The following is a 576,716-nucleotide window of genomic DNA, read 5'->3' as shown; positions in this document are numbered from 1 at the left end:
CGTGATCGGCTGTCTTGGGGACACCCAAAGAGAATTTCTCCTCGTGGATTTCGAGGACGAGGAGATCACTGCTGCAATTATGCAGCTGCAGTCTCGCAGAGCACCTGGCCCTGACGGCCTCACAGCAGAATTCTACAAACCCTTCCGTACTATACTGATCCCCATTCTGAGGCAAGTTTACGAAGAAGCTCGAGAGACAGGCATCCTCCCCAAAACACTACGTGAGGCACTCCTAATATCTATACTGAAGCCAGGGAAGCCGGCCGCACAATGCGACTCATATAGACCCCTCTCCCTCATAAACGCCGACGCTAAAATCTTAGCAAAACTGATCGCATGACTGCCCTTGTCCTCTCCGACCAATCAGGGTTTGTGCCTAGCAGAGGCACCTCTCACAATCTCCGCACTCTATTTGTCGTTCTATAAGATATCGACCCAACACGAATGCGGTGGCGGTCTTTCTTGACACCACAAAGGTATTTGATTCCCTGGAATGGGACTATTTAGCATTTGTACTTCACCGAATGGGCTTTCCCGCCCGTTCTTTTCCTGGGTCCATCTGCTATACACAGGCCTACAGGTTAGCACGTTAGTTAATGGCACCAGATCCTCCCCCTTTACAATAGCTAGGGGGACCAGGCAAGGGTTCGCCCTATCCCCCCTCCTTTTCGCCCTGGCAATCGAGCCCTTGGCTGCTAAGGTCCGTCAGCCCTACCGCAAGCATGACCTCATATACCCCAAAAGACAAATATTAATCTCCCTATATGCTGATGACCTCCATCTCTACCTTCGCAACCCAGGAGACAGTCTCAACCACATTTTAAGACTACTCATCATCTTTGGACACCTCTCTGGAGTCAACATAAACTGGGGGAAATGCTAGATTTTTCCTCTCATAGACTCCACTGTGCAGTTCACGCCAGACTGCGCCCTCACGTGGTGCAATGACACAATTACTTATCTAGGGATAGCAGTCACTTGTAATCGTCCTGACTTTATGGCAGCCAAATACGGGCGCACACTAAGCCTCCTTACTGATAAAATCACCAGATGGATCGTCATGCCAATCTCGATAGCTGTGAGGGCCTCACTAATAAAGATGGTGATCCTGCCCAAATTGCTCTACCTCAATATTTTTTTATTTTTTTTTCAAATTCTTTTTATTGTTGCATCAGGCGAATCATACGTGCTAGAAACAAGACATTGCGGGGGAGCATCAACATTCCGCTCCACCCGCCAGTACGCAACTTTTGAAATAGTCAGTTACATTGCATTCATCCTGACGAGCTTATTTTTCATTTTCACCCCGAACTCCCCCCCCCTCCCCCCCCATCAACTATAGATAAAGGCATTAACTGGGAGACCTCTCCTCGAAGTCCCCTTACCCGTCCTCCCCCCCCCCCCCCAAGCAGCGTGTCACCCTTCTCAACCACTCCCCCTCCCCGACCCTCGTGGCTCCCTCGGCCCTCCAAGCTGTGTGACATTGAGTATAGGCAAATCCCATGGCCCGAAACCTACAAGGGTACAACTGCTGAAATCAGCGACCTACGCACCATCTCTGTGATCCACCCTACCACCCGCCCCCTTCCCCCACCGGTCCCACCCTCCTACTCCAATCCATGGTAGTGCCTCCACTTAGCCCAAATTTTTCGAAATTTTCGCGGGCACCCTCTAGCTTTATATGTAACACGTTCAGCTGCCATATACATATCTAGTCCTCTTCTCCATTCCTCGAGATCGGGTTTCCCAGGTGCCCCCCATAGCCTTGCAATGTCTCTTTTCGCGACTACCAGGGCCAGCAGCAGAAAAATGAGTAAGTATCGCGTAATATCCACCTCCGTGGACATTCCCAAGAGCGCCAGTTTGGGGTCCTTAGGTAACTCTACCTCCAGTATCGCACTCAGTTCATTGAAAACCTCGTCCCAATATTCCTGTATCACTGTGCATCCCCAAATGATGTGGAAGAAATCGCCTGTCTGGTGCTGGCATCGTAGACAAGCGGTGTCGACAACCCTCCCCATCCGGAAAAGCCTCACTCTGTCAAAGTAGGCCCGATGAAGGACCTTAAACTGAATGAGGCGAAGCCTCGATTTTATGGCCACTTCTCGAGGGTGCATGAGTATGAGTTCCCAATCCAGGTCCTCCAGCGTGCCCACATCTGCCTCCCACCTCTCCCTGAGAGCCTGGAGATCACCCAACATGTTATTTGTCAGTGTTTTGTAGGTCATGGACACCGCCCCCCTCTGTATTTGTTCCTGCAGTAGGCGGCCCTCGAGTGGTGCAAACTGGGGTATGTCCGTGAGAGATATGTTTTGTGCTCCCCATGCATGTCACAGCTGTATGTATTTGTAGTATTGGGTTCCCTGGAGTCCAAAGTCCTGCTGCAGTGCCTGAAAGGTTTTAAGTTCCCCCCCTGCTATGACATCTCCAACCGTGGAGATGCCAATGTCGTCCCATCTTTGAAACCCACGCAGCTTGTGCAGCTCAGTCAGCCACCTACACGACCATAAGGGTGTTTGGCGGGTGAGCCTTTCATGCCAGCCCATTCTAACCGTCGCTCTGCGCCACGCCAACAGTGTAATCTTAGTCGCAGGGAGGAGCTGGCAGCCCCCTCTCCCCCCATATAAGAAGTGGAGCACCGTCCTATTGCCCCATTTAGATCTCTCTAGTGCATAGGTGGGGTGATCAGCCGGGGCGTGTATCCAATCGTTGATCGGAGTAAGGTGTTCCGCCCAGTAATAGGCCTCCAGATTAGGCAAGGAGAGCCCCCCACTATATTGGTTGCGCTGCATAGTCGTGAGTGCCACCCGGGACTGCTTCCCCAGCCACAAGAAAGAGCGGAGATCGGTATGGATTTTCCGCAATGTCAGAGCCGGTAGGGGGTAATACTCGTTTTGTAGGGCGTATAAAAACTTCGGTAGTAGGATCATTTTATACAGAGCGGCCCTGCCCAAAATGGTGAGCGGGAGCGGCCTCCACCTATCCATCTCCGCCTTTGCTGCCACCAAAACTCTGTCGACATTGTCTGTGTAGGAGCGCCGCTTATCTCGGGTGATAAAGACCCCCAAGTACCGGAAGCCTACCGTGGTGTGGATGAGGAGCTCAGGGAGTTCCTCCCCTCGCGGGGCACCTTGTGGGTCGTAGAGGACCGACTTATGCCAGTTTATAGTATGGCCGGCCACCGCCCCAAAGTCTCCTAATTCCGTGAATAAGGCCGGTATCGTCTTAGCCGGGTCGGTCACGTACAACAGCACATCATCGGCGTATAGGGAGATCTTCTCCTGTTCAGTGGCCGATTCCCCCCAGTGGAAGCCAGTCACATCTCGGTTAAGCCGGATACGGATCGCAAGGATCTCAATCGTGAGGGTAAAAAGGAGTGGGGATAGCGGACACCCCTGTCGCGTCCCCCGCTCTATCGCGAACTCCCTCGACAGTCGCCCATTTATTCGGACTCTAGCCCTAGGTTTCGAGTATAGAAGTCTCACCCAGTGCCGGAACTTGGGCCCAAACCCAAACCGTTCAAGGGTCCCCATTAGGAAAGGCCAGTGGACCGCATCGAACGCTTTCTCCGCGTCCAAGGAGAGGAACCAATGTGGCTCACTCCTGTCACAGACTTCTTGAAGCCAGTTGTGGGTGCGCCGCAGGTTGAGTTTAGTGGCCCTGTCCGGTAGGAACCCGGACTGGTCTGGGTGGACCAGGTCCGTTATTACCTGTCGTAGGTGCCGTGCCAGAATAGTGGCCAGGATTTTAGTCTCAATATTCAGCAGGGAGATTGGGCGATAGGAGGAACAGTCTCCACGGGGCTTGCCTTCCTTGTGGATCGGGATTATGGTAGCTAGGGCCAGGTCCGGCGGGAGGCTCCCGGAGGCGAACGCACCCGCATAGAGCGATTTCAAGTGACGTGAAAGGAGGTCCCCCGTTCGTTTGAAGAACTCCGCCGGGAAACCATTTGGTCCCGGGGCCTTCCCCGGTTTCAGGGCAGCCATCGCCTCTGCAATTTCATCTAGGGACAGGTCGGCTTCCAAAGCCTCACTATCTTCGGGGGTCAACTGTGGAACTTCCATGCAATCCAGATACGACTGCGCTACCTCGCTGTCCCCCAGGTCCCTCGCCCTGTAAAAGTCTTCGAAATAGGTCGCAAAGGCCTCTGCTATAGTGTCGTCCGTGGACGCCCGCGCCTTACCAGGGAGCTCAACCCAATGCACCCACCTGGCAGCTCGCTCCCGCCTGCTCAGCCATGCCATGAGTTTTCCAGACTTGTCGCCGACATCGTACAGGCGATGTAGGGTGGCCAGCGCCTGTGTACGCGCCTCGTCCGTGCTTAGCTCTCTATACAGCCTTTGAGTGTCTAGCAGTATTCTGAGATCTACCTCCTCCTTCGTTCTGTGATATGCGGCCTCTTGGGTCAAGATGTTTGCCTCCTCCTTCGCTATGGCTTCAGTGCGTTCCCTTCTGGCCTCCCCTACCCTGGATTGGAAGCGGTCCCTCAACACCGTTTTCATGGCTTCCCACAGTGTTACCCCGGACTGTACTGATCCCTCGTTTTCCGCCATAAAGACTCTGATATCCGCCCTTATGCCCCTTAGAATTACAGGAGTCTGTAGATCCCAAGGCGACATATGCCACTGTGCCTGACCGCTCCCCCTTCCCCGACCTATGTGTACGAACAGCGGGGAATGGTCCGAGATACCCCTCGCCCTGTAGTCTGCCGCGTCCCCCGCCGAAAATTCCTGTCTCGAAGCGAATATGTAATCTAGCCTAGAGAAGACCTTGTGGGCCCCAGAGTAGAATGAGTAAGCTTCTTGGGTAGGATGAAGCCACCGCCAAACGTCGATGAGACCAATCGTGCCCATTCTACGCGCCAAAGCAGTCTCTGCAGCCCCTGTGTGTGGGTTCCCAGATCGATCGCACGTCGTGCACATCACGTCATTGAAATCCCCCCCCACAATCTGTACCGTGTCAGCCGTGTCTAGCAGAATGGTCGTGATCTCCTGCATTGTTCGTGTTTGTAGTTTGGGTGGAGCATAGACCGACAGCAGAGTGTACCTGCGCCTCCTCCATGTCCCCTGCACCCCGGCAAACGAGCCCTGTGGGTCCAACCATGTACGTGTTACTGTGAAAGGTGCTGTTTTCCTAACGAGTATTGCCGTGCCCCGTGAGTCCATAGTGTATCCCGCGTGTGCCAGGACCATGTAGTGCCCGCGCGCTAGAAAAGCACAGCGGTTCCCCCTCAAATGTGTTTCCTGAAGGAAGATGATGTCAGGTGCTACTCGCTTAATATATGCAGTAACCAGGCTCCTCTTAATTTTGGAACCCAGTCCGTTCACGTTCCAGGTTAGCGCCTTAACCCCGGCGCCTTCACCGTTTGGTGCAGCTAATGTACTCGCCATTGTATCACCTGAGGACTATCGAGTACCGGGCCCCGGGGCCGGGATGGTAGCAAGGGTAAACTTTCCCGAACTCGCCGCTTCATGCACATCTGTCCCCCTCCCTTCCCAACGTCCCAACACCCCAACATGAGGTAAACTGTAACCAAACCCCATCCCGCACCCCCCTCCCCACCTCCCTCCCCTTCCAGTTGCATCCCAATCCGGGTCTCAACTATCCGTGGGAGAGGGCCTGTCGCCCTCCCATACATCCCACCCTCAATCAACAGCAACCAGTGTTAAGAACACAGAGAACAGTAGTGGGGGTGTGCCAACTTGCTTGCTCCGCATCGCCGAGCCGCCATCTCTTTCCGCTCCCAGTACACCACATTTCACGAATGTTCTCCGCATCGCCGAGTCGCCATCTTTTCCCGATCTCATTACACCATTGTTCACGAGTGAGAGTCTTGAGTGTCCAGAAGCCCCCCACGACCTGTAGAGTCTTGTTCCAATTGTCGGATTTCTTCGGCCAGAGGGTGCAACGAATCACTCCTAGCATCATCCTCCTCACCGCCGGATGCGCGGCCCTCCGATTCCTCCATATCTTCTTCTTCAGAACGGATTCCGTTTCTCAGGCTACCAAATCTCGAGCCCGCCACGGAGTCGGTACCTGGCGACGCAGACCTGCCTCGTCTATTGTCCTGCAAGTTACTCGTCCTGAATGGGGTCCGCGGCGCCTTGTTCTGTGTCCTCCTCAGTCTTCGTCTCTGCGGCTTCGGCCTCTCCCATTCCGGTCGTTCTCGCAGTGACCTGTCAAGCGCTGCCCGGCCCGCCGCCTCCCTACTGTTCAGGATAGGGCGCTCCTCAAGCCATTGCCATGCGTCGTCCGGGTGCGCAAAGAAGATGGATTTGCCCTGATAGATGACCTTGAGCTTGGCCTGGAAGAGGAGCATATATTGAATGTTGAGGGACCTCAGCTTTGCTTTTACGGTGTCAAAGGAGCGGCGCTGTTTTGAGACTTCCTGACTGTAGTCCGGGAAGATCATTATGGTGGCATTTTCAAAGCGGATCTCACCCATGTTCCTGGCTTCCCGCAGTATCAGATCTCGATCGGCAAAGTTCAGGAAGCGCGCTATGACCGGTCATGGTCTCGCACCCTCCGGCGGTTTGGCCAGGAGTGCCCTGTGCGCCCTCTCTATGATAAAGCACTGGGAGAACCGCGCTGTAGGGAAGGTCTTTTTGAGCCAATCGAGGAGGAAGGCAGTCATACTCCTTTCTTCAATCCCCTCTCTAAAGCCCACGAAACGTAGGTTGTTCCGCCTTGACCTGTTTTCGGCATCGTCCACCTTCCACTGAAGTTGACGGTGGGAGGCCTGGAGCTCCGCCATGTCCTTCTTTAGCTCGGAGACCGACTTTTCATTGTCCGTCAACCTCGACTCGGCCTCCGTGACCCTGTCGGTCAAGTTTCGGAAGTCCTGGCGTAAGAGCGTCACTTCGGACCCTACCTCCCCAATTTTGGTTTCCAAGGCCGCTCGTGAGGCTTGGATGTCCGTTCTAGACGCCTGTATGGCCTCCAGTAGCATGTCCGTGTCGTTGCGTGGGCCAGATTGCACGGGCTGTTGTTCCACCATGGGTCGCGGAGCAGCGAAACTGTCCATTGGGCCCTGCCTCGTGGACTTGGGTATCGTGTCTTTCTTGCCCATAGCTGCGGTGTCTAGAGGTGAGGGGCCTCTGGGCTGAACCTGTCTCCCACTGCGGAATCGCTGGGCTCGGCCGTGCGCCGGGGACAGCGCCTCTTGGGTGGCCTCTATTCGTGACCCTCAGAGACTCTGGGTCAGGGCCCGTGTACACTCCCCGTCCTGGATGTGGGGAGCCGGGGGGGTAGTCCTCCGCTCGTGGCTCGTGGGAGTGTGTCCCCCGGTGATCTTACCGCCCGGGATCTCAGGGCGTAAGCACAGGCGGTGCAGCGCTGTGGGTGGAGGTCTTGAGGTGCCGCCTAGCCGCTTCCTTTCCCTCGTGAGCTGCCGGGTTCTGGGGCAGCAGGGCCTGGTCCACTCACTCCCGGTAGGCCTCAGTGGTCTTCTGCGGCTCGACCGCCGCCTCCCCGGTGTCCTCAACTGTGTCGCCGCCGCGTTGGTGGAGGCGTGCGGCGCCTCCGGATCTGAACCCCACTCCCGGCGCCCTGTAGACCGGACCTCGCCCTCTCGGTGCAGGCCTTACCGTCTCCCCGTCTCCGTGGCTGGGTGCTGGGCACAGACCTCCCCGGCCGTGGCCACCGCGGGGGCCCCGCTGCCGCCGATCTCCGTTTGGGGGGATCCAGGGGGCACTGCTCCACCCGCGGCTCGTGTGGGTCCTCCCCGAGACCCTCACCGCCTCAGGTCCGAATCGCCAGGTGTATGAATCAGCTGTGTGGCGCTGTCGGCGGAGGGCTCGTGACGTCGTCCGCCGCTCCCGTTTCGGAGCGGGCCGCAGGGTGTCCAGGGCAGCAGGGGCAGGCCCACTCTCCCCCGGCAGTTCTCCGTGGTTATCCGCGGTTCGAGCGCCGTCCCGCCGAGCTCCTTTACCGAGCAGCCGCCATATTGGTAAAGGCGGGCGCCGCTTCAGTGGCTGACTCCTGTGTTCCGTGCCGGGCAGGTGATGAACTCCTCACCTCGGGCGCCGGCCCCAGCGTCGCTTCGGCCCTGAACCCGTGGCCGGTCACAGACTCTCCTCGGCGGCGGTAGCCGTGGGGGATCACGCCGTTACACTTCCTCAGCCTCCGCGCCGGCCGCCATCTTGGATAAGGCGGTCGGGGATCGCTGCTTTCCCGCTCCTACTGTCCGGCGGAGACGGTATGTAGCCGTTCCCCGTCTGCCAAGCACCTGGCGGAGTCTCTGTGGGCCTGCGGCAGCGATGTGTGGGACCACCGGCTCCCAATGCGCGCCTTTCTCCCCTGGTGCCTAGGCCGCCATCACGATCTCCGAGATGCAGCGGAGCCCCCGCTATACACGGTGGCCAGGCAGGATCGGCTCCGGTCCAGCTGTGCAACAGCCCGGAACAGGCACCCGGGTCGCAGCTCCCTGCTTCTGTGGCGTTCCTGGGTCTTGGGGGATAGTTAAAGCCGGATAATTAGCGGGCTCGGCCGGAGCTCTGTGCAGGCACGTCTAGTCGGCCATGCTGTTGGCCACGCCCCGCTCTACCTCAATATTAACATCCCCTATGCCCCCAGCAGACATTTTTTTAAAGCCCTAAAAACTCAACTTCTCTGTCTCACTTGGGGAGGGAAGCAGCCGAGACTGAGCTGGGACACTCACTCGACCCATTAGCGCTGGAGGGTTTGAAAGTCCGGACCCAGAACTCTACTTCAGTTGCGCACAGGCCCTTTATGCAGCATATTGGATGGACCCCCCTCCCTATATGCCTCACCTAGCAGTGGAAGATGGGTATATGACCCCCAACACCATGCTCGGCTTATTTAAGCGCACCTGTCACTTTGCGACACCTTGCTTCTACCACAGTCGACACCACTACTAGCGCGTGGCGTGACCTGGCTCGCCGCCTCCACATCTCCACACTCTAGTCCCCCCTGCTGCCCCTTCAGGGCAGGCTTGACCTCCCCGTCTCGCAAGGAGGGTGTCATCAACTTCTCCGGAAACTCTCCATCCAAACCAGGGGTGGGCTCTATGTCAATGGCACATTTTGCACCAGTGAAGAGTTCTTTGGGGACACCCCACCCACCCATCTAGAAGGATTTCTTTACATCAGACTGCGACAAGACATCAGGGCGCTCACCCCCTGCTTCCCACAAGAGCCTCCTATCATGACTCCACTGTACACTCTCCTGCAAAAGACCACCCCACATGTCGTGTCACTACTATACCGCACCACCCAAAAAGACTGCATAAACGACCCCCCCTCCGCTAGGGTACGATGGGATGAAGAGCTCCACTCCCCCCTCACGGATGACCAGTGGTCCTTTAGCTGCCAACAGACTGGGAAAATATCTGCCAGCAACATGCGCATCATTCACTACAAATACATACATCATCTCTACTACACACCCACGCGACTGAAGCGCCTTCGCCTAAGAGACACTGACCGCTGTGACTGATGTGGGTGTGAAGGGGCGGATTTCAGACACTTAGCCTGGGATTTCCCTTCTATCCGCAATACTGGTCAGAAATATTGACTGCACCTGACCGAATGACTGGACTACAGGTCCCACACGATCCCCTTGTTATGCTCCTTAGATACACCGGGGCGCTGGGCGCTCCAATGAGGAGATGCATCTCCTTAGCTTAGCACTACTGCTGGCCAAGAGACGAGTGGCCTGCAGATGGGGCTGAGGGAGAGCGCCCTAATTCAAAGAGTGGTTGCAGGACCTTAAATATTGCCGAGACCAATTGCACACTTATGCTGAACTGCTGCGGCCTTCCTCTTGCCCACGGGACATATGGTCCCCTCTCCAGACGAATCTTCTGGAATGCGCTGTAAGGACACAGACGAAGCACCTCGACCAGACGGCTAATGGAGCTTGCACTTGGAGTGGGGTCCACCCCATTGGGCATCTAACTATATCAAAGACACAGAGGTCATGTTGGTCACAAGGATGGGGACATAACGAGGTCATGCACAGAGCTACTGTTAATCCATCTTCAAATGTGCGGATACACTGTAAAGTCGGAATTGATGAGTGGTAATGTTTGTTAAGTCTGGTTTTGCACTTTGTGCTCCAAAATCAATAAAGACATAAAAATTCAAAAAAATTGTAACTGCTTCTATCCAAGAGAGTACCATAACAAAGATAGATGAAATCAAAACTAGATGTGATTTCCAATTATTATCATGGATAGTGCACTTTAAAGTTTCCGTAGAAAAGCTGTCCCTTTTTGGTTGCTTGTATTGTGTGGTGAGATTTATGCTTTAGTAAATAATCCAAGGCATGATCTACACAGCAAAGGTTTTTTGATTCTGAAAGTAATTTACTATGTAGATTCCTCCTCTTGCATGCTACATTCCACATTTTCTATAGCACAGCTGTACCAAGCAGTGTATGCATGCTTTACAATACTACAGTCTGACAGCCACATATTCAACAGTAAGTGGGGACATTAGAGAACCATGTGAAGTGTTAATGGGGAAGGTAACTAGAAGTACAAAGACAAGCAGGAATTACAGTGACATAGGGAGAAGTAGAGAACATTATTGTGAAGTAATTAAGTCATTGGTCATTTAAGGCACAAAGATATAGGAGAAGGTATATTTGCAACTTTAAAAAATGTTGGGCTGTGGATGGCAATATACAAGACAGACAGATTAATGTCTTGAAGACACAGAAGAGATATAAAGGAACATTGATTGACATAGATCATATGTTGTGAGAGCATTGCCGTAACATATTTAGCTCAGATAAAGCTTGACTAGCAGGTGCTTTAGTCTGTATCTGATAGATGGACTCTCAGGTGATTTGTTTTAACTGAATTGGCAAAGAATTCCAGGTGGCAGTGGCAGGCCCTGTGAAGGATGGTTTCAATGCGTGGGCATTTCTAACACTGGTCTTTCCAATTGTAAATATTATTTTACTTCTTTCGTTTCTGGAGCCACTGGTATGGTCAGTAGATTGGCTAAATAGCTTTGTCTTCTCAGGTGGATGGCTTTAGAAATTAAGCTGACCACATTTAATGAGTGGAGCTCCTGCAGGATAGGTGAGATATGATATAGTCAAATGTATTTCTTGTCAGAAATTACGTTGGGCAGAGTACAACATAGACACAAAAAAGGCAGAAACCAATGGGCAACGTGTGAAAGAGAGGAACAAAAGTGCAAATAAGAGGAACAAAAAAGTATGAAACACAGGCACAAAAAGTAAGAAAAAGAAGAACACAAAGTACTAAAAAAGGTGGAAAAAGTGAACAACAATGCCCAAGGTCAGGAGGAGAGAGTGATTGTGTGAGAAATCGAGCAAGAGAGATTGCTTGCTAGAGAGAGAGCAGACTGAAGTGGAGCAAGGCAGGAGCCAGGTCCCAAAGGGATTTGACTGGTCGGAGGACCATTCGCAGTTAAGTCCCAGAGGGGATATAGGGCTAGTCAATGACAATCAATATGCAAGGTCTACTGCCTTTATTGTAACGTTTTATAACACACAGGCCTACAGCCTTTGTTATTGGAATCTCACTATACCAAACTCAAGCCTACTGTGCTGAGCATAAGCTTTCTGTAAGGCAACCATCCAGCATACAGTCATAAAAGTACAAATGTATACAGAATTAAAAACTGGCAAAGCAAAACACTATCTCTCTTAATAGAGAGTAACAAGGGTTATTGAAGTCCATATCATCCACTCCCACAGTTGTTTGAATGGTTCACTAACACCAAACCACTTGCCTACTGCAATAATCTGTGAAATTCCATGTAACAAAATACCTGCTTACAGGCTTTAGAACAGTTTGCTAACAATCCATCCTTAAAAGCCTTTCAGCATTTAACACGTTTTCCTCAAGACGTAAGCCAAGTCTTCCGGCTTTGTCATAACATTTGAATCAATCTCGGGATAGTAAAGGGTGGCTACTCACCCGTGAGGGTCTCAGGTACTGGGTGGGGGGGGGGGGCTGCTGATCCGTCTGGGCAAGGGGGTTCAGTCAACAAGCCAGGTCTTGAGATCCTTCCTGAATTGGGTCAGTGACGGGGATTGCCTGATTTGGAGGGGCAGGGTGTTCCAAGTCTTGGTGGCGAGCTAGGGGAAGGATCTTCCTCCGGTTCTGGTCTTGTGGATCCGTGGGATGGTGGCGAGGGCTAGTTGGATGGAGCAAGGTTGTCTGGCGGGAACGTGGAATGCTAGGCGGTGGTTCAGATATGCTGGTCCTATGTCGTAGTGAGCTTACCTGAGGAGCTTGAAGGTGATTCTCTTGTTGATTGGGAGCCAGAGGAGTTGTCGAATGTGTTCAGTGATGTGGCTGTGGCGGGGGATGTTGAGGACAAGTCTGGATGTGGCGTTTTGAACGTTCTATAGTTTTCTACGTTGTTTCTGGTTGGCCCCGGTGTAGAGGGCATTGCCGTAGTCAAGTCTGCTGGTGATCAGTATGTGGGTGACCATCTTTCTGAATTCTGTGGGGATCCATCTAAATGTCTTGCAAAGTAGGTGGTGTGTGTGTGGAAGCAGGTTGAGGGTTCAGCGTTGATCTGGCGGTTCATTGTGAAAGAGGTGTCCAGTATGATGCCGAGGTTTCGTGCATAATCCGTGGGTGTGGGAGGGGTTTCCAGTGCGGCGGCCACCAGGAATCATTACAGGCTGATGGGGAAGGTCCCAGGATGAGTACTTTGATCTTGTCAGAGTTGAGCTTGAGGCAGCTATCTTTCGTCCAGGTGGCAACGGTCTTCATCCTGAGTGAAACTTAATTCTGGCGGCTGTGGGTTTGTTGGTGAGGGAAAGGATTAGCTGAGTGTCGTCGGTGTAGGAAATGATGTTGAGTCTGTGGTTTCTGAGGAGGGCTGCGAGGGGGACATGTAGATGTTGAAGATGGTGGGGCTCAGTTAGGAACCCTGGGGCACTCTGCAGCTGATCTCTGTAGGCTCTGAGAGGAATGGAGGTAGCCTGACTCGCTGTGTTTGGCCAGTAAAGAAGGAGTGGTTTCAGTCCAGGGCCTTGTCATGGATGCTAGCGTAATGGAGTCTCGTGATTAGGGTGCAGTGGGAGATGGTGTTGAAGGTGGCCGAGAGGTCCAGTAGGATGAGGGCTGTGGTTTCGCCTTGGTCGAGGAGGGAGCAAATGTCGTAGGTGGTAGTGATGAGTATTGTGTTATGTTATGTTAAAAGGGTTTTGTAAAGCGCAGCTGTCACTCCGAGGAGCATCATGGTGCTGAGCAGATTGCTTGGCAGACGGTGTGGCTGAGGTTGAAAGAGAAGAAATGGTTTAGATGAGTGCTCTACATCGTGCATCAGGGTCCGTAAAAATCCAGGTTTTCCTTAAAAAATGGCTCTTGTTTCTTGATTTACAGGCAGGGCCAAAGTTTTAAGTTTCATTCGAGGTGGATTGCAGGTTCTATCAAGGTACCGGAGCTGGCAAGATACAGGCACAACAGATGCTTGTAAATTTTATATCCTGTTAGTACACGCCCCTAAACAACACAACGCTCAAACAGGGGGCTGCTAATTACCTGGATAACACAATGCCGCTAGGGCTTTTTTCCCCATCCCACTCTTGTTTCCGTCTTTTAGAGGGGCACTTCCGCATGGATATAGGAAACTGCTACATCTAAAACCAAGGAATGGATGAAAACAAGTTAAGGCGGACATTGTCCGACTTGGAACAGGGGGTTATCTTTTTCATAGAGAACACTATGCCAATCTATCCCCCTGAAAGACACCCCGGGGAGGCTGGCAAGTAAAAGCAGTTACATATTCTACCTCCTGACGGGCCATTATCCGTGAATAATTACGGGATGCGACGAGAGGAAAGGAGGCAGGGCTCTCTTCTTGTTTCAGGAACGATGCATCTGGCAAAAGAGGAGAGTACATATAAAAGAAGGATGGCAAGGGGTGTTAAGACTCAAAAGGTAAGGGCGGCGCATTACAGGTTAGGGGGTTCTTTCGCTAGCAAGTACGTTAGACAGTCTAATTCTACTTACTTGAGAGACAAGAAAAACGGCCGTCACGAGGGATTCTGTCACGGGTTCAGGGCGTTTGGAACCACCGCATTCCGGTAAGAGCACCATGTTCGTGCACGGTTTATAAAGGTCACAGGGGGGCTCGGGACGGCCTCCACCCGGTCTCCCAATTTCCGGATAGAAACTAAGGGCGGACTAACTCCCAAGTTCTAATGCGGCGGCCATCTTAAGATGTTGACTACGCTACTTTAGCGGTCAATCACGCAAATAGAAAGATCAAAGTCGTAGGGGGATCCTGGTTCTAGATTCAAAAAAATCCAGGTTCCTAAGTGGAATCAGACTCAGAGCGGTGTCAAGGTCCCAACTTAACACAATACTATCTGGTCCCGCATGGTCGCGTGCTGCTGAGGACGCGATCCAAAAGGGGATAAGTCCTCGCACAGTCGCAAATGGCACTCGATCCGAGCTCTACAAACGGACCACAAGGCCGGGGTTGGTGTAGGGATGGAACTGGGATCTCAAAGAGATGCACAAATGAAAAGATATTTGTAGGGTCCCAAGCACGGGTCTCATATCTAAAGATTGATATAAGACTATCATGAACAAGGGAGTTTACATGATGGCATTCTGCCAGGGGCATTCCTCATTAAGGCCTGATTTAACGGAATTCAAGAAGAAGATCCAAAAAACCTCTCTCTTTTTTCGGAGAGTTGGAGGGTCTACTCCTGGTTTGGCCTGGATTTTTCAAGAATAAACCAGCTCAGCTCTTTCTCTGTGTGTTCTTTCTCCATCCGGTGAGATACTATGGGGGTATTGATTTTCTTATTCCTTATGTTGGATCGGTGTTCACCGATTCTAAACCGGCATTTGCGTCCTGTTTCCCCTACATAGGGTAAATTGCACGGGCATAGTATTACATAAATAACATTGCCCGTGCAACAGTTTGTCAGTCTTTTGTTGCGAGCTACTGAGATGGTACGGTATGTAGTAGTGATGGTGTCGCCCACAATAGCATGAGGACATGCTTGGCACGTGCCGCATCGGTGGTTCCCATAGATGGGGTTGGAGTTGGTGATAGCCATTTGTAGGGTATTGCCAGATTCTGACATTTTGCCTCTCGCAAGGTGATTTTTCAAGTTCCTATTCCTCTTGAAGGCAAAGATGGGTCTGGGTAGGGGGATCTTTTCTTTCTCCAGATTGAGGAGATGCCAGCTGGAATTGATAATCTGGCGTACTTTATGATCAAGATTAGAGTGTTGGGTAATGCATACCAATTGTTCTTGTGTTTCTTTCTCTTTAGGTAAGAACATGCATTCCCGGTTAGAATATCTTGCTCGTTTGAACGAGTCTTTGACTAGTTTAGAGGGGTATCCTCTGTGTAATAGGTTTTCTTTAAGGATATCTGATTGGGTTAGAAAATCTCCAACATCAGTGCAGTTTCTTCTAATTCGGAGAAACTGACTGTAGGGTATACTGTCCCTTTGGCATCGTGGGTGGAAACTGTTGTATTGCAACAGCGTATTTCTCGCTGTGGGTTTAGTGTATAATGAAACCTTTAGTTTTTGGGCCTGATGTTCCACCCAGATGTCTAGGAACTCGATCCTGTCATTGCTAGAATGCATGGTAAATTGGAGATTGGGGCCTTCCTTCCCTGGTCGAGGGCAGCTTTATGGGATTCAGCCATGTACAGAAGGGCCTATTCAGCAGAGTGCTGAGGCCTGAAACCTGATTGATTTGGGTGTAGGATGTTTGCTCTTTCCAGGTAGGTCATAAGTTGAGAATTAAATAATGTTTCAATAAGACATGGGAGTAGGGAGATGGGTCGAAAATCGGTAAGGGTGGTGGGGTCGGCAAGTTGTTTCTTTTGGAGCGGTTTGACTGCCACAAGTTTCCATTCATTGGGAACTTCCGCTCGTGACAGGGAAGCACTTATTATATTGTTGGTAACAGTATCTAATATAGCATGTAAAATTAAAGGGGGACAGGGGTCAAAGGGAGAACCTGATTTAACAGCAAGAGTAGCCTGATAAGTTTGGTCTAGGCTGACGGTTTGAAAGGTTCAATAGGAAAGTCCATTTGTTCCTAAATCAACATTAGTGTTAGCGGAAGGGATGGGGGTGCTGAGAAATCTTGTTGTAGTGACTAGACCTATGCGTTCAGAAAGAGACTGTAATGGGGAAATCTCTTGCTTAAGGGATATGTGATTGGTAAAGGAGTTGACTATCTAGACAATAGTTGGTTTGAGTTAGCCAGTTTAAGCATTTAGATAAAGTAGGATTATTTGGCAGCTTTGATTTGTTTATGGTATTTGTTGAGAGCTGTCATCTACGTTCCAGGTTCCTGCAGCGTCTATGCATTTCTTTCAGGTTTTGGGTGTACCATGGAGCATAGGGTTTCTTAAACGGTCGGTTGTTTTGTGGGCCAGGGGATGCAAAATGATCCCTCAAGGGGGACATCCACTGCGTGAAACATTGGTTGTCTACCACTGGGTCTCCCGACAGCCTAGGCCTTCATACTGAGGCTTCTACATTGAGATCTTATAGGGCTGCCATGTCGTTCCATCTGGGCTTGATGTTTTGAGTGGTGGGTATATGGCCCTTGAAGTTTTTCGTGCGCTGGTAACCAATTTCTAGAGGTATAAGCGTGTGATTGGACCAGGTTAGGCTAACTGGGGCCATAACTGTAAGGGCTGTGAGGTTAGAGCAGATAACATCCAGTGTGTGGCCTGCTTTATGGGTGGGGGTAAGTATGCGCTGTTTCAGGCCGAGTGTGTCCATGGTTTCCTGGAAATGCATTTCACCCTGGTCATTTTTAACATCTAAGTGAATGTTGAAATCGCCTAATAGGGTGAAATTGGATAATCTGCGGGTAAGTGACCTCACGATATCTCCTATGCTCTCCAAGACGGGCTTATAGGGGCCTGTGGGGGTAGAAACGAGCTCCTTAGAAAGTGAACGAGTCCTCAAATTGGAGGAACAATCCGATGCATTCTGCACCTTTGAGTTCTGATTCTTTGAAAACAGAACATTTCAGTATGCTTCGGTAGATAATGCCTGACCACCTCCTCGTTGCTCTGGTCCATCCTGTCTGTGAATAAGATAGTCAGGGGGGTGGCACAGACGACATCTGGGTTACAGCAGGCTTTGAGACAGTTTTCTGTTATGAAGAGGCAGTCTAAATTATCGCTTAGGATTATGCCATGGATGGGATGTTTTGAGCGTGTTTACATAACAATCAGGCATTAATGAGACCTCCTCATTGGTAGGTTGGGTTAGGGCGGTTGCCAATTGGTTTGTCTTGTGTGGGCTTAAACACTGTTTTGCAGTTTCATACAGCAGATTGAGCCTTTCCACTTAGCAACATCGAAAGGGTTTTTGCAATTGTGAGGGCTATTATTAAGGGCCAAAAGGGAGCCTCTAGTAAAACATATATCTTGTTGAAATTGGGCATCGTTTATGGTGCTGGATATGTTCTGGACGTGGACTGGCACAGACGGGCCTGCCTTTGGTGGTCTCGGTGCTGTGGTTGCTTCGGAAGTTTGATTGGGAGATTTCCTGGATGTGGTTCTCTTCGACAAACTCGAAGAGTTGGGCTTTGATGGCCTTCTCAATGAACCTGATGGGAAAGGGAGAAGGGTGATGGGTCTGAAGTTCTTGAAGTCTGTCTGCTGGGCGAATGACTTCTTCAGTGGGCTGTTGATCTTGGCATATTTCCAGTCATTGTGGAAGGTGGCGGTTTTGATGGAGCAATTGATGATGCGGTGAAGCTCGGGGCGATGGAGGTAGCTGCTCTATGGAAGACGTGGTACGGGCAAGGGTCCAATGGAGCTCCGGAGTGGATGCTCTTCATGGTCTTGAGTGTGTAATTTCACAAAAAAAGAGAATAAACCTACGGAATCTGGCATTACTGTTCCCACTTAATGGAACACCACTCTATTTAAGTGAACATAAACTAGCAACTATCATGCATGCAGTTATAATATTACAAATATGTGGAAAAAATACAGCTTGCAAAACAATATACAATTCCTCTCAACAGGGCCTAAGAAGATCCATCACAGTGGAAACCCCCAGGTTTTGTCAGTGGGTGGCCAGTACCAAACCATTGTCTGCCCTGGTAATTAATGAGATTACATGTAACAAAATACCTGTCTTTAACCTGTATTACAAAGCGATAACAGCAAACTGTTAAATGCTTACTGACTTTAACAATTGCATTTCATAATTATGGAGATGATTAGACATTCACAGTCATGAAATTAGAAAGGTTTACAAATTTACAGTTGGCTAACCAAGATACTGACTCTAATAAAAGGGGGTAACCAACACCAAAATCATTGCTTAATTCGGTAATCTGTGGTATTCCATGTAACAAAATACCTATCTGTAGGCTTTAATATAGTGTAATGACAGTCCACACCTAAAAGCCTACTGACTTTAACATATTATTTTCACAAAAAATATGTTAGGCCTATTGTGTTTAACATAACATTTCATAATAAACAGATCAGGTCTATAGCCATGCACATTGGCTTGCTATCCTAACCAAATAAGTCCTGCTGTATTGAGTCTATGATTTACCACTAGATAAAGCGTGCAGTACAAGTAGTCTTTTTAGTGGAAGCACACAAATTTAGCCCAATCAAATCTTATACTCAGGTGAACCAACATGTGAATGGAGCCAAAGCCCGTCACTTAATAGTACTCTGGAAGCTGGCTCTTTAACTGTTGAACACATAAGATCAGGTGACAGTTGCACTGTAATATCAGACCTAAACATCCATGTGGATTAATGTAGCCCTAGGCATCCGGTACTGCTCTAAAACAAAAAACTTCACTCTGAAGTCTAAACTTAATAATGGAAGGGGAGGGTCCTGGGGCTGGACTGCATTCCTTGTGGCTGCCCTCCTAACATCTACGCTGCTGCCAGAGAAATACAAACAATGCAAATTATCTAGTTATCTAAGACACTTAAACCATAATAAGGAGCTCAAGAGGGAAAATAACAATCAGGTCGCCCTCCACTCACAAGTGACAATAAACAAAAAGACCTGAATAAAGGGGGCAAAATCCAATTTCCTTTGTAAAACTGGTGGCGGGGGGCTAGAACCTCAACCCACTTGCTGGTTACAACCAAATACCAGTCTTATCCAGTCCCCAAATGCCCAAATAAAAATTTATAAGCACATGTTTATCAGTCCACTCTCTACAAACATACCCCCTACTGAAAAGGTGTATCTAGATCACCCAAAAAAAATGTGTGTGAGAGAGTCCCTCACGTGTGCTACACCAGAGGGGCTGCTGGTAGGTTCTCACCAGTTTGCCTACGTTTGTCATCATTGGTAACTCTCTCACCAGTGAGAAAAGAAAAAGGAAACAGGTGTCCAGTCAAAGAAAAAGAGGTGTAGACAGTAAAATGTATATGTCTAAAAAAGACCCAGTAATGTGCATAAGAGTAAAGAATTTGTCCAGATAAAATTGAGTTAGGACTCACATGTAGAAGGTTTAAATTTTATTTGAGATTGTGAGCCTACTCAAAGTTTAAAAACAGATTGATTGGCCCATCTTTAAGTGGTCTACAATGTGTAATCTGTTTTTTAACTTTGAGTAGGCTCACAATCTCAAATAGAATTGGAACCTGAAACATGTAAGTCCTACATATTACTGTCTACACCTCTTTTTCTTTGACTTTGATTTAGGGCTGATTGAGGCATGGAAAGCCAAGTAAACGAGCAAGCACATGAGCTCAGGATGAAGTGAGGGACAATTTTGTGAACAGAACTAATCAGTAGGGGAAAAAGATACCATATTTATATACAGCTTAGTAGAGGCAGGTCCTGATAGAACAGGAATATGACTTTCAATTTGAAATGTATGCACAATTTGCCATGTGCACAGCAGGAGAGGAAACTGCTTGTAAACCCAGAAGATATTGCCTTTATAATGTGAGTGTCAAACTGTTGGGTTTGCCAATGTTTGTCTGTGAAGTACAAAAAAAAATAGTGGAGGAAAAGCAAATACATATCTTATGGCATCTCAAAACTGTACATTAACTTCAGTGTTTATAATAAATTGCATGGTGACAGCAAAGAACGCAACCACCAAATGCGTTGCTTTGGTGGACCACATCGATGCCAGTACCAGCAGAAGCAAAGAAATTGTCACCATTGTGACAGATTTCACCTCACCAACGGTTGACTGTAACTTGATCACTCCCTCCTAGGACTTCGGCATTAATCGCTCTCAATTCTTACAGCAACAAAATCACCGTAATTTACAGCAACTTCTTCCCGCAACTGGACCTGACAGACTTTGCCAATTGACCCTCTATCTTTTCCAAAGAACTTATACTAACCACATGGCCTGCCAATAGCCCAAAAGAAACCTCCACCACTGTGCAGTCCATCCACTCAGGGGCTCATTGGATCCCTGCCCCCACCATGCCTACTTCAAAGGACTGCAACCCATCAGCGCCATGCTCATACCCATTCTGAATGCCTCCACGTAACAGTCCTCCCATTGCTGAAGAAACCCTCTGTGGACCCTTCAATGTTTGCCAACTGCAGACTGATCTCCCTGCTACCATTCCTGGCCAAAATCTTAAAGAAAATCATTAACAGAATACCTCATTGAATACTTCAATGATCCCCAACTCCTCAGCACCACGCCACAGCACAAAAACTGTCCTCATCGTTGCAAGGGATAACATCCACATGACTCTGGACAAAGGAGACACAATGACCATCATCCTCCTGGACCTCTTTGCAGCATTTGACATAGTCACCCACCCCATTCTCATCCAATGCCTACACAATATCGGAATCCAAGTGCAAGCACTCTGATACATCTGTTCCTTCCTGACTGGAAGGGCCCAGTCAGTCAGCTTGGCACTGTACAACGTGGACACCCATGACCACATCTGCAGGGTTCCGCATGGATCCTCCCTGAGCCCGTTCTTCTTCAAAGCATACATGATCCCTCTAGCCAACAGCATCCACTCTCACAATATTAACATCCTCTACTATGCCAATTACATGCAACTCATTCTCTCCCTCACAGACCAGATGCCCAGCATCTTTATCAAGGTCAATGCCTGCATCACTGAAATCGCCCACAGGGTGAAGACCACGGGCCAGATTTAGCAAACTTTAATGCAGTGCAATGCATCGAAACAACTAGCTGCGCTGCATCATATAGAGAGAGCAGGAATATAACATATTTATTATGATCTGGCGCATTCCTACACTCTCCTTGCGCTGGCTGCCCGGTAGCTGCATAGAGCCAACATACCATATTGCAAGGGCGTCTGAGTTACCTGCAGGATTGTTTATTTGCAGGATGGGACACATTCCTGCACAAAAACAATCCTTCAAGGCTATTCCTCTTTCTAAGTGTGCTGCAGAATGTACCACACTTAGCAAGAGGAATCAACAAGGAGAAATAAAGATATTACTGCCTGTCGCGACTCTATTGGGAAGACATACAATTTTGACGCATGTTTGCCAGTCTTGGTAAATCTGGGAATGCGCCAAAATACATGGGTGGATGCGTGGTAACACCTAAGCTCCAGAGAACTAGAAGATGCAGACAAGTCTGCAAGTAATGCGCACTGTTCCCTTGGAAAGAAAATTATTTCCACAAGTTTATACAATCTTTCAACTTTTTAACACATCATAAATATTTATTCCAAATTAACGCAAATCATGTGTATGTTGCTTAGTTCCACATTGCTATTTCATCGTACATCAACATACATTTGAACATTTTCTATGTTCATGAATATGTTCCATTTAATGTTATTGCATATCATAACATATCACAATGCTTTCACAGTGAACCTATTTGCAAAAGGATGATTCCTGAAAACACTTTATCTTCATGAGGGATCCTATTTTGAGGTCGGTGCCCAATGCATTTGGGGAACTAATCCCTTCGTCAGGGGCGGTATCCTATAAAAATGAATGAATGTAAATCTTATCAGATATATCGCTTCTAATACAGATTAGAGACACGGTTGGGGGTGACAGTGGTTAATAGGAAGGACTGAACCTTATCTGCCCAATAGTGTAAACAAATGAAGAACTTCACCATTTGTCATACTATATTCACGTGAGGAACACTTCACGGTGCTAACTGTGCACACATGCTTCATGTGAGAGATAGTGCTCAATAGTGTGTTAGAAGAGTGTCCTAACTTGTCTTCAAGTATATTCCCATTCGCTCGTATATAGCCAGAGAAACTTAGAATGTGAAGGTATCTAAGTTACTTCAAGTGACTGCGTAACCATGCATTAATGTGCGGGTCAAAAATATACCTTGAGAAAACAGAGATGGTTTTCTGATCCTTCAACGTATACATGTACTCCAAACGCAAGTATATCGCACGTGATATCCCTGAAGGAGAGGGATAACATATAAACTCAATGCTACTAGCAGCGAATACTAGAATTAACTAACAGTTAAGACTATGGGGATTGTCTGGTGATCAAGTAATAAAAGTCACAAATAGCAATGTTGATCAATGAATATCCAAGTGTTAAACTATTAAATGGTCTTCAACTCTTACTGACCATACTTGTTGTACTGAGTTGCATTGTTGTATTGCGGGAACCGCACTATTGATAGCTCTAAAGCTAGGTCTAATTTGATAAACCATCGTGAGATAGAATAAACATAGTCCCTTACCTGGATGAATGATAACCGATTGTGGTGTTATTAAACCAAAGCCAAATGGTGTCGAAGCTGCAGGGCTTCGTGCTGTAAATAAAGTTAAAAACGAAATTGAGGAAATTCTCGCGGTGCGGTCCGTATGGGTATGCGTGCGGAACTCAATAAATGGACAAATCACTCTCCTTACCAAAAATTCAGTGATCGTGTATGGGGAAATTACTTAACGTTGACCGTTTCTAGTCTGGAACTCATGCGACGATCAAACGCGCAAGGATACCATACAGCGTTAAATGAGTGCCGTTGTCGGCCGTCAGCAAACCTCGTGCGAGGAAGCTGGAACTTGTAGTTTTTTGCACATGATAATTGCCATCCTGAGAATATCACCCAAGTATATGGATATGCAGACTCAAAAATCATGGAACTCTCGTATTCTCCTGAAAATGCGGGTGGCTTATAAAACATAAAGAATATATATCTACTCTTGCTCTAACATTCTCTATTTTTTTCCCTTACAAGTGACCCCTATCCATACAATATAACTCAGGGTGAAAACATCATAGATCTGCATATAAAACACGAAGAATGTATACATGCATACACATAGAATTATGTACATAATTATCGTATTGTATCCAGACCTTCTCTTCATGAATGAAAGTAACCCTTATCTGTACAATCTAGTGACAAATACAACTATGAAAAGTATATAAATATATGAATACACATAGGTTTATAATCACGATTATCCTGCTGTGACTTCTATGTACATTAACATGCCAGATAATTTCAAATGTTGTAGCATGGTACGACACTTATAACCATATGCATCCTAGTATACATGCTTAGCAGTTCTTGTTTATGCACAATCTATGTAACAAGCTAATTTAAAGGGCAAAATCCATATACATGCATAACCTATTATCTTCATGACCATCTATATGTGTTTTATGTGTATATGCTGATGTACCCATCTCATAGTTTAAACACATAAAACCCTGTTGGGCATGACTTATGTCTGACTGTTAATTGTGTGTGTTATTCTCACCAGGATTAGATTGAATGTAATGTTATGTTACTATTATAGTAATGGAATGAGAAATCTAATATGTTACTTGTTATCATGATAGTAGATATACTGGTATTCTGACCACCATATTCTCTAGTATATTGTGTTATGACATCTACCTTACAAGCATGAAAAATGTCCCTAGTCGTATGGAATAAGAGTGTTCCTCATAGAAAGCAACTCGATCTAACCTATCATTCAAACCAACCGGTGTTAGTGTTTGCAAACAATGTATCCAAAATATTTCCCTTTGCAGTAATCTCTTTGTGTTATCTTATCCCTCCAATTTGGGAACCATCTCCACCACTTGTACCCTTAATTGAGCAATGTTGTGTTGTGCTTCCAACCAGTGGAAAGCAACTGGTGCTGACCTGTTCTGTGTCCTGATTGCACTTTTGCGTTCTGTTAATCTTATCTACAATTTACTTTCAGTTTTACCAACATATGCTCTCCCACAGGGGCATTTAAGACAATATACAAGGTGCATAGAATCACAGTTCGCAGAATGTTTGAGAGGAATTGTCTTACCCGATACGGGATGAGTCAATGTATTACCTAGTGTAATGTTGTGGCAATGAGTACAGTTGTAAAATCTAGTTGTTCCTTTGTGAATTTCTTTCTGAGATTGTTAGGTCGGAGTCCTAATAATGTCCATTAAGTTTGTTCCCCGTGTGTGTGCAAAAATGGGTTCCATTGAACTCCTTGTCATTCCTCAACAGGTCCCACCTTTTGTTTATAATGTTTTTGATTTGGTTACAGGATGTAGAAAATCTAGAAACAAAGGTAAGAGCCGAAGTTGATTTTTTTGTGGATAGAATTAAAAGTGTACTGCGCTCTTTAGATGCCAATCTGTCCAGACTTTGTCGAAAAATATCGGTGGGATAACCTCTTGCCTCAAATTTGCTGATATGTCTTTTCAGTTGTCTTTCCAACGTGTCATTTTCCAAACAGATTCTTTTTATTCTTAAAAAATGCGAATATGGAAGATTCGTAAGCAGACTCCTAGGATGAAAACTTGAGTATATCAATGTGCTGTTTCTATCTGTCGGTTCGGTATATATGTCTGTGGTCAATTTCTGTAGAAGTTCATTCTTTGAAATTAACACGTCTAGAAAATTAACTTCTGTTGTGCTAACCGTGCTGGTAAACTGTATTCTGGGGTTTCGAGTGTTAAGTTCTTCTATCAAGTTTTTCAGAATGTTTTCCTCTTTGGACCAAATTACAAAAATATCATCTATATACCGACAATATTGTATTATGCCATCTGTCCAATCCTTGTTAGATAGTATATGCTCTTGCTCAAATTTTGCCATGAACATAGCGTACGTGGGCGCTCCAGAAAAGCCCATGCTGGTCCCAGCTATTTGTGCATAGAATGTGTCATGCCATTTGAAGTAACTATTTCCCAAACAAAATTGCAATAGTTTCATTAAAAAAATGCACAAGTCTTGCGGCAAATCCATTTGGAGTAGTGCCCATTCTGTAGCTTCCATGCCTTCTATATGGGAAATTGATGTGTACAGTGCCTTAACATCGATTGTACATAGTATCCAATTCTGCTGATAGAACTCTTGCATCATCTCTAACTTTTTGAGAAAATCTGATGTATCCTGAATGTATGTGCACCAATACTGTACAAATCGTTGGAAATGGTGATCCAGATATACTCCTAGAGGTTCAAAAATAGATTCACAACCTGAGACTATGGGGCGGAATGGGGGATCTGTGGGATGTTTGTGAATTTTAGGAGTCATATATAGTTTAGGTCTTCTAGGATTTTGTGTTTTGAGAAATGATTTAATTTGAGATGTGATGATTCCGGATTCCATTGCTTCCAATAAGAGATCTTCTAGCATGTTCAACAAGGTAATGGTGGGATCTGTATCCAAAATCATGTATGTATTGATGTCTTGCACATGGTCTTCTACTTTCTGGTTATAGTAAGCAGTGTCCATTAGGACTAGTGCTCCCCCTTTGTCCGCTGGCTTCAGTGTCACTCTGTCATTCTGAACAATGGATTGAAGAATAGGGCGATCATGCATGGTGAAGTTCCCATGTTGTTTTTTGTCATATTTAATTTTTGCAAGATCTCTTTTAATGGTGTCTTCAAAAAAATCTAAAATCTTGTGTGAAGTAGGTGATTGAAATTTACTTTTTAATTTGAATTTGCTGGTATGTTGCTAAGCTCCACCCATGTAACGCCTTCCATGGCTTGCGCTGCTCCAGATTTACCAAGCATTTAATCAAATAAGTGCCTCTCAGACCATACATTCTCTGATTCTTAGGCCAGGATTCTTTCGTCTCTCCCAGGCTGTTCAATTAATGAACATAAAGTACTTCATATTATTTTCCATTAATCTATTGTTTTCCATCTCGCAATTCATAAACTTTAGAGAATTGGATTAGTATTAAAGTATCTTTATATTTCATGTATATTCACTAAATCTCATATGCATATGCTGTGTCAATCCATTAGATGTGTAAAACAGACATTAATAAAAGCACAACAATTAATTTACAAAGGTGGCAAAGCAACTGATCTGGCCCACATAAAAAAAACAATTGAGACATACTAAACATAACACTTTGTGAACAATACAAACAACATTCTAATGAAACAAACACAGTGTGCATAAATTCAATAGACAAGTGAAAAGTTTTTTTGTCTGTCCTACTCTACTGAAAAATATCGGGATCTATCTCTTTTTTTCTCGCTATTCACTAATTTGATGGTTTAAATGAGGTCAGAGTATTGATCAGTGAATCCCAGTTTATTTATGGTATGCTGACGCGTTTCGACCTTCTTGAAGGGACTGTAAAGATTTTCTCAGAAGGTCTTCCTCAGGGCTAGGGAGCTGTTATGTAGGACACGCATTTAAGGCATCTTGATGTTTATGCCCTGTATTTAGAAAACTAGGAATTGCAGTCCATCACTTTTGCATGTTCTTTACCAATCCAGTGGTGTATTTTCAGGTTTGGTTCTCTCCAGTGAAGTCTTTTTGTTTTCCCTCGCTGGAAGTTATCTCTTCCTCCGTTTTTGGACTTGTCCCGGGGTTTCCTTTCAGTCCAATAGGGCGTTCGGGCAGCTCACACTTCCGCGTTGTTTGTTGTTTTGAAATCGGATGTGCGCCGTGACGTGGTGACTCATCTCAGCGCATTGCCTGGCTTCCGTCTGTCTTCCTGTTCTGGACCTTCTCTCTTGCCGATCAGCAGCAGTTTTCCCGCTCATCATGCAGGGCTGCCATCTTTACCAGATTTACCAAGCAACACACAGCCATGCAAGGCAGCCTTGAGTGGTTTGGTAAATCCGACTTTTAAAGATTGTGTTGCCCTTGTGACTTCCTTCGTGACGTAAGGGCAAAACACCAATTTGATAAATCTGGCTCCAACGGTCTAAAACTCAACACAGACTAGAACGGAATTGCAATTTTCGGGAAGAGCACATCACCGTGGGTCTCCACCTGGTGGTTAACAGAGCTAGGACCAACACCCACCACCCACTCCAAAAACCTCAGGGTCATCATCGACAGCCAACTCGACATGCCTACCCAAGTCAAGTATAGAGTTAAATTGCACAGGGATCGGAATTACGAATTGTGTGATAATTATCACACCCTCGTAGTTTACCCCTGGTGAATTTCGACAGGTCAAACCTGTCGAAACTTATCGTGGATGGAAAGCCCAATATTGCCCAGTATATGCAGAGTTTGGTGCAGTAAGCACCAAAATCCGGTTATTTCCCAAAAATTTGTAATTAGGCAATTTTTATCGCACACGATAAATTCCAAATCTGAGGAGTCTGATTTTGTAAGGTGCTTTATATATTACACAGCTTGCAGGCTGCTCCTGATGAGGGCCTAAGCTTTAATTTTTCCCATGAAAAACTTTTTTTTTTTTTACAAGAGCATTTGTAGCAGTGGTATCTTGCTAAATAAGTATGTGGGGTGCGTGAATAGAAGTAGCAGTGCTAGGGGAGGTTGCCTCTTGTGGCAAAGAGTCTAGCTCTGATGGTGGTCGCCCAGCCAATTAGGGGGTGATTGGTCAGTGCAAGTATGGTGTTTCTAGCCTGTCTAAAGCTACCACCCTAAAAAAAGTGGGATCTCAAATGAAAAGGGGTAAAAACTAATGATAATGATTGGACAAGTGTTCATCACTCTGTGGGGCTGCACTTGATGGATAGAGATCATTAAATAAACAGCATATCTCAGCAATCATGAACCAAGGTGCGTAATACTTAAAATTCTCTTAAAAGTCAAGTCTCATATTGAAACTAGTGTCTGAAGAAAGTGAATTCAGCCTTCAACTAATATATGTGATGTATGCAGCCGGGAATAGATCCCATCCTATCGCTACTGGACATTTAATGAAAAAAATGACATAAAAATTGCAACAATCTAATAAAGGCTATTGTAGATATGAATTGTTATAAAGATTTAAGAGAAAACAGCACCAAGAAGCACAAAACGGCAATGGTAGTTGAAGGTTGTAGTAGACCGGGGCATAGAGCGCTCTGAGACCTTCGGGTGATTTATGCGCCATACAAATGAAATAAAATGGAAATGGAAATGAGGCGGACTGTGATTAAGCACAGGTTGAATACATCCAGTAGATTGACCCCGCTGGAAGTGTGGATGTTAAAAAATAAAGCTTTTAAGTACTAATCTGCAAAGGGTTTCAGATTTGTCATTTTTGAAGGAAAATCTCTTCTCCATGCGGAACAAACCTGGAATTCAACTTGCAAGGTGGAACAGCTGGTTGGATACTTTTTATGGTCAATCCACCTGAATCTCTGGAGCAAAAGTTTTTTAATAGTTTTCAATTTTTTTGTGGTGCACAGGAGTACTTTTCCAAGGTCCCCAGGACCTCAGATGGAACACATAGAGACTTTTATGGTGTCAGGCAGAGGGCAACAACGAAGTCCAGTACTGGTCCAATTGCCACTGGTCTATTGGGATTCTTCACAGGAATGGTCTCTTTGCCGTTTTTATGTTCCTAGAGGCACCCAGGGGATCTGCCTTTCATCCGTGGAAAGGTTTCTGTCCTTGGAACTCAAGTGAAGGGGGTCCAACCTCCCCAGGTCCTTCTGTCAAGTCACAGATGCTAAGTGTAGGAGGCTTGGTCCTCCAAATATCCTTTTGGATGTTCAGCAGTTTTCTGACGAAGGCATGGTGAGGGTCCACCTTTGTAGAGTTCACCAACCTGTGGGTTGGCGACACACTAAAACGCTGTTACTTTCTTTCAGACCAATGGAGTGCAATTTCCCAGGCCCTGACCTACCTATGTTCGTAGTAGTTCCTGTTTGTTTTACTACAAACAAGTGAAAAATGCCATGTTAGTCTTTGGCCACACTAAACATGAGTCTGAAAGCCAGGGGTGTTGGGGTGTACTTTGGTAACTCTCCCACATCTAACACTAAAATATAGTTTAAAACAGGTGTGCCCACAACAGACCTAGAGGCAGAAGTCTAGAAGAAAATAAGGGTTCTTCACTAACCACACAGCTGGTAAAAACTGTATTATCATCTTGTTTCCTGCCTTTGTAGCAGGATCGTAACAAACGCCCCCGCAGCCCCCGCAGCCCCCGCAGTGCGGGGTGGCCCCACTCTCTTCAGTAAATGAAGGGTGCCCCGGGCCCCCTCAGCTCTTCAGTGAAAGCTGTGAGAGAGGCTTGCGCCAAAACAAGCCTCTCTCCCTCTAAAGCAGGTGCAGGCTGCTCTGTCTGCAGCCTGCTCTGAGCCCCTCCGGCTGACTGAAGAGAAACAATGTAACAAGTTAACATTGTTTCTCTTCAGTCAGAGCACGCAAGACCCGGAAAAAGGATGGGTTGGGGCCCCAGAAAGCAGGAGGCAACACATACCACTGCTCAGGAGGACCCTGACAAGGGTGGGAGTTGGGGCCCCCAGAGAGCATTCTCCAGGGCAAAGCTCATATATGAGAAAGGATGAGGCAGCAAAATGGTGTCCTCAGGTACGCACTCTTGTTCGCACCATGGGCGTCCGCAGGGGGTGGCAAGGGGGGCCGAGAAGGGTGCAAGGCAGAGGGGAGAAGGGTGCAAGGTAGAGAGGAGAAGGGTGCATGGTAGAGAGGAGAAGGATGCAAGGCAGAGGGGAGTAGGATGCAAGGCGGAGGGGAAAGGGTGCAAGGTAGAGAGGAAAAGGGTGCAAGGCGGAGGGGAGAAGGGTGCAAGGCGAAGGGGAGAATGGTGCAAGGGGGAGGGGAGAAGGGTGCAAGGTAGAGAGGAGAGGGGTGCAAGGCGGAGGGGAGAAGGGTGCAAGGCAGAGAGTAGAAGGGTGCAAGGTAGAGAAGGGTGCAAGGCAGAGGGGAGAAGGGTGCAAGGCGGAGGGGAGAAGGGTGCAAGGCGGAGGGGAGAAGGGTGCAAGGCAGAGAGGAGAATGGTGCAAGGCGGAGGGGAGAAGGGTGCAAGATAGAAAGGAGAAGGGTGCAGGGCGGAGGGGGAAGGGTACAAGGTAGAGAGGAGATGGGTGCAAGGCGGAGGGGAGAAGGGTGCAAGGCGAAGGGGAGAATGGTGCAAGGGGGAGGGGAGAAGGGTGCAAGGTATAGAGGAGAGGGGTGCAAGGCGGAGGGGAGAAGGGTGCAAGGCAGAGAGTAGAAGGGTGCAAGGTAGAGAAGGGTGCAAGGCAGAAGGGAGAAGGGTGCAAGGCGGAGGGGAGAAGGGTGCAAGGCGGAGTGGAGAAGGGTGCAAGGCGGAGTGGAGAAGGGTGCAAGGCAGAGAGGAGAATGGTGCAAGGCGGAGGGGAGAAGGGTGCAACGCGGAGGGCAGAAAGGTGCAAGGCGGAGGGGAGAAGGGTGCAAGGGGGAGGGAGATGGGTGCAAGGGGGAGGGCAAAAGGGTGCAAGGAGGAGGGGAGAAGGGTGCAAGGCGGAGGGGAAAGGGTGCAAGGCGGAGGGGAGAAGGGTACAAGGCCGAGGGGAGAATGGTACAAGGGGGAGGGGAGAAGGGTGCAAGGTAGAGAGGAGAAGGGTGCAAGGTGGAGGGGGAAAGGGTGCAAGGTGGAGGGGAGAAGGGTGCAAGGCGGAGGGGAGAAGGGTGCAAGGTGGAGAGGAGAAGGGTGCAAGGCAGAGAGGAGATGGGTGCAAGGCGGAGGGGAGAAGGGTGCAAGGCAGAAGGGAGAAGGGTGCAAGGTGGAGGGGAGGAGGGTGCAAGGGGAGGGGAGAAGGGTGCAAGGCGGTGGGGAGAAGGGTGCAAGGTGGTGGGGAGAAGGGTGCAAGGCAGAGGGGAGAAGGGTGCAAGGGAGAAGGGAGAAGGGTGCAAGGCAGAGAGGAGAAGGGTGCAAGGTGGAGGGGAGAAGGGTGCAAGGCAGAGGGGAGAAGGGTGCAAGGAAGAGAGGAGAAGGGTGCAAGGCAGAGAGGAGAAGGGTGCAAGGCAGAGGGGAGAAGGGTACAAGGCAGAGGGGAGAAGGGTGCAAGGTAGAGAGGAGAAGGGTGGAGGGGAGAAGGGTGCAAGACAGAGGGGAGAAGGGTGCAAGGCAGAGGGGAGAAGGGTGAAAGGCGGAGGGGAGAAGGGTGCAAGGCGAAGGGGAGAATGGTGCAAGGGGGAGGGGGAGGGGAGAAGGGTGCAAGGTAGAGAGGAGAGGGATGCAAGGGGGAGGGGAGAAGTGTGCAAGGCAGAGAGTAGAAGGGTGCAAGGTAGAGAAGGGTGCAAGGTAGAGAAGGGTGCAAGGCAGAGGGGAGAAGGGTGCAAGGCGCAGGGGAGAAAGGTGCAAGGCGGAGGGGAGAAGGGTGCAAGGCAGAGAGGAGAATGGTGCAAGGCAGAGGGGAGAAGGGTGCAAGGCAGAGGGGAGAAGGGTGCAAGGCGGAGGGGAGAAGGGTGCAAGGCGGAGGGGAGAATGGTGCAAGGCGGAGGGGAGAAGGGTGCAAGGCGGAGGGGAGAAGGGTGCAAGGGGGAGGGGAGATGGGTGCTAGGGGGAGGGGAGAAGGGTGCAAGGAGGAGGGGAAAGGGTGCAAGGTGGAGGGGAGAAGGGTGCAAGGCGGAGGGGAGAAGGGTGGAAGGCGGAGGGGAAAAGGGTGCAAGGCGGAGGGGAAAACGGTGCAAGACAGAGGGGAGAAGAGTGCAAGACAGAGGGGAGAAGGGTGCAAGGCAGAGGGGAGAAGGGTGCAAGGCAGAGGGGAGAAGGGTGCAAGGCAGAGAGGGTGCAAGGCAGAGGGGAGAATGGTGCAAGGCAGAGAGGAGAAAGGTGCAAGGCAGAGGGGAGAAGAGTGCAAGGCAGAGGGGAGAAGGGTGCAAGGCAGAGGGGAGAAGGGTGCAAGGCAGAGGGGAGAAGGGTGCAAGGTAGAGGGGAGAAGGGTGCAAGGCAGAGGGGAGAAGGGTGCAAGGGGGAGGGGAGAAGGGTGCAAGGCGGAGAGGAGAAGGGTGCAAGGCAGAGGGGAGAAGGGTGCAAGGCAGAGGGGAGGAGGGTGCAAGGTAGAGAAGGGTGCAAGGCGGAGGGGGAGAAGGGTGCAAGGCAGAGGAGAGAAGGGTGCAAGGCAGAGGGGAGAAGGGTGCAAGGCAGAGAGGAGAAGGGTGCAAGGCAGAGGGGAGAAGGGTGCAAGGCAGAGGGGAGAAGGGTGCAAGGGGGAGGGGAGATGGGTGCAAGGCAGAGGGGGAAGGGTGCAAGGCAGAGGGGGGAAGGGTGCAAGGCAGAAAGGAGAAGGGTGCAAGGCAGAGGGGAGAAGGGTACAAGGCAGAGGGGAGAATTGTGCAAGGCAGAGGGGAGAATGGTGCAAGGTAGAAAAGGGTGCAAGGCGGAGGGGGAGAAAGGTGCAAGGGGAGGAGGAGAAGGGTGCAAGGGGGAGGGTGAGAAGGGTGCAAGGCAGAGGCGAGAAGGATGCAAGGGGGATGGTGATGAAGTTAGCGAGAGAGGGAGTGGAGAGAGAGAGTGGAGAGAGAGTGGAGAGAGGGAGAGTGGAGAGAGAGAGAGTGGAGAGAGAGTGGAGGGAGACAGTGGAGAGAGAGTGGAGAGAGAGAGAGAGAGGAGAGTAGAGAGAGAGTGGAGGGAGAGAGAGTAGAGAGAGTGGAGAGAGAGTGGAGGGAGAGTGGAGGGAGAGAGTGGAGGGAGAGAGTGGAGAGAGAGAGTGGAGAGAGAGAGTGGAGGGAGACAGTGGAGAGAGAGTGGAGAGAGAGAGAGAGGAGAGTAGAGAGAGAGTGGAGAGAGAGAGAGTAGAGAGAGTGGAAAGAGAGTGGAGGGAGAGTGGAGGGAGAGAGTGGAGGGAGAGATTGGAGGGAAAGAATGGAGAGATAGTAGAGAGAGAGTATAGAGAGAAAGTGGAGAGAGCGTGGAGAGCGAGTGGAGAGAGAGTGGAGAGAGGCCGTGGAGAGAGACCGTGGAGAGAGACCGTGGAGAGAGTGAGCGTGGAGAGAGGGAGAGTGGAGAGAGAGAGAGAGTGGAGAGAGAGAGTGGAGAGAGAGTGGAGAGAGAGAGTGGAGAGAGAGAGTGGAGAGAGAGAGTGGAGAGAGAGAGTGGAGAGATTGGAGAGAGAGAGAGTGGAGACAGAGAGAAGAAAGTAGAGAGTAGAGAGAGAAGAGAGAGAGAGTGGAGAGAGAGAGAGTGGGGAGAGAGTGTTGAGAGAGAGTGGATAGAGAGTGTTGAGAGAGAGTGGAGAGAGAGTGGAGAGAGAGTGGAGAGAGTGGAGAGAGAGTGGAGAGAGAGTAGAGAGAGAGTGAAGAGAGAGTAGAGAGAGTGGAGAGAGAGTGGAGAGAGAGTGGAGAGAGAGTGGAGAGAGCGTGGAGAGAGAGCGGAGAGAGAGTGGAGAGAGAGAGACTTGAGAGAGTGGAGAGAGAGTGGAGAGAGAGTGGAGAGAGAGTGGAGAGAGAGTGGAGAGAGAGTGGAGAGAGCGTGGAGAGAGCGAGGAGAGAGAGCGGAGAGAGAGTGGAGAGAGAGACTTGAGAGAGAGAGAGTGGAGAGAGAGTGGAGAGAGAGAGAGAGAGTGGAGGGAGAGAGAGAGAGAGAGAGTGTGGAGAGAGAGTAGAGACAGAGAAGTGAGAGAGAGAGTGGAGACAGAGTGGAGGGAGACAGTGGAGAGAGAGTGGAGAGAGAGGAGAGAGAGAGAGAAAGAGAAAGTGGAGAGAGTTACAGTGGAGAGAGAGACAGTGGAGAGAGAGTGGAGAGAGGGTGGAGAGAGAGAGAGACAGTGGAGAGAGAGAGACAGTGGAGATAGAGTGGACAGAGTTGGGAGAGAGAATGGAGAGATAGAGTGGAGAGAGAGTAGAGACTGACTGACTCAGAGACTGAATACTGACTGACCGAGAGACTGACTGGCTGAGAAACTGACAGAGAGAGAGAGAGAGAGAGAGAGAGAGAGACTGACTGACTGACTGAGAGAGAGAGACTGACAGAAAGAGAGAGATGGAGAGACTAACTGTGGTAAATAAATAAATAATACCCTATTTTTGAATGTATAAATGAATAACAGATAGCTCAATAAATAAGAGTCAAAATTCGAGGTAGTAGGAGTTTTTTGCAGGTTTAATACAGCAAATACAGGAATAGGATGGCAAGGCCCAGCAGCGCTGCCGGGGTCAGGATCGGGACAAGGGAACAACCCTTTAATAACAGTGCATGAGCATATATACATAACGCAAACACATAGCATTACATTGCAATAGGCGTAGCAGTGGGTGGAGCAATAGGCGTGACACGTAGCAGTCGCGAAAGATAAGGGTGAAAAGAGGTGTAGCAGGGCGTATACATAGACATGTGATGCAAACGTAACAGAATATGTCATGAATGGGGCGGAAACCATGGAGGGGGCTACCTGAGGAGCCGGGACCTCTAACCTGATGGTGCGCGCAAACTGGCAATGACGTATCACTAGGAGAAGCTGGGGGCTTCGAACTCTGTGCTAGGAGCAGAGACTGAAGTCTGGAGAGTCAGGGCGACATGTACCTAAGCAGTATCTAGTATCTGATGTTTAGAGAACATGTTGATATAAACTAGAAGTCAGGAGGGGAAAGGCTAACTTGATTCTAAGACTGGAGCATGCATTATTCTACATGTAGTGCGTGATGAAGAATATTAAATGACCATTAATACAGTATTTCTCTAACGTGGAGACGTGAAGGCTAGACAATGACGGAAACTATCGATGCGATTCAGTAGCTTTAGGAATGCAGAGAAGGAGGACTGAACTGATAACTGGAATCATAACATACTTTTGGCAGACTCAGAGGCAGAGCCAGGCTGAACCGGGCACTGCAAGGCAGGAAGTAAGTGAAGGGTCGAGGATACAGGTGGGGGCTGTATCGCTCCTCAGCGAGGTTTCAGGAGACAGGAGCTGAATCTGGTGTCCAGGCCCTTTTGAGGCCTAGGAACGGGGACTTTATAATGGAATAACGTGCACACTGAGAAACGTGGCAACGTAGCTTTACATAGACCTGATATTCGTAGTATTCACGAGAACTGGAAACTGGCATACTAGAGGTGGACACAACTATAATTGCGTCTTGAATCGAACATAGGGAATACATATGCATATTTAATCATGCACACATAACATATGATGGATGACACGTAGGGACACAGAACATGGCAGAATTTACTTTTCCACATTCCCTCCTTGTCACTACGTTTCCATCAGGAAACATCAATATTCATGATACCATCTATCATTTCATACAGTATCATTTGCTCGTCTCGAATTTTCTTGGAACGGGATTTAGAACGGGGCTTGGGACTAGGAATACAAGAGGTAGCACAAATGCCGCAAATCGCAGGGCCACATTGTATACAGAGACAGCAGCTGAATATGATCGCTACTGCAATACCTAGAAAGGACAAGACTTTCCATCCCCAGGCGGAAATTATATTCCAGAACCAACCGGACCATGTCCAGGTGCTTGGATCTTGGTGTAACAGATGGGCAATTTTATGGAGTCTGGTTATAGCTGAATAAACAGACGGCGCGTTATTTGGAATAAAAATGCAGCAACTAGATCCGATGACTCTACAGGCCCCGCCCCTATCGGCCAGTATGACGTCAAGGACGAGACGATTCTGTAAAACGACAAATCTCATAGCAGATTGCTCTTCGGTTAAGTTACCTAGAGCAGAGGCAGTCTCATTTACTACAGCTTCGAGGGTTCTGGTTAACCTACGGATTAGCTTACTATTCTGGATAGGTCCTATAAAGAAAAAGAAACCTCTGTTGAAATCTGTATACTGTTCTAGGGTAGTTTCAGTATAATCGACAATTGGGGACTCCCTTCTATGTCTAATGTGTACTAGATGTGTGTTTCTATGATAATCAGGTGGGGCTAGGAAAACTGGTGGCAGTAGGAAGGCAATGTAACAGGTTCCCTCCCAATCGAGGGGCAGACGAACATATGCAGTTTGACCACAAATAAAATAAGAATGACGTGAAGCTTTGAAGATAGATTTCCCACTGTCACTATACTTGACAATAGTAGTACAATCACTATGTCCTACATGTACGGAACCATAATTTCGGACACATAATTCGCCTTTGACTGGTAATACTGAAATAGCAGGTAAGTCTGGAGTAGTATCAGACTGAACATTCAAGACCATGAAATTCGAAGAATAATTACCTAAATTATACACTTCATTTTCTAGATCTAACCCGGTTCTGTGGGGAAGACCTTGCTTGTCTGGAAAACATGTACTGTTAAGAAAAGACATATCTGTTGAGGATGACGTTAACGTGGACCATGCTCCACACGAACCATTATGTGAAAAAGGATAAGGAAAAAGTGGCAGAACTCCCTTCGGTGTCTGGAAAGGGGGGAGTCGACCACACACCCAACAATTAGTGGCATTGCTGGTCTGATGTGAGTAATGTAGCATGCGGATAAAAGAATTATTTCGCATAGCGAGGCGGTAAGAGAGTTCATGAGGAGGCAGATCACTAAACATATGCTCTACTGTAGCATTAGAAGACATATTTACATGAGGAACTGGAAGATACAGGTAAAATGCATAACTGGTGCAGGAAATCATAATGCTGAGAAATAATATGAAACATAGAAAAATGATACATCGGATTGAGTTTTGACTAACTCTCTCACTATGGGGGTCTATTTTATACATGTCAGAAACAGTCTAACCGTTTCACCTAGGGGAGGACTTAGACAATCAAACTGGCTGACTTATTTTACTAGACCTTAACTTGAGTTTATACTCCTGTTGCGGAGTTTTCTCTAACAGGGGAGGGTTTGTAGCAATGTCTTTTGCGGGACAGTCCTCGAGAACAATATTTTGGCAATCCTTCAAATCCTGGGAAATGTTCTTTAAGACGGGTTTCAGTCCATAAAACTTTTTTATATGAGAAAGGTGCACCCAGCCTTTGCGACCTTCCAACTTCACGGCTGTACGGGTGGTGAGGAGGACCTGTCGGGGCTCCTTCCAGCGAGGCTCCAGCGGACTTGATCTGTCAAAATTCCTCACCAACACCATGGATCCTGGAACGATTTCATGCGGTGCCACCTCGGTATTGTCTGGAAATGCGGCGGCAACCTGTGAACGACATGAGTTGAGGGCAGACATCAAGGAAGCTAGGTAATCTGTCAGCATATTACTTGAAACATCGGTAATACTTCGGGGTCTAGGAGTACCCCACATGTTAGGGGGGCGGCCGAATACGACCTCATACGGGGACAGACCTGATCTGGAATGTGCGACCATGCGCATATAAAATAAAGCAACTGGTAGAGCTACCAGCCAGTCCACACCTTTCTCTTTACACACTTTTGCAATTCGGATTTTCAGAGTCTGGTTATGTCTCTCTACGAGACCGGCTGCTTCAGGATGGCGTACACAATGAAACTTCCACTGGTACCCCAACAAAAGGGAAACATGCTTCATCAACTCAGATGAGAATGGCTGGCCGTTGTCAGAATATACGACTCTAGGGAGTCCATAACGGGGGAAGAACTCACGAACCAACTGCTTGGCAGTGGTCGCGGCTGTGTAATCTGGGACTGGATATGCTTCTGTCCACCTGGATAAAGCGCATACAACTACAAGGACATACTTGAAACCTCGACATCGCTCCATCTGAATATAATCCATTTGGAGGACTTCAAAAGGGTGGTCAGGGGGCTGGAATCCACCTTGTTCCACCGGGACACTTTTACCTGGATTAAACTGACAACATATCATACAGGTACGGACTTTCTGCTTGGCTGCAGCTCGTAAATGCTTGTTGAACCAAATGTTCTGGATACTGTCTAACATAGCTTTTTCTCCTAAATGTGCTGGACTATGTGCGGTATTAATAATGACTTGAACCATAGAGTCGGGGAGAAACCATGTGGCTCTACCCTTCGTTAACCATCCTTGATCTGTCTGGACCCCTCCTTGTTCGGACCATTTCTTGATTTCTTCGGGAGTAGCATGTAACTGGATATCTATGACATCTTGTGTAGGGTCCTTAACTGTCATACATGTAGTCGGATCTGGAGTATGTGTCTGATTAACTGGAATGTCTGGAGTCTGTGCTGTAAGCTTGGCTGTGCGATCTGCTAGATCGTTACCTTGGGAAATAATGTCAGTAACTTTCGTATGTGCTTTGCATTTCATGATAGCGATAGATGTCGGTAAGTGTATAGCATCTAACAGAGCTTGAATAAGGAGACCATGCTGAATCTTGGTTCCATGAGAAGTCATGAAACCTCTCTCCTGCCAGAGCACTCCGAAGTCGTGTACAACTCCAAATGCGTAGCGTGAATCTGTGTAAACATTAACTTTCAAGTTCTTGGCGTGTATGCAGGCTTGTGTCAGAGCAACTAGCTCTGCTGCTTGAGCGGACAGGGTGTCAATACGGTGTGTTTCAATAACTTCGGTGTCAGTAGTCACTGCATACGCGGCGACTAGTTCTCCTGTACTTGTTCTCATACATGAACCATCCACATAAAGTGTCAGGTCGGGGTCTGGTAACGGAGTATCTGTCAGATCTTGTCTTGGCTTTGTCGTAATGTTAACTACTTCCACACAGTCATGTGTGGCAGAATTCGAAGTAACTGATGGTAACAGTGTAGCAGGGTTCAGGATGTTGCAGCGTCTGATTTCTATGTGTGGCTGGAACAGTGTCAATTCATAACCTGTTAAACGTGCAATTGTCAAGTGCTGAGTTTGTGTTCGGTTTAAAAGAACTTCCACGGAATGTGGAACTTGTACTGTCAAGGTATGTCCTAAGACTATGGAATCACTTTGTCTGATAGCTAGGGCTGCGGCTGCAACTGACTTGAGGCACGCAGGCAGAGCCTGGGCTACAGGATCTAATGTGCTCGAAAAATAAGCACAGGGCTTGTATTGTCCTGCTTGATCTTGTGTGAGAACAGATAATGCTGTACCTTCGCGTTCAGTGACGAAAAGTGTAAAAGGCTTACTGTAGTTCGGTGTCGCTAGAACTGGAGCTTGGCATAGGGCTTTCTTTAACTCATTGAAACTAAGTGTATGTTCAGATGTCCAAGGGAGGACAGTCGATACGGCTGCCTCCTGTGTCGTTAACTGTATCAGTGGCTTGGCTAGAAATGCATACTGAGGAATCCATTGTCTGCAGTAAGAAGTGAGGCCGATAAAAGCACGTACCTCCTTCTGGGTCTTGGGCTGAGGAAGACTCGCTATTAACTGGATACGGTCTGGTGTCAACTGCCTACCCCTCTTGGACAGTAAGTGTCCTAAGTAGACCACTTGCTGGACACAGAATTGAAGCTTAGAAGGGGACACCTTGTGCCCCATCTCGGCTAGGAAATACAAGACTGTAAGGGATGCTTGCTCGCAAGCACATTCAGAACGGGCTGTGATCAGTAGATCATCGACATACTGGAGCAGGGCAGTGTCAGTTGGCATGTGAATGTTGTCTAGTTGTCTCTTGAGTGCTTGACTGTAAATACTAGGACTTTCTGTGAAACCTTGAGGAGCGCGTGTGAACATATAGCTCCTTCCATTTAAACAAAATCCGAAAAGGAACTGGCTGTCTGGATGAATGGGGACACTGAAAAATGCGTTCTTGAGGTCTATGACCGTGAAGAACGTGGCTTCGGAATCAATGGCTGTCAATAGGGAAGAGATATCTGGAACAACTGGGTACTGCGGAATAATACATTTATTAAGTTCTCGTAGGTCAATCACTAATCGATATACTGGGGGTGCATTTGGATCAGTACGTTTCATGACTGGAATGATCGGAGAATTGCATACGTTGGAGTCAGTTTCTACAACCACTCCTTGAGCCATGAGCTCGTCAATAATTTTGGATAAGGCTGCTACAGCCTCAGGTGGCAATCTGTACTGTCTGATTCGTGGTAACACTACACCTGGCTTGAGAGTCACACGATAGGGTGTGATTTGCATGTAACCTACATCAGTTGGACCTTGCGCCCATAAGTGCTGTGGAACATTTGACAGTCTTGAATCAAAATCTCGTAATACATAGTGACCCTTAAAGTCACGTAGGAACAATCGTATTCCCTCTGGGGAACAGCATATAACTGCACCTAACTCTTTCAGTGTTTTAATGCCTAATAGGTTTTCTGGACATGACTTAGTAAGTAACAGATCAGTAGTGCGGGACAATGGACCTACTTCTAGAGTAACTGGCTTTGAGATCTCATTTACGATAGGCTTTCCTGAAAATCCAAGGGAAACATTTCTTGAGCCTGAGAGCGGAGCCCCTGGAACTTCGGCGTGACTAATTGTGGTCCTACTTGCCCCTGTATCGATCAAAAACTTTCTGTCTTTCCCTAATACTTGACTGTGAACATAGGGACCTTCTTGATCTACAGGTATCTCGATGAGAGGCAAGCCTACCTCCCTCTCTAGGCTGTTTCATGAATACTGTTGGTACTCTGGATACTCAGACTGTGCATACTGGTACATCTGCTGTGTGACGTGCTGTGTTGCAGCGATAGGCTGCGGAGCTGTAACTGTCTGTGGTGTATTCTGTGGCTGAGGAATCTGTGAAACTTGTTCTTGTCTAGGCGGACGTGGTCTTTCTTTAGTTTTACCAGTAGCTATGTTGTGTTTCAGAACTGCACACTCATTTATAAAATGACCTGGCTGTTTACAATAATTGCAGTTCCCTTTAACGGGAGCTGCAGGATGACTGGCTTGATTTGGACCCCTCTTCTGACTGTCTTGAGGAACAGATTGTGCAACTAGTACTTTCATTTTCGTGTCTTTCATACGTTTTCTCTCGTGTTCTTGTTCTTCCCTGATTCTATTCTGGTGGTATTGGAGCATCTGCAACATCTGGGACGGGGTATTAGCTTGCCAGGTACTTTCGACTTTCAGAACTCGATTTTTAATTGGTGAACTTGAATTCTCGACTAATTTAGTAACAAAAAGGTGAGGGTATGACTCACTACTTGTCTTGAGGCCACTGTTGATGCTAAAACATTTCTCGAATCTAGAATAAAAATCACTAATATCTTCGTCTTGTTTCTGTTTACAGGCTGAGATTGCATCCCAGTCTTCTTTTCTAGTTGTCAATAATCTAGGTAAAACTTGTATTAATAATTCTGGTAATTCTTTACATTTCGCTCCAAGACCGGTACCTGGTACTCGTGCCTTATCTTCAGCTTCTAGGACTGCCCAATCGATCTTTTTCTCTCCCACCTCCCATTCCTTTTCCTTGAGCTTTTCATACACCCCTGCGGGCAGCAGAACCTTTAACATTTTAATTATATCTGGATACGTGTATTCTCCCATACGGAGCATGTCTGTTAATTCTCTATGGAACCCTGCTGGATCTTTGTCATGACAGGGAATTAATTTCTTCATCTCGAGGAGTTCCATCTTTGTAATCGGAGTGTAAACAAACACTCGTTCTAGTTCGCCACCCGTTCCTCTAACTGGGTGGACTTCTCGTAACGGATTCTGTCTCTCCATGTAAAATGGTTTACTTTCTGGGGGTGAGACTTGAACAAAATGCGGGTTCAGAAACGTTCTATATTTGTGACGCTGTTCTAGAATGACACTAATTAAGTCGGTACCTAAACCTTTCCATCTATACTGGAGTAACTCGTTCAGGATATCATGTAACGGACCTGGATCAGAATGTTGACCCTCATACAGAGTAATGAGGTGCTGAATCATATACATACCCACCAGTCGCTGCTCGGCTGGGGGCATTTTTAGAAACATTTGTGCCACTATTTCGTCTGGAAAAGTGGTAGAATCAGTAATCCATCGGACTGCTGATCGGGCTAGTTCTTGTTCATGCATGGTACTTAACTCACTGTAACCGATTCGTGATTTCAGAATATGATCGGTAGCTTGAAACACTTGTTCTAGAGAACCTTGTTCTGGTGCTGGATGATGAAAAATAGACTTGTGTTCTAGGCGTAAATGGCGATCTGGAAATCTAGAGTTTCCTACATACGCTATTCTGTCAGGATTCTCGTCGTCTAACTCTTCAGGATCAGAGTTACTTTCTTTCTCGCTTACTTGTGCTGCTTTACGCTGTTCGTGTAATTTTATTATTTCTTTACGGATTTTCTTGTACATACTCTCCATAGCACCGACGGTCTTGTGCTTACCCTCGGCTATATTATCACTCCACCTTGTCAGGGTTTTCATTTCAGCCGGATCTTTAGACGGGTAATCTTGTTCTCTTATTAGACAATTGATCAGAAACTTTAATATCATGAGCTGGGTCTCAGCTTTCCTTTGAGACATGGCCTCGCTAATACTTTCTGGATCATCCCCTGTACGGATGAAACGATATATTCTGTCTAGATCTTCTTTCATATTCGGTAAGGTGACTAGATACTCGGCCACCTTTCTTACGCGGAATGAATATAAAACCATATTATCCTCGCCTGGGACTGGATCATAGCCGCATTCGGCAAGGGATTTTCTTATTTCTGCTACAGTCTGATGTCTGGGCGTACGCTGTGATGCTTGTATATGTAATTCGGCTGTCGTTAAACGCTTGTGTGGCGGCGGGGTTTGAGGAGTACCTCCCCCTGCGGCCCCTAAACTAGAGTCGTCTACTGAGGCTCTTCGTCCTGGCAGAGTGGGAAATGGAAATGTAGGCTGGACTTGTATGGCGGGCTGGACCGGGGGTACCGTAACAGGTACTCCGGTGTCTGGAGGAGCGGGAAGTGCCTGATTTACAGGGACTGGCGGAGCGCGAACAGGATTTGCATATTCTGGGACTGTGTCGTCCAAATAGGACGAAATAAAAATATCAGCTGCGGTCTGTTTGTGACGTAGCTTGGTCGGGACTAATGGTGGCGGGAAATTACTGGATGCCTCTGGGGTCGCTTTTGGCAAGCCCTCGGCAAGGAGAGGATACATACCCCTAATAAGGGCATGCCTCTGTCTGTCTGACTGTTCGGCTTTGACTTGTTCACCTATCTCGATTAGTTCTTTTTCTTGTGCTCGTTCTAAGGATTCTCTACTTAATTCTGACTTTCTGATTTCCTTTTCAGTTCTTTTATGAGCTTCTTTGCGCCATAACTCGATGGCATCTTTCTGTGACTGTCTGGCTTTCTTTTTCCATAATGCCTCTTCTACTCGCATGATGCACTCGGCATCCCATGTGCCCGATACGGGCCATCTATACTTTTCTTCTAACTGTTTGGTATACTCTACCCATAAATCTAGATACAATATGGCGCTTATGCCATGCTTCTGATACATAAAATGACCTGGACTGTCCCTAGGCGGAACTGGAACTGCTGCTTCCAGCAGACCCTTTCTAGTTTTTAACTGACGTAACTTGGAAAACAAGGGCATGACTGGACTGTAATCTAGACACAATACAATACACAATGAACACGATACTTATTCCCCATTCATACCACGACATTAAAATACATGAAGAACATTTAAAATAACAGTTCGAACAGAATACTACCTGGAATACGGAACACAGAATACATGAATTTTCTCGAGAATAGAACTGACTAGAACAGGAACTAGATGCACTGCTGAAACAGTACGAAACTTACCGGTCTCATAAAGAGACACGTCAGGACCCGCATCCACCGAAGTGGACACTTCGTTTGTGGGTCTGTGTACCACCAACCCACGGACCAGAGTCAATTAAATTGACCCTGTCTAGATACTACCCCAGTAACGGTACTCACCGGGCAGCAAGAACGGAAAGCCTCAGACTGGAATGGACTGCCTCGACGTCGGACGGACGAACTTCGGACTTCTGTTACGGGTGGGCCTCCGGATACCTCGGACCTTGGACTCTCGGCTTGGGCTCTGGTCGGGACTCGCCGCGTTCCTCCACCGTCTCGTTTGGATGCTGGACCGCCTCCTCCGTCTCCTCCGTGGGCCTGAGGGATACTTGAAGCAGAAATATCTGCCGGTGCGCAGAAGAGTTCCGTCACGACTGCAGAGGGTCAGGGGGTCGGCGTGGCTTCACCGACGCGTGGGGAAAGGGCAAGTCCCTGTTCGGGCGCCATTATGTGGTAAATAAATAAATAATACCCTATTTTTGAATGTATAAATGAATAACAGATAGCTCAATAAATAAGAGTCAAAATTCGAGGTAGTAGGAGTTTTTTGCAGGTTTAATACAGCAAATACAGGAATAGGATGGCAAGGCCCAGCAGCGCTGCCGGGGTCAGGATCGGGACAAGGGAACAACCCTTTAATAACAGTGCATGAGCATATATACATAACGCAAACACATAGCATTACATTGCAATAGGCGTAGCAGTGGGTGGAGCAATAGGCGTGACACGTAGCAGTCGCGAAAGATAAGGGTGAAAAGAGGTGTAACAGGGCGTATACATAGACATGTGATGCAAACGTAACAGAATATGTCATGAATGGGGCGGAAACCATGGAGGGGGCTACCTGAGGAGCCGGGACCTCTAACCTGATGGTGCGCGCAAACTGGCAATGACGTATCACTAGGAGAAGCTGGGGGCTTCGAACTCTGTGCTAGGAGCAGAGACTGAAGTCTGGAGAGTCAGGGCGACATGTACCTAAGCAGTATCTAGTATCTGATGTTTAGAGAACATGTTGATATAAACTAGAAGTCAGGAGGGGAAAGGCTAACTTGATTCTAAGACTGGAGCATGCATTATTCTACATGTAGTGCGTGATGAAGAATATTAAATGACCATTAATACAGTATTTCTCTAACGTGGAGACGTGAAGGCTAGACAATGACGGAAACTATCGATGCGATTCAGTAGCTTTAGGAATGCAGAGAAGGAGGACTGAACTGATAACTGGAATCATAACATACTTTTGGCAGACTCAGAGGCAGAGCCAGGCTGAACCGGGCACTGCAAGGCAGGAAGTAAGTGAAGGGTCGAGGATACAGGTGGGGGCTGTATCGCTCCTCAGCGAGGTTTCAGGAGACAGGAGCTGAATCTGGTGTCCAGGCCCTTTTGAGGCCTAGGAACGGGGACTTTATAATGGAATAACGTGCACACTGAGAAACGTGGCAACGTAGCTTTACATAGACCTGATATTCGTAGTATTCACGAGAACTGGAAACTGGCATACTAGAGGTGGACACAACTATAATTGCGTCTTGAATCGAACATAGGGAATACATATGCATATTTAATCATGCACACATAACATATGATGGATGACACGTAGGGACACAGAACATGGCAGAATTTACTTTTCCACATAACAGAGAGAGAGAGAGAGAGAGACCGACTGACTGACAGAGAGAGAGAGAAAGAGAGACTGACAGACTGACTGACTGACAGACTGACTGAGAGAGACTGACTGACAGAGAGACTGAATGACAGAGAGAGAGAGACTGCCTGACTGAGAGATAGAGACTGACTCACTGAGAGAGAGAGAGAGAGAGCAGAGCGAGAGAATGTGAATTGGGGTCACAGTGTGTATGAAGCTATGCAATGCCTCTTAAGATTGCTATTGTCGATTAATAAAAATGTATTATCAAAATGTGCTCTTTGTAGCTACATCTGCTTTTGAAATACAGCATTGTCTAATGTTTTAAAACGGAAACGAGAAGGAGCAGTGGATGCACTTTTGTCAAAACTGAACGACGAGTGGGCCCGATGATGTATATCATGACAGGAGTCTGCATCAGGAAACCCACCTAAACGTGGGCAAATTTCCCGGGCCTACTGATGGCAGGGACCCTGTAATGAATGGACCACCACCTTTGATAGCTTCTAAAAGTTACTTGTTCTTAATATTTATTAAAAATCACACTTCAACATGGAATTACATTTTAATAACTATTATTAATAGTTTTAAAATTATTTTTCTAACTTGTCCCATTTCCTCAGACATAATATTAGTATTTTAATCTGTACCCTGGTTTTCTACAAAGAACAGCTAAGCCTGCCACAGTAAAAATTGCTTTTTAGGGCTATGTCAATCTAGAGACATGGAAACATTTATTTTCTACACGTTACACTTTTAAATATTAAATACTATGCACCCTACCTCGTGACAGCAGTGCCACAGAGTGCAGACTCTAAAAACCAGGAGTAAAATTCAGCAAAAAATGAGAATGACCATGCAAAAAGGAGCGTTTTCTCACACAGGAAAAAAAAGATGAGATTATGGCAAAGCAATACATAAAACAGAATCAGTTTACTAAAGGCCTTCAGGAGCATTGCTAAATGGTGCTTCATTGAGCTTAAATAGTTACAACCAGGGCCGGCTTTAGAGCAGTTTGGCCACTGCGGCCACACTGGGCGCTGACCTCGGGGGGGGAGTGGGGGGATGCTCGGTGTTCAGCAATCCTTCAATCCATCTCTAGGGAGCTCACCAAGGGAGTGCCACAAGGCTCATGTCTAAGACCTACACTACTTAATGTGTATGTGGCCCCCTTGGCTGGCATTGTGAGAGAATATGGGTTCACTCCGGTGTCCTATGCTGACGGCACCCAGCTTCTGTTCCCTTTCCAGTCCCTCACCCCAGCAATAAGAAAATCTTTTGCGGATGGTATGAGGGCGGTTTCAAACTGGATGGCTACAAACTGCCTTCAGTGCAATGTAGGCAAAACAGAGGTGATGTTATTCGGAGAGGCCCCGCTTCTATGGTCCCCAGAATGGTGGCCTTTAGATCTTGGGCCAGTGCCGATTCCAAAACAAACTGTTAAAAATCTCGGTGTGCGTCTGGATCAGGCACTGGTGCTTAAAGAACATGCTAATCAAGTCGCAGGTCTGTGCTTCCATACCATCGGACTCCTGCAACGCGTTTTCCCTTCCCTGACTGATTATCATCGTAAGACTCTGGTCCAGACCTTGGTGGTCAGCAGATTGGACTACTGCAATGGCCTGCTCATCTCGGCCAATGAGGAACAACTAAATCGCTAGCAAGTGGTCCAGAACACCGCGGCAAGACTGGTGCTCAATGTTTTGCCCAGGACTCCCTCCCGCCCGCTTCTGGACAGCCTTCATCGGCTGCCTGTTCGGCAGCGGGTTAAATACAAAATCTGCTGTACCATACACAAATGCCTTTTTGGGGCATGCCCCAAGTACTTAATGGATAAGTTAATCCATTATAGTCCTGGACGTTCCTTGCGTTCAAGTAACCAGCAACTGCTTCAGGTCCCTAGGATTAAGAGGGTAAGACAGGGAGGGCGCGCCCTCTCCTATAAAGGTCCTATTCTCTGGAATTCACTTCCATTTGCCTTAAAGACTAACCCAAATTTCCAATCCTTCAGGAAGCTCCTTAAAACCCATCTTTACTCGACCTCATAATCTGCTGGTAGTTTAATTATTCAGTTATCAGTCTAACACCTGTACCAATGCGCAAGCGCGGAGATACCCCTTCGGGGGTCGAATCCTGCGCTATATAAGAAAATAAATAAATAAATAAATAAATCATGAATGATTGGAGAAATGAGGGGCACTTTTGCCTGGTGGTCGTGAGAGAATCCGAGAGGGTGGTCATGGGGGTTAGGGGGCACCATAAATGATTGTCGCACCACGCGCCACCAGCGCTAAAGCCAGCCCTGGTTACAACCTGGTTACAATAGTAAATAAGCGCCTATCTACATGTACCGCTGTATGCCTAATACTTTGCTAGGCTTGACAAAATACGCCTCTGGATATTAGGAGGGTGAATCTCCTGTGAAAAGATGGTACCAATTTAATAAACCCACTGTTGCTTTCAACAATGTAGACCAGAGTCGGATTCCATAACAGTGTTTATGCACAACTGATCTCCAATAAATATATGAGTAACAGTAGGCTCTCTCCATTTCCTAGCCAGAAAAAAGGATGTTAGCTACGGCCGTTTTAACCCAGCTGCTGTGCCCATAATTTTCTCGCCATTTCCAGCCGCTTTCGGCATCTTAGAAACAGTGCGCTTGCATGTAACAATAAAATAATGACTACTTTGCGAATTAGATCTGCAACGTCTACTGACAAACACTTTCATTCAAAGGATTATTATAAATTGTTAGTCAATTAGTGTGAATATTACAAACCAAGAAAGGGTTTCAACAGTGCTTTAAATGGGCCGGTACTCACCGGTACTGAGTACCGGCACTTCTTATTTTTATCCCTTCAAGTACCGGCACTTCTCCCCCGCCAAGGAGTGTACTGGGACTCATGTCCAATACATTGTTTATTGCTAATTCTGCGGAGGCAGGGTGGAGGCTGCCTCTAAAATACTCTGACAATGCCCAGGGCCGGGCCGGACTGGGAACCACAACCGGCCCTGGCAAAGTGCTCGGCAGGCCGGCCCCCTCCCCACTGGGGGGGTTGGAGGTGCCGCCGAGCTCTTTGCCGGGGCCGGTTTTCGGCCGATTTTGGTACAGGGCCGATTTTGCAGCTATGCTGCAAAACCGGCCCTATAACAAAACCGGCCCCCACCTATGCGGCGCACCGGGGAATTGCCCGGTGCCCGTTATGGCCAGTACGGCCCTGACAGTGCTCCTGTATCCCTGTGCTGAGCCCCTGCGGAACCGTACCGTTCAACAGAAGTTCAGTTGCATTATGTCTTGGACGTGTGGGTGTTGAGAATTTCACCTTCTCACTGAGCTTGACAGAGCAGTGTCCATATCATTCAGTCACTGCTCTGTCAATCTCATTTAAACTATGGTGTGCATTTGTTCACACCCTGGAATCCAGGAAACCCACTGAGCAGCAATTAAGGAAGCCACGGGAGGTAAGGAGTTAAACATGTCCTTTATCCTGTGTGAGTCATTTGTGAGTGTTTTTGACTGCTTGTGAGTGTTTAACGGCTTGTGTGTGCGTTTACGTGTAAGTGAAAGAGGAAGCTATAGAATCTGGATAGTCTATGGAGGTGTTTTAAAGAAAGTGTGCTGACTGCTTTGTATGTGCATGTATGCTCGGGCCTGTGTGAGTGTGTACGCACACGAGAATATAAGTATTGAGCCCAATGCGAATAAATAATAATAATAATCCGAGCCACTGTAATTATTCGGCAGGGTTGATTAAATTATGCAGCAAGAAAAGGCAATTTATGCGGCGTAATGGAGAATATTTCCTGATTGTATTACTTCATTATTTTGTCATTTGTATACTTGTTAACTCTGTCTGGGCATAAATTGCACTTCAGTTTAACACCCAAACAGAGCAATAAGCAACAGAAAGGTGAGAAGTCAACCTTTGGACAGGACCTGCCACAGCGCAGCAGCACGTGTTGGTACGATTTTACTAACTTTTTAACAGTTTGAGGACGAAACAAATGTCTTTGTTAAAATCTGCCGATTATGCAGCAGATGATGTGGCAAATGCGGCAGATCCATCATTTATGTGAAATGGAATCACATAATTCCACTTTCCTGACAATAACAGTGTGGCATCAAGAAGCTGCAATAGATAAACAAGTATTGGCAAAGCCATTAGGTGTGTCCTCGGTAACGCTGGTGCAATCGTTAATTCAAAAAGATTATTGCACTAATATGCCACAAAAAAGAAAACACGCCTCATATATGTGGTGATCCTAAGCATCCCAAAATTAATTTAAATAAAAAAAGATTTACCATTGCATATAATTTAACAGTATTGGGGCACCCTATCAGGCAGGTAACTTAGAATTGGTTTTTTTGGGGGGCGCGGGGGGAGGGGGGGGGGTTATACAGTGCAAACTAGACCCAAAGGTATCAGAGCACTTTACATGAGCACCAGTTTCGTTACAGATGAAAACATTTTTTGTTTTTGTGAGGCTAGGAGATTAAGTGATTTGTCCAAGAATCACAGGATGTTGAGCGTTCCTGCCGAGACTTGAACCCGGTTCCCCAGCTTCAAGGTTTGGCCACATCCTCTGCTCAACTGGTTAAGAACCCCTTTTTAGTTTTAATACACATCACATGTAAGTATGATTCTTATTGATGTAAGGAAAAGCTACTATTGGCCCTTAGTTACTGTAACCGGGAGACATATTTTAAACAAACACAATGACTAAAAAATTGATTACTTTGGCAATTCTTTTTTTCTTTCCAATTGTTAAGTACCGGCCCACCAGCCTGGCAGTGAAGTGCACTTTTTAAGGCAAATTTTCCCATGTGATTAGGAAAAATGTCGTCACTTGCAGTGCAAGATGGTAAGTTGCCTTCATGGGCTGACGCTTTACCCCATGCTATTTCTTGTGGTGAGTTGAAACAGAATGTGAATGATAGCTGAACAGACCCATGTATGAAGAGGGGGGGAGTAAAATCCCCTCAACATATGTATTTTTTAATTATGGATGTATTTTTATTTCATAAGGCTGATGAGATAGCTGACCAAACCGTAAAATGAAAAGGGGGTTAGCTGAGCTTCATTTTCCGGCAGAAGCTGAAGAACAGCAGATTTGTGATTTTTTTTGCTGCATTTGTTTTCAATTGTTTTGAGTTAAGACGAGAGAGGACTAGGGGCGTGTGTTTGCGTGTGCGGGATGGTGGGGAGGGGACAGAGATTAATAGAACCTGGCAAAGCTGCATAAAATGTGTTAAAAGGGTTCAGTTGGTTGCTAGATAAGGACCCTTTGCTCTATATTATCATTTTACAAATCTTTAAGATGAGGACTGGATGAACTGGGTATAATTCCAAGACATGTCCAGCAAGCAGAGAGACTCGCAGAATCTGTCCGTTGTACTTGGTGAGTTATTTTCTTAGGCTGTCCATTCACTTTGGGCAACACACCCCTGTTCAATCACCAACCTGAAAAAAATGTGGATTGTGAACTGAGATTCCTTCTGTGCCAGAAGACACCACAAATCAGTCAGTCTTGATTATTTGTGGCTTCAAACATATTTCCATGGTTTACATGGGATAGCTAGAACCAGGATCTAGAAGTTCCTAGTAGGTCGGTGGCTTCAAGCAGAGGGTGGCAGATGGTAAGTCTTTCATAGTGTGGTGGCAGTAATGCATGAATATTAATACTGTTCAAAGAATGTCATCTTTAGGGATAACTGAGCTAAGATGTGCATAGTGTTACAAAGAATCTACCTTAGAATATTTATCTACTCACCTTCTGATACCAACTAACGACAATTTAAGTAGACCAGATGGGAGGGAGACACAATTACACATCTGTCTTTATGCTTGGCTGTGCCACGTGTGGGCTGGTGGATTCATGGCTCGTAAAAAGGGATTGTTGAGATTTTTGACACCCCCCTTCCAGATGCTAAAAATGTTTGTCATTGGTTTCCATAGTGCTTAAAAACCATGAACTAACACAGGCCCCACCCATCACTGCCTCTCCTCTGCTCCGCATACCCGCTGCAGACCCAGTATGACACAGTGCTTGTGCGGTGTAAAGCAATGACCCAAGTTAACATACTAAACTACCAACACTCAATACACCACAGTGCTGAGATCAGATCTCATAATGCTGGCCTACAACACCATGCAGGCCTACCATAACCCACAGCGATGACCAATGTGCAAGTTTTTAATTTGTCAAACTCGTTCTGAGGATTCGTTAGCATTGTCTGAATTGGCCAGTACATATAAATAGAACAGGATGCATGAATATGTCCATTGTATGTCAAAGGAAATGAGTCCTTTGAATGAGGAGCTCTTGAAATCTATGGTACTCAAGGAGGGACTGTGCCCAGGAGTGTACAAATAATGTTTGGTGTTATCTGGTTCAAGATTAAATAATGTTAAAGCAGTAGTCTATGAGTGTTCATGTTGACGCTGCTGCGCCAGAGTTTTTCCATGCAATTTCATTTCATGTAGTAAAGATAGATTGAAGGACCACTACATTACAGACCCACAATGTATATATGTCAACATATTGGGAATACCTAAGAGTTAATAATTGAGAGATACATTTCAATTTTAGTTTCTGTTAGCTTTTTTGAGAATGAAGGAAAAAGGATGAGAAAGTTAAAATATAATTTGAAGCTAAAAGTCTCCCCTCTGTTTCACAAGTTTTCACATGCATGCCAATATGAACCAAGTGATATTCTTTGTGAGCGCATCCTGGTCTTTTGTGGTCTGTGTTCTCTGTGGGGAACAAGGCACCAAGCAAAGATCTGAAATTCCAGAGGCAAGGTCTGACAGGGCTGAACAAGGACGCCACATCACTGGCCCGCGACAGTACAATTAGTAGCCCAGCATCACTCAGGGCTGGCATAAATCACAGCAATGGCTCAAGATCAGACAAGGAGGTTTAAAAATCAGTGTTGAGCGGTGTGAAAACATTTTTGGCCAAAGACCACACAGAATATGTCACGATCACTTTAAGTGAAATGGGCTGCATACATATTTTAGTGGGTCATAACAGCAACATGGCTATTAATTACTAAGGGTGTGTTATATCACATGTGCAGAGGGAATCTGCACATATGGGAAATTTGAGATTACTAACAAGGACAATGCAAGTACAAAATGAATACACATCAGATGGAAGAAGTGCCATTGTATCATGTCCCACCCCTAACCCCGCCCGTAGCCCTGCACACTAGCTACACCTCTAACCCAATTTGATGAGTAGCTGCACTTATTTTTTCCATTTAAAGCACTGGGTTTCAAACATAAGGACTGAGCATCTTTGAAGACTCGCCATCGTGCAATTTCTTTTTAAATCGCACTTTATATGGAATCTGACACCCATTGCATGCAAAATAACTAATGACCACCAGAGGGCACCAGAGTAAAGGTACATTGAGTTAAGGCGACCAATACATCACAGAAAGATTATGGCTACAAAGAATAGTTAATACAATAATTTATTAAATGTTATAATGATATGTAAAGACAACAAATGATTGAAAAGGGTTAAAAGATTAAGACCAGGCTAAGCATGATTGCTGTGCAGCTTTGGTAATAGCAGATTCTGCTACGGTCAGGAATGTTATAATCTTGATAATTGAGTGGTTCTTAACCTGGGGTCCGCGAAACCTACTCAGGAGTTTTTTGACTACTTAGAGAGTAATAATATTAACAGATTATAAAAGAGTATATAAATAAGGAAACAAAATGTAAAATTGGCCGCTAAAAATTAAGTTAGTATCCTCAGGTTGATTGAGGGAGCAGTGCAAGTGCCGCAAACAAGAAGTGTGGCCTCATAAGGGTTGTCACATAATAGATGAGGATAGCAGCGTGCTGGGCGTGAGAGGAGGGGAAGCTCTGCAAGACTTCTGGCTGTGACCAGGGCTAGGGGCCCCACCTGCTAGTTTCTCTACCGGGTGAGTGAACCTCACCCAGGGAAGCCAATATCACCTGCCCTGGAACCTGTGATGAAGCAAAGCTTCGCATATTTTGCGGCTTGCCGAAGTCAAGAACCTCGTTTATGTGTAATAAGGTAACAAAACGTATGTTTTACTAACATTTATTTTGTTTAGGCAAAGTTCCCGAAGCTTGCCTATGTGTATTTCTAATGAATTTAATCCGTGTCCTCTAATATGGCCGCCGCTTGTATTTTAGTTACTGCGCATGCGTCAGCCACACTCACGTGTCCTGACGCGTCTGCAGAAGTGGAGGGAAAGTTATGCGCATGCGTAATTCATAGCTGTGCTTATCATGTGGTACTGCTCGTGCCACTGCTCTTGTGCCCGTATCAATGTAGCTAACATTTAGATGCAATAAGTTTATTTCTTGATGATGAGTTAAAAGTACAAACCGTGTGGTGTGTTTTCATAATGACATTATTATGTATTAATTTGTTTTCGCTTACTTTTCATGTACCGCGGGAAATGGGGGTCTGAGTGAGAGGAGAGCCATATTGGAGGTCCCTTCTGCGCCTGTGCGACATTCGGCAGCACGAGGGACCTTGACAGATGGAACACCGCCAGTTGGCAGTGATGGGCAAGATGCTCCTGAGAAAGTCACCTCTGCCCTGCGAGAACAGCGAATGTGGCTTATTATATGATACAATGTAAATGTATTGCTGCTTGTCGTGTAGTCTCTCATGGGAACCCCTAGCTCAATAGGCGGTACCAGAAAATGTTAATGTGGCATACAAATAGACTGTTTTGATTGGTGTGTTACCCAAATCCTACCTTAGGACCAATCCAAATTGAGGGATTTTGACACTTTGCAACATTGGGGGGTGGTACACTGTCCCAAACTGTATATCTACCTTGGGTTCACCTAGTGAACCGTCCGACTTGTCTGGTTTAGCTGACCTGTCACTGACCCAACGCACTCAATAGGTGACTGAAGATACAGAGCGCTGCGAAGCACTCTGTCCGAATTTGACCATAGACTGAGGTTCTACTGAACCTTAAAGTGCTGGCGAAGCACTTTGCTGGGAGTTCGCTGACCCAATCGGGGTCTTGATCGATAGCTGCAGAGCGGGTGGAGCGCAGGCGTTGCTTCCGAACTGTGGGTTCCGGTCCTGTCCTGAAGAGGGTCCTGTCCTGAGGGTTTGCTGTCCTGTCCTGAGGGTCCTGTCCTGATTCCTATTCCGAGGGTATCCTGTCCTGTCCTGGGTGTCCATTCTGCACCTGCTGTCCTTTGAGGGTTATCCTTCCTTGAGGGTTTCCTGTCCTTAACTGACCCGTGGCCAGGGTTTGGTTTCCACACCTTTCTAGGTAAATATTGCTCTGAACCTCTTGAAATTCTTGCACCTTCTGAATTTCTAAACTTTTGCTTTAATAAAGTTCAACATTGCATATGTGATATTTTCCATGCCTTTCTGCAACTATTGAAAGTCATTTATATTTTCCATAAGTTTATTCCTATGTCTTCTCATTTGTTAGAAATTATATTTTGCATAGCAGTGTGTCATTTCCTGATATGGTCTAGAACTTCGTTGCCTAGATTGTTCAAAGGCCCCTTCACCTTAAGTGAAGCGTGTTATTCATTATAAGCTCTCCTATAGTCACCCACACTTAGGGTATCCCTGTTTAGATAATACTGACTTGCATAGTGTCTTTTCTCGTTACATTTTATTAGTACCTTGATGATTACTCTGTCATTATTTCTTTATGCCTATGTGATTTACGTTATCTTGGTTATTGACTGCCTTATTTTACTGTACCTCATGCAAGAAAATATTGAATTTAGATAAACATTTTAAAACTTCCAGTTGTCCGTGGTCATTTAAACAGTATTTGAATGTTATTGGTTGGGTTTGTATTTTGCTGCCTTTCCTTTACAGCTAGCTCCCTGATTCATTGTGGTCATTAGGCACCCGCATCGGTGGATGGTAAGTCGGGTGCACCGAAAATTGGTAGCAGGGAACACACACACATCAACTTGGTAGAGCTCGTGAAGTCACCCGATCGATGTATATGGTGATTTGAAAAGTATATGGGCCCTGAAGCCGGAAACGGCGAAAACTATTGGTCGGGTGGCCTCGCGCGCTCTATCACCTGGAGCACCAGCGCCTGCCTACTCACTAGGACCTATGTGCCCGTGAGGAAGAGGAGAACGCTGGAGGGAGCGAGGTCCAAAGGAGAGCCCTAGTGTGAGGACTCTCTGTGCGATGTGTGAGGAATCTAGCCCTGCACTGATCAGGCCATACACCATGTGTTGGACTTAATGGCGACCCCGTATGCCTGGAGGTGCTGCAGTGAACTTAGTTAGAGGAGCGCGGTGAGAGAAACCTGCTCCCCATACTGATCATGCAGTTGCCCACGTGCTGAACTAACTGGGCAACCCCATATGCCAGCAAGGGCCGCCGCTAATTGCTTACGGCTTGCAGTAGGAGAAACCCGTCTCTGCACTGGTCGGGCTATTGCCAGTGTGCTGAATTAGCTGGGCGACCCTGTATGCCAGGAGGGACCACGGTTGCATGGATTAAAGCCTGTAGCAGGAGGAACCCACCCCCACACTGATCAGGCCGTTGCCTATGTGCTGAAGGGACTTGGTGACCCCGCATGCCAGGAGGGGCTTCCGGAGACGCTGAAACCGAGAGGTCCGGGTCATCACCTGGGACCAGGAAACTGTTGTTACCAAGGTGGGACTCATTTCGTGGACAGCCCCCATGGAGCCCCATTGGAGCAAGGAGACTACCTCCACCCTTCATCAAGGGGACAAAAGACTTATCGTATGACCACTGAAGCAGGAGTACCTCACCCATCTGACCTCTGAAGGTAGCTTGGCTCGGGGAAGAGCCCACGCCTGCCAGGTGCTGCGATGTGTGACCTCAGGCGACCCACCTCAGACAATCCAGAACAGGACCGTGCTGCACTGCCACAGGGTACTTTGCCACCAGAGCGGATAAGCCTAGAACTGGGCCTTTGGGCCCTGGGGGACATACCACAATTGATGCTGCTAAACCCTAGGTTTTAAAAACTGAACTTACTTGCAGAGTCCGAGGGAAGAACTTTTGAGTATGGCCTACTAGTTTACATTGCAGGATACAGGCATAAGTGAATGTGGAATAATACCGAACTTGTTACACTAGATAAAGGTGGGAGGACAGGGAATGGCCTGACTACTAGAGCCCGAACATCAAGGGATTGTTTTATCCGTTTTTTAATGTTGTTTACCTTTGCATGTGTAGAGCTAGAATAAATATACTTCTTTTTATACAAAAACAAGTATTTGACTGGACATTGGTTTACTGCCGCCATGCCCGCATGTTGAGTTATGATTTGTGTTCTGAGCTTCCCCTGACGGATCTGTTACTGCTGGAGCTACGCTACCCATTTGAGAGTCAGGTGCAGAAGGGGGCACTTGACCTAGTTGAGCAGGATCCAGAATAGGGTGGGCCCTGGGACATCAGGGGTAACAGACCTCAACCCCTTCGGTTGGGCCCAGTGACTCCTGAACGCCATGTGACCCTTAGAACAGGGTTCTGACAGTGACCCATGAATTTGGCAGGACAACATTTTTTGTTAAGCAGATGCTCCGCATCTACCAAACTGAAAATGACCCCCTAAGACTTTGATAGTTGATCTTTGTTAACAAGGGGAGAGAGGGGCATCTGGGTCTTCTTGATGGCTACGGAGAAGGCATTCTTCAAACTATTCACACAACTACTTTACTCCGAAAACTTGGTTAAACATGGAGCAAGCACAGTCACCATGGAAACCATATATTTTATCATGTACACTTCTATTGGCTGCTGCGGCTGTCTATCATTTCCGGACTATGGTGTAGCTCACTCCTGAAGTTCCTGAATCATGCACCTTTAACGTCCATAGGGGCACCATGGGGGCTCTCGAAGCTCCTCTGGTGCTCTGAGCACAATAAGTAGTGAGGGGATAGAGGGAACATGTGAGCTGGAGAGAGAACCTAACTCATTGACCTGACCACCAGCTGCTCCAGTGTACCTAGAGTCTCCAGCCAGAGTATAAGGACTGTTGCTTTGCCAATGGTGAATTCTGTGGCTGGGACCACTTCCTAGACAATAGCGCAGGATCCTTCCTGTGCCCTATGTCCTCTGCCAGGATAGGTAGCCCTACCATAAATTGTCAATCCTTAATTTTAGTTTGTTGTGCCAATGTATGTATTCTTTCTGACCCGTTCTTGGTCCTTGGCCATTCTCACGAAGACAGATCCTCCTCCAGATCTTGCTCCACCTTGTGTGCCTGACCAACTAATGGCTCATGAGCGCACGTGCACACCAAAGCCAACATTGCCTGGGCATGTCTGGAACTGAATGAGTCCCATGCCATGGGACGCTGCTCCCTGTAGCATCGCCACAAAAGCTAGAACCATCAATGAATGTGAGTGGTTGATGGGGGAGAAGTTGGTCCCAGCATTAATGTCATGATTTGTTAGTACTGCACACAAGATATTGCTGTGCCGTTATTCTGTATACTGTTTGAAAAACTAAAGGAGTTGGGCCCATGTGGACAAGTGGTAAGGCTGGACCTTATTTAGATAAGAGAAACACGAAAGTGATGATCATCATGATGCGACCGGTACCGTCTCATACTGGGTTAACAGGGGCCGTCATGAGTCTATGCTCTTCTCATGAGGCTTTATGAACTTAGGTAACCAGCTCAAGCCTTCTTTGGACAAAATGGCTCTTCTCTAATTGATTAACTGGGAGTAGACTCTGCTTCTTCTCTCACCATTAATAGGAACGAGGTGAAGGCTACAGAAGAGTGATTGCACTGCAAAAGTGATCTTTAGAGAATGGTTTAATGGGAAACATCCATTACAACCCAGTCATTACAACGACCTACCTTTACAATGCAACTGTTATAACACAACTGCCTTTACATCGCACGCCATTACAACGCATGTCACTACAACGCATGCCATTAAAACGCATGCCATTACAATGCATTATAAGGTAAGTAATGGAGATATTTTTAGTATTAGGGTGGGTATGGATTTTGGGGTATATGAGAAAAGTAATTTTTACCCCTACACTATGCAACACTTTCCCTACTGTAGCACTCACTGAAGTGGGAATAGTAATTTTTACCCTTACACTATCCAACACTTACCCTACTGTTGCACTCACCGGTGTGAGAATAGTAATTTTTACCCCTACACTATCCAACACTTACCCTACTGTTGCCCTAAAAGTATTATGCCTTGTAATGGTATGCGTTGTAATGGAATACGTTGTAATGTTAGTTTTAAAAATTCGTTGTAATTGCATGTGTTGTAAAATCATGCAATGTAATGGTAGTTGTGATGTAAAGACTGTGTTATAAAAGCATGCGTTGTAATTCCATGCGTTGTAACGTCATATATTCGGTTTAATACATTATAAAGGAGTTTGTACAGCAGCTCAGAAAACAAATTCCCCTCCTTGTATTCTTTCTGTCAAGAAGAAAACCAAAGAAATCTGTAAAATTGTTAAACAAATGCGGTCTCACATGGCACAAAGCACTGCAGTACCCCTTACATAGAGATTATAAAGACCAGCTCTTCGGTTGTTTTCAATCAAAAATAAAAGGTACCAGATTTATAGTCAAGATTATCACACTTATTTCTTTAGCTCAGCCTTCCAGTTCCTGCATTCTCAAAGTTAGAATTGCCAGAGTGCCAGTAAGTAGATGTATCAAAGGCAAATCTAAAATTTGGATCATCACTTGAACCATGGCCAGCCCATGGCCTGATCCACATTGAGCCAGTTTTTGTATCTACTGTATACAAAAGATTCCCTGGCAACTATGCAAAGAATGAAAATTCACAATACACAGATAAGAGCTACGCAAACATGAAAATGAAAAAACATACTTTATTGTTATACCAGCAATTGCCGGTTTTTGTATCTCACTCTTCAGTATTTTTAAAAATTTCAGGCTAATTTTATTAAATTTCCATAGATGATAAAAACAAACATCTTGTACGGTGCAAAGGGATTAGAGGTGTGAACGAAGAAGTACATTTGTGCCGAATGATATCTTTGCAGGCATGATTAATAGCTGGTAAAGGTAATATATACATTTTGGGGAACCTCAAGTTGGTCGTTGAGTATTTTTTATTACTTTTTATCCTTGGGTGCGGTCCTGACGAGTCTTAACGTTACAGTTTGCAGCTTCTGGTGGCAAAAAAATAATGCTTCGACCACTAATGCATTGGCCTTGCAGACCTGTGTGGAAACTTCACCCTGAGTCCTACTTAGAAACTAAAGGTTGGCAGGACGGCCTCCGGGCGTTATTCTGTATTGCCCTCTCAGCAGGAATCGTCTGCGGTATGCACTAATCTGTGGATTTCAGCAGTATCAACGCCATGTTTCTTTAATGTTGTCATGTGTATACCTCATTTCTGATCACCTGAGGACTATAACAAATATGACCTTTCATCTGTAACCTATAAATAACCTCTTGCATAAGGCCCTTTAAGGTTCTACACTATGTCTAGGTTTTATTATTTTAGAAAGCAGTGCTTATCTTCTATGTATATGGGGTATGTATATATATATATATATATATATATATATATATATATATATATATATATATATATAAATAATTGTATGTACTTTACAAGCACTTTCAAAATGGCTGATAAAATGTGCCATTGTTAGAATATACGGACTAGCAGTTTAGTGATATATTGCAATAGAAAGCGATGAGGGATTAATGCACTTGAGCACTTTAAAGATGCTCTAGACGAAGGGACCCTATGGTCCAGTAGAAAGCTGGGAGCTGAAACGCATAAACCGTCCATATTTATGTTTGCACTATGGTGTTTTAAATAATCAAAAGAATACCTTCTCTGCATGGTGCCGTGAATGCTTTCGCCGTGTGGAGGAGCAAGGATTGTGGCACATATATATATATATATATATACATATATATATATATATATATATATATATATATATATATATATATATATATATATATATATATATATATATATATTACCTACTGGCGGTCGCCAGTAGGTATATATAGTTAGGATTTTTTCTCTATGGGATTTTTGAAAATTCTATGTCTAATAACTTTGGCGTTTGTGGACGGAATTGGCTGAAATTTTCAGGAAAATGGCACATTTTGTTTCTGAGCAGCCCTTGAAAATTTGGGGGGGGTTCGTCAAGGGGGGGCCGAGAAAAAAGGGGGGTCCCAAAACGTGTTTTTAACATTGAGTTTTCCATAGGGCGGTTGGCCTCACTTTTAGCCCGAACGGCTGAATGGATTTGCACGAAACTTGGCAAAATTGTAGGGACTGGTAGCCCGATGTGCCTTTTGTAGGTCTCAATATATGTGCTCCAGTGGATTTTGAGAAATTAACGTTTAAAAAAAGATATATATCTGTAACAGCGGACCGGGCAGCGTCCCAGGACGCGTACTTTGCGCGCAACGGAGCTTTGTGAAGCGAAGCTGATTGGTTCTCCGGCGTCTGTCAACATTCCAAACAGTCCGTAGCGGCCGCCATCTTGTCTCTCGGTAGGATCGAGAGACAAGAGGAGGCCAAAGCGAAGGGGCAAATGACCATAAGGGGGAATAGTAGATCCTCGCTGACCCCCTAGGTTTGATGTGGAGGTTTTAAAAGGGCCCCGCGGGGCAAAAAAAAAAAATAATAATAATAATCGAACGGCTGAATGGATTTGCACGAAACTTGGCAAAATTGTAGGGACTGGTAGCCCGATGTGCCTTTGCTAGGTCTCAATATATGTGCTTCAGTGGATTTTGAGAAATTAACGTTCAAAAAAAGATATATATCTGTAACAGCGCACCGCTTCGCGTACTTTTCGCGTTACGGAGCTTTGCGAAGCGAAGCTGATTGGCTCTCCGGTGTCTGTAAACATTCCAAACAGTACGTAGCGGCCGCCATCTTGTCTCTCGGTAGGATCGAGAGACAAGAGGAGGCCAAAGCGAAGGGGCAAATGACCATAAGGGGGCATAGTAGATCCTCGCTGACCCCCTAGGTTTGATGTGGAGGTTTAAAAAGGGCCCCGCGGGGCAAAAAAAAAAAATAATAATAATAATCGAACGGCTGAATGGATTTGCACGAAACTTGGTAAAATATTAGGGACTGGTAGCCCGATGTGCCTTTGCTAGGTCTCAATATATGTGCTTCAGTGCATTTTGAGAAATTAACGTTCAAAAACAAGATATATATCTGTAACAGCGCTCCGCTTCGCGGAGATAAAATTATATCTGTATTACCTAGCTGTTGCTAACACCAGTTAGCGACGGCTAGTAGGAGATAGCGACCATCTTGGGCCCCACTTTGCATGTGAGTGATATTTATCACTAATGACATGCAAAGTGGGCATGCCAAGATGTTAGCGACTGGAAACAGTCGCTAACATCGCTATCTCCTATTATCAACTTTTGGAAATATTCGAGATAAGCGCGAATATCTCCAAAAAGTAACAGCTGCCCTGAGCAGTTCTTAGCCATGTTATGCAATGGGAGGTGGATAACATGGCTAAGAGCATTAGCTCGGTAATGCATGAATATCGCTGAGTTTTCAGCGATATTAATGCATTGCGGTAGTTTTTTATCGTATTCGCGATAAACCTTGATAATAGCAAGGTTTATCTGCGATAATTTCTGACGGTAAAAAAATCTTTGCAATGCATCGTTAGGGATAAATATCGCTTAACTTTGGTAATATGCCCCAACGTCTGTTAACGTTCGATTCGAAGGAAATCAGGAAGTGTTGAAAAACATTGTCTGCGCCATCTTGTCTTTTTTCAAATGCCACACTTTTGTCGTGCACGGCAGCCATTTTAGATGCCTTGACCAGACCCACTCTGTGCACGCTGTCGATCCTTAGCATGGCTCCCCACCCTCGCAAGCATCTCACCCAGGCAGTGGTCACCCCCGCTCTCTGTCTTATGCATGGGTAATAAACCTCCCCCCATCTGCGCTGCTCTTCCCTGAGAATCACACCCTGTGCCCGCCCGACACCTCCCTTTCGCCCTATTCACTACCGCACCCTCTGACACTCCTTTTCCTCTGTGTCCGATTGTCCAGGCCGGTCCTAGGCTATCAGCTAGCCCTGCAGATGTAGTTTATGGCCACAGCTGTAAAGAATCACCCCTCTTCAAAGGAGTTATAGTAGATCAAGGCCCACACTCGATGAGATCCGTCACAGCAGAAGCGTTGCTATTATCTGAAAACCATCCTGTATTGTGATTGGGGAGGGGACCGAGCGTGAAGCGGAAGATTCCAGGGATGACTCTTTGTACATCAAAGTTTTTACAATTATGTGTCACATTAAAAATATATAGCACTCCGACAAAGTAGTAAGATTATAAAACTTTAATAATTTATAAATATATACAAGAAAACAAAAATAGTAATAACATATAAACATTTTTAGGGAAAAACAACGAAGTAGCGGTCGGCTGTGCGAATAGTCCCAATGCAGCACAACGTCCAGATTTCCGGCGTGGGGCGTCGCGGGGGGTGGGTCATCAGTAGCAAACTGTTGTGCGAATAGTTCCAAGGCAGCAGAACGCGCCGAAATCTAGATGACACGAAAGTGATGTCTAGTAAGTTGCCACCCAGCAAATAACGGCGTGGGGCGTCGCGGGGGGTGGGTCATCAGTAGCAAACTGTTGTGCGAATAGTTCCAAGGCAGCAGAACGATGGCACCAAGGTGATGTCCAGTAAGTTGCCGCACTGGTTTTGGTATCCTACAATGCTGCTCCGAATAACGGCGTGGGGCGCCCCGGGGGAGGCGGCGTGAACGGGCCTCTCCAGGTGGAGTGTCATCTGTTGTAGTGGGGCGCCCCTTTACCGTTTCAGTTGCCATTCCGTCCGTTTTTGGTCCACTATGTCAAAAGCCGCAATTCAGCTGAGTTGCGCCCACTCTTGCGGTGCAGCGATAGGCGGCTGTCACAGGACTCTCAAAATGGCGGCAGGCTCTTTCCTTTTTGGGCCTGGTCCACTGAAATGGCCCTGGGACACCTTGGAAATCGGACGCTTGTCTGCTAGGTCTTGGACCCCATTCTCGAAAGCGTCCCCTCCGCCTTGAGAATTCATCAAAAGTTTTGGGGGCCCCGACTCCTGCAGGCTTCTGGTGGGGAGCGGCTGCCATGATTGCTCGCGGAATGACCACGACGGAGCTACGAGATGGTGGTGCTCTCATGCTGACGCCAGTTTAGTCTGAAACATCCAGAAACAAGGTGGGGCTTTCATCGTTTGGGAAAAAAAAAAGTTTTCATCCAATGAAAAGTGTTGTTTTTAGGTCATATGATCAAGCCTTCCATCATTAGGAAACCAAAAGTAAAATGAACCAATGAAAAGTTTTATAAACAAGTCACATGACCTGTTATGCGGCATAGGGTATAAAATGCGGAGAAAATACGTTGGCACGTGAGGCGGCGTCAGTAGCGGACCGATGTGCGAATAGGCCGAAGGCAATACAACGCGCCAAGATCCGGATGGCACCGAGGTGGTGTCCAGCAAGTTGCAGCACTGGTGTGGCCATCCTACAATGCTGAAAGTCGGCGTGGGGCGCCCCGTTGGCCTGTGAGTTTGCGTCAGTAGCGGACCGATGTGCGAATAGGCCGAAGGCAGCACAACGCGCCAAGATCCGGATGGCACCGAGGTGGTGTCTAGTAAGTTGCCGCACTGGTGTGGCCATCCAACAATGCTGAAAGTCGGCGTGGGGCGCCCCGTTGGCCTGTGAGATGGCGTCAGTAGCGGACCGATGTGCGAATAGGCCGAAGGCAGCACAACGCGCCAAGATCCGGATGGCACCGAGGTGGTGTCTAGTAAGTTGTCGCACTTCTGTGGCCATCCTACAATGTTGAAAGTCGGCGTGGGGCGCCCCGTTGGCCTGTGAGATGGCGTCAGTAGCAGACCGATGTGCGAATGGGGCCAAAGGCAGCGCAACAATATTTTCTGACTGACACCACAAGGCGCTGAGATGCCAAGATCCGGATGGCACCGAGGTGATGTCTAAGTTGCGGACTGATGTGCGAATGGGGCCAAAGGCAGCGTAACAATATTTTTTGTATGGAAGATACCACTAGGCGTTGAGATGCCAAGATTCGGATGGCACCGAGGTGATGTCTAGCAAGTTGCTGTACTGGTGTGGTCATCCTACAATGCTGAAACTCGGCGTGGGTCGCCCCATTAGCCTGTGAGATGGCGTCAGTAGCGGACCGATGTGCGAATAGGCCGAAGGCAGCACAACGCGCCAAGATCCGGATGTCACCGTGGTGGTTTCATAGTTGAGAGGCACTTCATCTGCAGTGGGGCGCCGAGATCCGGATGGCACCGAGGTGATGTCTAGCAAGTTGCTGTACTGGTGTGGTCATTCTACAATGCTGAAAGTCGGCGTGGGGCGCCCCATTAGCCTGTGAGATGGCGTCAGTAGCGGACTGATGTGCGAATGGGGCCAAAGGCAGCGCAACAATATTTTCTGAAGAGAAGACACCAAAAGGTGCTGAGATTCCAAGATCCGGATGGCACCGAGGTGGTGTCTAATGTGCGAATAGGCCGAAGGCAGCACAACGCGCCAAGATCCGGATGGCACCGAGGTGGTGTCTAGTAAGTTGTCGCACTTCTGTGGCCATCCTACAATGTTGAAAGTCGGCGTGGGGCGCCCCGTTGGCCTGTGAGATGGCGTCAGTAGCGGACCGATGTGCGAATGGGGCCAAAGGCAGCGCAACAATATTTTCTGACTGACACCACAAGGCGCTGAGATGCCAAGATCCGGATGGCACCGAGGTGATGTCTAAGTTGCGGACTGATGTGCGAATGGGGCCAAAGGCAGCGTAACAATATTTTTTGTATGGAAGATACCACTAGGCGTTGAGATGCCAAGATTCGGATGGCACCGAGGTGATGTCTAGCAAGTTGCTGTACTGGTGTGGTCATCCTACAATGCTGAAACTCGGCGTGGGTCGCCCCATTAGCCTGTGAGATGGCGTCAGTAGCGGACCGATGTGCGAATAGGCCGAAGGCAGCACAACGCGCCAAGATCCGGATGTCACCGTGGTGGTTTCATAGTTGAGAGGCACTTCATCTGCAGTGGGGCGCCGAGATCCGGATGGCACCGAGGTGATGTCTAGCAAGTTGCTGTACTGGTGTGGTCATTCTACAATGCTGAAAGTCGGCGTGGGGCGCCCCATTAGCCTGTGAGATGGCGTCAGTAGCGGACTGATGTGCGAATGGGGCCAAAGGCAGCGCAACAATATTTTCTGAAGAGAAGACACCAAAAGGTGCTGAGATTCCAAGATCCGGATGGCACCGAGGTGGTGTCTAGCAAGCTATGCAGTTGAGTTGTGTGCGCACTTGCGGCGAATAGGTCGAAGGCAGCATAACAATGTTTTTTGAATAGAAGACACCACAAGGCGTTGAGATTCGGTTACCACCGAGGTGATGTCTAGCAAGTTGCCGCACTGGTGTGGCCATCCTACAATACTGCTCCGAATAACGGCGTGGGGTGCCCGAAGGGGGGGGGAGCCGGCGTGAATGGGCCTTCCTAGGTGGAGGCTCGTCTGCTGTAGTAGGGGGCCCCTTTACCGTTTCAGTTGCCATTCAGCTGAGTTTCGGCTGCTCTTGATGCTACAGCGACAGGCGGCTGCAAGAGGACTCTCAAAATGGCGGCCTGTTCTTTGGATTTGGGCCTGGTCCACTAAAATGGCCCTGGGACACCTTAGAACTCGGACGCTCGATTTTTTTTTCCTTTCCTGTACATGCAAAAAAAGGTAAATGCCCGGTACGTTACACGCTTCATCTGCCACGATGAACTCTCCAGAGGAACCGAAAAAAAATATAGTTGTGGTAACTATACCATGCATCGTCATATGGAGAGGTGGCACCAATTAATTATAGTGCTGCATAAAAGAGAGATTTGGAGGAGAACCCCTGACCTGCTAGTACATTCATCAAAGAAGTGGCACTGAGAGCTTCAGAGGCAAGGGAAACGGTCCCAAATATTTAGAAGAACTTTGGAAAGATTAAAATGACATGTTTAGATTGTGGAAAATTAATTTCATGTGGACAGATGAGTGTTACTCTAATAAATACAGCATATAAACATCATCATAGTCGATGGTTGGTAGAGACATTTTGACTATATCCTGGACCTGCCCGTCCTCGCCCAAAATGGCGCCGGAATAAATGGGACTCGTAACTCCTTGTTGTGTACTGGTTGCAGAACCTTGAAATCACGAGATACGTATGCAGTTTTGAAGCACATGGCGGGCGGGGACGAGAATTGATTGACTATTTCGACATCCCTATTGATATTAAGTTCTGATGTGTTATTGATTACTGTACTGTTGAAAGTTCGAATTAACGTCACCCATGGTACTTGCCCGCAAATGTATATCTAGATAATTTTATTGTAACTGGCCCTGTCGTATTTTAATTATAAAATGTACGTCCACCGATTCCGTAACTGTTAGACACCTTAGTTCTTGCAACCTAATGGCCCGCCCGTTACGTTCCTCTACAGTGTAAATGTCTATTCATCATATATGATTACAGTTTGCTCTGTGGCAGGCCCACGTGGTTATAGGCTCGTATTTGTATAATGAAATTTTCACAATAAAGGTTTTTAAAAGAAAACATGGTAGTAGTATATACATTGGTAAAGTTTTTAATAATAGTGACTGTTTTAGAATCATTAAAAGGCAAGTGAAATAAAGCAGACCAATTACATGAAGGGTAAAAGGTATAATACGAAGGAACGAAGTAAAGATAAATGGTCAAGGGCTGTTGTGTTTTCTATTCCTGCAACATAAAGTGATCGATAAGAATCTCATATTCAGGCGTATCGGCGACTAAGACAGCAGGTCGACCCTCTTTTGCTCAACGGCTCCGTCATGGGACGAAGAAACGCTCTTTTTCTCGAAAAAAGAATATATTTTACTTGCAGGACAGTTGTAAAATTTCCGGGAAAGTACATTAGCCTGGAACATTATAACATATATTTAAGAAAAAATAATGTTCGGAAGTAATGAAAAGCGTAATTTTTAGGTCATATGACCAAGCCTTTCATCATTACAATAAGAAAAGTAAAATGAACCAATGAAAAGTTTTATTAACAAGTCACATGACTTGTTATGCTTACGTTACGCGCTGCGCTCCCCGGATGACTTCCGGATGCGCTAACGCGGCGCGTCATATGACGCATTACGCGACAACGCAGGTCCAGAATATAGTCAAAATGTCTCCACCAACCAGCGGTCGGAACACAACCCCTTTCAGCAGGCTAAATAGTTCTGTTAAATGACAACAGAAGGGACAGGCAACAAGAACCATCAGTCAAAGAGGGGAGGGCTAGTTCTTCTCTACCGGGTTGCATTGGGGCGCTACCGGAACTGATCGAATTGGTAGTCTACAGTGTTTCTGGATGTTTCAGACTGAAGCTGGGGTTAGCATGAGAGCAGCACCATTTCGTAGCTCCGTCGTGGTCATTCCGCAACCAATCATGGCAGCCGTTCTTTATCGTTATTTTGGGCGGGGTGGGTGGCGGAGCCGAGCTGTTTTGCAGCCATCATTGTGTGGAGTTCAGTTCATCTCACTAGTTTTGTATTTGTCATGAGGGGTTGTTCCTAATGTTTCTATTTTAGCGAGGTCAAAAAGAGATCCCATTAGTGGCCTACTGATTTTGCTCGATTCCTTTTCTTTACACGATTTTTCGTTATCTGCAAAGACTAAACAGAGTATTGCGACTCTGTGTTTGTTTGTAAATAGAGAATGAACCAAAGAGAACTAATTCTAAAACAGTAAATACTTGGATAACAATCAATCAAATGGAGAGAGAAGCAGGCACGACGGATTACAACGGGGGCAAAGGCCTGCGTTAACTACCTTTCACTATCTGCAAAGAGAGAGTACTCCTAATAGAAATGAGGGGGGGGGGGGGCACCATTCAAAGCAGATCAGTGTGCATAAACACGAAAATGTTTTCACTTACCACGTACTTGACATTCGACAGCTTATGATATTTGCTATTAAAAAACCATTGAAATTCACTGAAAAAACCATAGGTTATAGACCATATATAGTTAGGAATTAGCATTTACAAAACCTTGAAAATTCACTGAAAAAACCATAGGTTATAGACCATATATAGTTAGGAATTAGCATTTAAAAAACCTTATTTTACTCACACAAAACCATTGAAATTCCATATATAGTTAGTTGCACTAACTATATATTGCGCACCCGCAATCCACTGCTGATCATGTCACATATTACATCATTCATGACATGGTCAGTGACATCACTGATGACATCACTGATGACATCTCAAATGACATCACTGATGACATCACTGATGACATCTCATTTGACATCATTCTTGTGCTAATACGATAAACCTCTTCAGACTCTAATATAACCTTAGATACACTCAGTGTATACAGACACTCACACACTGCCACTCATCCATGGAGTTACTCACACACCCAGTCAGTCATGCAAAGAAACAATCTCACCTCCATTTCTTCAACTATACAGTTAAACACACCTTACTTATTGAAACATATACTAACACATATTTACTCTCTTATACAATCCCTGATACAAGTTCACAATGATCGATACAACCACTCACTCATTCAGTGGCTCTCATGCACAGTTATTTATATATGCCAACTCTCACATGTACTGTGTTTTACATATGTACTTACTATGACATGTAGCATTGAGATATCCATTCACTCATCAATACACTCATGCACACAGTCAACTGCCCATGTAGCTGTTTCCACATGCACTCTTGAACTCATACACCTAGTGAATAAACTGCTCACACATCTATGCATAGAGTCACACACCTTCCAGCCACCCCCACACAAACTCAATCTCCCATAGAAATACTTGGGCAACCAATTAATAACACATATAGCCTCTCGTATAGCTAATGATCAACACATGCAGCAGTCTACAGAACAACAGACATAATGATGCACAAATTAAGACAGTTTAGTTACTAACCCATGCATTCAGTGAGACACATTTAATCACTCACTCATACAGTCAGTCACGCACCTACTAAATCCTTCATCCAGACACTTATACATCCACTCATTCTTCAATATGTAAGACATATTTTAACTTTACAGAAACATACAGTCACTGGATGTTGTCATCAGTGATGTCATCAGTGATGTCATTTGAGATGTCATCAGTGATGTCATCAGTGATGTCACTGACCATGTCATGAATGATGTAATATGTGACATCATCAGCAGTGGATTGCGGGTGCGCGATATATAGTTAGTACAACTAACTATATATGGAATTTCAATGGTTTTGTGTGAGTAAAATAAGGTTTTTTAAATGCTAATTCCTAACTATATATGGTCTATAACCTATGGTTTTTTCAGTGAATTTTCAAGGTTTTGTAAATGCTAATTCCTAACTATATATGGTCTATAACCTATGGTTTTTTCAGTGAATATATATATATATATTCCAAGGCAATCTTTCTTCAATAAGACAGATTAGAGGCAGCCCGTCGCGGCTTTCTTACAACACCATTTATTAAGAATTCGGGCAGACGCGTTTCGGAGTGATCCTTTTTCAATGCCCATATAGTATTCATTTGTGCCTCTGTTGTTCTCAGTCCCACAGTAGTCCTTTTATGCTTTCACTAAGGTAGTGTTGGTGTCCGGCAAAACGTTGAACGGAGTCACACGCCTCCTTACGGGGACTGAATCTCCCAGCATGCCATGCACTCGTCATGCTGGTCGGTGACTCTGTTTCTCTGCAATGTTCATTTTCTATTCATGAATCCGATCTGTAACGCTTGCCAGGAGGGGGCTGTAACACTCGTTCTGGGCTTTGGTGTTGATATCCCACAGTCCCTGCCCCGCAGTTCCATCGGCAGTGGGAGTGGAGATGCTGGTAAAGTAACGACATCCCTTCATTACAGTATGAACCGCCATTGGCAGCAGCTCAACACTGTCTCCGTTGTGCGAAGGCGGTCGGGAAGTCTCCGTACAAACCAACGACTTCCCTAACACTTAAGGGAGTGCTTTCCTCGCGTGCCGGCGGGCGCACGCTATTTATTCCAAGGCAATCTTTCTTCAATAAGACAGATTAGAGGCAGCACGTCGGGGCTTTCTTACAACACCATTTATTAAGAATTCGGGCAGACGCGTTTCGGAGTGATCCTTTTTCAATGCCCATATAGTATTCATTTGTGCCTCTGTTGTTCTCAGTCCCACAGTAGTCCTTTTATGCTTTATATATATATACATACAAATAAAGCTTACCTGGTGTACCGTCGAGCATGTGTCAGCCCGTTTTCAACAGAAGCGGGATTGGTGGAGTATGTAGTCAGGCGGTTGGTGCTTGACGACTGGCACGCTTCTCGTTCTGGTGCTCTGCGCAAAACCAACAAACCTGTGGTGAGAGCGTACCGAATACGCAGCGCAGCGCCCCCCCCAGCAGGGGCTTCCACGAGACCCTGCAAGGGAGAGAGCGGCGGATCGTCCGCCATAAGACGAGTCTCCAGGTGAGCGGGATCACTTTCAAATTGCAGCGACAGGAAGAACACGACCAGTTTGCTGACAACGTCAGGGCACTACGAGTTTCCTTGTTACATGGACACTGAACTATGTTCACAACCTGGACAAGTGCTCTTCCTTTGTTGTGCTGCATGTGAAATAACGCATCCTACTGACTGAGTGGGGGCTTGGAAGTGTGTGAGCTGAAACGGACTCAAATTACCAGCATGCAGTGAGAGGCACGGACCGGATCCTGCAGTCCGCTTTCTGTGGCCGCACAATACCATCCAATAGGAGTAATACACTGGATTTTCAAAAGACTCTCACCAGTGCACCCTGTCACACTTAACTGGCACTGAAGAGGCAATCCAAGCCGAAACGCGTCTGTCAGAGGGAAAGCGATGGCGACTGGCCATTTTCAGTAAAATGCTCTGAAGGTGAAAATAAAGCTTACCTGGTGTACCGTCGAGCATGTGTCAGCCCGTTTTGAACGGAAGCGGGATTTTTGGAGTATGTAGTCAGGCGGTTGGTGCTTTATGACTGGCACGCCTCTCGTTCTGGTGCTCTGCGCAAAACCAACAAACCTGTGGTGAGAGCGTACCGAATACGCAGCGCCACCCCAGCAGGGGCTTCCACGAGACCCTGCAGTGGAGAGAGCGGCGGATCGTCCGCCGTAAGACGAGTCTCCAGGTGAGCGGAATCACCTTCAAATTGCAGCGACAGGAAGAACACGACCAGTTTGCTGACGTCAGGGCACTACGAGTTTGCTTGTTACATGGACACTGAACTATGTTCACAACCTGGACAAGTGCTCTTCCTTTGTTGTGCTGCATGTGAAATAACGCATCCTACTGACTGAGTGGGGGCTTGGAAGTGTGTGAGCTGAAACGGACTCAAATTACCAGCATGCAGTGAGAGGCACGGACCGGATCCTGCAGTCCGCTTTCTGTGGCCACACAATACCATCCAATAGGAGTAATACACTGGACTTTCAAAAGACCCTCACCAGTGCACCCTGTCACACTTAACTAGCACTGAAGAGGCAATCCAAGCCGAAACGCGTCTGCCAGAGGGACAGCGATGGCGACTGGCCATTTTCAGTAAAATGCTCTGAAGGTGAAAATAAAGCTTACCTGGTGTACCGTCGAGCATGTGTCAGCCCGTTTTGAACGGAAGCGGGATTGGTGGAATATATATATATATATATTCACTGAAAAAACCATAGGTTTGACACCAGTTATAGTTAGCTGGAAATTTTACTGATATAAAACCAATGAAATTCCACGTTATAGTTATTTGGACTCACTATAACTTGCGCGTGTAATGCACTGCTGATGACGTCACATATTACATCACTCATGACATCACTGATGACACCATCCAGTGAATGTGTGTCTTTCTGAAAAATAAACATGTGTTATATATGTATATATTATTGAATATCTTAGTGAATACATATATTAGTGAGTAATGCTTAAATATTTAAATATATGTATTAGTGTTTTACTTTGTGTATAAGTGGCTGCATGGGTTGATGAGTAGGTACATGTGTATGTATATAGGTTATTAGATGTTTTTCTTAGTATCAGTATGAGTGGTTGCATGGTTTGGTGGGGGTATTACTTAGTACATAGATGCAAGAATGACTGAGTCTCTGTTTGTATGTGTTTTGAAGACAGCATATGTGCAGGACTGTATGTGTGGATGAGTGTGTATATGTCTGTGTTAGTGAGTGAATGACTCTCTTATTAGTGTCTTTATCAGTAACTACATATGTTTTAATGTAGTATATGTGAATATTGATGTATATAAGTGAGTATATGTGAGAGTGAGGTATTGTAAGAGTTCCTGTTTAAATTAGTATGTGTTTCTATAAGTGATTTTTTAAGAGAGTAAGTATGTGTAAGTTTCCTTAGAAGTAAAGTGGTAGTGTGTGTATAGCTGTTTATGCAAATAAATGGATGTTCAATAGTTTATTTGCATGTGTGAGTATGTGTGTGAATAACTTTTGGATGACTGTCAGTGTGTAACAGGATGTGTAGGTGTATCACTACATATGATTAGTGAATATATGTATGAGTAACTATATAGAACTGTTGGTGAATTAGTGCATGTGTATATAGATGGTGGAATTATTGAATTGGTTGTTGTAACTGGTATGGGTATCTCCATTTTTTTGAAAATTTTAGTTTCTATTTTTGAATATGTGTTTCAAGGGTTAGATTACAGTGAAAGGAGGTCTGTCACTGTGTCACAAGGATGGTGTCATCAGTGATGTCATGAGTGATGTAATATGTGACGTCATCAGCAGTGCATTACACGCGCAAGTTATAGTGAGTCCAAATAACTATAACGTGGAATTTCATTGGTTTTATATCAGTAAAATTTCCAGCTAACTATAACTGGTGTCAAACCTATGGTTTTTTCAGTGAATTTCATAGGTTTTGTAAATGCTACTTCCTAACTATAACGTGTGTAAAACCTATGGTTTTTTCAGTGAATTTCATTGGTTTTTAAAATGCTAATTCAGAAATATCTCGTGTATACAACCTATACTTTTGTCAATAAAGTTCTGGCAATATTTTTTTCGGAAACAAGCCGTTTTCTTCACTGTTCAAGTTGCATAGAGACTCCTTGTAAAGCGATACAGAATTAGAAAGTCTGTACCTTGCCTTTTTTTCAACGCATTAAAATTTGTCTGTAAATAAAAATAGCCTTTCTAAACTTTCGTGCACGACCCGGTGTGCGCACTCTCGGCAACAGTTCTCAATAAAATGGATAGCGCATTTCCAGGCTTTCGTGCGTGACCGACTGCGCGCACCCGCCTATATATTTCGTGAAAACTTTGCAATCTGAACTTATTGAATTTCTTCATAGACCCATCAAAGAACTTATAATACGTCAAAGAGACTAAACCTAGGATTCTTTTTTAATATTATGAAAATTTTCATTAAATGGAGCCGAATGTCTTTTTAAACTTTCGTGTGTGACCGAATGTACACACCTTGGTATTTTAAAAAAAATATATAAAAGGTTTTATACTTTAACAATTGTATGCTTGAATCGAGCTCAGAAGATATATTAAATCCGGATATGTTTGGATTTACTCCTTTTCACGTTTTGAAACTTCGCTGAATTAGACCGCTACTTCCAAATGGCGTACGTGACCAGAAACTATCACCGCGTACACGTCCTGAGACGCGCATGTGAAGTCATGTGACTTGAAAACAACACTTCCAATTGGTTCTTAGTAGTTTCTATTCTGCAATTTACACGGAGCACTCCACCCACTTCTCTCACTATCTTTTCTACTCTCAAAAGAGAACAACGTTCAACACCCTTCAGAAGACTTTGCTGAAATGGCTGCCGCCCCGCATGCATCTTCCGAATCTGAAGGAAATGAGCGACTACCTTTAAAAAGAAAAAAGGAATCTTTTATTTGGCAATTTTTCACTTATCCTGAAGAACAAAAGAAAGTAAATGAGCCAAAAGTTACCTGCACGATATGCAATTCGGTTCTCTCAAGAGGAAATCCAAGAAAAAAATATTCCTTTTCCATACATACCATGGTGCGGCATGTCAAACAAGTGCACCCTGTGGAATTTGCACAGGCATCGACAAGAGCCCTGGCCACGCTATTACCATCAGAGGTGGCCAGCACATCTTCTGGTGGACGACCTGTATCTCCATCGAGTGCTGTGATGGACTTGAGACCATATCTTGCAAAGGTGCACATGAAATGCAACGAGTGTGGAGAAATTCTTCTGTACGGAGAGCAGAGCCTCATTCTTACTAAACTAAAAATTGAGAGTCATAAATGCCCCGAGAAAAGATACATTTCTTCATTTCATTTTGATCCTGTGTCACACATGAAAATGTTGTTGCAAGTTAAAAAAATCAAAAACAACATAACACTTGTTTTAAAAAAAAAAAAAAAAAAGTTCTTTTCAGAACTAACTCATTCTGCCAAAAAGAGCTCCAGGAGCATATTATAAAGGGGGTTTATCTCCGCTTTTTTGGCTTTCGTTTGTGCGCGACCGTGTGCGCGCACCCGCCTATATATTTCATGAAAACTTTGCAATTGCAACTTATTAAATTTCTTCATAGACCCATCAAAGAACGTATACTACGTCAAAGAAACTAAACCTAGGCTTCTTTTTTATTATTATGAAAATTTTCATTAAATGGAGCCGAATGTCTTTTTAAACTTTCGTGCGTGACCGAATGTACACACCTTGGTATTTAAAAAAAAAATATATAAAAGGTTTTATACTTTAACAATTGTATGCTTGAATCGAGCTCAGAAGATATATTAAATCCGGATGTGTTTCGATTTACTCCTTTTCACGTTTTGAAACTTCGCTGAATTAGACCGCTACTTCCAAATGGCGTACGTGACCAGATACTATCACCGCGTACACGTCCTGAGACGCGCATGTGAAGTCATGTGACTTGAAAACAACACTTCCAATTGGTTCTTAGTAGTTTCTATTCTGCAATTTACACAGAGCACTCCACCCACTTCTCTCACTATCTTTTCTACTCTCAAAAGAGAACAACGTTCAACATCTTTCGAAAGACTTTCTTTTCACGCGATAATGTGAAATACTGAGAAAGGACACGGAGGCTAATATTATGCAAATCTCCTTTATTACCACAGCTCAGTAGCAACAATAGAATGTAGAACATCAATGAACATTCTGAGTAGGAATAAAGTCCCATAGAAACCATCTCCCATCCTTCTTTGTTGCTGCTGCTCAGAAAGATAAGTAACTCTTCTATACTCTCAGACTTAGTGATATCTATTTATTGATATACTTACCTTATATGGGAAATTACTAATGTGGGAACACCTCCCTAGATAATACCAGTAGTTTATATATAGTTTATATATAATTTCACTGTATTTCGTTATTCTACTGGATGTATAGTTTCTCTGTATTTCGTTATTCTACCTGTGCCCGGTATCACTGCACTTTATAGCGCTTTTCCCTTCCCTGCCAATCGGCTGTTACGCCCCTCGCAAATGCCCCCTCCGGTTCTATTTCGAACCGGCCTGCCCTCCTTGTTTACTTCTGAACACTCGCACGCACAACGCGGTTGAACCCCTCTGCTCTACCCGACCACACGCGCCCACCGCGCACCAGCCTCCAGACTGCGCTCACCTTCGCGCTCACCGTCCGACTCTCTCCCCTCTCGGAGACACTTCCCCGCTTAGGCAGCAAGCTACGGCAACGACATTGCCGTCCGCCCGACATTTTGTGAAGTCTTCGGCCCCCTCGCCAACGTCACTCGAGAGGGGCCGGATTAAAGAAATAGACCCTAGCAACGGCCGACGCGAACGCAACGCGTGCGTGTCGGCCATCTTAGGGAATTGGGCAATACCTATGCCTCTTCATTACCCACCCATTTTAAATGGTTAGTTTAACCGTCTACATCGACCAGATGACAGTTCCCCCCACAGATAACGTTTTTCTTCATGAATCAACAGCGTTTTTTCGACCTCAGGGCCCACTGACCTAAAACTATAATATTTACTCCTCTTCTCAGATTCTGACTCCGGTAAGACTTTAAAATGTCGGAACCCATTCCCAACATCGAGGGTCACCTAGAGAAATTGGTTAATAAGGCCTTTGAGAAGGTCCTTAATTCAATTGATGACAATATCAATAAAAGGCTTGAGGCCTTACATTCCCCCCTCCCCTCTACGAGTGGTACCCAAACAGGAGCAGTTAAGGCTCCCAAAAAAAGGGCAATAGGAGGTAAGGATCGCAAGGATTCAAAGAAAGCTAAGGCCACCTCCGCCCCTTCACACCCTCGGGGTGGTGACAAGAACGGTGCCTCGGGCACCCCATGTGGGCAAAATGAAGGCCCAGAGCCCCCTATTAATATGGACACCGAGGATAGCTCGGACCCAGAAATAGACCTATCCTACTCATCGGAATTCAACACCGATGAAGACGAATATCAAAAAAGAATAACGGGGAGCTCAGAAGGGACACCTAAGGTCCCAGAGAAAAATACAACCCTACTAGACCCCTTTGGTGACCCTATGTTCGACCCACTCCTGATAAAACACCCTCTATCCCCCGAGTGGGCTCCCTCCCAACATGTTGCTGACTACCTGTCTTTTTGGCTACGGAGGGAAATCCCACAAGAAATCAGGGCAAGACTCCGATCGGAGTGCCCAAGACCCTCTTTACCTAATAAAATAACAACAACCCCCGAACTTGACCCCAAAGTGGTGGCCTTTATCACTAAATCTTCCCGAGACCCTAGAAAGGGGTTAGACAAAGGCCTTAGGTCATGCCAAGACCGCCTACTAGACTCAATTGGCCCTATAACCAAAATTTTCGAAATGGCCGAAACAGCTTATCTGGAGGACCGTCAGGTCGACCCTAAGGAACTAAGGGAGTGGGTCCAAAGGGCTATATGCCTAATTGGAAATGCCAATACCGCCCTATCTATAGAGAGAAGGAAAGGAGTCCTATTCAAAATCGATCCTAAACTAATAGAGCTAGCAAAAAATGATGGAGGTCAAACTACCCAAGGCTTCCTCTTTGGTGAAGATTTCATTAAAGACATGGCTAGGTACGTAGGAGCATTTAGCTCCATCCAAAAGTCACAAAAAGATATAAAGCGAGTATTCCAAGATCGTGTTTTCACTCGGGCCGGGAGAATGCGGGGTCGTTTTCCCGGCCGAGGAAACTCGAACTCAAGACCCTTCATGTCTCGTGGCGGTGGCAGATTTAACTCCAACAACTCCAACAACTTTGGACAATTTTATCCCCAGCGACAAAGGTCCCGTGGAAGAAACTTCAGAGGCGAGAGGAGACAACGTTCCTTTTCCGCAGGTAAGAACCTTACCAGACCATTTACATACCCCTCCAAAGGTGGGAGGGAGGTTACTCCAATTTGCTAGAAACTGGCATTTGGTGACAAAAGACCCATGGGTACTCAATACAGTAAAGGGCTACAAGATAGACTTTATAGACACTCCCTTTCAGACAAGAGCACCAAGAGAAATAACATTCTCGGACAAGGACAAAACTCTAGTCTCTCAAGAAGTTCAAGAACTCTTTGGGCTTCCTCAGCAACATATTCCTGGTAGAAAAGAAAAACAAAGAACAGAGACCAGTAATAAATTTGAAAGAACTAAACCAATGGGTGGTTTACCAACACTTCAAAATGGAGGGAATTCACCTCCTGAGGGACGTGTTAAGAAAAGGAGACTGGCTGACGAGACTCGACCTAAAGGATGCATACCTAACGATACCCATTTGGGAACCCCACCAAAGGTTCCTTCAATTTACATGGGAAGGCCGTCTATACCAATTTTGCAGCCTTCCTTTCGGCCTTTCGTCCTCCCCCTGGTGTTTCACCAAGGTACTACGACCCGTCGCATCTTGGTTGAGACAGAGGGGAGTGAGGATGATTATTTACCTCAACGATATCCTTATTATGGCACAGTCAAGAAAGACTGCCTCATCTCACACAGACCTCGCAATACGTCTTTTACAACACCTGGGTTTTGTCATAAACCTAAAGAAATCTTGCATAATCCCCTCTCAACAAACCCAGTTCTTAGGTTTCATGGTGGATACTGTCATGACAGAGCTCCGTCTCCCCAGCGAGAAAGTGAGGAAAGTCAGAAAGGAAGTGAGGAAAACACTTCTTCTAAGAGTTTTCCCCCTGAGATATTTGGCCAAGATCCTGGGCCTTCTTTCCTCCACAATCCAAGCCATATTCCCAGGTCCCCTTCATTATCGGGCTCTACAGAGACTGAAGTCGAGACACTTGAGATCCAACGGATCGTACTCCCAATTGATCACCCTAAACCAAGAATCAAAAACCGAACTACTCTGGTGGCTCAAGAATTTAGAAGCATGGAATGGCAAAGCCATTTTCGGAGATCTACCAGACCTGATAATAGAATCCGATGCGAGTTTAGAAGGCTGGGGTGCAACATGCGGGAACTTATCAACAGGGGGTCGCTGGACCCAACAAGAAAAAGACTTGCATATCAATTGCTTAGAATTACTAGCAGGTTCATTTGCGATTCGCTGTTTTACTCGAGATTCAATGAAATGCTCTGTAACCCTACGGATGGACAATGTGTCCGCAGTTCGATATGTCAGCAAACTGGGCGGCCCTCACTCCAAAGACTTGACAGACTTGGCGAAGGGCCTATGGAGCTATTGTTTGAACAAAGGTATTTCAGTTGTGGCGGAACATATTCCCGGACTGAAAAACGAAGTTGCAGATTGGTACTCCAGGAATTTCAAGGACTCCAGCAACTGGAGACTGAACAGGGATGTGTTCCTATCCATCCAGTCAAGATGGGGCCCATTCAAAACGGATCTATTTGCAGACCGTATAAACACCCACCTGAAACAATTCTTCAGTTGGAGGCCGGACCCTCAAGCCACGAAAGTAGATGCCTTTCTATAAGACTGGACGAACCTAGCTCCTTATGCTTTTCCCCCCTTTTCAATGCTCCCTCGACTTCTTCTTCACGCTCGACGTTACAATCAGAGCATGGTCGTGATTGCCCCTCTCTGGAGATCCCAAGCGTGGTTTCCTATCATCCTAGAGATGAGTATAGACTTTCCAATTCTAATTCCTTCCTTCAAGGAAATCCTTCTAGACCCAGAAGGTCATACATACCCCCTTGTGGAACAAGACCTTCTAATTCTGACGGCATGGAAGATTTCAGGAGACAGTGGAATGTCCCTGGACTTTCGCCAAATGCTTTCAGACTCATTTCAGAGTCATGGGCATCTGGCACAAGGAAGGCTTATAGACTGGCATGGAACAAATGGGTTCGCTGGTGCCTTCAACGAAGTTACGATCCCATTTCAACTGATCTAGTCAATATTATCAACTATCTTTCGGATCTCTTTACCTCAGGTCTTTCCTATAGAACTGTTAACGTTTATAGGTCCGCTATTTCTGCCGGTCATTCCTTAATCAACGGAATTTCTATTGGACAGAATCTTCTTACTAAAAAAGTAATGAGAAGCATGAGAGTTATAAAACCCCCTGGTCCTAAATACACTACTTTGTGGGACGTCACTCTCGTTCTTAGGACTCTATCGTCTTGGGGAGATAATTCCTCTCTGTCCCTTAGACGGATCTCTTTTAAGATTACTGTCTTATTATGTCTCGTGTCTTTTCGTAGGACCTCTGATGTTAAAGCTTTAGACATTTCTAGTAGGGCCTTCCAACCCGAAGGAGTTTGTTTCTTCCTTAAGAAGAGGACCAAAACCATGTCCTCTACAATTTTCTATCCCTTCTTCTCTGCTAATGATAGACTCTGTGTTGTTAAATGTTTAAAGGAATATGAAAAAAGAACTAAACATCTTAGAATGAATGAATCACAACTACCGATTTCTTATAGATCTCCTCATAAAGGAGTCTCTTCTCCAACTTTAGCCAGGTGGGTTAAAAATGTCATGCATGAAAGTGGTGTTGATATTTCTGTTTTTGGTGCTCATTCCTTAAGAGGTGCCTCAGCCTCAAAAGCTTTCTGCTTAGGAGGAGGATTACAAGATATCCTTAGAGCTGCAGATTGGTCAAATGACAGTGTGTTTAGAGCATGTTATTTCAAACCAATTCCTAATGTGATGGACAATGTTCTTAATGCACTTTAAACTTGCATAATATGGCCTCCGTGTCGTGCCATAAAATTTAGATTTTTCACAGCCTGCTGGGCAGAACATCTGGATTTTATTAAGGACACGGAGGCTAATATTATCCCACCTCTTTATTATACCCTCCCATTTAGAATAATTTTACGATGTTTACTTTTTTCTTTCAGAATAACCTGATTCTGGATTTTATCTGTGGATTTTGGATCTTCAAGTTTTTGGATCCTCAAGTTTATCTCACGTTGATCTTTCTTCGCAGTTTCTGAACAAAGAAGGATGGGAGATGGTTTCTATGGGACTTTATTCCTACTCAGAATGTTCATTGATGTTCTACATTCTATTGTTGCTACTGAGCTGTGGTAATAAAGGAGATTTGCATAATATTAGCCTCCGTGTCCTTAATAAAATCCAGATTTTCTGCCCAGCAGGCTGTGAAAAATCTAAATTTTCTATCAGATATGTGTTCCCATTTCTGTTGAAGCACTAACACCGTGGAAAATTCCACCGATAGCAGTGATATTTTTAACGCCGAGCACCGGCGATTTTTATCACTTAGAAGCCTTCCTATTATGAAGGTTTATCTCCTAAGTCTCTGATTCTCAAACTGTGCAACGCGGCTCCCCTGTGTGCCGTAATAAGGTGCTAGGGGCGCCGCGCACACTCTAGTGTGACTAACCATCCATAAATTCCACGGACATCTCTACCCTGTTATCTGCAATTGTGAACATCAAAAGGAGCTGCGCTACGCCCCTGTAAGAGGCCTCACTCCCACTGCTGCAACGGCTTGGCAGTCCTCCAGATGCACAGGAACAGCCCCTCCGATCCATTGAAGTTCTGTGTCGGTCTCAATACCACTTACGAAATGAAAATAAGCACTGAATAATATTTATGCTGTAGCAGGAGGAGTACTACATGCTTGCAGAATGCATTCTATTACCTATAAAAAAGTGAAACACCCACGCTACAATCATATAGAATACTTCCTCTAAAGAAGCCTGTGAATAACTTTAAAACATCAGGTTAACCTTTTTTTACTCTCTCATCATTGTTAAAGATAAGTATTTACAATACTATATTAAACAATGCCATGGTTGTTGCTTTTTAATTTTAAAAATCTTGCAATCTTTCACAAACCCAATACTCATGGCTTCTTTTTCGTGACAAAAATATTGCAATATTACATACCTACATAGAATAACAGAAAAAACATAAAACTACAAAGGCCAAACAGTCTACTAAACGCGGATTTGTAACCTATGGGGCAGATTTATGTTAACTACTTCATACCCAGATATGCACCAGTTAATGTGCACCACAGTATGCTAATGCTCCGTTACCCATGGTGTGCCACATTTGAAATGTGGCGCACCATGGTACAAAAACACCATACATGCGTAACACATCTGTGCTGAAAAAGTAATACATTGCTAGAGTTGCATCGCAACTGTGATGCAGCTCCAGCAAGGCTCACCAATGCTCTATATTCACAATGCTGCGTCAATACCTACGCCTGCTTCAAGCACATGCACAGTTTTGAAACAGCATGGGCCTGAAAGTCACTGAGTGAAATATCATACATTACAGTCAGCCACTTTCAAGACGCATTCCTTCAGAGGAACACTTACCGTTTATTAGAGGTAGATCGTCCGACTCCACCGGAGGACACCCCTAATAAAAAAGACATATATATAAAATGCGGACTAGCCGCTGTATCGTGCTAGCAAACTTTAACTTAAAAATCGTTAGAAAAAACAAAAGGAATCAAGCAAAATCAGTAGGCCACTGATAGGATCTCTTTTTGACCTCGCTAAAATAGAAACATTAGGAACAACCCCTGATGAGAAATATGAAACTAGTGAGAGAAACCGAGCTCGACGCCATGATGGCTGCAAGATAGCTCGGCTCCGCCGCCCACCCCGCCCAAAATAACGACAAACCCTATGCAAATATTATAAATAAATACAACACACCAGCAAAGTAACAGGGTAAAACGTTTTATTAAATAACTATTTACATGGCAGCCTGCTGCAACATGAAAACAACACTTCCAATTGGTTCTTACTAGTTTCTATTCTGGAATTTACACGCAGCACTCCACCCACTTCCCTCACTATCTTTTGTACTCTCAAGAGAGAACAACGTCCTACAATTTTCGGAAGACTTTGGTGAAATGGCTACCGTATCTCATTCATCTTCCGAATCTGAACAAAATGATCGACTACCTTTAAGAAGAAAAAAAGAATCTTTCATCTGGCAATTTTTCACTTATCCTGAAGATCAAAAGAAAGTAAATGCACCAAAAGTAACCTGCACGATATGTGACTCGTTTCTCTCAAGAGGAAATCCAACAAAAAAATATTCCTTTTCCATACATACCATGGTGCGGCATGTCAAACAAGTGCACCCTGTGCAATTTGCAGAGGCATCGACAAAAGCCCTGGCCACGCTATTACCATTAGAGGTGGCCAGCACATTTTCTGATCGACGACCTGTATCTCCATCGAGTGCAGAGATGGACTTGAGATATTTAACTATATATGGTCTATAACCTATGTTTTTTTCAGTGAATTTTCAAGGTTTTGTAAATGCTAATTCCTAACTATATATGGTCTATAACCTATGGTTTTTTCAGTGAATTTGCTCCGCCGCCCACCCCGCCCAAAATAACGACAAACCCTATGCAAATATTATAAATATATACAACACACCAACAAAGTAACAGGGTAAAACGTTTCATTAAATAACTATTTACATGGCAGCCTGCTGCAACATCGATCCAAATGCATGACACTGTTCCTGTCAAGGTAGCATAGCTGGCGGCCTAGGGGTGGAGGACCGTTGTGCAAATACCCCGGGGAGGACTCTGGATATGCTTGGTCCCTGAGATTCTTCGATGTCACTGCCTTCCACAAATGGCATAAGTACTGGATGTTCGGTGCCATACTTGAGGGTTTGACCTAAAGACACGTCCTGCGGTGCCCTGGTCCAACCATCACATATACCTCCACCAGGAGACGGCGTGGGGTGCACTGGAAGGGAGAGGCGGCGCGAACGAGCCTCCCCCACCTCCCCAGGTGGAGGTTTCTCAGCTACACCCCTAAAGACACGTCCTGCGGTGCCCTGGTCCAACCATCACATATACCTGCGCCAGGAGACGGCGTGGGGTGCATTGGAAGGGAGAGGCGGCGCGAACGAGCCTCCCCCACCTCCCCAGGTGGAGGTTTCTCAGCTACACCCCAGCGCTTCACTGATCTCCTTGTCCTCAGTCAAGCATCAATAGTAAGATTTTCATAGGTGAGTGTAGGTTCATAGTTTGCCATCCACAGACTAAAAGCCTGGAGTGGGAGTGAAAAAACCATAACTAGGTAAGAAGGAACGCAGAGGCTGTAGGAAGGACTCTGGATATGCTTGGTCCCTGAGATGCTTCGATGTCACTGCCTTCCACAAATGGCATAAGTCCTGGATGTTGGGTGCCATAGTTGAGGGTTTGACCTAAAGACACGTCCTGCGGTGCCCTGGTCCAACCATCACATATACCTGTGCTAGGAGACGGGGTGGGGTGCACTGGAAGGGAGAGGCGGCGCGAACGAGCCTCCCCCACCTCCCCAGGTGGAGGTTTCTCAGCTGCACCCCAGCGCTTCACTCGACAAGATGAGTTGCGCCCGCTCCTGCGGCACATTGCCTCGCTCGGCCAGCTGAATTACGCCTGCTCTTGGTATTACGGCGTCTCACCCGCCATCCGGCTGAATTGCACCCACTCTTGCGGTACAGCGACAGGCGGCTGCCACGGAGCTCAGGAAATGGCGGTCGGCTCCACAGACTTGGGCCTGGCCTGCAAGGATGGCTCTGGACAACCCTGGAACTCGGACGCTTGACTGCTACGGCATGGGCCCCATTCCCAAAAGCGTCCCATCAGCCTTGAAGATTCTACAAGAGTCACCGGGGCCCCCGACTCCCGCAGAGTTCTGGTGGGGAGCTTCTGCCATGATTGCTCGCAGAATGGCCACGACGTAGCCACGGGGTGCTCTCATGCTGATGCCAGCTTCAGTCTGAAACTTCCAGAAACACTGTAGACTACCAATTCAATCAGTTCCGGTGGAGCCCCAACGACGTATCGCGTTGTTGCATAATGCGTCATATGACACGCCGCGTTAGCGCACTCGGAAGTGCTCCGGTGCGCGAGGCGCGAAGCGCAGCTTCCCGGAAGCAATCCGGGGCGCGGCGCGGAGCGCGTAACGTAAGCATAACAGGTCATGTGACTTGTTAATAAAACTTTTCATTGGTTTAGAAATATTTTTTGTCCCAAATGATGAAAACCCCTCCTTGTTTCCTCTTGGCTCCTGCCCCCTCCCCAAGTCTTGCTCGGCCAGCTGAGTTTCGCCCACTCTTGCGGCCTACGACATGGATACGCCGGGGCGTTATGGATCAGTATGAGCATATATACACTTGGGGATTCACAAGCAACAAAAAGCCTTTGTATTTGGGGCTCTAAATCAACAACAGTGACAGAGACAGAACCGAACTAAGCACTCAGGGGCTACGTTTAAACGTAACATCATCTCCCCAGAGGTACATCACCTTACACACACATGCACTCTGATCTCCTTGGCCTCAGTCAAGCATCAATAGTATGATTTTCATAGGTGAGTCTAGGTTCATGGATTTCCATCCACAGACTAAAAGCCTGGAGTGGGAGTGAAAAAACCATAACTAAGTAAGAAGGAAGGCAGAAACAGAATCTTCCTCTGCAACATCCGGCTCTGCATCGCTACTTACTTATAAATGCAGAAAAAACTCAATTAACACAAGGGCTCTTTTCAGAGCCACCTTATATCAAAGCACTAAAACTTCTGATTTATCTCCATTTTCACACTCTTGTAAATAGGTGTGCGCGCCCGAGTGCGCGCACCCCGCAACTTTAAAAAAAAAAATAATATATATTTTCGCCTTTAAGGACCTTACTGCACACCCTGAGAAAACCTACGCAGCAAAACAATCTCTACCTTCTCCCCTTTCCATGTTCCAACGCTTTGAAATGAACAATATATTTACTCGCAGTGACAAAATGGCGGTCAACACTTCCTGATTTCCTTCGAATCGAACGTTAACAGACGTCACGCAGCAAAAAAAAATCCGCTCGCGCGCAGCCGCTTGAGTGCGCGCACCCGTCCGCGCTTATAGATATATAATTGACTTTAACTTTAATTTTCTCAGCAACTACTGAACGGATTTACACCATTCCAAAAAAATGCGTAATCTGCGAGCCGGACTCTACAGTTTTGCCAAATTTCTTATAAATCCATTCAGCCGTTCGACCTGTAGCCGTGTCTAAACGTCCTATGGAAAATAACATGGAGAAAACACGTTTTGGGACCCCCCTTTTATCTCAGCCCCCACTTCACCAATCCCCTCCAAACTTTCAGGGAAGGAGCGCAGCGGACCGAGCCATCTTCTTTGAGAAATTCGCAAAGATTCATCCACCAGGGCCAAAGTTAATCCAAATAGAATGTTGAGGATTTCCTATGGAAACTAGGTCCTAACTATAACTACCTACTGGCGACCGCCAGTAGGTAATATATATATATATATATATTACCTACTGGCGGTCGCCAGTAGGTAATATATATATATATATATATATTACCTACTGGCGGTCGCCAGTAGGTAGTTATAGTTAGGACCTAGTTTCCATAGGAAATCCTCAACATTCTATTTGGATTAACTTTGGCCCTGGTGGATGAATCTTTGCGAATTTCTCAAAGAAGATGGCTCGGTCCGCTGCGCTCCTTCCCTGAAAGTTTGGAGGGGATTGGTGAAGTGGGGGCTGAGATAAAAGGGGGGTCCCAAAACGTGTTTTCTCCATATATATATATATATATATATATGCAAAAAAGATAATATATATATCTCTGCTCCTTACTCTTCTCTAATTCACAACAAACGCGTTTTGGGTTACCTTCATCAGTAACACTGACGAAGGTAACCTGAAAAGCGTTTGTTGTGAATAAACAACTTTGAAAATTCTCCCTGTGGGTGCTTAACTCTTTTTATGCAAAGAGAAGAGTAAGGAGCGGAGATGTTACGTGGCGCACCACCACGAAGAGCACCCGTCCACGAGTGACCCGCTGGCTGCAACACGAAGCGAGGATATATGTAAATATATATATATATATATATATATATATATATATATATATATATATATATATATATATATATATATATATATATATATTACCTACTGGCGATAGCCAGTAGGTATATATAGTTAGGATTGTTTTCCATAGGGAAATCGCAACATTCTATTGGGAATAACTTTGGCGCCGGTTGAGGAATCTTCCTGAAATTTTCCTTAACTTTGCCTCGCGGCGCTCCGGTCCTTCCCTGAAAGTTTGGGGGGGATTCGTCAAGCGGGGGGCGAGATAAAAGAGGGGTCCCAAAACGTGTTTTCCCCATGTTAATTTCCATAGGGCGGTTGGACTCACTTTTAGCCCGAACGGCTGAATTGTTTTCCACCAAACTTGGCAAAATTGTAGGGACTGGTAGCCCGATGTGCCTTTGCTATGTCTCAAGATATGTGCTCCAGTGGTTTTTACGAAAATTAACTTTGAAAAAATATATATTGGGCTACATTGGTCTATATATATGTTAGAGCCCAAATGTAGCCCAATGTAGTCCAAAGATGGCCACCAGAGACAAAAAAAAACCAAATGTAGCCCAAATATCAGCCAGATGTAGCCCAACTATAGCCCAATGACAGAATGTCCCAGAGTGTTCTAAAGAACAACTAGAGCGCTAACAGTCTTACTTATGACAAAAGTATGGCACACCTGAAGTCATCTTGATTGGAATAAAGTGTTAACACTTAAAACATTTAATTTGCAAAGGAACAAAATGAGGGGGTTCATTTTGCCATAGAAATTATGATTAGTGCCGAAGAAAGAAAAATTAGGGCACATTTTGAGTGACTTCTCAAATCCTCTTCTATTTCATTAAAGAAATTCTGACATGCAGACTGAAACATGCACTTTGAATACCAGCAGCAGACTTCCCTGGTGAGCAGTAGCTTTACTACAGTGATCTAATGAGCAACTAGAGTGCTAACATTCAGAATTTATGGCAAATGTGTGACACATCTGAATGCCTTCTTGATGGAACCAAACAAGCATTGAAAATGCAATAGATCTCGCCCTCGTTTAAGTTAAAGCCATTCTGTTTGTAATGAGGTGGCTTTTTAGCTTTGCTTTTTTTAGTGTTTTTAAAACTTTCATGTAAATAACATGCATATGTATGCATATATGTATATGTATGCATGCATTTATATTTGTATTTATATGGATATGCAGATTATATATGTTTATATATGTCAAAACATCGCCTCCAAGAAAGCAATCAGAGGCCAGAGGGGTTTTCACAGCACGGAGACACGTTTATTTTTGGTCCAAAACAGTAGCGGCGAATGCATTTCGGCATCTTGCCTTCCTCAGCGCCCTGTACTGTGTGGAGTCCTGCATCCTATTAGCCCAATACTGTTGCTGTAAGCAAGCGTGCCTTAAATGCCCCTCCCCAAATGTTTTAGCACACCTGTTGCTCGTTGCATAAATGTCCCAACTGCAACTCCCAGAATACATCATGGCTATGTCTCCAGGTCGGCGGCATGGGAAGCAAGGAAAACACATCGTTGTAGGCTCGCTGTTATTCCGCAGGTAGGTGATGCAAATGTCTCCAGGATAGGATCCAAACGTCCACGATCACCACACCATGTCCCCTCGTACTGCTGCAACCGACTACGAAGTAGGGCCAAAGTGGCATGGGGGCCGTCATTACAACAATATAACCCCCTACCGAAGGTAAAGTACCTATTAATCTCCAGTCCTTGTTTTTCGTAGTCGGTGGTCTCCGGACTTCTCGGTACCCCGAGTAACAAACGCCGACAAGCAACGTGGTGCCAGATTAGTCCGGGTCACTTCGTGCAGCAGGGCCATCCGTTTCCGCGTCACTGGCTGGCGCGGGAAAATATGTTTATATATGTATATGTATGTATATATATACACTGAAAAAACAATAGGTTTCAGGTCTTATATAGTTAGGAATTAGCATTAAAAAAACCTTTGAAATTCACTGAAAAAACCATAGGTTTCAGGAGTTATATAGTTAGGAATTAGCTTTTAAAAAACCTTTGAAATTCACTCAAAAAACTATAAGTTTTAGTCGTGTTATAGTTAGCTGGACATTTTACTCATACAAAACCATTGAAATTGCTCCTATATAGTTAGTTGTACTAACTATATTTCGCGCACCCGCAATCCACTGCTGATGATGTCACATATTAGATCATTCATGACATGGTCAGTGACATCACTGATAACACTTTATTCCAATCAAGATGACTTCAGGTGTGCCATACTTTTGTCATAAGTAAGACTGTTAGCGCTCTAGTTGTTCTTTAGAACACTCTGGGACATTCTGTCATTGGGCTTTAGTTGGGCTACATCTGGCTGATATTTGGGCTACATTTGGTTTTTTTTTGTCTCTGGTGGCCATCTTTGGGCTACATTGGGCTACATTTGGGCTCTAACATATATATAGCCCAATGTAGCCCAATATATATTTTTTCAAAGTTAATTTTCGTGAAAACCACTGGAGCACATATATTGAGACATAGCAAAGGCACATCGGGCTACCAGTCCCTACAATTTTGCCAAGTTTGGTGGAAAACCATTCAGCCGTTCGGGCTAAAAGTGAGTCCAACCGCCCTATGGAAATTAACATGGGGAAAACACGTTTTGGGACCCCCCTTTTATCTCGGCCCCCGCTTGACGAATCCCCCCCAAACTTTCAGGGAAGGACCGGAGCCCCGCGAGGCAATGTTAAGGAAAATTTCAGGAAGATTCCTCAACCGGCGCCAAAGTTATTCCCAATAGAATGTTGCGATTTCCCTATGGGTAGGTAATATATATATATATACACATACATATATATAAATGCATATGCATATATATGCATATATATATGTGTATATGTGTGCATGTAGAGAGAGGTAGAGAGGTAGAGGTGTAGAGGTAGAGAGGTAGATGGCCACCAGAGACAAAAGAGCCTGTGCTTAAAAACTCTGTTAGCAAAGCAGGCATTTGAGATTTAAAAAAACGTTTTAATATATAAAAACGTTATCCGCTAATAGAATTAGCATTTAAAAAACATTTGAAATTCACTGAAAAAACGATAGGTTTCAGGCCTTATATAGTTAGGAATTAGCATTTAAAAAAACCTTGCAAATTCACTGAAAAAACCATAGGTTTCAGGCCTTATATAGTTAGGAATTAGCATTTAAAAAACCTTTGAAATTCACTGAAAAAAACATAGGTTTCAGGCCTTATATAGTTAGGAATTAGCGTTTAAAAAACCTTTGAAATTCACTGAAAAAACCATAGGTTTCAGGAGTTATATAGTTAGGAATTAGCTTTTAAAAAACCTTTGAAATTCACTAAAAAAACTATAAGTTTTAGTGGTGTTATAGTTAGCTGGACATTTTACTCATACAAAACCATTGAAATTGCTCCTATATAGTTAGTTGTACTAACTATATTTCGCGCACCCGCAATCTACTGCTGATGATGTCACATATTAGATCATTCATGACATGGTCAGTGACATCACTGATGACATCTCAAATGACATCACTGATGACATCATCCACGTGACAATCACATACACCTTTTCATATACTATTACAATTTTTCATCACTCTTTGTAAAATACAGAGTATCATATTTAAATCCATTGTCACAGCAATACAAGTATCTAAAAATCCACTCAGTGATTCATAGATGTATACACACATCTAATCACTTACCTATGGATTCACTCATACATGCTGTCAATGAACAATAGAACACTATCAAAAATACTTATACATCTATATCGACATTAAACAACAGCACGCATCCTATTCACATATGAAGTCATCCTACTCACTTATGCAAACAATGGATCATACTTACATATTTACTTAGCAAAACACTTATACAAACACCACTTCTTCTATTCATTTAGATAGTAAGTCATACTTAGTGAATTATAAAATCATTATTACAAGTATACAGTTATCCATACAGTCACTCACACAATCATTGTGTCTTATGTATACTTATTTATATACAACAACTGACACATACACTGCCTTTTATTTTTCTAATTTGTTGGACCTGTACCATTGAGAAATATATTTGCTCATCACCACACCCATAAAGATATTCACTCACCCAAACAACTGTTAGAACATGTAGTTTTAACTTCATATATCTACTGAATCAACTATTGACACATCTTTGGACAGTCACACCCCCCCCACCGAACCACACACACTTTCACACTCCCATACAAATACTCAGTTAACTAATCAATAACTAATATAGACTTTCACATAGCTAGTAACCAACTGTAGAATCAGTTTACACAACAACTGACAAAGTGATACAGATATTCACACAGTTTAGTCACTATCCACTATATTTAGTGAGACATTATAAATTGGTCAAGTAAACGGTCAATTATACTGCTACTAAATCCTCCATCCAAATATTTATTTATATATATCCACTTATTCTTCAATGCAAATTGCTATATATATAATGCATATTTAAATAACGAAGCAAACCACATTCACTGGATGATGTCATCAGTGATGTCATCAGTGATGTCATTTGAGATGTCATCAGTGATGTCACTGACCATGTCATGAATGATCTAATATGTGACATCATCAGCAGTGGATTGCGGGTGCGCGAAATATAGTTAGTACAACTAACTATATAGGAGCAATTTCAATGGTTTTGTATGAGTAAAATGTCCAGCTAACTATAACACCACTAAAACTTATAGTTTTTTGAGTGAATATATATATATATATATACACACACACACACACACACACACACACTTAATAGGAATACAAATATTTGCCCTTCTTATCATATGATGTAAGAGGCAAATACAGTAAGTAAGTTAAGATCACCATATATGCTAGGTGCAGGTCTCCCTTTACGTCAGCAATCTTGGGTAATGCCCATGGTGTAGTTTAACGTGGACCCCCCCCCCAGCTCCCACCTCTGTAACAAGTTTGATAAATTGCTGAAAAATGTTTTGGATGCCATCACAACAGCTATGCAAAATGAAGCTACAGATTGTCTCGTGAAAATCAGGCATTTAACCCCTTTGCTGCTGCTGTCGGCCGTTGGACGTCGCGCGAGCTACCTCCCTGGTGCTCCCCGTTTTTTCGAACGTTCCACACTGGCGCTGAACGTTCGAAGCAGCAAACGGGTTAAACACAAACTATCAAACCAAACAATCAATGGGGCCTGTTCACAAGCTGCATTATATAGTGCTACAATAAGACTAAAAACGTGCTACAAAAATGCACAAACCTATGTCTGGAGGTCTCCACCTCTACTAATTTATATGTGCGGAGATCTTCATCCCGACCACAGGAATCTCTGCACACATACACCTACATTTTAGTAGTAAATATGGGAGAGACATGGTGAAGTGGCTGGAAAATGGTGAATACCTAGTACTACATAGCAGAGGTTCAGGAAGAAGTAAAGATAGATTGATGGGAGGGATTTAGGGAGAGACATGTACCCACCCACAAAAGAGTAAACCCATCGCTATTCCTAAACTGCACGTCTATCTGAGGTTTATTGCCGCATTACATGACATGATATGTGAAAAATCAAGAGTGACTATAAAATCTTCCACTCTGGCTTGTTCAAATAAGATGACTGAAGAGTATATAATAGCAATATAAAAGCTACTTGTGCTCAATGAAAGTCATCCTGAGCTACTAATATTGAGTGTTGTAATAGTGATCATATCAGACAATATTACATTAGTGACCAGACATGTAAGATCACCAGCAGTAATCACCTTAGTCGCAGTGTTTCCCAAACTGTGACACATTCCCAGGGGGTCCGTAGACAACAGTTTTAAAAGCACAAAAACATTTCTTGTATAATTAGCAGCTTTCCATCAACAACAAAAGTGTCAAGAGAATGCCAGTGATTAATATACCTACTGGAGAGCGAGGAGAGTTGTGTTCAGTGGCAGCTTTGATTTAACTAATATAGCACAGAGGGTTAATGTGTCTACTGCAAAGAACGTGTACCATGCATCTTAAAAAACAGCATTTTATGTGCCTAGGTTCGTGGTTACTGCTTTTGTCACAGAAATTCCTTTATCACTGTGCACTTCATAAGTGACAATCGTAACCAAACTGCCATCAAAGAGCTGCTTGCAAACTGCATGGTACCAGTTAGTAACTTATATTTTGTCCCAGTTATTCATTATCCTGATGCTGCTAAAAAGATATATGTGGGTGGAAATATATATTTAATGTTAAAGTCACTGCTAGCCACTGTGTTATGCTCTGAATCCTGAGTTTGTGCTTTTCCAGACCAAGCACTCTTTAAACATTTTATATACACACTGATTTACATGTATGATTCAATGTCTCTATATGTGTGTGATGTAAAGTGCTCTGACATACTACAATGGTATGAGACATGCTACAAAACAAAGGAAATACATGTGACAGAGGGGCTATGACTTCAATATAAAATACTAAGGGCCAGATGTACGATCTGTTTTTATATGCGCGAACGGGTTAGCAAACCCGTTTGCGCATGCAAAAACCTATTGGGCCATGTACATAGCTTATTTCGCGAGTCGCAATTTGTTTGCGACTCTCTAAATAGGTTTTGCAACTTGCTATTTGGAAGGGGCATTCCCTTCCAAATAGCAAGTCTCAAAACCATGTACAAATGTTTTGCGGTCGCAAAACAGTCACAATTACCACCTACTTCAAGTAGATGGTAATGCATTCGCAAACGGGAAGGGGTCCCCAGGGGACCCCTTCCCCTTTGCAAATGCATGCAAAATTATTTTGTAAGGTCAGGCAGTGGTCCCAGGGACCTCTGCCTGCCCTTAGAAAATGAAACGAAAACGTTTCATTTTCTTTCTTTTTTTTTAAATGCATGGTAAACAGGCTGCATTTTTTTTAAAAAACTGCTTTATTTAAAAGCAGTCCGAGACATGGTGGCCTGCAGAGCCCAGCAGGCCACCATCGCTGGGAGGGCTGGCATTCCCAATGGGCGCGCAAATTGCAAGAGGCTCATTAATATTAATGAACCTCGCAATTTGCAACACTATTGGGAATCCCAAACAGTGTTAAACACACTGTTGTACATTTCATTTAGCGACTCGCAATGTCGCCAATTGCGAGGCGCTAAATGAAATGGTAGTACATCTGGCCCCAAAATCCTTAGTACTTTGAGTATTTGTTTTGTGGCACACGTGTGTATTTTTTTCGAATTACTGTTTTAATGTTTGAAATTTAACTCATACAAATTGCTTGGGGGTCCCCGGCTTCCAGTGGTGACTCAATGGGGGTCCTCAGGAGTCAAAAGTTTGGGAACCACTGCTAGTGCATTCGGCACTGTTGCCAGCAGTAAAGTAAAATAAGGTAATAACATTAGAGACAATTCCACACAATGCTGCACGATGTATCATTCAGATGTAAATACATTTTGGGAATGTAGCCATTTTTCTCCAAACATCAGTTTCTTATTTCTGAAAATTAGCACATTTTTAATCTTGGATACAAACTTTTCAATGTTTGTAGACATATTAATTCAGCGAATCAAAAGCTTCTAATTTAGTCAGCTGGGCTTCACAAAGGAGAGCTACTTACAGGTTGCTGGAAAGCTACTGGTAGCTCACGATCTACTCGTTGGAGAAGCCTGGTATATAATCAGATTATCAAAGTTTGTCACAATATTTCACATGAATTACAGTACACTACACCACAAAAGCGAACAGCAAATGTCTTCGGAAATAAATAACTTGATACATAGGCAATCTAAAAACGATCTGCTGGCTAGGGTGAAATTCATACAGACATGAGGACGAGTGGGGGAAGGGAGGGATTCCGCAGATATTGGAGCTACCGTAAGAAGCGAGTATAGGACCAGGCAAGGTATGACCTACAGAAAGCAGGCAAGATAAAAACCACCAGAAGTTTTGGCACTTAGAATAACCTCACAGGTATGTGCAAAGCAAATGCCGAGTCTTTGTCTATCCTAGAGAGAGTATGGATGAGGTATGTTGCTGACCTTTTGGCAAGTAACAACAGTGATTGGAACATTGTGGGTGTGCCTTATGTGTGCAATATTCCCCAATGCTAAGGGCCCTGATCAAATTCTAGAAGAGGTTATGAGAAGAGAACTCTATTTCAAGGGGGTAATTTAACTGTAGCAGCCACCTCTTTGCACACTGTTACACCCAAGGATCCCTCACCAGCAGCTGAGGGGCAGTATTATTATGTCAGTTTATAAAAAAGGTCTTTGCAATTTTCTGTAAAGTTGTAAACAATTAGCCTTTCATGATGCAGCAGGCAAATTGTTTGCTAGGAACCTAATGGACCAGCTGTGAGCATGGACCTTAGAAAAGGGAATTATTCCACTGGAGCAGGTATCAGGGCAAATCCATCTGCCCTGGATAATACATCTGTAGTAATAGCTATCCTTAACAACTATGTCAGAACCAACTGTCAGCCTGCTAATGCAGTTTTAGGTCGAGCCTGGGCAGCACTGCCCTGCCATGCATGCTGTACTCAGGTAGAGACATGAAGCTCCGACCACTCTCAGCCCATATTTTTCATTGGCTTGTGTCATTGTCCACTGTAAACTGTGGCTGTTCATTGGTCAATAGGCTTAGTACTCCTCCTTAGTACCGCCTTGTCTCATTTTGTAACCTACCATGCCGACATCCTCTGTTACTGGTGTTGTTACTTGGTAGGATTTAATTACGACCTCCGAGCACTATTTTCTCAAATAGCTTTTTCCTGCCTGCTTTTTAAAACATTTTATAGCATAAACGCATTTGCAATGCAATATGTCTTGCATTTGCGAGAATTTAAGCTATTGGCATTTTATTTATCTGTTTTAAAAACAACACATAAATAACAGGTATTGTCATTTACAATGCCAATAGCTCAAACTCTTGTAAATTGCGAGACCTATTACATTTGCATTGCAAATGCTTGTTTATTGATGTTACTGCATCTTAAGACCCCGTGCACAACCCACATTCACAATAGTCTGTTGATGTGAGTAATTGTTCTCTATACATTAATTTGGTGCAAGGTCCGTATATTGCTGCCATTAGGGGTTTAGTGTCTCATGTCTGTTGACATGCTATTTGTTTGTATTTATTTATTTGACAGATTTATAGTGTGTGCAGCTACCCGATGGGTTTCCTGGTGAAGGATAGAGGCAGATAGCGGTGACCAATGTTCCCTCTAATTTTTTATCTCTGTGTGTGGCAGTGTAAGGTCTCCGTGCGCTTCAGCCAAGATTATGTGCACCAGGAACCAGACCGCGCATGTGGGTGCAGCGTCTAAAGAAAGGGCTGTAGCCAATATTAAAGTGAAAGTACCTATGGAGCGCTTTTTCACAAAGTGTAATAAAAGAAACGAAGAAAGCTTTTGTAGCACAGCCACTAAAGTGAAAATGGTCGTGCTGGGAAATAAAAAAATATATAAGCGCAGCTGTACAAGTGAAAGCTAACTGCACAGTAAATTAAATAAATAAGCGCGGCTGCTGTAATTAAAGCGGACTGCACTGGAAATGAAAATATACATGAGTAAATGACATGATATAAAAGTTGGCTGCTGCGACGTCGTGGGTGGAATAGAAAAGATCATTAAAGAAAACAGTGCTCACCCACTAGATAAAGCAGACCATGTAACAACACAAGTAACAAGCATTTACAATGCAATGGTCTCGTCTTTGTTAAAGTTAGAGCTATTGGCATTGCTCATGACATTATTTTTGTTTTTAAAACATATAAATAAATGGCATTGTCATTTACAATGCCAATGGCTTAATCTCTCGCAAATGCGAGACCTATTGCTTTTGCACCCACACACACATACAGAGCCACACGCACCGAGCCACACGCACCCACACACACACACACACAGACCCACACACAGAGCCACACTCACAGAGCCACACACACAGAGCCACACACACAGAGCCACACACACAGAGCCACACACACAGAGCCACACACACAGAGCCACACACACAGAGCCACACACAGAGCGAGCAACACTCACACACACACAGAGCAAGCAACACACACACAGAGCGAGCAACACACACACAGAGCGAGCAACACACACACAGAGCGAGCAACACACACACAGAGCGCACACACATCGGGGGCAGCTACTGCCTTGGACTTTGCCTCAGTTTTAACAGGGACAGCTAAGAAGAAGACAGTCTCAGTTAAGCAAACAAAAATGAAATTACAAACAGAACAGATGAAACAAGTTGAACAGACTAAGCAGCCAAGTTCACAAAACCCGCTTGAGATAATTAGTTTAACGTTACTTCGACAGTATTCCCTTTACCAACTGTCGTTTTGGAAGTGCAAGCAAGGCTCTATGTACCTTTTTACAGGTCATCTGCTGAGCTACTAAACCAGGCTAAATATACAAATTTTAGTCCTAGGGTAGTTCACCTAAACGCGTGTTAGCAGTAGTTTGGTGATCATGTATGATACTGCAAAGATGTTCACACCTGTTACTGCACGAGACCCTCTGAGGAGGAGCCCATTGGTTTCTCTAGGTCCAGGACTGGCTGCCTTGGTATCGAACTGAGCCCAAGCAGGGGTCAGCCACACAAGAGCCATCCTCCTTGACCATGTGCTCCATCACCAGAGCGAAATGAAATATCCACACACACATGCAAGAACAGGCAGTAAAGCAGTTTACAGTTAAGCAGTAAAGCAGTTTACAGTTAAGCACCTCAGGAATGTAGCAGCTGCTTTTAAGGCAATAACTAGGCCACTACATTTCAGAAAAGGGATTATTTCCGATTCTCGAATGAACATAAATCATAACAGCTTTATTCTACTCGCTATAAAGGGTCACTCAAAGTGTCACACATTAGGCATTGAAATGTCACATATAAGTAAGTTCCCTGAAAGCACTAAAAGTCATACTAAGTAAATTTAGCTGACTCGCCGTGAGGTCAAACGAGAACTGAGTCGCTATGTAGGGATTTCGAGTACAGACCGGTTTTTATCATAAATGGTCGAGAGCAGAAATTCCGAACTTAGTTTTTGGGGAAACTTTCTCTTCCGAATGATTCCTATGTGGAGGATACACATATTTAGGCGCTAGCTGTTTGGAGGGGCTTTGGGTCCTGGTGACTCAGGTTCTTTTCAGTCGCTTTGTTTCCAGATGGCCGGGTCATTGTTTCCACTGGATGCCCTCTCTCTCTTTCGAGGAACATTTGTGTGCAGGATAAATGCTTTTTATCTCTTTTACGCAGGGGTGCAATATTGGGGGCATCGTTATTCATGGGAACACACTTCACCCCAGAGGAGGTTGGTCTCGCAACAAAAACAGCAGTTTACTAAGGTTTAGCTTTTAAAGAGGGACGAGCTAATATTTATTACGCATGCGCGCGTCACCACCTCTTTTCTTCATACGGGTTTCTTGCCCCACACTCCAGCTTCTTTACTGCGCTCCGCTTACAATTAGGAATTTACGAACAGAAGATCTAACCTGGACCACACCGGAAACGCAATGCTACACAACCCGACCTTTTCCGGTGTTCCAGCTACTGTGCAGTTCACTGAACTCGTTTCACGTCGTCCCTTGTATTCGGGAAGCTTGTTACATTGCGCCTTCGCAGTTACAATAAAAAATTCTGCGTTTGTATGAAGCGGAGAGCCATAGTGCACACCTGGAAAAAGGATTAATGCTCCTGTGCGTTACTCACTGTAACAGGTAAAATAAGACGTCAGCTTGTAACCGGTGTGAAATCCTGCTGAGTCACTGCCGCTGGGGTCATTAGAGCTGCGCCGGCATCCACAGTGTGACCGCACTGCTGTCACCGAGGCGTGCCGACTCTTCTGGTTTTTGGATATGCTCCAGGTTGGACAGCAGTGGCTGAGAGCCGGGCGGGAAACCAAGCAGCACCACCATGTTTCTCCGAGGTCATGCAGAAATGCCTCGGAGAAACGCCCCGTCATTTTCGGACTGGGGGACGTGTTTTTCTTTCTCTCCTCTTCCCATTGGCTGGAATGTAAAATTCCAGCCAATGAGAAGAGGAGAGAAAGAAACGAAAACACACTCCCCTCAATCCCAAAAAGAGGGGGCTTAAATGGACAGATGCCCCTCTTCTCCAATGGCTGGCCTCGGTTTAGCAAGCCAGCCAATGGAGAAGAGGGGCGGGTTCAAGCCCCACACTAAGAAACATAAAATCTCGCCGGCGAGACTGCGCAAGTGCAGCCTACGCAGGCTGAGACCTAAAAAGTCCAGTCGTTATGAGAGGACACAAATGCAGACAAGGCGGTACCAAGGAGGGACTACTAAGCCTATTCACAAATTAAAAGCAACGATTTCGAAAGGATTGAAGCCACTTAAAAAGATGGGTAGGAAATGGCCGTAACTTCTATGTCATAACACAGTAAAGCATGCTTCGCAGAACAGCACTACGCTGTCCAGGCTCGATCTAAAATTTGTAGCAAGGATGGAATGGACCCTGGTGTCAACAAGGAAATGGCACCTTTAACTGCTGTTGGGGTAGTAAAACACAACCATTATCAGGGTTCAATGGAACCCTCAGTGTTCTGGGCCCAGTGCCACTACAGCTGCTGCATCAATGGTAGCTATGCTTCTGCTTGGCATATCAGTTTACTGTGCCGTAACTCTAGTGCACTTATAGGGAAGGAAGCTGCAAAACTAAAGGTTAGGAACTGTTAAACAAGACCACCCCTTTCTATACAGGGAACAGCAGGTGTGCCAAGGACAGCATGGGAGTGCACACAGGATTGCACTGACCATGAAAGTCAGAGAAAGTCAGGCATGGGTTAAGTGGGCTCTGGCCAAGGTCGCAGTCATTCGGGTAAGCCCCCTGATAGAGACAGCTCTGTTCTGTAGAGAGTCTTGCCCTGATGACCTTGAACAGATCTTAAACAAATTGTTGTAAATACAGTTTTAATTTAAAGGCATGTTTTAGATTAAAACAGGACCTCACATATAAGAAATAGGAGGAGATCACAAATATTATTTACAATAATATTAGCAAGCTGCTGCTGCCTCATAATATTGAAATAAACACGTCACTATCCCTGAATTAGATGCAAACAGATTTCGAATTTGGACCAGGCGCAAGAAACAAGGGAAGGCATAGAATGCAAATGGGCCTAAGTGTTTGGAGTTGAAGGTTCCACTTATGGTCTTCTAGGCTAGTCAGAGCTACGGAGGTGAGAAACTTCAATATGAGTCAGGAAGCAGCTGCCAAGAGTGAACATGTCTGAGGAATGAAGTCTGTGGTTTCTTTAATGGCAAACTACAGTATCTCCTGATGAGAACACTAAAAATACTTACCCAATGATGACACTAATACCCTGACTGGGATAATGACATCTTGAAAACCAGCATACAGTTTATCCCTCGTGCCCCATGGACCTCTTGTGGGAGACTACCAGCCCCTAAGCATATAATGCCCACATACCATACACATGCAGGCAGTTCGACTGTTATTCACTGTAACCTAAATTTAGAACCACACAGCCCCACCACTGGAACACTGGTGCAAACAACCTCCAGAGAAATAAGATAGGTATATAATACAACTAATTGACAGTCCTACAGCACCACAGCAGAAGCACCTTCACAACAAGCAATGTAGATCATGGCAGGTATCTGGAGACGCAGAGAGTAGGAGCAGATTGAAGGTAAGTGGGATAGTTAGTAGGAAGGAGAGATATGTGATGACAATGTTATTTGCGATCAGATAGAAGGGGCCCTGCAGTTGCAGTGATCAAGGGCCTGTTTCTAGGCAAAGGAATGAAAGAAAATACAAAATATATAAACAATCAGATTAGGAGGGTGTACCCAAGTGGATAAAAAAAAAGAAGAAAAATCAGGAAAAAAGAAGGGGGAGTGTCCCCTTGACATTAAACAAAACAAATGGAAATTGTGAATGTCAAAAATTAGAAAAGAACCAGGCTCAACATTAAGGACAGGACCAGGCTCCCCATCCGATACAAAGTTGAATCTGCTAAGTCAAAACACAGTGGCCAAACCCATTTAGGTAAATCCATATGGACGTGCTAAAACCTCAAACCAGGCAAGCAAATTCTACTCCAAACACAATACAAATAACACAATGGGTCCCTAGACCCCGTGTTCTATCAGCATACATGCTTGTGAACTTCAGTGGCTAACTCTATGTGAATAAGAAAAGCTTGTAGTAGTTGACCTATTTTTGCTTTTGGCTGAGATATTGACTTTTACCCCTGCCTCGTTTGGCTAGAAGAGGAGTTTATAGAAGCATTGTTGGGAACGCAATTTGGTCTTAGAGGATCCTGCTTAACAACTTAAACCTGCATCAAGTCCAAAAAAGCGACGTGTAAAGCACACATCGTGCTTTTGAACTTGCTGCATTTCTTATAGGAGCAGGGCTGGGGGCTGATTGTGGGCCGTTGTGAAAATATTTGTTAATTGCAGCACATTACGGTGCTGCGATTAACAAATATTTTCACCAAGGACCACCAACAGCCCCCAGCTGCGCTTCATTAAGAAGGAAATGCAGCAAGTGCAGGATTCAAAGCAACCAGAAAATGATCATTTTTCGCGCCCCTCGCGTTATAAAAGCGGTGGCGCGAATGATCTCCCGGGATGTACTGAGGGGGCGCGCTCCACAAGCAGACTTCGCGCACGTTGCTGGGAACACTGGAGGTGACCCCAACAGACAGCTACAAGAGCCAAGTCTTCAGATTTTTACGAAAAGCAAGTAAGGAGTTGCAGTTCCTAAGAGTGGCTGAGAGAGAATTGAAGGTAAGGATTAATAATTAATAATTAATATATATATATATATATATATATATATATATATATATATATATATATATATATATATATATATATATATATATATATATATATATATAAAATATAATATATATATAATATATACTATATTAATAATTAAAAATAAAATAATAATTAATAATAGCTTAGGACCTAGGTAGTAGGCAAAGGAGCATCCTTTCATGTGTGTTAGTCGAAACTTGGGCGTAGCAAACAGCGAGAGGCTCGATGATCTTAGCAGAAGAGTAGGCACATATGGAGTCACCAGTCCTTGACTATATAATGGCGCTAGACCATGTTTGGCATTAAAAATATAGCACAATACCTTAATTTCTATGCGTTTCGAGATCTGAAGGTAGTGCAGTTCCTGAAGCAGAGGAGAGACCGAGGCATGCCTCTGTAGCCGAAAAAGTAACTGGGCAGCCGTATTCTGAATAGTCTGTAGGTGTTAAATCAAGTTCTAATCGGCGCCCAGGTACTGCACATTGACATAATCCAGTCTAGATATGACCAGAGCCTGAATGACAGTTCTCTGACCTGCTCAGTGGATTAACCAAAGGCTCTTTTTCAGGCACTTGAGGACTGTAAAACAGGCAGCCGTGACCTCAGACACCTGTGGCTTCAAGGAACGTTTATGTTCAAAAATAAAACCAAGATTCTTAACCTTAGCAGACATGGTGGGTAAAGGCCCAAGGGAGTTCGGTCAGTGTCTAGATCCCCAGAGATCAAGGTTGTTACCCAAGACCAAGACCTCGGTTTTATCGTTGTTAAGCTTCAGCGCATTTTTATTCATCGATATGGAGATATTCCTCAGGCCCAAGTGAAGCAACGAGGGGTCATGATGTTGGGCGGCTGATAACGAAAAGATGATCTGAGTGTCATCTGCGTATGAATAGAGGGTAAGCCCACACTTCCCAATTACATCTGCTAAAAGACGAACATAGATGCTAAAGAGCAAGGGGGTCAAGTCAAGCAGAATGAAAGCGGACGTGCTTCCAGAGTCAAGATGTTGTCTAAGACATTCAATAACCCCAAGAAGAGCTGACTCTGTGCTGTGCCCACTCTGAAACCGGACTGGAAAGGATGGAGAAGCCTATGGGTCTCAATGAATGTGGAAAATTGCGGGTTAATATACTTTTCCAAACTTTTGGAAAAGGAAAGAGGAAAATAGGACGGAAACCAACAGGTCCAAATCAGCTTTTTTAGGAGGGGGAGCACAAGAGCATGCTTCTGATTATGTGGTACTTTGCCTTCCCTCAGGGAGGTGTTAAGAAGCTTTTGAATGACAGTTAAAATGGTGTCATCTAAACGTCTGAGTTTAGCGGGGAGGGGGTCCAGCGGAGAGCCAATTTTAATGGATTGCAGCATATGCTTTAATGATCAAGATCCAAAAAGGACCATGGCCTAATTTTAGCGGTCTCCTCCAACTTAATTGACCGGAAGAGTGACTTCCTCATGCATTCCTGTAGGGGCAACCAAACGCATGTAGCTCTATGTCTTTGCAGCGTCTGCTGCTAATTGGCAATGAATCCTATCAACGTTTTCTGGAAAAAAACTTGCTAACTCATCGCACTGGTTTTGTGAAACAGAAGGCGCAGGCAGGATGTTACTAGCCGAATGTTCCTTCACCAATTTAAAGAGAGTCTTCTGACAGTGTTGAGAGCTGGCAATCTTTTCAGTAAATCACTTGGTACGCGCCGAGTTACAAAGAGCATGATATCTTTTCAGTGCCACCATATACTCAGACTTGGCCTTCTCAGCATAAACGTTTCCTCAAATGCCTTCCTAAAATTTTACATTGTTTTTTTTTTTTAATCTAAGGGAATCAGTAAACCAGGGAGCGGGAGGGCGAGTTCTACTAGTCAGTTTTGAAGTAGGTGGCAAGATGGTGTCAACTGCCTCAGTAAGCCATTGATGAATACAAATTTGGTCCGATTCAGATTGAGAGGAAAGGGTTGGCTTCCTATTTAGAAGCAGCTCATTTAACCCTGAAATGTTATCCCTCACCTTTCTGACTGGTGGCCCCATCACTGTGACATTTTACTGTCTTGCCCTGCTGCCTAGGTTGGGGTCATCAGTAGCTCAACGCGTGCAATCCTGCCTGCACCTCGGACTCCCAGGACTGGATTGATAAATATAAGACCACGGACAGTTTAACCCCTTGTGTGCTAGTGACGAGCTCAGCTCGTCATGAGGGACGGTTGAGCTGCCCTCATGACGAGCTGAGCTCGTCACAGCCGTTGGAACGTTCGCATGCGGGGATAATTTCCCCGCTGTGCTGAACGTTCCAAAACGGGTGTGGTCGTGACGAGCTCAGCTCATCATGAGGGCAGCTCCGCTGTGCCTCATGACGAGCCTAGCTTGTCACCAGCACAGTGGCGCCGCGCGCGGCCCCCTCCCCCCGCACAGCGGGGGGGAAACACTCAGCAGCTAAGGGGTTAAGGAGAGGTTCAGTTAGCTATGAAACGCATGTCCATAGGGGTAGAGGGCAAAGGAAAAGACTATGCTAAACTGTGGGCGCCCTTTTTGAAGCGATTGACGGGAGATATGAGGGAAGTCACTTGTCCTAAGTATCTGCAGATTCTTAATTTACCACCATTGGAACTGTCGTCCGCTGCCCAGTCATCAGCAACATAACATTTCAAGCATTCCCAACAATTCCTACTGAAGTTTGTATTTTCATAATGAGGCAATAGCTGGTGCGGAGAGGGTGGGGGGTGGTACAGGTGGGTTAGGGTGGGATTTTTTTTTATCATCTGCTCTGTTTTCAGGTGATGTTTTCTTCCTACCGTTTACAAATGTGGATGATTCCATTTGTCTAAGTAACAGCCCTGCTCATTACGCAGCTGCCTCCGGGTTGTTGGCTTATAACGCTGTGTAATTTACTTTATGATCACTCTGCCGGCGTAAGGATGTAGGCAGGAAGCTGTGTCCAATATTTCTGTCTTCCGATAATAAAAATGATTAAATCTTAACGAGAGGTTCTGCCATCCCAGGGTCAACATTTCTGGTAGACTTGTGTGCTCCATTTGTAGAGCGCTTCTTGTCACCAGTGAGGGTATCCAGGCGCTGGATTAAAGAGAATCGATGGCCATAGCTGAGTCCAATGAAAGGACTGCCATTGGTTCAGGGAATCGGAATATTCCATGCAGCCGAAGAGTTAACTGGTCACCCTTCAGTTGCAAATTCCTGTATTCAGGTGTTTCTCTGGTACTAATGAGATGCAGATTTGCCCAGAGAGATTACATCTTTCTTAAAATACAAGAATAATGATACAATGCTGCCCACAGGCTGTGCCGCATAACTTGCCAATCTTAGCTGCACTATTCGGTCAACCATACCACATACTGTGGTCCTCGATTGAGGCATTATTCCAGTAACCCGGAGTATTAGTCGGTATGCGCTGCCTCATTTGCCCTCACACTCTCCGCAACACAACAGGTTTAAGCGGTGTACCAGGTTTGAAGCAGGTCTTTGATCCGCACATACGCCAATCAAAACCTGCCACGCAGGTCATTCAACTTCTACTCATCTACCACAACAAGTACCCCTCGAGCTTCTACACGAACTATAAAAGCTCAATGACATGGGAAAATGAAAGAGACCTTTCAACTATTCCCTGCGGCTCCAATAATAAAGGGATACCAGGATCAGCAGGAGGATTTTTAATCTTTATACCCCCGGGCCATTTCTTCCTAAGTGCTCCCTGAAATATGGTTGAGCCCACCCTGACCTTTAGGGCATTAGTTAAAAACAGCTCATAGAAATGTCTAAATGGCTGCATGGAAAATACTTGTCGTCATTTAATTGCATTTCATTATACATGAGTAGCAAAAGTGATAACATAAAGATCCATTGCACTTACATGTGCACGATAGTTGAACAGGTGAATGTTAAAATGCTTAATAGAAGTTAAAAAAAAAGTACAAAGGCAGAGATGAAAGTCCTTTTTTGCATGTCTTCCCAAAGCCACATTAGGGCACACTCAAAGATTCTGTTGGAATAAAAATCAAAACGATGGTTATCACACAGACAATTGTGCAGGAATGTTTTCGAAACTGAAATAAGATCTAGCATTTATGATTTTAGCAAGATGCGAACGATTTCTAATGCGCTGGTAAAAGTTGTGGCCCTGTCGGGTTTTAACCACCCCGTAAACATAGCTGTTTGAGGTAGAAGAGACTAAGGGCATTAATGATGAATGACTTGAGGTCAGGGGTAAGGATCTCAGTGTGAATACTGATGGATTATAAGGGGCATACGTCCAGGGTTAATAAGGATGGTCTGGGGAGAAGGTGGATCTTCTTTGGGCTGGAGTTGCTGATGGACTGAAAAACCCATAAGGTCCCTCGGGGAAGTAAGTAGACCCTCAGGTAAGTGACTCTAGGTGCTTTATGGAATTTAAGGTTTTCTCAGACGTTTGCAGCAAAGAAACTGTATCAAGTCACGCAGTTGTTGGAGAGCGCGCGACGCGGTGATCCAAAATGGCCGCACCCTAAGGAGCTCCGTAATGACGAGCAGCGCTCGTTTCTGAAGGGTTCGTTTCGCGGGAGCGTTTCGACTCCTAAACGGCCGTTTTTTATGTCGGAAGCACCCCCCACCACATAGGTATGTTTTCTGGGGCTACAGAGATGCTTTTTGGCTAATTTTGGACCGTTTACTCTCTCACTAGGTCACGGCCGCCATTTTGTTTTACCTCACTCTCTATGGCGTTTTTTCTTCTCTTTGTCTGCAAACACCACTTTTGCCTGCACTAATGGGTGTCATTTTTTTGGACTGGCTGCCCTAGCTTACAGATTATGTTTTCCTACCTGAGGAACCCCCAGCAACCTTCTTTTTCTCTACTATTTTCATGTATTTAAAGCTTCAACTTATGTCATGGCTGTTTAACCCTGCTGACATGTTTTTCAGATGTCGCTGCACTGCTTTCAGTTCTACAACAGGGGTTACCTCCAATTTTTTTTTCTTCACTATTCCCTGATGGGCTTGCTTTTTGTTTTTATTTTGATATTTGAGATTCTTCAACTTAACGGCTGTTACCTCAGTGACTTGTTGTTTTGTGCCTGCCTGTTGGTGGTCACTCTGCGTTCCTTTGCTGTAGTTACCCTTCGATCTGGCTGGTTTTTTGCGCCTTTGCAACACAATGGAGTCTCTACATACTTCCAAGGTCCAGGGCAATGCCTCTGCTTCACGCAAGGATGCTGCAGCTAATGCTAAACGCCTCAAAAAGGACCCCCCCCATCTCCTACTAAGTCTCCACTTCCTGTTACTTTGGAGGACATTATGGAGGAACTGCATCTCATACGCCCTTTTATGTCTGATACCGCTACAACACTCCAGAGACTTGACGATAAATGGTTCAGTCTAGATTTGAGACTAACTGATGTTGAGCAAAAGGTTAGTGATGCTCAGGACGTTTTATCCAGGGTTGATGGTCTCACTAAGGAAGTTGATTTGCTCAAAAAGACCTCCGAGGATTTGGAAAATCGCAATCGACGTAATAATTTGCGCATTTATAGTATTCCGGAAGGTTCAGAAGGGTCAGACATTATCCAGTTCTTGAAAACTCAGGTTCTCCCCATCACGGGTCTCCCTAAGCACCTTGATGTCAACATACAAAGAGCGCATCGCCTTGGACCGAAGAATTCGTCCTCTACTGCAAAGCCCAGGGGCATCATTGCCTATTTTCTTCTCTACTCCAACCTTATGGCTATCCTTCACTCTGCTAAACAGCATAAGCAGCTGTTTTGGTCTGGACGTAAAGTTTTTTTCACACAGGACGTCTCTAAACCAACTGCGGCTCGACGAAAGGAATTTTTGGACTTGCGACCTGCACTTCGTTCGATGAATGCTCGATATGGCCTCATCCATCCCTGTTTTTTCAAAGTGACTTATAAGGAACGAACTTTCAGCTTCGAAGATCCGGCTGACCTCCGTAAATTCATCCACACTCACAAAGAGGAATCCATGCAATTCAGCAAACCCTAACTTTGTCTTTTTCTTGTTTGTTCGTTACTGTTGTTTAACATTTTATTTCTTGCTGTACTGCTGCCCTTAACCCTTTCTTTTTCTTCCTTGTTTTACAGGTTCTTCCTCTGTATTCCTTGTTGATGAACTCATTTTTGTGCTGCCCCGACTTTTGTACTGTACCTTTCGTTTCGCTGACCTTCCTTCCCCACCTGTTTGGTAAGTTCCCTTCTTTTATCTATATGGTTACTTCTGGTTTCTATGACCTCTTTGTCTTTCCTCTTTTAGTATTGTTCTTTATGTAACTACATATTTCTATTTCTCTACGGCTCATGCGGTTATTTTGTTTTCGCTGCTCCCCTCTCACTTTATTGTCTTTCATTTAATTGTTTTCTATGGCTAAAGTCCTTTGGCTTTTTGTCATCTTCTCTCTCCTACTAGATATCTTGGGAGTTATTTTCTCCCATTCCCCTCCCTCCTCCCCTCTCCCCTGTCCTCTCCTCCTCTTTTTCTCCCCCTTTCTCTTTTCAACGGACTCTCTCATCCTCTTTCCTCCTTTTCCTACTTCCCTTCGTTACTCTCTTCCTGGCAATACCTCTTTCATTTATCCTTTTTCCCTTTCTGCTTTTTTCTCGATCTCCTATACTGTGGCAACGCATTGTCTATCTGCTTCTTTTCTGTTCTCATATCTCTGGTGGCTCTTCTATTTTTTCCCTCACCTCATCAAGCTACAATGTGCTTCTTACTTCTTTTTTATTTATTTCAATTTTCTTTATATCACCTCCCTCTTCCTTAACTTGTATACACTATCTCTCTTCTCTTCTCTTTCTTTCCTACTATGAAAGGTTTACAAATTATTTCTTGGCACGTTAAGGGTCTCCGCAACACTATTAAAAAACAACGTATTTTGTCCCATCTTGCTCGTCTGAAATGTCAAATTGCTCTACTGCAGGACACGCACCTTTCTTCACAGGATTTATCATTGCTGTGTAAACAATGGGTTGGAGAAGCCTATTGTTCTACGGCTGTTAATAATAAAAATTGTGTTATCTTATTTCATAAATCTTTGTCTGTTCAAATACGTACTGAAATTTCTGATTCCAATGGTAGATGGTTGTTTTTAGATAGTATTGTTAATAATGTTCATCTTTCCTTTTGCAATGTATATGGCCCTACTGGCGTTGACCTATCCTTTTGGAATGAATTTTCTTCTCTTCTTTTCTCTAATGTTCATGATGACTTGATTGTTGAGGGTGATTGTAACCAATTAATGGATCCTTTTTTAGATCGCAAATCTCAAGTACGATATGTCCCAAATAAACTGCAGAAGTCCTTTCACAAGTCAATTTCCTCTAGAGGCCTAATTGATTCATGGAGAATATCCCACCCCGACTCTTTAGAATTTTCTTTTTTTCCCCCAGTACATACTTCACTTTCCCGAATTGACTACATCTTCCTTTCGCACCACGCTTTTCAATTCATGACCAACTATGAAATAGGCTCTATCCTCATTTCAGACCATGCACCTGTCATTTTAGATATGGATTACCACTCCCCTATCCCTGCATCTCGCCGATGGCGTTTCAACAATTCACTATTGCTTGACCCCAATTTCACTGCTTGTTTCACACAATTCATGGACGAATTTTTCCATAACAATTTAGAAACATCTCCTAACTTTTATTTTGTTTGGGATGCATTCAAAGCTGCTGCCCGTGATTGTGTTATGAACTTTGTTTCCCAAAAAAAGAATAAGGCTCTTGCCCAAACATCCCATTTTCTCAAACAAATTAAAGACCTTGAACATCTCTATTTCACTACCAATTCTCCTGATTCCCTTTCCTCCCTTATCAAGGCTAAGAAGCAATTTAATAGGCATTCTTGGGATTCTGCTTCTAATCAGCTTCTCAAGTTTAATGCAAAAATGTATGGAGGACGTAATAAAGCTGGTAAATCATTGGCGAATTACCTTAAGATCAAGAAACAGAGATCCAAGATCGTTGTTATTAAAGACTCTCAGGGTTCTCCCCAATCCTCAGATGCCAAGACTCTTGATTGCTTTGTCAAATATTATTCCTCCCTATGTACACCAGAATCCAATCCTTCTTCTGAACAAATAGATTCCTTCTTTCGTTCTATCCCTAAATCCCCCGATACCTTGGTTGATCTTTCCTCCCTTGATGCCCCTATTTCGGAAAAAGATATTCTCGCCGCGCTTTCTCTTCTTCCTAAGGATAAAACTCCCGGTCCGGATCATTTCACAGTGCGATTTTTCCTTCATTTTAAGACAGTTTTAGTTCCATATTTACTTCAGTTAATCACTCACTTTCTCGCTACAGGCGAATCCAGAGGTTCCTTTACACAGGCAATGCTCTGTCTTCTTCCCAAAAAGATCAGGATCCCTCTCTGTGTAAAAATTATAGACCTATTTCCCTTATAAATATTGATTGTAAGATTTATGCAAAAATTCTGGCTATTCGTCTAAACTTAGTCGTTCCTGTTTTGGTTAATATCTATCGATCCAGATTTGTTAAAGGTAGGTCTATAACGGATAACTCTCGAACCCTCCTAAATATTCTTCATCTAGCTGCCAAAACGGATTCCCCCATTGCCGCGATTACTTTGGTTGCTGAAAAAGCTTTTGATCGCGTTAATTGGGATTTCATGTTTGGGGCGCTTCGTTGGCACGGTTTCAGCCCCACCACTCTCCGATACATTCAATTACTTTATTCTGATCCCAACACCTCTATTTGGGTTAATGGCACTCAATCAGATTACTTCTCTGTTCATCGTGGAACCAGAAAGGGTTGCCCTCTCTCCCCACTTCTTTTCATTTTGGCCTTAGAACCCTTCTTCGAAAACATCAGACGGTCCCCCTCTTATTCCGGTTTTATTTACAAAGATGTTGAAATTAAATTCACTGCCTATGCCGATGACATTTTACTTTATATTTCGAATCCAACTGTTGCCCTCCCCACATTCTTTTCCTTACTTAATGATTATTCTTTGGTTTCCGGCTATAAATTAAATATTGACAAATCAGAGGTCCTCCCCCTTAATAAGTTATGCCTCCCTCATATGTTTGAGGGCTCAGGATTTGAATGGAATCCTAGATTCGTTAAGTGTTTGGGTATTTTGTATGCTAAAACTATTAGAGAAACTATTAAAATTAACCTTTCTGATATTCTTAAAAAACTCTCTTCTCTCATAGAACGCTGGACTCCCCTCTTTCTTTCATGGTGGGGGTCGCTTATCAACCATTAAAATGATGTTACTTCCTATTGTTAATTTTTATCTTCCCATGCTCCCGGTCTCTCTTCCCCACTACTTTTTCAAACCCATTAATCGTCTTCTTGTGAAATTCTTATGGAATAATCGCAAAGCCAGGGTCTCTCTTTTCCGTCTTCAACAACCTAAGAACCTGGGTGGCATCAATTTTCCCAATATTTCACGTTTCCACTCCGCCTTTACCCTTAAACAGATCTGGCCCTTTCTTACAGATTCGTCCTCCTCTCCTTCAACGGCCTGGAGCTCTTTAGAGTTAAGTCATCTTGACCCTTCTCTTTTCTTACAGCAACCCGTTTCTCTCAGCCTCCTACAAGATTTATAGCCCCCATTTTCAAGCATTCCAAAGCCCTAACACTTTTACTTTTTCGTTCTTTTTCCTCTCCTTCTGGCATCCACTTAGGTACTCCTATTTGGTATAACAAATTTCTTAAAATCAACAACAGAGCGCTTTTTTGGAAGGAATGGATTGATAAAGGTATTATTACTTATGACCATTTTCTTACCAATCACTCCCTACGAACCTTCCAGGATTTACATGACTCCTTTCACATTACTAGTAAACACTCCTCTCACTTTACATTACTTACTCCCACCCTGTCTTCCATTATTTTACAAGATACTCCCTCTTCCTCTAATACCTCTCCCCTTATTCCCCCCGCCAGATTTTACTTGTTCCTATAGGGCTTCTGCTATTTATAAACTTCTATAACCTCTCCCTATTGATAGGCCCAAGTCCAAAATAGAACTTGTGTGGGAATTGGATCTAGGCCAAACATTTTCTCCTCTAATCTGGGACTCCATTTGGTCTAAAATACACACTGTCTCTCGCTCAGCCAGCACCACACAGACCTCCTTTTTCTTTTATAATAGGCTTTATTATACCCCTTCTGACCTGTGCAAATTTAAACTATTAGATTCTAAAAGGTGTTGGTCTTGTTCAGGCGATATTAGTGATTTGCTACACATGTTTTTCTATTGTCCTAAGGTTAAATTACTTTGGTCCCGTATTTAGTCTACACTTAACAATATTTTATCTACAGATGTTCCATTTGAAATTGTTCATGTTTTTCTGGGTGGGTTGGCTCCCATATGGAATGTTCAAGGTTATGTTCGTAAATTTATTGATCTGTTTATTGCAAACTCGTTTCAAATTATTACTACAAACTGGAAGGATACCACAAACATTGCTTATAATGCTTGGTGGAATTTATTATGTCACCACCACAGACTTGATCGTGCTTATGCCACAACTGTACCATTATTAATTAAAAGCGATTTAATATGGTCTCCCTTAACGGATTTTCTATGCAGACATGTTCCCTGATTATTTAGTTGTTTATACCCTTTCTTTAGTGATTATTTGCTAAGTCTTGATATTGTGAATTTGTGTATTTTATTGCCCTCTTCTTCCCCTCTTTCCTTTCTTTTCCCCCCTTTTTTCTCTCTTCTTTCCACTTATGGTTTAATTCATAAAAGCATTATTTATAGGTATAAGGTTTTCCCCTTCATGCGGGTATGTTTTCAATATGAATTCCTGTTATTCGATGTATTTTACTTCTTTGCTTTATATGCAGTTGTACTGATTTTTACGTTGTTTATCTTCACTTAATAAAGCTTTTTAAACTTAAAAAAAGTCACGCAATTGTTGAGAGTGGTAGGGTTGTGGTACCGAAATATGGTTGGAGCAAATGGAACAGTAGGTTTTGAAGAGTTTGGTACAACAGTTGTTGACTTGTGTGATTCCAATGGTCTAGAATAGCGTGTCGTTAGAATTACAAGGAGTACAACCAACAAATAATCTGGTAAGATCTGCCACGCACCAGCCCTAAAATTAGCCCAGCACTACATGGCTATATTCAATCCATTGCTTCGTTGTGGCCTTCATACTTCCAGCTCTGCATAAACTCCCCACAATATGAAGTAGGGCTAACAAGAAATTAATCATTGAGTAAATTGACTTATTCTTTCTGAATCAGAGGGAGTCTGTACATAATACTCTAACAAGTGAAAAGCCCCTGGATCAATCCCTGCTCAATACATTTTCCACTGAATTTGAAGACTGGTGGGGAGCAAGATTGCAGATCCGGTCAGGGCATGACTGAGAACACAAATCAACCCTGGTAATTTTATTGGACCGGCCCTCCAGGTAGGGTAGCGGGGGCAAGGGGTGGACGAGGTAGTCAGTGTGATGCACTGCTGTTCAACTATACCGGCCCCCTGCTTTTGTTACTGGTGGCCAATATTGCAGCACTACTGCAAAACTGGCCCCCAGTAACAAAAACTGCCCCGATCACTCCAAAACCTCCCCCCACCCTTCCTGCCTCCCAGAGAAATGCCCGATGCCCGATGCCCGATGCCCGCTACAGCCAGTACCGGCCTGGAGCCGGAGGGAGATGGCAGTCGCAGTTTAGCGGTGCGTTTAGCCTCCTTCGACGTCAGTCAAAATCCTCAGCCTCTGATAATATCTGGGGGTCCCCACCCTGACTGGGAAGGTTGCCTGTGTTTGTGGCCAGGGCTCGGTAACCCGAAGACTAATCTCCCAGAGGGCTTCATGAGCACCGTGGAACATGGTGAGGAGGTCGAAGACCTTCAAAAGTGGTGGCCTAATCGCAGGACAGCTGGTCGACGCCACTGCGGGAGTCGGAAGGACGCCACTCTGACTGCTGTGTTCCTCTTCCTGGGATCCCCGTAGCTCAGTGGCAGCCTGGGGGTCCGAGCACCCTCCAGGGCACCGGCGGGACAGATCTAGTGGCCCCAGTTTTCTACAGAGCCTGACTTTGATGGACTTGGCTGCGGCGGGGCCTGCTATGACCGGGTGAGACTTGTCTGGCTTCACCCCTTTTTTCCTACATTCTGGGGGGCCAGTGGCACCTTGGTCTCAGGGACAGGTGATTAGAGTGGGGGAGGGGATTCCCTTGGTGGAGATGGGAGGGCCTGAGGAGGGAATGTTATGTTATGTTAGTCGAGCTTATATAGTGCATGGCTGCCCCAGCAACGGGGCGTCCCAGCGCTCGCAGACAGAACCAGGCGGGAAAGACACAGCAGAAAGGACAGACATGTACAGTCGCTTTCAAGGGCAGGCAAGCACAACTACCTCGCTAGATGGAGGAAAACAGCAAGGTTTTAATCAGTTTTCGAAAGGTCCAGTGATCTTGTGTGCTGCGTGCCTCAAATGGAATAGAATTCCATAGGGCAGGGGCCAGAGACCTAAAGGAGCGGCCTCCCGCTCTGCTACTGCGCACCCTGGGGGTGCAGGCCAAATGCAGGTCTGCGGAGCGCAATGCTCGTGTGGGAACATAGAAAGTACAAAGTCCCTGAAGTATCTGGGGGCCCTGGCCATGTAATGTCTTATGGGCCAAACAGAGTCTTAAACTGAATTCTCTGTTCCATGGGCAGCCAGTGCAGAAGATGGGAGGTGTGACAGAATTTAGGTAGGGCAAAAAGGGTGCGGGCAGCCGCATCCTGTGCCCTTTGAAGTCTCTTCGTGACCGTTTTATTGACGCCCAGTAACAACCCGTTACAATAGTCAAGATGTGACAGAACCACTGATTGAATGATTACGTGATGGGTGGTGGCCTCCCGGGAATGGAACCCCCTCCCAACAAACACTTTATGGGCGAGCAGATCTAGGACTGAGTAATTTTCCGCTGGTGGAACAGCTGATCCTGGGCCCTGGCTGCCCATGCTGCTCGTGAGGGTAACCTGTGAAGAGGACTGGTGCTGAAGGTGGTGGTGAACTATCCGCCCCCTTCTTATTTCCCTATACGCGGACGATACCATTTTATATGTCAGATCCCCGGAGACGAATCTGGCGCCCCTGCTTCTGGAGATCACCCGCTTTGGGGAATACTCCGGCCTTCGTATTAACTGGCACAAATCCGACATCTTTCCACTCACCCCCTCCACTGAATGCTGGGACTGCCCGTTCCCGCTTGAATGGAATGCTGATTCGGTGAAATATCTGGGTATCCACATTCATTTAGACACAGTATCTATGATTCGTCTGAACTATGGCCGGGCGTTGGACTTCCTGGAAGATAATCTGGCACGTTGGCTTCGCCTTCCTCTATCGATGGCTGGCCGTATTGCCATAATTAAAATGATCGTGCTCCCCCGTTTTTTAATATCTCTTTAACAACATTCCGATCCCACTCACTAAAATCTTCTTCACCCAACTACGCTCGTTGTTGCTGCGGTTGGTGTGGGGAGACAAGAACCCGCGAGTTTCCTGGCGAATCCTGACACTGCCTTATGAAAGAGGTGGCTTTGGAGTGCCCGATTTTTATCTTTACTACCTGGTCGCGCAATGCGCTTATGCACATCCCTGGTTCCACCCGGACGCTCGGATTCCATATCTGCGGCCGGAGGCGGACTTGGTATTACCGCTTGCCCTCAACACGGTACTACCAAAAGGCTTACCCCGAGACCCGCAAGACATACAGACTGTTTCCACTACATCATGGGCTTGGATGCAATTGCGTAGACTACTCCAGTTAGACGTGTTGTATTCTCCGGCTCTTCCACTACCGAACCCACACTGGTTCCCTATCACCGCTGAAAAAGTGGTTTGCAACACACTGTCCAAATATCAGCTCACCACAATAGGGGACCTGTTCCCAGACGGACATGTCTTTTCAGTGTCAGAGGATCAGCGATTCACTGACCGGACGTTTATGGATTCGTTTGTATTGACCAGAGTGCGATCCATGCTACGAGCGCAGTTCACCTCTTTCCCACTACCCCCAGATGACATGGCTGCCCTAACTTTCTTACTCCAGTCCCATACAGGCGCACATATGGTTTCTAAGCTGTACGGACTCTGTGTGGCGCCCCTTCCTGCTTCGGACGCGAGGTTCCGTGCGGCATGGGAAACCGATTTAGATAGAACTATCTCAGATGACCAATGGGCCTCTTGTTGCCGAGCTACTAAAGACGTCTCCATTAATAGTAGGCATAAATTGATACATTTTAAGTTTTTGAGGCGGTTGTACTTCACACCGGACCTGGCCCACAAAATTGACCCAACCAGGCCTCATTGCTGCCCCAAATGCAAGGCCCCGCATGCCGATTTTGCACACCTTACATGGACTTGTCCTAAACTGCATGACTACTGGCTGCAAGTACACCACATCTTGGGCGACATTCTGGAATGCGAGCTGCAGCCCATACCAGAGATTGCACTGCTTGGTTTTGTGGTTGAGTTCCCCCGTGCCACGCGGAAGCTGGCTGCCATAGGCTTCTTGCTAGCAAAAAGGGAAATTGCTTTATTATGGGGGTCCAGAAGAATCCCCAACTCCAAGACTTGGTTACGCAGTCTTGCCCAATGTAACATCAACAGTGTGGAGTATTCCACGCAGGTCCCAACAGCTTCACGCCCAGTTGATATCTGGGGCCCATACAGACAGTACGTTAGCAAATTTACACAGGCTACACAATCCCAAGCTGCCAGTTCTATTGTCCCAGAAGGGGTGGGATAGGTATCGCTAGCATGACAGTTGAGCTTTGCCTGTTGCGTTCTGAAGGTCTTGTCATTAAAACACTACTGGGACGGGGTGGGCGGGACCTGCCGATTCCATGGTTAGTGATGTTTGAGACAGGGGGTTTTTCTTCTCTGTGTCTTTGCCTACTTGGCCCCTATTTGATGATGTTGCACAACTGACATCTCCTCATATGTCATTTTCTCGATCCTCGTCTGCCTATACTAATGCTGTTACCGCCTTAATAATGATTGTTGTGTCGCTGGTCGCTCTCTCTCTCACGATGGCATATTCATTGTTGTTATGTTTGAAAGCATGTATATCTCTTTACGTTATCCTTCCACATGTGCGATTCCACTGTAGAACTAGAAAAAGGAAAATAAGACTTCTAGAATGTGTTGCACCGCTTATAATACTATTGGTCACGTCCTCCAGTTGCTTATTTTGTATGATGACTGCTACAGTTTTCACTGTACTTGGTTTACTGTGTGCTTGTATGCTTGTACGGACCAATCTGATGCGAATAAAGAGATTTTTTTAAAAACTATCCGCCCCCTGATTGTATGCTCTTCCCCTGGTGGATGAACTTGAGACTTCTGCGTGTTGTGTACCAAGTAAACACTACCCATGATCAAAAGTGCTGTGGACTGTGTTCTCTTTGTGCCTCATGATTCCCAAGCTGGGTTGGGGCTGGCTCCTATTGAACATGGGACAAGCAAACCACCGCCACCTGCACAGCCAGAGACTAAGATGGACAAAATCACTTCCTCTGCTCCAGGGACTGCGAACTACTCCCCGATTCCCCCTATATGACAGGAGGAGCAGGACCCTTCTGACCTAATGACCATCCGTAGGGCAATTTAGGACTCCAGAGAGGAGGTGGAGGCTAAGTTGGAGGAGGTCCGGATTGATGGGTCTCACCTGCACCAGGACGTTCAGAACCTGGCTCATTGTGTTACATAGGCAGAGACCCATGTCTCGTCAGTGGAAGACGAACTGGCGACGCTCAAGAAGCAGGTATCTAAATCTCTGTCCTCTACAGCAGTTCTAGAGCCCCGGGTGGAAGACACAGAAAACAGATCGCGCAGACAAAATCTCTACTTTGTGGGGTTTGTGGAGGGGTTGGAGGCATCCAATTTGGAATAATTTCTGGAGAAGTGGTTGATATCTCGGATTCCTGACACAGAGAGGGCCCACCGCTCCCTGGCCTAAATACCCCCTTCGGTGGCCCCTGCACATTCGTTGATTGTGCGCCTGTTTAACTACTGCGATTGGGATGCCATACTCCATGCAGCCTAAAAACTGCCAGACCTCTGTTTTGAGAATGTTCGCATTATGATCTTCTTGGACTATATGAGAATGGTGCAGCAGAGATTGCAGTCCTTCAATAAGTTCAAGCAGAAGCTCCGGGCCCTCAATCTGCCCTACATATTGTTGTTTCCAGCCAGACTAAAGGCATTTTCAACTTGATGACTCACTTCTTTGACACGCCTGAACAGGCATGGAAGTGGGACACAGAGCGAGTAGATTTAACCCTGCGAGGATGGATTGGACCTTCTGACTCTGCGGCATTTGAGAGTTCCCCCAGAAGGCCCCGCAGTCACAACAGAACATATTGACAAGATTGGGTGGGACTCAAACCTTGGTCCATGGGCAAGGGCCCCCTCGGAGGTGGAGCAGGGAGCTTTTGGTGAAGAATGAGTGATGGGTGGGTCCTGGGACTTGGAGGAGGCTGTGGACCCCAATGAAGACCCACTGTTAGTCTCGCCATCATGCCTTTTTTATTTGGTGTTGGGGCTGGAGGCATCTGGGGGGACCCTGAGCGATTTATTGTCAGTGTTTATTGTGATGATCAGAGGCTGACTAAGGTTGCTGGGCTTAAGGGGGCCCCTTGGCATTGACTGACTGTCGTTTTCCTCCACTGTACTGCTTACCCAGTTCAGTTTGTTGGGTTGAAGCTGGGGTATGTGTAGTGTGTATGAGGGTGTGGTGAGGTGAGTTTGGGAGGGGGGAAGTTCAGAACCCAGGCAAGAGAAATATGATGTGGGGGGGAGGAGAAGGGTGTTCTTCTCTGTTTGAAATGCTAGTGTTTGGTTTGTTGAGTCACACATCCTCCTGAAGCTGCCCCGGCAGGTGCTGGGAGGGACGCCCTGGGAGGGACGCCCTGGTGGAACGCTGATTGCCCATTGTCAGTGAGATTGCAGCTAGTTTGATAGATGACCCAACTGATATTGATGCAATTGTATTCCTCTGGTGGAACGTTAATGGGTTAGGGTGCGAGGTCAAACGGGATGTGGTTATGCAATGTGTTTATAGACACTCTCATGACTTTGTGCTCCTCCAGGAGACTCCCTAACTTGGTAACATGTGCATCTGCCTCCAGAGGGGTATATACACAGTGTTAGTGCATGACGGGCTCCCGTAGAGTGGTGATCCTGGCAAAGAAGTGCCCTGCCCTTTGAGATAGAGCACTAGTGGGTGGACCCGGAAGGCCGTTATGTGGCAGTGCAAGGGGTCTGAAATCACTCCTTATTGTCAATGTTTATGCCCCACTGCGGCTCCAAAAGCAGGTGATGGAGGCTCTGGGCCTCATCCTGTTAGACGCAGCCTGTGATTTGTGATAGTGCGGGGAGATTTTAACACTGTTATGGACTGGGATCTGGATAGGCATTCTTGCAGTCTGTCGCGACTTGGGACTTTGTCTGTATTGGTGCACTTTGCCAGTGCCCTGGGGCTGGGTGATGTGTGGTGCTACCTACACCAGGGTGAGAGACAATATTCCTTCCTGTCTGGGGTTCACAGGACACTGATGCGCCCAGATTATGTATTCCTCCCCCTCTCAGAGTGGGTATGGGTAAGAGAGACGTAGTATTTTGCCTGTGGTATATTGGACCACTCAACCCTATTGGTTCAACTCGGAGTTCAGCTGAGTAGCAGGCCGTGGAGCAGGCAGCTTGATGCATGGGCCCTGTGGAACACGGAGATTGCCACGGCCCTGAGGGTGGATACTCGTATATATTTCAAGAAGAATGAGGGATTCGTGGCCGTTCTGTCTACTCTGTGAGATGCTTACAAGACGGTGCTTAGGGACATGGCACAGAACGCAATAGCCCAAAGGAAGAAGAAACAGGAGGAGCCGACATTCCACTTGGAGCAACCTGGGTGGATGGGGGCAGGCAGGAAACTTACTTAGAGCTGGAGGCCACGAGGCGGGATTATCACAGCTTGGTGACTCCAGCAGCGTGCCAACTTTATCTGGGGGTTCTGCCTAAATGTTAAGATACAGGAGACAAGGCGGACGCCTCTTAGTCTGTTTCCGCAGAAGAGAGGAGGTGCTACGTTGGATGGCCGCAGTGCGGACAATGGAGGAAGACCTGATGTAGAGGGATTCTGAGATAGTTCAGGTGTTCAAGTGCTACTATCAGGCATTGTATGTTCCCATCTGGATCGCTTGGAGAAAGATATTGAGGCCTTCGTGGGGGAAGTCCTGGTGTTAAATGACATAAGAATCTGGAGTAGGACTTAATGGTGGAAGAAGTGTGGGAAGCGGTGCAGGCGTTTTCACCGGGCAAGACTCCTGGGGTGAATGGTATCCCGGTTGAGCTTTATAAATGCTTCAGCTCGCTGCTTAATCACACCTCCTCAATTTGTTTGATGTGGCGTGCGAAGAGGGGGACTGCCACCAGATCTTAATCATGTAATAATTGCGGTGATCCCTAATGAGGGGAGACCGGCAGATTTCTGTTCACCGTATCGGTCCTTATCCTTGCTGAAAAGAGAGAGTAAGATTCTGGCCAAAATTCTCGCCACCCATCTCCTGGGACTGATTACAGGTCTGGTCCACCTGGATCAGATGGGATTTATTCCAGGCTGGGCAACACTGGTAAATTGGAGGTGTTTCCAGTTGTGGTTCGATAGGGTTAAGACTGACCGTGAGCCCTGGGCAATACGGTCTTTAGAGGCAGAGAAAGCCTTTGAACACCATTGATTGGCGATATCTGCTGAGAACATTGACGTGGTTTGGTTTTTGGCCTTGGTTCTGTTGCTGGGTGGCCCTCCTATTTAGGGCATCCACTGCAACAGTTTGGGTAAATGGAGTCACATCGGGCCCTTCCCCTTTGGGTGCGGCACAAAACAGGGGGTGCCTGCTGTCGCCATTGTTGTTCGCACTTTGGAGCCATTGGTGTGCTGAGTGGGATGCCGGGCTGACATTGGGGGGGGGGGGGGGGGGATTCCCCAAGGAGATGAATGCCCTGGAGAAGGTGTCTCCTTATGCTGATGATGCGTTGTTTATGTGTCTGATCCTGATTGTTCGCTCTTTACAGTATTGTCGGTGTTCTGGGTCTTTGAATCCTATTCTGGGTATCGCATGAACTGGGACAAGTTGCGTCTTATCAACTGGGTGACTGGGGTTTGGACGGGGGTGTCAGTGGGCCCCTCCGGCAGACTAGAATGGGTTTCCAGTACTTGGGTATAGACGTCACAATGGAGAGAAAGCATATCCTGGACCTCAACCTGGGACGGGTGCTACAAGGCTTCTGGGCAATGTGGACCTTTGGCTGGTGCTCCCTTTAAATCTCATGAGTCGAGCAGCATTGTATAAGATTATCACCCCGCACAAGCTCCTGTACGTGCTACAGAATACCCTCTCTCCAGTACGGATGTGTTATTTCCTCTGCCTCGACCAAACACTTAGGTCTAGGGTGGGGGCACCCCCAGAGTCATGCTACAGGCACTGTATCCCTCGATCTATACTGAGGGATTGGCGCTTCCTGATATGAGAACATTTCACAGGGCTACGCAGCTACAGGTTATCATTGCATGGGAGCACAGTCCATATGACGAACCAGCATACAGCACAGAGGGCGGAGGGCGGACATGTAAGTGAAGACCTACTTCCATTATGTGTATGGGAAAGTGGCCCGCTGGGCTCTACCTGAAACACACGGGTGAAGCTGGGGCGTGGGATGAGGCAGTGCAAGGTCTGGGGTGTCAGGGGAGGCGCACGCTGGTTACTCCCTCCTTGTGGAAGGGAACAATTTTACCTGAGGTGGGTGGGCTCACAGGCTTCCATTGGTGGGAGAGGATTTGAGTAAGGATAGTGGGTGACTTGGTGTCTTCATGGGGGTGAGCTTCAAATGTTTGAGCTGCTGCAAAAGAAATGTGCTCTGGCCCCCACTAGGCTGTACCTATATTTACATCTCTCCCATGCTTTGAGAGCAGAAGGTATCCTAGGGTAGGATCTGCCAGAGGACAGCCCCCTGGAGTCTTGGGCCTAGATGTAAGTAAATGTGAATTACCGATTCATAAATACCGAATTTTACCGATTCGGTATTCATGAATCGGTAATTCAAATGTAGGTAGAAAATCAGTAACAAATACCGAATCGGTATGATTCGGTATTTACCGATTGTGTAATTACAGAATCGGTATTTGCCATTGATTACTATGGGCCTTGAAGCCCATAGGATTTAATGGCAGTTACCGATTCGGTAATTACCGAATCGGTAAAAATACCGAATTTACAAGGGGGACAGGGTGTCACTTTGACACCCTGTTGCACCCCTGTAACTGGCTTGTGCGCCATGTGGCACACATACATGCCCTTAGGGCATGTATGTGTGTCACATGGCACAGGTGTACATGCACAGATGTGCATGTACACAAGAATTCGTTATTTACCATGCAATTGTATTACATGGTAAATAACGAATTCTAAAGGCCCTGTAGCACTGTTAGAAGTGCTACCTACATAGGAAAATACAGATTCGGTAATTTTACCGATCGGTAATTTTACCGATTTGGTAAAATTACTGATTCGGTAAAATTACCGAATCTGCATGTTTACAGTGCCCCTACCTACCAATGTCAAAATACTGGTCAGAAACGGCCGAAAATCGGTATTTTCGGCCGATTCCGACCGGTATTTTGACACCTACGCCCTTGGTCTTTGGGTGGGGAAATTACAGATAAGGTGGTCTCTCAGCTATATTGAGTTATTCTGAATAACACGATGGAAGGCAGATGTTGGACCTCTAGAAGACAGACAGACAGGCAGGCAGCGTAGATGCACCCTAGAGAGATTGCCATCCCCGCTAGACTGAGGCTAATCCAATTCAATATCCTCTATAGACCCTACTATAACCGTTCCAGTCTCCATAAAATGGGAGGGTGGAAAACCCGATGTGCCAGCAGTGCGCCTTTGCAGTGGGTACCTTTATGCATACAGTCTGGGACTACCTTGGGGTGAGCTCTTATTGAAATGAGGTCATTAGGGAGTTGGAATTGGTGCTGTCAGTTATGCTCCCAAAGACGCCCCAGTTTGTGCCTCTGGGTATGCCAAATGACGTAGATCTTCCCCGGAAGCAGTTGCTGTTTTGTGTGTTGGGGTTAGTGGTGGCAAAACGAGATGTGGCCAGGATATGGGGGGTCAGGACCGTGTCCTGGCCTACAAGGGAGGGGGGATGACTAGATGTACGGAGAGAGAACGGGTGGTGTATGAAAGCAGAGGCAGTCCTAAGAAATTATGACAAGGTGTGAGGGTAGTGGAGGTCCTACCAGGATGACATGGTGGAAATGGATGGGGAACCCACGCCGTGAGACAATGAGGAGGAAGCGGCTGGACAGGCAGTGGTGTGAGGAGGGCTTCGGGGTCTGGCCGCATGCAAGTTTAATGTTATTGTATTTTTTTGTTGACAGGAAACGAATAAATATATTTTACAAAAAAAAAGATTGCAGATCCATCAGCATACATAGTTGAAGATGTTTTTAAAGTAAAATTATCACATTGCTTCAGGATTTGCTTGGAGAAAAACATGTAACACATGTTTCAAGGTGAATTTGTAACTCTGCTCAACCAAGGCAAAAACTTCTATCTTGCTCTACTGGGTCAAAAACTATGAGTTCTAGCTTTCCTAAACTGCAGTCCTTGTTTAAATGTGATTGACAGACAGATGGTCTAGATTAGAACAATGCGAACTTGTACTCGCAGTTCAGTATGCAAGTGAGATTTTGTTTCCAAGGACTTTGTGCACTTTTCCTTTTTTTTTAAAATGTGTTTTCTAGAACCTATGCAGATCACTCCCTACAAGGATGAGAAATGTTCACGTTTCATGATACACAGAGAGAGTAGGTCATTCGATCGGGCACATCAGCTGCAGTCCAACAACCTGTAAACAAAGTTACACACCAAGAAACATTGGAAATCTGAGGTTGTGCAGAAAAGCAAACGTGATTCGAAGTCCCAAAGTGTCTGTTTCAGTGTCCATAGTATTGAAATACCCAAACCATGAACTGAGACGCATGTAATTCCAGTGTTGCTGGAATCATTTTCAGAGTGAGATTGCTGCCATCAATGTTATATCACTGAAGTTAGGGATTATGAAAAATCCATGCATCACACAGGGAACTATAGTAAATGAGTCACACCCATTAACGGGTAACTGTAAGGGTGCAGTAAGTAGCAGGTTGTGCATTTGGAGAACACTTGCAAATCTATTATTAAAAAGTATGGTGTGGTTGCCAGACACCCTTTACAGACCGAACATTTTCCATTGAAATTGCCACATCACATTTGCATGATGTGAAGTTTTACTGACAAAACTACATATCTCACACACGAGTTGAAATCGGGTTTCTGCAAATATTTACCAAATGCACATCAATAAGTAAAGTGTCTTCATTTGTTTTGATCATTTTAAAATCTTTGTTGAAATCACACTTTAGAATTGTAAAGAAATGTGCTTACATTGTGCTTTCCTAATTGCTGATATATATTGAAATATTTCTACATGTATTTAAAAGGTTATTCTGCGTTAGAAAAACCGACATATTTCAGCCTTTCCCTTCACACTCCCTGTACCCCAGCTAGTTTGTTAGATAGTCGACTTATCAAACTTTACAGTCCGAGAAAGAAAAATAAACACCTATCTCCGTTTTAAACGAATAAACGGCAATGTGTCAGAAGACACAGCCTATTAGGTGTCTGTCTTTGAATGCACAGCAAATGTTACAAGATTAAAAGAAAGTTTAAAGGCATCTTTATCGCTCATTCGCTTTCTGAACTCGGCATGGTTATTTTAGGGGTGATTCAGCACACCCCGCACCTGTGTGTGACTAGCAGGCTTGGAGATCAGAAACACAGTATTACAAAGAAAACTCCATCTTTTCTTGAGATGGACTGAAAAATGAAATGTATGACAATCCTTGGAACTGAAAAGATGGTGTTTGTGAGGTTCCTGGAGCTGATAGTGGCTTTATGTGGGCTTGATGAAGGCTGTGACCCCCTAGACCACTACTGTCCCTGAATAATGAAATGTCATGACAAACTAGTTAGCTGGCTAGATTGCTCAGTGTATTGAACAAAAAGAAGACAATGATAACTGAGGTGGGGTTTCCTACAAATCAGAGTCCGCTTTCCATCCTTCCAAGGTCAGTAAATAGAGTACCATAAAATGGTATTTACTTCACCTAGAACCTTTATCAAGTGCCATCCACCACGCGTTATTATAAATATTTAGTCTAACATTCTGTTCTCACAATATGATCACTACATATTTGATTGCAACTATCAGACTTACATCACATCCCTTAGTAGTAGACAGAAGCTTAGTTAAGCAGGAACCTGTCTTTTTTCACACACACAGTAAAACTAGTTAAACTGAGGGTTTCTCACAAATCTATGTATGCCATTAACTCAATTAAAGTTAAATTACTGTTTTAGACCCCTACTCGTTCATGTAGGTTGAGACGAACTCCCTGTAGTTGAACACATTCATCATTAGTATGTTCTATAGCTATTTAATCAGTTTTAGCATGTAAACAAACGCTGTCCGCTCAGACACATCTGTGCTTTTTTCACATTGGGAGGTACATTCTTGCTGGGCACCCCAACCTGCAGTTGAATGTCAGTGGCCCTGTGTTAGAAATTGGGTTTCTGGTTGGCAGAATTATACACCGTGTCCATCCAGGATCCACAATCCTAGTCAGGGTAAGTCAGACACACACCTTGAATTAGCCTGTGCTCACCCTCTGGTAGCTTGGCACAGCTTAACGTGAGAGGCAATGTGTAAAGTATTTGTACAACATCTCAAACAGTAAAGCAGTGATAACACCACACAAAAAAGATACATCACCTGTTTAGAAACATAGACATCGAGCTTAATTTAATGAACAAAACAAGACCAAAACAGCAAAAATCTTATAAGAACCAGAGTTATGAATTTTTAAAGAAAATTGTGCTTAAAAGCATAAAGCCAACTACAGCTATGAGGTCACACTAGACTAGGTGAAATCCAAAAGTTCAGGCCTACTGCGATGGAGTGTGGGTCAGATACAGGGACCAGCCATGGTCCGCTGAAACAGTACCTTTGTTCCCCTATGCGTCGAAGACGAGATGCGAGGAGCAAAAGGAGGCAATACATCAGTGTCGCTTGTTGCGATATAGGAGATTCATCTGCTCTGAGGTGCGCAATGTCGGAGATGCATCGGGAATGGAGGCACCGAGATGTCTTTGAGCCTTATGTCAGCGGAGACGCGCCGGTTCAGAGTGGGGCAGTGGTGTTGATGCGTTTTTTTCTGCTGGAGCAGCACTTCCCACCCACTTCCAAAGGCCCATAACTGGATTGGCACCACTTAGCAGGGCACAACTCACAGATAGCAGAGTCCAGATGCTGTAACAGGGTGGTTGCAGGTCTTTGATGTTGCTGAGACTTCAGAACAGGAGGCAAGCAGTCAAACCCTTTGAGTCACATAGGGTTCTGAGTTCACGCGGTGTGAGTCCACACCTTCTCACCCAGGCAAGTGGGCAGCAGACAGGTCAGCACATCAGAAAAGCAGTTCTTCCAGAGCAGCAGTCCAGCAGAGTGGTTATGAAAAACAATTGGTCCTTCAAACAATTATAAGTCAAGGAACAATGAATATAGAGCAGAATCAGTACTATATTGAGTTAAGATGTCCAGCCGGACATTTAGATTTAATAGTTTCAAAAGCGATTGTTCGAGATAAGTCAGAACATAATTGAGTGGGACACAGTCCTGCATCTTTCAAGAACAAAACAGAAAGACATTCACAAATAAAAACACATTTTCAGGCAAAAGAAAAAGAGCTTTTCACCAATGTAAAATAGTGGGGCAAGCTTTTTAGAAGTAAACCGTGATGCACTTGCTTTAACAAATGAGTTTAATGTGCATGCGGCGAGGAGGGCGGTCTCAGTGCTGTGGAATCCGGACTGGCAGGAGTCGAGGATGGCGTTCTCTTCGATGAAGGTGGTCATCTGGGCGTTGACGAATTTCTCTGTGACTTTGGCTGCGAAGGGAAGGAGAGAGATGGGCCAGTAGTTTTTTCAGGTCCGTCGGGTCAGCTGTGGGTTTCTTGAGGAGAGGCTTGACCTCTGCCCTCTTCCAGTCATCAGGGAAGATGCCAGATTCGAAGGTGGCGTTGATGGTGCAGCGTAGTGTGAGTGCAATGGCAGCAGAAGCTCGGTGGAAGATGTGAGGTGGGCAGGGTTCCATGGGGGCTCCTGAGTGGGTGCTCATCATGGTTGTGGTGGTGTCTTCAGTGGTGACCGGTGTCCAGGTGGTGATGGTGGGATGGCTGTCATTGCTGGAGGGGAGGGTGGTTTCTGGAGCCTGTCCGATGAAGTTGTCATAGAGGGCCTTGATTTTCAGGTGGTAGTAGGAGCCAAGCTTGTTGGAGGTCCCGGGACAGTATGATGTCCGTGGGCTCCCTGGGGAGATTGGTGAACTGCTGGATGATGTTGAAGAGTTCCTTTGAGTTGCCGGCTTTGGTGAGGATTCTGTTCCGGATGAAGGTCCTCTTGGTGGCTTTTATAAGTTGGTATTCTGTCAGGGCATGCTTGTAGGCGGTCTGGTCCACGGTTGCTTTGCTGTTTCTCGAGACGTCTGCAGGAGCATCTGGCTTCTTGGAGATCAGTGGTGAACCAGGCGGCCTTCAGAGGGCTTTGTCTGTCGGGGTGGCAGAGGGTTGCGAGTTTGTCTGCGGAGCTGGTGATCCTGCGGTGTAGTTACGTGGCTGCAGTTGGCGAAGGTCGTGCGGAGGGAGGGGGTGGAGTTGAGGTGCTCCTCTGTGACCTTGCTCCAGTTCCTTCGTGGTGGGCATGGGCTTGTGTGCGGTGGTGGTGCTGAAAGAAGTGTACGCAGTGGTGATCTGTCCAGAGGGGCTGCGAGGAGTGGCTGAAGTGGATGTTGGTCCCTCCTGCGAAGATGGGATCGAGGATGTGTCCGGCCTTGTGGGTGGGGGTGGTGATGAGCTGATACAGTCAGAGGTTGTCGAGATTGTCCAGGAGGGCGGTGTAGTCGGGGTTGCTGCGGTTGTCGAGGTGGAAGTGCAGGTCTCTGATGAGTGTGTAGTCCATGGAGGCGATGGTGTGGGGTGCAATGGCAGTGGTGAAAGGAGCGCGAAACACAGGGGGTCTGTAAGCAAGGGTGCCGCGAAGCGTAGTTCTGGGGCTGATCGGAATCTGGAAGTGGAGGTGTTCGGTGTTGGAGAGGGAGTCGCTTGTGCTGGAGGTGGAGAGTCGGAGGGAGCTCTTGTGTGCGATGGAGAGTCCTCCTCCTGGGCGGTGGGGGCGGACCTTCCTCTGGGTCTTGTAGCCGTCGGGACTGGCGGTGGCAATGTCAGGGCGGAGGCGGAGTTTGTTCAGGTTTCCGTGAAGAAGGCGAAGTTTGGCGACAGGGTGTCGAGGAGGTCCCAGAGCTCTATGACGTTGAGGAGGATGCACTTCAGGGCTTTGGTGGTGTGGGCATCCGGCGTGGGTGCGGAGGTCATGGGGGTGCTGTGGATGGTGAAGGAATGTTGGCAGGGTAGGTAGGAGAACTGTCCGTGGGTTGTGTTCGGCGTTGACAGCTGGCAGTTGTTCCTTCAGGGGTTGAGTGCGAGGAGGGCAGGTGGGTCGTAGCGGTGGAAGGTTAGAGTTCCAGGGTACCTGGCGCTGGTCGCAGTTGGGTTGGCCTTTGGTGCGCAGCGGCCGCCATTAAATACAGGAAGTAGGAGGGAAGTTCCGATGTGAGGCGGGAGTGGGAAAACTGGCAGGGGGGCAGGGCCATGCAGGCAGCAGCGGTGAAGAATGGGTGGGAAACAGGAACGGAGGCGGAGAAGATCTGGAGGCCAAAAGCGTAAAGTTAACAGAAATAGGCTATAAGAAAAGAAATGAAGCAAATATAAGAAAGAAGGTACAGAAATATAAATAAGGCAAAGAAAAAGAAAAAAAATATGGCGAAGAGCTACAAGTCATAGTGACACAATACAGCAGATTCGAACCTCTGCCAGGTGCAGAGGTGGAAGGGGCAGCAGTGGGGAGGCTCATTCAGTGGAGCGTCATGGGCGGAGACCTGGGTCTTTTACCAGGAGGTCAGAGGTCCTGCTCTACACAATGAAAACGCTGCAACACATCACCTCATACCTTGGATACCAACAAAAACCACAATCTATACTCACATTTGTAATCTTCAAATTCAACTATGCCAACATCCTATACCTCAGCATCCTCAATTTCATCATATGTAATTTGATCATACCCAAACACAACCAATCTAAAACACGGTCTCAAGATTACTACTTCACCTCTACCCCAGTGCACACTACAGCAGTCCTGTAACACTTCATTGTGACCTGTAGCTAGGCAAGCAATGTTCAAGCACTCTGCATCATCCACGAAGGTGCCCAAGGAAAGGACCACCGTAGGTACAATTTAAAATCTAACAATATTCAAAGAAATAAAGTACTGTGCTCCAGACGTACACCATGCCTCCTTTAGTATTGAGCATCCACTGGAGGCACAACCTTATCAGTAGAAGCTGCCAAGCTCTAGAACTCCCTACTAGCCGAGATTTAACCTGCAGTTCAGAAGAGAGGTGTGAACGTGATCGTTTCTGGGACAACTACCACATCCCATAACCCTGTGCTAGAGCTCAGAAGAATAAGTGCTCCTTCAAGCAGAATATACAGTCCACAGATACACAATAAACCACTCGGCACACTCTCCTGTTTGCAAACACTTAAACAACTTTCTATGTCCAGGTAAGTTCCAAAAGGGCTGTTTATGTCTAGTCTGGATGGTAAATAGTAAGGAAAAATACATACATAGCCCCCTGGTCCTCACTAACACTAGAACACTCCACCGTTGTGCAGCTGATTGTAGTTGATGCCGGCTGCATAATAATTCCTTCATACAGCTTGGCCCTCTTACACTCACATAAGACAGAACCACTATAGGTCATGTCTGTCATCCAGTAACAGATCAGTCCACAGCAACAGACTACTTATCATCATTTGACTAGATATGGAATAACTGAGCTATGCCACATACAACTGGCCATCGGATGACTAAACTCACCACCGCAGGTCTCAAACTACACACCATGCCCCTTCTTGACTTCATACAATGACATTCATATAGGGGATGAGTGTAACATAGTTCATTCCAGCAGATCTCCTGGCCATCTCTCCCTCCAGCTCACGCCTGTTCAGGACCATAAACATAAACATACGTTTGACGATGCAACATTGTGGTAACCACTTTCGTGGACTGTGGCCAGTGACTAAACCTGACCCAGCCCTACCATTCCTTTAGGGCCAGTGTGCCTTGGTGGGTTGGAAAGTGTGTCCCGTATGGATGTTGCAGAGTGCGCATAGGCTGGGAGGAGATATACTTTATATACATGATGACCTAAGAATGCATCACTCTTGTAGCAGGGGAAAGAGGACGGGGGGGGGTGTGGGGGGTGGCCGGGGGGTGTTCAAATAGCATAGTTTAGTCGCTTTTATTTTGTTTTTACCTCCACATGAAGGAATATTGTGATTTCTTTTGAAGGTCTGTTTATATCTAATGTTTTGCGGGTTTATTTCGAAAAGTTAACTTACTGGTTATTTACGGAGTTTGATGAATGGTGTTTTAAAGAGGCCAAAAATTAAATGCTTACTCGTGTGCCTGCTAATTTTATCACCACTTGGGTCAAGTAAAGAGGTTCAACCAAGTCCACCTTCTATAAGCCTTCTCAAAACTGCAAATAAGGGAAAGACAATTTCCAAATCCTGAAAAGAAATATGGAAAGAACACAGAAAACACAGCTATTTGGTAATCTACATACTTTAGCACAAAGGTTTTTCCACCTTCTTTATACACAATCTCTACTTTCGATCACACCTTACCCATTTCACATGTCCTCTCCCTTCCCAACACAGCAACCAGAACTGGCCATCATTTGCTGATATGTCTGTGAATCACTTCCCAACTAATTGATAAACCAAAACTCCACGTGCTATATGTCAAATAGATTTAAAAAAAAAAAAAGAGAACTCTTGGCCAGGCCAAACGTTTTCCAATGAATCACTGTTTTGTTTGGAGTTACTCACCTGTACCGCTCATACCTTTTTACTTCCCTGCCTCACAACCCTTATGTTGCCACACACCTGTTGATGCAGCTCCTCTTATCTATAGTCTACGTAGATGCGTTATCCTTTTGCAAAGGGAAATGTGGCCGAGTGCTAAATAATGAAAAACTATTAGCAACTGGATTCTGTATCCAGAATTGCAAGAGCCAGGCTCCAGGTTTTGACGGTCACAGGTGGCCCCTAAGCACAGACCAGGTAAGTGCGTGGCGGTACAACGATCAGAAATCTCAATGTGGTGGCTTCTGTTAGCAGTCATGTGGCTTCCTTAATAGATTTTTTTCCCATGTATGTTTGTGACTTATAAAGGGTGAACCCAGCTACAAACCTATAGAGAGCTCGGTAAATAAGAAGGGATAACCAAAAAATACAGCAACTTGAGAGGAAGTTAAGACGGGATACAAGGTCTGGTTGGTTACACAGAGGTGGGCAAGAAAAGGGTGACATTTGGGTGGCGACAACCACATACCCGCAGGGGCGGTAGGTGTTGCAACAAGGGGAAATTAGAAACAGGCAGGAGGATGGGATGCCGTGCTAGGATGGTGGGAAGGCATCGTATGGTCTAGAGTGGTCTTAGGTGGGGAAGTCAATAAGGCAGTCACACTGCAAAGATATGTTGTTTGAAGAGAAGCATTTTTATTTCTGCCCAGTGGTGGAGGTGGGAAGGTGCTTGAAGGAACTAGAATGGGATAGCGTTCCAGATCCATGAGGCATGGAGAAGGCTTGACAATGTATTTTCTCTTTCTTGCACCGCTTGAACTCCAGTTGAATCACGCTGCCGCTTCACGGTATATGTGATCCATGAGAGTGAGTTAACTTGATTGTCAAGTAGTGAGTATCGCAAGACCCAATTGCGGAAGTCAGTTTATGGCATACAGAACGGACTACTGTCTGATGCAAGTCCTGACTTTGAGGATGTTGATAGGTTAATATGGAAGCCAGCAATTTCATGCAACTAACAAGTTGCAGGTGAAGTCATCAAACTTCATTTTTGCTTGCCATTCTATTCACACAAGGAAAAAGTAGGAATTCTGTTTTCTTGGCAGTCAAAATGAAGTAGGATTTGGACATCCAAGCTTGGAAAGAGGCGCGGAAATCCATAAGTCTACCAATAACCTGTCCTGGTGAGATATTCCTTTAGATCTACCTGTATACGGTGTAATAGATGCTGATATTTTTGCCAGTCCATAGAACTCCCAAAGGCTTCATATACAGGTTGATAAATAGTAACAATAAAATGGAGGCTCTGGAGATGCTGTAGAGATGGGCTCAGACTTAGAAGTGGTCATGAAAATCAAATGGGATATTTTTCTCTGTTAATATTTGATCACTGTTATACAGATTGTCAATCGCCATGAAGAGCTCAAAGGTATTCCACAGGGATTAGTGGACCATAGTATTAAAGGCTACAGAAAGGCAGCCCAGGGTGAAAAGACAAGGACTGCGATTGTTGGAGCTCACGCAGGTGGTATCAACCATGCGAATGGTAGTTGGTCCTGCACCGCAGTGCATCCTGAATCTTGAGTTTGTGGCAGGATTTTCTTTTTTTTTCTTTACAACTCTTTGTTTTTAAACATGCATAAAATGTTCACAAATTTTGAGAAAATCATGATGTGATCAAAATAGTCCATCCCGCTCCCCAATTATACTGTAGGTATAAGGTTTCTGCTGTTCTTCAGACAGTTGTATATTATAACTCAAAGATGGAACAATCCAAGAGCCCCAGACTTTGCTGTTCTTTTTCAGGGGAGCCCCTAGATTTCTACACATATTGTTCAGCTTTGGCTCAGTAGACCACTCCATGTGACCATTCTGTCACAGAGGACGCAGACTCCGTTCTCCAGTGACTAGCGATATCAATTTTAGTGAGAAGACGACCCTTAGCTAATAACATCTGCTACCTCCCCACCCATTCATCAGCCCTTATAACGTAATTTTGGGCTCAGGTAATACCTGCCTCCCCACTACCAGGGACAGGATATCGTATACGTTGCGCCAATACCGTTGTATGATTAGGCATTCCTGTATCGTATGGAATAATGTTTCCATGTTCACTTTACGTCTCAGGCAGTGTGGGTAGAGGCAGAGTTACATTTTGCTTAGTGTCGTGGGACTGTAGTACACCTACTGAAGGTATTAAACCTGGATGACATCAGTCGCATAGAGACTGTTAGCAATCTAGGGGCCATCTTTGCTTCCACCCAGTCCTCCTCCTCCATTATTCCCACTTCCCACTCCCATAGATCCATCATGGACCATGGGGTCTGGGGTATTGTTCACCAATGTACTGTATATCTTTGAGATCCTCTCCCCCCGATCCGGGACATTATGATGTGTACCCCTATGGGACGGTGATCCGGAATGGCCTATAGGTATTCCAGATTTTCCTCTAGTGCATGGTGTATTTGTAGATCGCGGTAAAATTATGCAGTGTGCATTTTATGTGTCCTTGAGCTATTTATATGTACGTATGGCGCTGCCCACCCATATATCACCTAGCTTAGAGATTCCAATAGTATCCTAGGTATGATAGCCGTCCAAGGTTGCTTTGTGTCTCATAATACACAAGACCGGATTATGAAGGAACACTATATCTTTTTAAGGACACCAGGGGCAGTCTGACACTATCTCTGCCCAGGAGCGGTCTTCGTCAAAATGCCAGTCATGCCTGGTTTCCAGTGTTCAATTTTAAATTGCTATCAATACACAAAATAACATCTCATCTGATGAGAAAAAACAGGAAAAAAGTGTGAGAGGTCTGAAAGTACCTCACATAAGCATTACCAAGGGAGCTGCTGGTTGGTACTCACCAGTTTGCTCACGCTATCATTGGTAACTTTCATGACCGTGAAGAAAGAAAAGCAGTGTCCTAATTTTGGAGGTGAAGAAAAGAAAAGAATAGAGTGGAAAAGAATGCAATATAAATGCGTGTGTCATTCTTCGCCAACTGGACCCCAGAGTGAGAAAGAAGAAAATTGCTTCTCCAAGCTAAAATGAGTTGTGACTCACTTGCAGGTATACATACTTTATTGATAAAGCACACTCAGATTAAAAGAATGGCATGTGTTAGACCAAAATGGTCTAACTTACTTCACGCAGGGAGGGGCCTAAGCCTCCAAGTTAATTCACCCTCTCAAGCACTTTGTCCGCTAGTTTATCACAAGGCTGGCGCGTGTGGTGTGAACGCTTGCCCTTTTGGCTTTCCGCAGCATCGGATGGTCAGCACCCGGCACCCTGAGGGGGATAGGGGTGGGGGTCCTTTCTCACCTCCTGCTCTGAGCTGAGAAATCAGTATCCACGACCCCATGGCTTCTCCGCTACCTCCCATTGTGCACAGCTGGGCCCCGGGAGATAGACCTAGTCTCCTGCAGCTTGTGTCACCTGCTTCCACCGTGGCTCAATGCCAGGAGTGAATACAAGCTCAGTGCACCCGAGGTGCTTCCCCCTCTGTGGGTGGGTTTTGCAGTGTAGGTGGTGCCAGGTTGGCTGTGCTTCGACAGATTCTGCAGGGCTCGGAGTAGCAATTTTAAATTCATCCCTCATTGTGTACCGCTGGCCACGCCTACCTGTGACAGCCTTTTCAAAGCTTTTTCCCAGGAAAGGTAGGTCTGTGATAGTCTGGTAGTTTGCAAAATTTTGGTTTTTTCAGCAGTGGTAGTTTGCCCAGTTCTGACACCATTTGGAAAACTGCCTTGCATGAGGAATGCATCAATTATGTCTACAAATGGAATTACAGCGTTGACGGATATTTAATTTACTTATCTTTAGCCTACAAGATATCATCTTCACTTGAAGTGGTCTTCAGGGATTGGAGTTGACTAGATCATTTGAGAATAGGGTGTTGTAGGTTTGCCATCTGGATGGAATCATCATGGGGATGTTTGGTACCACAGTGTAAATCATTTTTATATGCATCATATCAATCTTGCTCGTGAAGAAGCTCTCAATGGCAGTGTACTTAGAATTGATGACAGGTGGGTATTGCGTGGTATTCATAGGCGTTAATAGCCTGTACAATGAGCTACTTTTGATGGCGGCATTGCAGATGGTCTTGAAGTAAGTGACCTTGGTTTCTGTGATGCGCTGTCAGTTTGGTATGTAATTATTTTAGGGTCAGCCAGAGTGCATCAGTGTGTACCTCAATCTTGTCTCTAGTCTTCTGAGATTCAGAAAAGGGGGTGGTGATGAACAGAGTGCCTGAATTAAGCAGACCACTCTTACCCAGTCCAAAGATCAGGGCTTGATCCATCACCGTTTTTTAGCTCACTGCACCATCCCAGCTCAGAACTTGGCTATATGCAAATTAGTCTGTTCCTGTCCCAGTGCATGATGGGAACTGGGCAAACCAAACTACCAAGCCAATTCTTATACTGGGAAGGAAACAAGCTTCCGGGGACCGGTTTCTACCATTTCAGGTGTCGTTGGCCCGGCTTGCTTGAATCCTGATGGTGCAATGAGCAAGGGACTCACATCTGAGTATACCCTTCCACGCTTATGGTGGACAAAATGATTCAGAAAAGGGGGTGGTGATGAACAGAGTGCCTGAATTAAGCAGACCACTCTTACCCAGTCCAAAGATCAGGGCTTGATCCATCACCGTTTTTTAGCTCACTACACCATCCCAGCTCAGAACTTGGCTATATGCAAATTAGTCTGTTCCTGTCCCAGTGCATGATGGGAACAGGGCAAACCAAACTACCAAGCCAATTCTTATACTGGGAAGGAAACAAGCTTCCGGGGACCGGTTTCTGCCATTTCAGACGTCGTCGGCCCGGCTTGCTTGAATCCTGATGGTGCAATGAGCAAGGGACTCACATCTGAGTATACCCTTCCACGCTTATGGTGGACAAAATGATTCAGAAAAGGGGGTGGTGATGAACAGAGTGCCTGAATTAAGCAGACCACTCTTACCCAGTCCAAAGATCAGGGCTTGATCCATCACCGTTTTTTAGCTCACTGCACCATCCCAGCTCAGAACTTGGCTATATGCAAATTAGTCTGTTCCTGTCCCAGTGCATGATGGGAACAGGGCAAACCAAACTACCAAGCCAATTCTTATACTGGGAAGGAAACAAGCTTCCGGGGACCGGTTTCTGCCATTTCAGGCGTCGTCGGCCCGGCTTGCTTGAATCCTGATGGTGCAATGAGCAAGGGACTCACATCTGAGTATACCCTTCCACGCTTATGGTGGACAAAATGATTCAGAAAAAGGGGTGGTGATGAACAGAGTGCCTGAATTAAGCAGACCACTCTTACCCAGTCCCAAGATCAGGGCTTGGAAGGGTATACTCAGACATGAGTCCCTTGCTCACTGCTCCATCAGGATTCAAGCAAGCCGGGCCGACGACGCCTGGAATGGCAGAAACCGGTCCCCGGAAGCGTGTCTCCTTTCTGGTGAAGAATTGGCTTGGTAGTTTGGTCTGCCCTGTTCCCATGATGCACTGGGCCAGGGACAGACTAATTTGCATATAGCCAGGTTCTGAGCTGGGATGGGGCAGTGAGCTAAATAACGGTGATGGATCAAGCCCTGATCTTTGGACTGGGTAAGAGTGGTCTGCTTAATTCAGACACTCTGTTCATCACCACCCCCTTTTCTGAATCATTTTGTCCACCATAAGCGTGGAAGGGTATACTCAGACATGAGTCCCTTGCTCACTGCTCCATCAGGATTCAAGCAAGCCAGGCCGACGACGCCTGGAATGGCAGAAACCGGTCCCCGGAAGCTTGTCTCCTTTCTGGTGAAGAATTGGCTTGGTAGTTTGGTCTGCCCTGTTCCCATGATGCACTGGGCCAGGGACAGACTAATTTGCATATAGCCAGGTTCTGAGCTGGGATGGGGCAGTGAGCTAAATAACGGTGATGGATCAAGCCCTGATCTTTGGACTGGGTAAGAGTGGTCTGCTTAATTCAGACACTCTGTTCATCACCACCCCCTTTTCTGAATCATTTTGTCCACCATAAGCGTGGAAGGGTATACTCAGACATGAGTCCCTTGCTCACTGCTCCATCAGGATTCAAGCAAGCCGGGCCAACGACGCCTGGAATGGCAGAAACCGGTCCCCGGAAGCTTGTCTCCTTTCTGGTGAAGAATTGGCTTGGTAGTTTGGTCTGCCCTGTTCCCATGATGCACTGGGCCAGGGACAGACTAATTTGCATAAAGCCAGGTTCTGAGCTGGGATGGGGCAGTGAGCTAAATAACGGTGATGGATCAAGCCCTGATCTTTGGACTGGGTAAGAGTGGTCTGCTTAATTCAGACACTCTGTTCATCACCACCCCCTTTTCTGAATCTAGTCTTCTGAGGGCACATTTGCTTTCATTGAGCTACCAGCAGTACTACAAATGCTTCCTTGTAAAGTGTTGCGGTGCAGCTGTCCTCGACATGGGCTCATAACTTGAGAGATGACGGTTTCTGCAGAGAGAGGACTTCATCCAGCTTCTCCTTGGTTCTTGTATCTCTTAATTATAAGGAGTGTGGCAGGGATAGCTTATGCATTTAGTGAGGAGGAAGTTATTTCAGCTGGGCTTACGCCAGATAAAGTTCCTTATTTTATGCACCTACAATGCTGGTCTATTCCTAGGAAGCCGGGGGGGGGGGGGGGGGGGAACTCCTGTCAACATCAACATGGAGGGACATAAAACTTGCATGGTAGCGAGGAGCTGACCTTTTTGTTGGTGCTCGATGCTACGTGCTAATCTACCCTTTACCCCCCTCGACTGACTCCACTGGTTGCTGTGATTCTGTAGGGAGACCAAGAGATCATACTGCTTCACTGATGGTAGCAGACCGTGAAAGAGGCTCTGGGTTCCACAACAGTCCTGTGCACTCTCCCTTGTGAATCTGATTTCAGCCCCTCAGTATGGAACTTTGCCCAGTCTGTATCTCTCTATGGTGCTGTATGGAGGAGTAGTGGAGCCGGTCATAACTTTTTTGCTTGTAGCTAGAGAAGGTGTAAGGGTCATCACCTGGTAAGATGCAGTGTGTGGGGGTGGGTAATTGGTCCACTTTGCGCCTACATCCCCAACCAGTCTGACATGTGGTATCTCCAGGGAGACATGGCAGGTGTGGAGCTTTTGAGCAAGCGAATGGTGTGTGAAGCTTGGTGCCCACACACGTTCTTTGTGCTTTCACAATCAACCTAGAGGGTTGGAAGAGGCCAATGGGGAAAGAGGTCTCGCTCATTAAAGATCATGGAAATCACTTCAGTGCACGAGAATTGGCACACAGCCCCTTCAGACTTCATCAATGAAGCTGCAGATCTACAATCAACAAACTTGTATTCACCACTGTGACACGCAGTGGGCGTCTGCCCTGCCCAACCCTACCTTGAGGTCAAAGGAAATCCAACCTTCAAAAGAGTTTCTCCCTAAACTTAGTCAGGAAGCAAAAATCGACCAACGGAGAATAAAGACACACAACTGGTCTCTGGAACAATATATTCTACCTTTCTAGACCCAGTAAAACAGATAATACTAAAGTAAGGATGCATGAGAGTAAATTGTAAAGACACAATTTACAACCCAACATAGGCAGCCCTACCTTGCACAGCATGTTGCAATAAATAAATTGGTCACAACATCAGTAACCTATAGGTGATGAAAGGGTCCTGATATTATTGGACCCCTTAACTGTTTTTGAAACTATTAATATCATAGTGATTTTGCAGAGGCTCAACTCATCTGGTGTTGGAGGCTCAGTTCTTGCTTGGATGACATCAGTTCTCCCTAACAGAGCTCAATCTGTCATTTAAGTACTTTCTAAACTCAAGTTAAACCCCTCTTGTAGGGAATATTTAGAAAGCCATTATCTCCTCTCTTGTATTTAATTTGTTCCTAAGCTGACTACTCTACATACTGCATAGTTCTAAGTTAAGTCATTCTGCTATGCAGATGAGTACTCTTATCTGTTTACTTCTTACTCTGTCAGACCTGTCATTAGCTCTGGTTATCACTCAAAAATGGACGAAATCCAATTTTTTGAAGCTTTCTCTAAGTGAGAAAGTGATTCTGCTCTTGTTCCACAAGATCAACTGCTGGGACCCTCTGTATCGGTCTCTGTCCCTGGGTTCTTGTCCTCGAACTGTTACTACTGCTCGAAACTTGGGTTTTAACTTCAGCACATGAAACAGCTTTGAAGGAGTTTCCCCGCCATCTCTCACCTACACAGAGTGATTGTTGGAAATCCGTTTATCCACTCTAGACTGGACTATGGCAACTCCGCATACCTCAGTTAACCTGATAACTTACTGGATCATCTGTAAACGTTTTACCACGTGACCAACTACCAACATCAGCTGCACTGGATACCCAATATCATGCACATTCAGTTTAAAGCTGTTTCATGCATTCTATAATTGTTCCCAAACATTCCCTTCTCACAAACTCAGAAAAATACACCCCACATCGCAGCTGAGCTCATCCATCAATGTATTGCTTTGTGTTCCAAAGATTGTGATTCATATATCAGGAGGCAGAATCCATCCAGGTACTACAACCCTCCCTCTAGAACTCACTCGCGATTTCAATTAGACCTAGCTCAGTGCTCTACTAGTTCAGGAAACTGTTAAAAATCTGTTTGTGCACTCACTCACTGTTCATATGCGAATTTGTGGAAGAGGTGTGGCGCAGCGGCCAGGGCGACTGCCTCCAGATACTGGGGCTCACGGTTCGATCCCCGGTGCCGGCGGCAGATCAGCCCAGCACCATGTGACTCTGGGCAATTGCTCGCTTAATTTTCCCGACGGCCCCCAGCGCCGGGACACCTCTCCGGAGGTAGCTGTGTGCTTTACAAATACTGGACATTTACATATGTTCTCCTTAGGACTTCATATCACTGTTGCCGTATCAACAGTGCCAAGAGCCCCTACTGTCTGCTCTACAAGCAACTAAAAAGACCAAAATACCAATGTGAGATCCAAGACAGTCAAGACCTGGTACTGTGAGGAACCACAGACAACATCATTCATTGCAGACTATGGGAAGCCCACCTAAACCCTCTGTAATCCTTCCCCTGAAGGAGTTTGAACACCATAGTACCTTGGTGCCCCAATGGAGTAGGGGGTGAAGTAAGTGACATGATTGTGGTGAGATCTGGGAAAGTGACACCCAGTTCTGAAAGTTACTACAGAACATGTTCACCATAGATTTAAGGCCTGGGCAGAGTCACTCCTCTAAGACTGCGCATGAAAGGATGTGTCTGCCGATCCCCTCAAGCATGGCTTCCATTTTATTACCTCAGAGGAAGCGTATTTTGCAGATCGAAAATGGAGACCTAGTCTGGAACACCAAAACAGTCTCAACTAACCTCAGATATCCATCATTCAGCCATACATAGTCTAGGCAACCATTTCACCAGAGTCTCTCCTGGTCTATACACACGCACACACTCCCAAAAGACCGATGATTCTTTACCAGCAAGGGTTGTCCCCTTTCTTACCGCCATGGACTTACAAATACAGGCCAGGCCGGGAAAAAGCAGCCAGGTGGTAACCCTATCCCCCAGCTCCTTAAGCATTCTACACATAACAATGAAGAAACATGGGCAGTCCACAGACTGCACAGCATCCTCAGGAGAGAGTTGCGATCTACAAACCAGCGGATCTGAAACGCCTACCACCTAGCAGAATAATGTAATGGGTGCTTTCAGTATCATAATGTTGGCCTTACTTATGCGTTAATTCGATTCTTTTATTGTATCTGCTGCTAAACTTACAACCTTCATGAACAATAATCAGAACTATGGCTGGTGGTCCTGAAAACAGTGCATTGAAGGAAAGCATACTAGGTGCGAAACAAGGACACCAGAGCAGCTGCTCGTGAAACCCCTCCCACTAACTTAGGAGTACTTTCGTGGTGCTGAATAAAGTAGTGCTTTTTTAGTTGCTTATATCCTGACATTGTTTCCCCCACAGAGGAAGTTTGCATCTTTTTGATAGGTGCAGAGAGGTCGGTGTAATTGACATAGTATGTGGTAGTTTGTTTTCTTTCCTGCTAATACAGACACACTTGCTGTATGTAAATTCATAAAGTCTTACCTGGGACTACCAAAAACGCACTGTGATGCCCTAATACCAGACTGTGTGGTATGCAAGTGCTACGAGAACTACCCAGGACGTGCATACAGAATTACATGTGTTAACCTGCATGTGCACAGTAACATCTCGGGCATAATGTCTGTGTCGTGGAAGATGGACCATTATGTATGATTCCACGTAAAGAGCATGAAATAGAGAGCAATATTTGAGTATGCAACGTCTAACATACACTTGATCATTAAGTACCATGTCTTGTTGCCCTACAGCATGAGTTTCTGTTGTACATAGAATTGTAGCTTTTGTAGAAACCATTGGACCTTGGGCATCAGCATACAATAGACCCCCAACGCAAGGTGACACGGAAGGACCCCACGACTGTGTAATTTTAGTATCAGACATGAGGCAATATCCTAACATAGTTAGACCACACAAATTCAGAGTAGAGTCGTGACCTGCACATAGGAATAGCCACCACTGTGTGTCTCCTTTCTAATGTCACCTGGTGCACATTTAAGTTGCAATGTTACACGCATGCCTCAAACCCATGGTAACAGCACATTTTAAACATATAGACGCACACAGACCCTTTAAAAAAGAAACAGACAAATGTACTTTATATAATACAAGTTTACAAAAGTGTATCTAACCACAGGACAACATGTCAGTACAAAGAACATATCAATAGGTTAAAACGTTGAGCTAGTCATCGTCCCACACAGGTTTCACAGAATCCACGGCAAACATTTCAGACGGCTGGTAAATCAACAAAGCAAAATATGATTAGTACAACTCATCAGTTTATCCATTAAAATACAACGGCTTTTACCAAGTCAAGGAAAAATTAATTTCTATGAAGGCCTCAAAGCAGGAATGGCTTATAGAGGGTAAAATGCAGAGAAAAAGTGGGTGACTGTATTATGTTTGTAAGAATGACACTTAGGGTATAGTCCAGCTGAACCAGTACTTACATGCCTATCTTTTCACAAGCACACTTCCCTTCTGCACTATTACTAGTAGGTTTGGCGCTTCACAAGCTTACTCCTATTTTCAGCAGTCAGAAGAACTAACAGTTGCTGAACAGGGCCTGCTGTACATAAATATCCCTCCGGCTGCAGGTTCCCAGTGATGGGTGGCCTGGAAGAACTGGTTACCACATAGTGAAAAAATGTGTATTCTTTGTACTTGATGAAGAAAGAACCCTTAAAAGAACCAGCAGCAGCCCCTCTATCACATCCAACGCTCTTGTAATGCCCAGAGAGGGCCGGCCCGGGCCAGTTTGATACCTTATAGCAATTGTAAATGCATTTCTCTGAAAACATGTTCTTTTGTACGATTTCACACGCGCTCAGGCCGTTCTTTGGCAGTGATACAAGTCAGTGTGTGCCCTAAGGGTGTCATGTATGACAATATTAATCAGACAGATCTGAGCAAGCTGAAGGCGGATAGGTGTCTTTGCCCAAACATGTGTGCTTAGATATGTGGTAGTAGTCACGCTCACCTTCAGGGCCAAGCATCTCATTAGAAATCCCCTACAACGTCTATGTTACCAGGTGCTCACTGTATCTGATTTTTGAATTTTTTATTTCAGGCCTTCTAAACTTGGTGGGGAAAAAACATTTTTGCTGTCGCAACACCGAACAGAGGATGGTCTTCCTTGTACAAGGAAGCAACTTGCTACCACATTCTGACACATCCGGTGAGGCCGTTCCATATGATGGGAGATGCTCTAGTGTGGGACCTCTTCAATGCACTTCAACCTTTCGCAATTAAACTAAACCGGTGTCTTAATGATGACCTATTTGAGAGTAATCTTCAGGCAAAGTGGAATGAAAAGGTTTGATTCATTGTGTGGTACATTAAATCATCTACATCAACATAGCATGACAAGGACACCACTACACTGACACTGCAAGAATTAGCCTCAGGGTGAGAGTAATAGGTAGCGTAAGGTTAGAGTTTATGACTACGCTTAGGGTTGGAGTTAGAGTATGGTGTAGAATTGGGTTTAGAGCAAGAGTTAGGGGAAGCAGCAGGCATAGACCTAGGTTAAGTGCAGATGCGGAGATAGGATTATGGTTAATTTAGGGTTATGAAGGGCTTAGTGGTATATGGGCTTGTGTAAAAATGTAGTGGTGTTGATGAAGTGGCAAATTATCTTATGTAAACACTGTGAACCTAGTGGTAGTTTGATGCAGCAGTTTCTCTGTAGCCTTAGGTCAATGCAGGGGTGTTCGAGGTAGCGGCATTCAATTGTACCCAGCAGCGTGCCACGGTTCGGCAAGCAGACACCTCTTTGCCTAGTAAAGAGCATCCATAGTCTGACGGCCAAAGCAGCTAAAAAAAAACCTGGCTGCATGGGTTACTTTCAAGGATTCCTCTAACCATAATTTTCTACACAAATGATTGCGTTAAAATCCTATTTAATACTCAATTTGGTGCTTTTTAAGCGCTTTTATCACGTTTTAGCAAATTCCACAAAATGGTTTTTAGCATAGTCAAGTGGTACTGGAAGAAATATACAATATTTTATCTTCTGTTCATTTTCTTCAATACAACATTGGTTACATTCTTTGTCTGGAGCTAAAGCATCTTTTGCCTAATATTTGATACAGTACAACACTCAATTCACAGTACTTCATTTGGTACATCTTAATACTTTCTATGTTCCAAGAGAATAATGTGCTTGGAGCGTATGATGCAAACACAGGATATGGCCATGGAGGTAAGCGAATTTGAAGACAGCACCTTCCTTTACTGCTAGCACCTACAGAAACAGATTAGGCCGACTTTATATCAGACTAGTCACGATGGCTGTTAATGTAAGCTTCTTGGCTGACAGACAAATTACAAAGTATTGTAGAACTCTTGCTCTCCAAGAGGTCCTTGCCATGTGTGCGGACGTGGTCCGTTTTTTCCTACGCATGTTTCAGCCCAGGCAGTTCCACCATTTTACATTTGTCGACAAGACTTACTGGCATCTGACTCCTCCCAATTGGGGAAGGTTACATGAAACACAACGACGGCACCAACAACGCATTTTTGAGCAAACCGGGCAATATTTTGCAAGGTGATGAACTAAGTGGGGGGCAGGGGAGCCGCGTGCAGTGGAAGTAGTACAGCATAGTGACAAGGAATCTGCGACTGTTACTGTAACAGCCCCTGGAAGAGTCACCATAGTGTGCGCCCTGTTGCACACGGACATCTTTTAAAGACCAAGTTGGTCAAAAGAGACTAGCTCGATTACAGTGTCCCAAGGAATGGGCAGTTTCACCCAGCGATGAGGGTTCTGTAATGAGTGGATGGCTGTGATCCAAACCACAGACTATCATCACACTGCATCCCACACTGCTAAGGACGTGCATTTGAAAAAATGTGTTTTAGGGGAGAGAAGAGGAAAGGCAAAAAACATGCAACTTTAGGTGGAAAAGAAGAAGTGTTTTTTGGGGAAAGGATGAATGAAGCTAACTGGAGAAAAGCGAGCATTCACTTCTGGTTTAGTGCAAGATTAATAAAGAAAATGGCAGACATGGATATTTGAATTGATACCTAAAAGGCTGCAATACACACTCTGTTAAAGAAATCCCACTTATATGCTTCGAAACATCTCTCAGAGGTAATCAGAATTGAAGTAAAGTCAATGACTTGAATGTCTCTGTTGCCGCACAATGTCTTCTGTGAAAAGATGGGCTCCTTTTTCTGGGTGGAAAGGCGATGCCTCGCAACAGAGGGTTTAGACCGGGTCAGTCAGTCCACAAACACTTCACATTCCATTCTGTACATTCATTACTTAATACACAGTTGAAATCGGGAGAACAAGCTCAAATTGGGAGTTGTGTGGGTCAACTGTCCTTTTCAGCAAACACATTAGCTTGGATGGTGCTGAAAGTATGCATGGCCAAGGCACGAATGGCAGTTGTGGTTATACTTGCGTTGACAATCAGTCAGTGTATGGTGGTGTTGGCACAACGCTAGAAATATGTGACTTTTTCTCAACACTGATGGAGGTTTCCTATTCCTATTCACTAGACTGGGTGTGTGATGGGCTTGACACGTTTGTTTTAGGTTAGTTGGGCTGTGGTACTACCTAGAGAAGAGCCTGTCACTAGCACCCTTACAACTGAGTTAAACACTGGTAGAGGGGCCCAAACCCTCAGCAGCATTATTTCATATATTAAACAGTGGTTTGGTCTACTGTGACTATGAGAACTAAGTGGTTTATGCAAGCTGTACACCACCCCTGCCCCACCAACCACCATGGTCAACTTTCAGATTACATGCATCTGCATTAAGGAGCTGTGGTGCTATTTCCTTCACTAATACAACACTTACCAATGTCCAGTCATACTCTGCAGTGCACACAAAAAGCGGATAAAGCAGTGGTGACGGCATGACATTTCACACTGAACAATGGCAACAGCCAAAAACATTAAAAACGTATGAGACTATCAATGTTCTCTCGGTGACTGCAATCCGATGGCTTGCTTATGGCTATGAAAAGCCCTCTAAAGTGACTTGGAAGGCTGGAAAGAAAAGGAGGGAAAGTTCGCAAAATTGTAATTCACTACATCGATTTCCCATAGTCTGTAAACTATTTACATTGTCTTTCGTTTAGGTTTGAAATCGCAGGCAGAAATCCACCCATGCACGAAGTGCACCTTCCCTCCTCTGCTTTCCAGAGACTCTGTGCCACCTGTAATGAAATATTGCTTGGAGAGTTCAAAGGTCAACACACGAGCTTATTCCCACAGTGTGTGTGTGGCAGGTAAACAGCATTGATCCCTTTATCAAGTCAATGGAGATGAGAGCCAGCTTCCAAGCCGCTGACCAAGGGTCCTTTGCCGTTAAAGCAGGCAGATAAGGTTCTTGCCCTCTTCAATTTCCTCTTGCACCTTGTCGCTGGAGGTGGCGATCTCGGCCTGTGCAGAGAAGACCGCGCAGATGAACGTCAGCACAGTGGCTCCAATGGCGGTGTAGAAGGCCCAGCCCACAGAACATTCTCCAAGCTTATAGGCCGAGGCATACTGTCCACAAAATCCAACAGCCTTTTGGCAACCCCAACCTGCAGGGTACAGAATCAAGCCTAGGATCAGGAACAGGCCTGAGGAAGGAAACAAGACAGTCAGTAAGTAATAAGTCACTGCCCAAACTGTCAAATCCACATTCATAATCAGGCAGTTAGTGAAATCAATGCAAAGAATACTAAGTAAGCATGTGGGCTGGAGGGCACTCCTAAAACTTCACAGCGCAAAACAATTCTTTAAATCTAGACATGCATGAAATATTGGCATGAACTCTCCTTCACAGCTGAGATGCAAAAATATTGGTCACAAAAGAGTAATTTATGGGGCTAAATCACAACACGTTCTGGACTTCACTTCAAACACGGTTTCACATGGTTATGCACACTTCCATCCCACTTACTCCAACAGATTATCTGACGTGTCAGGATCCTCAGAAGAATGCAAATAGAGGAGGAGCAAGCAAATACAAATATTTGCAACTATTTCCATGCATATTCCTGGGGAATATGGGAAATCTACAGAAAGTCAGAAACTGGAGCAAATTTTATAAAGAAATCTTTTTGGAGGAAATCCATGATATGTACATTTATAGTTTTTAATGCTGTTCTTTGTGGACAGGCCCATTTGAATACAATTTTGACTGACACATAATACAGAGAAAGAAAAAAATATATACACTGTAACCAGTATGATCAGTTAGTGCTAAATGTCCATTATAGGCACTGGAGGGTCAGATCAATGTCAAATGCTAAAGAGAACTCCTGAGAATTTAAATGATTTCCATTTATATGCATGGTATGTAAATGTATTTTAATTGAATATTCTGAAAATCTGGCATGAATGGGCACTCCTGTACTCCTCCCGGCTATCAAACTGTCAAGCAAAATCACGTAGGCAAAAGAGGAGGCTGACTCGAAGTTCTATTCAAGGAAACAATAAATCTCACCAAAGCTTACGACGTTTCCATACGCGGTTGTGAGGCCCTCATCACTAGATGCAAGCCTACACCAACTTCCTCCTGGTAACTTCCTCCTTCTTTATACCACCCCCTTGCAATACAACATTACCAGATACGTTTCTAGGCACAGTTTCAAACATTATGACACTGCACTCTAACCTATGCATCATTTGTGACCTAAACGTATGGTTGACAAACCTAACATGCCCCATTCAAAAACTATAATCAATGGCCTAGACACAAAATTTACCTCAGATCATCACCAAACCCACACACATCGCGGGACAAAGTCTGGATGTCATTTTTGCAAATCCACAACTAGTTACCTTTCAAAGGATTACTCCAGTCACATGGTCAGACCCCTATATGGTAGCTTTCAAACTCCACAACTCTCCACACCAAAGGCCACCTTACATGCAACCACATTGACCGTGGACTCAAACTCAATTGTGAGTACTTAGAAACACCGCTAAAATCCAACATAGATCTAGACATACATTCAGTTAAAAAAACCTCTAAGTTTGTTCAGGAAGATTTTGATATCCTAATACCAGTAAAACAAAACAGGACAAAAGAAAACAAGCACCTTGGGTGAATGCAGAACAAAAAAAGATAAAACAACAAATTACAAAGCTAATACACATCTGGCTCGAAACAACCACTCAAGGCCAACTTCACATACACAGACTTAACAGAATATACAAGCCAACTATCAAAAAAGCTATAAAAAAAGTACTATTCAAACAGAATTCAAAATGCTAAATGTGCAAAAAAAGAAGTTCATACAATTCTGTCTTGATTTTCTTAAACCTATTCACAGAAAGTACTCATCCCAATTCTCAAGAATTTACTGAGAAACTAGAAAATCATTACACAACCAAAGCAGGCATGGTAGATTCATATTTAAACCAAAGGAAAACCACCAGCACCAACTCTTTTACAAGAAACCTCTGGGTAGTCTAACCCAGCCTCTGCATTTCTTCAAACACCTATCAGAAACTGAATTTATGGATCTTGCAAAACAAGCAGGTCTATCAGCTGCCCTTCTGGTCCTTGCCCACCCTAAATCTGCAAGAACATCCTTTTAAGTGCCATTGCTGCCACACCAGTCAGAACAATCACCAATAATTCTTTAACAGGAGTCTTTCCAGAACACTTAAAAAAGGTATACATATGCCCATTAATGAAGAAAACAAATCCACATGACCCAAACAACTACAGATCGAACCGATTACAAATAGACTGTTCCTGGGCAAACTGATAGAATGAGCTGCATTCACCAATATGTCACAATTAATTGAAGATAACTTCATACTGTCTGACTTCCAAACAGGATTCTGTCTAGAAAGAGGCACAGAATCTGCCCTCATCCCCATCTGGGATGACCTTAAAAACACAGTAGACCAGAACAGGGTCGCTGCACTACTTCTCTTTTACCTTTTAGCTGCATTCAACACAGTTCATCATTACACTCTAATCTAAAGACCCTTCAAAGCTGGCTTTGTGGGGCCTACTCTCAACTGAATCGCATCATACCGTCAAAATCGAAGCACGGTCATCCATACTACTCCTTTCTCAACCAAAACTTACTTAACAAAAGCAGGGTTCCCTCAAGGCTCAGTTATCTCCAGTCGCAGCCAGCGGCAAATGAACCTTGTGAGGGTGAATATTTAACCCATTGACAGGCACTGATAAAAAAAAAACAGCAGTGCCCTTAGGCTCAATGGAAAAGCTCTCAATTGTGGTCTGTTTTAAACAGTGTTAACAATGGGCCACGACTGAGAGCTCTGGAGCAGAGGCTGAAGGCACTGCGAGTTTCTCACAGTGCCCGTCATTGAGTCGTTTCAATTTCAAATTAAAGATTTACTTACCTACTGCCGATACATTGTAGCGCCGGCTCTCAGAGAGCTGCGCGCTGCTGTTAACTGTTTGCTGGGACACAGGCGGTCAGCACCTCGAGCAGCAGAGAGAGCCACACCGTGACGCGCACAGTCAGTGACAGGCGCCGTTGGCAAAAGACGCTTGGCTGGACTGAGGCAGGTCGGTGCGGGCCACACACACAATGTCATCCCTTCATATTTTCAAGCTGAATAGAATTTGATATAATGAAGAAAATGCTCACCATGCCTCCTCCATCATTGATTCAGTAGCTGCAAGTGGCTGATGCTTGGCAGGACTGAGGCAGGTCGGTGCGGGCGACGGTGCCCCCGAAGACCACAACAACAAAAACAATATGGCGGCCACAAGCATCCGAAAATTTTCAGATTCGGGGGCGTGTATTTGTTGTTCTGAGTGTTGAGTGACATCACAGGGCGAAAGAACACCAAAAACACGCCCCCGAATCCGAAAGAGACGGAGCTTGTTTCGAGTGACGCCACTCTCCTCCAATGGCTGGCCTCCGTTTAGGAAGCCAGCCAATGGAGGAGAGGCAGAGGAGAGAGGCGGGTTAAACTGCCCTACTGAAGATCATTAAATCTCCGACTTCCGGCTGGCAGGCCAGCTTTCGGTCCGAGACCTAAAAACGGGCGCTGGGGATGGACACAAGTACTTGGTTCATGCTCTGGGGAGGTCCAAACACAAGAAGAGGCATGAAGCATACATGCCATGACAGACAGAACGAAGTATATGAGAGCAAAATTGAAGCGAACAAACAGCAAGCCTATGGGCCGGAACTTGGAACACTTGGACTAGTGAAAGGTTGTCAAAGAGCACTCTGCTTATTTGGCCTTTCCAGAATCCGTACAACAAGATTAAACCGTAGGGTTTTTTCTGAAGTACTCCTAAGTATTAGCTCAAATGGATGATACAATGATATAAAATTGTGCTAAGGTGATCGTGGCATCCTTGTATTACAAAGGTTTCTCTCTACCTACATGCTTATCTTTGTGCTGTATGGTTACATATTTAGTTTTGACCAACACTCTGCCCTCCTGGATCAAGCTTAAGGCGTATCTGCTAATAGCCCAGAGGCTGCAGGTTTCCAAAGAGACCTTTATCTTGAGTCAATGGAGGTCAGCCCATTTTATCTCATAGCAAGCTTCTACGAGTGCTGGCTAAGACTCACACCCCAACTTCTTCTCTAAGTATAGACTTTAGGATGCCTCCTGCTCATGGTGTAAAAAGACTGGCAGAGGGGGAATCGTCTGTAACTTGATCTCCCAAATGTATCCTCAAGAGTAGAATGTGCGTGATTTCAACTCTGTGACATAACCTGTGGGCAGCAATCACCTAGGACCTCTATTCTAAAACCGGTTCTTTACTGGCCTCCTACACCTTGTAAACACGGATATACACAGGGCTAGTCACTGCAGAACGTCTGATCGCCAGGCCTGACCTTGGTTTACAGGTTTGATGATGAGTAACCACAGATACAAGAGCTATGGGTGCAAATGAATCAGTTCAAATGAACCAACAGCAAAACCAAATTCAAGTGTTTGCTAAGAGAAGTGTGTGGGGGATCAACATTTTGGCCACCACCAAATATTAATCCTTACTTTTTACCTAGGTCAAAAGGTGCAGTGGTGGTTAAACATGCAGTGTTGAAAAAAATCCACATTTTGACCGACTGGTGAAGACGGGCAGAAACAGTGCTGTAGTGATTGCAAAACACTGCTGGTCGCCTTTACCTGAAGAGGTGGGTTAGGAATGCCATCACTTCTGTATTGCCTCCGTGGAGTCGAACACACACCCAGCCGGGCTAGCTCAATGCCAGATTTCTAGGAGAACCATGAGTATGTAAACGACATCCATTCAGATTTACTGAATGTATATTTATTTTACTTGAGTATCACAAAAGGTCCTAGATGCTGCCCTTCTGGGTCAATGTTGGACACCTTTGCTCTACTTAAATTCAACTAACATGGACTCCAAGCATCTTCAAATTATCCTCACGTGTTACTTAGACTTGGAATATTTACAATAGGTTCAGACAGCTACTTGCTCCTGGGTCAGCGTACAATTCCTTTTCAATGTGCCATAATTCAGTAATTCTGGAATGGACACGCTCAGGTGCAGAAGCCCTACGAAATATCCGTGAGGCTGCTGCGGGCTCCTCAGAGTTTCACATGTTTGCTGCTCTCGAAATGTCAACCTGAAATGGCAGACTGACAACTGAGAACCTGGAAACAGCCTCTGTACAGAATTCAAGCAAGCATGTGAGAGCTTGCAAACAACGTCAGAACTGCCTCCAACTGCCTGGAGAATGTGCCAGCAATGCAACCTAGTAAAAAGATGGAATTCAATCAATATTCTCCTTATTTGATTATTAAAAATAACCATAAAATAACAGACAAGTATCACATAAAATATGCTATCAAAGTACAAAAATAAATTAAAAAGAAGGCATAAATAAGTAACAGATTAAAAATTCACAGAGTTAAGCCAGCATATTGCATTTTTGAGAAAAGCTCCCGCCACAAGACAAACGGCAAAATCTGCGGCCATGCAAAGAATTTAAAAGGCTGGCTGGCACTGTAGGAGCCCAAGCCTTTTTAAAATAGGTAATAGAAATCCTCACTTAAAAGGTTCATAAAACTTACAAAACTAAGTGCAGCGAAAGAGATCAATTTTGCTCTATTTTTTGTGTAACAGAGTGTAGCATAAAAATCTTGCTCCATCCCATATTTCATCAAAATGCTTGTACCGGTGCACAAGTTGAGGAAACTGCATGTGAACCTAATGCACAACATATATCGCCCCCTGCCAATACATGTTTTCACATGGGCAGTAATGTATTTTAGAAATGTAAAACCATCTAATTTGCTATGTTTTTGCTTGCTTTTGTAATAAGAAGTAGAACGAATTTTTCCTTAAACTTAGTATTATACTTCACGCTTAAAACATTAAGCACAGGAAAAATATTTTTTTCTATTTTTCCCTAATACAAATATTTAGTTTGTGCATATTTACACAGCCACCACTATACAGGTCATCATTTCCCGCCTTTTACAACCACCCCCTTAAATGGCAGACCCACTCGTAGCACAGTTCATCCAGGTTTTGAACAAAAGAGCCTGAACAAGACCTATCTTGGACTTGCGTCCATGACGAGGAGCAACCCAAAGATGAAGCAGGTCACCACGTGCTAATAAAAGAGAGCAATGGTCTCATTCACATATTATTAGCACTATTCACACCATTCGCGGTTACACTTTGAGACGGCGGGCATTCATAAGAGCCATTTTGAAGTATGTGAATTAGCACTACTTTGCGTGCTCCAAAATAAAATTCACAAATCTCCTGCCGGAGATCCCCGCCTCTTCTATCTTTTCTGTACAAAGGTCTGAGCCTCGATGGCAGATCTTGCCACACATGTGGGTAAACAATTTAGCAGTAAATATGGAATGGACAAGGGGGAATGGTTGGAAAATAAGGAATGCTCACTTCTAAATGGGTGGATGTAGTGTGCGTTCTAGCTTCCTGTCTGCGAGCGTGTGACGCAACACGTAATGACGGGAAGCGTGGGAGTAGTGCGCATGCGCGAACGGCGGTTCACGCTTCAGAGTGCCCGGAGCAGTAGCGCTGTACGCACGCTCGGCGCTCTTTCTGCCATAGTTCTTAATATAATAATAAACCCATCTGCAACCTTAAAACCAGTGTCCTGGTCATCATTGGGAGGAATAAACAACACTGTAGTGGCGACGAGGAGTGGGATCTCCCACACACACCCTGCCCTATACAAAAAAAAAAAAAAATCAAGAAGAGAGGAAAGGAAGACCAAGGACCATCAGGGACCCAATCAGGAACATTGTTCAGTGCAAACTGAAGTTGGAAGAGCAGAAGGAGCGTGGCAGAAGCGTGCAAGTGAGGGCAACACCCTACCAGTACCCCCAGAGCCAGAAGGCACGAGAGACCAGCAGAGTAAGCAAGGTAGGAAGGTGGCAGTGCCCCACTAAGCCCTGGCGGAAGGAGGAAATAGTGGAGAAGGGGGAGGAAGAGAACCCCGTCCCGACACAGAGCAGGAGGAGAGTACCAGTACGCCAGGCAACCCCAGGAACCGGGGAGAAAACGCCAGCGCGCCCAGCAGCCCCAGAAATCAAGGGGAAGAACCGGAGCGACAAGCAAATATGAGCACCCAAGCGACCTCGCTCACAGCGCTGATCCCATTTCTGCCCAAACCAGGTGAACCCCAAATGAAGTGGGAGGACTGGAAGGAGTACTTCAAAAACTACCTGGAAGCATTAGAAGATGAAAACAGAGAAGAGCTCTCAAGTGCGAGAAAAAAACGTATACTGCTGCACAACCTGGGTCCTGAAGGAATCAGAGTGTTCAAGAACATTGAGCCAGCAACCCGGCAAGCGGCGGACGATGATGTGTTCAAATATGCCCTGGAAGACCTGGACACACACTTTCGCCCGGCAGTATGTGTCTCCGTTGATCGCTACAATTTCCAACAGAGAAAACAAGGTGAAGGAGAACCCATCGAAGACTATGTGGCAGCTTTAAGGAGACTAGCGGTCACTTGCAAGTATGGCACACTACAAGATGATTTTATAAAGGATCAGATTGTGATGCATACCACCAACAAGGATGTGCAGGACAAGTTATGGGCACATGGTGAAGCGACACTAAGGAGGTAATTGCGATGGTGAAGAAAGCGGAGCTTTCGAAGCGTTGCGTTGAGGCGGCGAAACGGGAGAATGTGCAGAGAGTAATGGTCAACAAAGTGGATGACGCTGAAGCGCCAGGAAGACACAAGATGGCGCCAGGAGAGAGCAGAGGAGCCGGCAAGTGGGCGGGAAAACCGGGGCAAACAGGGAAGCAAGCAGGAGACAGTAAAACTGCATGCTACAGGTGTGGAAGTACGAACCACTCGGCCCAAGACCAGCGATGCCCAGCTTTCCACGCAAAATGCATGTTCTGCGGCCTGATGGGCCATTACGAGAAGGTGTGTCGGCGTAAAGGGAAGAGGTCGATGGTGAAATTCATTGCAGAAACTCAACCAGAAGCAGACTCGGAGAAAGTATCAGATGAGGACGACCGAGTGCTATGCATTGAAGAACAAGTGATGGGTATCGACACCAAGCGCTCCGATAAACCACGTGCAGACATGCTGATTGGGGGAGTGAAAATAAGAATTGCAATTGACTTGGGGTCCCCATACACCATAGTCCAGTATGGGAAGAAGAATTTAAGCCCATCCTGGGTTCCAAAATGGAACCGCCAGACATACGTCCGATCTCGTACACGGAAAACCCCATTCCCATGGTGGGCTACCGGAGCCTGAAGTTTGAATTCAGGGGGAGATCTGCAGTGTGCAAACTGTATGTAGCAGAGAAAGGCCCCTCTGTACTAGGATGGAGAGATCAGGGAGATCTTGGAATCAAGCTGGATCCGGGTGGTGTGGAACAAGTGTTGCTGACGGACTGCGGTAAATGGCCAGACGTAGAGAAAGTGAGAAGAGACTTCCCTAAGGTGTTTGGGGGGGAAGGTAGGCAAGCTGGAGAAGTTTATGCACAAGATAGTACTAAAGGAAAACTCACAGCCGGTGTCCCACAAGGTCCAAAACATACCCATAGCGGTAAAAGAAGCGGTAAGACTCAAGCTGCACAGACTAGAGGAACAAGGAATCATCGAACCCATCGACAGTTCGGAGTGGTTGGCGCCCCTAGTGGTCGCCAGAAAACCCAACGGCAAGGTGCGCTTGTGTGTGGACCTGCGCGAGCTGAACAAGTGCCTCGTCGTGGAAAAATTTCCCTTGCCAAGGATTGAGGAAATGTTAGCCAAAATGCGAGGTGTCAAGTGGTTTTCCACGGTGGATCTCACGTCCGCCTACCATCAAATAGACTTGCACCCATCCAGCCGGAGATTCACGTCGTTCATCACGCCCTATGGGTGCTATAGGTTTCGCAGGATGCCCTTTGGGCTGGCGTCCGCCGCAGCGGTGTTCCAGAAACTGATGCACCGCTTGTTCAAAGATGTCGACGGCATCCAATACTTCCAAGATGACATCTTGGTCATGGGAATGGACCAGGAGGATCATGACAGGAAACTCTACAAAGTGCTGAGTGTGCTACAGGAGAAAGGCCTGACGGCGGAGTGGGAAAAGTGTAAACTGGGCATGCCAACCGTCACGTACTTGGGGCACGAAATAGGAGGACAAGGGATCACCCCCAAGAAAGGAAATGTGAAGGCCATTTGTGATGCCAGAGCCCCAATCAACAAAGAGGAAGTGAGGTCATTCCTAGGCATGGCGGAGTACTATAGCAGCTTTGTCCAGCACTTTGCCACGAAAACCCACAAACTGAGGCAGCTGGTCAGGGAAAAGACGGCGTTCCAGTGGGACGAAGAAGCACAAAAGGAATTAGAAGAGTTGAAAATGAACATCAGCCTAGCGGTGCCGCTACACGGACACGATCCCTCAGGACAAACGATTTTGACCACGGATGCCAGCGATAAGGGGCTAGGAGCGGTACTGGCGCAGGAGAGAGAAGACAACACAGTGGAAACCCTGAGTTTTGTGTCCAGAGCGTTATCCCCCACGGAACAAAAGTTTAGCGTCATTGAGAAAGAAATGCTAGCTGTAACATGGGCCATGGGAAAGTTCCGACAGTTCCTGTGGGGAACGAGATTCCGTTTGCAAACAGACCACAAGCCACTGGTCAAGGTGCTCACCTCAAGTGGGCACGACACGGCCACTCCGCGCATAGCCAAAATGACCCTTAAGCTCTTGGACTACAGGTACGATGTAGTATACATCCCTGGCACGCGTAATAAAGTTGCGGATTATCTCAGCAGGGCTGCAGCCATGGAAGAAGCGCCAAATCCTGATTTGGAGAACGAAGAGATGGTAGCGGTGATGGAAGACACGGAAAGAGCCATCAGGAGGCAGAAGTGGGCACGTGCCTACGAAGAAGATGAAGAGTTGCAGGAAGTCAAAGACTGCCTCATAAAAGGGTGGCCAGAGAAGAAGAGATTGAGGAACATGATCAGAAAATTTTATGAAGTGCGAGAAGAATTATCAGTGAGCGATTCCGGCATCTTCTTGTATCGAGGGGACAAAGTAGTTCCCCCAAAATCATTAGTGGCAACCCTCCTGTGTCAGCTACATGAAGGTCATTTAGGCATTGCCAAAACCAAAGGGAGAGTGAAGCAAATGTACTGGTGGCCAGGAATGGATATCCAAGTGGAGAGACATGTAAGAGACTGTGCCCAGTGCCAATGCGCTGACAAAACATTGAAACCATTAAGGCCAGCATTAGGTAGATTTGAACTCCCATGTAACCCGTGGGAAGATGTGTCAGTTGACATACTGGGTCCGGTGTTGGATAACCAAGGGACAGCGAAATACTTGTGCGTTATGGTGGACAAATATTCCAAGTGGCCGGAAGTTCATGTGCAAGAGGACATGGAGTCAGACACGGTGATAAAGTTCCTCACATCTGTGTTCCTAAGAGAAGGAATTCCGAGAACTATCCTGACAGTAATGGCCCACAGTTCACATCAGAGAAATGGATCAGATACACGGAGAGAAATGGAATCAAATCCAAGCACACTTCAGTATATCACCCCGCAAGCAATGGACAGGTAGAAAGGTTCAACCGGGTCCTCATGGGGTCCATCCAAGCTGCCATAATGAAGGGCAAAGACTGGGAAGGAGAAATCCAGAGCATGATGTGGGCGTACAGGATTACACCCACGTCGACTGGCTACAGCCCCTTCCAAATCTTGAGGGGCAGGCACCCTTTCACTAAGGACAACGTGATTTGGAGAGAAAAAACCATCACCAGCAAATGGTCCCTGGCGGTGGTCCAGCATAACCTGGAGAAGGCGCAGAAGGTGTACACCGAGCATTACAACCGGAGGAGGAATGTGAGAGAAGCGGATCTGGAAAGAGGAGAATGGGTGAGGGTGAAGTTGGCAGTACTGAAAAAGAAAGGAGAAAGCAAGTACAGCCCACCCTTACGAGTGGAAGAAGTGTATGACAGAGCCGCACTACTCAGTGACGGGAAGGTGTGGTCCCAAGATCGCATGGCGAAGATAAACAAAATTGTGAGCTGGCCTACAGAAGAAGGAAGCAATCACTCAGTCCAAACTCAAGAGTATGGGGTGGAAAGTGCGACTGCAGGAGACGACGGCCAAGAAAGCGAAGGAGAACAAGTAAGGGGAGAAGACCCAGAGACAGAGTGGGAGAGAGACAATAGCCGAAAGGGGTACCACGCACCAGAGAGGTGAGCCAAGTATGCAGAGAGAGGCAGCAGTGAGTAATGCAGCGGAAGGAGCCTGTGAAGTCACCTCTCCGGTAAGATGCACACGAGCAGGAAGCAAGGTGGTCAAACCCACACGCTTTAGAGACTATATATTGGAAGACTGTTAAGCGATGGACTCATTGATTGTGTGTGTGGAAAAAAGGGAGATATGTAGTGTGCGTTCTAGCTTCCCGTCTGCGAGCGTGTGACGCAACACGTCATGACGGGAAGCGTGGGAGTAGTGCGCATGCGCGAACGGCGGTTCGCGCTTCAGAGTGCCAGGAGCAGTAGCGCTGTACGTACGCTCGGCGCTCTTTCTGCCATAGTTCTTTATATAATATTAAACCCATCTGCAACCTTACAACCAGTGTCCTGGTCATCATTGGGAGGAATAAACAACATTATAGTGGGGTCAAGGGAAATTGAAGGAGAGATTTAGTGAGAGGGGTGCTAATGCACACCCACTTAAGAAACAAAGTAAAAGTTTAATCAGTGGTTCTGGAAGTAGCGGTGTGGAGGCGGGGGTAGAGTAGGGGTGGAGCTGCAACACCCCATAAATCTCTGCTGAATTTCAGATGGAGAAATAAGAAAGACGAGGCCTGCATTCAAGTACAAACTGTATTGTCACACACAACTTCATTTGGCAAAGTGCTGCTAATGATCTTGAAAGGGAGAACTGGCTTTACTATTCTCTCTTACTGCCTGTTTATGGTACTTTATAATTTTATATAGTGGCCCTCTTGCTAGCTACAAGTGAAAGAAGAATGCCAGAGCATTTCAGAGGTTGTCCAACACTTGTAAAGCGCACGTATACCCGGAGGTGTCTTGGCGCTGCTTTAAGTTGCAGAAATCTGACAGCCATTAGCATTTGGTTGTAAAGTTCTTAGTTGTTAAACAGCCATGTTTGCAGTGCTTTCCTGAAAGAGAGGAGGTTCGAAATAGATTTGATAGGTGCAGGGAGAGTATTACAAAACCTAGAGGCATTTAATACAAAGCTTCTTCCCAAGCGCATCTGATGTTGGCGATAAACTTTTTTGGCACTGGTTTTGGTATATATGTGTATACATACATAAACCCATGATTGCTTCAAAAAAATCAAAGTACAAGTCTGTATATGAGTTTATGCTTTCAGCTTTCAGTACCGTTAAACATGACTGCTTACTCTCACTAATGGAACACAGGATGGGCTCTCAAAGCCCGTCCTAAACTGGTTTGCATCTTTTCTCCACAATAGAACTCAAAGTTTCAAGGTGAATCAGCCCCTATCTAATGCCTCTTCAGTTAACCTAGGGGTTCCACAAGGGTCTACTCTCTCACCCACTCTCTTCAACTTGTTCATGGAGCCTTTAACTGACATTTTGAAACTATCCTACACCCATTGTCACACGTATGCTGATGACACCCAACTGGATCTGAAGGTCTCCTCCCCAGGCGACATCAGATCCCTCAACACCACTCTACTGAACGCCCAAAACTGGCGGACTCTAAATCACCTTAAATTAAATACTCTCAAAACGGAATTACTTTTAATCGCCTCAACTAAACATCCACCTGTCATCAGAGAATGAATGAATCAGCTAACAGCTTTTAACTGCTTACCACACATCATTGACGCTGCGAGCTCACTGGGCATAATGCTGGACAAGAGCCTGAGCCTGAACATGCAGAAGCACATTAGTGCTCTTACCAAAGGAGCAAACTTCCAAATGAGAATCATAAGGAAAATAAAACATTTCACCCCCCCTAATGACTTCAAACCAGCTGTGCAAACTCTGGTGATTTTAAAGTTGGACTATGGAAGTGCAACCCTCTGTGGCCTCCCCAGATCTAAGATGGCTCAACTATGGGCCTCTATTATTTCTGCTGCAAGACTCATCACTGGCTCAAAAAATACCACCATATCACGCAGGAGCCTAAATCCCTTAACTGGCTGCATAATATGCCCTGGGGCATAAGAGGCAAATTCCGCTGAATATCCTCTGTGTGGCAAACAAGATAGAGCAATGCCTAGCCATGTTAGTTCGTCTATGGTGAGGATACCCTCTTCAGTACAACTGCAATTTGCACTCACTCCAATATCCAATTTCTGAAACTCCCCCTTGGCCCAGCCTGCCTCCCTTGTTCAATAACTGTGGGGAATGGAATTCAAGAACTCTGATTTGGACCTCAAGCCTAAACCGGACTTGTCAAACTACCTCGCATTCCAGTGTCCACATATATTAGCACGTTATTTCTAAAGGAGTCAACATGACCTATAATCAGGACCACTGGATTAATGAAGCAAGGATACAACTGAAAATTGCTTGCATAACCCATAAATCCTTACATTTCAACACCACGCTGTACCTCGCACATAAACTTGTGCTATCTGGTGGTCCCCGATCCTCCAGAAGTGCTAGGACCCTACTGCTGAAACCACAGAAATTCTATAAAAAGAAAACCTACGATCGTACCTTCTCTGGTACCACCAAGAGAATTTGGTACTCCCTGCCCTCTGAAATCAGGATGAACCCCTCAACGACATCTTAAAAAAAAAAAAAAAAAAAAAAAAAAAAGGTATAGCGCTATTGATGAACAAATTCCTGCCCTAGAACTCCCACGCCCGACTAGCACTCAAAGACACGCCTGGATCTACCTTGTATAGTACCAGAATTTATATGGTTGTATTTTGATGTTACTTTTTGTACTTTTCATATTTACTTTATCAAATCCCTTAGCTTCCTCGTCTGTGACATTTGTTATCTGCCTCGTTTATTCTTGATCCACTATCCTCCAGGCAAGCTCTGACACGTCCCTCACCCTTATTACATGCTTTGACTGTTCATCACTATGTCTTGTTCTGCTGGCCTAAAGTTTTTCTCCCCCAGTACTTTCGATTTTACTGTTATCTGATCTATACGTCTCCTATCGCTCAAATGTAAAGCACTCTGATACCCTCATGGGTCTTGTTCGTGTTATATAAAACTTTTTAAATAAAATTTGTAAGTGAATACATATATGTCACAGTACATAAATATTATTATAGGTTAGGTACCTCTACCTATGTATATTGTTTTTATACTTTCTATAGGGGTATAAAAATATATTTAGATATTAAACAAAAAACACTCCATATACATTCAAACATGAAAGTAATAAGTGTACCTGGGTATGTGGATGATGTTCTCTATATACATGTGTGTAAGTATAGGAGTTTATGCTTCAGTGTATACTAATATATGATTAAGAAAAAAAACAGACTATGTATGTTTATGAACGGGCCACGTACATATTAGATTTATGTACAATATATAGACATACTCATGTATAATATATATAGGTGTGTAAGCATGCATGTATATATGTATGTCTGTGTACATCTATGTATAAATGTTTTATTACAAAATATTACCAAATAATACCTTCCACCTCTGCCTTTCCCTCCACTCAGACTCATCTCAAACTTTTTTGACTGCAATGAAGTCTTAAAAATGCTTTTCAAGCTATTCTTGCTGTCCATCTAGTCATCCAACTAACACTACTGAATTGTTGAACCACTTCAAACAAGTGCTTCAACAATTCATATGGGGTAGTAAGCACTATTAAACAAACATTCACAATCTACACGAACATTTTACATGAATTTTTAAATGCCTATCCGAACACATTCATTTACACCACCTGTATTCTGCCCAGATGGATTTTTTTTCTTGGACCGATTATATATAAAAACGCAAAGCATCCCAATGCAACTAAAACCAAATCCCACAAGATAATGCAAACCAGGCCTACCCCACCCCCAAAAAACGGGTGCCAGCGCTATTCCAAAAGACAGCGTGATATAAATCAGACTCCATAATTCAAATAGTCTGGTATGTATAAAGTTTCATACAGAAGAACAGAAAAATGTGTTGTAACATTTTAAAATGTAGGCCTACATATATAGAGAATGGTTAAGGGCCTTGTTCATTTTCAGCACCGTATGAATTGTTCATTTTCAGCACCGTATGAATATAAATTTAAGGAGACATAAAATTGACCATGTTTTCATGGCTTTTCACAGTCTCCAACTGCACCCAATTTACAGCAAGTAATTTGCCAAATAGCATAAGACTTTCAACATGCTGTCGAGCATTAGCAACTGGTAGCTCGCTCAGCAGAGGTCAATAACAATTACAGACACATCTTATTTAAGGCTTTATTAGGCGATCGATTTTTACTCATTGTTTCTGGATTGGAAAAGTAACAATTTTACAATAAATGATTGTTGGTCAGCAAGCATTGACAAATGCAGGTAACGTCTGAGATGGGCCAATTTAACCAAACCAATCTCTTGAGCACTTTCTATTACAAGGCAGTGATTCTTAGACTGTGGGTCCACAAAGCATTCCTAGGGGTCAGCGACTGCTTAAAAAAATTAAATACCCAACACATTAATAAAGTGCAAATAAATAAAGACTCAAGACTTTTAAAAACGTTCTGTAAACGTGAAGAAATTGAAATTGGAGGCTAAAAATAAAATTTGTATCCGCAGGCTGATTTCTGGGAGCAGTGCAAGTGCATCAAACAGAATATAGTATGAATGATAAGCGGCCTCAATGACATTTAGAAAAAGTAAAAATTTCCTATTAAAATGTTAGATTTTCATTTATATTTACTTGCTAATTAAATAAAATGTTTCATAATTTGTGTATTTGTTTGATGAAAGCTTGATTTTGAATTTGTTCTGTATTGTTTTGTGGTTCAAATTTACCAAAATGTTTGGGCCGGGGTCCCCGGCTTCAAGTGTTGACTCAGTGGGGGTCCCTGGCTTCCAATAATTATTTAGTGGGGGTCTCTGGGTTCTAGTAATAATTATATGGGGTTCCACAGAAGTCAAAATGTTAAGAAACACTGCTTTAGGGAGCATGAATATCTCCTAATTAGCTTTTATTTTTAAGAAATACATTTTGTACATCTCTTAAGAAGTGGGCATTGCTACAATCTCTCCTCCAGCTGAGGATAAACTCAAGTCTCTTCTTATCTAACAACACTCTTCACTGAGCACCCTCCCGGGTACCCACCCTTTTAATGTAGCTCAGTAATCTCCCTAGAAACTGCTGCTATTACACCCCTGTGTCTTCATCACCTCTCTGCATCCTTTCCAGTTCACATCTCCCTTCACTCCTTCCTGCTGTGTGTCTTAACCCCTTCGATGCTCATGACGGAACGGTTCCGTCATGAGCTACGGTTGAGCTGTGCTCATGACGGAACCGTTCCGTCATGACCACGCCCGTTTTTATTAGGGCCCAGCACCGGAGGGGGAATCGCGGTCGCGCTGAAGAGGTTAACTGTACATAGTCCCATTGCTTGGCTGTGGGGTTTGTGCTATACAAAAAACTGATAAATATTTGTATTACAGTCCCTTGGGCACTGCCCTCAACAGTTGATTTACAAAAGCTGTGCCTAGTGCAGACAAACTGATCAGGACTCACACATGATCCATTCATACATGCAATCTATGAATATTCCTACCCACTGAAAGACTGATTGTTTTTTTTAACATACGATAAATAACAGAGGCCTGTTGGAGGCTTGAGACACAAATCTCCAATGAACTTTACAGGCTGTATTAATTGACAGTCACACACTATTGAATCATTTTTAGAGAGGTTTCTTAAAACCGGTCATGCAATTTGTACATAATGATTTTAATTATTTATGCATTATAAAATTACTCATTCATCCATTTGTAATAATGGGTTGGTTATATTAAAGTTACTCTTGGACTTGCTCTATGAATCGTTAGCAATCAGTTAATTCAATTAGCTCGTTTTTATTCCTATTAGCCTTTTTACATTTTTTGTATCTCAATCCTTTATTAAAGTTTTTCCTGCAAAAATTCCATAAACAATGATTAACATTCAAATCTCTTCATATAAACAAAATTTGAAGGATGCATTGGGAGATTAGTAAAATAAAATAAAACAAAAAATAAATAATACCAGTACCACAAAATAAAGATGTATTATATCAGAAAATAAAGGAACGTTTTGTTTTTAATGCAAGTTTGCTCTATGCCTGTGTCCTTAAAACGAACATATTGACCAACTGAGGATCAGTTACCCTTACAGCTGTGGCAAAACAAAAGGCTTTGAAAAAATATCTAATTTTACAACTTTAAAGTGAATGAGGTCTACAGCTGTGTGAACTGTTGGCTCAATGTCTTACTTTGCTGATCGGCGACACTGGCAGCGTTAGAAAGAACTGGAGCACCGGGGCTTTAACTGCAGTTGGCTGCCAGCACCGGCACTAATAACCAGAAGCAGTAGAACCTGCCAGAGCCGGCTGCAGTGAGACCGCACAGCCTCAGAGCTTTGGAGAGCAACAGCCCAGCAGGCTTGGGAGAGATGCCAAGGCCTGAGCGCGGAAAGCCACCCTGGGGACGTGCTGTGTACGGCCTGTGAGCGGAGACAGGTGGCATCTCCCCGCCCCTGGCATCGCGGTGTGTGCAGCCTCAGCTCTGCCAGGGATGTCTGCACGGCATCACTAAAGGTCGCTTCTGCAAGCAGTGCTTGAGCAGCATCAGCTCTCACGTGGGCACCATCTGTGCAGCACCAAGGTCCACCTTCTCACATGGTGTGCTCACAGCATCAGCTCTGCCCTGTGTACCAGCAGTGCATCACCCAAGCTCGTTTCCACACAGTGCGCGCGCGCACCATCAGCTTTGCCCTGTGTACTAGCAGTGCAGCACCCACGCTCGCTCCAGACAGAATTCATGCATAAGCTCTGCGTACTAGCAGCGCACACACAAGCTCGCTTACACACAGTGCGCGCGCATCAGCTCTGCCCTGTGTACTAGTAGCATACAAGTTCGCTTCCACACAATGCGCGCGCAGCTTCAGCTCTGCGTACTAGCAGCGCAGAACACAAGCACGCTTACCCAGTGCGACCGCAGGATCAGCTCTGCCCTGTGTACTAGCAGTGCATCACACGAGCTCGCTTACACAGTGTGTGTGAATGAGCTCTGCCCTGTGTACTAGCAGCGCAGCACACGAGCTTGCTTACACAGTGTGTGTGCATCAGCTCTGCCCTGTGTCCTAGAAGTGCATCACCCAAGCTCGTTTCCACACAGTGCGTGCGCGCACCATCAGCTTTGCCCTGTGTACTAGCAGTGCAGCACCCGAGCTCCTTCCAGACAGAATGTGTACATAAGCTCTGGGTACTAGCAGCGCAGCACACAAGCTCGCTTACACACAGTGCGCGCGCATCAGCTCTGCCCTGTGTACTAGTAGCACACAAGTTCGCTTACACACAGTGCGCGGGCAGCATCAGCTCTGCTCTGTGTACTAGCAGCGCAGCACACAAGCACCCTTACCCAGTGCGCGCGCAGGATCAGCTCTGCCCTGTGTACTAGCAGTGCATCACACGAGCTCGCTTACACAGTGTGTGTGAATGAGCTCTGCCCTGTGTACTAGCAGCGCAGCACACGAGCTTGCTTACAGTGTGTGTGCATCAGCTCTGCCTTGTGTCCTAGCAGTGCATCACCGAGCTAGTTTCCACACAGTGTGCACGCACCATCAGCTCTGCCCTGTGTACTAGCAGTGCAGCACCCGAGCTCGCTCCAGACAGAATGCGTGCATAAGCTCTGCATACTAGCAGCGCAGCACACAAGCCCGCTTACACACAGTGCGCGCGCATTAGCTCTGCCCTGTGTACTAGCAGCGCAGCACACAAGTTCGCTTACACACAGTGCGCGCGCATCAGCTCTGCCCACAAGCTCGCTTACCCAGTGCGTGCGCAGGATCAACTCTGCCCTGTGTACTAGCAGTGCATCACACGAGTTTGCTTACACAGTGTGTGTGAATGAGCTCTGCCCTGTGTACTAGCAGTGCATCACCCAAGCTTGTTTTCACACAGTGTGCGTGCTGCATCAGGTCTGCTCTGTGTACAAGCAGTGCAGCACCCAAGCTCGCTTCCACACAGTGTGCGTGCAGCATCAGCTCTGCCCTGTGTACTAGCAGTGCAGCACAGTAGCTCGCTTCCACACAGTGTGCATACAGCATTGGCTCTGCCCTGTGTCCTAGCAGTGTGGCACCCAAGTTTGCTTCCACACAGTGTGCATGCAGTACACAAGCTCTTCCTGTGTCCTAGCAGTACATCACCAGAGCTCGCTTCCACACAGTATACGTGTATCAGCTCTGCCCTGTGTACTAGCAGTGCAGCATCCGAGCTCGCTCCAGACAGCGTGTGTTCACAACATCAGCTCTGCCCTGCGTCCTAGCAGTGCATCACTGAGCTCGCTTCCACACAGCATGCGTGCAGCATCAGGTCTGCCCTGTGTACTAGGATTGCATCACCCAAGCTCGCTTCCACAGTGTGTGTGCAGCATCAGATCTACCCTGTGTACTAGCAGCACAGTAGCTCGCTTCCACACAGTATGCGTGAAGCATCAGCTCTGCCCAGTCTACTAGCAGTGCAGCACAGTAGCTCACTTCCACACAGTGTGCATACAGCATCAGCTCTGTCCTGTGTCCTAGCAGTGTGGCACCCAAGTTTGCTTCCACACAGTGTGCATGCAGTACACAAGCTCTGCCCCGTGTCCTAGCAGTATATCACCAGAGCTCGTTTCCACACAGTATACGTGTATCAGCTCTGCCCTGTGTACTAGCAGTGCAGCATCCGAGCTCGCTCCAGACAGCGTGTGTTCACAACATCAGCTCTGCCCTGCGTCCTAGCAGTGCATCACTGAGCTCGCTTCCACACAGCATGCGTGCAGCCTCTGCCCTGTGTACTAGGATTGCATCACCCAAGCTCGCTTCCACAGTGTGTGTGCAGCATTAAATCTACCCTGTGTACTAGCAGCACAGTAGCTCGCTTCCACACAGTATGCGTGCAGCATCAGCTCTGCCCAGTGTACTAGCAGCGCTATGAGTGCAGCATCAGCTCTGCCATTTGTCCTAGCAGTGCATCGCTGAGCTAGCTTCCACACAGCATGCGTGCAGCATCAGCTCTGCCCAGTGTACTAGCAGTGCTATGCGTGCAGCATAAGCTCTGCCCTTTGTCCTAGCAGTGCATCACTGAGCTAGCTTCCACGCAGCATGCGTGCAGCGTCAGCTCTGCCCTGTGTACTAGGATTGCATCACCCAAGCTCGCTTCCACAGTGTGTGTGCAGCATCAGATCTGCCCTGTGTACTAGCAGCACAGTAGCTCGCTTCCACACAGTATGCGTGCAGCATCAGCTCTACCCTTTGTCCTAGCAGTGCATCACTGAGCTCGCTTCCACACAGCATGCGTGCAGCATCAGCTCTGCCCTTTGTCCTAGCAGTGCATCACTGAGCTCGCTTCCACACAGCATGCGTGCAGCATCAGCTCTGCCCTGTGTACTAGGATTGCATCACCCAAGCTCGCTTCCACAGTGTGTGTGCATCAGCTCTGCCCTTTGTCCTAACAGTGCATCACTGAGCTCGCTTCCACACAGCATGCGTGCAGCATCAGCTCTGCCCTGTGTACTAGGATTGCATCACCCAAGCTCGCTTCCACAGTGTGTGTGCAGCATCAGCTCTGCCCTGTGTACTAGGAGTGCATCACTCAAGCGCGCTTCCACAGTGTGTGTGCATCAGCTCTGCCCTTTTGTCCTAGCAGTTGAAAGGGCGAGATTTTGATCGATACCTTATATCTATTGATCCAAACCTCGATCTGGTCGACTGAACCTTTATTGCCTGTCTTGGAAGGAAACAGTACACCTATCTGCAAATTAGTTCACCCAAGAAAGGACTCTACTCTTAAAGATCACGGACAACTTCTAGGTTTCAAAAGTTTATTGTAAAGATATAATGAGCTGCAAATACAAGCATCTCAGAATGAGATTCACGAGATACACAGGTCCAATTACATACATGTGCTCTCGAAAAGCCCTCAGACGAGCAACAGAAATCACTAACACAAGTTCTAAAAATAGCAAAGCTATCAGCATAGACGCATATCTCTCCTTCATTTAGGTTGGAGGAAAACAAACACAGGTTAGGCGTCCCTACCCTGTTCTAGATGGTATCCCTACTTAACCAAGTCCCAACCTAACAAAGGTGTCAGCAATGAATGACCCCCAAGGGAAGTCACCCACTCTAAGTCTCTTGGTGAAAACCTAAAGTTCTCCAGTCATGACCCCTCACTGCCTACCCATCCGCTCTCTAAAGGGTCCTCAGGTCTCTGCTCTAACTCCACCCAGGGGTGCTGTCCCTAATACAAAACAGTCAACAACATTTGAGACGCCCCTTGCGAAACGCCTCTCACGTGGTGCAACTTCAGGCTTTTTCCATGATGCTTTGTATTGGGCCTCAGACGTTAGAGTTGACCTTGCTTCTCAGTCTCTTCTCCGGCCCGCTGATACCCCTTAAACATTCCAGAACCCTCCTCCATGTCTGGGCCGTCTACTGAACAGGCCTCTATTCATTCACTTATAATTGGATCCCCCCTTTCCTGTTGCAGACAGATATCTGCCGCCAAGAACCCAACTCTCATAGACTTCTAAAAAGGCTTGCAACATTTCTCAGCCCAGACATGTACGTGTAAATCAATGCTAAAACATTTCAGGCCTACAATATTTCACATTATGATTATAGCATTCAATTTCTTCATTTAATTAAAGCATGTTAAAACTCTTATTCTATTATTTAGAAAACATTACTCTAAATCATGGCCCATTAATGCAATGACCAAAAACGTTAAACAATCTGTGTCGTGAAAAGAAACACCTTCCCTTTTAGCTCCAGCTCTGGCCCTGAGGCCTACCACGTTCTGCGTTTTACCACAGACCATCTTATATGTTTAACAGCTACACGACATAGATTCAAAATAATCACGTCTAATAAAATCATATAATGTCACACATTTCTGTATTAATTCCACTTCTACTTAAATCTCTATATTAACTATACATTTAGAATATAATTTCAGATACTATTAGCACTCATGGCATTTCTCTTCATGAATTATGCTCTCTATAGGTAAGTGTGATGTACTCATATATTTATATCAGTTTGCGCTCTCTCAGTTCCCCCCTTTGATGACCTCTCGGGGTCATCACTAACATTTAAACTGCAGTTATTGCTGGCATTCTCTGCGCTTCCAGAGCTCTCAGGCTCCTGTACTGATTATCTTGTATGGCAGCCAATCTCTGCAACTGTTCTCTTTGGGCCCTTTCTGACCTTCTTGCTCTGTACCATTTGAATACCCTCACCAATCCCCACAATATTATCCCACAGATCAATATTATGATGATAGGCTTTAGGATATACCAAATAAAGCTTTTGCCTAAGGTGGAAAACCACCCTCCAACTGTACTCATTCCGTGGCCCACCTTTTCCCAGACATTTTCTCTACTCAAGTCTTCGATCTCTTTGTGTATATTAGTTATGTTCTTAATAACTTTCTCAAGGGGTTTTGAAAGGTCTGGAATGTAAGTGCAACATTCCTGAACCTTCAAAGCCTTACAGACTCCGCCCTCTTTTGCTAATAAGACATCTAATGCAAGCCGATTTTGAAGAACCATAGCCCTTATCGATTGCATCTCTCCTTCTACCAGCATTAAGGACTGAGCAGTGCTGGCAGACAACCTGTCGACAACTGTTGCCAGTCGTCTAATTTTAACATCATTAAGGATTATTCCCAAAAGAGGGAACATAGCTCCAAAGACATCTCCAACCATTTCTGCATCGCCTAAATCCCTCCTTCCCCTCGATGATGTCTGGCCCTCAATGATCAATAAGTCTTGTGCATGATATATTTTGGGGAAGACAATTGCCAAGTAACATGATCCATACCAGTTGTCAGGTAGTCTCACGTAAGCATTTCTTCCACATACAAAATACACATTTGGAATCACTTGCATTCCCTTCAGGAAATCCTTAGTGTAGTACTCTAAATTAAAAGCATGTTCACAGTCAACTTCACCCACGTATACATTTTCATAATACGTTTTGGCTCGGTGAAGACATAACTTTCCTTTCTGCGCTTTATCTAAAGCTATTGGACCACTACTACCCTTTCTCTTGTGTGACTTCTCTTCCTCGGTCCAATCTAATTTCCCTTGTCCTGATTTTTTCAAAATCTTTTGTCTCCTGTAACGATCATCCACCTGCCCTATGAACTTTTTCTCGACTTCTGACACCTTGCATGTCAGATTATTTCTACGGGCATGTGAAGTATCTAAGGTAATCCAAGGAATGAAGAACTTGGCCAATCTGTCTTCACTCTTCCAGTAATCCCATTTATTCATCTGCTTATAATTCGGGACTTCTGGCAACACAGAATCATAATTGGAGAAATAGTATTCAAAACTATCTCTCTCATAAAATATACTAAGCAATAAGCTACATGTAATGCCATATGTCAGAGGGAGGTGATGATATCGAATTCCTTCATCTACAGACGCAGGCAACTGCATGCAGACGTAGCAATCCTTAACCTCCATGGCATCCACGTATTCATACAAAAGTTTAGCATAAGCATTTGACCTAAAGTCTCCTTGGGACTCGTCTACATGTAACCTGCGGGCTTCTGCAGCCAATAACGCTTTCTCTTGAGTGTTTTCCCTTTTCTCACCTGCAACAGTGGGTGTAAGTGTTACTACAGAATTCGCATCAGTTACCTTTACCTCTTCCTCATGTCCCTTTACATAAGAAATTGTTACCACTAAAGCTATTAATATTATCACTCCTACTATTAGTGTACCTATTATACATTTAGCTCTGCGGTTCGGGGTGCCGGCCTCCATTTCGTCAGACAATCTAGCTTTTCCCTTTCTCTTTGCAAAAAAAGTTCTTTTCCTCTCGTTCCTTTACAGTCTCTTTCAATCCTTTTTTGTCTTTAGAATCCACACAGCTGGAGGCTGACAGCCTTTTTCGCAAAAAGTCCTTTCACAGTTTCAAAAAGACAACCCTAGCCCTTCTCCATCCACTCAAGGGGTTCCCTAAAATTCTCTGCTTCCTGGGCGCTAGGTAATCTTCTTTTCTTCTGCTTGCTTTATTTACAAAGTCCTTTAACAATCGACTATTAGATTTGTGGTTGCAGCTTCAATAGCATAGTTCAATATTTCCATGCGAAGAGTATGCTCTTCATGTGCTGTTATCGTGGTACCAAAGTCGGGGAATTTCAATTCTGTAAGAAACATGTGTTTTAACTTGCTGAGGCGGGGAGGTCTGGGGAGCACGAATGTTAGTGACCCTTCTTGTTCGACACCGGGTACCAACAGTTGTATTTCCACGGTGATAATGGGCTCAGAACTGGACACCACCACCGCTCGGATCCTCCCTGTCTCCGGTTTCACAGACATTTGTCGCCAGATATGTCCACTCAGGTGTGGAGTATCTTCTGTTAGGCACACGCACTCTTCTTGACCTTCTTCGGTCTGGTGCCTCAGCGCCCTGAGCACCTTCTTCTGGGTCTGAGTCTTCTGATATCGGAGGAAGGGTTGCTTCTGGAGTTGACCTCAGGCTAGAACTTCTTCTTTGCGGCCAATTTGCTTCTCCACGTGCCCTTCTACTCCTTCTCCTTCTGGTCTGTTCTCGCTCTCTTTCAGACCTGTCAGGGTCAGACTCGTACTCCCAGCTGTCTTCTCCTTCTGTAGCGTCTTCTGTTTCGCTGTTGTACTGACCGTCCTCAGCTTGGTCAGACTCGTTCCCTGCTTCCACTGGCACCTCTACAGCTTGGCTAGCCCCCTCTATGGCTTCTTGGTCCTCAGCTGGACGTCCATCCGAGAGAGGAGCTGTTTCCAGAGGTGCTGGAACCCTTTTCGTATGCGACGCGTGTATCCAGTTGGGCAGGCCTCCCACCTTTACAGCCGTACTTGTGATCAGGATGACCTGGTAGGGCCCACGCCAACGAATATCCAAGCAGCTTCTTCTCACATGTTTCTTCACCAGGACCCAGTCCCCAGGATACAGGTCATGGCAAGGGCCCTGGCACGCTGGAACCTCTGCAGCCTGCACCTGAAGGGACACAGAACGCATGGCGTCAGACAGCCCCTTACAATAGTCCAGGATCATATCATCTGTGATATTTAACAGTGCAGTAGCTGGAATAGATGGCAGTCTCATTGCTCTCCCCATTAACACCTCATGTGGTGACAACCCTGTTCTTCTGTCTGGGGTACTACGAAGGCTCATGAGTACCAATGGCAGGGCGTCAGGCCAATTCAGGGTCGTTGAGGAGCAAACTTTCGCTATTCTGGACTTGATCGTGCCATTAATTTGTTCCACAATTCCTGAGGCTTCTGGTCGGTAACTGCAATGGAGCTTCTGGTCAATATTCAGTGCAACACAAATCATCTTCACAAGCTCGCTGTTAAAATGTGTTCCCCTATCTGATTCCAAAAAGGCCGGCACCCCGAACCGAGGGATAAGTTCTCTAAGCAGTAACTTAGCCACTGTGAGGGTGTCGCACCTACGTGTAGGGTATGCCTCAACCCATCTGGAGAACACACAAACAACCACCAGGACATAGCGGAGGCGGTTGCATCTTGGCATTTCAATGAAATCTATCTGCATTCTGTTGAATGGACCTCCAGACCTTCCTATGTGACTTAGTGCAACTGGTGTTCTTTTCCCTACATTCAGCTGCTGGCAGGTCACACAACGCTGGCACACTGCTTCTGCTGCTATTCTAAACTTAGGATTGTACCAAGTCTGTCTAAACACTCTCAGCATAGCATCTCTCCCTAAGTGTACTGGACCATGTATGAGTCTAGCCATTGGACTCACCATCTCATTGGGCAACACTGCTCTGCCGTCTGCTGAGACCCAAAAATGAGTCTCACCCATTACACATCCTGCCTTTTCCCATGTTTCTTTCTCTGAATCAGGAGCATTTTCTTGCATGGTTGACAATTCATCCCAAGTATCAACAGTTTCCAGTATCATGGCTAATTCAGTTCTTACATTTATTCCACCCACATCCACCTCTGTGAAAGAGTAACCTTGTTCTGCGCAATACCGCGCAACTTCATCAGCATATCTATTGCCTTTTGAAACAAAGTCCTCATTTTTGGTATGTGCGATGCACTTTACAACTGCGATACTTGCTGGACATTGCAATGCTTCTAACAACAAGCGCACAAACTCTCCATTGCGAATGGGAGAGCCTGAAGAAGTCATGAACCCTCTTTGAGACCATAACTGCCCGTAATCATGAACTACCCCAAACCCATATTGGCTGTCGGTGTAGATGGTGACTCGAATTTGATTGCCTGCTAAGCAAGCACGTGTTAGGGCAATAATCTCGGCTACCTGAGCGGAGTGTACTCCTTCCAGGCACCCTGCTTCCACAACTCCTTCAATTGTACAAACAGCATAAGCTGCTCTCAACTGCCCAACTTCGTCTCTTACACATGAGCCATCGACAAAGAAAACTTCATCTGGGTCGGTCAGTGGCTCATCTACGATGTCGGGTCTGGGTTTGGTGCATAGTTCAGTCACATCGAGACAGTCATGGTCTGTATATTCATCATCATCATCAATATCATTTGGAAGTGGCATTAAGGTAGCAGGGTTCAAAACAGAGCATCTCTTGAGGGTCACGTTCTCTGCAGCAAGAATAACTTGCTCATAGCGCGTGAGCCTGCTATTGGTCAGATGCTGTGTTTTGGTCCTGGTCATCAACAGTTCAACAGAATGTGGCACGCACACCTCTAACGGGTGCCCCATGACGATATTTTCACATCTCTCAATGCTGACACCCGTTGCAGCAACGGATTTGAGACATCCGGGCAACGCTGCGGCTACTGGGTCTAAAGTAGCCGAGAAATAAGCAACTGGTCTACGGGCATTCCCATGGATTTGGACCAACACAGACAACGCACAACCTTCTCTCTCACAACAGTAAAGAAAGAATTGTTTATTGTAATCAGGCATTCCCAATGCCGGAGCACGACACAGGTCCTCTCTCAGCTGTAAGAATGCCATCAAACAGTCTTTGTCCCATGGTACCGGATCACTCACCTCTTTGTGCGTCAGTTTTTGCAAAGGTTTTGCTTTCAGTGAAAAGTTCACGATCCACTGTCGGCAATAACCCACCATCCCTAGGAACATCCTGACCTCTCTCTGGGTCTGAGGCGCATTCATTTTCATGATCGCCTCTATCCTATCTGGTGACACTTTTCGTTTGCCTTTCTCAATTCTGTGTCCCAAGTACTGCACTTCTGTCAGGCAGTACTGCAATTTTCCCGGGGATACCTTATGCCCATTGGCAGCTAGGTGATTTAACAAAGCAATGGAGTCTTCCCTGCAAGCTTCTTCTGTTTCTGACGCCACAAGGAGGTCGTCTATGTACTGGACCAGAACTGACTTCTGGGGCAGCACTAGACTTTCAAGATTTTTCTTCAGAAGCTGGTTAAAGATCGATGGACTCTCTGTATACCCCTGAGGGATACGACACCATGTTAGGACGCGATTTTCCAGCTTAAATGCGAAAAGAAAATGGCTATCTTCGTCCAAAGGGATCGAAAAGAAAGCCTGACAAAGATCTATCACAGTGAACCACTCAGCTTGGAATGGAATCTGAAACAGTATCACTGATGGATTCGGTACCACTGGACAACATGAAACGACTATGTTATTAATCTTTCGAAGGTCCTGCACTATCCGAAATTTCCCATTTGGTTTCTGCAGACCCATAATCGGGGAGTTACATGGACTACCCACGATTTCTTTCAGTATTCCCTGTTTAATCATGGACTCGATCACGGGTTTTATGCCTGCAATCGTTTCTGGAGTCAGTTTATACTGGGGTGTTCTTGGGAACTCAGCATGCGGTTTCACTACAATTTTCACTGGGTCCACCCCTTTGACCAATCCAATCTCTTCCCCAGTGAAATCCCATACCTCTGATGCCACTGTCTCTCTCAAATCCCAGGGAAGCTCGTCTACTGTCAAAGTAGGGTACAGCTCCACACATATTCTTGAGTTTGCAACTTTGAAATCTGCATCATCATCATTAGTCAATACCTCCACTCCCTGAGGTGTACAATATATAGTACAATTCAATTTGCACAACAGGTCTCTTCCTAGCAGACACACAGGGCTTGAATCGCAAACCACAAATTGGTGCTCATCGCTGTACTTCCCTATTTTCACCTGTACCGGTTCTGTCAATTGGCTGGTTATTCTCCTGTTTGCGACCCCTACCACCTGTATGGTCTCTCCAGACATGGGCAGGTCTGGAACTGCAGCTGATCTGATCGTGGATCTAGTGGCTCCTGTGTCCACCAGAAATGTCGTAGGGCACCCTGCTACTTCTGCTTCCACATAGGGTCCCCTCTGATCTACCTCTAGGGCTGCCCCAAGGGTGCAGTCTTCTCTTTCCACTCTCTGTCCGGTTAATGGGTCCACATAATAGCATTCTTCACCTTCCACAAACAGGGGCATTTGTCTATAGGTCTTACCCATACTCCCTACTCGAGGAGGTTGCGGGAACTGGGCTCGGGGAGGAGCCCCCCCCCCTTTGAGCACCTTTCCTTGGTATGGCGTCGCCCCTCTCATAGGTGCGCTCTGAACCTCTTCCTCCTCTATCTCTTGCTCTCCGATCTCCACATTGTAAGGGCACTCGCGTTTCCAATGCCCCAACTCGTTGCACTGGTGACACCTAGTCGTTTTCTTCAAGGTAGCTATGTCTACTCTGGGTCTAAAGGTAGTACTCTCCTCATTACCCTTGTTCTGACTGTACTGCTTCTTACCTCCTGTACCTGTCCCTTGCTGCTGTTGTTGCGGTCCCCCCTTTCCTGCTGCCTGCAATTGTACCACCATCAGCTTCTCTTTTAGTTTCTTAGCCTTGGAGTCTACCTCATCACAGCAGTACCTGGCATATCTCAGTATTTCATCTAGGGGTCTACTTTGCCAACAAATCGAGTGTTGCTGAATCATCAAACTAATATCCGGTCTCAGTCCCAGGACGAACTTGGACACGAATTGCCCTATGTCCTTTGGATCCATTACATCCAAGCCGCTATACTGTTTAAACGCCTTCAGCAATCTCTCGTAATATTCATGGACTGTCTCTTTGGGTTCCTGTCTCGTTCTGTCTATTCTGACCCAATCTATGTCTTGCATAGGCACTTTTTCTTTCAGCCAAGTCATCACTCTCTCGAATTTTGCCATCACGATCTCGGACGGCCCATTAGTCCTAGCATCTCTCTCTGGCTCCGTTGTGGGCCACTCAGCGCTAACCTTGCATGCTGTCCACAGATCCCCTGGTACTACAATGTCAAACAGCGTGTTCAGATCTATCCATAGGACTTTTGAGATCTTTACAAACCTCTCGACTTGCTTGTACCACTCCACGGGGCTCTCTCGTAACTTGGGGAAAGATGTGGTAAAAGCAGCTAAATCTCCCCTACTCCAAGGGACATGTACATAGCTCCCATTGGCAACTTCACGCAAAGGGTAAGCTTCTATTCCCTGCTGTCCTGGTGTTATACCAATCATGCTTCTTCTGCCGGTCCCTTTCTTGGACCACCTCTCTTCCCACTTATCTAGTGCCCTCCATGTCCTTATTCCAGTAATCAATTCCCTTATGTGTGTTTTCAGCCCAATCGTTCTCCTCTCATCTAGATCCCGATCTGAGTAATGTAGCCTGTGGTTACCCTGTAATGCTTTGGTTCTTGACAAGTCCACCATATATTTGCCTGCTAGTTCGACTAACTTCTCATGGACTGCTCTCGCCTTTCGTGTGATGTCCTTTGCCATATACAGTATTTCATCCTGTTCATACATTTCCATTCTTTCCAAAGGCAGGGTACCATCTACCATGTCATCCAGATCTGACCTTAAGCTGGAGACATCAAGTCTCTTGGCTTTTATCTCAGCTCGCAATATGTCTTTCGAAGGGGGCTCACTGGTCTCCCTACCATCCCAACTTCGAGCTCTGCGTTTGGGCTCAGGAGAATTAATGGGTGGCCTCCCTTGCTCCCATCTCTCCAGGTCCCATGCTCGGCCATCCAATCTTGGAAGGTGATGGAACACGGGCCTTTTATCCCTACTCTCTCTCTGCCCACTCTCGTCTTCTTCTCTCCTCTCACCGCACATCTCTCTGTTATTTTCCCTCTGGTCGGTACACTCCCTTTGCCTCGTATCGCTCAGTATCCGATACGATCCTTCCTGGTTCCCCATATTCCCTGGGCTGCGCTCATTTCTGTCATCACAGGGACTATGGTGCGACCTCTCACAACTCCCATTCTGTTCTCTGGTGGCGGGCACACAGTGTGGACATTTAAAGCTGTCTCTGTACTCTTGTGCTCTCCTCTCCCCTTCACTGAGTATTGGGCACGCCACCCCTTCACTCCCGGGGCCCCCGTTTTCCAGGTCTGTTCTACCTCCATTCCGGGCCCAATGGGTGACTCCCCTACTCCCTCTACAGTCCCACTCCGGGCTACTCTCCCCAGCCCCGCAGTGAGTTCGTGCTCTGCTGTCCTGACTTTCCCTTTCTGCTTCTGCAGCATTGATGCACTTTTGAGCCTTCACTGCCTCATCCCACTGCTTCATGTACTCATTTAGCTCTTGAAAGGATTTTCGTCCAGATCCCCTCAGATCCATTGGCCATCTGGGGCCCCCAGGATCTCCCCCTGGGTCCCCTGCTGTGTGCATCGGGGTACTCCACTCTCTGGGTATCGGCATCTGACTTGGGGAATTAGTGGTATCGTTCCTCCTTGCCTGCTCTGCTCTTTCTCTGTCTTTCCGTTTCCGTTCTTCCCCTTTTGCTCTCTCTTGGTCATATATCGATATTATAGGACCTATGGTAACAGGTACCTGTAGTGCATCTGGTAATGGGTAGGATGTGGCGCTTTCCGTTTCCGGCGCTCTTTGTACCACAAACCTACCGACTACCTGTTGCACCTGACTAGGCTGGAGCAACTCTTTCTTTGGCTCAGGATCCCACTGTGAACTGGGAAGCGGTCTATGCTCTCCTGCATTGCCCCCCTTTTCTCCTTCAGTATTCTCGACCTCTCCCCCTGCTCTATTATACGGGGGTGGCCTGTCTGTCAGTAATCTGTTTATCAGGCTGTCCTCTGTTTCGCTCTCATCATCTTCTTCTAGGGGGCTTTTATTTACTGGCGCCTCTAACACTGGGTACAGTTTATTTATTTCCAAATTATGCACTCTCCATCTTTTAGCATCCGCATCCCACCTGGCATCCTGTACTGCCCTTACCGAGCGTTTCACCCTTTCTTGTCGTCTGTTCATATTCCTTTCATGCGCTGCCCTAAGCCATGCTTCAAGGGCTTCAAACTGGGTTGGTCTAGGCAAGGGTCTCTTTGAGGTCATGACTGATTTCAATCGATGTAACACCTCTAATCTGAACGTCCCGTACTTCGGGAACGTCAGTTCCTCGTTTCCTTCAGTAATCTTACTCCACTCTGATATCCAAAGGATCGTATGCAACCCAACATTTACTGCCATATAACGAGCTGGCGTACCCTCCGGCGGGGCTTCTTCCCCTTCATACGATCCTCGCCTCTCTTTCTTAAACAGCGCTTTCAACCATTTAAAACACTTCATAATTATGCGCACAAAATCCAGCCTCGCTACTCTGTTTACTTCCTGATGACAATCCACCAATCCTGTCGCGGCTTTTCTAGCTTGGCCTATCACAGCGCGGTCTTTCTCCTGTTGGCCAATCACGTCGCGACCCTGTATGACGTGTTCGCTAGCTGGCCTATCACAGCGCGGTCTTTCTCCGGTCAGCCAATCACTGCGCGACACCACCTGACGTCTCTTTTCTCCGCTTCGCAGCAGCACCCCTCCTTTCTCAACTCGTCTCCCGGTTATGCATGCGTCCCATTCATACACTGAAAAATGACTACTTCCGACCAAGCGGTCACTTCTCTCGACTGTACGTCCACAGTCTATCTGTAATTGTCAACACAACTGACGAGATGTCTATCGTCTCTCTGATAGGTTACTTACACACACAGTAACTTCCGACCAGCGTCCGTTACTCACGCACTCACTCTTACGTTCCCCCTATCTCGGTCTCTCGGGCGATCAATGGTACCTCATGACCCCCTTCACTCTAGTTGACAATTACTCTGGGTGTCCGATACACCCGAACCACTTAAGCTCTCCTTGAACTTAAGATTTCCACCGGTTGCGCGCGCTCACAACCTGTTCCACAGTCACTCTACAAACATTCAACTCCGCCAGACATTACAACATAGATACAATACAAAAACACCGCAATCTAACACGCATAACCCTTTATACTCACTCTCGACCGATACTGCTGCTTTTTCTGTCTCACGTCATCCGGATCTTCATCTGCGGGCTGTTCTTCCGATCATCGATTTCTAGGGGCCTTGGGGTAAGCTAACCTGGCCTAGGTCACCGTCCTCAAGAAGGCAACCATCCTCTGCTACCAACTGAAAGGGCGAGATTTTGATCGATACCTTATATCTATTGATCCAAACCTCGATCTGGTCGACTGAACCTTTATTGCCTGTCTTGGAAGGAAACAGTACACCTATCTGCAAATTAGTTCACCCAAGAAAGGACTCTACTCTTAAAGATCACGGACAACTTCTAGGTTTCAAAAGTTTATTGTAAAGATATAATGAGCTGCAAATACAAGCATCTCAGAATGAGATTCACGAGATACACAGGTCCAATTACATACATGTGCTCTCGAAAAGCCCTCAGACGAGCAACAGAAATCACTAACACAAGTTCTAAAAATAGCAAAGCTATCAGCATAGACGCATATCTCTCCTTCATTTAGGTTGGAGGAAAACAAACACAGGTTAGGCGTCCCTACCCTGTTCTAGATGGTATCCCTACTTAACCAAGTCCCAACCTAACAAAGGTGTCAGCAATGAATGACCCCCAAGGGAAGTCACCCACTCTAAGTCTCTTGGTGAAAACCTAAAGTTCTCCAGTCATGACCCCTCACTGCCTACCCATCCGCTCTCTAAAGGGTCCTCAGGTCTCTGCTCTAACTCCACCCAGGGGTGCTGTCCCTAATACAAAACAGTCAACAACATTTGAGACGCCCCTTGCGAAACGCCTCTCACGTGGTGCAACTTCAGGCTTTTTCCATGATGCTTTGTATTGGGCCTCAGACGTTAGAGTTGACCTTGCTTCTCAGTCTCTTCTCCGGCCCGCTGATACCCCTTAAACATTCCAGAACCCTCCTCCATGTCTGGGCCGTCTACTGAACAGGCCTCTATTCATTCACTTATAATTGGATCCCCCCTTTCCTGTTGCAGACAGATATCTGCCGCCAAGAACCCAACTCTCATAGACTTCTAAAAAGGCTTGCAACATTTCTCAGCCCAGACATGTACGTGTAAATCAATGCTAAAACATTTCAGGCCTACAATATTTCACATTATGATTATAGCATTCAATTTCTTCATTTAATTAAAGCATGTTAAAACTCTTATTCTATTATTTAGAAAACATTACTCTAAATCATGGCCCATTAATGCAATGACCAAAAACGTTAAACAATCTGTGTCGTGAAAAGAAACACCTTCCCTTTTAGCTCCAGCTCTGGCCCTGAGGCCTACCACGTTCTGCGTTTTACCACAGACCATCTTATATGTTTAACAGCTACACGACATAGATTCAAAATAATCACGTCTAATAAAATCATATAATGTCACACATTTCTGTATTAATTCCACTTCTACTTAAATCTCTATATTAACTATACATTTAGAATATAATTTCAGATACTATTAGCACTCATGGCATTTCTCTTCATGAATTATGCTCTCTATAGGTAAGTGTGATGTACTCATATATTTATATCAGTTTGCGCTCTCTCACAGTGCATCACGGAGCTCGCTTCCACACGTATGCATGCAGCATCAGCTGGGCCGCGGATATCGGCAGGGCAGCAACAAAGCTCGCTGACACACATTGAGTCTTTACAGGGCTTTACATGAGATGAAAAAAATGGGGGCTCTACAAGAGGGGTGTGGGTAATGCAATTAAAGGTGCGACTCAAACACAAACTACATTCCCGTGATTCCCATGGGGTGCCAGCCAACTGGCATTTTGGTGCCTCTGAACTTTGTTATTGCATCCAAATATAAATCTCCACATCTGACATACACCTTAAACTAGGCAGGACTATTGGCTTTGTCAATGATAGTTGGCTGTTTAAGATAAAGTGCGGAACAAGAGTAACATGCTAAATGGAGAAAAAAAAAACAACAAAAACCCTGGAAATAGCTACGTCTTAGGGAACATGTAAAAGAGAAAGAGGAACAAAATCGCCGACATAGTACCTTAACGTTTTTTACATTCATTGTTCAGAAATCAGTCAGTGCTTTTACCAGTATGGGTAAAAGGATAATGATATAGGGCACGACTGGTACTCGTTTCAATGCCCACTTTTAATTACTACCCAGTCTGAGACCAGGATGGACCAGGCCCCAATTACAGCCTGACTGTGTATCATCATCACCTGTGCCACGGATATCAGCAGTATATCCACCATGCAAAAAAAAAAAAAGTGAGTGTGTGCTTTTGGCACGAGCTACGCTGTGTACAACAGCAGCGGGTCATCCTAGCTTGCTTCCATCAGTACTTCTGTGGACAGCTGCTGTGCATGCCCCATGCTCACTTCCACTCAGAGTGTATGTGCAACATCAGCTCAGATGTGGCCACCAGCAGTGCATCACCCGAGCCGCTTCCCATATTCAGTGCACGTGTGCAGCATCCGGTCTGCAATGAGCCTCAGCAGTTCTACACACTGTGTGCTGCTGTGCTGTGCTGTGCTGTGCTTCAGCAGTGCATCACTGCAGCTCACCTCCACGTGCTCTGTGTGTGAGCAGCATCAGCTCTGCAGGGGACCGCAGCAGTGCATCACCACAGCACAGGAGACAGCAAGCGAGAGAGGTAGAGAGACAGGGTCAGATTGGTAAGGCAGGCACTCAGACAATGGGCCGGAGTCTGAGTTGGGGCTGTAGGACGCTTTTTTGGCCAGCACGGTGGCCGATTTAGGCTGTGTCTGTGCTGTTCATATGCAGTCAGAGGCCTAGGGGGGCCCGAGTGGCCTTTCTGGAGGCAGATGGGCCTCTATTACCTCCCTTTTATCAAGGTGGCGGAGGTGTCATTTCCAGTCTCTCGCTGGGCCGGCCCATTCATGTATGCAGAGTGGCAGGGGGCCTGAGAAGACGTGGCCTCACTTACATTCAGGTGTGTTTCACCAGTGTGAACTAATCCATGCACCAAGAGTGCTGGCAACATTTGCATTTTTGTTTAACCCCTTCGCTGCTGCCGTTGGCTGTGCACGTCCAACGGCCGACGCAGCCCCGCCCGTGCAAGAGAACGCCTGCACCGTGGCGGAATTACCGCCGCAGTTAACCGGTTAATCTCAGTGAAGTTAAGAAAACATGCCTCTTTTGGAGAAGCGCTCTACTTTCTATAATACATAAAATACTGAAGCAGTGTTTTACATAAAGGCGCAATCTGCAAATGTAGGCCACATTTTTTGTTTTTTTGGCTGCCCAGGACTATTTTTGATACCAATGCAACTCTGGGGAGATGTTTGTACACATTCACACATCCAATGAACTCTGCCGTAGACAACAAAGACGCTTCCTCACTCATCCCGAAGCAGCCGTCCTCATTTCCAATCAGAGCCATGACTAAGCTCTGAGGTTCCAGTAATGAGATCACTGTGCTGGCAGCAGGGCCTAAACACTGGACTAAAAAGCCAAATAACGCATAGCTCTCTAGAGCCAACCACATAAACAGATCAAACCACCGGCCCATACGGAACCCATCACATCTGCCTCTGCTGTTCCTCAGCTTCGCACTCTCAGACCTGTCAAATGCAAGGTTTACTTCATGCTGCAATCTCTTGTCCAAAGGAAGCAATCGCCTCTGGTCTCCTGCAAATGAGTGAAATTCAGGTGGGGGCCTTTCTAACTTCCAGCCATAAACGGCCCGGGGATATAGATTCACATAGTACTAACTTTTCAATTTTTTTCACCTTTTATACACATAAATGGATAAAAACCAACTGCCTGAAACTCCACTCAGACAAGATGGAAGTGCTGATTTTTGGGGGCAAGTACTCCCCCTGCTGGCCATCAGAGCTTATTCCCACTCCTATACCATCTAACTATGCGAGAAACCTGGGAATCATCCTGGACAACAAACTCAACCTGGTATCACAGGTGAACGCAGTCAGTTCCTCCTGCTTCCTCGTACGCACCCCCTGGAAAACATTAAAATGGATCCCCATAAACAGTAGGCGTACTTCACTCAAGCCCTAGTCACTAGCAGATTAGCCTACAGCAACGCACTGTATGCCGCACTCTCCAGCCACCTCCTCCACCGACTTCAGACCAGCTAGAACACTGCAACCAGACTCGTCCTGGGTCCCCCACATCGCGCACACATCACGCCACTGGCTGCAGATACGCAAACGTTGCCAATTTGAACTCCTCACGAATGCATACAAGACAATGCACAGCATAGGACCAGCACGCCTTAACTGCCGCCTTCCTAACCCATTAGACTCCTACCTTCAGCTTCACTCTCCCTCGCACACACACCCCTGTATTCGCAAAAGCAGAATGGGTGACCTACCCCTTTCCTACATTGCACTCAAGTCATGGAACAACCGGCCCCACCCTTTCAAGTCCACCCAAGCACCTCTTTAAAAGCAAATTTCTCAGAAAAATGGATTCCGGGGATTTGGCGTGAACAGATTTACACCAAATCACATAAACACTTTCTAAATAAAGTTCTAATCTTCTGACAAACTTGGTATAATCCTGTTAGCCTGTTTTTCTGTTTCGTTTACCAAATGTTCCTATGTGAATGGGTAAATTACATTTTTGATTCCTTCCCCCTTTTCTTAGCCCTCGCTTGACAGATCACACCAAAACTTTCCAGGAAGGAGCGGAGATGGGTGAAGTGCTTTAAAAAAAGTTTTGAGAAGATTTGTCCAACTGCACTAAAGTGACTACTGACATAAAAACCCTCTACCTCCGGAAACCCTGACTGAACTGTAACTACACAGTGGTGACTGTCACTGTGAAGAAAATATATATGTTATATATATATATATATGTTCATTAGCATATCAGACTTTTTCCATCAGGAAAATATTCATTCTGATGCACTTCTGTGAAATAAAGAGACGTCTGGAGAGCCTCTTGACAACTAGGGAGCAACATCCTTGTATCAAGCAGGACCACTACCAACCAGGCACCAACTCAGGAATGATGTTGAAGACGCGGCTCTTGTAAGACTACATCATGTTTAGGGCTCCCGGTTTTATGGTACTAATTTTTTTAACATTTCCGTCTGTATTTATCCATATTTATTTTTGGGCCATTATATCTGTATTTTTCCATATTTATTTTGTGTTTGTCAGATAAATGAAGTTGTTAAACTGTACATTTCTATATTTATTTAACTAAAAGACGAGAGGTCATAATTTGATGTCTGTCGTGTTTTAGCTACTTAAGCTGCAAAATATTGCGTTACAGTACATTTACTGGTAAATATAACCATTTTACCACAAAGGTATTTTGAAATACGCCTTTATTTAAAGAAATGTCACCCTGTTTTTTAAATTCCAATGCTAACCATCTGCTCAACTGTTGAGCTATATTTCATGAAACACAGCACGGAAAGTCACTTGAAATAAGCCCAATTTTCTGTATTTATCCACTTTTAAAAATAAATGCAGACAGAAAACTCATTGTGTTCAGTCTGTATTTATCTGTAAAAATCCGTAAAAACGGATTTCTGGGAACCTTAATCATGTTGCAGTAACAGTGCAAAAACCTCACACTCTCAAACCTCCTGTTGACTATATTCGTGGGTTTCACAATGTACAGAGCTCAGCTGTCATTTGGCAAGATGTATTCTATACAAATACCACATATACACATTCATATCCCATTCGCACTCTTCCTTCAACCTTTTCAAAAGTAAATGTAAGTGTTCAATGCGGTAGGAAAAACACTGGAAATGCTTAGCATCTGCAAAGTTATGACATTGTGGGTGTTCACCACCTTCCCATAGGCCAAATTGCTCCTACCTCTGAAACACTCATGTTCCCACCGTTATCCCTAATGTCATGACTGCAGAAAATTCAGCACACCTTTGTATCACCCCGGACGTAAGTTCTATATATAGATGTAAATGAAGGTAGGTGAACAATAATAAAGCATTGGACATGGCCATAAAAGTTGACTTTGGAATCTCTCCTATTGCATGATCTCCTTTGGTGTGACATTTTAATAAACCACAATCGAGCCAACCGGATGGTCTCCATGTTTGGTCCAGGCGGTTTCCAACATATGTAAAACAGCAGCATGTCTGCCCTGAGTGGCGATGGAATAACCTCTTACCTTGCAGGTCAGACAAGGTTATCAAGAGCAATCAGCAGTTCCAAGAAGTGACTGGAAGAAGTGACTGGAACCTCAATAAATGAGATGGTGAGGATCTTTAAGGAGGTAAAGGCGAGAGGCCTTCAAATCTCCCAATGTGGGGCTAGAGCGGATCCTTTCAGTGACCGACAGGAATGACTTACCCTTTCTAACACTGTGGTTTAATGGACATACTCCACGCCTCTCCTGGAGCTGCTCCAGTAAATTCAACTCTGCACCACACAAAGGAATAAGGTGACAGATCCACAGAACCGACCACTCCACAATACAAACCAATGCAAACCTAAGCTGCAAACCAATACAAAAATTTACCTAGAGGTCAATTCACCTATTTGGCTCTAGTGGCCACTCCACCCTCACGCTGTGACATATCTGGCCTACTGAGCAACTCAGTATATTTGACCTACCAATACCATGCCTGGCATAATATTAATTCTGTGCTCGCTTCCCTACAGTTTTTTCTCACAGGACCTGCAGAATACCTGCCCAATCTATGGACGAGGGGCTCCTGTAACTCCTACTCCTATTTCTACCTTCTAACAATCATTTAACATTGAACCAACCTTTAACACACAACTATCACTTTGTAGGCGATTTTACAGACCACTGCTTCAGAATCCTACATTCTTTTATTCTATTACATTTGTTAATTTTCCCTGTTCTGTCTTGCTCAAACAAAACGCCCTCAAACCCTCTCTGAAAACTGTACCAAATATGTGCGGATGCTCATCTGAGGTTGTAATTGAGGAAGGAATGCCCACCCCAAAATGTCCATGCAGAGGATGACAACACCTTTAGGAACTCTGTGACATAAGCCATACATGCCCCTGCTCTGTCTTTATTATACAAAAGGGAAGATGGTGCAAATAGGAGCCAGAATCCGAAATGCTACACATTCTTGGTTCAATTCCGCTGCCACAAAAACAATTTTTCATTACCCTACTTGCAACACTTTGAATTATTCAAGTGCTACATGCATCTGTACATATATACTTAGTCAATAGGTCAGTCCCATCTAGCTAAATAAAAAACTTTGCAGCCCTGGTATACCATTGTCATCTACAACCCTGATTGGACACATTTCCGCTTCACTAGAAGCTTACAACAAAATAGATTCTGCAGAGCCGTTTTTCTTTGCAATGAATGTGGTGGGGAACACAGAGGCACAATGGGTACCTCCCTCCCACCAGAACAAAAACTAGCAATAACCCAAATTTAGGTATATTCACTCTTACTTAAGGTGGTGGTAGGAATTTATTTTCCATCAAGCGTGTGATCCATTTAGGTTGAGTTAGGAACATGGATCCCTTTGGCCCTGAAGAATGCCCCTGACCGATTTTGGCACTAGAGTGGACAGAATCATATCTGGCTTGATTCGGATTTACAGGTCTGTCACCCTATACATCATCCACTCTTTTTTGTTTAAGTATACCCAAGGTACCCACTGGGTTTACCTTTAAGTATTTTATCTTATCTGAATCCCTGATCTATCCATGAAATTTCTTATAAAGAATTCCCTCTTATTAAGGCGGAGTCTGCCCTAGTAGTATCATCTTACCAGAGTGGGGTGAGGTACTCAATGAAGAAGTTTGCCACACAATGTGGTTGAAGCTTCCTCATCCAGAAGGATTCCTCATACAGAACCTTTCATCTTATAGCTGTTAAGAGTTTCTACAGCAACGGATGTGCCTTCTCTCGGCTGTCAGCACATGGTATCTCCTACGCTGTGACCTGGACACAGCTCCTATACAGCTATGCACTCTGGGAGCTACCCTTGCTCTGAATACAATGCTTCATCCCAAACACTAATATCAACACCACCAATGGCTTTATTGCCCATCAGCATCATGTTGCTCACAAGTTGATATTAGCCACACGGCATTGTTGTCCACCACAGACATTACTCTAGTCAGTTAGCTCGGTTATACCACAAGAAAGACAAGTTGCATCCCATGCTCTCCCACTGCTTTGGCAATCCTTCTCGACACCACTGCACTTATTAGCAGATCCCAATACCTGTTGTCCTACTACATCGAACAAGATTACCACCTTCCAGCTGAACGCGCCCATTGTGACCCACTGAAATCCTTCATTAACACCTGTTAAATCTCATAGCCCTCCTTGATTTTATCGCTCCCAGTGGTATGATTTGTAGGCCCAAGACACATGCCCAATGCAGTGTGCTTGCAAAAAGCTTTCCCGGGCACACCACAACTTTGTACACTGCATTAAAAATACCCTGACAGCTGTTATGTTTTTTTCTGTTCACATTTCTCTCCTTTATTCCTTCTTTATACCTCGCCCACCTGATTCCTTAGTCTCGTCGGTTTATCTTGTGATAACGTATATTTAATTTAATTACACAAACACATGAGCATATTAATGGACACCAAACTCATGTCTGGTTTCAATGGATAGCCAAACCTGGCTGCCACCTCTTCAAAGTCTGATAAAAGCATTTTACATTCACAATTACATTTTTCTTTTCTTTAATACAAGTCAATATTTTGTCCATATTCCTATTTTTGACTCATTACTAGGGACCAAAAACCTTACCTGAACCATCCCCAACCGTTCTACGGTTTCTATGCTGGTAACAAGCAAACTATTCTGTCTACAGTACCTGGAGCAAAAATGTTTTCTCATAAACCTCTTCCCTTCTCTTTCCAGTCCTGCACAGCCTAGAACTTTCTTCACCTTGCTGCAGCACTACACCAGTGGCCATCTGAAATCGGATTTTGGGAATTACATCAAGTATTACCTGGGTATTGGTGTAGGAACCATTAATCTAGGGCCAGCATGCCCTGCCTACTGTGGCCCAGGTTATGTCTGGAAAGCCACAGCCCTGGGCTGGACACTGAAGAAAGGTACCGTGCAGTACAAGTAAACCATTGTGCACCTGTTGAGCTGTCATTGGTTTGGTCTACGCCATCCACTGGAGCTATGGTGGATCCATGTTAAGCTTACCCAGGACACAGAGCTATCCTCCCCCCATGCTTGATATGAACGTACTGTACTGGAGCCAATGCCATGACACCAAAGATGGTGTGTGAGTCTCATCACATACATATAATTGAATAGTTCACTTTTTCCCCTGGGAGCCCATCGGCAGAAAATCCCACCATAAATTGCAAAAGTACCTGTCCTCATCCTTTTAACAGTTGGTGCATCTTATTTCGCCATCTTATAATTTAAAGGTCTCAAAAAAGCCTTGTACTATTTTTCTTTCTTGGGTACCACCAAATGTGCGCCCAGAGTTTATGCGTTCCTATTGAAAGAGACCTGTTGTTCTCTTTTCCTATCACCAGCAACATTTTTTTTTTAGGTTCTTGACATTTGTGTATTTACCAGTTTTACCCACGAACTACCATCGACTTTCGCTACATAAATCTGTAACAGAATAATTGCACTCTATCAATGTTAACTCAGCACGAAACTACCTGTATCTCATGGTGCAAAGTTCTGTTTTATGTGATTTCTACTGCTGACAAAGCCATGTTTTTAGCCTAGAGGGAAAAAAAAAACTATCAAATGGAGGCAAAATAATGTTTATAGGCAAATTCTGTTGATCCCCATCAAAATGATAAAAACAATGCAACGTGTTTGCATGTATGTGTTTTATTGTACATCATGCCCCAGGAGCTGCAAGCTTGGATGCTACATTGAGCCCAATCCTTCTAACGATGGCGCGCAATGCATATATACCGCTGTAATCAACATTGTCTTTTGGGTATGTCTAAGTGCAACTGAAGTAACATTGTTTTATGTTCAACCTCTTTCGATTAGTGAGCAACAGTATTCTCGACTGACGAACTTTGAAAGATTTGGTAGAAAAAGATGAGGTCTTGTGGCTGGGTAAAGAAGAGCAGCCAAGGAACAGGGAAAAAGAAAAGCATCAGGATGTCCTGGAAGAGACAGGAAAATCCTGCTTATCCCTCGACATTCAATCAACGCCTACGTTTACACTATAAACAAGGTATTCTTCCCACCGCTAAATACAAATATTTACCCTGGCTAACAGAAGAGATTGCGTTACTGAACACTGCCTTGAAGTAAACCACAAGGAAGCTGGGCGGCCGCCTCCTTTGGTGTGGTTGGTGCTGGCAGAGGGGTGGGGCAGGGCTCCACCGCCCACCTCCGGGATCAGTGTCTGCCCACAGCGGCTCCTGCTGGGTTCACTTGCTCGTTTCCGTCCAAAATATTATTCTCAAAGCAAAATGGAGGATCTAGGGAACCGCTGCTGAAACAACAAGCGTTTGCAATGCAATAGGTCTCGCAGCATTAAAGTTTGAGTTACTGGCATTGTAAATGACAATGCTTTGCATAATTTTTTTTTAAATTTGCAATTGGTATATAAACATTGTTTGTGAGTAGTTAGCTGTTGCTTATGCTAAGCTAAGTTGGCAGTAATATAGAGTGCTAGTCTTGCTTGTTATAAGCATGCTGATTTGAAGCGCTCTGATACCTGCGGGTAAAGTTTGCACTATATAAAGGTGAAAACGAATAAATAAATAAAAAACAGCCTACCTGTACCACGTCCGTTCTTATGACAGAAGCATGCACAAAGAGAGAAGGGATAGAGGTGTGCACACACAAGGAAGCAGGGACGTGCACACATCAAACAATGGAAGCGCAGAGGTAAGTATAAACGCAGGGCACGGGGAGGCAGAGGGATGCACACAAGAGAAGCTGAGAGGTGCAAGCGGGGATGGGGAGGCACATGGATGCGCACAGCACGAAAGAGACAGGGAGTGTACAGGTGCACAGAGGAATGCATAGGAAGGCGCAGAGGTGCACAGAGCGGGAGGCAGAGAGGAGTGCACACAAGTGAGGCTAAGAGGTGCAGCAGGAGGGGCAGATTCTTGCACATAGAGGTGAGGACACAGGGGTGTAAGGGTGCAAACGTCAACAATAGATGAGGAAAATTACACAGAGCCAGTTGGTTCCTGCAGCTACCATGTTGTATGATTTTAGTACCAGTGTCATTGTCCGCTTTTGTAGTGGGGACAAACCAGTTTCTCTAGTTAAACGTAGGAAAATTAGATGCTATATACTGAATTAGAAGTGTAGCTTATTTGGTTTATTAAATCCTACTTAAACTCTAAAGTGAATAATCATGCTTAACAACAATATATATACAATTCAAGTCACAAAATGTATCTTCATAGTGATCATAGGTTAATTAAGCTTTATATACATAAACTTCCATTGTATCAGCGTTGAACACGAGAATACAATGCTAGTGTCATTTAAAAAAAAAACTAATCATGCCGTGCACACATTTTAAATGATGCACAGAAATTCAAATAAATAAAAAGTTTTTAAAAAGTTACTAGCATGTATGAAATTGAACACTGAAAAAAACACTAGGTCCTTCCTAATAATCATATTGGCTTTGCCAGGCCTTTTTAGCCATGCTGTACCGCTTTGCGTATGCTGTGCAGCATTGGCTATTTAAAAAGAAAAAAAGCATGACACAGCTGCTGTGTCATTTTGTAGGTAGGCACATGTCTTCAGCATGAATGCGCATGCCTACGAAATGACCTAGGTGTTTATTTCTTGTTATTTACCTATCCGAGATGGATCGGTAAATAAAACAAAATGATTAAATAATGCTATGCCTTGCAGCCAAACGTTTACTTTAGAGTTTAGACCAACAACCTGAAGCAATGGGGAATAGAGGTGGGTGATGGTGGAGGGGAATAACTGGGGGTAGGGCGGCAGGTTGTTAGGGGGGCGGAGTTCACATAGAACTAATACAAGGGAGGGTGTGGAGATTAACGTGAAAGCAACATGGGGAGGGTGGGTGTAGGCGGTGGAGCGAAGAACAAGGAGAAGCACTACAGGAAGGGGGCCAGGCGACAGAGAGCAACATGGGAGATATTTACATTAGGGAGGGGAAAAAAATTACGCGCAGCGTGCTATTTACAACAATTAAAGCACAAAGCCAGAATTTTCTCTGCAAACTTCCTAAATAAATAATATTATCATTGCCTATTCATGTTTATGGTACTTACAATAACCAACGTCCCTTCAACCGAACATTCACTGGCACTTCATAACACGATTTCCGCCAATCCTCACAAAATCGACTCAGAAGTGTCACTTTTGTGGTACACAGCACTAGGCCGCGCCAGAGCCATCTGTCATCAATATAAACATTTGTGCGTACTCATGCGCCCTCCTTACGTGTATTCACTGTCAGGGAAAGTGCAGACTGCCTGGGAGCGTGTGTGCACGGGCCAGTGGAACCCCCAACCCCGGACCTCCAGCTCTTTCTGCTTTCCAATACTGACTCAGTCACCAATGCACTATCTGTACAAGTTACTGCCACATCACGGACTACAACGAGGAGAGACGAGGATACAAACCGAGCTGACACCGGCCCAGCAGACAGACGAGCTGCATGCAAGGCGTCAGTCAACTGCAGTACGTCCCCTGAAGCTGAGACGGGGCTGGGGGAGCGCAGGCTGGAGACAGACACACCGGCATGCCACAAAAAAAACAAAAAAAAAAGCAACCGGGGAAGTGAAACCTACTGAACTTTAGAGGAGTAAATTAGATCGCATCGCGCTGGATTAAGCCACGAACACACAAGCAGGAGGCAACAATAAACAAGGGCGAATGCGAAAGCGCCCATACCACATTGTCCCAGAGTGACGAGAAGCCAACGTGAATGCGCTAATTAAAAATACATGGCGGCTGGGATGAGAGCGGAAGGAATAAGCGTGGCGAAAAATACAACGGAGTGTGAACGCTGTCTGTTTATGAGCGCCGCGCGCCCCTCTGCAGACTCCCCCTGCATTCCACTAGGCGCGCGTCGCGATCCGGCTTTGTCTGCCATGCAAAAGCGCACACGCCCAATGTTATCCTATGGGACAACGTTGTGCGCAGCCAGGTCTGGTATCCACATTCCACTCGTTGTCGGCTGAGCCGACAGCTATAGTTCTCTCTGCGAGAGCGCGCTTTCGCGCGCTTTTCGCAGCGAGCCCTAAAAACGCAGCAGCAGATGAGATGTTTAAGTAGCTCACGTCAATGTGTGTGTTTATGACACCTGCAGTTCAAACAAATCACCATTACTGCTTCACTGCTCCAGGGGGCGGGACTCACGGCACTTGGGGACATCCATCCTGCTCAATTCTTTTGAGCAATGGAAGAAGTAATTTATCTTGGATTTTGTATCTCATCCAACCACCCTCAACCCTGACTACGAACACACATCACCTAACACACTCCTACACGCCGGTCTCAGCACAAATCCAGGACCACGCCAAAGCCGCGTGCTTGTAGGGGCTGTTCATTAGGAGAGCCCAACTCACCCCTTATTGGAGGGATCCATATGTCTGTGGACCCCTCCAATAAGGAGCATGGTGTTAATGGGGAGTAATTAACTCTATTAAAGTATGCAATTTTAACAAAGTCTACACTATTTTAAGTGGAGTTTTCCGTAAAATACTGATACCTATTCATTTGTTTGCAGGATGAAGCCATGGGCAGGGAGACTAGAGGCCCCTAGGAGACACTGATGACACTTGTCAGTGCCCTCGGGGACTGATGTGTGCAATAACCACTGAGGTAGTGACGCATTTCGACGTTCATGTCACAAAGCTTTAAATGTGATGTTATCACCAAGTTTAATACATGCTTGTGCACTCCATCATAGAAGTCCTTTGTTTTTACCTAGGCACATTTCTAAAGGAGAATGTCACTATCACACATTAAACTGAGGAGAGGCGTGAATGCTTTGACTGTACATTTCCAAATTAGATAGGCCAATCAAGGATTAGGGAAAGCGCAGATGGCCTACTCTCATTCAGAAATTTCACAGCAGAATAGGATGGAAACCATCCTCAAAGATCAGAGCTCACTACCAGAAGGAAGACACCTGTGCCGAATGTCCTCTGCGCACCCCCAGTTTGCTCCCATGAGGCGTCAGATCTTTATTCCAACAGCACAGGGTTTTTTAAATGTATTTTTTAAGTGGGTCCAGTCTTGTAGTCCTACATATGAAGTACTACTCCCTGAGCTTGTGCCAACAATCGTTTTTCTGGAACCAACCAGGGCAGCAGAAGCATCTCACCACACTGTGGTCACAACCAGAGGGCAGAGTTTACCACCACAGACCTCTACTAGGGCTTACTTGTACAAAACGCTTAGTGGTAACGCAGAGTGGGTGCCTAGTGGCTTTAGAAACGATGAGTTTTTGGTGGCTGATTAAATGAGTGTACTGGTGGTAGGCATTCACTGCTGTCCCTTGAACTTCTGTCTGTGGGGACAATCCAAGGATATCAACAAATAAAGAAAGTTACAACTGAATTAAAGAAAACTCAAGTGTTTGCAAACTATTCTCATCAATGCCACTTAATGTGGGCAGCATATTATTAGTACACATACCAGCTTGTAGAAGTACTCATGCGCTTTGTGGATATAAAAAGCTCTATGAAATTCTGTCTGGTAGCTTAGAAAGAAACTATTACTGTTAGAACGATAGGTATGCTAGAAAATGTAAAGTAAAGTGACATCACAAATGTCGAAGCGCATGCTTCCCTTGATGGTGGTGGATGGTAACAAGGACACTGGCTGACTAGCAGGATGCACACAAGGAAACTCTACCAAACCTGACTCATGAGGGTGCGTTGACTGACAAGATTACACTGTTAAGGTGAAAGAAACCTACAATACTGAAGAGGGGTGCTCTGCCACCTTCCACGTCCAAAACAGTTAACTCTGGTCTAAGATAGTAGAATTTCGACACCATTTTCCTCACCCTCGAGAGAAATGTGTTGACTGGAACACCTAGAAAACCATCCGTCATGCCTACCTACACCACTTTTGCCATTTCTGCATGGAGTGGCATCATTCCTCTACAACCGTGATAGAAGTCCAAATCATCAGGATGAATCTACCTCTGGCTCAAGTCTCCGCATTCTGTTTTTTTGCGGTTTACTTAGGATAGAATTAAAGGTTGCATACTTTGATGAAAAAGTAAAAAGACTGGGGCATATGGTTCACTCTTCAAATGCCTTTACAAAGCCACAGTGCCCATTCTGACAAACCAAACCCACACAATAGTATTTTGCAGAAGTCAGATATGCTCTCACATATTGTTCAAGATCACCTCAGAAGGATTTCAGGATAAAGGGGTGTTAATATTGAAAAAGTTGATGTCATGTTAATAATGATACACTCATACTTAAAGAATCACATCTCTTATCAAACTTAACCATCATTATCTCTCCGTTAACCCCGACTCAGAAATACGAGGTCAGGCAGGCTCTGAGACCTAGGCCTGATGTTACTGATTGACTTGTCACAGGTGGGGTGGCATGCAGCAAGCAGACAAACGCTCACACAAGAAACTCAGATCAATCCCACAGGTAGGCGCAGCTACACCACAATGATCTAGGGAGATTGGCCCTCAATAAAGCACACATAGCCGAAGTGGTGCGCGCATTCCCAAAACACCATTAAGTCAGATGCCACATGAAGTAAGAAACACAGCCAATCAGGACACAGCACCGACAGCACAGGTAGTGATCACACGCCCCTCATGCCGGACATCTGGATACGCTACCCACTGGCCCCAATTGTGTCCACGCAGGATGGAGGCACACCTGCATTTGTTATCAGGGGCCTTATTTATGACTCCAAAGACAAGGTCTGCATTCTTTACCAAAAAAGGATAGACAAACATTTTATGATACCCCATGATATGTATAAAACCTTGCTCCGATTGACTGTACTTTGAGACAGTCCTCAGACCTGCTTCTGTAACAGAACTCTCGGCCAAGAGTTTAATTAAACCAACTGTTCTCATATTGCCTACAGCCTCTGGTCTTTTATTTGATCATGGTAAATTCATATTTGAGCAACAGGGGCATGCTAGACGTCTGCCTCGTACTTCACAAACAGAACAATGTTTCATCAGGCTGGGGATTAACGCTAGCAAACACCAACCATGTCATTGGGGCAGGTGTGCACAGTGATGTGAATCTGATGCAGGGCTTTGGTGTTACAGCAGGAGAGAGCAAGGAAGACGGTCTAATGAAGAGATGCAAGGCTCTAAAGAAATTCAAAACTGGAATCTTAACATTTGACATTGCAATTCCTGCAGGGATTTCCAGAACTCTATAAATGTACGACACGCCTGAGGGTAAAACATTTCCATTGTGCTTTCAATGTGTTCTATCACTTGCAGTGTTGGATTGGGATCAAAAATTGACCTGGGCGCATCCAAAAAAAAGTGGCCCACATTTGTGTACTGCCTTTCTGCAAAACACTGCAACAGCGAAGTTTTATTAAAAGAAAGGGGGTGGGGGCATGTTTTATTAACTTCACTTAGATAAAAAAAAAATGCACAGATTAGTTCACACTGCTGAGCCACTCATGAATGCAAGTGAGACCACTTCTGCTCAGGCACCTACCCCCGCTCAATCAGCATACATTAATGGGCCGGCCCTGCGAGAGAAAGGGAGTGATATCTCCACCCATCTGTCTCTAGAAAAGCCACTCAGGCACCCACTGGGCCGCTGGCGGCATCCTAACAGCACAGATAGATCCCAGGCTGCCCATAAAAGCAGCCCACAGCTAGAACTCGGGTACCATCCCTTTCGCAGAGTGCCCGCGTTACCAATCCAACCTTGACCACTGGGTGATTTAGCAGAGTTTTGCAAGGGGCTCCATGTCAATAAAAGAGGCGTATCATGCTTAAATTGCTATTATATGGACTTCAGTCATAAAATAACTTGCCAGTGCTTTGTCGTTTCCTTTAAACGTATGTGTTTGAAAATCTCAAGGTGTATAGCCAAGAAAGTACACTTCTACCTCTCTCCAACCAGCCCTATTCAGTTCACAACTAAAGCCGGAGCCCGCAGAAGGGCCCGGCTACAATGGTACACTCAGTTTCTTGGCCTATTGGTTCCTCAATGGTTAAAAACACAAAGAAAACACTCAGCTCTGCTCAGTCTGATTCATATTCCTAGCACATCTGCAACCAGTTACTTGGTTCGGCGCGTGGTCTTTTCTGCCACTAAAGTAAGTTCCCAGGTCCCATGACTTCCTCTGTATTCTGGCTTCTACAGAGAAAGCAGCTATTGAGCTGTGCCAGGAGAGGAGCGAGGAAGGGACTGTGCGCGAGAAGGAAGCACCTCGCGCCAAAGCGAACAGTGCAGAGAAGAGCGGATGTCATGGGGGGCGACTTCTACGACAGCATATTGATGGCATTCAAGAACATCTGTCAATGGCTCCTTGTAGGGCTTTAAGTGGGATAAAAAAGTGGGGGGGGGTCTTTCAAAGGGGCGTGGCTGATTTAATTAGGGCGTGGCTTAAGAAGGTAAATATCTGTACTTAGCATAGTGTGTCGCCTGACTGGTAATTTGCTGCTTCTGTCATTGCATCCAGATATAGAATACAACAAGTAACATTACACCTACAACAAGCCAGGCTATTGGCTTTGCCAATGGTTGTTAATTGCATAGGGTAAAGAAGCAACAACTATGGCTTCGTTGTATAGAAAATTAAACATGCTTCAATTCTGAAATCACTGTGAAAGATTTATAACGAGTCTCTTTGAAGTTACATCGAAGGTAGTGCAGGATGGCCCTGCTGCAGAGTTAAGATTTATTTTTCACCCAGAGGGTGGGGGCAAAAATGGAGAGCTCGATAGGGACCCATCTCGGCACCTGCCTAGTTAGAACTGCCGGTACTCAGCCCCGGCAGGACCCGGCCCACTTAAAGCCCTGGCTTCTTGTGGGGACGACACAGACCAGGGCAATGGTGGAACGTAAACAAATGCTAAAACTATCATAAAGTAACCAGTGAGAACCATATTCTGCGACAGTCACCTGACAGAGGGGAACGCCATCTAAGCCATTATGTTCTTTCTTGTGCATTAGTGCTAAACAAGCAGGGATAATCCGGAACCAGGCACTAACAATTTCAATCCAGTAAACATGTAACAAAATATGGTTAAACAGGCCCACTGCACGATCTCATTGTACACCCCCATAGTGTGAATTAATGATTCAGGTCCAGACAATGCAGCACTATTAGGGCAAAAATATAGGACTTGATATCTGCACTGTAGTAATAAAGGCATTCATTTGCGTTTATTACTATTCGTGTTCCAAATAACAATTTATTGGGTCACATTTGTCATCACTCGTATGGCAAAAATATATATAAATTTAACACAGCCATAAATCACAGCATACAATAATAATATGGAAGAATCGCAGGAGCTATACGTCAATGACTGAAATGCATTAGAATACCTACATGTGCAAGTGTAAGTACATAGTAGTAGAGTGAAGGCATACGTTCATTTTTTACAAAATCTCTAGTATTTTCCCAATAAAAACTTCTCAAAAACTAAGCAATGATAGTTTCTGAATCTCAGGGCCCCCAAAGCCATGGCTGGAATAGGGAATCTGACCAGAGTGAATCTGACGTACTGCATGCCTCACTCGAAGACATTTTTCAAACAACGCAGACGACATTTAAGACATCAAAATACACAAGATGATGGACGGAATGTTGCACATTGGCAAAACATTCACCCCCAGTCACAGATCTGGGTTTAATCTATCGTTAGTTTGCTCCCACACTACCCCAGTTCAGACATGGCCATATGCAAATCAGTCTTGACCCTGTGCCACATGGGAACAGCCCAGCCCGAACTGCCAAGCCATGTCTTCCCTGGACTGGAATCAAGCATCCTAGGACCGGTTTCTGGCTATCAGTTGTCATCAGCCAGGATAGCTTAACTCCAGTGGCTTAGTGAGCAAGGGATCCACGTCTGGGCATACCCTTCCCATATATGGGCGAACAGCAAAACACACAAGGTGATGGACGGAATGTTGCACAATGGCAAAACATTCACCCGCAGTCACAGATCTGGGTTTAATCCATCGTTAGTTTGCTTACCACGCCACCCCATTTAAGACATACCAGTTTTGGGGAAATCGCACAAAACAATACACAGCACCCCACGTATAATTTAACAGCTATTAACATTATTCCCCATAATTAGTGATTAGTATAGCAGCAATGCGCAGCACCACCATACTGGGTGACTGCAGATCTGGGTATTATCCAGTATCATAGCAAACAAATATGGACACCGCACCCAATGTAGCATGATTAGGCAGGTGCAATTAGGGTTAATTATTAACTTAGCAGCAGTGCACATTAGCCTCCTTACTAACTATGTACATTAACCAGCCAGTGGGCAATAAGCATAGCTGTAATACTCATTAGCCCAGCGTGCCAAGCAAATAAGAAAGTATAAACGCACATAGTTAATCGGATATGCTTTAAATATGCCAGTATGAACAGAACGCTCCATGCTGCATCATTACAAGTGGCCTATCTCTACAAACATTGTCCAACAAGCTTAGCAAGCATTCTTATTTCAGGCCTGTTCTCATTGCCAAACACCTCTTCAAAAAGAAAATGTAGTCACCACTTCCTTGTAATAACTTACTACAGGTAACTATCGACTTCACACTGCCACCTTTTCTTGGCATCACTGAACAAGGGGGTTTCTTCCCCCCATTTTGCAACCTCAGATGTGGGAGGAGCGAACCTACATTCACGAGGGGCAGATAATGGCTGAGAGAATCCGCCATAGGAATCCCACCTAAAGGCCCTCAGATGGGTTACTTCGCAGTGCTATTAGCCCACTTGACTTTTGCTGGTAGCTACTGGCATGCTACATTTCCAACCTAGAACTCCTGCGCCCCCACCGGCTCAACAGAGAATAGACTCAAACAAAGGAAGGGGGGGGGCTCTTATTACAGTCTGCTGCTCTCAGACAGTGTGGTACATGTCTCTGTTTTTTAGCAGAGTGTCAGGACAGGCATGAGCGTTGTGCCCAGTTTATGATATCTGAATAACAATTATTAAGTTCAAGCATGCAAAAAACAGAGGAAATTCAGAACTGGATGGCCTCCTGACGCCTAAGAGACCACACAAAACCTCTGCGAAAGTTTGAAAACACCCATTTACTATATATAATAAAAATACTCCCATCTGTACATTAAAACATATTGAAAGTCACCTACGAGCTTCGTGAGCAAATGCCTCGTGCCAAAACCCAGTCAAATCACCCCTCTGAGACTTGCAATATGTAGAGTTAAAGGTAGTTTATCCCATGCAGAATAAATGAAAGTATGCAATAATTTGTAATATGAAAATTATGAGGACTCCTTTCTCACATAAAAAATACAAACCTACTTTTTCTTAGGTTTAATGTCTTTGTATTTCATTTGAGGATCCACAAATTTTTTTCGACTACCCATCAAATAAGATTTTAAGAGAGTATACAACTTTTACGAGATGACCCACTCAGGTATACAGGGCCAATTCCAGGCAGACTTCATCACCTGCTAGAAAGGAGAAATCCGGGTTGTCTGAATGGGGATTCCAATTTAGAGCAACAAAGGCTTTTTATGATCATGGATGACTCCTACGAAAATAATATTTGTGAACCGAGTTCATTGTATTCACTTTTGGGCACTGTGTAGAAGGAGAATTTTTAAAACCAGTAGCTCTCGCATTCGAAAGGCATTAGCCAACATATTTTAGCTTTACCAATGCTGGTTGCCGATACCGGACACCATCTGCAAAAAGAAAAGGTATCACCAACAATACAAAGCATTGCCAACACCCTTTTTCTCCTCCAATAAAGAAAATGGTTGCCTCAAGGGCTGGTTTCGGCAAGTGGTGGCCCCGGAGGGCCAGTCTCTTTCTGCACCATGGTAAGGGCTCATATATTGCTGGCTCACCCATCGCCACCTGGGGTGCACCTAGTCCTATTGTGGCATGCTTTTTGCACTTCCGAGACCACATCTTTAGGTGTGCCAGAGATCTGGGGGACTTATGTTTTACAAACAGTAGGGTGATTGTATTTCCTGACTATATTTATCTTGGCATTCCAAAGGCAGACAGCATCGTTTCTAGAAGCCAAGTGGAAACTCAGAGTCTTGGATACTAAGTACTCTATGCTTTACCCTGCATGCTTGTGAATTGTCACTGCCCTAAGAGCCAGGTATAGGATTGGCTTGAGCTGAGCCCGGAGGGGTAGGGTGACACAGGACAGCCTCAAGTGCGGCCTGGGCACAGAGGAGCCGGGGTGGTACTCCCACGGTGGCACAGGTGCAATATGACAGGTGTATTGCAGTGGAGGCAGCTGCTAACCACATGACCTCAGACTTAGAGCAGCACCCACCTGAGTCTGGAGCTACACCAGTAGCTTCAAACACAGGGTCCGAGTCAGATTCCACATTGGACACTGCCTAAAGCGATGACTTGCCTCAGGTCACCCCACAGGCTGCTGATATCAACTGAGCCTCTGGTTACATTGCTACACTTGAGAAGGAAAGCAGCAGCTATGTTATTTCCTTCTTATATGCTGCTTATACGTAGTGTCTGCCTGGTGGACCCTCAAGAAATGCGGGCTGCTGTTTCCTTCCTACCTCCTTCCTGCCGGGTTGGATGTGGGGATGTTTTGTTGGGGCTCTCTCCGCTTGTTGGGGATTGTTTCTTACTTCTGTCACTCCATAAGAAGCGTAGGTGTATCCCTGGCCTACTGACTTGCTTAGGTTGAGTTTCATAGTTTGGATGGGAGGGTGGGGAGAAGTTGCCTTTCTGTCCTGGGGCGGAGGAGTTGGGGTGTTTGTAGTTTTCCTTTTTTTTGGGTTGGGGTCTTATGAATGTCTGCTCCCTCTTTGGTCCCCCACTGCTTGTGGAAACAATACTACCCCCACTACGGCAGTGCTTAAAAGGGTGTGGCTGGATGGAGATGCTTGATGAAGAGGGATAATGTTGATACATACAAAGGGCTATCCTGGAAAGCGAGGGGCTTGAATGATCCGATTAAATGTTACCATGTACAAGCCTACCTACGTAGGTGGGGGAGTTCATATAGGCCAGGTACAGGAGACTCACTTAAATACCAAGGAAGGAGCCGCACTCTGCAGGCGCCGACGATGTTAGGGAGTTTACACCACATTCTCGGCCTTTGCTAGAAGGACGCTAATTTGAGTGTGGCATGGTGTCTCTCTTCAAGTAACTAGCGAAAATGTTGACACTGAGGGGCACTACTCCATTCTCACTGGCTGCTTAGATGGACGAGACATCTAATTTGTTAATATATACGCACCCAATGTTGGTCAACCCCAATTTCTCGACACGTTGTCCTAAGTGCTGGCCCCCCTGCTGCGGCTATAGCTTCTTATTGGTGGCGACTTTTACTGCATTCCCAATGTTGATCTGGACCGTTCACATCTCCCGTTGGGGATTCTCCCACTGTCCTTCTGTCTAGTAAATTCACTAACTAGCAACGCAACTGGGGTCTAGTAGATGGATGGCGACATTACCATCCCAGGTACGCGATTACTCGTTTCACTCGATCATACGTGCTTCATGTCTGCCTAGACACTTTTTTTATTCTTGCCCAACATACTCGGGCCATTAGGAATGTTGAATACCTGTCTGGGACCATCTCTCACCACAACCCCCTTTTGCTGATGTTACAGTGGGGCACAGCGCTGCTCTGCATACAGAGCTGGTGTCTAAAGGCTGCCAGCTTGGAGGATTCGGCATTTCGAGAGATGATCGGGGGAGGGAGGATCCAGCACTACTTCAGCAAGAAAGATGGCGCTGCATCCTCCCTACTTGAGGAATGAGAGGCCGCCAAAGTTGTCATCCTGTCACTGCCGGTCAGATTCGGCTGTAGTTTGGCAGACCCTGATGGAAGAAATTGTTACTCATTAACAGGCGCTCCGAGACTTGGAGTGATTGTGGCCGTAACGGTCAGACCTACAACAGGCTGTATTGGAGGCCAAAGAGAGGGTACACGTGAACCTCCTGAGTTGTTTCGATCACAAAGCTTATATGATTCAGGCACAAATGAGAGGGACAGGACACAGCCTTTGCTGGCCTAGTTTTCCAATCCCGCCAAGAGTGGTTTGCAGATTTTAGAGTGTATGACGCCAGAGGGCTCCATTCTATATACACAGAGCGCAATAAATAAGTCTTCACTGATTTTTATGCCAGACTTTACTATGCTAGAGTTGCACTGTGCAAGTGGACCGACCTGGAACGGCTTCCCGTCCTTCTGCCTTGCAGGCTGGCACGGGAAGTAGTGGAAGTGTTGGGAGAGGATGGGATGGAGGCGGAAATTCCCGCTGAGATCTGGCGCATTGCATGTGGAAATAGTTCCAGGGATGGACAGCCTCCTGGTGGAGCTCTATGGAGCCTATAGTGATTTACTGGCTCCCCGCCTGGCTTCATTATACAGGAAGGAACTAGCAACTCATGCCTTGCCCCCTACGCTGCCGGAGGCTCTCACTGTCCCTCTGCTTAAACCCAGGAGACCTGCCAATGATGTAACGACTTACAAGCCGTTGACTACAAGCTCCTTAGTGGAGCTCTGACACAACTTTCGCTCTGATCCACACTGATCAGTCAAGCTTTATTCCTGGACGTTGCACGGCACTCAACACCCAGCACCTACTAGTGATTTTGAAAGACAGCCCTGCCCTGCCGGAGAGGGCTGGTTTGATGTTTGTAGATATTGAAAAGGCTTTCCCCATATGGGACTTGGGTCCCGCTTTGTCAAATGGACTTTTTTGCTCTATGCAAGTCCTGCGGCGCGGATCCGAACAGGACAAAGGATCTCCGGCCAATGTGGAGAGAGGTACCTGGCAGGGGTGCCCGTTATCTCCCCTGCTTTTTGCCCTCGTAGTGGAGCCCCTGGCTCATGGGACCTGCAGCAGTACGTTTTATACTGGCAGTCAGACCCGTGGAGTTTCCCATGACATACCGCTCTACGCGAATGACATGGTCCTTTATATGGGTGATCGCTGCATGAAACCTTAAGTCTCGAGTTTTGGGAAGGCCTCTGCATAAACTGGCTTAAAACTAGGTTGTTTTCGATCCATGGAGACACGGCCGAGCCCCTGGCTCTGGGGGTACATGAGATGGGAGACAACTGCAGTGCAATACTGGAGGACTGAATTTTTAGGGAACGTCCTGATCTCCTTGAAGGCAACAATGACAACTTTTTGGTTCCTAAGGCCACTAACCTGGGCATGATTTAATGATTACCTGGTCGGGGATAGAGGCCTAGCAGGCCCATCCTGGGGTTGGGGGTCAGGGAACGGCCCATAACCTCCACCAGGAGTCTCACCTCATCAGACCAATAAGAGGCCAAGTGGGAATTGCTGCACAGCCAATGGAGGAGATCGCCGGGATCAGATTCATAGGGCACTCATGATCCAAATGGTGGAAAAAGATCTAAAATGGAGGTCACGTTGGAGGGCATAGTGGGCTTAAGGTCGATGTCACAATGAATCATACAAGCTCCGCCAATGTTGACAACCACCAAAGAATGGGAAAAGGTTTTGTAATCCATCACATCTTGGCGGTATAATGTGCAACATGTAAATCAATAAGAGATTTAGCACTGCAAAATCCCTAATTGTACGGAAGCACGTCAAACAGAGGCTGGAGGTAGCGAGAAAAACGCTATCGATTTTGCAATTTAAAGCAAAACATTATCATTATTATTATTTTTTAATAATGGCGAGTCTGCCAAGACAATTAACACCACTAGATGTAGCATCATCCAGGTTTCCTCTTTTCCTGCCGGACATATATTTTTAAACTTTGAAGCAAGTCTTTTCATAGGCCAGAGCCTGTTTCAGTTTGTTGACTTGGCATGCAAAAAAGTGTATGCCAATAGCTCCACTGACGTTCAAGAAGTTTACCATTCCCTCATTTTTTTTCGAATTCCACGTTCTCAGAAGCTCTCGTTTGATGGCACACACACTACTTTGTAAAACCCTAAAGCAAATGTAATCGTTGCACATTTGACCCCCGACTTTCAGCTTCATATTTCGATAAAAATTGTTGCGACTTGTGTAACATTTCAAGGGTATCCCTGCGTTTCTTGTTCAACATTATGGCCGGAGCTGGTCATTGTTTAGATAAACACTTTTCTCAGGACACTGAAAATCTCACAAATAATACAATTTTGTGTGCTTATTTGGGGGTTGAATTCAAATTCAGGCTACTTGTGTTCACAGTTTAACTAAGTAGGCCTCGAAAAAGATTGAAGTCCATTAATGTCAAGGGAGGAAGATTTTTGTGCCAAGAGAAAAACGATTTAAGTTGTGCAGAAAGGGCAGAGAGCGTATAAAGTGATATGTAAAAATAATTAGTATTACTAATCAACTGATTCCGCTGTAAAGGTCAAAGATCTAAAGTGATAAAGAGAATGTCGTTTTAAATGACAAATGTACCGCGGTTGCTACAGTTACACAACTAAGTCAGCTGCACATGGTTATGGCCTGTAGTTTAAAAAAACATTAATTTGATGCTTGTTCTGTGATATTTGTGGCACAATGGAGAGAAGTCAGAGAGCACGGGCTGTGAACTATTAAACCTTCAAAGCAAACCATCTTAATCAGGACCCAACAGTGACCTGGAACACGAAGCATCATGAACAAACATGCTTCAAACAACATTAATTATCCTGTTTTTGAAAAGTTCACATAGCCCATCGCCCCGTGAAAAAGAAAATAACTCTTTAAATGTTTAAAATTTAAATACTTTGATCTTGTTTTAACCTATGGTGTTCGAGGGTGCGATTAGAACAGTTTATATTTCAATATCAAAGGCTGAGCTTGTGATTTCTAACAGACCCACTGCACCAAAAAGTAAGAAAAATCACTCGTATCTAATTTTTACACCATCTTTTCAATTATCTGAAATGTAACTGAGTGACCATAAATAATATAATTCATTATATCTGCACAACTTCATTTCATTTGCATTCCTGATGCAGAATTACATATCCGGGGGGTGGGGTGGGGGGGTAGCTATCTTGGTTCTCACCAGGGCACACTCTTAACTTGGTGTGCAGACTATGAAAATGCACCTGTTTACAGAAAAACGCACTGCCCCCAGCATAAGTGAGAACTTCGCCACTTCGTGCCAGCACTGGGGAGAGCGCATCAGTAAAAGACAGTCATGATCCTCTCTTGGCTCAATGGTTAGAGCGGCAGACCCTGATGCAGTAGTCTGGCCGGGACCAGGGTTCAATTCCCGCCTCGGTGGGTCTCGGGCTCAATTTCCTCGGACCTGATAATTCTCGCCTCTGTGCCTATTCTAATCATGAGTCCCACTCTACACCTCTGGGCAATAGCTTGCTTAATCTGTACAACGTCCCCAACAACGCTGAGGATGCCTGACTTCACCTTGGGGGTGCCCAGGAGTGGGCTCCTCACAGGGAAAGGCCAGGAAGGGTTCCTCGGCGGTATCCGTACAAGCGGCGAGATGCCTACGGGTAGTCGTGCGCTATACAAGTGCGTAATCATTTCATTTCATTTCAGCGGGAGCAGATTTGGCCTCATTTTTAGGTTTCGTATGCCAGCAGCGCATGCGCCGTCACTGTGAGGAGTATTGTTTACTATAAAGGGCTTGGAGCTCCCCTATTGCTTACTATTCGCTAGCATCGTCACTCTTCTTTGCTGCCTCCTAATTGGTCAACGCAGTCCAAGCATCACTTCCTATTGTTTCTGTGGAGCATGGACCATGCTTAATTGATTTACCTTAATTAGTATCTGCCCACAGCTCATGCTGTTACTGAGGTACTATTTCTTCTTCCCCTTACACCCCCCATTGTCGGTGCTGTTCTCCCACCTCCCACCCACACCTTCTCTGTGTTGCTTCTTTCCCTCCCATGTCCCCATCCCAACATCCGAGAGAGTGGCCATAGAGCTACCTGATTTTCAACTCTGGAATAGCTTTAATTTAAAACTCTTGACAGTCTGTTCTGTTAGCTTATTTGGACAACAAGGTGATTGTTTGTTCAATATTATTCTTTATCATGATTGAGTATTGAGCATGTCTGTGAACGCTGTTTGGAAAAGGCTTTCAACAGTTGTATCTCAACAACACTGCCGCCTCCTGGCTCCATCTCCTTTATCCCCACCGATACGATATATATGATGCTTCCTCGCCCACCACCCCCTCCCATCTAAAATGCATTTATTGAAAACAAACTAGTTCTCGCAGAACCGTTGCACATTCTAACAAGCTCCTGCATTGGATCAAAGACTACAGATGTTTACAAAGATGGTAGGTCGAGCTTATTGTCAACCTATTGTATTATAATTGCATACATATAGCTCAAGGCATTGAAGGACAATAGGGCAATGCAGTGAAAACGTGGGCAATTTTTGATACCACACAATACTATTCTACTCCATGTCACTCCACGCCACACAATCCCACTCCACACCACACAATGCCACTCCACTTCATGCCACACAATCCCACTCCACACAAAGCCACTTCACTCCATGTCACACAATGCCACTCAATGCCATTCTACCCTACACAATGCCACTTAACCCAATGCTATTATATGCTACACAATGCCACTCCACATAATGTCACTCTACTTCATACCACACAATGCCACTCCCGCCACACAATGCCATGTCACTCCACTCCACAAAAGCCACTCCACTTCATGCCACACAAAGCCACTTCACTCCATGTCACACAATGCCACTCAATGCCATTCTACCCTACACAATGCCACTTAACCCAATGCTATTATATGCTACACAATGCCACTCCACATAATGTCACTCTACTTCATACCACACAATGCCACTCCCGCCACACAATGCCATGTCACTCCACTCCACAAAAGCCACTCCACTTCATGCCACACAAAGCCACTTCACTCCATGTCACACAATGCCACTCAATGCCATTCTACCCTACACAATGCCACTTAACCCAATGCTATTCTATGCTACACAATGCCATTCCACATAATGTCACTACTTCATACCACACAATGCCACTCCCGCCACACAATACCATGTCACTTCACTCCACAAAAGGCCACTCCACTTCATGCCACACAATGCCACTCCACACAAAGCCACTTCACTCCATGTCACACAATGCCACTCAATGCCATTCTACCCTACACAATGCCACTTAACCCAATGCTATTCTATGCTACACAATGCCACTCCACATAATGTCACTCTACTTCATACCACACAATGCCACTCCCGCCACACAATGCCATGTCACTCCACTCCACAAAAGGCCACTCCACTTCATGCCACACAATGCCACTCCACACAAAGCCACTTCACTCCATGTCACACAATGCCACTCAATGCCATTCTACCCTACACAATGCCACTTAACCCAATGCTATTCTATGCTACACAATGCCACTCCACATAATGTCACTCTACTTCATACCACACAATGCCACTCCCGCCACACAATGCCAGGTCACTCCACTCCACAAAAGGCCACTCCACTTCATGCCACACATTGCCACTCCACACAAAGCCACTTCACTCCATGTCACACAATGCCACTCAATGCCATTCTACCCTATACAATGCCACTTAATCCAATGCTATTCTATGCTACACAATGCCACTCCACATAATGTCACTCTACTTCATACCACACAATGCCACTCCCGCCACACAATGCCATGTCACTCCACTCCACACAAGGCCACTCCACGCCACACAATGCCACTCCACGCCATACAATGTCACCCCAGGCACCTCAGTGCCAATCCACGCCACACTATGCCACTCAATTCCACTCCAACAAAGCCGGCAGATCTCACTTAAGCGACCCCTATTGACTTTTTCAAGGCTTGTCAAGAGGGGAGACATTCTGCTTCAGGCAGATACAGCGTGTGACTACACCGGTCTTTGGAGGGATGCCTTGGAGGTCCGTTGGTGCCTGTGTCCCCACATAAAAGAGCCTTTTGGGAAAGGGGCATGGATTGGGAGCCACCTGCTATCTGGCGCAAAATTAGTGCATCTTATCAGGGGTTTTTATGATTTTCTTCTGCATCTGAATCCCGAACCCCGGGACCAGGGTTCGATTCCTGACGCGGCAGGGTCATGGACCAGGGTCAGCGGACTCGATAATTCTCGCCTCGGTGCCTACTCTAGTCAGAAACCACACTCGGCAACTCTGGGCATCAGCTTGCCTCATCTTCACAACGGCCCCCCCAGACCGCCGGGGATGCTTGGTCGCACCTTAGAGATACCCAACAGGGACCATCTCTCAGGGTGAGCCAGGACGGGTTCCCCAGCGGTCGAAGCGTGGAGATACTCCTCCGGGAGTCGATTCCTAGCGCTATATAAACCCACAATTAAATTAAATTAAATTAAATTATCATGGCATGAGCACAAGACAATACATTTGGTAATGCACACGTACATCTTTTGAGGCAGTACAGCCTGCATTACCAAAGAGCTACAGAAGCACCTGTGGCCCTAACTGCAATACAACTATGCCCCAGAAACACACAAAAGTGAGTGCAATTAGACTGCTATCACCCTAGTAACCACTGGTGGCATCCAGCTTTAATCCTATCTTTGTTAACCTTCTTTGAATCGTAGACTATAAAATGCGGCTACTTCACAGGGGAGGGGTGGGGGGGGTTAGAAGAGAGAGAAAACACTGCTCCACCAACTGCAATGCTGTTTTAGGTCCGGATAAAAGCCCTTGCTCCAGGTGCTAAGGAAGGGCTAACACACACTGACCAGACTGCACACCTGTTAAGGCACCTGCATTTGGCACATGTCAACCTCTTTTTACTTATATTCACCTGCCTATAAAATGCCTCCATGGACTTTACTGGAGTCACCCGCTTTCCTAGCATATAACAACCTCCAAAAAGGTATTCGTTTTCCATTCACCCCAATGGGATGGCACTCAAATCTCTGACTTCACCTGCATTCGTTGAGTCAACAGATTGACAGGCATGCTACTGTGAAGACACACAGGGTCCACTGCTCCAGTCGTCCTTGCCTTTTTTGACCCGGTGCATAAAAGACACGTAACAAATGATCTGTCTACTCAGTGACACTATAGAAAAGAACAAACCTTGACCCCAAACCCCGTCTATTCCTCACACTCAAACACATCTCACAAAGATCTCAAGGTAAGTCCATCAGCAACATTTATTGCGAGTGAAGGCGACACCCCAATGATGCAGCATGCCATCTATTGTGGGTGAAGTGTTTACGTCTTTTCGTTTTTTAACAACACAACTGAAAGAGTATCACGGGATCCAATTAGACCACCTTTGCAGCAACATAGCAATTCTGCGCTTTCAGGGGTAGAAAGTCAATATGTATGTTGATGCATATGGATAGGGAGGTCATACTGGCAGTCTTTTACTAACATTTTACTTCCTAGATTGTTGTTACCTTTTTATGTGGACCTATGGCAACTTGCATCTATTGAGGAAACGTGTCGTACATTGCCAATTCACGTTCTGTCACCACGGTTCCATTCGGATTATGCCACAGTTGTCTCCAGGAGGAATAGAGGCGTGTTGGTCAGCGGTAGCTGTAATGGAATGTGTGATCATGCAAAAGCAGTGAACTGAGCCAACAGGGCTACCGGGGGTTGCCCCCGTGCGCTGCAGCACGGGGTGGCTGCTTTCAAGGCTGAGGGGGCAATATAACCAGCCTTGCAGGCACCCAGTGCTCCGGGCACGATTGTTCTAGTAGAAGAGGGGGGGCTGTTTTATTCACATAACTCATCACTTCAGCCTCCTGCAGTTCTGAAGAGTGCAAGCAGGCGTACGTCATTACGTCAATCCACAGAGGGAATTGAGAGAGAAAAGCGCGGGGCCATGTAGCTGCGTCGGGCCCTCGTCCAAGCGCGCGGACCAGCTGCAGGCACTTGTGTGGCACCGAGAAGCAAACACTCCAACCTCGCGCGCCTGGAAAGAACGCATCACGGCTCGCGCAGCTCCCGCCAGCCACTGTTGATGACGGCCGCTGCCATGGCAACGGCTTGGACGAGGCGACCTTTGGACTGCCGTATACATTGAATTATAACAGGTACTGGTTCTTATCTCATTACTGCCACGTATTCCCTTCCATGAGTGATGCACAGAGACTCCCCCAACACCACCCCAGCCACGGCTCAGCAAACACCCCACTAATGAGCCATGAACGGATCCGTCCATTTACACTGGAATAAAACCCCGCTTTAAACTCCGAGGGCACCCCTGCGCGGAAGCGGAAGAACGAGGAACGCCGCCTCCAGGCAGCCTCTGAACTGCAAGAGTCATTCCAGGCTGGCTTGTTGCAGCATGCAGATACATTTTGATTAAGGAAGACAATTTATTTCTATGCATTTCCATCAGTAACTCAATGAGCAGAATTACTCCATACAAACATTCCACGAATGTGGCGTTTTCGGGCCTGTATTAACTAAAAAATGTGCCACCTTTCACATTCCGTTATAAAACACACTCCCTCACCACTTCTAGAGGTAAAGAGTTGGTTAAAAAAAAAGTATGTTTCCCATTCTTGGGCTACAGGCCAACCAGAGACACCGTGGTCCTCTCACACGAGACCCACTGGAGTTGAACCAACATAGGTCAATGTAAAGTGTGAGAAGACGAGCCGCCTACACACCAGCACAAAGCACATTTCCAGTGCTCCAGACCACGTTGTTGACAAGTCAGCAGACACATAGGCAGCACTTTTACAGTGCTTCAGCCGTGAAGGGGACGATGAACATAACCTGGTACATGTACACAGCAAGGCAGCAGTGTACACCCAAGTGTAAAGGCAGACGTTGTGCTACGTACACAAATGCACGTAGTCACCGTGCCTGGCTGAGTGAAAGAACACACAGCGAGGGGTAGAGATAGTGTGTGCTTTTCCCGTTAAGCAGGTTATTGTACGAGGTGCAGTGTGTTCTACTCGTACACACCCCAGGCACAAATAGAACCAGATCAGGACGACAGGCGTTCTCTTACATCGCTCCTAAAGTGTGAAACAACTTCCCACTCCACATCCGAGCCTCCTACTCTCTCCTTGATTTCCGCAAGAAGCTCAAGGCCTGGCTTTTCAATTAACCAACCTAACATGAGCAGGGCCACCACACATACCTGCTTAGCACCAGGATACCCTCACGTATGATGGTGTACTTTTCAAATACACATAACATGGTGATTCAGATGGGTGGAGCAAATCCGACCCTGGAAATGGGCAGTAATGATTATAGCTCCAAGTCGTGAGTATTGCCAATATCATCAGTCACGTCCATGATTATTTTATCTGGTTTGTGCGCCTGCTTATAAGAAGTGCAGGCGTTTTTAGCTTTTAGATCATATAAGCCCCCTATAACTGAAGCTTTTTAAAGGGCATTCATATGTTTTTATAGCACCCTTTATCTTGTTTTGTCTTGTTTTCTTACTTAAGATCTTAACTTTAACAAAGTTTGCCCTGCCATGTATGCAATCAGTTGGTTATGAACGCTTGCAAACATTTTATTAGATAACCTAATTAAGATATCAGTTTCACTCTTTCCTCAGATGAATATTCCCCCCCCCCAGGGAAAGAGTTTCACCAAAGAGCCACTGTCCCTTTGCACCTATTAATGAATGGCCCATCTCATGCCCTATCGTTGGTCCAAAGTCTCTCAATATCCTCTCTTCCATACACACATAGATGTCTTCCTCCGAACAGTGATAAGTGTCCGACCTAAGGATCAATTACTAGCTGTCTCTCACCTTCGGTTACACGAATTGCCCTTCACACACAGCACCATGGTCCTCCAGGGGTTTGCCCTTTTTAGTGCAGGATACCGACCCTTTCAGTGCAGTGTCTCACACCCACAGGTGCAAGGTTTTGCACCGGTGGGTGTGAGGTACTCCCACCAGCACAGGACTTCTCCTCTACCTTATAGCCATTATCCCTTTGAAAAAGTAAAATCTCCTTCCTGTCAGGTCTCAATACATCCTCCAGTGGGTCTGCCACCTTTAGCCCTGGGCCTGGTCCTGGTGGCCGGAAGCCCTCGGAAAGGCACCCATCCCGACAGACCACGCACGGAACTTAGGCATCATACTGGACTCTTCACTCTCAATGAATAGACAAGTCAGCGCCGTATCCTCTTCCTGCTTCAACATTCTTCGCATGCTGAGAAAAACATTTCGCTGGATCCCCACCGAAACAAGGAAAACAGTCACCCATGCTCTGGTCACGTGCCGACTGGACTACGGAAACACCCTCTACGCAGGCATTACCGCTAAACTCCAGAAGAAACTCCAACGAATCCAAAACGCCTCAGCCAGGATCATATTAGACATCCCACGCAACGAACACATCTCCGGTCACCTTAAAGACCTCCACTGGCTACCCGTCAATAAGAGGATCACTTTCCGACTGCTAACCCACGCACACAAATCACTCTCCGACATCGGACCAGAATGCCTCAACTCACGACTGTCCTTCTACACCCCCTCCCGCCAACTACGTTCTTCCAGCCAAGCCCTCGCCACTGTACCTCGCATCAACAAGACCACCATGGGCGGCAGATCCTTCTCATACCTGGCTGCTAAAACATGGAACTCACTCCCCGCTTACCTTCGCCTTACCCAGAACCACCTAGCATTCAGAAAGCAGCTTAAAACGTGGATATTTGACAAGTAATCTTCCTCCCCTCTCTAAGCGCCTTGGGACCCTCTGGGTATGTAGTGCGCTATATAAATTCTCTGACTTGACTTGACTTGACTTGGTTACCTTTAGTGCATTAAGTTAATGAATGCCCTTTGTGAAAGGATCTCAAGGCTCTCTAACACAAGGTCTACCCATCTCCATCACTGTGTGGTATTGTCCCCACACAGCAGTGGTCCTACATCTTTTGAGCAATGCCTCTCCTAGGTGGACTTTTACCTTTTTGGTGCAGAGGATGGCACCCTTCAGCACCTGAACATGTTCTTTGCCCACCCAGGGCACCATGCAAAGCTATAAAGAAGCACTTGGTAGTCGTTGGGCAATATGTTTAAGCAGTGCACAGTGCTCTTTGTCTCCCAGCCCCTCTTGTGAATCTGCCAATGACTGTACTCTGGGTGACCCCATCTACTCCAGGGCAACTTCTGGCTTCTGTTGATGGCTGTGAGTGCCACCTGCCCCTCTCCCAGGCTCAGCATAAAGATAACCTGCTCCCCAAGTGTGCCCACCTCACAACTGGTGAAACGCTCCTGCTTCTATACGCTTCCACTGTAGGAAGAGCTGCCCGGTACAGACACCGGGACCCGAATTAATTTTTCATTGAGAAAAATGCGGATGTAAAAGTTGACAGATCCTGCACTAAAGAATTTAAAGTTTAGGCTCAAGAAAAATACATGCTGCACCAAGATTGTACATCCAAGGGAAAAACACTGCAACAAACCAAAGAGGGAAGTGCGAAATCCTGAATGGGCATACATAAACCTGTTTAAGAGGCAAAATGCACTGCTGCAGTGATGGTTGTGCAATGTGGTTGAAATTCTGGCATTGTATACTCAGCATTTCATCATTGTGGGATAGATAGGCAAGAACATTGCTTGCCCTCTACCCTGATGATGGATTTAGAACTATATGAAAAATAATATTGTGAGAAACGTCCCAGTCCGCCAGAAATTCAGTTTCCTCTTATGAACATAATGCATTCTGGAAAAACCAGCACCTTGCTTACCTGTGCACAATATGAAAAACAGCTGTGCCATCAATATTAGAGGGGAAAAGAAAAGTGTGAATCAATTTTAGGCTCACACGATTTTAAACCTTGACACACCCTAGCGAAAGGTCAAATTCGAACATCAATACATAAAATACAACCTGGCTGGTGAACACAATTTGCCTATTTTCTTTAACAAGACTCATCAGCATGCAGCACCTCTGTTTTCAGAGAAGTACAACAGGAAAAGGAATAAAAACACCACAGAATAGTGATTTTAGCAACAAACTAGCTTACTGAAAACAGGCCCAAGTGGCTATGAAACGAGTAATAGAAACATCCCCTTCCTCCTCACCCGATTGAAAACACCTTGCTACACCTGCATCTGACATGTCACATGGAGATGCATACTGTAGATGCCAGACACCCCCACAAAATCATGTTTTCATCCCTCATACATACTTTACAGGAGTGGGATGCAAAATTGCAACACTGTGGACCTTTTTGTCTCATTTCTGAAGCTTTGTGGGCTTCTGAAGACGAACTCTTCCAATGGAAAACTTTACTTGGGGGGGGAGGGGGGAGAAGATATTAGCCCGGCTTAGGTGTCTACCAAACCTACATTTCAGTTGCCCTGGGAGAGGAACAGCAGATAATTTTGAACACCCCCACCCTTTCACACCTACCTGCAATGCCTTGTAGAAGCCCACATACATTGAAGATGCTCTTCTTCATGACGCTCTGTACGCACATGGTGAAGACTGACACGAAGGCTACGGCACAGAGAATGAAGATACCAATGGCCAAGAAGATAGCCGTGGCCTGCCAGAAGCCACTCGCAATCTCCCCGAAGGTCTCCGCATAGGGCCCACAGAGCATGTCCCTCCGTGCATACTGCACGCGCGACATCTTAAAGCAGCGACCATAGATGCCAAGGGTCGGGCGGTATGGCTCCTCAGACTCGTCCCCAGTCCTGTTGTCCGTATCCTGGCCACCTACAGCCTTGGCTTTTCCAATCAGCCAATCCGTGCTCATGAAGGCAATGAGTTCCGCAAAGGCAACCACAATGCTCAGAAGAGTCCACAGCATTGAGCGGCAAGTGACAATGACATGACACATGTTGGGAGGCCAGTACTGGTATCCAATGCAGTTAAGTACAGAGATGAAGGGGAAAGTGCAAAATAAGTAGTAATCCTGCTCGTGGTATTCCAAGCCTGTATCCTCAAAGCACCAACTCAGCAGGCATTGTGGCCTCCATTCCTTCCCAGCGCTCGCCGCCTGCTTCTCCGTTGCCTGCCAGGACTGCAGTGCGAGTTTCTGCTTTAGCTCTCATAGTAGCGCATGACGTTAAAGTCTTGGGGGGAGTTTCCAGGGCCTGCCCACAAGCCTGACATCACACTCCTAGAGGAGGGAGGAAAAAAAACAGGAGAAATGTGAAATACTAGAAGCTGCAGGGCCCCACCCCTCCCTGTCACTGCTGGAAAGCAGAGTCCTTAGAACGAAACTCGGCTAAAATCAACATGTGAAACTTCCAACGCGGGCCTGTCAAACACAGCTCGCTGTAGACTTCCCAGGCGAGCCTCCGGCCCGCCATCCACCTCCCGCCGCTCTGCCTGCCCCAGCCACCCACGCCTGTCCACTCCTGCTGCAGAAGGCCTGTCCAAGAGCACAGGTCCCGCCAAAAGGCAGCGCCAGGAAACACACCAGAGAAGAGGGCGCCTGATACCTTCGGACAGCTCGCCTCCCAGGCTGCCCATGCACATTAAGCAGGGTACAGTACCCGGCACTGTGATACTGCAGTACCTGTAGAACATTAAAACAGCTGACCCATGGCACTGCAGGGCAGGATACACGCTAATACAGCAATTTTAATACCACAGGCAAGAGTACTTTAAAAAGCAAGACGAGAGCGAGGCACATCAACTCTAATCTCACCACCACCTGACTTGGCAAGGCACGGTTTATTATATTGTCATTTGTAAAGCACGCACAACCACTGTCATATCACAACGCTTTCTGCACCTGGGTGCCCGTTTGTGGTGAGCTCGGCAGGCCATCCATTGAAAGCAGGGACCCATCATTTGATAGTTTGAGCTCATTCATTGATGGTTGCTTGTGTGTGGTTAGTAGTTTGTTCAGTTTTGAAATAGTTTCTGTGAGAGAGTCTGAAATTAAAGTGAGTTAGATCTTAGAAGCATTTTGTGGTGCTGTGTGTGTAAGTGGGCCTCCCGAAGACTGCTTGTTTTTTCTCTAGAGAGGGGTAGATTGTACATTACAGAGCTTGAGATTTGTGATTTCTATATGTGCATCGCAATCTAGGTTGCTATGTCTTATGATGCGATGTGGTTAAGTTTATGTTACCTATATCTGCGTATTTCTAGGGTGAATGCTGGTGTGATGCATGATGGTAGAGTTGAGTTAGCTGTGCTTTAACCACTTAACTTTGGAGCCATCCCCGGTGTTTAGGGTATGCTGTAGGAGTAAGACTGTTCGCGGATGAGATTGCATTGAGAGAGAGAGAGAAACTCTGTTTATTTAGACCGTAGTCTTTAAACAATGAGATTAAAATAGAAATGCATCACTTCAGTGTCAAAAACCGTACAAAATTTATAAAATCAGGCTGTTACTCTCCATGCCGCTTCCTATGTTATACAAATTTTTAAAAAAAAGGCATTCTATGGGTAGCACAGACATAAAATCGTTAAAAAATAATTTTAAAACGCATGCTATACATAATAAAACTGGAAGTTATTACATTCAAAACGAGGCCATTTCCATATGTTTCTCATTACAGTACTATCTGATGTCTTATGGGCTTGCAATCCCTCGTCTCTTAGCTTTTATTTATATCTGGGAATGGGATACGAGTAGGTTCCTCAATTTGATTCCTTTTGCTGTTCCTGCGCTAAGCGATTCACCCCTTTCAGATAGTTCCCAAGTGCAATTGCTATATCCAGATTTTCCATTCCTATCAGTAAGTTTGTCGCTTGTACACGTTGTCTTATGCCATGTTTTATAAATAAAGGTCGTAAGAACCGTTTTCTCACTTCTAGACATGTCAAGCAGTCAAGTAGTATGTGCAACATTTCACACTTGACCCCCAGGCCACATTTACATATACCATCTGGATATAACATTTCTGCCTTAACTCTCCCCTCCATTAGCCAAGGGATGGTGCCAATTCGGATTTTCAGTATCTCCCACCTATGTCTCGTTTTCCCAAGATTCTATCATATTTACCACTGATTTTTTGTTTCTTAGATATCCTATATCCTGCCTTCTAGAGTACTCCCTTCCTTGTGCTCCGAGTGCACTCTTCGTGAACTCCACATCTAGGGAATTTTGGTTTACTCCTACTTTTAGGTTCCCAATTATTTCCTTTATTTTTCTTTTTACCTCTAGTGCCCATCTGAGGTTACTGTGGCGGATTTCCTCACTACACCAATATGAGACCTTTTCCCCTTCCCCCTGGGATTGGCATTTCCAGAATCTTCTAATTCCCATGTTTTCACTATTCCTAGAAATTTCTGATGACTTGGAAAGGTGGAGAAAACGATGCGGACACCTAGTGGATTCAGGTGATCTCTGTATCAGTTTTATTTGACATGGTTTTGAGCACTAATTTTGTTTCACTATCACTTGGTTGCAGTAGCTTTCAGTTGTTTTGGTCCTGATGAAAGCAATGACATAATGTGTCGTTAATTGCTGAAACATGTTGACCTTACAGTACATCTAGACAATCCAAGAATATTGTGATTGTCACTGACTACTTTTTAACATTGGTAGAGTGGGTAGCACCAGAATAAAAATCACTTTCAGTACCCCCTCATCCAATTTTAGCATACACTTTTTCTTATTCTTTACCCACTACTTTTTGCACTGCGACATCAGTCCCCCCTTGGTATTCTAACATCCTCTTAATTGAGAAGTAAGACCACGGAAGATCTGTCTGATCAGGTGAGGGTTTTCTCACAATCTGGGCCCTCCCCGTGAAAGACAAGTGGCACTTTTAATGGGGGTCTTGAAGGAAACCCAAATGATGAAGGGCGGTTCCGTGTGGTGACTGATGGGCATCCTTACCTGACCACTGTGTGCGTTTGATGTAGGGTTGACCCTATTTAGATTATACACGAGACATGGTGATATAGTCCCCTGTTGGTTCATATCTGGCGTTCACTTCTTTGATGTTTTAGACCCTCTGATATTTTTGGTCGTTCATTATATGTATTGGGCATATCAGAGTTTGGTTTTTAAAATCCCCTTTGACCCTATAAAATTATTGTTGTTGTTTGTTTCCAGAATCTTACCATCGCCATTTTGGCCTGAGTATTCCATCCAATCATATCTGTTTCCAGTCTAATTGCCTGTATCATTGATGACTTTGGCAGTGACAGTAATGTTTTCAGGGCCTTACCTTCCTCCCGATTCCAGCCTCCCTTTCCGCTTAGAAGGAGCACTTCCGCACCATACAGTACTTGGGGCGGTATCATGGCCTCATATGCTTTTAGTATCGGTTTGATTATGTATTGTAGTGGTGGTGTTTGGTACAGCATGATGTTGGAAGCCCGATGCAGTCCAGGTATGCTATAACAGATGGGTGCAAGCAAGGATTGAGACAATGTGTGGCAAGCTTTGGGTTGGATGGTATGTGCATCCAGAAAAGTCTGGCACGGTTCCCTTGGGAATTGTCAAGGGCTGCTATATGCCGCCCTTGCCTGGGTGCTTGGAGCTGGGTTATTCCTGCCTCAGGAACTCAACCAGCCTGCTGATAAAGGAAGGATGGAGGGCACATGAACGGGCACACTGCAGAGAGACATCTGTGCAACACACAGGCTGAAGATTTGGAACAGGCGCTCACCTCTGAAAGGCTGGTAGAGCGTGGGAACAATAAGCCACAAAATGTCATGTTAGTTACTCTTCCCTAGCCCAGGTATTTTTTGGGTAGAATTAGTCACCTGGCAAGCTTTGGCACTCCCCAGGCTAGCCGGCCTCTGGCTGTCAGTGGAGTAACTGGGCCCTGTGGTACTGATGAAAATCAAAGACCCAGCAGCACACCAGGTGACTGCACCCGCTGTCTTACAGGTATTCGCTGAGCGCTTGTGTGTGTGTTTTCGAGTGGGGTAATGTGAGGGAGGCATCCATTCCGAATTTTAGTTTAGTAGTCTGCTTGCAATAATTGGGGGCACGTCTAAAAAGAAGTTCTCAACCCTCCCCTCTCACATCATAGACATCTGTAGGTCGGCGCCAACACAAGCCACCCAAAAACACAAAGCCGGCATCGGAAACAGACAGCAAGCAGGTGGGGAGTGGTGAGCAAGAAGCCGCCTACAGAACAAGTGATTACAAGAGAGGTACTGAGAGGTGAACCATCAGCAACCCCCGGGCACGCAGGGGTATTTCTAGGAATGAAGCACTGCACGGAAATGTAAATCCGCACCTTTGTCTCCACTCGGAAGCCATTTAGTCAGAGAGCGGAGGCAGAATTCACTCCCCCAATGACCTCATGCTGTCCATTCACTCGGCTCCTTTCTTCGCCCCCCTTCACTCACCAAGCCAACTAAAAACCACGCTTGTCTTCCTCACCAGACCACAGCGATTTACAATCCTAAACTTAAATAAATAAAATGAAGCCAACTAAACCTGGTTTGAAAACTTTGAAATGTTTTGCCTCCTCATAGACAAGAGCAATAAAAAACGGCAATGATAAATACACACATTAATTCATTTTCCCACACACTTGCTAAAAGTTCTGCTAGATTTCCGATTGCAGAGCACAAAGCATTACCCTGAGATATCCGCCGAGCGCACGGGCGCACCCGCAGACTGCACTACTTCCGGGTCACGGGGCATCTCTGGGAGCCCCTCTCCATGGAGACCCCATCTGGACGTGGAGCCTGGCTGCGGCGGGCCTGGAGCCCGTCACGAGCAGTCAGCGGCGGCTCCATTTCACTCGGATGCCCTTCGCTGTGTTTACACGGTAACTGAGGCGGGAACGGGCTGACAGGCCCAGGACCTTTGACAGGCGCTAATACTGTAAGCACACACACGCACGGTTGACCAGCCCGGCCTGCTTGCTCCACAAATCCCTCGAAAAGCTGAACATGTGCGCCATGAATCGTTTATACTAATAAGGTCCAATAGAGAATGAATGTTTGCGTTAGGTACACAGTGGAAATCATTCACACAAACTGCACGTGGAGCAGCCAGCAGGCAGAGTGTGGGAAAGTCTCGTTAGGAGACCACCAGTGCCCCCTGGCACGCGAGCACATCTGTCATCACTCTCATAGCACATGCTATCCTCGCACTGAGGTGGGTCCCAACACTTCCAAACACCTTATTTTGCAGCAAGTTATTATTAGGATCCCGAAGTCAGTCTTTGTAAGTCGACAGCATCCTTTCTTTCAGATCATTCACCAAAGGTGGTCCTACCACCACGGCAGCCATCTTCCCACTCAATCAACGGAGGTCTCTCATAGGTCTTAGCAAAAGTGTTCCTTTTGTTTCACTTTTATTTGAGAACTCAGGTTACGCTACTCCCCAAGTACGATATTTGTTAGCTGACTGCAGTCTCTTGTGGCCCAGTAGACTCTGCCCCTGAAAATTCAAAGTGTATCTGCAAGGCACCCCAGGGGGACAATGTGCCTGCAACCAGCAAGCTCTAGATCATGCAGCAATGTATGGACCTGCTTAGGAGATCGCTAGTCGCTGATGTAACCGGTAGAAGCAAAGTGTCTGAAATGGTAAACAAGGCTGCAAAAAAGACACCAACTACAGAATATGCTGAAGTCACTCCAATTCCCGAATCAGGGGCACAAATTCACTTCTGAGCAGTGCTAAACTCTAACATCTGTGTGAGACACTCAGGCAAGGAGAGATAATAAAGATCGGAAATTAGAGCACACACACGTTCTCCTCATTCAAACAGCTACATCACCGATTTGGCTGTAAAACAGCAAGTTGGCCCTGTTAGTCAGACTTAAAATCCATAGGGTATTTATTAGCTGCCTTTTAGGTAGGACATGGTCTTTCTCGTCAGATGAGGAGGAATGTGATCTCACTTAATCAGCAATCAATAAAAGGAAGGTATAGCAGTGGTGCAACTCGGGGTGATGGCGCCCCATTGCAGAATGTGTTTAAGGACCCCCTGAGACTCCATTTTCTCACAGATCTTCATTGGCCTTAGCATGACTGGTTCCACCACCCCTCCCCCACCAGAGACCACCCTAACACTGCTGAGCAGAAGGTAACTTCACTATCTAACACCTCTCTGTGATATTCACATGAGTCCGTAACTGGATTACAAGGTGACCCTAAGCTCACAATGGTAAGTACATCTTATCTAAATGTTTTCCGTCCAAACTCTGAAAAGGATTAACAACTCCCAACAAAAGAGTACAGGATCAACAACAACAGAGGTTAATTAACACAAGGCAAACACTACACGAAAGGCCTCCTTGGTCAAATGTCTACCAAGATCACATACAGAACTCTAGTCTTCTGGTGCACCACGTGACTTCCTGCTCACATCACCTCACTGGGACCCTGGGTAGGCGGCATCCACTAGGTCAGTTTCCCTCGTTTTGACCTGTTCTTGACAGACTCAAGACTGGTTCTTTGATTATGTGAGCCAAAGGCAGTAAATCTGTGGTAGCATAATGCATTACTTTATGAAAGCCAATCACTGTGTGTGTGACATTCAGACACTTCTGTATGTGGGCCTAATTAAGATCATAGAACCTCACCTAACTCATTTTGGTAGTGGTAACACTTGGAATACCACAGCCAGAAGCTCTACACAAGTAAGTGTTTTATAGAGGAGGACAAAGTGTTGACCGGACACCAAGCTAATGATATGAAGGGCAGGGACGAGGTAACTGGTACCCTCACAGAACAGATTCTGCAGCCACATCAATTGCTCTTTCAGTGTAAAATACACAAACTGCAACGCCTGGGATCCAAGTCGGTAACAAAGGCACAACAGCGGCCATTCAAGGAAGAAGACTTTTCACACAGTACGTTCTCCAGAGCAGAAAGTTCAGCCCGGCACTGGTAAGGCATGAGAAATGAAAGCTGGTTTTATCACTTCCCTGGACTTTATGGGTGTAGCACAAAGGTGAGTCCAGATAGCGGACTGCTGGGCGCGGAGAGACGATGACATCTGTGACTGATGGAAATATCATTGCAAAAGCAGAACCATGCTGCCCTGGCACCAAAGTGATAACACCTTGTTCGAGAGACATTCAATATCAGGTGCAAAGTTCGCATTTTCTCTAGTGGGTGCGGAACTTTTGATAAGGTCAGAATTCAAAATACAAGTCAGCTTACTCGGCCTATAAAGGAAAACGAGCAGGATCCTCGAAGAAGACCCAAACCACAACATGGGAGGCAAAGATATTGCAAGAACTAAAGTATAAATATATTTTCAAAAGCCTTGAACAGATCTTGCATTTCCAAACCAATGGCAGTAACAGTAACCACCCGAGATAAAGATTTATGACACACTTATTCCCACAGTCTTTTTGCCTTCTGTACAGCGCTTAGATGCCGGAAGGTTCAAGAGCTGTATGAATTTGATGGTGATGATCCAAACTTCCAGCAAGCCATCCTGCATCTAATCGGGTCACGCCGTGCTGGTGGCTCTGGTGGCAGGTGCCAGGCAGCAAGTACATGCAAGATAATTTCTGCAGATCCACTATTAAACCTACTTAAGACATTTAAATATAGCAAAAAAAATTAACGTATGCAACAAAATAAAAATCTCTGCTCAGTGACTTCATTATGCCAACTTCATACATAGTATTAACCACTGTTGGCACTACCAAATAATGTCCAGGGAACCAAAGTCTCTACGCATACCAGGACAAGCCCCTCCTAAATCGCCTATATGCTTCATTCTCAATTCGGAAATGGTTTAATCACCTGGTTCCTAAACCAGTTGCAGCAGAGCTTTGGGATGGAGAAAACTGGTAATACCTAGAGCAAAAGTAGTTTTAAAGTGAATGAGTGCGTGCTGTTTTCACTGGGTGGTAGCCGATCTCCCAACAGAACAGCTGGGTGTCAACAGCGTAGGCTGAAGTCAGCCTTCCTGTGAGCAGTTTACATTGGACACTATGGACCTGCTCCGCAACCACGCAAACTGTAAACCAATAAAGATTCTTCGTGGAGTTGCTTTCCTGGGCGCAGTACAAATCTACTTTACAGGAACAGGTTGGGATAGAAAGGTTACCCGTCATCCTAGTTCTTCTGGGAAATCGCGATTGAAATCATAGGAACTGATCTTACCTTTTGTAGGTGCTTACTACTATCAAATGAGATCCCTCGAAGGAGGAATTCTCTGGTTAGCTGGCAGAAAGCGAACTGGAGAGGTCTGCAACAGAAACCCCTTGCTCTCCTAAGAGTAAGAGATGGGAAACACGGTGTAGCTGAATTTCTCAACCCATCTTGTTAAAATGTATATTGTGGCTACCTCAATGAGAGAGATCGGGAATGCATTACTTTTTAATGAAAACCACAATTCTTTTACAATATTAGCAACAGCTCACATGAAAGGAACGGTCAACATTTCCTTCGCCAGTATCACCCATAATCAATAACCCTGATTTCTTGCCAGGGCTCACAGACCCCAGATTCAAAACATGGGATGCCAGTAGCCTACTGAAGTTCTCATCAGGTTGCACCACCGTTCTCACCATCACAGACTACATCTTCAAGTTCAACATTCAAAAGGTGCATTTTAGGTTCTTCATCAAGGCATCACTTGATGGTTCTTAGTCTTAATTTCCAGGTTTTCAGCTTACAATTGTGAACTCACGTTTCTGGCATCTAGTGAATCTACAGGTTCTTAGTATTATACTGCATCTCAACGTGGTCTCTCTGAGAATGTAAAGACTACATCTGCGTTCTCCACAAGCGGCTCTTCACCGATTTCTTGGACAGCTCTCTCCTCCAGCGTGTCAGCTCTGCTTGAAGTTTTGGAGCAGAGGGGCTATTAGTGCAGGAGATGCAGTAGCAACAGAGGCAAAGCTTGAAAGAGAAGCACTGTACTAAACCTTTGGTTGTCGGTTACTAACCAAACAGGGAACAGAAAGCCCACTTTCCTTGCTTGTGTGAGGGCCAATTTCATCCATGTAACACCCACTGGTGAAGTACTGCTCTGTGTTCCATTCTTGGTGATTCAATGGACTCATGTCTACTATGATGCTCTTCTGCAGCGTCTCTTTCATCTAGTACTAACTTCCTTTATAGGCATGAAGAATAATACCAGCATTTGTAAAGCGCACAGCTACCTCCGTAGAGGTGTCCCGGCGCTGAGGGCCTTCGGGAAGATTAAGCGAGCTATTGCCCAGAGTCACATGGTGCTGGGCTAACCTGCCGCCGGAACCGGATATCGAACCGTAAATCTCATGGTAGAAAAGTGTTGGACCTGGCCCTTTTTGCAGGTTTCTCCCCAAAGTTTTGCCTTCCTCCTGTATTCTTTTACCTGTTTTTGATTGCTTTAGGACTCTGGGCACTTTACCACTGCTAACCAGTGCTCAAGTGCATATGCGGTCTCCTCTAAAACATGGTACGATTTGGTTCTCCATGATTGGTCTATTTGATTTACTAGTAAGTCCTTAGTACAGTGCACCATGTGTGCCCAGGGCCTGTAAATCAAATGCTACTAGTGGGCCTGCAGCACCAATTGTACCACCCACATGAGTAGCCCTACAAACACATCTCAGATCTGCCTCTGCAATGTCTGTGTGCAATTTTAAACTGCCATTTCAACAAATGCACCCACTTGCCAAGCCCAAAATTCCCTTTTATTATGTGTAAGGTACCCATAAGGTAGGCACAAAGTAGCCCGATGGGCAGGGTGCAGTTTATTTAAAAGGTAGGACAAGTACTGTTGTGGTTTACATGTCCTGGTAGTGAAATACTGCTAATTTTTATTTTTCACTACAGCAAGGCAGTTCTCTCCCATAGGTTAGCATTGGAGCTGCCTTGTAACATCTTACACGTTTATCTGCCATTCTGCCTTTCTGTGAATACATGTCTGGGTCAGGATGACAGTTGGGCTTTTTGTGCATTCACTCTAGACAGTCACACAAAGGGAGCGGAAGTGTGCCCTGCATATTATAATGGGCCATCACCAGGCTGATGCGCTTGCCGGAGCTAAGTGGTGGGAGGAGTTGACACAGACACCAAAATAGGGATGGGCCTGTCTTCACACAAAGAAGACTCCAGCCCCTGTAGTGTGTCTGGAGCCAGGGCATGGAAAAGCAGGGCCTTGTGCACTACGAAGTCTTTCCTTTGAAGTTTGCCTACTTCAAAGTTTGAAATGGGTACAAGTACTGGACCTGTGACATCATATACTCAGAACACTTCTGGGTTGAGGGCTTTCTGCCAGGAAGTAGAGCTGGATTGGTGTCAGGAGGGACTGCCATTTTGCGGTTTGCTTTGCTCTCTTGGCTTGCTGCTTTTGTCCTGGGAGTGAAAGGACTTGGCTTTGTTTTCTACATCCTGCTTTCAAGGTTCTCCAAGGGCTTGAGTCCAGCTTGCCTCCTGTTAAGAAGTCTCAGGGCCATCAAAGACTTCACTTACAATCACCTGGACTCTGCTTCTGTGAGTTTTACTCTGCCAAGTGGTGCTAAATCCAGTCCCTAGGCTCTTGCAAATGAGTTCTGGTGATCCATGCATCGACTCCAAACATAGTTTGGAACCGGCGCATCATTCGCAAAAACTTGACACATCACAGCTGCCTGCACCGGAGCGTGGTCCCCGCTTGACACAACAACTTCAGCTTACAAAGCAGGCCTCTGTCACAGTGCCTCCGAGGAACTGCTGCAACAAGTCTCAAGCTCCGCATCACCGAAGTTCATGATGTATTGACCAGACTCCAGCGCAGCGCCTGCTTCAACAATGTGGAATCGATGAAGCATGACTCGACATTCGAAGAATTGTCCCTGGGCGCCGATTTCTTCATTGACACCGCACCACGGAACAGCGGTATTGTGCCCGCAAAAGAAACATTACCTCCCCTGCCTAGCAGTAAGGAACCAAAGCATTACCTGCTTTTCCAACGCTTCACCTCCCCTGCTCCTTGCAGCGTCTTTGATTTTTTTGTGCTTATAAGGTGATTTGGCCGGATCAAGCGCATCCACTGATTTTTAAGAACTACAACATTATTTAATCTTTGAAAATTCTTATCTTGACTTGTGTATGTTGGATTCTTTGATGTTTTGGTCTTGTATTAATCAGACAAATATTGGCTATTGTTCTAACCTGGTATTGAGTCATTAAGTGGTGTTTTCACTGTGTTACTGGGTGTGCGTACAAATACTTTACATAGTTCCTCTGGGGATAGGCCTGACTGCTCTGTGCCAAGCTACCAAGGGGGTGAGCAAGGGTTATTCCTAATGTGCAACTTACTTACCCGGACTAGAGTGATGGTCCCTACTTGGATAGGTTGTAACTACTGCCAACTAGAGACCCCATTTCTAACAAATAGTGTAACACTTGCACAATGGAGATACAAGAATCAGCTGGACATTTCCTATTAAGTTCGATCTTTCATAACATTTATTTTATGTTCGTTCTAGATGGTGTTTAAGCTGTTCCAGAAAACACTACCCTAAAAGTGTCATCACCCTGAAGTAAACACGCCATTCTGAAGGCTTTCATGCTGTTGAGAACATATCCATGTGATGTGCGTGGATGCTTCGCATCTTCACCTAAGCACCTGCCTTCATGTACGGTTTTCTTTCCGTTCTCACTAAAACATATTTCACTCTATGAGCTCTGGTTACCTCAGTCTTTTACTCTCCTTGGCCCTGGTAGGGTCTGCTTTAAAGTGCCTCTTTCTCACTTAGGCCAGCCCTGGGCAGCGAAGGAGATCTCGTCTTCTTACGTTTGCTTGGTGGTTGATGCAAGGGATCTTTGACCCTTCCCTCTAGGAGCAGTACCTGCTCTTTGGACCGGTCGTTCCACATACTTCCAGATGCCTACAGCTGTGCACAGCATTTTGGTTCAGAGTAGTCTTCATGCCTCCTGAGTAACCTTGTTGCTCTTCAGGCAAGCTGTGGAGTTGAAGGGACTTCACAACTTTACATTTCATCCACTTAGCTGCTACCTGATAGGGAAACTCTAAGCTCAGACCTGGGTTATTCGGACATCATTGTTTGTTATCTATTCTGTTGCTACCGAGAAACCTCATAGTAGTGTAGAGTTGGTGCTCCTCAATCTTTTCTGTGCTACATCCTGGACCAGGTCCTGGAGATTTTGCTGTTTGTCAAATACTATAGGATGCTAAAACTCTTTGACGGATTCTACTTTTAGGTGCCAACCAGTCCCTGCCACTCACCTATTTGTGGGGACTATGTGCAATGCATACATCACAACAGGTCTGAAATAAATTCTAGTTTCTCTGGGGTGTTTACATTTCTAAATAAATTAGATCATTGCCATTAGTTCCAGAATGATCATGACTTCTGCCAAGTAACCAAATACATTCAACGCGTTTTCTATGCCATGTGGTAACCTGTAATAATCCAGCTTCCATTATCTCCGTCTCTTCGGCTGTACAGTATCTATAAACATATCGAGGGCTGGACTGGCCATAGCGGTAACCGGGCATTTCCCTGGTGGGCCGGTTTTGCAGCAGTGCTGCAATATCAGCCCCTGTAACAAAAGCGGGAGCAGTACTTCTTGCTTGCATCGCCCAACACCCCCTGACCCCCCCCCCCCCCGCCCTCGCTCCCAGGGCCGGTTGAGCAGCAATCTGCCCGGGCTGGTTGCTGTTCCCAGTCCGTCCCTGAACATATCCCATACTAAGCGCTCTTATAGCAGATCTCAGCATCGTGTATAAGTTTTGACGACCAGTATCTGCAGAAGAGATTGTGGTGGGAACGAGGGCCTAAATGAAAACACGAGCTGAAAAGGTCATCCCAGATCGGTTTCTAAACACTAAAAATCTGTTAGTTCATTTACTAGCTTCTAAAGCCACATTTTCATGGATTCTTGAATAAAATGCCATTTGTAATTAGTTGGTCATTGTTTGGTGACACACATCTATGTATATATTCAAGAACTAAATATTTAAAAAGCCACTGGTCCAGACTCCAATTAATTTTCTATATATTTTTTTCTTTTTTTGCACAATCGCCGTACAATAAATACACTCCTTTCCCTGGAACTCGTGGCTTGAAGTGTTTCATTTACTCGCATCAGTCAGAGATGTTCATTTTAACATGGAATTCCAGTCGATGTTAGGAGAGCCTGCAACAGATAATGCATCAGGCCTCCTCTGGCCTGCGCTCAGATGATGACCCCAGATTGTTGCATGGTTACAAAAACAAGCCTCACCGGTTAAGGAATTCAAATCAAACTAGTTCTGTAAAGTTTATGCACCAGGGTTGCAGATCCCCAAGCAGAAAGGGTCCCAGTGTTCATATGTTATTGAATTAAGTGACTCAAATCTGCATAGATTATCAATTGTTATGACAAAGTGCTCAAGAGTTAAAGGAAATATTAAAATGTATGACCGTATTTATGAAGGCAGGAACCTCTCAGTGTCGAATTTGTTAAGTCTCCAGAGACGATTACCAAACACGAATTCGTCATCAGTTCGGGGAAATGCTTTGGCTACAACTGAAAGAGGCTCATAGATTAGTACATTCCCAAGGGGGTCCCGGTCATATGTTTCTCCTCTTCCCTCACTCACTTCTTTATTATCCTGACCCCCGTGTCTGTAGGCCCAGTGAGTCCACTTCCCCCACGTTCACTTGCTGGCCATTCATCTTGGCTTTAACAAGCAATTCCTTCTTTAGAAGCGAGAACAAAGAGTCTGAACCAAGAAACATTCGACCAGAAGGCCAGCACGAGTAAGTGCTGAGGAGATGGAAGGTGGCGTGTGAGGCTCCACCAGGAATCCCAGAAGGAGGAAGAAGGTGGCAGAGGGGGAGAAGATGCTGCAGAAAGAGAAGCAGAAATGAACGAGAGGCAGGGTAGTAGAAGACGAAAGAGTGCACAAGAACTAGTGCAAGCGAACAGACTGTTTGACTACGGGTAAAAGTGTTACAAACGTACCAACGTGACGTGAGTTAGAGTCATCTCAGACTGCCTTTCTGGGGTGACTTCAAGTTAACAGCTGATCAAGATGGGGAGGGGGGCGCTCAGCATTGGACACAGTCCATTACCCCATCGGATGGGGGTGACCTCGGCATTAGAGACAAAGTCCATTACACCATGGGATGGGGGTGACCTCGGCATTAGAGACACAGCCCATTACCCCATAGGATGGGGGTGATCTTGGCATTGGACACAATCCATTACCCCATGGGTTGGGGGTGACCTCGGCATTAGAGAGACAGTCCATTACCCCCATCGGATGGGGGGGGGGGGGAACCTTGGCATTGCACACAGTCTATTACCCCATCCTACTGTGCAAGCTTAGGGAGCTTGAGATCCATGATTGTTATATCACAAGTACTTTTGCATATCAAACCAAGATGCAGTCCACACCCTTACAGATCAGCATAAGATAGGGACATGACGACAGGATGGTGAGTGTCGTGGAATACGAAAACCAGATACGAAAACCAGAGCTACATATATCCAACCCACAAGGGTTTCAAATGAGTCAATCCAGAGTATACAAGAATGCAACCGTGTAAACACCACACTGGAACAAAAAGGGATAAACAATGGAAAGAGTAATACACCTTTCAACAGAAGTGTACACTCAGAAACGAACAAAAACCTCATAACTCGGATTGGTGTTGGCTCAGCGCCTCCTATGCACTGGACAAGCCTGGTTCCAAAGGCCAGCTCTACGGTACACTGGAGCTCAAGAAGTCTATTTTTGTAGTTCTGCGGGATAGTACAGACATCAAGAACAACTGCCTGTAAAAGTTGTCCGGCCTGTAGATTCAAACCATAACGGTGCTAGCAAGGCTTTTACACCCCCTCCCCCCCTGGGAAGGTAAAATAGCTCCTTGAATTATTATATGAATTTCCTGTGCTGTAAAGTGTACTTCCACTATGCTGTCTATGACCACGAACCATAAGCGCATAACACACAGCACAATATGAAAACACAAACTGAAAACTATAACTAGGTCTCAAGAAAACAGGACATTCGCTTGCATGGCAACATCCATCAAGGAAACCATGGGACTCATCAGGGAGTTTGTTGTTTATGACACTCAATATATATTTTTTTATACATTGACAGTTTTTATATTCATGGGGTACTTTAAAAGTGATAGTTTAAAAAAAAAAAAATATTAAACACAGACTCGGGTTGAAATAACTCAACCTTAGGGAGAAGTCGTCATGAAATATCGGTTTCTGCAGCGCAAACTGGCTGAAAAGTAAATTTAAAATCTACAGCACAATGCCAAGATGAAGTCAGATGAAGTCAGAAATCGCAAAGAAACTTCACAGGCTAGAGTCTACCGTTGTAAATGATGTAATAGTGTTTTCTTTGGAAAGGCCACACGGAAAGGAAAAAAGAAAAAAAAACTTTCTTGGATAATTAACAGACTGTAGGTTAATGCTAGTAGAACAGTTAGGAAAACAGGAACATAGCACTGATGCTAAATGGAAATGAAAGACTTTAACTACTGCAAAGACTGCCGCCCACAAGTATTCTGTTTCTGGGTCCTCATTCCACAACAGCCCCACTCACATCTATGCACCCACCGAAAATTAAACAATTATTTATCCAGAAATGAAGAGTACAGGTTCTGCCCACTGGTGGGATCCTTTATTGTGCCACACACTGATTGACTCTTCTCCTGTGGAAAAACCTGGGAAGCATTCCAAAAATGTATTAAAGACAAACTGTGGCAATGTGCACACTCGCCTTACCTTTATAAGTGCCCATATCATGGCACTGCGCACTACCACTCCTCTGGCAATGGGCCACACGCATTCTTGCATACAGTTACTCTCGAGATTTGTTAAGCAATTTGCCTTTTTATTACATGCTGTTAATGTATCAACAGCACTAAACAAATGGAGGAAGAGGAGGAGTTCAGGAACCAGTGGGGGCTCATCAATAGGGGCATTAGGGCAATGCCCTACCACATCTGCCATATTTGTCTCGAAGTTAGTTTTTTTCCTAGTATGGCGTCTTCACAAAATAAATAAAAAATAATTTAATTTTCATGAAGAACAATGTTCTTAATTTCATGAACACTGTCAGTGTACAGGTCAGCCTCCTTAGCCCCTCCAGGCTCTGCCTCCTCCCGATGACAGGAGGTGCAGAGCTAAATCCACGTGCAGAGTAATATTAGAGAACATGGCACTCTACTGATGGATGTCTTGCCTGAATGTGTTCTGCTTGCAAGTGTGCGGCTGGTCCTGACAATATGGGCTTAATCATTGGGTTGTTGTGGCTCCCGCGCAAAGCCCTGGTGCTGGCCTCTTGGATGTCATTTTTGGTAGTAGAGTGCGAAACCACAGCACACCAGGGAGCGGCAAACTACCGACATTGGTGTACCGGAGGCATTTCTTGATTTCCTGCAAATCATAGCGGGCACTCATATATGGAGGTGGCACATAGGGTAAATGTTGAAGGTATATGTTGACATATTGGGCACACACAGCATTTGGGTGCATTTGGGTGTCCTATTTATAATCTTTGGCATAAAGAAGGAACTCATGGCACATGAGGGACACTCATGATAAAATGCTAGTCCTGGTATAAAAGAGGTAATTCTTGACATGCGGGGCACCCATGGTAAGTTTTGAAAACAGCAGGGTCAACTCCTCGGGAGCGTCAGGCCTCATTGAAATGCCATAAAAGTAATGGAATATTTCATGAATGCCCTTAAAGAGCCTATGGCTTTTCAGCAAAGCTATGGGAAAAATGTGCTTCAAAATGCACTGTCTGACCTAATTTTTCAAAAAGTTTTGTGGCGAAGAACCCCTTATCTGAGTACACTTTGAAGACATCGGGCTTGCTCGCTTGAATTTGGCGGCAAGTATTTTCTCTTTCAAAGACAACAGACTGCCACCCTCAGGAGCAATGGTCACAAAGGAACGTTTATTAGCTGCACGAGAAAGCATGCAAAATCAACTACAGAAGGTGTGTGGACTAAAGCTATCTCTTCGAGGACGGCTACACTTCTAGTAGCGCTGCCAAGAATACAAACTACAATTCTAGTGATCGATTCACCTGCCAGATTTTACAAAACAAATCGAGGTTATAAAAGCAACCATCGTAAAATGCTAAAACATTGTCAACGAGTTCTGAGCTCCTAGGCTGGTACCTGTTACACTTTGTCCTCCATTTTGCAGGCCATGGTAAGCAAATGATGAAGGGACAAACTCTTGAAGAATAAACACAAAAAATGGTGAGCAGCGTGAACTTCTCTTTTTTTTTAAACCAGATTTTATTAAGTTTTCATAGTGTGCTTACACATTTCTCATGCACATTCATACACAATGCATTGGCCTTGCAACCCTTAGCAGCGTGAACTTCTCTTTAGAGAGTGGAGCACTCTGGGCCCTCAAAAGCACTAAATGAACAATCTTAATTATTTTTACAGCAACTGCGGGCACTTGATCTGGAAGCAGGGGGCGAGTGCTGGTGTAGGGGAGTGCATTGCACATCAAGGCATGCCACTGAAAGGTCTCTCCTTCCTCCTGGGGTTCAGCATCAGTAAAGTGGGCCATCTACACTCACTGGACCTCGTGTGCCCTGATGTCTACGAAGTAGTAAGCAAAGTACTGTCTAACTCTTGGATGACCGACAGATGAAAAGAGAAAGCAGACCTTCTCTCTGGACCTTATGCGGATTTTGTCCTCCATGGGTGACAGACAGCGATCCAATCCATGGGAGTTCACGCAACACGTTTTTAATTGGTATTCATATATCGTACCTGGTTTGCTTTCAGGGTGTGGTGTTTTGCGCGTTTGAGAACCTTTATTTATTACTCGTTGGGGAGGAGTCACAAGATACGAGTTCCTGGTAGGAATTCATGTATAGTGGGAGAATGAAAGTGGCCCAGTCCAGGATGAGTTGACCACATCTGGTCCTCAGACGGTAGCAAGTGCACACAGAAAGCAGGCACTCCACACAGTGCTCCCCACAGGTGACAGTCTGGTGATGGGTCAGTCAGGAGGGCGACTGGGGACAGCACAGGAAACAAAGAGGTGCCCTGCAAAGGAGTGTGATTGCGGAATTTCAACACCCTTCCGCAGCCTTGGGTGCTGCATCTTTCCTGCATACTGAGTGGGTTTCTGGGAGTATCAAGGCAGATGGGAAATGTATGCTGTAAGGCAACTGCGAACAGTCTGAAGTGAGCCAAGGAACAGTTTGCACCAGTTAGGGAGAAACCGGTCAGATAAGCAACGAGTTTTGGCCAGTGCCAGGAAGAACCAAGCACTGAAGGATTTCTACCAAAACCCAGTGGCTCAGAAAACAGCATTACAAGGTGATGGCAAGCGAGTTGGGCACCCCATATAGGTCTGCAGCTGAGGAGTTTCTCAGCTGAAGTCCTGAAAGCAAATCTACAAGGGAGGCATTGGAGATAACAGGTCGCGGAGGACACTGGGGGTATACTTCTCGGTTGATTTTCTGATGCCAGTCGGTTCTCTCGCAAAAAGGAGTCAGCACTGCTTAACATTATATTGTTTATTGCTAAAGAGAAAATTCTATCAAAATGGGGTACACTACCCATTCGACGTTCCCATGATTGGTACCAAAGATTGTGGTGCACCTGTAGATGGACAACACCATACACTTCATCAAAGGTGTTGAGAGATCATCTTGAAGATGTGGGCTCCACTATTGTCAAACTTTGGGAAAGTGTGCGATGGCGTTTCATGACCAAGGACATCGAGGGTTCGACAGATACTGCAGAGTGGACTGCACCACCCACTCCCTGATAAACACCAAGCAAAGTGCTAATTTCAGGTAGGAAGCGGACTCAACCGGTCTGGAGGATGGAAGGGTGTATTGGGGACATTACATTTTAAAACAACAAAAACAATTATTGAGCCTCAAAAAGTCTAAATAGATACATGAGAAGAAGACAGCCATCTGTTGTGCATACTGCTGGCTGGCAAGAAGTCCTAGTGAGTTAAATGTGATTTCATGATATCTGCCGCGAGGTCGTAAGCTCGAATCCAGGCAAGGCTAACTCAACCTACCATCCTTGAAAGATGGGTAAATTGAGTCCTTCCGTATTAGAGAATATTAAGGCCTGCTGTATACAGCACCGAGAGGAGCCAAACTACAATGTGAAGATCCAGAGAAAAATGCTATTAATATTACTGCAGTGTTCAGAGAGTCAAGAGAAAGGCAGACCACACCCCAGCAGTAGCACTGAACGTGGATTTGCGTGGTTTTTCCCAAACACCTGCTTCACAGGTGGGAATCAGCTTGTGGCTACATATAGTTCATTTTAAAATTAAGGAGAAAGTAAATTTACAACAGTTTTCGGTAGTAGCGGAAAAAATCTACCAATGTAATGCGTGGACTTGGACCGAGATTAGATTACAGGTACATTTACTTGACACTTTTAGGGCTGCGGTCTTGCTAAGTGTGAAGCAGCTACTCTAGCTTTGACCCGCTGGACAGGCACCAAGTAGCGTTTAAAAACAGTTCACTTAAATAGCTCCAAGGCATGTAATTAATTCTTCTTAAAGGCATAAAAGGCTTAAAACAATCATAGGCTACACACACTTAACCCAAACATCACAGCAGACCTTGAAATGAGGTGCACTCCATCTTAGAGCGTTTACTCCTTGCCACCTAAGGACCACTTTTTTTTTTTGCAGTGCACTAACTGCCTGGAAAAAGAGGACACATCTACCTTTGGCCGGTAAAAAACACCCTTTGCACTGCATTTTCCTAATATGTGCAGCTGCAAAGGATTATAATCGGTATTACAAGGAACGCGGTCAAACCACACTCCTAAGGTTTCCTTGAATATTTCACTGGCAAATGTGCAGATGGAAAACGTGGAATTTTTGTGGAAACATCAATTTCCACAACAAATCCCCCTTACTCTGGGTACATTTAACACCACGGTGCACCTGCACCTCAGATTTACCCATCCCGACAGCAATTGTGATTTGGATTGTCGGAATACTGCACCAATATTCCCAGGCCACTTAGAATAAGGACCGATTGAACAGAAGCATTGGTAGAGTTTTACCTAAAGTGAAAATTGTCAGATTAGACGTAGGTTAACAAAAAGTCAATCCGGATTCAGAAAATTGGGTTTGGTGAAATTCTACATTTGCAAGGTGTCCTAAAAATGCAACCATTTTAACAGTGTTGTGGGATTTACAAACTCCAAACTAGGATTAGTGGTGAGATTTTGGGTATTCCTTATTAACCCCTTTAGTGCTGCCGTCGGCCGTTGGACGTTGCGAGCACTACCTCCGTAGTGCTGAACACGTCCAACGGCCGACGTGGCCCCACCCATTTCTTAGAACGTTCAGCACTGGCGCTGAACGTTCGGCGCAAGAAACGGGTTAATATTAGGGGTGTGAAAAATCCACATAATTTGCTTTCACATAATTAAGTGAAATGTTGGCAAAATTACATGAAATGCAAATCTGTCATTTAGTACTATATTTGAACAAGAAATTAGTACTCCTGTCTTTTTAATGCAAAGCAGCATTATGCAGTAAAAAAAAAAAGGTGGAAATACAAGTGGCAAAATCAAGATTTGCTTGGGTTCTAGCTGTTCTAATAATTTCCGAGCATAATGTGAAATAGCAGAAATTACGCATGTTAATGAAAAAAAAAATCCTATGCCTAATTAATATACATAAAATGCCTTCCTTCTGGAGAAGAAATAAAAGGAGTATTAGTAAACTTTCCAGGTGCCCCTCTACTGTTACACTGCCCACTATCTGGGGTGAGGATGGCTGCACACTTCCAGGTTAAATTTCCTGCTAGTTCACAACAAACATGTTTAGTCTTGCTGTTTACAGAACAATTTTACAGCGCTTCCAGTCAGGAGAAGTTTTTTTTTTTGCATTTCCTACTTACCACTGACAAGGCGTGTTTCTTAAACGATTGTATCGGGATTAACAATCAGTCCACCAATTCCACATGTTCCACCAAACTGTTAAAAAAGAGAAGAAAAAAAACATGATTAGCAAAACGAAGATGAAATATTTACTTCTTTCCTTTCACCACCTCGGACAGCAAAAAGATACTTGCTTACAGCAGAGCTTTACTAATCTTCCACTAGTAGTTGTTGGATATTATTAGGATACATGGTTAGAAGGAACAACACTGTGTTAACAGCAGCTTTAACCCGTTTGGTGCCCCTGGCCGTCCAACGTCACCGTGGGCATGTGGGGAGGATGGCCAGGGGCCGTCCAAAACACTCCCACTCACTAATTCACCTGCACCGTGGCAGAATTCGCGCCGCGGTCAACGGGTTAAAAACACACAGTGAGGTGACAGGGAAGGGTGGTCCTAAGCGGGTCTAACCAGGCCCCTTCTTAAGTCTCCAAACCTCACCATCAGTTCCTGAGAGTAAAAGGTGAGAGGTGTGGCGCAGCGGCCAGGGCGGCTGACTCCGGAGCACAGGGCTCACACTTCGATCCTCCGTGCCGGTGGCAGTTCAGCTCAGCATCATGTGACTCTGGGTAAGATCCACTATGTGTATGTATTACAATCACTGTTTGAGGTATGAACATGGACCCACTAGGTGTTATTAAAAGACCCCTCACACACCAACTTAGTTGGTGTCATGCTTCATCAAAGCATGAGGGGCCTTTTAACACCTAATGGGTCCATGTTCATACTACAAACAGTGATTGTAATACATACACATAGTGTGTCTGTCCACATTGATTAAATCTAGCATCATTTTGGGGAACGGGACGAACCCCCTGTTCTATCCCTTGCTCTCCCCTTATTTTTTCCACTCTGGGTAAGATCTCGCTTAATCTCCCGGACAGCCCCCAGCGCCTTGAAACCCTTAAGGGTTATTATAATGGTTTGTAAACCTGTAAGGTAGCGGAGGCAGACATGGTGGACAAACAATAGCAGTTTAAGACAGTTTGTCAACAAAACCATTAGGCAGATATTTCACCGAGGGACAGTCACCAGTCTAATGGGTGCACCTATGACTGTTCCGCAGTGAAAAGTACTAGAGCTGCGACTCGGCATTGAGTTTTATGATGGATTCAAATTATCCAAGAACAGGGTGCCTGAGAATCTGCATTGCTGTGTTTTCCACTGCCTTTAAAGGGTACAGTTGATTATTTGGAGAGCCCATCACGAGGAAGTCCTCACGGTCCTAGCTCAAGAAAACCAAAGGATGCATCACTCAGCATAGGTCAGGGGTGAACTTTTTGCTCCTAAAAATTCAGAGTTGAAGCAGTGTTCGTGTGACAGCAATTCTGATATGTAGATCAAGGACTAGTGAAACTCCACCTGCACAAAGAGTTAAATCCCTCAGTAAAAGAGGAGGTGAGAGAAGGGGGCTTTCAGGAGGTTACCCTTTAGATTGTGTAGTCTGTAGTGCCCCGATAGAATCTCAGTGAACTATGTAGGTTATCCCAATTCACCATGCCAAACCCTTTTAATTTTCTTGATGGAGAGGTTTATGTTTTGCTGTGCTATTAACCAGCGCATTGCAACATGTCCCTTGCCCTCACCTATGGTAGCCAAGATTCTAGAAAGTGAGCTGCGGTTGGATGGTGGCAAATGATTCCTCTCTGGGCTGAACACTCAACATAATTTCTACTGCTGAAGAACCTTGACTTTAAAAAACGTATAGACTGGGCCCAAAGTGCCAGAACATGTGGCCTGTGGAGCTTCCTGCTTTGCAGAACTAGGGGAGTATCCACATGGGGGCATTATCTGGCTTCTTCAACTCTCGACTAGAAGTGGAAAACAGAAAAGGGATGAAATCTGCTTCCTCCAAGTATGTGAAATACGTTTTCAGATCCTAGCTTATTCACAGGGATCTAAGCAGGAAAGGTGCTTGTAGAAGATCTGTGCTGATGGGTTGGAGCAGGAGGAGTGTGATTTTATTGCTTATGACTACAAAATTAAAAAGTCTACATGCATCTTGACCCAGATCCTTCACTGGAGAACCTCGGAGTAGATTCTGAGCACAAAGAGGTCTCAGAGGGCACAGCCACTACTTCGGTATTAAGGCAGCCTGGAAGGAAGGAATTTCATTATTTCTCCTTGTAACCCGAAAACAATGCTGCCATGTTACTCTCCAATAGATAACAAGAACACACACATGCGTTTTAGCACCAATTCCAGTGCTGTTTATATGAAGGCACAAATCACACACATAGGTTACTCTGCACAGGATGTAAGAGTTCCATGTAAGAGGTCCATGGAGAGTATCTGTCTTGAGCTCAGCATGCTTCCGTCCTCATTTCTCTGTGCTAGAAATCTTAATAATTCCATATGTAAAATGCGAACATATCACCCCTAAGGGTATCAGGACGCTGGGGGCTGTCGGGGAGATTAAGTCAGCTAATGCCTAGAGTCACATCATTCTGAGCTGAGCGGCTGCCGGGGATCGAACCATAAGCCCCACGCTATGGAGTCAGCCGCTCTGGATGCTGCGCCACGCCTCTCCGTATCATACGTAGAACTGACATTCATGCCACTTATTAATAACTCCTGGCCCTTCTGTGCTCCATGTAAATGCCCTCACCCCTCCCTTCTTTAACCACGGGTCAATCTCCTGCTTCAATTGCCTGCCTCTGGAAACCCATATATGTTATTTCTTTTTTGTGTACCCACAATCCTGCAGTGCTCCATTTTGTAGCTAAAGACACACAATTGATGGACGGAATGCAGAACAAATCAAAACATTCACCCCCTGTCAAGAGATCTGGGTTAAAGCCATCATTCTGTTGCTCACTATGCCACCCCAGTTTAGACCATTTTGTAGTTAGGTACACGTGATACAGCTCTGCTCATTCTTGCATAGTTACAGGGCTCTGAAGAGATTACTGGGGCCCCACTTTGGCAAACTGGTTACAAAATCTTTTCTTTTTATCTAATGACCCTATGATCTTCGCCCCTGTCTGGTTAAGCGCCGGGACACTCGCTGTGAGCGTTATAAATGACAATAACATTACATAACAAACGCACTGCCGTGAACGATGAATTGGTTGCCACCATGGACGTCAATTCACCAAAATGCCTTGGGCAGCGGAAGCAACTTCACATGCCCCTTGACCTTCACTTTCACTCACATTTACATATGCTTATACATACACACGCATTCACACACTCTGCCTGGACACACATTCACACACTCTCTCAAATAAACACACTCCAAGCTGCAAGCACGCACACAACATATATATATATTTAAAAACTTTTTTTTTTTTTTTAAACTTAGCTCAGCTGCCTGGAAGGTCATATACCAGCTATTTGTGCTCCATTTTTTTATTAAACTATTAGCGAATAATTTAATATTTTTCCCTATTAGTACTGTAAAAATAAGAATAATGTTTACAGAAAATGATTTGAACTAAACTGAAAGGAATGTTGTAGTAAGCCCTGCTGAGTGGGTACTGAGGTCAAGATGTTTAGTTAGTAGGAACATTGACAGGATGGGACAGTGCTCAGCCTGTGTACTTTATGGTGCACCATACTAGGAAGGGTACCTGTATGCCCATGATAATGGCGCATCACACTTTTTATTGTGGTTAGCAGATCTTGAAGAAAATATAGCCCTGCAGGAATTTGTTTGTAACAACAGGTTTTTGCTGGAGAAGTCAGTTTAAATTTGACAGGCTATATGATTAATCATTTTAGATTTCATGCCACAACCATAAACGTAAAAGGAATGGACACAAGAGATAATACGTATGCTGGAAATTCCTAGAGGTGTTTGCAGACCTGCACAACAGTGAAGGTTCATGAGTGAATAATATACACAGATATAAAGATTCAGAGTATCCATATTATCTTCCATTTAAGTAAATGATACATATTTCCTCAGCTGTTTGGGATTGGGAGAGAAAACTAAATTATTTAACGTCTTCCCCTGCCAGTTCTCTAAAAATTAGTTTTATACTCACTACTAGATTCAAGACGCCCTCCAGTCATTGGAAGAGAGAGGTCGGACGCGATGCACAGCCTGGCTGCTTGGATACTTGGTTTCAACTTTCATTGTAATACTCTGCCTTTGATCGTGTGGAGAGGTGATCTCACAATCATGCCTGCTGTTCTTTGCTAAACTACGCTTTTCATCACAAGAACTTCTAGAACTTTAAAATATTTTCAGCAGGTTACATAATTTTACATTTTAAAGTGAACATTGTCTTAAAGAAAGCACTTCTTGAAGAAAAATAACTATGTTGAGGAGGAAATGGCCCAGATTAGAGAACTGTATCTGTTTCACATTTAAGTTGATGAGCAGGTTGGGCCTTGCATTACAGCTGCTTCACACAGTTCTGATTGTGCAGTAGCAACCAGAGCATCTGTCACTAATTATAATTACTGGTCAGGTTGCGTTTAACCCCTTCCAAGTGGGGCTAATTCCCCTGCGATGTGGGGTGGGTTGGAGGGGGAGGGGGGGAGGAAGACGACGCGGTACTCATGAGTCCAGCTCGGCATGCTGTACAGTGGAGCTGTGCTCATGACGAGCTGGACTCGTCATGACTCCGCCCACTCCTTTATAACACCCGCACAGGCGGGGAATTCGCCGCGCGTCGGAGGCGCTGCGGCAGCATGACAAGTCCAGCTCGTCATGAGCACACGACCACCGTGCAGCATGACGAGCTGGACTCGTCATGAGCACGGAAGTGGTTAAAAAGGTATCCACGAAGGATACGTTATGGAATACAGCATGTAAAAGAGAGGTCAGAAGAACAACTACAGTAACGAAACGACCCTGCACAATGCACAATCCAGACTTGGCTCTTAGCATGCATGCCCCACAAGGACACAAGACAAGAGATACCCTAGCTGCATGGGCCTCACCTAATGCAATACGAGGAAGGGAAACTAGGGCCGCCATCTTGGATGCAGTCATGTATTTGTTCGTGGCACATTAATAAAATGCACCAAAAGAGCGCAATGTATTTGTAGTATTGTTTCTGGCCCTATTCACCACAATGAAAGAGGCGTGTGGAATTTTTTCACCATGATAAGCTTCCTAGACCAGTTACACGTGGTTTATGCAAGGTGAGGTGGTCAGCACATGTGTTTAGGACTGACCTGCAGGGCACTTTAGTAAGAATGTCAGGATCATGTAACAAAATAAATCATGATTAAAAATACTTATATATTTACAGACATACATGGGTTTTTGGTTAGCCCGCTTCACACATTGGTTTGTCCATTGGTCATTCACATTTTGCTTCTGGCCACCACAGCCTATAGTATGAGACAAAAAGGCCGTCCCACTTTAAGCATCGTCTCGCTGAACTGGGTGATGGCTTTTTCCTGTCAACATGCACATTTGTAGAAATGCACTTCAATGGCAGCTTATTTAGTCAATACTTTGCTTTGCCAGAGCTTTTTTTCTTTCCATTATCTATCCTTTTTTATTGTGTTTAGTCTTGCTTATGGGTTTACAGTATATCTTCAGATTACAGTAATTAAACCCTTGACCGGGGCACAAATTCCGCCGCGGTGCTGGGGAAATAATGAGTGGGCGGGGTTCAGACGGCCCCCAGCCGTCCTCCGCACACGCCCACTGTGACGTCAGATGGCCAGTTTTTCTTTCTGCCAATGAGAACCATGTTTTCGTGAGATATGCATTATAATTAAAAATGGGTTCTATACCCGTTTTAAGTACATCTGCCTGTTAGGTAGCATTTTTCTATTAAACTTTTAGTCGAGGAATACTTTTTTTAAATTGTAATTTGTTAATGCAAGTGTATAGGCAATACGTTTGGATGGCATTACTGTTTATTTGTTTCTCTCATTTTTCAGATGTGCACAATAAAAAATAAACTTAACCATCACACCAGCTTGTCAAAGAAAGACTTAGTCACTTTTCCCAATGTTTGTTTGCATACAAGGATGAAGTGTTACAGAGGTTATCCCAGCTGATTTCCATTTGCTACTTGGAGTAGGTTAAAAGTGTGTTATGGTGCATCTTTTGTTATTTAGTCAGGACTGAGGAACATGACTTAAAGGCAGAACTACTGGCCTCCACAGAAAACTTCTGGATGTACCTTTTGAAATACCTACATTGAGATGGAGTGAACATCAGTAACAATACCACGTGCATATCTCAAGAGATCTCAGGGCTGCATTGATTCCACATTCCAAATGGAACCTCACCCATGATGCCTTTTGAAAATCAGCCGAGCAGTCCCTGGAACACTTGTACTACTTGAGGAAAGTGGAAGCCGAAACACCATAGGAAAACATATTTATGTTCATTGTTGAGTCCATCTGTACAAGTCACTTCTTTCATGGATGTCACATTTCTCTGTCATTCACTGTATCAATGTTGATCCAGATTTGAACCGTGGTTGGATGTTATTCAAGGTACCAGTACGTTTTATTACCATCAGAGTACAGAAAGCACCCAATGCATTTTTACCTTGTTTAGTCTTAATCAACCTTATACATAAGCACAATTTAAAGAGTATTAACTCCCTTGAGAGCCACTTTCCGTGTATCGCGATGCAAGAGGAAATACATGTGGCACACGAATAGTAATAAACACAGATTCAGACATCCCTCCTTCTCGGACATCCTTAATGTTCTGCCCATGGGCCAATGACCACTAATGCAGTAGGTTCTGCTGTAGTTGCTGCCATCTTGTTGTAGTGTAACATATGTGTAAGGCTGCTCGTGGACGCCATTCAATGGCATTATGCAAAGTGTTCCATCTACACCAGCTTAACAAAAACATAGGGCTATATTTATTTCCTGGCGGACTGCCTCGTGTTCCTCTAGGGTGATGGTGAAAATTACTCCATCACCCTGGTGGAGGGACCGCCCACCAGATTTATAAATGACAGCCAAACTGGCGGTCTTATGGAAAGCACTGCCAGGAGCTGCTATTGTGGCAGTTCCTGACAATGCATTTTTGCTGTTTGGCACATGGTTCCATCAGTTATAACTGAGGCCTACACCAAAAAGTTTTTTCCCAAAAGGGAAATACTAAACAGGATTTTCTTTTTGAAAAGAAAAAATACAACGCTTCCCTCACCATGGGAGTATTCTCCCATGGCAAGTGAAGCATTTAGCAGTTTTCACTGCCCCTTACCCCAAGGATTTTCCTGGCGGTGACAGACTGTAAAAACTGACATCTAATTCCCCACGCACATCTAAATCAGTTGGGCAGAATTAGAGGTCTGCCTCTGATGGACCTTGATCCATAGGGCCATCGAAGGAGTTTAATCATGACGGAGTAGTCTCTGCCGTGATTAAACCTATGGTTCGACTGCATCTAAATTGGGCACACCATTATCTTGGAGGTAAGCATACTCCGTTGCCATTGGTTAAAACGTTCTGCAATTGTTAGTGGCTGCATTGATAGTCTTTCCATACTGTACTATACCAAGACCTTGATAATATTGCCTGCCCCATTTCTATCATAGTTCAGGTTGACTAGACCCGAATTAACATGCCATCTTGAATCCTATCGGGTCAGGGAAGGCTTCTTTCACCATCCTCATTTCAGAAGTCTCGAAGGCTCTTTTTGGCTCAGCAAAAGCATTTAACCTAAGGCTTTCAAGATTGCTTTCTGCACAGATCATTCTGATTGGTGAGAAAACCTCACCTTCAGCAGAACACTGCTGAGGTGCAAAGACTTGAATGAACGACTCCACGGGTGCAACAGTCCTTCGCAAGCTAAGGTCACAAAAGTGATTGTTATACATTTTGTAACACAATACTATGTTGTTTCCTCTGGAATGTGGACTTCTCACATGTTCCGAGCTCCAGCCCCTGAGCCAGCGTTCCAGGGCTGTCAGTTGATGTCTGACTTTCTGAGGGACAGCGGCGATGAGTTGTAGAGAAGATATTTTAATACACCTAGCGTTTACTCACTCATCCTGGTGTCCTGTCCAATGGGTGAGGGCGGCGAAAGAGTGATGAACTCTAGTGGATCAGGTCAAACATGCAGATTTGTTTCTAAGCTACAGTCCATTCAGCTTACATTTCATCTGGATGTTAGAACACAAACCAAACATGCAAATACAAAACATCCCTGTGTATGTTTGATAATGTACAGCTTCAAATAGAGCGCACGCTGAAAAAGAAGTGTTATCTGGAAAGATCACAAATTAAGGTCACAATTTTAAACCGAGCAGTGATCCTCGGTGAATGGAGATTACAGGGGTGCGCGTGGGTCTTTTGATGTGCTTTCCATAGTGGGAGAGACTGGCAGCTCCATCCTCCTGCACCGAAATCATCAAGAAGGAACTGGCCATGGTGGTTGATCTGGGCTCACACTGTGTCACATAAAATTCTGCAAGATATTAGCCCCTCATCGAGTAATCTTCTTGAATGTTTATGTTTATATAAATTGTGTCAAACCCATTCAGGTAAAACAATACTATAGGTCTCCAAGTAGAAAACAGTGTTGCCCTGAATATAGCTTGAACTATTGTTGTGGACTGCGCGGTGGAATAAAAATAAGATTGGAGTTAAAATTCTAGAAGACCATGATGTCACTTAGGTCGCCTCGGGCTGGGTGAAGACCTGAGCCTATTCACTCCAGGGAGTGTTTGCAGCTGGTCACCAATTACTAGGACTGAACCAGCTCATTTTGTGCGTTAATTAGATCTTAAGACAGTCAGAGGAAAGATGTAACTTTTAGGAAAGATGATCGCTTGTATAACTCGGATTTCATTTGTAAAAAAAAAAAAAAAAAAAGTATACGTTTTAAAAGCATTAAGCCACTCAATTGTTATTTTGCAGCCACACTTTCAGGCATCAAAGCATTTTTGGGCCTGGTGTATTTGAAACAATCACTATGTGTGCTTACTTTTGTGTGTTCGCATTACTTTTAGGTTACAAACCCTAACAAGGAGCGCAACTTTTTTTAGGTTAAACCAAACATTTCTACCGCCATGACATGCATGTGGCTGCATTGGCATCTTATGTATACTGCGTCCTCCCAGCGGTAAATGGAGTATTGTCGCTTTAAAAAGTTGGCTACGCCCTCTCGGGGTTAGATGCAGTTCACGGTTATTATTTTGCCATCTAAAAGCTCTGAAGAAAATCTCATTTTCTTTGCTTTTATTCTCACTGCAACCACGTAATTCGACTGTATGCATAATGGATTAGCTTAGTCAAAGCATAATTCTTCCCCTTCGAGGGACTGTGAATAGCACTGTGTGGTATGAGAATTAAATGCCTGTTAATGCGCATTGTTAATTGTGTGAGATGCCAACTTGGAACTTGTTTTATAAGCAAGCGTTTTATATTTTAGAAGCTTTCTGAAATGTTACTTGTGTTGGAAATGTTTGCTGGTTTTAGTAGTGTTAAACAGTAAATGAAAAGCACCTCACAAAGTAACATAGTTATTAGTTCTGGACAGCAGGGTGCTTGTCCATGCGCTTGGTCAGCATCATCGTGACATTGAATTACCCCTGAAATGTCGTCTTACCATGGGTCACCTGGAGCAGCTCACAACCTGGTGAGGGGGGTGTTTATTTTCAGATTGAGAGCTCTAACTCTATTTTTAGGACTCTTTTCTACTTTTTGAGAGCACACTTGAATGGTTCCTAAAATTTGGACATGAAAAGGTATACATTTTCCTAAGAAGGGTATGATGCAGTATCCTGTATAACAGTTCTATGCAGGTGGATGAATGAAAACACTTAACATATTCTGTGGATGCTCTCTATCTCCAGGCGCTGATCAACAATAGGCCTGCCACACGGGACAGGACAAACATGTCCTAATAGGAAACACTCAAAGGTGGATTGTAAATCGCAAAGGTGTGCATTCTCTGAACGCGATTCAGAAGGTTCCCCAGAGTTTTATATGGAGTTCACAGGTCACGGAGACTTCCCACAGATATGTATAACACTTGAGAGGAGTGAGAAGCTGTGAAAAGGAACCCCTCAGTCTCTCAAATTATGACTAATGCCTACAAATAAGGAGGGTTAACCTTTACTGTGATCATTAGTAGGATCCTGGCATATCTTAGATATTTGTAGGATCCTCACCCAGGTAATTAGTGGGAACCTGGCATATTGTGGGTGAGGATGCTACAAAAAAAATCTACAAGTACCACCTGTGGCATGCATAATCAACGGATCCTCACCTACTGCACCTAGTGTGAGTGGGTGGGCTCGATGCAGTTTGTTAGCGGAGCACTTAACTACGATTTAAGGGATTTATGTGAGAATTAATAATTCCTTGTGAATACTCTCCTAGTTTACTTTGAGGTCCTTTGGAAAGGTTAAAAACAATACGATGTGTCTGGGTATAATGACCCAATCCTTCAGTGGGTAGACATGTTTCAGCCTCTGTATGTATTGAAGGGTCAGCAGGCTTTCTTCAGGACCAATGTATATATTTTATCCCTACAGACTATTTGGTATTGCCAAAGTCCCCAAAATGTTTTTGCACACACAAGTATGAAGCATGTACGCAAGATACAAACCATTGAAGACCTTTTCCTCTGTATTATCTAGGACTTTAGAAGATATAGTTTATAACTTCATAGGAGTCTTTTCTCGTATCTTTTATAGTGTCACATCAAGCTTTGTCACATCATACTTTGTGTGTGTGTCAAGGCAATCACACACAGGAGATCACCACACTTTCACGCTTGCAGGTCGCCACACTGCATTTAAACTACATATAAAAAAATTCTAAAGGCACACACAATATGGAAGATTAATATACTTGACAAAGTGATTACCTGCACACTATAGAGCCCAATAATGGTCTGTCATGTAACCTACGTATAGCATGTACTATTTAGGCTCCATAAGGCATTGGGGCAGGTGATCCCTGTAGTCACACACTAAGGGGAGTATTATTTTATATTTTTTCTGTGTTTAGACAAGTTTTTCTGTAATGTTTTCTTAGTAAATTGGCTGATAAGCAAATGGTGGTTTGTGATGTGTATATGGTCTTATGGGCATAAACACGACCTGTTAACGAAGCAAATACCCGATTTATTTCATTGACTCAGTTGAGTGTTGGGGGGTCCGATCTGGGGGTCTCCGAGTCCTACGGAAGACTGCTTTTGGAAGCATGTTCTTTTAATTAAATACTCACTATGCTTTCCAAGGTCTTGCCTAGGAAATGTACAGTGATAGTTCTTGAATGTGGTCAGAGTTTGAGGCCTAATGTTTGTGAACTTGACTCCTGCTGCTCTAGTGTGCTTTATATGAAACATTACGGGGGGGGGGGGGGGGGAGTCGGTGATTGACTGGGGTTACGGAGTCGGTGATTGACTGGGGTTACGAACACAGAATATCACCATGTAGTGAGAGCTTCCACAAAGACTGTTCAAAGCCTTTGCTCTGGTGTTCCAAGATGCATTTATTCTTAAGAGCCAAAAAAACAGGTTAAATATAAATGCAGTCATGTGGACGACTGAGGCTACTATGTGTCTTGTCACATATAGTAACCCCAATCCCTTCTGTCAGACTCACACTGCAGTCACCAACAACTCAGCCTCAAGACACTGTTCATCATATCAGTGCATCTGATGTTACTGCTTTTTCATCGTAATACACATGGGTCTGTTTTCTTCCCACAAACAAATCCATCTGACGCCGTTCCCCGTGGTATTACAGTCAGAGCTCGCGACAAAGGCCTCCTGGGAGCAATGCAGGGCTGACCTTAGCAGAACGCCACAGACACAAAGGGAAAGCGGCTGTTAATCTTCCCCTGACACCGTGACTCAGCCTCGCGCCACAGGAATGCGCGCGCGGCCGTGACTCAGCCCCGCGCGCAGGCACGTCTGTTCCGGGAAAGGTCGAGGGCTTCTGTTTTCGGACCGAGTCCTCCAGTTTGGGGGGATTCCCGCGGTCATCTGCACCCACAATAAGCGACTTTTCTTAAAACGAATACCCCCGGGATTTCTATGTCAACACTTTGGCTCTAGGTTGTGGGCACTAATCGAAGAGCTTTTTTAGCACCCAAGCACAAGTAGGTACACATTTTCCAATTGTGCATGTGCATTCACTGGCCTGAAATCACGTATTCAAGATTTTTCCATGCCACAAGTGTATTTATGAATACGTCAACTCCAAAAGTGTGGTGACATTTCGGTATTCGCAAATTTGTAGACATGTTTCAGGATATTCCGGCCCGAGTCCGAAGTAGTTTTTACCAACCTGAAAATGCACCCTCATTTACTCACCCTGAAAATGCACATCATTGACAGGAGTATCAATCAATCAATCAATCAATAAAGGCATTTATATAGCACGCTACTCACCCGGAGGGTCTCAAGGCGCTTGGGGGAGGGGGTTCCGCTACTGCTCGAACAGCCAGGTCTTGAGCTGTTTCCTGAAGGCAAGGTGGTCCTGGGTCAGGCGGAGGTGGGTCGGGAGGGAGTTCCAGGTCTTGGCGGCCAGGTAGGAGAAGGACCTTCCTCCTGTGGTGGCTCTTCGGATCCGGGGGACGGCGGCGAGGGCGTGGCTGGTTGATCGAAGCTGGCGTGTGGGAGCGTAGAAGTTGAGGCGGCTGTTGAGGTAAGCTGGTCCTTGGTTGTGCAGGGCTTTGTGTGCGTGGGTGAGGAGACGGAAGGTGATTCTCTTGTTGACCGGGAGCCAGTGCAGATCTCTCAGGTGTTCGGTGATGTGGCTGCGACGGGGGATGTCCAGGATGAGTCGTGCTGAGGCGTTCTGGATCCGCTGGAGTCTCTTCTGGAGTTTGGTGGTGGTTCCGGCGTAGAGGGAGTTGCCGTAGTCCAGTCGGCTGGTGACGAGGGCCTGGGTGACCGTCTTCCTGGTCTCGGTGGGGATCCACCGGAAGATCTTACGTAGCATGCGCAGGATGTTGAAGCACGATGAGGAGACGGCGTTGACTTGTCTGGTCATGGAGAGGGAGAAGTCCAGGATGAAGACCAGGTTGCGTGCGTGGTCTGTTGGTTTGGGTGCGCTGCCCAGGGCGGGGGGCCACCAGGAGTCGTCCCAGGCGGAGGGTGAGGATCCCAGGATGAGGACTTCCGTCTTGTCCGAGTTCAGTTTCAGGCGGCTGTTCATCATCCACTTGGCTACTTCGGTCATCCTTTCGTGTAGGTCGGCTCTGGCGGTTGCGGGGTCGTTGGTGAGGGAGAGGATCAGCTGGGTGTCGTCGGCGTAGGAGATGATGTTGAGGTTGTGTTGGCGTGCGATGGCCGAGAGGGGGCTTGTGTAGACGTTGAAGAGGGTTGGGCTGAGCGAGGAGCCTTGAGGAACGCCGCAGATGACTTCGGTGGCTTCCGATCTGAACGGGGGGAGGCGGACTCTGTGTCCTTCCTGCGAGGAACGAGATGATCCATTCCAGAGCCTTCTCCTGGATTCCGATGTTGCTGAGGCGTTGCACTAGGGTGCGGTGGCAGACAGTGTTGAAGGCCGCGGAGAGGTCCAGGAGGATGAGGGCCGCTGTTTCTCCGTTGTCGAGCAGGGCTCGGATGTCATCGGTGGCTGCGATCAGGGCGGTCTCTGTGCTGTGGTTGGCCCGGAAGCCAGACTGAGCGAGGTCGAGGGATCCATTCGTCTCGAGGAAGGCGGCCAGCTGCTTGTTGACGGTCTTTTCGATGACTTTTGCAGGAAACGGGAGCAACGAGATGGGGCGGTAGTTCTTGAGGTCGGTGGGGTCGGCTGATGGCTTCTTTAGTAGGGCGCCGAGTTCCGCGTGCTTCCAGCTCTCCGGGAAGGTCGCGGTGTCGAAGGAGGTGTTGATGATGTCCCGCAGGTGGGGTGCGATGACGGCGTCGGCTTTGTTGAAGACGTGGTGAGGGCAGGGGTCGGTCGGAGATCCGGAGTGGATCGAGTTCATCGTGCGGATGGTGTCTTCGGTGCTGATCGGGGTCCAGGCGCGGAGGGTGGTGGTGGGGGGCGGTGGTTCAGTCGTGGCGTACGTCTGTTGGGTGCTGAAGCTGTTGTGTATGTCCGCGATCTTGTTGTGGAAGTAGGAGGGCAGGGAGTTGCAGAGGTCTTGCGACGGGGTGATGTCGTTGTTACTGGCGTTGGGGTTGGAGAGCACTTTGATGATGTTGAAGAGTTCCTTGCTGTTGTGTGCGTTGTTGTCCAGTCGTTCCTTGAATGCAGTTTTCTTGGTGGCGTGGATCAGTTGGTGGTGTTTTCGGGTGGCGAGCTTGAGGGCGGCCATGTTGTTCGGTGTTGGGTCTCTGCGCCAGGCTTTCTCGAGGACTCGGCAGTTCTTCTTGGAGCTCTTGAGTTCGTCGGTGAACCAAGGGGCTTTCTTGCTGCCGGGTCTGCTAGGCGGGGTCTTCAGAGGGGCGAGGTCGTCTGCGCAATCGTTGATCCACTTGGCGAGGTTGGTGGCTGCAAGGCTTGGGTTCGTTGCGGTGGTGGGAGGGTTCTTGCTCAGGGAAGTCGCGAGCTGGTCGGCTGTGATCTTGTTCCAGTTTCTGCGTGCAACCTGTTGCTGGTGGTGGTGGATCGTGGTCCTTCTGAAGTGGACGCAGCTGTGGTCCGTCCAGTGGAGTCCGGTGGTGTGGCTGAAGGTGATGTCCTTGCTGGATGAAAACACGGGGTCGAGTGTGTGTCCGGCGTAGTGGGTGGGGGTGGACACCAGTTGCTTGAGGCCGAGGTTGGCTAGGTTGTCCAGTATGTACGTTGCCAAGGTGGGACTTGAGAACACCACAAATATTTTGAATGCGGCTGTCGGGGAAATGGGCATCTACACAGAGGCGCACATTGTTTCCCATTGAGATGAAAAAAACATTTAAAAATGTGCATATGGACAGTTGCGCGTTTGTCTGCTTTTCATTATTATGCAAATTATTACAATTACAGGTGCAGAAATGTTATGAAATAAAAGAATCGACGGAACTGGCGTTAACCAAGGCTTTTTGATTATATAAAATTATACATATATTATATATGTATTGGAACTGTCAGCCAGCTGTTTTCATCCATTGGTCTTTTGTTGCGTCACTCATTTTTCCTCCACCCATTCCATCATAGAGCCTGGGGCAGTGGGTCAACCCATTGTAGCCATTGGCTAACTGGACTATGAATTATGGCATTCTGTTGTTTCACAAGGAGAACACCCCCGCACACAAAGTAGTTGCCTTCATGCTAGGGACTGCTATGGTAAAGTGTGCTTTTCGAGACCCAAAAATATTTTTGCTTTAAAGCAATGTTTCTTTAATATTGGCAAGAGCCTGGCAGTTCCCCCAGAAATAACGTTTTACAAAAACCCTGACAACACAAAACCAGTATTGACAAAGCCAAAAGCCAGAGAGCCAATGCCAGTGCTACTGACTTTGCCAATGGTTGTTGTGAATCGAAGCTCCCAAATGTGGCTTTGAGGAAAGCCAGGATTCTGTAACTATCCTACATTTTAATCATAAGTGGGCTTTATGGGTATTTGATAGAATCCTTGCTCATCACAGCATCTCCACTCATTCAACATTTTCTTTATTCATTTTCACTTTCTTGTGTTTTTGGTTCGCATTAGCAACTTCAGAAATCCCTATTGCACTTGGGTCATTTTACAAGCACAGTTATTTAAAAAAAAACAGTCAAGATTTGAAACAGAATTCTTAACTCAAGTTTACTTTTAGAAATCTTACTGCTAGAGCTAGACACAGTGGTCTGCATCTAGATGGGCGAAAACACCCAGCGAATATATGACACAGTCACCCCAACATAGCGGAAACCAAAGTCGCAAACGCATTTCAAAGTCCTGTCTCTAGGAAAGAAATGTCCCTATTTACAATAAAATTGGATGCCAAGTAGTGTTTTTGCGAAGTTAAGGACAGAAATCAGCATGATAGATGGGCCTCGGAGTCATCTGACGACACATTCTATGTTTCGATCCCACCAAGACCTGGATCATGGTCGAAATGTCCAAGTCTCGGTTCTGAGGCACTGTGGTCGCGAGAAAAACTCTATCTTAATGTACCCACAAGAAGCATCTTTCTTCCCTTGACCTTGTGTCAGATTCCGAATTCTACCTAACAGTCTAGAATTGAAGGAATATGTTGACCATGTCCAGGAGGTAATAGATACGTAATGTTAAATTCAAGTTGCAGATGAAAGAGGGGCTTCAGAAATGGGGACTTAAGTTTGGCCGTTGCTGAATGTAATATCCAAGCTAATTCAGCAGCCAGGAGCTGGGACACTGTAGACACATTAGGGGGAATCACTTCAAGCCATACCAAGAGCCCACTCATGGACAATGCAACCGATGATGAATACTGGGAACACCTGGAGTCCAATCACTTTGTTGAATGTTTCATTTAATATTTTTCATCAGTCCTTACAAGGGTTGGTAATAAGGTGCCACCAATGAGGTGCATGCGAATGAATGGAAATGTGGTGGGAGCTGGCCGCCTTATAGAGGACATAGCCCTTTTCCATCAGGCAAACCTTATAGTAGATACGTCAGGCCCTTTTCTATGGTCCACCAGAGGCAGGAAATGTGTTGTACGACTGGATGGAGAAAGGCATGTGTAGTCTCACTCTACAAATGTGGGACAAAGGGAGAAAGCTGGTAAATGCCATCCAATCAGGTACACACCAATAAAGGGGGAAGGCTACAAAAGAATCCCTTTGAAAGGCAGGGATGATATAAAAAGCGCTTTGACGCCTCGTCAGGGGTAGTAAGCGCTATATAAATGCAATTACAATATAGTAACTATTACTGGACTCGTGGTTGCATGACGTCATTAGACCAAACTCCAACAAGAAGAACCCGATCAGCTTCTTTCACTAGGGGATCAAGGACACAGGTTACACGTTCTTGCTGAAAGCTTACCTTTAGCAGACTATGTCATTCTATTTAGTTAGCTTTCAAGACTACATTGGTCCGTTCCTTAGGCCCGGTGACAAGAAAAGTATATTGAGGAGGGAGGGGTGATTGAGCTACACAAGATAACAAGTCTGACAATTATTGGGTGCTCGTGTTAGCAACTGGTGTGCGACAGAGGCTAGAAACCACAAAAACACTATCATTGTGGCTTTGTACTATTCTCAGCCCACTGTGTCTTGGTAAAATCGTTTTTCAAATTAGGTACGAAAAAGCCAACAGCTCAGTTTGTGACAATTATATCCACACATCTGCCCGCTGTTCCTGGTTAGTTGGGACAGCTGGGATGACTTCATACGCCCAGTGCCATTTCAGGCTAAGAAGCGTGTGCTGGAACATTTCTGTCATATTGTGGATGGAGTATTCTAACCATGTGACTCGAGACTTTCAAAAAGTCAGGGGCCAGCTGCTTGTATTGAAAAGATTCATTTTTATTTAAAGTTACATTACTAGCACTTGTATAGCAATCTATCATTTGTATGGTTCACAGGACCTTTCAGATTCTGGGTGCCATTTGCGGTTCTGGAATTGATGCTGATCAGAGTGAAGGTGGTCCGTAATCATTAGCCTGGCTATAAATAGAAATGTGTTCCCAATGTATAGTTATGTATAAATAATGTAATAATTATAATGTAAATACATTATGTATAAATAATGTAATAATGGGTCATATTACGTGAACATTTACCTACAAATATCCAATCACTCAGAAAGCCAGATATCAAAATTATATGAGGACATGAGGCTTTTAGAACCATGGCACAACATCACAGACAAATCCTAAAATAAGCAGATATTCCACTCAAACGGATATTAGTGTATCACAAATAGCATCAAATATTCTAACCCTGCCTACTATTTACTGCAATAATAAAACACCACCAGACTCGGTCTGTGATAGAATCCCTTAAAGACGAATACTAGAGAAGACTACAGCTCCGAGTCAGAATGCGCACTATACAGCATATACAATAACATTAAACACAGACGTTTTGCCTTGCAGAGTGTGGCCCAGCTCTGATGTACAGAGCAGTTAGAAAGTTCTCGTTCCACATTGTAGAAAAAAAGGTATGTCAAGTTCCAAGAATGGCTTTGACGTTTGTGTACATCTGGGGTTTAATGAGACAGGCTAGACCATGTTTCTTATGCAGAGGCCACTCTGGTAGGGATAAAATGCTTCAAGGGTTTTATAGTAAGCGGATCGTTCCCATCTATGACGGCCCTGTTAATATTGCGATAATCGACATCAAAACGAATACAAAAGCAACTATTCAAAATGTATTCCAAGGTGTACTTATGCATTTGTCTATAAGGTTCTTCCTTTCAGTATAAAGAGCAACGTGCATTTTTATTCGAGATAACTACTCTCCCATGTAAACGCATTTAAACTGTGATACTAAGGGCCTGATTTAGATCTTGGCAGACGGGGTACTCTCACAACGTGAGGGATATCCCATCGGTCGAAATATAAATCATATTATAGCCTATGGGATTTATATTTCGGCGGACAAGCTACTTGTCACCGTGGTGACGGATGAACCCATCCACCAAGATCCAAATCAGGCCCCAAGTGCCACCCAAAAAAACCCGGAAAAAAAACTTCCATTCCTCTTTGAGATGACACTTATAAAATATAAACCACTTAAGTTGGACTGCAGCATAAATGAATACTCTACACATCTGTCAAGGGTTAGGGACATTGTCCATGTGGACTACACTCCAAGTGATGCATGCCTCTGCAGATTTTTTTTGTCCATAGGAAATGATCAACTTATTTGGTAGAATGATAAAAAGTAACGAACGCAGATGAAAGCTAGCTTCATTTACACAGTGCACCCCATAGGATTTATAAAGAGACCCTGAACAGAAGAGATTTGTAGGGTCTCAGATTTCGAACAATATTGCCTGTGTGCGAGTCAACAGGTCTGATATGAGGCGGGTGTGTGGTGGTATTATGGTGGTTGGAACTGGGTTGATCGGAGCACACTTGTCTGATGGACGTCCGACTCACAGCCCTGCCCAGGGAAACATACATAGAAAGTTCTGGGTACTTATGTTTCATATAGATTCACAAAAAGTATCATCTCCATGCGCATGCAGCTGATCTTAATTTATAGAATAAGGAGCGGGAGGCATTAATGCCCAGAGATGAAACCTGGGACCATGGAAAACCTGCAAGCAAGGTGCGTCTTCTGTATTCTTAAGTTAGGTACTTCAATGCGAGGGTGTGCGGGAGGGAATGTCAATTAGAAATCTTATTACAGTCAAGAGAGACTGTTTTCAGTGAGTAGGAAGTGGTGGCACTCAGTTATATTTGCATACGTGTTAATTAAAGTTCAAGTGAATATGGTGCTAGCCAGGTAGGGGAGACCCCTGTAACCCCTATATGCGTGTATGGAAATCCTACAACAACGTAGTACTACCAAATCCTGGGCACTCCTACATTGGTGTATTTGAAAAGGATCACTATAACGTCCATGAGAAAATTCAATTTTAATAAAGTTCGCAGAAGAGTTGTTTCTGGTTTCTTTTAATTTAATTCACGTCGAAAAGAAATCAGCACAAAACAACCAGCCAACACGTGTTTCGTCTAGGAGGATACTCCCATGACTTCTTCAGGGCTGTGATTCTGAAAGCGAAGCAGCATAATCAAGATGCCAGTGATAATTCCGACCTGGCAGGTCTGAACCGCAGGGTGTGTGGGAACGAATTCAGTCTATAGGTCAATCTGTAACTGGTTTCAGTGGTGTTTAGAGTCAATGAGAGCCACAGATGAAGACACGGGTGTGTGTATATTGGTCAACGATTTAGGTCAGTGTAGCATAACAAGTACCCCAGGCTCACGTCCATTCCATGCAATAAAGGGATGGCAGGTGAAAGACACGGGTACGTGTCTGGAGTTAAGCGATTTCTAGAGTGGCAGGAAGCGTTTATCCGTGGCTCGCGTCCATAACCTGTAATACTACAAAGTTAGGGTGCATTCCACTGTAACCCAAATTATACATTTGCAGAATTTCCACCAGAGGAAAATGTGCTGGGTTAGGCGTACATACAAATGTGCGTGTTTCATAGATTTTTGCAAGCTACCCAAGAATTTGCACAAATCTCAAAACATTAGAAACTTTATGAAAATTGTAGGGCTGGAGCTACGAATCATACATCGAGGTCCTACGTTGCCAGCTGTGCAGCTGATAAAATCGCACTCTCAGCATTGACCTACAAATTCTCCATGCAAGCAGGCAGCACTCCCTCACTCAGTGAGGCGGTGCCCATTGGCCTGACTATTACTCCCACTCACAGAGGATGAGTAAGAGTTGTAAAGCTTATAGGGCACATTTACTTAGAAATGTCAAAGTTTATCACATGAAGGAAACGCAGTGCAGGACACTCCCCACTGCTGCATTACTCATCGTCTAAAGCACTTGTCATTTACTCCTGTCATTACATTTTCCCTTTGTGTCCTATTCAGTATTTTGATCTTACATCTGAACCATCCCATAGAGCTCCAGAAATCTTCATGTCTCCACCCAACCCTGTCAACCACTAGCTCTCATTTGCTTTCTGTGAGAAACACTAACTGTGACACCAAATCTTGCTGACCTCCCAGTTTCCAGGATGTCTGATGCACTCTGGCCATCGCTAGTCAGCCGAGATGTTTTACAAACCTGAAACCCAAGCGCCGGCTCTAGCACTGCGGGATCAGGCACTTCTTCAAATAAACACTTGCACGTTACCGTAAAGATCACAAGAACATTTACTCAAGCCCTTCAGAAGACCATATTTAAAATCTCTTTCATTCACAAGTGAATAAAGTACCTCAAAGAGAGCAAAACATGTTTTAATGGGATAATAAATGTGGTCTATGTAACCCAAAGTAAGAGAGCAGCAAATGAAGACAGTCTGCCCTGGATTAACTCGTCGGTTTGAATAACGACATCCAACAGAGTCCAGATAGATTTACCTTTGCCAGTAAAACATAAACATCCCACAGAGAAGTTTTGGAACAAACATGTGAACACCAATCGTAGAGAGAGTATAAACAGGTCTTAATACGAAGCAGCTGCTATCCCACACGCATAAATCCTAGCAAAGCTTTAGTATTCTGCAAAATCTTACAACACATACGATGCATGGCTACAGTGCAGGATGAAGCCCCTTTTACAGGGTTTCAAGCCCCTCATCCTGGTGCGAATACTTTCAGTGGCCCACAGTCTGCTCGCTACGGAGACTGTAGCCACATACAGAGATACAATTATTTTGAAGATAGAAACCTACACGTTTCAGGCTCATAGGTCCTAACAGGTGATATGATTGCTTTCCCCAACCCGCTTGCCCTGCCTCCGCCCATTGTCCTGTATGATCTCCATCTCACCCAATGCCCATGAAGCTGTCCCGGGTGGGGTGAGCAGTAGATACAAACCAATAAGCAAATACTGATGGCCAAGTCACGGCACAAATTAGGTTGTCAATGTATTTCTCTGGAAAAAAATAGACTTATTTCACGTAGGTGAAACTTATTAGCAAGTCGTCGGAAATCAATTAAAACGCAACTCACAAAAGAGTTCAAGATTTAGTCAACATGTTAGATGTGAGTTTCTTCTAGACTCAAAGTTTGAAATCAATGAGCTGGTTTATCCTTCTGTTGACCTTAAACCTGAGGACTGCTGACTTTGCACATTCTGTCTTCTTTGCATGAACTACCTGCCAGATTGACACAACACTCAATTGTCTTTTGTACAAAGTAACTTCTGACCATCGGACACGAGATGCAACAGGTCATCTGACAAAAGGCCTGCAGACTGTGCCAGCAAGTGGAAACAGAACCCTATTCAGAGGACAGAAGGAATGGGTTGGATAACCAGTGGCATAGCGTGGGAGTGAGGGGGCGGTTGCCCCAGGCGCAAAATTCTTAGGGGCACAAAATGTTTAAAGGAGAGTGGAAAGATACTTTCCTGCCCCAGGCTCTGGCAACCCACGCTAAGCAGCTGTGGATAGCCACGTGTTTCGTTAACATCCCTCCAACTTTAGGTAACCACAGAAAAACATTCCTTCTTACGAAGCTAAATATCCTTCACTGTGCCACAATCCTCAACTAATCGTTTTCTTCTAGCACAGGTATCGTCAACTAGATTATTCAAAATGACACCTTTTCAGCTCCAGGTTACACAAGTAGTGACTCAAATCGATGTTTATTCATGATAACTACACGCCAAACTACCAGCGAGGTAATGATAGGATATAGCTTGTGTGTACAATTTGTTTGTATTTGTGCCTGACTGTAGCATGTGGACTTCGCCCATATAATCCATGAGCGAAGGGTCACTCCTACTTGGTGCCTGTTACCACCAATCACAAGCTAACAACCCAGCTCTCCAGCTCTGCAGAGAACAATCCCAATCTAAGTATAGGGAGAGTAGAAATGCTCCCTTTTTCTCCACACAGAATACAGATAACTTTCTGTGTTTCACTTCTCTGGTGCGCTGCCTATGATCTACCATCTTCCAATGCCAATGGCCATGGCCGGATGGGGCATATTGTAGGAAATGTTGCTATTGTAGCTCCCATACTGAATCAGAGTGAGGCAGTGCAGCAAAAAGATCCCTAAACACTGCAAGAGTTTTTTAATTTAAAAATTTGTAGGCAAAAAGGCACATTTAAAGCACATTTTTTAATATGCACCGACTAAAAAGTCTTAACTCATATACCACAGTTCATGATGACCTTATGGTGCACCTTTATCTTATGTAGCATGCGTCAGGCATGAAGAGAGGCAATACTAAGTATCAGATAAACGGATGCTATGAAAAAGGCCTTTAGCAGAGACTGGGCAAAACCAATCATGTAAACAAAATTGGAAGCTTTTTGTACAGACTGGAAATGCATTTTAAATGTAGGCTCTTGTACTCAACAAACATAGTTGTAGAACATAACTAAAGCGTCTCACAACATAGTCTGTAGGTCTTCATACAAAAATCAAAGAGTGTTTTGCAATTCAGAATATAATTGACAATCTTTAAATAACTCTTCCTCAGGGCAACGTCAGGCTTGATCAGGAATACAGTTTTTTTTGTACTTCCTCTTGGCATTCTGGTGTACTGAAAAAAAACAATCTAAACTCAAGGGAATATGCAGAAATTATTACGAATTATTATTAAGATGCACTCTCCAAAGCATACAAACAGAAAAAAACGAACACTGGAAAACGAAAACTTTACAATTCTAGAAAAGAGAAATCATCAAATATAATTCTCTTTATGGTAAGTGCCTAAATTAACTCTCATCTATCATCAGTCCAGCAGCATATTCCTTAAAACTCAGGAGAGATATGTACAAAATAATTTTGAACAAATAAAAAACCAACATAAACATATATGGACACCTTAGAGGAGCAATACCAAATGGGTAATAGCCAAACGAATCACATGGCTAATATTTTTCTCACCATGGGTGCCCTTTCAGGGAAGGGAAGCCACTATCAACCATCCCTCCCTTATCTTAAGTTTGCTATCCTTTGCCGGCACTGTCCCAACCTGTTAGTACTGGGTGATGGTGTTAACTTGTACTACAGTCCTTCCGCTAATCCTCCCCTACTAGATGAGGTGCCCACTGCTTACCACAAATCTAAAAAGGAATCTCCCTGGAACAAATAAAAATAACAGACCTCAACACCCTTTACCATTGGTGCGTCTACACAGCGCAGTTATATCAAATTTACTATGAGAGGAAATGTCAACATTTTTCTCAGTATTATTGATGCACAGACTCATCAGGACCATTTTATTTGAACAGGGTCCAAAAAAGGTGTAAAATAACATTCTGCCACCACCTTCACCACAACATGTAATTATCTAGTGCCCATTAAAGGATAAACACAAACTGAAAAGCCTCCTTCATCACATCATTAAAAGTAACAATCGCATTGCCCTATGTATATACAACAAGCCTCATCACCATCATTCAGCACCTCAAGATTGGCGCTTGTGAACAAGAATTCCATGGAAAGTCTTCTAAAAAATTCATAATGTCATAATTACTATGACGAGGGTGTCCTTAATCCTATCTAAAAATCATGTGCACGCACTGCAGTGCCAGTACTGCTCACACACCATCCCATGATAAAAGCATCACATACATCAATTCAGCAGTATATAAATAGGTTCGTCAGCAAAGAAACCAAGAAAAAATCCTATAATGAGCTTATCTATGCAAGAGATTTTTCTTTTCAACCTGTGACTCCCATTGTAATCCATCATAACCTGGTTTGTTCGATTCGGGCACCAAATAAAACACATTTCACATTTTCAAATGAAACAGCTGGTCAGCCTCAGAATGCATACTGACGACAAGCTGCATTTAACTCGGCCAGACAAAGACAAACCCAGTAGCGATTCGCAATTAGGAAACCGCAAAACGGCATGCATTAAAGTGTTTGAACACTTTCTGCGATTCCTAATGGGTCGCAAATTACCTACCTCATGAATATTAGTGAGGTAGGTCAAGATTTGCATCTATTAGGAATCGCAAAAATCACAGGGATGGTGGCCTGCTGAGATCAGCAGACCACAGTTTCTGATTGCTTTTCAATAAAAAACATTTTTGTAAAGCAGCCCGTTTCCCTTAAATGGAAACGAGATGCTTTTAAAAAATAAAAAAAATTAATGTTTTCTTTTAATTTTTTAAGAGCAGGCAGTGATCCGTGGAACCACTGTGTGCTCTTAAAAATGCTTTTATAAACATTCACAAAGGGGAAGGGGTCCCCTAGGGACCCCTTCCCATTTGCAAATGGGTTACCATATACTTAAAGTGGGTGGTAAAATGCGAAAGTTTTGCGACCGCATTCACGGTCACAAAACATTAATACATACCATTAAGATTCGCTATTTGGAAGGGACGCCCTAGACACACCGCTTACAAATAGTGAATCGCAAACCCTTTTTGCAATTTGGAAACAGGTTACCGAATTGCCAAAGAGGGTTTGCTGCATCTGAAAAGCATTATTTTGGGCTCGCAAAAGGCCAATTCTGCAAATCGGCCGTTGCACGAAGACAAAAAATGCTTGATAGATCTGGCCCATAGTTCCTTTCCTATGGCATGCTTCAACAAAACATAATAAATCGGTTACTTTGAGGGGTGGCAGGATATAGGGACACATTTTACTCATTCTACTTACAGAGTAATGTGCTCGCCAGAAGCATACATTTTGAAAACCATTAGAAAAGTCAAAATCAGGATGCAGGAACAAACCAGCACTTTAAGACAGCACACATGTACCACCAAGATGGTATCTCATTTGAAGAAGAACCATCCACAATCAATGGAATTTACAGCGGCCGTTTTAGAATAAATCAGTGGTCCAAAGGAAAATATAGACGATATTCCATCTTTGAACGAACAAAATTCGGTATTTCACCAGAGTCCAGATGTTGAAGGATTAAATGATAAATTGGATATACTTAGTAAATGATAAATTGGATATACTTAGTGAGACTTGTGTATAACATTTTCACATGATTACATGGCTACTCTGTTTACATTGTATGCAATGTTTTGTTATGCAACATGCAGACTTCGGTACTCAATTTACGGTATTAATTATTTACCCACGAAATTTGAGGGATGACCTAGTTTTTGTCTAATTGTTCTGGAACAGCCATCTGGAGTAGTCTCAAAAGACAGCCCATTCCGTTGGAACATCAAAGTCCCAGATCAGATGGGATACCATGGTGCTGTTTTAAGGAGAACATCTGACTGCTAGAGATGTGGCCTGGCAGCTCGCCCCCCGATCTCATGGGTCTAGTGTGGGGCTACCCGTGGTCAGGAGGTTTTTCCACAGGTTTTTCAGATCTCTGTAACTGCTCACCACAGCATTTGCACTTCTGGTTCTCGTGTGTCTCACTAGTGTGACATTCAGCATGGAGCGAGTGAGAGCTCAACGCAAGCTGTTACTCTCACTCGTAGTACGCAAGACCTAAGGCCTTTGCTAGAAAAAACAAAAAAGACTTGACATCTCAGTAAAATATGAAACAAAATGCCCTCTTGTTTGTGAACATTAGATCACGTTTGTCAGTTTTAGCAGCTATAGATTTTCCAAAAGAATCACAAACTGCACTGTGCAACAATTTTCATGTACGTAAACACCACACTTCCATCAGCAGTGGTGGTCCTCGGCGGTGCAGGTCTGCAGCAGATGGCCGTGGCTCCTTTGGGCCCTTCTTCTGCGGTATGACGTGTCATCTTGCAGCTTATGAGTATCTGACTGGGTTTCTGGACCCTGCCCTACAGCTACCCACAGTCAACTCAACTCATTAAGAGTTCTTTTACCAGCAGCAGGTGCTGGTACAGGGTGATAGGCTGGAATTGCACAGACACTGGTATGGCTACTTGTGCATGTACACCACCACTATGTGGCTGACAAATGAACACGCTACTAAAAATGGTCTGGATACGACTGTTGCGGTTTGTGCTGCCCATGCACAAACCATGATTGAGTGAACAGACCGGCAGTCACATACTTGTCAATCGTGCATTCAAGAATGGTGGAGTCAGGCAGTGCAACCCTGGTTGAGTGTGCATATTACTAAATCTGCATGTATCCAGTGGTAGCTCTGTTCACAAAGCTCTAGCTGCAACCCCTGTTAGATTGTAGCCTAGCTGGGCTGATTTCAGAGCAGGATAAGCTGCCATGAACCAACCCTGCCCACATAGCCCTAATCTGCTCTCAGTCTGATAGTGTGGAGCTGGTCTAAACATTTATTTATTTATGCAATTTTATATAGCGCGGACTTTACCCGAAGGTGTCAGAGCGCTTCACAGAAGGATCAATAATGATATACAGGAACAAAATACAAATGCAAACAATAAGTTACATGGATCAAAAGTGACACTAGTGAGCAACCAAAATACATGAGGTAGCAATCGGTGCATTACAGGAGAAAAAAGTGAAAAGGGTGCAGGTTACAAAAATGTACAAAATACAAGTAGAAGTATAATACTGCAATAAAAGGCAGACACTCCATCACAAGAACAAACGTTACGTAGGCAATGGAGGCACTTGTGCAAGTATCTAAAACAAACAAATGTGTGAGGTAGCAAACAGTGTGTTACAAAACAAAAGTGACGTGTGCAAGTTCCAAAAGGGTACCATACACAGGTATTGGGATATTACTAAACATTTAAACTACCAGAACACACTGGGGAGGAAGACCATAATCCTGGCCAAAAGACTTTCCAGTAATGGGAGGTCTTCCTTCAAACGAAGGTAAGGGTGTGAGTTAGACTTGGAGGTGTCTTTGTAGGAGGAGAACTTTAAGGTCCCGTTTGAAGGCCTGAGAGGAGGAGGTAGTCCGGAGCTGAGGCGGGAGTGAGTTCCAGATTCTCACTGCGTTGCCTGAAAAGGATTGGGCCATCGATCTTTCCTTCTTGAAAGTGGGGGGTTCAAGCAGAAGATTTTCCGCATTCCGAGATGGTCTAGAGCTTCCAGAGAGCTTCAGTTTATTCGACAGGTAGTGAGGAGAGGAGGAGTGCAAGGCTTTGTGGGTGATACAGGCAGTCTTGTAGATAGCTCTAGCCTTTATGCCAGGATTATTTTTGGTTTCTAGTCTGGCTGTCGGTACCATGAATTTCAGATGGGCCTTGTAACAACCTGCCTCCATGCTTGCGGTTTACTTGGGTTTTTCTGCTGTCTTGGATGGCTAGACGAGTACTGCTGCTCTCAACCATGTCCAGCTGTCTGTAGTCAGGGTCGGATTGGGATTGAAAATCGGCCCGGGCACACAAAAAAAAAAAAAAAAATCGCCCCTCATTTGCATAATGCCTTTCCTCAAATGACTGCTTCAGCGTAATTGCATTAAAAAGGAGAGGGGGGCCTTAAAAAAATGCATGCAATAGTTTACACTAGTTTACACACCTGAAAACAAGCGAGGCCACTTCTATTGAGGCCCCCTGCCCCGCTCAGTATGTGCATACATTAAGGGGCCGGCCAGTGAGACATAGGGAGTGATACCTCTGCCTGTTGCTAAACCGGCAGTGTGGGGGGTGGGGGTGTAATGAGCGCCCATCAGCCTGCAGAAAGGCCACTCAGCCACCCACTGGGCCGCTGGCTGTATTCAGAAAATAGAGACACCGCCCAAATCGGCCCCAGACTGCTCAAAAAAGCAGCCCACTGCAGGAACTCAGACACCGGCCCCTCGGGCATTGCCCGAATGCCCGCGTTACCAATCCAAGGCTGTCTGTAGTTGCTCTTATCTGCTGTGCGCAGTCATTTCAGAACCGCTGGTGATTTGATCCTGCTCTCCATGTTAGGCTGAGAGTATTCCAACCTCAGAGAACATGTCATGTACCTTATGGAATCTGCCTCTGTGTTTTCGCTACATAGCTTGGCAGAAATGCGCTATATAAATAGTGCCCTAGAAAGTGGTAAACCCTCCATTTCTTGCAGGCTTAGTTGGTGTTCTCTGAATATTTCCGTTACTGGATATGTAACTGTGCACTGATTTTGGGTCAGTCCAATCCAAAAAGAACACACGCCGTAGGTAATCAAGGAACTGAAACACCCAACATCGCATCTATTTATGGACATCTAGGGTTCGATGCGCGCCGACTGTGTAGGCCACTCTGATTCTTGGAAGTGGTGCACACCACGTGAGGCGTCACTTCCGGCGAGGACGTTTGTTCTGGCTGAACCGGAAGTAACGTTAGTATCACACACATACAATATTTCTACATTCTCGGCCAGGGCAGCCAAATTACTGTCGTTTCAGTGGAAAAAATTGCTTTTATTCAAGGGGTTAGTTCCAGAAAAAAATTATGGGAATTGTTTACTGTAGGGATTAAAAAAAAAAAAACTCGTTTACGAAAACCTCATTTCCCCTTGAAGGCTTCTCTACACCGTCACCGTCCTCACCCACACCGATGCACGTTACCGTCTTTTACCTTCACAGGTCTGCGGGACATTAAGCACAGTCTGATGTCAAGCTGTTGCTCCAAAATAATAATAATAATAATAATAATAATCCACATTTGTAAAGCGCACAATCACCCGTTAGGGTCTCTAGGCGCTGGGGGCCGTCGGGAAGATTAAGCAAGCTATTGCCCAGAGTCACATGGTGCTGGGCTAACCTGCCGCCGGAGCCGGGGATCGAACCGTGATCCCCAGATTCCACCGTCAGTCGCCCTGGCCGCGGCTCCACACCTCTTCCCTCTTGAAATAGAAAACTTGAAATTGATTATTTGGAACAGATGCCAGTTTTCTGGAAAACGAAGGTGCAATTATAAATTCCCATTAAAAATCCCACCCGCTGTGCGGCCCCGCCTTCTGCAGCCGGCCTCCCTGGAAGCCAGTCAGCCCCAGACCACCAAAGACCAGCTGCTGGTGGTCTGCGCCGGGACGGAGGCGGCTCTGTGTCGTCCCTGGCCGGAGACAGGAGTAATGTGGGCGGATTAAAGACTCTCCTGTCTGTCTGGCAATCCAACAAGATTCTGCCGATAACACACGTCAGAATATTGCCTTGGAACCAGATAAAGCTTTAACATTTCTAGGGGTTTGTAATTCCATTAGAGATTTCAAAATTAGTGGAAACCAAATGGGAACATCACCTCGCACTGAGCATCATACCAAATAATAGTGGATTAAGGCATTTATTCTTAACTTGGTGTTTATTTCCCCCTTCCAACAAATGTTAGCAAAGCTAATAGGCCTTGCCATGACTAGCTGTGCAGTGGTTATTTTTTTTAAAAACATTTTTATTGCAAGCATATGCCCCCCAAAAGTGTCTGCTACGTGCTTGCACTAACATGTTTTTACATGTATACAAACATTTATACAAACATTTACTGGTGGGGCAGCTTTACCAGTGATTCATTTTTTTTTAAAAAAAAGAAGAAACATACTTATTAAGATGCATTACTAGGGATATATTTTTTTACAGGACAAGCTTTTTTAAACCAGCTTGGTCACTGACGAGAAAAACTATTTTGAGGCTTTGTGCAGTGACCCAAAGTGAAATGAGGCAATTGAAAAGTGGGCCGATTCATTGCGCCATGCTGTGTACTGTGGTAGATGGGAGAAACATGTAAATAACAATTTAAAGTCCTCTGACCTAAGCTCTCCAAGTATGCATATGATGAATGTTTTATTTTTTTGGGGAAAGCAATAGTCTGGTGATACAATTGAAGCGGTCTGAAAGGCCAGACCTAAAAAATGCCACATATTATACTGCAGTGGCATTGATGATCTCCCAGTTTTAAAAGACACGAAGAGCTGACCGATCTGTAGGAAGCTTCATTAAACTGATAGAAAAGCCAGAGAGCAAGCTTCACAAATAAACCTCAATCCACTTCATGGACTCTGAAAGTAGGGCCAACATGCCAAATAGCACTAGTTAGCACAATTATTGGGCCTGGGAAAACACACGGGTGATGAGGATTGCCCCATTCCTCTTTTGAAATTGCTATTGGGGTTGTTTATGCCTTATACGTAAATTTGAAGCACAAAAAAATGAATCACCCATAATATATTTGATCACCTTCAAAACCGAACATTTAATAAGCCGTCCATTTGCATTCTTCATTAACAGCACTCTCATCTTTAGACCAAGTAAACTGTAGATTCCTTCTTAAATGTTGTATGACTAACAAAACAGACAAAAGTAAGTGCCATAGGCATTAGAGCATCACTTTTTCACCCACAAATCAGAGAATCTGTGCCAATAACTAGGGGCTGTAAAACAATTGAGCAAGCCCTACGCTCCCCTCACATATGTTCATGGAGAATAGGATTAACATAAAGCACTGGCAACGTGAACAAACTGCAGCCTTCCTTTTATGACACGCCAGCAACAGCACATGTACGTGCTAGTGTATGTGCTCTCACTTGTGAGATATATGATGTTCTACCCGCCCAGTGCTTACCAAGAGGGCTTCATTGTCTGTCTCATTTCCTGCCTCCTAAATGCGCAGCACGAGCCGTCCTCACTTCTTTCGTCTGGAGCATGGACCAAGTACAGATCGCTTCATCTTGACTGGGGTCCTTCCTCAGCCGGTGCTGTGATTGAGGTATTAGTTTTCTTTTTTCTCCTTCTTTCCCTCGTGTTACTTCGTGTTGCTATTTCCCCTCCCACATAAAACACCCCCTTGTTTATGTTGCTTCTTCCCCCACCCTCTAATTGACCGCGATGCTTCTTCCCTCCCATGCTCACCCTTCTGTGGTCTGCGTTGCTGCTTCCCTTCCACCCCCCCACCACCAATGGTCCGTGTTGCCACTTCCCCCTCATACCACCCTCCTTTTGTATGTGTTGGCTCTACCCTCGCACCCTCAGTTATGCCGGTTATCTCTTCCCTCCAAACCCCCAACCTCCCACTGTTTGTGTTGCCCTCCCCCTACCTATCCGCCACAAGAAAAAAAACGCTATAACACAACAAGGAGCCGCCAATTCAGTTCAGTGTATTTTTCTTAACCATTCTGCATCACAGCACTTTTTTTATTTTTAACTTTTTACATGTTTTCTACTTTAATCACTCAAACATAAATTGATTCAGTTTGAAAATCTGCAAACGATAACACCAGTTAGAGATGTGGCAAAAGCAACAAAGTGAAAATCAGAATGTCTAATATGTTCTCCAAAATATGATTCATCATGAGCTCAGATAAACAAAGGTAAAAGACTGATGGTTAATTCAAGAACATATGGGAAAAAGAGGGAGTTGAGACAGACTAAAGGCAGGAAATCATGTCCAAGAGCCCATCTGCACCAGGATTTACTGCATAAATACTCATTTTGAAAAAAATAGAATATTTATTTGTTTCAATCTACCCAGGAGAATATAACAAAAAAGTACACTGAAAGAAACATTCCAGAGACTTGCAGGATAACCAGTGAACACTAGTTGGAAAACCAACTAAGACTCCGAAAGGACGTTCAGATTTCAGAAGAGAAAGCTGCAGTGGAAGCCTTTACTTATGCACCGACATAACGCTGGAAAGGTTCACCCTAATTCCACCACGTGTGGAATGAAGTCATGCGTCTCTATGATCTTCCTGATTGGACGTCTTGCAGGCTGCTCAAGCTTACTTGTTTCCCAGGGCTTACGAATGGAAAGAAGCCCACATGGGAAGAAGGCACCACGGGTTAAAATGGCAGGTGTTCTGGAAGCAGCTGGAATGAATGAGCCCTTATTAAAAAAGAAAAAGGGAAATCTCTGGAGGACATCATAGGGCGCAGGGTGGGGGCACGAGTGGGAACGTCCTGTGCCTCCATATTCACAAACAAGCAGAGTCTGGAAGCCAAGTCAAGGGACAAGCTGGCCATGGAGACCGCCACCTCGGCCTGGTGAGGTCACCCGGCACTGGGGCCTGCAGTCCACATTCTCCTTGCACCTTCTGCGCTACCCGTTACAGTTCTTTAGCCACAGCTAGCCTTGCCAAGAGAAGCATATGCAAAATAAATCAAATTACCAATTATGAAAAAATGCAATAAGAAAAACGCATGAGCAGCCGGGGAGGGCATGCCTCAACATAATTCACAGCAGCCGCTCCGGCCTGGCCCTTTCTTCTCCAGCAGGGTCCCACCGGGCTCAGAGAGACACGGCCTGCACCAGGGACAGCACCTGTGCTTCGAGTCACAGGCCAATGTAGCACTCTGTTATCAACACTGAGCACAACTGCCAAGGCTTAATCCACCAGAAAGGAAAGACAAGTCAGCACGAATCCAAATCTGACAACCGGAGCAATGGCTGGCCACAGCAGGAGATCATCTTTCACTGCTCTGATGCAAGCATCCAGCTGCAGCCAACCACTGCGTCAGCTCCACCAATGCCCAATAAATCTCAAGAAGGCAAGCAGAGCACCGGTGTTTAGGAGTCTAATGCAGCTCTTGGCATCCTTCCTCGGCGCTCTCACACAAGTCTCAAGCCGCTGCTTCATAAACTCAACATTTAATCGGGAAGATGAAAACCACAAAAAGGGTTCTCGGCAAGCCAAAACTCAAGATGTCCACTTAGATGTCCTCTTCCTCCACGCATACGTTTCCTGAACGTTTAATCACAAAATTGCTTAACCGTCTACATTGAGGCAGCTCCACCGAGCTCGAGGTCTCGCATTGAGGTTCTGCACGGCGTACAAAGATTGTCACCGTTTGAGGTGGCTAAAGATATATATATATATATATATATATATATATATATATATATATACACATACCACTTTACATGAGCAACAGATACATTCATTTTTGTTAAGCACAGGGAGATTACGTGAATTGCCCAGAATCACAGGATGTTGAACGTCGTTGCCGAGACTCGAACCTTGGAAGCTTAATTGACCCTTGTTGTTACTGACTTTGCGCTGCGGCCAGGGGTCAATAAACGTAGGGTGGGTAGGACAGAGGTGCTTTCTTTCCTTCAACTCCTGCTCTGCGATGCCACTATGAGGCAAAGCCTGTCTCCAAAAACCTCAACATAAGTTGTGCTGGACAGGCACAAAAAGGAGAAAAGAAGCTGGAAACTGGGACACTGCAAATATGGGAGTGTCCCAGCCTCCTCTGGCAGTCTCGTCTCTCTCCCCCCCCCCCTCCCAAACTAACTCCCTGCCCGCCAGGGGTCTTCTGTCCTCCAGCCAACTGCCCCCCTTGCAGCTGTCCTACTTTCCTTTTCAGCTGCCTCCCTGTCACCTTTCCACTGTCATTGAGCAGCCTTACAGTAGTCCACTCCACCCTCCTCACACCTTACATTAGGTGCAGGGGGCATATTAACACCTTCTCCCAGCAGCATTGATGTCACTCTGGGAAGTGACGTATCTAGATGGTGCTAGAGAGCACACAGTTTAAACTGTATTCTAAACTCTCTGGCATCAGACATCTTATGCCCGTGCTCGCACTTGTGCAGGGCTGATTTTCTGGCTGCGCCACACTATTTTTTAGATAAAAAAATACTGCAAATTTTACATTTTTGGCCTTTCTCTATTGCAAGTGCACAACATAAAAGGCTGTTATTAGTTATTATAGCCTTTTCGTACATATAGTGAGCCTGACCCACCTCAGGCTGGCTAACTGTCAGACAGAGTGACACGGCTGCTCCTTCTGACACTGCATGAGGTGTACCTGCCCCCTGGCTCCCTCTAGGCGCGACAGAAGCCTCAAGGAGCTGCTAATGGGAAGCAATTAGCACTCACTTTGCAGAGGACTAGGGTAGGGAGGAGGGCTGGAAAGTTAGGGTTGTGGGTGCTGGTTAGGGCCTGTGAGGGAGTTCCTCAGCTTATTTGTGTCCCTCTCCGCTCATGGAAGAAGGAGGGGGAATAAATTAGTCTCTGTTGTTCACCTCCTTTTCCTGCAACAGGTTGTGTTCACACTATATAAAACTACAAACAAATAACGAATCTGGAATATGGGCCACTTTTTGGGGAGTGCCGGGGCCTAATTCTGATCCCAATCCGACACTGGTGGTAAATATGTGTACCCTCAAGGCTGCCTCTTTGAAAACTGGTTAAGAGTATGTATTTCATACCTGGAGGTGAATAGACAAATGTCTCATGTATTCATAGCTCTCTCTGGTTAGTAGGTCTTGCAGAAGTTAGCTAATTGTAGAAACAAATAGAAGAGGAGTGGGCCGGGAAGGCGTAGCCGGACCATAGGAGGCCCGCAGCTAACGTGCCCTGATGGGCCCCAGGAACACATGGGCTGGTGCACAACCGTGTCCCCAGAAAAGGCCACTCGGGCATTAGTCAGAGTGGTTTGAACTAACCAATATGGAAGAGAAGGCATTTCCCTCTGCGAGGCCAGTAGGGCAGACTAGCTGGGGCAACGGTCATATGTTGACTGCGAGCATTTTCACCACCTGAGATGCAGCACTAAGGAAAGGAATCAACGCATCACCTCCACAGGCCATTAACTACGGAGCAGCAGTACATGAATGAGGTCAGCAAGCTATGGGCAGACGATGTGGCAGTGAGCAGGTGGTGGTGGTGGTTTGGGACCTCCAGCTGCAACGAGGACGGCGGGGCCAGAAGCACAGGCATACTGAAGCGTGGGTGGCGACAACAAAATCTCAGTGAAGAATCATTGCAGGAGCATCACCCTGGTCCCGCCATACCAGCACCTGCAGCCAGAACGGCGGTGCTCAGGAGCAGCGACAAACAAAGAACACGAACGAGGAATCGCGGAAGGAGCACATGTCCCACCATATTGGCACCTGCAGCCTGGACGGCAGTGCTAGGGAGCAGGCAGCGAGCGCTTGGAGGCAACGATTATAACATGACCAGAGCAGGCCTCTCAGAAGAACCTGGAGACAGCACGGCGGTTCTCAGGGACAACAGCCTACCCAGCGGCTGCACAAGCGGATCTGGCCGGCTGCCTTTAGTGAGGATGGCCGGCTTAGTCAGGGCTAGTAACCAAGAGGTGCTGCATGATGGCAGCACAGCGAGTGGCGGCAGAGGCTTCGGGTAGTTGCGTCAGTCTGATGAGGTGAGCGCTTGTCTGAGCACAGGCTCCCTTTACCATGAAATGGATCAGGTGGCGGGGAGAGCATTGTAGCCTGTTACTTCCACGCTGCTCTGAGCGTAGTGCGGGTAATATTGTATAGAGCTTCAGACTCCATCTGAGGCTTTAGGGTCACATCCCTGTGCGGGCAGAACTGCTTTCTGTAGGCTAAGGTTCTGTTTGGGAGGAGATGTGGCTAGCGATGCAGACTTTAGACATGGGAACCAGGTTCGACTCCCGGCATTGCCTCAACAACATGTGATACTCTCCTGTGCCTAATAGAGAGGTGCTCATGTAACGCGCTCTAAATGCCCTTGAGCTAAATTTGCATTATCCCTGTGTAACCTTTTTCAACGCGACTGGTAGTAGTTAACACTGCTCCGCTGCTGGTTATCTAGTGGCAAAAGTAAACAAGCTGCCTCCGTGGAGCCAACGGGGTACGGAAAGTGAAAGCGCGCGATGTGCGTGTGAGCGTGCAGTGGGAGCCAGAGAGGAAACTCCATGCATGCGCACATCGGATGTCCGTGCGCGCACATGGTTTGTGTCCCTTCCAGCACCAAAGCAACAACAATATAGTCTCGTCAAGGCGATGTATCGCATGCGCTAGGCGAGACCTAACCAGCTTTAAAGGAATCTTTAATATTCATTCACTTTTTGAATGAACAGAACTACTGTTCATTGCCAGCCAAGCTTTCACCAGAATGAACCAATAGGCCTAAAAATAGCTCCTCCTGATAAAATGTGACTTGCCAAAGTGAGTGGGTGAGTAGATTCATAGAGGCCTGTATCCCTAACCGCTTTCAGGCTACAATGCATTTTCTCACTTTTCTGTGAAACCCATTTTTACTCTACAGGGCAAATGCATTTTCCATGTGTAGAATATATTGCCACAAACCCTAAATTATATATGAGTGGGGGGGGGGCTCGTTCCATGACACATCCTATTGTTCACAATAATAGCTAGCCATGTGGCACCAGGCTTAGAATACCCATGGAATACATTTGTGACCATCAACAACCTTACAACTTTGTAGGAGTTCAACTTATTGGCTTTGCCATTGCTTGTTCTATCTTACACCATCGATTTTGATAAGGTGGATTAAAACGTGTAGAAAGGCGAGCAACTCCAAACACAGAGGCCTGGGGCTATGTCAGTACGATCGGTGGCATATGACCTCAAGCGGAGAGCCGTCCCCTGAGACGTGCAAAAAGTCCACACACTATGTGGGCTTAAGTAGCTGGAATTTAAGCACTTTTATTCTGTGTTACTGTCAAGCACCTCAGTCAAACACTGTGTAAATAAACAAACATTTGAGCTAAAGGAGAATCTTCGTGCAAACCACCACCTAGACACAGGTGCAGCCTCAATAAGGACGGAAATAATGGAACGAGGATCTAGGAATGCTGCCAGCCAGAAAGCAGTAAGATATCTCCCTGTTTGAATGAATCCCTACTTAGGGGTTTGGCCAACCCGACCTGATCATCCTTTCCTTACTGATAACATGAGCAGCAGAAGCTCCTACGCAATAGCTGAGGAGCGTCGTCCCACTGGCTCAAAGCCAACACCTGAAAAATAAATAATATTTTTTTTTTCAAAACCGTAAAAATAAATAATATTTTAGTATAGTTTTATTTTCAGTTGCTGGCTCTGAGTCTTTGCGTGCAGGGAGGTGCGGACGCTGGGGTCACAGGGAGGAGTGGTTGTGCATTTCTAAGTGTGCATGTCTGTTTGGCCGGCCGTCTCAGGTTGGCTAGACATGCACAGTTAGGCTTTTCAACCCTGCTGTATTCCACAGCTGGGTGGAGAAACATGCCAGATTCCCTGTGCCTGACCGGAGCGTATAAGCAACCTGCTCAGGCCAATCCCGGCGCTGCTCTCATGCTATGAGAGCAGAGTCTGTATTGGTTGGGGAGTCTTTCCCAGGGATTGTCGAGACTTCGTAGCAATAGGAGCAGCGTTAGGGAGCAGCAGCAGAAGCGCGAGGAGGGCACAGGATCAAGTATGTTCTTTTTAATTAATTTTTTTAATCAACCCCCCCTGCTGCTCTGCCACCCCCTCTTCCGCTCCATATCGGCACCCACGACTGAACAAGAGTACAACCTAGCTCGGTATTTGTAAGAGGTAGTAGCAGTACAGAATTAAATACAGCTGCAGCTTATTAAACTCAAAATATCTTTATAGAAGAGGCAGATGAGAGCAACAAGCAAAGGTAAGCTTTAACATCTATACAAGGTCTGCAGTAAAAAGTACAAAGAGAGGATGGGCCTCAGCGGTCGTCAATGTCCTGTGGCTTCTGAGGTCCAGCACAACTGAAAAGAATTGCTCTGCTTAGACGTCTTGGACTGAAGATAAAGGTTTGAAGAAATATCACCAGCTTCTCCATAACCAGTCGGTGAAGGCAGACTGGCGCACTGGACTTGGGTGGGTGCATAGGGGAGGAAAGAGAAGGAGCCGAGGAAGAACAAGGTAGAAGTGCAGGGAGCGCCTTTCTATACATCCATTCCTACACCTCCAGCTGGGCAGTTAACAAGAGACAGGAGGAATGAGTCAGACCTAAATCAATTATTAAACCATGAGAGCCAGACAGTCTTAAACGCATTACCAGGGTAAGGCCGAGCAGAGCTCTTTACCAGAGGGGCTCGATGACTGGGAGAAAGTGGAAAAAGTGTAACCAGTCCACTCGCGAATTCATGCTGTTCAATCTAGGAAGGAAGCAGCGCCAGCAAATGCGTTTATGAGTCAACAGGAGACTATTAAAAAAATCTTAAAGCTTAGCCAAGATTTCCTGAGTACTGTACTCAATTCTGTTTCTCCTGACAGCATCCCACAGACTGTGTTTCAAGCACTCACCATTTTTATACGTTTCAAGTGCTCAATCACCTTCCTGTTTTTAGCCACATGCCCCGTGTGTTCATACATCCTAATCCCTGCCTTTCCCAAACACAAATAAACACACACACTACTTGTGAGCCCCTCTATCTTGTGCCTGGCTTCCTGTGTTGACCACTCTTCTTGCGTATCCCTTCCTAGGGTAACCAGCATTCTTGATCACTCCTAAATTCCCCACCTGATGAATGTCCATACTTCCCCATCAATGAAATATGAACTGATCAGAAAGACATCTCTATGACAGCCGTCCTTTAAATACTTAATGATAAGCTTCAAATGCTCCCCAAACTACTAAAAAGGGCAGAAGAGCTGTAATCCTGATCAAGCAATCCCTCACCTATTTAACCTCGTCAATCCCCACTCATGCTCACCTTTTCGAAACAATCATATCACAATCACACACGCCCCTTTATCGTTGCCTATTGCCCACCTGGTTCCCTTGACAATTTCCTTATAGACCTAAAAATAGAAATCAAATAAAGAACGACTTGTCCCACATTTAAACAATATTAGTTTCAGGGTGTTTAATAATATGCATTTGTCTGTATCTATATGTGTTTTTATATAGTGCAAATTAGCCCCAAGAGCATCTGAGCGATTTACATATAGGACTGCACGCATTATACAATGATGTTCAATCAATAATCCGACGAGTGTGTCTACTCCTGTGGGATAGAGACGGTCAAATTAGCAATGGAGAATTTCAAGGGATAAAATAACGTAGGTAGGTCACACAACTGGAAAACAAAAAGAGGCACAGCATCATAAAGATGCAAAACTCGGAAATAAAGGAAGAGGATGTGGCGTTATGCCAGAGCTGACGACTTTAGAACTGGGGAACCAGTTTGGCTCAACCTCCTGTGATTCTGGGTAAATAATTTAATCTCACGATTCTAAAAATGAATGTGACCTTGTGTAATGCAACTGGTGCTCATGTAGCGCTTGTAAACCTTTGAGTCCAGCTTGCGCTATATAAAAAACTGCCCAAAAAATATAACCCGAAGGTTCTAGTCTAGTTATAGCTGTCAACGGCTTACATCATAGGATACAGACCATGAGTAATAAGGTAAAAGTCTGTTGATGAGAAACGCTCCCAGGTTGTATTTTCGAAAGCTGAAAAGGAAGCTAAATGCCCTGTGACTCAAATCATAAGTCTAGGCTCGAGCTATACAAATCCTCCAAAATTAGACGTTTTATGTATATGATCGGTGATAGGTTTCATTTGAAGGCCACCAACTCTGCACACCCTTGAACCCAATATGAAACTTTGTTTAGGTGAGAAATAACTGCACAACAGTGAGGTATATGTATTTTAACCATAGCATTTCTGTTAATGCACAACTAAACGTGCAGTTTCAAGAGAAGGGGTCTGTTTTAATTGCTAATTAATTAACTGTATTAAAAATGAAATCATTTGGAAGAAAGGAAAGTGGTTTAGTTGGGCCCTTCATCTTTTTGCTGTATTGTCGGGTCACCAAACCAATTTTCCTAGAGTGGATACAAACTGAGTTCCAGCACTCTTTAAACATAATTCTTCTACATATGAAGTCCTAGTGAACAGGGCTAGTTCCTTACATTTCTATACTTGAAGGGCATGGTAGCTATTACGATGTTGTTTGTGATACATCACATTCTATGTACTCTTTTGTTCGAACCGTGTACAGATACAGCTAGACAAAAACAAAATGTTGCCCCAGTATCTTCAGCTATTCAAAGCAAGTATATATTTCTAGCATTTCTTATAACAAATGTTTGAACATTCACCAGGAATTGAGAGGGAAAAAAGAGGTCTGTAAAGCTACTCTCCAAATTTAATAGTTTATCATAACTATTCAAAACAGACTGGTTCAAACCCTAAATTGAGGGGTTTTCTGAAGAAAGAGGGGGGGGGAGGGAAAACCCTTTCTTTAGCTAAAAGGAGCCTAACCCACAATGTGCCGCACGCTCCATCATTGGGTCTAGTGATGTTCATCCAGGCTGGGCTCAACCTTTAAAAGGAAACTTGATTTTATATTTAGAGAAACAGAGAAGAAAGTTACAATTGTCTAGAGGATTAACCCAATGATCTTTTTAGGTCTCGTCCTTTACCATTCCGAAGGAATGGGAAATGGCGAGAATTCAAGTGCTTGAACTGATTGTCAAACCACCGCATTATTTCGTGGCGTTTTCTTCGAGTGCACGTGGCCACAGGCACGCGCTTTTGGCCCATACACTTTCATGGCCATCTGTTCCTCAATGTCCCTCCCACCCTTCGTTTGATCTTGCCGCGAGTTCAGGCTAATGGCCCTCCCCCCATCCCCAGCACAGAGCGCGCATCGCGGCCGCACAGCACATCAAAGGGCTTCTCCCAGCGTGTGCTGTTTCGGCATCTCCTCCCCTAATTATGTGGCCGGCCGTACTTGTGTTTCCCGGCCGCTTCCCGGCCGCTCTTGTATTTAATTAGCAGCAGCAGCATTTCTCCTGCGCCAGGCCACATCAAAGGCTCTGTGCCACTTTCACCCACACAGCAACACTCACACCCACGCAAGCCCACTATCATCCACGGAACACCACACTCACCCACGCAACGCCACTCACCCAAGCAACGCCACTCACCCACGCAACGCCACTCACCCACGCAACGCCACTCACCCACGCAACGCCACTCACCCACGCAACGCCACTCACCCACGCAACGCCACTCACCCACGCAATGCCACTCACCCACGCAATGCCACTCACACATTGTGGGTGCAGATTGTGGGTGCAGATTGTGAGTGCAGATTCAGATTGTGGGTGCAGATTGTGGGTGCAGATTGTGGGTGCAGATTCAGGGTGCAGATTGTGGGTGCAGATTCAGGGTGCAGATTCAGGGTGCAGATTGTGGGTGCAGATTGTGGGTGCAGATTGTGGGTGCAGATTGTGGGTGCAGATTCAGGGTGCAGATTCGGGGTGCAGATTGGGGGTGCAGATTGGGGGTGCAGATTGGGGGTGCAGATTCAGGGTGCAGATTGGGGGTGCAGATAGTGGGTGCAGATAGTGGGTGCAGATTGTGGGTGCAGATTGTGTGTGCAGATTCAGGGTGCAGATTGTGGGTGCAGATTGGGGGTGCAGATTGGCCCTGATTGTGGGTGCAGATTGTGGGTGCAGATTGTGGGTGCAGATTGGGGGTGCAGATTGGGGGTGCAGATTGGGGGTGCAGATTGGGGGTGCAGATTGGGGGTGCAGATTCAGAGTGCAGATTCAGAGTGCAGATTCAGAGTGCAGATTCAGAGAAAACTCAGCAGCACCACCACCATTGCAATGCAATAGGTCTCGTTTTAACGCAAATTTAAGCTATAGGCCTTGTAAATGACAAAGCCTTTTATTTATGTTCCAAAAACCAGAACGCAAAAATAAAGGGCATTATCATTTACAATGCTAATAGTTCAGACTCGCGTTATTGCGAGACCTATTGCATTTCCAATGCTTGTTTATTAGGGCTCCTCAGACAAGATTAAACATTTTTCTGGATGTAGCATGACCTCAATCTCGCCAACATCTTTTTGTCCTTGAAATGTTTTAGCCGAAAAAAGGAAGCCTAAGTAAGTCAGTGGCTTTAGTAAGGATGTTAGTTCCCTACTAATCGCGGCCTATCTGTGGGATTTTCTTTGTATTCATATGTCTATTAAGGGATCGTTTGGGCGAAATATACAATTGTATCAATCATTCAGGACAAGCAGCCATGGGATTCACTTGTATCCAGGATGTATCTGTAGTGTCTAATATTTTAGCTATTTGTAGCTGGGGATGGAGACGACCCTCTGTAGTCACACATTCTTTAAGGGACAGTTGTCGCTAGTGAGCCTCCTCGCCCCCTTCCGAGATGAGGAAACAACTAAGTTTTCCCAGAAGGGGACTTTGCCTGGGGAAGAAGGGTCTGGGTGATTGGGTGGGATGTGGGAGGGGGAGGCTGTTGGCAATTTGTAGTCGCCAATTGAAGGTGACCCACGATAGTTTCCTTTAAACCACATCAATACTACTGAAAAGTATTTACAGTTTGTCAGTAAAACGTAATAGAACACCATGTTGTTTAGATACCTGAATAAAGCCACAGGGTGTACATACTTCACACAAAGTAATGTCACACAGCTTTAGCACAGTTCTCAGCATTAGCCCAATAAGTTAACCTAAGGAAAACGCCAAGCATTACAGCCAATGTCAGGCCGTTAATATAAGGTGCATCTCAGAGTGATGTGTGGACACACGAACCACAGAATACATGCATCTTTAAGAAATGGAACAAGTGCACTTGTGAAGCTAGGGTAGGCAGATGCACCCACGTAATGCATCGTTATTATATTAAAAATAGAGAAAATAAACGCACTTGTGAACCGCACAACAAGGGCTCCCTTTAATGCACTGTAACCTCCTTTTGCTTTACAGGTGGTCGCGTCCATCTCACTGATGCTGAAAAACCTTCAAGTACTTAACGAGCTTAAAGACGAGACGAGTGCATGTCATGAGGTGTAAAACTGCTCTCCTGATAACAGCCTATTCCACAAGCTCCCTAACCCGCCTACTGACTCGCCCGGCTTTTGATCCAACCATTGTTAGCAACACAAACATCCATTGTGAACATTCTTTCCCTGGAGTCTGGGAGTCCACATGTCGGGTTGTGTAAAAATGGCCAAACTCACAAAGCTCTTAGCACTCATAACAAATTTACGAGTGCAACTGGCAGTATTTACAGCTGCTAAGAATTCACAAAAGCGGACACAAAAGTCATAAATCCAATTATATCAGTGTAATGTTAACGCATGTGAGTGCAATATTATTTGGGGAGTAAATCAACTCAAGAAGTGGTTCTAGGAATGTTCAGTAATTACAGTTTCGGAATGAGTACAAAACTGTGCCCAGATCGTACCCATTGACAACATTCTCAATTATTTACCCACAGTGGGAATGGTCAGATTTACTTGAGGCAAAGGCACTAGGGAAATTTCAATGCAGCACAAAAAAAATAATAAATAAATCATGACTTCTCCAGGATATGGCTGGAAACCCTCAACTCGCACATCTGCCCAGGTTAACTCCTGGAAGGGTTTGAAAAGTTGGAGAGGCCGTAAATCTACTTCCAATCGAGAAATGTAACACTGCAGGTGCAGATTTCCTACTTTTTTTATTTTATGTGACTTGAGCCCAATGGGTCCGGTAAACTAACAAGTGCAGAGCCTTGTGAAATATCTACATTTGTAAAGATGTGGAGGCTACATGGGTGGGAATGGAATCTAAAAAAGGCAAGTCTCACACTTACGGTGGGTGCGAACTAGACTGTCACACTTTTAGGACTGGTTAAAGGCAGGAGCACTGAAGGGGCACTTGGAAATATGGAAAGAACTCTTGTTCTATACCAACACAATTAATATACAGTGAGAGCAACGTAACAGGAGTATAGGAAATGTGAAATCGGCAAGAACACAACAAACTAAAAGAAAACTAGAACTGAAAAATATTAAAGAAAGAAATCTATAAAGCAAAATATGAATGAGCAAAAGGACCATTAACAAAAGAGGATAGAAAAGTTAGGAAGTGAACAAACTAATTAAGAAAGCGGACAAGAAATCAGCAATAGAAAGTAAATGGAAAAAACACATGGGAAATAGAAAACGCACAAAATGAACGTAAATTAAGGACAAGAAAAGTATCAGAAATAAATGAGTAAAGAAGATAATATATGAAGGAACAGGGAATGATAATACGTATTTGGAGTAAAAATAAGACTCCAGGGAGTCTGAAAACACTGAAAGGACAGATTGTGTGCGGATTCGACTCTTTGGCTATTCATTTGAGTTCATGTAAGAAAGCTGTAAGGAGATCGCTGCAGGGGGCCGCGCATTCCTGTCCTTGAACCCTTAATCCCTGCAACAAATTCTACACAGAGCTCCCAGACTACGAAGGCTCAGGCTTCCCTCGTAAATGGCATTTGAGTTTTCAAAAAGTTATGACTGAAATGCTGCAATAATATTCTTGATGTTCAGGAGCGAGGAGCGTGGGGCCTGTTCAGAATGTCACGGGGCCCTGGATAAAGGCGGCCATCTTCAGGTCGCTCCTGCTCGGCTGCCTTCGGTATTTCGGGCGAAGGAAGTGGCTCCTTCGCGGGATTTACCCTCTCAAAGGCGCGCTGTCTCGGTGCTCTTTGAAGGCTCTCCTTTGATTTACCTCGGGAGACGAGACATGAAGTTATTATCCAGTGGAAGGGGATTCATTTCACATTCCTGCGTAAAGCCGCACAGTGTCAGCCACGCTGCTGCGTCACGTCCCGGATGACGGGACAGGAGCGCGCGGGCCTGGATCAAAGCCTCGGTGCTCGGGGGTAAGGAGGCCAATGGCGCTCTTTTGTAAACAGTAATAATAATGCAAACCAAATTCAGTGATATGAGGAGCACAGCAATTAAAAATAACCACTGTGAAACACAATGGAAAAGTTGAATTTCACACCCACTGTGGGCAGACCTTCAATAACGCTTAGTGCTTCCAAATGGAGGCCAGTAGGCTAGCTAAAGTAGAACATTTGGGATGGAGGAAGATCAGTTTGAGGCCTGCGGATGTAGATTAAATGAGTTAACGCAAGCCTGGAGTGGAGTCGGGTAAATGTACTGTGGTACAAAGGTTTCTCATTTTATTGACACAAAGCACATTTAATTTGAACAATGTCACCATGTGAATGAATAGGTGTACCAAATGGTTATTCTTTTAAACTGCACCAAAGCAGAAAGAATGCAATAGCAAAGCCATTAACTCACCTAAATCCCACGTTTGAAGCGTTGACGCCCCTTAGGAGCCCAAGGTTCTCCAACCTCTACTCAACAAAAGGCCTACTATTGCTGCTGAGACACTATGGGAAGGGCAGGGTGCTGAAAGTACGGAAAGTAAACAAGCAGACCCTCCAGGATCTTGTGCTTCTGAGATTGCAAATGAACCCTGCAAAATGAGCACTTCTGCCGAAATATATATATATATATTTTTTTATCAAGCACCCCCAGAAAATGAAAAAAACCCCAGCTCTTCTTGTATTGGTCCTTGCCCTGCCACTGGCTGTCTCTCCGCCCTACTCAACAAACACCAGTGTATTCCTACGGACACTTCAGGTCTCAGGAGCTCACTATAATCAGCAAAGTTCCCCAGGGTTCCTTTCAGTCCCTGGCCATCTTTAATCCATACATGGAACCTCAATAACAGAGTAAAAATATACCAGTACACTGATGCCACATACCTTTTTTCTACCTGAAAAGCTTCTCCGATCCGAACATCCAACACTGAAACACTGTATGTATTTAATTCAAAAGTAAATATCCTGCACCTAACTCAAACTAAACCCCTCTAAAACAGAATTCCTAACTTTCATCAAGCACAACAAACACCAAAATGTTGAACAGGTCTCACCATCATAAACCTGGACAGATTCGGACACTAACTTTCACCCAATGGCGAGCCACTCCGAGTTATCCTGGATACCGATCTCACCATCAAGAAACACATCAGAGAGAAAACAAAGGTGGCCTGGTAACAGCTCTCAGAACAAAAGAAATGGAGACCGTTCCTCAAAGATTGTGACTTTGGAATGGTTATTCAAGCCCCGACAAACTGGCATCCAGATGCTGACAACAGAGTGCTCGACAGCCACCCACCCACCCACCCTCATCACCCTAAGGGAATCTTCTATACTGGAGAATGCTTCATTACGAACCTGAAGCAACATGACCACATCACTTGCACCCTAATGAACTCAAAGGGTTCTCTTTTTTTGCCTCCGCCATTTTAAAAATGATAGGCATAATTTACAAAGCCATCACAATCAGAACCCCCCGCGTGGCCGACAAGCTTTTCATATTTAGTGCCTTTTGGCACACCCTTCGCCACTACACAACCAAAACGGAGATGGAAAGGAGCAAAAAGCAACAAGCACTGGCAAAACCAATAGGTCTCATCCTTTTGACTTTGCCAATGCAGATTTTTTTGGTTAAATATTTATTATTTGCTTTGTCGTCAAACACAAGCTACTAATCTACATTACACAGTGAGGCACCTGGAGGCAGACATAGAAGCAATAAATGAGGGATTAATCATCAGATGTACATGTGGTGTCATAGTAACTCAATACAGCACAGTAAAAGGAGCAGTGGGGGAATTGCTTTACACAGATCTTAACAAAAGAATTAAAATGCAAAAATTTCCCCACTTTGGCGTTCAGGTGTACCACGCCCTTGCTACCACATTCATATCCATCCGGTAGCTCAGAGCCGGATACACCACCCTAATCTCAAGAGGTCAAAGGGACGCTGTTGGAGCAGTGTCTGATCCCTGTGTTTCGGCAGTAAGGGAGGAAACCCCAAGCAGCACCTCCCCCCTCCATGATCTGCCCTCCCGGACTCAGTCTGGGTCAAGCCACTATCACAGTATCCCAAGCTGGTAGGATCGGTACCTTACACACACACCCATTTTCTCTTCGAATCCCTTCTCTCTCGCAGTCCACCCATTTCACCAGCTTCACCCTCAGCTATATAGATCAGGGTCACCGGCTGATTTCCAGCGGTTCGTCAGCTGCCTGTGGGCAAGTATAGCACCAGATCTGTAAATACATGGTCACCTTTCGGGCTGCTCTGCGGTCATGGAGGCCTAGTAAACACAGTTGTGAAGTGCTTTCAAAACTCCAATCTGTAGGTTGGCAAATAACTTGTATAACAATGGTCCAATGTGGTCTCAACATCGAACAAGACCATACCATATGAAGGAATCCTGCATCACCTGCAAAGCATCATGGGCACGTCAGCACCGCGCTAGGGATCATGGCACGCAGGTGTCGGGGGGCAGGGGGGAGAAGGGGGGGGAAGAGGCACAGCTTGTGCAGGTATTAGAACTGAATATGTTTAAAGTGAGCATTTCTGGACACTTCTGACAATGCAGATTTATTTGATTTGCCAATACTTTTTGTGGCAAAGCCATCTACATTCAGCAAACAAGATTAAAAATGGTTATGGCAGAACAGCATTGACAAAAAAATACATAAACTGTCACAAATCCCAGCACGGTTTTAAAAAAACTACTCACATGCTTGATAAAATTCTGTGTTTTAGAGGCCATGTGCAGGCTTTTACACAATCACAAACTCCCAGAGGCATGGCCCAATAACATAAAATAAACATAATTTCCATTGTGAATTGCACGTGCTAAAGGCCCAAGGCATGCTGAAGGTGATAAAGCTTCTTTATTTGCCGAGCTGGTCCTTCATACAGCAGCACGATTTACTGACACCAAAAGCCTTATAGATATCTGTATGCATGTTAATTTCTTAACAAGCTTCTTTTATATGAGCAGAAATAGGCCCAGATCTGAGAGTAAAAATAAATGTATTATCCAAGTTCTTTCTTGGTATTATCATAAACAGGACAGTGACACATGCTTGCAATAACGAAGCATTGAGAAACCACTATATCCTTCTATCGATATCTTCTCTTACGTAGGAAATTTCCCTTCAGCAAATTTCTGCCATTTGTCTGAGGAACAGGGCAGCAGGAAGGTGTCTTTGATGCCCAATACTAATCCTTTAGCTGCTAGAATCAAACCTTAAAAGGGTGCAAATATATCTCCATTCCTCTTGGAACACCCTTCCCATCTCCCCGAGATCGACCACAAACGAACTAAGTCACTCAAAATGTGGTTATTCCAGAACTCCCTCCTCTGACTTCTGGTAAAGTTACCTCTGCACTGCAGCGCTGGGATGTCAGAGATTGGAGCAAAATAATGAAAGAACATCACATAAAAGATAGAAAGAAAGGAAGTAGGAGCAGAAAACAATGCATCCTTTGGCCCTACCGGCTCATAATTCCAGTGGACCTGATCATGGCTCACCAGCTCTAGGAGTCAGCTGGACTGGGAGAGATAGGGGATCTTGCTAAAAAAAAACATGGAGCTCTACATTTCCATATGGGGATTCACAGAATCCCTGAAAACTACACAAGTTGAGAGTTCCAGAAGTTGTACAACTCTCAAACATATAACACATAGGCCTTATCATCTTCTCACCTCAAACCCTGTAAGTGGAACCGCAGAATATTTGCCATATCGCAAGATTTCCTAAAGTTGTAAGTGAGAGTAAGTGCTGGAAAATTCCTCATGTTCTGATTCTCTGATTAGGAGTTTGGCATTTCAGCTCTGAGGCTGATTTGTTGCAGTTCCAATTATAGGTCAGAACTGCAAAAGGTTATTTAAATGAGGCCTTGTGGTGCTAAGAGGAGAGGTGGGGTGAGAAGAAACGGAGTCCAAAAGTTTCACACGAGGGAGAAGCATCATGGAAGGCAGGGGGAGAAACGCACAAAGGACAAAGCAGCATGGATGAGAAGCACAGCACAGCTTGCAGCAGAGGAGGCAGACGACAACTTCTGCATTGGTTTTTTTGGGAAGCACAAAAGGGAGATCTTTGGAAAACACATGCACTCTCATGAAGTGTTAAGCCAATAATAGTAGTTGCCTAAGAGTCGCAGTGGTTGAAAACTAGCCATTCAGAGAGACAGTAAAGAGGCTATGCTCCAATGAAAAAAAAAACAAAGACAAGCTGGTACAAGGCAAGCCATCCAATCAGAAGAAAGCAAACGAGTGTAAAAATAAAGCCAACATAAATGGTTAGGAATTAGGGTGGAGGTAGGGGGTTGGCTGTAATCTCTTGATAAGACCATAATAGATATTTTGCAACCATACTGCTGTCCTGTCCGGTAGGCTCAGCCTGTAAAGGAATCACTTCTCTGATCGAATGAACAGTGAGATAACCCCACCAGAGTTGTCAAAGACTAGGAGAGTACAAAACCGGATTGAGATAGAGAATTAAAAACAGATTGCAACAAAAACTTTGGTGGAATATGATGTTCGAAAAAGGACTGGTTACACAACTCACATAAGACAACATGAACTATAAAAGGTGGCATTGAGAATGTTTCAAACCCGAGGACAAAAAACCGACTCAGACAGATAATTTCCAACAGTGGTCACAGTTTTTTTTTTTTTTTTTTTTAAAGGATTCCTGCACAATGCAGCTCAAAATAAATAAATACATTTTCGACATCTGCTTCGGTTTAGAATGGCGGTGCACGCAGACCTCTTACGCGGTGGGACATCCGGGGCAGACCAATGTAGAGAAGGGGACGCTTCTTTGCACTGAATTGATCCGCCACACTTTTTTCCCACCACCGCTCTTGGATTCTAGATCCAGAATCAAGCCAGGTATTTACAGTGCACACCAGACACATGTGATCTCCTATAAAATAATAACCATCTGTATTTCTGGCTGATCTGTTTCGCAGATCGGAGAGGCCTGGAATTTACAGTATTGTCCTACTCCAGGTCCAGCCCCTACCAAAGACTGTAAAATGCATAGTCACGTGTCGCGAGATCCATATCACTGCATGACTGACATGCAGATTTGTTAACCCTGGAGGCGCAAGATTTTTTTTCGTTGTGGCCCTAGTATATATCCTCGTCCAAATCCACTGGCAAGGTGCCCGACATTACCAATAATAACCTTTATGTGGTGCTTCGGCCTCCGTTGCTGCCATTTTACATCACAGTAAATAACAGGCACTGCCACTGCACAGAACCATCTCCTCTTAATTTGCAAGTTGTGGAAGGATGAATTTACGAGTCTGGCCTGCTACGGATTGGAACTCTTACTCGCCTGTCACCTGGGCATCAGGAGCACAGGTTTTACTCACTGAGCCACCCCATCAGCAGTGGGACATCCATGGCGAGGGCGTCCATGCATTTCCAGATGTGGTCAATATTTACATGAACCCAATTCCTTTCTTGGCACGTGCAGGGATGATCTCTTTCACAGCACATTCGTAATAACGCAGACCGCTCTGGAAGCAATATGGCCGCTATTCAAGCTCATGAAATCAAACGGCTTTTCTCTGGCTGGGCAGCTAGCTAGCTTTCCACATCCATTTTCAGCCCTTCAGATACAGATGTTTTGTTCGAGTCAGCATAAACAGTGAGCACATCAAGCGAGACGGGCACCTCTGTCTAAATAATTGCGTTACAGAGGGTGGCCCAGATGGACCTCGCGGGCGCTTGGAGTATTTTATTTTCTTGGATTTGTGTAGCGCTTTCACCAAAGCTCTACACAGAAAGACAAAATAGTTACGGTACAAGACAATAGCACAGCCTGAAGAAGCAGAACAATTTTAACCAGATAACAGAACTTGAAGCAAGAAGATGTTTTTTAGGAGGGCCCGGAAATAATGAAGTAAGGAGCAGAGAGCATGGTAAGGGGGTGAATTCCGTGGAGGAAAGCGGAAGCACGTGCAGAAGCAGTGTTGGGCAGTGCTTTAAATGGAGCAAGAAAAGTGCCGGCACTCACCAACTGAGCATGGGGCTAGGGAGGGAGCGGGGCTAGTGTCCCGCTAACAAGGTGCCGAACTGCACTAGTGCTCAGTGATACTGGGCCTGTGCTCTATGATCTTACCCCTTTGCGCTGAACGATATTACTCCAGCACTGAGCAATCTATTCCACTACTGCAGTGGTGGCTGCTATGGAACAGAAGTGATGGGGCAGTGCGGGGGAGTAAAAAAAAAAAAAAAAAAAAAAAAAAGATTACTTAGCTGCCGGTGCCGCCTCTCCTCCGTTCTCTTCTGTTCCAGTCAACACCCGGCAGCACACATGCTTCCAGACTCCCATAAGCCAATTAAGACGCTGCTCTCATGCAGGTGATAGTATTGCTAGCATGAGAGCAGCACCGTGATTGGTATGAGTGTCCTCGTTAGCTGCTCAGACAGTCCCTGGGATCATGGGACTGTTCTCCACCCAGCTGTGCAAGGCTAAGTGCGCATGTCGGTTTGGCCGTCCTAAGACGGCCTGCCAAACTGACATGCGCACTTATCGTGCCCACCACTCCTCTCTCCTCTGTTATGATAGCCCAGCCCCACCATAGACTGGCTCAGTATTGAACATTAAAATGATATTAACATTGTGTTATCCTTTTATTTTACCTTTTTGCACTGCTCAGAGAGCAGTGAGGCGAAGCTCCTCTGCCTTAACGGAGGCGCTGCCGATGCACTACACTACAGTGGAATTAAATGCACCTTGAGTGGGCTAGCACGACACACTGAGACACGTCTGAGACACGTGCTTTTAACATTATTTACTAGAAATGACTGCAATCCAATCAGGTATACCACTCCTGCAGAGAATTGACAATGTGATTATGTGCACATCTTAAGTATAGTCTGTTATGATGAATTCCTAAGAAGACCGTTAATATATTTAATACTTGTGTAACTTTCTCCCCAAGGACATTCTATGGGCACCAAATATTAGCATTACATATGCACTTCCATCAGTGTATATGAAGAATACATCGTTCGATGACATAAGTAATTCTTGCAACAGACACAGAGGTATGTTTATTCTCAACACGCAAAGCGATTTTAAACAGATTTATTGGCTTTGTCAGAGATTGTTATGAGCATCTAAACTACTACTAGGTACTAAAAAAGAATGACTAGTCACTAAGTTTACATAACGTCAATTTATTTCTTATCCTAATGAAGCTTTGGCACATAGCTTGTAGTCTTTCGTCACTGCATGCCAACCTTAACGTAACAAGTTTGAGGACCCCTACAGCAGTATGCGAAACATACTAAACATGACACAATGCATCCATGTATAGCGAAAACATACAAATAAAATGTTTCGTTCATTTCCAAGGACATTGGATTTATGTGATTCATCGCTGTGGCAATCTGCGAATAAATACGGATTAGCCACACTTGCCACATAACCTTTCATCCCTAGATAACTTCATATGATAGCAAAAGAAATTGTTACTAACTTAAACACATCAAAAGTTATTAAAATACTGCCACGCGAGTTGCAGTGCAGTGGAAAGGTCAATACAAAGGTTAACTGGTCATCTTTAAATTTGCTGAGTGCTGAAGTTATTTGTTCAACTTATTCTAATTAGTTCAAACCTTGGTCCAGGCTGTGTTTACATGTGTAAAAAATGTCAAAGTAATCAAATAATGCGGTCACAAAATGTACTGCGATATGCCACATTATTTGCCTTTCCTGTTCACTTAATCGAGCCAACATAATTTGTTCCTCTTCTGATGCATAATTCGAGATGCCTTGATCTTTATCCCGGAAATAAATGTATAAATAATAATACAATGTAAATGTTTTACATCTTTTCACAAAAACGAATCTGAAATGAGATGTATGATATCTGCAGCCCTGCCTTCCGAATACCTAAATGTTCCTTTCTATTAAAAAATATTTTTTTTTAGCTCTTAACCCCCGTTATTTGAAGACCAGCATTTCTCCAGAGGTGGGAAATGTTGGGGACAAGGAATTCTCTGACACTCACACATACCCTGACAGAGGCAAATGAAGACAGACATACACGCAGCACAACATTCGAGGCATTTTTTTGTATCCAATATTTGGCATGTCGTTTCAATGTCTGCCTGCTTCACCTGGGCCTGGATTGTCTGCATGTGCATAACAAGGCAGGACAGACACTGCCATACCAGTGAGCATGGCCCTGCGCTGTCAATCACAGTGTGACGCGAGGCCTCCAACCAATGTAAGAAAGCGCTCCTGTGGGGCTTGGATCTCAGAGCGGTGCAGCCTTGTTCTCAGCCAAAAACGTATTTTCAGCTGCTCTTGCTAAATGTCCGTGGGTACTGGTACTCTCCATGGTCAAGCATGCAGGAATGAATCTGGGAGAGGTCTAAAACAAAAAGACTGGAGTGGCAAGGTCGCCGTTTGAAGGTATGCATGGTAACGGTAGACGCGTAGTAACAACCGCGTGGCAAAGGCTATGCGTGGTAACAGCTGCGTTGTAATGGTCCAAGTACTGTAAGGAAAAAATGAATAAGTGCTGGTACTGAGTACCGTCGAGTACCGGCCCATTTACAGCACTGGTGTTGGGTGCAGGGTGGATGGGGAACCGGAGGATCAAATTGGGAAGCAAAGCCAAGGATGGGTGTGGAAGTGCAGAGAGAAATGACAGAACATGGATAATGAGGAGCGGGGCCAAGAAATCTTGTAAAAGGGAACATACATTAAATGGAAGCCAGTGCAGTAATAGAAGAGAAAAGAGGCCAGAAATGTGAGATTTGTAAATCTAGCCAAAGAGTGAACTGAAGTCTAACCTAGCGAGAGGCACAGTAGTGAAGACGGGGCAGGACGAGAACAGAATCAGAATCTTAGTGGCTAAAGGTAAGAGGAGAGTGAATGATGGAAAGATTGTAGAAGCACCACCTAACTGCAAGAGGAAGCAGTTGGGATTTATTTACAAAAAGAGTGGTGGGCCGGGGTCGAAGATAGAAACAAGATTAGTGAATGCAGTTTGATGGAAAGATCTCGAAGCTGCAGGTTGACGAGCATCACTCGAGGGGGTATGGTAGAAAAGCATCGCTGTTTCAGCAGGGCTTGTAGATTTATACAGTGCGACTTTTCACCCGTGAGAGTATCCAGGCGCTATGCAAAGGATCGGCTTTACGAAAGATGCAGAAAAGATCCCTGCTGCTGCTAAACAGGAAGTGACATATACACTGTGCAAAGTTGGCACAACACATCTGTGCCATAGAGACCTGTCCATGCCATGCCTAGAAGTGCGGTCTTCTAAACTCCTTCGACTTTAAACCTCTGCAGAAAGCATACTATAACCGAAACAATGTGACGTCATCTCCTGACCTCAACATAGCGCATTTCTTCGGACCCTTTATCCCATGAAACACACATGACTGTTTACCTTGGCCGTCACATTCCCTGGCTGTAAATGAAAACATTGATGTGTGATTCGACTGGTGTTCCAGGCTGATGTAGTACAATCGGTGGCTAGTCTAGCCATGCAACCATGGTACTGCGAGATCATCACTCCCCAGAAGAATTCAATTTCAGACTGAAGTTATGCATCAATACCATGAGCTACATGATCGGAAGATATGAAGATACAGAAGCTACTGCGACCAGATCACATTATGTGGCCGGATTTAGAATCCTGGGCTATCATTTTAGTAACCGTGTGCTGTGGGCTTTGCAGTTTGGATTTACCTCAACCAATTGGACTGCCTTGCTCCTTTGCAAACAGAAAGCAGAAGACTAACAAAGTGGTGCCGCAGTCACATGGAGCAGGCTTGCCACCCAACAGGAAGTGCCTGTTTGTGCTCTTTCTTTAGACCTCGCTGCACCTTTACAGGTCAAAGTAAAGGGTTATGTGCAACAAGTATACAAGTGCCCAAGAAAACATGCTGTATGATAAGATAATATCCGACCCAGCCACTAGATGGCGGAATAATGCACAGCATGTGAATCTAGAAGAGGATGCAGAGCATTGTCATTGGTAAAGTACATGTTCACGCCGGTGGGCATCTTGGAGCTGAATAACAGTTGTTTATTGTTACCCAATTCCAAGGGGCTCTTTTTCTCAACTTTGGAAGGATGCAAGACTGAGTGCACCCACTGGGAATAGAATCTGTGACCATAAGGTCAAACACAGGCTCTTGGAGTAGATGCACCAGTTCACTGAGCCACCAGACCCAGCACACTACACAGAGACAATGATTCCCCCCCCCTCCCCTGTGCTTGCGCCTAACCGGTTCTGCTAATGAAGATCTCAGAGTGCAGCCTGCTCTGCACTGCACAGAGACAGGAACTCTGCAGCAGCGTCAGTCTTTCGTGCAAGCCTGTTTGTTTTCTTTGGCACACAGTCAGTCAGCTCATTGTTTTAGCTATGCAAGCAGCAGACATAAGTTAGCTTTTAACCTTTCCCCTCAGGCCATTTATAAAATGCTGTAGATCACAAAACTTGGGAGAAGGCGGACATACAAAGGTTTCACATTGGGCGGGCCACGTCAGGCTGTGAAATCATTCTGTTGCGGCAGGCAAAAAATAAAGGCTGCAAGAAACAGAGTGAACAACTACTGCGGATACCTGAGCTTGACGCGATGGTACCCCGTTGAAAAAAATATATATACGTCCAGCTAGTACCATGTGGAAGCATACTCCTCAATGCCACAGTACTCACAAACATATCATGCCGACCTGTGACTCTGCAGTGCACTAGTCTGGACCTTGATCCATAGATCACACAGCGGATGGCAGGAACTGCTCAAAACTGCTCTGCCTACACCAAGTTTCTACTTGTTGGATGAACTTGAAATACAGATCTCCACCCCAGCCTTTGAAATTAACTGGTTACATGTTCTGTGCAGCATGACCTTGTGGAAACTTTATAACACTCTGACTGGTGCTGGGACATTGACAAATGTCGAGGAGAGTCCATCTGGATGAGATGAGAGCCACGGTCCAGCATTCTGCACTTGCCACCTTGTTCATGAAGGCTTTCAGATGAACGAGGTTGTGAACAGTTCCTTCTTCAGGAGTTCCCTGAAATATGGAGGAGTAGGTTCCGCCTAGAGGTGAGAGTTCAGGTCAATCCAGAGTCTTGGTCCCTGTACTCCAAGGGATTCCCCCCCCCTCTCCCCCCCCCATTTTTTTTCCGCAGTTGGCTGGTGCTCAACCGGTTTTTGTCAATGTCCTGCACCTTTGCGCCAGCATGCTTTATGTATGGGTCGTAGAGTAATATATTTGGTCCTAAACTCCACTGGGAGCCACTGGTGTTTCTCCAACCCCTGTGCATCACTCTGGACTATTGCAAGCCTGGGTAAACTTTTTGGTGGTGATTTTTTTAAAATTAGTTTGTTATTCTATTAAAAAAGCAAAGAGAAGAATATGTTGTGGCAAGGAAGGTGATAGACGGTAAGCTTACTGAGTGCCATATGCTGTTCAAATACCCTCATATTTCCCCCACAATAAACCTGCCCATCCCATCTATTTCTATCACCATGGTAGTAAGATCTGCAGTTGTATTCAAGTACCCAAGCTAGAAGAATCTGAACAGGCCTAGTGTGGCTATATTGCACCAAGATTGATCCCATCCACGCTGCAACCGAACACCCTGGAGAACGTTGGGACGCAAAATGTCAATGGAACCTGGCAGAGTTGGATGGGCATTAATTAATGGTCAAAGCAAAGATCCTCCAATGGCTCTCCTGAAGTCTGGACAGGATCTACTGCTTATTTCCCAATGATTAGTTTCATATGCTTCTCACTTTTCTATAATTTGATCACCGAGCTCTAAACAGCGGGTGCGTATTAATTTCTACTCACCGCACAGCAAATTGTACTTATTGTCTTTCTAGCTCCATCAGTGTTAACTACATGGGCTTCTGGACGTGCCTACAATGCGGCTGGCTCCCCTGCATCGCGAGAACCTCCCACCTGCCTCAGGTTATCCGGTGGAAACTCCTACAGCGTCACTCTTTTTACCCTGGTATTTTGAGACCTAATATCAGACTCTGTAAGTACTGATACGGTCATGTGCGGTATTACCTGCTTTTCCGATCTGTATTGAAGTAAAACTACATGTTTTTTGCCCATGTTCCGAGATGCAAAACACATACGTACACAGGCTTTTCACAGCACAAGTTCTTCCAGGTTTTAGTGGGCGAATGTGGAAGGACGGTGTGGCATTGTCAGAATCTGCGATGGAGCTTGGACTGAGGCGAATGTTATGATTCAGTCCAAGAAGTAAGTTGGAGACTGAAGAAGCCACAGAGCATGCAAGGGCTGAGGTTGTCTATGCTGGACTTGAATAAATCACTGGCATTTTCACCACTCGGACTGCACATAATTATTACTAGAGTCTTCGTAGTAAACAGTTGGCCGTCAGAAGCAATTTAACGTTGAGCCATACAGAGTTGCCTGTAAATGCCCATTTTTTATATCAAGATTAATATTCTTCTCGACCCACTTTTGAAAATGACTTGGCACGGTCATGCCATTTGTCAAGAGATGAAAATGAGCAGTGTGTATATTTATGTGCGTAGGCTTCAACGTTGAAGCAGAACACCACTCTAATTGTACTGACGCAAATAGTTTCCACTGCAGGTCATAAACATAAAAGACATGTAAAGCCATTGTCTACCGTGGAAGGTTTCAATGGAGTTTCTCACTAATGCTGGCCATTCCCCTAAAACGCAAGAAAAAGAGCTGGCAGAAGCTTGCAGCCATGTTGGGCCAGATTTTTTACTGGTGCTATTTTAAGTCCTTAGGAGCAAGTTATGGCAGAGCTTGGGGCATACCATTTACCATCTTATTATGAAAGCAGGTTTTCTGGAGGTGGTAATTAGTGAAAATAAAGTTTGTGCACATTGGTTATGTAACATTTTGTTGTGGTGGTGATCGGTTCTGTTTTTCGTGCTGTATTATTGCAATGTGATGGTTGTTGTGCCCTATTGTGTTTTAATTGTGCTATATTTTACTTGGTGTGCATTAGGATATACAGTTTCCTTTAAATATGTCAAATGTTGACACTTTTCCAGCTAATAATGCCTTTACAGTTCCTATGACACAACCCTCTACCACTGTCTAAAGTGGTAAAATACCATTGCACCATCTTTTCAGATTTTTAACACATGTCAGCCCCAAAACACTGGAGCATCAAAATCGGCTCATGGTGCCTAGAACCAAAATGAAGAAATAGGATAGTAGAGCATTCTTTGGAACTCACTCACGCAAAGCCGGAGGGCTTTTCCTCAGTTGTTGCTTTTCAGGAAAGCACTTAAGACCTGGCTTGCGCCAAAGAATCCTCACAGGAGAAGAGCAATAGAAGTGCAGTCCTACCGAGTGCTACACCATAATGCATACTTCTCCTGCGAGTAACCACATTCATGTCCAGGGGTGCTCTTACAGACGAACCTCCATTCTAGAGTGCTCACTACGGAGGCAGAACAGTTAAACATGAAATATATGATTCCTGGTTTACATTATGCAGAAGTATAAAAGATTACGTCCAGGCAGAAAAGAGGAACTGAAGGATAATGCTCCATGGCAGTTGCAATGAGGGCCTTTATCTGCAGTATAATGAGGGCCTTTATCTACATTACAATAAATGTGCTACATCTGGAGGGTCAGTGTGGCTGAAGCAGGTCTTTCCCCAAGCACTCATAGATCGCTGCAATGAATGAAAAGTTGGATAAAATATTTTGCTACTCACTTGTTTCACCAATCAAAGAGGGCTTCTTGTTCAGTAGGTTGCAGAAATGCTGCAGCAGCCATACCTAGAAGAACAATTGAGGTCAAAGGTAAGAAATAAAAAGTCCAGTGGTGGCTGGTATCTCTCGAAAATGGTTCTGCATAGGGTACCTTCTGGCGGCAAAGTGGCAGCAAGTAAAAACGTCTAAAATAACGTTGACATGGTAACAGAAGCAAGTTGCTGCTGCTGCTACCATGTCAACATTGCAGTTTTTAAGCGCTAACTCTATGAACAGTATTCAAGCGCTTTGCCATTACAAGAAACAAGCAAAACAAGAAAAGATAAGCTGGATTATAAAAAATACAGATAACAAATAATAAACTTACCTCAGCAGTCTATCTTCTACACCTGCGGCCCCACTTCAGAATCAACACCTTTAGTGAAGAGCTAGGCCATGCATGCTGGTCGGGCAAAGTGAAACTAAAACACCATGCATCGCAGCCAATGAAAGCTCTGCTCGCTTGCTATTTATACTAGTAAACAGCATAATAGCAGTGCAAGGATTCGCTGGGATAGGTGACCACAGCACTCCATCGGAGACAGATGGGGCTGTGTTGCTTGTCCAGCTCGCTGATAGCTTTGTCTAGGAGGGAACCATAAACGGTGCATGTCAATACCGCAAACACAAGGTAATGGAGCGCTGAAACTTTTCAGACACTCACCCCCAGTCACAGATCTAGGTTGAATCCATCATCATTCTTTAGCTCACCTCGCCACCTCAGTTCAGACATGGCTATATGCAAATCAGTCTTGACCCTGTGCCTCATGGGAACAGTCCACCCCGAACTGCCAAGCCAGGTCATCCCTGAACCGGAAACAAGCATCCTGGGACTGGTTTCTAGGTAACACCCTTCATCAGCCAGGCTAGATTGAATCCAATGGCAAAGTGAGCAAGGGACAATGCCATTGGAGTCCAGCTATCCTGGCTGATGAGGGGTGGAACCCCGAAACCGGTCCTAGGATACTTGTTTCCAGTCCAGGGAGGACCTGGCCTGGCAGTGCGGGCTAGACTGTTCCCATTCCATTAGGCATAGGGTTAAGACTGATTTGCATGTGGCTGGGTTGAAAGTGGAATGGCATGATGAGCAAAAAACAACGGATTTAGGCCCAGATCTCTGTACTGGGGTGAACGTATGACATTGTTCTGCACTCTGTCCATCAATTGTTATTTTTGCATTCGTCACCCCGAGTGGGATGGGTATGCCCAGACGTGGGTCCTGTGCTCTCCATGCCACTGGAGTCAAGCTATCCTGACTAATGAGGGGTGAAACCCCGAAACCGGTCCTAGGATGCTTATTTCCAGTCCAGGGAGACCTGGCCACGCAGTTCGGGCTGGTCTGTCCCCATTGGGCACAGGAGAAAGACTGATTTGCATATGGCTGGGTTCAAACTGGAATGCTATGGTGAGCAAAAAAACGATAGATTTAGGCCCAGATCTCTGTACTGGGGTGAATGTGTGACATTGTTCTGCATTCTGTCAATCAATTGTTTTTGCATAAGCAGAATACCACCAAAACTGACATGTGCAGTTTAGTCAAAAAGCCCTAGCTGCCGGTCAGCAATGAAGCCACACCTATTACGGTCTACTGACAGAGGCAGCTCCATGTGCTGGCATACTGCGATTCACAAATGCGCCTCGAGGCACAGAAGCGCTGTGATGCACAGAAGCACTGCATGCAAGTAATTGCTGCAGTCAGTGGGTCAACACCCCTATGAAGAAACCGCCGCTGCATAAGACTGACATGTTTTATGTCACATGCTTATACATTCCACTTGTTTACTACAGTAGCACTCAGCTTAAAAGCCCATTTTACCATTCTTCTCTGTGGTAGGATGAGCTTTATTGCAGAGAATACTTCCTTTACCTTTAGGAGTAGAATGAAATCAGCTAGATCTTTTTTCCCATCCCTTTCCATTTACTGGAAATGTGCTCCTTAATGTTTAATAACATACAACTTTATTAAAATAACATTTAAATAAGATGTAGTTTCTAAGTAGTAGTGGAAAGGACATTAACTACCATCTTCTGGTTATCCCCAGTTCCTGTAACATTAAATATGGTGCAATGTCTTCAAAGTTAGTGTCCCTTAAATAACAGCTTACATACAGAATCAGTAAGAACCTTATGTGGACTAACCCTGGGCGAAGTACTACGTTACGCTCGCGTAGTTTGCGAAGTTTGCGCTACTTCACACTACGCGAATTGCACGTAGCACAGTGCAAACACACGTAGTGTAGCGGTCATTTTTTGCTTGCTCGCGATCCTCAATGTCAAGTTGACGACCGCAAGTGAGCAAAATGACATCCCGGCGAGACTTTTTCCTCGTTCACGATCAGCAACATCAAGTTGCCGATCGCAAGCGTGGAAAATAAACCTCCAGGCGAGATTCTCAACGCAGGGAGGTCAGGTTTATCATTGCGAGTGGACGCATATGCTCGCAACCGCTCACGATAAGAAACTATCAGTCCGCGTTGAGAAAGCGGTCGCTCAAGTACAAATCTACTTAAGTGGCAGAAAACGGTCGCTTGCACTGTGCAAGATGCGGTTTGCACTGATTGCACAGTACGGACAAGCATACGGCATTGTGCAATCAGTGTGAACAGCATTTTGCACAGTGCACTACGCAGTTCGAGTAGCTAAGCGTAGCGCTAGTACGATCAGAGTTAATGTGGACTAGTCATACAGCACCATGCTGTTACAAGGAGCGTCAAAATTCTGCTGGTTCTTGGTATTCCACCCATAACAGTAAAGGGGCAAAATGTTTGAAGACAGAAATGTCCAGCAACTCATATTTTGGGGATGTCCTTGAAAAGTCTGTTGGAATGCTGACCAGTATGATTGGCCAAAAGTCACTCATTTTGTCTAATCTGAGTAAATGTTCCGCCCATTCCTGGTTTCAAGCCTGATGTATGAATCATGCATTTTTAAGCCTCGACTGAGACAGCGCATGAGTTGTCACGTGAGACCTTTGGCTACTTACAGTGGAATTAAAGCCCACCCATTGCATCACACTGGTTGGCTTCATGGTCACTTATTTCCTTGCTCTCTTTGGTCAGCATGTGCCGGCTTCACTTCTTTTTAGGTGGAGCATGGCCCACATACCGCTTCTCTGTCCAGTGTCCTTCCACTGCTTGGGCTTTCAGAGTTACTTTTTCTTGTATTTGCAGTGCTCCCTAAAAGTGCATTGTCTTACCGGCCATTCCCCTCCCCCCTTGTCCCGCCTCATGTTGCAGTTTTATTTTTATATAGCACAAATTTAACCCAGGGGCATTACAACACTATACATGAGCACCAAATTCTGCTACATGCTATTTTTTTTTTAATATAGCCAGAGTTACATGAGCCCCACACTGCGTTCATGGACGTAGGTTTAGGGGGGTGTTTGGGGTGCCACACACACCTCTATTAAGTGCATTTTCTGGCAAATAGTTTGGTACGGGTGCTTTCAGTAGGGTATGGTGAGGTGAGGTGTTTGTAGGATTTCACCAGGAATTTTTACATAAACACCGATTGAAACACACTCACACTCTCCCTCTCAGCTCTGATAGTCTTAAAAAATGTTGGTTATTTTACAAAATATTGTGTTTTCTCTCACTTAGGTCTCCTACCAATCCGCACTGGTCTCCCTTTCCACTGCCCCTTTAGCCCCCTCATGTGCCCTGATTGCCGTAGAAAGTGTTTTAATATTATATGCCAGGGTGAAATCGGAGTCTCAACCCCCCACCCCCACATCGTAACTGACAAAGTATGTCCCCAATTACTTTGCGCATGGTCAGATACATTTTGTTGTGGTTTTATTTGCTTGTGCCTCTCACCTGCATTGTTTTGCTTGCCGTGGTAATGCTTGCTCCATCCCATCCTGCACTGTTGCTTGCCTGCGTTATGTTGCTTCTTCCTCCCACAGTTCCGCGTTGTGTTGCTTGCCCCTTCCCAGCCCCATGTTGTTGATTGCACCCCTTACCCCATCTGTGTTTTTCTGTTGTTGCGTCCCCCATCCAGTCTTTGCCAGTGGTGGCTGCACCACAACGCTTAAAAAAAAGAAAAAAAAAAAAGTCCTTCAGCCATGCTGCTGTGCATAACGCCTAAAAATTGTCGACGGCAACAGCTCGCTTAGGTGACACCTACTTGCTTTGCCTGTTTGATCACGGTTACTGGATTTGCACCAACCATTCAAGTCAATGGTAGCTCCCAGTACACTAAGGAAATCAAAAGGGGGAGTGAAGAGGTGGTGCCGGTGGGCACCGAGGTGGGCACGTCCTCCTCTTATCAGGGTTGTAGGTTAATCAGAAAGGGCCACCTCACATTGGGTGGATGTGTATCCAGATGTCATTGGAATACAATATCTTTGTTAAAATACCCCTCACACACCAAAAGGGCCCTTGGTGTCATGCTTCATCATCGGGGTCTTCCCGTCCCGCTGCGGGGCGGGGCAGTGCTGCGACAAGCGAATACGCTGGAGCACCTTTAGATGGAGGTGCTATGTGTTAGGAGTGAGTGTCAGTGGGGTCAGGAGTGATATAAGTGTGAATTAAAAAAATACCTGGCCTAGTGGAAAAAAAGAATTTTATTAAACACTGGCTGGTATTATTAAAATAAAAGTGAAGCGGAGAGATGGAGCAGGTTAATGGGCTCTCTCTCCTAAGTGGGTCAACATGTTTCGAGGCGCGGGGCCTCTTCGTCAGGACCTAGGGGGGGGTGTAACACATCCACGGAAGCCGCGGACGAAGGAGGAAGCACAAACGTGCTAGGGGCACATTGAGACCCCACCATACCCTTCTGTCTTAAGCTGGCTCATGGGGCACTGACCCCCCCCATTGATAAGCAAACTACATTATTAGTGTGGTAGCATATGTGTTGTAATTATTAAATTGTAGTTACTCACATAGTCCTTTTTTGTTCACTTTTTTGTACATACACCTTTTTCTACCTATGTGGAGAAACACTAGTGAGTGACAGGGGGATCTCCCCTAGGTCCTGACGAAGAGGCCCCGCGCCTCGAAACATGTTGACCCACTTAGGAGAGAGAGCCCATTAACCTGCTCCATCTCTCCGCTTCACTTTTATTTTAATAATACCAGCCAGTGTTTAATAAAATTCTTTTTTTCCACTAGGCCAGGTATTTTTTTAATTCACACTTATATCACTCCTGACCCCACTGACACTCACTCCTAACACATAGCACCTCCATCTAAAGGTGCTCCAGCGTATTCGCTTGTCGCAGCACTGCCCCGCCCCGCAGCGGGACGGGAAGACCCCGATGATGAAGCATGACACCAAGGGCCCTTTTGGTGTGTGAGGGGTATTTTAACAAAGATATTGTATTCCAATGACATCTGGATACACATCCACCCAATGTGAGGTGGCCCTTTCTGATTAACCAGCTCCCAGTACACACCTGTCTTTCTGGAAAACACGGTCTCATATTACGCCTCACTTTCCCACGCGTCTCTAAAAATATTATTTTGTGGTTCTGATTCAGAAGTCACACCCCAGAATATGTACATTTATTTAAGTATACCCATTGTATTTTACCTCTGCCTTCTCTTCCAAACTAAACATATTTATTAAATATTAATTGTACACAACAGCTTTTTACTGTTATACACACGTACTGATACCTGAGCTGAACCTGGGAGCAAACAGGAACCCTGGAATGCATTTAAAAGCCAGGTCCATAATGCACAGCGCAAGCAAATTTGACCCTCTATGGGAGAGCCTAGAAGTAGGCAGCGGAGCTTTTCTCATATGCTTATGTTATCTCAAATCACACTATTCTATATATATATCTGCAAAAGCGTCAGATTTGCAGCTATATATGAAGTATAGTCCGAGCTTAATTTGAGCTGGTGGTTGCCAGTTGGGGTCACCAGCATTCATCTTTAGAGACCAGCACTTATTTCCTGCATCAGATATTTACCAAGTGCAAGAGAAGGAAATACCCACAAATCCAAGACGGAGGAAGAGAAATACGACAAAACCGTTGTAAAGGGAGAAAGCAGGAACCTGCAAGAGTCCGAAAAAGGGACAGGGAGGGTCTAGTAGAGGATTTGAGACTACCAACCTTGGTATTCGGCACGCTGACATTTAACTGCCCCGGCCGCTGGCTTCTCAGCAGAGCTTTGATTTCTGTGTCACTCTGTCAAATTAAGCACTGAGAATAGTCCAATATACTTCGTGACATGGTATAAGTATACTAAAGCAATATTTCTCTGTACCTGCAAGAAAATTGTGTGCTGCTCCCGGAGGGTAATTTCCAGGGCTTGTTGTACTGAGAATCTGAGCCCATCGGGTTCTGAAAGCAGCCCACTGCCCATCAGACTTCTGAAGGTTTCCCTCGTATCCAGTACGGCCGTCAAGCTTTGACTAACACCATACCTGGAAATGAGCATTCCAGGAGCACAAGTCTCAGTTTTGTATATGATTTTTAGATAAACTATGGCTAAATCAGTATAAATTGGCACAGTAAGCAATGATGCTTTAAACACTGCCACTGAAGTGGGAAGTAAACCAGTGATGAGCCTGGGGGTGCTGGGGGAGAGTTGGTTTGGGTTGTGACATCGCCCCAAATTAATGCATCCTTGGCTTGGTAGTTGGGTCTGAGGCCCCGAGTAGGTTTGGTATGTCTCCGTCAGTTTTTCTGGTCATGGGTCCTAAAATAAAAATAAAAAACAGTGACCTCGGATGATTATCTATATTGCTCTCTCACTCTATCCTGATTTACATCAGCTTCAAGTGTCAAACCACGTATCCTGGAATCAATAGGGCTTCCCTGCTTTTTTTAAATTGTCTGATCCTAACTAAACATTTTATTTCACAGAGCCCCTCTGTTCTTTATGATCACAAGACCAATTTTAAATACTCGAGTTCAGGACATGCGCCCTACAAGCACCTTTTATGTGGACTTAAAAGGCTATAATGTTGCTGCATCTATAAAAAGAGGCTCTGACACGTTTAGGGTTTAAATGACTACTGACTTGCCTCTTAGTTCACTAACGGCATTGTCGTTAGGGGGGAGGCGTTAATGTTTAATGTTCAATCACTTTTAATCGATGCCGGTCTATGCGGTGATCGACTCGGATGTACTAAGGTGAAATGTTTCTATGTTAAAGAAATACACTTTTCTTAATTTTGAAGAGACGGTACCATACTTTTACATTATGTTTGTGGCACAATAAACATTTCAAATGTTTTGGTGCCTTGGCTCAAGCGTGGACCCTGGGCTCAGCTTTACTGGCGCACCCATCTATATTTGCGTCTCAGGCTTAGTACATAAGATTGTCAGTCGCTTGGTATAATGACTTGTAAAAGGCTAAGATTGGAAACATGGAGCCGCGCCTTCATGCATCGATTTGACAGTTCTACCATCAAGGCTTCTCGTAGCAGAGAAGAAGAGCGCATGCAGTGAAAATACATTTACAATACGTGATCCGAAAGCCGGGTCTCCAGGCTGTTGTGATATACGTGGCATTATTCAGGAGTTCCCAGGGAGAACTACCAGGCACAGGTGGGATAGGCAGGGGCTTAGCTTCCGGGGGCATGTTTTGGGTATGACACTTGCTAAATGCATTTTTTGTTTCGTAGTAGAGTCTGGGGGCAGTGAGACGGGTCAGCTATGTCTGTGTCGGTTTTTCTCGCCATTCTCATTTCACTAAGAACTTTTAACTTGTTAATTTTTGGAAGCAGAAACTTTAACATTTGTAGTGACTAGTTTACCAAAAAAGTAGTAAAGCTGCACCCATCTTTAAAAATTTACTATTTTTGGGAATTTATAAATATTGCAGTAGGAGGTTTGGAAAGCTGCACCAGTCTCAGGTTTTGAGACATTATTGGCAACCAAAAACACCCACAAGGTGGGGGGATGAATGCTTGCAAACAGTCAAACCAGTGGCAATCACTCTGGGTAGCATTCCAACCCATCATTTTTCGCCCACTGTACCGCTGTAGACAGAGGAATAACTTGAATATTGTCAAACTTATCTGTATCTTTGTGGGACTTAACACAAGTTTAGTCGCGGTTCAGTGACGAACATGGGGGATGAGGTAGCCCTGCATCACAGCTGCTACCCAGGGCGCGTTGGCGTTCACTGCAAGATTAAGAACCTAGTGGGCATAATATGGGTGTCCCTCAGAGTGAACTGTAAATACACGAGCCCAAGAGTCCTTTTAATAATATTTTGCCTTTAGTGTCAAAGAGAAAAAATGGTTTCACTGCCGGTGTCTCCCCATATTCCCAGTAGGTCTGTTCACCACAGCGTGCGTTCCATTGCCACTCTGCCCGCTTGCCTACATTGCAATGCAGCTTAGAGAAAGGTGGCACAATGACATGTATGCACTGGTTCTTGTACCAAGGCAGGAGGGTGAGAGAAGGAGGAGGAAAGTACCACGGCGCAAGGAGTACTTACACAGAGGAGCACAGCCCGGACTGTGGAGACGCATATGTGGGGCTGGAGGGGCTCCCAAAGGAGAGACAGACTTACAATTTGTAGAAGTGAGGGTTAAATAATGTGCTGGTGCACTCAGACGGAAAGGGAAGAAGTACTTAGATAGACTGAGGAAGGATGTAGTACCCCCTCCACACCAGAGGGCAAGAGGAGAGGCGGGCTAACAGCGCATAAAGAGGGATATTAATGGAGATAGTCTGATGGGGACCACCCTATCCATGAACAGTGAATGGCAGACAGAGGATCCACTCACAGAGAAAGGACCAGAGAAGAACATTGAGCCACCCATCAGACTACCCAGAGAAATGGCTCTCACAAGAGTAAGCGGGAGGTGGCATCGGATGCATACTAAGAGATTTAAATGTACTCCTCACTGCCTGACAACCCAGGCAATGGAAGCAGAGGACAAGCAGGCAGAAAAACATGAGTGTGTTGTAAAAAGGAACCACACTCAGTATTTCCTATTGAAACATGGCCACTTCATACACATCAAATTTGAGAAACAAGAGTAAATATTGAGAAGGGGTGAGTGGAATATGCGGAGTTTGAGTCTACTGAATTACATTAAAATTCCACCAGATTCTGTTGAATTCCACAACGAGGCAGAGTGGGCATTTGGTGCTATTTTTTACACACAAATGTACCCTTGTGTCCACAAATGGATGTGGGGATACATTTTTCCTAAGAAAATAGCGTGGCCAAATACCATTCGGCACCCTTACATAGTCTGCAGTGATTAAAATTTGTCATCACTGCAGACTATCCAAGGCCGCTAAGTGGTATGCCGTGGTTTCGAAACTTTAAAAATCAAACCACTGCATAATTTTTAATTCTGCCGGAGGTGGGCGGAATTTTAATTTATCAAGTAATTCCACGTTACACGAATAATGCAGAATTATCAAAATTCCTCCAATTCCACAAGCGGAATTAAACATTTCACCCAGGCCTAAGTTTGCACTTTGGGGGATATTAGGAGATTATTCTAATAAAATTCTTGTTAAAGGGGCCGTCCAGTGTAGAGCACAAAAAGACAGTTCGCTTTGCTCAGTCCTACACCTCTAACAATCACCAATAGTAAGCATTCAAGAACCTTCTTTTGTGTGACGAAGTAAGTTGAGGTTTTGAGATCTGCTGTGGCATCATTAACTGCCCACGTGACATCAGAGGTTCCCAAACATTTCACGCTATCCCTATTCACGAGCTGGGGCGTACGCATGGTCTAATGACACATTCTGCTCTTAGAGCTCCGGAGTCTGGTACCTCTATAAAGAGGTTACACACATGGCTATGTTGAATTAACTCGCGCCACTCATGGCATATATGACTGTTGGACGCACGGGCACGCGCACACTCAACTACCATTTGTCATTTGACAGGACATTCCTGAAAACACATTACCTTGACGATGTTAGGAAGTGTCAAGCTGCAGACGTGAGGTGTCGAGTTATATACTGCAGCACAGTCCTTTCAAAGGACGGCGGCATTCTACACCCTGGAGCCGCACAGCTTCTCCAGCCAGGCATGGAAACCACACCACAAAAAGATGCTGATTCGCAAAATAAAGCTAGATCTTTTCCTGTGATGAGATGCACGCTGCCAACCTACTTTCATTTTTTCCACATGCCTTGTAACTGTGATGCGGGGCACTGAATGTAGGGTGACCAGATTCTCAAAACAAAAATCCGGGACAGGTCATAGACCTAGAAGTAGGACTACAGTTTGCAGTAACCATCGACATAAAAGTAGGACTATTTGACAGCTTTCAGAGATAATAATCCACATTTGTATAGCGCACAATCACCCGTTAGGGTCTCTAGATAGAAAAAAAGGACAACAATGAGACGACAAATCAGATGTGTGACAGACAGCAATGGAGTTTTCACATTAACAATGCCAAGAACAGCCTCAAAACTGCTATCTTTCAAAAATGGCTAAAAAGCTTGCCCCATGCCAGAAGCTGAGAAGGGGAAGAGGAAGGAGAAAGGGAAAGGGAGACAAAAGGCACTATGATGCGGGAAGGGCTGAGGAGGAAGGCCTGTCTGTGTCTCTGAGATCAGGGGAGAGATGACAGCAGGCCTGTCTGTGCCTCTGAGGTGTGGGATGGGCTGTGACTATAGGCCTGTCTGTGCCTCTGAGATGATGGGGAGAGGGGGGGGTTGCTGTGGCATTTCTCACGTACAAGGTTAACTTTAAAACAGATGTAGTATTTATTTATTTGATTTATTTATTTGAAAGGTTTTATATAGCGCTGACTAGACCCGGAGGTAGCAGAGCGCTTTACATGAATATCAGACCATAGTTGCAGGTTACATTGTTACAAAGGTTATACAGCTATTAGAGCATGGCAACATACTTACATGTCGAGAAAACAAATAAGGGCATAAGTGTATGGGAAAAAGTAGGTAAGGGGAGCGATTCAGGGGGAGGGGATAGGAGATGGGGAAGTAGACAAAGAATGAAAGTGGGGAAAGCGGTAGGGGAAGGTGAGAGAGAGCATGAAAAGAGGGGGGGGTGCTTTACATGGTTGACTCTCTCAGAGGGGTCTCCAAGACTCCAAGGTCTACCTATTAGATCTTTCCCTAACACGGGGACTCTGTGCACGCTGCTGTCATACAGAAGTGTCTGTAGTTGAACAGCTTTAAAAACACCTCTAGGCACTGCGTATGGATCCGTTCTTTGCAGTGATAATACCCATGACATCATAGTGCTTAAAAACATTTCCCCAAGTGCATTTTGGGGGTGTCTTTCTTCAGGAAGCTGTCACTGTCCAATTACAAGCCAACATTTCTGGTTGTCTGGTAGAACCGATCAGCGCCCAGCTTTCTCCCAGTTAGGCGGTCTGAGTAGTGCAGAGAAGAGTACTACAGCATGGATGTGCTGTAGGTCACAACAAGCAGAGCTCGCCTCTGACCCCGTGTATCTCACCCAATCATGTCCCATGAGACAACTGCCCCCGCAGACGTTTCACCGCTTCTACATCACATAGGGCCCTCCGGGTCTAGCCAGCGCTACATAAAACTTTTCAAATAAATAAACGACACCTGACCCCAACCACCCACACTCACTTCAACCACTCATGCACCCTGTGCCCTTCCAGCACTCCCAAACAAGGCAGTGCGTTGAAGTCCCATACACCGCTTTAACAAAGACCAGGTGACATGACCGAAGTACCCAGGTTTTAAGTGGGATGTTGTTTCTCAAAGGGGCGTGGCCGATGTCATCAAGGGCTTAGCTCAAAAACACATAAGCTAGAAAATCTGTGCTTAGCACAGTGTCCTGTCTGAAAGATGTGCTGCGTCTGTCAGTGTATCCAGATAAATCATGCAACAAGTTACAATACACCTACAACAAGCCAAGCCTATTAGCTTCGTCAGTTAGCTGAATAAACTAAATAAGCAACAACTTTGGCATTGTTGTACATAACATTGAAAATGCTTCAGGTCTGGAATGATGAGACTGTGGAAGAACTAGAACGAGTCTCTTCGAAGGCAGTGAAGGGTGTCACTGCTGCAGCAGTGAGATTTTTGCACCCTGAGGGCAAAAATGGAGAGCCTGATAAAGACCAGTTTCAGTACCTGTGCGAAGTAAGCAGGCGCACTGAGACACCATTTAAAAACCGGGGCATTTCTCTGTTTAACCCGGGCACTGCACAAAAACCAGGACATTTCTTTAATTTGGAGCAAAGTGTTGGGACACTGCTCTAAAAACGGTGTCCGTCCACAAAAAACCAGATACTCCGGTACTCCTAAATGAATGGCAAGGCATGGCTAAACCAGGGCCGACAAGACAAAGAAGTATATTTGTAGCTTTCTGGTACACATTTATTTTGGAAGTGCACTTCATTCTAAGCCACTATATTGACCTATTTATAAGTCTGGGCAAATGTCAGACACATTCACTTTTTTTTTTTTTTTTTTTTTTTTTTTTTTTTTAACGTGGGGATTTGGTGTAGCCTGCACCAGTTTTTGAACTGCAAAAATTGACTTCAGGATCCCATAAATTGGGGTCAAGGTGTGGTGTAGCAGAGAGAAGGTGGACACTGGAAGGCGGAGTTATGAAAAGCAGAGTTCGACAGTAAGCTTATGCATTTATTTATTTTTAAAACTCTGTCGCAAAGTTATTGGCAGCAAGGAGAAACGGGACAGTAAATCTGTTCCGCCTTATTTAATTGGTCATAACGAGGCTGCCTTTTTAAAATATTTCGCGGTTTAGGCACCTGCTGCAGAGATCTTTGTGTGCCCAGCAATTTGGAGGGGATACTAATAATGGTAAGAGAATTCTCGTCATTGATGCACTAGTAGAGATCTATGTTTTGTCTGGTCAATGCTTTGATTCGAAGTAGTGCAGCAGGTTAATGTGCCTGCTGTGAAGCACATCATGTAATATGCAGAGCAGAGATTTTATTTTATATACAGGAGTTCAGGAGTTACTGCTTTTGACACAGATCCTTTGGTTACTTGCAGCTTAAAAATTGCAATCCTAATACAGCACAGTGAGCTATGAACCGGAATCAAGGAGCGGCATGCAGACAGCAAGACCTGGGTTAGAACCTTATTTTATTTTTTATCATCGATCTGTCATTATTCTAAGGCTGCTAAAAAGGATGTGTTTGGGTACTAATTAAGTCTCATTATCAGACAATCCCAAACACAACATTAGGTTTTAAATCCGGACTGTGCTTCTCTGGACCGTGTATTCTTGATTTTTAATGCCAATCAGTTAGGACAATATAGGACTCCTGCAGCTTTTAACCCGTATAGTATAATGTAAAATTTCCTGTACACTGATGTACACACTCACATGATATATTGTCTCTGTATAATGTGTGTGTGTGATGTAAACACTGACTACCTACAATGGAATAAGTAGCGCTACAAAGTAAAAAATAAAAATAGCGAGTGCTGTTTGACCCGTTGACCGCGGCAGAAATTCCGCAGCGGTGGGGGTGATTTATGACTGGGCGTGGTTCGGACGGCCCCCGGCCTTCCTCTGCACATGCCCACCGTGACGTCGGACGACGTTATTTGGGTAATCACTCATACACACAGATGCACCTGACATTCTTACAGTGCCTGCATATCTCTTATGTACATGGATTGAACAAAGTCTTCGCTCAAGTCCTCAAAGTAATAACAAACGGTGTGTCTTTGTTTCCATCCATTGCACTGGCGTCTGGTGTTTGGCAGCAGATAGCTTCCTGCCAGGATGATGCTCGAACAAAAGGAGGGCTGTTGGCCCTTTAAATGAGGTCTTTGTTTTGTATCTAGTTGGAAGTGAAAATAAAGCGCCCTCACCGCCTGCAGGTTGTTGCTCAGAATGGAAAGCAGACGTTGCTAAAAGTGTCCCAGTATGGGAAGTGACACTGGGACAATTCAGCATATCTCGCTGGGGCAGCCCTCAGTAATAGCTGCAGGATCCAAGATCCGGCGGGATACCCCCCATTTTCTGCAACGAATTCTAGTCAGACACAGATCTGTTTCCTGCACAATCGCAGCCCTCGTGCGGCAGCTGCCTGCGGAAGAGCCTCTGAGTGAACGGGACAGACACAAGAGGTCATCCGCGAAGGTCAAGCGCAGTTGAAACTTGCCCCCAAGGTCTGCCACAGAGAAGTGAACGGAGATGATCCGTTGCAGCCAGCAAGAGCCTGCTTTAAGAAACGACGAAGTGGCATGGCCAGCTTCGTAAGTCCCCCATGCACAAATCTAAATTCAAAGGAAAGGATGGCTAAGGTTTGGAGCCACACAGGGAAGACCGGAAGTGAGAGTTGTGATGAGATGACCAGAGGCACATGCTCCTAAAGTTAGGATGGGTGTTCCATTAAGTTCCTATTCCCCGAACACTAATGATCAAAACCCCCTTGCCATCATCACACTTTACTACTCACCCGTTGTACTCTGCCACCATCTTCTTGGGCTTTCGAACACCTTCTTGTGAGATCCTGCTGTCTAGCCAAGAAGCAAATGCTGCCTTCTGTCCCAAACAGCAACCCAGACGCAATCTCAATGTGCAAACCATCCTTTAACCAAGGAATTACAACCCGGAGGCAGCTGGCAGTGTTCTTAAATGGTGGTGGGGGGCACATAGGTAACCCCTCTTCGGAGCTGAGAGCAGTTGGACCCAATCCGATATCCAGTATATTGTCAACAATTATATGCACTCAAACATGGGTAGATGAGAAACGTACATATACAGCTGTAGTGATTTCCTCACCTGGACTACTGGATAATTGTGTCACATTGCCATTACACCCTTTGACTGCAGCTACTCCCTCCTAGCAGCGTATGATACCCGGTTCCCTAGATCCTGCAGCATCACCACTAGACACAGGCAGAAGTAGGGTCATTGGAACAATCATGTGACAGGCAGTGCAGGTATGTATATGGGTCAGTAGATCCCTCTCTAGGTGGGCAGACATAGGGCGTGGACTACCTGTGTGCCTACAGCTAGGACATCAAGGCAAATGTCTGACATTCCGCCAGGATGGAGACCGTGTACTTTCCAGAAAAGTTACCCCAATTAGGAGACTTCCAAATCCACCTCCAGGGCTGGACACTTTAATGAGGTCCTACATGCCTCATCTACTTACCGTTCTCCTCCAGGCCTCTCTTGCACCATCATTTGACATCTTTTGGACCAGTCTGTTCACAGAGCATCTCCAAGGGATCACATGCGAGCGGCTCGGATGGGCCTGGTGCCTACTTGTCAAACTCATTGGATTCTGCACAGGTCATGACCCACGCTAGGGTGATCCTTCCAAACAGGCACTTCCTAGGGGAGCAAAGCACCCTCGTCACTAGATGGATCCTTTCACATCCGGTTTCAGTCTTTCGGAGGAGCTTGCCACTGCTCTTAGAATATTCTGGCTCAGGTGAGCTTAAGATTCTCCCAAACACCTATTTAGCCAATAGATCAACCCACCCTCACGCTGCTATGGAAAACATCACCACACTCACTTCTGTATGGCACGTCCGACCCAGGGAGGGCCGGACTGGGAACTCAAAGTTGCCCTGGCGAATTTTGTCAGAGCAGACCCTATTTGGTGCAGAGCGAGCCAGTGCAGCAAACAAGCTTGGTTGGAGGTGGGGGGGGATCTCCCTCCAAGAAAATAGTGCATTGCACAGCACAAATTTCATTATATATTCAAATGTATTTACTTTTAAAGTACAGACTAGTCCCCATACGGTGAAGCAAGGGCAGCGAACAAGCTAAACCGCTGCAAGAAGGGTTAGGTGGGTATCCCCCCAAAAATGCAGGTGAAATGGCAAAAATGCATTTTACAACACATTTTTCCTTATATATTGTAATCTTAACTTTTGAAGCATAATAAAAAATGTCTTTAGAGTGTCTCAATGACCCGTTATGTGCACTTTGTTAAACATGTACGCTTTCTTTTCATTAAAATCTAGTCAATATGAATATTTTACACCTCATATCTTTCATCAGAAGCTTCATTCCGCTCTCTCCGGAATTCACATCCTCGCATCCCCCTGACTTCCCCACACCCTAACACACAACACCCCACTCACCTTTAAGCACTTCATTTTACTTTAGCCTTAATAATATTTTGATAACTGTGTACCTCCTTCACACACATTTGTACAGAACCAAGATTCCGACTGGAATATTTGACCATTGGTCTGTAGGTTCTGCACTGAGGCAATGGATTGGGTGACCATGTATTCTGAACACCTTTTTTATCCCTTGGACAGGCGCCGTGTGAAACTCACTCTGCCTTCAGCCTCAGCTCCAGAGCTCTCAATCGGGGCTCTATTAAAACACGAAGGCGAGTCGGTTTAATGTATGCTCTATACAAGGGTAACATGCCGCATGAAAAAAACAATACAGGTATTTTGGAAATTCCTAACACTATTATGAATGCAATATAATGCAAAACGTGAAATAAAAACAAACTAAATTGCTGACATGGATTACTTTAATGTTTCTGTTTACATCCATTCCTCGGAAATTGATCGGTGTTTTTGTCCATAAAATTAGGGTTGTGATCACAAAGCCTTAGGCAGCGCCGTCATCTGTCTTATTTTCACAGCCTGGAAATGAAATGCTTTGCCCAGTCGACCCGACTCGCATTTGCCCCCTAAAGCCTGCAGGTTGCACTGTCCCCCTGATGAGGAGGTCGCGCTAGTTCGCCCCGCCCCCACACTCTCCCAGGCTGGACAGGTATGCGGATTGTTACTGGGGGCAAAAACCAGGCCACCAGTAAAGACATCGCCTCAGAGTAACTAAAACCCGCCCTTTCCGGCCTGGGGAAACCCCGGATGCCTGGGACGACCAGTCCGGCGATGAACCTATGGTTTAAAGAAAAGCATACATCCAGTTCACATTCACCCTCCTAGTGTGACGCACACCTGTGACCTAGTTTACCATACTCACTCACTCTGTAGGATGAGGACTCTGAATTACAACCAACATCTTCTCACCACATGCGAGCAAGGCATCAGCCAAAACGACGTGCAAAGCAGCTTTCAATACAAGAACAGCATTGTTTCTTTGCGTGCTGTACAGCAGAATGACAAAAGAAACACAGATGATGGACAGAATGCAGAGAAAAATCAAACATTCACCCCCAGTCAATAGATCTTGTTAAAATCCATCGTTCTTTTGCTCACCATGCCACCCAGTTTAGACCCAGGAATATGCAAATCAGTCTTGACCCTGCTCCCCATACGAACAGTCCAGCCCAAACTGCCAAGCCAGGTCCTCCCTGGACTGGAAACAAGCATCCTAGGACCGGTTTTGTGGGGCCTGTGCTCTCCGTGACACTGGATTCAAGCTAGCCTGGCTGAGGAGGGGTGATACCCTGAAACCGGTCCCAGGATGCTTGTTTCCAGTCCAGGGAGGACCTGGCCTGGTAGTTCGGGCTGGACTTTTCCCATGGGGAACAGGGTTAAGACTGATTTGCATATGGCTGAATGCAAACTGCGGTGGCATGGTGAGCAAATAAAAATATGGATTTAGGCCCAGATCTCTGGGCTGGGGTGAATGTTTGAAATGTGCAGCATTCTGTCCATCAATTGTTCTTTTTGCGTACAGCAGAATGAGCTCCGAAAACGCCTACGCTGCTTCATTGTCTACCAAGCACTTTCCAACCCCACCACTCTGGCCATCCCCATTTCGCACATGCACTGGTGTGGCCATATTACGTTTACCCTTCCAAGTGGCTTCCTCTCTGCTTGAGGGTCTCTGCCAATATAAACCACGTGGCACCTCATGATTCCAACCACATTACAAGCACAAATATTAGTGGCAGGTGTAGTGATGAATACGAAATCTCTTTTCTATGAAGGTTAGCGAAGATCAGCATTAAAACCGGGGTAAACGTAACACACAAGGTTTGTCGTCCAAAATTGCCCCTTTACCATGGTCCTTCCCCCATGCGCCTGAACTAGACCATCGAGCTGTCTACACTTTTCAATTGACCTCTTGATGAAGATGTTGTAAAGCCCAACTAGATTATTTGGACTCCAATCGATGTTCGCATGAGTCGGGTTGCTTTGCTGGCCCTTTGGGTTTCTTCTTTGCGACACTGGCAGAGCCCCGCGAGAGGTGGCTCCTTCACTAATCCTGCCTCAGACCAGATTTCCAAAGAGGTGGTTAAGTAGTGATGTTCACTGGAAAAAACGATTCATAAGCTTTATGCTAAGGAGTTCAAGCAATGCCCGCCATCTTTCCGTTAATTCCTCCTCATTCCATTTCCAGTAATTGCCACGGGTGAGACAAAGTGGGTCATGCCCTGGTTCAGTGCCAGTGCCCTTATTCACACCCACCGGGAGCCAGAAAGGGCGCGGTTTAATTCCAAGTGTCGGATGCAAAATTACAGCGGATTCTTAAACAAGCAGAGGAAGGCCCAAATTGCCGCCAGCATGGCCTACTTGGATGATAGCCTTATTTTATTAATATAACTGCAATGTGGACATTTGTTGTATCCCTTCCCAACAGGGCGCGTCTCTACAATAGAAACAGTTACATAGTGATGCAGATTCAGTGCATCTCTTTTCCCATCATGCCACTGGTTAAAGCCGAGCCTGCCAAGCTCCGAACCCTTCACTAGTAGCACAGAAGTGTCTACGTGGCTCTAGCCCCTTCTGGATGTTTTGCAAGCCTCGCCACCACAGGTCATAAACTAGTGGCCCAGAAGTGTGTACATGGCTCTAGCACCTTCTGGGTTGTCTGCAAACCTTGCCACCACATAGAACTAGTGGCCCAGAAGGGTATACATGGCTCTGGCACTGTCCCGGTTTTCTGCAAGCTTAGCCACCTTAAGCCATGAGCTAAATCCAGTTCTGGTTTCCCAGGGATGGGACTAGATAGGTGAACTGGATGGAAGGAATGGACATACAAAAGAAAAGCAGAATATCTGTTTTAGGGGTTAATGGCATTTCATTTAAGAGAGGAGAATCGTATAATGAACTGCTATAGCTCTTGGCCAATGTAACTGTCCTTGCTGGAAGGCTTATCCACTGCCTTATTTCCCCCTTTTTTAGGTTTTGCCTAGCCAATGCGTATGAAGTGCGCATGCGCTAGGAAAATCTTATGTTTTTCTCTGTGGGGTCGGGTATCCGCCCCCTCCTCCCATTGGCTAGCTCCATAAATGGAGGCTAGCCATTGGGAGAGGGCTCTGTCCGTCAATCCCGGACCAGATTCGGGGGCGTTCCCGAGAATTTTTCGCTTTTGGCTACGTCAGCCGAAAGCCAGTTCCCGGGAACGCCCCCGAATCTGGTCCGGCACCCGCCTTCCTGCTCGGGGCCGGGGTGTTTCGTGAAAAACAATGGCCGACAGGAAGCGAGGGCGGGAGCCTACCCTGCCTCGCAGGACGTCCTGAGTGAGAGGAGAGCCGGGCGGTGGAGAGTGCAGGCGGGGCTCCGGAGTTGCAGGAGAGCCCCACGCTGCTTGGAGAGACACACCGGCCGTGTGTCCCGCACCCGCCACCAAAGAGAGAGAGGAGCATCTGCCTGAGAGCCCGGTGAGTGTAAGTGCTAATGTTTTGCTTGCACTAGGGACACGGCCCGTGGTATGCCACTGGATCTTATGCGGGTGCGGATCTTAAAGTAAACCTGACTTTGCTCCCTCCCCAACCTATCATTTCAAGCCCTTTCATCCATTCATTATAGCGATCCTGGGAACTGCCCCTTCCTCAGCCAATCACAGAATAACTGTCTCTTTCCCAGGACATGTGGGAGCTGCCTGGCGGGTTGTTTAAAATGCACGCGCCGTATGTTCAAAAAGGCTACTGTACATTTAATGTGTAAGTGCAAGTACGAGATAACGGTCACTGCTGCGAGGTCAAAAACTGAATGGGCATAGTCTGTCGTATTTAATATGAAAGGTGGGTTCAAACAATAACTTTCAGTGTCAAAGGATTGCACTACTGTGCAGGACATCAAATTGTGTTGCTTTCAAGGAAGCCCGCTGCATTTCTTTTCCCATGCCTGATACATACGAGTCTGACACTACCCCCTCCCGCTGTCCGTTCCCGCCCCCCCTCCCGCTGCAGCATTTTGTTACCCACTTGTAAATTCTTGTTTGTTTTTCCAGTGGTTATTTGGGTTAGTCTTGTGCTCTTAAAGAAACCACTTGATGCATCTACTTCTGTTCCTGTCTGGCAGATTACATTTGTAGACGTTAGGTGTGATCTTTAGTGGGGCTGGTTATGCGGAATCATGTACATGTTTGCAGTTATAATAGATGAGTTACAGGGCATTAGGTACTGTCGAATTGCAGGGATGAGATGTTTAAAGGAGAGATTGTGATTTTCATCCTCCATTAAGTTCCAGCCCAGATTCCACGAGCGACGAGTGAAAACAAATGCAGGCATCGGCTAAATACGTATGACGCAACGATTTTTTTTCTTCAAATGAACAACTTCTATGTGTAATTGTCCTATTTCAGCTATATATTTTTTTCTCTGGGGGTTAATATATGTATCCCTGTTGGGCAACCTTTTACTGTACACTGCTATAATTTTGTTGCCGTTCGTATTACTTGTTAGATGTCTCAGTGGGAGAGGCCAAGGAGTGTATAATCATGACATCTCCAATCCATGCTTTATGTTTCTGAGTAAGTATGATGTACCCTGGTAGTTAGTGGAGGAAGATAAGAGAAGTGTTGCCAATTCTAATTTGGGTTGAAATAATTATAACACCAGCGCGTTTAGGTCTAATAGCGATGGTTTTAATGCACATAATCATTACTTTCAGTGAGGGCATACTACCATTTCGCACTGTCTCTTTATTTCCGGACTGCAGTGCCCATTATTAGCAATGTTCAAAAAGGCTACTGTACATTTATTGTGAAAGTGCAAGTACGAGAGAACGGTCACTGCTGCGAGGTCAAAAACTGAATGGGCATAGTCTGTCGTATTTAATATGAAAGGTGGGTTCAAACACTAACTTTCAGTGTCAAAGGATTGCACTACTGTGCAGGACATCACATTGTGTTGCTTTCAAGGAAGCCCGCTGCATGTCTTTTCCCATGCATGATACATACGAGTCTGACACTACTTAACCACCAGCTTAGAAGTAATGTCTAATCAGGGAATCTCGAGTTTACTGTATGGTACAGGCCTTTGTTTCTCCTGAAGGGCTGGGGAAGAGTCACTTACATTTCCGGGAAGTATGTGCTATATTTGTACAGTTCCATCCTACAGACCTTCCAATCAATGTTTTTTCTGCAAGAGCCCCTTATCTGGAAGGTCGTAGGCAGCGTCCTCTGTATTCCCACCCTCAGGCCATGCATCTGTGTTCTTCGGTTCATGGTTCAAGGTGTAGCGCTAACATGACCATCACAGATCTGTAATGGGGCTTTCAGCCTGCTAGGAAGGTCTGTCTAATAACACTGGTAAAAACTGTCTGACTACGGGTGTTGCCCTACACCTCAAACCAGAAGGCCACTTAAAGTCATGGCACGAAGCACGCAGATGTCTAGAAGTGCTGGGACCTCTGTAAATGAGTTACAAACGCGAGAATCTGAAATTGTGTCCTTCCTGGCCATTTCTTTAGCACAAGAGGCTGACCTTGGTTGTTCTGGGTGTGTGGGTGTGTGTGGCTCTGGGTGTGTGGGTGTGTGTGGCTCTGGGTGTGTGGTGTGTGTGGCTCTGGGTGTGTGGGTGTGTGTGTGGCTCTGGGTGTGTGGGTGTGTGTGTGTGGGTGTGTGTGTGTGGCTCTGGGTGTGTGTGTGGCTCTGGGTGGGTGTGTGGGGGGGGCTCTGTGTGGCTGTGTGTGTGGGGGGCTCTGTGTGGGTGTGTGTGTGGGGGGGCTCTGGGTGTGTGTGGGGGGGCTCTCTGTGGGTGTTTGTGTGTGTCATTTGCAAGAGATTAAGCTATTGGCATTGTAAATGACAATGCTATTTATTTATGTTTAAAAAAACAAATAAAAATAATGTCAAGAGCAATGCCAATAGCTCTAACTTTAACAAAGGCAAAACCATTGCATTGTAAATGCTTGTTTTATAATGATTTGCATTTTTTTTATTAAACAAATGTACATATACTTTGTATTTTTGATAAAACTAAATTCCTATTAAAAGTAGAATATCAACAATTCCAGTAAGTAAAGAAAGGAGCTTAGGCTCGTTGGTGGCCGTGTCTGGCATACACAATGATAGCGATTGACTCATTGTGTCTATCAGTGGCCATGCCTGGTATATTTGCGATTATTTGTGGCATAATTGTGCTCCTGGCACAACTGTAGGCATTCTTGGCATATGGTGGGCATCTTTGTAAGCATGGAGGGCATATCTGGCAGATTTGAAGCCTTTACCTGCATTATTGGGGCCATGCCTGCGATAACGGTGGCCATCGTTGGCATGTAGCTGGAATCCTTGCGGTTTTGGAAGCCAGCTGGCAGCAGAATTACTGCCATATCCGACATAATGGACAGACAAATTACTGACATATCTCTGGCTATCCCTCGATGGGCATATTGTGTGTTTCGCTTATTATCACTGGCAATGTTACGTCAGGCGCAAATATTGTGTGCCCTAAATATGACTTTAGAGCTTGGATGCAATGTTTGCATACCCCTTCGGTTTTTCTCCTTAACAAATGTAATCATTTTCGGGTAACATTTGTCTATGAAAAAAGCAGGATGCAGACTTTTACGCAGGATGCAGACTTTTACATGTCGGTAATGGCCAAAACATGTCATCATGCGCAGTGAATCCATGATGCAAGCTATTCTCCATGAGGGGGTTGGTGTGTGTTTGTGTGGGGGGGGGGGCACTGTTATGTGTGCTGAGTATTGGCTATAAATACAGATCCACAGATTACGAGAACCCTCAGAATTTAATATAAAAAAACGGCTTCATATTTAGATGAAAATATATGCGACTATCCAATATACAGTCCGAAACTTTTGTTTCAACCAATGCGCTCCACACGTGGCAATTACACAGAAAGAAACAAGTCGCACCTGAATACAACCAACAGCCTGTTGTGTAACCGAGAAAGCATGCCCTGGGGCAGATGGAACATTACCTGAAACTCTGAACAACTCAAACAAAATGCCTCAGATCTTTCTGCGCCCGGATTGTATTTCCGTGCAGATGTTTCTCACAGACCTCTGCAAGAGAACACAGGAGGGGTGCAGACATCCACTGTAAAAGGCAAAGCACTTGTCACAAGAGAAGCTAAACAATAGACAGCATGCACCTCAAAGCGGCCAAAGAAAACTTCAGCAGGGCCAGCCCATCCATGAAAGAAGGAGCAGGGGGGCGATTGAAAGGGGCGGTTTAGAGAACTGACCTCTCCCTGACCCCACGGGCATCCGCAGTCCAGAGCCGCACAAAGCCAAAAGACAAACGACACGACACCCCAACCTTAGTGCTTGGGACTGGTGTATGGGGATGTAGAACCCAATGAGAAGACTAGAACACCGACCGTGAATTACAAAGATGCAAAGAGCCCGGCATTTAGGCAAGGTCCATCTGGCAGCGGCCGGGCCGGGCCGGTTAAGAAGCACTAACATACATACTCAAGTAGGTGTTACCCGCATATTTATTAGAGAGAGTGGTAATGTTTCCAAAACCTAACTGTACAGAGCGGCACGTACAATAGAGATGTACACACAGCAGTGGCCACAAATACAGACGGGGGGTCAAGAGGCCACTCTGGTACCAGGTGGGTGGGTCTCCGTTGTGTCTATTCTTAAGATCACGGGGGCTTTGATAGAGCTGTGGAGTGACAGCTAAAGGCACACAGAGAGCCGGCATACTGTTGGTAGTCAAGTAACACCTAAGGATGCGCAATATTTGATTTGAACATTTTCACCCGCATTCCCTCAGGGAAAACGTCCATGTTGGGCAACCCCTGCGACTGAGAAGGAACTCCACCCATAGAGGGTACTTTGAGATGGGGTCTGACCTCACTGCCCAAAACAGCTAACGTGCTCCGACGGGTTATATGATGTTACAACGCATTCCGATGCAACGCATGCCTTTTCCACGCATGCGTTACAATGGAATGCCTTTACCACGCATATGGTTTACCACGAAAATGCCTTTACCACGCGTAGTTTAACAACGTTTTTCGTTGTTTAACTATGCATGATATTTTCATTTTCATGGTAAACCGACTGCATGATTGAATATTCAAATCTATATATTTTTTTTAAATTATGCCTAACCTAATAAAATATTATAATTAAGAAATATACTTACATTTTCTTTCGACGGTATTCTCCTTCTTCTAACTCCTTAAGTGGTCCTTTCTCTATTTTTGATGCAGTACGTAGACGCACGTACGTAATCACGTCTGTTAGGGAGGCTCTTTCCATGAAGGACAGAGGCACAGAAGAGCGTGTTTAAGGTACGTTTTCTTTCTTTTTTTTTTTTAAACCCTCTCGTTTTTGATTTTTTTGGGGGGGGGGGGGGGGGGGGGGAGAGACCCCCCTTTTTTTTTACCTTTAACTCACATTCCTTTACTACGTATTTCGTAGTATAGGAATGCGTGGTAAAGGTTATAGTGGTAACCACGCATGCGTTGTAAAGCATGCGTGGTTAGTGAATTCCCGCTCCGACGCTGCACGGACCTTTCCTTACTATCTCAAAGGGCCTGCGCTGGGCCACTGCAGAGGGAGCGGCTCTGAGGCGAGAGGGGTTATATGATGTTACAACGCATTCAACAATATAGCGGGCTTCATAAGAGCCAATCTCGTTGGACCGGGCTCACCTGTTGGAGCAATTCCGAGCACGCATATCCGACGCCTGACCGGCATAGAGCAACATTTACTCTCCCCACCTACTCCAGGCGCGGTGCGTCCATTGGGGCGTAGGGGCGTAGCCCCACTAAGCCCCATGGACCCACCGCGTCGTCACGAAAATACAAATACAACAAATACTGAAATAATCTTGCTCGCTACCTGCCGCCCGGGAATCCGGGAGACACCCGACTTTTCCGTGCAGGGGGGCGGATGGGCCTGCTGCATCTGCGCAAGTTCATTTATGGGCAGAATCATGTTCGCGCATGCGCAGATTGATTCCCTGTGCATTTCCCCTTAGAGAGAGGACCTGGGGGGCGGGCCGCAGCCCCCGGGGTTACACAGGGGGACTGGGCGAGGAGTCATGGTGCCCCCCAGCCAATCCTGACAGTTAGCGCGGCCGACTTTGGTGCTGGGAAACCAGGTTCGAGCCTCTTATTGTAAATAATCGTGAAATGGGAGGGGAATGTATAGATTTGTGTCAGAAGAATTGGCACATATTTAAACTCGAAGTCTTATTGTTTCATCGTGAAAAGTAGCATTCAATGGGATTAAAAATGTGGTAGGCAGTGAACTGCTTCAGAGAGCAAAGCAAGAAAAGAAGTTCAGGTGGAAATCAGACGTATGAATTGAGGCCGGTTATCACTGTCACGCTGTAGTCGGAAGGATGTTCACACTCTTGTCAAAGCCATTTTATTCATTCACCTTGTTACTCTTATTGGACTTTATAAGCAGGAGTCTGCCCGATTTACCAAGACAAATAGGGCTCAGTTTGAGCAAAGATTTACGCTTCAATAAATCACGGAACTTAAAATAAAACAGAAAAAGAATGTGGGTTTCTGAGGAAATAGCATTTACGTCACCCATCTGTATGCGTGTAACTACACGCATACAGATGGGTGGATGCATGAATGAATGATGGATGCAGGATGGATGGATGGGTGAATGGATGCAGGAAAGGATGCAGGATGGATGGGCGGATGGATGATGGATGCAGGATGGGTGGATGGGTGGATGCATGAATGAATGGTGGATGATGGGTGGATGGATGGATGGGTGGATGCATGAATGATGGATGCAGGATGGATGGGTGGATGGATGCATGAATGATGGATGCTGGATGGATGGGTGAATGGATGAATGGATGCAGGGTGGATGGGTGGATGCATGAATGAATGATGGATGCAGGATGGATGAATGAATGATGGATGCAGGATGGATGGATGGATGGATGAATAGATGGGTGAATGGATGAATGGATGCAGGAATGGATGCAGGATGGATGGGTGGATGCATGAATGAATGATGGATGCAGGATGGATGGGTGGATGCATGGATGGATGGGTGGATGAATGATGTATGCAGAATTGATGGATGGGTGGATGAATGAATGATGTATGCAGGATGGGTGGGTGGATGGATGGATGGGTGGATGCATGAATGATGTATGGATGGATGCAAGGTGGTTCGGGCTCGCTCGCTGCGCTCGCTCGCTGTGCTCGCTGCGGTGCAATATGCAAATTAGTTTACGCCCACCACTTTCAAATGTCACCAGCCGCCCCTGCCTAACTCTCATGAACATTAGCCTCATTCCCACGTACTGCCACACTGAGGCCCTCTATACGCCCCCACTGTTTTACACCCTTAACCAAAATGGACCACTCGAGATAGTTTAGGGAGGGGTGGGGGCTTGTTTAACCGTCTTGTCTGAGACTTTTTTCTCTTTGTAAAATGCGTACCTGCGTATATTGATTGCCTACTGTCTTAACCCTGGAAATAGATTTGTCTTATAGACGAATAATGTATACATTGCATACACATCAGAAGTGGGATTTGTAATATGACTATAATAAGTGCATGTAATACCTGTACATTTTAAATCAATAAAGTGTGTTTAAAAAAGTGAGTACTCAAAGAAATGTGCCAACAAATTGATCAAAAACCTCTAGAGAAGGAATACCTGGTAAAAATGGTCAGTAAGGCGAAAAAATAGGCAATAACGATTGGGAACTGCTTTTACAAACTTTTGAGGAAAAGCAAATATATTGATTTGCATGACCACTTACAGCCCTTATTCTAATCAGGTCAAGAAAGTCATAAATAAAGATTGGAGTCTATGGATATCAGGCCCTTTGTATTTTGGGAAACCAATGTTTTTATTTAGGGAAGGAGTAAGTCGCTGTTCTAGTTTAGCACACACCAGATCTAAACAAGTGACAACTCAAAAACATTTTAATACTCTATTCAATGCGTATGCAACATACAATATAGTGGCATGCATGTAGAAATGTAAGGACATGTGTTAAACATTGCGGCACAATCATGTGCAATAAAAACATGGCTAAATTGACCTAACATTTGGTTGACTTTAGACACACTGAGGATGATGTGGAGGGGTAGGGCATCGAAAAATGACTTACCGGCTCCAAATTTTGATCTAGCGCTCTGTAAATGTGAGTAATGCGGGTACGTTGCCTGGGATTGGAACATACAAGAGGGGCTTTAATCAGGATATACCTTGGCCCCAACTACAGCAGGGGCCATGACAGCAGTAGGTGCCTCACTGCATAACAACCAGTGCTTTCATTACCTCGTACTGATTTAACAAGGTTTCTTATATGCCAGGAGTGAAAAGACTTCGATTTCCGTGTACCCCATTAGGGTTGCGCTTTTGTGAGGTTATGTGCTTCCAGCAGCCGATGCCGGACATGGCGCGCGGATCACGTCCTGTCGCCCATTTTGCTGGCCACGTCACACGCTTGCAGTGTTTTCTGTAGTGCTCTCGCACCTTGGGTCCACTACTTTCGTGTTCATACTCACATTAGGGATGCAACAAAAGTCATCATGATTATTTCTTTTTTTCTAAGTAACACTAGGTATCGTCATTTTGAGATCCCTACCCTTAGAGATGCGACTATATTAATATTTTCCTAATTAGGACTCTGACTGCATCAATGCATAATCAGAACTCCCTTTGATAGGAGGTGGAGTCCGTCCTGACAGTGCTACCCTGCCAGGATGGGATAAGGTTACACACAATGAATCATGCCACAAAGTAGTCAGGTGAGGGTATTTATCCAACATAGATCCTCCGGGACCATGGCAGTCCCCATTAGACGCAGGTCACTGTACCATTTGTGACATCTGGTATATTGCCGATCACTTTGTCCTGCCAGTGGCAGGGCAAGGATCCCATGATCTCGGAGGGAAGACATTATAGCACCCGACTTCTCACCCACCCTGAAGGCGCCCTAACCCTCATGCCACCCTCCTCCATTGGCACCACTCTTCAACCTCAAGCATGCTCCGCAGCCACCATCCAGCCATGCACCAGTCCAATGAAGAGATACATTACATGCTTGGAAGTGTGTGCTTTATTTATTCAACCTCAAAGATGCACACATCGACTAGAAAAAGCACCATTCGCAGGAGAAGGACAATGGATAAGCAATAAACCTTTGCCACATAGAACCGCAGATATAAGCAATGGTTTTATGACGTTATCCGCATTAAATTCGCCTGTGCTTTTCAATGTGCCTGTTAACGTGGCATGGATTTTCTACTGTGAATAAATAATCCAATAACACAAAATAAACAGAAATATGTATTCGTTTTGGCTTAAAAGCTTAGCCTGAGATTACCTGCAATTGACTTGCAAATGATTAAAAAATCTAGTTCAGTGCCTAGACGGACTCCGTCCTTAGCAGCCGATCTACATTTAGTTTATCCGCTGTTGCACACAACATCCCGGAGCCCTGACTGAACTGAGACTGCAACGCTGTGTACTTTACTGGATATATGCACACAGGCGCGTTACAGAACAGGGTTCCTGGTGGTATATGTACTGCAATCTGGATATACTTCACATACTGTACACACACCGTCATATCCTCTTTGTAACATTCATAGGAGAAGCCTAAAGACACTAAACCTGCAATGCATGCCCGGTGCATACACACCACAGGCCCACATTAAACTGAAGAAACTACAGTTGCACTGGTGCGCGGTGAACACGTTTAGACTCCGCCCATGCCTAGAAACACTCACTGTACTGTGGCTCCAGCTTCTATCATGGTCAACTGCATGTTCATACTTTCACAATCAACAGCCTTCTTCTAGATACACCAGGTACAGGAGGGTCTCTCAGTGCCTGGTCAATCAGATGATGGCTACATAGTCATGGTGAATGGGCCACCGAGAGGGAGAGCACATAACTATTTCTAGCAAAGAGGTTGAACAGCATTGGAGAAAGAAAAAAAAACATAGGCAAAAGCGGTCCCCAGGTTGATGAAGTATACAAGCACATGCATTTGTGATTTTGTTTCATGACTGGCTATTTTGGTTTGCAGGTCCCAGCATGGTGAAGTATGCACAACCATGAGAACCATAGATGCAAACATATACTTCATGAAGCAGCAGTTATAAAAAATAATAAAAAAATAATAATAATTATATATATATATATATATATATATATATATATATATATATATATATATATATATATATATATATAATATATATAGATCAAGCTCCCTAGTGGAGTGAAACGCGTCATCTTTAATTGAATAAATCGTCATCCTGCAACTCACTTGAGGAGTGACTGTTTCTTGGCTTGATATTCGCTGCATTGTGAGGGGCTCTTGGAGGTCCAGACCTATTGGGTTCCGCCGACCATTGACGGAACAAGGACTGCTTTTATATATATACACACACACATATATATCCGTTCCAAGATGGTGAATGCCCGACTTGGAGAGGTAAATAAAATATATATAAAAAGTGCATTAAGAGGAATGGAATGAAAAGAGGCTCGTTAGCGTTAGCATATTAAAGCTGGCAGGCCCTCCTAAAAACCTTTTAAAAAATAAAAATAATTAAAATAAAAGCACCAGAGTAGGGCAGGAATAGCAATGGAGTTCAAGTGAACGACACTGACAAGCGGCACTGAGCAGAGAGCCTGAGGAGCAAAAGAGGAGCTGCTTTTAATTAAAACAAAACAAATCAAAACTGGGAGGACAGGTTGTGGGTAATGGAGTAACAATGAGAGGGCAGGGAGCCGATATGAAGGGGGAAGCTGAATACTGTGATGACAGATAAACAAAACACACATGTGCACACACAAACATGCATACTCCTATGGAGTGCTGAAAGCTAAAAAAAATAACAAAAAGGAGCCCCATGAATATAAGCTGCGGATTGATACAATGTATCTAATCAAAAAGATGTTTTTTTTAAAAACTATGCTCTAGGAAGGGCAAGTGAGATTGACAAGAAAGCCAACCAATCTAGCCTACTGTAGATATTGGTATTGTACACAGTAAGGCTTTAGATGAGACCCAAAAAGCCTTTTCCTCATTTATAAAATAGGCTCCACCAGGATAATATTTACTTGTGTTTGGCGTGGACAGGACCTATGCTACATTAGGGCCACTGTAGGCATCTGCCTTATATGGTGCCAGATGGTGCCAGATAGTAAATTGTTCTTAAGGGAGAGGGTATGTCCGTTTAACTGTGCTTTGGGCTCCTCAGTTGAGGTTTGTTCATTCCTGTAATGGAGGAAATATTACTGATGAGCTTTTTCTTTTGAGCAAGATACTTGGGACAAGCGGGTGGGTAGGAGCTATATCCCGCAGACCCATTTTTTTGCACAGCACTGCATAAACGGGAGGTTTTGGATTATGCATCAGTGATAAACGACCAGGAGAACCGATGACTGATATTACACAATTTATTTATACAAAGGAAGTATGGTATCCCCTCTCAAGAAAGAACTGTTTATTCGAATTATAAAACCGATGATGTAATGCCTGGGTGACATGGGCTTTACCATAAAGGTGTAGAAAGCTACACAGAGCAGTCACACATCATAACAAGAGAGGAATAACAGGGCACAGAGAAGAACCAGAGAGGAGGTTGTACGGGCTGTCGTGAGACGGCAGCACAATGGGCAATGCTTTTCTCCAAATGTCTAAGTAGATCCAAGCCCGGTGGTGCCAACCGCCCCAGGCGCGGACACAGCGGAGACATGATGAAAGTGCTAATGGGGTCATCCAGTGTGAAGGAGAAGAGCTGTCCTCTTCAACCAATCCTGCAGCACCATCAGCAGATGACGTTCTAGAATGCAGCTTGGTTCGAGGATCTACTGTGGAATCATCACCCATTGGTCACTTTCAGCCACCTGCCTTCACTGAAACCATTTTAAAGCCGAGAATTGTCTGCAACAGTTTCTGTATATTTTACTACACTGTTTCACTGGAATAAGTCCAGAATTACAAAATGGTGCAGCGTTTTGTTTGAATACTTTATTGCAGGAGACCTTCTGCTTATGGAGGGAAAAGTAAACAGAGGCTAATGAAAAAGATTAAAAACCAAGCTGAATACATGATTTTGCACAGCAAGTATGCTAATTCCATCTTCGTTAATGCAAGAACGACAAACAAAAACACAATAACTCTTTTGGAAGCAGGAAAAAAGAAGCTGAATTGTGAAAATCATAATAACTAAATGTATTTTCAGTAGAACATTACACCCGCTAAAGTTTCTGTCACTAGAAGCGCCGGGTCACATGCGTGTGTTCCTTGGTTTGCATTGCCAGAGTCAGTACTCTCTGGGATTGGCAGTCTAACACACTTGGAATGATCTGCTTAAGGTATCACAGTATGAAGTGCAGAGTGGTCAGTACACATGGAGGGATCCGGCTCCCTAAGGAGTCATGTTAGGACTAGAGAGATGCAGGCACTGCCTGCAGGGTTACATATGCAAGATTCGATCAAAGTGTCCAGGCATAAAATGGGCACCGGAGTTCACCACATTATTTGCATTCTGTCACCCCAAAGAGGTCAAGAATTGGATGGGCGCACGAGCCTGAAACGGTTGTTGTCCCAGTAGAGGCGATTTGTCAGAAGCCCCAAAGAATGAAGGATTGTCTACACTCCAAGCCTTTCTTGCCCTGTGTGGCATCCGTGCATCTATTGATCCAGTGTTGTGTTCGTTTGTCTGCCCCGCTGTCATGGTGCACCTGCATATGCAATGCCTGTGCCTGCCTGCATGCATTTGTTGTTTGTGTACAAGGTGGCAATATGTTTGGTTACATATGTGCCGATATGCCCAGTGGTCTGTGTGAATACGTTGTCTGTTATGCATGGGTGTGAGTGTCAGTTGGGGGGTGAATCCCTTATGCTCCGCGTGCATGCTGGCCTCTATTTCCGGGTGCGCACGGAAGCCTTGGTGTGCATGTGTGCCGGCATGTCAGTATCATTCCACTAAGAAGGTTTGCTTGCAGGCTGGATCTCTCAGTTTGTGTGCGCTATCGAAAAGCAGAAACTATCGGCATTGCCTGTGCTCAGCAGTTGAGTAACCAAACTTTAGGGGGGTTGCAAGGTACATTTCCATACTACCCCCCCCCCCCCCCCCGCCACACCTTTGGATTCATTCAGCTCTCGGGCCACAGCACTGTACTGAGCCCCCCCCCCCCCCTCCCCACTGTAGCTCGCCCCCGCCCCGGATGCGGGGGTCTGTGTTACTCCACTGGTGAACAACAACAAATGGTGTACAGAGTTCCCCCGGGAGAGCTCAAGAAATTTGGCTCAACCTATAGTTCTCTCTCGTGATATCTAGACAAGGGGTGAAGAAAGGGTCTCAAGTGTGCAGTGTAGACCCATATTCCAGAATGAAAAAGTACCTCACACAGGCTATCGACAGGACCACAGCTGTAGCCCCAGTCGATAGTTGTCCAGCCTCATCATCGGTACCCTGCTCCTTCGGCAGGCTGGCGGTGCAATGCCCGTCGGGCAGCGGTGAAAGCTGCACTTTTGGTGGAGATCTTTAATTCTGGGCCAGCGGGTGTGTGCGTGTGAGGGGCCTAAGGGAGTGTAATCGTGAGCGTGGTAGTGAAGTTAAAAGAAGTCAGGGGAGTCCTGTTGGTGAATGTTTTATTGGTCAGGCTCCCTGCTTCAATAAAAAGAAAAGGGGTACTGAGGGGTGGCAAGTAATGGAACCAACCCTTATTCAACCCTTTATGTGCAAGAAGTGGTCAACATGTTTCACGCCCTAAGGGCGATTCATCAGGACCTGGGTGCTCATAAATTACTTGGTTCCTTTAAAAATTTGTCAGGACACCAGTATACGACCTGAGGTAGTGTCGTATCATAATGGTTCCACTGAGGGGACCTTCTGGAACTGAAAAAGAAAAGAGAAACAAAAGTATAAACACAGATAATGACTCCTTTACTGTAAGTTACTGGTGACTTATTTTCTGTGTTTGTGTGCATGCTATCCCAAACATGCGTGCCCAGTGAATGGCTTTGCCTAGATATTAGAAGCATCAAGTATTTACCGTGCGGGAGAGAGAGAGAAACAGAATCCACTTGATTCTGATCAGTGCGTGGAAGGTGCTCGCACTAAACAGTGGTTTGCGTGCTGCTTTTACATTGAACCATGTCGTCAAATGAACACTGCCGCCTGTATCTAGTGACCAGGCGCGTGTGCAATCAAACCCCTCGAGGAGATGCGGTGGTGGGTGACACTGGTCAGCCAACCGTGAGAGGTTCGACTCTTTATACTTAAATGAGAGAGCCACACAGTGAAAACCGAAGACGAACGTAGTTTGACACTCTGTGGGGAATAATTGTTCTGTGCACCAATCGGCGCACTTACCCCTAATGTTTCCTTCTTGAAACCTCACGGGCCGTCCAAGTGGGGCCAGCAGCGAGATGAGGGAGCCCTACGAAGGAAGAAGACAACGGGGCAGGTGCCCAGTGGGGAAGGATATGAACACCGATCAAGGTTGCTACGGATATACTGAGAGGTCGGCAAACCGTCAAAGCAACCAGCCGGTAACGAACCCGCCCCACACCTTACCTCTAGCGTCGCTGCAGGCAAGCTGCTCTGCACCTACCCCTCCCACAGGAAACCAAGGTCTGGACAGCCGGCATGGTTGAACAGAACGTTTCCGGGTTTAAAAGAGGGAGGTAGCGCGCGCACAGACAGGGTGTGTCCGTCACGTTGCTTAGCGACGGAAAGCCTAGCTGACAAGGAAGACGGTGAAGAACTGCACACCTCGGGCGCGTTAGTGTGAGCGCCATCTTGGAACGGAGTTAGATGTGTTAAAGTCAAACGGATGCACAGTTATGGAAATAACCGTGGACAATGTGTCCAGAATCATGACTATCTGGCGAGAGTCGTCCAGGGCACCCCGTCATTTAAACCCAACGTATCACACTGCAAGCGATGTATCCATCTTTGTTCATGCATGAAGAGTGCTTGTTGATTAAGGTGTGGTAGGGATTCAATCACAGTCCATCGAATGCTCTCAGGGGGGTGTTCCTTATCCTTGCAATGGTCATACAGTTTGGTGTGAGATTTGTGACAACGAATGTTACTGTTATGTTCCATTATCCTTTGCTTGACAGGGCGCATGGTCATCCCTATATATAGACAGTTGCAAGGGCAAATTAGGACATATATGCACCTAGAGCTGTTGCAGTTCGTATGCTTGCTGTAAGTCCATGTGAAATTGTTGTTCAGGGTAATGGACTTGCCCTGGATGGTCTGTGGACATACTACGCATGTGCCACACCGATAGTGTCCAGTTACAGGCGGGAGATCCCACAAAGTCTTGGTAGTTTGAACAGTAGTCTTCTTGGGGCGTGTATGTACAAGAGTATCTTTGAGGTTTGCCGTCCTCTTAAAGGCGAAACGTGGACGTGGCATCTCCAGTCCTGCAGAGTTCAGGATACCCCAATGGGCATTGACAGTTTTTTTGATAAATATAGAGTTCCTGGTGAATGAGGTCACACAAGTGATCTTATCGTCTGGTACCTTAGGGTGCACCTCGAGAAGGGCCTCTCTATTGTTATTGAGAGCTCTTTTAGTGGAATCTTTAAGGAGGCGGGTGGGGTAACCCCGGTCCAGGAGTTTGGTTTGGAGGGAGCGTGCCTGTCGTTTATAGTCATCAGTAGAACTACAGTTTCTCCGAAGGCGGAGAAACTGACCAAATGGTAGGTTATCCCTCAGGGACTTAGTATGGTGGCTGCTATATGGTAGCAGGCTGTTCCTGTCCGTTTCTTTCTTGTAGAGGGTGGTGCTTATTGTCGTGGGTTCCAGTACAATGGTGAGGTCAAGATAAGGGATATTTTCACTTGACACGGTGCCCGTAAATTTGAGGAACGGGTCCTGTTGGTTAATCCAAACACAAAACCTCTCACAGGTCATCCGGTCACCTTTCCAGAATACCAGAATGTCGTCGATGTAACGACGCCAGCAGGTGATGTTCTCACGGAATGGGTTTTGATCCGGGGGGTACCTTATCGGACGACCCTAGGTTACTCGAAGAGTCCACGTCCTCCTAAACCGTCCCGTCTTTAAGCCCCCCGTACACAAAGCGCGGTTTGATAGGTCTTCGATGCTGGTTCCCCGCGAGCGGCCCCATAAAAGCCCTCGGTCGCATGGGGACGGCTGGTAAGGCAAGCTCACCTGCCTTCCTGACAGGCCCTTTACAAGGCTCGGAAATGTCCTGCATTCGCCGAGGCTGGGAATATTTAACGGAGCAACAAACATTACAAAGATGTTATCAGGCTGGAACCACAACCTACAATTACCAGAACTCTTACTAGCAGCAGCAAACGTCTGTCGGGAACTGCTGAATAGTTAATGAACATCACGCACTTCCCGAAGCGCGTGCCTTCTGCAAGTGAGTGTCCAATGTAGGTAATGCACTCTGAAGTCAAGCATCGGTGGCCTTTACATCCCTATGTTCAACAGTGTAAATATACACACGTCGAATCTGGCTCAGCTTACTCTATAGCACCAAACTCATTCACAACAGGCATTGCAGTCCCTTAGCGACAATAAGCATTTGGATGGATTCCGCGCTCACCTTCAGAGACCACACCAAGAAGGTGGCTGCCACGTGCTACGGCATTCTGCGGGGAATAAGGCCGGTTTTAAAGTATTTTGATCCCCCTACCAGACAGCTTGTGGTCCAGGCCTCAATACTATCTCGGCTGGACTACGGCAGCTCGCTGATGCTAGGGGTGAATCAAGCGGAGGCCTCTAGGCTCCAAAGAGTACAAAACGCCGCGGCACGGGCCATTGTGGGCCTTCCCAGACATTGCTCAGTGTCTGGAACCATCACGGCCTTACATTGGCTCCCGGTCAGACAGCGAATTAAGTTCAAAGCGCTGTGCCTGGCCTTTAAAATTTTGAAATTTTCTTCGCCGCCGGCACTCGCCAACCTACTCACGCCCTATACTCCTACAAGATCCTTGAGATCGGAGGGGCTTCACCTGGCTGCTTGTCCACGCTTCAAATTGAGCAGAATGGGTGGCCGCTCCTTTAGGGTGCTCGCGGCAGGTTTATGGAATTCGCTTCCGGTACATATCCGAGCTCTTGAAGACTTGCTCGCCTTCAGGCAGGCGATTAAAACTTTCCTGTTTCCCTTGTCTGGTTAATTTCCCTTTCTTTTGTGTGTTATGTTATAGTGTCTGTCAAAGCGCCAGGACGCCCCTTTGCTGGGGCAGCTGTGCACTATAAAAATATAAATAACATAACATAACATAACCTACTAAATCTGGGACGTCGGGAATACACAGGATGTCCTGAAGCAGACCCCAAATATTCCTCTAATGGACAAAACGTTCTCAACTGTCACTGGAATGGTTTATCCTAGCCACAGGTGTCTCCAATGTAAAAACAGTTTGGGAATGGGAGAAAGCAGTGTACTTACATCAGACTTACGGTCCACACAGTGCATTACTGGGTTACTACAAGATGCAAATTATGCTACAGGTTCCAAGGTATCTGTATCCCCTATATTAATAACCCTAATTAATGTCTGAACGTATGTAGTTACATTTACTGCATAATATTCCAAATTAAAGAGACATCTCCAGAGATTGGGCACCCATCAGATATTTTGTAGATTTCACGCAGGGTAAACAGACAATTCAACATTCCAGAAACATAGCAAGAGGCTGCAACAGGACAATACTCTGGGTCTGGCAAAGTTATAAACGTGGGTGATTTGCTACCGTTCAGACATCTTGTATGCCCTGGAGGAGGCAGATCTGCTCCCAGAAAAATCTTTATCTCACTACTAAGAAATTGTCCTGACAACAAAGGTCAGAGACGAAATCCCACAAAGAGGTACTCGTGAGAAAAGAAAATCCTGCAAGGAGACATATTTTGCAACAGTAGCACAAATTACTACTTGTGTAAAGATATATCTGTAAGAGACATTAGTTGGTGATGGATTCCTTACCTTAGAATATCCCCAGGCGTCAGACTGGATCTGGAAAGCTTTAGTCAGCAGTACCCCTGCGCGTCCATAGGCGGCGCGGTACGGCTCCGCGTGTGTCGTTGGCGTCGTATTCGCTGAGATGACGTCACTGGAGCTAATTAGACGCGCCCACGCGTGCTGACGTCAGTTCTGTACACAACTTTCCGAAACAGGAACGCAGAGCGATGTAAGATACTGACCACTGGTGCATAAAAACTAGGGCCCGAAAAGATGACCTTAACACTAGAAATCAGTTCGCAGAACGGGGAGGATGGGTAGGGTGGTAAGTAATCTATCACTAACTAATGTCTCTTACAGATATATTGTTACAAGAGTAGTAACTTGTGCATCTGAAAGAGACACGTTAGTGATAGATTCCTTACCTTAGAATGGATACCCCAGCAATACCAACCCCGATGGTGGGTCTGCAAACAAAATTACACCAGAAAGTCACGGAGAACAGAACGGCCAAAGAAGCCGTCCCTCCGGACCGGACTGTCAAGGCAATAAATCTTTGTAAAAGTGTGCAGCGGAGCCCATGTGGCAGCCTGACAGATGTCTTGCAGGGGAACACCATGCCCCAGTGCCGTACTAGCTGCAGTTGCCCTGGTAGAATGGTCACGCAGCCCCACCAGAGGTTCCTTTTTAGCCATAGAATAACAGGTCTTGATACACAAGACGACCCTGCGGGAGATAGTTCTCTTGTGAACAGCCCGGCCTTTCTTGGCGCCTGCGTAGCCAACAAAGTGCTGGTCATCCACCCAGAATGCTTGTGTGCGATTCAGGTAAAAGGACAGCGCACGTTTTGGGACCAGACAGTGGAGCCTTTCTTCCTCTCTGGAAGGTTGCGGAAAGAAAGTGGGCAAGGTGATAGTCTGCCCGATGAGGAAGGCAGTGACAACCTTTGGCAAGAAGGAAGGACGAGTGCGACAGAAAAGGAGGCTTACAAGAAAGAGCCTGAAGCTCACTCACTCTCCTGGCAGAGGTGATAGCCACCAGGAAGGCAGTTTTCAAAGTCAGAAGACGTAAAGGACAATTGTGAAGCGGCTCAAAGGGAGCACACATGAGATAAGTCAAAACAAGATTCAAGTCCCACTGAGGCATTATGAAAGGAACAGGAGGGAACAAATGCGTAATGCCTTTTAAGAATCTCTGTACAACAGGGGACTTAAAAAGAGAAAGCTGGTCTGGAAGCCTCAGAAAGGCTGAAATGGCCGAAAGATAGCCCTTGATAGTGCCCAGAACAGAGCCTTACCGGGCCAGAGAAAGAAGGAACAAAAGAACCTCAGAAAGAGGGACTGAAAGGGGATCTACAGCCGCGGCTGTGCACCATGCCACAAATTTGTTCCACCCGCAGGCGTATACCGATTTAGTGGAGGGACGCCTGGCTGCCAGAATGACATCACAGACTTCGGGAGGCAAGTCAAATAGAATCAACTGTCGCCGCTCAATCTCCACGCAAGTAGGTGGGGGCTGGACAGGTTCGGTGGAGAACTGTCCCCTGCTGCTGCAACAGGAGATCCTCCTGCAGAGGTAGTCAGATCAGGGGATCCAGGCTCATACTGAGTAGCTCGGGATACCAAACTCTTCAAGCCCAGTCCGGAGCCACAAGGATGACTTGGGCCTGGTCGTGCCTAATTTTCTTCAGCACTCTGGGTAGAAGAGGTACAGGCGGAAAGGCGTACAAGAGACCGCAGCTCCACTCGTGACGAAAAGTGTCGCAGAGCGAGTGCCGCCTTGGAAATTCCAACGCACAGAACTGCGGACATTGTGCGTCCTCTTCTGTGGCAAATAGATCTAACCAAGTCTCTCCCCACTGTTGAAAGAGACCATGCGCCACCTCCGAGTGAAGACGCCATTTGTGATCCATCAGACACCGGCGGCTTAGTTTGTCCGCCCTGGCGTTTAAAGAACCCGCCAGGTATTGAACCGTCAAGGAAATGTCGTGACGTTACAGCCATGTCCAGAGGCACAGAGCCTCCTGACATAGGGTCCACGACCCCACCCGCCCTGTTTGTTGCAATACCACATGGCGGTGTTATTGTCCGTGAACACCTGCACTACCGTCCCCCTGAGAGAGGGGAGGAAGGCCTTCAGTGCAAGAAGGATCCCCCGAAGCTCCAGAAGGTTGATATGGAGCCGGGACTCCTCCGGAGACCAGAGGCCTCTAATCTCTGCCTCTCGCTTGTGGCCGCCCCATCCCTGGAGGGACGCATCCGTCACCATTGTGTGCTGCAGTTGGGGAAGGGAGAGGGATCTGCCACTAACCCAATGCCGATTCGTGAGCCACCACTGCAATTGTTGTGCAGTGCCCTCTGAGATCTGGACGTAATCGGACAGGTTTCCCTGATGCTGCGCCCACTGGAACTTCAGGTCCCACTGCAGAGCCCGCATATGCCACCTGGAATGGTTGGTCAGCAGGATGCAGGAGACCATGAGTCCCAGCAGCCTCAAGGTCGTCTTGACCAAAACCCAGGACAAGGGCCGAAAGATCTGAATCATAGCCCGAATGTCTTGGACTCGCTGTTCGGGAAGATAAACCCGAAACTGCGCTGTTTCCAGAACCGCTCCGATGAAGAGGAGCTTCTGGGAGGGAATCAGGTATGTTGATGGAAAACCCCAGCAAATGCAGGCGGTCGGCCGTAGCCTGGAGGTGGGAGACAACCGTCTGGGGCGAGCCCGCCTTGAACAACTAGTCATCAAGATAGGGGAAGACTGAAACCCCTGATCTTCGCAGATGAGCTGCGACAACCGTCATCACCCGAGGGGCGCTGGTAAGGCCAAAGGGGAGCACAGTAAACTGAAAATGCTCCTGGCCCACCGTAAAATGCAGGTAATGCCGATGGACCGGCAGGACGAGAATATGAAAATAAGCGTCCTGCAAGTCCAGCGCCACCATCCAGTCTTGTGGGTAGAGAGCAGACAAGTCCTGAGCCAGAGGGAGCATTTTGAACTTCTCCTTCCGGAGGAAGCGATTTACACTCCGAAGGTCCAAGATGGGACGTAGACCCTTGTCCTTCTTCGGAACCAAGAAGTAGTGGGAGTAACAACCATGACCTACTTCTGGAGTCAGAATGCGCTCAATGGCCCACTTAGCCAAGAGGGCCATAACTTGCTACAGGAGAAGTGCCAAATGATCCCCCGACATGCAGTGGAACTGCGGTGGCATGGCTGGGGGGTAGACTCGAAGGGGAGGGGGTAAGCCCCTTCGAACAATTTCCAGAACCCACCTGTCTGATGTAACGGTGTGCCAGTGGGGGAGGTGATGACGAATCCTGCCACACACTGGCGTCTGGTGGGCCTGAAACACCGGACTAGGAAGGTGTGGAGGCTCCGGCAGCGGGGGTGTCAGTGGACTTACCCGCACGCTGGCCCCGTGACCCGCCTCTGCGAGCCCCATGTCCGTGGGTGCGCTGGGACTGTTGCTGTGCAGGCTTGTTCTGAAATTAACGTGTTTGTACCCCTTCCGGAGCTTCGAAAGGAACAAAAGTTAGAAGCGGAAGGAGTAATGTGGCTAAAAGGCCAAAGGACTTGGCCGTGGCCCGAGAGTCCTTGAAACGCTCCAATGTGGAATCTTCCTCATCACCAAAAAGGGGAGTGCCATCGAAGGGCATGTCCATCAAATTATTCTGGACATCTGCATAAAAAACAGTTGTGCTCAACCAGGCATGACAGCATAGTGCCACCGTTGTGATAATCGCCCTACCCAGTGAATCAGCGGTATCAAGACCACAACGTATAGTGAACTTTGCTGCATCTCTCCCCTCCATAGGAGCGCGGGAGAGAACTGTCCGGGCCCCCTCCGAACACTGAGGTAGCACCTGCTCAACTGCATCCCATACAGAATGGGAATAGCGGCCCGAGAGACAGGCAGTGTTCACAGACCACAGTCCAGAACTTGCAGAAGAATAAATCTTCTTCCCAAACTGCTCCAATTTCTTGGATCCCTTGTCTGGTAGAGCAGAAGGAAACGCACTCGGGGACGTCGAGGCCTGAACCACCAAACTCTCAGGTGTAGGGTGCTGGGTGAGGAAGGCAGGGTCTTCTACTGTGACTAAATAATCCATTAACACAAAATAAATAGAAATATGTAGTCGTTTTGGCTTCAAAGCTGAGCCTGAGGTTACCTGGAATTGACTTGCACTTGATTATTAAATCTAGTTCAGTGCCTAGACTGACTCAGCCCTTAAAAGCCGATCTACATTTAGTTGCTCCACTGTTATATACAACATTGCCGGAGCCCTGACTGAGCGGAGGCCCCCCAGACAACATTAGTGGTAGTCAGAAACAGTCAAAGGATAGGCTGCGTTTTACTGCAGCGGTGTGCACTTTACTGGATATTTGCACACAGGCGCATTACAGAACAGGGTTCCGGAGGGTATATGAACTGCAATCTGGATACACATCACATACTGTACACACACTGTCATATCCTCTTTGTAACATTCTTTGGGCCTGAAGACACTAAACATGCAATGCGTGCACGGCTCATACACACCACAGGCTCACATTAATGTGGAGAAACTGCAGTCACACTGGTGCGCTGTTAACAAATTTAGACTCTGTCCACGCCTAGAAACACTCACTATGCTGTGGCTCCAGCTCACATCGGTGTAACCTGCATGTAGATTGCAGATATACTTTCAAAATAAACAGCTTTCTTCTAGATACACCAGGTACAGGATGGTCTCAAAGTGCCTGGTAAATCAGACAATAGCTTAAGATTCATGGTGATTTGGCCACCCAATGGGCGCCGAGGGAAGGCACATGACTATTTCTAGCAAAGAGGTTGAACATCATTGGAGCAACAAAAAAAAGGCAAAAGCGGTCCCCAGGGTGATTAAGTATACAAACAAGCACATGCATCATCATGCATGTGTGAATATTTTTCATGACAGTGGCCGTTTAGGCTTTCAGGTCCCAGCATGGTGAAGTATGCACAACCATGAGCCACCACAGAGGCAAGCACATACTTAATGATGCAGCAGTCATTTAACAAATATATAAATTACCGTTCCAAGAAATGCCCAACTTGGAGACGTAAATTAAAAAAAATATATATAAAGTGCATTAAGAGGCATTAATTGAAAAGCAGCTCGGTAGCATATTAAAGCTGGCAGACCCTCCAGAAAACCTTTAAAAAATAAAAACTACAGAGGACAAGAATAGCAATGGAGATGCTATGGGGTGGTAGTTCAAGTGAACGACACTGTCGGCGGCAGTGAGCAGAGAGCTTGAGGAGCAAAGGAGGAGCTGGGCTTCATTAAAACAAACAAAAACACTGGGAAGACAGGCTATGGGTAATGGAGTAACAATAAGAGGGCAGGGCGCCGATGTGAAGAGGGAAGCGGCACACAGTGGAAGGGATAACAAAAAAAAAACCACACCTGCGCACACAAACAAAGGCATACTCCTATGGAGTGCTGAAGGCTAAAGAATAACAAAACGTAGCCCCATGAATATAAGCTGTGGAAGGATACAATTTATACAATCAAAAAGATGTTTAAAAAAAAAAACTATGCTCTAAGAAGGGCAAGTGCGATTGACAAGAAAGCCAACCAATCTAGCCCACTGTAGATATTGGTATTGTACACAGTAAGGCTTTCAACAACAGCCAGCTGAAGGAGTCTGTAGACTAGACCCAAAAAGCCCCTTCCTCATTTATAAAATAGGCTCCACCAGGCTAATATTTACTTGTTTTTGGCGTGGACAGGACCTATGCTCCATTAAGGCCACTGTGGGCATCAGCCTTACATCACTACCACGAGAAGTCACAAGATGGCGCCAGATTGCAAACTGTTCTTAATGGAGTGGGAGTGTTCATTGAACTGTGCCTTGGGCTCCGCAGTTGAGGTTTGTTCATTCCTGTAATAGGGAAATATTACTGATGGGCATTTTCTTTAGAGCAAGATACTTAGGACAAGGGGTGAGAAGGAGCTATATTCTGCAGACCCATTTTTTGAACAGCACTGCATAAACGGGAGGGTTGGGGTTATGAATCAGTGATAAATGACCAGGAGAACCAAGGGATCATCACAGCCTTGTCTGCCGCGGAATGAGGATATATACAAAAGACTGGCATTACACAATTTAGTTATACAATAGATGTATTGTATCCTCTCCCAAGAAAGGACTGTTTATACCAATGGTAAAACAGATTATGTAATGCCTCGGTGACATGGGCTTTACCATAAAGGCTTTGAAAACTACATGAGGTCACAGAGAAGAACCAGAGAGGAGGTTGCACGGGCGGTGTGAGAAGGCGGCCCAGTTGAGTAGGCTTGTCTCCAAATGTCCAAGTAGATCCAAGCCCGTGGTGCCAACCACCCCAGGCGCATACACCAGAGCGGAGACACGATAACTGCGTTAATGGGGTCATCCAGTGTATAGGAGAAGAGCTGTCCTCTTCAACCAATCCTGCAGCACTATCAGCAGATGAAGTTCTAGAATGCAGCTTGGTTCGAGGATCTACTGTGGAATCACCCCCATTGGTCACTTTCAGCCACCTGCTTTCGTAGAAACCATTTTTGGAGCCGAGAATTGTCTGCAACAGTTTCTGTATATTTCACTACACTGTTTCACTGAAATAAGTCCAGAATTACAAAATGGCACAGGCACTCCCATCTCGTTCATGTCCTGTTCGAATACTTTATTGCATGAGACCTTTTCTTCTGGAGAAGAAAGTAAACAGATGCTAAGGAAAAGGATTAAAAACCAAGCATAATACATGATTTTGCACCGCAGGTATGCGGATTCCTTCTTCGTTAATGCAAGAACGACAAACAAAAAACACAATGACTCTTCTAAAAGCAGGCTAAGAGCAGCTGGATTGTGATCACCATAAGAACTAAATGTATTTTCAGCAGAACATTACACCCGCTAAAGTTTCTGTCACTAGAAGCGCCGGGTCACATGCCTGTGTTCCTTGGTTTGCATTGCCCGAGTCAGTACTCTCTGGGATTGGCAGTCTAACACACTTGGAATGATCTGCTTAAGGAATCTCAGTATGAAGTGCAGAGTGGTCAGTACACATGGAGGGATCCGGCTCCCTAAGGAGTCATGTTAGGACTAGAGAGATGCAGGCACTGCCTGCAGGGTTACATATGCAAGATTCGATCAAAGTGTCCCGGCATAAAATGGGCACCTGAGTTCACCACATTATTTGCGTTCTATCACTCCAAAGAGGTCAAGAATTGGATGGGCGCACAAGCCTGAAGCGGTTGGTGTCCCAGTAGAGGCGATTTGTCAACAGCCCCAAAGAATGAATACTACCATTCAATGCCTTTTTTGCCTTGTGTGGCTTCCGTGCATCTACCCATCCAGTGTGTTCATGTGCCTGCCCCACTGTCATTGAGCACCTGCATATGCAATGCCTGTGCCTGCCTGCTTGCCTGCATGCATTTGTTGTGCGTGTGCATATATGCCCGTGTACAAAAGTGGCAATATTTTTTGTTACATTTGTGCCGATATGCCTAGTGGTCTGTGTGAATATCTGTCTATTATGTCTGTCTGTAGACCAGGCAGTTTTTGGTAAAACGGTAAATAATATAGCAAAGAAGAAGTGTTGTTTCAGAAGAGAACTTCAAAACGCCGGCATGGGTGGACTGTGATAAACTCTTACATATCAACAAAGCCTCAGGCTTACTTAGTAACTCATTTCAGCGTGGAGTTAAAAAAGAACTTCAATGATTACCATTTGGGTATGCAGGACTCGAAAGACCTACAGCCTTCCTGGAAAAGCAACCAACAAGCAGCACACTGTCACCTATGCAGTTTTTGTGATGTAACACTAACTCACCTGCAGTGTGCTTGCCCAGCAGTCAAGGATTTAAGGAGTCTGCTTTTAAAACCCATTTTTAATTAATAGAACATTCGCACATGTAGGCAAGCTGTGATACGCAGGTTGGAAGGGTCCTCTATAATCTTGGCTTGCCGGGGCGTAAAATACCTGGCAAAAGTAAGAAGACTTTTAAGGCAAGCCAATTTAGAGGAAACCAAAAAAGCATGAATAAGGTCGGCATGGGCTTAGTTCAAGCATGGCACCACTTCACAAGCCCTGGTAATAAGCGGACTAAAAGCCTAACCAATCACGGGATAATTTGAATAACAGAAAAATGGTAGTTGATCAAATTTTAACGTAAAGTTTTGCCTCTTTTATAGGCACATTTTATCTTAACAGGACCTAGTTCATTTTTTTGGGACACTTTGTCACCTGAGTTCCTTGAAAAATCTGAATAATAGAACTTTCGTAGATTGTTCAAACTGTTAGTTAACATCTTATGCACATTATTAATGTTAGGATTTTAAAAATCTCAAAGCTCGTTGCTATTGAGAGGTAATTAGTTGGAGGTTTATGTGTAGATATTTTACATTGTAAATTGTAACGATTTTAAGTAATCTTATACAATAAACTATGGACTGTGTTATGCATGCGCGGGTGTCTGTGTGTCAATTAGGGGTTGAATGCCTTCTGCACCATGTGCATGCTGGCCTGTCTTTCCGGGTGCGCACGGGAGTCTTTATGTCTATGCTTGCTGACTTGCATGCCTAGAAGCTTGTAGCAATGCTAGATTTGTGTCTGGCTGCCTGGACCTCTGTAAGCGCGTGCACTTGGATCTATGCACGAGTGGTCGTCTCTGTGCAGCGGGAGATGTGTGCATGTTTGCCAGTATGTCTACATCTGTGTTGTAGTTCACTAAGAATGTTTTCTTGTAGGCTGGGTCTCAGTTTGTGTGCGCTATCGAAAAGCAAAACCTACTGGTACGTATGGTCTGTGCTCAGCAGTGGCGCAACAAAACCTTAGAGGTCCCAAGGTATATGGAGCCCCCCACCCCTGTTCCGGATCCAATCAGGAGTTCTCAGGCCACCGTAGTATGCGTAGGGGGCCCCCTGCAGCTCCCCCACCCCCGCACCGCAGAGTGCGGGGGGGGGGGGTCTAGGTTATGCCACCAGTGCTCAGGTGTACCGCATACGACGACCCTAGGTTACCCGAGGAGTCAAAGTCCCGTCTTGAAGCCTCCCGGTATATAAAGCGCAGTTGGAAACCTGTGTCTTCGATGCTGGTTACATACACCCTGGACTCCGCTGAGGCGCGCGAGCGGCCCCATAAGCTCACCTGCCTTCATGACAGGCCCTTTACAAGGCTCGGAAATGTCCTGCATTCGCCGAGGCTGTGAATATTTAACGGAGCAACAAACATTACAAAGATGTTATCAGGCTGGAACCACAACCTACAATTACCAGAACTCTTACTAGCAGCAGCAAACGGCTCTGTCGGGAACTGCTGAATAGGTAACGAACAACAGGCACTGCCTGAAGCACGTGCCTTCTGCAAGTGAGTGCCCAAGGAGGACCTGGTGCAATGTGGGTTATGCACTAAAGTCAGCCATCTCGTGGGTTTTATCTTCCTATGTTGGACAGTGCAAATATACACATGTCAAGTCCGGCTCAGCTTACTCTATGGCACCAAACCCATTCACAACAGGCATTGCTAAACCTGGGACGTCGGGAATCCACATGATGTCCTGAAGCAGACCCCAAATATTCCTCTAATGGACAAAACGTTCTCGGCTGTCACTGGAATGGTTTATACTAGCCACAGGTGTCTCAAATGGAAAAACAGTTTGAGAATGGGAGAGAGCAGTGTACTTACATCAGACTTACTGTCCATACAGTGCATTACTGGGTTACTGCATGATGCAAATTATGCTACTGGCTCCTATGTATCTGTATCCTCTATATTAATAACCCTAATTAATGTCTGAACGTATGGAGTTAAATGTACTGCATAACATTCCAAGTTAAAGAGACATCTCCAGAGATTGGGCACACATCAGATATTTTGTAGATTTCATACAGGGTAAACGGATAATTCAACATTCCAGAAACACAGCAATGGGCTGCACAAGGCAATACTCTTGGTCTGGCAAAGTTATAAACGTGGGTGATTTGCCTTCAGTGGAATGACTGTCCCCGTCGTGTAGGCTTTTAGCTACAGTTCAGACATCTTGTATGCCCTGGAGGAGGCAGGTCTGCTCCCAGAAAAATCTTTAGCTCGCCACTAAGAAATTGTCCTAACAACAAAGGACAGAGACGAAATCCCACAAAGAGGTACCTGTGAGAAAAGCAAATCCTGCAAGGATATCTATTTTACAACAGTAGCAGGGAGCACATCGCTCATACCTGCTGGGAGCAGGTCTGGTCGCAGGCATCTGGGTTACTACCAGCCACACTGGCAAAACATACTATTCCCCGAGTTTCTAGGCGTGAAGTATGGAGAAGTGTCAGCTCTAAGAAAACGAGGCTTTGGATAATCTGGATTTAAAATTTTACTTTGTTCTTGGTGATCCTTTTGCATGGGCCTGTGCTAGTTTTCGGTGGATCACTAGGACAGCGCCTCTGCCAATACTTCTGGATGACATCAGCGGCACCAACCACAGTAGCCACAGGTCCCGTTACAACGTAATGCACTGATGCTACCACACAGCAGCACCCGCTACTGCGGCATCAGTCCTGATGAGCTATTAGAGTCCAACTGGTGGCGAAACAGTTGCAGAGACACCAGCAGGCTTTGGAGCACTCCCTTAGAAAAATAAACAAGCACTGTAAAAGCCAATGGGTGCTGCGTTGGGTCCTTTTTCGGTTACCGAATGGTATTTGTTAACGTTTCATTCAAAATCCATTCAAAGATGGTTGACTGTGTGTGCATAAGTGTGGGCATGCATGTACCGCCATCTTAAATGTTTTTGATAAAACTAAAACCCACTCAAGGATAGCTGCACACATGCTTGGGAGGAAACAAACGGCATTGAACCATCGCACTAGCTTCTCAATTCAATTCAAAAGTGCTTTATTTCGAGTATTACTCATAAAAGCAGACAAACATACATATATTAAAAAACAATTAAATTTACATCGTCAAATTAGACTTAAGCACACAGATAGTATTTAAAAACACAGTACATGATTAAAAATGTCAAAAGCAGGTATAATATAAAAAAGTGCCAGAATGATAATCACGAATAAACAATTTGTGAGAATATATCATAAAATTTCAAACCGATGATACGTTAAAATTAAATATATTACGATGAAAAATAAAATAGATACAAGTCTAGCAGTCACTGACCAATTAATCAATTTTTCCAGAGAATAAACGATAGCCTAGCAGTCTCTGGGTTTATGGTGAATTATTACAGAGAATAGACATGTATCTAGCAATTCCTGTGAACAACACAATAGATTGTTATCCTCTCATCATTCTCTGTCTTATGGTCCAAGCCCACCCCAGGTACTTTGCAGTAGCAATTATAATCCAGTTAGCAGATGTAGTTCTTAAAATCCGCAATGCTACCATGCTGTTTTTTGTACCTAGGTTCCTGCACATGGGAGCCAACCAAACTCGCCTAGGAGCAGAATACATTGAACAAGAGAACAAAAAATGACCAAGAGTCTCATTACCTACCCCACAGACAGGACAGATTGATGCACCCCCTGCTTTCCATTTAGATGTTAAATTAGATAGAGGTAGAGAACCTATCCTCAGTTGGAAAAGCAGTTTCCTGTCCATGGGCTTTAATATGTAGTCCCAATACATTTCATAGATTGGGTACAACTTGGTCTCTAAGTAGCTAGTGGTCATAGACCCACTGTTTAAACTAAGCATACTCTTATTAACAACATGTTCCCAGTAAATGCTTTTTATGGTGGACTTGGAAGGGAATGAGGCCCCAGCTGGATCAGCCCATAGAGCATTAAGTCCTAAATCGAACAAGGCAATCTTCAATGATTTAAACCATTTGATTTTGTTGTAGCAGTCACTTGTGACAACATCTTTAAACCCATTCGCATAGTGAGAGAGCTCTGGCGTGGTCCAAAGCCTACGCCAGTATAAAATCGGGCGCAGTTTGGCCTTATCAGAGATCGCTCTCCTACCTAATTCATATCTTATGGGCAATTGCGGGCTGCTCTGAGGGACGCCTATCAAATTCCTGTAAAATTTATTTTCTGAGGTTTGGAGCTCCTGAAGGTTTTCGTGCCCCCATAACTCCGCACCATGCAAGGCAGACCCTATTGCTTTTGCCTCATAGATTATCAGTGGTGGTTTGATGGGCTTAGTGAGCGATTTCCTTTGCTCCTTGATAATTGTGCCAGCTAGTTGCTTGTGCCTTAATATAGCAATATTAAGGTGTGACTGCCACCTATTATCGTTAGAAATATGGATCCCTAGGTAGGTGAAGGATTTTACAACCTCCAAGGTGCGACCACTCAACGAAATTTTAGATTTAAAATTTCTGTGGGGATTGAAGGCCATGAGTTTTGTCTTGGACCCGTTTACCTCCAATCCGTGAGCTACACAGAAATCATCAAATATTGCCAATGCTTTTTGCAACCCAGCTGGTGTTTTTGATAAAATTAAGGTATCATCGGCGAACATTAAAATTGGAACTTTTTCACCTGCAAGAAAGGGAGCATCCACAGCCTGAGATTGCATAGAAGAAACCACACCATTAATAAAAAGGGTGAACAAAGTAGGCGCCATTGAACAACCCTGCCTAACCCCACGCTCAACTGGGAATTCAGCGGTGTCATTACCATACCCGCCCCAGCAAATCTTAGCATAATTGCCCTCGTGCAAACGCATGATTAAGGACAACAATTCCCCGGGGACCCCAAGAGTCACAAGAACTTCCCACAGTTTTGACCTTGGTACCAGGTCGAAGGCAGCCCGCAAGTCAACAAATGCTGCATACAGGCTGCCTCCACCTAGCACCACGGTCCTCCACTGAATCAGCTGAAACCGGAAGACTTGGTCCACAGTGCTGGTTGCCCTGCGAAAGCCGGCCTGAAAGGGGGATAAGATGTTATTATCCTCAACCCAATCAAGCAGCCTATTAATGATTACTCGCCCCACTATTTTTTGAACAGTGTCGATCAAGCTAATTGGGCGGTAATTACTAGGCAGAGCACGGTCACCTTTCTTGTATATCGGGATGATAACAGCACCCCTCCATGTTACAGGAATATCTGCACCTCTGGCAATATGATTAATTAACAGATGGATGTATTTAGACCATCTTGCAGTATCGTTTAAAAAAACGTCTGCTGGTACACCATCAATGCCGGGGGCACGACCATGATGGACAGTTTTAAGTGCCATCGATATTTCGTGCTGCGTAAAGGTGTCAGCTTCTGTCATGGAAAAGGGTTGACATACGCTATCTGTAGACAGGTCACTTGAAGCATATTGTTCACTAAAAATTTTTTACCCAGGCATCCTGGGGAACGTTGTTTGTGGTGGCGTCTTCAATCCTGTCATGACCCCATTTAACTATGTGCCAGAATAACCTGGAATGATTTTGGTCACTGGCACTCTGTAACAAATTCCAGTGGGCTTCGTCCCAATCTTTTTTTGCTTTAGCTATGGAAGATTTATATAGTTTCCTAGCTGTCCTGATGGCCTCCTTGTTTTTATTCTTAATCGCGGCACATAAGCGGGCCCTGGCCCCCTTGCAATCTTGGTTATACCATTTGGCTGGCCTATGATTCCCAGGCTTTTTATTATTAGCCGGTTTTAAGAAATGGCATTTTATTTCTTTGAAAAGGTCATTGTGGACCTGAGTAACCATATTTTGGGTAGGAGATAGCCCAACCTGACCCTCAAGGGCCACTATGGCCTTATCAGTTGCCTTATTTATTTTTTCCAAGACCAGTGGGTCAGTTCTAACACTGGTCCACCTCAGCCTGCGCATATCATTTGTGGGTATAGTCAATGGCGGAAGAGGTTCAGCACAGGTACTTGAAACAACATCAGACATCCACCAATTATGAAGGACGCATAAAGGGTTATGATCGCTCTCTAACCTTTCCAAAACGACCATGTCAATGACCTTTGGCCATAGGGGCATGCTACATATAACATAGTCAATACGGCTCTTATTTCTTCCATTGTTAAATGTCATAGCTGGTACTCTGTCAGACTTTGTCCGACCGTTCAAGGCCCTTAACCCATGTTCAAGACACATAGCGTTTAGGCCAAGAATATCCTCAGTCCAGCGAGGTATTGGAACTGTAATAAGAGCGGGAATATCCCATAGCATGGCTTCCTCCATGCCCAATTGTACATCACCAATGTCTAGAGGTTCAAAAGTGCGATTTAGGTCGCCGGCTAGTAGTATGTTATTCCCTGATGAGTGCGTTTCTAATAGTTTGTACAAAGACAAAAGGACCTCAGATTTTCTTACATTTCCCCCTCTAGCATATATATTATAAATATCTATGGAGGTAGATGGGTTACCCTTTAATCGAATGAGCTGGATATCTTTTTGGTAAAGCTCAATATTTCTCACATCAATCATAAGAGCCTGGCGCACCCATATAGTAAGTCCCCCCATCGGTCGCCCTTTTGGACCCTTGGTGGCCGGGAGGTAAAAATTCAAGTAACCGAGTGCGAATACAGGATCAACAGCCCAGGTTTCTTGAAAAATGCAGACATCGTACTGGCTGACAAAACCGAACCATTCACCACAATCCATTTTGGAACAAAGCCCCGCAATGTTCCAAGACAATAAATTCCCGGTGGCATTTGCCATTGTAAAACAAGTGCAATGAGCTGACCCTGCTGGCGTTAAATCAACATTACCAGTTTCATTAGTATTTACAATAGCTAAACCAGCTCTAGGTACAATAGTATCTGTCACATTTTGTAATAGTATAGGACAACTCGACACCACTGTAGGGCTTGCAGCCGTGGGAACTTGCAACAAGGTGGTGGAAGTGGATGGTAGTCAATCACAAGCGTCTAGGTTGGAAAGTGCAGCAAATCTATTTTCCACTCCTAGACCCCACTCAGCAAGATCAGAGTTCTTGCTGCCCCTCTTGGTTACAACGTTCCATTTTGTTCTAAGAGTGCTGCAATTAGGACCTCTACCTTTCCTGGGATAGAAGAAATCTAAAGTCAATGGGACAATAGGGGTAAATCTTTTCTGAGGCGGGTGGAGATTGGGCAAAATATTTGGCAGGACCTCGGGGTCAGAGAAGTTAAGTACAACACAGTCCCCCTTAAATTTTTTTGCCCTGTTCCCAATCCACTCGACCCTTCTTGCATTCACCAGTTCTTCCGCTAGTTGCTCCTTGCCCCAGGGTGTTATGGCCATGTTATTAGTTAGCCATGATAACGATTTATTTAGTAATGATGCAGTTGATTCAGCATCACCGGGGGCTAATTTAGGTACATTTGCAAGAACAAGAACTAATGGTGAGGCTTCCACGACGAGCTCTGATGATCCTTTCAAGGTGTTTGGTTCCCCGTGAGGTAAAGCAGATGGTACGTCTCCGGGAGGCCTATCAAATAAATTTGCCATTAAAGGCGACGGGGGCTTTGGTGCAACAACAGGAGTCGGTCCATTGGAGTGGTTAGATTGAATTTCACTCATCAAAGGCTGGACACATGTTGTAATGACTTCTGGTAGTTTTCTCACTTCCCCCAGAGTTTTTCCCAATAGACCTTCCAGTTTGCTTACCTCAGCAGTCAGTTTATCGATTTTACTAATCAGGGGTTTTACCATCCCTTTGATTTTTGTATCCATCAGACAGCAAAGTTTTTGTAATAGATCATCGGAAAGAGTCACGTAGGTTTCCCCTGTCAAATCCTCCTCCTCATCATCGGTAGATTTCCTTGGTGGCGTCGCAGCTTTATTTTTGGATGACCTTAAGCCTCCTCGCTTTTGAATGGCTTTCCTTTTGCCCCCGGGAACCCTAGGTGCGGGGATGGGGGGAGCGGTAGAAATGGTAGACTCGCTATTTGCGGAAAGCACAGTCGGTGCGTCAATGTCACTATTTTCTTCAATATTAGCTACAATGCCACTGGGCTGAATGCAATTTGAGTCCTGGAGGGAGGCGTGTGCCCCGCCCAGGAGGCTGTTATTTAGCAAGGCGAATGAATCCTCATTCTCAATATCTACCAATGGTGATTGTAAAGGTGATTCTAATCCCAGAGAAGTCCTTCTATCGGTATTGATTTTTGTCACAACTTGAACAAGATAGTTCTCCATTGTATTAGAAACTGTGGGTAACTTTTTTAAAGGCATTTGGCAGCAGAAATGTGCTTGAGGCAAAGTTATGTAATACACACAAGTAATGAGGTTTATAATTACCTGGAGCTTGGTAGGCCTAGTATGCCTTGTGCAATGAAGAGGAATAGAAACAAGAGGCAAAATCCCTGGCCCAACCCAACCGTGGCCAACCTCGGACGGCCTCAGGCGGCCCGCCCTTTGTCCGGGCTTCGTCCGGGCGTCCCGCTCGCGTCCCGCGAAGCGGGTGTCTGAGGCGCTTTTGTGCGCCTCCTGGCGCCCTCGCGTCGTTGGAAAGCGCGCCGCCGCGTAGGCTGCCGGGAGTTGAAGTCCCGGAGCGGCGGCGCGTGTAGTCTGTGATCAAATGACTCTCGGCGGTGGCGGCTTGTCTCCAGGTGCCCTCGCGACCCCAAAGGTAAGCTCCTGGCTGTTGCGGCGTTGCGGCGTCAAGCAGGTAGGTTAGCAGTGTCTCAAGGCCAGAACTATTGGCTTTGCTAAAGCACGTACATTTTATTATCAGCAAACACAAGTAGTCCATGCAGTTGAGCAAATGTAGATACACAAGCAGCCCAATACAAGTGACAGGGGAGCTACCATGCCCATGCCAAAAACTAACAAATAAACAAAACGTAAATGGCAAATAGATTTTTTGTTTCATGGTAAAGCACATATTAGTCTGCGTGCTGACTCAACGACCTGGAGATCGCCAGGAAGCTGGGAGATGCAACACCCCAGCATCAGAGCAGGCCCGCATGAGCTGCCCGGCTCCAGCGTCAGTCCGTGTGCGGACTCAAGGACATGGATATAGCCGTGAAGCTGGGAGATGCAATGACTTGGCGGCTCAGATTCATGCAAGTTCCAGGCACTTCAACAGAAGAACAAAACCCTCCGTCCACCAGAAAGGATGTCCTTTCAGCTGCTGAAGCCATGATATTAGGCTGTCAAACTAGAAATACCCCTTCAGACGGGCGATATCCTTCTGACAAGAATTCTTCAAGATATGTGGAAGGGTTCCCAAGAGCCAATCTGATTGCGACTTCCATCATGAGCTTATTTGTTTTTTGTCTGGATCAGGGTAAAGGCCATATTGCCCACGCACTGGTTCGTCACAAAACAGACTTCTTCCCCCTCAATTTCCTCTGCACTCCAATGGTGTCAATGGTTATGTATGTATGTTTGCTGCACTGTAACCATGACGATAATTTTCTTTTTAAATATCTGGCTGCTTCATGCGCCAGAGACGAAGCCCCTTACTCAGCACTGTCCTCTGTGACTCATGGTCCGTATAGTGTCATCGGACCGGTCTCTCACTTTTCTGTCCCGCTAGGTATCCAAATCTTTGCCCGTGTTTAGTGCCAGAACAGGAAACACTATAGGATTGCCTTAATTACGCCAAAGGATTCTTGGAAGAAAGCAGGGTGATTAATGGATCCTTCTGGCACTGCGCCGGTTGTCTGCCTTTTGTTTTGATTATTTCCATTTTTTCAGGTTCAAGAAACATTACCTAGGCTTAAAAAAAGGTAGTTGCCACATTGATTGGATTTTGTAGTGTTTGCTGAAAGGTGGCCATATCTCTTGATCCATGCCCCTTTATGAGGCTCTATTTCACTTCTTCAAAAACGTAAAAAGCCTTTTGTGCAAAACAACTAGTATTTAGCACACAGCAAATCACAACAAATTCTGGTCCGAGGAGCTGCTTAGAACACAAGTTATTACTGTTCTTATCCCAATGAACTACAGAGACAGACTGGCTCGGGTCCCTCTGGGGCAGCGGCGCGGCACTCAAGCTCCTTACCTTGCTTACCACAACTGGGCCGAGCAACAAACGGACTCTAAATGTAACAAATGCTTGGGGGTGGGGGTGGGGTTTTATATTGATCCTGGCTTTCTGATGACTTGGTGGGGGTGCGTCTGAACGTGAACGTATGGATCTATTCAATGTAGCGAGGCCAACAAATCCCTCCGACAATAATCAACAACACTGTCGAACACCTGGCTAGAGTGGGCTTTTGGCTTTGCAGTCACATTCAGTGTACAGTGACTTTTTTATGCCTTTATCATTCCTTTCATCAACACTGTTACTTCCTGATTTACTAGGTTCCAAATCACATCAAAATCAATGGTATGAGCTAAATCACAAGCGTACCATATTAGTATTTAAGGACACGGGTGGCACAGGCTACAGGACTTCTGCCTCTCCCGCTAAAGTGCCGCTAAAGTGCCGCGGGATGCAACTGTGACCCACATTTACAAGTCAGGCTCCCATGAGGAACAGAGGTGGTCTCCAAATATTGTGTGACAAATGAAGGTTCCTTCCTTTTGATTCCTACCCTGGTGCAGCAGCCGGGCAGATGCCGTTGGTTGGATCTATATATGTTAGACATGTTTCCTGTCCATACTTTACTCTAAGCATTTAATTCAGGAGTGGGGGCTATATCACGTGGAGTCTCCTCCCTAATCAGCACATGTTATCTCACGTCCTGAAATTCAGAAATCATCCTCATTACTAAACCTGACGGAGATGCTGCGAACGAATAGTTTTCTTACCTGTCGGTGTAGTTTTGCAGCTTGAAGATCTTTCTGGATTCACTATGCTGTGCATTATTCCGCGGTCTTGTGGTTGGGTCCGGATTCGTAGTCTTTTCTTTTTTTTTTTTTTTTTTTTTCTCAGCCCAGGTGGGCGTCGGCGTCACACCCCCTTGGGTGTATTTCCGGTGACGTCGGCATGCTTCCTGCGGAAGCTCCCACTCTTGGGCGCCATCTTCGGGTTCTTTTTTTCCGTGTTTCTTTCGTTTCCGAAGTAATGGCAATGTTCTAATTAGTTGGTATTTTACCGCTTTGTACTTTTTAATATCCTTTCTTTTGTTAACCACCTCTTCTCTCTCCAGCCTCATCTTTCTGGCGGAGGTGGGTGGGTTCGCTAGTGAATCCAGAAAGATCTTCAAGCTGCAAAACTACACCGACAGGTAAGAAAACTATTCGTTTTGCAGCGTGAATCTTTCTGGATTCACTATGCTGTGCATAGATTTTGTAGCGGTTTCTCATTTCTGTGGCGGTTGGGTGGAAGATGAGCGTTGGGTATTGAATATGTGCTGTAGCACCTTCTGTCCAACTTGAGCTTCCTTGTTCATCTGTATGTCCACACAGTAGTGCTTCGTGAACGTGTGCACCGAAGCCCATGTTGCCGCCAGGCATATGTCTTGTATGGGTGTGTTAGCCAGGAAGGCTATTGTAGCGCCCTTTTTCCTAGTGGAGTGGGCACGTGTCCCCTCTGCTAGCTCTTGTCCTGCCCGCTTGTGGCAGAGTTGGATTGTCTGTGCGATCCATCGTGCAATGGTCTTTTTGGTTACCGCTTTTCCCATGTAACTGTTGGCGAATGACACAAAGAACTGTTTTGTCTTCCTGTGTCCCTTCGTCCTTTCGATGTAGTGCATGACTGCCCTTCTGGCGTCCAGGGTGTGCAGAGCTCGCTCTGCCGCAGTTGTTGGTTTTTGGAAAAAACTCGGTATCTGTATAGACTGGTTCATGTGAAATTTAGATACCACCTTCGGCATGAAGTTTGGGTCAGTCCTCATCACAACCCTGTCATTGTGTATTTGTATGTAGGGTTCTTGTAGCGTCAGCGCTTGAAGCTCGCTTACTCTGCGTAGGGACGTTATTGCAACCAGGAAAGCAGTTTTCATAGTTAGCATATTTAAGGACGCCTTGTGGAGCGGTTCAAAGGGCTCTTTCATGAGTTCCGTTAGGACTATGTTCAAGTTCCATGCCGGTGGCGGCACCTGCTTGGGCGGTGCGATCCTTTTCGCCCCTTCTAGGAATCTCTTCACCACCTGTGACGTGAAGAAACTCCTGCAAGTTTCACCCCTTGTGTAGGCGACTATCGCTGCTAAGTGAACCCTCAGGGAGGATGAGCTAAGGTTCTTCTCTAGCAAGTGCGTCAGGTACTTTAGCACTGTGGAATCCTTCTTCATTTTATTGTGAAGTCTTTCTTGTCTACACCATATTGTGAACCTCTTCCATTTAGCCACATAGCACTTCCGAGTGCTAGGCCTTCTTGCCTCCCGCAGGACCTTCAGTGTACTTTCTGGCAATCTTAAATGTGCGAACTCTATGTCCTCAGGAGCCACGCTACTAGGCTCATGCTCTCTGGCTCTGGGTGTAGCACCTCCCCGTTCTGCATGGAGAGTAAGTCTTTTCGCCTGCTGAATCTGTGGTGTGCACACTGTGTCATCTCCATGATCTGCGAGTACCATGTCTGCCTCGCCCACTGTGGTGCGACCAGTATCAGTGTCATGTTGCTCGCTCTGCACTTGCTCAGTACTCTGTGCATCAGTGGTATCGGGGGAAAGGCGTAGGCAAATGTCCTTGACCAGTCTATCCATAGGGCATTCCCTAGTGACCCTTCCTCGGGCTGCCTGGATGCGAAGTTTCGGCATTTTGCATTCTGGCGTGTGGCAAACAGGTCCACCGATGGAGTTCCCCATCTGTCGAATAGGCGCCTTGTCTCCTGAGCATTGAGCTCCCACTCGTGGGATGCCGATGTCTGCCTGCTGAGCCAATCTGCTTGTATGTTGTCCTTCCCTGGCAGGTGTATGGCCAGTAGGTCTATCTTGAGAGGGATGGCCCATCTCCATATCTCCTGCGCTAGCGTTGAAAGCGGGGCCGACTGGGTGCCCCCCTGCTTGTTGATGTAGAACATCGCAGTGGTGTTGTCTGTTTGTATCAGCACCTTGTGCTTGTACAGTCTTGTTTGGAAGGCTTTCAGTGCAAGGAAGATCGTCTTCAATTCTAAGTAATTGATGTGCTTTGTGGCATCCGTCGGTGTCCACAGTCCCCTCACCTTGAGCTCCTCCATGTGAGCGCCCCATCCCTTCAGGGATGCGTCTGTGGTGATGGTCACTGTTGGCGTTGGGGGCGTTAGAGGCTTTCCCTTTGCTATGTTCTCCATGGTCCACCATGTCATCTCCTTCTGCACTGCGTGCGTTACAACCACTAGATCCTCCCAACTGCCTGTAGCTTGTGACCATTGCTCCTGTAGCCATTCTTGAATGGGTCTCATGTGGAGACGTACATTGGGTACCAGGTGGATGCATGATGCCATCATCCCCATGATCTTGCTCGCAGTCCTCACTGTCCGAGCTTGTCCCTTCCGGTAGAGGCGAGTTTCCTTCACCAGCGCCCTCGCCCTCTTCTCGCTGGGGAACACCTTGCCCTGTAAGGTGTTGATCTGTGCTCCCAGGAAGATCTTCACTTGTTCCGGCTCCATTGATGATTTCTTCCAATGGATGGAGAAACCCAGGTTTATGAGCGTGCTGGTCACTGTATGTGCGTGCAGCTTGCATTTCTGGTATGAGTTTGCTTTCACCAGCCAGTCGTCCAGGTAAGGGTATACGTGTATTCCTTGCCTTCTTAGGTGCGCTGCGACTGCTGCGAGGCACTTTGTGAAAACTCTTGGTGCCGATTTTAGACCGAAGGCCAGTGTCGTGAACTGGTAGTGGCTTTCTCCGACGGTGAACCTGAGCATGTGCTTGTGCTTTCTGTTCATTGGGATGTGCAGGTATGCGTCTTTGAGGTCTATAGTGACCATGAAGTCCCCGATCTGCAACTGTGGGAGCACCTCTTGCAGGGAGGTCATTTTGAATTTTTGCGTTCTTATGAATTTGTTCACGAACCGTAAATCGAGAATGGGTCTCATTGTCTCGTCTACTTTTGGTACCAGGAAGTACGTTGAGTATACTCCTGTGTTTCTTTCCTTGAAGGGTACCCGTTCTATGGCCTGCTTCTGCAGGAGTTCTTTTGCTTCTTCCTGAAGGCACTGCAGTTGCTTGCTTGCTAGTGGCTTTCTTTTTGGTTTTCTGCTTGTTGGCCTCGCCTCCAACTCTATGCAGTATCCGAATTGGATAATGTTGAGGATCCATTTGTCTGATGTGATTTCTCTCCACTCTTGGAGGTGGAATCTTAATCTTCCTCCCACTGGTGTCCTGTGGTCGTAGGTGTCTAGTTTGTCTTGACCCATCTGTACGTGCTGCCCCCTGGGGTCTTTTTTGCGGGCGGGCACACGGAGTTTTTTGAAGTCACTTGGAGGTGGGCTGCTGGCCCCCTCTTCTATTTTGTCCCCGTCCATTTCTCCCTCGAAAGGACTGGCCTCTTTGTTGGTACTGCCAGGGCTGCTTCTGATGACCCTGCTGACTCTGCGAGTCTGCCTGGTGCGTTTGCTGGAAAGCCTGGTGTGATGTACCTGGCTGGTTTCCGCCTCTCCCGCCGGGCCTCCGTGACGGGGTGCCCCTCTTGTTCCCTCTGAACTGCAATGCTCCCATGGATCTTGCTGTTTCGTTATCCTTCTTCAGTTGGCTGAGCTGTTCATCCACTGTTGGTCCGAAAAGCGTGCTGCCGTTGAACGGTGTGTTCAGGATACTGTGTTGCACTTCCGGTTTGAAACCGGATATTCTGAGCCAGGCGTGCCTCCTTTCCGTGACGCCCATCATCATGAGCCTGCTGGCGGTGTCTGCCCCATCCAGGGCCGTCTTAAGGCAAGAATTTGCCGCATTCTTTCCCTCTTCAACCAGCTTTTCGGCTTTCTGCCTGGCATCCTGGGGCAAGTCCTTCACCAACTGCCCTAGCCCCTCCATGATTTGGTACATGTGCCTGTTTATCAAGGCGTTGGAATTAGCCATGCGCCAGTGGGTCGCGGCATTCCGTTCGATCCTTCTGCCCACCAGATCCATCCTTTTGCTCTCCTTATCCGGTGGTGGCCCCGAGGTAGTGGGTACGTTAGCCCTCCTCCTTGCTGTGGCCGTGATAATGGAGTCTGCGGAGACCGTGCCCTGAATGTAGGCCGGGTCCTTTGTGGCATGCTTGTACTTCTTCTCAGTTCTGGGAGTTACTGCCTTGCATGTTGCGGGCTCCCTGAAAGCTTCCTTCCCCTGAGCCAAGACGCTCTCGAGCATTGGAAGGAACTGGCTCCTCGTTTGTGTTGGGAGCAATGTTTCTAGAAGGAAGTCTGCTTTCTGCTTCTCTTCGTCGAGCTTGAGCTTGAAAGCTGCTGCGGCAGATTGTATCACCGAGTTGTAGGCCCCGATGTCGTCCGGCGGCGAGGGCCTCGAGGGGTAGGTGTCGACCACCTCCTCCGGGCTGTCGGTGTCGACATCGATGTAATCTACCTCCTGAAGGTCCGAGGGTGCCGACTCTGTGTCTGTCCTGCCCTCCTCCTCCTCCCCATAGTTATAACTATCGTAGGGGTTCTCGAACTCCTCCTGGTCGTCGATCACCTCGACGTCCTGGTCTTGTTCCTCGGTGACTTCGGCGATCTCCTCTTCCTCCTCGACCGGCTCCATCACCGGTGGCTTGGTCTTGTGAGGGATCGTGAAGGCTTTCATCTTTGCGTCGAAATCTTTCTTCCGCTGCATGATGTTCTCCATTTCTGCCTCGAGGCGCCTTCTCTTCTTTTCCATCTCGGCCGCGTGTTCCGCGTCGGATGGGTCGGCCGCTCTCTTCGGCGGAAGGCTCGTCGCCGTGCCTCTCGGAGTCGAAGTTTTCGACGTCGAACCGGATTTCGGTTCTCTGGTCGTCGTCGGTTTTGGGTCTTTCTCCCTCGGCGTCGATCGATCCTTTTCGGGGACGATTTTCGACGTTTTGTGCTGATCAGCAGCTCTCGGCGCCGGGGACTCCTTCTCGGAGGATCCGCTGGGCCTGGGAGTAGTCGCGGACGCCGCCTTTTTTGGCGTCGGCGCTTTCGGGGTCTTGCCCTCGATCTTTCTAGACTCAGAGTCTCTCGGGTTCTTGGGGGCCGAAGAGTCTCCTACCTTGTCAGAAGTCTTCGTGTAATCGGTCTCTACGACCGTGTAGCTGTCGTCTTCGGCGGCAGCGTTGTCTTCTTCCTCGGAGGACATCCCCAGCTCGTAGAGTGACGGAGTCGGGGCCTTCCCCTGCAGGGCGGCGTGTGCTACCCTCTGCCTCTCTCTCACACGAAGGGTCTTCGGGGTGAAGGCGGAACAGGCGTTGCAGTCTCCGCTTTCGTGGTCCACCGGTAGGCAAAGGTTGCATACCGGGTGCTGGTCCTTCTGCGCGTACTTGTGGTGGCAGTTACGGCAGAACTTGAACGGCGTGTTGTCCATCCTCGAGCGTCCAGGGCCTCTCTGGTCGCGTGTTCGTCGAAGATCTCGATGGAAAACGCCTTATCCTTGCTGGTTTCTCGTCGATGAAGTCCCCTGGAGTCTTCAGATGACTTCTCCTCGTCTTTCCTGTATTTTCTTTCTTCTTTCTCCAAAAATGTCTGGAGCCCAAACGGGAACGATCCAGACCCGACCGCGGAAAAAAAGAATCTGAAGATGGCGCCCAAGAGTGGGAGCTTCCGCAGGAAGCATGCCGACGTCACCGGAAATACACCCAAGGGGGTGTGACGCCGACGCCCACCTGGGCTGAGAAAAAAAAAAAAAAACAAAGAAAAGACTACGAATCCGGACCCAACCACAAGACCGCGGAATAATGCACAGCATAGTGAATCCAGAAAGATTCACGCTGCAAAATTCTCAGTTAAGAAGTCAATATAGCTTGGCTACAGACACTGCAGGATACAGTCTTATTATGTTGCATTAAGCGCATTCAAATTAATCACCTATGAGCTAGGCCTGGGTGAAATGCAAATTATGCTAGCAAAACTTATAAACTTTGCATAACTAGAATTTTTCAAAATATCTCCTTTTTACGAATGGTCAAAATTTTAACCTATTATAGACTAGTTTAAGCTGAAAATAGCTCGCCAAGAGACATTCTCAGCTCAAACCACTCTCCTGTGGCTATCTAGTGCGACTATTTTAATGCAAAGTATGCCCTTGTTTCGAACACGTCACGCAAGAAGCCAGCAACATATACATGGCACAATGTCTGGAAACTTCAAAGGAATTTTGTGAAACAAGTGACACAATTTCACACACTTACATAGGTTTAGACTCAGTTTTAGACTCTGCATCGTTAAGTATTTCTGTAATGGCCAGTCACCGACACAGTAATAAGATCAATTACCAATTTATTATGATGGCAATTTTTAAATCTATGAAGAAATAAAAAGTTTTCATACTACACTGTGCTTTAAAATATACGCAGATGTGCATTCACATATACAACGTAACTGCATTTTGAATTAATTAGCTCCACACACTTCCTTAGTCAATTTCAACAAATACATTATGTAGGACAATGCCCTTTTTTGCATGGTCACTCAAATTTTTTTGTTGCTAGGTTGTATTGCTGGCTCTTGGATTCTGTGACCCACATTTACAAGTCAGGCTCCCATGAGGAACAGAGAAGGTCTCCAACTATTGTGGGACAAATGAAGGTTCCTTCCTTTTGATTCCTACCCTGGTGCCCGCCACATGCCGTTGGTTGGATCTATATATGTTAATATGTGTGTTCTTCAGAACACTACTGGACTTGTGGAAGGCAGGACTGCACCTGCTGTTGAGACCAGAGAGCCTTTAGCCTTGCCGTGTTCCCACTTGTACCCAGGACAAAGAAGTGCACTCCAAGGGTTAGGTGGGTGACAACCTGTTAAAATACAGGGACACACCAAGCTGCTAAAAACCCAGCTGAACCGTTGTCAATAGACCTGCCCTGTACCCTGCTAGTTGCTTCTGTTGGAGTAATTCCTGACCCCCTCACTCCCATAAGTGCTGTTCCGGAAGTTCTCAAATCATTTACGAGTGCCAGAGTGCACTCCTTCTGCCTAACCCCAAAAGTGGGGTCTTAAAAACTTTATGCTTAATTTCGGCCTGGAGTACCATCGGGGGACTGGGACCAAACTGCCAGGCGATAATCAGAGGGTAAGTGGCTACTTGTCAGCACTTCACCGCAGCTCAATGCCTCTTAAAACATTTTGCGCGTAAAGCTGACTTTTTGACCGGGACAAATCCAACCCATGTAACCGACTCGAGCTTCCTCATGAACAACCTTAACTCTTACCCTTGCCATGGTCTAGTGCATCTAATTGCCTGCAGTTGACACTATCCTCTTACTGGCACTATTCACATTTAAATAAATCATATATCCTGTTTCCCTTTCCCTTAGTGGATTTTTGTTGTTTTGGTGTCATTTGGTCAATTCATTTACTCGATGAGGGTAAATGAAGGCTTTTGTCTAAACTCAGGAAACATTGTTCCTTTGTTAGGAAACCCCTCACTCACCACCTGGTGGTGACTTGCTTCATCATCGGGGCCCACCCAAGTGGCCTAGCGTCACTTGGGTGTGCTTCAACACCTGCAATTGCAGTGGAGCTGGTAGTGAAATGTGGGGTGTAAACAAAAAAGAGTGTAAGTGTTAAAATTGTCCTGGTATTCTTTTATTTAGAGTTTAATAAAAAAGTTACTGGACAACAGTTAAAAATAAAGTTGAGATAGTAGTAGGGAAGTTACGACCTACTTATCTCTGTTTTATGTGTTGGTCGACATGTTTCTACCATCAGGGGAAAGTCCCCGGTATTCCTCAGGACCAAAACAAGGAAGTGGGTGGTATGTGCCCCCTAAAAGACACACCCAGCCCTAAATCCTTGGACATCAGAAGGAAAAAATCGGCTACCAAGCAGCGAGCACGGAGAAGTAGGTGACCCGCCTGATTCCGCCCACACAACTACTATGTTGTTACCGGCATAGCGCCCCACTCCTGCTTGATGCAGCTCGACCTGAGCCCCAGCATTATTTTGTAGCACCCTGAACTTTAGGTGTGCGTTCCAGAAGCCGATTTTTTCCTTCTGATGTCCAAGGATTTAGGGCTGGGTGTGTCTTTTAGGGGGCACATACCACCCACTTCCTTGTTTTGGTCCTGAGGAATACCGGGGACTTTCCCCTGATGGTAGAAACATGTCGACCAACACATAAAACAGAGATAAGTAGGTCGTAACTTCCCTACTACTATCTCAACTTTATTTTTAACTGTTGTCCAGTAACTTTTTTATTAAACTCTAAATAAAAGAATACCAGGACAATTTTAACACTTACACTCTTTTTTGTTTACACCCCACATTTCACTACCAGCTCCACTGCAATTGCAGGTGTTGAAGCACACCCAAGTGACGCTAGGCCACTTGGGTGGGCCCCGATGATGAAGCAAGTCACCACCAGGTGGTGAGTGAGGGGTTTCCTAACAAAGGAACAATGTTTCCTGAGTTTAGACAAAAGCCTTCATTTACCCTCATCGGGTAGTACTCCTTCATTTTGTTCTTTCATACCTTGACCAAGGGAATCAGGAGTATTCCCCGTCCGACGACTACGGACGCAACTCCTTACTCTCCTACTTGTTTTCCAAAACAATTCATTTACTCTCCATTATTTTAAATTGGAGTGGGCTTTTCATTGTGTTGACTAACTGTTTTGGTAATTTTAAATGCTTTACACATTATTTTTTTTTTAAGATAAACCGGTCAGCTCTTTGCCACAGGTACCAGGGTTAAGCTCAGGTTTAAATTACTGAAACCTTTATTGGACCTAACAAGAATTACTTGTGGGGGATTACCGTCCACCTCAATTTAGAACCCACTTTGACACACCACTAAACCCAGTAAACACAACTAATGACCAACATGAATAAAACATATGCCATTTGCCTAAATGCCGTTAACCCCCCCCCAGGCTTTAGCGATTTGCAAAAATAAAAATCCAAAATTTTTACAAAATCCACACAAAAAAAATATAAGGAAAAAATGGTTTGATTATTCTTTATTTGACCGAGTGCTGTCGCTACGACAGTAAATGGAGGGTGGAACACATGAGAAGTTTTTTCTTGAGTTCGCTACACTGCTGCATGGGCTAAGATACAGCTATGATCTCCCTGTAAAGGCACAGACCACCTCCTGGAAGTACAGAGGAGGATAAGACTATAAACCACCAGGATTCAGCTGGTATGTTAGTCCTTTGGCAGGCATTTTCCTGACTCTGTTCCCCCACGGCACCAGTTTTTTAGGTCTCGCCTGTCAATGCGCATGCGCATTGAGCAGAGCGAGACTATGGGGGCTTAAACAAAGCTTACCTACACTGGCGATTCACTGGCGATTTGATGAAGTGCATGTGCACTTTTAACTCAATGCGCAAGCGCAATTAGTTAAAATGCGCGTGCACAGCATCAAATCGTCAGCTTAGTGCCGCCAGCAGCTCTTCCCGCTCCGCCCCCTGCTGCATCAAAGGCTTGGCGCTGTGCCTCAGCCCAGCCATTCTCCTCCCCTAATTACCCCCTGCGGCATCAAAGGCTTTTTCACGGCCGGCCGGCCGTGCTTTCAGTTCACGGCCGGCCGGCCGTGTCTCCTTTTCTTTTTTTTTTTTTTCATTAATTGAATGTCTTCCAGGAAGCTCTCCTCATCCGTAGCTTTAGGTGTGATGACAGCATTTCCTTATAAGATTACTGCTCTCTTGGGGATATATGAGGGCAGGAAGCCTTCTGAATTCGGCTGATCATTATCAGAGAGTGTTTTGGTGAAAATACGGGACTTTTCTTATGCGTGCTGCTACAAAAAGAGCTCAGCTCTCCTTAGCTACGGGAAAGCTGTTTGGCTTACTTCTGCTCGCTCAGCCAGCAATTGTGCCATGTGGTGTGTTTTTAGCTTTACTAGCTCATTGGTGTGTACTGGCTTGCCACTTTGCTGGAATAAAGTACCGGCCATAACGCTGAATACGACTTTCTTTTAATTAGTTCACCAGTTTGCTGCCAAGTGAATTTGAGAGTAATAGTGGCAACCATGTTTGAAACTGCATAACGTGAGCGGAATAAGCTTGCAAGCCGCAATCACCCCACATCCACCACATCCACCACCACATCCACCACCACCTCCACATCCACCACCACCGCATCCACCACCACATCCACCACCACATCCACCCTCACCCTCACCCACCCTCAACCCCTCACTCACCCTCAACCCCTCACTCACCCTCACTCTCACTCACCCTCACTCACCCTCAACCCCTCACCCTCACTCACCCTCAACCTCACTCACCCTCACTCACCCTCAACCCCTCACTCACCCTCAACCCCTCATCCTCACTCACCCTCAACCCCTCACCCTCACTCACCCTCAACCCCTCACCCTCACTCACCATCAACCCCTCACCCTCACTCACCCTCAACCCCTCACCCTCACTCACCCTCAACCCCTCACCCTCACTCACCCACCCTCACCCTCACTCACCCTCACCCTCACTCACCCTCACTCACCCTCACCCTCACTCACCCTCACTCACCCTCACCCTCACTCACCCTCACTCACCCTCAACCCCTCACCCTCACCCACCCTCACCCTCACTCACCCTCACCCTCAACCCCTCCCTCACCCTCAACCCCTCACCCTCAACCCCTCACCCTCAACCCCTCACCCTCAACCCCTCACCCTCAACCCCTCACCCTCACTCACCCTCAACCCCTCACCCTCACTCACCCTCACTCACCCTCACCCTCACTCACCCTCACCCTCACTCACCCTCACCCACCCTCAACCCCTCACTCACCCTCAACCCCTCAACCTCACTCACCCTCACCCTCAACCTCACTCACCCTCACTCACCCTCACCCTCACTCACCCTCACTCACCCTCACTCTCACTCACCCTCACCCTCACCCTCACTCACCCTCACTCACCCTCACCCTCACTCACCCTCACTCACCCTCACCCTCACTCACCCTCACTCACCCTCAACCCCTCACCCTCACTCACCCTCAACCCCTCACCCTCACCCTCACTCACCCTCAACCCCTCACCCTCACTCACCCTCAACCCCTCACCCTCACTCACCCTCAACCCCTCACCCTCACTCACCCTCACCCTCACCCTCAACCCCACTCACCCTCACCCTCACTCACCCTCAACCCCTCACTCACCCTCACTCACCCTTACCCTCACTCACCCTCAACCCCTCACCCTCACTCACCCTCACCCTCACTCACCCTCAACCCCTCACCCTCAACCCCTCACCCTCAACCCCTCACCCTCACTCACCCTCAACCCCTCAACCCCTCACCCCCTCACCCTCACTCACCCTCACTCACCCTCAACCCCTCACCCTCAACCCCTCACCCTCACTCACTCACCCACCCTCACCCTCCCTCACCCTCAACCCCTCACCCTCACTCACCCTCAACCCCTCACCCTCACTCACCCTCAACCCCTCACCCTCACTCACCCTCAACCCCTCACCCTCACTCACCCTCAACCCCTCACCCTCACTCACCCCCTCACCCTCACTCACCCTCAACCCCTCACCCACCCTCAACCCCTCACCCTCACTCACCCTCAACCCCTCACCCTCACTCACCCTCAACCCCTCACCCTCACTCACCCTCAACCCCTCACCCTCACTCACCCTCCCTCACCCTCAACCTCACTCACCCCCACTCCCCCTCACTCACCCTCACTCACCCCCTCACTCACCCCCTCACCCTCACTCACCCTCACTCACCCTCACTCACCCTCACCCTCACTCACCCTCACTCACCCTCACCCTCACTCACCCTCAACCCCTCACCCTCAACCCCTCACCCTCAACCCCTCACTCACCCTCACTCACACTCAACCCCTCACCCTCACTCACCCTCAACCCCTCACCCTCACTCACCCTCAACCCCTCACCCCCACTCACCCTCAACCCCTCACCCTCACTCACCCTCAACCCCTCACCCTCACTCACCCTCAACCCCTCACTCACCCTCACTCACTCACCCTCAACCCCTCACCCTCACCCTCACTCACACTCACCCTCAACCCCTCACCCTCACCCACCCTCACCCTCACTCACCCTCACCCTCACCCCCTCACCCTCACTCACCCTCACTCACCCTCACCCTCACTCACCCTCAACCCCTCACCCTCACTCACCCTCAACCCCTCACCCTCACTCACCCTCAACCCCTCACCCTCACTCACCCTCAACCCCTCACCCTCACTCACCCTCACAACACATATTGTGTTACAATAGGTGTCACATTTGCGAAAGATAAAACTATTGGCATTGTAAATAACAAAGCTATTAATTTCTCTATTTTCAAAACAAGCACATAAATAAAAAATGTGTCCTTTACAATACCAATAGCTCAAACTTTCCTAATGCGAGACCTATTGCATTGCTGTGCTTCTCTCCCCTGCTGCACTCTCCTGCTCTCTAGAGATGTGGCCTAACGACCAGAGCTGCCATCTAAGTCACGTAAATACAAAACATGTTGCATTCCAAATGCTATAGGTGTCACATTCGCGAAAGTTATAACTATTGGCATTGTAAATGACAAAGCCATCAATTTAGCAATTTTAAAAACCAACAAATAAATAAAATATGTCATTTACAAGACCAATAACTCCAACTTTTCTAATGCGAGACCTATTGCATTTGCAATGCTGGTCTTCCTTTTCTCCTGTGGGACCCGTTTTCCTCCTCCTTCCTCTCCACCCACCCCCATGGAACCTATTCCCGTTCCCGTTCCCATCCCTCCCTCCCTCCCTCCCTCTGTACAAGTAACCCTGCCAATCCTTCACCTGTGGCACTAGTTCTCCCCACCTCTTCCCCTTTGGACCATTATCCCCACTAAGGCACACATTCTCCTGCCCCTGCCATCCAAATTTAGTACCCATTCCAAGCCCCTCTCCTTACAGCAGCTTGTGTCTCCTGTGATCCCAATCCCCCAGTGGTTCCCCTTTCAAAGTCTCTGCTTCACACATCATTATCCAGGAGAAATACATGGTGCTGGAGGGAGCGGTTACTGTTCTTCTGCTCCACCCCACTGCCACCTTCCGCTCCACCCTACCACCACCTGAAATTAAGGGGATCCTTGGGGGCCCGAGGGAGAATACAGTAACAGTTCCCTAATGCACTATGTACTTCGTGATAATATTTTAAGCCGGAGACAAGAGATGTCTAGGTCCCGTCAGAGAATGTGTATCTTTTAAATGGATATCTGTTCTCTCTCTGGCACCAGACATCCCTCTTCCCAGCTCTCTCTTCCTGCAAGGTGCAATTCTTTTTGTTGGCTCTGTTTGTGGGCCATGGTACTTCTTGTACACCACATTATATCCCAGTCACAGGAATATAGCAAATCATGCTTTTCTGGTCTGCAAATTTAAGGTTTTAGGGAACAAAATTTGGCAAACCCGCCATTGATATCCAGGAAGTATGGGTTGAGTAGAGGTGACCGAGCAATGACTGTGCAAAGTGATTTTACCCAAGCACAGCTTGCAATTAGAGCTACACACTTATGTAAATGTTTCTCTTCAATGCCTGGGCAGTGAAAGACATGATTGGGCGGTGAAGGACTTATTTGGGTTAGCTATTCATGGTATTGGCTAGTATGTTAATTGCTTTAAGGTTAGGCTTGGCGCAAATCAAGGTATATTAAACTAATTCCCAGACCATAGTATCTTGTTCTACACATAAAAGAAATTGTATGGAGCTCACGGGTATTAACTGCTAACTGTGAGATCCAGTTTTCAGGCAATGGCATGCACTTATGTAATTGAAACGGTGTTGTGACTTGTGTTCTCATTATGCATGCTTTCCCTTAGTTACCTGTCCCCTTCTGCTCAGCCAGCATGTACATGGTGTGTGTATGGCATGTTGGAATGCTTGATGAGGTAGTGGAATGCTGGAGTGCCTGGTGTGGTTGACAGAGAAGGTTGTAGTGTGTGGGCTGAGCAGCAAGGATGCTGCTCCTGGTGGGGCTGAACTTCATATCTTGCTTTTATCCTATAACTAAGCTTAATAAACCTTTTACCTATAACCTACTTCATGGCAACCTATGGACTTCCTTTGGATTGTAACAAAATGCATGTCTAAAGAAATCCTAACCGCGATAACTGTTGAGTAAGGATTCATCCCATCGACACCTCCCAGGCTTTGGAGCACTGGAGCCGGGAGGACTCTCAGGCATCCGATAACAGGACTAATTGTCCTAGAGCTTGCTGTTCTCCAATGGGAGCCAAAGGGCAAATAAGGTTCTAAATATGTTGTGGGTGCGAATTCATGCACTTTTGTTGTTCGATGGAAAAATGAAATAAAGATATTTATAATTAAAAAAATAAGGTTCTAGGTGCAAATTAGTCTTCAGGGGCTCTGGAATGAGGAAATAAAGTCACACAATTGGGCAACAGGGCAAGCTAGGGTCAGGCCAAGCGCTAAGGAAGCCCGTACCAGATAGATCTGTGTTAGGAAAGTGGCAGTGACCATCACTCTGCACCCTGGGGGTGAATTCTCGATCAGAAACTTAAGTCTCTATCCTCCCTCAAGCTACACCTCCCAGCTCACACTGCTCCCTTCCTCCAAAAATGTTACTCCCCACTCTTCCTCCTTCAGTTTCTGTCACTAGATGTGCTTTGAAATACTGTCACATTTCCATGTGCCACCATCTTTACTCTCATGTCCCACCAGGTCTTGTTTTTTGCCACTCCACAGTTTAATCCTGCTCCTTTCTTCCTCATATCTCGCTCCTTTCTTCCTCATATCTCGCTCCAAGGACCGTGAAGGGCCTCCTCCAACTCACCCTGTGTGTGGTTGAAAGCACCCTGTGTGTGGTTGATAGCACCCCCTGCATCGTCTCCTCTATGTCACATTTTTAGGTCTCAGCTCCAGACGGCGTGCATGCGCTGTCTCGAAAAGAGACCGGTTGTATATTGTTTGTGGGCTTCAGCCTGCCCATAGGCGTCCCATTTCCTGGCACAATCATCGCTCTTCAATTCTTTTACCCCATTTGTACATTGCATGCCGGCATCTTGCCTTTCGGTCTGGTCCCAATAAACTGTTCTTGGGACAACTTTTTAAAAATTGATTTCGTCAATTTATACAAGTGCTCGTTCCGAACGTCGTTTTTCTCTGCATTTAAAAGCCCAAGTACAATGTCAGATGCTGTTTACTGAGTCAGTTTACTTTTCTTTCTCAGACTTTAAAACGAGCGGTTGCTACTAACACCATTTTTTTAAGGTGCTTTCGGGTGCTGCTGAGTGAAGGTTTTCCAAATACTATGTTTACGTTCCGGCTCTCAGACTGTAGGGCAGCCATCTTTCCCCAATCTTTCCTTCTCCCTGCAAAAACTTAAACTGCAATATCCAGAAACGGTGAAGACAATTTTTCTTTCAATCTTTCTTTGTTATTGCTGACACATAAGAATACACTGTGAATTGGAATTTCATATGACATTTTTAAGCCTCAGCGGCATATCTTTCCTCAGAAAGCATTTCCTTTTCTTATAAGAGGGGCAGTAATTTCAGCAAGCCTAACCTTTCAACATTTATCGGGAAGAACATTCAGAATTCGCATTTTAATCTAGGAGAAAGAAGCATCTGTGCGGCGTTTAACTTTTCAATGTTCTTGGTTTCTGTGGGCTTCGGTGAATGCAATTAGCGTCACAGGGGCCGCAGATGCATTCTTCTGATCCGAGACAAAACACCTTTGATTAGACCACTCCTCGAACAAGAATGCCATCAGTGTACCCTGCATAAGCACCAGGCAGATGCAGTCTTCACCGCAGGACTCCCCCCCCCCACCCCCCCAAAAAAGATGGTTTAGTGTACTACTTGAGTGGGAGATTTTCATAGATTAATTTTTGGTTATTCTTAAACATCCCTATCCAGTGCAAGTCAACCTAAAATCTAAATTTCCAACTTTTATTGCAGAACACACCCCCTCCCCCCCGGGTATTCCCAAGTGGAGGCGTGCATGGTACTGTTTTGCAGGGGAATGTACGCCAATTTTGTACCTAAACACTAACGACCTATGGTGGCGGAAACAGATGATTCTCAAAGCTATTTGCTCCTTCACGCTTAATTCACATTTAAAAATAGATGTTTTTTTAGAGTGTAACCGTGGTTTCATATTCAAAAAAGATGTTTGCACTAATTAAATATCTAAAGCCAAATAAAATCAAGAAAACTATATCATATTTTAAGGACTCAGCTCTAGATATTGTATGCGATGTCTCTAAAAGACATTGAAAATAGCAATAGCCCTCAGAATGCCGAGGCCCATTGGCTTTGCCAATGCGGTTTAATGCTCCACCCTCTCTAGCTTTCTGTCGAGTCGCACAATGCTTTTTAAAGTCCACTATATGGAATGAAAAAGACATGTGACCACAGAGATAAAGTAAAAACATGTCAAAGGATTTCTAAACAGGAAAATTCTCACTTTTCCAAATGATCAACAAAGTTCAAAAGTTTCCGAGTGTTCAAATATTTGTCAGAACCTGACAATTCCGGCGTATCGGGAGAGCAGGAAAATCCTATTGTGTCAAATAATTCCCATGAAAATGCAAAAACATTGGTCACCAACCACCTTACATTTTCTTCCGAGGACAATTGATTTTTTAAGTTATGAAAGTGGCTTGCTGTCAACAATTAACTTCCCTGACGGTACTTAAAAGACAATAAATATTTCCCACTGAAGGCGAAGAAAGGAAGGAAAAGCAATTTAGTATTGTGCGACAGGAGTGAAGGTTGTTCGTTTAGCAGATGGAACACACGCCTGCCCCAGGGGCTGTGAGAATCCAACGCCATCAAACAATGATGAATGCGCTCCCACCCTCCACAGAGAGCCTTTTATTCTTTCTGCCCCCCTGCTTTGCAGATACTGGAGCCACTTTGGCGAACACTCTGAAATAATCATCTTTAATTTACAAAACAGGAAAGGGCTTGCTTGTGCAATGCAGCAAACGCCAGTAGAGTTATGATCTGTCATCTCGTTTATCATCCTGACACGCACATCTCCAAGGCCAATAATTCTGCACAGAAGAGCCATTTTGGGTAAAAACTGAAATATGCTGGCAGACAGAAATACAGTGAAAGCCTTCATTGATAAACGGCAATAATTATAACTACTCCTTGACAGCAGGCCTTCAAAGCGGATCAGCATCACTTGTGATTCGTTTACTTCTGCAGCAGAAAGTTGGCCCGGAGCTCTGTAAAGGTACTCAGAAGCTAAAATATCAAGTCCAGTGCTCATGCCAACCCAAATTTCAAAAGTGCAAGATAAAAAAAAAATAGGCTGTACTTACCTTTGTTGCATTTTTTGGCAGTATGCATTGCTGAATTCTGAAAACTGACTTCCCATCAGCCCTCCTTGCTCTTAGCACCTCCTTTCTCACCTGCCTCTCTCTCATCGGCATCAGCTAGCTCCACTCGCTCAAACTCTGTCCACACTGTTTTCCATCTACACTCATCCAGTTTGCGCTCATAACCCTTAGCCAGACTATCACCCCATCCACATGCACCAAATCCACAAGCTCACTGCAGCACAGCGCGTAACACTACATCCACCCTCATACACCTCTACCACACTAAACCACCACCCTCCCAATCCAACAAAATCCCACTCACCCTCGTTCTCATTTTTTGCTTCACCAAAAGAAAAAGAAAACAAGCATTTACAATGCAATGGTCTCGGCATCATTAAAGGTAGAGCTATTGGCATTGCTCATGACATTTCTTTTTTTTCTTTAAATCATAAATAAATGCCATTGTCATTTACATTGCCAATACACAGCACTCTGCGCTCTGCGCTCACTACTCTGCGCTCTGCGCTCACTACTCTGCGCTCTGCGCTCACTACTCTGCGCTCTGCGCTCACTACTCTGCGCTCTGCGCTCACTACTCTGCGCTCTGCGCTCACTACTCTGCGCTCTGCGCTCACTGCTCTGCGCTCACTACTCTGCACTGCGCTCACTACTCTGCACTGCGCTCACTACTCTGCACTGCGCTCACTACTCTGCACTGCGCTCACTACTCTGCGCACTGCGCTCACTACTCTACTCTGCGCTCACTACTCTACTCTGCACTCACTACTCTACTCTGCACTCACTGCACTGCACTCACTACTCTGCACTGCACTCACTACTCTGCACTGCACTCACTACTCTGCACTGCACTCACTACTCTGCACTGCACTCACTACTCTGCACTGCACTCACTACTCTGCACTGCACTCACTACTGCACTCACTACTGCACTCACTACTCTGCACTGCACTCACCACTCTGCACTGCACTCACCACTCTGCACTGCACTCACCACTCTGCACTGCACTCACCACTCTGCACTGCACTCACCACTCTGCACTGCACTCACCACTCTGCACTGCACTCACCACTCTGCACTGCACTCACCACTCTGCACTGCACTCACCACTCTGCACTGCACTCACCACTCTGCACTGCACTCACCACTCTGCACTCACACTCTGCACTCACCACTCTGCACTGCACTCACCACTCTGCACTGCACTCACCACTCTGCACTGCACTCACCACTCTGCACTGCACTCACCACTCTGCACTGCACTCACCACTCTGCACTGCACTCACCACTCTGCACTGCACTCACCACTCTGCACTGCACTCACCACTCTGCACTGCACTCACCACTCTGCACTGCACTCACCACTCTGCACTGCACTCACCACTCTGCACTGCACTCACCACTCTGCACTGCACTCACCACTCTGCACTGCACTCACCACTCTGCACTCACACTCTGCACTCACTACTCTGCACTGCACTCACTACTCTGCACTGCACTCACTACTCTGCACTGCACTCACTACTCTGCACTGCACTCACCACTCTGCACTGCACTCACCACTCTGCACTGCACTCACCACTCTGCACTGCACTCACCACTCTGCACTGCACTCACACTCTGCACTCACACTCTGCACTCACCACTCTGCACTGCACTCTGCACTCTGCACTCTGCACTCTGCACTCTGCACTCTGCACTCTGCACTCTGCACTCTGCACTCTGCACTCTGCACTCTGCACTCTGCCAAGAAGCGACGTGGCCGCCCCCCACGTGGGGTGCCGAGGCCATGTCAGCCTCCTCTGGCGTTGGTAGGACGATCAAGGCACCCCACGGGACAGGTATTTCACAGCCTAAGACGGGAGGTCGGCAGCTCTTTGCACACACACCTGGGAAATGGAGTTTCCTCGTTCAATAGGCAAAGATACAGGACTCCACGGGGTGAAACATGGTAAATAAGTCTGAAAGTGCTCGCTCATACACACAAGAAACAGGAGTTAAGTACCACATAATCTCCGAGGAATCGGTGCAAGAACTTACTGGATGCCGTTCAAAACCCTCTAAATGATGTCGGCGTCCATTCCCCCCTTCCTCCCTCCCCATTTTCAATAAAGCCACGGATAGGGTCAAGAAAAAACACCCTCTGAGATGGAGACGTACACAAACACCAGCCGGATAACAAATTCAATTTTATAACGCTATAGTAAAGTTCCCGCCTGCACGGCTAATTCAGTGGCGGAGTTCCGAGAACTTAACACTGGGGAAATCCATTTTTGCGAAAATAATGGCACGTTAGAAACTGCCCCACAACAATAGGAAGATAAACAACATGGATGAACAAAAATGCAACCTAATAATCAAGCGTATACTCATGCGCCCTCCATCCCTCCCTAAATATACATCCCTTTAAGCGCGTGGAAAAATAACGCCGGGCACATAAACAGTAACATCCTGGACATAACTGCAACCAGTTTATGGAAACAGACCCACGGCTGTGAATCTCAAGAAAAGTTCAGGTGACCCCATTTTCTGATCTTCGTAAATATAATAAAAGTTTTTTTGTGGCATTAATAAAGACTTATTTGTATAACATTTCCACTGCGCTGCAATTACCGAGACCTAATAAAAGGGGCCGGGCGCACACAAAGTGGCAATCGAAGTGTCACGCATTTAGCAATAGAATGTCACTAATGATTTAACTGAAAACAAACAAAATGTCACACGTAAGTAATGTGAAAAGTTAGCAGCTACGTAATCGAATCGAGTTCGCGCTGTACAAAGCTGCAAAAGAAAACAAAATAGCGATAGCGTACCATCAAATCTAATTTCCGTAAACATGGAGGTTCAGTTAGAAACAGCCGGGAGTCTGGATGCTAACATGGAGCAGCAGGAACAAGAAGCCGCAGCGCTGCCGGCCGCGTTACGTGCGAAAATAGAACAGAATCGGCAGCGAGCGCTCATTCTCCGCCAGGCCCGGCTCTCCAGCCGGCCATACCCTGGCGCTTCAGAAGGTGAGAGCTCCGCCGTGAAAGCAAGGGTCTACGATTGTCAAGTAGCAGTTTCCTTGGCTGGCAGCAGTGATAAGGGAGACTTGCGTGCGCTCTAAATAGTTACAAGTCACTCCTTGTTGTTTTATGTATTGCTAGGGCTACGCACGATCATAGTTATGAAGCAAGAAACAACAGAATAAAATAAGCATTGACAAAATCCGCAGTAACAGTTGAGTCAACTGAAGTTGCATGCTGCAAACAGTACATAACCTACCTCTGTGAGGTCTCGAGAATGCAATCATTTTGAATCTGAAATGACGTTTTACCCAATGTTTACAGCATAGTGGGTTTTGATGAATATGTTTTACTGTTATTGTTGGCGCATCCACGACTCTGGGTGCTATCTTCGCACACAGAGACTGCTAGGTGGAGGAGGCTGCGACTTCTTGGGGCGGCTGTTGTGAAATGGCCTAAAGAAAAGCGCCGCCATTTTCAGATTCGGGGGCGTGTTTTTTGCACCGTGAGTGACAGATGACGTCACAGGGCTAAAGAATGCAAAAAATCACGCCCCCGAAACCGAAAAAGACGGAGCTTCTTTGGAGGGACGGCTCTCTCCTCCAATGGCTGGCCTCCTTTTAGGAAGCCAGCCAATGGTGGAGAGACAGAGCAGGGAGGCGGGTTCTGAAGCCCCACTAGAGGACATTAATTCTCCGGACCGGAAGCTGCTTCGCAGCTTAACGGTCCCTCGATCTAAAAAGTCAGGAATAGTCATTTAACATAACTTAATGTAATACGTATGAGGCTTTCAGAAGCAAACCCTTTTAGAATTAGAAGCTTTGTGTATGTTTTTAGGTCTCTCCTAAAGACAGCTTATAGCTGCCTGATAAAGACCTGTTGTGGACCAGGCCAAGTCCCGATGGACTTAAAGGCAGCCTGTTTACCATTATCTTGCTTTCGGTTTACTCTGATTTGCTTGCTTCTGATTATTCATGGGCAGTGAACTCAGCTTCGTTTGCAGAGTTTCCCGCGCTCAACAGTTCACACGGAGTTCCCAAAAATTCAGCTCCGTGAAACAGAGCGTAGTGTTTTCTTGCTTGCGCTCGTCAACATAAAGTTGGCGAGCACAAGCGAGGAAAATCCACCTGCCGGCAAGATTTTTCCTTGCTTGCGCTCGTCAACGTCAAGTTGGCAAGCAAGGAAAATCAACCTCCTGGGGAGATTTCTAAACACGGGTGGTCAGATTTCTCAATGAGAGTGGTCGCAGCTGGTCCCGACCACTCACATTGTTAAACCGTCCCTTCGCATTGAGAAAGCTGCAGCTCGAGTAGAAAATCTACTCGAGCAGCAGAAACGCTGCGCTCTCTTGCGCTGCGCATGGTGCCATTCATGATGATTTTACAGCACGAGACAAACACCCGGCACTCAAAATCATCACGAACGGCATGACCCTAACGTACTTTGCCGCTTGTGGAACTCTGCGTAGCGCGGCAGAGTTTTTTTGTCACTTTACGGAGTTCCGCATAGTAGAACTCCGCCTGGGCTTACTTCTTATTCAATGGAATTCCATCCTATTCTTGTGTTTGCCTCTCCCCGAGAGCATAACTTCTTTACCACCCTTTCAATGTGATGCAATTTAAGAAACTTGCATCGCCATCGTCCACAGAAACACCATCAAAATCACAACCAGCTCCGACGATAATCTTGTAACCGCTGAACACCTCCACTTCCAGATACACGCCGACCCCAGGACCACCCTTAGAGGCACCCTCATTTACAGGCCTCCAGGCTCCCGCACTCAATTCAGCGACGACATCACAGACTTCGTCAGCCCGCATGCCCTCGCCTCCGAGAACTACATTCTTCTAGGAGACCTCAACTACCACCTTGAAAACATACTCGACAGCAACACCACCACCCTCCTGGACAACCTGGCCAATCTCGGACTCAAACAACTTGCTGACACCCCCACTCACACAGCCGGACACATGCTCGATCCTATCTTCACCTCCAGCAAGCACATCTCCTTCAATCGCACTACAGCTCTCCACTGGACGGATCACAGTTGTGTTCACTTCAGCTACAAAACCACCCTGACCCACAACCGTCCACAACCCATTCCCAGGAGAAACTGGAACAAAATCACCACCGACCAACTCCTCACATCACTCAACCAAAAACCTCCCACCCTCTCAATGGACCCAGACCAAGCGGCCACCAACCTCAGGCAATGGATTACCCACAGTGCGGACGAATTAGCCCCCCTGAAAAAGCACCAGTTGAAATCAACCAGCAAAAAGGCTCCCTGGTTCAATGATGAACTTAAAAAATCCAAGAAGCTTTGCCGCACCATTGAGAAGAATTGGAGAAAAAACCCAACCTCAGACAACATGGCCTCCCTCAAGACAGCCACCCGCAAACACCACCAACTGATTCGATCTGCCAAGAAATCAGCATTCAAGGACCGTCTCGACAACAATTCTCACAACAGCAAGGAACTCTTCAATATCGTCAAAGAATTCACTAACCCCGCCACAGCATCCAACGACATCACTCCCACCCAAAACCTGAGCGATGCGCTGTCCGCCTTCTTCTACAACAAAATCGCCGACATCCACAACAGCTTCAAGAATACTCCCAATGATCAACCCGCCCCACCCCTTTCTGATCCTACTCCTCCAACTAACAACCTCAGCGCCTGGAACCCAATCACCACCGAAGACACCATTCGCCTCATGAACTCAATCCACTCTGGCTCGCCTTCTGACCCCTGTCCCCACCACATCTTCAACAAAGCTGACTCCATCATCGCCCCCCAACTCCGCGATGTCATCAACTGCTCTTTCAACTCTGCCACCTTCCCAGAAATCTGGAAACACGCCGAACTCAGCGCCCTTTTGAAAAAACCCACAGCAGACCCCTCAGAACTGAAAAACTACCGACCCATATCCCTCCTCCCTTTCCCGGCCAAAGTCATCGAGAAAGCCGTTAACAGCCAGCTCGCCACCTTCCTTGAATCCAACAACTCCCTTGATCCATCTCAATCCGGATTTCGAGCCAAACACAGCACCGAAACAGCCCTCATTGCAGCGACAGACGACATCCGAGCACTCCTGGACAACGGAGAAACAGTGGCCCACATCCTACTCGACCTCTCCGCCGCTTTCGACACAGTCTGTCACAGCACCCTTATACAACGCCTCGACAACATCGGTATACAAGGAAAAGCCTTGGACTGGATCATCTCGTTCCTAGCTGGAAGAACTCAGAGAGTCCGACTCCCCCCATTCTACTCAGAGGCCACCGAAGTCATCTGCGGCGTACCTCAAGGATCCTCACTCAGTCCCACCCTCTTCAACGTCTATATGAGCCCTCTCGCTTCTATCGCGCGTCAACACTGCTGACAACGCTGCTCAACTTGAGTCTATCCAACCCTGTGACTGGCCAGACCATCATACTGTTACATTCTTCATCAATGAAAAAGTCAAACTCAACCCGGTTCAACCCTCCAGAACTAAAGTCTGGAAAAGAGACCTGAAAAAACTCAACCCAGTCTCCCTACCCCCGAACAGTCGCGACATCCTACTCCTGCCCACGGGAGCTACAGATGTACAATCCCTGACTGACCACTATCTCAACGCCATGACCTCAATAATCAATGAGGCTGCTCCTATGCAGCTAAAAAGAGTCTCCGCTAAAATCTCCAATCCATGGTACGACGGGAGTCTCAATGAAGATAGACGAGCCATGCGAATGGCAGAGCGCACCTGGAGGGCAGCTCCCTCTGCACTGCACCTGAAAACCCTGAAGAAAAAGAGAAACGCCTACTTCAGGAAAATAAAGCGCTCAAAAGCAAACTTCTTCAGCCTCCAGCTCGACCAAGCAAAAAACCGCCCAAGAAAACTGTTTGAGTTAATCAGAACACAAACCAAGGAACAACCCCAACCTCTCAGTACATTGCACGAAGCACCCTCCTCTGAAGACTTCGCCGCTTTCTTTACCCAAAAAACTGACAACATAAAGAGTGATCTCCGCGCTGACGCAAGACTCCACACCACACTCAACTGCATAACACCCACCGGACCTAAAAACAATGCTACATGGTCAACCTTTGAAACCTACTCCGAAGAAGAAAGATTTCATCCCACTACTCCTTCCACTCTGGACTAAGATTATCAACAGCTCACTCCAAGAAGGAACCATCCCTGACTCCCTTAAAGTTGGACAAGTCACACCTCTGCTAAAGAAACCTACTGCCGACCCATCCGACCTAAACAACTACCGTCCCACTCTCGCCAAATTATTGGAAAAATGCGCTCAACTACAACTGACTAAACACATTGATCTGTTTGATCTCCTTAACCTTCATCAATCAGGCTTCCGAGCAGGTCACAGCACCGAAACTGCTATGACTCACATAATCGACGACGCCCTTCAAATCCTAGATCAAGGGGATACCTGCCTCCTCATCCTTCTTGATCTCTCTTCAGCGTTCGACACTGTTAAACATGAGAAATTACTCGATCTGTTGAACACAAGAATGGGTCTTTCCGGGACTGTTCTCAAGTGGTTCACCTCCTTTCTACACAACAGGTCACAGAAATTCAAGAGCAACAACCTGATGTCCTCTCCAATACCGGTTTCGTTAGGTGTCCCCCAAGGATCCTCCCTTTCACCAACATTGTTCAACTTAGTTATGGAACCTCTCACCACCTTGCTTCAAGCATCCAATGTACTTTTTCACATGTACGCAGATGACACTCAACTATATCTCAAATTACAATCCCTCAATGACATCGTACTCCTGAACTCTACGATCAGAAGCACCCAATCCTGGCTTGCTGATAATCATCTCAAACTCAATGCTCTGAAAACAAAATTCCTGCTGATCTCACCTCCAGCTAAGATCTCTACCACTCAAACCTGGCTTAAACAGCTAACTGCACTCAATGTCCAACCCACCATAGTGGATTCAGCAAAATCCCTAGGCATAACTCTTGACTCCAATCTCAACATGCAGCACCATATCAGCAAGGTTACTAAGGGAGCGAACTTCCAAATCAATACCCTAAGGAAACTTAAACCCTTCCTACCAGCCAAAGACTTCCAAACTGCAGTACAAGCACTGGTCATCCCGCGAATTGAATACGGCAGCACCGCCCTCTGCGGTCTCCCGTTAACCACTACTGCACCCCTAAGAGCCTCTCTAAACGCTGCAGCGAGACTCATCACTCCATCAAAAAAGCACTCTCATATCTCCCCTGACCTGAAATCACTAGACTGGCTGCCTTTTGAAGCCAGAATACATCTGAAAATCGCCTGCATGACACACAAGGCTCTACACCTGAGCTCTCCCGGATACCTCACTCAGAAGCTGTCAATCTCTGGCGGCTCTAGAAACACCAGAGGCACAAACAATCTTCTGCTAAAACCTCGAAGATTCCGGAAGGAAAAAACTTATAAACGCTCTTTCTCAGGAATGGCACCCAGGATCTGGAACTCACTCCCTCCTGAAACTAGGCTCATCTCCTCCACTACACTTTTTAAGAAAGAAGTGAAAGCTATTTTTATGGCCAAATACACCTGACCTATGAGCATGGATCTATAAAGACTCTACACCGACCTGTATTATTATGTTCGAACTCTATGACTATGTATTTCACCTGTATTATTATCTATGACTATGTATTTCACCTGTATTATTGACGCTACTGACCAGCTATGCACACTTTTAACTGTTATATTTTTATTATTGATTTGCTGTACTAATTTGCTCCCTCACGTACCTACCCCTCCCACTTATTATGTTTAAATTCACTCGCTTGTTGGTATTCCCGGCTTTGTAAAGCGCTCTGATATCTGCAAAGATCTTGTTCGCGCTATATAAAACTTTCAAAATAAAATAAAAAAAATAAACACAACCTCAACATCATCTCTTACGCCGACGACACACAGCTAATCCTTTCCCTCACCAAAGACCCCAACACAGCCAAAACCAATCTTCACGAAGGCATGAAAGAAGTAGCCAAATGGATGAAACAGAGCCGCCTAAAACTTAACTCAGACAAAACGGAGGTGCTCATCCTAGGATCCTCCCCTTCAGCTTGGGACGACTCTTGGTGGCCTTCCGCTCTGGGCACAGCTCCCACACCCACAGACCATGCACGTAACCTTGGCTTCATTCTAGACTCCTCTCTCTCAATGTCCAGACAAGTCAACGCCGTCTCGTCCTCCTGCTTCAACGTCCTTCGCATTCTCAAAAAGATCTTCCGCTGGGTCCCCCTCGAGACAAGAAAGACTGTCACCCATGCACTGGTCACGAGTCGCCTGGACTATGGAAACACACTCTACGCCGGAATTACAACAAAACTACAGAAAAAACTCCAGCGCATCCAAAACGCATCAGCGAGACTCATATTAGACATCCCGCGCCATGAACACATCACCGGTCACCTAAAAGACCTCCACTGGCTTCCCGTCAACAAAAGAATTACTTTCCGCCTTCTCACCCACGCACACAAGGCCCTCTATAATTTAGGACCCGAATGCCTCAACACTCGACTGTCCTTCTACAAACCCACCCGCCAACTAAGATCATCCAATCAAGCCCTCGCCACAGTCCCACGCATCCGAAGATCCACCATGGGTGGCAGATCCTTCTCCTTCCTGGCTGCCAAGACCTGGAACTCACTCCCCACCCACCTTCGCCTTACTCAGAACCACATCTCCTTCAGAAAAGAACTGAAAACCTGGCTATTCGTCAAATAATGCTCCCCTCCCTCTAGCGCCTTGAGACCCTCTGGGTGAGTAGTGCGCTATATAAATGCCTGAACTTGAACTTGAAGCCTAAATAGAAGGACATTTAACTAGTAAACAAAACATTTTTAAGCTTCTCCTGAGAGTTAGGCGAGAGTGAATGTGCCTTAGCTCCAGAGGTAGCGGATTCCAGAATTTAGGGGCCAGAATCAAGAAGCTTCTTCGAGCTTTCTTAAAGCTAGGAATCTGGCAAGGAGAGGTCAAAGACTATCTTAAGGATATGCCGGGGGAAATACAGGATCAAACGGACTTTAAGAGAGTTTCGAGCATGGCCAAATAAGCATTTATGAACAATTCAGAAGAAACTCTGTTGTGAACTGGAAGCCAATGTAACTAATAGGAAAGGTGGGGCTTCAAAAAACAACTGGGAACTCCTAGAATGTAATGTACAGCTTGATTTTAAACCAGTTGTAAGTGTTTCATTTGATTTTTAGGAATAGCTAAATACAGGGCATTACAATATTCAAGCCAAGCTCCAATGATGGCAGAAACCACCAATCTTCTGGTGCTTTCTGGGAGTAATCCCGGGAAGCTTTTATGACAAACAGCATGAGGAAAGCATCACCGATATTTTTGACTCCCTCTTGAATCCGCCGTCAAAATGTATTCCCAGGCTCTTTAGCTGCGTTAAAAATGTGGTCGAGAACCCAAACATCTGGCCCGGGGTAGCATCCATGTCGATGAATTATTACCAAGCATGAGCAGCTCTGTGTATGCATGTTTATTTTAAGCCCATTACAATCCACACAGGTCTTTATGTTTTGGAAACAAGTTGGAAGTAGATCAAATGAGCCCTCAATTCCGGATTAGATGGCTCTTATCCTTCCTGTGCTCACATTCAGATGAACTGTCAGCTGAACAACAAATGGCCAGGGACTGAATGGAGGTGAAGTGGCAGACCATTTCAGACTTTGGGAGCCAAGAGACAGAAAGAACTGCCCCACAACTAGGGGGCAGATAGTAGAGTCCGTGGTATATTACAGGTGAATGATGCATCATGAGGATGGATGGAACACTATGCTCTTATGGGCCTTGCACATGAAAGATCTCAGACAGTGACTTTAAGAGAAGTTCCTGCTGCACTGGGAGCCAGTGTAGAGCCCATCCTGCTGCAGGTGATGGTGGAACAGTCTATAATCTATAAAACAGTCAATAGAATTGTGAATTGATTTATTAAACTTCAGTCGAAGAGGAGTACTGTCCACATGGCAGCGGATCTTGATACCAATGGACCAAATTAGCTCCCTCGGTGGTCGCAGAAAGGGATAAAATAGGATGGGAGACGGCGGACCCTTGAAAGAAACCCACAGACATGCTCAGGAGAGTGAAAGGGAGGGAAGGGACACCATCCGCCTCTGACCCTTGAAGAAAGAACTGAACCAGTTCAAGAGAGTCCAACGCAGAGTATCAGGGCGTGGCAAAAGCAGTTGTGTCCGTCCTGATCAGAACTGGCTGGGAGGTTATGCAGACATTTAGAGGTCAAGTAATAAACTTTAAACTCAATACACTTTTGCCCCAGGAACCAAGGTAGATCTAAGCAGCAGGAATTGGAGGCTGCTCTTCTTCCTAAACAAAAATTAGGAAAGCACATTCTGAAATACCTGCATGAGTTTCATTTAATAATCAGACAACCCCGGGTGAATGAGGTTAGCAAAAACTCACCTTGTAGTAACCTGGTTCCAACAACTACTTCCTGAAACGCATGAGCAGAGAAGCAGGAGAAACATTTTCAGCTGAAAATGTCCCGCTAACTATAGCATCAGTCTGAGCGAATGCGGAGATCAGAGCCCTGTAGGACCAGGGGGGATGACCGACCTTCCCAACAAAGGCATGGGATGTCAAATCAGAACTGTGGGGGCTGCGTTATTCTATACAGGGTCTGACGAAAACCCCGGTATCAAAAAAATCGGTGTTTAGGTCGCATGTAACTTCAGGCCATTAGTGCTCATCCAGCATGCCATCATCTGGAGATTGGTCGTCAGGTCCCCCATTTGTCTTGTGCTCCACTCAATTGTCAATTAATCAAATAATTTGTAAAGCGCACCACATACCCACAAGGGTTTCAAGGCGCTGAAGGGAGGGGAGGTAGGGGGTGCTGTTGCTACTGGTCGAACAGCCAGGTCTTGAGTTGTCTCCTGAAGGTTTGAAGGTCTTTGGTTTGTCGTAGGATGGGGGGGATGGGGGTGTTCCAGGTCTTGGCGGGCGTGGTGGGAGAAGGATTTGCCTCCGGCTGTGGTTTTACGGATGCGTGGGACGGTAGCCAGGGAGAGGTCTGCAGAGCGGAGTTGCCTGTTGGGTACGTAGAAGGAGAGTCGGCTGTTGAGATAGGCTGGGCCGGCCTTGTGTGCGTGGATCAGGAGCTTGAAGGAGATTCTTTTGTCAACAGGGAGCCAGTGCAGGTTCCTCAGGTGGGGGGTGCTGTGGTCACGGTGCGGGACGTCGAGTATCAGGCGTGCAGAGGGATTCTGGATTCTTTGCAGTCTGTTGATTAGCTTGGTCGGGGCTCCGGCATCGAGGGCGTTTCCGTAGTCGAGTCTGCTGCTGACTAGGGTCTGGGTGACTGTTTTCTTTGTGTCTGTCGGGATCTATCAGTAGATCTTGCAGAGCATACGGAGGGTGTTGAAACAAGTGGAGGAGACAGCGTTGACTTGTGTGGTCATGGTGAGTTTCGGGTCGAGGATGACTCCCAGATTGCATGCGTGGGTGGTGGGTGCGGGGGGTGTCCCCAGTGATGCTTGCCACCAGGAGTCGTCCCATGCTGAGGGGTTGGGCCCAAGGATGAGGATCTCCGTCTTGTCTGTGTTCAGTTTGAGGCGGCTATGCTCCATCCACTCGGCGACGGCCTTCATTCCCTGGTGGAGGTTGGATTTGGCAGTGAGGGGGTCCTTGGTGAGGGAGAGGATCAGTTGCGTGTCGTCGGCATAGGAGATTATGTTGAGATTGTGCTGTCAGGCGATGCATGCGAGAGGCACCATGTAGATGTTGAACAGCGTCAGGCTGAGGGAGGATACCTGCGGGACGCCGCAGAGGATCTCGGAGGCTTCGGATCGGAACGGGAAGAGGCGGACTCTGGGTTCTGGCAGACAGGAAGGAGGTCCAGTCCAGGGCCTTGTCTCGGATCCCTGCATTGTGGAGTCGTGTGCGTAGTGTGCTGTGGCAGACGGTGTCGAAGGCAGCGGAGAGGTCCACAAGGATGAGGGCCGCCGTCTCGCCGTTGTCCAACAGGATCCTGATGTCGTCTGTGGTGGCGAGGAGGGCGGTCTCGGTGCTGTGGTTGCTGCGGAAACCTGACTGGGAGTGGTCCAGATGCGGTTGCCTTCGAGGTAGCTGGTGAGCTGGATGTTGACTATCTTCTCGATGACCTTAGCTGGAAACGGAAGCAAGGAGATGGGACGGAAGTTTTTCAGTTCGCTCGGGTCCGCCTTGGGTTTTTTCAGTAGGGTGTTGATCTCGGCGTGTTTCCAGCTCTCAGGGAAGGTCGCGGTCTCGAAGGAGAGCTGGATGATGTTACGTAGGTGGGTTGCGATGGAGCTGCCGGCTTTGTTGAAGATATGGTGTGGAAAAGGGTCAGATGGTGAGCCGGAGTGGATTGTGCCCATGGTCTTGATTGTGTCTTCCATTCTCACGTTGGCCCAGGTTGTCAGGGGGTCGTAGTCAGTGGGGTGTGGTGGTTCCTGAGTGTTGGGGCCTGTAGGGTCGTCCGGGGGTTGAAGCTGTTATGGGATGTTGGCGATCTTGCGGTGGAAGAAGGTGGCGAGGGAGTCGCACAGGGCTTGCGACGGCGGGATGTCGGCGCTGGAGCTGGGGTTGGAGAGTTCCTTCACGACGTGAAGAGCTCCTTGCTGTTGTGTGCGTTGTTGAGGCGGTCTTTGAAGGAGGTCCTCTTGGCGGTCCTGATGAGGTGGTGGTGGTGGTGGTTGCTGTTGCGGATGGAGTCTTTGTGGGCTGCGCGTCTGCCAAGCGACTTCTCGCTGTGTCATATGTTCTCCAACTTCTGGCAGGTGCGCTTAGACGCTATGAGTTCCGGGGTGAACCAGTTGGCTCTTTTGCTGATGTCTGAGGGTTTGTTTTTTCAGCGGGGCTAAGGTGTTGGCATAGTCATCCATCCATCGTCTGAGGGTGCGCGCGCCATCGTCTGGGTTGGAGGGGTTGGTCTGTGGGTTGAGTGCGAGGTTTGTCTGTAGTTCTACTTCTGTGATTTTGCCCCAGCAGCGCCGGCGGGATCTGTAGGGTGCGGTGATGTGCGACTGGTTTCCGGAAGGTGAAGTGAATGCAGTGGTGGTTGGTCCAGGTGGGTTCAGAGACATGGCTGAAAGATGTGTGGGCTTTAGGAGAAGAGGGCATCAAGCGTGTGTCCGGCGATGTGGGTCGGCGTCGTGACGAGATGTTCCAGTCCGAGGTTGGCGAGGTTGTCTATCAGGGTGGAGGAGTTGCTGTCGTTGTTGTTCTCCAGATGGAAGTTCAGGTCTCAGAGGAGGATGTAGTTGGTGGAGGTAGATAGATTTGGATACTAAAAACAACCTCCAGTGCATGAGTGGTTTAGACATTAACGAGGCAGAGGGAATGGTGAGCCATGAAGCACATTTGCTATCAAAGGCAGAGTGAAAGAATACCTTATTCATCACAGTCACCAGGTAGGCTTTCCATCCTATGTCTGGCCTTAAAAAAATCTCAGCAACTGCCTTAGCGCCACTTTGTCAAGATGGCCTGGGAAGGCCGGAAATAAGTGAATATTTAAATAACACTGTTGAATTCTTAAGATCTTTCGAGACCAGTTTGAAGGCAACTGAGGTGATGGACTCAAATGTTTCAGCTACAAGGCTGGAAGGGCTGAACTAAAAGCAACCTAAAGAGATACGCGACCTCCGAATTTGCCAATAATTTAGACGAAAATCACCTTTTCTAGTTAGGGCTGGGCTACTCCCCAAGGGTCTCCAATCCACTGTGAGTCACTGAGGCAAAAAGGCAAAAGTAGACTGAATATATGTGACCCTTGAAAAGAAGAAGTGCTTAGGTGTGTTGCACTTCTCCAACGGTGCCAGGGAGCTGCAAAGTGGCTTGGTTTGATATGTGACACCCGCAGTTCTGGATTGTCAGCCAGCACCACTTTGAACTTGTAGTGACAATGCACAGTGTAAGTATGGGCTTGAAATCCTAGCAATAGAGAACTCTTTGATAAGATATTATGGATGACTGAACGGGCCCCGCATGACATGGGACCAATTGGCAGCTATACATTCACCGCCCTGAACAGCTTTCTCATCCCTCAAACGACTGTGCGGATTTATTGTTTTGAAATATTGCAACAAAGTCCACAATGAGAAGTAATCTAAAATCCATCAGGAAATATAACCAAGGAAGTAGATCAACCGAAATCAAGACAGATAGAGTTCAAGTCTGGACTACTAAAGGGGCTGGAAGCCAAGAAAGAGTGCAGCCAAAGTCTGCCCCCTGGGAGCGCCTGGAGTCCTTCGGATGAAGTCTTTCAAGGCTCTGTAAATCCCCGGAGCATCAAAGGCCATGGTTGAGGAAGTGTTTCTTCGGGTCCTCAGGGGAAGATCTAATTGAAAAGGGCAGGAGCTTTTGTTTTTTGTAATAAACAAAAATAGAATATATTTTTCTTTCCCACTTCTCTGCTCTTTTTCTGATGTTGTCTGCATAAGCGTGCATGTTGCACAGCTGTTGGTCCAATGTGTGCATGCCAAGACTGAACGGGCCAATCCATTTGTCAGAGGCACTGAAATCCCAAGGGTAGGGATTCTTTCCATTACGTTATGCATCACTGTCTGCTTTACTAATCTAGATATTTGTCTCAGTAGCTTTGTATCTTCTCAGAGGAAATAACCCTTCGGTTAAGGTGCAGCAGTAACAAAAAATATATATTCTGCAAAGATCTATACTAACTCAAGGAATTTTCTGAGAAAAAAATTGTCCTCTTCCACTAATCCGTTTAGTGCACCCAATTAAGACTTTGGGGCACAACAAGTTGAATTTCAGATTCTAAATACTGATTGACATATTCTGAAAAGAGGGAATTCCCAATTTCTCATGCAAAAAAGTTAATATGCTTGGTGGGCTTTTTCTTGTGGGTAAATCTGCATTATGAGGGAAGGGGAAGAAAGGGGAGGTGTTGCTATGTAGATGAGCAGACATACAAACACCTGTGGACTCCCATAAAGTCAAATGTTTTGTGGATTTTTGTAAATTCTTTTTATTGATTATATTATATACACTGCATTGAACATATCAAAGTGCACAGACTCTTCAAACCATTACACTTGGGTATCACCACCACAGCAGAGTTTAAGGTACATCCCAGAAAGCAGACATTGCCCAAGAATACACTGTTCATCAAGAATAACATAGTAATATCTCATAACTTATCTCTTGCTTGCGTTCTTTCATAACTTTGTCTTATCCGTCCCCATGGGACACTCTACAGGTCACATGGAACTATGTGGACCTCGCATGTTCCTTCTGTTTGGGTTTCTCTCTGTACCGCTTCCCCTTCGGTGTTGCCCACACTCCACTCTACTTTCCTGTTCTGCAGTGTTACTCCTTGCCTCCACACCAATGCTCCTGCGGTCGAGTAACCAGGGCATCGGGAAGTGCCTGCAGTATCGATGGCCACTCGCCTACGTCTTCGGTGAGTTTTTCATCTTGCCGCTTTCATCATCCTTTCTTCACCTGCCGCCCTCTCCACCATGTCTCTAATAGAGTTATGAACTTCAGTCCCAATAGGTGTTGTTTCTGTGACTAGGAAGACCCATGTAGTCGCATGGATGTAACTTCACCACCACCCCTGTCTATTAGGCCTGCACTTACGGCAGCTTCATATCACATGACTAAAATTCGCTAGAGGTGCAACACCCAATACGCCATTGTGAAATCTGGCGTAAAAACTTTTTGGAAATTTACTCAAACAATTCCACAGTGATATCCAGACATGAATCAACTCTCCAAAGGGCAAGGGTTGCTGTGTTCCCGATTAAGAAAGGAAAGGGAACGACTACATATCTGTGGTTGTCAGCTGAGAACTTTCCCGGGGGAGGTAAAAACACGATTTTACCGAAACATTCAATAAAAGCACTGTAATCTTGCCGTCCAACCAGTTTAGTTTAGAAAGCTAGAGACTTATGAAAGGAAAACCAAATGTTTTATTTCCAAATGTAACCCTCTAAAATTCTTTAAATCCCTTAGCCAAATCCCCCAAAATAAAAGTTCCAGAACAGACGCGTACTTATGCCTACTCAGCTATATTAGCTCTTTTTACTGAAACTCAACCATTTCGTAGGTCACTTTTGTCGGGGTGACTTCATGGTATTGTGCTCTTGACAATTCCATGAAGCTAGAGTATTTGGAAATACTTTGATGTAGTGGAATTTCAAAGAGAGCAAACTAATTCTAAGTGAAGAAAATACACCAGAAAGCCATTCCATTTTTCCTGTGTGAAAACAAAGATGCTCAACATTCTCAGGTTTTCTCAGGCTGTGAAGGATTGGACACAGCGGTCAATCAATTACCTTCCTGTGGAAATGGAGTCCTCTTTTGAAGCTAGAGTATCCTGACCGCAAGCAACCTACAGAATAATCTACCTAACCCAGAAAGCAACATCCCCAAAGAACAGAAAAAGGCACAAAGGCATAGACAACCTTCTGGGTGCTCTCAATGTAACTGGGGCAATTCTTTTCGTTTATAAACTTGTGTATAAATTTTAGATTAGGTTAGCAGAAGCTGGATCTTCAGGTTGGACGTGCTGGGCTGAAGTAGGCAAGCAAAGTCCTGAAATGCTTCCCTGAAAAAACACGAAGAACGAAGCAAGTAAGCAGTAGCTATGACTATTTGTAAAAAGCACAGTAACAGAAAGGACCAGAAACCATGAACAAGGAATCATACGAAACAGAAGATCAAATATAGGGAGCTGCGACGCAATAATACAGGGACGGACCCATTTAGCCAGAGTGGAAACCGGGTTAACTTGTAAAACAAAAATACAATGGTCCAATGCGTAAAAATGGAACCACAGATCTACCACACAAACGCTATCAGAGTCACAATGGGTATGGTAATGTTATCAATAAATGGGCTCAAAGTATTATGTCAACGTGATATAATCTCACAGCATCATGAAATTGAAATAGGACAATCAGTGCAGACAGTGGGAAAGAAGTGCTCAGTACAAATGACCTAATTTACATATATACATCTTGTTAACAGCAGGTGTCCATATTAAGGCCCCGCTCCAATCTGAGAAGATCACTGTTCTTAGTGATGCTCGGGTCCGCCTTGGGTTTTTTCAGTAGGGTGTTGATCTCGGCGTGTTTCCAGCTCTCAGGGAAGGTCGCGGTCTCGAAGGAGAGCTGGATGATGTTACGTAGGTGGGTTGCGATGGAGCTGCCGGCTTTGTTGAAGATATGGTGTGGAAAAGGGTCAGATGGTGAGCCGGAGTGGATTGTGCCCATGGTCTTGATTGTGTCTTCGATTCTCACGTTGGCCCAGGTTGTCAGGGGGTCGTAGTCAGTGGGGTGTGGTGGTTCCTGAGTGTTGGGGCCTGTAGGGTCGTCCGGGGGTTGAAGCTGTTATGGGATGTTGGCGATCTTGCGGTGGAAGAAGGTGGCGAGGGAGTCGCACAGGGCTTGCGACGGCGGGATGTCGGCGCTGGAGCTGGGGTTGGAGAGTTCCTTCACGACGTGAAGAGCTCCTTGCTGTTGTGTGCGTTGTTGAGGCGGTCTTTGAAGGAGGTCCTCTTGGCGGTCCTGATGAGGTGGTGGTGGTGGTGGTGGTGGTTGCTGTTGCGGATGGAGTCTTTGTGGGCTGCGCGTCTGCCAAGCGACTTCTCGCTGTGTCATATGTTCTTCAACTTCTGGCAGGTGCGCTTAGACGCTATGAGTTCCGGGGTGAACCAGTTGGCTCTCTTGCTGGTGTCTGAGGGTTTGTTTTTTCAGCGGGGCTAAGTTGTTGGCATAGTCATCCATCCATCGTCTGAGGGTGCGCGCGCCATCGTCTGGGTTGGAGGGGTTGGTCTGTGGGTTGAGTGCGAGGTTTGTCTGTAGTTCTACTTCGGTGATTTTGCCCCAGCAGCGCCGGCGGGATCTGTAGGGTGCGGTGATGTGCGACTGGTTTCCGGAAGGTGAAGTGAATGCAGTGGTGGTTGGTCCAGGTGGGTTCAGAGACATGGCTGAAAGATGTGTGGGCTTTAGGAGAAGAGGGCATCAAGCGTGTGTCCGGCGATGTGGGTCGGCGTCGTGACAGGGACGGACCCATTTAGCCAGAGTGGAAACCGGGTTAACTTGTAAAACAAAAATACAATGGTCCAATGCGTAAAAATGGAACCACAGATCTACCACACAAACGCTATCAGAGTCACAATGGGTATGGTAATGTTATCAATAAATGGGCTCAAAGTATTATGTCAACGTGATATAATCTCACAGCATCAAGAAATTGAAATAGGACAATCAGTGCAGACAGTGGGAAAGAAGTGCTCAGTACAAATGACCTAATTTACATATATACATCTTGTTAACAGCAGGTGTCCATATTAAGGCCCCGCTCCAATCTGAGAAGATCACTGTTCTTAGTGATGCTCGGGTCCGCCTTGGGTTTTTTCAGTAGGGTGTTGATCTCGGCGTGTTTCCAGCTCTCAGGGAAGGTCGCGGTCTCGAAGGAGAGCTGGATGATGTTACGTAGGTGGGTTGCGATGGAGCTGCCGGCTTTGTTGAAGATATGGTGTGGAAAAGGGTCAGATGGTGAGCCGGAGTGGATTGTGCCCATGGTCTTGATTGTGTCTTCGATTCTCACGTTGGCCCAGGTTGTCAGGGGGTCGTAGTCAGTGGGGTGTGGTGGTTCCTGAGTGTTGGGGCCTGTAGGGTCGTCCGGGGGTTGAAGCTGTTATGGGATGTTGGCGATCTTGCGGTGGAAGAAGGTGGCGAGGGAGTCGCACAGGGCTTGCGACGGCGGGATGTCGGCGCTGGAGCTGGGGTTGGAGAGTTCCTTCACGACGTGAAGAGCTCCTTGCTGTTGTGTGCGTTGTTGAGGCGGTCTTTGAAGGAGGTCCTCTTGGCGGTCCTGATGAGGTGGTGGTGGTGGTGGTGGTGGTTGCTGTTGCGGATGGAGTCTTTGCGGGCTGCGCGTCTGCCAAGCGACTTCTCGCTGTGTCATATGTTCTTCAACTTCTGGCAGGTGCGCTTAGACGCTATGAGTTCCGGGGTGAACCAGTTGGCTCTCTTGCTGGTGTCTGAGGGTTTGTTTTTTCAGCGGGGCTAAGGTGTTGGCATAGTCATCCATCCATCGTCTGAGGGTGCGCGCGCCATCGTCTGGGTTGGAGGGGTTGGTCTGTGGGTTGAGTGCGAGGTTTGTCTGTAGTTCTACTTCGGTGATTTTGCCCCAGCAGCGCCGGCGGGATCTGTAGGGTGCGGTGATGTGCGACTGGTTTCCGGAAGGTGAAGTGAATGCAGTGGTGGTTGGTCCAGGTGGGTTCAGAGACATGGCTGAAAGATGTGTGGGCTTTAGGAGAAGAGGGCATCAAGCGTGTGTCCGGCGATGTGGGTCGGCGTCGTGACAGGGACGGACCCATTTAGCCAGAGTGGAAACCGGGTTAACTTGTAAAACAAAAATACAATGGTCCAATGCGTAAAAATGGAACCACAGATCTACCACACAAACGCTATCAGAGTCACAATGGGTATGGTAATGTTATCAATAAATGGGCTCAAAGTATTATGTCAACGTGATATAATCTCACAGCATCATGAAATTGAAATAGGACAATCAGTGCAGACAGTGGGAAAGAAGTGCTCAGTACAAATGACCTAATTTACATATATACATCTTGTTAACAGCAGGTGTCCATATTAAGGCCCGCTCCAATCTGAGAAGATCACTGTTCTTAGTGATGCTGATGGGACAACCCCCTTGGGTTTCCCAACATTTCGACCCAAGATGGAACTGATCCATGGGTCTCCAGACCAACTGATGCCCTTAGGCAGCTACCAAACAGCCCTGTTTACAAGGTTGTGGATTCAATCCTAACTGTTTGCGGTTATATGAAGAAAGCCCAGTGCACCAAATATGGAACTCACTGCACAGGTCAACTCCGTGTCCGAACAGCGTGGAAACAACTGACATATTTAAAAAAAATAATAACCAACTTCCATTACACTTAATCTTGTTTTTTAATATGACAGATGATCTTTTTGAACGAAAGCGTTGCTAGGAAAGTCGCTCTGCCACCCATAAGGTCTTGTTTGCGCTGTATATAGCTGCTAATAAATAATTACATTGGTGCTTTCTCTCTGCCTTTTCTGAATGGAAGTTAAGCAGGAGGCTGGTGTGTGTAGCTACTGCTCTAACTGTCCCGTTAAAGCAGCTGTGGGCAGTGGGCTCAGGAAGAAAGTATCTCTCCCTTGGCAGGAAATAAAGTCTCAAGGAAAGAGGTAGGAGCAGAGCTTCTCCCACGGGAAACAAACATAATACAAAAGAGTAATGCCTGTGCATCACCACAGACTTCAGTGACCGCATCCAAAAGTCTAATGCTGCCCTCCTTTATCGCAGCAATTTTGGGATAATTTGCATGATCCCAAAATTAGGGGTCCTGCGCGAAAGGAGTTGAGCCCTAACAGGGACACATCAGGCCACTAACCGCGTTAGACCATGCTTATGGAATCTTGGCGGCTCCCCATAAGCATGTCCTAGATTTGCCTTTCCTCTTTTGGCTCCATCTCAAAATGTAAGGGGTATTACGGGTTGCCCCTAAAGTGAAGGAGGAATGAGCCCAAGATAGTGGATGGTCTGGGGGATCTTCCCAGGAACATGGGCTGTCTACCCCTCCCTTCCTACAGCTCAAGCTGCCATATACACCAATAGCCTGAGCTGGTTCCAGCTCTCTGTCCTTAAAGCAAGAGCCAGGTTTCTATTCTTAAATACAAAACACATGGAGACCCTTAAGTAAAGCTTTAGAGTTCTTGTGAATTACACAAATGGATTAGCTTAACTGGAAACTATGTTAGGCAGACTCTTGAAAAACACTTGGGCCAATTTAGAATCCTGAATCCTGCACTTATGTCAAAGACAAACGCCAGCCATGTAATATGCATAATAGTGTCGACGCGTTTGCTCCTCGTTCTGACGAACTGCACACACAAGAGGGGAATACACAATCTGACTAACTTCAGGCTATTTCAGTTTTATCAGAATTTTTATTTGTAGGTTGTGCTGGTAAGGCTAAACACATAATAAACTAGTTTGCACCCTTTAGTTACAAATTTCACATCGACATGTAAAATCACATTCTTAGTATGTCAAAAGACTACATCACTTTTCAAAAACACTAGGTCTCGGATACACATAGAAGAAGAGCAAACGCGCCAACCTGTGTATGCTTTGTGGTCGGTTTAGTACTTTAAATATGTGAAAATCAATCCACTTTAATAGTCCTTTTTAGGTCTCGCCTGTCGATGCGCATGCACATCGAGCAAGCGAGACTATAGGGGCTCATCCACTCTTTATCCACACTGCAAGGAATCGTGGCGATTCCTTGCAGTGCCCGTGACTTTTAAGGTCAATGCGCATGCGCATTAAGCTTATGCGCATGCGCATTGACCTTAAAAGTCACGGGCGCGTGCATGTCCGTCTTTGTTTACCCGCTCCGCCCCCTCCCGCCGTGTCGCCTTGCCTACTCTCTGAGACAGCCTCCCCCAGCTCCGCCCCCTCACTACTTGATTGCACGGCCGCTAGGCCGTGCCTCCCCTACTCTCCTCCCCCCTCCTCCCCTGCCTGCCTGCCGCTAGGCCGTGCCTCCCCTACTCTCCTCCCCCCTCCTCCTCCTACTCTCCTCCCCTGCCGTGTCGCATTTCTCCTCCCCCCTCCCCTCTCCTCCGTCCGTCCTGTTATTTCATGTCGATTTCTAGTGAGCCATGTGGATTTTAGTAGCATGCTAGCTCTAAAGTATGACAAAACATAACTTTGCTTGTCAGAGATCACTGATACGATAAAGGCAATCATATACAAACATTCTACAGAGATTGGCGGTGAAGGCGTTCTTTTTAGAGCAATCTTATAATTTGGTGAGAAGCTAGTCCGGCTGAGACTAGCCTTCGCCATATTTCCCAGAAAGTATACCACAATTCGGTTGACTAGGCCTCCATCGGTCGGAATACATATTTCACAAACATTCGCGAAATAACTCCCTCGCCTGTAGAAATATATTTTTATCTCACAGCTGTGGTGCAATAAAACCCCCCGCACTTGCCACACATTTTATAAACTCGCTTTCTTCCTAATTATCGGTGGATTTACCACAACGCAACTGAATTCCGCTTGTACATATTTTCCGGGTTTGTTTGCATGTGTACCCATGGTGACTCATGCTTCAAGCTTCCTGCAGCAACAATGCGAGTAATGACGGCGATCTGACATTTCACGTGACAGCCTGCCGGAATGAGTAGGTGTCAGAGACGTTAGTTACTGCTGCTTCAGAAAGGATGAGAGACGCCCGTCGCGCCGTGCACAGGCACTTGAGAAAGAGCAGCGGAGGGCAGTGTGTAAATAAGCACATGCCAGGTGACTGTCCAATTTCACAGCCTATTGAGATGTACCCAGGCATTGAAGCCCCGGTGATTCACGCGCACACTGCAGCTCGCGCTGTGCCTCTATATAAGGCTGCTTCCTTTGCACTGGCAGGGCCCGAGCGCCGCGACATCAAAGGGAAGCTTGGTTTTGTCTCGGAACTGCATTCAGTCCTGTCACAGCAAATCAGCCAGAGAGCCGAATGAATTTATTGCAAAATGCCTCCCAAACAAGAGACTCCCATTTCCTCTTTAGACATGTGAAAAAACGTGTTTTTTTTTTTTTGTTGTTCAGTGAAAAGATACCGGCAAAGTGATAACATCTGGCTGGAGCGAACCGCTGCCAGCTAAAGAATGGTTTCCTCTCAGTGGGCCTGACCAGGGTCTGATGCTGTGCAGATGTGCGGCCAGGCCTGACTGTAAAAGTTATAAACATTGTCATAACATTGTTCGACTTCTCGAGTATTCCAAAATGGCGAGCGGATGATGCACCGGCGGTGCGGCCTTCTCCAGACAGCGTCCCGTGCCAGGGTCGAAACAGGCATTTATTTAAGCGCCAGTATGCAGGCAAGTGTTTTGCAGTGGTCTCCCTCATGTACTGCTCTTCCCCCTCCGTCATGCTCTGTGTTGCTCTCCCGCATGTACTTCTCGTCCCCCTCCACCATGCTCGGTGTTGCTCTCCCGCATGTACTTCTCTTCCCCCTCTGCCATGCGACATGTTGCTCACCCATGTGCTTCTCCCTCACCGGCCTCAGTGATGCGCTGCTTGACCTGGGCTTTGCCTGCTCCCGTTCCTCACCTGCCTCAGTAATGCGCTGCTGGAACTCCTGTGCCTCACCTCCTCCAGGTTGCTTTCTTGCCAGTAGTATTCCTTGCCTGCTTCATGTTTCGCTCGTCAGTTTGCTTTATTCCACCCCTCACTGCTCAGTCACCCGTTTGCTTTACAACACCCCCCAGCCCTGCTATGTTGCTTCTGTCCCAGTGGTCTCTCCTGCCAAACCAGTGTTACATTCCCTCACCCACTTAAAAAAATTCACACTTCAACCAATTCAATTCCAATCAGCTCCGCCCCCTCCCCTTCCCGCCGTGTCGCATTTCTCCTCCCCCCTCCCCTCTCTTCCCTCCGTCTTCAGTAGAAATCGTGGCTGTAGAATCAAATAAGCTTTATTGCAAAAAGACTTCCCGTGTCCAAACAATGTTACAATCACTTGAGGTATTGAGGCGGGGATTTGCAAATTGATGCTAACAGCCGAAGAGTCAGTCTTGAAGGATCTGACTGGTACAGGTATTCAGTCTGCACGGCACCCCACCCCCGCATTGTCCAAAGTTGCCAAGTTTTCAGTCTTAAGTGTGACATTTGCACGTTTTCAGTGTGCTCCTGTGTGATATTTCATTGCCTTATAGTCTGTGTCACTTTCTAATGGCGAGTAAAGCGGTTATGTCCGTGTAGAGAAACGTTGCACAGTTATGGTATAGAAATAGTCTTGAAACAATTGCAAACTCTTTAAACGCTTATGCTGTAACACAAATTACTTTCCTTTACGGACATGATCGCCATGAAACAATAGTGGTGTTATTTATAATAATATAGATGTATTTTATTGGTATATCTCCAGTTTGTTTAAACTGTGTGTTATTTTCATAAGCTACATCAGTTCTATTCAGTGATGAAAAATTATCATTCTCAGTATTCATCTGGACATGAAATGCAGCTGTGCAAACTTAAAATAACTCTGTGGGGGTGTGTTCTTGGAGGGGAAGGGGCTCATGCTAAGTATTGCCTGAGAGGCACTTATGCACACATCAAGCCTCTTTACATTCACCCCCAAAATCTTGCTAAACCCTACGATCGTCAGGTTTTTAGGTCTCGCCTCAACCCCTCACCCTCAACCCCTCACTCACCCTCACTCTCACTCATCCTCACTCACCCTCAACCCCTCACCTCCTCACCCTCACTCACTCACCCTCAACCCCTCACTCACCCTCACTCTCACTCACCCTCACTCAGCCTCAACTACTCCCCCTCACCCTCACTCACCCTCACTCACCCTCACTCACCCTCAACACCTCACTCACCCTCACCCACCCTCACCCTCACTCACCTTCAACACCTCACCCTCAACCTCAACCCCTCACTCACCCTCACTCACCCTCACTCACCCTCACTCACCCTCAACTACTCCCCCTCACCCTCACTCACACTCAACACCTCACCCTAACTCACCCTCACCCTCACTCACCCTCAACGCCTCACCCTCACTCACCCTCACCCTCACTCACCCTCACTCACCCTCACTCTCACTCACCCTCACTCACCCTCACTCACCCTCACTCACCCTCACCCTCACTCACCCTCACCCTCACCTTCACCCTCACTCACCCTCAACCCCTCACCCTCACTCACCCCACTCACCCTCAACCCCTCACCCTCAACCCCTCACCCTCCCTCACCCTCATTCACCCTCAACCCCTCACCCTCACTCACCCTCAACCCCTCACCCTCACTCACCCTCAACCCCTCACCCACACTCACCCACACTCACCCCCACTCACACTCACACTCACCCACCCTCACTCACCCTCACTCACCCTCACCCTCACTCACCCTCACTCACCCTCACCCTCACTCACCCTCACTCACCCTCACCCTCACTCACCCTCAACCCCTCACCCTCACTCACCCTCAACCTCATGCTAAAGATTTACAAAAAAACCCATTAACAATTCTAAAAGCACTAACTCTAATGCTGCGAGACCTATTGGCTATGCCAATGCTTGTTACTATTACAGTTATGAGATAGGATTCACTTTTGATGATTCAATTTTAAAAGCATCAGTCCCCATTATAAATTATATAGAACTCACTTTGCCTACTAATGGCAACCACATGATTCCGTGAAAGTGGTTTCTAAGTCCCGAGGGTGATTGTTGAGAATATTATGGAAGAAGTAAACGTCTCTCCATTACTTTCTTGGCAAGAACTAAAGGTACTTAAGTCTGTAAATTCAAGCTAGCACACCAAGGCTACAATTCAAGTAGATTTCAGAGTGAAATGTTTACCTGGTTTAGTCAGTCTGCAAACTGAAGTAGTTAGAAGGCTTCATTTCTAGGCTGAGGTGTTTTCAACAGCAGGTTTGCCTGCTGATAGTTGTGACGCATTTCTCCCCCCACCCAAGCAATTTTTTTGGGTCCGGCTTAATAGCCCAGCTATTTACAAGAACTACTGTTATAATTTCTTTTTAAAACACATACAGTGAGGTTTGGCTCCGTCCAGAGGAGTATTACCCTCTCACTTCATGCTATTGGCCCTTTGAAGTATCATTACGCCTCTTATGTAGTGCTTGCACTGAAATGTGTAAGACTATTCTGCAATTTTAAATAGCACATTAAATTCCTTATCTCAAACATTCATGAATACAAGAAGAAAACTGTTTTGTATTTTTTCACTGCAGCAGATTTTAACCAGATCGATTGGCTTTACCAATGCTTGCTTTAGTATTGCTTGGGGTCATCTGAATAACTCCCTCATTTAGAGAGCACTGTAACTCCTTGAAAAAAGGCAGTGAAGAAGGGAGCAATCTTTGACTCGTGCCCTAGTAAAGTCGGCGCTGGGCTGTAACCCTCATGAATTCTAACAAGAAGCCACCAGTGGTAGAAGTATCACAACCCTTGGTTTACCAGCCAACACAAAGCAACATTTCTTATTACATCACTTCCTTTTTTAATGCAGCAGGAAAAGGTGAGGCTTTAGGGAGCAGGGTGAACCGAGAAGTCCCGACTAACTATTTTTTTTCTGATGCATCCATACTTGGAAGTGATGAAAACTAAAACCTACCACATGGCGCTGGTTTATGTTTAAGGTCAGTGCTACCAATTGCAGTAGCCTGGGCAACAGACAAGTAATTGTAACAGACAATCGACTGGGCGGAAACCTAGCCCCATGTTTGATCAGCTCTGGTATACAAGTTGTCCAACCACAACTCAGTTTCTTAACATTTTCATCCATACATTGAATCTTAGAAGACATATTTACTGCACAGTAAATGTCAGCCTTGTGCACTCCCAATGAGTGACGAGGAATTTAATAACGTATTCCTCTCTCTTCTGAAGTTCTGTTAATGCACTGCTACACAAGATACATAGAGGGGGTAGGTGCATAAGTGAACACAGAAAATAAAAAACAGAGGTCATGTCAGTACAAAGTATGGATTTATACTTCCAAATTCATAGGCGCACATAAGGTAAAATCTTCAAGCTTATTTACATGGTTTCCACTTAGAGTGAAACTCGTGAATGAAAAATGTAACCTGTTTGGACCCACAACTTTAAAAAACATGCACACCTGAACTACATGTATGTAACCCTTTTTGCAAGTCACTGGCTTCTCTTCCTCTTCACACAGGCCGATCAGACACCAACAGAGGCTCACTTGTCTAAAGCAACAATATATGACATTACACTTGAATACTAGAATACATTATGCCAGTTCATCCTAGGTGCACATATTTTACCTTACAAGTGCCCACACGAACGTCTCCTACCCTTAATCTCCCTCACAATTTACATGGATAGCTTTCAAACCTTCTCCCTGATGCTTGTGCAAACTACCACTGAAGGACCAGGGCCCGGTAAACATTAACTGAAAAAACAAGCATTTGCAATGCAATAGGTCTCGCATTTGCAAAATTTTAAGCTATTGCCATTGTAAATGGCATTGTAAAAGGCAATGCCTTTTATTTATCTGTTTTTTAAACCAACACATAGATAAAAGGTGTGTTATTTACAATGCCAGTAGCTAAATATCATTGCAGGAGAGAGACACGTAGAGCTCAGCCGGTGCGCCTCGATGTTACCCTATTATTGTTGTACTGGAACGAGCACCTGAGTTCACACTAGCAACAATCCTACAATTCCAGTAATGAAACAAGAACACCATACTATCCCAGTGCTGAAGACCCACTGTGTGCTCTGCCAGTGCCCCTCAATCCTGAACCTTCCTATTGTACTTGTGAGGCTAATTCACAGCTCTGCCAGTGTGATTGAATCCTGATTCGAGCCACCCCTGCTATGCCACAAAGACCCACACGCAGCTGTCCCAGTGTATCTCAATCCTGGACTGCAGCCCCCCATTGAATCCAGTTCCGAGACCACAACGTGTTCTTCTAATGCACCTCCTTCCAAAACGTACACCCCTGATGTTCTATTATATACAGCTCCCCAAGGGTACCTGCAGCTCTGAACCCACATGCTGCTCTTCCAATGCACCTTACTCGTAACTTACACCACCCCCTCCATTCCACCTAGATGAAATAAAGCTACCCCAGTCTACCTGCAGCTCTGACCCCACACGCTGCTCCTACAATGCACCTCATTCCTAACTTACATCACATCTGCCATTCCATCACATATAGCGTCCCAGTGTACCTGCAGCTTTCACCCCACACACTGCTCTTTTGAGGCACCTCACTCCTAACTTATCGTTGCAGCACAAGAAAACTTAAATGTCCAAGACGCATAAGCCCACAGCCGGGTGAGCTGCGAGGAGCAGGCAAAGACGAGTGTCTGATGCTCAGAGGCAGGCTGCAGCATAAACCGCCTTCTCCGTCCCCTGGCTCCGCTGCTCTGCTGGAGCCCCATGACTGATTGGGAGATCGGATCTCAGAAATAGAGAACAAAGAAAGTGAAACCAGCTACGGCATCACTGCTGGTTGATGTTTGACTCGATCCTGTTTGGGAGGTGTGTTATTGGCATGCAAGTATTACAGGCGCTGTAATGGGCGCTTATAAAAAAATAAAATACTCTCTAAACAAAGAATAGATAGACTGCCTTTCCGGTTTTGGTGCTTGCTGTAAGGACCGCTACCCGTGGGTGTCCTAGTCTTGGTGCAGGACAGCGCGACAGACACAGGTGCATTGTAGCATTGGAGTGTGCATGCACTGAAGGAGCTTTTCCAGTGCGGGAGGAGCGTGTGCTCAGTGGCAGAGGAATTGGATGCTTCTTACCTCTACAGGCTTCGAGGCCGCAAGCGGAGAGCAGGAGCAGTGGTGCACTGCATACTGGAGTTGGCAGCAGCATTCTAGGACCGGAGCTGCCTCGATGTAAGCTGAATACAGGAAGCTGCATTTTCGTTGCAAGAACAACAAGATGGCAGAACTGTCCGAGGCAAGCTGTATACGCAAAGCAGCATTTTCGTAGCTATGACAACAAAATGGCGTCGGACTGTCCACAGTCCCTACAGACACGCGCATGCTGTTTGCTTTGTCCATGCAGACGTGTGCATGTAAGCCTTTGGGAGAACTGATTGCAAAAGGCACTCGCATGGCGAGAGCAGCGCATGCGCTGGTATCGCCAGGCGAGACCTAAAAACGAAGGTTGATCATTCTAAACTACAGCCTAGTTACTATTACTCAGTCACTGGTCAGATTTTGCTACTTTGGAGCACAGCAACAGAAGCCACAGTCAGACTAGGAACAAGCTGGTCTGCAGGAGGGGCATTAACGCCATTTTATTAATTCAGTTCATTAGAAATGCAATCAGGCAGACATCAGGCTTAAAGCCTGGTTTCAGTTGATCTCTTGAGGATCTGGTAAAACATAATTCTTGTACGAGATTGCTAGTTTGCATCAAGTTGGGACTTGGATGTTTTAATATTTTGTAAAATGCTGTGATGCCCCTGCACAAGACAATAATACATTTTTTCAAAAACACTACTTGACCCGTCTAACTCTGCCCGCAGTTTTGCATTTACCCATTGGGTAGAGTAAGAACACTATGATCAGATGAATGAACGCAATGACAATGTCGCAAAACCTACTGGTGTTTGTATAACACAGAATGTTGTACTGCATTATTTAAAAAACACTAGTTAGTCATAAAATGTCTATTTCTCACTAATTTTCAAAGATATTGAAAAAAAAAGGGTTGGTGTATATGTTGCGTAAGAGGTCTTCCATCACCTATGACTAATGCGCGGGACCCACCCCCTGCTGGCTGTCCCTCATAAGGTTGCCTTGGTGCTTACAGTGGTAATGACTCACAAGGACTACTGTAATGCCACCTACTTCCGATCTATTCAAAGTCCCAATATAAAATTCAAAGACCCAAGAGCCACATTGACCATACATCTTCAATTCATGAAACTCAAGCCACAGCATCCCTGTTTGGAAGAGTCAGAGAAAAATCTCACTTCATACACTTGAGCCTTGTTCACAAGGTAGGTCACGGTTATAGCCTAGAAGAATATCACACAAAGAACTAACACTCAAGGCTGGTCTCTCACAACCAACTAGACATTTGCCTGGCTAGGTGCATCTATAGATACAGTTGTACCCGCCAAAAGTAACTCACCTAAGACTTAAAAATGCACAGGATGGCAGAAAATCACCTGCTTACCACAGCTTCATAGCTAAGACGCCTGTATGTATCCTCAATACATTTGCCTTAATCACTCATTGTGCAGCTGTTGAGAAACAAAGCGCTGCTAAAGATTCACTTAAATGCAACTGAAAATATAGACCAACATTATCAAAGGCAACAAGTTTCTTTTCTAATGTCATGGGTCATCTTGGTCTAATGCTTGCGGCGCTATTGAGAGCACAGGGTGCGACCTGGGGGATCCCCTTAGTGGACGGAATCCACACGGTCTCCTTATATGCAGACGATCTGCTGTTGTATGTCAAGGACTTAACCAGTTTGCCACAAACGCTCTCGGACACTTTCCGTATCTTTGAGGCCCTTTCAGGGCTCAGGGTTAATTTGAGTAAGTCGGGAGTGTACTCCTTCTGCCCCGACATGAAAGAATGCGAGATAAGCATTGATGGAATGCAGCTAGCCTGGTACCCGACCACGTTTCGGTACTTAGGTGTCCATGTTTACCGATCCCACACGGACATATTGGAGGGTAATCTTGTCAGGGCTATCTCCTCCCTGAGAGCGCAGATGACTTTTTGGAAGACGCTCCCCCTCACTGTACCTGGCAGAGTAACCCTGACGAAAATGATAGTGTAACCAAGGCTGGGGTTGAAACGATGGCTGACTTGTATGCAGACGGTACATTGCTCCCCTTGGACAGGCTGGCTGCGGACACGGACCTACCAGTAGGGCACTTTCTGCTACATGCGTCCCTATTACATGCGTTCACGAATGAGAGGGGTGATATCTTCGAGGAGCTGCCGGCGCATCTACTGGTGCAATATTTGCTTGTTATGGGAAACGGCGCACATGTGATCCATTGCTTGCCACACGCACTGCTGTCGCACACGCACAACACTTTACATTCACTGAGGGAAAAATGGGCAACAGACAGAAGACTGGACTGGACTTATAAAGAATGGACAATGATCCTAGAGGGCCCCTCCAATATCCCGCAGAATTCGCGCTTTAAGGTTATCCAATTTTACATACTACACAGGGCATACCTGTCGCCAGACAAAATTAACCGATACTTCTCGGTCGGGAACTCTGCTCTGCATGCCCGCGATGCTCTTTGGTAGGGGCGGACATTCCCCACATGCTCTGGGCCTGCCCCCGAATTCTGCCTTATTGGCGCGCAGTATCTGCACTATTATCAGCAGGGGTTGGTGCGGTGCTTCCGCATACATGGGAGGCATGTCTACTGGGCTTGTATAAACGGACAAAACACAACAGAGTCCCGGCTAGGTTCTGGGATTTGGGACTTATAACAGCCAAGAGACTCCTCACCAAACGCTGGAAAAAAAGGGACCCACCACAGGTCAAACACTGGAGCGCATCCTTTAATAACTGGGCGGCAGCGGAAAGCACTACCCTACACAGAGAGGAATGGGCGGGATTGACGGCATTTCCAATAGCACAGCTCTGGGAGGACACCTTACGGGCTTTTCAACAAGCATGTACTGATCAGGGAGTCACCTGAGAGCATATCTTCAGGGGCACAACATAGGCACCACGAGGAAGGGAGAATGGTGCAAACATTGATGGGGCTCTAGCCTAAAGTTGCGGTCTGCACCACACGTCTAGGTGAATGATATGACCGGCACGCCACGAGCCACTGGCCCCAACCACGCCCCAGCGCACAGGATGCGACTCGTGCAACTTGATTTCAAACTGAGACACTCAGCATGTCACCGCCCCCACGCCTTTGCTCCCACACACGGAAACAATAACGTATCCCCCAGGACGCACATGAAGAGATTATCTGCTTGCACAACTTTTTGATATTCCCCCTTTTATTTCCCTTTGGTTTGTATCTCCCCTCTCTTTCTTCCTCTCATTTTGACACTAGCCCCCCCTTTTTATTGTTCATTGTTTTTATATATTTCCCCCGCCCTTAGTTGATTATGTTAAGCGTGTCCCAGCGGACTTCAAAACGGACACAATAGTTGCATTGCTAAGAATACGCTCAGTTGATAGTGTTCCTTAGATCTTCCGGCTGGTTCGCAAAGCTCACGCCTCTATTCATGGAACTACCCTGGATGACGAGCCATTTCCATGTGCTTAGGGGAGGGTCAATATGTCACACATGCACTGGGTTGTGGAGTTGATTACCACATTCACGAGCTATGCGTTGTAATCATGGCCGATCCAAATGATAACACGCTATTAGATACTCCTCTGGGTTTACAACTGTCACACCTGATGGGCCCATGACCTGGGGATCGATCTCAATAGCTTGACTCTGCGACATCATTCTTTTCCCAGTCGGGGACCCAGCTGCTCTATGGAGATCGGGACAAATTCGCAGTTATGTGATATTATGTGACATTGTTCTTTTCTCTCCTATGTCTTTTTATATTTCTACATCAACGATCGCAAAGTGAAGCCTACTCCCGGTATACCATTCATGATTTTGATAATTACTATTGTATATCACCAGGATGACTTATTGTTTTCACATGCTTTTTTATCTTACCATATATTGCGACCATGTACTGGAAAAAGTTAATAAAAAATATTCAAACAAAAATGGGTCATCTTGGTCTAATAAGTAGGTCTAGTCTATTTTGATTCAGCAGACATCCAAAGCACAGTGGGTTTTTTCCCCTCAGTTTTATAAAGCGCAAACTTGACCCAAAGGTATAAGAGCACTTTACATGAGCACTAGTTGCCTTACAGATGGAAACATTCATTTTTAGGTCAAGCCTGGGCAGCGCATGCGCTGCTCTGCGAGGCATGCTGTAATAAACTATGGAGTTGAAGCTCTGCCCACTTTCCGTCAATCTTTTCAATTGGCTGGAGCAGAAACGTTTGACAATGAACGGTCCATTGGGGCATCCAAGAGAAGCTCATTAGACTTCGGTACCTGATAATTCCACTCTGCTCCTGGCCTTTCATGTGTATCAGGCAGCCTCATTTTGGCACAAAATGGCTAAAATATGAGCACGTTATCTTAAATGAGAGACCAATTCAATGGTGCCAGCAATTGGGGGAACCAGATTGCCTCACAAGCAGCAAACGTGGCTCTATTGAGGCAAAAAACATGAATGAGTCAAAAGGTCATGAGTGCCAGACTGGCTAGTGAAACACTGAATAATCCTGCATGAAGAGATTGAGGCGGGCTATGAGTATTCACCAGAGAACTTCTTAGTGTGTAAAACAGACAACAGTTTTTGTTGGCACCCTGCCATACTTGTAATCAGTAGTAAACTTCTGTCACATACCTGTTGGTGGTACTCGCACCATTGCTCCAAATGAATGTTCACAACCAGGGAAATATAAGCAGCTGCCAGGGGTGGAAATCTGTGAAAAAACAGAAGGCATTAGAATTCACCGACATAATAAAATGCGTAACTGAGAATACTTAACGTTTGAGAGCAATCCCTATCAACCTGAGCCTCTGTCAGACATATTAACCTTGTACCAAAGATCCTATCAGTAGCCCCCTGTCTGTTATAATCAAAAGAGTATACAATGCCTGTTTAGTAAAACATAGTTTATGCACGAGAACATAGATGGAAAGGTTACTTAGTAAAATCAATCCACACTATGCTCCTTTTGGGCTCCTCGGGGTGGAGATGTGCAGAATACAAGGGTAAAATATCTAGAGACATGTCAAAGAAAATGAGAGGGGTTATACCCGCTCTTCACCCACTTCTACGGCATTGGGATCGCATTTTATCTGCTTCAATTTCACATCCGCCCCAAGGCTCACCATACATTTTAGCCTTTCTTGGCAACAATCCTCATTCTTCATAGAAGCTAGAGCCACAACCCGCAGGGAACAATGTATGCAGGCCGAACACTCACCTTTGTGTTTAAACCAATCACAAGGGGATCAGAGACCAGGGGAGCAACCGTTGATTTTTGTTGCCCTTGAAATGTAGGAGGGGGCCTTGGAGCAGCTCCAAGATGTAGATGCAACGCTTTACTAGACCGTGAAAACTACATATCTTGCCATGGCAAAAAACTACGGTAACAAAGGCAATGAAACATCCATGTCTCATGACATAACTCTGTAAATTGCAGAGGTCGACGTTTTGTTGTCATATACAGGATCTATTTAACCCCCTCAAGATGGGTTACTGACTGCAGGAGTTCACCTTATTCACAATATTAGAAATATTAGAAAAGGTCATAAGTATATACACACTGGGAAAAATAGAACTTAATACTGCCCCCGGTATCGTTGCAGAGAGTATTCTGGTGCACTCAAACTTCTGTTGCTGCTCTACTGCTTTTTAGCCTCACCAGGGTGGACATAGGACTGATGAGGCGGGTTGCTGGTGGGGGAGAGTTGCTATTGGGGTGGGTTTACTGTGCTTGAGTCACATATTTAGGAAATAAGAGGATACATTCTGCTATGACTCTTTAGGCTATGTTGAGCAGGTGATTTTCAGAAAGAAAGGAAACCACGTTTTGCACCAGACATGCTAGGTACGCTCAGTATACAACTATGGTAACTTAAATCTGGGTGGGATTACAGATTTCCAGAACAGGTGGGCACTAGGGTGGGATGCAATTAATGGAGACACGTCTGGGAGCAAATGATGGATATCTTGGATCTACGTTTTGAATATTTGTATAGGAAAAGAATCAGCTGGGATTCGATTGTGAATTTTTGGGGATAGTCAGATTATATCTATAGCAAGGGTGCGTTTTTTTTGTTATTTAGTTTGGTCTGTTTGAGATGGATTAATTCTTTATTTAGTAGCTTAATGTAGCATGAACCAGACCTAACAAGTGGTCAGAACACTTTACAAAGTAAAATAAAAAGGGTAGATGGTAAACAAGAGGGAATGTTTTTAAAAGTCAAAGGGAATGATTAATCGTGGACGGGGGCAGGGTAAGAATTATGTTACAATAGTCGATTGAAGATAGTCTGATGGGCACAAGAGGTCAAGAGGAAAAGTAGTATTGGAACATGAAGGCTTTCAAGTGTCTTCTGAAGGGTTCAAACGAGGTAAGGGTTCTGACTGAAGGTGCCAATGTATTCCACACCTTTGAAGTGTTTTCCAGGAAAGACTATGTTTTTTCTTTCTTGAATGAAGGAGGTTCCAGAAGTAGAGTATGTGAGAGAGGGTTGACCTCCTAAGATGATTCGCTTGAAAGCCAGCAGTTTGGAATGCAATTGTGGAGAGCTTTGTGGGGGATGCGGACTACTTTAACACTACTTAAACCGGCTCCTAGCTTCAGAAGGAAGCCAATTAAGGTTAAGATCAGTTCCTATGCACACACATACGAGTAAACATGAAAGTTCAAAGTATTGTTGGTGAAATGATGGAGGCAAGTAGTGTCTCTTGGAAGTATTCTCTTTGTTCAAATGATACCCAAAAGTCCAGCCGTTAAAATGATAACACTAGGTTATCATCATTTTATTTTTCCGGATTACGGGGCGGACCGACCTTGGCTGTGTCACAGCCGGCAAGGGGAGGAGTGGTAGGCACTTTAGTGGGCATGACTGCTTGGTAATGCGCACTTTGTATGCTCCCCACTAGGCTGCAGTGCACAACCTGGTGAGGAACTTGCACAGGCTCCCACTGCCTGTCGGAGCTTCGAACCACTACACTCCGACCAATCACAACGCTGCATTGCAGCGTTGTAATTGGCTTGGGGAGCCCGTTTGTGCTTCCTGCTTAAAGCGGGAACAGAAGAGGACGAGGCGAGGCGGCTGTCCAAAAGCAATGCAAGTCTTTTTTTTTTTTATGTATTTTCCTATCCCCCCAACCCACCTGAGGTACTTGGTGGCAGCCGCCATTGCCCAGGTCCTGATGCAGGTCCAGTGATCACCAACAAATCTCCGCTTGCACAGAGGTATGGGTTTGTGCTGCACTTTATTTATAGGATAAGGAAGTGAGGAAACTCAGTATACCCTTCTGGGCTTTGGCAGTGAACTCAATGATAAGTACAGAATGCCAACAAGGGATTTTGTAAAAAAAAAATCTTACTCTGATGCAATGCACACGTAATTACTTTGATGTTCAACCCTGATTGGTCTTGAACTCTTGAACAATCAATGCATATGTCAAATTATTGGAAACATGAATATTCAATGAATGAAAACAAAATATATAAAAAAAGACAGGAATATTTTTTCAAGAAAAATACCATTTTTTTTAAGATAAAATTCAAAAGGGTACAGTCAAATACAATCAAGGTTGCAAAACACCATGAGAGAGGATGTAACAGTCTACCTACTCATCACGGATATATACATCTATTCCAAAATAATCAGACAGGTAACAAAACTGAAAAGACAGAAGTTACTTCAAAGCAATGAATGTTTGGGAAATAGATGGATAAGTCGACGTTTCGGTCTGTTGTGGTGTGTTTGTCTGTCAGACCATCTTCAGGACGTACAGTCAATTGCATATACAGACCCTTAGCAGCGGTTCAATGAACAAGTAGGACCAAAACAAGTCTTGATTCCAAGAGGATTGGCAAAAAGGGGGTCGCTGTTGAAACGTTCACTCGAATTTTGAAATCTTGTGCTGCATGTTATAGATGCGTCAATCAATGTGTGTTGCTTAAACAATTATGCTCGAACTTTAAAGTTTCAAAAAATCTCAATGGCGAATCGAGTCTTTAAATGGCGCATAAACTGGCGGATTCTCCTTTTTAGGAGTCATGGCCAGAGAGAATGCGGACATGCAACAAAACAAATATTTATAAAGAGTGTGCAGTGCTACGGACAGGGCAGTTTTAAAGCAAGTGTAGTCCATGGACAACAAGGTCAGAGCAGTTAGCCCTGCTGGCTCCCAAGGACAGGAGTCTGGACTATGGAGTTCACTTGGCTGTGGTTTGAATCTGAACCAGGCTGAGCAAGGAGTTTTTACTCTTAGGCAAGAAAGGCTGGTCAGACTACCACAAAAAGCCCCAGAGAGTTTGCACAGGGGAGAAGGGGCAGTCTTGGTATTATCTAGACCATTGGAGTCTGATATCAGGTGCTTTCTGTCTTCTTTAAAGATGGACCGGTCCCAGTGGTCAGCATGGAGCGGCAACAGTTCGGATTCAGTTCTACAGCTGGACAGACTCCAGGTAATCCGCAGAGAACAGAGCTTCATTTCCCCTGATTGAGGCGAGCAGACCTTCGTAAAGGTCTTCATTTTTTTGCTAGCTATTAATTACAAGGGCTAAGGTTTATAATAATTAAGTTAAATGGCAAGAATTCTGCCCGCAGAATTGTGTGACAAGATAACTGTTCAAATCATAGTTGTGATCTTTGCGTTTAAGTCCGGGTGTAACAGCCTGAAGGCCAGAAGTTGTGAGACCAGTGTTGTGCTGGTGACGCAAACTCAGGTGTACCAAGAAGTGACTTAAGAGTTTGCATGTGGCGCGGTTGCTGGTTTTAATCACTGCCCCACAAACCCTCTGACTTTTTCCAACTTTCTCAACATCTTCAATCCCATCTTGCATCAAGGGACATCAGAGTACACAATCTACATGGTAGAAACTTAAACCAATAGAATTTGAATATGGCGTTAATGCTTAAAGCGGCAGAATTCAATTCGTAGGGTGCTGATGGGAAATATATTGTCGTCTTGTGTGGATACCTGGAAGAATTGCCATTAAAAATATTGCTTTAATGTGCACTTTTAAGGGGTGGGACATAGCAAGCGGTGTCCTGCGCTACATACAATTTGGCAGCCCGGAAAGACCATTTTGTTTACTCAGGTTATAGAGTGGGAGAAATAATGTAAAAGCGGCGGCCACGCTGTGAAACAAATGCTCCTGCTGTGTCTCAGGGAGGAGGCCTTCGGTGCACTCATTGACAGGATGACCCCTGGTGCCCCTCACTGCCACACAAGCCGCTGCCCGTCACAGCAACGCCCCACTATCTTATCGGGCCTCATGATTAATGAATGGAGATTTATCTCGCGCCGCGGCCTATGCATAGCCACAGCAGGGGGCCTATCCCACTGAGTAAACAGGACCCAAGGAGGGAAACAACAGACAAGCTCTTTAATCTCCCCTTGGTGCCACCAAAAGTTATTTTCTCAGTACTTGCGCACACACTTGTACCATGTGGATACAGTGGATTTACCTGCCCTGGCGGTCTGTTCATACACTGCCATCCAAGTGCTGGGGCAAGTGCACAATCCCACGGTTCCACCTGGGGTTCAAGCCGACGGATAGAAGCCCCCACACGCAGTCCCGCCTCTTCCTTGGTGTGCGGGGGTGTTCCCGGTCCTTTCGCACCAGTGCAGTGCGCGCGCCGTTAAACAGCGGCCACTGAATCCTCGGCTGGGCTGTGCATTGCGTTAGGTGTGTGGCTCTTACAATTTAACAATGGTCTGTAAAATATGCTGGTTTGTCAGTACACACTGCAGGCGTTTCAGGTTGAAGGTTCCACATTTAGGAAAGTGCGTGGGTAGGGCGTGTTGTGCATTACCTTTTTCCACATTATGGAGGGAAACAAGTTAAGGCATAAACATAAACCAGTGGCGAGTTGGTTGGAATGGTCGTGTGATAAAGGCGGGACACCTCGAGTATTATGTCTGTAAAATGAGATGCGGAGCTCGCTGGTGTGCGCCTACACTGCCCAGGTGTGCCCGGAAATACCAAAGAGCGGACATTGGAGCTGCTGCTATGAAATACTGCATGTGTGATGAAGGGCGTAAAGCGCCTAATAAATCCCCCACCTACGCCCCCGCTTCTTTCCCTCCCAGGAAGATTCTCATAGATCCCGCCTAGAAGACATGTGTTTGCGAGGCGGGGTGGTCGCTGCCCCTGGCAGGTCAGGAAACAAAAACGGCATCCCAAGCTAACCGGCTCACACCAACATCATGTATGTGCTCTATACAAATCAAACATGTTATTGTGCACAGTTTTACAACTGAAATTAAGCAACAAACTGCACGCTAACAAAACCAGACAATGGGCCCTGTCGTTGTGTTTCATGAGTTAAACATGTGCTGTTTCTCCCTTGCATGTTGCATGCACCAACACACGAACATGGCGTGTGAAAGAAACCAAAAAACAACAAGAGATAAGAAAGGTGGCAGCTGGAGTTAGCAAATCACCTGCCTTCCCTACAACCAAGATCGTGTATCCGCTCCCTGGGCCCTCGAGTTACCGGGGGTGCGCGGCTCCAACGGCACAGTCAGGCCCTGGGTGGAGATGTGGCGGGGCGGCAGCGAGGCCAACAACCTACCACATTCTCACGGACACTCTGGGAAGCTTCTCAGCGCTTTGTAGCGTGCGACCACCGCTCAGAGGCCCGGAGAAAGTGGACAGCTCACACTGCTGGGGAAATGAATGCGAAAGTAATTAACAGGTTTAACACATCAGTATCGAACCGAGTTCCCACCCGCTAATAAACAATCAGCTTTTATTGATTAATTACAACATTTACAATGATTCACTCCATTTTGCAAATCACCTCACAAAAAGAATGTTAAACGTCATTAAATGACTTCATCTCTAGCGCTATAATTCGACCAGTGCCATCTATATAATATACACATTAAAGTGCAAACGTGAACGTGCTGTTGTCAAGTTGCTCGGATGTGCTGTCCTGGTGGTATATGCAAGGTTCATTTCAAGGCTCAACACATCTGGCAGGGAGACGGGAAAGTTTAGTAGAATACGAGAATGTTATAAATGCCAGTGAAAGCGTTAAAACAGGAGCTGCTACAAATACCATAATTACATAAATGGTAACTTAATTAATAAAGTGCAAGGCCTTCAAGTCCGTTTCCGTCAAGCTTCTTATCCGTTTGTGCCATGCGTTTTGTGAATCCCTGCGCTAGTCAGGGACAGACCTAGTTTAAGTCCTGCATTGAACATGCTGCGGTTTCTCGCAGTCATTTTCGATCCTTCCTGAATTCCACGAGGTGTTAACTGGCCTGTGATGGAGGAATGCTTACCTTGCAGTTCACACGCTCCGGGCTGCCCTGGAGACACACGTGACCGCTCTGACCCCTGCCCGCCCTCTCACTGCTCGCCTCCATGTTTGCCTGTTGACTTTGGATTGGAAAAGTAAGCATTTGCTTTGCCAAAGTGTTTTTTTCCTAACTGGACACGTCAAATACAGGTTTGCGAGTCTGTGGAAATCACTTTTCCTTGAAGGAGTTTCCGGGCCTCCCTGGACCGGAAACAAGCATCCTGGGAGAGGTTTCGGAGTATCACGGCTAATCAGCCAGGATAGGTTGCATTCGAATCCAGTGGCATGGCGAGCACGGTACCCACATCTGGGCATAGCAGTCCCACTCGGGTGACAAATGCAAAAAGAACAGCAACAATGTTTGTTTCAGGTCCATGGAGAACATGGCCTGGCAGTTCAGGCTTGACTTTGGCGCCGTAGCTACTGCCCTGACCTCAAGGAGAAATATAAATCTCTTCTTAAAGAGTACAAGAAAGCCATCCTTGTGACTAAGTCTAAGTACTTCTCCGAACAAGTAATCCTTTCGGCCAACAAATCTAAAGAGATTTTCTCCTTGGTCAACAATTTGGCTATTTCTGATCGTGCTTGCCCTAACTTTATTCCCTCTCAGGCCCTCTGTACTTCTTTAAACGACTTCTTCATTGAGAAGATCGTTAAAATTAAATCCAACATTTCTATCACTCCTTTTACCCCACTTTACTCTGCCCCCTCTGTGTCTAATTTTTCCTTCTCCTTTTTTCCACCTCTTTCTTTGGACTCCTTTTTAGTCCTGCTCACAAAAATCAAGTCCGGCTCTCCTACTGACTGTGCCCCTGCTCGCATTCTAAAAACTCTTTTCTTCTTGCCCTGCTACCCCTCTTTCCCTCCTTAATGCTTCCCTCTCCACTGGATCGGTCCCTTCTTCATTTAAATCTGCTATTGTTTCCCCCATTCTTAAAAAACCTGGTCTTGATTCCTCCCTCCCTTCTAACTTCAGGCCCATCTCTCTCCTTCCCTATCTTGCTAAAATTCTGGAATCTTACGTCACTTCTTGTCTTTCCACTTATGTTGAGCAGAACCAACTTCTCGCTTCTCACCAAGCGGGTTTTCGCTCGGGTCATTCGACCGAATCGGTGGTGCTCGCCGTTCTTGACGAGCTGAAAGCCAAGGCCGACACTAATTCTCCCCAAGCTTTAGTTCTCCTCGACCTGTCCGCTGCGTTTGACACGGTCGACCATAACATTCTTTTGGACCGTGTCAGCGCAGCGGGCATTAGAGGTGCTGCCCTTTCCTGGATCACGTCCTTTCTCACAGGACGTTCACAAGCTGTTCACCTCCCCGGTTTTTCTGCCCCTCCCCTCTCGGTGCCCTGTGGGGTTCCCCAAGGCTCTTCCCTTTCTCCTCTTCTCTTCAATCTTTATATCCATCCACTTATCTCCTCTCTTCTTCAGCTGGGGGTCTCGGTGTTTAATTACACAGACGACCTCTAGCTTGTCTTTGACCTTTTTTCTTCTTCTCACTCCCTATCCTTTTTTCGTTCCACCATGGCTTTTATTTCTGGGTGGATGGGCGCCAATCACCTCAAGCTCAACCCAGACAAGACTGAGCTTGTTCTGACTGGCGGCTCATCCAGCCCTTGGTCCTCTGCTTTCTGGCCCCCCTCCCTTGGTCCCCCTCCCACCCCGGTTGCCTCCGTTAAAACACTGGGCATCAAGGTCAGCCAGGACCTGTCCATGCATGGCCAGGTCAGTGCTGTAGTATCTTCCTGTTTTCTTTCCCTTCGGTTGATCCGAAAAATTTCTCGTTTCTTTTCCCTTGAATCTCTTAAAATTATCATTTCTGCCCTCATCACTTCCCGCCTTGATTATGGAAACAGCTTGTTCGTGGGCATTCCTGCCTACGAAACCCGCCGCCTTCAAGCAATCCAAAACCAGGCGGCCCGTCTCATCTTCCACTTGCCCAAAACTCATCATATCACTCCTGTCCTCAAATCCCTTCACTGGTTACCCATTCTGCAGAGATCCTTGTTCAAACTAGGTTGCCTTGTTTACCGGGCCCTTGATCGCTCTGCACCGGCGTTCATCAACTCTCTTATCTCCTCCCACACCCCTGTCCGCACTCTCCGCTCATCTTCTTCTGCCTTTCTCATGGTCCCCCGCTTCCGCAAAACTCGCACTGGTGGGTCTAGATTTTCTGTTCTTGCACCCCGGTTTTGGAATTCCCTCCCTCTTTCTATGCGTTCTATTCCTATCTTTTCACACTTCCGTAAAGCGCTCAAAACATCCTTGTTCGCCTTGGCCTACCCCTGTTAATTCTCCCTGGCCTCGTTTGTTCTGCCCCCCAGACCTCTCAGCGCCAGGAAGCCGTTTGGCCATCGTGCGCTCTACAAATAATTTCATTCATTCATTCATTCATTCATTGACTGTTCCCATGAAGGAACAGGGTCAAGACTGATTTGCATATGGCTGGGTCCAAACTGGGGTGGGGTGGTGAGCAAAAGAATGATGGATTAAACCCAGATCCTTGTGACTGGGGTGAATGTTTGCATTGTCCAGCAAAAAACTATGGATTTATGTAGGCCCAGATCTCAGACTAGGTTTAAATCCATGTTTTGTTCTTTTTTTTGCATTTGTAACACTCAGGTGGCAGGAGTCGAGACTAGAGGGTTGAATTTTCTGGGCCATAACTGCATCTTTCTAGCATAGCTTAAAACTCTTAGAAAACAATAAAATGATCTCTTGCATGTTGTAATGTTTCCTCGTGGTCCCATCTACTCTAGTCTTACACCTGTCTTGTATAAAAGAGGATCTGAAAACGTTAAGACAGAGGTATGAATACCATAAACACATACATAATGTTTAACAACTATCATATCAGAGACTTCTGCAGTTTATGACCCACTATTAATAACCACTGGTTATTCCACTGTGGGCAATACTCAGACTCTTAGCTATATCCCGCCACACACGTAGGACACATCTGGGAACGTTGTGCAAAGTTTTGTGGTTAAATGAGCCCAAACTTCAGCCAAATGTAGGCCATGAACTGAGCAGGGGAGTGCGGCTCTAATGTTAAGAATATGTAGACAAGGGCTTCAGCTGCAGAAGTCTTTGTGAAACCGCATGGAGTCGAAAAGGACAATACACGATGATAGTCGGGTTTTTTGTGAGGAGAGGGAAGCAAGACAGGTTTCTGAAAGACACTAGAGGAGATACGGACCAAATAAAAAAAATCAAGTACTAGCAAAGCCAATAGGGGCTGGATATTGCAAACAGCTGCAATAATATGTTTATTATTTTTTACGACAAACATAGGCCATAAAACTAAAGATCTTAAAAAAAGAAAAATACACACTCAGAAGATAAAAGAAAACAACAGATTTTTACAATATGTGCAGATATTGGTTTCCAAGATGCTAAAAGTACAGGATTATTCCTGCACAAAGTTCGAAAGATAAATCTTTTCCAGACGGGGAGCAGTTAACAGTGTTTCAAACTTTAGTAAGTTAGCAGGCCATCATCAGTACAAGAAAATATTGAGCAGGGAGTTATTAAGCTGCTGAGAGGTCAGTTCAAGAGGTACAAATCAATCTTGAATCCACCTGGTCAGAATGTTGTCCGGGTATCCTGAAACTCCGTCCTGTACAAGACACTTTCTAGAGGTTTAGCCCTTTGGGAATGTTGGCAACACCCACACAGTTGGACTTGCATTTCTAATACCTCTCCCACCCTTCTTGCTTACATATGTTATTGTACTAAAACAGTTGATGTAATTGAAACACATGTAATCTATCATTGTTTCTGGGGTGAGCTGGGGCCATCTGAGAATGCTACAGAACACAAAGCCCATTCATTCCTAAGTGCCTGGAGACACTAGCATCCTTCTTTGCAGCACGTTTGTAGAGCTAGGGATTTCTTCCTCAGCTTGGAAGCTGGTGAAAGAGCTAAGTGAACTAACGATTCCACTTAAGAGTAAAAAAAAGTGATCACATAACGTGTGAAGCTCTCTGATACCTTCGGGTCTAGCTAGCGCTATACAAATTCAAAACAATAACAGGCTCCAAATTCAGTCTTTCGTCCTTACGAGTCGAAAAAAAGGATAAAGTTGGGTAGTAACGTACATATCAGTGCCTAGATCCCAAACAAAAATGGTAGACAGCGCTATGTACAGTTAATTGTGTCATTTTTGTATTCCAAAGCCGTACATAAGTTCGTTCAACAATACTTTTTCCGGGCTAACTAAACCATTTTACATTAAAAGTAATACCCGTGGCGTACACATTCCTTGCACTGGCTTCGTTTTCAAAAACTTAAACCGGCGCGAAATATTTCACGAGTCTCAGGCCACACATCCCCCGCAGCTGGTGAAAGGAGTGCAAGCGGCGCCGAGTGGTGAAGAACAGAGGTGAAATGAGCAACACTGAACAAAAGGCGCGCCCTCTGAAGTGTGGTGGCAGCTTTAACATCTTATCTGTGACGTGGCCGAGGTGCGAATGGCGGTGGTACAAGCTACAGTACGGTACCTGCTAGAGGACTGCAGCAACATGGGGCAGAGGAGGAGCGCGAATGACAAAAGAGAAGTGGGAAGGTGAGAAGCCAAACAAGGAAGGGGCAGGAAGGATCGGGTTGCAGACTCTATGGTCAGAGATCAAAAGATAGCAACACAAGGGGAGCCTTGGAGTGACGAGGCGCTAATTGTCGGTCCTGCAGATGGGCGCGGGGAGGAAGGAACCGGAAGGAACGGCAGGCTGCAGTAATGAGCGTCATTCAATATGTGTGGGAGAATGGACGAGGGGCACTCACTGCAGGTGAATAAACAAACACGGGCCCCTCACTGCAGGTGAATAAACAAACACGGGCCCGCAGTGGGATTGCCCGTTTCTGGCCCTAACAGGAAAGTTATCGGAATACATCACACAGGAGGAGGTCGCCAAAAGTTAGGTAAACTTGCGCACACATGGCCACGCCCACTCTCATCTGGCGTCTAACTTGGGTGCACTCAAAGAAAGATGAAATTAGATGTACTGATAGAAGACAATCCAGATGTGGTGTCGTCCCCGAGACAATTCCTTTCTCAAAATGCCAAAAAACGCCATCACAGTGGCTGGGTTTTCAGGATATGTGTGCCACAGAGCACTCGGTAAATGGAGAATAATAAGGGGAGGGGAACAAGCATGAAACATTAAGTGGAAGGGGAAAGTGCAGGATACAAATACACATTTTACCAGTCAATTTTGCAAAACTCCCATATCAGGCTGAGCGCCAACTGCAGAGTTGCTTGCGACCTGTGCACAACAAGTCCAGAGTCTATGGGCCTGAGAGGAACACAGGCCGGGTGGTTTGCAGAAAGACATTCCGTCGACTTTGCAGAGAGCTGTGGTTGCTTGCCTGATGAGGCCTGGCTGATCCCTGCAATGGTTGATGGGGTGATCCGGCCACCACTGGGCCAAAGATGTGCTGCTCCGTGCAGCGTTTCATACAGCAAAATGGCAGTTTATGACGTCACGCGGCGTTCCCTCTCTCGAGGGTGAATGAAGCATTAAACGTGCCTCTGACCTTTACAACGACCTCCGGCCTAAGTGACATTAAGGAGACAAACGTAGTAATTACCGGGCAGGTGCCCTTGGGGGCCCATCATTCCATCCACCCGATACACCCACTGAGGACTCCAGATATTTGTGGCATTTGACTAGAGTCCAGGCTTTGGAACATATATATATATATATATATATACATATATATACATATATATACATATATATATATATATATACATATATACATATATACATATACACATATATACATATACACATATATACATATATAAATATATATATACATATATATATACATATATATATATATATATATATATATATATATATATATATATATATATATATGTTCCATATGAATTCCGCATTACCTACATCCTTTACTGTTTATATATTCACAAAGATTCAGCCCAGACCAAATTCAAGTTTTAATCAAGAAACAGTTTTTGGGAAAGGCGCCATCCAGAATTCTGATCTGTAGATTCGCCCTGGAAGTATTGATTTGCATTTAAAAAGCCCTGAAGAAGTCCTTCTTTGGGACGAAACGCGTCAGCTGTACGGTGCTTTACAATTGAAAATAAAGACTCTTTGAAGAAAAACATCATCTCTCTGAAAAACGTCATTAATAATGTCAATTGAAATATCTTTTCTTTGTGTGGTGCACCTTTGCGGTTGTTTATATATATATATATATATATATATATATATATATATATATATATATATATATATATATATATATATATATATATATATATATATATATATATATATATTTTTTCTTTTTTTCAGGATCCTCAGACAAGAAGTGAAGGTTAAACTTACCCACTCTCCAGGGGGGAACTGTGAATGCGTGTTCAATCTGCCAGAAATGTCGTTGTATAGCACATTGGACCACGTGATTTAGACTTTGAAAGGTGTCAAGTAAAATATTTCTGCTAGTGACACGTGTGTGTTAATGGGTGTCCCAAAACACATACCCCTTGAACCAGGGTGGCTCAGTGAGTTATTATTTGTGGCGATCCTCGTGGAAAACCCGCTCAGCCTTCCATCTTTACGAAGTCGGTAAACTGCTTACAATTGCATTAGGTATTAGTAAGACCTAATGTTTACAACTCTTAGAGACCGCCGAAGTGTGATATGAAGCGGTATATTAAACAGAAGTCATAATCACTATTTTTATTTCCAGTAGGATTCAAGAATGGATGTCGCAGTGTCGCCTCCAGCTCAAAGCCAGAAAGAATTTACAGCCTTATTCATCAACGGGCCGTTTTGCGAGCCCCTAATAGCGATTCATAGCGAATCGCTATTAAGGACTCGCAAAACGGTATTCATGTAGGAATTGCTAAATAAATAGCGATTCCTACACATTCCTTATTTGCGAGTAGCAAATTGCTAATCGCAAATAAGGAATAACTCCCCATTCATTCCTATGGGCCAAAAGGCCCATAGGAATGAATGGGGAGTATTCCTTATTTGCGATTAGCAATTAGCTAATCACAAGTAAGATAGCGATTTAAAGGGTGCCAGGGGTGTCCAAAGGACACCCTGTAGCACCCCTTAAATGCAAATTGAAACAGGTGTTGCGCACACACATGTCCAAAGGACATGTGTGTGTGCAACATGCAACTTAGAAAAATGCTTTTAAAAGCATTTTTTCAAGTTTTTGCTATTTACCGAGAGGTATAGCGGCCCAAAATTGCATTTTCGCAATTTTAAAATGCTTCATGAATTGCATTTAAGGAATCTCAAATAGAGATTCCTTAAATTCAATTCTTCGCAAATGTGCGAATTCTAAAATAGCGAATTTTGCATTTGGGATGATGAATCCCAAATGCAAAAATTGCACTCGCAAAAGGCAAGATTCTGAGAATCTTGCCCTTTGCGAGTGCAATTTAGCTTGATGAATCAGGCGGATAATCTTCGAATGTGTGTGGAAGAGAGAATAGAATCTTTTGATGTCGAGTCAAAGCTGGTCACATACCAATCAATCCATTCACACCTCTCCTGAGGTGTAAGGTGAAACCCAGCAAAAAAGGTAAAACATCTGGGTATTATTCAGGAATGCAGAAGGACGCCGGAAGCATGGAGGCCACGTGTCGGCGGTGTTTACAGTCTTTTCAGTGCGCTATTTTAGTCAGTTGACAACACTGCTTGTGCCAAGATACGGCCATCGTTTCACCACAGACCCAGACTTCATTTCTCTACTGCAAAGTCTCCCACTCGGACGACAGGAGACTCCTGGCCCGGGATGCAGCGATCGTGGCTTTACAAACCGGAACCACGTGTACAGGAACACTGCCCCGCACAGACTCCCGCGGACATCAAGCATCAACTTGAAAATAGAACTATTTGGAGAAAAAGTGGATTCCCAACATTCTGGCAATGTCCTTCCGACAGATGTTTCCCCATCCAAGGGGCCGCAAGGTGGCACTCAGTCATGACAAGGATTTGCTGCAGTTTCTCCCTTTCCAGTTCTCAGCAGCCCCCGACGTTTGATCCATAGGGTCCACTGTGCTGTAAGACTGGCCCATGCACACACCCTCACAGACGGCTGGGGCAGAACGAGGCGCCTGGGCAGACCCTTACAGAGCAGCTGCAACCGAAGGTAGCAAACAAATCAATGTTTACATCGAACATACTTTAACCTGGCTGGTACCGACACATTCCGACTCTGGGGCTGTGTCCGTTCGCAGGTCCCAGAGCCCTAATTTAAGCAACGCCTGGAATGACAACATGCGCTCTGCAGTCATTGGACTTTCATGCACCGTAAAGACAATAGACCAAAACAGGGCAGGTTATTATTTTTGTACTAGAATTTGCTAATTTACACAATGAATTTGTTTTTGGCAAATAATCAGGATTCCTTCCCTAAAGGTGCATTTTGAGTAGGAAATATTTTAATTCCGATTATGACCGTAGCGTTTTGCTAAGCAATTTGACCACAACTGAATCTGTCCTGATTCAGTTTTTAATTTTTAAATGTTTGTAAATGAGACCATTTTGGTTGTTTTTTTCCCCATTTCCTTTTCTATTAACAGAATAAACAAATAATGCATTGTTAAAAAAAAAAACATACTTTAACCTATCCCGATGCAATATGGCACCCGGTACTAACCGGAAGCTGTTGTCCATCAGCAGGCCCACCGCGTTTGGCCAGCCCACTCCATCAGACAGATCTAGCCAAGGAGCCAGGCTGCCACAGGGAACGTAGAGGAATATTCACACCGATACCTCTGAGCCGTACTGGCAAACGAGGGGGTGGGCCGAAAACAATGTTACGTTTCACTCTCCACGCGTGCCCCCGCATGGGTCACAACAGAAAGGGTCGAGGGTTCACACACCAGAGGGTCACTAGAGATAGGGCCGGGTAAACCCACTGCCAGACACGAACTTCTGCTGTTAATCCGGCGGCCTGATAACCAACGTGGTCTGCTTTTCAATGCGCCTGACAAACAGCACAGGCTTCCAGAGATTTACTCAACAAACTGCCCGACAAACAGCATATACTGCCACTGTTTGAGCAGCTGCCTGTTAAACTGAGTGTCTATCTATACGTGGCTGCCGGGTACATAGGGGGTGTGTGCAAGGGGTGCCCGGCTCCCCTGAGTGGTGGTAGTGAGGCCTCACAGATTAGGTTTAGGGCTTCAGCAGGGTTTGAGAAACTTGCGGCCATACAAGACGTTTCCCACAGATTCAGCAACGACTGCGGCGAGGTCAAAATACCCCCGTGTACAAGAGTAAATAAACTCCCACCAAAATAGCGTCAACAATTCAAGGTAGGTAAAGGAAAGGGCCAGTCGCAGCATGTAGAGAGACGTGGGAAAGAAAGAGAGAGTGCAAGTGTGATTGTGAGTGAATGAGCGAGAGAGAAAGGGAGTGAGTGTGTTTGTCCATAAAATACTTTAATCATATAGCAATAATGTGAAAAATAAATGCTTTGCCACTCATACGTCACAATTTAAAGGTAGTGGGTGACCCAATATACCCTTGCGGGTTTGGGCAGATAATGAAAAAGTAAAATACCAAAAAGGGAATTTATTTCAAAGAAAAAGTTACAGAAGTCAGATTGGAACAAATCTATATTAAGATCATCAGACTTAACCTCATTGGGACCTGTACAAAATTAATCTCAAACCACCTCTTTTTAAGTGAGATATAGAATCAATCAGAATGAAAGTAGCGACATAGGTAATCTTATATGAAAAAGATTTTTATGTATGCAAATATATTTAAAATTCGAAGGGTACAAAATAAATCACTGATTCAATCAAACATTCAAATGTCAAAGGAATAATTAAATTGTCCTATTTAACATCTGAAAACAAGTCCAATCTAAAAAATCATAAAAAATGACTACTAATTTCATTAGTAAGTGTCAGATGTGTGGTTGGAAACCTGCGAAGAGATGGACTCAACGGTCGACGTTTCGGTCTTATATTGTTACATCCTAAGATCTTCTTCAGGACAACATATAATTGTGACGGTGACCCCCTATAAAGACACAATATAAAACATTACTATCATATCTTATTCATTCCTAGTTACCTAAAACCAAAGTGAATGAAGGTTGAAAAATGAAAAATGGCAACAATACCTGAATTCAGAGAAAAACCACTGTTTGCATTCCAACGTGGGCAAAACCTACGTACCTTCAGAGAAGCAAAAATACTCAAGGATAAACTGAAAGTCAGAGGCTATCCCAACAAACTTCTCAAAAATTCGCTTAAAAGGGCTTGGTACAATAATAGGGATGCACTGTTAGAAACCAAATCAAAACCTGATCTTAAACCCCTTTGTTTGTATCACAACATTCGGTACAGTTACAAACCAACTGAAGACAATTGTCAATAAACACTGGTCTTTACTAGCAACAATACCTGAATTCAGAGAAAAAACACTGTTTGCATTCAAACGTGGGCAAAACCCACGTGATCGATTGGTCCACGCATATGAAACACCAACAACCAACACAGTGGACAATATGACACAATTGGCACCTGTCAAGGGCCATTTCAAATGTCATGGCTGTTTAGCATGTGCTTCAACAAGCAACATCAAAAGCTTTGAGCTCAATGGAAAAACTACCACAATCAAGCACTTTTCCAACTGCAAAACCACCAATGTGGTCTATTGCATTAGGTGTCCATGTGGTCTGCCCTATATAGGGAAAACAACGTAAATGGTGAAGCAAAGAAAACTTCAACACCAATCTAGGATTAGGTGTAAAGTAGAAAATGCCCCACTTGTAGACCACTATATTCGACAGAAACATACTGACAAAGAAATGGAATGGTGGGTACTCGAAGTGGTTAAACTAACCATTAGACAAAATAATGTCAACAATGCGTTAACATTTAAAGAAAATCGCTGGATTGATACAACAGACAGTGTCAAAAATGGTCTGAACTCTGCTACTGAATGGCAAACATTGGCCTGTAAGATGTAAATAACTATTCATTTCCATCCTGATCCCATATTGATTCAATGCATCAACATGTTTTCAAAAAGGTATAGTGGTATTCTAGCAAGACTGGTTTAGGATGTCCGGAACTGACATGAACAACTCCTTTTGTTATATATTTTCACAGTGTGTGTTCACAAACAACTAAGATGTTCCATTAACTTGCTAAACTTTCTAGATTGTGAGCACGATCAATGTGACAGTTTTGTCTATATACGTAGCCATGACATTGCCTAAGGTTTTTTGCAATATATCAGCTATGGCATCCTTATCTTAAATTCCCTAACTTTATCAGCTGGAGAACTTAGTACATTAATCTGTAGCCTCAATGTGGTGATGTGTCCAATTATTGTCAATTCCTAAAAATGTTGTATAGCTATGATTTATCGTCGTCACTATGACACAGTTTCAGAAGCACGTGCCATTATTAAATATTGCCAATATTTCATGCTATTTACATGTGATTTAGTGTACTAGTACATATTGATCATGTATAAACAATATAATGAATACTGAGGCACTAATTGTATCACTGCTGTCAAGGTTCTACTATACAGTCCCGGCAAGAATTTGACCATTATAAGATGGCCGCCATGCAGCATCCCTAGGAATAAGTCACGATCCCTTGACGTATGATTACAACATCGTCGGTAATACACCATGTTAATTTTGTCAAGACATCACCAATATTGACAATGGATATTTATTCATTTGGCAATTTCAGTATTTGTGTGTTCAATCTATTTTTTTAATTACTTAAATATTTCCGTATTTGAATGTTCATCTCACTCGATGACGGTTAAAAGTCTCGAGAGTACACAATAGACTCTCGAAAGATTGATATGAATATCACTACAAGCAGGCCAGTCACTAGTCACGAGAGAATGCAATAGATGCCCTGGTAAAACTCTTGATAGATTGCCATTAACACCACTACAAGATGGCCGCCACACACGAGCCGTTTCCCATTACCTATATAAATTGCGTCACACGCCAACCCAGCCATTTATCGACTTTGAGGCTAATCGGTTCGGCATCGTTACACCTTTGAATGTGGAGGAGTTTTTGCTCGAGGTAAGCTTATACCCACAAGCGCACTCTTTGAGACAGAATTGTTACGGGCAATCTCTAATCAAGATTCTCTTTGAGAATTTATTTCGTCCTTGCCTCCTAACGCTTTAAATTTTCAAGTTTCCCAGTACATTCTGGGAGTCAGAGGCTTCTTTAAATGCTCTAAATTATCACAGTACTGTCTGGGATTTAGAGACTTATAGATCTTCACTTAGCGTAACATGAAATGTTCATTAATTTAAGCATGGTTAGATAAAGCTAGACATCGTCTTCTGACCCTATCCGGACTATTGCATCTGTATTTGGCTATCACGCCATGTGGCAATAATAGCCATGTGGCATCAATAACGCAACACCAATATCCTCATAGGAATGCTTTCATTTACACTTCTATGTTTGCTCTCTAATTATAGATTCAGTCGAAGAGCAATTCTATATTGGAAAACAACAGGAAGCAATATTTAACAAATCTTTGGACAAGAAGTCCTTTCACTAGAGGACACAGGTAAATTCTTTTTCCCCTTCGACAACTTACAAAAAGAAAGAATGCGACTTTGTCCATTCTAAATCAGGATCTCAATTTATATTGCAGAATATTCCAGATGGTCCTGAAGTCTATCCGATCTTAGCTTGTGAGGTTTCAGTTGTACTAAAATTATCCTTTACTCAAGTAAGTCGGTCAGACATATAAGAAAGAGTCCAATTCATTTATGAATCAAATTTTGATTAATTGATTCTTATGTTTTAGGATATCTCTGACGGCTCACAATTCGTTATATATTGAGTGCGGGAACGTAAGCCCCCATCAGTTCCCACAAGTAAGTGGAATTTGAAACATACCCTCATTCCATGAACTCTAGGCATTGATTAGATCGCCACTTCTATTTATAGTGATGAATAATTAATACTGCCAGATCGAATTTTAACCATTACTTTGGACTCTGTAGTATGTTACATACCTCTTTAGTGACAAAAGTGAACAGTAAATCAAATGTGATAATGATTTTGATGAGATGTAATTGTTTACAATGTATCTCTTTGACAAATTGATATGTGGTCAAGAGTTGTGCTTCAACTATAGGCTAAGGAAGACTGTAGAAAATAAGAAAAGTATCTGTTTACAATGTTGCTCTCTGATAGACTAAGATGATGTTATTATGAATATCGGTATAATTACATGCCCTAAAACCTTTGGAATTAGGACAGTTACAATTTTTCATGAAATCTGACACAATGATATATATCAGATGTTTATATGTTAAGTTTCTCAAAATAGCTCACACACGGGTTATATGTATTTTTAATTTTTCAACCTTCATTCACTTTGGTTTTAGGTAACTAGGAATGAATAAGATATGATAGTAATGTTTTATATTGTGTCTTTATAGGGGGTCACCGTCACAATATATGTTGTCCTGAGGAAGGTCTTAGGATTTAACAATATAAGACCGAAACGTCGACCGTTGAGTCCATCTCTTTGCTGGTTTCCAACCACACATCTGACACTTACTAATGAAAGTAGTAGTCATTTGTTATGATTTTTTAGATTGGACTTGTTTTCAGATGTTAAATAGGACAATTTAATTATTCCTTTGACATTTGAATGTTTGATTGAATCAGTGATTTATTTTGTACCCTTCGAATTTTAAATATATTTGCATACATAAAAATCTTTTTCATATAAAATTACTTGTGTCGGTACTTTCATTCTGATTGATTCTATATCTCACTTAAAAAGAGGTGGTTTGAGATTAATTTTGTACAGGTCCCAACGAGGTTAAGTCTGATGATCTTAATATAGATTTGTTCCAATCCGACTTCTGTAACTTTTTCTTTGAAATAAATTCCCTTGCTGGTATTTTACTTTTTCATTCACTCATACGTCACAGCATCTAGGTATCCTCCTGCCAGAATCCATCCTCTCAATCTCATGTTTTTAACCGCTTTCGCCAGTCCGCCTGTCTAACGATCTAAAGGCAGGAACCAGCTTGGTTTGTTCGACAAATACATCCAGTGTGATATCGTTTGACTAAACGCCTTCAATCACTATGTGTTTTTAGTTTTTTCAGCGTCTTCTCTACCTGAAGTGCCAGGCCAAGTACGCCTAGAATGAAGTCTGCTGGGTTGCGATTGACCATTGACCAACAACTTCGTGAATCCCCAATCCCCACACTTGGAGCACCAGCAGTTCGTGAATCGTGACCACCTTCAATGGATATCCTTACAGATTTGTGGAAATGAAATGCCAACCTCCCCCAAGGTAAGCCAATCTTCTACCTTTTAGTGGGCTATTCTGTGTGAACAGCTCCATTCTGTTGGACTCTCGGTCCGTCTGACATAAGCAAGAGCAATTAATTAGCCTGGTGCCCGTCACAGTTACAGTCCACATAAGCACGCCATCCCCACCAATTCAGAAAAATGGCCCTGTGTCTCTGTGGTCTGAAATGCTTACACCTGGTGCAGCAACACATGTTGGGAGTGGAAGGCCCTTTGCAAAGGTTGACTGGTCCTTCTGTAGCTTATTGCTACATTTGGGTGTTAAACTGGTACTAATGAGGTGCAGCTAATGCCCAGACAGTGTTAACTTTAAACATACCAAAATAATGAAGTAAACCTTTCACAAAATGCTGCATATTTTGACTATTTTGACACAATTTATTGAACCTGGACACATAATTTGGCCTCCCCTGCCACATAATTCCAGTGGCCCTGGATATAGCCAAAGACTTCTAGTGGTGTCTTTATGGAATTCACACTTCTCACAAATGGAGGACGAGGCCATAGTCTCTCAAAGGTTGCTCACAGCCTGGTGTGATGCTCTTGGTTGAATGATGCATATATTTTATTTTTAGAGTTTTATATAGCACTAGCTTAACCCGTAGGCATCAGAGTGCTTTGCATACACACCGTAAACAGCAGAAGGACATTACTTTACAAAGTGAGCTGGCAGAGAGAAAGCAAACCAAAGAAAAAATACAGCAAGGGAGATAAATATGCAGTGCAGCGGAGGGGGAGAGAGCAATAAAAAAAGAAAAAGGTGAAAATGACATAGGCCGGTCACCCACTTTCCTTGAATGTCCGGGGAGAGAGGAGACAACTCAGATATAGTAGTCTAGGTAGGTTGACGTTGGTCATGAAATTATTTGTTTAGGAGATGGAGTTTCAGGTCCCTTTTGAAACAGGAGAAGGAGGGGTTGCATCTGAGGATTCCAGGGAGAGCGTTCCATATCTGGAGGACATCGCTGACAGGCCACACTGTTGTATATCATCGACAGACCTGCTCTACAGGGCAGACTATCAGACACCAAGAAATGGATGGAAATGTTTGACCAATTGTTTACAGTTCATGGAAGCCAGGGATAATAGGTTGACACAGGCTTGACATAGATGAACTGTAAACCTACTACAGTAAACATATACAATATACCACAATCAAGATTCAGGGAAATAATCAAAGAAATAGATGTAAAAGTTCTAGGCCTGAGATTTCCAGGTTCTAAAGAGATATCAGGCAGGAGAGAGTTATACAAAGAAATCGAAAGGCCCGCAAAAATTAGAGTGATTCCCAATGACAACATATTTATATTCGGAGAACCACTCAGTGGAGCTACAGTTAATAACCAATAACCAAAAAACGCTACACTCTCTGCAGACAATATGCATTTGATCTAATCTGAATGCCAAATATTTCAATCCAAACCAAATACATATCCAGGCCATAAACTAAATATACATATACTACTCTGACAAACTGCCAAAAGACTTGACCAATAACCAACCGCAAAAAGCAAGACGCAAATATCAATCTTTACAAAAGGGGAAAGAAGATGAAATCACCCAATAAAACAGCAAAGTCAACACAGGGTAAAATTGAACCCTACCCAACCGCAGGCATCGGAGCTGCGCGGACTAATGTTTGAGGTTTAATGAGGAGGACCGGATGAGTCTCTAGCAAAAATCCCCACAACTCTCACCCATGAAAGGTTGAAAACTGTCAGCATATTAAATCTGGGTTAAAATCAGGCCAGCACTTAAACATTAACTTGACAACCACCAATTAGTGAGCGGAAAAGGATAACATATCGTAGGCCTAAAAGAAATATAGTTCAGAGGCAACTAGGTTACCATTGTGGACAAACTGCTCCCACATGCATTTAAATGAATCCATAAGAAAAAGGGAAATGGGGAGAGGGAAGGTAGTGGTATTTACCAATGAACTACCATGTTGTGAAATGCATCATTTGACAGAAGAGTTGTATGGTGCACTCCGATACATCACTTGTTGTCACGGTTATTTACCACCCTGGCCATAGGTTCATCGTGTGGCACTAATAGACATGGACCTATCTGCATTAGAAGGCAAAGTGCCTCATGGCATTCTACCAAGAAGCCCAAAAGAAGGGGGCTGAATCACAGGCACAGCCTTGAACTGGATATTTTATTTCTCCATAAATGAAATTAACTAATCAGGATCACAGCACTTGAGTCCTAAAGGCTCAAGCGTTGTGGACCAAGGTTCCATCATCCATACCAGCCAAAGTCCCTCAGGGTGGGGCTAACCAGATCTCTAGTCAAGGTCCCCTAGACCACTGCACTATGGTCTACCTACAAACCAATAGGCTTTAAAAGCGGCAAAATCAGGCTCTTAATAATGGAAACAAGACCAGATAAAAAGTCAACATTGAAAGTACTTCATTGGCTCACAGTGGGAGTGAGAATCAAATTGCAGGCATTGTCAAACTAAACAGTCCTCGCCCATGTACAGTAGAGTGGCTACTGTGCATCATGGTTGAAAATATATATAATATTTTTTAAATGCGTTATGACGCATCCAACATGGACCGCATCTTAGCACTTTTTTTTTTCTATTGAGCTTCGGCCACACCGCTGTACAACAGCCGCATGAGACAAGTTATTTTCAGTGAATAGAGTTGGCAGGCGTGCGGATATAAAGTGCTATATTAAAACAAGCTATTGTATTAAAATAAGGTATTACTGATCATTCCTAGTGAACTTGCCCCCAAAGTTCGATGCTAACCAGGCCACATTAACCCAACACTCGGCAGCAATTGTCCATCCAATGCTGAATCATCAAGGTGCGGGCGGTACCAAGACCAAGTCAGACCGAGTGGGTACAGACCCAGCTTATCTTCCAGACTACTTAACTCAATAATGCCTTCACTGCAGAGGTTTACATTTACATTCTGCGTTGTTCTAATAACATTTTGTCTTAACATTTTTCCAAATTCATGGTTTGTTGTTTTTTCAATATTTATTTTCATCATGTTTTGTATTATTCTTGATTTACCAGTTTGGCCACCCCTTACTTCATGCTTTAGGAAAGGGACAGGGAATGTGTGGTGATGCTGGTTACGTTGTATGTGAGCAAAATATGCAACAAACTATATCACCAACTATGTGGCATAACGCCCAGAGACGCCGCCTTTGGAGCTGGAGAACCAGGTTCGAGTTTTGGCCTCGCTCAACATCCTGTGATTCTTCGCAAATCACAATCTCCCTGTGCCTCCAAAAATAAGGTCTGTGTCCTTGTGTAATGTAACTGGTGCTCATGTACAGCGCTCCGATGTCACTGTATACAATTCCACTACAGAATGAAACTTTTGAAAATGAGGCAGCTCCTAAATGCAGACGGTGGAGGCAGAGTTTTGCTTAAATAGTGACTATTTTTACAAAAAGCCTTCGATTTCCACATCGCTTTTCCGATGTGCGAGTTGGGCCCTTTGACTAGACTCCTGTGTCCCAGCGTGCATCTCGGTCCTTGGGAATCGTGACGCACTTTGCCGTTTACACCATCTATTCTAAAGGGTTCTTAGCCCGCTGGCAGTTTGAAAGCCCTCGGACTGGCTCCCGGGTGCCAGGGCGCTGGCTGCACGTGCTCTGCATGCGCACGTGGCCATCCCTTCCTGCCTGGCCCCGCCGTGCTCGACGCTGGGCTCCGACGCAATCATCCGCTCACATCCAGCGTTATTGTTAATAAGACGTGTTTTTCAATGCAATTTTTCCAATGTGTTTTACTCTTTTCAAAGGTTCGACGAGATCAAAGTGTAACATGCGGCTTCTAAAACGGATGTTTGTTCCGTTCATCCTAATCAGGCGGTTTCCAAAATTACCTCAAATTACAGCACACACTTCCTGTTTAACTATTCACAAAGCTAGCCATTAGCAAGAGCTTCAAAGCTTAGGTGTTTTTTTTCTGTAAACCCCCTTCTCTTTCCCAAGCCTGGATTGTATTGGAGGCTATTTTTATTTGTAATTAAGTGCTGTCCATGCAAAGGGGTTGGAACCATCTCTGGATAGCGGTATGAGAGGATACCACAGACTAGGCGTATTAGGACACTGGTCTATGCGGATACGAAGGCGGTCAGAAGTATTTCATCATGGTCTGTTGTGGCCATTATGAAAAAGCATCTCAAATCACCAAAAAAGGGTGGAATACCACTGCTAGAAATATGTTGAGAATATGGGCCACATTACCGCCATCCCTTCGGAGACTGGACAGGCCCGACTATCTGTTGGCGGTCCTGCCATTGGAACCACAATGTGACCACCTTGTGCGTATCCTTTCTATTGCGGCATGTGATTCGGGCTGCAGCACACGCCGCAGTACAAAATATACACATTCATCATATCCCTGCATTATCTGCCTCATGATGCAGGGATATGCACATACTGGAGGTCCAGGGTGGAAGGGGGGACCCTAAAGTCCCTTTCCACCAGCCTTCTCATGGCGAGTTATCCGCCATGAAACGGTTTATGGAAACTGACATTGTAATGCATACGGCGGTGCCTGAGCAGGCACCACCAGCATTGTAGGCATTACAGACCTTTGGCAGTCCGACGGGCTCCTCGATTCCGTTGGATTAGTGTTGGACTGTCTTTCCGCCCAGACCATCCGCCAGCCATCGTAATGAAGTAGCGGTCTTACATGGTCTGAAGGCGGTGGGACCCCACCGATGGGATCACGATGGAAAAGTCAGCCCCATAGTGAGCAAGATTCCTGAGCATGAATAAACAGCAAGTGAGTATCAGGGACGAATTGCCTGATGCTATGGCTCCAAACGTGTGGGACAACACCGAAGGAGAGATCTGTGATCTGACCTTCTCCCTTTTAAAAAAAATTTTTTTTTATTGTTATTGCATAGCAATAAATGAATATATTTTTCCCGACAATAATTATAACAGAGGAATTCATTAATGAAAAATAATTTCAGACTAAAGAAACATTTAAGAATAAATGTGTATTGAGCTATCTCAATCTTTTTAAAATTTCTCGGTATTCAATGAATCAGATAAACACTTCCCAGATTTTCTCCCTTCTTTTCAGTGCGCTAGGTCCTCTTAGTTTAGCTAATGCTAGTTCCATTGTATAAATTTCGTTAACCAGAGCCCACCACTCCATAACATGTGGAGGCTCAATGGAAATCCAAGACCTAGCTACAACTAGCCTTGCACAAGCATATACTATAGAAATCAAATCTTTATGTACACTGTTAGAGTCTTGTATATCGAGTAAAATCAGATGAGCAGAAAGCGGCGGGGATATAATTTGTTTCTTACTTAAAGCATCTTTTATTCTCTTCCAGAATGGGATTAACGCGGGACAAGAGAAAAGCATATGCTCGATGTCAGCTGCTTCAAGATCACATTTAGAACACTTAGTGCGTTCATTGGGCTGATTATTTGGTGACCAGCTGGAAATTCTTTGGGGGGTATAATATAATTGGCAGATGGTTCTGTAAGATTGTAACCTTATGTTAGAAGACTGGACCACTTGATTGGTTTGACAGAGAGAGGCAGAAATCGGATTAGGAGTGATGTTAATTCCCAATCGGTCAGACCATTTAGATGCCATCTTTCCACAATCGTCTATCTTACCTAGATTTAAATAACCGTCGCTTTCACTTATAAGTGATTTAGTTCGACCCGAGTATAGGCATTTTAAAGTATCTGAGTAACCAACTTCATTAATTTTCATTTTCCGAACTAGAAAATCCTGGATTTTAATATATTTAAAGTACATACCATCATTCACTTTATATAGAAGTTTTAATGAGGTAAATACTAATAAGCCATCAGAGCCATAAAGATCCCCCAAAGCATTAATGCCATGCCCTGCCCATAAAATCCCCGCTCCGTCTGAAAAAATTCCAGGCAATCCTGGATTCCCCCATAATTGTAATTCTGCATTAAAAAAGAAATCTTATGCATAATCATAATTGGATTCCAAATTTTTGTTATGTGTCTAGCGGTCTTAAACTTGACTCGTTTAAAGTAGTTTGGGTCGTGAGTTCGAAACAAAAATTGTTTACAATCAGATCCTAGCATAAATTGATGGAAAAATAGTGAGCTTTCATTTTTAAGAAGGCTGCGGATTCTACGAAAGAAGGTTGCAAAAAAACATACTTTATAACCTGGGAAAGTTAAACCTCCCTTTTCGACTGGCAGTTTCAGGAGCTTAATTGATCTGCGCGCTTTTTTGTATCCCCACACAAAACTACTACAAATCCCATCCAATTAAAAAAAAAAAAAAGATTAGGTTGCAATGGAATTGATCTAAATAAATAAAGGAATTTAGGCACAATTTTCATTTTGATTAAATTGATACGCCCAACCAAACTGAGTGGTATCTTATGCCAATTTTTTAAAAAAAGTGTTACTTCCTTCAGCAGTGAATCATAGTTCAGTGGAATTATTTCATCAATATTCGCCGCTATCTTTATTCCCAAATAAATAGCATTTGAACACTGGCCTAGAACCGGTACTGCAGGTTTATAGTTTGCAATAACTTGAGTTTTGTTTACATTCAGTTTGTATCCTGAAACATCCCCAAATCTTTTCGCTTCCAGCATTATCCCTGGGATAGCTTTGACTACGTCTGTGGTGAATATCGCAATATCATCCGCATATGCGGTTATTTTTAAACTATTCCCAGCATGTTGTAGGGGGATGATATCGTCTTGAGTCAACAATGAATTTAAAAATGGCTCCATGGAAAGGGCGAAGAGCAAGGGTGACAAAGGGCACCCTTGCCTTGTTCCCCTTTCTATTGGGAAATTGGAAGAACTCGTACCTGCATAAGTTATCTTGGCCATCGGTTGATCATACAGTGAGCGGATCCATCCAAGATATTGCCCATGTATACCAAAAGCCTTAAGCACTGCCCATAGATAGTGCCACCCCACTCGGTCAAATGCTTTTTCAGCATCTAGCATAATCATTCCGAGTGGGGTAAGAGTAGTTGAAGCTACATCAAAGGCTGTGATGGCAGTATTGATATGGGCTGTAGTGTCTCTCCCCATAACAAATCCATGCTGTTGGATATTAACCAGTTCAGGCATGAGAGGAGCTAATCGGTTCGCCAGAATTTGTTGCAAAGGCCTTGGCATCCGCATTAATTAGCGAAATTGGCCTTTATGACCCACAATCTTCCGGTGGCTTATTTTTTCCATGACATAGGGGCCTTTCCAGTTTTTCCAATAGAATCTATAACTAGCCCAAGGAGAGGAAGTAGCTCCTGAATGCAGATCTTGTAGAGTTCAATAGGTAATAAATCCTCACCAGCTGCCTTGCCCGAGGGCCGAGAAAAAATGGCGGATTTTATCTCGGTAGCTGTTATCTTAGAGTCCAATTGTCTGACTCCTTCATTATCTCGTTGATTAGTCATGTTTGTGCTAAGATATCGAGAGATATTATTCTTAGTAGGGAATATTTCTGGAATGTATAAATTGCGATAGTATTTAGCAAATTGATCTAAAATCTGATCAGGCCGATTATAAATAACAGAATCTGAACCCTTAATTGTTTTAATAATTGTTCTGGCTTTCTTGTCTGCAACTTTATAGGCTAACACTTTGCGAATTCGGGATCTGACCTTCTCCCAAACATAAAATGACTCAAAAAATGTATGCGTCACTCTATGCCTGAAAGGGTTTTGTTTTGACTTAATACTGGGTGCTCCTTTGTGTCTGGACAAAGCTATAACTCTCTGAAGAGCTCTAATTAGAGCGAAACACTGTGTCAGGGGTTGCTTTTACTCATTTCAGGTTGGCTTGAGTTGGTATTTCACTATTTCAAAGCTGTAATATTGTGCCTGGAGTGATAAATGGCTTTTGTAATTTTACAGCTCGGCAAGGACAGCACTGTACTAGTCCTATGCTTAAAGACTTTGCTGTATGAATTGCAAAAGACTTTGTCATTTTCTATCTCGGCATGGATAGCACTGTGCTAATCCTATGCCTAAAAACTTTGATAGAAAAACAGACATTTGAGGTGAGCAGATCCAGAGTGTCGCTGGTGTTGAGAGTGCTCTAACAGGGGCTGCTTTCCACCTAAACTTGAGAACTACCCAGAGTTCTCTCCTTTTTTGTATGTATGTGTATATGTGTATATATATATATATATATATATATATATATATATATATATATATATATATATATATATATATATATATATATATATATATATATATATAATGCTTTACGACTCACTCTCCAACAAAACAAATATTTCCATCTTTTTACGTTGCAAATCAAATAAATTCTTTATTTAGATATAGAACATATATCTTTAAAAGAAGATAACAATGAACACATTGAGTATCAACTGTTAAAAGCGAAGCAAAAAAAAAAAAAAAAAAAAAAAAAAAAAATGAGAGACAACCAAAGCAACAGTCAATTAACCATCAAGTAGGGGTTGTCTAGAAACCTCCTTGTTCCGTAGTATTTAAAAAAAAAAAATAGGAATACAAGATGGTAATCATAAAAACAGGAGATGATTATAAAACGTATTACACATTCGAACTCTTCTCTTCCACATTGTTATGTTGCCCTTGTTGTCAATAAAATATACATACAAAAAAGACAACCAACATTCCTGGGCCTACTAATCTTAACATTTCATCCTCCCTTATCTAGGAATTTGATAAGAGGGCGCGTTTAACCAAGCCTCCTAAAGTTACGGTATACGTGCTGGATAAAATTGGTGAATTTTATATTTAAGGCAGTATTTTCGGGATTCAGGGCTGCCATGATGGCTTGCCTACAAGACCTGACACCAAGCCTATTCCATTCGGCTTTAAGTTTACACCTACGCTCAGAATTAAAGGCTGGGCAAAGGCAGACCACATGCAATAGGGTTTCGACTGTATTGCCGCACCCTCTGCAGGTTAAGTCATCCCCCATGCGTCGCCAGGCAGGTAAGTCTTGCAGAAATCGCCAGTCACCCAGTCTAATAGCGATAAGGCTACGTTTTAAGTGCAATGAGTATGTACAGGCCAGATAGGAGGCGGGGGCTAGCCGTCTGTATGAGTTTACAAGAGCCCAAGCGTGTCTGCGTTTCGAGAAGTGGGCTTTATCCATTATAAGTGAACTCATTCTTACGCATTTTTTAATCCCGTTTTTGAATGCTATCCGGCTGGGATTAAGGGCCCATAACTCGCCCGCTGACGTTTGCTGGATTGCATCATTAAGAAGGCGACCAAACGTTCCTCCTGGATTTTTCTGGGTGATTTCATACCAGACTAAAGATTCTAATGTGCCTGGTTCTGCCTGCCTTAGTTTATGACAGAGGTTCAGATATGCCCCAATGTTGGAGGCATCATAATTTAATAACCCCAACTCCAGTCTTATCTGTGCAGCAGATGCAGACTTTGGCAGCTGGAGAACCTTTTTGTAAATTTTTGTTGTATGCCGATTCAGAACGGGGTTCATTTTTCCCCTGAATATCTCTATGCCGTATGATAGTGTAGGGCCAATTTTTGCCCTCATTACTTCTAGGAGGGGCGATAGCGTAGGGCCTGAAAGTTTTTTTGAAAGCTTACCTAGAGACACCGCAAGGGTCATAGCTTTAACTGCAATCTCATTACGCTGTTTTATAAGATTGTACTTTGAATCCAAGTGGACACCTAGGTACTTATACGACTGACCCGTGACGAGGCTTATCTTGTTAAATGACCACCTGCCCCCAACGTGTCGTTTTTTACCAAAGGGGACCACTTGCGTTTTCTTCAAGTTGACCTCTAGTTGGTTTGTATTTGTGTAACTATGCAGTTTGTTTAGGAGCCTTTGTAGCCCAACCCTTGTGAGGCTAAGGAGAACCAGGTCGTCGGCATACAAAAGATTACTTAGCGCCAAGCCTCCCACCTTTGGAGGATGGCTGTTCGTGTCGTCCAAAGTCGACGACAGGTCTGCTATAAACAGGTTAAAGAGAAGAGGGGCCAGCACACATCCCTGCTTGACACCTCTAGTTGTCATAATTTTTCGCGAGAGATGTGTGCCAGACCCCAACTTCACCCGAACCCAGGTACGGGAGTGTAGTTGGATGATTGCCTCTAGTAATTTCTCTGGGACCCCCACTTTGTTAGTTTTACCCATAATGCCGCCCTGGGGACACTGTCGAAAGCTGCTTTGAAGTCGACAAAGCAGCAGAACACAGACCTTGAAGTTAAGAGTGCTTTATCGACAATAGTTGATACTACTAGCAAATTTGTCCTGGTCCCTGAGTTGGCAACAAACCCTGTTTGATTCATCGGCATCAGACTGTGATCCTTTACCCAGAGCCGTAGGTCCTCCAAAAGGAGGCCTGCGTAATGCTTGGCCTCAATATCCAAAAGAGCAATCAGTCTGTAGTTGTTCGGCGAGGCACGTGATCCTGATTTATAAATCGGGTGAATTATGGCGCCCCGCCATGAATCGGGGATTATTGCAGTTCTCAACGCATAATTGAAGAGGTTTGCCAATGATCCTGCCCAAAAATCAGTGTCTGATGCAAACAGGCTCTGTGGCAATCCATTGGGGCCCGGCGCACCGTCGGCTCTTGCTTTTTTCATTACTACGGCCACCCTTTCTTGTGTCACTTCGTGATCCATGTAAACCATGGGAGAGCCCTCCGTGGGTGTGCTACAGCTGTTACCGGAACCAAAATCAGTCTCATTTGGGATACCGCTTCCTGTTTGAGTTAGGAGTTCCGGGGACTTGAAGTGGTCCGATAGGAACGTTGCCCAGTCAGATTCTTGAATGTTTGCTGATCCATGATTCGATACACTTGAGTTTGTGTGATTAATTAATGCCCACAATTTTCTAGAATTTATGCTCTTGCTCTCCCACACTTTTTACGTTGCGTTTTTCCTAATCATAGTCTACGCTTGGTTTCCCCATATACACAGAGTCTTGGTTTACAATGCAGCAATCACTCACTTTAACTTGCTCGTATTACTGGATACTTACTTTATGCTCATATAGCAAGCAAAATCTATCCTTTTCTTAAATTCCAAGGTACCTTATTCTGGTCCAGTCATCTAGACTGGTAGTCTACTGATCTTGGCCAAACTGCTTGCACCACATCACCACTATGATCGACTTTTGCCCATTAAGGTCCCCTTTACGATCCCACCTACCTACAGATCTACAAGCTCCTGGCTCGCTCTCCCGGCTGGCTATCTGTTCATTGTTGACACCAGCTCTGTTGACTCCGTTTGGTCTTTAAATGGATACACTGTGTCACTCTCTGTGACCGAACTTTCTAAGTCCTAATAGTTGCCTTGAAGCCCCCCCCCCAATCAGACTGGTCCCCCCACCCACTTCTCTCCCGAGTCAAATCCCACTTTTCTTTGTTTTCCCTTCGAAGTCTAGGCCTTTGACTAGTCAGCATTTTCATACTTTTTCAGGTTTGTCAGCATCATGAGGTCTTTTCTTACAGTGCTATTTCATATCCTATTTATATCCTGTTATTAAGTGCAAGGAGAATGTGCTGCATATACATTAAACGAGGGAGATTTCAACTACGTTCCTCTGCAAACGGATGATTACTATTATATTTACGCAGTGCTTAATTTGTTGCTCCCCAAACTTGTTCTCAGGAGGGCCGCATGCTATTTGAGCTCAAAGGTCCAAGAGGAGGAGCCCACAGCTTAAGGAGGAGGAGGTACAGGCCAAGGAGGCATTTCTTGTATACCTCTCTTTATGGAAAGGCCAGGCCCTGGCAGCAGCTAGAGTGCCATTACTAGTATGGAGTCCTGGACCGCCTCTCACAACTGACCACTCTTCAGCGGTATGATAGAAGAAGGGCTGCCAATACACTGAATAGCAAAAGATCGCAGTATTGTCTGTACTATTTGTATGATCTTATATGGAAATAAAAGAATTCCTAGATCTGCTGTCTTCCCCATGCTCTGTAAATAATGGGCACTAAAGGCCGGGATGGGATCAAGCAAGAGGGGACAAACAGTCCGGATTCCATTAAAAAAGTGCCGGTGAAGTCTTTTTTAAGCAGCACCGCACCAGAAATTGCGGGACTCTGAGACTAAAGCTATTGGGGGAAGCAGGGCTTCCTCAAAGTCAGGAGCTCTTTGTATGAATCAGTTTTCTTTTTACTAAAAGCACTGCACCACATCTAGACCAGCTGGCAAATACGATAGAATCTGCAGCTAAGGCCATGTCCGCCAACATTGCAAGGCTTGGTTTTAACCCTACTGGGTTAATGGAACTTTTGTATTGAAGGGTACGGAGATATCCTGGAACCACATTTCAATACGATAAACCAGCTTTGGCAATAAAGCAACATAGACTCTTTACTTCACAGATGCAGGGTCCCAAGAGCAAAGACAGAAAATGAGAAAAACTGCAATAAGAAAATAAGACTGGGTTTTTTCAGTACAAATGATGAAACACTGCCTCTAAAGCGGGGATTTTTGGCTTTCAAAACACTCCCTTTTATGTGGCTTTGTAAGACTTAGCCACTGCTTGTGAAACTGATACTACAGTAAACAGCTCTCAAAATAAAAATAATTACTGAAGCACTTGACCAAATGAAGTATACAAGTCTCGGTCAAAATGTGAGTTCCACGGCTCCTTGTGTTTTAGTGACTTGATGTCTGTAATCACAGTTTCTATTTTAGTCTGGTTTGACAATGCACTTGTCAGCAAGACCCATTGTTACCAGTAGCGGCTGGTAATTATGACGGGTAGCAGGACGGGCAGACCAAACATATACACTCACACCCATGCATTCACAAGGGCACACATACACTCATAACAAATTCATAAATGTATACATACATGCATGCAGGCACCAAATATTCAAAAACAGAACATTTACTAGTCCTGTGGCTCCAGGAGATGAAAGCCTCGGAGGACCACAGAGGGTTGGGACTGCTGCCTTTCCTAATTGGGAGGACCATGGCCAGCCAATGAGGGAAGGAAGCAGTCCCACAGTTGTCAGAGTAGGATGGGCTCTGTGAGAACTGCAGACCCCACCCCACCCTGTGATAAGGTGTCACTGATTAACAATTAGCACTGGGCACGTCTGGGTTTAAAATGGTGGTCAGCTCAGGCAGCCAGGAGCCAGCGCAGTTAGCTCACGTCTAGCTCCTAGCTGCCCGACCAGAGGAGTGTCTGTCTGGCTGACCTTTGCTCAGCTTGACAGAAACTCTTCCTCTTTGCAAAAAGGTGAGGGGGCGTGGCCCCTTCGCCCATATGGATGGGATGAGCGAATTGTTACCAAATTTTGAAAATATACCCAACGTGGGCTATGGCTCCACCCAAAGAAGCACCACTCTTGCCTAGTGTTAATTGGCTATTTGGTGTATCATTGCGCCTTTCAGTAGGTACTTCCAGTGAAATGCATTAGGGACTATTTTACACCCAAAACATACATTTGTTTGACCACACAGGCCTCATGGATTTTCCACAATTTCAAGCAAGTTATGGTTTAAGAACTGCAGAAACATGGCACCACACTGCCATTAAGCACTGGGTCTCCTAGCCCCAGATCTGACTCCTGGTGGTCAGACACCTAACGAAATTCGAGAAACGGTTGATCACCAGACAGCGATAAGAGTCTCCTCTCCGGCATCTACGCCTTCCTTGGGCTATGTGCTTCACCAAGTCCCCAGGCAGGAAGAGAGGGGAGTTGGAGCTGGAATGCTCATTCATGCCAAATGAATGGAACAACCATCTTCAAAGAGCACAAATTTTATCTCGCAGCACAGTGGGGCAGGAAGTAGTGCTCAAGGTTATGCATTATTGGAACTATACCCTTGCACGGGTAGCAAAATGGAAAGCTGGAAGTACAGACACATGCGGCAACGTGGGCACCCTGACACATTCCTTGCTGGTTTTGGAAGGCTGTACTTAATGAAATTAATGAGATCTTTGACACAGACCTCCCCAACTTGCCCAGTTATATATTGTTGGGGCTACCAAATTGTTGGGGCCTGCCCTGCCCCCTATACTCTAGCACAGGGAAGGCTGTCACAATGACACTATGAGCGGCTAAGCAGGCAATCACCTTTGAAAAGCGCGAGGCCCGCGGAGCGCGCCATTAGGGCCCGGCCTCACGACTCCTCGCCATGCCCCCCCCACCTACTCTGCGGCCGGGTCATGCGGCCGGGTCAGCCCAATGGGCGACCGGCTGCGGGAATCCCTTCCAGGGCAGGCGGTGATGTGTTTCCGGCGCAGGAGGGGGGTGGAGACAGGGGCCTATTTAAGCCCCTGGAATACCATGCCCGGTCTCTTCCTCTCCTGCGCCGGACCACGGGACTGCCAGCATCTTCCTATCTCTTCAATCTATATGCTGTTGAGCGGGTGCTGTTGATTTTGTGATGGGAACTTTGCAGCGGAGCGGTTGTCCTTGGATTTGTGGCGGGAGCAGCTCAGCGGATTCCGGGTCCTTCATTGGAGTCGGGAGGCAGCCAACGCGGATTGACGTTGCAAGGAAGCAATTATTTCCCCGATTTAAGGCGGATTTCGAGACCCGTGTCGGAGGCCAGCTGCCCCAGATTGACTTGCGGCTAGACGGAAGCAGAAGTAGTTTGCGAGCGGCCGGCTCATGAGGTAAGGTGTCGGGTGTCACGAGGGGCCTTGGGCAGCCGTGGGAGGCGGGGAGGGGCAGGGAAGTAGGCCGCTGTTGAAAGGGTGTCTCCTACCAACCGCGGCTGCCAGGGGTTGTCCCACAGGATTTTGGCACGCATCAGGGCACCAGCGCCTTCGCTCTCAACCCAGAGCCCGGGGGACAGAGGGGGGAACGTTGCAGGCAGTGCGAGTGCAGAGTGCATGCTTTCCTCGCATCGAGCGCTGCTTTTCTTTTAACAAGCAAGATTACCTGCCTAGGGGTTTATTGAAAGCGTGGCTTAGGGTTGGGCATAGCGCGCTGTGCTATTAGGTGGATTGCTCGAAAGTGAGCATACTCTTTAACAAAGGACAGGAAAAAGTGGTGGGTCAGCACGGCTGTGTGGAGCAGGGGCAGAACCCGGTCCAACCCACCAAACCAAAGATCTGGAAGAGACCTGAAGAAACTCAATCCCAACTCATTACCTTCTCCCAGCTACAATCTGCTCCTACCCCCTACCGGCGCCTCTGACGTACAGGTCCTCACTGACCACTACCTCAAGTCGATGACCTCCATTATCAACTAGGTTGCCCCCCTTCAATTAAACAGAGTTTCCTCTAAAAACTCTAAACCTTGGTACGACGGGCTGCTTAACGAAGACAGACGAGCTATGAGATTGGCAGAACGCAATGGGAGATCAGTCCCTTCGGCTATGCACCTCATAGCACTAAAGAAAAAAAGAAACGCTTACTTTAGAAAAATCAAACGCTCGAAAGCAGATTTCTTTAGCCACCAGCTTGACCAAGCGAGAAGCCGACCAAAAAAAAACTGTTTGAGCTTATCGAAACTCAATCCAAGGATGAACCTCAACGACTACAAAACAATTCTAGCACACTACGACCTGTGAAGAATCCTCCACTTTTTTTAATCTAAATACAGACATCAAGAAAGACCTCCTCACTGATCTAAGCCTATACTCTAGCCCCCACAGCAAAACGCCCCTCATTCTAAAAAACAATGCTACGTGGTCTTCCTTCGAAACTTACTCGGAAGAATCTATAGGCAAGATTCTCAGCACATTGAAGCCCTCCAATCACCTAACTGATCCTCTACCCGCAAATGCGGTAAAATACTTCATCCCACTGCTCCTCCCACTCTGGAACAAAATCACTATTAGTTCACTTCAACAAGGATGCATCCCGGACTCCCTCAAAGTGGGACAAGTATCGCCTGTACTAAAGAAACCCACAGCAGACCCCACCGATCTGAACAACTATCGCCCTATCTCCAATATCCCTACCCTGGCCAAACTGTTAGAAAAATGTGAACACATCCAACTGACAAAACACATCGAGCACTTTGACCTCCGCAACTCACACCAATCAGGCTTCCGATCAGGCCCCAGTAAGGAATCAGCCATGACACACATAATTGATGACGCACTTCAAATTCTTGATCAGAACGGTACTTGCCTCCTCATCCTACTCGGCCTCTCATCAGCCTTTGATACGGTCAAACACGAAAACTTACTCGATCTGTTGAGTCTCAGAATGGGTCTATCAGGGACAGTACTCAAGTGGTTTACCTCCTTTCTACATAATCGGACTCAGAAATTCAAGAAAAACAATACTATGTCCACACCTGTTCCTGTATCACTAGGTGTTCCACAAGGATCCTCCCTATTCCCAACATTGTTCAACCTAGTCATGGAACCACTCACCGCACTCCTTCAAGCATCCAATGTGCAATTTCACATGTACGCAGATGATACCCAACTCTACCTTAAAATACACACCCCTGAAGACATCAAACTACTCAACACAACGCTTAGGAACACACAGACTTGGCTGGCAGAGAATCATCTCAAACTTAACGCCCTAAAAACTGAATTCCTCCTAATAGCACCTCCCACCAAAGTCCACATCACTCAGGCTTGGCTGAATCATCTCACTGCATTCAACGTGCAACCTACAATCGTGGACTCAGCGAAATCTTTAGGCATAACCCTCAATTGCAATTTCAATATGCAGCATCATATCAGCATTGCAACAAAGGGAGCTAATTTGCAAATCAACACATTGAGGAAGCTCAAACCCTTCCTCCCAGCCAATGACTTCAGGACTGCAGTCCAAGCCCTAGTTATCCCTCGAGTAGACTATGGAAGTGTCGCCCTCTGTGACCTCCCTACATCAACAACCGCACCCCTAAGAGCCTCGATCAATGCTGCAGCAAGACTCATCACTGGCTCAAAAAAACGCTCACATCACTCCCGACCTAAAATCCTTGAACTGGCTGCCATACGAAGCTAGAATACACCTGAAATTTGCATGCATGACACACAAGGCTATACACCACAACTCACCCAGTTACCTCTCTCGGAAACTGACAATCTCGGGTGGCTCGAAATCACAAGAAGCGCAGAAAATCTTCTTTTGAAACCTCAAAAATTCCACAAGAAAAAAACAAACGCTCATTCTCAGGGATGGCACCCAGGATCTGGAATGCCCTCCCTCCAGAAATCAGACTCATCTTATCCACAGCATCCTTCAAAAAAGAAGTAAAATCACTCCTCTTATCTAAACTCACTTGACTATAGACTAAAGAAATCTCGTGACTCATTATCTCTCATCGCATGACTATGTCCAGCCTGACCACCTATTCACCGTCACTACCTTGCCTTGACTCTATTGTTAACCATTTGCGCATCCTTGCACAAAATGACTTGTTTAATTATTATTCCTCTGTTCTTGTATCCCATTTGTGTGTAAAGCGCTCTGATATCCGTAAGGATCTTGTTCGCGCTCTATAAAACTCTGCAAATAAATATGCCAGCAAGGGGGCGCAGCCATAAGAGGAAGGACAAAGACCCAGAGATTGCGCAATTGCTCAAATTAGTGTTAGCAAAGCTTAGCAGGGAAGAAGAGGAGAGCGAGGATGATCAGGGGGGCAAGGCCCCTGAGTCGGACAGGGAACAGGCCCCAGAGACAGGGTTAGGGGACCGCCCTCGTAGAAATTGTGTCCCTCCCAAAGCTGCTTTCCCTCCTCTGGTTAAGAGGCCTAGGACGCAGCCACGAAAAGGAAAGGGCAGGAGCAGTAGTGGGGCAAAAAGGAATAGGAAAGAATCTGTAGAGCCGGAGGCCCCCTACCCTCGGTGGTTCCCCCGCAGTCGGAACCAGTGGTCCCGGGTCCCAGCGTACCCATGCCTAGCGTACCCTTACTGCCTATGGTGCCCCCCCAGCCAGTTCCTACCGCACCACCTGTACCTAGCATACCCCCACTGCCAGCGCCTGTAGTGCCCCCCCCCCCCCCCAGCCATTACCCCTGCCGTTTCCTACCGCACCACCACAACCAGATCCAGGGAATGATGTGGGGGCTATATTAGCGGAGATCAGGGAAGCATTGAAGGCGTTAGTGCCTGCGCCCAGTCACCCAACCCCTATATTGCCGGAAGTAGTCGCGGTCATAGTGCCTCCCATACCTATAGAGCAAGGGGGAGTTTTGCCTGCGCAGGGGGCGGCTCCAGCTGCAGTAGTCCCTCCCACCCCAGCACCACCAGAGGAACCAGCAGGAGGAGCTGAGGAGCTCAGGACCCCACAGCTAGTATTCTGGCCTCAGTGGCTACACTTTTGGCGCAGCTGGCAACACCAGTGGGGGTGGCAGTGGCACCTTGGGCACCACAATCGGCGGCGGAGAGCGCGTTTAGTGATATCAGCAAGCAGGTGGCGCTTCTTGGGAAAATTCAGGACAATAAGTTAGGCACTCCCATTCAGGCGGCGGGTCAAGCGGCCCCCGCCGCATCAGAGGCACCAGGGACCGCAACAGGTAAGGCGGTGGAGAGCTTGAACAAGGACTCTGATGGCGGGTCTAAAGCAGTGGGGGTGCACGATATTGTGTTATCTAAGCCGGGAAAAATGGCACCACATGTCCCTCTGGATACAAAAGAGAACATTTGGAATGGGGAGTTAGTGGATATTTTCTAGTTAATCAGGCCCAAGAGGAGAGAGGTGGAATTTAAAGGGAAAGATGGGAAGAAAGATTCCTTCAAGGATAGGAAACCAAGGGTGGAGGAGTCTATTACTAATTGGTTGTTCGGTTTCCATGTGTTTACAACTGTGATGTTAGAGAAGAAACCAGAACTGGCGATACCTTTGGTGTATTATGCGAAGAAGATTCTGAAGGCTCACACATCATATGGGGGCATGGCATGGTTAGACTATGACAGGGACTTCAGATGGGAGAAAGTGAAGGACCCGGACATTGGGTGGGATCAGACAGAGGTAAATGTGTCGCTGGAAAATGTTAATAACAAGACACACCACACTAAGCAGCCCTTTTGGACCTCTCAGTGTAGACCAGGGGAGAAAAGGGGGGGACTTACTGGGCATTTAACAAGAAAGAGTGTACCTGGCCCACCGGTCAATGTAAGTTCAAACACGCCTGTGCATTCTGTGGTCACTCCTCTCACCCCGAGTTTAAGTGCATCAAAAAAAATGAAAAGATAAGGGCAGGGAGAACAAGCCTCCACAGCCATAGTTTACCAACGCCAGCGGATGTTGGGAGACTGATTTTTTGGCTGAATCAGTACCCAGACAGGAGTGCAGTCCAGACTTTGTATCAGGGGTTTGCTACAGGCTTTCGCATTCCAACACAAGGCGTGCCCCCTGTAGATTGCTGCAATAATTTGTTGTTGGCGTGCATGCACCTCACAGTAGTGTTGCAGAAGGTGGAGAAGGAACAGGCTCTGGGTGGGTTGGCTGGCCCTTTCTCTGCTCCCCAGTTGCCGGGCTATGTGTGTTCACCACTAGGAGTGGTCCCTAAGAAGGAGCCAGGCCAGAACAGGATGATTTACAACTTGTCAGCGCCAAAGGAGGCATCGGTGAATGATGCCATAGACCCCTCCTTGTGTTCTGCGACTTACTCCTCCTTTGATATGGCACTGCAAAAACTGCGTGACCTAGGGCCACACGCCTTTATGGCAAAAACAGACATTGAGTCTGCTTTTCGGCTCTTGCCTGTGCACCCGGACGATTATCATTTGCTAGGTTTCCTGCTGAATCACCAGTTCTACTATGACATGTGCATGCCAATGGGTTGCGCAGTATCTTGCAGATATTTTGAGACATTTCGCTCTATGCTGCAGTGGGTGTTTACCCTCAAGACAGGGTGCACGAATGTGGTGCATTACTTGGATGATTTCATGGTCATGGGCCCGGCAACTTTAGAGGAGTGTGCTCAGGCGTTAGGACAACTGGTCGCCATGTTTGGAGAATTTAAAGTACCGTTGGCTCCTGGAAAAACTGTAGGCCCGACACATGCATGTCCTTCCTGAGAATTGAGATTGACACAGTAGCAGGGGAATGCAAGTTACCATTAGACAAAGTGCAAGCTTTTTCCCAAGCAATTGACTCAGCATTGGCTGGGGCTAAAGTTACCTTACACCAACTTCAGGGGTTAGTGGGTCAGCTGAACTTCGCCCTCCGTATCATCCCGATGGGGCGCACCTTCTCAAGGTCAATAGCAAGGGCAATGGTGGGGTTGACTCAGAAGCATCACCATGTGCTCCCACAGGCTTAGGTGAGGGAGGATTTGAGGGTGGGGGCAGCTTCCGGAGCAACTTTAACAGGAAGGTGGTGTGGCCCGCTCCGCCTGTTTCCAGTGCGAACTTTGGCTAGCTCACAGACTCAGCGGGTAGTATTGGTTTTGGAGCAATTTTGGGATCCCGCTGGTGCAGAGGCGATTGAAACGCTCCGTGGCATGAGAGTGGTTTGACTAGGAATATAGCCTTTTTGGAATGGTTCCCAATCATAGTAGCTGTGACAGTGTGGGCTGAATTCCTCGTGAACAAATCAGTGATATTCTGGTCCGACAACATGGGAGTAGGGGAGGCAATCAGTAGGCAAGAGGCTACGTGTAAACATGTTCTGAGGCTATTGAAACACTTGGTGTTGGCTTGCTTGAGGCTGAACCTGTTGTTCAAAGCAGCACACATTCCAGGTGTAGAGAATCCGGCTGCTGATGCTTTGTCTCGTTCCAAGTTGCAGGACTTCCGCAGGTACCACCCACGGGCGGAAGAGCAGATGACAGTGTTCCCAATATCACTGTGGAGGATTGGAGCCCCGCTTTAGCAGGGCTGGTAGGTGCCTCACTGATTGATCGCACTAGGAGATCTTACCAACAGCAGTTCATGTCTTACAGGATGTTTGTACAGCAGGCGGGATAGTGGGCTTGTTTGCCAAAGCCATATGCAGTTTCTTACAAATGTTGAGGAATCAGGGCAGGCCAGTCTCTTATGCTAGGGCACATGTGACCGCGGTGGGTTTTTTCGCTAAGCTGGCGGGTGAATGCAACTCGGGTGCTACATTCGTAGTCAGGAAAGCCCCGTCAGGGTGGGCCAGGCTTGAAGGGGTTAAGAGGGACTGCAGGAAGCCCTTGGATGTTAAGACACTGGGTGACATTCTAGGGTCACTACCGGTGGTATGCTACTCATCATATGAGCGCATATTATTTGGGGCCGCTTTTTCCCTGACTTTCAATGGGGCCTTTCGACTGGGGGGGTTTGGTGGGGACCTCCAGAGGTGATCAGTTGGGGTCCTGCATTTTTGCGACACCAAGCTGGTGCAGGGGGTACTGATAGTAACCCATAGGAAATCAAAAACTGACCCTTTGAGGAAAGGTACCACGACCCGTCTTTGTCCAGCTCCCGGCATAATAATCTGCCCGGTTTCTCTGATGGGGTCATACTGGGCCATACGCCCCGTAGGGATAGGGCAGGCCCTGTTCATACATGAGCAAGGGGGATTGCTTGTTGCAGTTTCAATTCAAGGCAGTTTTTGGGCTGGCATTGGCTAAGCTGGGATTTAGTTCATCGGGCTATTCATCGCACTCTTTTAGAATCGGGGCGGCGACTTTAGCGGCAGGCGCTGGCTTGCCAGCGGAAACGGTGAAGAGAGTTGGGCACTGGTCATCACAATGTTTTAAGCGCTACGTGCGTCCAGAGTTACTGTAAGGAGATACACAAATTTGTTGACATGACTATGCCCGACTTTTCCATTTCTTTCCTGTTCATTAGTATGCCTGCGAAGGTGGTATGGGTGTTGGGGCACTCGTTTGTACGGCGCGCTACAGTCCGTTTTCAGTAGCAGCGAGTGAAAACACCACCGGGCTTGAAAAGAACGTCGTTTCTGTGGCGAGGCGTTTGGGGGGTTTCCGAATTCGGCAGTTGCGGCAGCTTGTGGAGGAGATTAGGGCGCAATAGGGACAGCAGTCCCCGGATTTAATCATTCTTCATTTGGGCAGCAACAACATGGTCGATCGGGGACGCCTCGCGGTCTGGGAAGCCATCTTGACGGAGTTCGCATGGCTAGGACGGGCCTTTCCCCAGGCTCGGATAGCTTGGTCATGCATGATTCCACACCGAACATGGGGCGCTGGAGTTAGGTCACGAGCCTTGAATGTATCAGTAAGACGACTCAATGGTGAATTGGCCAAGTTGTGCTCAGGGCAGGGCTGCTTGTGTCATATTCAGCACCGGATGATCACAGGAGAGGTAATGTTTTACCAGGACGTGCATCTATCGGACGTTGGAACTGACATTTGGCTCAGAGGAATATGGTCTTTTGTGCAGAACTTGTTCTGTGGTGGGGATGGTGAAGGACCTATGGGCCCTGGTCACCCTAGTTGGTGGTTAAGAGGCCACAGAACATGGACATATTGACTTAAGGGTTAACAGGAGTCCTCCTTACGTACTCCCTAGGCCAGCACTGATGGGAGAGACAGTAAGCTCTCCGCAGGGAGTATAGGGCCACCAGCTGGGGAGGCAAGGGCGCCAGGTCACGAACTAGGGCTGGGGGCAGCGGCCCCTTGGTATTCCCTATGAGGCTCCTGGTGGTAGAGGGGTGGGCCCCGAATATGGCGGACAAGAACCAGAGGGCTGGGGCCCATCACTCAAGGACGCAGGTGGGTTGCGCCTTGTGTGGGTTCTCAGATTTGGAGATGCGAGCCAGAGGGCCCCTTGATGCTGAGAAAAAGTAATTATCCATAATTGATGCGTATGATATTTTGAATGTCGATATTAAAAGTATGATATTAATTTCATCAATGTTTAATGTGTTTTTGGTCATGTTTATGATTTTTGATAATTAAACATGGCCAATTTACACCCACTTTCTGGTAGTACTGGATTTGATTGTGGGTTGGATCACTTGGGGGCAGGGCGGGGGAGCCTTCTGGGGGGTCCCGGTCTTATGCAAAGCGCGAGGCTCGAGGAGCTCGCCATTAGGGCCCGACCTCCCGGTTCCTCGCCAGGCCCCCCCTACTTTGCGGCCGGGTCAGCCCAATGGGCGACCGGCCGTGGGAATCCCTTCCGGGGCAGGCGGTGACGGGTTTCTGGCGCAGGAGGATGGTGGAGACGGGGGCCTATTTATGTCCCTGGAATACCATGCGCAGGCTCTTCCTCTCCTGCGCCGGACCACGGGACTGCCCGCATCTTCCTATCTCCCACCCACCCGTCCCTCTGATTGGTAGTTTGAGGGGAGGTTTTGGAGGAGGGAGCCTTAGCGGAAAAGAGGCCACAGAACATTGACACATTGAGTTACAGGGTTAACACGAGTACTCCTTAACGTACTCCCTAGGCCAGCACAGAGGGGATAGACAGTAAGCTGTCCGCAGGGAGAAAGGGGCCACCGGCTGGGGAGGCAAGGGCGTCAGGTCACGAACTAAGGCAGGGGGCAGTGGCCCCTTGGTATTCCCTACGAGCCTCCTGGGCAGCCTGGTGGTAGAGGGGTGGGCCCCAAATATGGCAGACAAGTACCAGAGGGTTGGGGCCCATCACTCAAGGACGCAGGTGGGTTCCGCCTTGCGTGGGTTCTCAGATTTGGAGATGCGAGCCAGAGGGCCCCTTGGTGCTGGGGAAAAGTCATTATCCATAATTGATGCGTATGATGTTTTGAATGTCGATATTAAAAGTACGATATTTATTTCATCAATGTTTAATATGTTTTTTGTCATGTTTATGATTGTTGATAATTAAACATGGCCAATTTACACCCCCTTTCTGGTAGTACTGGATTGGATTGTGGGTTGGATCACTTGGGGGCAGGGCGGGGAGCATTCTGGGGGGTCCGGGTCCTATAAATGGAGCACCAATTCCACATCTGATCAGGCTGATGGGCTGCATACATTATAGGAAACCGCTGCAAAGGAAAAATCACAGCCTCACTGGAAGCCAAGTTGCCACCATTTTACAAAATGTGGGCCACACGCATCCGCTTACTTGCACAAGAGTGTGGTGAACTTTCCTGCCCAAACTACCTCTCAATTCTTCAGCTCACGCAGGAGATGAGAGAGAATCCCACAACAGGGAAAACCAAACTGGTGCCTCGTGTTCCTCTCCTTCATGGTACTGAACCCCATCAGAGAAGGATGTTGTACAGGTGGAGAGTACTTCTACTTGTATGAACCATGCCAAGTTTACTACCCCCTGCCTACATTGATTTGAACCATAAAATACATTCAATCAATCAGAGCGCTGTCTTCAGTTATTTATCTCGTATACGCATTATATAATAAAGCAATCCGTTTTGCCACTTTTTCTTCCGAGCATCCCAAAACCAATCAGGCGGGCTTAAAAAAGATTAACAATAACATTTATGGATGGAAAATAAACTGTATCTGTGAACGTCTATGTGTACAAGCATTGGTGCATTAAAACTACACCCATTGGAACAAGTTAACAAACGTACTGCGATTGTAAAGCACAAGTGCGGCCAGAGGGTGTTCGAGGTGCCAGACATGAAGCTGGGTTCCAGTACCGGAGCATATAGACACAATAAATGTTATTAAATAATACTAGCTCGTTAGCGTACAATCACACGTCATTGACGCCTTTGAAAGGGTGGCTCCAGCTGGCTAATAGCCTCTCTACGGGAGCCATGGCTTCCACCTGCTGCCCAGCAGGGGCCCCTCGCGCCTGTGATACTCTATCAGAACAAGCCCCGCCCTTCGCCGCCCCCAGTCTGCACAGGCAGATGGCCGCTTGTCACCCCGGGCGTGCACGCGGCCCTCTGCGGTCACGCGCATTATCTTTTAGCACCGCAGCTGCAGCAATCATGGGCGCGTGCCCCGTTTAATGCCTCTCAGAAGAGACGGATTGTCGCTGCTCCGGGCAGAGAGTGACGCGATAACTGCTTCCCCGTTTCCAACTTTTATCAGCGCGCAGACCACTCTCGTACCCTTCGGGACCCTGAAAGGCCGCCAAACATGCAGGGCTCGAGTCGGGGTACCACGCGGGTAGACGGCGTCCCACTCCCCCCACATATTTTACCGGTAGCTCGATAACTGGAGCAAATGGAGCCACACATTCACTCTTTGGCCTCTCTGGGGGCGAGGGGAAAGAGTGAATGTGTGCCTCCACTTGCTAAGGGGTGAGCGAGGGGAGGCAACGAGTCTGATGGTGCAAGCCACCTTTCGTGACGTAACTTACTGTCGTGACGGTAGCGTCCCCCCACTTCTTTTAAGATTTGTGCGCTGCATACATGCAGTGCAGAGGAGAGGGCCTCTTACACGGCTGGGGCGGTGCCACTGCACCTGCTGGCCTTTAATTGCTGCACATATTGCGGACTAGCAAAGATAGAAATATGCGAACAGCATTTGCACAAAGCAATGCCGGGTGAACACAAAGGTAAAGGCCGAAAGAGGCTGGAGAGCAGGCAATAAATAGTCTGTGGGTGAACAGAAAGGACGCAAGCAACGTCTTTACTTCGAAAACACAGAAGAGGAACAACCTTGAAACAGAACAGCTCAAAAACAGCCCTGCGCCTAAGAGTTTGAGCCCAAAACAATCAAAGGACCCTGCCGACTGCCCACTTGTGTGTTTACGTCACACACATTTACAAGAAGTGTTATAAATGCTAATTAACGTAGAACAGAGTGGCTGTACACCGCAGCATAGCACAGTGCCATATGCTAAGCAGATGGAGCGTCTTAAAAAAGGGTTTTGCAGTCACAGACGCGCTCAGCCCTCCTTGGAAACTACAAATGCCAGAAAAAGAAAGCGGGCACAAAAACGTAAGTAAACATGTCCCCATTACATCATGGTCTGAGAACAACCCTGTTCCCTCCACAAATACCGCCCTCATGCCTTGATCCACGGGAGTGACCGCTGCAACAAACATGTGTCATCAAGCAACCTCCCCCCGCTGCCCCGGAGAGCAGGCACTGTCCGCAGTGAGGGGAACACTGGACATCAAAGTATAGGTACTGAGACGAGGGTCCACATTACCGTCACACTCTGCGCGAAGGGATCCACTTAAGATCCACCGGTGGATCTGCTGCCGGTAATCCACGGTGCTGCACACGGCGGTATTTCCTGCGAAAGACAGTAAAGATGACCATTAGTCCTAAAAGAAAGAGGGATATTGGAAGGCGGTTAATAAATGCTAAGCAGAGGGTACCTCTTTTGCAGAAACTTGCCAAACACGACCACCGTTTTCCAACAAAATACACGGCCACCGCCACCCACCCAACCCTCGGCCATGTTCAACCAGGGAAAGATGAACCCCTGGAACAGGCTCAGTCATACTCCTGTAAAGACGGACCCCAGCAGTAGAATGAAGGAACGAGGCGTGGAAGGGGGTGGCCTTTTCAGGGCCAGGTCTGGATCAGCGCAGTTGATGGGGTTACGACCCTGTCATATACATGAAGCTTTTTAGTAATCAGTCATGAAGTGATATTTTGCTCTTCGTTCGCCATCATAGGCTTGCACTGCATGCAACAGTTTTTTTCCCCAATGAAGTGGTCTTTGTTTAGGTCACCGACTTCTGAGCAATTTGGACTTGGACCACGCAACTTTATCTTAATGGGTTTTTACTCCACGTGGGAAGTGCAATAGAAAGAGCAGTGTTACCACAGACCGTGGCTGTCCTGCACAGCCTAGAAGAAGCCTCAACAGTGGTCCTCGTGCCTGAAAGAACGAGGGTATCGCATTTAAAATTTCAGATTTCATTTGTGGGCGCTCTTAATAAAATAGAGCAGCGGTATCTCAGCAACATCTTTTTGAAGAGTGAATGCAAAGAGTCTCTATTTGTTGATGCACAAAGAGCAGGTTTTTCAAAACCGTCAGTACCTTGGAATGGGATTTAGAAAGCGTGCAATAACCCCTTGCATTAACCTCATCCATTACCCATATGCCTGTCTCAATCGAGGTAGCAGTATTCCTGGGAGAGGTAAGCACTGGTGTGCCTTCTATAATGCAACTGTACTTTGGTGAGGTGAATTAGATGTAATTGGGATGCGCTGGTAAGTAGTCATTCCTATATCAGTTCAGTAATACTCTGAACTACAACCTTTGCTGCCTTGACCTGTAACAGCTGAAGGTTCACTGCTTGAGACAAAGTCTGTATCACTGCTGCCACTGGTCTAGGATGCTTGATCCACCAATACTTATAGTATGTGGGGAAATCATCAACATTTGTCAGTTATCAGATCTCAGAATTATTTGTCCTATCGAGGTATAAACACATTGCCATTATTTAAAAAAACACTATTTAGATGATGGGAATTACAGCCTGCCACAACCTATTCTTAATTGGAAAATGATTTTAAACAGTGTCAGATCGTCTCTATCCGAAGCGATGCTGAACATCAACCAAGTCTCCCGGAGGTAACCTGGGGAGCCAACCCAGATGGGTCTCTATGGCCTTTGTTTTGTTAATTATTTAATTGCATTTATTGAGGTGTCGCACCTCTTCTAAAATATGTCTGTTTGTCAAGCCAGCAGAGTAAGGGAAGGCAAGAGATACTATTTTATGTTAACGTTACTTCTGGTTCGGCTGACTCAAGAAAACTAGCATTAGCAATGCCAACAGGCGTGGCTTGCGAATGAAAGTCGCTTTGATCACCATCGATGCTCACGACGAGCTGAGCTCGTCATGAGGCACGGTGCTCCGGTGCTCATGACGAGCTCAGCTCGTCATGAGCCGTGGAACGCTCGCTTGCGGGGATAATTCCCCTGCTGTGCTGAGCGTTCCGCGGGAACGGGTGGGCTCATGACGAGCTGAGCTCATCATGAGCACACGAGCGCCGTGCCTCATTTGAGCTCGTCATGAGCATGGGGGCGCTGCGTGCGCCCCGCCCCCCAGCACAACAGGGGAATTACCCCCACACGGAAGGGGTTATTGATGGGTTTAGGCAGATGTCACAATAAGAAAACTAAACATAGCAGTGGCTGTCCTTCTTGCAAAGACATTGTACATATCGTTGTTTCAAAGTGCATGTAAGGTTACCATATTTAGAAACAAAATGTTTTCCTTTGTGTATCATTGTTTACCGTTCTAAGATGGCCAACAGCATTCCATAATGGTCGTTTGATTTAGAGGAAGCAGCCTAGTCGGAGGCCCCACACTGCACATGAAATGAGCGGCAAGCAAAGAAGCAGTTAGCAGTGCCTAGAGAGCAGTAATATTTGCTTTAGAAAAATTGAAATAAAAAGGAGGCGAGGCAAAAAAATGAAAGGGGAAGTTTAAAAAGGAGAAAATTTAAAACTAAAGGACTGACCAACCAGCCAAGATATTGAAGCACATTCATTTTTAGGAGGATGTGCACGTTATCAGAGACAGCCGTGATTCACAGGGCAAGAGAACCATTACCACAGGCAGTACGCGGTCATGGATGGAAGCAGAGTGTAAATGACCAGCCCTTTTTGTCTTCCTTCTCTCAACTGGCCTCTTTGTATCTATAGGGACATACAATTATATATATGGTTGTTTATATTATTTAATGTTTTATCACAAGATCCTGGAAGACTTAAGCCTTCCGAAGAGACTCTAGAAAGAATTATTACAGCAGGAAGCTTCAACCCTAGAGGGTACCCAGCTCGAAAAATGTTCCCTGCCTAAGGTCATCTGTGAGATTTCATTGACAAAAGAACACCTGTCTGTAAGCTGTAATACAGAGTTATAAACATCCACCCTTAAATGCTTACAAACTATGTTTTTCACATTCAATATGTCTGGCTCACTGCCTTTATTGTAAGTTTTCATTATAAACAATCAGGTCTTTAACTTTTTCATTGGCTTATTACAACAACCAAATTCAGGCCTACCGCGTTGGCCAAAACTTTCCCACAAGGAATCCCTCATATATACAGTAATAAAATGACAAATATGTACATTACAGTTGTCAAAACAATCTAAAACCCCTAAAATCAAATTAAAGACTATCATAGAAGACTTGAACTCTCTCAATGGTTTGTTCAAGTGGGTCTCAAAAGCTCTTGCTTACAATGGTATTCTGTGTGATTCCATGCAACAAAATACTAGGCTTGTAATTTGTGCCGAATTGCAATTGACAAAACAATATACAATGCCTCTCAATAGGGTCTTAAGTTGAATAATCACAGTGGAAATCTTTTACTCCTATAGCTTTTGAGATTGGTGACCAACATACTTGGCAATTATGGTAATCTGTGAGATTACATGTAACCAAATACTTGTCTACAGACTGTAACATAATGTGATGACAATCCCCTGTTCGAGGCATACTGGCTTTAACAAATGCTATTCACAGTAAATAAGTCAGGCCTACTGCCTTTGTCATAACCTTCCATAATAAACATATCAGACATATGGCACCTGCCATTACTTTTTCCTGTATATCAATCAGGTCTGCAGGTCTTTTCACTGGCTTTTCGCGATAACCAACTCAGGCCTACTCGAATGAGCATAAGCTTTCCTACAAGGCAACCATCAGCCACAGAATCATAAAAATACAAAAGTAAGCACAATTACAGAAGGCAAAGCAAAATGCTAGCTCTCCTAAAAGGGTTTAACAATGATCCTTGCAGTGCAAATCTTCGATACCCAAGGTTTGTTAGAGGGGTAACCAACACCAAAATCCTTTCCTACCACAATAATCTGAGATTCCTTGTAAAAAATGCCTTTAGAATAGTAGCAATCCACCGTTAAATGCTTATTGACTTCAACATATGCTTGTCACAATAAATACACCCGGCCTACTGTTTTTTTTCCATAGCATTTCATAATAAGCCGATCAGGCTTCTAGCCATGATCATTGGCTTGCCACTATACTAAACTCAGTCCTGTTATATTACAAAGAAGCTTTGCCACAAACCAGAAAGTGCAATACAAGCACTTTTTTAGTGGAAGACAACTTCGGCCCAATTAAATCATCTACTCAGGGAAATCAACATGTGGGTGGAGCCTATGCCCTCAGTATTACTCTTAAAGCTCTTTTTTTGTTGATCACATAAGGTCTGCCGATAGCTGGACTGCCAAGGCAAACCAAAAAAGGATTGTGGATTATTGTAGCCCTGGGCAGCCCATGCAGCTCTCAAACACACAAGTGCATTCTGAAGTCGAAAGTTAAAAATGGAAAGGGATGGGAATTTGTATTACTGCCAGGGACAGAGAAAATCAAACACAGTCAAGTATCTATGTAAAGGCCTTGAAAAATCACAAAAATGTTACTAGACCTGCAGGTCTAGGGACTTAAATAATCTACTCAACCTAATGCTCATGACCCATAAACTGTTTTCAAATGATGTGATTGTGGACAAATATTTTAATTCATTGAGCCGCCATTTTCTTCATTATCACATATGAGGGTACCTTAAATTATGTGGGTTCAGCAGGTCTACTGTACAAAAAAAACTCTTAGGTTTGATTTAATAGACTACACTTTTGCTCCATATATATAATACAAATCTAGTCACATATAGGATACACATGACCCTGGCTTGCCTCTCAGTTCATTATCATGTTTAAAAACTATCACGTTTAATAAAAGTATAACTAAAGCATGAAGGGGGGGGGGTATAGGACTTTGTGTGGAAGCACACAATGCTGCCCAATCAAAACATGTGCTCCTGCCACCAACATGTGGGCGGAGCCAGAGCTCCGCTCTGAAAGATATATTGTTTAAACTAGGATCATATATGGTTTGGCGTCAGTTGCACTATCAAGCTTGACCTAAAAACAATATTAGGAGAGGCTAAATACCTCAATGACCATAGTTGAATAATTAGCAAAAAACAACGCAGTCTTTAAGCCCCCACAGAGTTTGCTCCTGCAGTATGATTTGAGGCAGGCATGATGTGTCACTGGTTTGATCTTTAGTGTCTGTGGAAACTTTGCAAAAAGAAAAGCACACCATTAAATCTTAGGACTATGGACATGCAAATGTGTGTGTATAATGTTAACTTTATTTAAGGATTGAATTAATTGTATTTATTGAAGTCCATATACTAAAACAAACCCTAATTGAATAACATCAATTGAATAACTGGAAATAAATCACTGACCTTTGACGGTAAACAGAAAAGAGAAGGATGTAACAGTACAATGTGCATCTGGACTCAAATTCCAGTTTTCGCACTTGACCAAATTGTGGGATCCACAGCCCAATACTTTACTTCACTAGGAATCATTTTCCTTAACAATCTCGTTTGAGAGCACATTGAAGTAATTCAGTACTGATTTCGTGAGCAATAAAAACCTCACTTATATATGGTTGATATAAATTAAACCTTGCTTTAGGTTTATTAACAACATAGGCAGTATAAATTGGGAACATGACGAACTGACACATTTTTGCAAAGTCGTCAATGTTTTATATGAATATGAATGTTTTATTAAAAAAAAAGACAAATGGCTCTCTATTTAGTGACATAATCGTATGTATGTAGTTGAGACACTGAGAAGTGGTGAAAAACACATTTGTCTCATTTTAAAGTCGATCATATTTTTTTCATGACATTTGTTGTTTCATTTATATCTTTTATTGAGCTTATGAGGTCTAGCATGGCACCCTTCAGGCTCGCCCTGATCATGTGGTGTGGTTGTTTGAAGGATGCAAGACGTAGGCTTAGCACGACCATAACTGCCGACTCGCCAGCATCCTGCAGCTCATCCAGGGCAATGGAGGACACTGTCCTCACAGGTCCTTAATTGGAGTAGATATGAATGAGGTTACCGAAGTCTTGCAGAAATATTCTTTGGCTTGCAATAACACCTTGCTGACCTGCTCTGACCCAGACCGTTATCATGGTGTACTTCTCCCTTCCATACAATGCTGCCATTAAACACAAAACAAAAAATCTCCTCCTGAAACCCCGAAGATTCCGGAAGGAAAAAACATACAAACGCTCCTTCTCGGGAATGGCACCCAGGATCTGGAATGCACTCCCTCCTGAAACCAGACGTATCTCCTCCACTGCATTTTTTTAAGAAAGAGGTAAAAGCCATCCTTATGGCTAAATTCACCTGAACTCTATATTTACTGGATTGAAGACTTTGCTCCGTTTTTTTGTATTATTGGTTATTCTGATTATCTTTTTGTATTATGCTTTTTTATCTGATTGCTATCCTTTTTGTATTATGCTTTTTATCTGATTGCTATCCTATCTGGCTATTCACTTACTACCGACTACTATACGGTACCCAATAGTTTGTTTAATCACCCTTTGTTTCCCCATGCCCTTGTTTTCTGTAAAGCGCTCTGATATCTGCAAAGATCTTGTTCGCGCTATATAAAACTTTGAAAATAAATAAATAAATAAATAAATAAACACACACGTCTGAAACTGCACAGCTGCGAGATGAAGCTCTATATAAAACAGGATGGAATTGTTAACAGCATGTCACGTGGCATCTTATAGGTCTTCTGCTCATATACATTTCACAGAGGAGAACAACCTGCACAGAGAATTAATCAATAGTGTCCAGGTTATGAGAGTTCAGCCCCTTGTGGAGGGGAGATTCAAACTTTTTGTCCTTGGTTCATAAAGTGGCGGCTTGCACAGATCGGGGTGGGGGTAAAGAAAAAACAAACCATGCCTCTTCGCAGCCTCTTGCCACTTTCTCCACCGTCGTGTCCGAACAGGGACTGAGCACCCAGGCTCCCTTGAGCCAATCAACATGCTGCACCAATCGCAACACCGCAATGCAGCGTTGTGATTGGTCTGAGCGCCATGGTTCAGCGCTCAGACAGGGACTGGGCATGTTCTCCACCCAGGCTGTAATGCAGCTTTGGTGCAGAACATGCAAAGTGCACATGAATGTTTGGCGTGTCTAAACATTCATGCGAACTTTAGGGAGTGCAAACCACTCCTCCCCATCTCTGTCAGCAGAGCAGCCCGCTCCACCCGCAAAGCTGCTGCAACAAGGAAAGAATAAAATGATAACTTAAAAGTTATTATTTCATTTTTCCCTTACGTTACACTGCTTAAAATCAGTGGGGAAATGCTCCTCCGCCCTAGAGGAGGGGCAGCTACTGGGTTAATAAATGAACTTTTGCCAGGCAGCCTGGCGTGGCCCACGAGGATTGCAACTCGGTCCAATTTTAAAACGAAGTGAGTGAGTGTGTGTAGGTAGGTAGGTAGGTAGGTAGGTAGGTAGGTAGACAGACAGACAGACATGGCAGTGCCTCTAGTTTGTGTACATCTGGCAGCCAAATGTTGTCAGGGTCTGTCCGGCATTTGTGTAAACAGAGCAGGGGGGGTATGAGAGAGATAAATACTGCGTTGTAACGTCGCGGAGCATCAGCACTCACACAGTGGGAGAGGTTATAATGTTCTGACTCCTTTCAAAGAGGCGGCTTCCTCAGTGAAATCTTGCACCTGTCCCAGGAGACGAGATTAAAATTACGCCAGGCACCTCAGGTCTGCTTTTGCATTTTACTAGGCAGTTACTGAAAATCTTATGTCCCATTCTAGTGCCATGTTAGGTTATGTTGTGTGAGCTCTTCTCAACTACCCTCCTGTGGTTGGTGTACATTTGTGTTGTGCAAGAGCATGTTTACTTGTGATTTATCAGCCCCCTACAACACCTCCTCCCCGAGAGAAAATGAATGTGTTGCAGGTTTAAACATTGTTTTTTTTCTGCAATGTACCTCTCTCACTTTGATAGCAACTCACATTATGTGTTTTAGTGTGAATTGTACTTGCCTGGTGGCCACACTGCAGATGGGTGCCCGAGTTTTAACCATCTATATTAGGTTTTATAGCATTCTTAATACAGTTTACAGATCAGACGTGCTGACCAGTTATACATGTCAAGGCGTGATGTTATGTTATGTTATGTTATTTATATTTCTATCGCGCACAGCTGCCCCAGCAAAGGGACGTCCTGGCGCTTTTGACAGGCACTGTAACATAACACATATTAAAAGAAGGGAAGGTTATTAAGAAGCGGGAAACAGGAAGGTTTTGATCGCCTGCCTAAAGGCGAACAGGTCATTAAGAGCTCGGATGGATACCGGGAGCGAATTCCATAGCCCTGCTGCAAGCACCCGGAATGAGCGGCCGCCCATTCTACTCAATTTAAAGCGGGGACAGACTGCCAAGTGGAGGGCCTCTGATCTTAGTGATCTCAGAGGGATGTAGGGAGTAAGTAAATTGGCAAGTGCCGGCGGCGAAGAAGATTTCAAAATTTTAAAGGCCAGACACAGCGCCTTGAACTCGATCCGCTGTCTGACCGGAAGCCAGTGAAGGGCCGAGATGGTACCTGACACCGAACAGTATCTGGGGAGGCCCACAGTGGCTCGCGCCGCGGCATTTTGTACCCTTTGGAGCCTAGAGGCCTCCGCCTGATTCACCCCCAACATCAGCGAGCTGCCGTAGTCCAGTCGGGATAAAATCGACGCCTGGACCACAAGCTGTCTGGTGGGGGGATCAAAATACTTCAGGACCGGCCTTATGCCCCGCAGGATGCCATAGCACGTGGCGGCCGTCTTTTTGGTGTGATCCATAAAGGTGAGCGCGGGGTCCAGCCAGATGCCTAGATTTTTCACTCCGGACGCTGGGATCGGAGTAACGCCCAACTCTGGTGGCCACCACTGCTTTCCCCATAGCTCAGCGTGCTTCCCCAACACCAACACCTCAGTTTTGGTGGCATTCAACTGTAGGCAATTGGTGCGAAGCCAGCTTGCTACTGCCACAAGTCCCGCACGGAATCTGGGGGCCTCCACCTCAGGGTCTCCACTAAGTGTCACCGCCAGCTGCGTGTCGTCTGCATATGAGGGCATCACCAAACCCCACTGTTTGACGACCGCAGCTAACGGTTTCACATAGAGGTTGAACATTGTAGGGCTCAACGAGGAGCCCTGTGGGACTCCCAGCTCTAGGGGATAGATGGTAGATTGGCCTGGTGGTATCGCCACTTTAAAGGTTCGATCAGACAAAAATGATCGAAACCACTTAAGAGCGATATCAGTGACTCCAGCTTCCTCTAGGCGTTGGATCAGTATATGGTGGGACACAGTATCGAAAGCAGCGCTAAGATCTAATAGTAAAAGCGCTGCTGTACGTCCTGAGTCAAGTACCTGGCGAAGATGTTCAATGATGTAAAGTAGCGCCGTCTCGGTACTGTGTCCTGGCCGGAAGCCATTCTGACTGGGATCCAGTATCTGGTTGCGAGCCAGGTACTCAGCCAGAACTGAGTTGACATGGGCTTCCGTTACTTTAGAGATCCAAGGCAATAGGGAGGGTGATGATCCCGCCATTATCACTGTGCATAGGTTATACTTCTCCGGGTCCATCAGGAGCTACTGGTTCATTGAGTTATAAAACTAGAACATATTAAACAATTAGCCATAGCAGCAGCAATCGTATTCTAGAAGGTCTCAAGGCGAGGCAGTGGTCCTTTCAGCCCATAGTACATCTCCTCTGGATGCCCACCCCAATTTTCAGGAAATCTCAGCTCCCGAGAAAAGCGTGCCCCCCCCACCCTGCAGTTCACAACCTCCGTATACTTCACATCACGTCCCTAGAATGAGCGAACATGAGCAGGGGCTAGGTGGTACTCTGCAGCGTAGTTCCCTCCGCCAGGAGGTTAAGCACCATCTCACTTCTGACCAGGAGTGGTCCTTGCTTCCTCCTGGGGCACCTGCAAGTCCCATAACAAGTTTTCCCAGTCCACTGCTAAGGGTGTCTTGTGCAGTCCTTGAGCCTCCTCTCACTGCAGCACCCCCGTCTCTGTCCTGCACCACCCAAGTGTCACCGCGAGCCAGTGCCCCAAGCCGGGCAGTGTGTTAGCCTTCCAAATCATGGCAATCAACCTACGGACCATCAGCTTTAACCAGATCTATGAAACTGGTCATAGCACTCCCTGCTTTCCTACGTCTCAATAGCTCCAATATGCCACTCGCCATGATGTTGAGGTTATTTTGGCATGTTATGTCAGCTAGTGTGTTCGTGACCTCGCGCCACTGGTCCTTGACCATGGGACAGTTCCAGAACATATGTGCCATTTCAGCATCAGGCTCTTTACATCGCAGACAAGTCGAAAGAGATCTGAATACTCTGGAGTTTTGGTAGGGTGAAATAAGCCCTGTGTAGAATGTTGTGTAGAATGGATTGAAATTCAGAGTCACTGGAAATGTTATATTGGTGTAGGAGTACTCTATCCCATTATTTGTGTTGATTCCCGCCCTATGTCCTTCTTTGAACTCTTGCAAACTGCCAATAAGGGGTCCTGTAAAGTGTGCATAAGGGCTCATGTTAGCCATGTTATAAGGCAATGGCCCTCGCCGATGGTGTGCAAAGTGAGTACGAGCGGTTGCTGGTCAGGTTATGTGTCGACGATTTGCCACAGCCCAGTTTGGCCATCAACCGGCTGTGAGCTAGGAAATGTCCCGCTGGCAGATCATCATGGTCTCTCAATTGCTCAAATGGGATTAGTATACCGACATGAAACAAAATCGTCCAAATGTCCCATGCTGGCTGCCTCCCATGTCGTCAACCTTTCTCTCTCGACCAATTCCCCATACTGTCAGATAGATCCAAGTCTAATCCCATGGGAATATTTTGGCACATTCTGCAAAAGGCGCAGAATCCCATGGAAGCTGCCATTGGCCACATGCATTAAGCCGTTGGCCCCCTAAGGGATCACCCCCTGTGGTAATATGGCCTCCAGCACCACCTGGGGTGTGCGGACATCAGAGGGGATACCACGTTCCTCCATATACTGCCCCACCATCCAACCAGCAGGCCACTGCAACTATGCTGCTAGATAATAATGTTCAAAGTTTATGGCCCCAAGGACACTTCTCTCCACTGGTAGTTGCATCGTAGACCATTCTAGTCGGCTATTTCAAAGGAAGCCCCCGAGCGTGGCATGCACAAGTGCGAATGGTACTCAGAGGTATGTTCACCGGGAGATTATGGAAATAGTACAACAGGTGGGGAGTATCACCATTTTCGACAGTGACACTCAACTTTGCACTGAAAGCGGGAGCGTTCTCCAGAACGCCAACTGGGGACGGAGGGAGGCAATGGCTTTTGTAAGGTTGCCATCTTTAAGGTACCGGGAGGTATGGTAAGTATTGATGCCAAAGTATTGGAAGGTGTGTGGCTCCCAGCAAAGGGGGTGCGCTTCCACAATGAATTGTTGTGACGGGCCCTCCAGGTGTATCGGGAACAGGCAAGTCCTCGACCAATTCACCTAATCTGAAACTCCGACAATATGTATGTTATCTCAGTGATACCCTCTCATATGTCCCGGACATATATTAGAACAACATCCGCATACAAGGAGACGACTTACCACACCTTTTCTATTGATATGCGGGGCCCCCGCCTGGCCCTTCTGTCTGAGCCTCTGGGCCAGAGACTCCATCCTTATAGCGAATAGAAGCGGGGGAGAGGACACGCAGAGCAGGCACCCCTACTCACTGGAAAAGGAGCCGAAGCACACTGCCCCATCTTCACCCATGCCATGGGCTCTGAATAAAAGAGGCTTAAGAGACTCTGCAACCTGCCATCTATGCCCAGTCATTAAGGTCGAGAACATATATACCCCAATGGACAGTGTTGAACGCTTTCTCTAGGACCAACACTACGCATACCACTGAAGGCCACTGGGTTGGTACTGTCTCTAGCCATCGGTGAAGCCTATGTACGTTAGGTGTGGTGGACCTGCCGGATATAAAACAGTTTTGGCCCAGGTGGATCAGTCAGGGGAGATGCTTGAGCAGCCTCACTGCAATGATCTTGCTTAGTATTTTGTAGTCTGTTCGGGGCATGGACAGGGGTCAGTATGACATCTCCTTGGGGTCCCTACCTGGTTTTGGGAGTGAGACTAGTGCCGCCTCGAAGCATCGGCAGGTGTCGCCCTGCCGTCAGAGCAACTTTGTATAACTCCTACAACTTGGGGGTTCAGTAGGCCTTCATATGCCTTATAAGATTTGACGGGTAATCTATCCAAACCCAGACTTGTGGCTGCACCACGGACAGCTCCTTGGATTTCCTGCTCTGTAATGGGGGTGTTGAGCTCCTCCCTGTCTGGTGGGTCAATAACAGGTAATGTGACACAGCTGAGGAACTCCCGGATTGGGACTGGACGGTCCCTTGGAGGGGTGGGGGTGCAGGGGGGTATGGCAGTGGGGGGTGGTCATGAAGTGCAGGTTAATGGGCAGTGAATGCTGCGTCTATATCCGTTTGGCTGGTAGCTAGTTGTATCAGGGATACTCGTATCATAGTGATGGTGGAGGTCACTACAGCACTTCTCAGCAGCCTTGCCAACAACCTGCCAGATTTGTAACCTTCAGCGTGCATCCTTGCTCGGTATGATCTATAATCTAGGCAGCTCAGTGTTTCAATGACATTTATTTATTTATTTCCTGAGTTTTATATAGCTCGAACTAGACCCGAGACATCGGGTATCAGAGCGCTTTACATGAGCACCAGTTTCGTTACAAATGTGTGCACACCTTTTTTTCTTGTTTTAAAAAAATGTTTTTGTTAGGCACGCAGAGATTAAGTGATTTGCCCATAATCACAGTATGTTGAGAGTTGTTGCAGAGACTCGAACCCGGTTCCGCGGCTACGAGGTCGACCGCTCTAGCCGTAAGGCTACATCCTCTCCCCAATATGGTAAGCATGGCACTTGGTTACTGCTAGCCCCAACCTTCCAGAGGATGTGACCGGCGCGCTCCCCCAGGCCAGTGCTTAATTTGTGAAATGGTAAGTACCAGGCCCTTGTACCCAAAGCATTGTGTACTTGAACTGAAGAAACCCATCGGACAAGCACATAAGTATGATGCATTTCAAGAGAAGTGCATGACCTGGACAGTCCCGTCTCCACTGCTTCAGGTTACATTAAAGATACAAAATCACATGCAACAAGTAGCTGACATTGCCTACTATTTTGCCATTTTAGGGTCTGCTTCCAATGGTTCTTGTAAATACAACATCGTCTAACGCGGATACCTGGAGTTTCTTTGCAGTAATAACTATAAAGCGTCAGCAAAGGTATAAAATATGCTACATGGAGCCAAACCCCACTCTGCATTCTGGAAAACAAACCCTTTTTTTCCAGAATACAGGGAAAGAAAATGCGAGAGAAAGGAAGCAAAAATCTTGAGCAAGAATGGGATGAGATAGAAAGAAAACATGGGAAACACATAAGAAAGAACCACAGATGGGTATAATGAGGTTTGAAATGCTAAACCAAGAAAGAAAACCTACTCTGCACTCCAGCAGCTCCACTGTACCCAAGGGGTATTTTTCCCCACTGTCCTTGGTTAATATATCATGGGTCACAATTCTACCTTATGTCCTAGTTGTAACAGTGTTTTTATTAAAAACATTCAGACTGGCGTTAAGGTATTTCTAACCTTTATGAGGCACGGTTTATAACGTCCTGATGAATGCCCATGACCTGAACAGACTTTTAAGAGGGGCAGAAACATGCTGCACCAACAATCTGTAAGAAAAGGGTCCTAATATCCCTACTATGTTCCCATTTTCTTTACCTCGTTCTAGTCTTGTTCTAGGGAGGTGTCAAAATACATGCCCCAATCCCTTGTCCCAAAAAAACTACCCCCCCACCCTTTGTTCTGTATATAAACACAGTGGCCTAGTTTGTCAGTCTACAAAGATGTATAAATAAATGTTAAATAAATCTTAGTATCTTGTATAACTGAATATAAGCCATTGTACAAGATAGATTAGCCAAATAAGACTACATTTTGGTTCCATGCACATTAGTAAATGTGAGTTCTGGATTCCGCCAAACTGCAATTTATGAAAGTAATACTAGTTTATTTTAATTTTATTTTAATTTATAAAGTTTTATATAGCGCGAACAAGATCCCGAAGGATATCAGAGTGCTTTACAGTATGATGGGCGGAAGAACATAAATGCAATATCAACATCCAGTAGAAAGAGAAAAAAAAAAAAAAAAAAGACTGGATTGGTTGCAGAATGCGGGACAATTGCGCCCAGGAGGGTAACACAATAAGCAGGAGTACACGGGCAACGAGGCGGGAGTCACAGTGTGCATTAAAGAATAGCCATTACAAATAGAGGTACCATGATAGTGGGAACAATGACAACGAGCAAGTGAGCCTATCCCTCTCAGGGTAAGCATTTGTTAATTAGGAATCGTTTAGCTTCCAATTTGAAAGCCTTCGTTGAAGAGACTCTGCATACTTCCGGTGGAAAAGAGTTCCGTATCTTTGGGGCAGCACCAGAGAAAACTCGGTGACAAGTTCTTTTATTGTTAAGATGTGTTAAACGGTAAAAAAAAAAAAAAAAATTGTATTTTGTTAACTTAGCCTCCGTTACCAGCCATTTTGCCCAACAGCCCCATTTTGTGTTTCTATGGGGACTTTCTAAGTTCTAAAACAAGCATTGGCAATGCCAATAGATATGTGGAGCTATTTGCTTTGCCAATGCTTTCTGCTGGTTGCACTCATACATCAGATGCATGCATTCATGTTGTGCAGTAAAAATTGCAGAATTTGGCAATTTGGAGCAACACAGGCTACCATAATCTCATCATTCTAGATGAGATGTTCAAACTTTTAAAATTACACATAGTCAGTTGTGGTGATATCTACCTTCAAAGCCATGCCACCACCTGGTATAAAAGAGCAAATAGAAACATTTGTAACGGTTAGAGCACTTGAACTAGTTTTTCCAAATGGAAAACTCCAATATATTCAGTAAAATATTGTTGCTTTCAGTACCAGCCTGCCCTCTGTGGGCTGTTTGCCACCTAATCCAGGATTAGCCAGTGCAATAGACAGATTGACCTGGTGGACGATAAATTAAAAAAAACAAAAAAAACAGTAATATGTTTCTTCTTCGGGTCGCAGAAACAGTACAATTAGGATTCCAAACCAGACTGTTAATGTAAATCATTGACCATTTTTGCTGCTGACCAAGGTAGGGCTGACTGACAAATTAACTACAATAGTTTCACAGTTACCAGTCCTACCGGTAAAGATCGCATGGACATTATCCTTCTCAAATTGTTTTCTGGCAGAGTCATCATTAGGGTACAAACTTTTCAACTTCCACATTTAAAAAAAATGATAATAGCCATTATAACATGATTGGTCGAAGTTTTTGGGGCCTGTATGGCTTAAAGCATCATGTTGCCCTCCCTCCGGTGGTTCTCGGCCAGCTCTGCAAAATGACGTCACCGACCTCATCCTTGTATTGAATGCAATCATCACTGTAATCCTCTCTGGGATGAGAAAACTCTGGCCTGGCTGAGACACTTTCTATATTGGTCTACTGCATTTGCTAATGTATAAAGCATGGCTCCCTATGGTCACCAATGTCAACCAACTTAGTTTCTACCAAAGAGTTTAAAACTCCATCTTCTACCCATGTCGGAGTCAGAAGGCAATTTTGGCATTCTAAACTACGATAACCTCTCACGGCTGTTGAATGACTTAATGTGTTCAGTGACTGGTGGTTTTTAAGATATTGGGGATACAGGTTTTACTGGTAGGCCATACAATATTCCACTGCCAGGACGAAATATTCTGACATCAACAAGCTCTTTTTGAGGCAATGTCCTGTGAAGCTCTAGTATCCATGGACGCCACTAAAATGCAATTGTTACTAGCCAATTTGAACATACCGTCCCCTGATCGCATAAAGCTAGGCCATATATTACCACTTAAAGGTCTGTCAACGCACTGTACACAGAAAGCTATTGCAAAAGTATCTAGAAGAGACCCGATTAGAAAGCTCCAGTTACCCACACTTCGATACTATCTCACACAGCTAGGGACCTAACTAGACTTTGGTTTAAAGAAAATTGATCAGTTGCCAACAGCCCCATCCTCTTTATACACCTTGTTTTGAGAAATTCGCGAAATAATGGAATTTTAAAAATAGTAACATACAGTGCTTGATGGCTTGAACTGCACTTTGTAATTACACTTGGAATCTTATCTTGTTCTGACAAATGTAGAAGAGTGTTCTTCAAGGCTAATGTAAGTGTATCCGATTTAGAAACACAATTTAATAACAGAAGTTAAACAAGCATTGGAAATGCAATAGGTCTCGCACCATTAGAGTTAGTGCTTTTAGAATTGTTTATGGGTTTTTTTTGTAAATGTTTAGCATTTTTGTTTCCTGTAGCCAATGCTAAAGTATTACAAATAAAAAAAGCCATAAACATTTCTAAAAGCTCTAACTGAAATGGTCTGAGACCTATTGCACTGTGTGAGGGTGAGGGGTTGAGGGTGAGTGAGGGTGAGGGTGAGGGTGGGTGAGGGTGAGTGAGGGTGAGGGGTTGAGGGTGAGTGAGGGTGAGGGGTTGAAGGTGAGTGAGAGTGAGGGTGAGTGAGGTTGAGGGTGAGTGAGGGTGAGGGTGAGTGAGGGTGAGTGAGGGTGAGTGAGGGTGAGTGAGGGTGAGTGAGGGTGAGTGAGGGTGAGGGGTTGAGGGTGAGTGAGGGTGAGGGGTTGAGGGTGGTGAGGGTGAGTGAGGGTGAGGGGTTGAGGGTGAGTGAGGGTGAGGGGTTGAGGGTGAGTGAGGGTGAGGGGTTGAGGGTGAGTGAGGGTGAGGGTGAGGGGTTGAGGGTGAGGGGTTGAGGGTGAGTGAGTGAGGGTGAGGGGTGTATGTTTCAGATAGTGCATGCAGTCCTGTGTGGAGATCCCTATATAGTTCAAATTTATTTTTAGGGATAGTTGCCCAGAGGATCTAATAAAAGGCTAGCTTAAATGGTTTTGGTTTTACTTTAAAAGTATGGAGCCAGTTGATTACAACAATCAGCCGAGGGTTGATAGTCTCTAATGGCGGCCTCTGGGCCCATATAGGGTTTTATTGGACTTATTGCCAGACTCTGCTATCCTCGCCTTAAAATTTGCTTTTTTGGCTAGTTGTACTTCTGAATAATATTTTTTCTAATGCTGCCTTATAAGTCCTTTTGAACACAATGTTGTAATTGCTCTACCATTGTCTCTAGAAGTTTACAGTGCATCTTGGGGGGGCGCTAGAGGGCGCCAAGCAAGATGGCCACACTCGAGTGAGGCTCTTGCAGTTCGGGCGATTCACCCCGTAATTTATCCTGGTTATTGTGCTCCTCTAAATACCAAACGTATAAATGTAAGCATCGGAACTTGGAGGCGGTATATTTCGCTGTGATCATTGCTTTTACCTCTTGACGGGACTGAGGAATCTGCTGCTGACCTCCGAAGCCGTGAATGTACAAAATGGTGGCGCTGCGGACCTGAGGCGGGGAACTGTGCGTCGCCGTGGAGATCGCTAGGGACGACTCACCCTCTGTTTTGTGCTGCCCGGGGGGCCCGAATGTACAGCAAGCCCTGCTACTGACTGCGGAAGAGAGTCTGCTGGTCCCGCTCGCGGCAGGAACTTTTACCGTGAGACGTGCGGTTTGGAGCTGCGAGCCGATGAAGAGGTAGGCAGGCACTGCGGAGCTGGGCCGGAGACCCGGGGGCGATAACCAGAACAGCTAGCGGACTGTATTTGAAGTCCCCCAGGGCCGATAACACTCGCTGCCAAACATCGGTAGTGCGTAAAAGTGAACGACGCCCTGCCGGCACGTAGAGCGCTCTGCCGGGTACCCTGGAGTCCCTATCTGACCTGCATGCACTCCGGGACCGGGACGGCTGCTTTGGAGGAACGCCCTAAGAGGAGAATGGAAAAGGATTTAGTGGATGCGGCGAGGCGACAGAACACCGTGTGAAACTGCACTGGCCCCATCATTGGGAGTGCGATGAGACTGTACAGATTCCGTAGGTAACGTTTAGCGCTTGTGCTACTGCGGTGTTATGCATTATTATATTTCAAAAAGCTTTGAAAGGATTGGCTGAATCAAAACAACCCAATCTGTCCAGAACTTTAAAAAAAAACACATTTCCAGGGGGTTTGAGGCAATGTCTGCAAACTGCGGGCAGAGAGAATGTGCGAAATGTAAAGCATGACACGGCGGGCAGGGGAGGGGGCGGAGCCGGGGTGTGGGAGGAGTGCGGGAACAGACGGCGAGGGGAGGAGAGTAGGAGGAGGAGAGTAGGGGAGGCACGGCCTAGCGGCCGTGCAATCAAGAAGTGAGGGGGCGGGAGAGTAGGCAAGGCAGGTGGCTGGGGGCATGTGCACGCGCTTTTAAGCTCAATGCGCATTGAGCTTAAAAGTCACGGGCACTGCAAGGAATCGCCACGATTCCTTGCAAGTTAGATAAAGAGTCGATGAGCCCCTATAGTCTCGCTTGCTCGATGCGCATGCGCATCGACAGGCGAGACCTAAAAACGAGAAAAATTACTCCATCTGCTAAAGCTGGTGATGCTCCATCTTGACTGAATGCTTCATTTAGGTTTGTTTTTTCAAGTTTCCCATTCAAATATTTTTCTGGAATCACCATCTAATTACTACTGAATGCTTTTCTACCCGTGTCCTGCCACAACAGTGCTCCTACAAAATACTGCAGCCATCATCAATGAAGCCATCAACAGAAACAGATCGCTGTTCAAAACAATCAAGCACTGCATCAAGCCCCTACTGGCCCCACCTATTCACAAATGGGCACCTCTTGTTTCAGTGACATAACAGAGAAGGTCAGGCAGAACAGCAATGACAGGAGGCCTCCTTCCAGTAGAATCCTGCAGTGGTCAGCCTTCAAAGCCCTATCTCTCCTAGATCTTGCTGGAATAATCAACTCCCTCAAAGTGACTTCTTATGAAGAGGAGTATTACTATCGTCAGTTACCAAAGCTCTCCCTGGGGATGCTCTTACCCCTACTTACCAATGACAGTGCCGTTCACACTTGAGGCCACTTCCAGAAGAGCTCAAGGCAGGCTAGATCCTCCATCTCCTACACTAGACCCTAATGACCTAGAAAACTATAGGCCCATCACTCACCAACCATTCTTAAGCAAGATCATTGAAAAAAGTCATCTATGTTCAACCCCAAGTCCACATCAATGCTAACCATCTCCTGCTGTGGAAAATTAGTACGTTTTGGTGAACATTATCTGCGCCATCTTGCCTCTTCCCCTGATGCCACACTTTTGTCGTGCGCGCCCGCCATTTTAAGATGCCCCGATCAGAACAAACCCTTTTGCATGCCGCTGGCCCCTGACATAGCCCTTTGCCTTCGCTAAGCCTGCACGCTGACCACCCCCTGCTTGCACCTGCCTTGAGTCATAAACCCCTCTTCGGCGCTGCTCTGCCCCAGGCCCTCATCCTGTTCCCAGCGCGACACCTCCCTGCTTTCCTTTCATGATCTCCGGCCCTTAGATGCAAACCCCCTTTTTCCCCGTGTGCCCGTTTTGTCCTCCCCGTTCCCAAGCCGACACCCAGCTCTGCCGATACCATCCTTGCCCCTCCCCGTACAATAGAAAGCTTCCCCCATCAAAGAATCCCCGGGTTGATCAAAGCCCCCACCCCATGAGATCCGATCAAACTCCCCACATTCCGTGAATCGGCGGATTATCCAGCTGCGCGATGCTCATCACCTGTTGTGACTAGGGTGGGGACTTCAACTGTAAATGTGTGTGGGAACGGGCCCAAAGGGGAGTTCCGAGAATGTCTTTTCCGTACATCAAAGCTTTAACATGTATGTGTAATCTACAATAAAGTCATAAATGTGGGTATAAGAGGCCAGGCCTCAGAAATACAGTTAGAGCACCTCAGAACGATACCTTCTGTCCGTTTCGTTGTGTTCTCCTCCGGAGAGAATAAAAAAAACCTTGTTTCCTGCTTTCCAGTCTCCAGCGCCTGCCTCTTCATTGATTTAAATAACTAGGGGGTCACAGAGGCAATACCGCCGGGCAAATATCGATTGTCCCCGACCCGATTGAACTTTTTACAATTGGCGTCCCAAGCGTGGGGCCCATCAGCGACTCGTGGATCCAGTGGGAGAGGTCCCGACGACAGAGTGAACGACTGCAACGATCGGGAGAGCTCTTGCCCAATAGACCCTCGTCTGGCAGCCGATCATCCGAACTTCACTAGTTCCGAACAGACCTCTCTCGAGTGATCTACGGTCCTGACTGGGAACCATCAGGAGTGCCGTGAGAAATACGAGAAAAAGAGGACGATCGGGCGCTGGATTCGGAAGACAAGAAACTGTCCACATGGTCCGGGTAAGGTCGTGTTGCCACGACAAGTTGCGAAAAAATTTGTTTTGATTGCTTGATTGTTCAAAATACTAGTATTGCTCTGTTTATTTTTATTTGGAGATTCACTGTCTGCAAACGGAGAAACAACAGGCTCCCTCTCCCTTTGCAAGCAGTGGAGGATAGGTAGGGTAGCAGCCGTGCTTGTTCTTTTTCTCCCCCACTCAATAATTGCTTGAAACTGAACTGTTGTTCACAAACTATTGTTTCCTGGAGATTCCCTGTCTGCAAGCAGGGAAGAGACCACCCTTTTTGCAGATAGTGAAAAGGGTAGGTAACGCAGATCTTTGCGGACCTACTCATTCTCCCCATTGTTATTTATTGGTCGTTTGGTTTTATATTTTTTTTTGATCCATGAGGTATTCACTACCTGCAAACAACGTAGAATAGAAATATTCTGTCTAGTCTTTGCACCTAGTGATAAGATAGGCAGTGCTGACTTTTTAGTCCCTCGTTACGAGCCGTCATGTCTGTCTTCTCCCCACTGATAAATAGCCTGTTTAGCCCGGACCGGGTGTTAGAGGTGGACCATATAGCTCCACTAGAAGGCACCCCTAATAAGGACATGTTCATAAACTATGGGTTAGTCACCATAGCTTATAATAAATTATGGCACAGGTATACCGAAGATAGCCAAGACAAACAGTGGCCACTGGCAGGATCCTTTGACCTTGATAAAATAGAAACGTTAGAAATAGCCCTTCGAAATAATAAGACGACGCCAATTATGCTCGACAGTCTCGGTATGTGGCGCAGAGAGGCTACGAAACGACAGAGAAAAGACGAGGATAAACCAAGTAGGGAAATATACCGACAGGACAACCCCAGGACACCGCTACCCACAACTTATCCCCCGACACTATGCAAAGGACGACCAGACTTAGGGTCAGACCAATGCGCTTTTTGTAGGTATGTCGGACACTGGAAAGCCCAATGCCCGACTCTACTGAGCGTGAGTAAAGGCAAAGGGCCGACAAGAACGACAGACCGACAGTACGAGAAAAGGCGCGAGACAGAGAAGAACCCGACTTACATAGACAGACCAGACAGAACCACCACGTTTGATTATGCCCGATGGCACAGATTTCGCCAGGAAAATCTCAGCGGCATGCTCAAGTTCTCCTAGGTCGGGCAATGTCAAGACGGGAACCCAGCCTCGTTTAAAATTCACAGACGGAAAGAGATAATTATGACCGATAACTGTTTTTATATCTGTCTTGGGTCTTTGTATGTCGTACTTGTACTGTCCCCCGTCTGAGTTCGTGTGTATGTAATGTACAAATCTGCGTCATCCCTTTACACGTGTTTCCGTGTTACTCGACCTCTGTTAGCAGAAACTTAGCATAAAAGCAACCTGGAAAGAAAGAAATGGTGAAACAAAATCCGTAGACCATTAATGAACTTGAACTTTTAATTTAACACAACAGACAAGGAATAATAACGATAAACTGTAGAAAATGAAAGTCAAACAGAACATTCGCCCCCCCCCATTCTGGAACCTTCCAAAGTAGGGCAGGGTTACGGCTACGCCCAACCAACGGCCACCCATATAAGGCGAGCCCCGCCGCCAACTCTTGGTCAGGAAATCTTAACGTATGGGGGAGCCGGAGGAGAGGCAGGAGCCCGCAGCCTGGGCATTTGCAGGTAGTCCCGCCACATGTCTCCTTGGCCGGCCGCAACGGGCCTGGAAAGACTAAGGTAGTCCCGCCACATGTCCAAAGGAGAACGAGGCACCTCTTCCTTTTCTCTTCCGTCACAGCCGCAGCAGTCCTGGACGGCGGGATGTCCTGCACGTACCTCCACAACAATTTGTCCAAGTTGGGCTGGGAGGGAGAGGCGACGCGGACGAGCCTCTCCCACCTCCACCGGTAGGAGGTTTCCCAGCCCCCAGCCCGACGCCGAACATCCCCAGTCAGGCGATGGTGCCCATACTTCCACAGCACCGAACACACCATGGTGGCACCCCAGTACTTGCGCAGCACCGAACGTACAATGGTGGCACCCCAGTATTTGCGCAGCACCGAACGTACAATGGTGGCACTTGGGGAACACCGGATGTGGAGAGGCCTTCATGCGGGGCGATGAAAAGGAGCGGCATGGAGTGCACCGGGAGAAGGAGACGATGCGAACGAGTCTCCCTCGCCCCCCCCCCCCAGGTGGGGGCATCACAGCTGCACCCCAGCTGAACGTCCCGCTTTCACACAACAGGGACCTCTTCCTTTCACTCCGAAGGATCTCTCCCACTCTTGCAAACTCGACGGGAGTGGCCCCTGTAGGGCCTCAAAATGGCGTCTGGATCCGCTGGAAGGCGGGCCCCGGCCACTAGAGTAACTTTGGCCAGCCATATAACTCGAACATTTGTCCCATGGAGCACGAGCCCCCATCTCCGACAGCATCTCCGCAGCCTTGAAGATCATACAAAGGTCCCCGGCGGAACCTTCGGCCTTTGCAGGTTTCCGGTAAGGGACGGCTGCCTCGATCGCCAACGAAACAAACATGACATTGCCACACCTTCTGTTAGCGTGAATTCTAGAACTGCCGAAAAGGACTCTGGTCCAAACTGCCAGTAATGGAAACATTTCCCCCTGATGCTGCTTCCGGACTGTGCCGGCCCCGCCCAAAATGGCGCTGGTATCAATCGGAACTTACGAACACCTCGTGGTGTTCCTTCGCACTAATATAAACTTGATGTTCTGAGATTTTATATGATCCTTTGTACATTTGGCTAGAAAAGACGAAGAGAACTCACTCGACGAATAGTGTGAAAAGATCCCCGTTACAAATGTTGATTACGAATGTACAATGTATTATATTTTTATAACTGATGTAAACCCCATTTACGACGCACACGTACGGTATGCATATAGGAAATCTGATTACAACTGTTATGATTATGCTTCTAAATTATGAAAATATATGCCCCCGAACCCCCAGCCTACTAATAGACGTTTTAGTCTCCTTACAAATGAATGAGTAAAACTTTCCGATGTTTTTGTTGCTGCAAACGACACCCCCCACTGTACGCACTTTAGCCATTGCCACGACCGACCAAATACGACCGCACCCTCATAATCCATATGCTGAAATGATTTTGCAAAATAAAGTCTTTGAAACTATGGACGGGTATTGCATGCTTTATTTTAAAACAATATGGGATGGGTGGGAAAGTTCTTTTCTGTGCACCCTACTCTGCTCTCTCTTTAAGGTTAAAAGAAGATGGTTACCCAGCCCTGGAGGACGGATCGGATCAACAACACGACACTCCGCCTTCAAAGTACGCGACTGACTCATGAACTCTCGCGTAGAGGAAGACCTTGACTTCCAAGGATGGGTAAAACGAATGGTGTAAATGAGGGAATGTAAAAGGAGGGTGAAATGAAATAATGTAAATATTATAAAGTACAACGTTCCAAAGTAGCAGGGACCCAAGAACCGAAGAACTTTAGAACGCCACGGCGTTGAAAGAGGTTTAAGGATCCCGATAGTGAGATATATCCTTTGACTAGATACCTCGCACTAGGCACCTCTGGTTTCCTTTTTATGTTTCCCCGCACACGCCCTACATGAACACACTACCCCCCCCCCCCCCTCGACTCCGGAAACCATATCCCCGGGGACCCTGCCCCAAGGAGGAAAGACGAGTAAGAGGTAAGTAAAGGACTTATGAATCCATGTATTTGAATGCGCGCGAATGCTGTCTCCCCCACCCCCCCCCTTTTTTTCCTCCCTCTGCAGGTTACATCAGAGATTACAGCCAAGGTGTGGCGAAGATCTGAGACCTTGCCATGTCTAAATACACGAAACGGACTAGCGCCGCAAGGTGGTGTCTAAGCACGCCTGCAAACTACTCACGTATCGAACAGACCCGGAAAATTAGCACAACTTGATAGAAAGTGATCACCCTTAAACCAGACCGGACGAATGAACCCATGTCACGTATGATGCGAAACTGTGAGGGAATGTGTGTGTGTGTGACTGAGGCGTTGACCCAACTGGTCAAAGGACCGAGAATGCGAGAAAGTGCGACAAAATGGTACCTCCTTTTTTCCTTCTTTCCTTTTCTCAAAGCACGTCCCCTCTACCCTGTCTAATGCTCAAACTGCATGATTACAAGATTCTAACGCGGACTCGTGAATACCCTTTACTGTGTAATGCCCTAAATAGCCTTTCTTGAATACACTGCCACCCTCTCTGTTGCACGTGTACTATTTAGCCTGCTGTCTCTGTGTCTCTCTCTCTCTGTGTCTCTCTCTCTGTGTGTCTCTGTGTCTCTCTCTCTCTGTGTCTCTCTCTCTGTGTGTCTCTGTGTCTCTCTCTCTCTGTGTCTCTCTCTCTGTGTGTCTCTGTGTGTCTCTGTGTGTCTCTGTGTGTCTCTGTGTGTCTCTGTGTGTCTCTGTGTGTCTCTGTGTGTCTCTGTGTGTCTCTGTGTGTCTCTGTGTGTCTCTGTGTGTCTCTGTGTGTCTCTGTGTGTCTCTGTGTCTCTGTGTCTCTGTGTGTCTCTGTGTCTCTGTGTGTCTCTGTGTCTCTCTCTCTGTGTCTCTCTCTCTCTCTCTCTCTCTCTCTCTCTCTCTCTCTCTCTCTCTCTCTCTCTCTCTCTCTCTCTCTCTCTCTCTCTCTCTCTCTCTCTCTCTCTCTCTCTCTCACTCACTCACTCACTCTCTCTCACTCTCTCTCTCTCACTCTCACTCTCTCACTCTCTCACTCTCTCTCACTCTTCCGAGTGGTTAGCCCCGAAATTGGCAGATTGCCACCCCTAGCACACCACCTAATTGGCTTCAAATACCGTCAGTATTTGCACAAACGCTCGTCTTTAATACAATCACCCTGAGGCCGCGTCATTACCTCTCCTTTTCCGCTAGAAGTCAATGAACCCAGGTTGGGCCGTAAGGGAAAGGACAGGTAAGACGACAGAGGTTCCCTAATCTGACCCGAAATAAGGGAACTACATGTCAACGGCTCCTATAGTATAAAACAAGGACCTCAGAATACGCGACCCTCCCCTCCCCGAATTGTCGCAATACCCAAACCAGAAAAACGATCACCCCCGTTACCTCCCCTGTCTATGTCCCTGGTTGTTTCCCATAAAACCCCTGTCCTTCCTAGTTAAGTAACCGGGCTGTAAAAGGTTACGTAGGACCCAGAATTATGTTTTACAAGGTTAACGGACTAGACCAAGGTAAAGAAATCATCAAAATGAACCCCGCAGTAGTCGAAAAGCAGGATGCACCGATAGAAAGGAAATGTTTAGCCATGTTCGTCTCTCAGCAAAATACCTGTGTAGTACCATGTTGACGACTCACTGTACCCTTTTGTAAATGTAAAACTCTAGAGAACGGCATATCTTTGCCAGATTTGTCTCCCGAAGGTGGGTTACCATCAGATGAACTGTCATGCCTGTAATAAATAATTATGAAGGAAAGTCATAGTAAATCCAACAGGTCCGCCACCGGTCATTCATATGCCAGTTGTGAACATTAAATATAACGGACATTTTCATTCTTTGCCTGGAGCTGGGAGAGAAATAGACTTTTGATTATCTTCATCTGCAAATTTTCTAAAGACTGTCTTCTCAAACTTGTTTAAGGGTACTGCTGTTGGAGGAGAGAAGGACCGGATGTGGGAGCACGAGGCCTGACTGCAGACTAAGGAACACCTGCGACATTAGCCAAGGCGAGACCACGACTGAAAAGAGCTGCAGGACGAGGCACTGTTTTCGACAGCATGAAAAGAAAGGGTCGACCTGATGCCCCTGCTTGACGTCCAGTGCCTGTCGACAAGTCCCCGCTCTCTGAATTCCGTCACACGCCCGCCTATTTGAAGTCTCTCGTTCCCCTAGTTTGTTCCCAATTTGGCCTTGCTCCATCCCCCTTTTTCCTCTGACCTACCCTATGGACTGTTTTGAACGCTCTTCTTCCATCGGAACTTTCTGACAATCACCTCAAAGGACACAGGGCGAAAAGGACCTTTCCGACCAGAAACGCGAGGAAAGGGTCGTGCCCTGCAACGCAGAACTTAGAACAGAGCTGGACTTGTAGCTCCACCGCCGGTGCTCAACAGCGCCAACGAAAGACCACAAAGAACAATGAGAACTCATAAAACTTCGAACATTTGACATCCTCAACCACCGTTTTGCTACGCCTCATTTCTCTCCCAGCCGCGATTGTATTGATCCTGCTCCAATCCAAATCTGAAATATGTAATAACCTGCCAGTTCACGTTATGATATGTACTTGCTGCTCGCTACAGAACCGTTTTTTGTATTACATTCCTATGACTTTCCTGCTGAACAAGTTTATCAAAGTTATCAAATAGACCCGCCTCCTGAAAACTAGAAATGTTAAAATGTATTGTTTACAACTCTTTCCACCTAGGGTTCCTACCGTTTTCCTTCTCATGCCCACCACAATAGACCCGAGTAGAAAATGAACCAGCAAGATGTCTTGAATATGTTAAAGGGAGGACTGTGGAAAATTAGTACGTTTTGGTGAACATTATCTGCGCCATCTTGCCTCTTCCCCTGATGCCACACTTTTGTCGTGCGCGCCCGCCATTTTAAGATGCCCCGATCAGAACAAACCCTTTTGCATGCCGCTGGCCCCTGACATAGCCCTTTGCCTTCGCTAAGCCTGCACGCTGACCACCCCCTGCTTGCACCTGCCTTGAGTCATAAACCCCTCTTCGGCGCTGCTCTGCCCCAGGCCCTCATCCTGTTCCCAGCGCGACACCTCCCTGCTTTCCTTTCATGATCTCCGGCCCTTAGATGCAAACCCCCTTTTTCCCCGTGTGCCCGTTTTGTCCTCCCCGTTCCCAAGCCGACACCCAGCTCTGCCGATACCATCCTTGCCCCTCCCCGTACAATAGAAAGCTTCCCCCATCAAAGAATCCCCGGGTTGATCAAAGCCCCCACCCCATGAGATCCGATCAAACTCCCCACATTCCGTGAATCGGCGGATTATCCAGCTGCGCGATGCTCATCACCTGTTGTGACTAGGGTGGGGACTTCAACTGTAAATGTGTGTGGGAACGGGCCCAAAGGGGAGTTCCGAGAATGTCTTTTCCGTACATCAAAGCTTTAACATGTATGTGTAATCTACAATAAAGTCATAAATGTGGGTATAAGAGGCCAGGCCTCAGAAATACAGTTAGAGCACCTCAGAACGATACCTTCTGTCCGTTTCGTTGTGTTCTCCTCCGGAGAGAATAAAAAAAACCTTGTTTCCTGCTTTCCAGTCTCCAGCGCCTGCCTCTTCATTGATTTAAATAACTAGGGGGTCACAGAGGCAATACCGCCGGGCAAATATCGATTGTCCCCGACCCGATTGAACTTTTTACACTGCATGACAACCAGCCTGGCGTAGATAACTCTGCAGCATGAAGACCCCAACCTCACACATCATAGACTATGTCCTCTTGACCACAGATAAAGAAGATCGGACCAGCAATTTTCGGAGGCAGGAATCATCTGCTGCCTTCAAAACAGTTGACCATCCCACCCTCATACTGACCCCAGAGAATTGAATATGAATTCACTGGCAATGTCCTTTACTGGTTCTCCTCCAACCTTTCCAACCAACACCAGTTCGTTTACACGGGCACCCCCACATCGCAAAAGATCCAAATCACTTATGGAGTCCCCCAAGACTTCATATTGTCTCCAGTCATCTTCACCCTACACATCTCCACGCTATACAGGGAGCGACTCTGTACTCTACTCACAGATAGCAGCATGAAGATTCACTAATATGCCCATAATTACACAACTCATCTTGAAAATCTTCTCTGCTTTAAACATCCCAAGCCTCAAACACTTCTTATACATCATCCAGACCTGGATGTTCAACGCCTACCTGAAGCCCAATCCAACCAAGACAGAATTCCAGTTATTTGCCGAGAACAATAAGCAACATACAATACAAACCTGGGTCAATGACCTGAACCTTGATGGCTTTGAACCCCAACTTTCACTAAATGCAAAGTTACTTGGATTCATCCAGAACACCAACCTCACCCTCTTCACTGCCATAAAGCAAAGATGGCCTGGTATCAGCTCTCACTTCTAAAGAAAGTCAAAGAAAGCCTACCTGACTCCACACTAGCTCTCTTTAAGGACATCCTACATGTTGCAGCACTTCTTATCCAGGGCCTAAAGACATATGATCACTCATCATGATGGAACTTGATTGGCTATCCTTGCCAGCCAGTACCAACTTCAAAACCAGTTACATCATTTATTAAGCTATCACGACCAGCACCCTTGCTAGTCTTACAGACAAGCTCGCCACCTCTGGTGGTTCTCTGCATCCCCGCAGCCAGGACAGCATCAGAGTGCAGACTGTCTTGTTTTAAAAAATAAAATAAAAATAAAAAAATCAGACGGCTATTTCCATCTATGCACCCAGAATCTGTATCCCTGAATCCACCAGGACAACACAATGTTGCCCCAGTTTAGGAAAGAGTTAAAGACTCGCCTCATAAAGAATACTACATCACAATGCATTAACTATCTACAACCCAGCTTCGGCTCCTATTACTCATTGACTTTATGCTCCTATCTGACCAAGTACTGTGCTCTGCTGCCTTTGGGCCAGCTTTGCACTATGGAAATACCATACACAGTCATACATATGCATACTGTACAATACCCAGTGGATTGAAGACCAGTCATGGTCACTGATACATTTGATGGATCAGTTCCAGAAAATGATTCATTTTGGTAATTTGGTTTAAGTTGCTAGTTTGTCTGGTTAGCTTCAATTCAAGTTTTTAGTTAGATGAGGTTACACACAGAATGGAACATGTGACATCCAGGGCTCTGTGGATTTCATTCGTACTGTAAGATTAGCATATTTTTTACGTACCCCCTCATTATAAGTCACCTTTTAATGCAGGAATTTTCACCCAAAACAATATTATGCAACCTGTGCCATTACCATGTGGTAATACAGCACTGTTTTCAGCAACAAATCATCCAGGATAAACGTGGAGGTTCAGAATTATGGGTGGACATGCGGAAATCTGTGTGCTGGCGGTAACTTCCACATATTATTCCCATCATGGGGTGGGGGAACCACTTTGAATTTCCTAGTAATAGCACAACCTGGAGTGGTCGATACTCTCAGGATCTGTAAGACTGGGTGCAACGGAGGCCTTAAAGGATAGTTTATCAAAGGAAGGTTAACACCTAAAACAAGACAGGAATGTTACAGAATTTTCGTAGGCTAACTTTTTGTTTAACACATTAGCAAACAATAACTCGCGGCCTGGGTTTTGAGGAATACATTTTTCTTACCCTGGTTCACTAAACTTCAGCTGCCATGTAGGACTAATAGAAGACTGTAGGGCAGGTCCTACTTTAACGTACCTGTTGGTACATGCGTGCAGTAATATTACATGCCGCTGCACTACTATCACTGTCACTGTTCTAGCTAAGGACCATCCTCAGCACTGTATTTGGAATCAGTGAGTGCAATGGGCATGTTCCTTAAATTAAATCCACACTTTCTGCAAAGTAATAATAAAAAAAAAAATACCACTTTCACCCTTTTCCAGAAAAACCGGTTGTTCTGTTATTGGGATTCCCCCGCCCCCTTATTTTACGGATTCCTGCATGCCTCCTACAGGATGCTTTACACGGTGGAATCCTGCCAAGGTTGCAGGAGGTGGTCTGACCCCACTGCAGGTTAAACCAGTCAGTTTGGCTAAATCGGTGGCTTGCGACCAGGTCCTGGCAGCAGGATTCTTGGCCGGATACCCAGACTACCAAGCCTTCATGCACCACAGGCATTTGTGCTAACCACGGGCTAATCCTTGGAAGGCAAAAGGCGGTGTTACGGGTGCTTTGTGGGTCTATAGGTCATACGATCCATAGCGCCAGTGGGACAGGCTCCTTGTTTCACCGACTGCAGAAAAGCTCAACAGGCAGCCTCCCAGGAAACCCGGTAGTTTTTGCATGGGATGGAAGGTTTGCCCTAGACCTTTCTGTGCATTTCAGCACACCTGACCCTGAAAATCTTCTGTCCTCACAAGCTCCAAGTAGTAAAGGAACCATGGTACCCAAAACCATGTTCAAAGGTTAGATTCCACGTGCTGTGGTGGTTATTCTCTGAAACCTCTAAGGAAAACAGACTGTTGGCTCTCTAATTTGATCAAAATGAACTGCAGGAAAATTTAGATTAAAGTCAAAAAGTGCCATAAACAAACTATGCGAATGCGGGAAGGGCACCACATCTGATGGAACTACTTCTGCACACCATTTAGGTGCATCCACGGATACACCTCCAGGCGCTTGTGCAGTACAAGGTTATTCTGTCCTCTCTATTTCTAGGAACCGCCAACAAAGCCTATCCGCCTCGCTGACAGAGGGGCAGAGCTCCTTTCACGGAGCGTCAGTAAATCCCAGGCAGTAAATCCCAGGCAGAAATCTTCTCTGGACAGATTACAACTATTAGGGAGAAAATACAAACCTTCAAGTCTATGTTGTCCTTGCAGGCTTTAGAACTACCATTGGCTAGACACATACTTTTGGTCAACACTCTATATAAATATAAAAAATTACCTTAGTCCTTCGAGGTAAATATACAACTCATCCACAAATAGATAAACCTATTTTCCACATACTTTGTGAACTGTGCGTAAGTGCGTACAATGTCTGAAATTCCAAAGCGCAGAGGAGAGAAAGTTACATTTACAAACTTTTTCTCCCCCTCCAAAATAGGAGGGAATTATTTTTTCCTAAATAAATAAGGGCTGAGCTTCCATATATTTAAACTATAGTGACTACTTTACCAAAATTAAATACACAAATCCACACATCTTAAATAGAGGGGGGCAGGATTGTGTGGCAACAGGTGTCAAACATCCAGAGCTTATTAATTCATGAAAGCCTCAGCATAACATCAGCTGTGCCCATGCCCACCTGTCTGTCAGCTCAAATGGCACTGTTCACCTCACTACACTCGGCCTTGTACCATGCTCTACAATGTGAACCTGACCTTTGTGGGTGAGATTTAATGATAGGCTGAGTTACTACCGCACCGACTGTTCATGCTGGTGAGAAAAAATGTATGTTACATCACGAATTTAGGGCAAGCAGAATACAAACAAACAAAGCAGCATCCTGTCTAAGCATCTTAGACATGGGGGTATAACCAAAGAGCGCAGACCTGTCCTGTGTAAGCTCCCCTCCTTTCGAGGGGAAGGGCTGACCTGAATGAGGAGCTTACTATAGGAAAACCTACAGCCGATGTTGCTGAAGTTGATTAGAAAACGCGGATGCCAAATCATTACATATGTCCCTTTATGAAAACCAAGGAGCCTGCCTCCTTCCACATGGAGGTCTCTCGGACACTGCAAAAAGCATGTTGTTGAGTGATACGTGTACAGTAGCGAGCTCTATGGAGGATGCTGGATCCCAAGAGTTGACTGGGAGTAAAATATAGTCTTCCAGCAAGGAGTCTGATCTGCAGCACTAAGAGTTCACCTTGTGTCCTCTGCTGGGTCCCAGGCAGAAGAAAGTGCTGAAAGGCTCATCGCCAAGTGACTCATGCAAGTGGCACACCACGGGAAGGTGAGGTTACCTTGGCTAGAGGGCTGACTGTCAGGCCTAGAAGTATAGGACATTAACAGTGGTGGGTGTCTGCAGATACAGGGCACTGCCTGGTGGGTCATCTCAGTGAATGGGAAAGAAAGAGCAAGAGAGAAAGAAAAGAGAAAAAGAGAAAGAAAAGAGAGAAAGAGACAGAGCTCTGTCTACCTCTTGGGAAACCAATCTGAGGTTCGAAGATGAGCAATTTGGTTTTCGACCAGGCCACGAGACGGATACAGCCATGGTAGTGGTTTTGGACGAACTCAGAATGAGGGCAGACAGAGGTCAATCAACGGTGTTGATTTTACTCGACTGGTCTGCCGCATTCGACACGGTCAACCAAAACACTCTGAGGCAGCTGGTGGAAATCTGTCTGGAAGATCTTGCTTTTAACTGGCTCAAGTCCTATCAGGAAAGCGGTACGACTTTCCCCCCCCCCTTTTTCATCCTATTTTAGAACGGTTGAGCATGGGGTCCCTCAAGGATCTTCTATTAGCCCGATCCTTTTCAATATTTATCTAAGACCTTGGATTCCCATCATTAAATCTTATAACATCAAGCTAGTGAATTATGCTGACGACACGCGGCTCATCCGGTCCCTGGAAGGCAGGGAGTCTGCGTCACTTAGTGATTTTAACAAGCGTATGCAGAAGACTGCTAGTTGGCTTACGGATATTTCCCGGCAATTTAATGGTGGGAAAACAGAAATTCTGCACTGCACAGTGAAAAAAGTCCCTCGCCCACTTCCGGATTAGATTTGGCCTATCCGGACAGACACACCTCCCAACACAGCGGTTAATGTGCGCAATCTGAGGGTAGTTTGACAATAAGCGGAGTATGGAGAAACATGTAAATAAAACAGTTGGCACTGGTTTCTCCCTTATCAAAGCCTTGCGGAAGATCCTTCCCATGTTGCCTCTGTCAGAAGCGTCATTCAGAGTCGGCTAGACTACTGCAATGCCCTGCTTCTTGGTGCACCTAATTTTCTCACTAAGAGATTACAAAGAATACAAACAATTTCCACTAAGTTAGCCTTAAAGAGGAGAGGAGACAACTCTGCATCTGCAGCTCTTACCGATCTTCACTGGCTTCCTCTAGTTCAGAGAATCCAGTTTAAAGCTGCCTGCATTGTGTTAAAGGCCCTTCATGGGCTTGGACCCCGGCCTTTGCAGAAAAAATTTGCTTGGTACTTCCCACCACGAATTCTTCGCTCCTCTGCTGCTCACCTGGTCCGCACCACTAGAGCACGAACTTCCAGATTGGTGGCAGAGCATTCAGCTGCGCAGCGGCACAGTGGTGGAATAACCTCCCATTTAACATCAGAGAACTAGAGGATTTCGTACAGGTTAGAAAAAAAACTTAAAACCCATCTTTTCCCCAGGGTGTAGTGTTGCATCACTTGCTGTAGGTAAACTCTGCGTGTGTAGTGGAATCGTCAGTCTTTCAGCGCCAGTATAACAGTGGGGTGATGGAGCGCTTTATAAATGCTGGATACATCACATTGAAAAAGAGCGCGAGAAAGCGAAAAAGAGCGCGAGAGAGCGAAAAAGAGCGCGAGAGAGCGAAAAAGAGGAAGAGAGCGAAAAAGAGAGGAAGAGAGCGAAAAAGAGAGGAAGAGAGCGAAAAAGAGAGCAAGAGAGCGAAAAAGAGAGCAAGAGAGCGAAAAAGAGAGCAAGAGAGCGAAAAAGAGAGCGAGAGAGCGAAAAAGAGAGCGAGAGAGCGAAAAAGAGAGCGAGAGAGAGAGCGAAAGAGAGAGCGAGAGAGCGAAAGAGAGAGAAAGGGCGAAAAAGAGAGAAAGGGCGAAAAAGAGAGAAAGGGCGAAAAAGAGAGAAAGGGCGAAATAGAGAGAAAGGGAAAAAAAGAGCGAGAGCGGAAGAGAGAGGAAGAGAGAGAGGAAGAGAGAGAGAGGGGAAGAGAGAAGAGAGAGAGGAAGAGAGAGAGAGAGGGGAAGAGAGAGAGAGGGGAAGAGAGAGAGAGAGGGGAAGAGAGAGAGAGAGAGAGAGGAAGAGAGAGAGAGAGAGAGGGGAAGAGAGAGAGAGAGAGGGGAAGAGAGAGAGAGAGAGAGGGGAAGAGAGAGAGAGAGAGAGGGGAAGAGAGAGAGAGAGAGAGGGGAAGAGAGAGAGAGAGAGAGGGGAAGAGAGAGAGAGAGAGAGAGGGGAAGAGAGAGAGAGGGGAAGAGAGAGAGAGAGGGGAAGAGAGAGAGAGAGGGGAAGAGAGAGAGAGAGGGGAAGAGAGAGAGAGAGGGGAAGAGAGAGGGGAAGAGAGAGGGGAAGAGAGAGGGGAAGAGAGAGGGGAAGAGAGAGGGGAAGAGAGAGGGGAAGAGGGAGGGGAAGAGGGAGGGGAAGAGAGAGGGGAAGAGAGAGGGGAAGAGAGAGAGGAAGAGAGAGAGGAAGAGAGAGAGGAAGAGAGAGAGGAAGAGAGAGAGGAAGAGAGAGAGGAAGAGAGAGAGGAAGAGAGAGAGGAAGAGAGAGAGGAAGAGAGAGAGGAAGAGAGAGAGGAAGAGAGAGAGGAAGAGAGAGACAGGAAGAGAGAGAGAGGAAGAGAGAGAGAGGAAGAGAGAGAGAGAGGTAGAGAGGGGAAGAGAGAGAGGAAGAGAGAGGAAGAGAGAGAGGAAGAGAGAGGAAGAGAGAGGAAGAGAGAGAGAGAGAGAGGGGGAGAGAGAGAGAGAGAGAGAGAGAGAGAGAGAGAGAGAGAGAGAGAGAGAGAGAGAGAGAGAGAGGAAGAGAGAGAGAGGAAGAGAGGAAGAGAGAGAGAGAGAGAGGGGAAGAGAGAGAGAGGAAGAGAGAGAGAGGAAGAGAGAGAGAGGAAGAGAGAGGGAGGAAGAGAGAGAGGGAGAGAGAGAGAGGAAGAGAGAGAGAGGGGAAGAGAGAGAGAGGGGAAGAGAGAGAGAGGGGAAGAGAGAGAGAGGGGAAGAGAGAGAGAGAGGGGAAGAGAGAGAGAGGGGGAAGAGAGTCCCTGGTGCCCTGTGTGCACCCACTGCTGACAACTCATTCAATCAAAAGACGGTGAAACGGTAATACTCCTTGGGTGTTACTAATACAACAATACCAAGGAACACCTTTTTATTAAAAACAGGCAACTGAGATAGATAATGAGAACCACTGAGCAAGGCCTACACTATGTCTATATTGGACACAACAGGTCTGTCAAGAGGAAAGCTGACGCAGCTGGTAAGCGAGACCAAAGGAAGCCATCATTTGCAATGTAATAGGTCTCGCATTTGAGAGAGTTTGAGCTACTGGCATTGTAAATGACAATGCCTTTTATTTATGTGTTCTGAAAACCTGCAATTAGTGCATAAACACACACTTTTTACTTATAGTAGTAGTTGCTTATGAGAAGCAAGGTTGTCAGTAACTGTGCCTGTTTTACTGCCAGCCGTGCATTTCGTAAGCAAGGACGACAAGTACAAAGTGCATATTTACACGCGCGTGCAGGCTTTCAAAATACGTAAATAAAAGGCTTTGTCGTTTACAATGCCAATAGCTCAAACTCTCATAAATGCGAGACCTATTGCATTGAAAATGCATGTTGAATTTATGCCGTTGCTCTTGACATATGGGGCCTCCCATATGAAAACACAGGTGCTGACATATAGGAGGTAATTCTTGGCACAAGAGAGTACATCTACATTATAAAGCGCCTATGTCAAAATGCTGGCCCTGGCGTACTTCAAGATAATTTTTACATATGAGGGCACCAAAAGTACTGATGGGGGTGGGGGGATAAATCCATAGAAAAATGCTAGCTATACCATATTGATTGATATTTTTGATTTAAGGGGGCACCAACGGCATACTGGGGATTATCTAATACAAAATGCAAACCTTGGCATACGTGAGAATTTTTGACCTGGCACAGACCCATGGAAAATTCTGTACATGGCACACTTTAAATATTTCCAAACATATGGAGTGAGCCTGGTGCCCTGTGTGCAAGGACGACAAGTACAAAGTGCATATTTACACGCGCGTGCAGGCTTTCAAAATACGTAAATAAAAGGCTTTGTCGTTTACAATGCCAATAGCTCAAACTCTCACAAATGCGAGACCTATTGCATTGAAAATGCATGTTGAATTTATGCCGTTGCTCTTGACATATGGGGCCTCCCATATGAAAACACAGGTGCTGACATATAGGAGGTAATTCTTGGCACAAGAGAGTACATCTACATTATAAAGCGCCTATGTCAAAATGCTGGCCCTGGCGTACTTCAAGATAATTTTTATATATGAGGGCAACAAAAGTACTGATGGGGGTGGGGGGATAAATCCATAGAAAAATGCTAGCTATACCATATTGATTGATATTTTTGATTTAAGGGGGCACCAACGGCATACTGGGGATTATCTAATACAAAATGCAAACCTTGGCATACGTGAGAATTTTTGACCTGGCACAGACCCATGGAAAATTCTGTACATGGCACACTTTAAATATTTCCAAACATATGGAGTGAGCCTGGTGCCCTGTGTGCAAGGACAACAAGTACAAAGTGCATATTTACACGCGCGTGCAGGCTTTCAAAATACGTAAATAAAAGGCTTTGTCGTTTACAATGCCAATAGCTCAAACTCTCACAAATGCGAGACCTATTGCATTGAAAATGCATGTTGAATTTATGCCGTTGCTCTTGACATATGGGGCCTCCCATATGAAAACACAGGTGCTGACATATAGGAGGTAATTCTTGGCACAAGAGAGTACATCTACATTATAAAGCGCCTATGTCAAAATGCTGGCCCTGGCGTACTTCAAGATAATTTTTACATATGAGGGCAACAAAAGTACTGATGGGGGTGGGGGGGATAAATCCATAGAAAAATGCTAGCTATACCATATTGATTGATATTTTTGATTTAAGGGGGCACCAACGGCATACTGGGGATTATCTAATACAAAATGCAAACCTTGGCATACGTGAGAATTTTTGACCTGGCACAGACCCATGGAAAATTCTGTACATGGCACACTTTAAATATTTCCAAACATATGGAGTGAGCCCATAGCAAATTTTGATGAAATTGTGCTTTGTTCTTGGGCGGGTCTGGCTTCTTTGGAGGTATATATTTCATGATTGCCCTTTCAGGGCCTATGTTTTTTTTAGCAAATGTATTTGACCACTGTGCTATAAAATCCATAAATTTTACCCCATTAAAAAAACTATTGGGGGAAGACCCCCTTTCTCAGGGAACCCTCCTAAAAGAAGGCGGTCTTATTCGGATCCTCTGTTGAAATTTGGGAAAGTATTATGCGGACAACTGGTGATTAGAAGCGGCAGGGAGCAAAGAGTAGCGTGTATACAGAGCGGCTGGGGCAGTAATTTGGAAATGTCAAAAAGCATGAAAAAAAACTGCTTACATTCAAAAGTGGGTACACCTGATGCACTCCCATCCTACCAGCAAATTCTTCGTTTGTATTCAAAGTTCGGGCATGTGACCCACAATACTTATGTTATTCTGGTGCCCGTGATTAAAAGGGATCAGCACATTTGCAAAAGAAAACTTTAAATTTGTTTGCAAGGAAATACATCTCTGAGCACCTCGGCAATTTTTGAAGCCCAAGTGAGAAGGCGGTGTGTAGAAAAGTAATGAAAGGGGTCAGTGTCGAAAAAGCGCTTTGACGCCTCGTCTGGGGTAGTAAGTGCTATATAAATGCAATTACAATTGTAAGCTCTGTCAAAGGCGTAACATTAGCCCGGGCAGACCCAGCGGTTCTGGGGGTGGGGGGACACCCCATAGGCACTGTGCACGGGCGAGGACTGAAAACACCACTCTCTGATGTCAGCTGGGGACTGGTGCGTTGGCGCACGCTCACTGAGGTTTTAAAACAAGAAACAAAAGGGTAATTGGGTGGGGATAGCAGCAAGAGTTTTCGGTTTCTGTAGCTGGGCTGGAGGAAATTGGGAAAGTCAAACAAGCCTAGAGAAAAGTAGAGACAGAGGCTCAGACAGAGATTGAGCAGGCGGTGGGAGGAAAGTAAGGGCTGGGAGAGCAGGCAGAGATAGGCGAAGACTATGCTACATGAAGTGATAGAAATCTAAAGAGTGAAGCTCAGCCAAGGGCGGGGGAGGGCAGAAGAGGTTACGAGCAATGACATGAAAGGGTGCCTGGAGGGAGGCGCTCAACTACCCATGACAACAAAGGAAAGGCAGATGGTGGCCGGAAGCCATCACTTTAATCAGCCATCATTAAGTAAAAAAACAAAAAAACAGCCTGCGGTAAAGTAAACAAGTGGGAGGGGTGGGGGAGTGTATGTGCGCGCAGCCCTGACCTGTGGTGCGTGGAGGTGTGCGCTGAACTGGCAAAGAGCTCCAATCGAGAGGCCAGGAAAGGATAGGGGCAGTTAAGAGTGACAGAGGCGCGCGCGAGCGCACATGCACTGCAAGCTGTAGCCGGCGGTAGCATTTTTTGAAGCCCTTCTTACTTAAGGTCTGGCCAGACCAGCGCAAGCACTAGGTGAGGCGAGACATAAAAAAAAAAGTTTGTTTTTGAAGTGTGGCCTTGTAGAGGGCTCCATATCTTGGGTTTTTCGGAGGATCGACCTTGGTTCAGTATTTTTAAACCTGGTTGTTGTGACCTCAAACTTCAATATGTGGAAAGCATTTGACCATGGGTTCCACTTGTTTGAAAACAAATATAATTATATATATTAACCGCTGCCCAGCCCTATCTCTTGAAATCTAAACGTTCACAAAATGGCAGCCACATTTACATTGGGTCATGGGCACTAGTACCCACAGTATAAATATCCGACAACCAAACTGGAGGGATGTCATTTTAAAAAGTGTGATGTCCTCTTTATTCTTTCGATCAGACTTCAACTCCTCTATCAACTGTTGCGTTTATGAGAGACACTGACTGACACCTGATACAAGCATGTTTCTCTCTGGCCTCCTCACTTCAGCAGCCTTTTTGGTATGTGCTCTTTTACTCATTCACTAAATTAATGATTTGTTGTGGCTTCTAATAAGTCAACCATTTGCATGAAACACATATGCCACTCCACGAAACTAAACACGTGGTACAGATTATTAAACGGCTTTCTTGAAAATAGCACAGAGTGAAAAAGCATGCGATCAGCAGAAACAAAGTTACTAAAATAAGCAACGTGCCTTATATTCAAGATCGCACTGGAGGGGCGAGCGTGCCATGGACAAAAAATCCCAAGTCTTAAGTTACATTTTTTTGATAATAGGTGCACCCTGGCAGTGAAGTATTCAAATATTTTGCAGAATATAGGCAATATCCTAGCTCCGAGATGGGTCGGGACAAGGACCATAAATCAGGAAGCATGAACATGGAGACAAGACATTGGATGAGAAGCTGCCAGCCGTGCCCTTCTATGACCAGTAAAGCCTTGCTCCATTCCTGGCCCAGAGAGGAGGATTTCTGATTAGCTTGTTCAGCAGGGAAAGTTTACATTTCTTCACCTATCAGAAGGTCGTGTCATGCTATCGCAGGACTTCAGAATCCAGCCCTGGTAATGCCTTTCAGTTTCATCACATGATCTCCGTCGCATCGCTGCATGCCTTCACGTGGGTCTTGTTTCCGCTTGTGCATCTTATGCTCATTTGGGATGCCGGACTCCCAAGTAAAATTTTATTTTCTGACCTGGCTGTATCAGCAGAAAGCGATTCAGACATTTCAAGAGAAAATATTCTGAAATATGCAGCACACCCTCAAAAATATCTTAGGGAACGTACAGGTGCAACATTCAGGCGAGGGCAGGCTGAATTGGCGCACCAAGAAAGTACTGTACATGAGGCATACCTTTCAGAGACTTCAGTGTTTTAGCAAATTGATAACTTGAGGTCAAGGAGAACTTTGCTGTAAAAGACAGCACTTGAGCCCATTTGCTCCACGGGATGTGCGCCAATTCAGGGCAGTGTCCAGCTCCACTTCTTCAGGAGACCTGCTCTGCTGGGGGCCTTGTTCCGGCTGCTCTTGGAGCCCAGAGTTATTACATTAGCAGACGAAAGGGCTGAAGAGACTCCTCGGGCCATTCTTAGGGAGATGCGCAACTGCTCGCACTTCAGATGCGATTACATAGTCAGTGAGAGCTGCAGGAACAAGGAGAAACACTACAAACCTTCTGCCTGCCATGGCACACCACTGGATGACCAACTCTTACCCAAAAAAAAAAAAACACACCTGTATTAGCATTTTGGATTACAACAAAAAGAAAAAGCATAGTTACAGCTCTTGCTCTTGGGAAAAAAATGGAAGCAAGTACCGTTAAAGCACTTCAACGCCTCGTAAGGGTTAGAAAGCGCTATATCAATACAAATACAATACAACTGCATTTTCTAGCTTGACAGCCTGATGTTTTTCTCGTGAAGAAAGCGACACGGCCAGCCTGAGGTCTTTCACTACAAAGGCCCACAGGTGGCATCACTTCGGGCAGCATGCTTCACTTACTCTCAAAGTTTATTAAGCGCACTCATTTGTTACCATAAATGTGTGTCGGCGAATGCGTCTCCATTCATACATCTGCCTCATCAACACAGGGTACATGCATTTGCGTCATCAACGCAGGGTTCATGCATCTGCGTCATCAAGGCAGGGAGGTAAAACCCCCTAAATGCAGGGCTCTGGCGACAGGACAAGGAGAGAGGAAGGAATCCACAAACATGTAGTCCTGATCAGCTTTCGGGTGTGCGGCCGCATTGGGCGCCGACCTGGGGATTGGGGGTGGGGGTTTGCGGGGGGGGCAGTGATCTCAAATTTGGGGGTGGGGGGGCGTTGGGTGGGTTGCGGTGTTTAGCAGTACCTTACGATGTAAAGGCAGCAGCTGCAGATTTCCTTGTGCGTCCTGGTCTCAGGCTGCAGGAAAAATGACAAGATAACTCTTGTGATTACTGATCCTGCTAGGGAGAGAGAGAGATCAGAGATGTGTCTAGTGGCAGTTTTGACTCCCCATAAAGTAGCGCAGAGGGTTAATATGCCTGCTTCAAAGAACAGATCTGTATTTTATGTGGATAGCGGAGTTCATTAGTTAAGGCAGCCTTTACCAGCGCTTTAAAACAAATCAAATGCATTTGAGACAGGCCCGGCTCCAGGAATTTTTATTTGGGTGGGCCAAGGGAGCATTCAGGTGGGCCACTGCGGGCCCAATTTGTCGCTTTTGGAGGTAGCCTACAAGCCCTGATAACATCATATGTACTTGCAAACAGGCAGCATGATACAGCTGATTGCTTCTGTGTGTATACAGAGCACGTGGAGTTATTTGAAAATAAGACCAAGGTTTGGACCTAACTGCAAACCCTTGAATTCCGGCTGGCCAGGCAGTAAGAGCAATGTCTGGACCTAACTGCAAACCCTCAAATTCCATCAGGCCAGGCTTCAACACAAGTACTTGAATGCTAAGCATATTATAAAGCGTTCAAGATTAAGGAAGTCCCTATTACTAAACGAAAGCCTTGACACCAGTGCCCCTCATCGCTCCAAAGCCCCTCCCCCTCATGACCTCCTCCAACACTACCCTTCATCTCTCCGTAGCCTCTTCCCCTCATGACCTCCCCCTCATACTTCCTCCCTACCACCATCCACCAGTGCCCCTCACCACTCCAAAGACTCTCCCCCATGACCTCCTCCTCAGACTCCCTCACAAACAACCTCCACCAGTGCCCCTCAGCGCTCCATAGCCCTTCCCTCCCATGATGTCCCCCTCGGATTCCGTCATAGCAACCCTCCAAATCAGCCTATAGGGAATGTCAAATAAGCTAATGAGGATTACCAGGTGTAGGAATCACATGTCATCCATACTGCTGGGCAATATGTTTTAAGAGGGTTAGGTCTGGAGAAGCACAAACACAGGATTTAAAGCATACCCCAGTGGTTGGGGGTTGGCTGTATCGATTAGAATGTATAATGCCCAAACAAACTCTTTATTGCAACATTAGAAATTTGAAAGACTGGAAAATGTGAACTAACTAGCAATACAAAAAAAAAATTCTAATTATACCATTCTGGTTTGAATGCAGGTCTTTGATGACAGTCCATAGGACATTGTCCTATGTTAGGATTGTAACTTCCGAACTGCAAGTAATCAAAGGATCTCTGTGACAAAGGCAGTAACCCACTGAGCTATCCACGTTAACTGCAGTTTTTCTGCATTTAAAAACTACAAACAGACAAAAGATTGCTCTCCAGCAGGATCATTAATTCCCAAGAGTTATCTGGACATTTTAATAGTTGTAGTGCCTACTTGGCAGAACAAGTCATGATAATGATACCAACTATTTAAACAAACCATATAAATAAAAATATACACAGCACACAAAGTTTTTCTTGCTCACAGATAAAAAAAAACGCAACAATAGCCACACATTCATTTACCTGCTCCTTACAAACTCTCTCAGAGCCCAATCTGATAAGCAGCTCAAGGGGTCGGGAAAATGAACCCGCATAAACAAACTACTCTTCACCAGCGCTGAAAAGAATGAAATATCCACGTAGCAGTACGGTACACAAATCCAGTGCCAACGAAAGGATTTGTCACCTTTGCCACGCCCCTATTGTACCTGCACGAGTGGGCGGGGACACCGCCCACCTTTCTAATAGGAGATGCAGATACGTGAGTGGGGGAGCGAGCCCAGGCCCAATCACGCAACTCCGAAAGAAAGAAGGAAAATAACGTTCAGAGAACATTTTAAATTGCAGTGGCCATTTTCTGTTGGCCTTGCTGATGTCACTGCCAGGGCCAAGGTTCATATTTGGGTAGGCCTGGGCCACCCTCTAGAACCGGGCCTGATTTGAGGGAGGGGCTATGGAGATATGAGGGGCACTTTTGCATAGTGGTAGTGAGAGAATCCGAGGAGGAGGTCATATGGGGTAGGGGTGCCAAAAAGGTTTGTCGCACAGGGCTCCACCAGCGCCAAAGCCGGCCCTGGTCGTGATGTGCATGACGTGAGAACTAGGCGATAGGCACGCACTGGATGACCTTCCGCAAGTGTATCCCTCCGCAGGGCAGGTCGCGCTAGGGCGCACTCAAGCAATTCGTACAGAAGATCAAAGGTCACCAAGTTCACACGAGTCTCAGTCCCAGGGTTGAGTCCAAAGTCAGAGGGCAAATAACGAAGAGGGCACCAGTTACCTAAAACCGAAGAAACTATAAGCAAGGCAGCTCTAGTCTGTGAGAAACGGTTTCCATCGAAGACAGCATCATGCGCACATATAGTGCGCTTTTTATAGGTTTCTGCGGTTAAACGAGACCGCACCTCTAGAAAGAGGAGACAGAGCACAGACCGTGTACAGGTGCTTTTTTAAAAGAGGACGACATAGAGCAAATTGAAAGTAATAAAAAAAAAACACACGCTGGCAAGGGTCTGTTCCTTTCATGAGGTCCACAATTGCACCAGGGTCATGTGCAAATAACACAGACAGGGATCAGGCGCAGGAGTTTAATGTTATGCTGTTATGCTAATGACTTGCACAAACGACAGACTACTTTTCCGGCTATAAATTTGTTTTCTGTTCATATCAATTATAGGGGTGTAAAAGGGAGTCTGCCGACCTTTTCAGCACAGCTTCCCAGACAGGATACTTAAATCACTGAGCAGAACGGGCCTGGCTTCACTCATCGGAAACTTCAGAGTTGCTGCGCTGGCGTCTACCTTTAAACCATATCCAAGTCAGTGAAATGCACGAGTATTTAGCCAAATACATTTCAGACCTTTTGACAAGGAAAGCTTCATTTTTGCACCTCACTGCTGCACCGTTCACCTAGAAAAGGAGAATGGTGGCAATAGCTAGGTTGGTTACTCCGATATCCTGTGTCCTCCACCTCGTCTTAACAAATGATGGAAATGCCAGCTCCAAGGCCAGGGACTTCTTAAACATGATGGAAATACCAACCTGCCGCCCTAAAACGGGTGCTATGAGAGAATCTGCTGATCTCAGCCTCCCTTAGCGCATCCCAGTCTCCATGGGGAGATTAGGGGCTTCGGTGCCGCGATCAATCCTGTTCATCCCATTTATTTGCCCCTCTTCGGTTATGATGAGGAGATTCTGAGACGCCCCATGGGATTGACTGTAGGCCCAGCGCATACTCTACTTGTGCAGTATCAATGGCTTGACCCGCTAGCCTGAAGAAACAGAGGAGGCTGTCGGGGTGTGGTCACTTTCAAGAGGTGTTCGAGTGGGATGGGATACAGAGCAGACAGAGGTATATAGCAGGTGAAATGCAGCGGACCCGAGAATAAAAAGACCCCTAGTTTGGCACACCCCAGAGGACACGCAAGACTGGTCCCTGACAACTGGTGATCTGTATTTTTTCCTATGCATTGTTCTTTTTTAAACTTCATCACAATATTGGAGTTGGCATATAAAAGGGGGCAGGTAAGTGCTCACTAATAGGATTACTCATTAGTAGGACAGGGATGACGTATAGCCACCTTACTCTGTTTATAATTTAAGTTTTAGGGCCTTGCTCATGGCCGACCAACCAACTAAAAAAAAAAATCTCTCTCTCTCTCTCTCTCTCTCTCTTCTCTCTTCCCCCTCTCCCCTCTCCCCTCTCCCCTCCCCCCCCTCCTTCCTTCCATAAAGAGCCTTTACAGACAAACTTCTCACTCTTCCCCACTCTCACCTAGCAAGAAAAGGAAGAGTCTTCCTTGTCTAATAATTCTTAGGGTCAGATTCGGGGGGCTTTAGAGGAGAATGAGATAGTGGAGGATTGTATGCCTATAGATTGAAATTGTAAATACAGATATAATTGCTCCTACGGATCTACAAAAAATACGAGTTCACCAGCTACTCATACCCTCCATATATCTACTGGCTTACTATTGCAGGACTTTCTGGACAGATCCCAAAATTCAAGTTGGCTCCACTGTGGCTTTGAAGAAATAGTTGTAGATTACAATGTGGCAGAGAGGAAACATGGAAAGCTATTGATCATACAAGCACAGTAACATGAATATAAGTGATGAACATGTTTCATCTTCGCTGTTTGGTGCCATGTTACATGGCCAGCCTAAGGAAACTCCATCAACGCCCACCAGTAAACATTGTTCACAGAGGTCGACTGCCTGCCATGAAACGAGAGGCCGGATAGATAAGAAGTATAGTTATTTTACCAAATGTCCCAATTTGCAATGACATACTGTACTGTTTCTGGTAACCAACTAGAGCATGTTGTAATAACCCTTTGTAATTATGACAACAAATTACGAGCTTGCTGCATTTCATGTCTGCACCAAAATAGCGTACAACCCAATTTGCAGGCTGTAGGCTAGGCTTGCTTATAATAATAGGTTACAGCATTGTAATCATTGTACAGGACATGTAGGCTTCATTGTGATGCTAAATAGAACATTAACTTTACATATAGTACGATTGATTTATGTTTTGACCTCTATACACCTGTCAAATCAATATTTCATACAGCAAAAGAGCAATGTTTGAAAGACAAAAACAACCTTCCACTGCTATATTCTTTCAATACCCTCTCAGAATAAGATTTGCCCCACGACTAAAGAAACCTACACTAGACCTGAAGACCGTGCCAACTACCTGTCCACTACTCACCTATCAGTCCTCGACAAGATCATTTAACGCCTTAACCGCAGCGGTTTTTCTGCCGCGGTGCGGGCGTTCTAAAGGGTGGGCAGGGCTCCGTCGACCATTGGCAGCACTAGGGAGGTAGTGCATGCAAGGGGTTAAAAAGCAATCTATGTTCAGCTCAATGCTCACATCAATGCCAACTGTTGGAAAAGACAATCTTTTGCACAGTATTCCCAAAGATTTTTGTCTTCTTTAGTTGAACTGTTTTTTGTTGATCATATGACTGCGCATTTTGGTTCTGCTAAGTCAGTGATAATTTGCTTGTGCTCTACCTTTAACCACTTCGACGCTAATGACAAAGCCAGCTCGTCATGGGCGTTACCTGCCCTGCGCTCATGACGAGCTGGCTTTGTCACAAACAAGCCATTTACTACTTTTTCAGCGCACAGCAGGTAAACGCGGTAGCGCTGAAGCAGTTAAACATGGAAAAATTGACTTTTGCCCCCCTTGGCTCATGTAATTTACTCTAAGCCACTAGTATGTACTACTGCACGCACCCAGGACCTGTAAATTAAATGCTACCAGTGGGTTGCAGCACTCTTTGTACAAGTAGCATTAAAAAACAAATCTCCAGGCCTATCCCTGCAGCCCGGGTACGCAGTTTTTAACTTACAATTTCGATCTATCAATTTAAACGTTTTTGCCAGGCGTAAACCTCCGGTTTTAATACTTATAATTCACCCCTAAGGAAGACCCTAAAAGTCCATAGGGTAGGTAGGGTAGGGTGGAAAAAGAATGACATGCATATTAAATGTTTTACATGTCCTGGCAGTAAAACATCTTCAAGGTAGTTTTTCACTGTAGCAAGGCTGACTCTCCCATAGGAAAACACCGGGTAAGACTGTAACAACGTATAGTACTTTGCTTTAAGTTTGGGAGCTGCTACAAAAATGATTCAAGGACTCTTTGTAAGAGTAATTTATAATCCAACATATTGGTCAAGTAAAATTTTAGATTATTTTAGAAATTACACTTTTATAAAAGTTGTCATTTTCCTGCCTCAGCCAAACGGACCTTTCTGGCAGTGTCCAGTATAACTCGACTGCTGATGGCTTCCCCGTAGTGAGATGTTGATTGCTCCCAGACTGTGAATGAATTGCTTGGATTTGGAGAGGTTTTTCTCCTAGAGGAGGATGACCTGGGGGCCGTGCCCAGTCACTTCCTGGCATCAAAGAATGTCTACCCTGTCACTGGCTGATGTAGTTAACACCTAGGCCTGCCTATTTTGTCTTGCTAGCCAGCTTGGCTCCGAGCTCAGTGGGAAGGGGAGGGAAGGTGCCCCAGAACGGGTTTGGAGAGACCACTAGGAAGGGTTTGCCAATTTCTATAGCTAGACCGCTTGGTGGGCACAGGAAACTCTGACCAGGGGAAAAAGGGTTTGTCCTATTTTGGTTTTAGGAAAAAGAGGGGGACCGTGGCATAGATTACAGTAAACACACAAACTGCTGCAAAAGTGGGGTGGGTCAACTCTTATCCCATTGGTTATGGAGTGGCAAGGAGTTCCCACACTCACGGGCTGGCACTAGGCATAAATGAGGCCCACTCAGTACCCTCCTCAGAACATTCCTGGACCTGTGGAGAACCAGAAGGAGGACCGTTCTGCTGTTTGAAGAACCTGAAAGATGACTGGACCCGCTTGCCTTGAACCCTGGACCCCAGAAGTGACTCCAAGAATTAGTTGCCTGGCCTGTCAGAGTTATAGTGACACAAAACGCTTCTGGAGGCCTTTCTCTCTGCAACTGCCGGGCTGACCAATACCAACTGACCTGCCCTGGTCCTGCTTCTGGCCTCCATTAGGGGGGTGGTGTCCTAATCTCCAATCGGGTCCTTCAGGTCCAGAATTCCTGGCTGGTGTTAAAAGTGTGCTTCTGTACACATTGCAAAAGCTAGGACTTAAAACGTGTTGATAACTTTCAGCCTGGGAAAACGATGGAGTCCGGAATCATCATCAAAGCCATAGTCGTCATATCTCTTGTTTGGCCTCAGCTTTCCGGTTTACCCTGTGGAAGATGATAGGACTCCAGAAATCTTTGTAAGCCCGAACGTAGAGGGCTTCATTGGGACCGACGTCAAGCAGCACCCAGTCGAGGTCTTCCTGGGCCCAAACTTTGCCTGCTCGGAGCTTTCCTACCTTCAGCGATGACTGCACCAGGATCCCGCTATTCAACAACCCACCATAGTAGAGCCTCAATTTGGACCAAGCTTGCCCCGCTGCCAACTCTTCAACAAACCCTTTTCTAAATAAAAATGTTTACGTCCGAAGGTAAACTTTTTACTGGGGTTAACCTGTTCCCTGGCTGACCAATGAGCCATTGCGGTTGTCCTTCCCTTTTGCATTTTTAAGTTAAGGTAACTGTTGTTGGGAATTTGTGCTTTTTGGCATTATTTTTAACTTAAGCTTTCAAATCTCTCCGGTTCTACTTATTAGATTTGGTTTCATTTGGGTGCCTATTTATTTAAATGTACTCGATTTTTCTAAATTGGTTTGGAATTTTCCTTATGTTGTGGTTAATTTATTACTGTCGGAGTAATGCATAAATACTTTACACATTGCCTCTAAATTAATCCGGACTGCTTTGTGACAATCTACGAGAGGGTTCAACACAGGTTTATTTAGTGACTTTTGTGGTTCACCCTCACAAGGATTGTGACCATTATTTGAGGTGGGCTCTCACCCTCCCTCAAATAATACTCCAATTTCTTACACTAACCATCTCCTGCCCAACTACCAGTCTGGCCTCAGATCATGCTGGAGAACAGAGACTGCAACCTTACGTATCATAGACCATGCCCTCTTGCCCACAGATGAAGCGCTCCCTGCCTCCTGAGATTACTGAACATCTCAGTTGCTTTTGCCAGTCTACCATCCCCCCTCTCACATGCATCCTGGGATCTTGCATGGGATTCACCAGCAATGTCCGTCACTGGGTCTCCTACTACCTTCCCAACCCACACCAGTCTGTTCACATGGGCACCTGAAGGTCTCAGAATATCTGTATCACCTGTGGAGTCCCTCAGGGCTCCATTCGGTCTACTGTCATCTTCAACCTTGGTGCTCTACTCACAGATAACAGCATCAAGATTCACCAATGTGCCTATGATTGACGCCTCCACTTGAAAGACTCCTCTGCTTCACACATCCAATTCCTCAGACACTGCTTGCACATCTTCCAGGCCTGGGTGTCCAGCACCTACATCAAGTTCAACCCAACCAATACAGATTTTCTTTTGTTTGCCAATAATAACAAACAAGATAGAGTACAAGCCTGGCTCAATGAAATGAACGCTTTCTGGCTTTGAACCCAAACTTCACAGAATGTCAGGTCACCTGGATTCACCCTGGACACCACCCGCACCCTCAGGGGACACACTGCAAAAAAAATTAACATATTGTCTACCAGCTCTCTCTTCTAAACAAAGTTGAACCATTTCTTCTAGAAAGCGACTTCAGAACTGCTGCTCAAACCCTCATAGTCTTCCATCTGGATGGTGCCAATACTGTACTCCAGGGCCTCCCAACTCCACACTGGCACCCCTGCACAGCACGGCCTGAAGAAATACAAACACATCACCACCATTCACAAATGGGGAATAATGCAACCACCACACTACTATCTACAGCCATGTAAGTTAAGGACTGACATGTGTCTAGGGTATGCCTTGTGGGTATTATATAGTAATGTCACTTCATATGTAGTCCTTTTGGCCCACACTAATAATATCACACCACTCAACAACTGATAGCCAATGTAACTCACACACGCTGCATAATCAATCCCTTATACATTTTAATCCTCTTAATTCTCAAATAAGACGTGGTACGGGTCTTGTCCACTACTCAGTGCTGTACCAGCCCATTATCCAGTCATCATCAATTTAACAGCCATGAAGCAATCTGCCACTTGCTGCTCGCCAACAGCGTACTCTCATCGAGTCCACCACAGCAGGTTCCGACTAGTTACGTACTAGGATTGCTTCTTTGCACCTCGAGGGCACGCAAATATGGGATGTTAGCAACAAAACCTATCCCAGCAGAACTGTCCACCACTTCTCTCCAATCATGCCTGTTCAGGACCAAAAACTTTAAATAAAATATCAGGTTGGACAACTCCATTTAGTGATCCTCTAAGTGGACTATGATCATAAGAAATACCATAAAGGGACCAGTTAAGCTGCTCTAAGCTTGCAGCTTACTGAAACCCACACTCTGCGCACCTGGCTCGCACACCTCTTCATCCGCCACACTGCGAAGCACAGCAGTTCAATGGGCATCACACACGACATGTGCACACTTCCTACACAGGATCAAAAAACCGAAGACCACAGCCTCCCATCCACCTATCCTACAATGAGTAACTTGCTGCCCTTTTAGGCAAGTGCTTCAGTGCCGCGTACAGAGGGTAGTAAGAGCTATTTAAATGGGGCAATAAAAGGTTTGCACCTATTTTATACCAGGTCATGTGTTGCAAGAAAGAAAACGTGCACTTTAACCTGTGCTGTTGAAGTCTCAATAAATGCGTCCTCTTCTGTAGCAACAACTTTACATCCCACGAAAAAACGGACCCAAGGAATATCTAATAATTAGGTAAAAGTGGGATTCCGCGGTGGTCTATAGCTGGCATCTTCCATCAGTGCTGGCTCTAGGGAGCAGCAGTCAATCTACCCGCACTGGAGAGCAGCTGGTACACTCCAGCGGCGGCGGCCATGATTCGATTTAGAAGTCTATCATTTCCAGGGCGCGTCTCGCGCTTCATGTGGCAACGTCAGTCCGCATGGACGCCTGCAGAGCTCTGCTTTCAAGTTTGAAAACACATGGCCTGGACGCAAGCCACCAGTGATTTCTGCATTTTGCAAACACCCCGAAGTCTGGGCCTGTGCAGCCCATAGAACACGATAGCCCTAAGCAGGAAGCAGCTTAGAGGCTCGGCAGATGCCTGGGGGGAAACCCCCTCTCCGGAGCCACGTCGCCAGGTTCAACCTAGAGAAGCCGCACGTGCGGGCATCCCTCCGCTGCGTCTCGTGACCGGAAGGGGCGTTCTGCAGACATACACAAGTCTGCAAGATGTCAGCTAGATGGAATTGGTAATATCGGAACGGAATAATCCGTATTGTGGGAGGTTAGCAACCCACCTCGTTGACCTCACCAAATAAATAAATACTGTCTTTACTATTTATAGTGCTTTGACGTGAACCACCCAGCGTCCTGAGCGGCATAACATTCTGAACAAACCGTTGAAAAATTCGAGGTTCTCTTCCTATGAAGACCTGACAGGATTTAGTGGAAAAAATGTATACGTGTCGTTGTAAATCTTGCTTATTAAACTTTATTTCTTCAACGATATTTCGGCGATACCCTGAAACGCGCTGTAATAATCATTCCAAATGCCATTGAGTAATAAAACACTACCCCTTACACACACACACACACACACGCACGCACACTCCCCCAATTCAGCTGGGGAGGGCGTTAGTAGAAAGTTCTGTATACGGTGCCATCGCTCCTGCATTGTTTACACTGAGAGGGACGGAAAGACTTGAAATTCCACCGATGGCGTGCGTGTGGTACAATACTAGACTTGCTGTAGGATGCCAGAACGGCGAGACCTCACAGGCCACTACAAAGTGGCGAATGTAGCCGATACAGCTTGTTTATATAGCACTTAAACCACAAGATTTCGAAGCGCTCGCACCTTCAGTCCATGCAGCTGGACGTCACCACCTAGAAGCAAGCCCATAAGTACGTTAAAGTTCTATTATTTCACATTAATAAACTGGCATCTTTTAAAATCTACTAGCGTGTCCCACAAGAGGCGTGACAGATTGAGCTGTAAAATAAAGAAAACATTTTGGGCAGATACGGTTTAACTTTTTTCTTGAACCATAATTATGATAGACTTGAAAAAGGATGCATTGAGTGAAAATTGAACTCTCCAGGGTTACAAACCACAGTACAGGATACAGAATATAAGCAAGGCCAGAGTATCCAACATGCCACCTCCTTTACACATTCACCAGAATGTTTTTGAATCAAAGGACAAAGCAGCTCCATGTACAAGTGCATGGCTAGACCAATGCGGGCCATTACCCAATCCAATACAGAGTCACATCGTTCAATTTCAAAAGCAGAAGGACGATTATCAAACTCTGCCCTGATGAAGTGGCACATAAAGAGCTAAACGGAACTGTCGGAGAGACCCCAGTGTTCGCTTGACGGAAGAGGGCGGCAAAATCTGAAGACATGGAATTAACACGACACACTCAGCGGTCCCAACAGAAAGAAAACCTCTCACATTCATCCAACCTATACATATCTCATAGCTCCCATCACGAGACTCCCACACACCTTCCAACAGGAGACACCACACACAAACATACAATAGAACACAGGCAACATCTCTGGGACGGTCAACATAGCTCAGATATGCCAAGTTGCTGGCTATCATAGGCCCACTAACAAAACCTGTTGCCACCATACACTAATTGACTGCCAAGCAGGTTGCTGCCATATGAAATGTGTGAGCAACTGTTAAAGCCTGTCACCACGATTCCTAACATCACTAACACAAATGCTGCATAATGAATAAAAAACTGCCACCCAACCTTGAGATGGATCTAAACCAAAAACCTGAAACACATCCTCAGAAGACACAGGCTCTATCTAACCTTTGAACGAAACCTCAGAATTAAGTGGACAAGTACTTAATACTGCATTACGAGGCCATACCTAATGGCAGACGGTGCTTTAGAAACACTAAGAACAAGACAGAACTAGTAGATTAACCCATTAACCCTTTCTCTGCAGAAATCAACGAACGTGTCCAGTGTTACAATGGGTGATGGCCTGTAAGCAAAGTGTAGTGTTTAAGACAGACGTTTGAACGTTTGCAGCATAGGCAACCGTTTCAGTTTTGGTGGGTAGATGCACGTGACCTGCAGGAACATTCAGAATTGAATGAACAAATGTGGTAGCAGTTGCGATGGTTGTGGTGAGGTAAGAGCTACAAGCATCCGCAAGACTGCCAAAATGAAGAAGATAGGCTTAGTGCTTCAACTAACATCACACAGATCTTCTAGACCTTCTAGAGGAGGCACTACCACAGGCACAGACTGCACGCAGGGAGAGACCGAGATATGCAAATTAAAAATCAGGGCAACCCCGGGTCTGCTACGAGAGCCTCATTGGGACACTTTACCATCTAGGTCACTAGTCCTCGCTGAGACTGGGTAATCCGGTCACAAGACATTGCACTAGTAAAGGAGGAACACCTCGATTAAACAGTCATACTAATGACGCAGTGTATGGATATCCTGTGTGATCTAAAGAGCGAGAATGAGGCAGGTGAGCTGCACATGATGGCAGGAGACCTTGTTCCTGTATACAAGAAAGGCATTCATCATTTGATTCACTTTACTCGGGGCCACTGGAATTATGTGGCAGGTGAGCACCAAATTGTGTGGCAAAAAACACACTAGATTGTGTTTAGCAGCCAAAAGTGAAAGAAATTATTACATTAGATGAGCAAGGACCCACTAATATGACAACGGGACTTTGTTTTTGCACTCTGATTCTTTTTCATTAATAAGGATATGTTTAAGCCATTGCTTTAAGAGGCATGGCCTTCATATTCTGTAAGAGACACACGTCGGTGACGTCTCCTTCGGAGTGCTGCACATGTAGAGTAATGTTAACTGCGCATGTGTGCCTTCATCTTGGGTTACAGTCTAGTGGTCAGAAAGGGGGCAGGGCTTATCAGGATTTAAGACACCATGAGAATGGGCCTCGGTTTTCAGAATATCGAACAATGAGGGACTCCTGAGTTTTTGAGCCGAACACAGGTTAGTAGCTAAGGGAATGCGCTGCAATGTTTTCGTGGGTGTATAGATGTTAAACCGCTTTTGAGAATGTGTTGCCATGCATGTGTTCTCGCCATTTCAGTTTGTTGGGGAGGTGTTTGGATATTGTGAGTGATGGCGGTATTTGGCACCTGGAAAGCGGGCCCTCTGAAGAGGGTTAAGTGTTGCTGCCACATACGGAAAGATCTTGCTATTTCTTTTACTTTGGGAAACTCTTCTAAGTAGGGCTCCCGCTTTTATGGTATTTTTTTTTTTTTAAACATTTCAGTCTGTATTTTTCCATATTTAGTTTTGGGCAATTTTATCTCTATTTATCCACATTTTATTTTGTCACAAGCAAAAAAAGATCCTGCATATAGTATTTTTTCACATTAATTTAAATAGGCAATGAGCGCTTGGTTGTTATAGGTTTAGATTTATGTTGCTGAGTTACTGTTTTGACAAAGATCCTTTTGTTAATTGCAGTTAATAAATTGCAATCCTTATATAGTACAGTGAGTTATGAAGGACCTTGTAATCCTCCCTGTCTTGTATAACATATCCTACACATTGATTTAAACACATGATTTATTGTCAATGTATAATTGGGATGAGTAGCGCTATAAAGAAAATAAAACAAAATAGTGGCCTTTAAATTGTTATTTGTGTAAATACTGTGACAGACCAAAACATCTAACATTCCTACGGTGGCTGCAAATCTCTTGGATCCGTGGACAGAAGCAGAACAAAGTCAAAAGCATACCTCTCCTAAGTACCTGTGTAGTGGTAATCGGTGCGCATTTGTTTTGCCTCAATTGCTTTTAGGTGCGAGTCTGCCCGCCACCCTCACAGGTCCCAGCCAGGATACTTAAACAAAAGGCGGCCTGATGGCCTCTTAACTTCGACTTTTGTTATGGGCCCAGTTGAAATCCAATAATCACTCTCCCCGCCTGCGCTCGGACAGGCTCCTCTTCTCGCAAACAGCAGCAACGTTAAACATATTTATCGGCATTTTTCCATTTTTTTTTCCAGTTACTTTCATTTTTAGGCACGGGGAGATTAAGTGATTTGCCCAGAATCACAGGAGGTTTTGGCGTCGTTACCGAGACTCGAACCCAGTTCCTCCAGGTCCGAGGTCGAGCGCCCTAGCCGTTAGGCCAACTCCTCTCCCATTTATAGAGACAAAAACGGAAAAATATTTTTCTGCCTTTATTTATATGCAAAAAGGAGTTTAAAAGGAAACCCGGGAGCCTTACTTAGAATGTAGAATGCATCTGTACGCTTTGACCATGCAAGTAAATATTTGCATAAGCAATATGACCACTAGTTTGGGTGTCAAACCTATTGACACGGCATGCACATACTTTATCTAAAGGACCTGAGGGCGATAAGGTTACTTGCGCCTGGACAAATGGGTCATTCAGTTGTGGGACAATGGATCATGGGATGATCAACTGGATATCAAACTGTCACCCCTGCGATGAGGAATATGGTTGTTTGGGATACTCTCGAGCACTAGTGCGGTTTACAATCCAACCAGTGAAGAGAATATGGTTGTTTTGGAAGTGCTCGAGCATTGGTGAACTCTACATTCGGACCAGTAATTAGACCTATAACTGTACATACGACGTGACTAAATCTATTGGCTCTGCATGGGTCTACGAGGCTATGTTAGAAGCATTGCCTGCCCGATTATATGGGAGTCAGATACCTAGGTTTCCACTATAATTGAGGTCGAGCGATTTTAGACTTATATCAATTGTTTTCTTTTTTCCCCATTTCAAACCAGCTTTGACGACTGACCTTGTAATTTTGGATCTGCATACCACTCGACTTTAAGACATTTACAGTCTTGGGTTGGATGTGCGGACTGTGGTATAATATATTACACATACACTTTTTTGCAAGGTACCATCCTTGTATGCTTGAAAGCCGGAGTTTAAAAGTCACTTGTATTTGTGTATTGTATCTCTTTGGGAGCACCTTTGCACGTGGTGTGATGTTTGGCCTGTCTTGTACCGAAGTCTCTGGGGCTGATTTTCAATAATGTCCTCGAGTCTTTGACACTATATTCTTTTCCATCCTGCTATCAGGTAGATACTTTGTAGTTATGCTGCAACTTAGGATCTTCATTTTTATATTATTGGGTGACACTGGTTGATGGATTAAGCTGGTAAGGACCTGTGTTTATATCAGTTATGAAGGAGTTCCTGACAACGCCGCACTAAAGTGGTGTTGGAAGCTGGCTCTCTGTTTAGTGAAATAAAAAGAAGTACGCTGCGCAGAGTCCAGTGATTCCTCAATAGGTATGTGGTAGTGTGGACGAGCAGTTAGGCTTATCAGAGGGTAGTGCTAAGCATTTGTTGTCACACACACAGAGGAAATAAATGAGACACACAAAAGAATAAATCCATGACCAATCTGTAAAAATAAAGACTATTTTAATGTATTTTTAGAGACTAAGAACACAGTTCTAAGGTAAGTACATTGAGGTATGATTTTTAAAGAGTTTGGAAAATGTATGACATTTGTGCGCAATTACGCACTATAGGAATCAAGGAAAGGAAGTAGAAAATTGTTAATAAAAAACAAAACTATATATATATTTTTTTCAAACCCAAGCAATGCGTTCACGAAGTTCACTTTCTCGATGCAGGTCGATGTCGGAACCAGGTCCAAAGTTCCAGCAAGAGAAGTTCGGGAGTGTCCCCGTTCAGTCAGGAGCAGAGTGGTGAGGGTCTTGGAGTCTAGTGCGCAAAGGGGAAGGGGGCCACTTGAAAATGCACTGCATAGATGGACTTACAGGTACGCCTGGTGGGTTTCCTTGGAGGGAGAAGATCACAAGGGTCTGGGGAGCACAGGAGCAGAGCTGGTAGGTCATTGCTGGGGCGGAGTGCAGGGTGAACAGGTCAGCCGGGCAGCATGCGTCTAAAGGGTCCTCGCAGTCAGGTGCAGGCAACTTGGAGGGGCACTCAGGAAGTGGGTCTCGGATGTCTAGACATCCCTCGACAGATGCTGGTCTCTGGAAATCCAGTGTGGACTCTTCTTGTTTATTTTAAAAATCGCTGAGGGTCCGGTACCCCAGGAACTGGTACGCCGCTGATCCAGTGGTTCCTGGTGCCTCCACACTTGGCAGAAAGACAGATCTGACCCTCCGGAGCTTTTGTACCTCTTCTTTATTCGGTGCTGCATAGAGGTCGCCGGGGAGCAGAAAAATCGACAAACCGAACTTCACCAGACCGGTGCCTGCAGTGTGCAGGAGAGTTATACTTTCACTCCAAGGGAGCTGCTCTGTGATTTCTCGGAGACTGGAGGTGCTCCGGGATCTTGGAGTCCTTCCAGGTTTCAGGATGATACAGCAGCAGCAGCGACTGTCGAGTACTTCTTGCAGCTGGCAGGGTTTGGCACATTTTCTTTCTGTAGCAGGGCTTCTGTTCTCACATAGCAGGTCTTTTTGTCCAGGTCTACTTTGGTCCGGTGAATCGGAGGTTCAGGTCACAGGGAGCCACCTAAATACTGAATTTAGGGGTATTACCAGGACAGACATGTAATAGCCAATGGGCTATCTACCTTTCGGGTGTTTACACCCTCTAGATGCCACTTCTTGTGGGATAAGGGCCTAGCCTACCCCAGACTGGAAGTTTTCCTACCATCCCAAGATGGTGGAATTTCAGGAGAGCAGTTCATCTCGCCTGCCCCCCTAGGGGTGGTACATGCCGAGTAGGGACCCTCCTCCTCCTCCTCATCTAACACATTTTCCGACCTTTCCTCCAGCCAAAAGTGAAGCAGAAAAGGGGGCTTGGACGACGCCACTATTTGGGGGCTCCTGGGTTGGATTTCAAAGTTGGCATGGCCTTTGAAGTTTCCCGGCCGGGAAGGCTAGCCAGTCCTGGAGGAGGTGTGAAACACCCCTGCCCGGAGTAGGTATTGTTTCTGTCCTCCGAATGCGCTGGCTCTCACCCCATGAGGTCAGAAACCCGTCTGGTGGTGGCAGGCTGGTGAAAAACAGCCCTGAGGAAGCCTTAAAGGTGAAACACGTTGACTGCGCTTGTGCTTTTGGATGAAGAACCCGAATAAAAGACAAGCACGCATGAAGAGGATCTACTAGTCTTATTTTGGATAACGTTTCCATACATACATGTTTGTTTTGGCCCCTCTTTCGGGTTTAAACATTTCATGCCACAGTTTAAATAGTCTCAAATGGTTTCCTTGCACTCCTTTCTCATTACCAGTTATTTCATAACGAGTCATCTTCCTGTGCAATCGGGGCCTCTTTACTCCGGTCTCTCCTTCCTAATATCACTGCACTTTACTACTCACACTCTTAGATCACCATCTCCGTTTCATTTTCCCTTTCTTCCACTAATGTCCTATTTCAATACACCTTCCAAAGTCTCTTACCCAATACTAATCACATTCAAAGATTATCTTCACCCGGTTTGCCCTCCGACAATTGATTCCTTAATTTCTATTGCATTTACCTAATATTGCAGTATTGATTCTTAGAAGACAACCTTTTGGGTAAAATCAATGTAAAGTATAGAATAATTAAATTCTTCTCCATTCAATGACCTCAAACCGTGTCACAGACTGTATGCAGGAAGACACTTACCACAGTTTTTGCAAGATGTTAGCAGGAAAGAAATTGCATTCCCCTCGCATTATGAAATCTGAAATGATTCTCGGTTGATCTTTATTCCCAGGGGCAGAAACTCGAAACATTTTATGTGGCACAGGGAAAAAAAAAATCATGAACATGTACTGCCTCCCAACAGCACGTGCCTTTGAGTGATGAAGAATATCAGTAAATATTCAGGCCAGGAGTCTGAGTCTAAATCCGGAGAGTGACTACTAAGAGAGCGAGTGTTAACAATGGGATAGACAACTTGATTGTCTTGCTTTAAAAATAACTCCTCCCTTTGGTACATTAAGTGATCACTATTTGCCCAAATGTGGCTCCTTCCTCGATGGGTTTATAGTTCAACTCGTTATTGTTGTACACATATTCCCGTCTACAGCCCCAGGCTGGAGGAGAGGCTGCTTGAATCGTACAAGGATTCTTTTTAATCACAAAACACTGAACTCCCGTTCGTGCATTGATGCTGCCCTAGCAAAAAAAAAAAAAAAAAAAAAACTTATCTCCAATAACAAACCTCTTCCAATACCCCATCCACGTTCTCACCACCAGACTCCCTACAATCTTTTTAACAAAAAAAATCCACGCTAACAGTTAATCATAATTTTACTGATGACCTTGTCTAACGTATCCTCTCCTGCACCGAGGTATTTCACAAATTTAGGATAAAGCAGTAACCTGTAGCACTCTCAGGAATTTGTGAAAGGTTATTTCTTTGAATTCCAACCTCTGAATTGCAAAGCAGGGCTTCCATATTGTTTGGAACCTATGCATTTTTACTTTCAGAGTCATAGATAGGTTATCCATGCCTATCAGTACCCATATTTGATTTAATCGTGCCCTGTGCATAGCAACTTCATCCCTGCCCCAAAGACGTGGCAGCACCTTTGTACCTGCACAGATCAGCTGGGTTATTAGACACGCTCTTTGGGTTGCAGTGGGTACCGATGCCCAACACAATATAGATTGGTAATTTAACGGTTGCAATATCGAATTGTAGGTCTGTGTCATCAAGTATTTCTTCCCATTATCGCTTAAGTTTAAGGCAGTACCGAAGCAGATGTAGTAGATATCATGACCGGCCACTTTCGCCATTATTTTTACCCCCACGATTTGTCCCATACGTGAAACTTATCGGGTGTGTAATACCAGTGTGACGATTTCTTAGTCAGTCAAAGTGTTTTTTTGACATGCTCGTATGTTTCCCTTGCTTTGTATTGGATTTCTTTCCACCCTATCGGTTAGGGAGCTATCCATCTCTAAATTCCCTTGCTTTTTACCTTAGAATTTTGCCTTGTTATTGGTCTACATTCAGACACATATTTCGGCTAGTATATCTCCATCATCCACCCTGCTGATCAACCACTGTTCAAAAGTAATCAATGGCTACCTGCCGGAGTCTTTATTGACGTGTGTTAGACAATGCCAAATCTGCATATATCCAGTCCTTTCAGATTCCGGTATCCTGTAGTCGGTCTTCATTTGTTCAAAGGATTTTATGCCCGCCTTGTCAAAGATTTCGTCCACCTTCTTGAATCCTGCCTCTTGCCATGCTATGTATTGCCCACCCACCGGAAAAAAGCCGGAGTACAGTCCGGGATGCGGATGAATGGTGGTAGAAGAGAGGGATAGGTTAAGAGGTCTTTTTCCAGCATCAGAGTACCAGTATTTCATTGCTGCCCTTATTACAGGAACGAATAAAGCCCCATGTTCTGTATTTTGTAGGAAACTGTGGTGCTTTCCAGCTATAAGTTTGTCTGTGAAGCACCAAGGTTTTCATTTTCAGTCCTGCCCATCACGTATTATAGTTTGGCTCTGTAAAAGTGAATATATAAAACACCCAAACCTCTCTCTTTTGATGGCGGGTACATTCCACATCGCCCCAACCTAGGTTTCTTTCCTCCCCAAATGAATCCATTGAGGACTTGCTGGATGTTCTCCAGTGCACCCTTTGGGGACTGAAGTAATAAAGTCTGAGCCAGGTAAAGGAAACCGACGCAGTGGAGTCATTTTGGAGCAGCAATTCTGCCCATCCATGACAGATCCCCTCGCCGGCCAGGTCTGGAAAGCTCCCTTTAGGCTTTGGATTAGATCTTTATATTTTTCCTGCGAGATTTTCTCCAACGTGCCCTATATCTCATGCTATGGGTACTGGGTGTTTGTTGCTACCCTTTCCAAGGGAATCTTTCCCACACGAAGTCTGTCTGCTCTACAGGAATTTGGGGGTTTTACAAGTTAATTTTGAAATCAGATGCGATGGGGCAGGTATGTAACTCCTCCAAGAGAGGTGGCAGTGAGTTGACCAGATCTGTAAGAGCTACCAAAACATCATCGCCATACATATTATTTCTGTACTTATGGTTACCTAAACTTACCCCAGTGACCTCTTCATTGGCTCAGACTTTGCCCGGCACTCCATGTGGGAGGCAAAAGGGGGGTTTTGTGCCCCTTTTAATAAATAACATGTCCATAGAGCCTCCATTGATCGAGACCGGTGCAAATGGGTTAATGCCACTACTGAGGACCCATAATTTAAACAGTTGGCAGAAATGCTATGCATCCACCCTTCATAAGAAATGGCCCATGTGACCTGTTGAACACTTTTCCTGCATGGACTAAGGAGCAGGGCTGTTTTCTTTGTTTACTTGACATTGTCGGTGATATGAAGGAGACATTTGTTATCTGAGCAATTCCTACCCAGTATAAATCCTGTGTGATCCGGGTCAACCTAGCAGATGGTCAGGGCATTTTTTTTTTTTTATTGGCAAGACTACAAGAAGAAGCCTCCCTCATGGACTCTGATGACTCCATGCCATTCCAGTTTGAACCCACCCATATGCAAATCAGCCTTGACCCTGTGCCTCATGGGAACAGTCCAGCCCGAACTGCCAAGCCATGTCTTTCCTGGACCGGAATGAAGCATCCTAGGACCGGTTTCTGGACATCAGCCGTCTTCAGCCAGGATAGCTTGACTCCAGTAGTGTGGAGAGCATGGGACTCACGTCTGAGCATACCCATCCCACTCTGGGCGACAAATGCAAAAACAACAATTGATGGACAAAATGCAGAACAAGGTCATACATTCACCCCAGTGATCTGGGCCTAAATCCATCGTTTTTTTGCACTCCACACCACCCCAGTTCAGACATGGCCATATGCAAATCAGCCTTGACCCTGTGCCTCATGGGAACAGTCCAGCCCAAACTGCCATATGGCTGGGTTCAAACTGGAATGGCGAGCAAAAAAACGATGGATTTAGTCCTAGATCTCTGTACTGGGGTGAATGTATGACATTGTTCTGCATTCTGTCCATCACCTGTTGTTTTTGCCATTTGTAATATGGCGCATGTGCACATGCCCAAAAAGAAAAAAAGTCATGTGTCTTCATGAGGTCACACGTGCATGCAAATTAGCAAGCACCTCTTCAACTTATGACGGTGTGAAATGTGCATTACTGAAGAGTCAGTGAGTATAAAATGCTTGTACTGTGAGTGTACTTTTCCTCCTGGGGCACCGAAGTAATCAGTGTACAAGTCGTAAAAAAGAAGTGGGGGCGACGCAGTCACCGGAAGTGACGCCACGACAGGAAGTGACGTCACAAAAGGTGCCGAGCTCCTTGTCCCAGAGAGGCCAAAGAGTGAAGTCCAGCTGTTTGGCAGGCAGTACGGTGTACCCCCATTAAAATAAGTGGGGGGGACGCAGTCCACCCACGTGGTACCCAGACTCGAGCCCTGGAAGTAATCCTGCCCCTAGTGCTCCAAACAAACACCTAGATTACACCAGGAAACACGAAAGACTCCCAATGCAATTGATACCTCCCAACCCCCCCTAACCCCCCCCCCCCATGTGTTAATTTGCATTTGTAAATCATTAGTCAGCATTTGGACAATGATTAGCAGGTGTCACTAACTAGTGTGCACCCACGGTGGTTAAAACCCAGCCATAAATTTGTAGCAGCCTTCAGAATGTGGTGTATCTCTGTCAGACCCCCCAGGATATAGCGGCATGGATTAGCAAATTTAGCGGCACAAAAATGGAAATTTAGCGGCACAAATATGGAAATTTAGCGGCAATTTTGCGGCATTTTATGTGGCCATTTTTCCTACAACAAACACAGATATCTTAGTATTTTTAGTTATTTAACAACATGAAGCTATGTATATTTGGTTTCTTTACAATGTAGACACTTTGGGGCAGATTTACAAGCCCCTTGCGCTGCTTTTACGCCGCCGTTGCGTCACTTTTGTGACGCAGCGGCGGCGCAAAAGATGCACCATGGTGCGGGGTATTTACAACGTGACGCCGGAGAGTACGGCCAGGGTGCGGAAAGTACGGCCCATGTGCGCAGATTCCGGCCCACCTGCGGATGTAAAGATACGACTCGCAAACGATCTTTGTAAATACTAAAAGTCATAAAGTTAGACCTTTTGTCTAAGATTACCTTTGGGAATCGGCCCATAAGTTTCTCATTGCTTAGATGGGTGTAATTTCTGATATTTATGTTTCCCTCGTCTTCATTGCTTGATTTGCTTGTGAGAAAGTGTCAATCATAATCGTTGAAATGTAACTCATAGTCACACTGAAAGTATGAAAATGTGACACATAGCAATCTGAAGCCTTGACAGTTATGCTGTTTTATTTGCGAATAGAGGCCACTATTATTTTGGCTCCAGCGCGTACTTTCTGTTCCAGAGGACACTGCTTGTTGGTGGTGCAGCAGATCGCAGAGTGTTGTCACGAAGGGAACGGTGGAAAACCACTCGAGAAAGTTTTAAATATTTTTGTTTGAGAAAATTCAACAAAAACAAGTGAATCCCAAAAAGAAATTGCTGCTCCTCAACAAAAGCGTAAAGATGAGATCGTTATTCTTTACCATTCAATGCTTGGTTTTAACATTAAATGCACCGCACAATTAATTGTTTAACAGAGAGGCTTTTAATTGGGCACCTGCAAAGAGAGGCACTGTGGCATAACAGACAGTACATCACTACTCAAGGCTCAAGAGGCGCTAAAAGGGTTTGTTTATTGAGTAGTTTACACAACGCCCCCGCCCCCTCGAGATCTCCCCCTCCACTGATTTATAACCTTGTGATAAGAATGCCGTTTGATGTTTGATTAATCTCTCTGAAACCTTGTAACGAGAAACATAACAGCCCTGTATATATTTCTCCTAAAACCATCAGGGAGTTAGCGGGTATTATATGTGCCTCGGAGATCAGCACCTCTCACCCTTTGTGAACATCACGAAGAAAGGAAGGAAGGCCTGTCGAAAGAGCCAGCACCTGGCCATCAGTGCCGGGAGATAAGAGCAGGCGCCCTTAGCTCGAGCCATCAGTGCAGAAACAGCAGGCGGCCTTAGCTCGAGCCATCAGTGCAGAAACAGCAGGCGGCCTTAGCTGGAGCCATCAGTGCAGAAACAGCAGGCGGCCTTAGCTTTGACCAATATGCAAACCAGCAGGCGGTGGTGACGGCTAATCAGCAGGCGGTGGTAACGGCTAACCAGCAGGCGGTGGTGACGGCCAGGCGATCACTTAAAGCAGACCCCCCAGGATACCAGGATATAGCGGCTTTTGTAAAAATGCCGCGATTTTTAGAAAAATGCCGATTTCGCGGGCATTTTTGTCAAAATCGCGGCATTTTTTCAAAATTGCCGATTTCGCGGCAAATCGCGAAATCGCGAAATCGCGATATCCTGGAGGGTCTGCTCTGTGTTCATAAAGGTGACTGGACGCAACTTTACGCATGCACCAAATCCCTGGTTGCTATAAATTGTAATTTGCTCATTTTCTGCTCCGTGTGATTTACTTCTTAGCAGTGGCGTAAAGAAACTTGAGGGGCCCCACTGCAGCCCCCACACCCCAGTCAGGAGCTCTCAGGCCAGGAGCCAGCTACCGGCACCTCCCCCCCCCCCCCCCCCCCCCAGCACAGGAGCTGGGGGGGGAGGCGGCGGCAGAGAGGCTGTAACACCCCTCCCTTAATAAATGTAATTTCTGATAAATAGTTGGGTACAGGTGCTTTCAGTTGGGTTCAGCGAGAAGTCTGCCCGATTTCACCAGGAACTTTTACATACAGACAAAAACGCTCAGACACCCTCTCACTATCGGTTTTGAAAGTGCTTAAAAAAAGTTGGTTCTTTTTCAAAATATTGTTTTTTTCCTTAGTATTCCGACCAATCCGCATTCTTCTCCCTTTCCACTGCCCCTTAGGACGCTCCCATGCACCCTGATTGTCGTATAATGTATTTTAACATTATATGCTAGCGTGATTGTTGGATCCCCTACTCTTGACGACAACGCAGGTCAGGGCTGCAGGGCGCATGCGCTCCATCAATCGAGCACTGAGCAGCAGGACAGCAGCTGCTTAACTCCACGGAACGAGCGGTGGCCCGGGGCAGCCAATGAGCCTCCAACCTCTCAGGCTGCCAATAGAGCAGAAGCGCCCCACAGGGGCAGTGCTTTCAAGGGGCCGGGAGGGACTATTGTCACTTCTTTCATTTGAAAGAGCGAGTACCTGCACTTCTCAGCACCGGACCAGCCATTTAATGGGAGAGTACCAGCACTCCCCAGAAGCAGACCGGGACTCTAAAAAGTGAGTGCCCACACTTCTAGATTTCCATTTAAAGTACTAGGCAAAGGATGTATCTGCACATAGTCCGGCTGCGGCACAATGTGGGCCTTTGTTTCCCTCCACACTAGATTCCTCTGTCCCTGAAGCTGCCTTTTTTGAGTGGACTCGCACACTTCCTGCCAACCATCACAGCAGCCCGTCAGCTCAGAGACAAGGACAGGGCGGTGTGAGGGACGTCACAAAGACCCCTGCGGCGCAGGGGGGTACCAAACTCCACAGGCCCGCCCCCTTCTATGGGGCCCCGTTATGCCAGTGAATATCTCTAAGATGCAGGAGGCTCGGACCCCTCGTCACATCCTACAGGGCGGCCCCGTCAGGTTGCTGGGCTGTATCTAAGGAGTGCGCCCTCTGGACCGCGAGAGATGGGGGTCTAAGCCCGCGGCACGGGGTTTTATACACTTCCCGAAGAGGCCACCATATCTCTGTCATTGCTGCTGGGTATTGGCCAAGAAGAAAAGATTATTGTTGAAAACAGTCGTTTTCGTATCCGTAAGTAAATGCCAGCTAATCCTTACCCCGGCAGTGTGTGAAAGCCGACAAAAAAAACAAAGAAATAGTATTTAGATAAAGAAATCAAAGACCTACACCCCACCCCCACCCCCTTTAAAATATGTAGTAGACATCCATCCCTGCTCATTCGGACGTGATCGTATTCATAGGCCAAGAGCGCACTCGGACTTGGCTATTATGTATTAACAATATGTGTTTAGGTTTTATTCCAATGACAAAAGTTCTATAAACAAAAAAAGTTTGCTTAATATTAATTTGGTCCGACATTAAACGGTGCCGTTTCTTATCCGTCTCCAGTTTTATACATTCGAGTCCAGTGTACTCCAATAGGCCTTCCCTGAAGCCGCCCCTGGGGTTTATCATCCATTCATGGTTCGGATGCTCATTTCCTCCTTCCGCAGTCAGCAACCCTTCGCGGATTCTGCAATGGCGGCAACATGTTCCTGAAAGCCCCCCATCCAAGGTCGATACAAGTGTGTTGCATAAAAAGCCTGGTGCGCAGACGAGCTTAGCTTCCAGTGATTGCCAAGGCAAAAAGATTACACTTCAAAGGAGGCAAGAAACGGAGGACCCAGCAGAAGGAGGGCCCGGAGGTGGTGGTAGTCCTGACTGCATCCAGGCAAAGGTCACAAGGCGCTGTGCATTACAGAAACACAGAGAATATCCTATTTGCAGCTGGTGTTTGAAGACCCTGCATTTTAGAGGCAGTCACTATGTAAAACTTACCATGCACCAATGTTGTTCTGCGCTGTGTTTGCTACTTTTTAAATAGGGGAAGGAGCATCGTGCTTTTTATTACAGCCATATTTAGCAATCAGAAGGGGGCGAGATCAGCTTACTCCAAATCTCAACACAAATCAGTAAAATGGGGCAAACATTTAATTGACTCCACTATCTCTGCAAAACATTACTAATGACTCATCCACAGTTCTGAAAACTCCGATTTGAAAACCTTTAAAAAGTCCTACGGGTAGTCCAGCTCTGAAATTAAAACCCCACAGCAAAGTTTAAACATTGTTTCACATGAAGTTTGTGCCAAGGATACAAATGGATACAGTTTTCAGCAAAATGAGTCAGACAATACAAAACAAGATAGGTGACTGTGGTTTGCGCCTCTTCGCCTCCTGCAGCTGCACAACAATAATAATAAACAGGCCAGTGGGAGCACAAGTTACCCCGCAGTGCCAACTACGCCAACTTGGGCGTCAAGAAGAGTCATTTCTAATACTGGTGGAACATTCTGCAGTTTGCTCCACATGCTTTGAGCACATCACAGCTCAATGCACACTGGGGTGGGTATGGAATTACAATACGTGCTGCGAGCCCTACTTCCCAAATTAAAGAAAATAACCAGTGAATAGGGGTGAGGAATGGCTGTGGTGGGAGGCGGAGAAGGGGAGACACCGCTCAGTGTCCTTATATTTAGTTTTGCCATCCCTAATGGAAATATAAGCAGACTCCTGCTACATCTTGGAAATGGGTCCCAATGTCCCTAGATTTTGCCTCTGTGTATACTTCTTTTAAATCACATTTCTTCATTAGTTTTTCAACCCAAAAAGTATAGCACAGAAAAACCAACAGCGTATTTTAGTACATTCCTCTGGGAACGACTTTCGTAACCGAAGTGTTGGTTCCCACTCCAATAACCCATGACTGAGACACAGGTTGAGTTTAAGGACTGGTAAAACATACCCATAGAACAACAAACAGGCACAACTGACTATTGCCTCGCCTGCAGCCAGCATAGAAGGAAGAGTCCCAACAAAGGGGACTAGTCATACCCATATACCAACATCCCTGGGGGTGGTGGGGGGTGGGGGAGGGGCTGTTCATGCAAACATCTGAAATAGTAAGAATAGAGAAAGAGGAAATGCATAAGGGAAAGAAACATAACAGGAGAGCAGCTGCATCTTCCGCTCCATAGAGACACGTGGCAGTCAACATTGAAGAAGGAGTGACATTTCGTCTGTCTGCATCCAGAGGGAAGTAATGCAGATCTACCAGTCAGCCATCAAACAGTGGGCGCTTCTTGGTATCCTATGGGGGCTATTGACTTCCTGCTTGCCTAGTTTATTTAATAAGAAACTTGTCAAAGGAGAAGTGTGGCTCACTGGTTAGAGGAGGCAGACCCTGAAGCAGAGGTCAGACCAGGGATCAATTCCCGACACGGCAGGGTCTTGAGCCTAAATGTCCACGGACTCGATAATTATTGCTTCGGTGCCTACTCGAATCACGGGTTCACACTCTGCAACTCTGGGCAATAGCTTGCTTAATCTCCACTACGACCCCCCCGCGGCGGGATGCCTGGCTTTCACCTTGGGGATGCCCAGTACGGTTTATCTCGCAGGGAAAAAGCCAGGACGGGTTCCCAAAGCAAGAGCCTTGAGACCTTGCAGTGAAAAGGCGCTATATAAGAACCGTTGACATTTACATTTACAAAAACGCCATTAAGCATCTGGCTCCACTAGAGACGATTTGGTGACCGGTTAGGTAGAAATACTACGGGGGGGGGGGGGGGGCGGGGGATACATGCAATGCAAAATAAAAAGCAATCTATGGTCCGAGTACCTAAAGAGGTAGTAGACAAGAGGGCTTATGGAATTCTCTGTAACAAATCTTCCAAAACTAGTCACGTATAATCATCTTAAAATGCCTTATGTTTCCAGAAGATGTGCATTGGTTGAGTTTCAACTAGATCTGCCAGGTTACCACTTCTTATTGTACTTCCACTTCATATGTTTACTAATACTGTCAAATGGCATTCATTGAAATATCTTGTTAGTGCCAATGGGGAAGATACTTCTTTCTAGTTGCCGATGGAATAGGTCAGTTCTCAGACTGGCATCAAGAATAGTCTTGACAAAAAAACTGTATTAGAGGGGGGTAATGCCAGCAGGTGCGGCCTATAAATGAAAGTGCTTCTTCAGACATTGCTTAGTTTAGGCTCTTATAAGACACCATACATGCACTCTGTCACTGATACTTGCATTCATACATCCATTTACTACCTCATTCTTACATTCACCCACTTACACAATAAAACACGCACTAACACCACCATAAGCGAAATTAGTTCAAATAATAAAAGTACAAAAATCATGCTGCCATCTGGATCTGACATATGTTTAATTGTATTTCTTATTGAAAACAAATCAGCCTGGGGGCGTCTTTACAATGGTATTGTACATAATGTACGGATGCTCTGAAGTTCTAGCCTGGCCGCCAGGTTTGAAACCATTGCCTTGGAATTGTAAGTCAGTACTACCCGCTATGACCAATGCCATTTCAATATGGTCACCTGGTTTATAAGCAGTGGCCATGTGGGATGTGATGCACTACAGAGTAAATGAGCGACAAGCATGTGGCCAGTTTTGAACCATCTGGGGGGGGGGGGAGGGGGTGGCAGGGGACTATAGTACGCTCTAAAAATGGATATAAAAAGAAAAGGAAATAAATGAAGGGGACTTATGAAAGAAAAAAAATGAAAACTAAAAAGGACTGGCCCAGTAGCCACGGCTCTGAGGTGAATGTGCGCTTTTGATGAGACAAACACGGTCATTCACAGGGCAATAGAGCCAATGGCGGAAGCGGGCTGACCAATTACTCCGTTATATGCAATCATGGAAGGAAGCATAGCATAAATGACACTCATACAAACCAATGGCAGAGGAGGGCTAATACAGGTCTATACAGTTCGGATGGGAACCCAAACCAAACTCTTCTCCTTTCCCGAAACTAAGCCTAGGCCTATAAAAAGGTGGAAACATCACAGTGGCTGACAATTATAAATACACTTTGCAACTCTAAAATTCCACTTTCTGATTTCATGAATACAGGTATGAAATTTAGAACCCCAATGCCTATTTTGTGACCTGATCTACATTTTAGTGTGCAAGATCACTTTTCTGGGGTAATTTCTGACAGTTTTTCGCACAGATCGGTGGATTGGGTCTTGTAATCTGCCACGGAGCTGCAGTTTCTCCTCAATCGCAGGAACTGACTGTATGGGAGGTTTTCTCTCAATGGCCGGGGGTGAAAGCTGTTGAAAGATAGCAGACTTTTTTGCTGTTGGTTTGAAGAACGTTCTTCAAACCAACGGCAAAAAACAGTCTGCTATCTGTGCGAAAAACTCACAGTCAGAAATTACCCCAGAAAAGTGATTAACTCTTGCAAAAAACGTGCCAGAAACCAACCGAGAGAGTCTTCACTTAAAAGTCACCCAAAACCTATTGACAACAGGACCACGTGTGTCACCACCTATAGTCCGATTACAAACCAAGTAAAGAAAATAATCAACCGGAACTGGAAAATCATAACATCTAACACCCTGACCTGGTCAAAACCAAGATTTGCCAACAAAAGGAGCAGAAACATCAAAGACCTACTGGTCCACACCAGACCACCACCTAAGAAAAAGAAAGAACAACCAGGATTATGGAATACCGCCCCAGTAACCGGACACTATCCGTGTGGCACATGCACTGCCTGCGCAACCACAGAACCTACAAAAGAACTGCAGTTACTCCCAAACTTCATGTGGAAGTTAAGAAGGCACACCAACTGCAATACCAGTCATGTCATCTATATGATCACCTGTCCTTGCGGCTTGAGGTACATAGGGATGACGTGCCGCAAAGCAAAACAACGACTCTGTGAGCACCGGAGCAATGTAAATTGCAAGAAAACTACAACCAAGATGTTATCCCACTCTAAAGAACTAGGTCACACAGTAGATGACCTTCACTGGGTAATCCTAGAGACTCTAGAAACAGTGGACCGTAATGCAGCAAAAATCCTTTTTGAGAAGGAACAACGCTGGGTCCATAGACTCAAAACTGATACCCTGGGCCTCAACGACTTCATTCCTTGGTTATCTCTAAACAGATAACCTCATCAAGGAAATCTCACTTTCTTAACACACCACTACTGAGAATTTTGATGTGCCCCTATCGCTAAGAAACCAAAATGGTCTAAAATAGGAGATAAAGGTCCTCTGGAGTAATCCCTATTTTCCCAAATGGACAATAGAATCAACGCAAATAACAGTCTGGTCTACATAAGATAAGCCCCTCATCATAGTTCACAACGGGTTAGCCATGTATCCTCAGGCTGCCCTAACTCTATTAATGTGGTAAACAATCATATCCTCTGATATTGAGGGGGCCAACCCATGCCCCCCCATCCCCCTCAACGATTAACAACCCCGAAAAACTGCACAAAAGCATTTTTCTACCCTATTCCTTTGTAATACCAAATAATAACTCTGAGTGCGCAACAAAATCCTTATAATTATCGAATCGAAAAACTTTATACATAGAACTCAACAAGCTCGAAGAACACCTCTTCTAATCCCCATGTATCAAGCATGCGCTATAGTATTCCTTCCATTGCTATGGTTTCTCAGTACAAAATAACCCGGAAATGACCATTCCTATGATTTCCGGGCGATGAAAGGCAGAGTCAGCACATGCTGCAGGGACGGAGTAGAAGGAGCCCAGGTATCGGAAGAGACTGCGTTTACTGCACACAACAGAACCGCAAGTAACAAACCCTCTTCTCTAAACCCCTTTTCCTTTTTAAAATTCCAACAGTGAGGCCTCTCTCGCCCTGCCTTATCCCCCGATGAAGCAATTGCTCGTTACAAAAAAGGTACGCTACGAATCCACACAGTTTAACTTTCAATATCGTACTCATTACGCACACAGTGATAATCTTGCCACGTGTCTTTGTAAAACACAACCAAATACAGACCCCGCATAATATTACCATAGATTAGAACAATATCGAAAAACAGAATTAAAATGCACAGTAAGGAGCACTATTGTAGAATGAAGAAATGTTCTAACTACACTCATGAACAATAATAAAACACCTGAGCACTGTATGTATGCAGCGTTATACACGCAATCCACGAGGCTTCTTTACCGAATACCACTAAGTTCTCACCATAGACCACGTAGTATATGAAGCAAGTCACAGCGAACTTTAGAACTATGGGCACATCACTACAGTATAATCTGAATCACCCCCAACCGCCGTAGCATGACAATGGGAGAGTTGACGCCAGAAATGAGTTTGGTTCATTGAAAAGCATTGCCATTTTCTAGTTCCTTTTCGAAATCACAAGATTTCGTAAGAGTACCTTTGTACTTAACTATACAGGGGCGGTTCTTCCATGGGGGCGTTTGGGCGCCGCCCCCCCTGCTTTCTCGCCGTGCGAGAAGGCAGAACAATGGTAGTTATCATATTATATAACTACCATTGTTTCTGCCTTCTCGCACGGCGAGAAAGCAGAACTTCCTGGATTATTTACTCGAGGGCAGGGGGGAGTGGCTTGGGGGAGTGGCTTGCCCATTGTTGTTAATACTGACTGTTTGGGCAGCCTGAGGCCGTCCAAACAGACAGTATTACCAACAGTGGGAAAGCCACTCCCCCAAGCCACTCCCCCCTGCCCTCTAGTAACTCTCCCTGTTTTCTCTGTATGCTGAGAAAATTACGTAGCCTGAGGCAGCCGGCCGCACCAATCAAGAACGAGGCGTGGAGAGGGAGGCTGCCTGCTGCGCCGCCTTCCTGATGACGTGCTGGTGCTGCCTGCAGGACTTGAAAGCGATGACGGCGGGAATCGGAACGAAGTCTCTGGAGTCTGCTGGACGGTAACTTATTTACATCACGCTGTGTTTTTGTGTTGCTAATACCTTTTGTACTGGCAAACGGGCATTTATTTTCCTTCTTGCTGATTTATAGCAGCCCTGACAGAAAACACTGATAAAGCAACATAACGCTCTGCCAATGCTTGTTAAACAATGCCTGGTTTCTAAAGGGACAATATCGCAGCTAAAAGTAATCTGCAGGTTGCTTTGGTTGTTTCCGCGGGGTCAGTCTAGGTTCGGGGTCCGGGATATGTTCCATTCTGATCTGACTACTGGCGTCCAGAAACTGGTGGTGTGAACTTGTGATTAGGATCTCCAAGCAAGGTATAACGTGTACTGATTACACTGTGCCGAATGGGGCTTTGTGAAGCTCTATCTGAAACTAGAAAGTGGCCTGTGTTTGTTAAGAAGTGCACGTGATCCGAGTGTTTTGTTCTAAGGTTGAAGTTGTCCAGTTCGAAGTTATTTTTGAATCCTGTGGTCGAGACTGAGGGGTGGGGAATGGAGTCTGGATACGTGCACTTAGAAATGGTGTGTACACTGAGCCGTAGTTGTCAATCAATCCTATGACAAAGCACTGGTGCTGTTGCATCACTGACTCAGAGTCGACATGGTGGGGTGGCTCAGTGAGTAAAACACATGATGTGAGTTGAAACAACACAGCCCACTCATCCTCATACTGTCCGTAAACTGTCTGTCATTAAATGAAATACTAGTTACCTCTCTTGCGGAAACGGATGCATTTGTCCAGGTAGAATGTGCAAAAGGAAGAGGTAGAATTCAGCACATGGGGAATGGAAGGGGTGGAATGACTCCCAGCACTAACGGAGGACAAGGGGAGTGACAGACCCTGTCTGTGCACTGGTGGAATAAGAGAGAAATCAGAGAGTATATGTTGAAGAAGATGAGTGGAAAACCAGAGAGTACAGTGCGACAAAGAGAGGTGATAAAAAAAAATCATAAGTAATAGAGACAATTCAACAGAGAGAAATGCAGCCTGAATTTGAATATGAATAGGCACTGAATTAAGACATTTGAATATGCACTGAATTAAGACATGTATGTCCTTCATGCGCAAATCTTCTTCACATAACTAATTCTTCCTGACCTTTGATGCACATTTCTGGTAGTAAATAATCAGCACATTGGGAAATTAATTTGATGGTTGATGGTAGATCCGATTTGTGGTGCACGCGCACCAATGTTATAATAGTAGAATAAAATGTGGTAATCTTCCTGCATACCTTAAGTGCGTCTAGTTACCATAATATATGAATACCCTGAATAACTTTGCCCTCTTTTGAACTTCCCAGTGGCTGATTCATGTTTGCGTTCTTTTATGCATTTGTCAGAGACAGCTTGAGTCGTTTTATAACGCAATGTATGCAGTTATCATGCCTCCTATTCTTTTCACCCAATCTATTCTGAGTTGATACTATATTCTTACCTTGAAACGTAGGATGTGTCCATTTTAATCTGTAAATTGCCCCCTTTCCATGCCTTATTTCTCTTGTTCAAGTCATACTTTTCGATTTATCACGCTCTCAGATTTCTCAGCAGTGTTAACACAGCATTATTTGTGTTTGCTATGATTGTAATGCTACTTTAAGAAAGCCTCACACCAATTGCGTGACACTTAATGCCCATTCTAAGTGTAGCCCATCATCAATTTAAATCTTACATTTTAATGTAATAACTGCACTGTCACAATTGCTTTATTAACCTTCCCGCTTTCTCAAATTTGCTTGAAAATGCATCCTTTGTCCACTCTTTTTTCAAAATTTTCTCAGAGGGTGAACCCCCCTTAGGTTGTTTGGGCTTGCTCGCTATGGTGCAGTATGAAGATCATTTTACGCCCTACCACTTTCAAATGTCACCAGCCGCCACTGTAACTATATATTTCCCATACCCAATCTCCCTGTATGTTTGTTTATTTTTATCCTATAGGTACAATGATGCCTACACTTCCCTTTGAATCAGGTTAATATACTTTATTCTTCACACTTTTTTTACGTTTTCACCCCCATTGGTCCTGACGAAAGCCTATCGACCTTCTGGCAACCCAAGGCTGAAACATGTTGACCTCTTTTTAATTTTTATATGAAGTGCGCTCGAATTCCTTATTAATTCTAAAGCTGCACGTTTACTCTTAACAATTGTCCGAATCCAGAATTATTAAAATTCCCTTTCTGGCTGTCCGGACATTTTAGAATCACCACCCTTCTCACTGTTCTATGATCACTACTGCCTTAAACCGAAGGTAAAACCTCCAGGTGGAGGGTGCACATACAAAAAACGACCCAATGATTACGCACGCACGTGTAAAGAAAAGCGAGGACTCAGTATATACCGCTAAGAGACATTTCCAACATACACGTGTATGAGGGTCAATTTTTGGGAGATACCAACTACCGACCTGCAAAACCTTGGTTTAAGCAGGACTAGTGATCCTTTCCCCCTTCTTGATCATGATATTTCACAACGGAGATTGAAAGGATACATACTCTGACTCCCCCCCTCCTCTTGATTATACACGTCTCGAAACAGAAGCAGAGCACTTTTCAAACCAATCAAGCACTGCAGAAATCAAAACTCTGACTTCCTCACCCAAAAACCTACTCAACCAACAAAGCTACCCCATGCACCAATTCTTCACCCTAGACTCGATCAAAACAACACATACACATCAAGATAACGAACACTGTCCTCCCTGTCTTTATGCAGCCTTCAGTACCAATCAGCAAGCAATGAATGACATCCTGGTAATTATTGTTTGCAGTTCCATTTAGTGCAAACTCAACCCAAAGGTATACAAGAGCTTTACATGAGCACCAGTTACATTACACAAGGACACGTTTATTTATTTATTTTTGGCATGCAGAGATGAAGTGATTTGCCCAAAATCAGTGTTCAGCTGTTGCATGGACTCGAACCAGGTTCCACAATTCTAAAGCAGGCAGATCCGGCCGTTAAGCCACACCCTCTCCGCAAACACCTCTATAATCACATCAAATAAAAGAGACATGCTTAATTCTCCAGGAATTCTCTCTCGTTATCTTCAACCAATGCAGCATACAATTCACAAATATAATAAGAATCAAACTGCAAGACAAGAAGGTCACTGGAAGAAAGGGTAGCAACCAGCTCGAAAATGGGCTCACTCTTCTCTGTCTGTATTTTGAGTGTCTACCTTAAATTAACTCCCACAAGATAAATTCCATCCTCTTCGTCAACAGCTTTAAAGAAGCCTAGATCTACATACAAGTTGCTCTCTAATTTGAAACTTGAAAATTTACACCACAACTCATCCCAAACATAAAATCACCAACACCTAGTCAGCATCATCTACTTCCAAATCTACAATACATGGAACATTCAAAAGGTAAGTTACCAATAGCACCTCATGTGTAGTATAAAACTGAACGGTCCCCAAGCAGAACAAGCAAACAGGCAATCTCTTCATTTGCTGGTGTCTCGTTTTCGATACTTAAGATACCAGGCAATGCTCTTAGAGATCTCCCAGAAGGTTCAACCATCAACACCACCTTGCACGTACAATCTAAACTTTCCGTTTCATTAAGACCTTCTTATCCTTCACAACATTTTTCCCTGATTGGGAGACTTTTTTGTATTGTTTTGTTACTTTACTCATAAAGGGGAGGGGTGCAGGGGTAAATCAACATCAACCGCCCATGTTTTTAGGAGACTAGATCAACAACAAAAAACTCAACCATATCTATAGACTAATTTCTGTTCAAACCAGCTACATTCCGGGATTTCAGTTATGGATACCATCTGTGCTGCTAGGAATAATGACTGTGTTAGCGGTTTAGAGCACAAGTCGCCATAGCTCATCTTGCAATTCAATGGACGTCTACCATTTGCAATAGTAGGAATATTCATTATATCACCTTCCAGTACATCATCTCCATTAGATGCAGCATTTCATTCCCCGTCCCCAAACTCAAGAGAAATGGACTAACTCCACGGAATTAAGCATTGTATTAAAACTAACATCGAAATACCCACTTTTCCCGAGGCTGGACTCAGAAGCCATTTATGTTTTTCAGAATTGACATGCAGACAGCAAATGAAGGAAGAATTTTGGATATTATACGAGAATAGATCAAGAGCCCTACGGGAGATGCCTCACTTAGAAGACAGGCGTCTGACACAGTGTCCTGGAGCGGGATAGGCTATGACGCAAGCGCCATGGCCACAAATGAGTTCTTGGGGATGCACTGGATTAAGGAGAGACATACACTAGACAAACACCTAAACAGTCTGATGGAGCAACTGGCGTGATCTTCGAGCTGGAGGTCGTTTCTAAGCTGCGCTTCCAGATCCACAGAGCAAACCCCACACTAGGGACATGTTGCTTTCTTCCCCATTTTAGGTCTCATCTCACAGCTTCGGTCGGCTCCTTGTAAAATCTGGCCTCAATTCTTCTGAGCTTCCAAGAACGGAAATAATTGTTTCAATCTGGACAGACGTAGAGACATAAAATACTGAGGCACATTGGCAGTGAGTTCACAGGCGTTGCCACAGAATCCTGGAGAAGTTCTCCATATTTGGAAGCCAGCGCTCTGAGCCGGGATCACTGAATCTTTTACTAGCGTACATTTCAGTCTCAAAAACAATCCAATTTGCTTTGTTTAAAACCCTTGCTTTTGCGCTTCCAACAGCTTTTTCTGCATCCTCCTTTCAATTGCCATTTTAAAATCAATTTGAGCTCAGTTTTGTTAAAGTTCTGTCCTGAAAGACTGCAATTGACCGAGTGGCGCGTAAAAACACATATGTATTTATGTGCAATATTTGACGAGTTCTAGTTCAAACTGCACTTATACACAGTCAACAGTTCCCTTACACTTTTCAGCAAGTTCACTCTTCTGGCCCTTGTGGTGCCTCGCAACACTGCTACAGATCTTTGGAACAAACGAGTGACACAAGAGAGTGCATCACGTTATTCAGTAAAGTAAGTTTTAATCTCATCAACATGTCGGAGACATTGGAGCACCACCAACATTCATCCAAACAAAGATTTTTCCCTCCAATTCCACAGTTTCTCCGACATGTTAGGGCAGCTGCTGTGCCAGGTCCAACAACCCCCCACCCCGATGCAGCCATGATAGTTCCTGGACACCAAAAGGGACCAGAGCCAAAACAAAAAAAATTATGGAACCAAATCAAAATCTTATAAAAAAAAAAAATTCAAAGGCTGCATATCTGGATTCTGATTAACAGAATTTGAATGAATTGTCATTAGAACCCTCACACGGACATTAATACTACAGTCAGTGGAGGAGCATCCATATTAGCGCCCCCCCCATACACACTTTTGTTTTGGCCGGCTACCTTGATAAGGCCAAACCACATGCGCAGTTCAAACTCTCCAACCGGGGTTGGAGAGCAGGCACAGGGCCCCAGTGCCTTTCAAAGCGCCGAGCCAGCCTGCACCAGCCAATCCAGACGCAGCTCTTAGCAGTGTCTGGATTGGATAGAGTGTAGTTTGCTTTGCTACTAAACAAAAAGCAAGAATCGCTTTCCTTGTTTTTATGAGGAGAAAATCTCAAAAGATCTTTAGTTATAAGGCTATTATATTGGTATCCAATATATTGGGTAAAGCGTAGAGTCTCAAACAGATTAACAAATTTACATCCGTACAGTATCTAAATCAAAGATTATGGTCAACAGGATACAATGAGGGCAGAGAAACAAAGGAATAGATTGTATCTCTTATTTTATTTATCTTTTTGAATTATATTGATAAAAACATAATCATATTTATTAAAAAAAACATTACATCATAAAACAATTCATAAGAAGAAAAAATGTGTCAAGAAAAAAGTTTGCTTTGCTACGTCACCTCGTGCTTAGAGGAGTCTGAGCCACGGACTGGAGAGTGCGAGGATGTGCTCCAAGGTAAGTGAGACTTTTATGTTTTTTTGCCTTTCTAACTCACACTCTGATGGACTGTGTGTTTATGTGTTGCTGTATTTATGATATTGTATGCGTGTGTTTGTGAGCTTCACTGTGTGCTGCACCATTTTTTTATGTCACCAACCGCCACTGCAGACAGTTCAGGGTCTCTGTGGAGTTTCGGCAGTACTATGTTTAAGGGTGCGACCATGGAACAAGTACAGAACATCCACAAACTCCTTCGATTTACAGGAACTCAAAAACATTTTGCTTGTCGCTTCTCACTTCTATAAATGGTAGCAATAAATGCTTCTGCTGCGTCAGAATAGAAAGGGAATATCACCATATTCCAAGGGCATGTAAGTGACAGTGCTTCACAGGCCCCTAAACATGAACACATTTTCCCCATAGAGACGAGAAAAATCCTTTCATACATTAGACCCACAGAGACGACCTAGAAACCACAAATTGCTGTTTTAGGTTTAACTGAATTTTATATCATGGCTGATACACATACCATTGCCTACAACCATCTGGTCGTCGAGGAGATCAAATAGATCAACTGCAACCCACCCACCCCACCCAGACCCGTTCCCAACATGTCCCCTAAAGTAGTCTGTGTATATCGATTTTAGCTCCCAAATCACAGTTTTAAATCTTCAACTACTTTAATGCATTGTTGGTCTAATACGCTCAATATGACACCCAATCAAAATTTCCTGGGTGCCGATCTCAAACATCATGCATACGATAAGGCCACCACCCTAAGCACCACATAACATGCCATGTCGTCCAAAGCTAAAGCCCTTTATAGTGCAGTCAGCGATTGACCGACTGTCCCACGATCTTATGGGAGGTGTCTCAACCACCCACCTCTTTTAGGTAGAGGTTATGGATATTGAAGGTGCTGGTCTAGGTTAACAGTTTCTCTATCACGCAGACCTCCAATATATGATCCAGTTCCTTGATGCCAGGTGCCCGTTAGTACAGCAGGATTGTGTACGTCTTTCAGGTGCGCAGTGGCTTTCCCTGTTAGAGACATACATTATAGAACATTGAACATTCACTGATGATGTTGCTGAGGTGATAATGTGCAGCGTTGATGAAGAGGATTCCTAAGCTACACGTGGTCCACAGAATCTGGACAGTGAACTAATGAGCTGAACCACACGAGTTGAGATTGATGGACTTGGCAGCAGGCAGGGAGTACCAGTGGATTTGCTTTTTAAAACTCATGAATGCACAAACAATTCTACTTCAGACAATATTGCACCTTTAGAGACTCTTGCAATTGAAGGGACACCCCTACTATTCTATTCTTAAGATTATTGAGTAGTTTGAGCGTTGTTTGCAGACATCCTCAAGCACCTGAACCAATAGGCAGTGGAAGTGAATATCCTCAACCTAGGCCAGTAGGAGGAAGTGGAGCGTAAAACATCCTCATTCTCCTGGACCATCAGAGGATGATGTAGGGTTGCAACTATACTCAATCACCTGGACCAGAAGGGGAAGAACGAGATGCAAACATCTTCATCTGCACCTGTAGGGGAGAGGGTGGACACAAATGCACACCCCGGAAAATCTAACAATACCTAACCTCCTCTAACTATTCATTCTACCAACCATTTACAAGAACTCGCATAGCACCCACTGATGACCACAGCTTACTGCTATGTTTATCTAGCATAGTGCAAAATAAAAAGAGCAAAATGCATGGAGTACATTCCTTGAGCGACCAAGCCCAACCCAATAGCCCAAAAAAGATATGAATGCACTGAAGGCAGCCAGTATATCCGATGCCAGGTTAAATATAAACAATGTAATAAGTTGGGGAGGACTAGATGGGGAGCAGTGTTGGTGCAGGTGGAGCAGGACACTGTAGACTATAAAAAGGATTACAACTTGTACCAGGAGTTACTGGTAGAAACCCTGGCTTTTGATAGACCCAGATATACACAAATGAGTTACGCTTTATGTATATGTGTGATGCATGTGCAACTAACACAATGGTTAGAAATATTTCTATTTAAACGTCATCACTTAAAACTGTCACAGTATTGTGCCACTGTCACAAAGGACTCCTCCTGACAGCCATCTCCTGTTATGCAACAATAAAAGGCAGCACACAGATCATCATCAGGTGACTCACTGCTAAGGAACACATCTCAGGAAAGCACCAATTAATGTTTTATGAAGAATCCACCTATCTATTAGGATCCATTGGCAATCTATGGAAATTGACATCAATGGTGCTTCCCATCAAGGTGCATCCGTGAGCAGTGAGATTGTTCCACCTTCTGAAACAATGACAGGCGTGGACTTGGTGTAAAGGGATAAACTGCCAAGTGTGGATCCAGCGATGACTGCTGGCATCACTTCTCGTTGGCGTTGTAGAAGCGGTGGCAATAGAAAAGTCTGCATTTTTTTTCTGGGCTCATCTCAGTTGTTTGGAATTCACATTCGATCATTTGGGAGTCAGAACTCCATCATTGGTTTACTGCTGGAGCAAGAAGCAATACAAGCTACTCTACAGCCGTTCCTTCTCCTACATCGCAGCCAAGACCTGGAACAACCTTCCACTCCAGCTTCGTGCAGGCCCCTCGCTGGCAGATTTCATAAAGACTCAAGAGCTGGCTGGCTCTTTGACGGAGACAGAGCACCCGGATTACCCCGGGGGTGACAATGTTGCGATATTCATTTTCTGTTTGATTAATATGGGAAAAAAGTGGAGCGAACCAACTAGGCCTGCTGAGATTACGACACGTAAATCTATGCAGCACGTGCATTTACTAGCTTGGCACAAACCTGCTTATAGAGCAACAGAGCTGTACCTAGCTGGAGGGCACAAGCACTAAGTGAAAGCAGATATGTGAAGAACTCAGTTGTGTACGATAAAGGGGGGTGTATGCTACATTCTAGCTGATGGCTCAAAAGAGCCAGGGAGGACCCCTACAGAAGTCTAATGACAATGTTTATTGAAGAGGTGCGTCTGTAGGTTAATTTATTACTTTTGACTTTCTGAACTTCAGTAATGTTGGTGCAAGCTTGTTGAGGGATTTTTTGCGAGATTTTCAGTACAAAGAGAGAGAATTGGTCCTGGTTTACTTGGTTGTGTATTTTATGGTCTCGCCACCCAGAGAGAGTACGCCTTCTGGTTTAGAAAGAACTATTGTGGTCTTAACAAGAATTTACCTGCTTACAGCCCACACATGGATTACCACTGGATGGCTTCATTTGTCGCTTAATTACTTGCTTGTTATTTAATGGCTTGCCTTCCTCTGCTGTGTCTCCCATGGACTCAATGTGCCATCCTTTTGATTGGCTGACTTGTATACTTCCACTGCTCACTTTTAAGGAACTACATGTTTCTTTTGGGCTAAGCACTCCTTGAGTTTGCATGCGTTTTCCAGTTATTTCCTTCATGTGCTTCTGAACCTCACACTTCAAGTTGCTCACTTGCACATGCTGCAGCATTGTGCCTTTTTTTGCCTCATGCTGTACAACATTGGCAAACAAAATGCTTGTTGCTAATGTTACACATCATTGGCAAAGCCAACAGCTCCAAAAAGTGAGATCTATTGGCTTTGCCAAAGCTTGCTTCATTTAAAGCCTGGTGATGCTTTACCACTTTGCGTTGCACAGCCACCTGAAGTAGTTAGCTTGATGGCAAACTGGTGTGCTGATCTTCAGCATTTTATAGGTGATGCAGCAGGTTTGGATGATACACTCAGAACAACGCCTCAGGGTGGGGGTGATGTGGCTGTATTTGTCCAGTCCTTTGACGAGTCAGGTGGCGACATGTAGGTAGACCTTCAGAGGAGCCAGTATGAAATCTGGGAAACTCCCCTCTAGATGGGAGAAGAGCAGGAGGTGGTCGCTTGATCGGAGGTGTCATTAGGGCAGGTTGGCTTCACAGCACACGGAGTATTATGAAGTATGTAGGGTCTTGGCATTGTGCATCCTGAAGACCTCAGTGTGGAGTGCTACGTGACTAGACGTCCCTGGAAAGCAAAAGTGCATGTCTTATGAGCTCCAGGTTAGGAAGCCTTTTCTGGTAGCAGTGTTTGTGAAACTGACTTAAGATGGTGCTTTAATCCAGTTTAATAGGAGAGAGAGGCAGTTCTTGGGTTGAATTATTTCCCTGACTACAGGTACGCTCAAAGCGAGTCCAGTCCCAAGGGCCAGCTCATGAATACCAAGCACGTTGCTGGGGACTTGGACTCTGGGGCACTTCAGATAGAGGTTGACTGTGACATTGATAGATGCTAGGTTCATAGGGTACTCCATAGGTAACTAACAGGTGCTGAGCTCTTGAGGTGCCCAAGTAGAAGATATGGCGTTGGATGAGAGTTAAGATTACTACTGAGAATCCAATGCCTGTTTCGAGGGAGTTTGTGACAACTTGATGGTCAACCTCTGGAACGCTGCCAAGAGCTACCTCAACAGTGAAAGAACAGAATATCTGCACTAGTCTTCGCCCACTGTTTAAAAAATAGATGTCATCCCTCTAGTTCTCTTTGGCTTCCTGATGTCGACCAAGAATCAACCACTTTTAAAAAGGGACCACTATTAAGTTGAACTTGGTGGCAAAATTGGTGACCATCATTCAACAACGCAGTGACAACTAACATTTGTACTGTTTTTAACAGTGACCAAAAGAGTACATTCAAAGGATGCGGTATGAACAAAATAGTCGAAAACAACAAAAAAGTATTTTTTTCTTTCAAAAGCTTTGATGTAGTTGTGGGCCCAGGGGGTGAGTGGGACTGAGGCATGACTGGCCAGTCTAATGTCTCACGTCAGATCCCCCAACGATCGCCATCAGCAGTCAGCATCCATCCACATGGCAACCACATGGTCCGAGGTCATAATGTTCGCCTTCAGCCAGTTTGTTCTCTTTCCTACACCTTTAATAAAAAATGGCAAAACCTACACGTCCCAGAAATCTATGTTGTGATAAACAAAAATTAAAAATAGCGAAGACTGGCGAAGATGACCAGTCACCGATGCCACCACCAGAGTTACCAGCAGGATCTGTGTCGCCAGGAACACAATTGCTCACTTTTAGGCTTTCATTTAACAAACCAATGCTTTCTGTGACTTACATTGTTTTGTCACTAAAATATGGCAAATCAATACAAACGAGATATCGAACACAGCTCTGGGAGGGTCAGATATGTGCCTCATTTTCAGGAAAATCAATTTTAGATCACATTCACTCGTTATAAATCGACATTTGGTTGATATCCAGAAAGTCTGGGATGTATCCTCCCCTCTGGTCCCTAGGGTGTACAGCCCCACAGTACAGGTGTATTTAAAGCAAGTTGCTGAAGGTCTTGAAGTTACGATGTCACTGTAATGGATTTTAGCTGGTTTTCTTGCTCACTGCACAGCTCCACACTGATTTAACGACGTTGCCAGAAAATGCACAATCCGCGAATTTTCCTGAGTGGGTAATTTATTTAGTAGCCCTGGGCGACTAATATTTATGTGGTTGCTGCCTTCCTTAAATGGACAGTTCAGAGCACAGTGGCATGTTCGGCAGGTAGCCTTAATCGGTTCAGGCTGCTAAAGCGTGTGCAGTAGATACGTCAATCCAGGCTACCTGCTCGTTGTCAGATGGAATCTAGGCATGGAGGACTTGGTGTGTCATGCTTGGAGAAATGTGCACCTTTAAGATGACACTACAACTTCTCTTGTTTGTGATTAACTGTGGCGGCCAGGGCCGTACAGAGGCTTTCATATTACAATACTTGGCCTTCTGCAGCCTCACATGGGGGGGTACAGTAAGGAGTGGTGCTACCACCAGCTGCTTTCATAAGGAAACGCACAGGCGAGATTTAGCTGAAAGGGGCAGCCATTGAAGTGAATTAGTACCCTGAGGAAGTGAGGCGTCTGTCAGCTGCCCCATAAATCAGAGCGTGAGCTGCTGACAGGCTCTCTCGTCGTGTAGGGTCGACAGGCAGGAGTTACTACAGCTCCATCTGGGGGGGCCGAGGCCAGACCGAAGAAACATGCGGAAAAGGCTGCTTGAGGGTAGGTGTTCCAAAGCACCAGGGCATCCCTTGCCAAGCCACCGCTGACGTCATGCACATGGTGGATGACGTCGGCGGAGGGGAGGGCACTTCCTCTCTAAGTAAGAAGGTGAATAACTGGCCACACAGACCGTGGGGGCCATGCGCGCCTCTACAGGCCCAGAGCTCGCCTCCGACCCACAAATGACAACACCCACCTACACCGAGTGTCAAACTCGCACGCCGATGGGGGACCGCGGCCACTGAGCGCGAGACTGAGGACTGCAGGCTGGCGCGAGGAAACCCTCCCCAGGGAGCAGGGAGTGCGCGGAAAGGAATGCCCCGCGCGGGGCCAAGCAGCAGCCCTGGCACGTCAACGCCGGGCGCACGAGGGATGCCCCATTCAGCGGCTGCCAAGACCCCAGCTGGCGCGGGCACCGGCAGCCCATCTGGGAGCTGGGCTCCTGCAGCCACGTCCCTGGCCGCGCACACGCCCCTCGGTGCAGACTCGCGGCCCGGCCGTGCACGCCCCTCGGTGCAGACTCGCGGCCCGGCCGTGCACGCCCACTCTGCTCCCAACTCGCCCTTCCTTTGAACTTTCCGTTGTTGGCAGCTGTGCAAAGAGGGTCCCGCCGCGTGCTCATCCTCTGGCACGGGCTAGGGGGGGAAGGGGAAGGAGGAGGGTAGGGGTGAATCTTGAGTCTAACACCCCCCCTCACCTCACCGGCCGACCACCTCAGCAGACAGGACTAACGGGGCATCTTCCAAGTACTGTTAGGAGAGGCGGCGAGAGGGACGCGCGCGGGGAGTCTCGGGGCTCCCAGGGGGCGGTCTCTCTTAATTAGGGACAGCTGGGGAGAGGGCAGGGGCGCAGCTGCGCGCGGGGCACTCACTTTCATTCAGGCAGCAGGGGGTCTGAGCCCCGAGCACACACCCCCCTCCCTGCAAAAAGAATCACACACCAAAGCAGACAGTGGCGAAGACGCTCAGTTGTGTGGATTCCACCGCGTCTGCCGTTGTCACTCCATCCATAGGAGTTATGGACCCGGCATCCGAACTACACACACAGTCCGTGCTCCCTCCGGTGCTGCCCAGCAGGGCACCGGGAGGAGATTGGGGGTCTCCTTTCTCTCTCAAAGATCCCCGAGAGCTGGGCAGACTTCAGGTCCGCTCCCTGAAGCCCCCGGCAGAGCCCCGCACCGCCCTGTATGAAGTCCCAACCAGAGACACCCAGTGCAGGTCTCACTTACCTCACGAAGCATCAAACTCCAGCTCCCAGCGCTGCCCCGGGACGTGTGGGGGGGACCAAGCCCGCTCCGACCCAAGGGGCGTCACATACATCCAGTGCGCGGTTCTGTCGTCCGGTCCCTTCTCCCCCGCGAGAGTCTCATCCACAACGCGCCTCTTCCACGCAGCCCTCCCCCACCAACCTGGTATGAGGGGCGCCAGGGCAGTCCGGTGAGCAACTGCTGGCCGCCTCTGCAGGCTGGGCAGGCCCCGGTCGTAACACCGCCCAGCAGGGAAACCCCTCCCAGACACCTCTCAGGGCGCCTGGAGTCTGGGCGCGAGTGGGCCGGGCTCGGGGCGTAGCTCCCCCCGCCCACCGCCGGCCCAGCAGGGAAACCCCTCCCAGACACCTCTCAGGGCGCCTGAGTCTGGGCGCGAGTGGGGCGGGCGTGGGGCGGAGCTCCCCCCGCCCACCGCCGGCCCAGCAGGGAAACCCCTCCCAGACACCTCTCAGGGCGCCTGAGTCTGGGCGCGAGTGGGACGGGCTTGGGGCGGAGCTCCCCCGCACACCGCCAGCCTCAGCAGCCCCAGGGACCGTCCCCGGGGGCGGGGTGAGGCTGAAAGGGGAGTTTCCTGCGGGAAATTTGACGCTGCCTGGTCTTTCCTGTAGCCGGTAGACAACAGGGCGAAAAGGGGGGCTTAGGGGACGAAAACTCCCGAGACTAAGAGGGTCACTTTCCCGTTTGTTTTCAAGACAGTCGAAATGGGTTTTGTGAGTGAGGGGACTACAATTGCAATTAAGTTCGTTCGGCGACAATGCAGGCTTCTTACTCTAAGCGAGACTTTAGTGAGGCAGACCAACGTGATGTGTTTTCAGTTCTTTCGATTCATTTTATTTATTTATGCGTTTTTATATAGCGCGGACTTTACCCGAAGGCGTCAGAGCGCTTCACAAAAGGATGGGCCTTGACGAAGTAGGACCTGGACCCCGCAGGATGCGTGTCTTTGCACAGCCTTGGGGTTATGCTGCGTGAGATGCATGGAATGACTGTGTTCAAGTTCGATACCTTAAGGCAGAAGAGGGATTCGTATGCGAGACAGTATTGCAATTGCGCGAGTTGACCCTCGGACCTGGGGATCTGGGTTCCAGTCTCGGTAACGACGACAACACTGTAGTGTTGCTGCAGCGGGGCGTACCACTGCAGCACACGCCCCCTCCCACTTGTTCCTGTGCATCCCCCCCTGGGACGTGCAGGGTCTTTGGTTTGCCCCTAACGTGAGCGCTGTTACGCTCCTTTCTGAATAAATAGCCCAGAGCCCTGGGCGTGGTCAGTAAGTAACTAGCCACCACCACAACTGCACGTGTCCCCGTGTCTCACTTACTCAGGCCTACACTGGGACACTACATTGGCGACGAGGGGGTCTGCCCCCCGCTCATCGCGTGCGTCATCGAGCCCGTGACCCCCCCGGTCACCCACGCCTGGCCCGCTGCCCCGCAGCGCACATCTTGTCAGCGGCGCGCCTCCCCGCCTGCCGGGGCCGCCCATCAGCTTGGTCCACATCTCCTGCTCTCACCTGGCCCGCCTGTGCCCCAGCAGAGGTCCCGAGTGCTCCGCCCGCCTCCGGCGCGACGTCTGGCTTTCCGGCTGCCTGTGCCGCTGTCCGTCCTGCCCACGTGGCCTCCTCCAGGTACGGGCTGCTGCCTGCCGCGCCTCACGGCTGCCCCTGTGCCCTGCCTCCAGCTCTGTCTCACCGCCCGGAGGCCCGCGGCCCGCTCCCTGCCTGCCGCCGGCCTGCCCGTCCTCCCGGAGCTCCCGCGCATGCGCAGTTGCGACGGCTGCCATCCCTCACGCTTCTCGCGTATCGGCGGGAACGGGAGGGTGCCGTTCCTCACGCATCTGGCGGAGTGAGGCCTGTGTGTTTGCCGGAAGTGCCTCTTTCTTCCTGTTGGGCCTGGGCGACCCCGAGGGACCTGTTTCTGCCTGCAAAGTGCTAGGGGTGTATCCCTTTCCTCCCTCCAGCTGCCAGCATGGCCACTGTGCCCCCCCTGGAGCCCTTTTCTGTCACCGGCACGCCGCCCTCCCAGGCTTCTCGATGGAAGAAGTGGATAGAACGTCTGGAGACCTACTTTATTGCGGCGGAGGTCGCTGCGGAAAGACGCAGGGCGATGCTCCTACACCTGGGTGGGGAGGAAATCCACGATATCTCCAAGGAGGTCACTGAAGGCGATCCGCCCCTCACATACGCCACCCTGCGAGATGCCATCACCAAGTATTTCGAACCTTTCACCAGCGCGGACTACGAACGGTTCCTACTCCGACAGGCGCGCCAACTCCCTGAGGAGTCAGTTGATGTGTTCTACGCGCGCCTTAAGAAATTGGCGAGCACGTGTACACTCCCAGACGCAGAAGACGAAATTCGCGCACAGTTCATTCAGGGGTGCGCATCTCTGAAACTGAGAGAGAGAGTCCTCGAAACAGACGCCATGCCCATGCGAGAAATACTCGCCTTAGGGCGGTCCAAGGAGCTCTCCAAAGCCCGGGCGGCCCACATGGAGCCGGGCCCAGCCGTCAAGATCAAGCAAGAGCCAGTGTGCGCTGTCCGGACGCAACGTCCAGATAGCCGGTCCAGGCCGCAGAGGACCCCCCAGCCCCAGCACTCCCAGTCTACCCGGGATCGAACCTGCATGTGGTGTGGGGGTACCACTCCGCACAAAGGAGCCTGCCCAGCTCAAGGAAAAATCTGCAGTGCATGCGGCAAAGCCAACCACTTTGCCAGCGTCTGTCTGTCGTCCCAACGGAAGAAGCCCAGCGGCCCACCCAGGAGAGTGCGGCAGGTGGCGCCACTCCCGGATACGTCACCCGGCAGTGACATGGACGACGACGACGAGGACGCCGCATCTGTCCACGTGGTGCGCATGCTCAACTCCCTGACGGCTGCCTCCTCGTCCGAGCCGATGTGCACTGTCCAAGTCCACGACCAGGCCATCCGAGCTCTCATCGACACCGGGGCGACGATAAACCTCATGGCTGCCAGTGTATACCAGGACCTAACGGACGCTCCCACACTCCACCCCACCAGAGTGCAAGTGTTTGCCTACGGTACTCGGCGGCCCCTACGCCTGTGCGGAGTATTCAGAACCACCATTTCACATGACGCCCGACAGCTGCAAACAAAAGTCTATGTGTCCCAAGAGGGGTCAGGGTTCCTCCTCGGTTGCAAGACGGCCCGTGAACTTGGACTTATACATTTCGCCCTGACCGTACAAGCCCAAAGCCTGGACAATCTAGTCACTGAACACTCCTCACTGTTTGAGGGCATCGGATGCCTCCGTGGACCCCCTGTCCAGCTCCACATTGACCAGTCGGTAGCCCCGGTAGCTCTGCGACACCGGCGGATAGCGTTCCACCTCCGGCCCAAGGTAGAATCCGAGTTGAGAATGCTGGAACAAGCAGGAATCATCGAACGTGTGACCGGGCCCACCCCGTGGGTGTCCCCCATCGTGGTGGCGAAAAAACCTAAGCAGCCCGACGCGGTACGGATATGTGTGGACATGCGTATCCCCAACCTGGCCATCAAGAGGGAACGCCACCTAACGCCCACCATTGACGACATCATCGGAGAACTCGCAGGGTCCAAGTGGTTCTCCAAAATGGACCTAAGATCCGGGTACCACCAGATTCCGCTCCACCCAGACTCACGCCCCATCACCACATTCTCGACACATGCTGGCCTGTGGAGGTACACGAGGCTCAACTTCGGCATCTCAAGCGCCGCCGAAGTGTTTCAGAACATTATACACAATGTCCTTCAAGGTCTCGTCGGGGTACTCAACGTGAGTGACGACATCCTGGTGCATGCCCCGACGCTGGAGGAACACATCCGGCGCGTCCACGCAGTGTTCGATCGCCTCAAGGAGAGAGGGTTGACTCTTCACAAAGACAAGTGCGAGTTCCTGCGAAGAGACATAAGCTTTTTCGGGTACAAGTTCTCCGACCAAGGGGTAGGCCCCGACCCGGAAAAGGTCAGAGACATCCACGAAGCACCCGCCCCCACCTCAGTGACCGCAGTCCGCAGTTTCTTGGGCATGGTGACCTACTGCGGGCGTTTCATCCAAGACCTGTCCGATCTCACGGGACCACTAAGGAGTCTCACAAAATCAAATGCCGCATGGATCTGGGGTCCGGAACAACAGGAGTCGTTTGAGAAAACGAAAGCGGCTCTCTCAGCCGACACCACGCTAGTGTATTTCAACCCTCAAAACGAATCGCAGCTGCTTGTAGATGCCAGCCCCACTGGCCTGGGTGCCGTCCTATCACAGCGTCAGCAAGGCGGAGAGTGGGCCCCCGTTGCATACGCCAGCCGCACCCTCACACCCACGGAACAACGCTACTCCCAGATCGAGCGGGAGGCCATTGCAATTCTGTGGGGGTGCCGCCACTTTCATATCTACCTCTACGGACACCCGTTCTCAGTGGTCACTGATCACAAGCCCTTGATACCACTATTCCAAGGCTCCTCCTCTCGCCCTCCCCCACGGATCGAGAAGTGGGTGCTGCAGCTGCAGGAGTTTCAGTTCACAGTGGAGTACCAGCCTGGCTCGCGCAACCCGGCGGACTATCTGTCGAGGCACGCCAGACCCGTCTCGGATGCCGAAGCAGCCGAAGCAGCTGACACCGAGGAGTATGTCCGACTGATCATCGAGAGGTCAAGACCTCGCCCCATGTCCCTGGATGAGGTGTCACGTGCCACCAAGGAAGACGATTGCCTCCAGATCGCGATCCAAGCCATTGAGAGCGGTGACTGGAAAGCACTCCAGAGCCCATCTTCGTTCCGCACGCCTGAGGCCCAAGCCATCCTGAAGGCGTTATTTCAAGTCCGACACGAACTGTCCGTATCTACAGAAGGGTGTCTCCTGCGAGGCCCTCGCCTAGTACTTCCCAGCAGTTTGACCCAGCAAGCTGCGGTCCTAGCACACGGATCACACCAAGGAATTGTCAAGTCCAAGAACAGGCTCCGGAGCAAAGTGTGGTTTCCGGGATTAGATAAAGCAGTCGAAGAAGTGATCCACCGGTGCCCAGTGTGTCTAGCGACGAGTCTCCCAAACCCTCCGGCGCCCATCGTGACCGAAGATGGCCCCACATCCCCGTGGGTGCGAGTGAGCGCGGATTTCGGCAGCCTCCCGGGAGGCAAGTACATGCTGGTAGTGGTGGATGACTTCTCCCGCTACCCAGAAGTGGAGATTGTGTCGTCGACGGCTACGTGGGAAGTCATACCTAAATTTGAGAAAATACTGGCCACCCATGGGCTCGTGAGCGAGGTCCGCACCGACAACGGACCCCCCTTTAACGGCAGTGAATTCACGGAATACCTCCAAAGCCATGGTATCAAGCACAGACGGATCACACCCCGGTGGCCCCAGGCCAATGGAGAGGTCGAGCGCCTAATGAGGACTTTGAACAAAACTATACAAATTGCGGTGGCTGACGGCCACTGTCTGGAGCTATCAATCTACCAGTTCCTCAGAGAATACCGCTTGACCCCCCACTGTACTACAGGAGTCTCCCCGAGCCGACTTTCCTTCAACAGAGTCGTGGCAGATACCATCCCGCACCACCCGGCATGGGAACAAGCCACACCCCCACAGAACCGGTCCATGGAACAGCGCACCAAAACAAATCAGGAAGCGTCCCGACGAAGACGAGCAATGGATAGGCCGGTTCAAGTCGGGAGCAGGGTTCTGGTAAAGGACCGCCACCCCGGAGGGAAATTCCGAATGCCTTTTGAGCTGGATCCGTGGACAGTGACAGAGGTAAACGGAACCATGATCACAGCCACCAGAGCTGGCGAGTCTGTCACCAGGAATGTATCGTTTTTCAAACAGGTGCCTGAAGAGAACATAGACTATGACCAAGATGAGTGGCACCCGACCACTCCTCATCAGCTCCCAAGTTCGGCGGATGTCAGTGTCGCAGCAAGCCAAGCTGAGAACAATAACCCCGGCATGCCCGTCGCTCAGAGGCCCGCAGAAGACCCCACTGTTCAAGAGACTAGAGACTCGGATGGGTCACCTGCAGCCACTGGCGAGAGTCGAAGTCAGACAAGGTACAGCCTACGTCCATGCCCGAAGCCGTCTCAGAGGTATCGTGACTTTGTAGCACAATGCTGGCGTTGAAGAAATCGAGATGGCTGACCCCGCCGAGAACTGAAGTAAGAATGTTCTGTTTTTGAAGTTAAAACAAAATGTTATCCCATGTTTGCAGGTTGACCAGAGACTATCTCAGAGACTATTGGTGAACTTTCACATGGACGTTAGCTCTCTCATGCCTTGTCATGGTCGCCGACCAGAGAGTATGTGAACAATAGACTGTGGCTCCTAACTGTTTTGTATAGTCCTGTTTTCTCCCCTAGGTAAAGGAGGAATGTAGTGTTGCTGCAGCGGGGCGTACCACTGCAGCACACGCCCCCTCCCACTTGTTCCTGTGCATCCCCCCCTGGGACGTGCAGGGTCTTTGGTTTGCCCCTAACGTGAGCGCTGTTACGCTCCTTTCTGAATAAATAGCCCAGAGCCCTGGGCGTGGTCAGTAAGTAACTAGCCACCACCACAACTGCACGTGTCCCCGTGTCTCACTTACTCAGGCCTACACTGGGACACTACAAACACCTCCTGTGATTCTAGGCAAATCACTTAATATCCCCGTGCCTAAAAAAATGAATGTGTGTCCTCATGTAACGTAACTCTGATACCCGATTCGGTTCGGGTCTAGTTCACGCTATATGAAACTCTGCAAAAAAAATAAAAAATATTCAATTCCAATCCTAGGAGTTTTAGAGCCACGGGCAGGAAGTGCGTTGCCCCTTAATTCGCATATGACCAGCCATCATGAAAAGTGACATCACTTGAGCATTAATCATTTTTTTTCCAACAAACTTTATTGAGTTTTACCATGTAAGCCATCATTACAATGCATTGTAGTTGAAGCGGATCGAAGAGGATACAACATAAGAAATCAACACATGTCGGTAGAAATCAGCAATCCCTGTATAATTCCTTTACGTCTAATCATACTTCTCGTTCCTAAGGTGTCTCCCAGCTCTGAACAATACATGTTATGCATAATACAGTCACTAAGTGCGCAATTCCGTGCATGTGAGGGCCTTGCCTCTCTCCGATCTCTGCAGAAGCTACTAACTACCCCAGGTCATGGTGCAAGGAAAACAGTATTCTTACTATCCCCCCCCAACCCAACATGGGCTCGAACTGTTCCTCAACTACCCCCCCCCCCCTCTGGCATGCCACAATGAGAGTAAAACCATAGTAAAACATCCGCCCTCCTAGACTCAATATTGTGAGGTGTGTCCTCCTCCCTCGCCCTGCTCGTGGGAGATGTGTGTCATGGAGGCGGTCAAAGTGTATCAGCAGCTAGGGGCCCTTTGATCTTGTTCCCGATGGTACCCTCCTCTTCCACTGCCTCCTCATCTATCTCCACCCCCAAGCGTTGGAAGTCGTCCAGTAGTGCCATCCAAGCTCTAGCCTTCTCCAAGGACTTCTTGTTGCATGTGCGCCTAGCCATCCCCAGCCTGCAATTGCCTTTGCATGCCGCCCACTTGCTAAATTCTTTGCGCCAGCGCTCTATCGCAGGTCCCCTCGCTGTTTTCCAATTGGAGGTAAGCCCGCACTTCGCTAAAATCAATCCTAGGTCCATGAATTTGCTAGTGACCTTGGTCTTGGCCATGTGGGGGAAGAGGTGGAGCAGGCCTACCCCCGGCACCCGCTCTATTTCTCTGTCCACTACTTGCGCTAGTGAGTCCAACACTTCCTGCCAGAAGTTTGCCAGGTTCGGACAGGACCAGAATATATGAAGGAAACCCGTTCCCTCTTGTCGGCACCTCGGACAAGTCGCCTCCCCGCCGAAATATTCGTTCAGCTTAGCAGGCGTGAGGTATGCCCTGTGAAGTACTTAGAACTGTATCAATTGGAACCGAGCGTTACGGCAGCTTTTCCAGGGTCTCTCAAGCGCATTTTCCCACGTTTTATCGGCTATTGGGTCCCCAAGATCTTCCTCCCATTTCTGGCATAAAGCTGTTAGGGGTGGGCGCAGGTCCTCAGTTATTCTCCCGTAAAGGCAGGACACTGCTTTGATGGTACCCGCTGCCATCACCACGTACTGGTAAGCCAGTGATGTGGTAGGTTCCGTCAAGCCTGACCCCCAGTGTTTTCTGACGGCCGCTGTGAGAGCTGCATGCAACAAGAAGTCCCCTTGTGGAAGATCATGTCGCGCGCGAAGCTCTTCAAATGGGAGGAGGTTGTTATCCTCATAGAGGTCTCCCAGTGTCATAAGTCCCAATTTCTCCCAGGTCCGTAGTCTTCCCCATTCGCCTCCATGCGGGAGTGCCATGCACATAGTTAGTGGGATTTCAGGTGCATAAAGCCTCCGGTTCCTCATTGTCCTAACCAGGCGAAGCCAACACTGCCGGAGCACCCATATGTCAGTGGTGACCGCTTCCCTGCGCAGTGGTAAGTTTAGCAATACCCGGGACAGCCAGTCAAGGTCTGAGTCCAGTAGTTGCACTCCATCCGGGTATCGGAGTCGCCCCGCTACCCATTTGGTGAACCATTGAAATTGCGCCGCCTGGTAGTAGGCCTCTAGGTTAGGCAGCGAAAGTCCGCTCTCCACCCTGGGTCGTTGCAAAGTGGCCAACACCACCCTACGCCTGCCGGAGCCCCATAGGAAACCTGTGATCATGGTGTTCAATTGGCCAAAAAGGGCGCTCGGGATCCAGACCGGCAGCGTGCCAAAGTAGTAAAGGAACCGCGGCAGTATGACCATCTTTATCAGGGCTATCCTGCCTGCCACAGAGAGCGGCAGCGTTTTCCAGAACTCAAAGCTAGTCTTGGCGGCTCGTATCGCCCTCCCTATGTTCCCTTCGAGCAAGTCCTCCTGAGTATGGTAGATTCTAGTTCCTAGGTACGTGATGCACCTCATCTCCCACGAGATCCCATCTATGGGGGGCATCTCCACTGCCGTGGCCCTAGTAGGGAATAAGTGTGACTTTGTCCAGTTCACTCTGAGGCCCGCCTCAGTTGCCAGGAGGCCCAACAGTGCTCTGGCCCCTCGTAGTGCCTCCCCAGAGTTTTCCAGGAACAGTAACATATCGTCTGTGTATAGCACTATCTGCTGTACGTGATCGCCTACTAATAGTCCTCTATAATACTGCCCCGTTCGGGCCTGGGCTGCCAATGGCTCCACCACCAGAGCGAAGAGCAGAGGGGAAAGCGGACAACCCTGACGCGTTCCCCTGGCCACTCTGCAGGTCGCCGAAATGAGCCCTCCCATTCGGACTCGTGCTGTGGAGGCACTGTATAACAGCCCGGTCCATCGCACAAAGCCTTCTCCCAATCCAAAGCGCCTCAGAATTGCGAAGAGATAGGGCCACTCAAGGTCTACTGCAAAGATGCACGCCTCGTTGGTGTCATATGTGTCGGCTTCAAGAATCCGGAGGAGTCTTCGCACATTCATTGCCGTATTTTTTGCAGGTATAAACCCAGCTTGATCCACATGGACCAATGTTATCATGTGAGGCAGTAATCGGGAAGCAAGGACTCGGCTAAGAATTTTATAATCCAGATTTAACATTGCCAGTGGCCTATACGATCCCCTGTCCCACGCCTGCTTATCAGGTTTGAGGAGAGGGACTATTATCGCCTCCCGCGTCGTAGCGGGAAGAGTGCCCTCCTCCCGGGCCTGGTTGTATAGTGCCACAAGGTATGGGATCAAGATATCAATAAATGCTGCATAGAACTCGATTGGCAGTCCATCCATGCCTGGTGTCTTGTTGCGTGCCATATGTTTGATGGCGCAGCAGATTTCACCCGGCGTAATATCCCCTCCAAGTTTCTCGGCGCTCTCCGGATCAAGGACCGGGAGGGTGATGCCGGAGAGAATTCCATCAGTGCCCAAGGGCTCAGGGTCCAGTCTGCTTTCATACAGTCTAGAATAATATTACAAAAACTGGTTGTTGATGTCTCGCTGGGTGTAGAATGACACCCCTGCGTCATTTCGGATCTCCAGGATGCCCATGCCACGTCTTGAGGGTTGAGCTAGCCATGCCAGTAGCGCCCCGGTTTTATCTCTTTCAGCGTGCGCCTTGTCCAGGAACGCCTTGTGGTCGAAGCAGCGGAGTCGTTCTAGTTCTACCGCTACGGCCTCCCTAGCCTCAAGTACCCTATCCTTCCGATCGGGGTGCTCTGGTCGCTCCCGCTCCTCTGCTCGTACACGCTCCTCAGCCGCTGACACATCTCCCAGGATAGCTCTCCTGACCCCTACCACTTCACCAATGCACCTCCCCCGTATCACTGCCTTGAACGCGTCCCATTCCACGAGGAGGGAGGATGCCGTACGGGCATTATTAAGAAAATAGTCTTCAATGGCCGATTTTATATTATGGTGAAAGACAGGGTCATCCAAGATATCTGGACGTAACCGCCAGGTGGGGATGGCCGGTCGGTCACGCATCCATTGTACAGAGACCAGCAGTGGGCTGTGGTCTGAAATCGTACGAGCCAGGTATTCGCTGTGGGCCAGCCCCCGTGTACATCAGCTGTGCAAAGGATTGAGTCCAATCTGACATGTAGGTCGTGTAAGCTAGAGAAGTAGGAGTAGTCCCTCTCTGCGGGGTGATATGCCCTCCAGGTATCTATTAATCCCCAATGACGCTGCCAGTCCCTGCACGCCGCTGCCAGTCTATGTGTGGGGGCCTCCGCTAAAGGGGGGTGAGAGCGGTCTAGGAACACATCAGCAACACAATTGAAGTCTCCCCCAATCAGTACAGAACCCGTTAGGAATGGAGCTAGTTGGGTAGAGAGATGAATGAGGAAAGCTGCTTGCTCGGTGTTTGATGCGTATACATTCCCCAAAACTATGTCACGCCCGTCTAATCGCCCCCTTACCACTATGTAGCGACCATCAGGATCTATCAGCTGACCAGTACATTGAAAGGGGACCCCTGCTCGGACCCACACTAGCACCCCCCTAGCGAATGCTGAGTATGTGGTACAGAATACTTGTCCCCGCCATCTACGCTGCAGTGCCACCCCTTCTTGCTTGTTGAGGTGCCTTTCCTGCAGTAGGGCGACTTGTATCCCTCGCCTCTTAAGATAGTTCTGTACCTTATAGCGTCGTGACATGGAGTGCATCCCCCTGATGTTCCAGGTGATACACTTAAGGCCTACGGAGGTTCCCATGGATCTGTGACATAGAAAACAGCTTGTGGCTTCTCAATCATGGCATGCCAGTCCCCTTCTGCCCCCCATCCTCGCACACTCCGTGCCCCTCCCCCCTCAACACGTGAACCCCAACTCCCCTCCCCCAGGACAGTTACCTCAAAACTAGTTCCCATCCAAACAAAGATAATACAATACTTCTCAAAAACTAAGGGGGTGAACCCAAGCACCGTGGACCTCGCGCTCCACCCTGCTCCCCCCATTATGCATAGCTTGAAGCAATTGTATAACATAAGCCTCCTGGTGTCCCGCGTGCTGCGCTACGCAGCTTAGAGGCAGTCCTGACCTGTTCGCAGAGTTCAGCAGAGCATACATGGTCACCAATGGCCACACGGTCTCACCAGTCCAGAGCTAGATTATATGTTCCGATGTCTGTGGAGTGATGTCAGGAAGGTCCACGTACAATTCTGCAGGGGTACTGCTAGACCTGGAGAGCCCTGACTCGCCCCCGGTACTCCCAGCCATCGGTGATGTTTCCACAGGCGTTCCTCCGCTGATCTCGGCCACTGCTCGCACCGCTCTCTCCCGTTCTTGTTGTGTCTCTGAAAAGCCCTGGGATTGGGGAGACCCCCCCCAGTACCGGGGAACCTCCTGCCCCCGGGGAGCCGGAGGATAATCGTCGTGGGCTTGTCGGACGTGCCTCCAGCCACCTCCAGGCCTCCTGTGGTGTAGTAAAACAATGCATCACATCGCTATCGACAACTCTCAGTCTCGCCGGGAAGATCATGGCGTAGGAGATGTTGCGTTGCCTCAGCTTCCGTTTGACTGCTAGGAATGAGGCCCTTTGTCTCTGAACTTCTCGGGTAAAATCAGGAAAGATCATGATTGTGGCATTCTCAATTTGCTAGGCCGGCCTTTCTCTGGCCCGGCGGAGTATGAAGTCTCTGTCGCTGTAATGCAGTAATCTCATCACTATGGACCTTGGAGGCGCACCTGGTTTGGACGGTTTGGCAGGGACCCGGTGCTCCCGCTCAATAGCAAAGAACGGGGACAGTCCCTGCTGCGCAACTACGGATTTCAACCACCCCTCAAAGAACGTTACCGCATCCTTTCCTTCCGCCCCTTCCGGCACCCCCACTAGGCGGAGGGTATTGCGGCAGGACCTCCCTTCACTTTCCTCCGCACGCAATTCCAGGATCCGCACCTTTTCCTCCATTCGGTTTAAGGATGTCTGGAGGGTCGAGATGGTAGTTGGTAGTCCCTCGAGGGCCTGCTCCGTTTCCTTGACTTGATCTTTGAGTTTTTTGTGGTCGTCTTTCAGGAGGGACAAATCGATGCCCATAGCGTCTATTTTTGATTCCAGTGCTTCCTTAGAAGTGGTTATGGCTTGTGTGAGATCTGCCAGTGTTGATTCTCTAGAGGATGTAATGGCTTGCATAATGTCCTGCAGAGTAGGCCCTTCTGTGCGCCTTGTGGAATGCTGGTCATGGTGATCCTCTTCGTCGTCCGTGTGGGAGGAGGGCGGGCCCTTCTTCTTTCCTCCCGGACGCCCCATCGGCAGGTAATAACAGATCTCTCCAAAAGTCAATAGGCGCAGCCTCCTAGTGGGGCGTTGGGATAACAGTAAGTGAGGAATCTTCCACACCCCGCGGCTCCCCAAGTAGGCCAAATCGCTCCTCCTAGTAGTGTCCGCCGTTCAGCGCCCCGGCTCGCCCGCGGTCAACGGGCACCAGGCCTGGGTTACCAGTGTTTGGCCCTGCAGCAGTGCTCGATGGTGGGGAGCACCAGACAGCTCACACGTGGTCAGGGGCCTCCTCTCAGCAGTCGGCGCTCAAGGGAGGAGAAGGCTCTATGCCCAGGTCCTGCATCGGGTGGGGCGGGTCTGCCCCCCAAGGCCTCCCTACTCCCCTGGTGGGTTGTTCTAGGCCCTTCTTCGGATTCTTGGGACATGTTTAGGGTTTGCCCAAGCTTGCAACAGCAAAGGAGAAATTCGTCAGCCCAGCTCCGCTATGACCTGATCGCTTGGGCGAAGTCTGCGTGCCCGGCGTCTAGGGGCGCCCTCGGTTCACAAGAGCCGGGGGGCACCTCACCCAGTCCAACCATCTCCGACCAGGCCCGCGCGATCTGTTATTCGCTCTCCCGCCCAGGCCGTCTCTTCAGAGCGCAGATCTCACTATGTCAACCCGTTCTCCCAGCTAGTGCCTTCATGCGCCGGACCTCCAGGAAAGTTCATCCCACTGTCCGCCCGGGATCATTACAGCGGCCCCGCCATGGGTCCCATTCATCACCTTCACGTCTTAGGGAGGGCACATTCACAGCCCTCAGCCCCCCAGTGCTTGTATGGGGCCCAGGGGACTTACCCGCACGTCCGCAGTTGGCAGCTCCGGTCGCCGACTCTTAGATGCGCTCCCTCCGTCTGCCGCCACCAGGGCCAGGCGGCACCCGACTCCGCTCGTCCGTCGTTGTGCAGGCGTCTGGCCGCCGCCGGCAGTGGTTCGTCAAGGGCTTGGGTCGTCAGGCGGCGAAGCGGGCAGATGCCGGCCAGGTACTCCTCGTCCTAAATCGCCGAGGATGGTTGGTAGCAAGCGACAACCCCCGCTCCAGTCTCCAGGGGCCGCGCAGCTGTTCTCATAGGTGCCGTCCCCGGGCGGCTGCTGCAGAGCTCCGCGAGTGGTCAAACTGCCGATCTCTCCCATCGGGGCACCGCTGGTCCTCTTCAGCTAGTGTCGTCAGCGCCAGACCCCAGGAAGTCGCCGACCCTCAATCGCGGGTCTGGGGCAGCCGTTAGTGTGTCAGCAGAGGTCTTAGGCGCGGGCCGCCATTTTGGGCAGATCGCGGTCAGCCTGTAATAGTTTGATTGCCGCTCAAACCGCCGTCGCTGGCATGCGATCCAGTGGGGCACAAAGGCTTCTACCACTTGGTGCTGTGCCAGGAATCTCCGTTTCTGGTCAGGATATGTGCAAACACAGGGAGGTTGCGGACAGAGCTCATGGATCCGCTGCCTCCAGCTTCAGCGTCAAGCCACGCCCCCACCTTGAGCATTAATCATATTGGCTGGAAGTAGGAGTGCGGGGTGTGCTGCACTCATACTCCTGCAAAAATAAACATGCCAGGGGTTCATAAGGCAAATGAGACAAAGATGCCTTTACATTTTGTTTTAATCTAATTGCATTTCAAGATAGGCAACAAATAGGCTATGATTCTGACAAACTTATTCCGGCAATTGGTGTTTACTTTTCTTTCTCTGACTGCAAAGTTAGATGATTTTGGAAAGTCATCTATCTAATAAACTTGTTGGGGTACAGGCAGTGTGAAAGGAAAGGCTGTAGGATGTCAACTTTTTATAACACAGAACAACCTTTAAATACCTGAAAAATAACTGCACAAGTATTTCAAAATACACCAGCAGTTAGGAAAGAACAAATTAAGCAATTGTTTTTATAATTATAACGCGTGATGACAACAAAGATATTAAAGGGATCAAAACAAATCAAGACACTTTACTTTGTAATGTGCAATTGGTAAATATTTGCTGGAAATGGTTTTCCACACATTATTGTTTGTGTGCTATATAGTTGTGCCAGTAAAACTGCATATAATGCTAATTTTGGTCCCATTTCAATGGGAAATGTGCTGTCTGCTAATGACAGTGCGCAATCACACCATGCTTTAGTAATACATTTGCAGCAGTGTGCTCCAAATGCACCATCAGCTACTTACCCCACCCGCACCGATGTCCTGCTGACAAATTTGCCCGTTTGCTATACTTGTTCTTTGTGTGATGCCTGGCTTTTTCACAATCACTAAGACTTTAGTGATTTAGTGATAGAACACTAATGGTGACTCCCCCACCCCCCACCTTCCTCCCTCTGGAAATTGTTCCAGTATCACTGCCATTAATCTCCTGTACCATCAGTAAAGCAACTTGGTAGACCAATGTCAATAGGTGAACTAATCTGCAAAAACGATTGGCACCTTCAATTCACAAGTTAGTTCCCAAATGAATCAACTCAGTTTTACACTATTCTGAGACAGCTTTGTAGCGAAGTCTGTGTCACCAAGCACTGTACAAAAAAAACGTTAGTTACTATGCTAAATATGAACATTTCTTCTGCTCAAAAAAGAGGATGGTGCAGAACGCAGAAAATAAGTCAACATAGCTTGTTTGAACATTTTTGCCAGCTCTGCTTTTAGCTCTGAGTCGGGCCCTAGTTTTCCCACCACGGGAAAAATTATTAAAAAATGAGGTTAACTAGTCAATTATAAAGCACAATTTTTATAGGTTTTCAAAAAGGAGTAGACTCTGAAAGAGTGCTCATTTAAGCGTAAATATAAGTTTGGTGAAGGGGTTTTTACAGGTGAGATACCGTACTGCCCAATGATAACATTCCCAGTGCGCCCCATTTCCAGGTCACAGTCGTTGCTGAAGCTTTAGCCCGACCTTCTGCCAAACACTTGCACCAGCCACTCCGGCTTCCATATACCACCTGCTCGAGCAGGTGACAGATGGAAGCGTATTTCCACCCGAAAGAAGGACACCGCCAGTGGATTTGGGCCCGCTAAATCCTGGTCCGCATATCATTTCCCATTTTCGGGGCAAATACTCATGATGGCTGGATTTATGTATGGGGATACTGGCTGGAAACATTATTTCTGGCCACACTCTATCCCCGGACATAAATCTGGAAACCTTGTAATAGTCAAGTCAGTGATGCCTGATTGTCCTGAGGAGTTGTTTTGATTTTTTTTACAAAATGTGCTTTCGGTGCCCCCTATGTGTCAATAATTTCTTCCAATGTGACAAGGCCAACTTTTTATCATAGATGCCCCTATATGCCTAGGGCGCTCTTGGGACAGAAATGTCCTCTGCATAGTATACATGCGTGAACCTCTGACCTGAGCGACCTAACTCCATGTCAGACTAGTATGCGAGCTATTTTTTGTTCCAGCATGTGCAGTGAGAACTAGACCCATTTATGAGTTAAGGCAGTGGTTGCCAAACTTTTTCTTCCTGCGGCTCCCTTGACCTTTAGGCCGTTGGCCACAGCTCCCCATTATGCTCCTTTTGTTTGACGGGGCGGGGGGGGGGGGGGGGGGGGTTGTCTATACCCAGACACAGGGGTCGTCCATTTTTCTCCCTGAAAATAATTGGTATGAAGATGTGGGGCTCACTCCTGGGCACCAAATGGAGGGGTAGAAGGGTGGGGGACCAAATAAATAATTCTCATCTGCACCTTTTGTGCTGTTGCTAGGATTAAAAGTGCAGCTATTATGTGTTTAATAATTTGTGGCAGTAAAGCACAATGGATATGTGTAGAATGAAGGGGCAGATGGCTGCACTTTACTAAACCAGGGGCACTCGGATCATTCAGAGGGCAGGGAAAAGCGCCCCTTAAATTTATTGGATGCACTGGAAGATATGGAATGGGCTCTGGGGTTCTTTGGCATGCATTGGCTCTGATAGCCCTATGATTGGCACAGCCAGCCCAGAAATGTGCACTGAATACCCTGTGAGATATACTGGCAGGTCTGGAATGTGCATTGGCAGCATTATGATGTGCGTTGGCAGCCCTGGAGCTGGAGCAGGCTTCTCTCTGCTGCCTTTGTACTTAAAGTTTTACTGTTCTGATTATTGTTGCGCTCCTGTCCTAACATTGGTGTCACACCATGCCCTGTTTACTACACTGCACAATAAGCGTTGCTACATCATTTCCACTGAGTTTACAGAGCAGGCTACTTCGGAGAGTCATAGACTGACTTCTATATTCTTGGGAGCACATCTCTACCTGCATCAAGGTCAACCCAGGACCAACAGATGCATGATTGAAGAGGCAGATTTTTATGCTGGAACCTATATTATGATTCAATAGGTAAACTGCACTGTAATATTGAATGTATATTTCAAATAACGATGCTTCTGCAGCCCATTTGTATTACATCATTCTAGTCTGGGAGGCACGCAAAAACTTGCTTGTTCAAACGGGACATTTAAAGCACTGACATGTATAAGAAAAAAATTTCCACGGACTATTGGGGTGACACTGTGCAAACTTTAACAAGTTTGGTTCAAAACAATCTGTGGCGCACATGGGAGGGAGGTGCTGGATGTGTCTAAGTGCCCAGGACTTGATGGAAGATTGAAAGGCAATCCATGTCCTTGCACAGCCCCACTGTGTTTAAAATTTGCAAAATAGAAAATTATGAAAGCAAAGTACATTAGTCAAAGGCTTTGCATAGCTCTTAGCAGGAACATAAACCTACTGAGATTTGTCTATAATATTTGTAAACTTGGTAACACTGCTTGTGGCCACAAGTTTTCAGCCGCCTGCTTTTGCATGCAGTGCTGCACCAGAGATGGCTTCCATGCGCTGAGAATTTTTTTTTTTTTCAAGGGGCTGTTGTGTGTAAAAGCAGGCTGTCTGCAAATATTTCCTTTTACTTTTAGCACGCAGGACATTTTATTTCCTCCATTTTAAGGTCACCTCCGAGTCTCATTCCAGGCTCACTGACCTAAATCCCGGCACCCCTGTCTACCTGTCTGCAGACCTTGTGTGACCCACTCAGGCCCCATCCTCCTCCCCAGAAAGGCTCTGCCTGAACTGCTAATTAAGGTGCTGCAGCGCTTGCACTTTTCCGACCCCTTTCTGGCCTCCTGAACTCCTGTGTTTAAACTGAAAGAATAAACCTCCACGGTTTACAAATTCTTGTGTGCAGCATCCTGACCTTCACCCCCGGTATTCCACTTATTGTCTCAGTCAGTGGTTCCTAACCTGTGTGCTTGGCGTGGCGCCCCTGACAAGTGTTGATGGCGCACTGGGGTACCGCGCACACACATTGGGAACCACTGAGTTATGGCCATGGTCCAGGACCTCTTGTGGGGCAGAGGGCACACAAAGCGTGCCCTCTGGAATTACATGGCACTACTGCCGTGGGCAATACCATACCGATTTTTGGAGATTCATAATCCGAGTAGACCATTTTTTCTGTTTCAGGGGAGTCCAGCCTGCTTTGTAAAGTTCAGCTGAGATGTAACACCCAGATGCTTGTGTTGACTTTTCATGTATGTGACGAGTGCACGTATGTATGGAGGCTATGTGGCACATGTATGCGGAGTGTGTGAAGAAAGTATGATTGCTGAAACTAGTGAGATCCATTTTGGACTTCCCCTCATTTAGCATGACACAAAATGGTGGATACAACCTTCATAGACAGTTTAAGTCTATTGACTGCATTCCCGTGGCTAGAGGTTCTAGACCAACTGCTAGATTCATCAAAGACCCGTTTTGCGAGTCTTTAATAGCGATTCATAAGGAATCACTATTAAGGACTTGCAAAACGGGATTCATGTAGGAATTGCAATAAATATTGCGATTTCTACATCTTCCTTATTTGTGATTAGCAATTTGCTAATCGCAAATAAGGATGCGATTTCAAGGGTGCCAGGGGTGTCCAAAGGACACCCTGTAGCACCCCTGAAATGCAACATTACACAGGTGTTGCGCACACACATGTCCAAAGGACATGTGTGTGTGTAACATGCAACAGAGAATAATGCACTAAAGTGCTATTTTCTATTTTGTTCGCTATTTACTACGAAGTCTTACTTCGTGGTAAATAGCGGCCAAATATTGCGAATTCGCAATATAAAATTGGTTAATGAATTGCATTTAAGGAATCTCAAATAGAGATTCCTTAAATGCAATTCCTCGCTAAAATGCGAATTCTGTAATAGCGATTTTTGCATTTGGGATGATGAATCCCAAATGCAAAAATTGCGCTCGCAAAGGGCCAGATTCTGAGAATCTGGCCCTTTGCGAGCCGATTTTCGTTTCATGAATATGGCCGCAAGTGCTTAATTTGAGCCAGTGGGGGCCTACAGTACTAATTTTTGGGGATCATGAGACATTTCCTAAGAGCAAGAGCGGTAAAAACACAAAGCAGAAAGACAGAGGAAGAGAAAGACAGGAAAACCATCACAAAGGAGAAAGCAGTAACTTGCAAGCGTGTCATAAAGGGGCGGAAAGTGTCTGACAGTGGATGATAAAGTCCTGAAGTGGATTTAAGATTACTCAGCCTGTGTATTCAGAGCACTGACATCTTAAAGCACCAGCCACAGGCTTCTGAACAGAACCCTGGGAACCAGCAACCTTTCATATACAAATTAAGCATTGTCCAGACCAAGAGGGAGAGTGGAGACAATGCTCCCTACAGCAGACCCTTGCTTATCTAGATAATCAGCAAGGGATTGCTGATTAGTCTTTCCTACCACTGCCATTTAGTCGATGGTAGAGGATAATGGGTGAGTCAGCAGAATCTATTGTTAAGGGTGAGGAATTTGTTTAGGCAGGATCTCCTCCTTTGTCTTTCTGTGATTGTTACTCCCAGAAGGCTGATGTTGCAAGGTGAAAGTATTATGTGGTATGTCAGTTGTGCCTTACCATCTAATACTAGCACAATACACAAAGATGGACCCCGGGTATTCTCTCAGTACACCTTCTCTCAGTCCTGGTAGAGTGGCAAAGAGCAGACAGGCCACTTAGAGGAACATGTGTTAAGCATTTCACATCACCAACAAAGACAATAAGTAATTGACACGACTCGAGGGAAATCCGACACCAATTTATAAAAAGTGCTCAGAATTTATATCTTTTTATACATCAAAATGAAAATAAACCAGCAATTGATAAGCGGATTTATCAACTGTAAAGCATTAAATAAATCAGTACTTTGCAATGTGAAAACGTGGGAAAAAATGGGAATGGGAAAAAAATATATACACACACACACACACACACACACACACATACAATCAGTTACTTAGGGCCTAATTATGAGTCTGGTGGTCCGAGGACTGCCAAACTCGCAGGGCTGCGGCAGTGGCGGTCCAGTCACTGCTGCACTGGCGATCCGACTGCCAAATTACAACTTCAGCAGTCGGACCACCACTGCACTGCTGCAACCGCCAGGGAACCGTCATTCCCTGGCAGTGGCCACAGACTCAGCAATACGCGGGTGTTGCTGCTACGGCATTGCCATTCATATTAAGAGTTTCAGAACCGCCAGCGGTGTCATGGAGATCTTTACTCCATGAAAAAGCCAACGGTCCTGAAACAAATGTGCATGGGGATGCACGCAGGGGGGGACAACATGTGTCCCCGGTGTGCATGTACCCCAGTTCCTGCATGACATGAACTTTAAATTGCAGTGACCAATTTTTCAGAGGCACCTCCCAACAATCCCTACACCCCCAGATGCACCGATGCCAGGCTGTACCACCGTCGGACACGCCGCTCCTTACCTGGTCGGGTTCTCCCCTGGCTTGGGCGTGCCTCCTCTCGTTGCCTTTTCAGCATCGCGGACACCGAGGGGCCACGGAGAGGTGTTCTGCATTGTTCTCCCAATAGTTGGGACGATGGTGCAAGCGTCTATTTGTTCTTCATTTAAAAAGCCTCTCATCACGTACCCTCACGGGTATGGCTGCTAGGGCTAGCGTCTGTCTGCTTGTCTCATGAAGGAGCCCGCTGACACGGACCTCCACCTGAGCTCCGGGGCCGATTCCAGGCCATTTCACTGTGCAGCCCTCCTCTATGAGACTCCGGCTGCTGTTTGATAAGTCTCTGCCTTGGATGTTAGGTTTTGCATCTGTCTTCTTGCCGCATGAATGAACCCTCCAGCAAGGACCTCCACCTGAACTCTGGGGCCGATTCCGAGCCATTTCACTGCGCAGCGCTCCCCGATGAGACTCTGGCTGCTGTTTGACGAGTCTTCGCCTTGGATGCCCAGGTGTTTTTGAATGATCGAGTTCCGGTACCTTACCTTCGCTCTACCCTAGTGCAGCCCACGGCTACGATGGTACTGCGCCACCCACCACTTAGACCTGAACCACGTTCTCTCTGGTGCTTTGGGCCTAAAGGGGTTTTCAAGAAAGTCATCTTCACTTGTTGAGGAGCCACCTCTAACTCTCGTGGTGCCACCGCCAGAGCTCTGAGTCCTGACCATGGCTCTGTGCTGAAGAGCCCCCGACACCAATGGTCAGCGGTCCGCCTCATTTGTTGTGCGATCCAAAATTCCTCCATAAGATAAGATGGCGACGATCTGCTATTTCTCGCTCCCCAAGATGGCGAACAACATGTCCCCCTTGTGAGGCCAGGGTGAGTGGTTTTCCTCTCTCCTGCCCGAGCCTCCCTCGAAGCACCAAATTAAGCAGGGGACTGAATCGGACCCCCAGGGTGGCCACTTTTCTATATTTCGTGGTGATCTCTCAGGACCTGCAGAGCTCCCCTAAATGAGGAAGAGAACTGCAGTCGCAGGTTGACCTATGTTGAGCGTTGGTTCCGACCCCATCTGAGGCTGTTCTTGACTTTCCACCTTCATACAACATCCTGGTGTTTTTCCCTCCTGAGCGGCTGCTAAAGATCTAGGGCCAGAACTTTGCCCTCCCACCGCTCAGCCCTTCACCTCGCTGAGCACGGCGAGCACTGCCCTGCCTCCAAGCACGATTCCTTGTGAGGCTACAGACAAGCGCTGTCCTGTCCTTGTGCAGAGACGTTCCTTTCCTTGATGGCATCCTTGTTATTTTTTTTGCTCCCCCCAAAACAGTCACAAGAAATTCTTTAGTTTTTATCTTTTAACCTGCCGCCTTGCAGCCTCAGTTTGACCTCAGTTTAGAATGGTCTCTGGCCGTTTTGGAGGCTGTTTCCGGCTCTCCACCCACAAGTTTGCTTTCCTGGTGGCCTCCTTCCCTAATTTGGCCGCAATAGATCTTGATCCAGATCTACTTTCCTGCCACAACACTGCCCTCACCCTTGACGGCCACCGTGAATGGTTTCCTGCCATCAAGCTCGCCTCCCAGTGATGCCTATCTCCAGCGATCGCTTGGCTGTGTTGAAGGCCTACTGATTTTTGTTCTTCCTCCTGAATTGCCTCATGAGATCTTGGGCCTAATTTCTCTACCAGCCGCAGTGCTGCCCTTGCCCCCCTACTTTTGCCTCTAGCCTCATAAAGAGACTAGAGGGGTTGTGTTTAGAATAAATACATATATATATATTTGATATATACCTTGTGTGGTGTACTTTCATTTGATCATTCAAGAGATTATAGAGTGGTAAAACAAGCTGCTTCACATTCCTTCAAGACTTAGCTTGAAGGCTGCTCTCCACAGCTACCACTAGGATAGCTTTCTATAAATGTGGTCTAAACCTACCATCAATAAGGGTCGTTTTGACTGGTGCAAGGTGCCCACTAGAATAGTGGACATCATATGCCAGGCCAACTTCTCACACCCCCATATCCTGTCCTCACTCCCCCAGATCCTGCCCTCTCCAGACATGGACCCAATTCTTGGAACATTGTATGCCCATCAAATTTTTCCAAAAATGCCTAGCAAAACTTTAAACATAAATTACTGACTCGTCACCCAGAAACTCTTATAATTGATACCTACCATATCCTCTCCTCTCCTACAAAAACGAACCTTATTTTCTACTCTAAACGCCCCTCCAAATGGAAAAGCTTTTTCAAGGTCCATCTTACAGTCACTAAATCCAGCAAAATCCCATATGGTTTCAAATTATCTCCCTCCCCAACCCCAACCTTTCTCGGGGAAATGACATCTCCATATTCAAAACCGGTAACATCCTTATTCAAGCATCTGAAGAACCGGGATAACCCACTTACTGGGTCTCGGCGGCGGGGGAACCGCCCAAATCTTCCATACCTTCCATACTTAGTAAAAAGAGACACAGGAGCCTTCGTCTGCAGGAGGAAAACAGATTTATTTCAATAGCCCGGGCTATGGAACAGAGTCCCAAGCTAGTCAGAGACAAAACCCAGGAGGCTGCTACTTCACTCTGTAGCTTACAAGCCTTTTATACATTTTTCATCCCAGTCTTTTGGCTGTCAGACCATTGTTTAATCAGGGCAGTATTTACAGTTGATAACCAGATCCAGACGATGTTTGTAGTTAGTGACCTGGTCAAGGCTTGGTACACAGATCATTGTTCACTCGGCTTTGATCAAGGCTCAGTTTTTCAGGTCTTTGTTCAATTGCCTTGATCAAAGCCCGGTCCTTCAAGTCATTGTTTAATCACCCTGATCAGGGCCCAACAGTCAGACCATTGTCTAGATAACCTGATCACGATGTCAATGATGTTTACCAGGCTGGGAGCAGGAGATGGAAAACAAGCTTGTTTACTCAGGGCGTGGGTGTCTCATGGCTTTCTGTTGAACTGCAAAGAACAAGGGGTTGGGTGTGCGACAGTTCCTGGGCAGAAATGCAGGCTACAAGATGGTTTTTGTCGTGTCAGTTTAGATTTTCCTCAGGCATCAGCAGAAATGACCAGGTGGGTCGTGTGGAAGTGTTTGACTCGAGATGGCAATGAAAAAACAATGGAGTCCCGGTACAGATGATGCTAATCAGAAAAACACTTTTCCTCACATCTGATTACCACCTCAACATCTTTGACCACCACTACAGTTCCCTGGAAGACCATCTATCCAAACCAGCCCCCAACCCCTCTTCCTCCCAATTGTCTGACACGCTCTTGGTATCGCCCCACCCCCAGTTCTGAGCCCCAGCCCCCAAGGCATCCCAACTACACACATCATCATCCAAATTCATACTTTATCTAATGACTGACACCTTCAAACCCATCTCACTACCATAACCTTTCTCCAAACTCCTGGACCCCTTCACCCTGAACTTCCACCTTCACCCTCCCTTGCACCAATAGCTCCCTCTCTGAACTACACTCTCCCCCCGCGATCAGATGTTATCACGTCCCGGCCCCTTCACCTAGAACCTCCAACTCTTCCCCCCCTGCACTAATGTCTACCCGCTGAATTTCACTCCCCCGTCATACTGATGTAACTTCCACCTCCAACCCTTTCTCTAATACATATTTACCTCCGTCTACACAGCCTATCTATATGATTGACCCCGCTATCTCCACGTCCAACAACCTAAGCTCTCCTCTGACTCGTCCGACATCTCCCCCTCCACACATCAGACTTACTTCCCCGACCGACATGGAACCCTCTTTCTTTCCCCCATCTTGTCGCCAGAGCTCACCCTCAAACTTATTGCTCTGACACTATCTAACATTGAACGTAATCTCTCAACCGTTCAGATGGAACTTATGCGACTCAGAGAGGATTTCAACACCCTTAACGTTAGGACCGTCCTCAATCATAATGATTCCGCCGGTTCTTGCTTCTCAAACACTGCCCAACTTAACCGTTGGAAAACTATTCCCCTTCGCAACAGATCATATAGGCCTCTCCGCTCTAGGAATTACTTCTCCTTTTTTGACATTACTGATTTATGCAACTCTTACCTTCCCAAACCCCAGATGCCTGATCATACCCTCCCTTATTCCAGCATCCGACAACATCAGGATCCTGATGGACAAAGGAGAAACAGCCGTCCTCATGGACCTATCAGCTGCCTTCGACACGGTCTGCCACCGCACCCTATCAGCGCGCCTCCATGACGTCGGAATTCAAGAGAAGGCCCTGGCATGGACCACATCATTCCTCTCCGGCAGAACCCAGAGCGTCCGCCTCCCCCCCTTCCGCTCAAGAACCACCGAGATCATCTGCGGCGTCTCACAGGGATCCTCCCTCAGCCCAACGCTGTTCAATATCTACATGGCTCCTCTCGCCCACGTCGCACGACAACACAGCCTCAACATCATCTCCTACGCCGACGACACCCAGCTGATCATATCCCTCACCGAAGACTCCAACACCGCCAAAGCCAACCTCCACAGAGGAATGAAGGCCATCGCTGACTGGATGAAGGACAGCAGACTGAAGCTGAATTCAGACAAAACGGAGGTCCTCATCCTCGGACCCACCCCATCAGCCTGGGACGACTCCTGGTGGCCCACATCGCTAGGCACACCCCCAGAACCCACCGACCACGCACGCAACCTGGGCTTCATCCTCGACTCCTCCCTCTCCATGACCAAGCAAGTCAACGCCGTCTCCGCGTCCTGCTTCAACACCCTCCGAATGCTCCGCAGGATTTTCAAGTGGATGCCTCCCGACCACTCTTCCCAATAAGCTGCGCGCGTGTGCACGCGCCCACATCTGTTTACCGGAGCGCGCAGTGCTGTGTGTGGAGCGCGCACACACACAGCACATTCCTGAGAGCATTCGCACCACTTACTTTTAAAAAGCAAGCGGTGCGAAAACATGTTGTTTCCAGGTTGCTGAGACCTGCGGAATACACTAACGTCCACAGAAGATGAGGGAGCGACAGGTAAGTGTTACGGCAGCCTGTGGTGTTATGGAGGGCACTTATTTCTTCTTTTGAATGTAGAGTGCAGCTGTCGGCAGATTGTGTGCTTATGTTAATTGCAGCGCCGTCAGGAGCTACGATTAACAAGAATACTTGAAACAAAAGCACACAATCTGCCGACAACGGAGTGAGGACAGCCCAGCATGTCCTTTCAATTAGCCCATTTCCCCAATCAACCCTGCCAGACTGCGAGGGGGAGGCAGGAGGAAGCCCTGCATCCCACTGCAGCCATAGATGTTTCAAGGCATGGGCACAGCAGAGTCTTGCCCTGGTGACCCTAAATATTTCTTGAACAGATTGCAGCAAATAGCGTTTTTCTTTTTCCCCGAAGCTGCCCAACACCCGCCTTTACCACTTTCAGGCTGGCAGCGGCCAGGAATTGGGGGGCGGGGGTGGGGGGGTGGAGCAAGGCTCTATTTACCTCCCAAGGCGCGGGTCAGAAGCCAGTTAAACTAAAAACTACATACATGGAACTCTTGTGTAAATATCAGAAGGTGGTCTGCAGGGGTAGGCTACATACACCTTTTTGATGCCACTGCTCAGCAGGCTGCTCTTCGTTTACCTATTTGTCAGTCGTGGAGCTCGGTTCCCACCGCAACCAGTTGTTGTTTGAGCTCCGGCATGTGTTTGTGTCAAAGTTTGGAAGTACGCGAGAGTAAACTTAAAAGAAAACCATGGCAATTGGTTCACACGTTAACTTGCATCCAGATACATTCTTTGTGAAATGCTAAAAAAAACCATTAATCAAAAAGGTACGCTTCTTTTCAATGTGCAGGCTCGTAGACAAAAATAATGAAAATTGCTTATTCGACACAGGATCTTTGCTTCTCATTTAAATAACCATAAAATGTTGAAGCAACAGAAACATCGAAGTATTCCTTTTCACTAGTAAACAACTTGCAAACAAACAACCACAAATATTAAACTTTTAAAATGCAGTAGGCAAACAAAACTTTCATGCAAAAATAATACGCAGTGCGATACCAAGTGTGTTATATTTGTTGACAGCAATATCGATGCGGTCTATTAAGACGTGTTAGCTCACTATAAACTGCCTGCCCAGTAAAGCCTTGCTAGTCTACACACATTATTGAGGGAAAAACGCCCATCATGCATTTTGCAAGTATACGTCTGAATATCCTACAGTCTGCGTTTAATAAGTATATCAGATTTCAGTAATAAAGACTCGCACCTCTTCCATTACCTGGTCTTCCCATTACAACAGCAACCTCAAGCACACCCCCCTCTTGTAAATCCCCTTAGTCCTTGCCATTTCACTGCCACCCTTTCTTTATGTTCGTCTCTGCAAAGCAGTCTCAACTCCCACACACATATTTCGCTTTTGGCTCCGAGTTTTCACTTTAACCCTCCCAATCAGTTTGTTCTTCCCCCTCATTAGTCCTTCATGTCTCTCTTGTGCATTTGTCACTTCTTCCCTCCTTTTAGCCATTTCCACCCTCCTGTGGCCCTCTTCTTCGCTTGTCCCTAGTTTTTGACTTTTTAGCCTCCATCCATTTTCCCCTCTATTTCCGGTTTTATTACTCCGTGGTTTTCAGCATCTTTCTTTCTTCCCAATTTTTCCTGTCTTCCTCTTGACTTCTGCTCCCGACCCCTTTCTTCTCTCTTCCTCTCGTTCCCAATACCTCTCTAATTCCTTCATCAAAGCCGTTTGTTGAACACTTTTACTCTACTGTATGCACTAACTAAACATGTGCTCCTTCCTTTTTGGGTCACCATCTTGTGCTAATAGTGCTACACCCTCTCATACTTTACATGGTGTTCTCTTCTCTCCCTTTGCAGTTTTACTTAGTGCAAACCTGCCCCAAAGGTATCATAGCGCTTTTCATATTATTATTCATATATTATTCATATTATATTCACTAGATTATATTACACACGGTCCGTTTTTTAGGCAAAGGGTGATTAAGCGAATTCGCCAGAATCTTACCATGTTGAGCTGAGGTCGAAACTCAAACTTGGCTCCCCAGTTCCATGCTACGCTGTGCACCCCTCTTAGGAGACCTTACAAACTCTAATGCACTAGCCCCTTATTTCTTTCCTCTTATCAATAGCTTCTTGCTTTTCTCCTCCTCACTCTTAAACTCCCAGGCCTCTGTCACTTACTGTCCCTTTATCTTTTGTGTGAACTGCAAGACATCTCGAGCTACACATTCGCTCATTAAAGGACAGAAGGTTCATTATTTCAACTATGGATCAAGCAAAACTTAACAGAATCGTTTTTTTCTTTGCCTCCTGATACTTTTAGTCTTGTCTACCCCCTTATAAATTCAGTAGCACCACAGCAAAATACAAAGAAAACTACTGGACTAGAAAAGATACTCGTAAATGAACCTGGTAACCTTACACAGATTTAGTAATGGGGCCCACAGAACACAGGCACAGCATCACTCAGCACCACCACAGCATCACTCAGCACCACCACAGCATCACTCAGCATAACAACAGCATCACTCAGCGCCACCACAGCATCACTCAACACCACCACAGCATCACTCAGCATAACAGCAGCATTACTCAGCACCACCACAGCATCACTCAGCACCACTACAGCATCACTCAGCACCACTACAGCATCACTCAGCATAACAGCAGCATCACTGAGCACCACCACAGCATCACTGAGCACCACCGCAGCATCACTGAGCATAACAGCAGCATCACTCAGCGCCACCACAGAATCACTCAGCGACAGGCAGAAACAAGTTGCCAGCAGTGCAAGAACAAAAGAAAACTGAGGAAATGTTTTATTGTAAATACTTTTTTTAATATGGTCGTTATTAAAACTTTTCAGCAAGCTGCACAGCAGCCACACTTCTCTACAGCACAGCTTAAAGACATTGACAAAGTCAATAGCTCTGGCTAAACACTTATAAGGCCCCAAAGGTGAGACCTATTGGCTATGCCAATGCTTGTTTATTTTGAGAGGGAGAGTACCAGCACTTTTTAATTCTGAGAGGGAGAGTACCGGCACATTTGAAGGGTGACGTAATACGTTTAATTGGAAAGACAAGAAACAAGCAGGTACTCTGGTTCAGAGTACCTGCACTTCTATTTTTCCATTTCAAGTACTGCCGGAAGGATATGTACCCAGGGTAAGGGGGCTCTCCCAGTTAGTCTGCTGAGTGTGCCTGCCGAGGTCTGTAGCTTCCCTACAGCTCACACGATTTTATTCCAATATACCCAATGCCACCTGTCATCCTTCCAAGGTCGAGTAAGTGACTTGTAATATCCAGCTGTTTATATATTGCATCATACATCAGTGGGTAATTTGTAAAATAAAAGTGTTCATTGTGAGCCTGCCAAGGTGCTGTAGAAGTAGGGCGGTCTAGTCCAGCTTCCACTCCATCTCATGCTTTTTTCCTCCACTACCATCCACTCCTTTCTCCTTACTTCACTTTCCCACATTCTTTCTTTGTCCCTGCTTTCTCACTCTTTCTCTGTCTCTCTTCTCCTCATTCTTTCCTACTTTTGTAGATTTCTTTCTCATGGTCTGGGTCACAGTCTGATGGAGAAACATAAGTACTGTTCCCCAAAAGTGAATACCGATGCCCATCGCCTGAAAACACATGGTACAAATTAAGCAGTGCTCATACCATTATTTAACCTCCTTCTATGTGTTTCCCACTTTATATAAGAACCGAAACAGTGGAAAAGAGGCTCAAGATCACACAGTGTGATTGATTGAGGAATGCCTGATTAGAATCCAGGTCGTCTGGATCTACAGTTGTCAACACAGTGACTATACCGTATTTCATCACTTATAATCACACCTGATTTTTAAAATGGCAGTATTTAAGGCAGCAATTTCTGTATTAAACAGAACGTAACATTTTTTTTATTTTCTGAAAAATGGAGAATGGTAGACCAGTTGGGGGCCCTGGGGCTGGATCACATAAATGTATTTACATGAATAAGAAGGTCTGCTAAATCCAAGCCAAACAACTGTACCGGTGATGTAGGTATGTTTTAAAAAAAAGTTTTGTTTACATTAAGCGCATGAACACTCTCAGAACTCAGGCATTTGATGCACTAGGGCTAGAAATTCCTTTCACAGCTGAAAAGTCAACCATACAGCCATCTTCACGAGCCTCATCTCCAGATAAGCTGCCCCGGCACAGTCTCTCTGGCACCCCGCCACATTCAACATGGGAGACCCCTTTAAAGCAGTTATAGGGCGCAAAACCATGCAAAATATGTTGATTGGCCTATGAGCTCCCCAGAAACCGCATCATATTTGCTCCGCCATTAACATAGCAGCAAATAATCCCCCTCTGTGTTAATGTCAGTATATTTATGGTTTAGTTCTATGTATGGAACCTTCACTTTTAATGGCAGTATATTTCTGGCTTATTTCAAGTGTATGGATCCTCGCTGTTAATGACAGTGGATTTCTTACTCAATTCCAGAGTCCTCACTTATATTGAGCTTGTACTTCTGGCTTGTTTCCAGTGTAGCAGATCCTCACTTTTAATGGCGGTGTATATCTTTCTTATTTCCAGTTTCTCCCTCCTCGCCATTTTTAGCAGTGTATTTCTGGCATATTTCCAGTGGCCCTCCCTGTTAATGGCAGTGGGTTACTAGCTTGTTTCCACCGTTGGGAGTCTTATGCTTTTCTAAACCTGAAGTGTAGCTAATTCATGTCATGGCGTGTGTTTCCAAATTGCAAATCTGCCTTAAGCCCCTTAACATGGCGCTGTGTATGTGGAAATGCACCATCTTTTCAGTTTTTTAAGCTAAAGTTTGGAGTGATATTTGGTGCTACACACACGCGCTGCTTGTTCCTGGCGCACATAGCCATGGCTTCAGCGCACAGAGACCCTACACTGCCGCACACAGAGGGAAAAAATTAGAGGGAACATTGCTCCCGACACGAGAAAAACCGTCACCCAGGCCCTCATCACCAGCGGACTCGACTACGGAAACGCCCTCTACTCCGGAACAACAGCCAAGCTCCTGAGACAACTACAACGAATCCAGAACGCCTCAGCACAACTGATCCTCGTCGTCCCCCGACGCAGCCACATCGCACCCCACCTAAGAGGCCTGCACTGGCTCCCAGTCAACAAGAGGCTCACCTTCAAATTCCTCATCCTCGCACACAAAGCGCTACACAACACCGGACCATCATACCTCAACAACCGACTCAGCTTCCACACCCCACCCGCAACCTCCCCTCTGCCACCCTTGCCCTCGCCACAGTTCCTCGTATCTGGAAAACCAGCCGGCGGCAGATCCTTCTCCTAACTCGCCGCCAAGACCTGGAACGATTTCTCTGCCAGCCTACGACAGACCCAGGACCTGCTGGCTTTCAAAAGACTTCTCAAGACCTGGCTCTTCGATCAGTAGCAACAGCCCCCTCCCAGCACCTTGAGACCCTCACAGGTATGTAGCGCGCTTTATAAATGCATGATTGATTGATTGATCCTCTCCCATCTCAACTGGACCCACAGCTCAACTTACCACCAAACACTCCTGCTCTACCACCAAAGACCACACTAAGCCCCTCTCTTGCATGCTCGTTAACTGCCGCTCGGCTGTCCAACATACAACTGAAATATCCGAAACCATCCTCAGTGAAACCATCTATATTGCCTTCCTTGAAACCTGGCTTAATGACCACTCGACAGCCATCCTTGACCTACTCACTCCCTGGTTACTCTATCATTAGGCAAGACAGACCAGACAGAAAATGAGGTGGCTTAGCTATAATCTATAAAAATAAACTTCAACTCTCCTGTTTTAAAAATACTGACCACTTAACCTTTGAATATCTTGGCGCCGAACTCACTATGCAGAGTTCTCCCCCAATTCGCCTTCATAACATCTACCACCCTCCGGGTGATCCTCTACCCTTCGCTGACGAACTATTTGACCTTCTTTCACAATCCTCACTCCCCAACTCGAAAATTGTCTTCTTAGGACATTTTAACATCCACTGGAACAATGTTACTGACCCCATAGTCAGCCACCACATTAATCTACTAGAGATCAATAGCCTTGTTCAACTGTCACTCTCTCACCCACACCAAAGGTGCCACTCTCAATGCCATAATTTCCAATAATGACTTGGCCTCCCACTCCAGCATCCTCCGCATCGACTGGTCTGACCATCACCTCATTTTGTTCGAGATCAAATCCACTCCCCTCCCCCCCACTAAAAAATACCAATCCATGAAATAGACCAGAAATCTTAATCAAAGCTCTCTTGGCGAACGTGAGTCTAAACTCCAAGCTCAACTTCTTCTCACCCCTCTTTCCCAAGATGCCAATAGCTCACTGAGCTTTTCAATAAGACTGTCGATGAGATCGTAGACCTAAATATTGGTTTCACTCTGACACCAATACCGAAAGACGCTCACTTAGACAGACAGTAAGAACATAGAGGCAACACCCCTCCCCACCCACCTGGTGCGTCTCCGTGCCGCTAGATCTACTTATAAAAAACACATTTTTAATGAAAAGGCTACTCTCTTCCGAACACAATTAGATTGTGCCAAAATAGACCCAGAGAATTGTTTAACATAGTTCGCAATCAAACATCTACAGCCCCCCTTAAGCTTACTGCCTCAACTCAACAGATGTGAGGAAATTGCCAACTTCTTCTCAGATAAAATCGCCAAAATTGATCAGTCCTTCAATCTACCTCAGATCTCTTCCAATCCCCCATTTGCCAAGAACATCACATTAGACGATCCTCCCGTATTGACTTTACCTCCTTACTCTTCCACTCACCTACACGCTACAACCCCTCCTGAATCCAGCCTTCCCCTCATGCAACTGAAAAACAATGCTTCCTGGACTAACTTCCATCCCGTGACTTAACTCGGAGTCTTTATTATCATTGCCAAACTTAAGCCGACCTCACACACCAAAGACCCTCTCCCCTCTAGTCTTATCCAGGATCTTAGCCACATTATTGCCCCTTATTGGACCACTATCATCAACACCTCCCTCTCCACAGGATGTGTCTCTAACTCCCTTCAACTCAGACAAATTACGCCCATTCCTAAAAACCTCACTGCAGACCCTAATGACCTGAATAATCTCCTCCCTATCTCCAGCCTACCACTTCTTTCCAAAGCCCTTGAAAAATGTGCTTTGCTACAATTGAATAAACACATTAACAATTTCAATCTTCTTGACTCCTTGCAATCAGGCTTCAGAAAAGGCTGCAGCACTGAAACCGCCATGCTAAATATAGTTGATGACATCCACTGTCCCCTTGACAATGGTGAGTCCTGCCTTGTGTGAGAAAGTGCCATCTTTCTTGCCTTGGTATGCCCCCACTTTTTTCTGAACTGCTGATGTACTTTGACTGAGTGTGCCCTGGGTCCCTGCCAATCAGGTACCCAGGGCCTGTGTTCCTTCCCTACAAAGAAAAGCTATGCGGAAACAAAATTGGCACCTCTGGCCCCTGTCAGCCCCTAGTAAATGGTACCCTAGGTACCCAGGGCATGGTGACCAGAGAAGACCCCTGAGGGCTGCAGCACTTATTGTGCCACTCTCAGGGGCCCTGTACCCTGGCTCCCACACATTGCCTTTGCAGGCTGAGTGCCTAAGTACAAAACTAAAGCAAGAGTTGACATGGCACACATCCCTGTGTGCCATGCCCACAGAACCCACTGCCCTGGCATACTTCAGTGGCCCCTCTAGCTGGGTGCCCTATGCCAGAGGTGAGGGCCCAGGTGCATGAGCCCTGTGCCCCTCGAGTACCCCGGGCCATTCCTGGGCACTGCAAGTGCAGTATTGCCATTTAAGAGTATATGGTGCTGGGAGGTTGTCATTCACGAACTCCACAGCACCATAATGGCTTCACTGAAGACTGACAAGTTTGGTACCAAACTTCTCAGCACATTAAACCTGCACTGATGCCAGTGTGGGATTTAATGTAACATGCACAAGAGGGCATCTTAGAGATGCCCTCCAAAAACCCGAACCTACAATCCAGGTCTGGGCTGAGTGGCTGCAGAGGCTGCCACCCAGCAGACATGTTGCTGGACCCCTGGGTGGAGAGCCCCCCGCTCTCCTGGGTCTACAACAAAGCATATCCTGGGCGAGGTGCTATGTCTCCTCCCCCAGGATGGACAGGGGGAAGCTTCAAAGGCATACCGCCTCTTAGAGCTTCCTCAGACCATGTGCTGTACCCAGCAACCAGCCCCCCACCAGTCCTACCCCCACTCTGGCGGGAAAAACTACGTCAGGAAGGGGATGTGCCAACCTGTGCCAACTCCACACCTCAGGTGGAGGAGGCGAGGTGAAGTACGACCCCGGGCTCCTGCCATCTTGTAGATGGGGAGTCCTGCCCAATCCCACTAGGCTCTTGCCCCCCTCCCACAGGAGAGGAGCAGGCTAGGGGGTGTACTCACCCCAGGACAGGGACCCATTGATCCCTGCCCTTGCCCTACCTGTAACGCCCCTAAATTTAGTATTTAGGGGCTCCCTGAACCTTCCATCCTCGGTTCCCGATATCAAAAAGAAGAAAGAAGATCAAGAAGAAGAAGACCCGCCGTGCAGTTGCTAACAACAGGACAACAACAATTGACTTGGCCCCAGCCCTACCGGCCTGTTGATCCTGGAACCTGCTCCTGCCTAAACCCGGCGACCTCCGCGGACAGCAACCTTGGGACACCCAGAGTACCTGCCTGCCTTGACCCTCTCGACGATTGGGACTCCCATCAGCAGAGGCTCTGCTGCAACAATCCACCTGGTGCCCACCAGGAGGCTCTGGACCAGCCCACTCTGCACCAGGAGAGCCCGGGCCGGGCCAACCCAAACCAAGACCACGAGGACGTCCCCCCGGCGACTGGGACCCAAGGTCCAGTACCCAAAGACCCTCCTCGATGAACCAGCCGACGCCTGCAGACTCAGAACCAGGGGCCACCCCAACCGCGACCAGCCGAGTGTAAGCTTTCCCGACACCCAAAGACACCGCCCGAGTCCCGCTGGCTGTGACCTCTTTGCCCTATCCTACTTCCCCCCTTGCCCAGAGCAAGTGACCAGGAGCCCAGCACCCAGAGCCGCGTGGCCTGCTAGCCAGCAGCCCCAACCGAAGGCCCCCTTTCCCTCATTGGATAACATTGAGCCTACCTACCTCTGTACCCGGCCGCCCCTGCGCCGCTGGGACTGAACCAACTGTACTCACCTGACCCTGGGGGACCCCTGAGTCTATGCCCAGAACCCTAACTTCACCAACCAAGTACTCTCCTGGAAACCAGTAATTCACTTACCTGCCATTGGATAACATTGACCGATTTTTTTACTCCACATTTTTGTGTGTGAAGTTTTGAAAACTGAAAGTATTCCTATAAAATCAGCCAAAGTCCGAATTCGAAAATACTCACGTGTGATCAGGAGAGAAGCCAGTATTGTACCTTTCATCCCAGTACTGAACCACAAAAGTAATCCCTCGCGGGTTTACTAGTAACCTGTATTTTCTCCATAGGAACCCATTGTCTGCTTTTCTATGAAAATTCTTCTGTCTACTTTTGAAAACTGCAAATATTCTTTAAAAATCGTATGAAATACTGAAACGCAATTACCTACCTCTTTTGAGTTAAGCCCCCAGTGCTGGCCCTGGGAGACTAGCGCTGGGTTACAAAAGTAATGCGATCATACTTTACCTGTAACCTGAATTTCCTCCCATTGAATAACCTTGTGAGAATCACCTCGAAAAGTTTCTAAGTGTGAACTTTTAAAATAGCTTTATATTCAGGAAAAATCCTCACTGTAACTAAAACGTTTTTGCTAATCTGGTTTCAGCTTAGACCTCAGGACTGAATCCAAGATCTAGTCCTGGGACTACCAAAGTAATCCATAAAGTAATCAACTGTACTTTCCTATGAAAACCCATTGAGCTCAATGCTAGAGTGTGTTCAGAACTGTATTGCTTATTAGCTAACCTGTGATTAATGTGTGTACAAACTTATTGCTCCTCTGCAAAGTATTTACATGAGAGTATTCGTAATGTGAAAAGTATATTTTTATAACTGTTGGTTCTAAAAATAAAACAACCATATCTTTGGATATACAAACAATTGGCCTGGAGTTCAGTCCTTGAGTGTGTGAAACCTTTTGCTGACTGAGTGTGTACATCAAATGCTTTACACTGTCCTCTGGTACTGCCTTACTGCTCGACCAAGCTACCACTTTGTAGAAGAAGGTTAGTTCTGACTTTAACCTCTGTTATACCTCTGGGATTGGTGGACTCTATACACATTGTACTTCCTTCTAGTCCACTATATATAGAGCCACTTTCTCACACCTACTCATTATCCTTGACCTCTCGGCTGCATTTGATACAGTCAACCACAATTCACTACTCAACTCGCTCAAGACCCGCTTTGACCTTAACGGTCAGGTCTTTAAATGGTCCGCCTAGTTTATCCAACACAGAACACAACAAATCAGAATCAATAACTGCCTATCTAGCCCCTCACCTGTCCCCCGAGGTATCCCTCAAGGCTCTATTCTCTCCCCTCTCTCTTTAACCTCTACATGAAACACCTTGCCCTCATTCTGAAACAAGCTGGAATCAATTATCACCTCTATGCTGATGACACCCAACTTTACTATAAGATTTGGTCCCACTCTGATGTACTCCATCTTAACAATACCTTGAGCAAGATCCAATCCTTGTTCTACTCCAATCATCTCAAACTTAACCCTATGAACACAGGAGTCATCCTCTTCTCTCCTAAAAACAAGTGGCTCCCCATCCAATCCTGGATTTCTGACCTTAATGCTCTCTTTGTCCAATTCAGTGAAATCACTTGGTATCAACATTGACAAAAATCTAACTCTTAACGACCACATAAAAAACTCTGCTAAAGGAGCTCTCTTCACTCTCCGTCATCTGAAGAAAATCAAACCCTTCATTCTACCTGCCGACATCAAATAGGTTGTCCAATCCCGAGTACTTGACTATGGTAACACTATCCTCATAGGAACCCCCAAAGTACACCTAGCTCCACTCAGATACGTCCTCCACTTAGCAGCTAGGCTAATCACTGACTATAAACGTTTTGACCACATCTCCCCAACCCTGAAGGCCCTTAACTGGCTTCCCGTTGAAGGTAGATCCTCCTACAAGACAGCATGCATTACGCATAAAGCTCTACACCAAAATGCCCCGTTGTACCTCACAAATAAACTCAAAAAAGGGGGCGGCTCCAGACCGATGACGAGCACTAACACTCTCCTCCTCGTCCCCCTTATTAAAATAGAAAACCACTCAATCTCTCTCCTTCTCAGGAAATGCTCCGAACATCTGGATTGCCATCCCCAAGGAATTGTGTTGTAACCCCTTCTACCCCAGCTTTAAAAAAGAACTCAAACTTCACTTTCTCAGAAAATACTGGGGTCCTTAACCTGGCATCTGACCCTACACTCTGCCTCCCCTGTCCTTATCCTCCTCTACTTCACTCCTATCTCTCCCCTCTCCATATTTATATCTTTCTCCCTGTGCACTCCCTCCCTACCCTCCCCTTCTATCCCTCTCCTCCATCAACTTCCCTTACCTCCCTCCTCCTAATATCCCTCCCGGTCGACCTTTCCTCCTCTTCCCCAATTTGGTTCCTCTTGCCTATTCTTATGTAATTATGCCTCACCCTTAGCCCAGCCCAGAATCTTTTTTCTCCCTCTGTCACTCTCTATATACATTTATTTGTGATTGTTGTTGCTATGTTAAATAGATCTCAGTTGAGCACCTTTTTTCATATAAATTGCCCTCTGCCCATTCTGTTTGATTTATTTGCTTTTATATTCCCAGTCTAATGCTCTGCTATTGAACAATCCGTTCTTTGTCCTGTAATCTTATTTGTGCACATGTAAAGCGCTCTGATACCCCGGGCCAGCTCTATAGAAAACCTTTCAAATAAATAAAATAAATAAATTAAAGACGAGGAAACTCGTAATCTGGTGGGCGGTGTGCACAACACCGGCATGACGGTCTGCTCCCACACCAGCAAACTCATAATCAGGCCCCCTAGAGAGTGAATTCAATGGAACCCACTTAGAGTTAAGGTCTTGTGAGTGCCCAGACCAGTTCACAACAGCTAGCACAATTTTACCTGGCTCAGGGGAGTGGGGTGCAGAGGTGCACTTTAGCTGTCAAACGGAGCTGTCAATCAGCAAAAAGGCAATGGTGGGGCGACTTGAGTAAAAACCTTTGGAACTTAAGCAAGGAGCAAGCCCAGGGCCAGGATTCTCCAGGCAGATATGATCTACCTGGCTCGGGGTCTCGGGTGCAGTGGTGGTCTTACCTATCCATGGTGCTAAACTGGATTTGTGGCAACTTGTGCTGGCAGGTGTGCCAAGAGAGGGTGAAAACAGATGCTGGATCTTTACAACAGAGCCACTGGGGTGGTTGGTTGTACTGGCAGCTTGATCACTCCTCTCAAACCATTGAATGAAGCAGGTAGTAGTCTGACGGGCCACCACAGGCCTTGGCACCGGCAAACACAATGACTTGAGAAATCTTCTTACAGATGACAAGGGAAGCAACTCAGACACTTGAACCTTGCTGAAGGTTGAAGTCACAACTCCTTGAAGACGGCTGTCCCCTTTTCTTTGGGCAGATTCACTTCGGAGCCCATTAGACAGTCCTTCAGTGGTTGTGTAAGTGTGGTTTGGTCCTGCAGACTGCAGGGAACCAGTGCTCTTGTCCTAGGGAGTGCTTAAGGTGAAGAGAGGTTCACATTCCTTTTGGAACCGGTCTCTGGTCCTGGGCAAGTCGCTGTGTGACTGTCACAAGTGCAGTACTTCGCACCTTTCCTTTTGTGAAGTCTGGCTCTTTTGCAGACATGGATCCCTTCTAGTTTCACATCTAATCTAAGGTTCTGGTGTCTGGGGTGCCCCTTAAACCCTGGATCTAGGGGGTGTTAGTGCATGTGAGGACTAGTAGCCAATGAGCATCTAACCCTGCAGCTCATCTGCACCAGTGATGACATCCTGTGGGTTTACGTCACTAAAACTAGTCAGAACCTGATTTATAGCCTAAATTTAAGATGACCAAAACCATACTCGACTATACACCTCAGCTGCAACACCCTAGAGGTGTGGTCAGGCTTGTGAAGGTGGACGCCTGCTACATAGCTTATTTCCGCTTGCTCATGAAAAGCATTGCCTTGGGCAGGAGGAGACTTTGTCCTCGATGACAAGTTCCTTTGTGGCGCGCATCATGCCCTGATACCTCTTACTGTACAACTCAAAGGCTACTGATATTTTACATGTTCTAACTGTGTTTTGATTGTTTTAACTGTGTGAGCAGGGACAATACTTGCTATTTGCACATTTAGGCTTCTGGGGACTTTTGGCTGACTCGGCTGTTAAAGCAAGTGCCATTTTTGAAAGTTAGTGCACTAGTCTTCTGTTGGACTTGGCCCTTCTGGCAGGTTCACCCCTGAACTTTTTGTCTGGTATTATTAAATAATTATGGTGATTCATGGTTTCTGCGCACTTTCACTGTGTCTCAGTGGAAAGTGCGTGCGCACTCTGAGTGCATGTGGTGAGATAGGCCTGCCCTCCCATAGGAATGCATGGGGAATGTATGTGTCCCTGGTAGTTCCTGATGCGTGGGGTGTGCAGGCTCGAGTCTGGTATGTGCGGACTCGTGTGATTGAATGCTGCGTAATGATGTATGCGGCGTGTATGTGTCTAGTATGGAAGTGCCACTTCTAGACATGGGTGTACATGTGCAGTGAGTGTGCTGGCACGTGTTTGGCTGGAGCTGGCTGGGGAGCCTGGCTCCAGGAGTCTGGATGGGTCTGCCCCGGTGGTGAATGGAGAGATTAGCATGCTGATATGAGGGAGGGGTGCACCTGGGTCCTGAATAGGGTTGGGCTTTCCCCACACAATGCTGGCTCCGCCCCCTGTGGTGCGTCTAATGTCCCTAACCCTGCCAGTGAATAGAGTGAGGGGCTGAGCACATCAGGAGTGCTCCCAAACCAGCTGCGCCTGGTTTTTCCCCCACCCTGCACCTTCAGACAAAGGAATTCACAGTATAAAAAGGGGCTGTGTCCCCATACAAAATGTTCTTGTTTGACTGGAATCTGCCAGGGGCGTGCTGCTGCTTGGGCCCAGGGGAAGGCTTGCCTCCCTGGGCCCTGCCTAGCCCCTGGATGCTGGAGGACTCTTTTGGGACCCCTCTGTCTTTCCTAGGATATTGGAGACTTTGCTTTACCCTGGAAACCTTGTCCTGTGCGGCTGGACCCTTCTCGTTATAGGGGTCATCTCTGGGGGGCCTGTTGGTGTTATGTATGCCCCCAGCGCCTTGAGAGCGCTTTATTTTCCTTGCTGGGCAGAGCGCTGTCGTTTTCCCTAGAAGGGAAGCGCTTTTGCCCCTTTTTATGCCCGAGTGCGCAGGTGCCCACCCTGCGTCTATAATTGCAACTTTTTATTATACGAGAGCCCACCTCGTTTATGTGCTCCTTAGAGAGTGCCCCCTCGCTTCTATGTTTATTTTTCGCCTCGAGGGTGCCTACCCCTCGCTACTGCCCCGAGAAATCACCGCCGCAGCCGCGGGAAAAACCGGAAGTCAGGCGGCATCGCGCCTGACTGTAGGCGGGACGTCCGGGTTGCTGAAGGAAGTCCCGCTCGCCGCCGTGCTCTGATTGGCCAGGGCGCCCGGCCGAAGGAGGGGACTGCTACCCCAGAGCCACGAAGGCTCCACATGAAGTCCCGATCCCGAGATGGGGGACCGGGTGAAGACCGGACGAAGCGGGCGCATTTGGAAGGTGGGGCTCCCATGAGGAGAGAGAGCCCCGCTAAGCGCTACCGCCGCCCGAGGACGAACAAGAGCCCCGCCCGCTGCAACAGCCGAGAGAGGAATGCTGCCTGCGCCCCCCAGAGCTGGTGAGTGGCGCTCCGGTGGGGCACGGTTGGGTTGTGCCTGTTCCAGGCCCATTGACAGTGCTGGGCGGCCCTATTGGGCAGAGGGCTGCCCCAGTGATAGTGCAGAGTCTCAGTGGAGGCTCAATGACAAACAGAGCGGCCCCGTCTAGCAGCGGGCCGCTCCCCCAGGTGCTGCGAGTTCATTCTGAGCCAGCGGGCTCCGGCAGAGCAGGCATGATTGTTTTAGGAGCCAGAGGGCCCCAAGGAACACAGTTGTTTTAAGAGCCTAGAGGGCTCCACCGTGGGGCATTGTTTTTGTGCTGGCCCTGCGAGGCACCCACGTGATTTGAGCAGCAGCATGGTTCCCAGAGCCTAGAGGGCTCCAAAAATGTGCAAAATGCCTTGTTAGAGCCAGATGGCTCCAACCTATGGCGCAGTCTTTGTCAAGAGGTCTAGTGAGAGCCCTGTCGCAGTTCTTGATTTCCAGCTGCCCAGCAAGTAGTGGGCAGCTGCACCGTTTAGGTTCCTTTCTTTTAGGGACACATGTATTTTGGACTTAGGAGTGAGGCGCACTCCTTCATCCCTACCTTGGCCCTCCCCATCTGCGCAGCACTTAGTGCCAGCTGCAGCGTTTAGGCCCTGGTCTGTCCCTATCCTCAGCTGCCCAGCAAGTAGTGGGCAGCTGCTACGTTTAGGTTTTGGCGCAGTGGCGCAACCTGGACTTTGATGTAAGTTATGTGCTAATGTAATTTCTGCGAATTGTTCTTTGCTGCACCTCTGAATGTGTTTTGATGCGTCATGTGCCTTGTTCTTACACCTCTGAATGTGTTGTTTATGCATCACGTGTTCTCCTGTGCTGCACCTCTGAATGTGTTTTGATGCATCATGTGCCTTGTTCTTACACCGCTGAATGTATGTTTATGCATCATGTGTTTTCCTTCCCTACACCTCTGAATGTTGTGATGCATCATGTGTAATATGTTCTTGCTTACGCCCCTAAATGTGATTTATTCTTAGGAGGCAGAGCCTAATGTGTTTAGACTAGTGAGGAGATTGCCTACTGTATTTTTACTGGTTAGGCCTAAATTTGATTATGCGTAATGTGCTTTGCCTTTATACTTGTGTTATACTTCTAAATGTGTTAATGCTTAGGAGTTTACTTTGCCTAGCATGTTATACTAGTGAGTTTGTGTCCCTGCGTGATCTAGGCCTATGGTTATTAGTATTGCGTAGTGTGTACCTACCTTTACCAGTGGTTACTGGTTGTGACCTATAATTGTTATTTTGTGCTACACTTATTCTAAGTTCTAGAAGTGCTATTTCTGCTAAGTGTTGATTCTGACATTGGCCCATGTGGCCCTGTCCTGGTGTAAATAATCCTGTGTGAATATTGCCCGTGCAAGTTGGCACAATGTATATGTTGTGATTACTATCTGATGTGTTTTGAAAATACAAAAGTTATTTTTATATAACCTTGTGTGGAGTTCCTTTTGTAGTGTGCCTAGGATGTTGTTGCTGTTGTGTGCGTGCGCAAATGCTTTACAGATTGCCTCCGAGATAAGCCTGTCTGCTCGTGCCAAGCTACCAAGGGGGTGAGCAGGGGTTATCTTGGCGTGTGACGCCCTTGCCCTGACTGGAAGTGGTGGTCTCTGACTGACTTTGGCACAAGCCCTGGCCAGCCGGGGATCCCATTTCTAACATCTTCCTAACGAAGGAGACTACTGAATCACATAATAGCGGGACTGTGCAGCGGTCGGGCCAATTTCACGCTGTACGCACCCGAACTTCACCTTGTGCCAAGGCCCCAGCTGTTTTTTTCTCAATTCGGTATTCTAGAGAGTTTTTGTTGCAAGTAAACTATCTAGGTAGGTTGGCTCACACAAGTATGAGTTTTTTGAATTTCTAGAGTCGCACGTCCTCCCAAATAGAATTTTTTTAAAAATGTTTTTTTTATTATCAAAGTTTTATTGAACCAAACAATTGCATTGGCAGTTATGACTTGAATCATACATCATCATACATTAATGTTACGATCATTGAAATACGTAGGATTAAATATACATTTCCTATAGAGGCAGCAATACATCCTTTTCATCGTCAGTTACAATTCCACCCAATTACCATATCTTAGTCCCCTTCTTCCTCACTATGTATGTCCTCCTCCGGCAGCGGTTCCCATATATCCCCTCGGAAAACATTCCAGGGAGTCCAGATTTTATTCCACTTGCGTGGGCTCCCCCTGCTTGCGTATACTGTGCGTTCTGTAATCATAACCAGGTCCATGTTTTTACACCACGCGGCTAACGTGGGCAGATCTGCCGCGCCCCATTTCTGCGCAATATCTCGCTTTGCAATCATAATGCCTATCGTTCCCCAAGTCTGTCCATGTCGTGTGAGGTCATTAGGGTCCCATATATTCAGAATGCATTTTCGTGGTTCAGGTAGAAGGGATATTTCTAACGTTTGTGATATGGTGCGCATTACCTGTCGCCAGTATTCAGCTACTGCCGGACATTCCCATATGGTGTGATAGAGGGTACCTTCTTGCCCGCAGCCGCGGAGACAGAAGGTATGTTGCGCTCGTTGTAATTTATACAAGGTGGTTCTGGTGTAATATATACGATGTAGGATTTTAAGCTGTACCAGTCAGAACTTGGCTGAGATAACCACTTCCTTAGGGGATGCCAGGGCCTCCCGCCATTCTGTGTCATCCATTTCTCTAATTTCTTCCACCCACCTCCCTCGCAGCTTAAGTGTAGGGTCTGGTAAGTTGTTGAATAATTTACGGTATGTGAGAGAAGTGGCACTGTGTTGCATATAGTCAGTGAGTAATCGATCCTCCAACGGGGAGGCTTCCGGGACATCTGTATCAGCCGGGAGTGCCGCCAACAAAGCGTGTCTAATTTGTACGTATCTATATGTTTCAGTTGGACCCAGTTCGTGTTGTTGTTGGAGTTGTGTGAAAGGAATCACCGTACCCTTGTCCCACAGGTCCCCCACCGTGGAAATTCCAATATTGTCCCATTGCGTGAAGCCCTTACTGCCTCTCAGTTGACCCAGCGCTTTGGTGTCCCATAGTGGGGTGAGTTTAGTTATAATCCCCTTCCAACCCAATCTTGCTTGTGCCGTGTACCATAATGTGACCGTGTGTTTAGTGGGTCCTATCAGTTTCGCAGCAAGGCTCCTGTTGTAGAGCATCGCTAGCATATTGCTTGTGCCCATTTGTGCCCTATCAACCCTATATGCTGGGTCATCTTGGGGTGCATGAATCCACTGATTGAGAGTTTTAAGCTGTGCCGCCCAGTAATACAGTTGTAGATTTGGTAGTGCAATCCCTCCATCATACCAGCTCCTGTTCAGTTTGATTTGAGCTATGCGTCCTGGGCGGTTACCCCATAGTAAGGTCGAGACCAGTGCTGCTACCTGTTTAAAAAATCGTGGTGGAACCGGGTAGGGTGTGTTGTCTAATGCATAAAGAAATCTTGGCAGGGCCATCATTTTGTATAGCGCTGCTCTTCCCAGCAGCATCAGGGGTAAAGATGCCCAGTGGTTAACATTGCTTCTCAGGCGTTCCAGAGGCGGTAAAAGATTTTTCCCAAAGAAGTCTGTCGAGTCCCCGGTGACGTGTATGCCTAAATATTTAAAGGAGCCTTCTGCCAGGCCAAGCGGACAGTCTGTAGGGAGTGAGGGTTCTGATCCCTTCAAGATGTACAGTACTGATTTGGACCAGTTTATTGTGTAACCCTATATTTCCCCATGGGTGTTACATATTGTAAGAAGTTCTGGTATGCTGTGTTCTGGCTCCATAAAATACACCAACATGTCGTCGGCATAGAGTGATATGCGATCCTCCCATCCCTCCTTCCAGCTAATCCCCTTCAGCAACGGGGCTGCCCTAATTAATGTCGCCAGCGGCTCCAGTGCCAATGCAAACAATAAGGGCGACGTGTCCCTCTCACCAGTTGTATTGTATGCAATATGTGGCCGCTTGCTGTCACCTGAGCCACTGGGTTAGCATATAGGAGTCTTACCCAAGCTCTAAATTTGGGGCCGAACCCCATGTGGGACAGGACTGCAAAGAGATATTGCCATTCCACCATGTCGAATGCCATTTTTGCGTCTAGTGATAGTATCACCGCCGGTTCCGACAGTGACGATGCTCGAGCCAACACCCCATGTACGCGCCTAAGATTGAGGGCAGTGTTCCTATTCGGCATGAAACCCGATTGGTCCGGGTGAATCAACTGTGGGAGGTGGGACATCAATCTGTTAGCTAATAGTTTCGCTAGGATTTTGGCTTCCGCATTTAACAGTGATATCGGGCGATATTAGGTACATTCCGTTGGGAGCTTCCCAGGTTTTGGAATCGCCACAATTGTCGCGGTGCGTTGGTGTAGTGGGAGTTCTGTAGTCACGAGACTTTCATTATACATTGCCAACAGCGGTGTACCTAATGTGTCAGACATGAGCTTATACCATTCTATTGGGATCCCGTTGGGGCCTAGGGCTTTTCCGGATTGCACCGCTCTTATAGCAATCTGTATTTCATCAGTCGTGAGGTCTGCCTCTTGTTCCGTGACTGCTTCAGGCGTAAGTGTCTGAGTGTCTATGTGGCAAAGTGCTTCTAGGGCTGTTATCTCCGACACCTCTCGGTCCGAAGTGTAGACTTCCCGGAAATGTTCCGCTAGTGTGTGTACTATCTCTTCAGGGCGCGTTTGAAGTGTCCTTTCCTTCGTGTATAGTTGTTGTATTCCTCTAGTGTGTCCCCCTTTTTTATCCAACCAAGCCAACATTTTCCCCGCTTTGTCCCCCACATCA

At 46.0% G+C, this 576,716-nt stretch overlaps 1 protein-coding gene and 1 non-coding gene across 3 annotated transcripts; both read right to left on the bottom strand.

Moving 5' to 3' along the window:
* Positions 1 to 96,999: 96,999 nt before the first annotated feature.
* LOC144820594 (small Cajal body-specific RNA 16) lies at positions 97,000 to 97,177 on the bottom strand. The gene has a single exon (XR_013607876.1).
* A 43,970-nt stretch (positions 97,178 to 141,147) lies between these two features.
* LHFPL2 (LHFPL tetraspan subfamily member 2) lies at positions 141,148 to 531,794 on the bottom strand. 2 transcript variants are annotated; one of them, XM_078675212.1, is made up of 7 exons: positions 531,546 to 531,794; positions 446,842 to 446,928; positions 399,983 to 400,061; positions 292,918 to 292,981; positions 234,608 to 234,683; positions 213,297 to 214,011; positions 141,148 to 145,633 (listed from the first exon to the last, which is right to left on the bottom strand). In XM_078675212.1, the coding sequence occupies exons 6-7, from the start codon at positions 213,727 to 213,729 to the stop codon at positions 145,377 to 145,379; spliced, it is 690 nt and encodes a 229-aa protein (XP_078531338.1). In that variant the 5' UTR covers positions 213,730 to 214,011; positions 234,608 to 234,683; positions 292,918 to 292,981; positions 399,983 to 400,061; positions 446,842 to 446,928; positions 531,546 to 531,794; the 3' UTR covers positions 141,148 to 145,376. The 2 variants fall into 2 exon arrangements, with proteins under 2 accessions (XP_078531338.1, XP_078531340.1); XM_078675214.1 differs by lacking the exons at positions 234,608 to 234,683; positions 292,918 to 292,981; positions 399,983 to 400,061; positions 446,842 to 446,928; positions 531,546 to 531,794 and adding an exon at positions 218,396 to 218,584.
* Positions 531,795 to 576,716: the final 44,922 nt, after the last annotated feature.

The sequence above is a fragment of the Lissotriton helveticus genome, chromosome 2_1, assembly GCF_964261635.1.
Source record: "Lissotriton helveticus chromosome 2_1, aLisHel1.1, whole genome shotgun sequence".
NCBI lineage: Eukaryota > Metazoa > Chordata > Amphibia > Caudata > Salamandridae > Lissotriton > Lissotriton helveticus.
This window is presented reverse-complemented; position numbering and strand designations above follow the sequence as displayed.

What these genes read in the sequence shown, in the direction of transcription:
- LHFPL2 (XM_078675212.1), bottom strand. Translation starts at nt 213,729, where the DNA reads ATGTGTCATGTCATTGTCACTTGCCGCTCAATGCTGTGGACTCTTCTG. An exon ending in GCTTCTACAAGGCATTGCAG is followed by an intron (nt 145,634 to 213,296) that starts GTAGGTGTGAAA and finishes TTCCTTCCTCAG; the next exon opens with GCCTGTTCCTGATCCTAGGC.